Source organism: Heteronotia binoei, chromosome 21 (genome assembly GCF_032191835.1).
Source record: "Heteronotia binoei isolate CCM8104 ecotype False Entrance Well chromosome 21, APGP_CSIRO_Hbin_v1, whole genome shotgun sequence".
Classification (NCBI taxonomy): Eukaryota; Metazoa; Chordata; class Lepidosauria; order Squamata; family Gekkonidae; genus Heteronotia; species Heteronotia binoei.
This window is the reverse complement of record NC_083243.1, coordinates 23,105,236-23,681,951: the sequence shown is the minus strand read 5'-3', so window position 1 is coordinate 23,681,951 and position 576,716 is coordinate 23,105,236. Positions and strand designations below refer to the sequence as shown.

General features: G+C 47.1%; 4 protein-coding genes and 1 pseudogene across 5 annotated transcripts; 4 read left to right on the top strand and 1 right to left on the bottom strand.

Moving 5' to 3' along the window:
* The first annotated feature begins 132,736 nt into the window (after window positions 1-132,736).
* Window positions 132,737-162,064, top strand: C21H14orf180 (chromosome 21 C14orf180 homolog). The gene is made up of 4 exons (XM_060262635.1): window positions 132,737-132,894; window positions 139,842-139,968; window positions 149,562-149,588; window positions 161,536-162,064. The coding sequence occupies exons 1-4, from the start codon at window positions 132,877-132,879 to the stop codon at window positions 161,736-161,738; spliced, it is 375 nt and encodes a 124-aa protein (XP_060118618.1). The 5' UTR covers window positions 132,737-132,876; the 3' UTR covers window positions 161,739-162,064.
* A 17,474-nt stretch (window positions 162,065-179,538) lies between these two features.
* On the bottom strand, window positions 179,539-191,842 carry TMEM179 (transmembrane protein 179). The gene is made up of 4 exons (XM_060261948.1): window positions 191,502-191,842; window positions 188,472-188,609; window positions 182,441-182,519; window positions 179,539-180,183 (listed from the first exon to the last, which is right to left on the bottom strand). Exons 1-4 carry the CDS (start codon window positions 191,801-191,803, stop codon window positions 180,004-180,006), a joined length of 699 nt encoding a protein of 232 aa, XP_060117931.1. The 5' UTR covers window positions 191,804-191,842; the 3' UTR covers window positions 179,539-180,003.
* A 70,008-nt stretch (window positions 191,843-261,850) lies between these two features.
* LOC132590082 (heat shock 70 kDa protein-like) lies at window positions 261,851-545,290 on the top strand. 2 transcript variants are annotated; one of them, XR_009556641.1, is made up of 2 exons: window positions 261,893-263,999; window positions 545,281-545,290. XR_009556641.1 is itself a non-coding variant. In XM_060262927.1 (1 exon), exon 1 carries the CDS (start codon window positions 261,938-261,940, stop codon window positions 263,837-263,839), a length of 1,902 nt encoding a protein of 633 aa, XP_060118910.1. In that variant the 5' UTR covers window positions 261,851-261,937; the 3' UTR covers window positions 263,840-264,243. The 2 variants fall into 2 exon arrangements, 1 of the variants encoding a protein (XP_060118910.1); XM_060262927.1 differs by lacking the exon at window positions 545,281-545,290 and having other exon boundaries at window positions 261,851-264,243.
* On the top strand, window positions 369,297-397,957 carry LOC132590081 (oocyte zinc finger protein XlCOF6-like; annotated as a pseudogene).
* INF2 (inverted formin 2) lies at window positions 472,314-525,389 on the top strand. Its single transcript, XM_060262215.1, has 22 exons — window positions 472,314-472,728; window positions 476,058-476,173; window positions 477,448-477,607; window positions 478,416-478,449; window positions 485,045-485,186; window positions 486,758-486,899; window positions 492,792-493,649; window positions 496,784-496,929; window positions 499,616-499,677; window positions 500,743-500,845; window positions 500,950-501,035; window positions 503,189-503,289; window positions 505,321-505,391; window positions 505,530-505,637; window positions 506,960-507,030; window positions 508,783-508,903; window positions 509,012-509,176; window positions 511,065-511,167; window positions 514,494-514,655; window positions 515,986-516,786; window positions 518,714-518,791; window positions 525,274-525,389. Exons 1-21 carry the CDS (start codon window positions 472,335-472,337, stop codon window positions 518,788-518,790), a joined length of 4,023 nt encoding a protein of 1,340 aa, XP_060118198.1. The 5' UTR covers window positions 472,314-472,334; the 3' UTR covers window position 518,791; window positions 525,274-525,389.
* Window positions 545,291-576,716: the final 31,426 nt, after the last annotated feature.

Below are 576,716 nucleotides of genomic sequence, written 5' to 3'. Positions count from 1 at the left end.
TGTAGGCTAAGGGAAGCCAAATGTATCTCAAACAGTTTTCAACTCTCTTAGAAAATGAATGCATCTCTTTCCAGGTTTTGTTTCTATAGGAACAGGGAGTATTTGTCACTGGAATGTTGAAGATTGGTTTATAAATGTATGCTCTGGACTTGGAGCAGTACATAAGGCAGCATTACAGAATTGGATGGATTTCCATTAAGAGTGGTGGACTCTAATCCGGAGAATCCATTTATCTATCACATTTCTGTTGTTCTTCCAGGACCAGCATATATGATTTCCCCCTCTTAGCCCAGGGGTGGAATTCTAGCAGGAGCTGCTTTGCATATTAGGCCACACACCCCTGATGTAGCCAATCCTCCAAGAACTTACAAAAGAGAGTCTTGTAAGCTCTTGGAGGATTGGCTATATCAGGAGTGTGTGGCCTAATATGCAAAGCAGTTCCTGCTAGAATTCCACCCCTGTCTTAGCCAATCGCTATTTAAGGCAGCTGACCCAAGCCTTCCGATGAAAAGGGGCTGTTGGAAGGAATGGGCTATGCAGAGTCATTTAACACTAGTACTGATTTTGGTGTCTAGAGGGAGGGAACCAGCGAGTGGTAGATAGTGTGCCCTCTGACTTTCTCCTTTGCCCACTCCTTCTGCTCTCCTTTTGTTGCCCAGAATGCTACTCTCAGGGGTTCCTTCCTTCCAGCTTGGTATAGTGGTTAAGTGCAACGGACTCTAATCTGGAAAACCGGGTTTGATTCCTCACTCCTCTACACACAGCCAGCTAGGGGATCTTGAGTCAGTCACAAGTTCTCTCAGAACTGTTCTCTCATGAGCAATTCTCAAAAGAGCTCTCCCAGCCCCATCTACCTCACAGGGGGTGCGGCCAGACCTACCACTTAAAGCAAGATGGAAGAGCCTTTTTCTGGACCGGGGCAGAAAAATCCGACGTGGCGGCGTTCACGTGAATGGTGGTATAAAGGGTTGGTCCCGTTAGTGAAAAGCAGTTGATCGATCACAAGGTGATGGTGATTTCTGGGAGGGGGGGGGGGGTCCATTGAACATGCGCCCAACTGTTTGGAGCTGGGAAATCAAGCCTTGCTTCAGCGGCAGGGGGGAAGGGGGAAAGTTTCCGGAATTAACGTTGCCGATCCAAACCACAGAACTGCTAGGAATTATCTTCCTAGAAATTGGCAGTGACAATGATATCTTGAAATCCTCCACATTGAAAAAAAAGATTTTTTTTCCTGTTCTGAATAGTGGGATAACGATTCCCCCCGCCCTCTGATCCTGTGTTGATTGGAGAAGCAGAAGCGTCACCTCAGATTCCTGGATGTTCTGGCAATGCGCATGTCTGTGAGGTGAGAGGCAGTATCGCGCGTGAGCTATCCAAACAACAAAAAGCCGATCCTGTGCCGCTGTTTTGAAAAAGGACCGGACTTTTTCTACAGTCAAATTAACCTGATATACATGCGGAGCGAGTTGGGATGATAACGACTCCACATCGTTTGACAGATGTGAATGTCTGAACGTCCGCTTTAACTCCGCATTGGGGGCGTGGGTGAGTCGCGGTTAATGTTCCGTCTGACCGCACCCAGGGTATCTGTTGTGGGGAAGGGAAGGGAATGGAAGGATATTGTAAGCCACCAGGGGCTCTTTTTTGTAAGCTCTTGGAGAATTGGCTACATCAGGGGTGTTTGGCCTAATATGCAATGGAGCACCTGCTAGAATTCCACCCCTTTGAGCCACTCTGAGATGCTAAGTGAACGGCAGGGTATAAATCCAATCTCCTGCTTCTCCTTCTCTTCTTCCTTCTGCTCCTGCTGCTCCTCGTCTTCTTCTTGTTACTTCCCTTCTCTCTTTCTCTCTTCCTTTACCCACCACCATGAGGACTGGACATGCTTTCTACGGCCTCTCTCCATCCTCATTTTGATAGCTAGTTAGAAGCTTTTACTCTGCCTATCCTATCTAGTGTGGAGTTCTCTTGCAATAAGGAACTTCTGTTTCTTTTCGCAGTAACCCAAGCCTAAAGAGGAATTTATTCCTCAAGCAGCCTGACTACAGAATTCCATTGTGCAGAGACTCAGCTCTGCTTTCAGGGAGTCTCAACCACCCTTGGCCCTGCCATCTCAACAAAGGTGTGAATGGGAGAAGCAGGTTCCTGTTGCTGCCACCACATGTGGCCACCCCAACGGAGGCTTGGGCTGCTCACTCATGACCATGATGCATTTTGATGTGTAGCTCCCTCTAGTACCCCTCACAGTTTCTTCATCCTTAAAAGACAGCATCACAAAGCTGCGAGGGGAACTGGAGAGAGCCGCACATCAAAATGTGCCCAGGGAGCAACTGGTGGGAAATCGATTGCTTGCGCCGGGGAAAACAGAAGCTTGGGGGTGGAGCAACACTAGTGAGAAATCACTCAAAGACTGCCCCTGCCTACAACTATACCTTCACAAAAGCCCTGCAAGATAGGTTAGGTTGAGAGTGCAAGTCACACAAGAGTACTTGGTTAACTTGCTGATTTGAGCTTCAGTCACCCAAGTACTCGCTCAACATAAGTCCAACAGGAGGGCATTTTTAGAAAGGGAACAATCAATCAATCAATATATTTATTACGATCACAGAATAAAACAAAGAGGTATCAATCAAGAGGGATAACATAAACCTAGATAAAAAATTCTATTTTGCCCTAAAATAAAACAAAACTACTTGTTGCTGTAGATCTCCGGCGTATTCTATAAGCAGCTGCAAAGAATTTTGCACGGTTAATAGTTGTTTGAGAGTTAGTCCCTCCCAGAAGCCTTTCTGTGATTTCTTTATCTGAATAATAATAATAATAATAATAATAATAATAATAATAATAATAATAATAATAATAATAATAATAATAATAATAATAATAATTTATATCCTGCCCTCCCCGCCGAAGCAGGCTCAGGGCGCCTCACATAGCACAAAATACCACATTTCAACAGTATACAATACAATACAATACAATACAACATTACAGTGCAAGAAATGCATAAAATACAACATTATAATACAATAATCCTCAATTTAAATATATTAAACATAAATTAAATATTACATTAAAATCAACAATTAAACTAACAATTTAAAACCACAGTTTAAAACCACAATTTAGTTTGGTGCTACGACCTTAGCATGACCCACTTGCTTCAGTTTTCCAGGAGCTCTAGCCCCCGGGCTCCTGCCTCATCGCCAGGGCATTTCCAGGGTAGGATTGAAGCAAAGAGTTCTCGGCCTTTGGGCTAAGATGAAGTGTAGTATAAAGGGAACATAACATAAGAATATTAGAAGAGCCCTGCTGGATCAGACCAATGATCCATCTAGCCAGCATCCTGTCTCACACAGTGGCCAACTAGTTCCTTCAGACAGCCAACAACACGGCATTGAGGCCGAGGCCCTTCCCTGATGTTGCCTTCTGGCTCTGGGATTCTGAAGATTAGTGCCTCAGAATGTGGAGGTTCCCCTCAGTCACCTTGCCTAGTAGCCATCGATAGACTTGTCCGCCATGAATCTAATTCCTTTTGAAAGCTGTTTATTCCTGTGGCTGTCACTACATCCTCTGGCAGCAAAGTCCACATTTCAATTACTCTCTGCGTAAAGTAGTATTTCCTCTTGTCCATCCTGAGCCCACTGCCCGTTGGCTTCATTGGATGTCCTCAGACCTGCACTATAATGGAATAGCTCAGGTGGAGGTTTTTATAAGGCAATAGGACCATAAAGGAAAGGAAAGGTCCCTGTGCAAGCACCAGTCTTTTCCGACTCTGGGGTGACGTTGCTTTCACAACGTTTTCACGGCAGACCTTTTTACAGGGTGGTTTGCCATTGCCTTTCCCAGTCATCTACGCTTTCCCCCCCAGTAGGGTTGTCAAGTCCAATTCAAGAAATATCTGGGGATTTGGGGGGTGGAGCCAGGAGACTTTGGGGGTGGAGCCAGGAGACATTGGGGGGCGGAGCCAGGAACAAGGGTGTGACAAGCATCATTGAACTCCAAAGGGGGTTCTGGCCATCACATTTAAAGGGATGCCACACCTTTTTAAATGTCTTCCTTCCGTAGGAAATAATGAAGGATAGGGGCACCTTCTTTTGGGGCTCATAGAATTGAACCCCCTGGTCCAATCGTTTGAAACTTGGGGGGTACTTTGGGGAGAGACATTAGATACTATACAGAAAATTTGGTGCCTCTACCTAAAAAAAACAGCTCCCCCAGAGCCCCCAAATCAATTCCCCATTATACCCTATAAGAATCGATTCCTCATTATACCCTATAAAAATTGATCTCCACATAGGGAATAATGAAGTGCTCAGCTCCCCCCCCCCCTTTCTAGACTCTGAAGCAAGGGATTGGCCTCTCTACTCACGAGTTGCTGCCAACTTCTTCAAAGTAACACAGACACACCATCCCAAGAGGAAGCCTTTCCAAGAGGAGTCTGAAGCCTTCGGAGGTGGAAAGGCACATGGTCCTCTGCGGGTGGGGCTTCCCCCCGCCAGCCAGCTGACTGGGGGTGGGAAGGAGCCTGGGAAAGCAGAAGAACCCCTGCTGGGACCTGGGGATTGGCAAGCCTACCCCCCCCCCATCAAGTTGGGTCCTCATTTTACCGACCTCGAAAGGATGGAAGGCTGAGTCAACCTCAAGCCAGCTACCTGAAAATCCAGCTGGGATCAAACTCAGGTCGAGACTCGAGAGCAGAGCTTAGGACTGCAGTACTGCAGCTTCAGCACTCTGCGCCACGAGGCTCTTAGGACTATAAAGCATAGGCGGAATTACCTTAATCTTCTGAAGAAGGCTTTAGGCAAATGAAAAGAGTTGGAAACACATCAGAAAGGCAAACTAACTGAAGACTTTCCATTAGAAACACTGCTTTGCAATAAACCTCACTTAAACTGCTGTGCGGGAATCAGCTCGCTAAGCCAACAAATTTACTATGCAATTCCTCCGACTGTAGGCTTTCACAGTACATTTTCCTATTGCCATCCATTAGCTCTAAACAAGCCCATCACTCGTTTATGCTCTCCATAAAGTTATTTACAGTTCCTACCACTTCCTTCTGCGGAGACCTGAGCTCTCTCCCCCTCCTGTTTCCTGCTGCAGCGGAATCTTCGGGCGGAAAGGATGTTTTCCTTTTCTCTCTCTTCTTAATGGGGATGCTGCACATCTTGTGACCTTGTAAATGACACTGCTGATTCCCTGTTAAAAGCTTCTGCTATTGCCAGCTTCGTTTTATTCTCGTGGATGTGAAGTTTCATCCCTGCGATGCGGTTGTAAAGGAAAGGAGTTCTGGGCTTATGAAGTCTGGGTATGATTTGCTGGGATGTTCCCTGGGTTTTGCCATGGGGCAGGCCTGTAGCCACAAGGGGGCCTGTGAGGGCACTGCCCCCAAGACTTCTGGGCAGGGCTCCCTGACTTCCAGGGGGCCCTCTGGGGCAACATTCCCTCCGGGGGGGGGGGGTTGCAGAAAAACCCCAGCAGTAACTCATTTGCATATTAGGCCACGCCCTTACGCCAAGTCAGCCAGAACTGCATTCCTGTGCGTTCCTGCTCAAAAAGAGCCCTCGTTTCCTCTAAGCTGCAGAGCAAAAATTCTACTTTGTGAGCTGCTGGTATTAGAGTTGTGAACTACTGGCATTAAAGCTCTGGGCTGCTGCATAAATTATTATGCTCTGGGGTTATTTTTCCTGAGCTAAGACAAAAATGTGTGAGCTGGAGGCTAAAAATCCGTGCGCTAGCTCACGCTAACTCAGCTTAGATGAAAACTTATGCTAAGCAGCAAGCCCCATAGTCAGGGCTGGTTTTTTTTGTAGCAGGAACTTCTTTGCATCTTAGGCCACACACTCCTAATGTAGCCAGTCCTCCAAGAGCTTACAGGGCTCTTAGTACAGGGCCTACTGGAAGCTCCAGGAGGATTGGCTACATCAGGGGTGTGTGGGCTAAGATGCAAAGGAGTTCCTGCTACAAAAAAAGCCCTGCCCACGGGCTTTTTAAAAAGCCCCCTGACTTCTAAAATCCTGGCTACACTCCTGCCATGGAAAAACAAGGATCTTCCTAGGAGGACTTGCCCCCATGCTTTGCCATGCCCCACTTTGTGTGTGCGTAAAGTGCCCTCAAGTCACTGTGACCCGATATGGTTTTCAAAGCAATAGATGTTCAGAGGTGGATGGCCATTGCCTGCCACTGTTTAGAGACCCTGGACTTCCTTGGCTGTCTCCGATCCAAGTACTGACCAAGGCCGGCCATGCTTAGCTTCCATGATCTGACAAGACTGGGCTAGCCTGGGCCATTCAGGTCAGAGCCACTGGCCCACTATTGGTGAGCAAACACCTGCCAGTACTTCCTTGTCCCCATTGTGCTTAACTGAGTGGCATGGGAGAGGATCATAGAGTTGGAAGGGGCCTCTAGGGTCATCTAGTCCAACCCCCTGCACAATGCAGGAAACTCACAAATATTAGGGTTTGTAGAATCTTTCGGGCTCAAGTGCCGTGTTCTACTGGAGAAAGTTTTCCTTCCAGTAGAACACGGCACTTCAGCCCGAAAGATTTTACAAACCCTAATGATGTTACCAGCCGTGAAAACCTGAAATCTTTGATAACTCACAAATACCTCCCCCTAAATTCGCGGGATCCTCATCACTGTCAGATGGCCATCTAGCCTCTGTTTAAAAACCTCCAAGGAAGGAGTCCCCACCACCTCCCGAGGTAGCCTGTTCCACTGAGGAAGGACGTTGGTGATATGTTGGCATCCCTTCTGACTGGAACCCAGAATGAATTTGGCATTGGTGTATTTGTTGACTGGCAATCTGTACATTATATATCTTTTAAAATGCAGAATTACAGAGAATCCCATCTTGAAGTTGTCCTTCAACCACTCTTTGCTTTCCCTGGTCTGCATATCCCATGTTATGACAATACAAACTGTTCCACCCCCATCCTCTTCCCCTACCACCTAGGTCTGCCAGCTCTGGGTTAGGAAATATCTGGAGATTTGGGGGGGGGGGGGGGCGGGGTGGAGCCTGGGGAAGGAAGGGTTTGGGGACAGGAAGGACCTCAGAGGTGTATAATGTCATAAAGCCCAACTTCCAAACCTACTATTTTCTCTAGAGCAGGTGTGGCCAAACTGTGGCTCGGGAGCCACAAGTGGCTCTTTCACACATATTGTGTGGCTCTCGAAACCCCCACTGCCCTGTCAGCCAGGTTAGAGAAAGCATTTTTCTCTTCAAATCACTCCTTGAAGTCAAGCCTCTTTTCTATAGGCAACTGTTTTTTGTATAATGTGACTTGGAGTATGCATTTAAAGTTAAAGTTCCTTCCTTTCCACCTCTCCCTCCCCTCCCCCCAATCTATTTGCCTTCCTGCCGGCTCTCAGACATCTGATGTTCATGTCTTGTGGCTCTCAAACATTGGACGTTTATGCTATGTGGCTCTTATGTTAAGCAAGTTTGGCCACTCCTGCTCTAGATCTCTGTAACTTGAAAACCAGGACCTTTTCAGCAGGAGCAGTCACACTGGCTTCAGGCTTCTGCTTTCCCTGGCTCAAACAACTGATTCTCCCCCAATAGCTGCACGAGCACATTTTGACTCATGTCTCCCTCCTATTGCCCCTGTGTCTTCCTGATCTTTAAAAAACAAGACCAGGAAGACACAGGGGGAATTGGAGGGAGACAAGTCAAAAAGCGCCCATGCAGCTACTGGTGGGGAATTGATTGTTTGAGCTGAGAAAAGCAGAAACCCAAGGACAGAGCAACTGCTACTGCTGAGGAAAGTCCTGTTGTAATTCCGGGAGATCTCTTGCCACCACCTGGAGGTTGGCAACCCTACCACCAGCTGGCAAATCCAGGCTTCCATATGGCGAAAGATGGAGGCAGAAATGTATACTCTCCACAGAAAACTGTGGCTTGAGAGGCTGGGCACCAGCCTTGCAAGCAAATCATTCAATAGTTTGGTCCTCAGGCCCGGTTTCCACTGAGGTGGTAGAACCTACTTCAGACTGTAGGTTCAAGGTTACATGACGGAACCTTGCTTCCTGAGATCTCGTTTCCTATTTAGAAGGGGAGGGAATCATATGAAAAAGCATCCAGCCATGAGGCATATATACCCCCATGATGAAGAAGAACAGCTGTGGCCCAGTTTTGCCACTTCACTGGGAATTCAGTTAGGCTAACCACACCATATTTACCTCACAAGACTGTTGTCTAAATAAAACTGGATGACTCCCTGTCTGTTCTCTTGTGTTCTTGAATACCACAACAAAATATGGGATAGATAAAAAAAAATGTGGTATATCAAATAAATGAACAACCGGTTCTTGGGCTTAAATCCAAATGATAACATTATTGCCTGTTTAAAACCCTGTCTCCCTTTCACAGAGCCCCAAATGAGTCTTTGATTAGAGCGTGATTTTAATTTAATTCTCATTCATCATCACGGAAGAGCTGAATGACTAACTCTGCTTTCTCTGCCAATGCCGTGCCATGCTGCATTTCTTATCTGATTTTCCTGAGAGATCCGCCCGTCCCTGACCCACATCATTATAATCTATTCCATCACCCCAAACTTCAGAGAGAACCAGGCCTTTTGAAACAGACAGCCCACCGGGGAGCAGACAAACGAAATTCTGTGGAACTCCACGCCCCATTTCAATGTTAACAACTCTAGAAACCATCTGTGGTTTTCTTCCTTTTATTATTGTTAAAAAGTCTCATCAAGAAATACTTCAGCAGCTATTCAAAAATGTGTGCGCTTTCAAAAGGATCCAGAGAAGAAATAGATTTCTTGAATGCGCGCTACTGACCAGGTTACAAAGTTAAGAAAAATTAGTCCCAGTGGGCAACAATCTCCATTGGTTCCTCCTCACAGTCTGCTGAGCACCCCAAATTTTGCTCCTGAAGGGTAGCAGACCCTCGAAAAGAACACTGTGGATATCTAGCAAAGGGAAGGGCAATTAGTAAAAACCAGTTGTTTTGTAGAAAATAGGTGACTGAGCTCATTAGCATAACATTAGCATATGCCCCCCAGCCAAAAGTGATGTTAATAAAAGGTAGAAAAAGCCCAGCAGGAACTCATTTGCATATTAGGCCGCACACCAAGCAGCATCATTGTTTCACACTGGGCTTTTTTGTAGAAAAAGCCCAGCAGGAACTTATTTGCATATTAGGCCACACCCCAGCAGCGGCATTGTTTCACACAAGGATTTTTTTAAAAAAAAAAAGCCTAGCAGGGACTCATTTGCCTATTAGGCCACACCTCCAGCAGCATCGCTGTTTCGTGCGGGGCTTTTTTTGCAGAAAAAGCCCAGCAGGAACTCATTTGCCTATTAGGCCACACCTCCAGCAGCATCGCTGTTTCGTGCGGGGCTTTTTTTGCAGAAAAAGCCCAGCAGGAATCATTTGCATATTAGGCCACACCTCCAGCAGCATCACTGTTTTGCGTGGGGCTTTTTTGTAGAAAACGCCCAGCAGGAACTCATTTACATATTATTTATTTTATTTATTTATTCCGTAACTTATATCCCGCCCTTCCCACAAGTGGCTCAGGGCGGCTTACAACAAACAATAAAACAATAAAATCGGAACAAATTAATACATTTAATAAAACCTAAAAACCTTAAAATTTTACATTTTACATTAAAACTGTACAGTGGATATTAGACCACACACCCCTGATGCCAAGCCTGCTGGAGCTGCGTTCCTGTGAGTTCCTGCTCAAAAAAAAAACCCACCCCCCCCCCCTTGCTTTTGGCTAATTTCTCTGTCCCCTAGCAGCCCTATATGTAGGGAGGGAGCTGTGCTACGTGTTTGTACCAAACCCCAAGAAATTATGTTTTGCTAGGGACTGCCAGCCTCCAGGTGGAACCTGGGGATCCCCCAGAATTACAGCTCATCTCTACAGACTACAGAGTTCGTTCCCTTGGAGAAAATGGCTGCTTTGGAGGGTGGGCGCCATGGGATTGTACCCTCCTGGGGCCCCTGTCCTCCCCAGACTCCATATCCAAACCTCCAGTACTTTCTCGGTGACTATTTTTAAAATTAATTTCAAACATTTATATCTCATTCTTTCTACCAAAGGCAGCTGCAGGTGCCTTGCAGGTGTCTTTAATTACAGATAATTAAAATTTATATATATATATATATATATATATATATATATATATATATATATATATATATATATATATATATATATATATATATATATATATATATATATTAAAAAAAACCCATGTTCCTCCAGGTTCCAGAAGATGCTGTAATATTTACAGTGGAATCCTAAGAATATTTTCTTGGGAGTAAACCCAGGGGTGGAATTCTAGCAGCAGCTCCTCTGCATATTAGGCCTGATGTAGCCAATCCTCCAAGAGCTTACAAGGCTCTTTTTTGTAAGCTCTTAGAGGATTGGCTACATCAGGCCTAATATGCAAAGGCACTCCTGCTAGAATCCCACCCCTGAGTAAACCCCACTGAAGGGACCTGAGTAGACATGCATATAGGGTTGCCAACTGTGAGTGAGGAAATACCTGGAAATTGAGGGGAGCCGGTGGAACAAACAGTGGAGGGTGGGGGGGATTTACTCGGAGTGGGAGAAAAGCCCAGCCAATGTCCTGCAATGTGTCTATGTTACTTCCAATTTGAGCTGGAAGTGATCTTATCATGCAGCAGCCTTCGGATGACACTCTTGTATTTGGGCAAAAACTCTATGGTAAATTTGACTCCTACCATAGAGATTTTTCCTAAATTCCAGAGCATGGCCCTGACGTTGCTGACTTGATGACATCACTTCTGGGTCATGGAAGTGATGTAGACACGTCGCTGCAACATCAACTCTACCCTGCTCTTTTGCCGCACACGCACACACAGGCCACCACCGAAGCTCTAGCCTGGTGGTGGAGAGGATCAAATCATAGAGGGCAGCCCCAGAAAGAGCTATGCCCTGGGCAAGGCAGAGTGTGGGAAAATAAGGAAAGCAAATGGAACCTGGCCTCAGAATATAGTGCTCTGGTCATGTATGCTCTGTACTAGACTGAAATTTGGGTTGCCACGTCCTTATCTCTTGCCGGTGGACGGAAGGAGGGAGCCAAACAGTGACGTTGTCTATGCAATGCCATCACATGGAACTGGCATCACCACAGCACAGGCGCATTGTGCAGGGATAACTCACTGAAAATGTCAAGACAGTGTGCATTTGCAATAAAAAAGGCCAACGCCATGCTGGGAATTATTAGGAAGGGAATTGAAAACAAATCAGCCAGTATCATAATGCCCCTGTATAAATCGATGGTGCGGTCTCATTTGGAGTACTGTGTGCAGTTCTGGTCGCCGCACCTCAAAAAGGATATTATAGCATTGGAGAAAGTCCAGAAAAGGGCAACTAGAATGATTAAAGGGCTGGAGCACTTTCCCTATGAAGAAAGGTTGAAACGCTTGGGACTCTTTAGCTTGGAGAAACATCGACTGCGGGGTGACATGATAGAAGTTTACAAGATAATGCATGGGATGGAGAAAGTAGAGAAAGAAGTACTTTTCTCCCTTTCTCACAATACAAGAACTCGTGGGCATTCGATGAAATTGCTGAGCAGACAGGTTAAAACGGATAAAAGGAAGTACTTCTTCACCCAAAGGGTGATTAACATGTGGAATTCACTGCCACAGGAGGTGGTGGCGGCCACAAGTATAGCCACCTTCAAGAGGGGGTTAGATAAAAATATGGAGCACAGGTCCATCAGTGGCTATTAGCCACAGTGTGTGTGTATATATAAATTTTTTTGCCACTGTGTGACACAGAGTGTTGGACTGGATGGGCCGTTGGCCTGATCCAACATGGCTTCTCTTATGTTCTTATGGATGCTCTGGTTTCAGGGCAAAACTATGGTAAAGTTGTCTTCATAAGAACATAAGAGAAGCCATGTTGGATCAGTCCAACACTCTGTGTCACACAGTGGCCAAAAAAACCAGGTGCCATCAGGAGGTCCATCAGTGGGGCCAGGACACTGGAAGCCCTCCCACTGTTGCCCCTCCCAAGCATCAAGCATACAGAGCAACATTGCCCCAGACACAGAGTTCCAACAATACGCTGTAGCTAATAGTGATGATATTACTTCCACGTGATGTCATCATGCCAGGAATGTGGATGTTGTGTGGGGAAGTCACTGTTTGGGGGCGGGGTTTCCCCTGCTGGCCAGCTGGCCAGTGAAGGGGAGAAGCCTCCAAAAGCAGGGGATCCTCTGCTTAGATCTGGGAGCGGGCAACCCTCGCTGAAACCCCATGGCCAGAATTTTTCTGACTGCTGGACTCAGCAAAGGCTTATCAGGAAAGGGACAGATGTTTCCTTCTTTAGGAGTCAAGGTTGCCAACTCCAATTCAAGAAATATCTGGGGACTTTGGGAGTGGATTCAGAAGACATTGGGGATGGAGCCAGGAGCGAACCAGAACGCCAAAGGGACTTCTGGCCATCACATTTAAAGGGACCGCACACCTTTTAAATGCCTTCCCTTCTTTTGAAATAATGAAGGATAGGGGCACCTTTTGGGGGGCTCACAGAATTGGACCCCCTGGTCCAAACCTTTTGAAACATGGAGGGTGTTTTGGGGAGAGGCACTGGATGCTATGCTGAAAATTTGGTGGCTCTATCACAAAAAGCATTCCCCCCAAAGCCCCAGATACCCCCTGATCAATTCTCCATTATACCCTATGGGAATCAGTCTCCATAGGGAATAATAGAGTGCCCAGCAGACATTTTCCTCCCCCCTCCCCCTCCCCCCTTTCTGATGACCCTGAAGCGGGGGGAGGGCCTCCAAACCAGGGGATCCCCTGCCCCCCCCCCGGGGATTCACTACCCTGTAAGGAATTGTTGTTCTCCATGTCAGTTCCGCCGATGGAAGTGCCCTCCACTGGTGGAAAATTTAGTTTGGATCCAACCCTACATCTTGCCAGTGGAATAACGAACAGATCTAGGGTTGGCTTTGTTCCTTGATCTCTTGGCTGATAGTGGGGGAAGAGAGGATGGGAGGAAATCACATTTGATGGCAGCCGTCGACAACCTTTTTTGTTTCTCTGAGTCTCCCATAAAAAGGGAATTACGCAGCCTTTCTTAAGATGTCAGTTTTAGAATAAGCTCATTACCATTGATGTTCCTTAATGCTGGCTGACAAGATATCCGCATGACAAGGTTGCTTTGGCCGGGATGATCGTATTCTTTTTGATCACTGGGTATTTACAGTAGTATATAAGCCTCCATTCATTTTCTACTTTGTTTGATTGAAAGGAAAGAGACAGGAACGTAGTACTTAATACAGAGTGATTGCCTAGGAGCGATATACGTAAATGTTACTAGACATTTGTGCCCGGCATGTAATCTTTCAGATATGAGAAATTTAAAGTATGGGCAATAGAAATCCAAAACCTAAAATGGTTGTAACAAACATCAAGGCATCTTGACATAAATCTGAGGCCACGTTCTTCCATTAAATAATAAGAAGATTCTAGTGGCTAGAGTTGCTACTCTCATAACTCTTGTTTCACCTCTTAACCTGGAGTCAGAGAGAAAGAAGCCTCTAAGTGCCTGTAGCGAATGCTGGGTCCAGTACCTACAGAAAGCCATATCTTAAGACCTTCATTCTAGTGTTTCTCCTTGCAGTGTGTTTTGGTCAGGGAAGGAAGGAAGGAAGGAAGGAAGGAAGGAAGGAAGGAAGGAAGGAAGGAAGGAAGGAAGGAAGGAAGGAAGGAAGGAAGGAAGGAAGGAAGGAAGGAAGGAAGGAGGTAGGGAGGGAGGAAGGAGGGAGGGAGGGAGGGAGGGAGGAAGGAAGGAAGGAAGGAAGGAAGGAAGGAAGGAAGGAAGGAAGGAAGGAAGGAAGGAAGGAAGGAAGGAAGGAAGGAAGGAAGGAAGGAAGGAAGGAAGGAAGGAAGGAAGGAAGGAAGGAAGGAAGGAAGGAAGGAAGGAAGGAGGCATTGCAGTAGAAGTAAGTGGCTGTGTTGACTTTCTATTTCCTTGAAGCACAGAGTAATGATAAGATTGGAAGTAAGTCTGCCAGCTCTGGATTGGAATATTTCTTGAGATTTTGGGGATGGGACCTGGGGAGGGCGAAGTTTGCAGAGAGGAGAGACTTCTGTGGGCCATAAGACCATAGTGTACACTTTCCAAAGCAGCCATTTTCTTAGTGCTGTCGGGTCCCCTCACCCATCTGGTGGAGGATTTGGGGGATGTTCCAGAGGTAGGCAGGACTGTTGTGCAACATCCCTGATATGATGACATCATCCGGAAGTGACATCATCATGTTGAGGATGTTGCACGAGGGATACTCTGGTTTTTGGGCAAACTCTATGGTTAAATTGGGCTTAAATCATAGAGTTTGACTCCAAACAGAACTTCCTCCATGTGATGTCCCCAACATGATTACATCACTGCTGGGTGATGTCATCACAGTGGGGACATTGTATAGCAACATTCCTGTTTAAGGAAGAGGTTTCCTCCAGTCATCTGGTAAGTGGTAGAGAGGAGCCCTCCAAAGCGGGGAATCCCCTGCTGGGACGGGGGGGGGGGGGGGATGGCAACCCTACATTTTCTCCATGGGAATTGATTTCTGTAACCTGGAAGCCAATTATAATTCCAGGTGATCTCCAGTCACCACCTGAAGACTGTTAACCCTGTTTGTAAGGCTGTAGAACAGCTAAAAGAGATCCCCATGATGCAGAGTGGTAAGCTGCAGTACTGCAGTCCAAGCTCTGCTCACAACCTAAGTTCAATCCCAGCAGAAGCTGGGTTCAGGTAGCCAGCTCAAGGTTGACTCAGCCTTCCATCCTTCTGAGGTCAGTAAAATGAGTACCCAGCTTGCTGGGGGTGAAAGGTAGATGACTGGGGAAGACAATGGCAAACCACCCCATAAAAAGTCTGCCAAGAAAACGTAATGATGTGATGTCACCCCATGGGTAACGATAATGGTAATGCTAAAGGTAAAGGAGACTACCTTAACTTTTACCTTTAGAACAGCGAAGAGTGGGCCATTCTTATGTGATGTCTTGCTGAAAGTTATGTTTGTTATGCCTGTGCAAAATATCAAATCTATCAAAGCTATGCTGACATATCACTATATGGCAGATCAAAGACGCCACACCTCAGTTTGATGGAGATCACGTGAACCTTCCAGTCCTGTTCTGGGATAGCCGTAAATGGCAGGCACCTTTTAATGGTGTGAGTGTGAGAGAGAGATATATTTATATCTGGGGTTTGTTTTAACTGAAAAAAATTTGTTTTAACCGAAAATGTTTTTAACTATTACTGTAAGCCGCCTGGAGCCGGGAGAAAAGGTGAGATGTAAATTGTTTTCTTAAATACAAATCATTCAACCAAAGCAAGTTTCACGTTCATACAGCCATAACATCTCACACTTGTTCTGCTTTTTCACAACAAGTGTTCCCCTTATCCTAATTTCCTTACTGACTTTTCTAAATAAAAAACAAGAAAAGGTCTCAGTGTAGAACAATGCTTCCAGAAACTGCACACAAGATCCTGTGGATGGAAAGATGTTTTGCTCTATGCAGATGGTACAGAAGCTCGATGATCTATTGTTTTTAGAAAACTCACTAAATGCATATTGACATGACGGACAGTCCTGGCGCCAAAGAAGTCCGTTGTGGATACAATCTGCAGATAATGGGTCTCGGGGAGATTTTTTTTTTCCCAAAGTGTGCCTTTTTAAATTCATGCTCTTGCTCTTCCAAGATGCACATAGGCTCAGCATGCTTTAGATGCGCTGCTCAGACTTCTCCAAACACCTTGGGCGCTGTCTTATCCCCATCGATTGATGGAGCCATTTACGTTCTCAATGGATAGGCCATAATGATTCCATTTGGACCGATCCAATTTCAATGCCATTGCCTCATGCACTTCCATTATAAAGACGGGGCCGTTACAACCCGGGTGACGGATTATTTCTTTAAAAAAGAAGAGAAAGGAAATTAACACAATATATTGAATTGCGCTGAATGGACACAATAAATAATGAAACGGACCGGGCTCTAACCTCTCTGCGCTGTAATTCTGCGAGGAAAAATAGACATATTTACCACATAGTTGATGTCGCACGTAGCGTAGTGCTAAGGTTAAAATAGATGGCAAAACCTTTATAAGATAGTGATAGTACTACAAAACTGGCTGGATTTTTATATTGCTAACAATACAATTCCAATTTTGCAATTGAATAAATGCCCTCTATCATGCTCCCTCCTACCCTACTTTCTTCTCCTTCACATTCTTCCATTTTTGGAACCTGTAAACCTCTGGGTCTTGATTATCTCTCTTCTAGATTACATTGACCTCTTCTACCAGTTGTCTTCTCTATTACCGGCAAATCTGATTCCTCTGCTAATCATGTTTCCAGTTTGGTGTAGTGGTTAAGAGTAGGGGACTCTAATCTGGAAGAGCAGGGTTTGATTCCCCACATCTCCTCATGCAGTTGCTGAACCTTGGCTCTGTCCCAGTTCTCTCAGAGCTGTTTTCTCAAGAGCAGTTTCTGTCAGAGCTATCCCAGCCCCACCTCCCTGACAGGTTGTCTGTTGTGGGGAGAAGAAAGGAAGGAAACTCTAAGGTGCTCTGAGACTCTGAGTGGAGGTTAGGGTTAGGATTTAAACAAGTATTCACTTCTGAAGGTAAAATGGGTAAACTACCACTTCTGCAATTTACTTTAAAGATGGACCAGGCTAGCCTGATCTCATTCAATCTTGGTTATTCCTTGGATGGCAGACCACCAATGGCAGTCTAGGGTTGCTACACAGAGGCAGGGAATGGCAAAACACCTCTGTTTACCTCATGCCTTGAAAACCCAGTGGGCTCAAAGTAAGCTGCAAGCTGATGGTACTTTCCACCCCCACGAAGACTGTCACGATCCTGGGGCTAGCGAGGCCTGCAGGCCCCAGGGAAGCCTGCTTAGGAGTACTGGGAAGAGCCTACATTTCCCAGGATCCCCTCTATCCCTCTAATTGGCTAGCAGGGGTTTTGGAGGGAAACAGGCCCAGAGAGGGGTGGGGCCTGGGAAGAGAATATATAAGGGCCAAGCCCAGGAAGTGGGTGTTCTTTCTCTGGAAGGCTGAGCTAGAGGCGGGCTGTTGCCTGGAGAGCTGGAAGCAAGGGAAAGGCCCTTACCTAAGGGGGTAAGTGTTGGTATTAGTTAGGGACTGTATAGATAGACGCATTAGGGCATTTGTTTATTTCCCCTTCACCCTTTTACGGTTTTATGCCCCTTGTTTTGTTATCTTGCACTGACCTTTTAAATAAACCTTTTTGCTGTTGTTAACTCTGCCTGGTTCTCACGCTCATTATTTGGCCTAAGGTACAGGAGGCCTGAAGGGCTTGGGAGGGAATTCTGGGCCTTTTCAAGGGAAACCCTTAACCCAGAGTGGTGGCAGCAATTGGTAATACCCCCCTGAGTCGTGACAAGGATGCTGTCAAAGTTCATAGGAGCAGCATTTTCACTAGAAAATTACACATTTTGATTTTTCTTCTTCCTTGTACTCAAATCTTTAATTTGGGATCATTTTCTGTTTGCCTGCGATGAATATTTCTGATTAGAATAAGAAGTGTTGATTTTTATGCCCTATTTTTCAGTACCTTAAGGAGTGTCAAAGAAGCTTATGAGATGCAGGTTCAAATCCTCATAATGTTGCCTATTATATAGTAGGTTTGACGCATAGAAGAGAGAAGGTTGCAGTGATCATGGCTCTCTTTTTTAGTTACAGCATGGTAACGGCTGAACTAGAAGACTGCTGAACTGGGCCAACGGGGCCAATTATATACACTTCAAGATTCCTGCGCTAAGATGCCCTTGGATCATTCAAACCAGCAGGGGGGCCGTGATTGGAGCAGGGCAGCAGGGATTTGGATCCTACTGCCCATTGTTCCTGAGTCCCCAAGCTCAATCCTAAAGGCTCCAATGAGCCAGGCAGGAGCGCTAGTAATAATATCCAACAATAGTCCACATTCACAACATTGCCCAAGTGGGATATGACTGTAGGGCCCTCAATGTTTGGAGTGTCCTTGCATATGAAGTACAACACATACCTTTATATCAAGATGGATAGCCGTGTTACTATCTCTCTGCATATCACACCTGATCCAGTCACACGCACTTATTGTCATTTGCCTGCTAATGTCGTTTGGCATCTGAAATCACTCCACTTTCCAGTATATAGGACAGGTGGACTCACATTCTAGCTCAGGAGTGTCGAACTCATTTGTTATGAGGGACAGATCGGACATAAATGAGATCTTGTTGGGCCAGGACATGTCATAAAATTTAATCCCAGGTAGCAGAGATAGATACTTTATAAAGGACACAGACAAACACAATTAAATAATTTTAAAAACCCTTAAAATAAAGCATGTTAAAAACATTAGCACTTGGTGGTCTTAAAGGTGCTTTCTTTGTATCGCTCCCATGGGATCCAGGGAACTGGCCAAGGAAGCTCTGGCTCTTTCCTTCCTCCCCCAGAAGGGGGAGAAGCCTGAGCCAATAGAAGGAAGAGAGGTTTGGCTCAGTAACTCTGCTGTGCGACTGAGAGAATCTGGCAAAGCAAGCTGTTCCTCCCCCCTTCCTTCTCAAGGGAGGAGCCTCAGCCAATGAATAAAATAGAGACTTTGTTCTGTAGCTCCTGGGCGATTGATCCCAGTCAGAGCTTGGGGTCTAGAGGCTGAAGAACGAAAAGTGATGCAGAGACTAAGGCCTGCTCAAAATCACCATGAAGGATCCTGTGTGCTGTTACGGGGGCATTAAATAGGTTAATCCTGTTACAAAATTACCAGGGCAATAAGAACTATTTTTTATGTGCTGCTAATCCCAAGTAAATTCAAATCCAAATACCTTTATTGGCATAGAAATAAAAAGTACAGCATAGCAAATTTACATGGAGTTTCAGTTATAAAAACCAGTCAAACATCAAGAAGGGGAGCTAGTCTTTTGCTCCCTGATTGTTATGGCAGCCAAAAGGTACTTTGCAACCAGGCTTGTGATATGGGAACTTTGCTTCAGGTAATCCATAAAAATTAGACAGAATAGGTTTGATTATGCAGTCCCGCACTTCCCCATAAAAATCACAATAAAGTAAGACATGGGTGACCGTTTCAAGGTGCTTTCCATTACATGGGCAGACTTTATCCTGATAAGGGATGTTTGCAAACCTCCCAGACAATACCGCTGAGGGTTAAATGGGTTAATCCTGTTACAAAATTACCAGGGCAATAAGGACTATTTTTTATGTGCTGCTATTCCCACCTATCTGGGGAGTTGCTGTCCTTTAGGATCAGGATTGAACATTGAAATAAAGTTAGGATTTTATTGGGCAATTTGGATTAAACGTGGTCACACACTCTCAGGCTAACCTACCGCACAGGGTTGAGGTGCGGATAAGATGGAGAAGGGAAGACAGTTGTCAGACACTTTGGGTCCCTGTTCTGGAGAAAAGTGGGCCATAAAAGAAAACAAATGAAGAAAAAGAAGAAGACGATGATGATATTGGATTTATATCCCTCCCTATACTCTGAATCTCAGAGTCTCATAGCAGTCACAATCTCCATTACCTTCCCCCCTCCCACACAACAGACACCCTGTGAGGTAGTTGGGGCTGAGAGGGCTCTCACAGAAGCTGCCCTTTCAAGAACAACTATGAAAGCTATGGCTGGCCCAAGGCCATTTCAGCAGGTGCAAGTGGAGGAATGGGGGAATCAAACCCGGTTCTCCCAGATAAGAGTCTGTGTACTTAACCACTACACCAAACTGGCTCTCTCTAATGTGGAAATCAGCAGATGAGACTCTTCACATCACATTCCCTGCTGTAGTCTACAGATGAAGGCTGATTAATGGCAAAGCTGCAGAACTGGTTTTAAAAGGCAGGCAACCCTACATATTCCTAGGGCTTTTTTTTGTAGCTGGAACTCCTTTGCTATTAGGTCACACACCCCTGATGTAGCCAATCCTCCTGGAGCTTACAGTAGGCCCTGTGCTAAGAGCCCTGTAAACTCTTGGAGGATTGGCTACATGAGGGGGGGGGCTAATATGCAAAGGAGTTCCTGCTACAAAAAAAGCCCTATGAATTCCCATTCTGAGACTTTCCCCTTTATATTTAGGAAGTCCTAACACTACTTCCTCAGCCTTAGTTTTTTAGAAAAGATAAAACAAATTGATTCCTTGCCACCCGTTAAACATAAGTGTTGATCTGACACCATTTTATTTTATTTTTTTGCAAAAGAAATAACTTCACCGTTCTTGTGCAGAACTGTGTGTCTGGAGGGGAGCGTGGGGAGAACTGCACATACAACGTGACAAGCTTCCCTAGGGTGTTTGGCAATTCCAGGCTTCGGTAAACCTCTTTAAAAATAAAAAGAAGGCGTATTAAAAGCAAAACTCTTTCGCCTTAAAGATGCACGCCGACATAAAAAGTTATTCTCCATGGAAATGGTCCCTCCAAATGACATTTCCTTTTTATGAACAGTTTTATTACAAAATAGATTTCCTGGAGCTAATTTCATCAGTTTGCCTCTGCTCGGTGGATACTCGCTGCCTCCCCTAACTTCTTGTTATCCGAGTGTTGGGTACATTAATTGCAAGATGATGTAAGGGACTTGGCTCCTCTCCAAAGCCCATCAGCTCAGAGAGGTAGCGGGTGGCTAGGGGGAAACGGGGGAAGAAGATGCCTGAACTCTGCCGACTGCGCAAGCAGTATTTAAAGCAATATTTCCATTTGATAGATTAAGTGTCTCTGATGGATGTGAGGGATGGTATCTCCTAAGTGTCATTTTAACAAGATGTATATGTTGTTCAACGTATTTCACCCGTTGGTCTGATAATGCATCGCTCTCCCCGAGAAGGAATAAGTGATTAGTAGCACTAATTAGAAAGTTCCCAGAGACAGACTTTGGTTGATATAGTGCGGCGGGAGCTTTCTGTCATTAGCAATAACACAATGAGTTCAAGGTAGAATCAATCTTGAGGGTGGTTGCAGAGATGACGTTAAAAAATTATAGGTCTCTCTCTTTCACATATTGATTTGCATCCTAAATTAAATGGCGGTGTTTAGTACGGCAAGGGAGAAGGAAGGGGGTTGAAGGGGGTACTCCTGTTGTGGAGGAGGCAGAATTGATCAAAGGCTGTCTGTTTTGGGCTGGGAATTGAATACATGGGAGTTCGAGCGAGGGTCAGTGAACTGGGATGGGGATGGTCTTGGAAAGACATGGCTTTGAGCCAAACACAGAAGACATGTGGAGGTCCATCGCTGGATGATTGAAACCTCAATGTGACGGCTCTCATAGAAGTGTTCGAGTGAGCAACTCAGCATACCTGGAAATGGGAGTGGGGGTGCTACATCACTCTAAATTAACACTCTAAGGCAAGGGGGGGGGCCAAACTTGCTTAATGTAAGAGCCACATAGAATAAATGTCAGATGTTTGAGAGCCGCAAGACACAAATGTCAGATGTTTGAGAGCAGGAAGGAAGGAAGGAAGGAAGGAAATAGATGGGAGAGGTGGAATGAAAGCAACTTTTAACTTTGCAAGCATTTTCCAAGCTACCAGCTGACTTGACTTGCAGAAGTAATTTAAAGAGAGAAATGCCTTCTCCAAGCTGGCCAACAGGGTGGTGGGAGAACCACCCAATATGTGTGAAAGAGCCACAGTTTGGCCACTCCTGCTCTAAGTGTTATCTCCTTGAATGTGATGCCTCCCTCTCTTTGTCTTATCCTGGGAGCTGCCCTTGTCAAGTGTCCTTGCCACTCCTTGTTATTCTGTACTGTGTTGTTACTCTGTACTGTGTTGCACATGCTTTGGTACTATTTCACTATTGCTCTAGGAACTCTGGGAGAGTGCAGCCAAGCCTCCTTCACTATCCTTTTGTAACGTAAGTAACCGCTATGCCCTGTTGAGAGAACCAGTGCCTACATCTCAAGGCCACATTATCTTCTTACAGAGACTCCTTGCATTACTCATCGTCCGGTATAGGGGGCTGGGTGAGAAATATTTTGTATTGCTTTGCATGCGCTTTAAGCTTACTATTTTGGGGGGGGGGGGCATTGGAATGGCCTGTATGGGAATACAGATCTGGCCAGCCCCAGGTGAGCCAGATCTGACACGATTCCTCATGCTACTGTTACCTATCTGTCGGTAAAGTTCACCCTTTTCTGAAACAGAGAGAGGTCTGCTTATGTCGAAGACAGGCCCAGAGCTGACAGCCCTCTGATCTCTCTTCTTTCTATGTGCACTTTGTTCTTCTCCATTCTTCACATGGCTTTTCCTGGAGTCGCACAAATCTTCACATATCTCCTGTAGGCAGGGCTTTTTTGTAGCAGGAACTCTTTTGCATATTGGACCACACCCCTCTTATGTAGCCAATCCTCCAAGAGCTTGCAGGACTCTTATTATAGGGCCTACTGTAAGCTTCGGGAGGATTGGCTACATCAGGGGTTTGTGGCTTAATATGCAAAGGATTTCCTCCTACAAAAAAAGCCCTGCCTGTAGGAACATGATGTCAGATTAGCTGGCCACTTGTGGCAGGTGAACTACTGTCTAGATCAGGCTCCTTTCTCTCCTTTCAGCTACAGCCTGAATATGAACTGAGTCTACTTGAATAAATGTAGGTTTACCTTTTTTTGCCATATACTTCTTGGGAGATTTATTTACTACATTCAATACCACACTTCTATGACTGGGCAAAACTGCTATATTACTCAAATATCCCTATAATCTATATCCCTATCAAATAGCCCTATAATCCACCAAACTCTGCTGTATTACTCAAATATCCCTATACTATCCCTATAATGAGAGCATAAGAAGATACAAAACCTGGCATCAAGGTCACGTTTCGATCCATCTTGATCCAAGCATCTGATTCAAGATGAACAGGAGCATGGCCGGCCCTTCCACTAGGCAAACTAGATAGTTGCCTAAGGTGCCGGCAGGGAGGGGGCGCCGAATTTGGCCCTCCCCTACTCCCCATGCCATACACAAAATATTAGTTTGCCTCTTCCTCTGCCCATCTGTCCATTCCCCTTCTCCTTACTTGCCTCTTCTCATCCTCCGCTCGCCCGCCCTGCCTGCTCCCCGCCAATTCCCTTCATCCTCCCACCCACTCTGCCTCCTCCTCGTCCCTTCTCTGCTTGCCTGCTCTGCCTCCTCCCCACCGGTTCCCTTTGTCCTCCTGCCCATCCCACCTCCTCCCTGTCCTCTACTTGCCTCTTCCTCACTGATTTGTGGGTCTACTCATGAGTAGGCAGCTGCCACATGTCTACTCACAAGTGTGGCAGGCCTGGGGACTCAGGGGCAGGGGTGGAGCTGTGCTGCCTTGGGTGCCAGAAGGGCTCGGGCTGGCCCTGAACATGAGTCAAACTCAGTGGAAACCCAGGTGGAGGTCCAAGTGCGGAAAGCTTCATAGTATGTCACATGAAATAGCTAGTGGATAGCAAAATCTACACAATGGCCCTTGCCACACTTGGACCTCCACCAGGTTTTTCTCTGCATTTGACTCACGGTCATTTACCTTGCAAGAAAACCCTGGACAAAACAACATCCATGTATATTGGGACAATTGTGGGACAAAACTGGGATAAACTCGAGTGTAGTGTAGAATGTGTTAGTTTCTGTGCAACTCTCATCAACTCAATCAAATAAAATGAGAACTTTATTGAAAAGATACATGTCCACAGCAAGACATTTCTTGTTAGAATTGACCTCGTAGGATAAGGCCAGACACTTATACTCTAGGTATGGCAGTTAACGACATCAGCAACCCGGGCATGCAAAAGTGGTGGGCAAAGTGTTTAAATTATTATGTACTCAGTTCCCCACCCCCCATAGTCACGCAATGTCTTCCTTTGAAAATAAACCTCTAAGCCAGCAGTTTAGATAGCCACCTCTGTTTCAAGGCTGAGAGGAAAGGGCTCGCCTGTGAGTCTATTGAACATTCCAGTCCACAAATGCAGATCTCACAATCACAGTATTAGTAATCAACATTGGCAACTGGCTGACATAAAACCAATGGCAAGAAGCCTCTTCTTGAGAGAATGTCTGTTCAGAGACAGGGTCGAACCAGGATGAAAGTCTAGTGTAGAAAGGACCAATGAAACCAGCCAACATGCCATGTAGTGTTCTGCAGTCCTGGTTTTATCCTCAGGCCTGTGGGGAAATTTATAACGATAAACATGGGGGTAACCTCACCCCCCAAATTTAATTGTGTCCTCTATGGGGATAATCATACATCAGTTGTGACTTGCTGGGACTCTCCACCACCACCTGTGGATGTTGCAATGCTTTCTATAAGCCATGGATTGAGTACCACTGCCCTAACAAGTACCAACGGTTAATTTTGAGGACCCAAGGTGATTTCCAATCCCACCCCATGACCCCTGAGATCGCATCTGTATGTCCAGGCACCCTCCTCAGCTGGACCTTGAACCATGGTACATCACTCTGTGGTAGAGGGGCCGTGACTCTGTGGTAGAGCCTCTGCTTGGCATATAGAAGGTCCCAGGTTCAATCCTCAACGTGTCCAGTTAAAAGGACCAGGCAATGGGTGATGTGAAAAACCTCAGCCTAAGATCCTGGAGAGAACTGCTGCCAGTCTGAGCAGGCAATACCGACCTTGATAGGCTGACGGTCTGATTCAGTAGAAGCAGGGGTCATTTTGTAGAAAGATAGGTGGTGGAACTCATATTATTTTATTATATTTATATCCCGCCTTCCCCTATCGGGTTCAACAACAGTCAACAATTTAATAACAGATTTAAACTATTAAAATAGAACATTATTAAAATATTAAAACAATTTTAAATACGATTTCAGATGGCATTCTGTCTTGTTCAGAATCATTTATGTTAATACTGTGGGACGGCGGATACTAAGCACCCCCATAGATGTTAAGAGCACCTCTAGTTAGTTGTTAAAAGCCTGCCTGAACAGGTATATCTTGCAGGCCCTGTGGAATTGTGGCAAATCCCACAGGGCCCTAGTCTCTTCAGGGAGAGCATTCCAGAGGGCTGGCGCAGCCACAGAAAAGGCTTTTGTCCTCGTGGCATAACTCATTAGCATATGCCCTCCCCCCCCCCCCCCCCGCGGCCAAAAACAACCTAATGCAAGAAAGAAGAGCCCCAGGCCCCAGCCCAAGCAGCCCTCGCTCACCTGGGGCTCTCCCCACAATCAAAAGACCAGCAAGCCACCCGCCACCCAAAATCACATATAGGATTGCCAAGTCCAGTTCAAGAAATATCTGGGGACTTTGGGGGTGGAGCCAGGAGACTTTGGGGGTGGAGCCAGGAGACATTGGGGTGGAGCCAAGATCAAGGCTGTGACAAGCATAACTGAACTCCAAAGGGAGTTGTGGCCATCACATTTAAAGGGACGGCACACCTTTTAAATTCCTTCCTTCCATAGGAAATAATGAAGGATAGGGGCACCTTCTTTGGGGGTTCATAGAATTGGACCCCCCTGGTCCGATCTTTTTGAAACTTGGGGGGGATTTTGGGGAGAGGCACTAGATGCTATACTGAAAATCCGGTGCCTCTACCCTGTAATGTACTGAGTGACGAGACGTGTTGAAGGCAACATACTTTATTAGCAAGTACATCACAAGAGAGAGAATGGCGGGCCGGGTCCCGATTATATACAGCTTCTGGGAGAGCTCTCTCAGCCCCACCCACCTCACAGGGTGTCTGTTGTGAGGGGAGAAGATATAGGAGATTGTAAGCTGCTCTGAGTCTCTTGATTCAGAGAGAAAGGCGGGGTATAAATTTGCAGTCTTCTCCGTCTCTCCTCAGTACTTTTGACAAGACCCACCATGTCTCTACAGGTTCCCTCTATCACAAACAATGTGCTCCCCTAGCCACGAAGTCCATAACAAAAAAATCAAAATATTAATCACTAAAGCCATTCGCCTTACTTCAATATGTTCTGCTTCACGAGTAATCCAGCAAGAGACTTTTCAACCACGCCGTAATTTACGAGCCAGCTGGAGCACGATACATTTTTTAATAAAAAAATTAGGTACAAGCAGATACAGGGGATTAATAGTTGTATTATAATTTTATCGTTTCCCATATATGCCACCATAGAAAAGACAATCAAATATGGGTAACCATCTCAAGGACATAAAACGGGGTATTTATTTTTAATGGAAAGAGAATTTCAGGAATTATTGAGGCATGACAAGTTGATGAATCCAATCACAGAGCAAAACAAAGCCCAACCTGAAAACCCATGAGAGGCAAACAAAAGGACACTGACTTCGGGACTGAGGCACCCAAAGGATAACTATTTATCATTTTTATCAAGGCTCTACAATTCCAAGATCAACATGTTTGTCATCATGACAGAGTGTGTGTATGTTTAGACATCTGTTTGGAGGAAAGGTTTGGAGGGAAGAACCAGTTTGGTGTAGTGGTTAAGTGTGCAGACCTATCTGGGAGAACTAGGTTTGATTCCCCACTCCTCCACTTGCACCTGCTGGAATGACCTCAGGTCAGCCATAGCTCTGGCAGAGTTGTCCTTGAAAGGGCAGCTTCTATGAGAGCTCTCTCAGCCCCACCTACCTCACAGGGTGTCTGTTGTCGGAGAAGAAGATAAAGGCAATTGTAAACTGCTCAGAGATTCTGATTCAGAGAGAAGGGTGGGGTATAAATCTGCGGTCTTCTTTATATACATTGCTATATCGTGCTTTTCTCTACCTTACAGAGTCTAAAAGCGACTTGCAATCACCTCCTCTTCTTCTCCTCACAACAGGCACCGGGTGAGGTAGGTGGAGCTGAGAGAGTTCTGAAAGAACCAAGATTGAATCAAGGTCAGTCAGCAGGCTTCATGTGGAGGCAGGCCGGACTAAACCCTGTGGAGGCCCCTATGCAGTCAAAATCTTGGGGGCCCTGCTGCCTGCAGCCCCTGCTGCAGCCTGTAGGCACCTTCTCTAAAGCCCCTTCTCTAAAGCTGCGGGGGAGAGGCAGAAAGAGGCAAACTTGGCGACAGCACCAGCTGCCCCAGACAAGTCGGGCAAAGAGCGGCTCAGTTGCTGGCTGCACATGCAAGCTGGGAGGGCTGCAAGCAGGGGGGAAGCTGGGGAGAGAAGCTGACCTGGGGCCCCTAAAGGCATGGGGGCCCATAGGCCAGTGCTTACTTGGCCTAATTGTTAATCCAGCCCTGTGTGGAGGAGGAGTGGGGAACAAACCCCGGTATTATTAGATTAGATTAGATTAGATTAGATTAGATTAGATTAGATTAGATTAGATTAGATTAGATTAGATTAGATTAGATTAGATTAGATTAGATTAGAATCCACCGCTCTTAACCACTATACCATGTTGGCTCTCAGGGGGTTTTTTGTAGCAGGAACTCCTTTGTATATCAGGCCACACACCCCTGATGTAGCCAATCCTCTTGGAGCTTATAGGAGGGCCTGTACAAAGAGCCCTGTAAACTCCAGGAGGAATGGCTACATTGGGGCACGGGGAGGGTGGGGGGTAGGTGGCCTAATATGCAAGTGTTCCTGCTACAAAAAAAAGCCCTGTTAGCTCTCATATGAACATATGAAGCTGCCTTCTACTGAATCAGACCCTCAGTCCATCAAAGTCAGTATCGTTTACTCAGAAAGGCAGCGGCTCTCCAGGGTTTCAAGCTGAGGTTTTTCACACCTACTTGCCTGGACCCTTTTTAGTTGGAGATGCCGGGGATTGAACTTGGGACCTTCTGCTTACCAAGTAGATGCTCTATCACTGAGCCACCCTCCCTCCCCTGTATAGTCCATCCCACAGAGGGAAGCATATTTCACACCCCTAATCACAACTATTGAACACTGACCATGCAGTGACAAGAGTGTAGGAAGACCTCATTTATTGCCATGAAGTTCTTTACTTTTTCCCATTGAAAGTTATGGCTGAACTATATCAAAAGTTGGTTCATTTGGTAGAGTTGCCATTCTCTAGGTGGTTCCTGTAGATGTCCTGGAATTAGAACTTATTTCCAGATTGCAGAGCTCAGTTCCCTTGGAGAAAATAGCTGCTTTGGAGAGTGGATGGTATGGGCATTTGAGAATCTATCAGGAGGGATGAGGAGGAGGAGGAGAATAAGAAGATATTGGATTTATATCCCACCCTATACTCTGAATCTCAGCGTGGTCACAATCTCCTTTATCTCCCCTTCCCCACAACAGACACCCTGTGAGGTAGATGGGGCTGAGAGAGCTCTTACAGCAGCTTCCCTTTCAAGGACAACTCCTACAAGAGCTATGGCTAGCCCAAGGCCATTCCAGCTGGTGCAAGTGGAGGAGTGGGGAATCAAACCCAGTTCTCCCAGATAAGAGTCCGCGCACTTAACCACTACACCAAACTGGAGGACGAAGATTTATAAATTTGTAAGCCCTGCAGACACCTTTTTTAAAACAAATAAAATGGGAAAGCAAGTGGAGAAAACCACTTCTTTCAGTGTTCCAGTTCCCTGGTGAACTCAATTACAGAAGAATCAACTCTTAACATAGCATTAAATCTGTAAAGCAACCCCATTCACGCAGCAAAGCCAGAGCCGATCACGACAGCTGATGGTAATACCAAGAGCTCCGCTTCCAAGAAAAATTAGCAGGATTTGAGCCGGGGCCGCTAATGACATTGGAGAGAATCATCCCACGAATCCCTTTTTAATGAGCCGTTTCACGGAAGAGGGGGGCAAGTCCTCATGCCCCCCCCATACCAAACCTTATGGAGATTTCCTTCCAAAGAGACCACTTTGAAGGTGGACGTACCCCCATAGTTTCCCTTCTGTATTCCCCCCCCCCTAAAAGCAAATCTGTCATTGATTCGGAAAGCAGCAAAGGAGAAGCTGCAACAATTAAAATCTTGGAAGGGGAAGTGTGCCAGCGGTGTGTCAAAAGCTTCCGCTGGGACCTTGGCTTCCTCTGGCTGAAGGGTAGAGGGAAGGTTCTCCATCTTCAGGAATTAGCATAAGCAACGAAAGGCTTTGAAGCCACCCTCCTCCCTTCCTCGGAGAGGGGAAGCCTTTGAAGTTATTAGGCATAACATCGTCCTTTTGCATAGGTAGAGTCCAGGCGAGAAGTGGAATCAGATAGGTTCAGGCCTCTGGTGGGCTCCGTCAATATTTTGTCAACAAACGATAACTGAAAAACAGTGTGTGTTGGGAGGAGGGGGAGAAATCAAAAAGAGGGCCGTTTGGATATCATCAGAACGTTCCTTTGATATGTACGCTTCTTTCACGCTCAGGGAGCAGGGCAGGAAAAGGGGAGTGGGGGAAGGACTAATCTGTGAAGCGATACGGAACAAATATTTGTGCGGCTCTGATGTCCGCAGGGCTGTTCATACACCCATCGGATTAAAACATAAAGACACAAGAGAAGCCATGTTGGATCAGGCCAGTGGCCCATCCAGTCCAACACTCTGTGTCACACAGTGGCCAAAACCCCCCACAGAAAAAAACAGGTGCCCTCAGAAGGTCCATCAGTGGGGCCAGGACACTAAAAGCTCACCCACTGTTGCCCCCCTCGAAGCACCAAGAATATGGAGCATCACAGCCCCAGACAGAGAGTTCCAACAATATGCTGTGGCTAATAGCCACTGATGGACCTCTGCTCCATATGTTGATCCAATCCCCTCTTGAAGCTTTCTATGCTTGTAGCTGCCACCACCTTCTGTGGCAGTGAATCCCATGTGTTAATCACCCTTTGGGTGAAGACGTACTTCAATTTATCCATTCTAACCCCACAGCTCAGCAATTTCATTGATTGGCTCCCTCTACAGGGCTGCCAAGAGTCACTTTGACTCCAGACAAATTGAGCCAGTTTGGTGTCGTGGTTAAGTTGTCTGGGAGAACCGGGTTTGATTCCCCACTCCTCCACTGCACCTGCTAGCATGGCCTTGGGTCAGCCATAGCTCTGGCAGAGGTTGTCCTTGAAAGGGCAGCTGCTGTGAGAGCCCTCTCAGCCCCACCCACCTCACAGGGTGTCTGTTGTGGGGGAGTAAGGTAAAGAAGATTGTGAGCTGCTCTGAGACTCTTCGGAATGGAGGGAGGGATATAAATCCAATATCTTCTTCTTCTTCAAACTGGGTATCCCTAATGTGACCCTGATCCAAACCAAATATCACAACAAAATGAACAAATCCCTTGGCTAGCTGTTACTATTAATCTACGGTCATAAACGAATTGGCCTGTCTGTCCATGTTTGTTTATTTGCTTGCTATATTTATATCCCACTTTTCTCTCCAAAGGGGACCTAGAGTGGCTTATGTCATTCTCGCCTCCTCCTTTTTATCCCCTCGACAACCCTGTGAGGTAAGTTGGGGTGAGAGTGTGTGACTGGCCCAAGGTAACCCAGTAGGGTTGCCAAGTCCCCTGCGTCCTCTGGCAATTTGGGAGGGAAAACTCTATGGTAGACTAGGTACCATAGAGTTCTTCCCTCCCAAATTGCTACAGCAGCTGGGAAAACCATAGAGTTTTCCTGGAAATGCCTAGAGCGGCCGCATGCAACATTGCCGCCACGATGACATCACCCACAAGTGATGCCATCATGCCAGCTACGGCGGGTGGACTGGTGGGCTGGGAACCTCCAGGGTGGGAGAACCCTCATCCAGCCTGGGGCTTGGCAGCCCTATCACCCAGCAAGCTTCCATGGCCCATGCGGAGATTCGAACCTGGGTTTCCCAGATCCTTATCTGACGGTTTAACCACTAGACCACACTGGCAGGCATAACTGATCACAGAATAAAGCTAGGAGATGCAAAACTGGCCATCAGCTTCAGGAGGATTGTGGGAATTCCAGGGCCAAAACTGAAAGTCCTAGCCCAGGATGAGACAAACCAAGTGAGGCACTGTGCCATTTGCAGCTGAAGATAAGGGTCTCTCAGGCAAGCTTAACTAAAAAAAAATAATAAAGCTACAACTGGACATGAACCCCAGAATGAGTCTGGACGTTACAGAGTCAAAAAGGAAGGGAACAGGAACACCCTGAACCAGGTTATCTTCGTGACAGTCAACATGGAATAATAGAGCTTTTAAGCAACCTGGCATGAGTCTGTCATACTTCAAATCCCATGAGAGGTCTCAGCCAACCTTACTCACCAGGCTGTTGTGAGGATAAAATGGAGGACAGGGACTTTGAGCCCTCTCTGGAGAGAAAGACTGGATGTGACATTTGTTATTTCATTTTATTCGGTTTATATAAATCTAATTGCAATGCCGTTATGAAGGGCTATTAAGTCTTTCAACAAGACAATAATAATGATAACAATCCAGTGCTTGAACGAAGAGTTGTCGTTACTGTTCCACCTGTATAAAACAGATTCATGTTCTATTATCCCGCATGTAAAGGGGGGGAGGGGGGAGAGAAGCATCCTTTTACTAATTTGTTAGATCATAGGGAACTATTAACTCTTCCCTCTCCTTTCTGTTCATAATATTAACAAAGGTTTGCTACTATACTACTCTTAAGTACATTGGGTTGCCAATTCCCTCTGCCACTACGGCAAGGGACTTCTCTCTCACAAGCATTGTGCATGCAGTGCAATAACATCTCCTGGAAGTGACAACATCACTCAGGGCACGTCATGCTGGGGTCGCTCTAGAATTTGCAGTAAAACTCTATGGTACCATAGAGTTTTTACCACAAATCCTAGAGTGTCCCCAGCATGATGTGCCCTGCACGATGACGTCACTTCCAGGAGATGGCATAATGCAGGGCATGTTGCACAACGACTGGGATTTTGGGGCATGGGGATCCTCCCAGCAGCCTGCTCCATGCGTGTAGACTGGGGTCCCCCAAACCAGGGGATCCTTCACCCCCGGTGGGAGCTTGTAAGCCCTAAAAGTACATTTGGTTGCCAAGCAGGATGAGAAGGTTTTGAGGCCAAAAGGGGTGGGAACTCGGAGAAATCAGGTGGAGGGAGAAAGAACTGACTGAGAAAAGTGTGGGAAAGAGGGAGAGAAATTAAAGGAAAGAGAGGGAAAGGTTGTTTTACAACAGATCAACTACAGGAAAGGAAGAGAGAAAGGCTAGGCCCACAGTTAGTGTAGCAGCCATCGGTCAGGGCTGTGGCTTGTTTTGCTCCATCGCTGGGTTAGTTGATGGGTTTGCTTCACTCCTGGAGAAAGGGAAGTCTAGCTGATATTAGAGTGCCTTTTACTGTGCTCAGACTTCTCTGTGCCCCTCGTGGCTGCAGCCAGAACTGCATTAAAATAAATGGAAAGACATTTGACTGAATGCAGCATGATGGCCGTCCAGCTGACTTGGACCCCATTCCCCTGAATTTTGTCCCGCCCCCAGCCCCACGCCCGTTATCCATTTGCCAGTCAAGTTCTAGCTGAGCTGGGTGTAAGGAAAGAAAGAGAGAAAGGCACGCAATCAGGGCCGGCGCGTGGGAGTCGGCGAGGTAGGTGGCCACCTGGGGCGCCACCTTGCCAAGGGGCAGGTGCCCCTTCCCTGTCCCCGCTTGAGCTGACCTTTCCCCGTCCCTGCTGGCGCTGCTTCCCTCTCCATCCCTGCTTGAGCTGCTTCAGATACTCCCTCTGAATAGGGAGAGGGCTGGCAAGGGGTGGGGAGGGAAGCATGCACTTGTAATCTGATCTTTGCTTAGACTTCCCAGTCCTCCCTCAGCAAAGCCACTTAATCCTCATCCCTTCTTGACACAACTGGAACGAACAGATTGCCTTTACCAGTTTATCTCAAACTCCCCTCCATTTTTCTCGTCTCATATTTTTGATTGTAACTTGTTTGGGACAGAACTGTGCATTCTCGTATACTTTCAAGCAGCAGTCCCTAACCTTTTTGGCACCAGGGACTGGTTTTGTGGAAGATAATTTTTCCATGGACCGGGGGGGCTGGGGGGAGGCAATAGTTTTGGGATGATACAACCGTGCACTTTATTTCCATTAGTTTGGTGTGGCGGTTAGGTGTGCAGACTCTTATCTGGGAGAACCCGGTTTGATTTACACTCCTCCACTTGCATCTGCTGGAATGGTTTTGGGTCAGCCATAGCTCTCGCAGTCCTTGCAGAAGGGCAGCTTCTGCAAGAGCTCTCTCAGCCCCACTCACCTCACAGGGTGTCTGTTGTGGGGGAGGAAGATAAAGGAGATTGTGAGCCACTCTGAGACTCTTCTGAGTGGAGGGCGGGATATAAATCCAATGTCATTGTTCTTCTTATTACTGCTACTTGTTCTTCTTATTACTGCTACTACAATGTAGTAGTATAATGAAATAATTATAGAACTCATGGCCCGGTTGCTAACAGGCCATGGTACTGGGCCATGGCCCGGAGGTTGGGGACCCCTACTTTAAAGTGTCACCCACACGGATGCTGCTATAACTGTGGTCCCCAACCTTTTGAGCCTGCACACACATTTGGAATTCTGACATGACATGGTAGGTGCAGCAACAAAATGGCTGACACAAAATGGCTGCCGTGGGAGGGTGAGGCCAGCCACAAAATGGTTGCCATAGCTTCACTTCAGTCACACAGTGCAGATCCATATGCAGTGGTGGCAGTTGCTGCCAGAGCAACATTTAAAAAAAAAAACCCACAGCCAATCAAATCTGCAGTAGCCAATCAGAAACCTTGCTGGGCAAATGCCAACCTGGCCCCACTCACTTTCTAAACCACATGTTGGGAACCAGAAAAGATATCAACATGCACCATGGTGCCCAGAGGCAGGATTCTGAGGATCCCATGCTATGAGAATATTTTTAGAAACCTGAATTGGCTTTAGGATTGTCAGGTCTAACTCAGAAAATACTTGGGGCTGGAGCCAGGAGACTTTCCCATCCCCACTCCAAAAACTAAATAAAAATACAGCAGTGCAGTTCCCTTGAATACAGTCTTCGTTTCCTTGTTCCCCAGCAGCTGGCTGCACTTCCACTAAATGAAAGTGAACATGCACACACTCTTACAAAGCAGCCAAAATAACATACAGTTAGCACGCACACACTTTTGTGATCTCACTGCGGCAATTTACTCACAGGAGCTGCTGAATGTAATCATCTGCCGTATTTCAACCAACTTTTTCAGACTAACAGGAAAACAAAAGCAGAGCAGCCTAGGGGGTGAAGTTTTCCTCCAAAGAAACAGATGGCCTCTGCTTGCTTCTCCTCCTTTTACGTACTCACTAGGAAGACCCACATGGCTCTGCCCACTCACCCTGCCCATTCAGTTATTCTCTTGGTCTCTAATTCAAGTACTACCAACGGGATTTAAAGCAGGGGTTGGGAGCCTTTTTTCTGCCAAGGACCATTTGGATATTTATAACATCATCCACGGGCCATACAAAATTATCAACTTAGAAAACAGTGCTCCACCAAGGGAGAATGATTCAGGCTGACAAAATTAATGCAAATAATTTTTTTTTAAATTTTAAGTCACATGGGGAGAGCCTAATTCAGCGCACACACGCACACACACCAACCCGCTGCCCTAGGCAAATGCCTAGGTCTAGGCATATTAGACCACATCCCCTAATATTAGCATATTAGGTCACACACTCATTAGCACATGAGGCCACACCATCTGGGATAATCATGTGCAAATTGAACTGGTGGTAGCTGGTTCCTACCCCTGCCAGCCCTCCTTCCCTCCCTTCAGCTGCCTCCATCAGAACTGTAAAGGGGCCCACATACCCCAGCAGTAGTCCTTCACAATGCCTGAGAGGGAGGGAGGGGCTCAGCCAGCAATCCCCAAGGGTCAGACCAACTGTCTGACATTCCTCACCCCTGATTTAAAGGCACACACACAGTCCAAAACACAGGCAGTTTGCAGGCTTCTTCTAAGCTTGTCGAGATAAAAAGGCACATGGTGGCTGTTGGGGCGGGGCTTCTCCCTGCTGGTCAGCTGGCTAACTGTGGGGAGGAGCCTGCAAATCATGTCCCCCCCCCTCCCTGGACCTGGGGACTGGGAAGTCTACTTAGCCTCCTTTCTTACATCTAGACCTGTTCCCAGAATAGCAAGACCACTTTAAATGACTATTATTTAAGCATATGTTAGAGATGCCTCAAAAATGACTGTTTTGCAAATGGATGGCGGGAGTAATTTTTCTTTGTTATAGATTTTTGGGAAGCAGCAACTGATGCTCCACCGGTGGTGGAATGAAAAGCTTGCGTTGTGCTATAATGTGTCATGATGTAGCCCTTCGTTCACATACTTCGGGGCTGCCTGTCATTTGTTTCACTCGCAACGAGATAACTTTCATTACAAGGATCCTATTCCCATGGAGTGATGTAATGAAAGGCACGGTTATTAATGATTTCCCTCAGTGAATGAGAGAAACATCCAAGAGAGGAGGGAAATACACAGCGCTTTTCTTGTAGCAGGAACTCCTTTGCATATTAGGCTACACACACACTCCCGATGTAACCAGTCCTCCAAGAGCTTACAATAAGCCCTGGAAGAAGAGCCCTGTAAGCTCTTGCAGGATTGGCTCCATGGGGGTGGGGTGTAGCCTAATATGCAAAGAAGAAGAAGAAGAGGCTGATGATATTGGATTTATATCCCGCCCTCCACTCCGAATCTCAGAGTCTCAGAGCGGCTCACAATCTCCTTTATCTTCCTTCCCCACAACAGACACCCTGTGAGGTGGGTGGGGCTGAGGGGGCTCTCTTTCAAGGACAACCTATTCCAGAGCTATGGCTGACCCGAGGCCATTCCAGCAGCTGCAAGTGGAGGAGCGGGGAAACAAACCTGGTTCTCCCAGATAAGAGTCTGCGCACTTAACCACTGCACCAAACTGGCTCTCAAATTCCTGCCACAAACGCCACCCCCCCCCCCCCCGAAAGTACATATCAACACTTGGGGCACAACACAGCCATACAGCTGGGCTGGTTTAGCTGCCATGCCTTCTTTTGGGGAAAACTTGAGAACAATTGATTTTAGCAGCAGACTTAGGCAGTGGTTTTGAATCAGGACCTGCAAAATGATCCCCATGGGTTCCATGGAGACCACTGATGTGCTTCCCAGGGCTCACTGTCCTTAAAACGCCTCTTTCCCAGCCCAAAGACCCAGTCTTGGCTTTCCTCCATCTCCCCAGAGCAAGAGAGTGATTAAAATGTGGAGTTTGCCACCAGAGGATGTGATGATGGCCACAGGGGTAAACAGCTTTAAAAGAAGGTTAGATAGATTCATGGAGGATAAGTCTGTCAGTGTCTACTAGCCATGGTGGTTGAGGGGAACCTCCACATTCAGAGGCACTAAACCTTTGGATCCCAGGAGGAACATCAGAGGAAGGTCTTGACCTCCATGCTCTGTTGCTGGCCCTCTGGGGGAACTGGTTGGCCACTGTGTGAAACAGGATGCTGGACTAGATGGATTACTGGTCTGATCCAGCTGATCTCTTGTTATGTTCATATGAAGGCCTCAGTCTCTATTCCCTGTTGTTGGTCCTCCAGATGAACAGGTTGACCACTGTACGAGACAGGATGTTGGATGAGATGGTCTACTGGTCTGATCCAGCAGGGCTGTTTTTAAGTTCATATGAAGGCCTCGGCCTCTATGCCTTGTCGTTGGCCCTCCGGAGGAACTGGTTGGACACTGTGTGAGACAGGATGCTGGACCAAATGGACCACTGGTCTGATCCAGCAGGACTCTTCTGATGTTCTATGTGTTTCAGAAGACTCCAAGAGACATCACTTTTGGGTCCGCGGGGAGTGCCCATTCAGACACAGCATCTGCCTTCTTAGGAAGAAATCTGGCTTGGAAGTTCCCAGTGTCTTGTGATTTCTCACAGCCACTGTGGGACCAGCCCCCTATCTCCCACAACAGCCATTTTGCGGTGGTGCCCGCTACCATTTCTCAAACTCCAAAAGTGCCCCCAGCCTCAACAGTTTTGGGGACCCCTTCTTTAAACCACGGTGCTGAAATGGTCATCCCCCTTCAACATCATAAGTACAGCCCTTCTGGATCAGACCAATGACCTTTCTTCCGTCCTGGCCTCCTGCTTTCTATCTCTTCAGATGACCTCCGTTTCCATACGTAGCACAGACTGTGGAACACAGGACTCTGGCAACTGCTAATCACTCCCATGGTTTGCTTGCTGATTTCGAAACAATTTAACAAATTGCAAAAATCCCTATTAAGGAGACAAATTATTCTGAGTGATCAGTGCTGATGCGCTGTTTAATTATGCAAACTTCTTTGCTAAACATCTTTAAATATTAACCAGATATGTTTTCTTTTTACACTCATGACCCAAAACGACTTGCATATTTACTAATTAGCTTGGCAGTGGCAATACTATCCTGTGAAGGATGGATCTTGCTCTTTGGACTAAATCTGTGTCTCTCTTTGGACTAGTTGCTGTTCTCTCTCTCTCTCCCTCTCTCCCTGTCATTATTAAGAACATCAGAAAAGCCCTGCTAGCTCAATTCAATGGTCCATTTAGTCCAGCATCCCATTTCACACAGTGGCCAGCCGATTCCTCTGGAGGGCCAACATCAGGGCATGGAGGCCGAGACCTTCATAAGAACATCAGGAGAGCCCTGCTGGATCAGAACAGTGAAGGTCCATCTAGTCCAGCATCCTGTCTCACACAGTGGCCTCAACCAGTTCCACTGGAGTGCCAACAACAGGGCAGAGAGGCTGAGGCCTTCCCCTCATAAGAACATCAGAAGAGCCCTGCTGGATCAGACCAGTGAAGGTCCATCTAGTCCAGCATCCTGTCTCACACAGTGGCCAAACAGTTCCTCTGGAGGGCCGACAACAGGGCATAGAGGCCGAGGCCATCCCCTGATGTTGTCTCCTAGCTCTGGGAGTCAGAAGTTTAGTGCCTCTGAACATGGAGGTTCCCCTCAGATATCTGGGTTGGGAGTCATTTATGACATCCTCCATGAATCTCTCTAATCCCCTTTTAGAGCTGTTTATTCCTGCGACCATCACGACATCCACTGGCAGCGAATTCCACATTTTAATCACTCTCTGTATAAAGTAGTATTTCCTTTGGTCCATCCTGGGCCTACGGCCCATCAGCTTCGTTAGATGCCCTCAAGTTCTAGTACTTTTGTGGGAGAGAGAAAAATGTATCTTTAACTCTTTCCACCCATTCCTATTAAGCATCTTCTCTGGAAATGCAAAAACTTGCTCTCAAGACTTCTATCACATTGACTAGATACAGTGGTCATTTAATATTTTAGTTCATTCTACAGTACATCTGGGAGTTTTCATTGCCATCCCACTTCTAATGCTTTGTCATTGCTTTCATCCTCTTTTGACTGAAGATAACCAGGGTGATGTAGTATGAAGAGGGTAGAACTAAAACCTAGAAGACTCAGGTTCGGATTCCCTCTTTTGCTATGGAAGTTCCCTGGATGATCTTAGGCCATCCACTCTCTCTCAGCCTAACCTACTTCATCAGGTTGGCAGGGCTTTTTTTGAGCAGGAACACACAGGAACGCAGTTCCAGCTGGCTTGGTATCAGGGGGTGTGGCCTAATATGCAAGTGAGTCCATGTTGGGCTTTTTCTACAAAAAAAGCCCTGTGTGAAACAATGGTGACATCAGAGGTGTGGCCTAATATGCAAATGAATTCCTGCTGGGCTTTTTCTACCAAGAAAGCCCTGTTGTTTTGAGGATAAGATGGAAGAGAGGAGAGTGATGTCACCCAGGGCTTTTTTCTTGTAGCAGGCACTCGCAGGAGAGCCAGTTTGGTGTAGTGGTTAAGTGTGCGGACTCTTATCTGGGAGAACCAGGTTTGATTCCCCACTCCTCCACTTGCACCTGCTGGATTGGCCTTGGGTCAGCCATAGCTCTGGCAGAGGTTGTCCTTGAAAGGGCAGCTGCTGTGAGAGCCCTCTCCAGCCCCACCCACCTCACAGGGTGTCTGTTGTGGGGGAGGAAGGTAAAGGAGATTGTGAGCCACTCTGAGACTCTTCGGAGTGGAGGGCGGGATATAAATCCAATATCTTCTTCTTCTTCTTCTTTGCATATTAGGCCATACACCCCTGATGTAGCCAATCTTCCTGGAGCTTAGAGTAGGCCCTGTACGAAGAGCCCTGTAAGGAATTCTAGCAGAACCTCCTTTGCATATTAGGCCACACACCCCTGATGTAGCCAATCCTCCTGGAGCTTCCAGTAGGCCCTGTACGAAGAGCCCTGTAAGGAATTCTAGCAGGAGCTCCTTTGCATATTAGGCCACACACCCCTGATGTAGCCAATCCTCCTGGAGCTTACAGTAGGCCTTGTAGTAAGAGCCCTGCAAACTCTTGGAGGATTGGCTGCATCAGGGGTGTGTGGCCTAATATGCAAAGGAGTTCCTGCTAAAGAAAAAAAGAGCTGGATGATTTAAGCTGTTGGCGGCCTTTTCTGGAACGTGCAGTCTGAACATTTTTGTCTCTGGCGGCTTCCCAGAACGGCAGCGGAAGACCCTCTCCGGAAAACAACAAATATTATTTATGTAATTCCTTTGGAGTTTGATTGCCCATCACATATTAGTCTGACATCTTGCATTCGGGCATAAAATCCCTAAATTACAGGGCAATCTGGGCTCTTCAAGTGATCCATAAAAGCAGGCACTTAGCGAAGTCGGAAGACAGGTAGAGGGAGCCCGGAGCGCATGATGGGTCGCCCGTTCAGGAGAACTCCACCGAGGCATGCAAATAAACGCATGCCGGGCCGGTGACGCCGGGTGCTATTTGTACAAAGTAACACGCGGCAATGACCTGAAGCCATAAAAAATATCTGCGGCTTGAAACCCAGGGGGGCTCTCGGCTGCATATCAATAGCAATAAGAGCTGCAAAAATAGAAATGCATTATTTATAGGCCTGTTTGTTAAATTAAAAAAGAAACCTAAAATACCTCGTTGGTGGACCCACTTCTCTGAATTGAATTGCTTTTCATTCCGGCGCATTGTGCAGTTTTATGTGGCATGAGAATATCCCATTACAGAAAGGATCTGCATTCGCACACAGGCTGCCCCCAGGCAAGATATTTTTAACCCTACTCGCTCTGTTTTGTACCTGCCGGATTTGACTAATTTCAGCAGAGTCACCCATGTCAAGAATACAAGCATAAGACCTGGCTGGCAGGAGAGGTCCATCAACACCCAAGGCCGGCCCTAGACTGCCTGGTACTATGGTTGCCAAGTCCCCTGCGGGAGTTTTCCCTCCCAAATTGCTAGAGCGGCCGGGGAAACCATAGAGTTTCCCCGGAAATGCCTAGAGCGGCCAGCACGCAGCATCGGCAACATGACGATGTCACTTCCGGATGACGTCATCTCGCCTGCGTCATCGGGGGAGGTTCCCCCCACCGGCGCAATGTGAACCAGTGGGTTGGGAACCTCCAGGGCGGGAGTATCCCCGCCCAGCCTGGGGGTTTGGCAGCCCTACCTGGTAGCCTAGACTAAGGTAACTTCTGGTGCCCCCTCCCTGCACTGAAAACATCACCAAGTCACATGGGGGTTGCCCAGGGCTCTTTTTGTAGCAGGAACTCCTTTGCATATTAGGCCACACGCCCCCTGATGTAGTCAATCCTCCAAGAGCTTACAAAAAAGAACCTTGTAAGCTCTGGAGGACTGGCTACACCATGGGGTGTGTGGTCTGATATGCAAAAAAGAGCCCTGGGGGTGCCCAATTTGGTGCCCCCAGAAGGCCAGCATCCTAAGTAATCACCTAGGCTGTTTTCCCACTGAGCTTACCTCGGAGCGACGTCCCTCTTCACCGAGCAGCGTCTGCGCGGATTTCCCACCAACTGCTCCGAGTAACCAAGTAGAGTCGCGGCTTTTGCGTCGCTAACGTAAACTGGTTTTTAGCGGTTTCCATTTGCGACACAAAAGGTCGGGAACTTCCTGGTTCCTCGGAGCAGCCTTGGAGCAGTTGGTGGGAAATCCGCGCAGACGCTGCGCGGTGAAGAGGGACATCGCTCCGAGGTAAGCTCAGTGGGAAAACGGCCCTAGTTTGCCTCGTGGCAGCGCCAGCCCTGATTCCACCTTCTGCTTTCAGCAGCACTTGCCATTGTGAAGCTCCCAACCAAGAACATAGGTTTGCCAGCTGTGGTTTGGGAAATACCTAGAGCAGGGGTGTCAGACTCAATTGTTATGAAGGCTAGATCTGACATGAATGAGATCTTGTCAGGCCAGGCCACATATGTCATAAAACGTAATGCCAGGTAGCAGAGATATAAATTTTGTAAAGGACGCAGAGCACCACAATTAAAGGGTTTTTAAAAAAATAAAAAATAAAACATGCTTAAAAGATTAGCCCTCTTGCTATATTTTGTTTATTTAACCATCTGGTAACTGGCACCTCTTGCTCTGAATTACTGCACCAAAATCTGAAGACAAGGTCTGTGCTGTAGCAATTTTGAGTATGCTGTTCACACTGGTTACAGAAATCTCATGGTTAATGCTTCAAGTCTAAGTCCCAGGAGGAAATACGAAATGGCTGGACCTTGTGAGCTTTTGTACAGAAGTTGCTTCATGCGCTGGTCAGCCAATGGAGAAAATAGAGGCTTTGCTCTTTAGCTCCTGTGAAGAAGACGACACTGGATTTATATTCTGCCCTCCACTCAGAGTCTCAGTGCTGCTCACAATCTCCTTTATCTTCCTCCCCCACAACAAACACCCTGTGAGGTGGGTGGGGCTGAGAGGGCTCTCACAGCAGCTGCCCTTTTAAGGACAACTCCTGCGAGACCTATGGCTGACCCAAGGCCATTCCGGCAGGTGCAAGTGGAGGAGTGGGAAATCAAATCCAGTTTGATTCCCCTCCTGCCCAAGAGAGGAGCCTCAGCCAATGGGGGAAATAGAGGCTTTGCTCTGTAACTTTTATGCAGTTGAGACATCCTGGCAAAGCTAGCTGTGACACAGAAAGAAGCAAGAGAGAGGAAGAAGGAAGTAGACTTGCTTGTGGGCCTGATAGGAGGCCTCCGGGGGCCTGATCCAACCCACGAGCCGCATGTTTGACACCCCTGCTGTACACCCTTGTGAACAGCCATTCTCCCTTATTGTGCTATCCCAAAGTCTCCTGCTGTTGTCTAGGGGGGGTGGGGGGAAAGTATCAACCAAGGACTTGTCACAGAATACACCGCTAGACAAGATGACTCTGACCAGCAGGGTCTTTTTTGTAGAAAAAGTCCAGCAGGAACTCCTTTGCATATTAGGCCACACCTCTGACAGCACTGTTGTTTCACACAGGACCTTTTTGTAGAAAAAAAATCAGCCGGAACTCATTTGCATATCAGACCACACCCCCTGATATCAAGCCAGCCGGAACTGTGTTCCTGTGCGTTTCTGCTAAAAAAAAAAAGCCCTGCTGACCAGCATCAAAGAGAGAGCCACCTTGCAGCACCCCAGCTCCTTCTGATTCCCAGACACCTCTAGGAGGCAGATGGCTCTCCAGTATTAACCCTCACCATCCCTGGGAAAGGTGTGCATTCACTTCCTTGCACTTTCCAAAAGGCTGGTTTTTTGAGCTGCGCAGAGGGAAGGCTTCAGAGCAATTCAACTAGTTGACAACAGCGCCCTCTTGTGTTGGAAGGTCTCTTGCTAAACATGAAAATGCACTTAAAATGCACACGAGGCCACAATGCGATTAATTCTAGACAGAAAGGAATCCATTACGTGCCAAAGATGCAGAATATCTTATGCCTCCACGGTCTGCAAATTGCTTTCCTGCTTGTGACAATAGATTTCATTTTTAGATTCTGCCTTGCATTGAATTTTAGTGTCATTAGGCCCCTCTGGCCATCGATGGGGGCGGGGATAGAGCGGAGCCCAATTGCCAGATCCAGGCTGGGAAACTCCTGGAAATTATGGGATGAAGTCTGGGGAGCACAGGGACCTAGTGCGAGGGGGGGGGGGCGGTTTACAATGCCATGAAGTCCAACCCTCCAAAGCATCCATTTTCTCCAGGGGAACTGGTCTCTAGTCTGGAGATGAGCTGTAATTCCTGGGGATCTCCAGGTGCCATCTGGAGGCTGGCATCCCCAGGGCTTTTCTGTAGCAGGAACTCCTTTGCATATTAGGCCACACCCTTCTTAGGTAGCTAATTCTCCAAGAGCTTACAGGATCTTAGTACAGGATCCTACTGTAAGCTCCTGAAGGATTGGCTACATCAGGGGGGTACAGCCTGATATGCAAAGGAGTTCCTGCTACAGAAAAAGCCCTGGGCATCCCTATTTACAGATGCTCTCCAGACTGTTTGAATCCTGCACCGCCTCCAGGTAAAAACTCCGACACGAAGTTCCTCAGAAGGCTTTGTTTAGGCAGCGATGCTTTGATGGAACGGCAAATCAATATGACTTTGTAAATTTTTAATGTTTGTTCAGCATGAAAATGCTGCAAATAAAATACACTCAACCACGAGAAGGGCTATTCTTTGTAGTTCATTTGGCAAAAAAAAAAAAAAAATGTCAGATCAGCACTCTCCCTAACTACCAGCTATGGATATGGCCTTAAAAACGTCGGGGCTCATAAATCAAGAGCAAAATTTGAATAACCTCTTGTGGCAGGTAATTTTTCAGAACTCCTAAACTCTGACTCTACCTCGAGCCAGGATTATAAAAGCATGGGCCGTGGAGGGTTGGGGTGGGTAGCAAACTGTGAATACCAAATCCAGAATTAAAAACAAGAGAGGGATCATTTTGCGATGTTTAGTGAGGGGAAATGTGGAACACTTGCACCCTTGAGAATGTAGAAAACAACAAGAGTTCAGGAACACCTTAAAAGCTGGGAGGAGGAGGAGAAGAACGTAGATTTATGCCCCACCTTTCTGAATCAGAGACTCAGAGCGGCTTACAATCTCCTTTATCTTCTTCCCCCACAACAGACACCCTGTGGGGTGGGTGGGACTGAGAGAGCTCTCACAGAAGCTGCCCTTTCAAGGACAACTCTTGCGAGAGCTATGGCTCACCCAAGGCCATTCCAGCAACTGCAAGTGGAAGAGTGGGGAATCAGACCCGGTTCTCCCAGATAAGAGTCCATCCACTTAATCACTGCATCAGACTGGCTCTCCACATGGTACAGATGGGCACCTTGGGTCTGCAGCATCCCAGCTCAGGAGAAAAGCCGGCACGGTCTACGGTGCCCTGGGGCAGCCGGACCATGTGTGCCCTGCTGCCGGGATGGGCTGCGTGTGCTCCGGAGGAGAGGTTAGACCACTCAAGAGCATGGGAGGCGCTTCCCTGGCACTCTCCAGCCGCTCAGATGGCCAGAAAAGGCAACAGGGAAGCACTTTGGAGATTTGCTGTCGCTTAGTAAGTGGTAGCCTTTTTAAGGCAGCAGAGAGGTGCTAAAGGACGACAAGGGCGGGAGCGAGATGGGACCCAGATGTGCGTGTTTGAATGCACATCTGGTTGGGGATTTCCTGTTTTGGCCCAAATAGGCCGCCTGCATTCAGTCAAAAACTAACAAAAGTTTGTGGCAGGCTAGGAGCTTTCGTGAGCCAAACTCCTACCTTGCCAGAAATTTTGTTAGTCTTTTAAGTCTTTTGTTAGTCTTTTAAGGTGCTACTCAGGGGTCGCTTTGCAGAAAAACAGGTGGTGGAGCTCATCCAGGGATTGTTATGCAGCTGCACCTACTATTCATTGGGTGAGGTAGGTGGGGAGAAGGAGGGGGAACCCTCAGAAAGGTTCAGGAGCTGTGCTCCTGTGAGCTCCTGCTGAATCCAAGGCCTGGTGCTACCGAAAACTTGCTCTTTTCTACTGCTGCAGACAGACTAACACAGCTACCCATCTCCAACTATTTCCTGAGGATGGTCACTTCGGGAAACTGAGAGCCAAGTCCTTAATTTGAAACGACTTCTATCATCAGCCCCTTAGGATGAAACATTAGCCAACCTAACACACCAAGCTATGGTGCTGTCCTTCAGTGGTAGAAGCACCCACTTTGCATACAGAAGGTCTGGCATAATCGCCATCAGAGCTTTTTTTGCAGACAAAGTCCAGCAGGAACTACTTTGCATATTAGGTCACACCCCCTGACGTCACCATTGTTTCACACAGGGCTTTTGCACAGATAAAGCCCAGCAGGAACTCATTTCCTATTAGACCACACCCCTTGTTGCCAAGCCAGCCAAAAGCCGTGATCTCCATCATCTCCAGTTGAATATGGGAGGCGGCCATGGCTTTGTGCCAGAGTATCTGCTTGGTATGCAGAAGGTCCTAGGTTCAATCCCCAGCATCTCCACTTAAAGAACAGGAAAAAGAAATGTTCAAGATCTCTGCCTGAGACCCTGGAGGGCCACTGCCAATCTGAGCAGACAATACTGGCAGGGATGGACCAATGGTCTGCTTCAGTATAAGACAGAAAGCCCCAGGTTCGATAGCAGATCCTTCCAGTTGAAAGGACTGATAAGAAACTGATGTAGAAGATCTCCACTTGAGTTGATGTGGAGCCACTGCCAATTAGAAGATAGTTTATTATTTTACTTCGTTTATCCCCTGCCTTTGTCTCCAATGGGGACTCAGAGCAGCTTGTGGTGTTCTCATCTCCTCTGTTTTACCCCCACAACTACGAACTTGTGAGCAATACTCCCTCTAAGCTGTGGAGCCCTGTGAGGAAAAATTCCACTTCGTGAGCTACTGGCATTAAAGTTACTGGCATAAATCAGTTTGTTCTGGGGCCATTTTTCCGGGGCTAAGACAAAAATGTGTGAGATGGAGGCTAAAAAACTGTGAGCTAGCCCACACTAACTCAGCTTAGAGGGAACACTGCTTGTGAGGAACATTAAGCTGGCTGTATAGTCACCGATGGTCCATTCCTATGGTGACCCAGCAAGCTTCCACAATGGATTAAAACCTGGGTCTCCTGGATCCTAGTCCAAGACTCTTGACTGCACCACACTGGCTTTCTGATTCTGATAGACCCAGGGCTTTTTTTTTTGTAGCAGGACCTCCTTTGCATATTAGGCCACACCCCTCCAATGTAGCCAATCCTCCTGGAGCTTACAGTAGGCCCTTGTGCTAAGAGCCTTGTAAACTCTTGGAGGATTGGCTACATAAGCGGGGTATGGCCTAATATGCAAAGGAGTTCCTGCTACAAAAAAAAACCCCTGATTCATGGCTACAAAGCAGCTTCATATGTCTGTGATTATTGGCTTAGTTTATTCATAGCCCGGCTTTCATGCAGAGACTCAGAGACAGAGCATCTGCTTGGCAAGCGGAAGGTCCCTGGTTCAATCCCCAGCAATGCCAATTAAAAGGATGATGTGAAAGACCTCTGCCTAGGGTTGTCAATCCCGTTAGGGTTAGGGGATCCCCTGGTTTGGAGGCCCTCCCCCCCCCCAATTCAGGATTATCAGAAAGTGAAGGGAGGGGAGGGAAATGTCTGCAGGCCACTCCATTATACCCAGTGGAGACTGGGTATTATTACCTTATTACCAGGGGTGGAATTCTAGCAGGATCTCCTTTGCATATTAGACCACACACCCCTTGATGTAGCCAATCCTCCTGGAGCTTACCAAAACGTGTCTTGTAAGCCCTTGGAGGATTGGCTACATCAGGGGATGTGACCTAATATGCAAAGGAGCTCCTGCTAGAATTCCACCCCTGCCAATTACCAAAGGGTATAATGGAGAATCGATCTGTGGGGCTCTAGGAGCGCTGTGTTTTTGAGGAAGAGGCACCAGATTTTCGGCATAGCCTCCGATGTCTCTCCTCACCCCCAAAGTTTCAAAAGGATTGGGCCACGGGGTCCAATTCTATGAGCCTCCGAAGAAGCTGCCCCTATCCTTCATTATTTCCAAATGGAGGGAAGGCATTTAAAAGGCATGCCATCCTTTTAAATGTGATGGCCAAAACTCCGTTTGGAGTTCAGTTGTGCTTGTCACACCCTTGCTCCTGACCTGGCAACCCGACCTCTGCCTGAAACCCCGGAGAGCCACTGCCATTCTGATAGGGTTGCCAATCCCCAGGTGGGGGCAGGGGATCCCCCGGTTTGGAGGCCCTCCCTCGCTTCAGGGTCATCAGAAAGCGGGGGGGAAGGGAGGGAAATGTCTGCTGGGAACTCTTTTATTCCCTAGGGAGATTTATTCCCATAGAAAATAATGGAGAATTGATCCGTGGGTATCTGGGGCTTTGGGGGGGGCTGTTTTTTGAGGTAGAAACAACAAATTTTCCGTATAGCATCTAGTGCCTCTCCCCAAAATACCCCCCAAGTTTCAAAAAGATTGGACAAGGGGGTCCACTTCTATGAGCCCCAAAAGATGGTGCCTGTATCCTTCATTATTTCCTATGGAAGGAAGGCATTGAAAAGGTGTGCCATCCCTTTAAATGTGATGGCCAGAACACCCTTTGGAGTTCAGTTATGCTTGTCACAGCCTTGATCTTGGCTCCACCCCAATGTCTCCTGGCTCCACCCCCCAAAGTCCCCAGATATTTCTTGAATTGGACTTGGCAACCCTACATTCTGAGCAGACTACTTTGATGGACCCAAGAGTCTGATTCAGTATAAGGCAGATTCATGTATTTATGTAACATAACCAGAGAGTATAAGACATCCTATAAATAGTGCTCTAGGACTAGAGCAGAAGTCCCAAAAGTGGTGCTTGGGAGCGCCAAGGCACCCAGCAACAGCTTTTCAAGTGCCTGCCAAGTGTTTTGTAGAAGAAGAAGAAATTAGATTTATGCCCTGCCCTGCAATCTGAATCTCAGTATCTCAGAATGGCTTACAATCTCCTTTACCTTCCCCCCCCCCCACCACCACAACAGACATGCTATGAGGTAAGTGGGACTGAGAGAGCTCTCACAGGAGCTGCCCTTTCAAGGACAGCTCTGCGATAGCTATGGCTGACTCAAGGCCATTCCAGCAGCTGAAAGTGGAGGAGTGGGGAATCAAACCCAGTTCTCTCAGATAAGAGTCCACGCACTTAGCCGCTATACCAAACTGGAATCGGGCAGGATCGCGTATGGCCTTTGCAGATTTTTTTTTGTTAAAGTTGATTTGACAGTAGCTGCCACCGCAGCACAAGGATCTGTGCTGTGTTACCGAAGTTTATCTCTGACAGCCATTTTGTAGCTGGCTCCACCTCCTGAGGGAGCTATATCGTGTCAGCCATTTTGCTGCTGTGCCCACCATGCTAGGTCAGAATTCCAAATGTGCCTACAGGACCAAAAGGGTTGGGGACCCCTGGGCTAGAGATACAAAACATTAAATGCAAAAAGAAAAAGATTTCAGACATAGTATGTCATAATGCAGCAAACGGGATTAGAGAAGTAAAGAGCAATGCAACCAGTGCAGGATAATACATACAAAAAACACTGGAACATTGGGTGATACCAGACGGCCAGTTTTGGGGCAGCTTGAAGCAGCCCCAAATAAAGCAGGTCAGAAATAGAGCACCCCAGAGCTTCCAGATAGCGCTCGGGGAAAGGGTTGGGCTGTGGGCGCCCAGGGAGTGTCAGGAAAGCTCACGCGTCCCGTCAGCGGCACCCTGGGCACTCTCCAGGTGCTTCCTGGCCTTCCAGACAACCAGGAGGCACCTCAGAGGCGCCCCAGCAAAAAGGCACCACTTTTTGAGCCAGGTGGATCGGCCTCAAGGATGGGGTGAGTATGGTACAGGGGCAGGCGGCAGATGTTGCCATCTGGAGAGGTTTTTTTGGATCGATCTCAGAGGCGTCTCTGAGTCGACCCAAAGTGCTGATCTGTTAGCAGCCCGCATGTTCCTTTTATAAAAAGCAGTTGCTTGAACTGTTCCATCGCATGGCAGCCCTAGGGATCCTGGAGGGCTTTTTGCCATCTTCAGGGCATCTCTGGTGTAGTGGTTAAGTGTGCAAACTGTTATGTGGGAGAACCGGGTTTGATTCTCCACTCCTCCACTTGCATGTGCTGATGTGCCTTGGGTCAATTATAACTCTATCAGAGCTGTTCTGTCAAGAGCAGTGCTTGGAGAGCTCTCTTGGCTCCACCTACTTCACAGGGTATCTGTTGTGGGGGAGGAAGGTAAAGGAGATTGTAAGCCTCTTTGAGACTCAAAGTGAAAGGCGTGGTATGAATCCAAGCTCCATCTTCTCCTCCTCCTTTCCTCCTTCTTCTCTTCCACATTCTGAGGCCTTCCTCTGTGTCTCTCACTATCTAGCACCTGGTAACCAGGGGTGGAATTCTAGCAGCTGCTCCTTTGCATATTAGACCACACACCCCTGATGTAGCCAATCCTCAAAGAGCTTACAAGGCTCTTTTTTTGTAAGCTCTTGTAGGATTGGCTACATCAGGGGGTGTGGCCTAATATGCAAAGGAGCTCCTGCTAGAATTCCACTCCTGCTGGTCACTATCCAGTGCCTTGTACGCCCCTGGAGGAATAGCCACTTGCCAACTGCCAGCCTTCCTCCGGTACTCCTTTTAAAATACCATGCCCAAGGCAGTAGAGGTCTATGTGATACAAAGAACCACTACCAGCATCAAAAATTCTTAAGCATGTATTTAAAAGAAAATGTTCACAGGCATACTTTTAGCACAGCACCAGATTAAGCCAGGAATTCAAATGAAATGGGTCCCTCTCTCTACGCATGCCCTATCAAATGTTAAAATAAGACAGGTTCCATAGCTGTGAAAGTTACAGATCTCTACAGAGGGCCATCACCTTGAAGCTTTATTCCTCTTGAGCAGGGTATCACATGGCTAATGGCTACCTGCCCCAGACCTCAGTTCTGTCTCCTTTTTGGGACTCAACATGAAAGAGTCCTTCCACGTTGCTCCCCTGAATTTTATCTTCTCCCTTTCCCCTCCCACTCACCTGGTTAGGCAAGGTCAAGGAGGCTTTTCCTTATGTCTCCAGAAATTTCCCTCCTGGAGATTATTCCTGGAGCCTTTCTAATCTGAAGTCCTCCAAACCTCTGTTCCCTGCTTGGAGAAGACGGAGAGTGTGACCCAACCATTATCTCTCCTGCTGAATCTACTAGCATTTGTATGAATGTGGGTTGAGGTATACCTAGAGGGACGGTGGCTCAGCGGTAGAGCATCTGCTTGGGAAGCAGAAGGTCCCAGGTTCAATCCCTGGCATCTCCAAAAAAGGGTCCAGGCAAATAGGCATGAAAAACCTCAGCTTGAGACCCTGGAGAGCCACTGCCAGTCTGAGAAGGTCTGATTCAGTAGAAGGCAGCTTCATAGAGAGCAATTGAAATGACTTTTCCTTTCTTGCCTGTTCTCTGGGGGGGGGGGGGGGGGGCTTCTAAAAGGTTTTGCTCTTTTCAAAACTCCAAAGGAAAAAAAATGCAATTCTTCACAAAGAACATAAAACGAGTCCTGTGGGATCAGACCAGTAGTCTATCTAGTCCAGCATCTTGTCTCACACAGGAGCCAACCATTTTCTCTGGAGGGCTAACAACAGGCCAAGGCTTATCCTGATGTTGCTTCCCAGCTCAGATTCAGAGGATTAGTGCCTTATGGAGGTTCCTTTCAGTAACTCTAGCTAGTAGCCACTGATAGACTTATCCTCCATGAATCTATCTAATCCCCTTTTAAAACTGTTTGTTCCTCTGGTCTTGGTGCTTGGGGGGGCGGCAGTGGGAGGGCTTCTAGTGTCCTGCCCCCATTGATGGACCTCCTGATGACACCTTTGTTTTTTTGGCCACTGTGTGACACAGAGTGTTGAACTGGATGGACCATTGGCCTGATCCAACATGGCCTCTTATGTTCTTATGGCCATCATGACATCCTCTGGCAGTGAATTCCGCATTTTAATCACTCTCTGTGTAAAGTAGTATTTCCTTTTGTCCATCCTGAACCTACTGCCCATCACTGGGAAGAAAGGTGGGGTATAAGTGAATAGTTTTTTAAAAGCCTAGCATATCAGGCATCACGCTCAGCTAGAATCCATTTCCTTGACGTGCTCATTTGTGCAATGTTTTTTGTTGTTGTTGTTTAATGCAGAGGCATTTGAACATTAAATCCTCACCTGCATTTTGAAGTCACTCGATGGAGAAAGACCTTCACAGCCGAATGTGTGAGAAAGAGGCCTCATCAAAAATAATGGGAGCGCTAGGCAAGCACACTCTGAGTCACAAGACGTTATGTTAACACCACCTATATTGCACACTAAAGATGTTTTTGTTTTTGCAGTTCATTGACTGTGATTTTCCCAATGGAGTCTTCAAACATGATGCATCCAGCCAGAGAGATCTATTGATGACCTCTCAACCTATAATGTGTCACTGGGTGATTTAGTTAATGACGCTGTCACCCCAAGGGAAGAAGAGTGAAGAGCCGTCCTGGGCTGGTTCCTCATGGCCAGCAGAAGTTCTGCAAGAAGTAGACGCCTCTTGTCATAAGGCATTTCCTTTCCAAAAGGGCATGCTGCTATAGGAGGGAAGGTGATATGACACAGGCCAATCTTGTCAGATCTTGGAAGGTAAGCACTGTCAACCCTGGTTAGTGCTTCGATGGGACGCCACCAAGGAAGACCCTGCAGAGGAAGGCAATGGTAAATCATCTCTGCTTCTCATTTGCCTTGAAAGCCCTTTGCTGGGATCACCAGAAGTCAGCTGTGACCTAAAAACAAATTGGGAGCGGAATGCCTGGGAGGCTTTTCTGGGGTTGCCAGTCCCCAGGTGGGGGCAGAGAATCCCCCAGTTCGGAGGCCCTCCCCTGCTTCAGGGTCATCAGAAAGGGGGGGGGGGGGAATATCTGCTGGGCATTATTCCCTATAATAATAGGGAATAATAGAGATTTGATCTGTGGGTATCTGGGGCTCTGCAGGGGCTGTTTTTTGAGGTAGAGGTACCACATTTTTAGCATAGCATCCAGTGCCTCTTCTCAAAAGACTCTCCAAGTTTCGAAAGGATTGGACCAGAGAGTCCAATTCTATGAGCCTCAAAAGAAGGTGCCCCTATACTTAGTTATTTCAAATGGAAGGAAGGCATTTAAATGGTGTGCGGTCCTTTTAAATGTGATGGCCAGAACTCTCTTTGAAGTTCAATTGTGCCTGTCACAACCTTGCTCCTGGCTCCACCCCCAACGTCTCCTGGATCCACCCCCAAAGCCCCCAGATATTTCGTGAATTAGACTTGGCAACCCTAGGCTTTTCACCCCCTACTTTCTGCTGGTCATGGCCAGCAGTAAGTTGGGAGTGAAATGCCTCCTTCCTCTGCTGACCACGGCTTTACTCAACCACCAGGAAGCAGACTCCTCAGATTTCTGCTGGTTGCAAAAAGCCCTGGTCAGCAGAAATCTGGGGGTGGAATGCCTGGGAGACATATCGCCCTCTACTTTCAGCTGATTGTGTCTTTTCCTGGCCAGCAGAAAGCTGGGGGTGAAATAGCTTGGAGCCAGTGTTCCCTCTAAGCTGAGTTAGCCTGAGCTAGCTCACAGATTTTTAGCCTCTAGCTCACACATTTTTGTCTTAGCTCAGAAAAAATGGCCCCAGAGCACACTAATTTATGCAGTAGCTCACAACTTTAAAAGCAGTAGAATGTTTGCTCACAAGACTCTGCAGCTTAGAGGTAACAGTTGGAGCCATTTAAACCCTTACTTTCTGCTCCCCTTGTCTTTTCACAGGGAGCAAAAAGCAGAGGTTTAAATGCCTTGGAGCCATTTAAACACCTGCTTTCTGCTCTTCACAAACTGCACCAAAATTCCTGAAGTTCATGGCAGCTCTTCAGTTCATGAACATGGCTTCATGAATCATGAACCGGCCAAAATTTGTGACAAACTGAACCAGTTAGTGCCCATACCTAGCCTTGTGCCTCCTTCATACTAGAAAGTTAGTCACAGTGGCCAAGGGTGGAATTTTACCAGGAGCTCCTTTGCATATTAGCAAATCCTCCAAGAGCTTACAAAAAAGAGCCTTGTAAGCTTTTAGAAGATTGGCTGCACCAGGGGTGTGTGGCCTAATATGCAAAGGAGCTCCTGCTAGAATTCCACCCCTGACTGTAGCATCCATTGATTTCTCAAGGAAATGATCAGGGCTTTTTTGGAGCAAGAATGCAGAGGAATGCAGTTTCAGCTGACTTGGTGTCAGGGGGAGTGGCCAAATATGCAAATGAGTTCCTGCTGAGCCTTTTCTATTTTTTAAAAAAGGCCTGAAAAGGGTTCACTTCCAACAATCACGCATCTGTTATCAAGGCCTGTCTGTGCCGTTGCAAGCTGTTGCTGCCACCTGTGGTTCCAGGGCACATGAGCTCCCCCCAATAGGACACACTGTTTTTAAAGCAGGACCCATTAAATCATAGAGGGCAGCAGAGGTGAGCAATACAGAGGTGATTAGCGCACACATCATTCCACGGAGAAAGCACTGAGAAGGATCCTTTAATACGAATCTTGCTAAATTAAATTCTGTAGCTTCTCTGTTATGAAAGACACACAGAATCCAAAGTAGTCTAGTGTCTGATCTTCTACAGAGATTCCAGGTAAACTTGATTACCTGCTTCCTGCAAGGGGTGGGGTGGGGCTGTACAAGCGCTGACCTCTGAAGTCGTCTCTCAGGTGTTGTGGGGGGGAGGACTGCAAACCATTTGAGGGCGATGCTAAGAAATTTGACATGCTGGCAAGGAAGCATGCAAATGAAGGCCAAGCAAATGACTGCGAGAGAGCCAGCAGTCCCTAAAACATTAGGGACTAATTTCTAACAAACCATTAGCTGCGTGGGGAATTGTCAAACATTATTAAATGTAATTTGCCACATCTGTTTTATTAGGGGAGTCATTTGGCACATATGTTCTTGATGTTGCGCAGTATCGGGGCCTTTCGCCCGCATTGTTGTTATTATGGGGCTTTTTTTTTAAAAGACAAAAGTCACATGAGATGGGTATGCGAGACCTCACCCCCTAATTTCTGTAGCCATAGATCCAGTTTACACATGCTCACGGAAGCATGACTGCAAGATTCGGCATAATGAATCTTAACCACAAACTGCAGTTTGATGTAATCTTAGGCTGATTCTGCACTCACCTTGGTCCAGGCTTCCATTTCCATGTGGAGCAAGCTGGCAATTTTACATCAGTTGCTCCGCACCGCCATTTTGCACGGGGCAAAACACAGGTTTACAATGCGGCGGGGCAAATCACGGGTTTGCCCCGCACAAAATGGCAGCACGGAGCAACTGGTGCGAAATTGCCAGCTTGTTCCGCATGGAAACAGAAGCCTGCCCAGGACCAAAGTGAGTGCGGAATCGGCCCATATCTTAACCGTGAGGGCTTATTTTGAGCAGGAACGCACAGGAACGCAGTTCCGAGTAGCTTGGTGTCAGGGGGTGTGGCTTAATATGCAAATTAGTTGTTGCTGGGCTTTTTCTGCAAAAAAGTCCTAGGTGAAACAATGGTGCCATCAGGGGGCGTGACCTAATATGCAAATTAGTTGCTACTGGGCCTTTTCCACAAAAAAGCCCTGTGTGGAACAATGGTGGCATCAGGGGTGTGGCCTAATATGCAAATGAGTTCCTGCTGGGCTTTCCCCACAAAAACAGCCCTGATTGTGATGACTTGAGTGGCTCAAGCTAGCCCGATCTCTTCAATCTCAGATGCTAAGCCGAGATGGCCCTAGTTAGTATTTGGATAGGGTTAGAGCCGGAGGCAGATGAAAATAGCCAGGGCACCTTCACAAGGGAAGTCTTCGTGCTCAGAGAAGTGATCACACAGCAGCAGCTGAACACTGGGAAATAATATGGAGAACAACAAAACCATTACAACAAACTTTGATTTATTGCACTTCACACCCGGGTAACTAATGAGTTTAGTACATGGACATCAATCTGCTTTATATCACCTTTTGTTGTTGTTTCAGCCCAGTTCACACCAGTTAACAAACACCAGACCCCAACTTGTGATTCTTTTAATCTGCTAAGAAACATTTCCACGACTCTGCATACTGACTCACTGCCCACTTTCTCTATATTTAGGACTGCTTGCCATCCCATACTTTTGTCTGATGAAGCGTGCTTAGAGCACACGAAAGCTTGCATTCTGCATAAAATTTTGTCGGCCTTAAAGGTGCCACTTGTCTCTTGCTTTGTTCTGTAGGGAAATAACATTCTTCAGCCTCCAGAAGCAAAACTGCCCACTCCCTTTCGCGGCAAACTTCCGCTTCTTTTTCTTCTCTTTAATCAGAACCGTATACAGCCGAATGGAGACTTTCCCTTCAGATTACGTTAACTCTGACTCCTCTGCAAACCGAAAAAACAAAAGACTTCACTACCATTTTCAAATGTCAAGCAATCATCTTTTCAATTTATATATTGTATTTCTTAATATTATGACCAAGAATTTTACCGGCATTAATTTTTCAGTGCCGTTTAGTTAGAATAATCATTTAGATGACACATATTGTTACACTACTATTTCCTAAGCTTGAATATCAGTGTTCCTTTGTGAAACGCAGGGCTTTTTTTGTAGCACGAACTTCTTCGCGTATTAGGCCACGCACCCCTCATGCAGTCAATCCTCCAAGAGATTACAGGGCTCTTCAGCCTACTGTAAGCACCAGGAGGATTGGCTACATCAGGGGCAATACTCCCTCTAAGCTGTGGAGACTTGTGAGCAAAATCTGTGCTTTGTGAGCTCCTGGCATTAAAGTTGTGAGCTATTGCATAAATTAGTTTGCTCTGGGGCTATTCTTCCTGAGCTGAGACAAAAATGTGTGAGCCGGAGGCTAAAAACCTATGAGCTAGCTCACAATATCTCAGTTTAGAGGGAACACTGATCAGGGGGTGTGGCCTAATATGCAAAGGAGTTCCTGCTACAACAAAAAGCCCTGGTTAAATGTATAAAAAGATAAATGTAGTCCCCTGTGCAAGCACCAGTCGTTTCCAACTCTGGGGTGATGTCTAATCACGATGTTTTCGTGGCAGACTTCTTTACGGGGTGGTTTGCCATTGCCTTCCCCAGTCATCTACACGTTCATTTAATTTGCGATTTATACTCCACCCTGTCCCGCAAGGCGGGCTCAGGGTGGCTTACAACATTAAAGCATTGCAGTAACAATAAATAAACATATCCGATTAAACACAACAATACGTAAAATAGAGGATCATAACACCAACAATAATACAGCTAGAAGCCACAGTTCAGCAGTTGATACGACTTCAGCTGGTTAACGCCACTTAGCACAGCTTCAGGTCATCGACACCACTCAGACCCTTGACAAACTCAAGAGATAGCAAAGTGCAAAGACAGTAAAGTGCACTTCCCCCCCCAGCAAGCTGGGTACTCATTTTGCCAACCTTGGAAGGATGGAAGGCTGAGTCAACCTCGAGTCGGCTACCTGAACCCAGCTTCTGCCGCGATCGAACCCAGGTTGTGAGCAGAGAGCTCCGACTGCACTACTGCAGCTTCACCACTCTGCGCCACGGGGCTCCCTGGTTAAATGTCTACTTGTAAATAATTGGATAGGAGCCCCCCAAAGAAGGCCAGGGTTGCTGTGCAGAGGCAGGCAATGGCAAGCCACCTCTGAACATCTCTTGCCTTGAAAACCCAATGGGGTAGCCATAAGTTGGCCGTAGCTTGAAGGCGCTTTACATACACACATGGATATCAAACAGCTACGCACCGAAATCAGCAGCAATTCTCTATTCCGGTGCCTGGTCTCTATCTAGTGGCACGAATCCACGCAGCGAAAGCCCAGAGCCCAGCCCACATCGAGACGGCTTCCCCCACCAATATCATCCAGCCATTAATATTTAAATGGAAGCATGCTCTGAATCGCATTGGGGGGGTTTAAGTCTAATATTGGAGCCGTGCCTGATAGCCCATAAGCGTCGGCATCAACCATATCATCGCGCTTCGGCTCTAATCTTGATCAAAACTAATAACGCCATCCATAACACTGTAAAGATTTATTCGTTCTGACAGATCTATACATTAAACAAATCGCGAGGCCGCCCTGAATGCTAAGTCGACGGGGCTGCTTGCTGAAAAGGGAGGGAGAATACATATCTGTGTCTCTGCTCGAGACTCGGCTCTGAAGGATAAGAGAGAAAGCGGTTCGGTGCCTTGTGAAAACAGCTTTCAAGAAGGCCGCTACTATTTGTCCTATTGTTTAATTATTTAGTGCGGGGCAGGCATTCCTCAGCTGAACTTCAAATCGGGTTTCCAGCTTCTAGGGGGTAGGTGGAAGTCTCTTGGGATTACAACTAATCTCCAGGTGACAGAGATCAGTTCACCTGGAGAAAATGGATGCTTTGGAAAGTGGACTGTATGACATTTTTTTTAAAGGTAGTCCCCTCTGCAAGCACCAGTTGTCTCCGACTCTGGGGTGACATCACATCATGATGTTTTCACAGCAGACGTTTTACGGGGTGGTTTGCCATTGCCTTCCCCAGTCATTTACACTTTCCCCCCAGCAAACTAGGGACTCATTTTTCCAACCGTGGAAGAACGGAAGGCTGAGTCAACCTTGAGCCAGCTACCTGAACCCAGCTTCCGCCAGGATCAAACTCAGGTTGTAAGCAGAGAGTTTGATGGCAGTATTAGGCGCCATCAAAATCCCTCCCAGTTCCAGCTGGCTTGGTGTCAGGAGGTGTGGCCTAATATATAAATGAGTCCCTGCTGGGCCGTTTCTACCAAAAAAAAGCCCTGTGTGAAACAATGGCAACATCAGGGGGTGTCGCCTAATATGCAAATGAGTTCCTGCTGGGCTTCTCCTACAAAAATAGCCCTGAGCTGACCCAGTTTTCATTTGCGATACTGACCCATTAATTCTGGCCAATGGCTCCATGAAAAAGGGGGGGGAGGGTTTGAATCCCTTCCAAAGTCTACAGGCCACCCTAGTTATGAAACCCTGCCATTTTGACTTCTAGCAGGCAAAGCAGAGCTGCTCCCAGAAGGATCTCGTTGGTGTTTGTTATTCCATTCTCAAGGTCTATCCTAACCATCTAGATGCTGGAGGACCTTAATTAATCTTGCTGTCATTTCCAGTCGTTGCCAATCGAGGCACTTTGCAAATGAGCTTTATCCCTCCTGTTACCGTAACACAGTCATCACTGGCTGTATCATTGGGGGGGGGGGGGGCGGGGTATATATATATATGCTCTGCTAATAAATCCTCAGCAAATCTTCGGAAATATTTGTTGTTGCTTTTCACACTCTGGAGTCTCCGGTTCATGGAATATTTATGACGGGTTGCCCGGATGCTCATGATAGTTGCTAATTGGGTAGCATCCAAATCCCCACAGCAGGTAGAACTGACTCTCTGCCTTTCAGTGAGTTGTTATTCTCCTCCTGTTGCACCTCCCCCCTTTTAAAAAAAAGAGGAGACAGATAAGAAAATTGTGTGTGAGAGAAGTGCCACCAAGTTGCAGCCGACTTATGGCTACCCCAGCAAGATCACTCTAGCAGGGGCAAGTGGAGGAGCGGGGAATCAAACCCAGTTCCCCCAGATTAGAGTCCACGCACTGAACCACTACACCAAACTGGCTCTCTGGATCTGAACGGCAGTAGGGTAACCACATACAACATAGCCAAGAAACGAGAGAATTGTTTCCTATTTCCAGCTCATGCATCCAACAAATGTTACCGAGTTGGATGTTCTAACCCCAAGTTTCACACCAATCAATAAAAAATTTCATTGGGAGAAAACTACTTATGGAAAAAACAGAACTGGACAAATCCAATAGGGCAGTACAGAGAGAAGAAGAAGAAGACTGCAGATTTATACCCTGCCCTTCTCTCTGAATCAGAGACTCAGAGCGGCTCAAAATCTCCTATATCTTCCTCCCCGACAACAGACACCCTGTGAGGTGGGTGGGGCTGAGAGGGCTCTCACAGCAATTGCCCTTTCAAGGATAACCTCAGCCAGAGCAATGGCTGACCCAAGGCCATGCTAGCAGGTGCAAGTGGAGGAGTGGGGAATCAAACCCAGTTCTCCCAGATAACAGTCGGCACACTTAACCACTACACCAAGCTGCCCTTTCAAGGACAACCTCAGCCAGAGCAATGGCTAACCCATGGCCATTCCATCATCTGCAAGTGGATGAGTGGGGAATCAAACCCGGTTCTCCCAGATAAGAGTCGGCACACTTAACCACTACACCAAACTGGTATGCCTGAATTAATTAACATATGCAAAGGATGGGTTATGCTGACACACGATCAGATATATTCATGGGGGATTAGACATATTCATGGAGGACAGGTTTATCAGTGGCAACTAGCCATGACAGCTAAAGAGAACCTCCACTTTCAGAAGTCATAAAACTCTGCATAGCAGAGAGAAGCGCCAGTTTGAAATTATTTTGGAGACTTTTTCCCCCATTTATCCATTGGAAATTCTGAAGGAAAATAGAAACATTGTTGCAGAACCATTTAGAGCAGGGGTGTCAAACATGTGGCCCAGAGGCTGAATCAGGCCCCCAGAAGGCTCCTATCCGGCCCCCAAGCAACTGGCTCTTGTCTGCTTCCTTCTCCCTCTCTCTTGCTTCCTTCTGCATCTCATCTTGCTTTGCAAGGCTTGCTCAATCGCACAGGAGCTACAGAGCAAAACCTTGATTTTCTCTGTTGTTTGAGGCTCCTCCCCCTCCTGGTCCCCTGGGGAAGGAAGGAAAGAGCCAGAGCTTCCTTTGCCCAGTTCTCTGGATCCCATGGGAGAAATACAAAGAAAGCACCTTCAAGACCAACAAGTGCTAAGGTTTTAAGCATGTTTTATTTCAAGGGATTTTTTTTAAAAAAAATCTTTAGTCATGTTTGTCTGTGTCCTTTAAAAAGTTTCTATCTCTGCTACCTTATCTTAAATAGGTACACACATGGCCCAGCCTGACACAGCCCGACCCGACAAGGTCTCATTTATGTCAGATCCGGCCCTCATAGCAATTGAGTTTGACACCCCTGATTTAGAGCATTGTACCTTGTGAGGTGTTGCAGAATTATTCAAAGCATTGTACCTTTTGTAAGAATGTGATTTATGGAGCACCCGATGCTAGAAGAGAAATCAAAGCAGGAATAACCAAGTCGACTCCCTGCACGTTGGGACTCCTTTGTTGGAATTGTATTGTTTGGGAATGGTATATTTAAGTTTCCTAGACTTAAATATGAATATACATAGTTATTTGGTCACAACCCCCAGGTGGGGACAGGGAATCCCCCGGTTTGGAGGCCCTCCCCCTACTTCAGGATCATCAGAGTGGGGGGAGGGAAATGTCTTTTAGGCACTCCATTATTCCCTGTAGAGACTGATTCCCATACGGTATAATGGAGAATTGATCTGCAGGTGTCTGGGGCTCTGGGGGGTTGTTTTTTGAGATAGAGGCACCAGATTTGCACCATAGAATCTGATACCTCTCCTCAAAATACCCTCGAAGTTTCAAAAACATTGGACCAGGGGGTCACAGAGAGCCCCAAAAGAAGGTGCCCCTATCCTTCATTATTTCCAATGGCGGGAAGGCATTTAAAAGATGTACAGTCCCTTTAAATGTGATGGCCAGAATTCCCTATGGAGTTCACTTACGCTTGTCACAACCTTGCCCCTGGCTCCACTCCAATGTCTCCTGGCTCCCAAACCTTGACCTCCTCCACCCCCAAAATCTCCAGGTATTTCCCAACCTGTAGTTGACAGACCTATCCAATGTGGAGCCAAACCTCTGGATATGGATACACTTGCAAGGCTCCCCTTTTGGATCCAAAGCAAACTTCTTAAGCGAAGACTTGCTATAAACTCGGAAAGACCATTTTAACAGCCTCTTGTTTGCCATCAGCTTATAGCCTCTCTAATGGCGAATCCCATTCACATCCTTAAATAAAGAGTTTTAAAGGAGTAACGGAGCCTTATTATCCTCTCTCTCCAAAGGGCTTTTATTGGCCTTTAATGGCATATTGAGATTGGGGAGGGGGGGCAGATTCTCATCAACATGGGTTTTAAACCCAGGCTTTGCATTAGGAGTTGCCTCCCTCCTCCATGATTCATGGTCTCAGATGAAAAGCGTTTATGAGACATTCAACATTTAATTGGCTTCCCTTTTGTTTTAATTCCCTCTGCCTTGCTTTGGAGTGATAAAATTTCAGGCAAAAAGCTTTCCAACAGAGAGTTTGTAAGTCATAGTGAGTTAGTAAGGGGCCATGGCTCAGCGGAAGAACCTCTGCTTTGCATGCAGAAGGTCCCAGTTTCGATCAAAAGAATGTAAGAAGAGCCCTGAAGGATCAGACCAGTGGTCCATCTAGTCCAGCATCCTGTCTCACACAGTGGGCAACCAGTTCCTCTGGAGGGCCAACAACAGGGCACAGAGGCCGAGGCCTTCCTCGGATAAGAACATAAGAAGAGCCCTGAAAGATCAGACCAGTGGTCCATCTAGTCTAGCATCCTGTCTCATACAGTGGCCAACCAGTTCCTCTGGAGGGCCAACAACAGGGCACAGAGGCCGAGGCCTTCATATGAACATAAAAAGAGCCCTGAAGGATCAGACCAGTGGTCCATCTAGTCCAGCATCATGTCTCATACAGTGGCCAACCAGTTCCTCTGGAGGGCCAACAACAGGGCACAGAGGCGGAGGCCTTCCTTGGATAAGAACATAAAAAGAGCCCTGAAGGATCAGACTAGTGGTCCATCTAGTCCAGCATCCTGTCTCATACAGTGGCCAACCAGTTCCTCTGGAGGGCCAACAACAAGGCACAGAGGCCGAGGCCTTCCTCGGATAAGAACATAAGAAGAGCCCTGAAGGATCAGACCAGTGGTCCATCTAGTCCAGCATCCTGTCTCATACAGTGGCCAACCAGTTCCTCTGGAGGGCCAACAACAAGGCACAGAGGCCGAGGCCTTCCTCGGATAAGAACATAAGAAGAGCCCTGAAGGATCAGACCAGTGGTCCATCTAGTCCAGCATCCTGTCTCACAGAGAGGCCAACCAGTTCCTCTGGACAGCCAACAATGCAGCATAGAAGCCAAGGTCCTACCCTGATGTGACCTCCTGCCTCTGGGATTCAGAGGCTTAGTGCCTCTGAATGTGGAAGTTCCCTTTAGTCACTGTAGCTAGTAGCATTAATGTACTTATCCTCCATGAATCTATCTAACCACCTTTTTAAAGCTGTTTATTCCTACAGCCATCACTACATCCTCTGGCAGCAAATTCCACATTTTAATCACTCTCCGTGTACAGCAGTATTTCCTTTTATCTGTCCTGAACCTACTGCCCATCGGCTTCATTGGATGCCCTCGAGTTCCAGTATTTTGAGAGAGGGAGAAACATTTTCTTCGTCAACTGTCTCCACCCTATGGATCATTTTATAAACCTCTATCATGTTCCCCTTTAGTTATCTCTTTTCTAAACTGAAAAGTTCCAGACTCTTCAGCCTTTCCTCATAAGGGAGGTGCTCCAATCCCCTAATCAGGGCCTTTTTTTGTAGTAGGAGCTCCTTTGCATATTAGGCCACACACTCCTAATGTAGCCAATCCTTCAAGAGTTTATAGTAGGCCCTGTAATAAGAGCCCTATAAGCTGTTGGAGGATTGGCTACATCAGGGGTGTGTGGCCTAATATGCAAAAGAGCTCCTGCTATAAAAATAGCCTGCCCTTAATCATCTGGGTTGCCCTCCTCTGTACCTCTTCCAGCTCCACAATGTCCTTTTGGAGATCATAGAATCATAGAGTTGGAAGGGACCTCTATGTCATCTTGTCCAACCCCCTGCACAATGCAGGAAACTCACAAACACCTCCCCCTAAATTCACAGGATCTTCATTGCTGTCAGATGGTCGTCTAGCCTCTGCTTAAAAACCTCCAAGGAAGGAGAGCCCAGCACCTCTCGAGGAAGCCTGCCCCACTGATGAACCACTCTAACGGTCAAGAGGTTCTTCCTAATGTTGAGTCAGAAACTCTTTTGATTTAATTTCAACCCATTGGTTCTGGTCCTAACCTTCCGGGGCCACAGAAAACAATTCCACACCATCTTCTATAGGACAGCCCTTCAAGTACTTGAAGATGGTGATCATATCACCTCTCAGCCGCTTCCTCTGCAGGCTAAACATCCCCAGCTCCTTCAACCTTTCCTCATAGGACTTGGTCTCCAGACCCCTCACCATCTTTGTCGCCCTCCTCTGGGTATGTTGATCAGAACTGTACATAGTATTCCAAATGAGACCGCACCATAGATCAATACAGGGGCATTACAACATTGGCCATTTTATTCTCAGTCCCTTTCCCAGTAATCCCTAATATGGAGTTTGCCTTTTTTTTCATTGCTGCAGCATACTCGGTTGACACTTTCATTGATTTATCCAGTACAACCCCAGCATATCCAGTTAAAAGGACCAGGAAGTAGGTGATGTGAAAGACCTTTGCCTGAGACCCGGGAGAGCTGCTGCCGCTCTAAGTAGACAATATCGCTGCGGATGGACCAAGGGCACAGCAGCTTCCAGTGTTCATGTGTTCGGATTCATTTCTCATTTATAAAAATAATACATATGATGCACAAAAGCGGATCCTCTTTTCTGGAAACCTCAACTGTGAAAGGAAATCTGTTTCCATCAGCAGGGCGCAGAAATGCTTTACCGCCCCGGAAAAGAATTCTGACTGGAAGTGACAAAGGGGGTACCTGGTATCCATCATTATTTTTCCACCTCACCTGACTAACTCGAAAATCACAGGCCACACAGTGGAGACGGAAGACAGCTGCAAACTGCCGTTGGCAGTCCAATGTTGTCTCCCCCTCCCCACACGCACAGACATTCTACCAAAGACAAAAAGAATCATCCATCTGCAAAACTCAGGCGGAGGAAATGTTAGTTTTGCCGCTCAGAAATCTGAGCTTCAAAGGCTAGAACGTCCTTCCTTGAAACCCTAAAGAGAGATCCTGCCAACTTACTGCTGCACAAATGTTGGCCTCTCTGAAAAGCAATTCTTACATTTAATTGATTTTTAATATAAATATTTTCTGTTCTATACACAAAGCAATTTTCAGATGTACAGGTGATAGCATAAACGTGAAAACGAATGGCGGTGGATTCAAGCAATCAAACAGTGGTTCAGTTTCCCAAAGCTCTTTTAGCCTTCAGGGAGCCTTATATTTCCCCCCCAGAAAATCCAGAGGTAACACTTTCCTTTTTGACGTCAAAATCCAACATTTCAATTTTTATCATTTTTTTAAATTGAACTTTTAAAAACTGAAATTTGTCAAAATTCATGACTAGTGTATCAGTCTAGGTGGTGGCTAGAGATCTTGAGGTATTACAGCTGGCCTTCAGGTTACAAAAATCAGTTTCCCGGGAGAAAATGGCTGCTGAAACTTTGAGTACTTTTGGGATTTTGAGACCAGATAGCAGAGCTCCACAGCAAAATGTGGATGATTGGGAATCTAGGAAGAGTCACAAAATGGTGGCTCTTTGGGCTGGATCTGATCACAAACCATTGGGAAGTTCTCAAAATGTTAGAAGGTTCTCAACCAAGAATCCTCTTATGAAGAAGGCAGCTGTTTCCAAATGGGTACTCCCTCTTTGCAGACATACATGCAGGGGTTATTTTGTAGAAAAATAGGTGATGGAGCTCATTAGCATAACTCATTAGCGTATGCCACCACCAGCAGCAGCCAAAAGCAACCTGACGCAAGACAGGAGAGCCTTGGGCGAGCGAGACCTGCTTGGGTTGGCTAGAGATCCAGTCAGCTCAAGCAGGCCTCGCTCACCTGGGGCTCTCCTTGGCCACCCCACCCCCCCCACCCCCATCAAAAGGCCAGCAAGCCACCTGCCAGCCCAAATTACATAAAAAGTGGAGAAAGGGTGGTATGGGCTTCTCCAAAGGTTAATGGGGGCTGCTGGGGGCATGGCAAAGCCCCTGGTGGCTGGCTGCCCATTTTCCTAATCCAGGGATTGTTATGCAGCTGTTCCTACTATTCAATGGAGGAGGGGGAACCTTCAGAATGGTTGGGCAGCTGCGCTCCTGTGAGTTTCTGCTGAATTCAAGGCCTGCATACATGTGATGTCTCCTGAGCTCTTTGGAAACTTTGCCTGATCCAATGAAGTGAAGGAAAGCCAGAACTGGCTGTTTGCTTTGTGGAAGAAGTGAGTGAGTGCCAGTAAATGCATTGGTATTTTCACAGACACCTGGGGCTTTTTTTTTCTTTTCTTTTTTGTAGCAGAAACTCCTTTGCCTATTAGGCCACACACCCCTGATGTAGCCAAATCTCCAGGAATTTCCCAACCCGGAGTTCCACCCCGCCCCCTCCCAGCCTGATCACATTTCTGCAATTGTTTGAAGGCCCATAAAAATCTATCTGCTTCCCTCTCAGGCTGAAGTCACCAGATGAACCAAGAAAAATCCAAGGTAAAAGCAATTGTCAAATTTATTACCGCTCGCATCTCAACTCCTTCAAGGTAGCTTTCACAAAAGAGCGCCACGCAATTATGCCTTTTAACAAGTCTACATGCGATGCATCATTACCATGAATTTGTGCATGGAGGGTGGAGGAAAAGAAAGGGATGGGAGCCCCGCCCTCGTTGCTCTTTCATTTCTTCGCTCCCTTCCAGACAGAGCTTTTCTGCTCTGTTACTTCCCGTAATTCAGTGTAAGTCTGACTGCTGAGCAGACCGAATAATACAGAAGCACCATGCTAAGCGCCGAGCAAATTACAAAGCCACGACACTCTTCAATGGGTTCCTTTTAAAAAGAAATCAAATTGCACCGAATTTCAGCAAGAGACCCAGAAGGCACCATAAATGCCCCGGAATGCTATCGACGGGGATTATTTAATGCCTGGCGAAATTCCATGAACTTGCTGGAGTTTTTCAAAATATCAGATCCCTTCAGACCCAGAAAATCTCCCTTAAGATAATTCATACAGTCTACGATGTACAGCGCCGCATGACCAAGAGAGGCATTCTGGATTTCTCTCAATACCCACTTCCAGCTATCTTCAGCTTAGGCACCACAAATTCCCTTGACTCTGAGATGAGACCTGACATCTCCTCTCTGTCCAAAAGAAATCACTGTTTCATGAAAAAAGAACAAGTTAGCAATGCTTTTTTAAAGGCAGAAAATAGGAGGACATCAAAATTCCATACTGCATTAGCAGAGACAGCAGCTGGTCGTCAAGGGTGTTACATAGATGAAGTCAGCGACTGCAGTCTGATAAAGACTGGGGTCAATTCTAGGCCATTGGGAAATCCTCAAGGAATGTAGAACTCAAGAGGGGCCCTGCTGGATCAGACCAGTGGTCCATCTAAGCCAGCATCCTGTCACACACAGTGGCCAACCAGTTCCTCTGGAGGGCCAACAACAGGACGTAGAAGCCAAGACCTTCATAAGAACATAAGACTATAAGAAAGACCCTGCTGGATCAGACCAATAGTCCAGGATCCCATCTCAGAAAGTGCCAACCAGTTCTTCTGGATGGCCAATAACAGGCCATAGAGGCTGAGGCCTTCCCCTGATAAAAATAAAAGATGAGCCCTGCTGGATCAGACCAATAGCCCATCCAGTCCAACTTCCTGTCTCACACAGTGGTCAACCAGTTCCTTTGGATGGCCCACAACAAGGCATGGAGGCTGAGGCCTTTCCCCGATGTTGCCTCCTGGGTCTGGAATTCAGAGGCTTAGTGCCGCTGAATGTGGAGGTTCTCCTCACTCCCCATGGCTAGTAGCCACCGATAGACATATCCTCCATGAATCTATCCAATCCCTTTTTAAAGATTTTAAAGGCTCAATATATGCCCAGCGCAGCTGCGTCTTCAACAGCAGTGCCTCGATGCTGGTAACCTCTGCCCGCTTGCCTTCCCAAGATTGCCCTGTATGGCGAACTCTCCACCGGCCATCAAAATAGAGGGGCACCAAAGAAGAGGTACAAGGACTCCTTGAAGAAATCCCTTAGCACCTGTCACATCAACCATCACCAGTGGTCTGACCTAGCCTCAGATCGCAAAGCATGGAGGCACACCATCCACCAGGCTGTCTCTTCCTTTGAGAACACACGCATAGCTGGTCTTGAGGACAAAAGAAGATTGAGGAAGAATCGCACTGCTACAGGACCAACCCTAAATCAGACTTTTCCCTGCAGCCGCTGTGGCCGGACCTGCCTGTCCCACATTGGTCTTGTCAGCCACCAGCGAGCCTGCAGCAAACGTGGACTATTGCACCCTTCTTAAATCTTCGTTCGCGAAGCCAAGCCGAGAGAGAGAGAGAGAGAGAGAAAGGCTCAATAATAAAGCACATGATTTGCATACAGAAACCCCCAGTCTGAGTCCCTAGCATTTCCACTTAAAGGATCTTCAGCAACAGGTTGGGTTGTCAACGTCCAAACGGTAGCTGGAAATCTCCTGGAATTGCAACTGATCTGCAGGTGACAGAGATCAGTTCCCTGAAAGAAAATGGCTGCTTTGCAGAGTAGACTCTATAGCATTACATCTCTGCTAAGCTTAGGGTTGGAATAACACAATAGAGTAGGGACTTGAACCAGGGAGGGAGGGAGGGAGGGAGGGAGGGAGGAAGGAAGGAAGGAAGGAAGGAAGGAAGGAAGGAAGGAAGGAAGGAAGGAAGGAAGGAAGGAAGGAAGGAAGGAAGGAAGGAAGGAAGGAAGGAAGGAAGGAAGGAAGGAAGATAGATGGGGGAGGGAGGAGGTGGGAAGAAAACAACTTTAACTTTCAATGCCTTCTCCAAGCTGCCAGCTAGCATGGCTCGGAGAAGTGATTTAAAGAGAGAAATGCCTTCTCAAAGCTGATCAATGGGGCATTGGGAGCTTCGAGAACAACACAATAAGTGTGAAAGAGCCACATGTGGCTTTTGAGCCACAGTTTGGCCAGCCCTGCCCTACAGTCACCATAACCTGACTGCGATTTGATGTCACTTTCCATCAAAGCAGAGAACGCCATCTTCCCACAAAAGAAACCCTAGGTCAGAGCAGGCTGCTTCCGCTCAGCTGAAGTTTCAGATCAATGCGTTTCAGATCTATGGTTAGCTGAAGCCCAAAAGACCCGAGTAAGCAGTGTTTGTTTCAGCAGGGCCTCTTGGAGTATGGTGCGAGCCACTTCAAGGATGACGAGTTGCCCCATAAGTCTACTGAATGTGCTACCTGACCTTTTCTGGGCTGGCAATGGCACCATCCATACAGTAGTATATCATCATCATCTTCCTCACTCACATGACGCATTCGACTAATAGATCATTAGGCAAGAAGCTTCCTCAGAAGATATATTAGCCCAATACATCATTGCAGGGATGGGGGGTGCTGCCAACAGGAGAAGAAGGCGGCGTCCCAAGAAGAGGCGAAAGCCAAGAGCAAATCAGTTCCATTACGGAATGATTAATTGTCCCCAGTTACTGCTCATTATTACTAACAACATCTTAGATTATTAAAAATCGGCCCTCCTCGCCAGTTCATATTACCTTCCGCTATATCGCGCAAAAGCCTAGTCAATTTCGCCCTCCTTTCTAGTTAGTTTCACTTTCCAGGGCACTGGGAAATTAGCACAATGCTTACTGTTCAGGTTTCCAATTATCCAGGGTAATGTTTCCCTATTTCAAACGGAACAAAAACCGTTCCTGCAATTGGGAGAGCGGCTAAGAGCCTCTATTAAGCTCACCTGATGTTAGCTATTATAATAATAACCGTTTCAGTTTTGCAAAAAAAGAAGGACATTCTTATGGCATTGCCGTCTTGCGCTCTTACCTTTCCAGCAGAGAACTGCCATATGATCAGCGTTATTAGGTGAAGCAAAAGGAAAATAAGGCATTAAAGAAAGGGATGAGACAATAAAAGGGCATTTTACTTAGGGGAACCCTGTTGTTTTTCTTAACATACCAATACTCTTGTCTTCCAAGAATACCACAGCATGGGGGTCCCCAACATGGCTACATTCTGACACATCCTCAGGTGTTGTAGGAAAGAAAGAAAATATTTTATTTAAGGAAGAGTCCCGTGGCACAGAGTGGTAAAGCTGCAGTACTGCAGTTGGAGCCCTTTGCTCACGACCTGAGTTCGATCCCAGTGGAAACTGGGTTCAGGTAGCCGGCTCCAGGTTGACTCAGCCTTCCATCCTTCCGAGGCTGGTAAAATGAGCACTCAGCATGCTGGGGGGAAAGTGTAGATGACTGGGAAAGGCAATGGCAAACCACCCTGTAAAAAGTCTGCCAAGAAAACGTCATGATGTGATGTCACCCCTTGAGTCGATGACAACTCGAGTCTTGCACAGGAGTCTTTACCTTTTTAAATCCCCTTTAATGCTCCTATATATTTCTCGTTTGCATGGTAAAACTGCAGATGGAATATGTAAAATATATCTTCCCTTCAGTTCTGACAGCTTCCAGAATTGAGAGACGGGCGAAATACAAGTGGGCTCAAAGACTAGGAGTGAGAGAATTTGTCTTTCTCCCCTGCCCCACTACCGCCCCACGGTCACACACAAAACCAGTTTGGATATGTGTACTCCGAGGACTACAGCAGAAGAAAAGAAACTTTGATACAATTGCCTCTGTGATTGCATTGGAATTATTTTTTGCACAGTGTTCTCCAAATGCATATACGCATTTCAAGATAGGCACAAGAAGAATATTGATGTGACAATGCACCCGGTTAAATCCCAAACAGCTTCTTTCTGCAGTCTTTTATCAATGCACACTCAGTAGTTGGAATGGAGACCTCCAATAATTGAGGGGTTGGAAGGAAGACCTAGAAGAAGAAGAAGAAGAAGAAGAAGAAGAAGAAGAAGAAGAAGAAGAAGAAGAAGAAGAAGAAGAAGAAGAAGAAGAAGAAGAAGGGAGGGAGGGGAGGAGGGAGGGAGAGAGAGAAAGAAAGAAAGAAAGAAAGAAAGAAAGAAAGAAAGAAAGAAAGAAAGAAAGAAAGAAAGAAAGAAAGAAAGAAAGAAAGAAAGAAAGAAAGAAAGAAAGAAAGTTTCTACACACCTCTTTTCTTAAAGCAGCTTACAGTCTCCTTCCCTTCCTTTCCTCATGATAAGGTTGCCTTTCCCTAAGTGAAGGCAGGAGATCCCCCAGTTTGGATGCCTTCCCCCTGCTTCACGATCATCAGAAAGCAGGGGGGTATGTCTGCTGGGCACTCCATTATTCCCTATGGAGACCAAATCGCATTCGGTATAATGGATAATTGATCTGCGGGTATCTGGGGCTCCGGGGGGGGGGGCTGTTTTTTAACTAGAGGCACCAAATTTGCAGCATAGTATCTGATGTCTCTCCTCAAAATACCCTCCAAGTTTCAAAAAAGATTGGACCAAGGGATCCAATTCTATGAGCCCCACAAGAATGTTCCTCTATCCTTCATTATTTCCAAATGGAGGGAAGGCAGTTAAAAGGTGTGCAGTCCCTTTAAATGTGATGGCCAGAACTCCCTTTGGAGTTCAATCGTGCTTGTTACACTCTTGCTCCTAGCTCCACCCCCAAAGTTCCCAGATATTTCTTGAACCAGTCCTGGAAACCCTACCCCAGGCAGGTAGAACTCATGCTGCTTTTGAATGCATTTAACATCGCCATCCCTGGGTTCCAAATGCTGGACTCATCTAGCTGGTGTTTCTCCACATGTCGTTTCATAGGCAAAAGAGCCTGACCTAAAAGCCTCTGCATTCTGCCACTCTCCATCAGCTGGCTCTCTCTGTGGGTAATTACGTAGTCCATGCTAAAGAAAGACACCTGCAGGGCTGTTCCATAGCGGTGCTTGTGAAAAGATTCTCTTCTCTCTCTGGACCTTTCTCTGCAATTTGGGGCTTTCGGGGCTGTCAAACAAACAGCCAGTTGGGAAAGTAAAACACAATTAACCACTCGGCCGAATGGAAGCTTAATTGGAAAACCCTTCTGATGAGGTCACAAATTACTGGGCAATCAGATGGGCTTGCACAGATGCATCCGATAATTGACAAGATTAATACCTTCGCCTACCGCTGACGGGTTGCTGTTTATGAAAAGAAGGAAAGCAGATCCGGGAGCAGAAAGCAAACTAAGGGGGGGGGGGGAGTTTAAAAATATAAACCCCTATTTTGCCGTTATTCACGCGCGTATCACACACAACGTGGTATTCGCACAAAAAAGGAATCTATTTATTTAAGTTTGTTGGGAATGTTTCTGTAATCCATTGATATGGCCAGTTCCAAAAAAAAGGGAAATGTTGAAAACGGCAACTATGTCTGACTCTAAATTCAACTTGGAATGATTTGGTGGAGTTTGCTTTTTTCTCATATTTGATTCAGTCCTAGAGACATTTGTATTAATGCTCCTCCAAGTAAACCCAGTTGACATCGGCTTGTATTTGGATGGAGACCTCCAAGGAATACCCGGGTCATGACGTAGGGCAGGCAATGGCCAGCCACCTATGAACACCTCTTGCTTTGAAAACCCTACAGCGGCGGTGTCGAACCTATGGCCCGTGTGCCAGAGGGGGCACTCAGATACCAAGTGAAAACATTCCACATATTCTGGGCTTTTCATTGATTTGTGTTGGGGAGGGAATGTCGTTTTGTTTTCTTTTGGCCCACAGTGTTCTTGGTGGTGTCTAGTATATATCTTTTTAGTTGATTTTACAATATTAAATTTGATTGTTTATGTTTTTAAGTATTGTCTGGAAACTGCCTTGGGTATTACACTGGTTAGCACTGATCAGTATTCAGATTAAATTGCTGTGTTGACACTTTGAGATAAATAAGTGGGTTTTGGGTTGCAGTTTGGGCACTCGGTCTCTAAAAGGTTCGCCATTACTACCCTACGGGCTTTCCATATGTCAGCTGTGACTTGACAGCACTTTCCAACACTTCCGGGTAAACCTCACCTGAGTTCCAATCAAGTATGGCATGATTTGAACTCGGTTCTCATGTATTGATCGCTCTTTCCACATGAAGAAAACGCTGCAGGATCCGTGTCAAAGTATGGAGGAAACCAAAGATGCTTCCCCCAAATGTGGCATCAGGAAGGCTGACACAGGGATGGGATGCAAGCGGATCAAAAAAGTGTGTAGGGAGGGACGGTGGCTCAGTGGTAGAGCATCTGCTTGGGAAGCAGAAGGTCCCAGGTTCAATCCCCGGCATCTCCAAAAACAGGTCCAGGCAAATAGGTGTGAAAAACCTCAGCTTGAGACCCTGGAGAGCCGCTGCCGGTCTGAGAAGACAATACTGACTTTGATGGACCAAGGGTCTGATTCAGTATAAGGCAGCTTCATATATATGTACTTCAGAAGTGGTAGCAATTTTTTGCACCTCACAGCATCCACCTCAGCAGGTGTCTGAACTTCGGAATGCGCATGCAGGGTGTATTGGTGGTGTGAACCAGCCAGAATGCCCTGAGCCACTTCCAGCTTTTTAAAAAAAATATATATTGATTCAAAGCATAAAGGCTCATGGGTGCTCATGCACATGACCAATAAATGAATGGGGGAGGGGAGAAACCCAAACCAAGCCACGTGGATGGTGCAGGACAGCTGTCTGACTGCACCGAAGCACATCCTGGGCAGGATACAGGCGCTTTGTAGGCAAGCTTGTGGGTGGGCTTCGCCATTGCACTTTGAGCTGGCCCAATTTGGGATGCCTCCCGTGTGCCCCAAGCTGCCTGTCTGGACCCAGCCCATGAGGCTGCTTTGATGAGTTTCCCCAATGCATGTTGGGATAGATAAATATGTCCCCTTTATTTCTTTTTTCTATTCATATCTTGTTCTACTCTTTTTTATGGCTAGTATTTCTGATTTGTTTGTTTAATAGATTTGTACAATCCAAGCCATTTTATCATAGGTACCCGTGTATTTATAGCCTGGCCCCTTGCCTTGAGATCCACCAGCAAGGCTAGAACTCCAGAAGCCATTCTACTTTTGCACCAAGAATACAGAGCATCACTGCCCCAGACGTAGTTTGGTGTAGTGGCTAAGTGCGTGGTGTAGAGCCAGTTTGGTGTAGTGGTTAAGTGCGCGGTGTAGAGCCAGTTTGGTGTAGTGGTTAAGTGCGTGGTGTAGAGCCAGTTTGGTGTAGTGGTTAAGCGCGTGATGTAGAGCCAGTTTGGTGTAGTGGTTAAGCGCGTGATGTAGAGCCAGTTTGGTGTAGTGGTTAAGTGTGTGGCGTAGAGCCAGTTTGGTGTAGTGGTTAAGCGTGTGGTGTAGAGCCAGTTTGGTGTAGTGGTTAAGTGCGTGATGTAGAGCCAGTTTGGTGTAGTGGTTAAGCGTGTGGTGTAGAGCCAGTTTGGTGTAGTGGTTAAGCGCGTGATGTAGAGCCAGTTTGGTGTAGTGGTTAAGCGCGTGATGTAGAGCCAGTTTGGTGTAGTGGTTAAGCGTGTGGTGTAGAGCCAGTTTGGTGTAGTGGTTAAGCGTGTGGTGTAGAGCCAGTTTGGTGTAGTGGTTAAGTGCGTGATGTAGAGCCAGTTTGGTGTAGTGGTTAAGCGTGTGGTGTAGAGCCAGTTTGGTGTAGTGGTTAAGCGTGTGGTGTAGAGCCAGTTTGGTGTAGTGGTTAAGCGCGTGATGTAGAGCCAGTTTGGTGTAGTGGTTAAGCGTGTGGTGTAGAGCCAGTTTGGTGTAGTGGTTAAGCGTGTGGTGTAGAGCCAGTTTGGTGTAGTGGTTAAGTGCGTGATGTAGAGCCAGTTTGGTGTAGTGGTTAAGCGTGTGGTGTAGAGCCAGTTTGGTGTAGTGGTTAAGTGCGTGATGTAGAGCCAGTTTGGTGTAGTGGTTAAGCGCGTGATGTAGAGCCAGTTTGGTGTAGTGGTTAAGCGCGTGATGTAGAGCCAGTTTGGTGTAGTGGTTAAGCGTGTGGTGTAGAGCCAGTTTGGTGTAGTGGTTAAGCGTGTGGTGTAGAGCCAGTTTGGTGTAGTGGTTAAGTGCGTGATGTAGAGCCAGTTTGGTGTAGTGGTTAAGCGTGTGGTGTAGAGCCAGTTTGGTGTAGTGGTTAAGCGTGTGGTGTAGAGCCAGTTTGGTGTAGTGGTTAAGCGCGTGATGTAGAGCCAGTTTGGTGTAGTGGTTAAGCGTGTGGTGTAGAGCCAGTTTGGTGTAGTGGTTAAGCGTGTGGTGTAGAGCCAGTTTGGTGTAGTGGTTAAGTGCGTGATGTAGAGCCAGTTTGGTGTAGTGGTTAAGTGCGTGACGTAGAGCCAGTTTGGTGTAGTGGTTAAGTGTGTGGCGTAGAGCCAGTTTGGTGTAGTGGTTAAGCGTGTGGTGTAGAGCCAGTTTGGTGTAGTGGTTAAGTGTGTGATGTAGAGCCAGTTTGGTGTAGTGGTTAAGTGTGTGATGTAGAGCCAGTTTGGTGTAGTGGTTAAGTGCGTGGTGTAGAGCCAGTTTTGTGTAGTGGTTAAGTGCGTGATGTAGAGACAGTTTGGTGTAGTGGTTAAGTGTGTGGCGTAGAGCCAGTTTGGTGTAGTGGTTAAGCGTGTGGTGTAGAGCCAGTTTGGTGTAGTGGTTAAGTGCGTGATGTAGAGCCAGTTTGGTGTAGTGGTTAAGTGCGTGACGTAGAGCCAGTTTGGTGTAGTGGTTAAGTGTGTGGCGTAGAGCCAGTTTGGTGTAGTGGTTAAGCGTGTGGTGTAGAGCCAGTTTGGTGTAGTGGTTAAGTGTGTGATGTAGAGCCAGTTTGGTGTAGTGGTTAAGTGCGTGGTGTAGAGCCTGTCTGGTGTAGTGGTTAAGTGTGCAGACTCTTATCTGGGAGAACGGGTTTGATTCCCCACTCCTCCACTTGCACCTGCTGGAATGGCCTTGGGTCAGCCATAGCTCGGGCAGAGGTTGTCCTTGAAAGGGCAGCTGCTGTGAGAGCCCTCTCAGCCCCACCCACCTCACAGGGTGTCTGTTGTGTGGAGGGGGGAAGGTAGAGGAGATTGTGACCGCTCTGAAACTCTGAGATTCAGAGCGTAGGGCGGTATATAAATCCAATATCTTCTTCTTCTTTTTCTGTCTATACTTTGTGACTAACAGCCACTGATGGACCTCTGCTCCATATGTTTATCCAGTCCCCTCTTGAAGCTCTCTACTCTTGCAGCCACCACCAGTTGCTGCAGCAGTAGGAGTCCATTTGATCCATCCATTCACTGTGTGCAAACATTTGACGCCTGCTCAATGGGTGTTTTTCGAGTATTCAAACAGTACAGACCCGAGCAGTGTTCTTCATGCATTTTCATGCTTACAAACCCAAGCAGCTCTCCTGCTTTCCTCTATCCTCCCCCCACCCCAACCTGTTGTCATTGCACACCACTAAGCAATCAATGGTATTAACAGGGAGCAAATCAATCAGTAGTCTAGACATCGCCATATTTAAAAAGTCTCACCATTTGATGTTCATTTAAGGGTGCTACTGATGTTATTTCGTAGATGTGCCTTTTAGCAAAACCTGATGGGAGAGGCTGTTTCTCCCTCCTGTTATTGATGACCATAACCCCAGGTAGGATTATTTATTTATTCATTTATTTATTTGGGGGGGGGGGTTTAGTAGCCACTCACCGAGAGGGTCTTGTTGGTGACTTACAACACCCAAAAAAACATTGTAATAAATCAGTTAAAAGCCAACAAAGTCAGATAATACATAGAAAATATCACAATAAGAACATAAGAGAAGCCATGTTGTATCAGGCCAATGGCCCATCCTGTCCAACACTTTGTGTCACACAGTAGCCAAAGAAACCAGGTGCCATCATAGGTTTGCCAAGTCACCAGCTTCCCAGAGCAGAGGGCTTTCGCGGTGCAATGACATCACCCGGAAGTGATGTCATCAAAATGGTGATGCCCTTGCATAAGAATATAAGAACATAAGAGAAGCCATGTTAAATCAAGCCAATGGCCCATCCAGTCCAACACTCTGTGTCACACAGTGGCCAAAAAATTTTATATATACACACACACTGTGGCTAATAGCCACTGATGGGCCTCTGCTCCATATTTTTATCTAACCCCCTCTTGAAGCTGGCTATGCTTGTAGCCGCCACCACCTCCTGTGGCAGTGAATTCCACATGTTAATCACCCTTTAGGTGAAGAAGTACTTCCTTTTATCCGTTTTAACCTGTCTGCTCGGCAATTTCATCGAATGCCCACAAGTTCTTGTATTGTGAGAAAGGGAAAAAAGTACTTCTTTCTCTACTTTCTCCATCCCATGCATTATCTTGTAAACCTCTATCATGTCACCCCGCAGTCGACATTTCTCCAAGCTAAAGAGTCCCAAGCGTTTCAACCTTTCTTCATAGGGAAAGTGTTCCAGCCCTTTAATCATTCTAGTTGCCCTTTTCTGGACTTTCTCCAATGCTATAATATCTTTTTTGAGGTGCGGCAACCAGAACTGCACACAGTACTCCAAATGAGACCGCACCATTGATTTATACAGGGGCATTATGATACTGGCTGATTTGTTTTCAATTCCCTTCCTAATAATTCCCAGCATGGTATTGCAGGGCCACTCTAGGTGTTTCTGGGAAAACTATTGTACTATAAAGTTTTCCCTCGCAAATGCTAGAGTGTCCCGGAAAAACCATAGAGTTTTCCTGGAAATGCTTAGAGCAGCCCCACATGGGCACTGCCATTTTGATGACATCACTTCCAGGTGACATCATCGCACCAGCAATGTAGGGGGAGGTCCCCCCTGTCAACTCAATGTGGGCTGGCGAGTTGGAAACCTCCCAGGTGGGAGATTCTCGACCCGGACCAGGAGTTTGGCAGCTCTATGCCATCAGGAGGTCCATCAGTGGGGCCAGGACACTAGAAGCCCTCCCACTGTGCCCTTCCAAGCACCAAGAATACAGAGCATCCCTGCCCCAGACAGAAAGTTGTATCTGTAATCTGTGGCTAATAGCCACTGATGAACCTCTGCTTCATATGTATAATTCCACAGAATCCATTTATGACTGAATAGTTACTGGGTTAGGCTGAAGTGGCCAATCCACAGGTGAGCCAGTCAGATATATGGCTTACAGAGTTTTCAGGCAGTGTCTGGAAACCAGTAGGAGGGGTTTTTTTTTTTTGAGGGGGGGGGTAGCATACTAGAAGAAAAATTAAAAGGAAAAATAAACCTCATCAACTTTCAGGAAGGTCTTATCATAGACTTACCGCCAGTTCCTAGAGCTACACTTTGTCAATTTCAGGTGGCTCTTGGAATTTTCAGAAACTCTATGGTTAGAACTTCCTGTAAGTAGATGAGGCTCCAGGGTGACATGACCAGGGGACAAACAATTCCTCACAACCACTGAGGGCTTGGTAGCCTTACTCACAGACGATTGTGGTATGATCTTGAATCAAAAGATGTTCAATTATCTGCTGTGTTCACCATAAAAATGGAATCTCTGGAAGAAGACGATCGTAGATTTATACCCCGTCCATCTCTCTGAATCAGAGTGTCAGAGCGGCTTACAATCTCCTTTATCATCTTCCCCCACAACAGACACTCTGTGAGGTAGGTGGGGCAGAGAGAGCTCTCACAGAAGCTGCGCTTTCAAAGACAACTCTGCAAGAGCTATGGCTGATACAAGGCCATTCTAGCAGCTGCAAATGAAGGTGTGGGGAATCAAACCCGGTTCTCCCAAATAAGAGTCCACATACCTAACCACTATACCAAACTACATGAAGATTTGAGTCTGATAACACCTTAAAGACCAACAAGATTTTCAGGGTGTGAGTTTTTGAGAGTCAAAAGTCCATTGAATACCGTTCAGAACTTTGTTTCTCAAAAGCAAATACACTGGAAATCTTGTTAGACCTTAGGGTCCTGTTGGACTCGAATTGTGCCTCTCTACTACAGAACAGCACAGCTGCCCACCTGAAATTGTGGCGTCTCTAGTTATGGCTATTTTGATTAAATCAGTGTGAACGAGGAGTCCAAAGTGTGGGGCCCATGTGAACCAGGAGTCCCCAAAGTGGTGTCCATGCTGTGGTACCCACCATCACCTTTACTGCTGTCCGCCAAGTGTTTTTAGAAAGTGGATGTGGCCAGATAGGGCCTTTGCCCAGCAAGGCTTCCAATTGGTTGCACATATTTTTTTTTAATGTTGTTTCAGCAGCAGCTCCCACAACATCAAAAGAATCTTCACTGTGTGACTGAAGATAAACTGCGGGAACCATTTTGTGGCTGCCTCCATTTCCTGTGGGGGACATTTTGCGGCAGCCTTTTGTGGCTTTGCCCAACATTCCGAGGGTGCCCGCTAGCTCAATAAGGTTATTTTATTTATATTAGGGACCCCTGATATAAACAAATTGTGTACACCACAAGGGCTGTAACTGAGAGCCAGTTTAGTGTAGTGGTTAAGTGTGCGGACTCTTATCTGGGAGAACCGGATTCGATTCCCCGCTCCTCCACTTGCACCTTTTGGAATGGTCTTGGGTGAGCCATAGCTGTTACAGAGGTTGTCCTTGAAAGGGCAGCTGCTATGAGAGCCCTCTCAGCCCCACTCACCTCACAGGATGTCTGTTGTGGGGGAGGAATGTAAAGGAGATTGTAAGCTGCTCTGAGTTTCGGAGTGGAGGGTGGGATATAAATTGAATATACAACTATGATTCCCTGTACCTCCCATTGAAAAGGTCATCCAAGAATCTCCAGTATATTTTTTCACCTGTGCAGTCCTGTATTAGGAAAGGGGAAACCTAATTCAGAAGCCTTCCTTGGATCATCTCTTGGATGAGGACAGGAGAGCGGGGGGGGGGGGGGGGGGGGGATTGACCACAGACAATGCTCCCTCTAAGCTGTGGAGTCTTATGAGCAAAAATTCTACTTTGTGAGCTACTGGCATTAAAGTTGTGAGCTACTGCTTAAATTAGCCAGCTCTGGGGCCATTTTTCCTGCACTGAGACAAATATGAGGGAGCCGGAGGCTAAACAACTTAAGCTAACTCACACTAACTCAGCTTAGAGAGAACACTAATCACAGGCACTTTTTTGTATTTTGGGGTGCGTGTGTGTGTGAGAGAGAGAGCAGTGCCGGATTAAACCCTGTGGAGGCTCCTAGCAGTCAAAATTTTGGGGGCCCCCTTGCAAATTATCTCTGAGTTGGAGTGCCCACCCCACCTCCTGCAGCCTTCAGGCACCTTCTCAAAAGCCCCTTTGACAAAGCTGCAGGGGAGAGGCAGAGAGAGGCAAACTTGGCAACAACGCCAGCAGCAGCCACACCAGGCAAGTCGGTAAAAGAGCAGCTCAGTTGCCAGCTGTGCATGCAGGCTGGGAGGGCTGCAAGCAGGGAGGAAACTGGGGGGGGAAAGCCAGCCTGGGGCTTCAAAAGGTGTGAGGGCCCATAGTCCAGTGCCTAGTTGACCTAATTGTTCATCCAGCCCTGTGTGTGTGCACCTGGAAGTCATGGCAATCTCTGGTGACTGACCCCTACTGGTGTCCTGGAGGATATTCAGAGAGGTGGCTGAATAAAGCCTGCCCTTGTCCAATTTGGTGTAGTGGTTAAGTGTGCGGACTCTTATCTGGGTGCACCGGTTTTGATTCCCCACTCCTCCACTTGCACCTGACAGAATGGCCTTGGGTCAGCCATAGCTCTCACAGGAGTTGTCCTTAAAAGGGCAGCTTCTGTGATAGCTCTCTCAGCCCCACCCACCTCACAGGGGTGAGGTGCAAAATATAGGAGACTGTATGCCGCTCTGAGTCTCTGCTTCAGAGAGAAGAGCCGGGTATAAATCTGCAGTCTTCTTCTTTTTCTTCCTTCTTACTGTTGGTATTTCAAAGAGGTCTCCCATCTAAATACTTGGCAGTCAACCCTGCTTAGCTTCCAAGGCCTGATGAGATCAGGCTTGCCTGGACTACCCAGATTAGGGGGACCACAAGCACTTTCTTGATGTATGGACTGGAGCACTCAAAACCTTTTTCCTTACAATTATTTCCTTCAATTCTGCAAAGGAGTTGAGGCTCCTTTGCCTATTGCAGAAACCACACTTCTTGTAAGTCAGTGGAGGGGGGGGGGAACAAATCGATGGAATTCTTAGAGAGAGCAAACACAGTGCTATTTAGCATGAAGAAAATGGATGGATCAGGCCCAGTGGGTCAAAGGCATTTGTCTTGAACGTCCAACCTGTTGTTGAATGATTTACTGCCTCGTTCCGGGGCGATATGAAACAATAATTTGGCTTTCGGTGAATAGACAAATGGCACGGTGGAATGGGCCACATTCTTCCACAGACATTTATAAAGCAGAAGTTGGAGCCATTTGGCCTGATCCAGCCCTCTGTGGAAGTACATAGTCTCTGTTTGTGTATCCAGGGCCATTACACCTATAAAGGTAACCTAGTTTATTTTGAAAACTGGGCAATAAATGAAGTGAATAAATGAATAAGGCGCAGATCCACATGTACAAAGGAGGGCATTTGATTACATATAAATAGAACAGGGTTGTAGTCATTATCTCTGAAATTCTAGGCAGTCTTCATTGCAGGGTTCATCGTATGTATTCTATCTATGTATTATATTTAATTGTATCTATTTTATTTCATTGTTCTGCAATTTTGAAATTTTGCTTACTGTATGAATTATAGTTTCGTAGTATATCCTTCCATTTGGTGATCCAGGTTATTTTTATTGCACTGCTTTTGTATGTTTTATAATGTGTCTACTGCATTGTTTTCAATTGCATAATCTGCCTTTAAGGCTACCGTGAACCGCCAAAAAAGACAAATTGGGGGATTTTAGATAAAATCGAACTTAAACTCGTCCCTAGAACTATAATGGCTAAAATGAGGCTGGTGTAATTTTGTTCACATTAAAAAAAAAAAAGACCAGAGTTTTTTGCTGGGAAAGGAAGTAGAAAAAGAGAAGTATAGAAGTATAGGCCGTTTTCCCACTGAGCTTACCTCAGAGCGACGTCCCTCTTCACTGCGCAGCGTCTGCGCGGATTTTCCACCAACTGCTCCGAGTAACCAAGTAGAGTCACGGCTTTTTGCGTCGCTAACGTAAACTGGTTTTTAGCAGTTTCCATTTGCGACGCAAAAGGTCGGGAACTTCCTGGTTCCTCGGAGCAGCCTCGGAGCAGTTGGTGGGAAATCCGCGCAGACGCTGCGCGCTGAAGAGGGACGTCGCTCCGAGGTAAGCTCAGTGGGAAAACGGCCATAGTGTCCACTCCAGACCTGTAGTGTCAATAGAAGTATGGTGTCCACATCACGTGAAGTGATGTTATCACTTTACTCTGCTCTGGTTAGACCTTACCTAGAGTACTGTGTTCAGTTCTGAGCACCACAATTTAAGAAGCATATAGACAAGCTGGAACAGGTCCAGAGTAAGGCAAACAAAGATGGTTAGGCATCTGGAAACCAAGTCCTATGAGGAAAGGTTGAAGGAGGTGGGTATGTTTAGCCTGGAGAGGAGACAACTGAGAGGTGATGTGATCACCATCTTCAAGTACTTGAAGGGCTGTCATATAAAGGATAGTGGAGAATAGTTTTCTGTTATCCCAGAAGGTCGGACCAGACCCAAGAGGTTAAAATTAAATCAAAAGAGTTTTCATCTAAACATTAGGAAGAACTTTCTGACAGCGGTTCCTTAGTGGAACAGGCTTCCTTGGGAGGTGGTAGGCTCTCCTTCCTTGGAGGTCTAGATGGCCATCTGACAGCAATGGTGATTTTGTGAATTAGGCAGATCATGAGAAGGAGGGCAGGAAGGGTGTGTGGAGGGGGAGGTATTTGTGAATTTCCTGCACTGTGCAGGGGGTTGGGCTAGATGACCCTAGAGGTCCCTTCCAAATCTATGATTCTAAGTCCTAACTAGAACTAAATTGACTAAACTGAGGGTAATGTACTTTTGATCACATTGAAACATGGGTTGACTCAATCTCAATTTGCAAGACCTGAGTATGGCTGTTAATGATAGGATGTTTTGGAGGACACTGATTCATAGGGTCACCCTAAGTCAGAAACAACATGGTGGTACCTAACGCACACAGGCACACACAAAATCTGCTTTGAGTCTCAGCAAGACAAGCAGACTGTCAATGATGTAAGTTAACCTAAAATATATATTTTTTAAAAAAAAAGTTTTTGCAAGCTGGGAAGTTCAGGGAGGTGAGCTGCTGCACATCAAAGCAGATGGAGCAGGGTTAGCCAGACCAGTGTTCTGGCTCAGGATATTAATTACTTATTGAGATTTAGTGTTGACAACCTCCAGGTGGGTCCTGGAGGTCTCCTGGAATCACAACACATCTCCAGACTGCAGAGATCAGCTCTCCTGGAGAAAAACAAGCTGTGTTGGAGAGTTAGGGTTGCCAGGTCCAATTGAAGAAATATCTGGGGACTTTGGGGGTGGAGCCATGAGCAAGGCTCATATAATATAGTTGATTCGATGCAATGAAGAGCCGAGGTGGTAGTGATCATAGCTCTTTATTAGATACAGCATAGTATAGGGCTGCACTTAGAACTCCAGACTGGGCAAACAGGGCCAAATATATATATATATATATATATATATATATATATATATATATATATATATATATATATATATATATATATATATATATATATATATATATAATATATATATATATATATATATATATATATTCAAGTTCCTGCACAAGCACGCCATTGGATCATTCAAACCAGCAGGGGGGCCGTGATTGGAGCAGGGCAGTGAGAACTTGGATCTTACTGCCCATCGTTCCTGAGTCCTCAAGCTCCAGCCTAAGAACTCCAATGAGCCAGGCAAAAACCACATTCCAAAGTCACAACATTAATTTGTATGCACAGCAGCTCATGACAAGTGTAACTGAACTCCAAAGGGAGTTCTAGCCATTACATTTAAAGGGACCGCACACCTTTGAAATGCCTTCCTTCCACTGGAAATAATTAAGGATAGGGGCACCTTCTTTGGGGCTCATAGAATTCGACCCCCTGGTCCAATCTTTTGAAACTTGGGGGGGGGGGTGTCTTTTGAGGAGAGGTACTGGATGCCATGCTGCAAATTTGGTGCCTCTTCCACAAAAAACAGCACCCCCCAGAGCCCCAGATACCACAGATCAATTTACCATTATACCCTGTGGGAATCAGTCTCCATAGTGAATAAAGGAGTGCCCAGCAAACATTTCCCTCTCCCCCCAGCCTGCTTTCTGATGACCCTAGAGCAGGGAGAGGGCCTCCAAACGGGGGGATCCCCTGCCCCCTCCTGGGGATTGGCAACCCCAGGGGTGGAATTCTAGCAGGAGTTCCTTTGCATACCCCTGATGTAGCCAATCCTCCAAGAGTTTACAAGACTCTGACCATTTTCACACACAGTTTACCACGGGGTCATGTTCCTGTTCTCTCTGCAGCGTCCGTCGGATTTCCCATTATCTGCCCTGAAGTTACAGGAAGTGCCGCGGCGTTTGCATAGCAAACGTAAACCGCTAAAACGCAGTTTACGTTTGCTACTAAAAAGCCATGGCGCTTCCTATAACTCCGGCGCAGATAATGGGAAATCCGACAGACGCTGCGGAGGGAACAGGAACATGACCGTGTTGGAAGCTGTGTGCGAAAACGGTCTCTTTTTTGTAATCTCTTGGAGGATTGGCTACATCAGGGGGTGTGGCCTAATATACAAAGGTGCTCCTGCTAGAATTCCGCCCCTGGGCAACCCTATGGAGAGTGGAATCTGTAGCATTATACCCTACTGAGGTCCCTCCCCTCTTCAAACCCTGTCTTCCTCAGGCTCCACCCCCCAAATCTCCAGAAATTTCCCAGCCCAGAATAGGAAACCCTATATGTCCCATTTTTCTATCCCTGAACACCTAGGGCGATGCTTACACAACAATTGAAAATAAAACGCACACGTCTCCCATCTAGAGGAATCCAGTACAAATATATAATAAACTAGCAAAGATATAAAAAGCAATTCAGTAAGCACATCGCATTGTAAAATGGAAATCAACCCCCTGCAATAACCATAACATCCAAAAGACACCAGCAATAAGAACTTATAGCAGCAATGAAATGAATGCAAACCATAAAAACAGAACGATAATGGCACAGATATAATAGAGTCAATAGAATTACTGCAGCCAATACCGTCCATAAAACCTCCTGGGCGATAAAGGAAGTTTTTCTATTTCAGGCCAAGAACCAAAGAGCCAGGTGAGCTTTTGGTGACAATGAGTTCCATAGTGTGGGAGCCATGGCCAACAAGGCACTGTCCAGAGCCAAGTCGTGTTGGTTCAAAAGTAGAATCCAAAGAGCCCAAAGCACCATCCACATAATGTCTTTTGTGGGAGCCAACCCAGTGACCCCTGATGGTGTGCAAGATTTCATGCTCCCCAGAACCAGGGGTAGAATTCTAGCAGGAGCTCCTTTGCATATTAGGCCACACATCCCTGATGTAGCCAATTCTCCAAGAGCTCACAAAAAAAGAACCATGTAAGCTCTTAGAGGATTGGCTACATCAGGGATGTGTGGCCTAATATGCAAAGGAGCTCCTGCTAGAATTCCACCCCTGCCCAGAACATTCCATTAGGCCAGATGTTGGTGGTAGCAAGTGCTGTCAGGTCATGGCTGACTTATGGCAAACCCATAAGGCAAGAGACAAACAGAGGTGGCTTGCTGTTACCTGCCTCTTCATAGCAACCCTGGACTTTCTTGGTGATCTCCCATCCAAGGACTCAACACGGCTAACCATGCTTAGCTTCTGAGATCTGACAAGATGGAGCTAGGCTGGACTAGGGGTGGGGGTTTTTTGTAGCTGGAACTCCTTTGCATACTAGGCCACTCCCCCCTGATGTAGCCAATAGCTTACAGTAGGTCCTGTAGTAAGAGCCCTGTAAGCTCTTGGAGGATTGGCTACATCAGGGGTGTGTGGCCTAATATGCAAAGGAGTTCCTGCTACAAAAAATGCTCTTGCCTGGACTATCCAGGTCAGGGCCGATCAAACATTACAAAAATTTAAGGGGGTGGATTCAAAGTATGATCAGATTTTTCAGGTTACAGTCCTAAGACCTTCTGATGTCAGCCCATGGTGGATTTTCTGCCATGCTATTTCTTTTTCCAGCTCATCGAAAGACATCTGACCTTGCATGAGAGGAATTGCCTAGTGTCAGAGGGATGTGCAAGGGAGGGGCTGTGGCTGAGTGAAAAAAAAACTCTGACCGATTTCCCACTCCCCTTGTTTCGGTCTGCTGGATTTTGCACCAGCTGCCCTGAGCCGGTGAGTTGCCCCGCCCCTTTTCAAGTTCCCTCCGTGGCAGACAGAAACCGGTTTTCAGAGGATCTTGCCTGCTGCGGAGAGAACTTGAAGAGAGGCGGAGCAACTCGGTGGTCCGAGGCAGCTTGTGCAAAATCCGGCACCAGCCCCTCGGAGAAGAGAAGAGTGAGAGCTGCAGAAGTTGAGTGGGAAATCGGCCTCTGCCTTGAATGTAGAATCTTTCCCCCCTCCCTACAGTTTGGTGTAGTGGCTTAATGGTGCAGACTCTGATCTGGGAGAGCAGGGTTCGATTCTCTCCGTTCCTCCACATCCACCTGCTGAGTGACCTTGGGTCTGTCACAGTTCTCTGAGAACTGTTCTCTCAAGAGCAGTTCTCAGAAGAGCCCCACCTACTGTACTTCACAGGGAGAGGAGGGGAAGGGAATTGTAAGCCACTCTGAGACTCCGAGTGAAGGCTAGGTATAAATACAATCTCTTCTTCTTCTTCTTCTTCTTCTTCTTCTTCTTCTTCTTCTTCTTCTTCTTCTTCTTCTTCTTCTTCTTCTTCTTCTTCTTCTTCTTCTTCCTCCTCCTCCTCCTCCTCCTCCATGGACCTGCAAACATCTACAGGTTTCTCCTATAGGAGTATATATTGAAAGCTGTGTTATATTTGGAACCATGAGATTAGGGAAGGCATTTTAGACTCTTTATCTTCTGCCTTATTCTCAGCGCTTGTTCATATTTCTCTCTGATGGAAATAATATAAAAATCCGTAACAGAACAATCATTGTCATCTTCAATGGATTTTTTTTATTAACACTTCCATAAAAATTCAATTAAAAAGCAATGGGCTACAAGAGTCTTCTTTTAAATATGCAGCAAGCCTGATTATACTATTTATTTTTTTACAAAGAATATTACAGCATGAAAACACTGTTGCAAGTCTCAGAGGTGTCACATGCAATGTCTCATCTTTTCTGATGCGCTTTTGTAAAAATCCACACTTCTTTTGATTGCCAGAGACCCTTGGACAAGTTCCTATCTCTTGGCCCCAATTTAAAAATGTAAATTTGAAGATAAGTCCCCTGAGGAACTCTGCAACAACTAGATGCCTAAGTAAGCTCGCACCTCTACTTAGAAATATTTCCTTATATTACACAAAGTTGAGTTACAGTTTTCCAATAAGGGAGAGAGATGCTTTTACAGTCTGGCTGTTATATACAATGTATACAGACCTGAAGATTGCAGTCTGCTAGCTGGCAAGCCCTGGGATCATTAATGGTGGTGGAAACTTCTAGGATGTGATGTTTCATAGGAAGGTACGGGGCCACATTAACAATTAGGCCAAGTAGTCACTGGCCTATGGGCCCCCACACCTTCTAGAGGCCAGCTTTTCCCCATGATTTTCCCCTTGCTTGCAGTCCTCAGAGCCTGCACACACAGCCAGCAACTGAGCCGCTCTCTGCCCAACTTGCTTGGTGTGGCCAATGCTGGTGGTGTTGCCAAATTTGCCTCTCTCTGCCTCTCACCTGCAGTTTTGTCAAATGGGCTTTTGAGAAGGTGCCTGCAGGTTGCAGCGGTGGCCATGGGTAGTGGGGTGGGAGCTCCGACTCTGAGATAATTTGCAAGCCCCCCCCCCCCCCCAATTTTGACTGCCTAGGGGCCTCTATGGGTTTTAATCTGGCACTGGGAAGGTAGCCTCCAAGCAGTGCAGAGGACCCAGAAGGGGCTGGGTGGGGGCATGTTTTCTCAAATGCTCAGGCATTTAAGAACATAAGAGAAGCCATGTTGGATCAGGCCAATGGCCCATCCAGTCCAACACTCTGTGTCTCATAAGAACATAAGAGAAGCTATGTTGGATCAGGTCAATGACCCATCCAGTCCAACACTCTGTGTCACACAGTGGCCAAAAAAATTATACACACACACACACATATATATATATATACACTGTGGCTAACAGCCACTGATGGACCTCTACTCCATATTTTTATCTAACCCCCTCTTGAAGCTGGCTATGCTTGTAGCCGCTACCACCTCCTGTGGCAGTGAATTCCACATGTTAATCACCCTTTGGGTGAAGAAGTACTTCCTTTGATCCGTTCTAACCCAACTGCTCAGCAATTTCATCGAATGCCCATGAGTTCTTGTATTGTGAGAAAGGGAGAAGAGTACTTCTTTGGAGCATCTCTGAATGCCTTGGAGCTGAGCAGGGCTGAAATTCTAGCAGGAGTTCCTTTGCACATTAGGCCACACACCACTGATGTAGCCCATTCTCCAAGAGCTTACAAAAAAAGAGCCTTGTAAGCTCTTGGAGGACTGGCTACATGAGGGGTGGGTGGCTTAATATGTAAAGGAGCTCCTGCTAGAATTCCACTCCTGGAGCTGAGAAAGCAGGCTGGGCTGCGAGCCCCACTCAGTCCTCTCCAGATCTGGAAGGGGCTGGGAGGGGCATAGGATTCCAGGGGACCCCTGGATTAGCAGCCTCCTCCCCCCCTCTCCAAAAATTTGGAAGCGGGGGGTGGGTGGGAAACGGCACCGTGTCTCTTTCCCTGCCTCCCTTGCAGGCTTCAGGCTTCTCCCTTCCTCCGGGTCACAAAGACCCGCCCACCACCGGTCTGCTATTCGCTCCAGTTCGGCCTCCCTTCGTGAGGTGCATGCTGGGACCCGTAGTCCTTGCATCCTCTCCGGCTGCTGGTGGTGTCTCCTCGAGGAGTCTGGCCGGCAGAGGGGGGGGAGCTCTTCCCCCAGAGGACCATGTGCGTTTCTACCTCCGGAGGCTTCAGTCGCTGATTGAAAGACTTCCTCTTGGGATGGTATGTCTGTGTTACTTTGAAGATGTTGGCAGCAACTCGTGAGTAGAGATGCCAATCCCCCTTCAGTGTTGCCAGAATGGGGGGGGGGGGGGAGTCTGCTGAGCACTTCATTATTCTCTATGTGGAGATCGATTCTCATAGGGTATAATGGGGAATTGATCTGGAGGTTTCGGGGGCTCTGGGGGCACTGTCTTTTGAGGTAGGGGCACCGAATTTTCAGTATAGTATCTAGTGACTCTCCCCAAAGTATCTCCCAGGTTTCAAAACGATTGGACCAGGGGGTCCAATTCTATGAGCCCCAAAAGAAAGTGCCCCTATCCTTCATTATTTCCTATGGAAGGAAGACATTTAAAAAGGTGTGCGGTCCCTTTAAATGTGATGGCCAGAACTCCCTTTGAAGTTCAATTATGCTTGTCACACCCTTGTTCCTGGCTCCGCCCTGATGTCTCCTGGCTCCATCCCCAAAGTCTCCTGGCTCCACCCCCAAAGTCCCCAGATATTTCTTGAATTGGACTTGGCAACCCTAGAGGGGCACGTGGCACGTTTGCTCACTCCGAGGTGTTCAGAGCTGCTCTGAACACCTCAGAACCAAGCCAGCCAGAGTGAGCAGGGATGGGGAGCGGGATCACATCCCTGTGCCCAGGTGGCAACCTAGGCAGCCACCTACCTGGCCTACTCCTACATGCTTTCCATGACTGGGCTGTAAGAGGTGAGGGATGGTTTTGTGGAATCAATCAATAATGGAAATGTGGGTGTGGATCCTCCCACTTGGTATGCTTTACACGCCACTGAGAGCACGGGGAAGAGATCTACAGGAGGAGGCAAAACTCTGCAAAGCCGCTTCTCTCGTCTTGCAATTCCTATCAGCTTCTAATGAACCCGCGTGTAACTATCGAGTGATTACAATGCTATTTGTTCACCCCAGGATATGCAATTAGCTTTGCATGCCTAATGAAAAAGAATTTAGTTCAACATGTTTTTATCTGGAATGGTTTTAATTTTAATTACCAATTCCCACTCTATCAACTTAGATATCAGTCAGCAAGTTCCAGCAGTGGGAGCTGGGGGGGGGGGGGGGAAGCCTTTTGTGTGGAGTATCTGTCAGTGGAAGAATCAAAGTTAAATTCCCAGGCTTGCGTAAAGATCCGATTGGATGCTTTGATAGTTATTGCAGTGGGAGCCTGGGATATTTCGGAGGCCCCCTCCTGCTTTAGGTTCCATGATAATATCTCAGCATTGCTTAGAGTGTATTTATTTATTTATTTTGGACATTTGTTTATCCTGCTGTTCCTCCAAGAAGTTGAGGGAGTTGGACGTGGTTCCTCGCTTTCCCCCCCTCACAACAGCCCTGTGAGATACGTTAGCCTGAGGTAGAGCGATTGACCCCAGTTCTCTCAGTGAGCTTTCATGGCACGAGTGGGTGTTTTAATCCTGGATCTTCCAGATCCTAGTCAAAAGAGTTGACCACTGAACCTGTTCAGATCAGTTGACCACTCATCTAGTCAGACGAGTTGACCACTGAACCTGTTCAGTTGACCACTGAACCAGAGAGCCAGTTTGGTGAAGTGGTTAAGTGTGCAGACTCTTATCTGGGAGAACCGGGTTTGATTCCCCACTCCTCCACTTGCAGCTGCTAGAATGGTCTTGGGTTAGCCATAGCTATCATAGGAAATGTCCTTGAAAGGGCAGCTGCTGTGAGAGCCCTCTCAGCCCCATCCACCTCACAGGGTGTCTGTTGTGGGGGGGAGAAGCTATAGGAGATTGTAAGCCGCTCTGAGTCTCTGATTCAGGGAGGGCGAGGTATAAATCTACGGTCTTCTTCTGTTTGAGAGGGTGTGCTGATTTCCAAGCATTCCCACAACCAGCTAACCTTTGTAAGAAGTCCATTGTGATACTATTGGCAAAGCACCATTCCAGAACCATGATAGTGGAATGGTTAGGTGGACCTCCAAAATGAGTTTAAATGCTCTAGATCGGGGATTTCCAACGATAGCGCTCCAGATGTTTTTTGCCTACAACTCCCATCAGCCCCAGCCAGGCAAAAAACATCTGGAGAGCTACCGTTGGCCACCCCTGCTCTAGATAGCCCAGGCTAGCCTGATCTCATCAGATCTCAGAAGCTAAGCAGGGTCAACTGTGGCAAGTATTTGGATGGGAGACCTCCTTGGAAAGCCAGCAGTCAGGAGGACAGGGGCAGGCTCTATTCAGTCACCTCTGTGAATATTCTCCAGGTCCCTAGTAGGGGTCAGTCACAATAGGTCACCATGACCTCCATGTGCAGACATACACGCAAATACAAAAATACAAAAGAAAAAAGAAAAAGGGGAGGGGGTTAGTAAATAGCAGAACCCACAACATTCCACAGATGAAAACAGGGATACAGTTGTGTAGGGATAAAGTGCTTATTTTCTAACCAAATTTGAGCCCTACAATATTCCCCTTTGCGAAGAAGAAGAAGAAGAAGAAGAAGAAGAAGAAGAAGAAGAAGAAGAAGAAGAAGAAGAAGAAGAAGAAGAAGAAGAAGAAGAAGAAGAAGAAGAAGAAGAAGAAGAAGAAGAAGAAGAAGATGATGATGATGATGATGATGATGATGATGATGATGATGGTGGTGGTGGATTTATATCCATCCCTTCACTCTGAATCTCAGAGTCACAGAGTGGTCACAATCTCCTTTACCTTCCTCCCCCACAACAAAACCCTGTGAGGTGGGTGGGGCTGAGAGAGGTCTCCCAGAAGCTGCCCTCCTACAAGAGCTATGGCTGACCCAAGGCCATTCCAGCAGGTACAAGTGGAGAAGTGGGGAATCAAACCCGGTTCTCCCAGATAAGAGTCCCTGCACTTAACCATTACGCCAAACTGGCTCGCTATTATGATTTTTCTTCCTTTTCTGGCTCTGCCTCAGAAAACTGCTATCCTTCTCGTATCCCGTGTTTCTTAAGGCTCCCACAGCTGCAGAGCATTACAGCTTTATTAATACGAATGGAAAGCTAGCTGGCAGCGTTATACCTGTATTTAACGACTAGGCACCCAACATCCATATGTATTCCCTTTTATGTGACCTTGATGAATGCGACTGGCTTAATAAGGCTAAGATGAATGAACCAATAATTTGAGACAAGACGGCAGACGGGCAGGCCCCCATTTGATTTACAGGGCTATGTTAATAAATACCAGCGGCGTCTTTTTGTTCTCTGAGAGTCGACAGGTGTTCCCGGAGAATGACACTCTCAGGTGTCTGGTCTGTAGTCTTACAATCACGGGTTTTGCTTGGGAAGAGTAGCAATGACATTTGTAAACCTATAGATATCATACAGGCTCTTGGGGCACAGGTAGGCAGATGCCAACGCTCGTATATCGACGATGTTTATTAGTGTTGCCAGGGGTCGTTTTGTAGAAAGATAGGTGGTGGAGCTCATCAGCATAACTCATTAGCATGTGCCCCACCACCAGCCAAAAGCAACCCGATGTAAGTTAGGAGAGCCCTGGGTAAGCAAGGCCTGCTTAGGCTGGCTAGAGATCCAGCCAGCCCAAGCAGGCCTCGCTCACCTGGGGCTCTCCTTGGCCACCCCCTCCCACAGTCAAAAGGCCAGCAAACCACCTGCTGCCCAGAATCACATAAGAAGTGGAGAAAGGGTGGTGCTGGCTTCTCCAGGGGTTAATGAGGACCACTGGGGATGTGGCAAAGCCCCTGGCGGCTGGCTGGCTGCTGGCTCTCCTAATCTAGGGATTGTTATGCAGCTGAATCTACTCAATGGACAAGGTAGGTGGGGAGAAGGAGGGGGAACCCTCAAAAAGGTTCAGGAGCTGCGCTGAATTCAAGGCCTGAGCGTACCATTAAATTAAAAGAATGCTGGGTAAGGTTGCCAGTTCTGGGGTGGGAAATATGTGGAGATTTGGGGGGGGGGGGGTTGTGGAGGGTGGGGCTTAGGGAGGCGAGGGTCATCATCAGGGTATAATGTCATAGAGACCACTTTCTGAAGCAGCTGTTTTGTCCAGGGGACCTGATCTTGATCATATGGCAGTCAATTGTAACAGCGAGAGGTCTTCAGGTGGCACCAATACTGGAGCAGATCCAGGTGGGCAGCATTGTTCCCTCTAAGCTGTAGAGACTTGTGAGTAGAAATTCTACTTTGTGAGCTACTGGAATTAAAGTTGTGAGCGACTGGAATTAAAGCTGTGAGCTACTGCATGATTTAGTTTCCTCGGGGGCCATTTTTCCTGAGCTGAGACAAAAATGTGTGAGCTGGAGGCTAAAAAATTGTGAGTTAGCTCAGCCGCCCTAAGCCTGCCTCGGTGGGGAGGGCGGGATATGAATACAATTAAATAAATAATAAATGAATAACTCGGCTCAGAGGGAACATTGGTGGGCAGCCATGTTGGTCTGAAGCAACAGAACAAAGTAGGAGTCCAGTAGCACCTTTAAGACCAACAAAGTTTTATTCAGAATGTAAGCTTTCCTGTGCATGCACACTTCTTCAGACGAGGAATGAGGTACAGTATACCTCACTCATGCGCACGAAAGCTTACATTCTGAATAAAACTTTATTGGTCTTAAAGGTGCTACTGGGCTCCTGCTTTGTTCCGATACTGAGGTGGACCTTTTTTTTTTTTTTTTAACTTCTGGGACAGTTAAGAGCACAAAAACATCTCTGCTGGATCAGGCCAGAGGTCCATCTAGGCCAACACCCTGTCTCTCACAGTGGCAAACCAGTTTCTCTGGAGGGTCAACAACAGACCACAGAATCTGAGGCCTTCCTCTAACGTGGCCTCCTGGCTCTGGGATTCAGATAGGGTTGCCAAGTCCAATTAAAGAAAAATCTGGGGACTTTGGGGGTGGAGCCAGGAGACTTTGGGGGTGAAGCCAGGAGACATTGGGGGTGGAGCCAAGAACAAGGATGTGACAAGCATAATTGAACTCCAAGGGAGTTCTTGCCATCACATTTAAAGAGACAGCACACCTTTTAAAATGCCTTTCTTCCATAGGAAATAATTAAGGATAGGGGCACCATATTTTGGGGCTCATAGAATTGGACCCTCTGGTCCAATCGTTTTGAAACTTGGGGGGTATTTTGGGGAGAGGCACTAGATGCTATACTAAAAATTTGGTGCCTCTACCTCAAAAAATAGCCCCCCCAGAGCCCCCAATACCCACGGATCAATTTCCTATTATTCCCTATGGGAATCGTTCTCCATAGGGAATAATAGAGTGCCTAGTAGACATTTCCCTCCCCCCCACCACGCTTTCTAAAGGGGGGGAGGGCCTCCAAACTAGGGAATCCCCTGCCCCCTCCCTCTCACACACACACACTTACCAGATCTTCCTCCGGACAACTCTACTTCCTGTGAAAACGAAAGCAAAAGAAAGGGAGGGGTCGTTCTCAGAAGCCCTTTCTGCTTCCTGCTTCCTGCCCAGCCTTAAAGGGGCAGACATTTTGCAAACGGCTCAGGAGCTCTACAACATGAAGCCTAAAGGTATGTTCTCCCCCCCCCTCCACCCCCCACCCCCGCTTCCAGAGTTTTGAAGAGCGGGAGATGAGGCTGTGAACCCAGAAGTCTCCCGCCAGAGCGGGAGGTTTGGGAAGCCTAGATTCAGAGGATGAGTGAATGTGGAGTTTCCTCTCAATCACCATGGCAGAGGTTACCAGCATCGAGGCACTGCTGTTGAAGACGCAGCTGCGCTGGGCAGGGCATATTTCTAGGATGGAAAACCACCGCCTTCCCAAGATTGCCCTGTATGGCGAACTCTCCACCGGCCATCGAAATAGAGGGGCACCAAAGAAGAGGTACAAGGACTCCTTGAAGAAATCCCTTAGCACCTGTCACATCAACCATCACCAGTGGTCTGACCTAGCCTCAGATCGCAAAGCATGGAGGCACACCATCCACCAGGCTGTCTCTTCCTTTGAGAACGCACGCATAGCTGGTCTTGAGGACAAAAGGAGATTGAGGAAGAATCGCACTGCTACAGCACCAACCCCAAATCAGACTTTTCCCTGCAGCTACTGTGGCCGGACCTGCCTGTCCCGCATTGGTCTTGTCAGCCACCAGCGAGCCTGCAGCAAACGTGGACTATTGCACCCTTCTTAAATCTTCGTTCGCGAAGCCAAGCCGAGAGAGAGAGAGAGACCATGGCTAGTAGCCGCGGATAGACCTATCTTCCATTAAGCTATCTAAGCACCTTTAAAAACTCTCTATGCCTGTGGCCATCGCTACAGAGGTTTTATTATTTTTAAGCAAAAAATCAGCACAATTGTTTTCACTCCTTTAGCTTATTCAAAACTCCCCTGAGTGTTCCAGGCTGCTTAAAGACAAACCGTGAAATAACAGCTGAAATCAATCAGATAAGATCAACAAGCCAGCAGTACAGGGGAAGTGGGGAATAAGTAGGGATTAGACCACATGTGTAATGCATGGGGTAGTAGTCAGAGCATTGGCCTAGGAACTGGGAGACTGAGGTTCAAATCTCCACTCTGTTATGGAAGCTCATTGGGTGACGTTGGCCCATTTCCACCCTCTCTGTCTATCTTACCTCACAGGATGAAATAATGTAAGCTGATTTGGATAAAAATGAAGTAAAATAAAGGAAAAAAACCCTTAATATTTTATTGTCCCATATGTTCTGTCCAGTGTTTTGTTCTGCTGCAATTCCCTTTTAACTAGGAAAAATGTTTAAAACAAATTCCAGGTAGTGACTGGTGAGTACTGTTTAGTAAGAATGGGCACAAACCGAATTATGAACCAAAGTTTACATAAGAGAAGCCATGTTGGATCAGGCCAGTGGCCCATCCAGTCCAACACTCTGTGTCACACAGTGGCCAATATATGTGTGTGTATATATATACATATATATGTGTGTGTATATATGTCATGGCGTTATATCCTGTATGTGTGTGTGTGTGTGTATATATATATATACACACACACACACATATATATATATATACACACACACATACATATATATATATACTGTGGCTAATAGCCACTGATGGACCTCTGCTCCATATTTTTATCCAATCCCCTCTTAAGTTTGTGACAAAGTTGGCCAGTTCTTTGGTTCACTAATCACTATTTGGGAACAACTGCATTGTTTGCAAACTGCCCATGAACTGCCATTTTTTTTTTGTGGCAGTTCATTTGGTTCTTTATATGATGGATCCCCACAGTAGTCCACCCCCGCTACTGAGTACCCAGAGTAATTGAGTACCCAGAGCCAGTTTGATGTAGTGGTTAAGTGTGTGGACTCTTATCTGGGAGAACCGGGTTTGATTCCCCACTCCTCCACTTGCACCTGCTGGAATGGCCTGGGGTCAGCCATAGCTCTCACAGGAGTTGTCCTTGAAAGGGCAGCTTCTGGGAGAGCTCTCTCAGCCCCACCCACCTCACAGGGTATCTGTTGTGGGGGAGGAAAATAAAGGAGATTGTGAGCCACTCTGAGATTCAGAGTGGGGGGTGGGATATAAATCCAATATCATCATCATCATTCACAAACCAATGAACTACGAACCAGTTCAAGAAACTGAAAAGTTCATGGGTGTTCAAGACCACAAACCACCACAAACTTTCATTTTCCTGATTCATGCCCTAATCCTCAGCTCAGTGCAACAGACCTTGAGTGGTGGTTGATGGAGCACACACCACAGCCAATGGGAGAGCTCAATTTGGCCAATGCCACTACGTTTTTATTATTATCTGTGATGCTTTTTTAAGAACAACAACACGGTTTTATTCTTATTTTCTCCTTCTGACCACTGAGTTCCACCCTTACTGCTGAAATCAATGGTCTCAGATGGCTTTAGCTCTGTTTAGGATTTTGCAATTAGATTTTGCTGTGGCTTATGTGGTAGGGTTGCCAAATCTAGGTTGAAAAAAGCCTGGAGATTTTAGGGATGGAGTCTGGGGAGGGTGGGGCTTGGGGAGGGGAGGGATCTCAGCAGGATATAACGCCATGGAATTAATCCTCCAAAACAACCACCGTGTCCAAGAGATCAACTGTAGAGATCATCTAGAGATCAACTGTAATAGTGGGAGATCTCCAGGCAACACCTGGAGGCTGGCAACCCTACTTATGGGGAAGATGGATTTTCAGTGTGTGTTGCTCTGTAGACATGATTTCTATCCTGAAGTATTCCACAGAAGAGATGAGTGTTGTGCCTCATTCCCCAGATGGCACAGTTCTGGTTTATGATGTTGACGTGTTAAATGGGGCTTTTCCGGAGGGAAACGGGCCATAGCGACTCCCCCACCCCGTCACCCCCTCCTATGAGTGAACAGCGAGTTTTTATTGCTGCACCCATGCATCATTGTCACATCAACATATTTTCCTTGGGGTGGCTTCACTGAGCTCCTGAGATCATTGCACAAAGAGGTCAGTCACCTTTGAACGTCTCAAAGGTGTGGAGACATAAATTGCTGGAGCTGCATATGCAAGACTGATGAAGCACCTGTTTCCCCGCTCCAGCATGTCAGATGATTAATTTGATGGCTACTCCTTTGGAGGGATACTTTTCCCTGGGATTCCCATGCAGACCAGACCCTGTTGTGAACTCCATGTCTGTCCATGCATCTGCAAAGGCACAGACCTCAGAGTGGCAGCTGAAGCATTGAGTCCTTTTCAGGGCAATAAAAGGACAATAAAAACTGACCAAATGGTTTCCCCCAGACCACCTCCCAAATATATGGATGAGCCTATTAGGGCTCTCCTTCAGTGGTCACTATGCATATTGACACCTAGCCTTGGCGAGAAGTACGTGAAAACATTCTCATTGGCTCTACCTACTCACTGGCTAAACATCAGCATGCATATACAAACATTTAATTAACTCATGACAACAGGAAGTGAAGTTGCAATAGAAACCCAACAGTTACAGCTCTGACCTAGGATCTGGGAGACGCAGGTTCAAACTCCCACTCAGCCCCCCCTCCCCATAATATTGACCATGATGGACTGATTCAGCAACATTATTAATGCACAATTTTTAATTGGCCTTAGGATAGAATCTGGTAATCATGACTTCTTTTTTTGTAGCAGGAACTCCTTTGCATATTAGGGCACACGCCCTTGATATAGCCAATCCTCCTGGAGCTTACAGGCCTCTTAGTACGGGTATCTGGGGCTCTGGGGAGGCTGTTTTTTTAGGTAGAAGCACCACATTTTCAGTATAGCATCTGGTGCCTCTTCCAAAAATACACCCTAAGTTTCAAAAAGATTGGATTTGGGGATCCAATTCTATGAGCCCCAAAAGAAGGTGCCCCTATCCTTCATTATTTCCAATGGAGGGAAGACATTTTAAAGGTGTGCGGTCCCTTTAAATGTGATAACCAGAACTCCCTTGGAGTTCAATTATGTTTGTCACACCCTTGCTTCTGGCTCCACCCCCAAAGTCTCATGGCTCCACCCCCAAAGTCTCATGGCTCCACCCCCAAAGTCTCCAGATATTTCTTGAATTGGACTTGGCAACTCTACATATGAACATATGAAGTTGCCTTATACTGAATCAGACCCTTGGTCCATCAAAGTCAGTATTGTCTACTCAGACTGGCAGCAGCTCTCCAGGGTCTCAAGCTGAGATTTTTCACACCAGTTTGCCTGGACCCTTTTTGGAGATGCCGGGGATTGAACCTGGGACCTTCTGCTTACCAAGCAGATGCTCTACCACTGAGCTACCGTCCCTCAACCTAATATGCGAAGGAGTTCCTGCTACAAAAAAAAATCCTGCTGGTAATTAAATACATCCCCCTCCTCCCTGTACTGCTGGCTTGTTGAGCCGATCTGGCTGAATATGAAGGGTTTTTTTAAAAAAAAATTGTTGTCTTTTCAGTGTTGTCTGTCTCTGCATACCACCTGTCAGCTCCTTTCATAGTCTCACTGCATGTTCAACTGTCAAGGACTGTCTGCTACAACATGTCATATTTGCCGGTGATTACAGATCCCATTGCCCATCAGAACCTGATGGCACCATGGCTGTTCTATCAAATATCACGTTGTGTGGCATCTCTCACCTGTCAAATGTTGTCAAGGGCTGAATGGGGTGTATTGGGAATAAGGAAGAGGGTGCTGGAGACAATCTGACCCCGGACACTTTGAAACCTGGAGACAGCTGCATTCAAACATCACTGAAATTCCAGTTTCTAGCCAGCGGGCTAAACTATCCTTTCCTCCAAGAAAATAGCCTAGCTGATCATGTCAGTAAAATTTAGGGTTGCCAAGTCCAGCTCAGGAAATATCTGGGGGCTTTGGGGATGGAGCCAGGAGCAAGGGTGTGACAAGCATAACTGAACCCCAAAGGGAGTACTGGCCATCACATTTCAAGGGAAATGCCTTTTAAATGCCTTCCTTCCACAGGGAATAATGGAGGATAGGTCAGTAAAATAAGGGGCTCATAGAATTGGACCCCCTAGTCCAATCTTTTTGAAACTTGGTGGGTGGTTTGCGGAGAGTTGCTTTGAGGAGTGGGTGCTTTGAGGAGGGGCTCTGGATGCTATGCTACAAATTTGGTGCCTCTATCTCAAAAAACAGCCCCCCAAGCTCCAGATACTTATGGATCAATTCTCCATTATAGCCAGGGATGAAATTCTAGCAGGAGCTCCCTTGCATATTAGACCACACCCCTATGATGTAGCCAATCCTCCAGGAGCTTACAAGACTCTTTTTTGTAAGCTCTTGGTGGATTGGCTACATCAGGGGTGTGTGACCTAATATGCAAAGGAGCTCCTGCTAGAATTCCACTCCTGATTATACCCTATGGGAATTGGTTTCCATAGGGTATAACGGAGTGCCCAGCAAACATTTCCCTCCCCTCCCCCTCACTTTCTGATAACCCTGAAGCAGGGGGAGGGCCTCCAAACTGGGGATTGGTAACCCTTGGAAAATTATTCACACCATGAATCGCTACTCCCTATAATTTAGGTAGATCGTGACTCACTATAAATTTAGGAATAATAATTATCGTATAGCATTGTGTGTAATATAGCCAGGAGATCCAAAGATTGTTTGGCAGCCTGATGTTCTAAGGAGTGGCCAAACTGTGGCTCAGGAGCCACCTGTGGCTCTTTCACACATACTGTGTGGCTTTTGAAGCCCCCAATACCCTGTCAGCCAGGCTGGAGAAAGTATTTGTCTCTTTAATTCATTTCTCCAAGCCAAGCCAGCCAGCAGCTTGAGGAATGCAATTAAAGTTGTTTTCTTTTCACCTCTCTCTCCCTCCCCATCTATTTTCCTCCCTCCCTTCCTTCCCTCTCTTCCTTCCTACCTTCCTTCCCTCTCTTCCTTCCCTCCCTCCCTCCCTCCCTCCCTCCCTCCCTCCCTTCCTTCCTTCCTTCCTTCCTTCCTTCCTTCCTTCCTTCCTTCCTTCCTTCCTTCCTTCCTTCCTTCCTTCCTCCCCCCTCCCTTCCTCCCCCCTCCCTTCCTCCCTTCCTTCCTTCCTTCCTTCCTTCCTTGCTTTTACATTAAGCAAGTTTAGTCGCCCCTGATCTAATCAATCCACCATTGAATCAGAGCAGAGCAACAGGATGAAAGCTCTACCCAGTGAGTCATAACTGGTTCCTCACACCCCATCAGATAAATAATAGCCACTTTACCCTCCATCATCGGCAGCAACCAGGGTATTATAGCTCATCACGAGTGTTGCCTGGATGTGTCATTTCTGTCCTTTTCCATAATAATAATAATAATCATGAAAGAGCAACATCCCCAAGAAATCCTTGCAAGCATATTAGGCTTATTATAATAGCAATACTATTTTAGTAGCAATTAACTTGTAATGGGAAGGGATATTAAATTTGAAGCAGCGTGGCTATAAACCCCAAGGCATAATAGAAACCACATCGTTTTTTAAGGGCCGTTTTCATAAGCCATGCTGAAATCCTTTTTTTTTTTTAATTTCCCACATTTGAAATCAAAATGAAAATATATCCGTTGGCCAGATTGACAGTTCCATTGTAAATGTGTTGGGTCTGTTTTCTGTGCCCCATTCATAATTCTTTAGATTTGTATTGCACCTGGAGTTATCCACATTGAGCTCCAATGTGTGCTCTGAATAATCCCAAGCGCTATATAAATCCAAAGAATACCAGGACCGGGAGGCAGAAGCAGGCTGTATCAAGCCACTTCTCTGAATGTCTTCCATGCCTCAGCAGGGATTGCCAGAAGTCACCATGACTTCCAGACAGGGGCACACACACATACACAATGCAAAAAAAAATACCCAAAGAAAAAAAATAGTTAAATGCATGAAAAGTCCTCAGGCTCAAAGCAGACCATAAAATGGGGGTGGGGGAGAATAAAAGTCTTCATTAAAAGTCTGTAAAAAGCATTGTTCTTGCTTGGTGTCTACAAGACAGTAAAGCAGTTTCAGGCAAGCCTAGGGCTGCCAAGTGGAGCCTGGTAGACAGCAGGCAGGCTGGGGACAGGGAAATGGGGGGCATGTGATGTCAGCAACAACCAGAGAGTTTCCATTGATTCCTAGAGCTACCCATTGTCACTTCCGGGTACAACCCGCACAGAGGACAATGGCGGCTTCATCTACATTTTCTCCCACCACTGTGAGCAGCGGCAGGCAACGGCAGCAATCCGGGACCCTAGTGAGGTGCCACCACTGAGCAAGCCCTGTCTCTGGTTGCCACCCTCCTCACCTCTGCATGCAAGCAGGTCTTGGGGAGCAGATCTTATCAGGCAGGCTGGGAGAAGGCGCTCCCTTGTACCCCAGCCCCGAGCCACTTAGCTAAGATCCAACGCTTTGAATTGTGCCTGGAAACAGGCAGGCATCCGATCCGATGCACCTCGCCAGAAGAAAAGCTTGCAGGAAAAAAAGTAAATATTTATTGCTAAACTGATTTTTGCCTTTTTTTTTACACATCGAAGGGATATTTCATTTTAAGAGCCCAATAATTTTATCATAAGCACAAGCTGTAAAATGGCCACTGTTAGTGAGTTTTGCAGTTCATTTGAGCTCCTTTATGGCTTAGCAAAGGATGGATCGATACAAACTTACAAGGCGCAGGGAGATGTAAGAACTTAGCCCAGGGGTTTTTTTAAAAAATAATGGGCTCTAATGATGCCTTAATAAGAGCCCCGTGGTGCAGAGTGGTAAAGCTGCAGTACTGCAGTCCTAAGCTCTGCTCACGACCTGAGTTCAATCCCAGAGGAAGCTGGGTTCAGGTAGCCGACTCCAGGTCGACTCAGCCTTCCATCCTTCCGAGGTCAGTAAAATGAGTACCCAGCTTGCTGGGGGGAAAGCATAAAAGACTGGGGAAGGCAATGGCAAACCACCCTGTCAAAAGTCTGCCGTGAAAACATTGCGAAAGCAACGTCACCCCAGAGACTGGTGCTTGCACAGGGGACTACCTTTATCTTTAATGATGCCTTCCTTAAAAACCACCATAACAGGTACCCCTAGCGGCCTGTACAGATGTTCCGTTTGGGAGTGATGGTGATGGCCCATCTGTAACTCTTTAATGCATGGTGGAGGGATTGAGATGTCTTTTCTCTAGATGTGGGGGCCATTATGTGTGTATTGAGATGTGTGTATTATTTTGTTTTTATAATAAAACAGAAATTTTGTAAATGTCAGTGTAAGCATACAAAACATATTGGCAAAGATGTGTACATTTTACACGAAAATTTGGCTTTTTATCAGTTTTACTGGAAGGACTTTTATCTGCCTTGGCAGGGCTTTTTTTTTTTTTTTGTAGCAGGAACTCCTTTCCATATTAGGCCACACACCCCTCATGTAGCCAATCCTCCAAGAGTTTACAGGGCTCTTAGTCCAGGGCCTACTGTAAACTCTTGGAGGATTGGCTACATCAAAGGTGTGTGGCCTAATATGCAAAGGAGGTCCTGCTAGAATTCCTTACAGGGCTCTTAGTCCAGGGCCTACTGTAAGCTCCAGGAGGATTGGCTACATCAGGGGTGTGTGGCCTAATAGGCAAAGGAGGTCCTGCTAGAATTCCTTACAGGGCTCTTAGTATAGGGCCTACTGGAAGCTCCAGGAGGATTGGCTACATCAGGGGTGTGTGGCCTAATAGGCAAAGGAGGTCCTGCTAGAATTCCTTACAGGGCTCTTAGTACAGGACCTACTGTAAGCTCTTGGAGGATTGGCTACATCAAAGGTGTGTGGCCTATAGGCTTCCCAACCCTCCTGCTCTGGCGGGAGTCCTCTGAGTTTGCAGCCTCATCTCCCGGTCTTCAAGAAGTGGGAAGCGGGGGGGGGGGGGGGGTGGACAGGGGGGAGAACATACCTGTAGGCTTCATGTTATTATAGAGCTCCTGAGCCGTTTGTAAAATGTATGCCCCTTTAAGGCTGGGCAGGGAGCAGGAAGGGCTTGGGAGAACAGCCCCGCCCTTTCTTTTGCTTTCACTTTCACAGCAAGAGTTCTCCGGAAGAAGATCTGGTAAGTGTGTGTGTGTGTGTGTGTGTGTGTGTGTGTGTGTGAGGGAGGGGGCAGGGGATTCCCTGATTTGGAGGCCCTCCCCCCTTTTAGAAAGCGTGGGGGGGGGGAAATGTCTACTGGGCATTCTATTATTCCCTATGGAGAACGATTCCCATAGGGAATAATAGGGAATTCATCCGTTGGTATTGGGGGCTCTGGGGGGGCTATTTTTTGACGTAGAGGCACCAAATTTTTAGTATAACATCTAGTGCCTCTCCCCAAAATACCCCCCAAGTTTCAAAACGATTGGACCAGAGGGTCCAATTCTATGAGCCCCAAAAGATGGTGCCCCTATACTTCATTATTTCCTATGGAAGAAAGGAATTTTAAAAGGTGTGCTGTCCCTTTAAATGTGATGGCCAGAACTCCCTTGGAGTTCAATTATGCTTGTCACATCCTTGTTCTTGGCTCCACCCCCAATGTATCCTGGCTCCACCCCCAAAGTCTCCTGGCTCCACCCCCAAAGTCCCCAGATTTTTCTTTAATTGGACTTGGCAACCCTAGTGGCCTAATATGCAAAGGAGTTCCTGCTGAAAAAAAAAAAAAAAAGCCCTGTGCCTTGGTGTGAAGAAAAAGGAATAGTGCAAGAATAAGGAATCACAGGGAGTTGTGGGGGTTGATTTAGCACGAGAGCTTCTGCTCATTTGCATATTGGCCTACGCTCCCAGATATCACCATTGTTTTGTGTAGAAAAAGCCCTGTCTAGAAGGAAAACACAGGCACAGGGATGGATTGACCATTGTAGCCACTGGTCCAGTAAGCTGATGACCTCTCCCTTTGTCAGCCCAAGTTAGCCAAGGGGCAGCTGCCAATGTGAGGTGGCTCCCGCCATACGCAGCCTGTTAGGGTATCGTTAGTAGAGTAAAGCAGAGTAGACTGCAAAAAATAGCCAGGGGCACACATTTAGCTTTAACAAAGTAATCTTTGCTTGTCTAGTGAAGAAAGGGCAACTTGGAGTTCTACAAAACAAGAAAAGATTTAACATCGTATCTGACTCCTCCAACTTACGTGTTGACTCTCTAAGATCTAAACAGCAACTGCCTGGAGATCTGGGGACTTAAACAAAGGGTCATAAACTGTAACCTAATGCTTTCCTCCAGACCATCCCAAATCTATTGATTACCCAATCAGGGCTTCCCCTTACAGGTTAATATGCATATTGACCCCTACATATGTATATGTGTGTATATATATAATTTTTGTTTGGCCACTGTGTGACACAGTGTTGGACTAGATGGGCCATTGGCCTGATCCAACATGGCTTCTCTTATGTTCTTATAAAATGTAATGCCAGGTAGCAGATATAAACTTTACAAAGGGCACAGACAAACACAATTAAAGATTTTTAATAACTTAAAAGATGCTTAAAAGAGTACCATCTTGCAATATTTAACAGTGTCTGATAACTGAAACCTCTTGCTCTGAATTACTGCATCAAAATCTGGGGGAAAATGTCTACACTGTAGCAATCTTGAGTATGCTGTTCAGGTGCTATTCAGGTGTGTGTCTGTAAGCTGTAAAATTTATTGACATTCATTACAGAAATCTCATGGTCAATGCTTTGAGCCTAAGACCCAGGGGAAAACATGAAATGGTTGGGCATTGTGAACTTTTGTACATGTTGTTTCATGTGCTGGTCAACCAATGGAGAGAGTAGAGGCTTTGCTCTGTAGCTCCTGTGTGATTGAGCAAGCCTGGCAAAGCAAGCTGTGATATAGAAGGAAGCAAGAGAGAGAGAAGGAAGCAGATGACAATGAGTTGCTCATGGGCCTGATAAGAGCCCTCTGGGGACCTGACCCGAGCCTTGGGCCACATGTTTGACTCCTCTAGTTTAAAGTGTTCCTTGGCATTCAATCCAGGCTCTTTGGCTGAATAAGTCCTTATTTAAACTTACTGACATGTTTTTCTTCCCTTCACTTGCTTTTCATGGCTGCAGTGATTGAACTGGGGACTTGAAAACTGTTTCCTATATTTCTTGTCTCATTACACCATCAGACATTGATGATTCTTCAGTGCCTTCAAAGCACCCATCATACGCTCTGCAGGACCTGACATTGCAATTATAGGGCTATGTAAGAGAATTTGGATACTTGTTCAGAAGGTAGGACAGATGGTCAAAGAAATATCCCTGTTCAGCTCATGGGATTATTTAGCTGTCAAAATCCATCTGAGCTCAGTATCTCATTGAGAGCAAAGCACCGCTGGGTATCCTCCAGTTCCAATTTTAGGGTCAAAAATTAATTCTAGCCAGTCAAAGAACATGGATTGAGCAGAATGCCATCTTGAAGCTATGTAGCCCCAGGACTTCTTTTGTAGAAAAAGCTAGGCAGGAACTCATTTGCATAATAGGCAGGGCTTTTTAAAGCAGTATGAGGGTGTTGCCTAATATAGAAATGGAGTGTGGCCTAATATGCAAATGAGTTCCTGCTGGGCCCTTTCTGCAATAATGCCCTGCTTGAAACAATTGTGACATCAGGGAGGTGTGGCCTAATATGCAAATGAGTTCCTGCTGGGCCCTTTCTACAATACTGCCCTGCTTGAGACAATTGTGACATCAGGGAGGTGTGGCCTAATATGCAAATGAGTTCCTGCTGGGCTTTTTCTACACAAAGCTCTGCTGTTAGGTCACACCCCTTGATGCCAAGCCAGCTGGAACTGTGTTCCCAGGCAATAAAAAAAAAGCCCCGTGTAACCCATCAGATTTGGCTATGTAATGTTATTGCTGGGAGACAGGAGGACAAACTGAGTGAGACTGAGGTTTATGTTTATGTTTAATTCGATTTATACCCCGCCCTCCCCGCCGAGGCGGGTTTCCTGGTTAAGGGAATCAGAGATATTGTCGTTAGTGAAATGAAGTCAAGACTCTATATAGTCAATCGTATGGGAATCAGGGATACTGTCATTAGTGGAATAAAGTCAAGACTTTGTATAGTCATATTCAGACTTTGTATTTCATATTCAGGGGTTGTATTGTAGAAAAATAGGTGATGGAGCTTATCCAGTGATTGTTATGCAGCTGCACCTACTATTCAATGAACAAGGTGGAGAGGAGGAGGGGGAACCCTCAGAAAGGTTCAGGAGCTGCACTCCTGTAAGCTCCTGCTGAATACAAGGTAGGGTTGCCAAGTCCAACCCCAGAAATATCTGGGGACTTTGGGGGTGGAGCCAGGAGACACTGGGGTGGAGCTAGGGGGGAGACGGCGCTGGGGAGCGTGGCGAGCCGCCCCGCAGCTGCCGCCTCTTCTCCGCTCACCGTGGCTGCTCCTCCGAGATGGGCTCAGCCTTTCTTCCATAGGAAATAATGAAGGATAGGGGCACCATCTTTTGGGGCTCATAGAATTGGACCCTCTGGTCCAATCATTTTGAAACTTGGGGGGTATTTTGGGGAGAGGCACTAGATGCTATACTAAAAATTTGGTGCCTCTACCTCAAAAAATAGCCCCCCCAGAGCCCCCAATACCCACGGATGAATTCCGTATTATTCCCTATGGGAATCGTTCTCCATAGGAAATAATAGAGTGCCCAGTAGACATTTCCCTCCCCCCACACGCTTTCTAAAGGGGGGAGAGCCTCCAAACCTGCCCCCTCCCTCTCTCTCACACACAAATACTTACCAGATCTTCTTCCGGAGAACTCTTGCTGTGAAAACGAAAGCAAAAGAAAGGGAGGGGCCATTCTCCCAAGCTCTTCCTGCTTCCTGCCCAGCCTTAAAGGGGCATACATTTTACAAACGGCTCAGGAGCTCTATAATAACATGAAGCCTACAGGTATGTTCTCCCCCCCTCCACCCCCCACCTCCCGCTTCCCAATTTTTGAAGAGCGGGAGATGAGGCTGCGAACCCAGGGGTCTCCCGCCAGAGCGGGAGGTTTGGGAAGGCTAGTGTTGGACTGGATGAGCCATTGGCCTGATCCACCATGGCTTCTCTTATGCTTTTATGCTTACCTCACAAGGTTGCAGCAAGGAAACAATGGAGGATGAGAGGCCCATTCAGAGCCAAGAACGGCCGATGAACCTTCCCCCATCCTTAAAACCAAAAGGTGGAAACAAAGGTACAAACAAAGGGGACAAAGTGGCAATGAGAGAGGCTGATTGCCTGCTACAACGAACAGGGCAATGGATGCAATTACAGATTGCTTTTTAAAATCCAATATTTTAGGATAGTCAAATTGCTCTGGATATTGACAAAAGATAGCTGTGACCTCTCCTCTGCCTGAATCAAGATAATGGAGATGAGATAGAGAGCCAATGGAAATTGGCCTCACCCTGCCCTATTCCACTGGGGAGACCCATTTACAATCCTGAGGACTCTGTCAAATTTTATTTACTAAGCATGCCCCCTCCCCCCATGCTACAGTTATTTCCCAGTGGTCTTAAAAGTGTAATGGATTGTAATGCTTCCAATTGATGCAATTTCCCTCTATGAGACCCATTGCAATGAATAATGGTTCAAGGCTTCCATCTGAGGGGTCCTTGAACGTCTCTCATTGCGGGCAACAGGATTTGCACTGGAATTTCTCTCAGGCATTGTGCCCTTTGATTCTCAACCAGGTTTCAAGGGGAGGAGGAAAGACTGGCAGGTTTTGGCAAATATTTTCCGCAGCATGTGGGAAAAGATGTCTTTGGAATTGCTTGTGCTGCCTTGCCGGAGAATTTACTTGATGTGGCATACACAGCAAACCATGGCAATTTAAAAAGCAGAAAGCAGTTCAGTTTGTGGCTCAGCTGCAAACCACAAACCAAACGGCAAAAAATGCGGTTCATGACAGGTTCTAGCCTGTCAGGGGAACTCAGACCACTCAAAGGTGGAAGGAAAGTTAGGCCGCATAGCAATGATGTTCCTCCTTCATCTAATGGCAACCATTCACTTCAATGGGAGACAATATTGCACTTCTGTGGGAGAAAAATGGCATTGTAAAAGTCTGGGGTGGCACTTCATTTGTTCCCTGGCCATGGGAATGACAAAAGTGAAGCCTTTGCCCCACCCACCCCCCAAGTGCCAGACAGATTTCTCCCAGTTTTCTTTGCCCCACAGAGCTCAATAGCAGCTACTGAAGACAAATTTGGTTCCCCTAAAAAGTTAAAGGTAGTCCTCTGTTCAAGCATAAGAACATAAGAGAAGCCATGTTGGATCAGGCCAATGGCCCATCCAGTCCAACACTCTGTGTCACACAGTGGCCAAAAAAGAAAGGAGGTTCACAAGTGGGGCTAGAAGCCCTTCCACTTTGCCCCCCCCCCCCCCAAGCACCAAGAATACAGACCATCACTGCCCCAGACAGTTCCAATAATACGCTGTGGCTAATAGCCACTGTTGGACCTCTGCTCCATATTTTTATTCAAACCCCTCTTGAAGCTGGCTATGCTTGTAGCCACCACCACCTCCTGTGGCAGTGAATTCCACATGTTAATCACCCTTTGGGTGAAGAAGTACTTCCTTTTATCCATTCTAACCCTACTGCTCAGCAATTTCATTGAATGCCCATGAGTTCTTGTATTGTGAGAAAGGGAGTAAAGTACTTCTTTTTCTACTTTCTCCATCCCATGAATAATCTTATAAACCTCTATCATGTCACCCCGCAGCCGACATTTCTCCAAGCTAAAGAGCCCCAAGCGTTTTAACCTTTCTTCATAGGGAAAGTGTTCCAAACCTTTAATCATTCAAGTTGCCCTTTTTGGACTTTTTCCAATGCTATAATATCCTTTTTGAGGTGCGGTGACCAGAACTGTACACGGTATTCCAAATGAGACCGCACCATCGATTTATACAGGGGCATTATGATACCGGCTGATCTGTTTTCAATTCCCTTCCTAATAATTCCCAGCATGGCGTTGGCCTTTTTTTATTGCAATCTCACACTGTCTTGACATTTTCAGTGAGTTATCTACTATGACCCCAAGACCTCTTGGTCAGTCTCTGCCAGTTCACACCCTATCAACTTGTATTTGCAGCTGGGATTCTTGGCCCCAATGTGCATTACTTTGCACTTGGCCACACTGAACCTCATCTGCCACGTTGATGCCCACCGGATGACGTCACATCATGACATTTTCATTACAGACTTTTTATGAGGTGGTTAGCCATTGCCTTCCCCAGTCATCTACACTTTACCCCCAGCAAGCTGGGTACTCATTTTAGCAACCTAGGAAGGCTGGAAGGCCGAGTCAACCTTGAGCTGGCTACTTGAACCCAGTTTCCACCAGGATCGAACTCAGGTCATGAGCAGAGAGCTTGGACTGCAGTACTGCAGCTCACCACTCTGCCTCATGGGGCTCTTCTTGGTTCCCCTACATGATTTCAAAATTACATCTACATCAAAGAGATCAGGAAAAGGGCTGCAGTTGCCAGCTCTGGGTTGGGAAATACCTGGAGATTTTGGGGGTGGAGCCAGAGGAAGGTGCGATTTGGGGGGGAGGGGAGGGACCTCAGCAGGTTGTCATGTCATACAGTCCACCTTCCGAAGCAGGCTTTTTTTCTCCTCTGGAACTGATCTCTGTTATCTGGAGACCAGTAGTAATTCTGAGAGATCTCCAGCCACCGCCTGGAGGTTGGCAAGCCCAGATTAAGGGGCATGGAGGCCGCCATCTGACAGTTTCCTTACCCTCCCTTGTCAAACAGTTTTTGACAAGGTCGCATCCTGGGGGCCACCCCTTCGCCAACAGAAGACAGGAATTAAGCACTGTTGGGTACACAAAGGCGTTTTTCTCCTCACGGTCAATCAAGCCTCATTTCTCAGCCCTAGAGATGAGGCGGAGCGTGAGGGAATTTCTGCCCCTGTGGTCCTTGGGTCCCACATCTCTGTTTTGAAGCAGAACAAATGAGGCGTGTCTCAAAGTCAGCAGGCCTCCTGCCCTTTCCACCTGACTGACACTTCTTAACAGAAAAGTTGTCTCTAATGGACAGCTAGACCTCCTTTCACAGTCACACGTCTCCTCCCCACCCATTAGTACTGGGTGGCAGGTGAAGAAATTGCTTCGATGGAAAGAACGATAAAGAGAAGGGGGGAGAAGGACTCTTTAACTCATTGAAATGCACTCTGGGCACTGCTGGCGAGATGCGGTGACCCAGGGGGCCTCTAGTGGCTCCAAAAAGCCCAGCTCAGATTTTCATTAACTCCCAAACTCTGACAGAAATATATACAGCTGAGGGATTCAAGGCCCGAGCCATAGCTATAAAAAAATTAACAATCTTTCTCGTGGTTTTTATTTTCCAGTAAACGCCATACATCTCCACAGGTTCAAAAATTCAGCAGCGGAGATGGCGGAACCCGATAACGAAACAAACTAGCAATTTTTCCTCCCTCTCATTTTCTCACCCACAGGCAGCCAACACAAACCGACACACAATACTCTGTTTAAAATATCACCCATTTATACAAAACAGCTAGGTACTAGTAGGCAAAGTTCCCCTCTAACTTGATTTGTTATCGTTTTGTTCTTCTGAGATCACTCTAAAAGTACTCCAGTAAACCTCAGGGGTTTTATTCCCACAACTTCTTTCCTGTGTTGTAAAACTTACAGACATACGCATATTTGTTCACACAAATATGCCCCTAGTGTGTGGGGAGGGGTTGCTTGAATAAGTCACAGAGGAGAGCTTTTTCGTTCCACTCATTTTGGTTCCTGATTTGTGTTTTTCTTTTACACCATTTCCTGCCATTTACTACCATTTTGACACCATTTGCTGCCTTTCATACACCATTTATCTGCCACGAACACAAAAAATAGCGTGAAAAATATGTTAAGCAGGGAAAGGAAATTCTACAAGGAAACAGAAAAATAAGACAAAAACAGATTCAAAGATTCAGTCTGCCTAAGGAGGTCAGGGCAGCTTACTCCCATTTTATCCTCACAACAACTCTGTGGGGTAGGCTAGGCTGATAGAAACAGCATGACTGTACCACACACCTGAAAAAGTGAGCTCACAAAAGTTCATGCTGGAATAAAAGATGTTTCTTTAAGATGCTGTTCGACTTCTGCCTCATTTTTGTGTCAAGGTGTTGGATATTCTTCGAGAAAAATATTATTTAGCAGAGTTAGAAATCAGCAGCACAGCAAAAGAATATGCAGAGATCATGTGTGCGTTTAAAAGAATATGATTGCTTTACCCAAAACTACAAGGGAAGGGGAAACTGGGAAGAAAAATAACAGACACTAACTTCTGCATCTTTACAGAACAAAACTAGGAATGGCTTCTCTTCTCCAAACTTAGACAAAGGGAGGAAGAGAAACCATAAAATGCAGAATAGCCAATGCATTGATTTCCAATCACGACAGTCAATTCCAGTTGATTTAACTAAGACCTCCTACAGACATTCACTGGCTTTCTCTTTAGCTAACAGGTTACAGTAAACACATGTGACTTCCTGTTAACTAACAAAACCAAAGTTAACTCTATAATTACTGAAGTGTTGCAAACTTGCTAATTCCAACACAAGACCATCGAGGAAGCTTTATAGCTGAGTCAAGATTTGAACCTGGCTCCCACTCCTAGCCCATCACAACTGTAGCCCCAAAAGAGAAGAGACATATTGATGAATCCCATATGCGCTGCTGAAGTCATGTGCACATACATCTTTGCATTCCCTCTTGGGAAATATAGTTTCTACTTTAAGAACATCAGAAGAGCCCTGCTGGATCAGACCAGTGGTCCTTCTAGTCCAGTATCCTGTCTCACACACTGGCTAGCCAGTTTCTCTAGAAGGCCAGACAAACGGCATAGAGGCCAAGGCCTTCCCCTGATGTTGCCGCCTGGATCTGGGATTCAGAGAATTAGTGCCTCTGGATGTGGAGGCTCTCCTCAGCTACCATGACTAGTAGCCATTCATAGACTTATCTTCCATGAATCTATCTAATCCCCCTTTAAAGCTGTTTATTCCTGTCGCCATCACCACATCCTCTGGCAGCGAATTCCACATTTTAATGACTCTTTAATCCTTTTGTCCATCCTGAACCTACCACCCAGGGCTTTTTTTTGTAGACAAAGCCCAGCAGGAACATATTTGCATATTAAGTCACACCCCCTGTCACCAAGCCAGCCAGAACTGCGTTCCTGCTCAAAAAAAAAAGCCTAGCTACCACCCATCGGCTTGATTGGATGCCCTCAAGTTCTAGTATTTTGGAAGAGAGAGAAAAATTCTCTTTGCTAACTCTCTCCACTCCGTGCAAAATTTTATAAACCTCTATTATGCCCCCCTTAGTCATATCTTTTTGAATCTGAAAAGTCCCAGACTCTTCAGCCATTCAGCCTATGTAGGGAAGAGGCTGTAGTTCAGTGGTAATGCATCTTCTTGGCATGCAGAAGGTCCTAGGTTCCGTCCTTAACCTCTCCAGTTAAAATGGACCAGGTGATGTGAAAGACCTCCCTGCCTGAGACCTTGGAGAGCCCCTGCCAATCTGAGTGGACAATACTGACCTTGATGGACCAACAGTCTGAAGAAGGAGGTGTATGATGTTTTATTTCGTCTGCCATCGCAGACAGGTTTCTTGGAGAGGTGGCTTGAAATGCACTAAATAAACAAAGAAAGAAAGGTACAAGGCAGCTTCACATGTGCTGACAGCAGGGGTGGAATTCTAGCAGGAGCTCCTTTGCATAATAGGCCGCACACCCCTGATGTAGCCAATCCTCCAAGAGCTTACAAGGCTCTTTTTTGTAAGCTCTTGGAGGATTGGCTACATCAGGGGTGTGCGGCCTAATATGCAAAGGAGCTCCTGCTAGAATTCCACCCCTGCTGTCAGCACACGTGAAGCTGCCTTGTACTTTTATTTTGTTTTGTTTATTTAGTGCATTCCACCCCTGGCTGACAGGCACTTGGGAATCAACAGAGATTGTCTCTGCATGCGGCTAGGGGAAAGAGAGAAGGAGGCAGAGAAGCCAAATGGTTCCATTGGTTGAGTGCAACTTTGCAGATTAAAATACATTCATTTGTAATTTCTGGGGGGGAGGGTGGTGTGATATAGCCCGATCTCATCAGATCTTGGAAGCTAAGCAGGGTCAACACTTGGATGGGAGACCACCAAGGAAGACTGCAGAGGAAGGGAATGGCCAACCAACCACTACTTAATCATTTGCCTTGAAAACCCCTTGCCGGGGTTGTCACAAGTCAGTTGCAACTGGACAGCACTTTACACACAATTTGGGAGGGGCAGGGCTTTTTTTGTAGCAGAAACTCATTTGCAGATTAGGTAGGGTTGCCAAGTCCAATTCAAGAAATATCTGGGGACTTTGGGGGTGGAGCCAGGAGACTTTGGGGATGGAGCCAGGAGACATTAGGGTGGAGCCAAGATCAAGGCTGTGACAAGCATAATTGAACTCCAAAGGGAGTTGTGGCCATCACATTTAAAGCGACGGCACACCTTTTCAATGCCTTCCTTCCATAGGAAATAATGAAGGTTAGGGGCACCTTCTTTTGGGGCTCATAGAATTAGACCCTGTGGTTCAATCTTTTTAAAACTTGGGGGGTATCTTGGGAAGAGGCACTAGATGCTATACTGAAAATTTGGTGCCTCTACCCCAAAAACCAGCCCCCCCCAGAGCCCCAGATACCCGCAGATCAATTCTCCATGATTTTCTATGGGAATAAATCTCCATAGGGAATAATAGAGTTCCCAGCAGACATTTCCCTCCCCTTCCCCCCGCTTTCTGACGACCCTGAAGTGGGGGGAGGGCCTCCAAACCGGGGGATCCCCTGCCGTCCCCTGGGGATTGGCAACCCTAAGATTAGGCCACACACTCCTGATGTAGCCAATCCTCCTGGAGCTTACAGTAGGCCCTGCACTAAGAGCCCTGTAAATTCTTGGAGGATTGGCTACATCAGGGGGTGTGTGGCCTAATATAGTACAGTAAAAATTTATTGTGTAAAACCATTGGCCATTGCAATTACAGCAATTTACAAGTTAAAAGCAGTCAAGGACTATAAGATTAATATGCAAAGGAGTTCCTGCTACAAGAAAAGCCCTGGAGGGTATAGTCTTCTACCACACACCCACCCACCCACACACACCATGCTGTCTGCATCTGCTCCTTGACTGTTTGGGTTCCATATCTCTCACCAAGCACTCCATATCACCAAACTTCAATATGGGACACTTTACACTACACAGAGGAAACCCGTGTGGAATTTCCCAGCGCTTGTCACGTGGCCGCTTCTGCTTGAGCCTGATAGAATTTGATCTCCCCAAATCTACCAGCCTCGCCAGGGCTGCACATCATGCGCGTGGTATCACCACTCGCAGCGCACTGGCTGCCTGCTGTTTCATGTTTATTAATTGGGACAAAGACGGGGAAATTGCCGACTGGAGCTGCCGTGCTTCTGACAAAAACCAGCAGGTGCTGCCGTCCCAGGAACACACAAAGGAAGCGCCGCTTGTGATTCATCGAGGTTTGCCGTTAACTTTCAACAGATGACGGAGAGTTTGTTTTCTAATTAAACATCTAAACGTTAATTTAGCGAGTGTCCCTCAATTGGGGACTTTCAGATGCCTGACAGGCAATTAAGGAAGGCACCCGAGGAATCCTAAAATCTAGCAATGCCGGGTAGTGTTGCCGCTTCCTTTCTCTGCCAATCAAATCTCAAATGTGTGTTGAGACACGCGTCCTGCAGAGAGTAGCCCTGGAAACTGCCAAGAGCCAAAACCCAGCCGAAGTGAAGTTCGTTTCGATCTGGGTAGGCTCATGGCTCAGGATCAGAGTACTGACTTTGCATTCAGGTAGTCCCAAGTTCCATCCTGAGTCTCTCCCATAAAGAGGCTCAGGTAGCACATGATTAAAAGACTTGACTACTTGGAGAGGCTCAGGTAACACATGATAGAAAGACTTGAGACCCAGAACAGCTGCAGAGCATCCACTGGGCGTGCAGAAGATTCCAGGTTCAATCCCTGCTTACCCCATTAAAAGGCGAGGTAACACGTGATGTGAAATGGCAAAAAAAAAAAAAATTAGTGACGATATAAAATAGTGGGTTCAACGCAAGGAAGAGGTGGTAGTGATCATAGATCTTTTATTCTGCACAGCATGGTATAGGGCTGCGCTCTGAGTAACTCAGCCAACGGGGCCAACTATATACAGTTCAAGGTTCCTGCACTAGCACGCCATTGGATCATCCAAACTAGCAAGGGGTCTGTGATTGGAGCTCCTATGTCCCCAAGCTCAGTTCTTATAGCTCCAATGAGCCAGGCAGGAACACCCATAATAGTCTTCACTTTGGTCCGCGTACACAAGAAATGACTTGAAATAAAAAGTTATTGGATTTATATCCCATCCTTCACTCTGAATCTCAGAGTCTCAGAGCGATCACAATCTCCTTTACCTTCCCCCCACAATAGACACCCTGTGAGGTAGATGAAGATATTGGATTTATATCCCGCCCTCCACTCCGAAGAGTCTCAGAGCGGCTCACAGTCTCCTTTACCTTCTTCCCCCACAACAGACACCCTGTGAGGTGGGTGGGGCTGAGAGAGCTCTTGCAGCAGCTGCCCTTTCAAGGACAACTCTGCGAGAGCTATGGCTGACCCAAGGCCATTCCAGCAGCTGCAAGTGGAGGAGTGGGGCATCAAACCTGGCTCTCCCAGACAAGAATCTGCACACTTAACCACTACACTACAACTGGATCTCCTAATGAAATTCCTGATGAAGCAGCAGAAAGTCCCAAAGCAAGATTTCAGCAGAATGCCAATATAATAAGCGGGTTCTATGCAATGAGCCAGGTGGAAACATCCAAAGTCTTCCCTTGAGTCCACATACATAATAGCCAAGAAGACAAAAGTAATGACAGCCAGTTTGAGCCGATATAGGGATGGCCATCAGGTGGATTAAAAAAGCAAAGTCAGGCAGGCACAGCTGCTGCCTCTCTCGCTCTCACACTCACCCCAACTTTGTAAGCTCTTGGAGGATTGGCTACATCGAGGGTGTGGCCTAATATGCCAAGGAGCTCCTGCTAGAATTCAACCCCTGGCTGGGTCCAGACCAGCAGCTTTGGGTGCATGGGAGGCATCTCAAATCAAGTCAGATCAAAATGGAGCAGCCAAATCCCGATCAGATACTCCCACATGAGTAGCCCATTTGCCATGCAGGAGCCGCTTTGGCACAGTCAGACGACTGTGTCGCACCATCTCCTTGGTGTGGTCTGGCTTTCTTTTTTTTCCGTACATGTTTTCATGCACTCTGGGCAGTTTTTTTTTTTTTTTAAAGAAAGAATACCAGTGAGCTCCTAGAGTGAATTGGCGGTTCACACCACCAATTTGCCTTGCTTGCACGCTCCCACGTTCAGACGCCTGGAAAGACAGATGGCGTGTGGCAGAAGGATTTGCTACCACTTCGTAACATAAGCGGTAGCTTTTTGAGCCGCCTCAGAGATGCTGGAGGAAAGGGGCCAAATGGGAGGTGGATGTGCATTGTTTGGACTTGATTTTTTTAATACATCTGCAAGCCATCCCTGTGTTAGCTTAAAATGCCGGTCTGGACCCAGCTGATGGCACCTTCTTTTTCTTCTACCCCTTTTAAAGGGACAGGACATTTTTCTCTAGGCCAGCTGGCAACCCTAGACAGCTCACTACTCACCAACAGCCCATCACACCAAATGCACCTCATCTTCATCTTTTTTGGGAGGGGGGAGGGGATCCAAGAGCCCAGTGGCGCAGAGTGGTAAAGCTGCAGTACTGCAGAAAGTTCTGCTCACGACCTGAGTTCGATCCTGGCAGAAGCCAGGTTCAGATAGCCAGCTCATGATTGACTCAACCTTCTATCCTTCTGAGGTTGGTAAAATGAGTACCCAGCTTCCTGGGGGTAGAGTGTAGATGACTGGGGAAGGCAGTGGCAAACCACCTCCTTAAAAAGTCTGCCACGAAAATGTCATGAAAGTAATGCCAACCCAGAGTTGGAAATGACTGGTGTTTGCACAGAGGATTACCTTTACCTTTAAATTCTCCCTGTTCTCATTTAAGGCCTAGACAGATTTGCTCTGTATAACTTCTGCACTTCTCTATAAACATGTGTGACGAGCAGCCTGAAAGATGCACCCAAAGCTGTCTTTTCAAGAGAAACACAGATAAACTTTTTGAGACCTGAGAGTCCGCAAGCAAAGATAATTTGTCAGTTCTTAAGAAAAGGAAAAATAATCTGCCTTGATGTGGTGGAGCTGTTTTAGCCACATATAAATGAAGATGTCTCTAGGCCAGGGGTGGCCAACGGTAGCTCTCCAGATGTTTTTGCCTACAACTCCCATCAGCCCCAACCAGCATCGCCAATGGCTGGGGCTGATGGGAGTTGTAGGCAAAAAACATCTGGCGAGCTACTGTTGGCCACCCCTGATCTAGGCCAAGAGAAGACAATGTTTATTGTACCGGCTGTTGCTTTTCAGTTCTTGGCACGAGCATTTCCTTCACTCCATCTTCAGACAAACGACAGGACTGTTATACACCAGTATAAACACATGGGAAGACTCTGTGTGGAACTCATTTGCGGATGGGGGCCTGAGGCGGGTGGCTGCTTTCACCAGAGCTCAGGCAAGTACACGATTTTATAGCCCTGCTGCTGAATTCTTCTTTGCTCTTCTTTGCTCCTTCTTTGCCCCTTCTAGTGTACCAGTTAAAGTGTCAGGCTAGGATCCGGGAGACCAAAGTTCAAATCCTCCCACCATTATTGTTGTTGTTGTCAGGAGTGGAATTCTAGCAGGAGCTCCTTTGCATATTAGGCCACACCTCCCTGATGTAGCCAATCCTCCAAGAGCTCTTTTTTGTAAGCTCTTGGAGGATTGGCTACATCAGGGGTGTGTGGCCTAATATGCAAAGGAGCTCCTGCTAGAATTCCACCCCTGGTTGTTGTTGTTGTTAATTGGTCTTGTTAATCGCCCCATCCCAGCTCACCCCGGGGCTCTGGGTGATGTACAACATATATCATAAAACAATATAAGAGTTAAAGCCGACACAACAAATTCAATTTAAAAATTTCAAGTGTGCTTGGTGACTTTGGGCTAGGGTTGCCAGATCCAGATGGGGAAACTCCTGGAGATTTGGGGATGGAGCCTGGGGAGGACAGGATCCTCAGTTGGGTTCAATGCCATAAAGTCCACCCTCCAAAGCTTTCTGTTTTCTCCAGAGGAACGAATCTCTGGAGTCTGGAGCAATGTTCCCTCTAAGCTGCAGAGTCTTGTGAGCAGAAATTCTACTTTGTAAGCTACCAGCATGAAAGTTGTGAGCTACTGCTTAAATTAGTGTGCTCTGGGGTCATCCTTCCTGAAGAAACGTGTTCCCTACCCACCTTTCCTCCTTTAAGCGAGATGATCTGGTTGCTTCAGGTTCACACAGGAAGGGGGATAATTGGTCATGAGAGAATCTGGTTTTTGCCTCCTTTGTACTGTAAGGGGAAGGATTGGTTTTGAATGGGCCTCAGCATAGACTACTGAAGCCCTAATTATGATAGGATATTAATTAACTAGGTGTTAATTAGATTGGGGAGGATTCTAGGGTATCTAAGGCTGAGGAGAGAAAACCAAACTACTTTGACCTGACTGATAGGGTTGACATCTCTGGGTTGGGAAAGACCTGGAGATTTTAGGGGTGGAGCCCGAGAAGGGCTGGGTTTAGAGACTGGAGGGACTTCAGTGCAGTTGCAATGCCATAAAATCCATCCACCTTGCAAAGTGACCATTTTTCTCCAGGTGAACTGATCTCTATTGGAGATCAGTAATCCCAAGAGGTCTCCAGTCACCACCTGGAGGTTGACAACCCTATATGATCAACGTGCCAGGGTCGGGGACTGTCTCCATTCTGGTTGTCAGCACTTGACCTCTCCTGAAGATGGACCTTGGGGAATGGCCTTCATGGGAACCATCTTTCCACAAGTCTTTGGCTATTTCTAGACAGGATTGATATCACTTCCAGGGAACGTTTCTCCATCAACTCTATTGTAATATCTCCCCACTCTGGCTGGCTGATGGTTGTAGGGCTCAGGGATCAGATGAAGTCAGGTTTGAGCCTTGGAAGTTGATGCTGGAATAAGTTTTCTTGAACGAAATTATGTATGATTTGTTATTGATGTTGGTATAGTTTGATTTGTTGTGTAGAGCTGTGTTCTTGATAGTGTTGCATTCTCCTGCGCAACTCTCTCTCCTGGTTTTTGTATTTCACTCTTCTCTAGCGTCAAAGCTGGAAGTTGCCAAAACATCATCCGCCCCTACAAAACAACAGCTGCATCTTGTTGTCCAGCTGTTATCCAGCTGTGAAAACCAAAACTTTGGCCATGCTGCCTTGTACTGCAGGGAGGGCCTTGGCTCAGGGGTAGAGATCTGCTTTGCATAGGGTTGCCAAGTCCAATTCAAGAACATAAGAACATAAGAGAAGCCATGTTGGATCAGGCCAACGGCCCATCAAGTCCAACACTCTGTGTCACACAGTGGCAAAAAAATTTTTATATACACACATACACTGTGGCTAATAGCCACTGATGGACCTGTGCTCCATATTTTTATCTAAACCCCTCTTGAAGGTGGCTATACTTGTGGCCACCACCACCTCCTGTGGCAGTGAATTCCACATGTTAATCACCCTTTGGGTGAAGAAGTACTTCCTTTTATCCATTTTAACCTTTCTACTCAGCAATTTCATCGAATGCCCACGAGTTCTTGTATTGTGAGAAAGGGAGAAAAGTACTTCTTTCTCTACTTTCTCCATCCCATGCATTATCTTGTAAACCTCTATCATGTCACCCCGCAGTCGACGTTTCTCCAAGCTAAAGAGTCCCAAGTGTTTCAACCTTTCTTCATAGGGAAAGTGCTCCAGCCCTTTAATCATTCTAGTTGCCCTTCTCTGGACTTTCTCCAATGCTATAATATCCTTTTTGAGGTGCGGCGACCAGAACTGCACACAGTACTCCAAATGAGACCGCACCATCGATTTATACAGGGGCATTATGATACTGGCTGATTTGTTTTCAGTTCCCTTCCTAATAATTCCCAGCATGGCGTTGGCCTTTTTTTTTGCAGACGCACACTGTCTTGACATTTTCAGTGAGTTATCTACCACAACCCCAAGATCTCTCTCTTGGTCAGTCTCTGCCAGTTCACACCCCATCAACTTGTATTTGTAGCTGGGATTCTTGGCCCCAATGTGCATTACTTTGCACTTGGCCACATTGAACCGCATCTGCCATGTTGACGCCCACTCACCCAGCCTCAACAGATCCCTTTGGAGTTCCTCACAATCCTCTCTGGTTCTCACCACCCTGAACAATTTAGTGTCATACGCAAACTTGGCCACTTCACTGCTCACTCCCAACTCTAAATCATTTATGAACAAGTTAAAGAGCATGGGACCCAGTACCGAGCCCTGCGGCACCCCACTGCTTACCGTCCTCCACTGCGAAGACTGCCCATTTATACTGACTCTCTGCTTCCTATTACTAAGCCAGTTTTTGATCCACAAGAGGACCTGTCCTTTTACTCCATGACTCTCAAGTTTTCTAAGGAGCCTTTGATGAGGAACTTTATCAAAAGCTTTCTGGAAGTCAAGGTAAACAACATCTATCGGGTCGCCTTTATCTGGGGACTTTGGGGGTGGAGCCAGGAGACTTTGTGGGGTGGAGCCAGGAGACATTAGGGGTGGAGCCAAGATCAAGGCTGTGACAAGCATAACTGAACTCCAAAGGGAGTTCTGGCCATCACATTTAAAGGGATGGCACACCTTTTCAATGCCTTCCTTCCATAGGAAATAATGAAGGATAGGGGCACCTTCTTTTGGGGCTCATAGAATTGGACCCCCTGGTCCAATCTTTTTGAAACTTGGGGGGGATTTTGTGGAGAGGCACTAGATGCTATACTGGAAATTTGGTGCCTCTACCCCAAAAAACAGCCCCCCCAGAGCCCCAGATACCCATGGATCAATTCTCCATGATTTTCTATGGGAATAAATCTCCATAGGGAATAACAGAGTTCCCAGCAGACATTTCCCTTCCCTCTCCCCACTTTCTGACGACCCTGAAGTGGGGGGAGGGTCTCCAAAGCGGGGGATCCCCTGCCCCCACCTGGAGATTGGCAACCCTAGCTTTGCATGCAGAAGGTCACAGGTTTAATTCCCAGCACCTACCGCTAAAAGGATCCGCCTAATAAGGAAAGTGAAAGACCTCTACATTAACCCCAGAGCACCACCGCCAGAGTGGACAATACTGACCTTGAAGGACCAAGGGTCTGATTCACTATAAGGCACCTTCAGGGCTTTTTTTTTGTAGCAGGAACTCCTTTGCAAATCAGGCCACACACCCCTAGGGTTGCCAAGTCCAATTCAAGAAATATCTGTGGACTTTGGGGGTGGAGCCAGGATACATCAGGGATGGAGCCAAGATCAAGGCTGTGACAAGCATAATTGAACTCCAAAGGGAGTTCTGGTCACCCTTTCAATTCCTTCCTTCCATAGGAAATAATGAAGGATAAGGGCACCTTCTTTTGGGGCTCATAGAATTGGACCCCCTGGTCCAATCTTTTTGAAACTTGGGGGGGTATTTTGGGGAGAGGCACTAGATGCTATACTGAAAATTTGGTGCCTCTACCCCAAGAAACAGCCTTCCCAGAGCCCCAGACACCCGCGTATCAATTCTCCATGATTTTCTATGGGAATAAATCTCCATAGGGAATAACAGAGTTCCCAGCAGACATTTCCCTCCCCTCCCCCCCCCCACTTTCTGATGACCCTGAAGCGGGGGGAGGGCCTCCAAACCGGGGGATCCCCTGCCCCCACCTAGGGATTGGCAACCCTACACACCCCTGATGTAGCCAATCCTCCAAGAGCTTACAGGGCTCTTAGTACAGGGCCTACTGTAAGCTCCAGGAAGATTGGTTACATCAGGGAGGTGTGGCCTACCAAAAAAGCCCTGGGCACCTTCATGTGTCCATTTGTGTTCAAGTGTATTCAGAATACACAACACTCCCTTTGACCAAGTCAGACAGAGGTCCATCTTGTTCAGGCCTCATTTGGGGCAGGAGCTAGGGCTGCCAATCCCCAGGTGGGGGCAGTCCCTGGTTCAGAGGCCCTCCCCCCACTTCAGGGTCATCAGAAAGCGGGTGGGGGGACATGTCTGCTGGGCATGATTCCCTATGGAGAATGATTCCCATAGGGTATAATGGAGATTTGATCCGTGGGTATCTGGGGCTCTAGGGGAGTTGGGGTTTTTTTGAGTTAGAGGCACCAAATTTTCAGCATAGCATTTGATGACTCTCCTCAAAATAATCACCAAGTTTCAAAAAGATTGGACCAGGGGGTCCAATTCTATGAGCCTCCAAAGAAGGTGCCCCTATCCTTCATTATTCCAAATGGAGGGAAGGAATTAACAAGGTGTGTGGTCCCTTGAAATGTGATGGCCAGAACTCCCTTTGGAGTTCAATTGTGCTTGCCACACCCTTGCTCCTGGCTCCACCCCCAAAGTCCCCAGATATTTTTTGAGTCAGACTTGGCAACCCTAGCAGTAGCTCACAGGAGCTACTAGTTTTTTATTGTGCTCTTTCTTTCTTAACCCCTCTCCCCCAAATCCTTGCTTCTGGGCTCCATTGCTCAAACCCCCTGTGAGAATTTAACTGAACTCTTAAGATCTGACAAACTTTCTAATATTTTCCCCCACAAAAAATCGGGAAATAACCAAAACATATAAAGCAGACAGATGGAGATCTTCATTATGCCACTATGGCCACATAGGAGAAAGGAATTTAAGAAGTATGATGGGAGTAAGGTTTAATGATGACAATGATCATTCAAGAAGCATTTTAAGGTAGAAGCTGAGCTGATATAATTTAGTCCACCTTCCGGTGCTGTCAGGGGTGTGTGGCATATGCAAATGAGTTGTGCTAATGAGCTCTGGCACCTCTTTCTATGCAATGTTCCCCTGATCTTGTTTAATAGTGTCTATTCTGAGTCTCAGGGGTTCAGGTAGAGAGGACTCTGTCCCAGAAGCTGCCACGCGAGATATTTTATTTTAACCAAGGATGCTCAGGAATAATCAGGGACTTCTTGCATGCACCACTGATGCTCTATCAATGACCTATGGCTGTCTCCCTTTTGCCAAGCTTTTGCCATTTCTCTAGGCAAAAATCTTATCCTATCAGGCAGGTATTTGAGCATCCCAAGTACAAAATAAATATATATTGGATAAACATATGGAACAGAGGTCCATGAGTGGCTATTAGCTCCCAGGTATAGCTGGAACACTGTGTCTGGGGGAATGATGCTCTGTAGTCTTGGTTCTTGAGGGCAACAGTGGGAGGGCTTCTGGAGTTCTGACCCCTCTGGTGGACCTCCTTTTTAAAATTTAATTTATGTATTTGACCAATGACCAGTACAAGTCAGAAGCGAAAGCTATACAGTAAAGACCTTTTGAAATAAAATTGGTCAGAGCGATTACCAATAGTTAAAAAGGGTAAAGGTAGTCCCTTGTGTAAGCACCAGTCGTTTTCAACTCTGGGGTGACATTTGCCATTGCCTTCCCTAGTCATCTACACTTTCCCCCTCAGCAAGCTGGGTACTCATTTTACCGACCTCGGAAGGATGGAAGGCTGAGTCGACCTGGAGCCGGCTACCTGAACCAACTTTCGCTGGGATTGAACTCAGGTCGTGAGCAGAGGGCTCCGACTGCAGTACTGAAGCTTTACCACTCTGCGCCACGGGGCTACTACCAATAGTTAGGAATCCCTAAAATTTGAAATCAGTTCATAAAATTTAATAAAGTCTGCAAAAAAATTAGCACAGCTAATAGTGACCTGTTGGTTAGCACTCATTAAAAAAAAATTTAAATCAACATCAAAACAACCTGGATAATTATTAAACAGAGGGAAAATTATATCTGACTGAACTTCCTGATAAAACTGACAATAAAACAGCACATGTTCAACTGATTCCACCTCTTTGGTGCCACATGGACAGGTTCTGTCCTTCCTAGGAGTCTTTTTATATCTCCCCTCTAAAACTGCAGGGGAACCTCCTGATGACACCTGGGTTTTGGCCACTGTGTGACACAGAGTGTCAGACTACATGGGCCATTGGCCTGATCCAAACATGGCTTCTCTCATGTTCTTATATCTTTCATGTTCTTATATCTGGGGCAGTGCCTCTTGGTGCTTGGGGGCAACAGTGGGAGGGTTTCTGGAGTTCTGGCCCCGTGGTAAACCTGCTGATGACACCTGGGTTTTGGCCACTGTGTGACACAGAGTGTTGGACTGGATGGGCCATTGGCCTGATCCAAACATGGCTTCTCTCATGTTCTTATATCTGGGACAGTGATGCTCTGTATTAAGAACATAAGAGAAGCCATATTGGAACAGGCCAATGGCCCATCCAGTCCAACACTCTTGTGTCATACAGTGGCCAAAAAAAAAATTATATATATATATATATATATATATATATATATATATACACACACACACACACACACACGCACTTAAGGTCCTCCATAAGGGTTGCTAATAGCCACTGATGGACCTCTGCTCCATTTTTTTATCTAACCCCTTCTTGAAGCTGGCTATGCTTGTAGCCGCCACCACCTCCTGTGGCAGTGAATTCCACATGTTAATCACCCTTTGGGTGAAGAAGTACTTCCTTTTATCCATTTTAACCTGACTGCTCAGCAATTTCATTGAATGCCCACGAGTTCTTGTATTGTGAGAAAGGGAGAAAAGTACTTCTTTCTCTACTTTCTCCATCCCATGCATTATCTTGTAAACCTCTATCACGTCACCCCGCAGGCGACGTTTCTCCAAGCTAAAGAGCCCCAAGCGTTTCAACCTCTTTTGGTGCTTGGGGGCAACAGTGGGAAGGCTTCTGGAGTTCTGGCACTGCTGGTGGCACCTGGGTTTGAGCCAATGTATGACACAAAGTGTTGGATTGGATGGGCCATTGGCCTGATCCAACATGGCTTCTCTTGTGTTCTTAAAATCTCAGCTCTCCTTTGAAGCCACATTCTCTGGAGAACCTGAACACGCGGCAGTGTTTTGCAAAATGAAGCCTACTGATTTTGTCTTTCACGTTTTTAGGCTTGACAAGACACAATCCCCTCCCACAACTCTTACTCTATTTTATTACCTTCCCCCCATGCTTAATTTGGTTCGGTAATAAAACTAGTCAACTGTATGAGGAAAATCTAGATTTGCCAGGAAAATCACATGGCTAAATGCTCCAGCAGTTTGTAAAGCCGGCTTCCCAGTAAGTGTTTTGTTCTGCTATCGGATTCCATTATGAGCCACATAGATCCTTGGCTCTCATCGATTGGAAGCTTTTGGGCCGCTGGTCTTATTGAAGCTTTGCTTCTCTTTCGCCAGGCAATTCAAGCCCCTTCATTTAATTTCAATGGAAACTTTAGTGTTTCGGCCTCAGCTCCACCGCAGCTGAATGCTCATCTCTGGATCTTATTTCCAGGTCTCAGGAGGCCTGAGTTTGATAGCCTAGTCTGATTACAATTTCTTCGACAGCTTTAAAGGAATTTACGCTGCAGGAAGGAGACAGCCGCTGCTCCTGGGAAGACTCAATGAATCATACCTCCCCACATGTATGCACCTGCACGAGACTTCAGAGCATCTGTTTTGACAGGAAGATCAGGTATGTCTCTCAGATGATTTGGGGGTTCTTGTCAGGCACAAGTTTCTGAATCTGTCCCCTCCATCTACAGAACTATTTCTCCTTGTTGTGAGAAACTTTTTACTGGGGAGAAGCAGAGGTTTTGATGACCTTTGCCCCAGGACTCTGGAACTGTTTATACTGTCCATTTGATCTTTGCCTGATTATTGAATTTTTACCTCAGCTTTCCTCCATGTCAGCATTCATGGCCCTCCATAAGGGTTGCCAAGCAGTGCCAGACAACAGACAGGAGGGTTGAAGGGTGGATATAGGGGAGGAGGGATCAGCTGTGGCATTACATCACTTCCAGTTAAAACCAAGATGTGACTTGGGTAACTCTAGGAAATGTTGGGAATTCTATGGTAAAACCATAGAGTTTCTGGCAATTCCTAGAGCTACCCTATGTCACGTTTGCTTGTTTACCAGAAGTGATGTGACTGCAGTCATGTCACAATGGCAAAAAAATGTTTCAAACCTGCATTATTCTATGTAGCCCCACATTATTTCCACTAAAATACTAGCTACAGATAGCTCTAGGAATGACCATGGAGTTTTACCATAGAGTTTCTGGCAATTCCTAGAACTACACTGTATCATTTCTGGTATTTGAATTTTGAATAGTTTCCTTCCATTTCATTGTATCTGAAGAAGCGTGTGTGTAGGAGAGACAAAAGCTTATACCTTGAATAAAACTTTGTTGATATTAAAGCTGCTACCGGACCTTTAGCTTCAGACCAACACAGCTACCCACCTGGATCTATCTAATTTCTGGGTTTGTTTTGGTTTGTTGGTTTGTTTACCAGAAGTGATGTGGCACTGTCTGCAATGTTATGGGTTTTTTAAAAAAATTGTGCCAGTGCCACTTGGAGTGGCAGTAGGCAGTGGAAGTGGGGGGGGGGGGATGGAGGATCTCCTCCCCACATTTTAACCACCCAACAACCCCTGTGAGGTAGAATAGACTTGCACTGGCCTAAAGTTCAGGGCCGGCTCTTCCACTAGGCAAACTAGGAGATTGCCTAGGGTGCTGGCCTTCTGGGGGCACCAAATTGGGTGCCCCCATGTGACTCGGTGACATTATCAGTGAAAGGGAGGGGGGACCAAAAATTAACCTAGCCTAAAGTGCCAGACGGTCTAGGGCCAGCCCTGCTAAGATTACTCAGAAAGCTTCACCCATAGCTAACCTGCCACTAACCACTACACGCCTTCGTTTTCCAAACATTCAGAAAGAAACACAAAGTGTATGCTTTTGGTCAGTCTTTAGCAATTAGTCATCCCACTGATGCTAAATTTTGATTTTGCTTCCTTTGTCCGAATGGTTAAATACACAACGCCGCCAGGGACTGCATGAAAACCGGCTGCTGAGTTTAGGTCACTGCATCTCTCCCCATCAATAAAACAGAGACGGCTACACATAGATGTGGAGATGTGAATGGCAAACTCCCCCTGCCCCCGAGGAATTTTGCTATAGACATTTAAAAACTTTTCTGGCTTTGTTCGAAATTCTTCGCAACTTCCTTGTGAACGAATTTCAAGCAGTTCAAGCAACTTTAAGAACCCCAAATTTGCTTCCATTTCCACTCCAGGGACAATGCTGGGGCAACGCTTCTCAAAAATAAAATTAAAAAAGCAAATGTTTTCCATTGAGAAGCCAAGACTCACTAGAAAGGGCAATAGTGCTAGGAAAAGTAGAAGGCAGCAGGAAAAGAGGAAGACCCAACATGAGATGGGTTGGCTCAATAAAGGAAGCCATGACTTTCTGTTTGCAAGACCTGAGGAAGGTAGCCAGTATGTTTTGGAGGTCATTAATTCATAGAGTTGCCATAATACATAACACCCACAATGTTTTCCAATACACTGAGTTTAAACACATGTGAGGCTGTCCTTTACTGAGTCAGACCATTATCAGGGTACTCTGATTGAGAGTGGTTCTCCAGAGTCTCAGATGGGGGAAGGAGTTTAAGATCCCATGTGACTTGGTCCTTTTGTTAACTGGAGATGCCAGGGACTGAACCTGCGACTTTCTTATAGAATACAGATGGTCTACCACTGAGCCAAGGTCTCATCCCTATATTTTGAACCTTTCATATATTCATTGCCTTGTATCTGTCATTGCTAAAGAAATGTGAAATGGAAGGGCTCATTCATAAACTCCATTCAAAGCTCCTTGGAGGATGAATAGAGAATGAACGAACCAACGAATGAATGAACCAACAAATGGAAGGGCTCATTCATAAACTCCATTCAAAGCTCCTTGGAGGTTGAATAAAGAATGAACGAACCAACGAATGAATGAATGAATGAACCAACAAATGGAAGGGCTCATTCATAAGCTCCTTGGAAGTTGAATAGAGAATGAACGAACCAACGAATGAATGAACCCACAAATGGAAGGGCTCATTCATAAACTCCATTCAAAGCTCCTTGGAGGTTGAATAGAGAATGAACGAACCAACAAATGAATGAACCAACAAATGGAAGGGCTCATTCATAAACTCCATTCAAAGCTCCTTGGAAGTTGAATAGAGAATGAACGAACGACAAATGAATGAACCAACAAATGGAAGGGCTCATTCATAAACTCCATTCAAAGCTCCTTGGAAGTTGAATAGAGAATGAATGAATGAACAAATGAATGAACCAACAAATGAACAATTGCAAATGGCTTTGAAAAGATGGCCATGAGAAAGACAGCAAGCAGCAAGAACAGAAGAACAAGGTCCTTCCTTCTTGCCTCTAGAGAAGCATCAGTATATGTTGTCTCTATAAGCAATAGAGTTGCCAGCATCCAGGTGGGGCCTGGAGTTCTTACAGAATTACAAGAGCTCTCCAGGCTACAATGATCAGTTCCCTTGGAGAAAACAGAGTAGGTTCAGAGGGCAGACATTATGATATGCCATAGATACTCTGTGAAATTCCTCCCCACCGCTCCTTCTGTAGGCACTGGCCCAAATCTCCAGGAATTTCCCAGGTTCAGTGGCAGAATGAATTCTTTGCCATTCATATGGCAGATCCCTAGTTTAACCTCATGGCCCTGTCTTGAGACCTTGGAGCCCTAACTGGGTGGCAACTGGAATCTCTCAATGAGAGGCCACATCTCATATATTGAACTTTCATACATTTCATCAGGGCTTTTTTTGTAGCAGGAACTCCTTTGCATATTAGGCCACACACCCCTGATGTAGCCAATCCTCCAAGAGCTTCCAGGGCTCTTAGTCCAGGGCCTACTGTAGGCTCTTGGGAGATTGGTTACATCAGGGGTGTATGGCCTAATATGCAAATGAGTTCCTGCTGCAAAAAAAAGCCCTATATTTCCCTAGCAACACAAGGCTCTGTGTAGGAAGTACCAAAGAAACGTTGTGCTGTATCATGTTCAACGTATCTTTACCTGATTTGTGAATCTATCTGTGGAGGACGATTTGCCAAAACTGGATATTGTGCGCCATGCTGCTAATCAGGTTGCTACGGAAAATGGTGTTGGTGACTGTTTTACACAGCTGTGGATAATTACACCCGACAAAAGGGAAACCCATCTTGCCTTCTCTCGACAAACAGGCTATACCCTATTATTTACCAAATACATCCGGAACATTAGAATCAGAATGTTAAACAGGAGGATTGGTTAACTCAGAGGAAGCTGAAGGAGCCGCGGAAGGGTTCTTCCTGATTTATTCATTATCTCTCTGTTTGCAAAGCCCGATACGTCTGCCTCCAGTTACACAGGCACACTTTGCCACCTGCTATTACACGATTTTTGTTTTCAGATGGCACGAGATAAGGTTACCCCATTATTAATATATGCGCGGCCACGCGCCTATGCATAAAATGTTGTGTCGGCGCAGGACGCGCCCAAGCCTTTGGAAGTGTTAATAGTTAAGATAAACTAAGTCCATTATCATTGGGAACGACTATTTCTATGACCCTATTTGCAATAAAACCAGATTCAATGATATGAGAAAATTGCTAGGTTTTGGAATAATTGAACTCGGCTGCCTGAACCCGTACAAAAGCATCATTTACAAAGTAGTTTTCTTGTCTCAAGTATTTATTCCCGCGGAATGAAATGAGGGGGAAGAAGAGTTCAGAGTGTTTATGCTGCTTTTTTCCATATGCATAAAAAATTTTTATCGGGAGATGTTTCTTTGCTATGCATCCTCCAGTGAGGAAGTGCACCAGGAAAGGGGGGCAGCCTAGATGTATTCTGTTTCCTTTGCATAAGAACAGAAGACCCATTGAGGATCAAGAAGGCTCTTCCTCCACTGCAGTACTGAGCCACATGTTAGGAAGATCCCTTTGTGGAAAGTTTTCAGCAGCAGAAAAAGAATCGGTCTCCCCCAGGGCTGTTTTTGTAGCAGGAACTGCTTTGTATATTAGGCCACCCACCCCTGATGTAGCCAGTCCTCCAAAAGTTTATAGTAGGCCCTGTAAAAAGAGCCCTGTAATCTCTTAGAGCAGGGGCGGCCAACAGTAGCTCTCCAGATGTTTTTTGCCTACAACTCCCATCAGCCCCAGCCATTGGCCATGCTGGCTGGTGCTGATGGGTGTTGTAGGCAAAAAACATCTGGAGAGCTACTGTTGGCCACCCCTGCTCATCATGACCACCTTGACTTTAGCCCTCAATTTCCCATTCAGAGATAGTCAGCCTCTGAATCCCAGAGCCAGGAGGCAACATCAAGGGAAAGCTTCAGCCTCTGTACCCTGTTGCTGGGTCTCCAGAAGAACTGATTGCCCAGTCTGTGAGGCGGGATGCTGGACTAGATGGACCACTGGTCTGATCCAGCAGGGCTCTTCTGTTCCTATTCCCAGTTCACTGGGGCTGGCCATGTGATACCTCCCAGGGAGACGTCCTCCTTCAAAGTGCTACCCAAACATCATGCAGACAAAGAAGCACACGACAAGTGAGGTCAAGAAACAACTTTCACACCCTCCCAAAACAAACTGGGTGATCATTACACAAAGTTCTGCATTTCACTGCTGGCATGACGTAGACTGCCTGCATAAGCAAATAGATGCTCACGTCAGGACAATATATCAACCAGTTCTGTCCATGTACATTCCCTGAGCTTCCCCTAGTGTTCAGGGAAGATGCACGTTTAAGGGGGGGGCGGGGGGAGGAACTGTCAAAGAAGATCTGACTGTGTGACTTTGCTCCACTTTCAGGTTTGCTTGAGAACACTGACCTGCAATGGAGCGGTAGATTTGATGAAGCTCCACCTTTTTCTGTAGGAAAAGAATAACTCCTGTTTCTCAGGTAAGTGCAAGGCCCTTGCTCTTTCTGTTCCCGGATGTTATTAAAGCTGGTAGTGCAAAGTGCCATCAATTCACAGCTGACTTAACAGGGACCCCCAAGGCAAGAGATGACCAGGGGTGGTTTCCCATTGCCATTCTGGCCTTGGAAAAGTTGATTCTCAGGCTTGTGGGAACATTATTAGGGGAGGGACGGTGGCTCAGTGGTAGAGCATCTGCTTGGGAAGCAGAAGGTCCCAGGTTCAATCCCTGGCATCTCCAAAAAAGGGTCTAGGCAAATAGGTGTGAAAAACCTCAGCTTGAGACCCTGGAGAGCCGCTGCCAGTCTGAGAAGACAATACTGACTTTGATAGACCAAGGGTCTGATTCAGTATAAGGCAGCTTCGTATGTTCGTATGTTCATTATGGATGGAACACCATACCATTTAGGAGGAGGGTTAGACTGAGAAGACAGGAGAGAAATTGCTCTCTCTTCCCTCTTCCATTACAAGAGCTCTTCAGAAATAGGAAAGACCAGGGCTTTTTTGTAGCAGGAACTCCTTTGCATATTAGGCCACACACCCCTGATGTAGCCAATCCTCCTGGAGCTTACAGGAGACCCTGTACTAAGAGCCCTGTAAGCTCTTGAAGGACTGGCTACATCAGGGGTGTGTGGCCTAATATGCAAAGGAGTTCCTGCTACAAAAAAAGCCCTGGGAGAGGCAATTTGGAAGTTCTGAGCAGGGGAGGAGAAGGAAGGGGCCAAACTGCCCTTCTTCCCACTTCTATCACTTGCGCTGTGCTGACTGAAAGAAGACGGGGTCTCGTCACCCTTCACAAGAACATTAGAAGGGCCCTGTTGGATCAGACCAGTGGTTTATCTAGTCCAGCATCCTGTCTCACACAGTGGTCAACCACTTCCTTTGGAGGGCCAAGTAAAGGGCATAGAGGCTGAGAGCTGTTAGAAGAATAGACTGGCAATGTCTCTTGCTCAGTCTTCCAAGACTACAAACACCATAGAGCAAGCTAGATAGCTAGGACAAATCAGTCACCTTCCTGTCTACTCTATTATCACTTACCCTCTCTAATTGGTAGAATATAATCTCAGGGGACTTCCTTCTTTGTTCTCCTCCCTTTCCTTCTTCTTCCCTGCATGCATCAGGAGGAGCTGCGTGGTATTTCTCCTCCTGATCTGAACTAAGCAGATGGCCTACTGTCAATCCAAAGCCATCCATCGTTAGCTAGAATAGACAGTCACTCTTTCTCTCCACTACACTTGTATTTTATGTTTCTTTAAATAAATAAATTGGTTTCTTAACTTAAGCAAAGGCTCTCTGTGCAAAGATTTCAGGTTTTCACGGCTGGTAACATCATTAGGGTTTGTAGAATCTTTCGGGCTCAAGTGCCGTGTTCTACTGGAGAAAGTTTTTCTTCCAGACGTTTCGTTCTCGGCTGTGGAGAACATCCTCAGTGGCGTTGCAGCCGGAGCAGGCGCTCTGACCTTCTTGGCTGCTGTGCATTCCCTTCCACCCCTTCCAACCCTCCCAGCAATTAACACAGAACAATGGTCACATTCAACAGCCAGTTTCCTTATCACTACCCTTCCAGGAAGCCCCACCAAACAATGGGCACATCCACAAACCTATTGCCCTTTCACCACACTCCCTCCAGCCTAGAAATAGCAGCTCTCCAGCAGCCCTGGCCTCACTCAATGCACAGCAGCCAAGAAGGTCAGAGCGCCTGCTCCGGCGCAACGCCACTGAGGATGTTCTCCGCACCCGAGAACGAAACGTCTGGAAGAAAAACTTTCTCCAGTAGAACACGGCACTTGAGCCCGAAAGATTCTACAAACCCTAATGCTCTCTGTGCAGCTTGTGAGAGAGTGTGGTAACCATTTGACTAGACCACACTGCTGCTCTGAAGCTCAGAAAGAGCACTCTGCTAAGTGAAGTTAAGGACAACTGCCTGACCAGTCCAGTCATCCTAAACCAGACCCCACAAAAGCTTCCCCTGATGTTGCCTCCCAGCTCTGGGATTCAGAGGTTTAGTGCCTCTTCCTCGGTGCAACCCCTGACCTTCATGGCTTATTTGTCCATACAGGTTCCATGACCTCAGGAACTCTTGTTACTAGTGTCTGAAAGGACTGCTGTGGAGAGGGGGACAAGAAGAAGATCCACATTGATTAGCATGGGCAATTCTGCCCAATCCTCAGTGCCCTACACTCAGTAATTTAAAGAGCAGGGGGAAAACGGTGGGAGGAATGGCATTATTAGTGGGTTCAATGCACGGAAGAAACAAGGCTGCAGTGATCATAGCCCTTTAATAGAGTTACAGCATGGTAACGGCTGAACTAGAAGACTGCTCAACAAGGCCAACTCTATACAATCCTGGGTTCCTGTGCTAGAACGCCATTGGATCATTTGAACCAGCAGGGGGCTCCTGATTGGACTAGAGTAGCAGGGATTTGGATCCTACTGCCCATTGTCCTAGAGTCCCCAAGCTCAGTCCTCAAGGCTCCAGCGAACCAGGCAAGAAGGAATGAAAGCATGAGTCCACATACACGACAGATATTGATGGTGACTAACACTCCAGGAATTTCCCCTGTTCTCTGTGGCCTTTACCATAGCAATTACAAGACATCCCTAGAGTCACCCAGAAGTGATGTCACTTCCTCTTGAAACTCCTTACTCCCCCATCCTACTCCCAAAATCTCCCAGCATTTGCCAGGGCAAGGCTGGGAACTCTAATGAACAGCTTCTCCAGATGGATTTCTGGAACCCATCCAGGATGTCTTGGGTGAAACGGGTGCAGGGTATAGCAACGTACCCTAACTACTGAAAGCGTCTTCTGTTGGAGATGGTCCATGTGTCCTCGCACAGCTCCCCGTTGTTACGCAGAAAGGCTAGTGTTCCTGAATTTCGACTCATCGATTGGTTTGCGTTGCAGGGATTCCTCCTCTCCGACATTCTGTTGCCTGTCCCATGCGACGCTTCCGGGAGCCATGAGAGATAAAAACACCCAAGTCTTTCAGAAGCGCTGCAGATGTCAATTTCTTGCAGCATGAAGGCATCTTTTTGGATTGTCCAATGTACAGGAAAGAAAAGGTAAGGCTGGGTCTCGGCATGCTGCAGACAGCTGTTATTAGCACTGACTAGCATGTTTGCAGCCCACGGGGGATCCGCATGTTACCTTTTGTTCGGCAGCAAGTGACAGAGATCCGCTGTGATATCACAGCAAGCCTGAGCAGGTGCAGGCTGGAACTGGCATAGCGACAGACGCTGCTACCCTAGCAAATCACATGCTTGAAAATCAAGTTTACCTTTCTTTCAATTGTGATTTTTTTTTTTTTTTACTCAAGGCGAGCACTCTCAGGGATAGAATTCTAGCAGGAGCTCCTTTGCATATTAGGCCACACACCCCTGAGGCAGCCAGTCCTCCAAGAGCTTACAAAAAAGAGCCTTGTAAGCTCTTGAAGGATTGGCTACATCAAGGGGTGTGGCCTAATATGCAAAGGCGCTCCTGCTAGAATTCCACCCCTGGTGCTCTGACCCATGAAGAATTCATTTGCTTGCAATTTAAAGCAAGCAGAATTTCAAGAACGTTTGCATCTGTGAAGTCGGTAGAGTTTGTTGTCTCCTGGACTGCTGGCCAGTAACTGCTCTTGGTCCGTGCTTACCTGCGTTGCTGGGAGTTTAATAGGAAGTGTCATTTTCTCAGGCTTCAGTTCAGGCAAAAATGAAAAATGACAAGCTTTATTCGCTGGACAATAAGTCATGTTGTGAGCAGTGCCGGATTAAACCCTGTGGAGGCCCCTAGGCAGTCAAAATCTTGGGAGGCCCCTTGCAAATTATCTCAGTCGGAGTGCCTGCTCCACCACCCACAGCCACTGCTGCAGCTTGCAGGCGCCTTCTTAAAAGTTCTTTTTACTAAGTTGAGGGGGAAAGGCAGAGAGAGGCAAACTTGGCGAAGACGCTAGAAGCAGCCACACCAGGCAAGTCAGGCAAAGAGCAGCTCAGTTGCTGGCTGCACGCGCAGGCTGGGAGGGCTGCAAGCAGGGGGGAAACTGCGGGGCAGGGGGGAGCCAGCCCGGAGCCCCTAAAGGCATGAATTTCCATAGTCCAGTGCCTACTTGGCCTAATTGTTAATCCAACCCTGGTTAGGAGAACGAAATGCCAGTCAAGACCAATGTTCCCTCTAAGCTGTGGAGTTTTGTGAGCAAAAATTCTACTTTGTGAGCTACTGGCATTAAAATTGTGAGCTACTGCATAAATTAGTTTGGTCTAGGGCCATTTTTCCTGAGCTGAGACAAAAATGCATGAACTACAGGCTAAAAAATTGTGAGCTAGCTCACTAACTCAGCTTAGAGGGGACACTGGTCAAGACCCATTCTGTGTTGAAAAAATTGTCCTCCGCACAGAAGTTTTGATGGGCCGCGGTCAGAGAGTGATCAGGGTCAAAATTATCCTCCTATCTCCACCACCAAGAACGTAAGAACATAAGGGAAGCCATGTTGGAGCAGGCCAACACTCTGCCACACTGTGGCCAAATTGAGATGCCATCAGGAGGTCCACCAGTGGTGCCAGAAAGGAGGTCCACCAAGGGGGCAACCTACCTAAGCAACCTTCCCCTGCCTTCTCATTACTCTCCCACAGCCACTGGGTCCCCTTCCTCAATAGCACTGGAAGGTTTGTTCAGCTGAGGGTTCTGCTGCTGTGACCAACACTATCTGTACACTCTGGAAATGCAGGGCGGCCCATGTAGTAATAGCACAGAAAGAAGAAGATATTGGATTTATACCCCACCCTTCACTATGAGTCTCAGTGTGGCTCACAATCTCCTTTATCTTCCTCCCCCACAACAGACACCCTGTGAGATAGATGGGACTGAGAGAGCTCTCCCAGAAGCTGCCCTTTCAAGGACAACTCTTGCAAGAGCTATGGCTGACCCAAGGCCATTGCAGCAGCTGCAAGCGGAGGAGCGGGGAAGCAAACCTGGTTCTTCCAAATAAGTCGCACACCAAACTGGCTCTTATAAGACTGCCAATACAGTGGTCAACTATGGATAGGGAAATTCCTGGAAAATATGGGAAGAAGGGTGGGGTTTGGGGGAGAGAAGGATCTCAGTGGGGTATGATACCATACAGTGCCCCTTCCAAAGCAGTCATTTTCTCCGGGAGAACTAATCTCTGTCATTTGGAGATCAATTGTAATTCCAGGAGATCTCCAGATCCTACCTAGAGATTGGCAACCCTAGCTGCTAAGCTCTTAGTGGTGGCATGGATCCCTTCTAAGAACTTCAAGTTTTACAGTAATTCCTAGACCTACCCATTGTCACTTCCCGGTAGCTCTAGGAATTGTCAAGAACTCTATGGTAAGAAATTTCTGTAGATAGATCAGGCCTTATTTTTCTCCTCTGTTGATGCCCTCCCATAATCCTCTCATTGTCTGGCAACCCTAACAGGAAGTGGAGAGCTTGTAAGGAAGTGGATGAGGGAAGAGCGTGTACATATGTGGCAGAGGTGAGGGGTAGTGGCGGTGGGGATCCAGGCAGAGCGTAGGGGGCAGTGACGGCAGTGTGGCAGTAGGCCCAGAAGCCCCAGACCCTGGCAGTAGCATCTGGGTGACACCCTGGTATTTGGGTAAAAACTCTGATAGAAGTCACAGAGTTTTTGCCCAAATACCAGAGCATTGCCGTGATATTACAGTGTGATGATGTCACTTCCTGTGTAATGCTGGCAAGATGGCCTGTGTCTTCCTCTTTCTCCTGGTAAGTCCTCCCCCCTATCCCTGCCTTCCCCTGCCAATTGCCAAGAATCAGCTGACAACCCTAAGTCTAAATCAGAATACAGAATTTTCAGGGGTCTAAAGAATCTCTGAACTGACATCTCGGGATATGTAGTCAGAAAAAAGAGACCCAGTTTGATGTAGTGGTTACATGTGCGGGCTCTTATCTGGGAAACCTGGGTTTGATTCCCCAATCCTCCACTTACAGCTACTGGAATGGCCTTGGGTCAGCCATAGCTCTCGCAGAGCTGTCCTTGAAAGGGCAGCATCTGGGAGAGCTCTCTCAGCCCCACCTACTTCACAGGGTGTTTGTCGTGGGAGAAGAAGATAAAGGAGATTGTGAGCCACTCTGAGACTCTAAGATTCAGAGAGAAGGGTGAGATATAAATCCAATATGTTCTTCTTCTACACTCAAATGACTGTGTCCATATCACTATCCCTGGGGCATTTATAAATCTGAGGTTTAATGATAATCAAGAACCACATGAAGTCTTCTCCATCTCACGCTTGACACCGAAAAGGATTTCCGTCTGACAGACATTCGCAGGGCCTAGAGTTTTGGAAGAGCACAAAAGCAACTGGGTTTCCAATTAGCCTCAGGAAAACAAAAGTTGAAGCTCTTCCTTGTGCAGATTGAGGCTGCCGGGACCACAATAAAAAAGCATATTTCTGCAATCAATGCTAAGCCATCTTGAGTGAAAAATGTTTTTTTAATGATGCCGGGGCCCCAGAGTTTTACCAGGGTCTTTACAGTCCCCTAGAACAGTAAATCATGTCTCTTCCCAACTAAAATTCTATCAATAATTTTATTGTAATCTCTGTAGGAAATTCTAATGTTCCAATCTCACTTTATTACAATAATAATGGATCTAATTTGTAAAGCATATAAAATGTGCCAGTGGCATGAGACAGATATATGGTCACTCCACAGTGATGTTATTTTCTGGTAGTTTTGAACACCATTGATAAGAATGCACTCTCTTTTCACATTTTATTTACAATTTCGTTCATGTGTGTGTCTTCACCTAGAAATCATGGTAACCTCTGTTGACTGACCTCTACTGGGGGTAGGGTTGCCAAGTCCAATTCAATAAATATCTGGGGACTTTGGGGGTGGAGCCAGGAGATTTTGGGGGTGGGGCCAGGAGACATGGGGGCGGAGCCAGGAGCAAGGGTGTAACAAGCATAATTGAACTCCAAGGGAGTTCTGGCCATCATATTTAAAGAGACAGCACACCTTTTAAAATGCCTTCTTTCCATAGAAAATAATGAAGGATAGGAGCACCTTCTTTTGGGGCTCATAGAATTGGATTCCCTGGTCCAATCCTTTTGAAATTTGGGAGGTATTTTGGGGAGAGGTACTAGATGCTATACTGAAAATTTGGCACCTCTACCTCAAAAAACAGCCCCCCCAGAGCCCCCAATACCCGCAGATCAATTCCCCATCATTCCCTATGGGAATTGTTCATGGAGGTGCATGATGGCTGTGGGGGTGGGGCTTCCCCCGCCGGCCAGCTGGCTGGGGGAGGGGGGAAGCCTGTAAAACCAGGGGATCCCCCGCTGGGACCTGAGCGTTGGGAAGCCTAACTGGGGGCCTGGAGGTTATTTAGAGAGGTGGCCGAATAAAGCCTGCCCCTGTCCTCCTGACTTGGAAGTTTCCCTGGTGCAGTGGTTAAGTTCTCTGACTCTAATCTGGGACAACCAGGTTTGATTCCCCACTCCTCCACATGCACCTGCTGAGTGACCCTCAGCCAATGTTCTCTCAAAGTTGCTCTCGAAAGAGCGGTTCTCAATGGAACTCTCTCAGCCCCACCTGCCTCACAAGGTGTCTGTTGTGGGGAGAGGAAGGGAAAGGAGACTGTAAACTGCTCTGAGACTCCAAGTGAAGGGCAAAATATACATGTAATCTCCTCCTCCTCTTCTTCTGCTTCTCCTACTACTACTACTAACCAGAATTGACCCTGCATAGCTTCAGATACAATATTGGGCTGTCTGGGCTATTCAGGTCAGGGAAATAAGGATGCACTCTTAAAGGGGGGGCTTGTCTTTAAGATGCCACTGGACTTTTGTTTTATTTTGAAGAACACAAGTCACTGATGTCATATATTGAAGGGCGAACAACATACTGCATTTGGACTGCGGACTCAGGTTTTACTCTCTTCTCAACTAAGACCAGGGCTTTTTTTGTAGCAGGAGCTCCTTTACGTATTAGGCCACACACCCCTGATGTAGCCAGTCCTCCTGGAGCTTACAGTAGGCCCTGTACTGAGAGCTCTGTAAGCTCTTGGAGGATTGGCTACATCAGGGGTGTGTGGCCTAATATGCAAAGGAGTTCCTGCTACAAAAAAAGCCCTGACTAAGACATGTATTACGGTAGGTAGCCTCACTTAGGACATCAGGATAGATTTTACCAGCTTTCCTGCTTAGTCTTGCCTCTTCCCATATGAAGATGCCTTCTACTGAGTCAGATGGTTGATCTATCAAGGTCAGTATTATCTACTCATACTGGCAGCAGCAGCTCTTCAGCATCTCAGGCCAAGGTCTTTCCCATCACCTACTACCTGATCCTTTCATCTGGAGATGCCAGAGGTTGAACCTGGGACCTTCTACATCAGGGGTGGCCAACGGTAGCTCTCCAGATGTTTTTTGCCTACAACTCCCATCAGCCCCAGTCAGCATGGCCAATGGCTGGGGCTGATGGGAGTTGTAGGCAAAAAGCATCTGGAGAGCTACCGTTGGCCACCGCTGTTCTACATATAAAGCAGATGGACTATTACTGATCAACGGTGCCTCTGCTCCTCATTGTAGCCTTTGTCCTGCATGGTTTTTGCCCATGTGGGTTCCTTGATTCTCAGTGCAGCTTTTTTGGCGTGTTCTAAAAGGGCCCAGCCTTTCTATTTCACCAATGGAAAAGCTAGTAGGATCCACCCCATTGTCTTCTCTACATAGGACTCTTTTTTTGTATCAGGAACTCCTTTGCATATTAGGCCACACACCCCTAACGCAGCCAATCCTCCAAGAGCTTACAGTAGGCCCTGTACTAAAAGCCCTGTTAGCTCTTGAAGGATTGGCTACACCAGCGGTGTGTGGCCTAATATGCAAAGGAATTCCTGCTCCTAAAAAAAGCCCAGTTCTTAATTATACATACCTGTGTGTGAAAATAGAGCCTAGGGTTATATTTAGAGTGAAGATCATTGAAAGGTGTTTCTTTCGTTCAGGGAGGGGCTCAAAGCTGCACAAAAAGGGTTTGTGGTGGTAAGGGAAACTACAACTCCTTCCTGAGTCAGTGGGGATTGGGCCTACTGCCACACTGTCATCTTGTCTGCCAATCTATTCAATGCGAATTTAGACAATGCAAAGTTAACATTATCCTCACTCTGAATGGGTGAGCAAAGAGGGTATGCTATGGCAATGGGGCTGAACTCCCTGTTTTGTACAAGTGTTAGTTTTATTATCCACCAGCAGAACTTAACAAAACAAGAAGCACTGAGGAAGGAAGGAAGGAAGGAAGGAAGGAAGGAAGGAAGGAAGGAAGGAAGGAAGGAAGGAAGGAAGGAAGGAAGGAAGGAAGGAAGGAAGGAAGGAAGGAAGGAAGGAAGGAAGGAAGGAAGGAAGGAAGGAAGGAAGGAAGGAAGGAAGGAAGGAAGGAAGGAAGGAAGGAAGGAACTTCCTGTCTGGGGCAGTGATGCTCTGTATTCTGGGTGCTTTGGTGGGGCACAGTGGGAGGGCTTCTAGTGTCCTGACCGCACTTGTGAACCTCCTGATGGCACCTGGGTTTTTTTGTCACTTTGTGACACAGAGTGTTGGACTGGATGGGCCATTGACCTGATCCAACATGGCTTCTCTTATGTTAGGAAGGAAGGGTCAGTCAGTCTGTCTGCATGTTAGCCTAAGCAGCATACCCATTTCTTCTGTCTTTTCCCATCACTAAGAAATGAGGTCAGTGCCCTCAAGGGTATGGCCATATAGTGAAAGCTGTTTGGCTATGTGCCTTGTGATGCTATTACATTCACCTTGTGGTCCCTGATTAGCTGGGATCATATGGTGAAGGAGGAAGACCATGTAGCAATAGGTGTTTGTGTATGTGTGTTTTGAGGGAAATGGTAAGGCTGCAGCAAAATCCCAGAAAGGGAAGCAAGGCTGAGGAGGATATATTTTGGCCCGCCTTGGAAACATAGAATTTGCCCCCAGGTGTCTGGAGCCATTCTCATTCTACTCTGTGTACCCAAAAGTGATCTGCTATTTTGTATGATGATCATCTCTTTCAGACGCTCTACACCAAATGTCCTCCTTCCATCTTGAGAAAAAGGTCACCCATGAACCAAGCTCTGAGTGAGAAGCGAAGAGCAGAGAGAAGAGTTCGATTCCAGGAACAAGATGAGATCATCAGACATGGTATGTTCAGTGTACACCATCATGGCCATCCCAAAGTGCCTCTCCTTCACTTTCTGATTCCCCCCCCGCCACTTCTCCCTGGGGTGTGGCTTATATTGTAACCTGGGCCTTGTTTTGTGATGAATGGCTCTAGGCAGCAAATCAAATTTATATTGAGAGGCACGGGTGGCTGAAGTAATGGCAGGGTTATTGTAACCAACAAGATACAGATGGGAGTTCAGAAGAAGAGCAAATAAACCAGGTTATGTGGATCCAATTTTGGTAATGCTATAAAGCAGGTGTGTCAAACATGCAGCCCAGGGGCCAAATCAGGCTTCCGGAGGGCTCCTATCAGGCCCGGAGCAACTCACTGTTGTCTGCTTCCTTCTGCATCACTTCTTGCTTTGCCAGGCTTGCTCAATCACACAGAGCAATGCTCCTCCCTTGGGGAGGAAGTGGAGGAAGGAGATCTAGGTTTGCCAGGCTCTCTCAATTGCACGGCAGAGCTACTGAGCCAAGCCTCCCTTCCTTCTGTTGATTGAGCCTCAGCAAGGCATTGAGGTGAATTAGGCTGAGTGTGACTGAGAACAGATGGGCATTCTTTCGGCTGGGAGGCAGCCGAAAGCAGGTCGGCTCGAAAAGAGCCGTCCCGGAGCCTCCAGATGGTGCCCAGCGAAGCGGCCTCATCCCATCTGTGAGGCGACTGGGCGCCTTCCCATGTGGGAAGCTGGATTCCCTTTTTTTTCCCTTGGGAGGCCAGCACTGGTGCGCATCAGTGCACCAGCGCTCTGATCGGTTTCATGAAAAAAAAACAATGGAATAGCTTGGGACGGCTTAGCAGCTGCAGACCGCCAAGTCGCCTCATGTGCTCCCTTCCCCGTCCAGCTGGTCGATTGGAACAAGTGTCTGCAGCCAGAATCCCCTTAGCGGCAGCACAAGAAGGGGGAGGAGTCAACGGTCTACGGGCTGAGCATTTTGTTCTGCGCGGTGGTTGTTGGTGTGGAACTGCGCAGAGAACTGGAGGAAGCAGCCGGTTAGTTGCAATAGTTTTGCTAGTGGTGCAGGGAAGTGGCTGCCTGGTGTTAACAATACAGGTGAGAGCAGGAAAGAAGCAACACTAAAGGGGCAACTGATTGTGAAAAAGCAAGGGCAAATACCCTTCTGGTGGAAGCGGGGCCTTGTTTTAAGGGGAATCTTCTGGGTTTGGGAAGGGGTTAGCAGCTAAGAATCTTTGCTTCCCCACCACCACACACTTCTTAGCCGCCACGGCTGGTCCTTACCAGCTTTAATGTGGCTGTGCGCGGCTTCTGAGCCTTTGAAGGGCTTGTGGGAGGAGAGTTCGCTCCCCCTCCTTCCTGGAACCGGACGGGAGGGGGAGTGAACTCTCCTCTCACAGGCCCTTCAAAGGCTTAGAAGCCGCACACAGCCATTGAAGCTGGTAAGGACCAGCCTAGGCTCGAGGAGGGGGGGGGGGTGAGGCGAGCGGGGCGGGGCACAGGGCTGGAAGCCAGCACCGCGAAGAGAGGGAGGGAGGAGGGCGGCGGGGCGGGCCAAGTGGAGCGCTGGCTTCCAGTGCCACCAAGGGAGGGAGGAGGGCGGAGACACCCCATGGGAGCCGGTGCCCTAGGCCATTGCCTAGTTGGCCAACTCCCACGCGCCGGCCCTGGGAAGAATCCGAAGAAGAAAGGCTGAGGGCCTTGGGAATGTTCAGTCTGGAGAAGAGGAGACTGAGGGGGGACAGGATTGCTCTCTTTAAATATTTGAAAGGCTGCCATTAAGAGGAGGACAAGGAGCTGTTCCACTTGGCAGCCAAGGATAGGACCCGAAGCAGTGGGCTCAAATTACAAACAGAAAAGTACCGGCGGGATATTAGGGGAGAAAATTATAGTCAGAGTAGTTCAGAGGTGGAATCAGCTGCCTAGGAAGGTGGTGAGCTCTCCTTCATTGGCAGTATTCAGAACACGGCTAGATGATTATTTGTCAGAGATGCTTTAGGCTGATCCTGCATGGAGCAGGGAGTTGGACTAGATCAGGGGTGTCAAACATGCAGCCCGGGAGCCAAATCAGGCCCTCGGAGGGCTGCTATCAGGCCCCCAAGCAACTGACTGCCATCTGCTTCCTTCTCCCTCTCTCTTGATTCCTTCTGCATAAGAGCTTGATTTGCCAGGCTCTCTCAATTGTACAGCAGAGTTACTGAGCCAAGCCTCTCTTTCTTCTATTGGCTGAGGCTCCTCCCCCTCCTTGTCCCCTAGGGAAGCAGGGAAAGAGCCAGAGCTTCCTTTGTCCAGCTCTCTTGGATCCCATGGGAGAGATACAAAGAAAGTACCTTTAAGACCAACAAGTGCTAATGTTTCAAGCACGTTTTATTTTAAGGATTTTTTTAAAAAAAATCTTTCATTGTGTTTGTGTCCTTTATAAAGTTTATATCTCTGCTACCTAATCTTAAATAGGTACACACATGGCCTGGCCCAACGTGGCTCCACCCAACAAGGTCTCATTTATGTCAGATCCGGCCCTCATAGCAAATTAGTTTGACACCCCTGCGCTAGATGGTTTGTGTGGCCCCTTCCAACTCTATGACTTTATGGAGTCCGGAGATGAGCTGTAATTCCAGGGGATCCCCAGGAGGTTGGCATCCCTACTCAGTACGTCTTAATCCAGCTGTGGTAAAAATATCCTCAGGCGCAGCCCCTTAAACTTACATTTAAAATTGTCTATCGCTGGAGATTTCTTTTGTTTACTCTGGGAGTTGAGAGTAATCCTCGGGGTCCAAAATGAAAAACAACACCTGGAGTATTTTAGGAAGAGATGGGAGAGGCAAATATTCTCATCTTCATCTGCCAAGTTTCTGTCGTTTGTATCTTTTAGCGCAAATGGCCACTGACACCTTTTTATTCTGCTGTGTCAACCCACAAACCGCCAGTCTGGCTTAGCTACAGGCGGGAGAAGGAAAGCTTTCTGGCACCATCAGGGTTTTTCCATTTCTCTTTATATTGGAGTTTGCATGGTTCTTGTCAACGAACCCAAGGCATTTATAGAGTGATATATTCCCCTTTATAATAACAGTTGTTGTGTGTTTTTTTTCCTTCTTCTTTTTTTTTTTAAAAAAAAAAGCTTAATTTTTTCTCCTCAGCATTTTGTAGTGGTCATTTGTGAAATAATACAAGGGCATGGTAATGAAGCCTTCATCCTTGCAATGAGCTATATTTCTGTAACAAGCACAACTGAATACACATCACCATTCATCTTAAGAGTGGAAAAATACATCTGCAAAAAAAAAAAAAAAAAGCATTTTATTTAACCGATTCTGTAAGCTGCTGTCTTTCCAGTGCCTGGGAACCATTCGATATTTTTTTTTTAAGTGCAAACAAAGCTCAAGCTAACTACGGCAAACATACACATTCTGAAATCCAAAAAAGTAAACAATGTCATTTGCTGGGGGTTCTTTTTTTCTTTTTTGGATTTGAGGCGGGATTTACTTATGCACACCTTGGTTATTCAGTAACCCAAACAACCCATAGTTATCAGAAGGAGAGCCAGTTTGGTGTAGTGGTTAAGTGTGCGGACTCTTGTCTGGGAGAACCGGGTTTGATTCCCCACTCCTCCACTTGCACCTGCTGGCATGGCCTTGGGTCAGCCATAGCTCTGGCAGAGGTTGTCCTTGAAAGGGCAGCTGCTGTGAGAGCCCTCTCCAGCCCCACCCACCTCGCAGGGTGTCTGTTGTGGTGGGGGAGGAAGGTAAAGGAGATTGTGAGCCGCTCTGAGACTCTTCGGAGTGGAGGGCGGGATATAAATCCAATATCTTCTTCTTCTTCTTCTACATATGAATGAATAAGTTTTTATAACACTTGAGCTACACTCCGTTCAGAAGACTCAATATATATGGCTAGAAAAGCAAAACAGTTTTGATAACATTAGTCTCTCGGCTTGGCTTCACGAACGAAGATTTAAGAAGGGTGCAATAGTCCACGTTTGCTGCAGGCTCGCTGGTGGCTGACAAGACCAATGTGGGACAGGCAGGTCCGGCCACAGCAGCTGCAGGGAAAAGTCTGATTTAGGGTTGGTCCTGTAGCAGTGCGATTCTTATTTTTCGACCGCAAGTAAGGATGCCCGTTGACCGCGGCTAGCCAACTGGGGTGGAGGAGACGAGCTTTGTTTAGGCCACCTTTTCTAGGCCCCTCTCCATGTGGAGCAAGCAGTGCTGTCCCTAGATAAGGCTGCTTGGTCGTTCAGGGTGCTGCCGAAAAATGCTTTCGTCTCCGGGTTAGCATCAGGCGACCAATACCCTGAACCGCCTACATGCAGGATCGGGACTGCGGCTTCCAGTGGCACCTTCCACCTGCCGTTTCGCCCCTTGCCCATCGCTGCAGGACTTGATGCATTGTGTGGATATGCCCTTCAGGTCTGCGCAGAGGAATTTTTTAGGTGAAGCGCAGTGTGCGCGGTACTGGCTCCACCCTTTCACCTGGGGGTCATCTGCCATGGCCCAGTAAGCCGGGACGCTGGCAGCGAGTCCTCCAGGTGGTAGGTGTTACATTAACGAGCTCTATCTGCCCGGGTTTGATGTTAGAGTTTTCCTTCTCTTAGGCTGGCGAGGTTGGTGGGCCCAGCCTGCCCATCCGGTTATACCGCCGGACATTCGGTCGCACCATGACGTAGCAAACTCTGTGAAAACGGGGGGGACCAGCGAGAAGGTGTTGCTACGGATGCAGTAATGCAGGAGAGGCCATTGCAGTGACCATCTGCCAGGCATAGCCAGACAGTGACCACGCGGCGTTCACTACACCGGGAGAGGAGAGGCTATGTATTGCGCATGCACTTTCCCTGGGGGGGTAGGATTCCCAGAGGGAGCCCACCCCCCACCCCCCATAACATTAGTACATTTCAGAATACAGCTACACAGTTAGAATTTAGTCAAGCGTAAAGCATAGTTTCTACAGTAATGTAGAGAGCATAATGAAAAAACTAAGTCCCAACAGTGACTTTACCCTGTTAGTCTACATTTTCCCAGTTAGAATCTAAGTCCCAAGTCCCATTTAGAAAGGCATGACCAGCATAGAGACAGTCTCCTGTCTCTAGTGCAGTTCACCCCCCTTCCATGGTTTGACTGGCATAGAGATCCCCCTGTCTCTATCCAAGTCAGCAACTTTTCTCTAAATCCCAGGGTTTTTAAACAGGTTTTCCCCAGAAACTCCATCACTTATCTCTATTTCATCATCAACTTATCATATATCAAGAGAGCCAGTTTGGTGTAGTGGTTAAGTGTGCGGATTCTTATCTGGGAGAACCGGGTTTGATTCCCCACTCCTCCACTTGCAGCTGCTGGAATGGCCTTGGGTCAGCCATAGCTCTCATAGAAGTTGTCCTTGAAAGGGCAGCTGCTGTGAGAGCCCTCTCAGCCTGACCCACCTCACAGGGTGTCTGTTGTGGGGGGGAGAAGATATAGGTGATTGTAAGCCGCTCTGAGTCTCTGATTCAGAGAGAAGGGCGGGGTATAAATCTGCAATTCTTCTTCTTCTACATTCCAGAATCTGCAGATGGATCTACAGATGGCTATTATCTTGCTTCCTGCTCATACCATATAAGGCTATTCCTGTTCTGAGATAGCTCTTTACCTTTCACCCACTTTCTCTACTGACCTAGATTCTCAGCCGAAGTTGTTAGCTGTTAGTAATATGAATGCTTAATAGTGCTGAATAACTTGGCGCTGGAGAGCTTGTGGCCAACTTCATAAAGAGACCCAACCCCCAAAAAAATTCTGCCACGGTGTTGTGTGTGTGCATGCGCATGCATGTCTGGAAGTCATGGCAACTTCTGGCAACCCCTACTTGTCAGGTCTGGGGTTATCTTCAATAATGACTCTCCATGGTTTCAGGATTAGTGTTTATTGTAAGATAGATGATGGACGCTGGTACTCCATTGTTGACACTGAAAAGCACTCACAGGGAGGTTAGTTGTATACTTTCCATATAGCCGTTACATGCGCGCCTTTTGGATTAGGCGCGAGATTAGTTCAAACATAAATTGTTACAAAGCAAAGCATTCTCATACTATAAGCCGTTTCGAAAACACACCATGAGATATCAGCGACCTTGAAGACCAAGCTCTCTCTCAAGGGGTACAAAGCTTTCGGTTTCTCAGTAGACAAAGCAAGACATTTATGCCATGTACAGAAAGGATAAGAAACATGGCAAGGGATCTTGACACTACTGGGGCATGGAGGACATTCAGAGAAGTGCCTTGATACAGCCTGCCTCTGCCTCCCAAATGCTAGTATTCCAAGGAGGTCTCCCACCCAAGTACTCGCCAGAGTTGGCTCTGCTTAGCTTCTGAGATCTGACAAGATCTAGCTTGCCAGGACTATCCATGGTCAGGAATGTTCTTGAATTATATCTCAAATCCTTAGTCTGCAGCAGAAGAGCTAGATTCGAGTGCAGTGGCCCCTTAGAGACCAGGAAGATTTTGGGGGGGGGGGGCGTATAAGCTTTCGAGAGTCCCAGTTGTATCTGGTGAAGGGGGCTTTGGTTCTCAAAAGCTTATCTCCTCAAAATCTTGTTGGTCTCTAAGGTACTACCAGACTTGTATCTATGTATTCCCAATAGCATTTTTTAAAAAATGGTGTGTGAAGTTATCAGTTAGCCAAGAAAATCCTGAGTATTACTGCTGTAAAATTTAGCCATTGTTTTTAGTGTCCATTACAATCACGTTTTAACATTTCAGAACTGGATTCAGACTTTGAAAATGCAACTGCTTTTTCTATCAGTGGCTACAAGCCATGGCAACTGAGGGGAACCTCCGCATCTAGAAGCACTAAGCCTCAGAACCCCAGAGACAAGAGGCAACTTCAGGTGAAGGCCTCAGCCCTTCTGCCCTGTTGTTGGCCCTCCAGAGGAACTAGTTGGCCACTGTGTGAGACAGGATGCTGGACTAGATGGATCACTGGCCTGATCCAGCAGGGCTCTTCTGATGTTCTAATGAAGGCCTCATCCTCTATGCCCTGTTAATAGCCCTCCAGAGGAACTGGTTGTCCACTGTGTGAGATGGGATGCTGGACTGGATGGACCACTGGTCTTATCCAGGAGGGTTCTTCTGACGTTCTTCTGAATGCATCGGCATCTATGCCCTGTTGTTAGCCCTCTCACTGGGTGCAGGGGTTCCTCCACTTTTAGGCCACCCAACCCACCAGCATGGAGCCAGCCGCTGGGGGGTATCCCCACCCCCAAAGAGCTCTGTCATACATGATGTGCCTGGCTCGATGAAGTCACCCAGAAGTGACATCATGCCAGGCATGTTGCATGGGAGTTGCTCTAGCACAGGGGTGGCCAAGGGTAGCTCTCCAGATGTTTTTTTTTGCCTACAACTCCCATCAGCCCCAGCCATTGGCCATGCTGGCTGGGGCTGATGGGAGTTGTAGGCAAAAAACATCTGGAGAGCTACCCTTGGCCACCCCTGCCTAACAATTTGAGTAAAAACTCAACCCTAATAACTTTTTGTATGGTAGCCTTCCCTTGAAACTGACCTGGAAATTCCAACTGATCCAGAATATGGTCATGCAAGCCCTGACAAGAATGTCACAAACAGCACATATACAAGCTGTGCTGTGCCAGCTACACTGGCCCCCAGTGGAGAAGCAAATCAGGCTCAAGCTTTTGGTGTTAACCTATAATGCCTTGAGCAGTCTGGGACCTGCATACCTTAGGGACTGCTTGCTCTGGTCTGTCTCCAGGAGAGCGTTACACTCCATTGAGAATAACCTACTGGTGATCCCTGGCCTCAAAGATATCCAGCTGTTTTTAACCAGAGCTGGGGCTTTTTCGGCCCTGGCTATGACCTGGTGGAACTCTCTGCCTAGCTCCAACCTGGTGCAACTCTGTAAGCAGTTGATGCAATTCCACAGGGGCTGTAAGGCAGAGATGTTCCACCAGGCTTTTCGTTGAGGGCAGCAATGGTTTCCAGCATGTCTGGCACCCTTCCCTTCCGCCCCCCCCCCACCCCTCTTTTTCACTTCAGCCTCCTCCTCGCCCTGCTTAGGAGACTATGGTTGCCAAGTCCCTCTGCTGCTACAGCGGGGGACTTCTAGCACGCACAGCATGATGACATTACCCGGAAATGACATCATCATGCCAGGCACATTGCACGGGGAACACTCTAGGAATTGCGATAAAATGTTTTACCTCCATTCCTAGAGCGTCCTCGTGTGACATGCCTGGCACAATGACGTCACTTCCGGGTGACGTCATCCCATTGTGTTTGTCATACAGCAAGAAGGCTCTTGGGGGGCAGGGATCCCTCCAGTGGCCTCCTCCTTGCCAGCGGGTTGGCGACAACCAAATCAGGGGATCCCTTACCCCCGGCGGGAGCTTGGCAGCCCTAGGTGTGACAGTGACACAGTCTGGAGGGGGTTCACGACTGAATTAGAGATGTATCTTGGGGCTACTTAATAATATGGGAAATATTGTTTTGTTTATTGTTATACTGATGTTTGATTGTTGATTGTTATACTGATGTTTCTAGCTTCTGTAGTACATTGCCTAGAGCCCTGTGCACTTGAGGATAGGGAGATTCATAGATTTAAGCCCCATAAGAGCCCCGGCGATTGCTACGATCAGCAAATCAACATCTTTTGATCATCCCTGGCCCAAAGGACGTCCGGCTTGCCTCGACCAGATTGTGACTGCTCTGAGATTGAGTACAGGGCGGGATATAAATCCAATAGCATCATCGTCATCCAACCTTTGCTGGATCAGGCCAAAGATCCATCCAGTTCCATCTCCAGAGCAGCCAGCCAGTTACCCCAAGAAGGTTTTCAAGTCAACATTAACCCCACAGTTCCCCTGCAACTGATGATTAAAGGTACATGGTAGAATCAGCTCCCTATGGAAATTTGGGCCCTACCAGACTTACTACCTTTCCGTGGGGCCTGCATCTGGGAAACCATATTCCAACAGGTTTTTGGTTGAGGCAAGCGGGCCTCCTCATCTTATTGCTCATATCATCTAACATCTCCCTGTACGGACCAACTATTCGGACGGCTAGATATCAGGCTTACAGCTATGACGTCTATGACACCTACGATATCTATATCTTAATCTATAAAATGTGCTGTACCATCCACGCCGCATATTTTGATTGTTTGTTGATTGTTTTATGGTTTTATTGTTGGAGTTCTACTGTTTTATCGTGCTTGTGATCTGCCCTGAGCCCATTATGGGGAAGGGCAGACTATGAATCTATTAAAATAAATAAATAAATAAATCCTCAGTACTAGTCTCCGTCATGTGAAGATCAGTTATAATCCCAGGAGATCCACGGGGGGCTGCCAGTCGCCAACATGTCTTGGTTAAACTGAGGCTTTTATAACAGAGTGACGCTACAATCCACTAAGAGATGGAACGATTTCTTTCAGCCCAGATCTGGTTTACGGTATTTGTAGGGCCAAGCTGTGTAGATTCGCCTTTGCCTGCTAACTGCATAAACGGACAATCCGCAGCCTGCTGCTAGATCTCCTACCCAATGTGCTGCTGTTTCTTTTTTTTTTAACACACGAAATTAGCGACGAGAGATCTTTCTTTACAAGGTTAAGAGTGATGTATCCTTTTCATTCTGTTTCCTAGATGTTTCCTGCTGTGACTACATCGTCGGTAAGTCAAAAATCTTTAACTGGGGGCCATTAGTGGAACCGATTGATGTCTGCTCGCGCTACGATGATGAATCTCATTGTGTCGCTGTGAAGAATAAAAATTAGCACAAACTGCAGCATTTGCATGGTGGGGGGAGAGAGAACCCCGCTCGACACGGCGCCCTTGAGAGCTGTGCTTGACATAAACATAAACTATATAGTCTTCCAAACTAAATATTAATTTAGCGGTGATAAAATTATATCATAGTATGATTTTCCAGCGCAGTATAATCTATAATTGGGGGGAGGAGGGTCATAGGGTTAAATGTACCCACATATGAGAGATGCCCTGTAGATTGATAACTAACACAGAGAAAGAAGTAGAACAAAGTAGGAGTCAAGTTTCACCTGTACAACCAACAAAGTTTTATTCAGAATGTAAGCTTTTGTATGCATACATATTTCTTCAGACAAGGGGATAGGGCGCAGTGGGCTGAAATACATATAGTTGGTGGGTGAAGAGTGCAAACTGATACAAAGGATCAAATGGCAAAATAGTGTAATAAATTGGAAGACCATTAGCCTGGATAGCAATAAAAGGTAATAAAAGTTGCCTGTTAATTGCTGTTGCTGAAAGTCTAGGTAAAGCAAAAGGACATGTATTTCCTAGTTCTTGTCCACCTAATTTACTTTTTAACATCATTCTATACATTATAAACATCATTCAACTAAAATAGATCCACGTGGGCAGCCATGCTGGTCTGAAAGCAGTAGAACAAAGCAGGAGTCAAGTGGCACCCTTAAGACCAACAAAGTTTTATTCAGAACCAAATAGGCAGTCGTGTTGGTCTGAAGTAGTAGAACAAAATAGGAGACAATTGCACCTTTAAGACCAACAAAGTTTTATTCAGAACCAAATAGGCAGCCGTGTTGGTCTGTAGTAGAACAAAATAGGAGTCAATTGCGCCTTTAAGACCAACTTAGTTTTATTCAGAACGTAAGCTTTTGTGTGGATGCACACCTCTTCAAACTAGGAATGAGGTACAGTAAGCAGAGTCGCATATAGCTGGTGGGGTTTGGAATGCCAAGTGGTACAAAGTTAAAAACCAAGAGCAGAATAGTAACATTAACAAATTCAGAAAACCTTTGATCTGGATTGTATTAGCATGGGAAACCATAAAACAATAACATGTCAGAATGTGAGAATGCCTATTAATTATTCTATTGCTAATAAACCTGGGTCAAAAAGAAGGCATTTCTTTCCCAGGTTTTTCCTGTCCAACTAATTTACCTTTTAACATGTAACATAAATATATACATCACTCTAGTTTGCCATTAGGAAAAAATACATTAAAATATAGTGGAAGATGGGTTTACTATATGTAATGAGATAAACAGCCAATATCCCTTGTTTGAGTATGTCAATAGAAAAGCATTATTCTGATACACTCTCCTAAAAGAGAAATACATTGGAATACAGTGGATATATTGCCATACTTGGTGAAAGTGGGTTTAGCATATGTAATGAGATTAAAAAAAACAACAACAACATCTCTGTTCAGTCCTGGGGAGGTGTTTGTTCCAAGTTTCATAATAGTTTGTAATTCAGCAATTCCCCTCTCCCTTTTGTTCTTGAAGTTCTGAGACTGGGTTTAGCATCTGTAATGAGATAAAAAACCAATATCCCTGTTCAGTCCTGGGGAGGTGTTTGTCCCAAGTTTCATAATAATTTGTAATTCAGCAGTTTCTCTCTCCATTCTGTTCTTGAAGTTCCTTTGCAGTAAAACAGCTACTTTGAGGTCGCCCATTAAATGCTTTGGAAGGTTAAAGTGTTCCCCCACAGGTTCCTCCGTTCCGTAATTCCTGATGTCAGATTTGTGTCCATTTCTCCTTTGGCAGAGGCTTTGTCCTGTTTGCCCTATGTAGAGAACCGAAGGGCATTGTTGGCATTTAATGGCATATATAATGTTGGAAGACGAGCAAGTGAATGAGCCTGAGACGGTGTAGTTAATGCTGTTAGGTCCAGTGATTGTGTTGTCTGGGTGTCTGTGGCAGCAAAGTTGGCACTTGGGTTTATTGCAAGCTCTGGCACCAGTGTCCATGCTCAGATGAGATGCTGTATTGTTGTGGGTGAGGAGTTGTTTGAGATTAGGGGGCTGTGTGCAAGAAAAGGTTTACCCCCCAGTACTTTTGAAAGAGAGCTGCCACTACTCAATAGAGGTTGTAAGTTGTTGATGATACGTTGAACGGTCTTCTTCTTCATCATCTGTGTCATAATCAAATGCAAGTTCCCATGAAACCCTGGGCAGCCTCTGTAATTAATAAAGTGCCACCAAGTCACAACTGACTTATGGTGGCCTTATGAAGTCCCACCTCATGGGGTTTTCAAGGCATGAGATGAGCAGAGGCGCCTTGCCATTGCCTTCCTCTGCATAGCAGTCCCTGTTAGGAGGTCTCTCACTTTCAGAGTTGATCTTCAAATGATCAAGATCAGTTCCTCTGGAGAAAATGTCTGCTTTGCAGGGTGGACTCTATAGTTTTATACAGGGGTGGAATTCTAGCAGGAGCTCCTTGGCAGATTAGGCCACATCCCCTGATGTAGCCAATCCTCCAGTGGCTTACAAGGCTCTTTTTTGTAAGCTCTTGGAGGATTGTCTACATCAAGGGGTGTGGCCTAATATGCAAAGGAGCTCCTGCTAGAATTCCACCCCTGGCTTTATATCTGGCTGAGGACCCTCCCCTCTTCAAACCCTGCCCTCCCTGGGCTTCACCCCTCAAATCTCCAGGTATTTCCCACCCCAGAGCTTAGGGTTCCCAACCTCCCTCTGGGGGTGGGTTTTCCCCCGCTCTTGGAGCCTCCAGCCCACTGGCATAGGATTGGCTAGTGGGGGAGCCCCACCCCCAAGGAGCTCCAACAGCGCCCATCATGCCTGGCACAATGATGTCACCTGGAAGTTACATAATTGTCCTGGGCAAGTTGTGCAAGACACTCTAGCATTTTGGTATAAAACTCTATGGAAAGCCCCCCCTGTCGATAGCCAGGTAGGACCTGGCAATCCTACAGAGCTGGTAACCCTAGTCCCTGTCTTCCTTGGTGCTTGCCCATTTAAGTATTGACCATGGCTGCTCTACTTCCGATGAGCTAGTCTAGGCCATCTAGGCTGCTACGAGTTCCCCTCTATGCCACTGGGAAACTGATGCTCTGGAGTCTCAAGCAGAATAGTCTTTTCTTGCTCCATTCAGAGACCAAAGCAATTTCACAGGGCTCATTTCAGACACAGGTTCCCTTGGACCAAAAATATCGGCCCACAAGTTGAATAACAATTCGAATCCGCGCTCGCAGGAAGGAGTTAGCCGGCAAACCACTGGCTGACATTTATTCACCGAAGGCACGGCGAGAGTCATTTTAAATAGCAATTGATTTAACAAAGAAAATGGAAGCCTGTTCAGAGATAATTTGCAAGCGGAAAGAAGGGCTCCGTTCAAAATGAATAAATCATTCGCGGCAAATAGTTCCCCCCGACTCTATTAGAGAACATTGATTCGGTTTCTCGGGTGCTTTAAAATGATTTGCTCTTAGCATGCTGCCTTCCCCCTGTGCACTTTTTGATACATTATTATGGGTTGGTTGCCTGCTTTTATGACTTCTACTTTCCTCCATGTGCCTCCACATGACAGCTTAATTGTTTACTATGAATTCTGGGACCCGTAATAGCAGCTAATTTAAATAGGCCAGGGTGAACAGCAGACCTTTAGTCATAATGATACAGGCCCTGTTTTCTTTTTTATCTTCCCCTTATTGGTTGTGTGTGCATATTCCAAACAAATGATTATCTCCTGCACAATATTTTTCAAAAATGATTATTATCCAAGGCGCGAATCGGGCATTCGCTAGCGCCAGCCATTCCGAAATAGCTTTATAAAAGAATCCAGTGATTGCCAAATAATAACAAAACATATAAAAATGGGCATAGGATGTCAGACCAGTGTTTTGTCTAGCTCAGCAACCTGTCAGCGGAGGCTAGCCGGGCAAAGCTTCACATAAATTCACAAGCAGAGCCGTTATCTTGCCGTACGGATGAAACCTGCACTTCAAGATTGGTCCAATCGAAGTAGAATAATTCAGTAATTTAGTTTCTGCCTTGTGAGGCGCTAGCATGACTGTTTTAAAAAAACTGCCCCCATTTCTCTTTTTTTTTATGCTGAATTCATCCTGTTAAAATCGGTTTGGACAGCCACAGGGTCAGCCCTGCCACTAGGCAAACTAGGTGATTGCCTAGGGTGCTGACCTTCAGGGACACTGAAGTGGGTGCCCCCCCCCATGTGATTCAGCAACGTTATCAGCACAGGGGGAGCACGAGAAGTTAGCCTTACCTAGGGTGCCAGACAATCTAGGCTGGCCCTGGATAGCCATTTTAGTTCTTGCTTTTTGGTCATTGGTTTAGTTTGATAGATTTGTTTCTGATGCCAAGCCAGCTGGAACTGCATTCTTGTGCATTCCCGCTCAAAAAAAAAAAAAGCCCTGGTGTAAAGTATTGTGCTGATTTGCCAATGCAAAAAGACTGTTGAATTCCAACTCCCTGATTTTACCTTGGACACTTCTAGCATCTCCTATTTTTGAAAGTAAAATTTCTTTCTCTTGTTACCATTGGAGTCAGATCATAATTGTAAATGGTTTGAACAGCATTTCCCCCTTAACCAGGAATGGGGGAGGATCGGGGATACTGCGTAAAGCTCCTTTCCATCCAAGGCAAATGGATTTTTTAAACATTTAACCCAATAGAAGAAGAAGAAGACTGCAGATTTATATCTCGCCCTCCTCTCTGAATCAGAGACTCAGAGTGGCTTACAATCTCCTATATCTTCTCCTCCCACAACAGACACCCTGTGAGGTGGGTGGGGCTGAGGGGGCTCTCACAGCAGCCGCCCTTTCAGGGACAACTCCTGTGATAGCTATGGTTAACCCAAGGCCATTCCAGCAGCTGTAAGTGGAGGAAAGGGGAATCAAACCCAGATCTCCCAGATAAGAGTCCGCACACTTAACAATTACACCAAACTGGCTCTCCACAATGGCCACAACAAAGAAGGCTCGTCTGTGTGTAGTTGCTGATTTTGATCATTTGCAGACTGGCACCTGCAGAAGGCACTAATCACTAATGGTGGGGTAATAAGAGGAGAGCTGTACATGCACAGAATAGGAGGAGAGCTATTCATCCATAGAATAGTGACGATTATTCTATGTACATATTAAGTTGACAAGAAATGGTGGATGGAGAGGAGAGTTGGTTTTATACCCCACCCTTTACTTCCTTACAATCACTTTCCCTTCCTCTCCCCTCAACAGGCACCTTTTGAGGTTGGTGAGGAGAGAAAGTCCTGAGAGAAGTGGGTCTGGGCAAATGTCACCTAGCAGGCTGCATTTGGAGGAAAAGGGAATTAAACCCGGTTCTCCAGGTTAGAGTCCACCACTGTTAACCACCAGGGGTGGAATTCTAGCAGGAGCTCCTTTGCGTATCAGGCCACACACCCCTGATGTAGCCAATCCTCCGAGAGCTTACAAGGCTCTTCTTTGTAAGCTCTTGGAGGATTGCCTACATCAGGGGGTGTGACCTAATATGCAAATGAGTTCCTGCTAGAATTCCACCCCTGTTAACCACTACACCAAACTGGCTCCACACCACTAGAAGTAGGATTATTGTAAATCCTCAGAGAGCCAGTTTGATGTAGTGGTTAAGTGTGCAGACTCTTATCTGGGAGAACCGGGTTTGATTCGTCAGTCCTCCACTTGCAGCTGCTGGAATGGCCTTGGGTCAGCCATAGCTCTCATAGGAGTTGTCCTTGAAAGGGTAGCTTTCTGTGAGAGAGCTCTCTCAGCCCCACTTACCTCACAGGGTGTCTGTTTTGGGAGGAAAGGTAAAGGAGATTGCAAGCCGCTCTGAGATTCAGAGTGTAGGGCAGGGTATGAATCCAATATCTTCTTCTTCTCACTTCTTCCGTGGAAGCTTGTTGGGTGATCTTGAGCCAATCACGTTCGTTCCGCCTCGGCTGTTGTGAGACAACAGAGGAACAGAGAATGCTGTTCTGAGCCACTCTGAGTAACAGTGACATCTGAATAGGCAAATGCAGAAAGAAAAGACTTGTGTGTCCCCTGTACATGGATGTTCCCTGTAGCCGCTACAACTTGTAAACAGGCTGTGTAAAAGGGAAGGAAAAACTTGGCCATGTTTTTAGATTTTAATTCATACCATGTTGAATTAACCCTGAAGACGGAACCTCTCAATATTAAAAGCAGTCCATTGAGACCAACAAGTAGAAACCTTTCTCCAAGCAGCCTACTAAAACGGAAATGCAATTTTTTTCCCATTTTTTCCCATTTGATGCTCACCTTGAAGTCAGCTTGTAAATATGTTTCTCTTACTGAGCTCTTAGTATGTTTTTCCCTCCTAGTTTCCATAAGGCCCAGTTCGTATTGCAGGAAGAAGGCAAAGGAATCGAGTTTCTTTATAAACTTCCAATGACCGTTAAATAAATTTGCCAGCACTGTCTAGCATTCCAAAGTATCAACGCTTTCACATTTTGATGGAATGCATTTAAAAAAATGGAAGAAGGATAGCAGCAACGCTATCCGAGCACCATGCATTAATCACGGCAATCCTGTTCTCGTCGTATATAATCAGACCCTTTCAATGCTCCATTAGATTTCATCACGGTTATTCAGCCGCCTTTGTAGGGAGGTTTTTGTTGCTGCTATTTAGCCAGCGTGTGCCAAAGAGCGGCATTCAAGGGCAAAAGGCTGGAAGGATGCCTCCGGTGGCAGACCAATCAGAGCAGGTCTCTTTTGAACAGCTGCAAAGCAAAACCAGAAGGGGACAATTTGCGGTGGAGTGACGGACAGCAGAGCGTAACCCCTCCCTTATGTGCTTTTTCCACGCCATCACCTCTTTCCCCCACCAAGTTGCTACCACCAGCTACAATTCTGGATGTGTTTGGTGCTTCATGAGGAAAAACAACTGAAGGGGGGGTAGACGCTGTGGTTCAGCGGTAGAACATCAGCTTTGTATGCAAAAGGCATCAAACTGGAGAACCAGTTTGGTGTAGTGGTTAAGAGCAGCTGGGTTTGATTCCCTACTTCTCCACATGCAGCCCACTGGGTGATCTTGGGGCAGTCACCGTTCTCTCAGAGCTGTTCTCTCAAGAACAGTTGGCTAAGAGCTTTCTCAGCCCCATCTACCTCACAGAGTGTCTGTTGCGGGGAGAAAAAGGAAAGGAGATTGTCACTCTGAAACTCTGAGTGAAGGGCAGGGTATAAATCTAACTCTTCTTCTTTCCCCATAGTAAAAGGGATCAGGTAATAGGTGATGTGGGGCCGGAAGGCAAGGTAGCATAGTATAGTCCAGGGGTGGCCAAATTTGCTTGATATAAGAGCCATGCAGAATAAATGTCAGATGTTTGAGAGCTGCGAGACATGAGCATCAGATGTTTGAGAGCCACAAAGAAGGAAGGAACAAAGGCAGAGAGGCAGGCAAATAGATGGGAGGAAAGAGGGAGAGATGGAAAGGAAGCAACTTTTAACTTTAAATGCATTCTCCAAGTTGCTAGCTGGCTTGGCTTGGAGAAATGATTTAAAGAGACAAATGCCTTCTCCAAGCTGGTTGATGTGGTCGGGGCCCTGAGAGCCACACAATATGTGTGAAAGAACCACATGGGGCTCCCAAGCCGCAGTTTAGCCACCCGGCTATAGCCCATTCTTGTTGTATCTCGGAAACTAAGCAGAGTCAGTACTTGGAAGGGAGACCCCCAAGGAAGACTCTGCAGAGGAAGGCCATGGCCAACCACCTCTGCTTCTCACTTGCCTTGAAAGCCCCTTGCTGGGGTCACCATAAGCCTTGAATGGAAGACCGCCAAGGAAGACCATGGCCAACCACCTCTGCTTCTCACTTGCCTTGAAAGCCCCTTGCTGGGGTCACCATAAGCCTTGAATGGAAGACCGCCAAGGAAGACCATGGCCAACCACCTCTGCTTCTCACTTGCCTTGAAAGCCCCTTGCTGGGGTCACCATAAGCCTTGAATGGAAGACCGCCAAGGAAGACCATGGCCAACCACCTCTGCTTCTCACTTGCCTTGAAAGCCCCTTGCTGGGGTCACCATAAGCCTTGAATGGAAGACCGCCAAGGAAGGCCATGGCCAACCACCTCTGCTTCTCACTTGCCTTGAAAGCCCCTTGCTGGGGTCACCATAAGCCTTGAATGGAAGACCGCCAAGGAAGACCATGGCCAACCACCTCTGCTTCTCACTTGCCTTGAAAGCCCCTTGCTGGGGTCACCATAAGCCTTGAATGGAAGACCGCCAAGGAAGGCCATGGCCAACCACCTCTGCTTCTCACTTGCCTTGAAAGCCCCTTGCTGGGGTCATTATTGGCTGTGACTTAACATCACCTGACACGCAGGATGGGTGATGTGAAAGAGCTCAGGCTGATCCTCTGGAGAACCACTGCCAGTCAGAGTGGACAACAGTGATCTTGGTTTGACTCAGTGTTCAGCAGCTTGATGTGAAAGTGCCTTCTGGATATGCAATAACCCAGCTACTTATTGATCTGTTTCCAACCCTAAGGAAGCTGTCAGGGGATAATTTCCCAACATTTAGATTGGGACAATCATGGCTTTCTCTCTTTTAAGATATGATGTGTGACCAGGCTTCTTCACACAGTATGTTTTTTAAAATGGCTACTTAAAATGGAATGCGTAAATATTAAAAACCTAGGTTTGCAAATAAGAGTGTTACAATTGTGGTTGTTTGTGCATACAGAAAATTTGGCTTGGATTCCCTGTCAAGTGCGTACTTTAATTTTTTATTTAAAAAAGGGCTTTTTTGCATATTAGGCCGCATACCCCTGATGTAGCCAATCCTCCTAGAGCTTACAGTAAGCCCTGTATGATGAAGAAGAAGAAGAAGAAGAAGAAGAAGAAGAATTACAGATTTATACCCCGCCCCTCTCTCTGAATCAGAGACTCAGAGCAGCTCACAATCTCCTATATCTTCTTCCCCCACAACAGACACCCTGGGAGGTGGGTGGGGCTGAGAGGGCTCTCCCAGCAGCTGCCCTTTCAAGGACAACCTCTGCCAGAGCTATGGCTGACCCAAGGCCATTCCAGCAGGTGCAAATGGAGGAGTGGGGAATCAAACCCAGTTCTCCCAGATAAAAGTCCTCACACTTAACCACTACACCAAACTGGCTGAAGAGTGGCTACATCAGGGGGAAGTGGCCTAATATGCAAAGGAGTTCCTGCTACAAAAAAGTCAATTAAAAATATATTTATTTATAGAGAACCAGTTTGGTGTAGTGGTTAAGTGTGCGGACTCTTATCTGGAAGAACCGGGTTTGATTCCCCACTCCTCCACTTGCACCTGCTGGAATGACCTTGGGTTAGCCATAGCTCTGGCAGAGGTTGTCCTTGAAAAGACAGCTGCTGTGAGAGCCCTCTCAGCCCCACCCATCTCACAGGGTGTCTGTTGTGGGGGGAGAAGATATAGGAGATTGTAAGCTGCTCCGAGTCTCTGATTCAGAGAGAAGGGCAGGGTATAAATCTGCAGTCTTCTTCTGCTTCTTCTTCTATAATTGATGACCTGCAATACTCATAGTGGGAATTCCCCTTATGGCTCAGTGATGGGAGAGACTAGCAGCGAGGGAATAAGCCAGACAAACTCTTTGCCACTGTTCGTCCCGCCACAGATACAGGCAGCCTCCTCCATTGCAGCCAGTGACCTGAAGCTGTACTAAGATGTACCAACTGCTGAATTATGGTCTCAGGCTGTACCTTGGATTTATGGCCTTCTTATTTTAATCTGTATGTATTTATGAGATTTTAAATTTGTTGTGTTTAATTTGATATGTTTTACTTTTTGTTAGTGTAATGTTTTAAATGTTGTAAGCCGCCCTGAGCCCACTTTGCGGGATAGAGCTGGGTATAGATTGCAAATTACATTCAAGTAAATTAAGCTGAGTCCAGCATGGCTGCCAGGCACCCTCTGCCACCGTGGCTGGACTGCAGTGGCTTCTTGGAGTCTTCTTCCACCACAGCTGGCTGGGCCACAGCGACTCCCAGGCATCCTTCAGCACTGTGGCCTGGCTGGATGGCACAGCTGCTGGTGTCCTTTGACACTGAGGCTGTGCCCTCTGTGGATATGAGCATCCAACGCCAGGCTGAGCTGTAGTCGCTCTGTTCTGAACAGGTAAGAGCATTGTCTACGGTTGCCAGGTCCTACCTTCCCAGCAGGGGGATCTTCAGGTCTTCCTGGGAGCTTCATGCGGAAGTGACGTCATCACATCACCAATGTCACATTCTAGGTTTTGGGCAAAATTGTATGGTTTGAATCCAAATTTACCATAGAGTTTGGACCAGAAACTAGAGCATTACTGTGCAACATTGATGGTGTGATGATGTCACTTCCGGGGGATGTCATCATGCTGCGTTTTGGGCATTTACAAGTGGAGTTTCCCCCTGCTGGCCAGCAGTGAGGAGGAACCTACAAAAGCCGGGGAAACCATACCCAGACCAGGGGGCGGGCAACCCTAGCATTATCTGTGCATGTACAAGCAATGTAAGTGTATCTGGGGAGATTTAATATACTTAAATCTCATATACTTTAACGTTGATTTCAGATTTTTCTGTGAACTTGAGAAGTGCACCATAAGAACATAAGAGAAGCCATGTTAGATCAGGCCAATGGCCCATCCAGTCCAACCCTCTGTGTCACACAGTGGCAAATTTTATATACACACACACACACACACTGTGGCTAATAGCCACTGATGGACCTCTGCTCCATATTTTTATCTAAACCCCTCTTGAAGGTGGCTATGCTTGTGGCTGCCACCACCTCCTGTGGCAGTGAATTCCGCATGTTAATCACCCTTTGGGTGAAGAAGTACTTCCTTTTATCTGTTTTAACCTGTCTGCTCAGCAATATTTGCAGGGGAGAAATCTGCTTAGCTTCCACATGCCACAGGATCTGCAAATTTAGCTATCCAAAGATGGGGGCCACAGGTGGCTATTTGCATATAAGATTTATCCCTTATTTCTCACCTCACAATGGCCCTGTGAGGCAAGGTAGGCCAACAGCAAATGGCTGGCCCTCTTTCTGCTTTGCATAATGTATGGAACATAGAGGCAAGAAGCACATCCTCTGTACATGCTCAGAGGCACTCTCCTTCCTTTGACTATGAGTTCACAGATCCAAAGACTGTAGCTTAGCACTGACCATGAGAACATCTGGGAAGGGGAAGGGGTAGGAGAGTGTATTTGTTCCACATCATTCTACCTGCACTCATGTGGCTCCCAAAATAACTTCCAACACAATTAAGAAATGCAAAGCAACTACAACAATAATAGAGTATCCCTGACATAAAAGCACTTTTTTTAAAAAAGGCAATAATAGGAAGGCCATAGAAGCATAAAGAATACTAGCGATGCATTAAGAGGACGTGTTAAAAGACTGTATAATTACGAGTGTTATAGCAGAAAGTGAACACAACTCACAAAAGAAAAAGGTCAGCAGGAAATCAATCAATCAATCAGGGCCTCCTCTGTGCCACAACAGAGGAGGCCCTGCATGTCAATGAGGTTTTTTAGATTTCTTTTCTTACACCCCACTTTGTTCTCCAATGGGACCCAAACTATCTTGCAGCGTTGTTCTCTTCTCCTCCATTTTGTCTTCACAAGACCAACCTGGTAAAGTAGATGAGAGAGAGGTCACCCAGTGAGCTTCCATAGCAGAACAGGGATTTGAACCTATGTTTCCCTGACACTTCAAGCACACTGGCTCTCTTTCAGAAAGTAACTTTTATTGATGTGCAGGGAAACAGGCAGTCACGTCACGTATAAATACCTCTGTTTTCAAACGTCTGTTTGGACAAGCTAATATGATCTCATTTCTTTCCACTCTCCTCTCTCTCCTTCGCTACCTCCCAGCTCACAAGAGGCCAGGGAGCGTCCTGCCTTTGTTCCTCGGGATTTTGCTTTGTCTGGGACTGCTTTTGACACTCAGCCTCTACTGCAGCAGCACAAGGCAAGATTTCAAAGTCCTGGAAGACGTTCAGTCCCGGCTCGTTATCGTCTCCGTTCAGATCAGGCATGTCGCTTTGAAATGGTGGACTTGGTTTATGAGGCAGTAGGCCACCATAGGTGCGGAACTGGGATCGTGCTGGGCCTGAGACAACGGCTGGCGTTCCAAAGAGAACATCTGAATGAGCTTCAAAAAAGCCTTTGAAACCAAACTGAAGGCAACCGGTTGTCTTCTGGTGGAATAATGGAACCGCTCATGGTCTGTGCTTTCCTTTTCCTGTCTTGGTTGGATGATTGCTCGGTTGCCGTAATACAATTACACCCTGCTGGTAATCTTCATTACAATTAGGTCCCCATTGTGTCAGAAGCTTGAATTATTGATAATATTATTCTGATTTCAACCTTGGAACTGAGGGGAAGAAAGCCACGAAGAATATTAAAGGATTGCCCGTCTGGTTTTTAGAGGAAATCATTACAGCACACACGAGACATTATTTTCAGCTTCCACATCTGTAACAATAACTGTTGGATCTTCCTTATGTGTGGAACACAGCTCAACCACCAAGAAATCTTAGCTTCTGCCCAAATCTCATCTGGTTCCCCCCGCCCCTGTGACAAGTAGCTTCCAAATTTCCCTCAGATTTGCCATTTGACCAAACCTAGATATTTGTCACACCTTGATCCTTTCTTTTCCCTGAGGAACTAGGGATAGTTTGGTTCTCCACCTTCTAATGTACCTTTGCAATAAGCCTATAAGGTAGATTAGGATGAGCAGGGCTTTTTTTCATAGCAGGAACTAATTTGCATATTAGGCCACACCCCTCTTAGGTACCCAATTCTCCAAGAGCTTACAGGGTTCTTAGTACAGGGCCTACTGTTAGCTCTTGGAGGACTGGCAACATCAGGGGTGTGTGGCCTAATACGCAAAGGAGTTCCTGCTACAAAAAAAAGTTCTGAGGATGAGAAAGTGTGTGAAAGACAGGCCCAAGTCCCATGGCCACATGAGGGATTTTAACTCATGGCTTCCCCATCCTAAAATGAACATTAAGAGGTGCCCTGCTGGATTAGACCAGCAATCTGACCCACATAGTGGCCAAACAGTTCCTCTGGAGGACTAACAACAGGACATAGAGGCCAAGACCTTTCCCTCATGTTGCCTCATGGCACTGGGATTCAGAACTTTACTGTCTCTAAATGTGCAGGTTCCCCTCACTCCCTTTGGCTAGTAGCCTAGCCAGCCACTGATAGATAAATCCTCCATGAATCTATCTAATCCCGTTAGAACTGTCTAACGCCTGTGGTAATCACTACATCCTCTTTCAGCTAATTCCACATTTTAATCGTTTTTCCCCTCCTGAATCTATTGCCCATCAGTTTCATTGGATGCCCTCGAGTGCTAGTATGTTGAGAGATTATTTTCTTTGTCAAATCTCTCCACCCTATGCATAGTTTCATAAACCTCTTTCATGTCCCCCCTTAAGTTGCATGTTAGCTGCTACACCACGCTGGCTCTCGCTGTAATATCTGCTCGCTCACTGAAATTAGTTGCACCGTGAATTAGATCATTCCCATTTTCATTTTTGGCTTGTATTTTGTGGCCAGGGTTAAAAAAGCTGGGTTGCATGTCATTTGATACCTCTGTTCTACCTGTATTGTCACTCACTGTTGATTTTTTAAAATATGACCGATTTCCCACTACCTTACGCTGCTCTCACGTTCCTCTTCTCAGTGGGGCTTCCTTCCGATTTCACACTATCTGCCCCAGGGCTGCAACTAGCGTTGGCTTTTTCGCACAGCAAACAGAAACCTCTAAAAACCAGTTTCTGTTCGCGGTGCAAAAAGGCCGCTAGCTGCAGCCCCAGGGCAGATAGTGTGAAATCGGAAGGAAGCCCCGCTGAGAAGAGAATGTGAGAGCCGCGTAAGGCGAGTGGGAAATCAGTCTGTGTGTTTTAAGTCATGAATAGCAGTCCCAGGCTTTATGGAAAGGAGCTGCCAAAGCATATTACCACACAACTAACGGCCAAGCTACATGATACACCAGACGCATGTCGGGTCACTGGTGTGTGACCGGACTCACAGTCAGATAAACATCCAAGGAACTCACCTTTAAAAGTGCTTGTTCCTTTGATGCTGTCAGGGAGCAGGGGAGGGGGAGCTTTCAATTTTCCACCCTTCCATGGGGAGCCAGAGAAATAGGGCAAAAACTCTTCTCACATCCCTTTCAGCTGGCAAAAGCCAGGTGGGAGGGAAAGCAGAAGCCCCTCTCCCTCAGAGTTTTCCCTCAAAGTGACAAGTGAACGCTTTTTAAGGTGAATTCTCCTGATATATGTCTCACCGGGAATCTGGTCACACAGCCATGACCCAACACAGAGCAGAGGCTATGGCTCAGTGGAAGAACCTCTCCTTGTCATGCAGAAGGTCCCATCTTCAATTTTTGGCATTTTCAGTTAAAAGAAACAGGTAGGAGGTGATGTGAAAAACCTCTGCCAGAGACTCTGGGAAGCCACTACCAATCTGAGTAGACAATATTGACCTCATAGAATCATAGTTGGAAAGGACCCCTCCCAGGGTCATCTAGTGACTAGTCCAACCCCCTGCACAATGCAGGAAACTCACAAATACCTCCCCCTAAATTCACAGGATCTTCATTGCTGTCAGATGGCCATCTAGCCTCTGTTTAAAAACCTCCAAGAAGAGCCCACCACCTCCCGAGGAAGCCTGTTCCACTAAGGAACCACTCTAACTGTCAGGAAGTTCTTCCTAATGTTGAGCCGGAAACTCTTTTGATTCAATTTCAACCCATTGGTTCTGGTCTGACCTTCTGGGGCCACAGAAAACAATTCCACACCATCCTCTATATGACAGCCTTTCAAATATCACCTCTCAGCTGCCTCCTCTCCAGGATAAACATGCCCAGCTCCTTCAGCCTTTCTTCTGTGGTCTAGTAGTGGTCTGATTCAGTATAATTCATAGGTTCCTGTGTTTACATGTGAGGCATTATCGTGCAGTCATGCCCTTAATTACAGAAAAGCCAGTGACATTTCTATAGTCAGTTCTTGGTTTAATAAAACACAGTATGTTATGGACAAACTGACTTCTTATAAACAGTGTCAAACTCCTCTGTGACGCTTTTGCTAAGATTTTAATGCCATTTATCGTTTACCAGAATTGCTCTGAGAGTCTGTAAAACTTAACAAGGTGTAAAAATGCCTCGTGTTTTTAAAATTGTGATAAAAATAGTATTTTAACAGAAGGCTCCTGTCGGTGTCTAGGTTTCGAGTCACATGGGACGCTTGGGATCCAGAGGTGCAGTTAGCAGATGCCTCCACCCAGGGTTTTTTTGTAGCAGGAACTCCTTTGACTATTAGGCCACACCCCCTGATGTAGCCAATCCTCCAAGAGCTTACAGGGCTCTTAGTTCAGGGCCTACTGTAAGCTCCAGGACTGGCTGCATCAGGGATGTGTGGCCTAATAGGCAAAGGAGTTCCTGCTACAAAAAGAAAAGGCCCTGCCTCCAGGGTGGAATTCTAGCAGGAGCTCCTTTGCCTATTAGACCACACACCCCTGATGTAGCCAATCCTCAAATTGCTTACAAAAAAGAGCCTTGTAAGCTCTTGGAGGATTGGCTACATTATGGGGGCATGGCCTAATAGGCAAAGGAGCTCCTGCTAGAATTCCACCCCTGCCTGCCTCCATCCCAGTTGGGCTATCATTGCCCAGCTGTGTGGTCAAGTCATGCCCACATGAGTTACAGGAGACAGGAGGGGCTGAGACCCCATTACATAATGTTGGCAGGGCTTCAAGCCCAGCAGAGAGCAGAGAAGCCTCTCTTTCGCAGACTGATGCTGAGGAACTGAGCTGTAGGTTCTCATGAGACTGGCCAGGCTCATGGCTCCAAGAGATGCTCTACCACTGATCTATGGTCCTCCATGGCCAGTTTGGTGTAATGGTTAAGTGTGTGGACTCTAATCTGGGAGAACCAGGTTTGATTCCCCACTCCTCCACCTGCACCTGCTGGAGAGACCTTGGGTCAGTCATAACTCTCTCAGAGCTATTCCTCTCAAGAGCAGTTTCTGTCAGGGCTCTCTCAGCCACACCCAGCTCACAAGGTGTTTGTTGTGGGGAGAGGAAGGGAAGGTGATTGTAAGCTGCTCTGAGACTCGGAGTGAAGGGCGGGGTATAAATCCAATTTCTTCTTCTTTGTGATGGAAAGGATTTCAATCCAAAGGGCACAACTTCTCCACCTCCCACTACTGCCCACCTATCTCTCCAAATGCTGCTCTTGGGAGAAAGGGAACCCTGTAGGAACAGTGTGAGGACCTGCCAGGAGGAGGACCTGCTGGAAGGAGAACTGGCAAAAATCACTTCCCTCCCATCTACCCAAATCTTTCAAGGATCTCATTATAATCTGTACAACAGCCTGTAAAGGAGGCAGGAGTTCTATCCCTATATTGCAGTTGGAAGGCTGACAGAAAAGGGCTTGGTGAGAAGTGAAGTGGGAAACCTCCCAGATTGCAGCTCATTCTCTGAACTGCTATGCTACTTTATCATCTAAGGCCCGCCTTCCTGCTCACCACCATTGGAGACTAGGTGAGTCATTACCAGAAACAGTTCCATTTCATTGGTCACTCGCAGGGCTTTTTTTTAAAAAAGCAGGAATCCACAGGAACACAGTTCTGGCTGGCTTGGTGTCAGGGGGTGTGGCCTAATAAGCAAATAAGTTCCCGCTGAGCTTTTTCTACAAAAAACTCCTGTATTTAACAATGGCGATGTCAAGGAATGTGGCCTAATATGCAAATGAGTTCCTGCTGTGCTTTTTCCTACAGAAAAGCCCTGTGTGAAATGATGGTGATGTCAGGGGGTGTGGCCTAATATACAAATGAGTTCCTGCTAGGCTTATTTTTTACAAAAAAAAAAAAAGCTCTGATCACCCCCAACTTCTTTCATCTCCTTTCAGAACCAGACAATAATGACTCTTTTCCAGCAAACCTTGAGAAAGAAATGGGAGAAATAAAGACCAAGCTTGTACCTCTTTTTATTGCATTCTTATTTACTCTGTTGTTTTTTCATGTCTTGTTTTGACTTGGTGGGTTTTTTTTCCTCAAATTCTTTTTTATACTGAGCCAAGTTGGGTATCAGTCTGACAGCAGAAAATCTGGGATGCGATTTATTTTAAAATAAAATCTGCAAGCCTTCCATTTTGTTTAAAAGGAAACACCAACTTCCCAACAAAAGGTTCAGAACATTTATTTAATATATATGGCACTGGATCAGAAGCCTAATATACTCTCCAGAAGAAGAAAAAGAGCATTAGATATAAAACACATTCATGAAATATCAACATTAATCCGCTCTTTTCAGCAGGGACTAGACCCAATCCTGCACCCCTGCTAAAGTCCATGAAAACCTGCCCATCCGTTCGAACAAGAAGAACTGGCCTTCCCATTTCTGTTTTCCTCAATCCATGCAAAGTGCCACAGTAAAGGCAATGGTAACTATGAGATTCTGCACAAAAGGAAATCGATCCTTGGGAACAGAGGAATATTATACATATTTAAAGTTAGTGGGCTGGATCCAAGCCCCAGCAAGTTAGCAGCAACTCCTTTGCATATTAGGCCACACCCACTGATGTAGCCAATCCTCCTGCAGCTTACCGTAGGCCCTGTACTAAGAGCCCTGTAAGCTCTTGGAGGATTGGCTACATCAGGGGTGTGTGGGGCCTAATATGCAAAGGAGTTCCTGCTACAAAAAAAATGCCTCTGAATTTAGGATAGTGGAGTTTCCCACCTTCTTCTGGAAGACCTCCCTGTCCCCCTTCCAAGAAAGCAACTCCTAAGGGTTAGGGCTCTCTGAAGAAGAATAGGTCATGGGACAGAAGGAGCCACACCTAAAATGGGGGATGGGACAAAATTGACCCCAAGGGTGGGGGGATCTGCCCAACTGTTTCTTCTTGCTGCCATCCCCTAAGTCACTGTTTCCGAGCCTGTGGGTTGGGACCCAAAAGTGGGTCATGAAGTCTCCACTAGTTGTTCATGGTCCAGTCCTTCCTAATGGCCAACCCTGCTCTTTTGTATTTTGGGAAACAAGATGTGGCCCTGGAAACAGTATCATCTTGCCATACATTTGTGGGTTCTTCTTCATTACATATACATGTTGATCGAGTAAAACGTGTCCCAATGGTTACTAGAGTGAATTTCTTACAATCTTGCAGGGGGGCTGGGGTTAGAGATGAAGAAGAGAGTGGTCAAAAAGCTGGAAAGTAAGTTACCTCCAGTGTTCCCTCTAAGCCAAGTTAGCGTGAGCTCGCTCACAGTTTTTTTAATCTCCAGCTCACACATTTTTGTCTTCGCTCAGGAAAAAATGGCCCAGAGCAAATTAATTTATGCAATAGCTCACAACTTTAATGCCAGTAGCTCACAGAGTAGAATTTTTGTTCACAGAACTCCACAGCTTAGAGGGATTATTGGTTTACCTCCATATGCAAAGGCTGTGTGTGTCGAATCGCCACTTGCTTAGGATTCATGGTGCAGACAGCTGTACCCTTAGCGGGATGTTTGTTGGTTTCTCAAAAACATTTGGTTAGCCACTGCACAAAATGGAATGCTGAACTAGATGGGTCCCAAAGTCATAATTTGCCCGTGGCAAATTCCAGCCTCGGAAGGGTCACTATTCCAAGTATATTTGGATTTGTGGGTCAGCATACCAAAAGGGTTGGGAACCACTGCCCTAGGTCACACAGTATATCGTCATGGTATATTAAAGGTGATGGGCAGTAGGTTCAGGATGGACAAAAGGAAATACTGCTTTACACTGAGATTAAAATGTGGAATTCACTGCCAGGGGGATGTCAGGATGGCCACAGGAGTGAACAGTTTTAAAGGGAGATTAGACAGGTTCATGGATGATAAATCTAACAGCGGCTAGACATGGCGACGAGCGTCCCCTCTGGGTTGAGTTAGTGCGAGCCAGCTCACAGATTTTTAGCCTCTAGCTCACACATTTTAGTCTCAGCTCAGGAAAAATAGCCCCAGAGCAAGCTAATTTATGCAGGAGCTCATGAAGCAGAATTTCTGCTCACAAGACTCCGCAGCTTAGAGGGAGCGTTGATGGCGACTCAGGGGAGCCAGGAGCCAACATTAGGGGAAGGCCTCAGCCCGTCCTGTTGTTGGCCTTCTGGAGGAACTGGTTGGCCACTCAGCAAGGCAGGATACTGGCCTCGATGGCCCGATCCAGCAGGGCTCTTCTCATGTTCTTATGCCGTTGAGCGTCCCTTGGCCCTCAGCAATAGTTTTACAGAGGGCTCAAGGCATTCCTAGGGGAAGAAGGTGGGAAAGATCCCCTTCCATGAATTCCCTCCATTCATGGGCACGCAGATCCAACTCAGTGGTTTTTTTCCAATAGACAGCATACAGTTCGCACCCAACCAGGCAATGAATAAAAACATTCCAAAAGACAGGGAAAGCATGAGTGCAACTACTCAAAGAACCCTTTTAGAAGTAATGGAAACAAATGCAAATTTTCAATCCAAAAACTTTGAATTTGCAGATTTAAAAAAAAAAAAAAATTAAAGTCGGGTATGAAATTCAGATCTAAAATCTAATGAGTTGGATCTAACCTACTTTTTCACTCAATATCACCTGATCGTCCTCCTGACTATTTATTTCATCCGATTTATTCGATTTATATGCTCAACATGGCTTTGTCTACGAAAGTCCCATGATCCTCAGCATAGCCTCTTCAGATGGTCAAAAGCGAAACCTCTACTGTTTCTTCACCAGTGGAGAAGCTGGCTGGATCTTATCCAAGATCTAGAACCTGAAAGAATTCTAAATTTGGGCAAGGGAATCCATCCTCAGGTCTGTGGGTCTCAATGGTAGGCACCCAAATCTTTTGAAATTTTCAACAGAGCTATAACATGTCAAAACTGCATTCTACTTTTAACCAAAGCCACACTTCCCTGGTTACCCCTTTCAGGAGTTACTTCATTTCTCCATTACAGTCTACTGCAGGGGTCCCTAACACGTTTGAGCCTGTGGATACCTCTGAAATTCTAACATGGTGTTGTGGGCGTGGCCACAAAACTGCCACAGGAGGCAGAGCCAGGCACAAAATGGCTGCCATGGCTTACCTTCAGTCACACACTGAAGATCCTTGTGCTATAGTGGCAGCTGCTGCCAAAGCAACACTTCTCAAAACTTGCACAGCCTATCAGAAGCCTTGCTGGAGAAATGTGCTAACAGGCCCAGCCCACTTTCTAAAAGCTTTTGGTGAGCACCAGGAATGGTGTTGGCAGATGCCATGGCACCTTCAGGCATTACACTGGGCACCTATGGTCTACTGCATCCATTTCACAAAGGAATCTTTTACTTTTGTTGTCATATACCTTTTCCCATATTAAGAACAAAAGAAAGCTCACAGACAAGCACAGCACAGTACACATATTTAGAAGCTAAAACATTCATCCTTTTCATGATGAACACAAATGCACAGTAAAGGTAAGAGTTCAGACCTGTACAGGTAGATGTGGCGTAGCCAGGGGTGGAATTCTAGCAGGAGCTCCTTTGCATATTAGGCCACACACCCCTGATGTAGCCTATCCTCCAAGAGCTTACAAGGCTTTTTTTTGTAAACTCTTAGAGGATTGGCTACATCAGAGGGGAGTGGCCTAATATGCAAATGAGCTCCCGCTAGAATTCCACCCCTGGGCAAAGCACAAATCACCCCTTCTCTTTTTTGTTCAAGGCCCTCAAAAAGCACTCATGCATGAGGTGGGGAAGTCCACCTTACTGCAGTACCCTGTACCCACATCTTGACTGAGGGTCCTCTGAACTTCTGGAGAAATGCAAGAGGAAAGGGTAACTGCTAACTACTGTTCCCAGTTCATAGGATCCCACCCTCTATTCACTCTGCTCTAAATGGCCTAGGCTAGGCAAGTCTTATCAGATCTTAGAAACTAAGCAGGAATAGCTATGGTCAGTACTTAGATGAGAGATACCACTAAGAAAGTCCAGGACTCCTAGGAAGAAGCATGCCAAGGCAAACCACCTCTGGTCATCTCTTGCCTTGAAAACCTTACAGAGTTTCCTTAAGTCAGCTGCAACTTGAAGGCACTTTCAACTACCATCCCCTATTCCCATTATCATCCACCCAGCAGAAGTCTTCCAGAAAACAGTCTACTATTACGACCTTGGCTACAGCCACTGGCAAAGACTCAGGACACAAAATGATGCAGATCCAAAGAGAAGCTTTTGGAAATTCAGAAACATGCACGACAGAACCTTTGGTTTGGAGGCAGTGGCCGGCACTGAATACTGCTTTGAATATTACGTTGAATACTACTACCGAGCATTTCAATCTTGGATCTGTCATTTTTCTCAAACTGAAACGAAAATCTAGACTAAAAGTGCAATCAAGCGCTTTGGATGCTTAAAAAAAAAAGCAGTAGAAATCGCAAACGGATATCAGCCTCGTATTTATAGGCATGGGAGTGCTTAGAAATGGTAATACTGGGAGACAGCTGTTAGGTCTTGGAACTCCCCAACAAAATGCAGACATTTTTCCCCCCAGCACACAAAATTAAAAACCTGATCTCTTCGGACTTTACAACCTAGTTAAACAGTCAGCCTTGCAGGCATATTTATGCGGAAGGCAAATTAAGGAAAGCACTTGGCGAGATCAAAGTCTTACAGTGCATAAATCATGTGACATGACTGTCAATGGCTGCCTTGGCAACTGAGATACTCCTTGACAAGAGAGTCCCACTCTAAAGTACTGCAGTACAGTCTACTGGTGCGCTTACCACAGCAACTGTAAGGCAATGCATGTCAGAACAAAAAATCCGAACTTTAAATACATGCAAATGGGGTCTGAACTTGCTGAGACTGAGGGAAAGACTTTGGGGTTACGGTGGACACTTTAAGAACATAAGAGAAGCCATGTTGGATCAGGTCAATGGCCCATCCAGTCCAACACTCTGTGTCACACATAAGAACATAAGAGAAGCCGTGTTAAATCAGGCCAATGGCCCATCCAGTCCAACACTCTGTGTCACACATAAGAACATAAGAGAAGCCATGTTGGGTCAGGCCAGTGGCCCATCCAGTCCAACACTCTGTGTCACACAGTGGCCAAAAAGAAAACCCAGGTGCCATCAGGAGGTCCATCAGTGGGGTCAGGACACTAGAAGCCCTCCCACTTTTGCCCCTCCCAAGCACCAAGAATACAGAGCATCACTTGTCTCAGACATTGTTCCAACAATACGCTGTGGCTAATAGCTACTGATTGAGCTCTGCTCCATATGTTTATCCAGTCCCCTCTTGAAGCTAGCTATGATTGAAGCCGCCACCTCCTGTGGCAGTGAATTCCATGTGTTAATCACTCTTTGGGTGAAGAAGTATTTCCTTTTATCCATTCTAACCTGACTGCTCAGCAATTTCATCGAGTGCCCACGAGTTCTCATATTGTGAGAAAGGGAGAAAAGTACTTGTTTCTCTACCTTTTCTATCCCATGCATAATCTTGTAAACCTCTATCATGTCACCCCTCAGTGGACGTTTCTCCAAGCTAAAGAGCCCCAAATGTTTTAACCTTTCTTCCTAGGGAAAGGGTTCCAACCCTTTAATCATTCTAGTTGCCCTTTTCTGGACTTTTTCCAATGCTATAATATCTTTTTTGAGGTGCAGTGACCAGAATTGTACACAGTACTCCAAATGAGGCCACACCATCGGCTTTAATGAACATTTCAACTCACTGAGCCATGGCAGTGAAATAGGCAGACTCTGTGCTGCGTATTATTAAGGCTGGGTATTATTAAGAAGGATCAGCCATAGCTCTCACAGGAATTGTAGAAAGGTTAAAACGCTTGGGGCTCTTTAGCTTGAAGAAACGTCAACTGCGGGGTGACATGATAGAGGTTTACAAGATTATGCACGGGATGGAGAAAGTAGAGAAAGAAGTACTTTTCTCCCTTTCTCACAATACAAGAACTCATGGGCATTCAATGAAATTGCTGAGCAGTCAGGTTAAAACGGATAAAAGGAAGTCCTTCTTCACCCAAAGGGCGATTAACACGTGGAATTCACTGCCATAGGAGGTGGCGGCGGCTACAAGCATAGCCAGCTTCAAGAGGGGTTAGATAAAAATATGGAGCAGAGGTCCATCAGTGGCTATTAGCCATAGTGTGTATATATGTGTGTGTGTGTGTTTGTGTGTGTGTATATATATAATTTTTTTTTGTGGCCACTGTGTGACACAGAGTGTTGGACTGGATGGGCCATTGGCCTGATCCAACATGGCTTCTCTTATGTTCTTATGTTCAGGGACTGAAAATAAAAACAGCCAATATTATAATGCTCCTGTATAGACCTACGGTACAGCCTACCGTGCACAGTTCTAGTTGCCCTATCTCAAAAAGGGATATTTCAGGAGATAATTAAGGACCTTCCTATAAGGAAAAGTCAAAGAGCCTGGGACTTTCAGTTTAGAAAAGATATGACTAAGGGGGGACATTATGCATGAGAACCTCTCCCAAAATACTAGAACTCAGGGGCACACTGATGGGCAATAGATTCAAGATGAACAAAAGGAAATGCTTCTTTACTGAACAAGAGATTGAAGTGGGGAAGTTGCCACCAGAGGATGTAGGGATGGCTACAGAAATACAGTAGATGGCTTTAAAAGAGGTTCTGAAAGGTTCATGGAGGACAGGTCCAACAAGGGCTACCAGCTATGGTGACCAGGGCTTTTTTTTTGTAGCAGAACTGTTTTGCATATTAGGCCACACACTCCTGATGTAGCCAGTCCTCCAAGAGCTTACAGGGCTCTTATTACAGAGCCTACTGTAAGCTCTTGGAGGATTGGCTGCAGCAGGGGGTGTGGCCTAATATGCAAAGCAGTTCTTGCTACAAAAAAGCCCTGATGGTGACTAAAGGGAACCTCCAAATTCAGAGGCAGGAGACACAATCTCAGCCTCTTTGTCCTGTTTTTTGGCCCCCTAGAGTATCTGGTTGGCTGCTGTGTGAGACAGGATGCTGGACTAGATGGATCAGTGGGTCTCATTCATGGGCTTTTACTTTCTTAATGTAGAAAGCTTCTGGCCCTTATCCAGTTGAAGTCACAACTAGTCATAAGTAACAGCTATGGAAGGGAAAGGGCTATGACTCAACAACAGAGCACCTACTTTTCAGGTTCAGTGTCCCCAATTTAGTCCCTAACATTTCCAGTGAAAAGGAGATCAGATGACAGGAGAGAGATAACACCTTTCTTGGCCTGAAATCCTAGACAGCTGCTGCCAATCAGAACAGCCAATGCTAAAGACAGTGGACCAATGATCTGACTTGGCTGGGGTGGGATTGCAGACGGACGGACAGACGGGCGGGCAGGCAGGCAGAATGATGGTGATGATGATGATGAAGAAGAAGAGACAGACATAGATGGAAGATAGATAGACAGACAGACAATCTTAAGAGACCAACAAGATTCAAGAGAGTTATAGTTCGGGGTATCTGAGGGGTATCCAGCTTTGACTCTCAAAAGTATTTATGCCAAAAATCTTGTTAAGAGTCTCTGAGGCGCTACTGAACTCAAATCTAGTGGATCTACTGCAGACCAACATGGTTACTTCCTGAGACTATCTTCTTTCAAGCTGACATCTTTTCTATATCGGCAGTGATCATGCCAGATACTCTCATACATGAACAACTGAATCCCAGTCATGCGGTAGTATCATTTTTGTGGTCTAGGATGGGCCTCAGAATCCATGATACACTATACTGGAAGTCAAAAATTCAAAAATAAAATCTGACCAACATAGCTACCCTCTGAAACTACACACACAGGAAGAATGCATCTTACTTGAGGACTGTAATTATATATATGTCATGGTACAGTTATTCTCCAAAAATGTTCAGAATTGGGTGCCTAGAAATCTAAGGCTGCTGTCCTGAAGAGCTACTCAGAAGGAGGCCCCCATGAAATCACTAGACCTTCCAATTAAACATCTCTATGAGTGGGGGTTAAGAAAGACTGCACAGCAAAATGGTTAGCACATCCGAACAATACCAGGCTAAAATCCCTACTCAGTCGCAAAGCCTGCAGGGTCCCCCTTGGCCCCGTCACTCTCTTTCAGACCAATAAGCCACTTGAAGGGTGAGACAAAAAGAAGATGAAGATGATATTGGATTTATATCCCGCCCTCCACTCCGAAGAGTCTCAGAGCGGCTCACAATCTCCTTTCCCTTCCTCCCCACAACAGACACCCTGTGAGGTGGGTGGGGCTGAAGAGGGCTCTCACAGCAGCTGCCCTTTCAAGGACAACTTCTGCCAGAGCTATGGCTGACCCAAGGCCATGCCAGCAGGTGCAAGTGGAGGAGTGGGGAATCAAACCCGGTTCTCCCAGATAAGAGTCCGCACACTTAACCACTACACCAAACTGGCTCTCCAGAAATGAATAAGTACACACACTGACCCCAAAATGACCTGAGACAAAGTATTAATTATTCCAGGAAGTTCCTCCCTTTGTAAACCATGACTGATGTCTCAGGTTAAATGCCCCGAGTCAGCAGCCTCTCATAAACCTGATGAAGAAATACCATTTAAACATGGTCAGGTTTCCTTAAACCTTGGTCAAGCGTTGGCCGAGGAATCCCAAAACACAGTTTAGGATTAGATAAAAATCATGGTTTAAAGTTGATTTAACTAAACCACATTAATGCATTTATTCCCTTCTCGGACACCTTCTCTGCTTGGACAGTGACAAGCCCCCTCTAGAGGCAGGGTTAAGCACTGCAAGCTAAACCATAGTTGTACACCATGCGTTGAATCTCAACCAAGGTTAAAGCAGCGTACCATGGTTAGGTGTTAACCACAATGAAGCCATACTAGCCTCGTTTGGTATCCTCGATCTTAAATAAATAAATCCAAGCTTTCTCAGTCATTCCAGTTCCTTGGACAGACACTTTTATCTGGACTTGTTTGGCAAAAATGCAAAAAAAGCACCCCGGTTCAAAGACGAACCGTATTCCTGACCATACAGCTGTTGAATGTATACATAAGCAGCTGATAATAATCTCAACATCACAATAGCAACATTAGAACTTCTACGTTCCACAGTAGAGTATATCATTAAGATTCTAGCTGCGTATATGAAGAAGCAAGCATTATATATTAATTGCTTACAAGGCAGCTGTTTCTAGTGCCTGCATCACTATGTTTTACTAAGCAATAATAATATATTTAACATGCCAACCTCAAAGATGAAAATAAACACAAGCCAGCTCTGCAATCCCTCCAGGAGACTGACAGAGTTCATCTAATATAATGCAATGGTTTACCTGATTTTTTTTTTTTACTCTACACGATGATAAGCCAACACTGAACTGCCTAGTCAGCTATAATGCTCCATGTCTGAACTCAATTTCCTAGGAGCAGAATTGTTTCAAAAAAAAAACACCCCAAAATCAGACTGAAATAAACTTAAAATGCATCATTCAAATCTGCAATATATTCAAATTCCAATCCCGGCAAAAAAAAAAAAATCTCTCTTAAACAGTATCAGGGGTGGTCTGTGGGACTGGGTGGGGGGGGGGTCCTAATGTACCTCCATGTCAACATGCCCATTTAGGTTAGAGAACTTGCCCTTTTGATCCTTTTGTTTTCATTGTACGGAAATCCGGAATCCAGTTTTGGCAATCTGCTGGTCATGAACGACCATGACAATGAGCCCAGCAGCACCTTTAAGACCAACAAAGTTTTACTTAGAAGAAGATTATAGATTTATACCCCACCCTTCTCTCTGAATCAGAGTCTCAGAGCAAGTTTACAATCTCCTTTACCTTCCTCCCCCACAACAGACACCCTATGAGGTGGGGGAGGCTGACAGAGCTCTTCCAGAAGCTGCCCTTTCAATGACAGCTCTGCAAGAGCTATGGCTGACCCAAGGCCATTCCAGCAGCTGCAAGTGGAGGAGTGGGGAATCAAACCCGGTTCTCCCAGATGAGAGTCCGCACACTTAACCACTACACCAACTGGAAAGCTTACATTCTAAATAAAACTTTGTTGGTCTTAATGGTGCTACTGGACTCTAACTTTGTTCTACTGCTTCAGACCAACACGGCTGCTCAACTGAATCTATCTACATGACAATGAGTATAACATCTGGATTCAGGCCTTTTAACAGTGTCGCAGTGGGGAGGCTCAATTGAACTCCTGGGCCCCAAGGTATGGTTGAAAGACACAGGACCCCATAACTTTGCTGATTCTAAATGGGTCTGGGCAAAGCTCTTTTTGTAGCAGGAACTCTTTTGCATATTAGGCCACACTCCTCTGATGTAGCCAATCCTCCGAGAGCTTCAGGGCTCTTCTTACAGGGCCTACTGTAAGCTCTTGGAGGATTGGCTACATCAAAGGGGTGTGGTCTAATATGCAAAGGAGTTCCTGCTACAAAAAAAGCCTTGGGTCTGCGTCTGATCAGTGCCTGACTGAAACACCTTCTGGGAACCCAAGATAAGCTGCCTTGAGTTCCCTGTTGGAAGAAAGGCAGGATATAAAGTAATAAATAATAATAATGTACAAACTTAATAAACATTAAATATGTTTATAATAAATAATTATATACAAACTTAATAAACACTAAAATCCTTAGGGGGAGAGAGGGAACAGATGACGTTGACACCTGGACAGGATCGTATCTTATACACATGAACATTAGGCAACGGGTGGTCCACTGGCAAATGTGCAAGACGACGGGTTGGATACAGCCTGTATTTTCCAATAGGAAAGAGGAAGAGTCCAGTAGCACCTCACAGACTGACACAATTTGTGGCAGGGGATGAGTTTTTGGGAGTCACTCCTCACTTATCTGAAGAAGTGAGCAGTGACTCACAAAAACTCACACCCTGCCGCAAATCTTGTCAGTCTTTAAGGTGCTACTGGACTCTTGGCTCTGTTCAACGGCCACAGACAGACTAACATGGCTACCCCACTTGATCTACATTTTCCAGTGGCAGAATGGAACTTTCCCTGCCTCCCCGCTACAAATGCAACCAGGGTTGGGGGGGGGGGGTTGTAGCAGGGACTCCTTTGCATATTAGGCCACACCCCCACGATGTAGCCCTGTAAGCTCTTGGAGGATTGGCTACAGAAAAGGGGCGTGGCCTAATACGCAAAGGTGTTCCTGCTACAAAAAAAGCCCTGACTGCAACTCACTGATCTCCCTGAAATTCTTCTCTGGGAGAATGGAGAACACTGAGGAATGATATGAGGAGGATCTGCAGCAGGAAGTGGGCGGGGGGATGTCAGTGAAAATTCCCAGTTTAGATCCATCCCAATGGCTACAATCCACAGAGCACTTGCCTGGAAGAAAGCCGCATTGAATAATATGGCTCACTTTCAGGTAAACCTGCTTAGGATGGCATTCCAGTCAAGTGTAAAAACACTATGCGCCAGGTGCTTGGCACACAATCCCAAACATCACTCTTTAGGAGTTTGTGATGACCCTTGCTGAAACCAGAACCCGATGTATGCTAGCCAATGTACACAACCAGCTAGCTAGGAAATAAAACGAGCAAGATTGTCCCACGGCTACTAACGAATGACGGTTGCATGTACAGGGCTCTGGATATCACTGTTTTATAACGTTCAGTTCATTATGCAAGTGTGGCACTCTATGCTCCCGCACAATCATGGCTTAGCAGAGGCATGTGCCCTCGAAGACTGCTAGTTCTTAATGAATTTTTCATAGGGGCTTCCCCCACAGCTACAAAAATGTTTCCGAAATCCTATAGCAAACTCCTGTGGCAGGTTCTCCAAGTGCTCGTTCCTTATCCTAGTCTGCAACCGCACAAACTGAATACTGCACTTTCAATCCACATTCAATGCACTTTCCAACTGGATTTTGCCAGTTCACATAGTAAAATCCAGTTCAAAAGTGGTTTGAAAGTGGACTGAAAGTGCATTATATAGTGTGTGTGATCACAGCCTTAATAAAGAGTTTTCATGTTGTAGGAGAGCAGCTCCCTCTTCCCTCTGCTACCCAGAGACCCTTAGACATGACACCCAATCACAAGGCTACTCAAGACCATGAATGGAAAGAGTGAGAATTCATAAGATAGGTGGTCACCAGGGCAGAATTCTAGCAGGAGTTCCTTTGCATATTAGGCCACACCCCCTGATGTAGCCAATCCTCCAAGAGCTTACAAAGAAGAGCCTTGTAAGCTCTTGGAGGATTGGCTACATCAGGGAGTGTGGCCTAATATGCAAAGGAGCTCCTGCTAGAATTCCACCCCTGCTGGTCACCATGGCTGGATTCAGATGGGCAGCTCGCAGCGGAGGCCTCTCAGCTGTAAGAAAAGCCAGTGCGATTTGGGATGTCCCGTCACAAGCAGACAGCGCACACCCAGCTGCTGAGAGAGGCACGGGCTGCACGTGCCCCGGAGGAACGGTCGCATTGCTCATGCGCTTGGAAGGCGTTTGCATGGTGTGCCCCAGCCTTTCAGATGGCCTGGAAATGGGCCCTGCAAGTGCTCTGCTTTTTGAGGCGGAGTAGAGCCGGGGGAAGACAAAGGTGAGCGCACTTGCAGCTCAGGACCCCGATGTGCGTAAATGTACCTTTTAAATCCAGGGGTAGGGGGTGGCTGTGTCAGGCCAAATTGCCCATCTGAATTCAGCCCATGACAGTGCCCACATCACACAAGGTACAGTCTTTGTAGCGGAGAGGAGCCTGTGAGCTGTCTGAGTGAACTAGGGGTATGTCTTCAAATATCTTGACAAGAAACATAAATGCTCAAGGCTAAGTGCAACGGGATATTTAAAAATGAGTTGGTTGTTGATGGTAGTTGTAATCCAACCTGAGCCCACTCACGGGATAGAGCAGACTAGAAATTAACACAAATGAATGAATGAATAAATAAATAAATAAATAAATAAATGGTTGTAATCCACACAGAACATCTCTATCAAAATCATAGCACCCCGTTCACAAATGGATACTCCATCACTCATCCACTGCCACATCCAGAGATACAGACACATTCGTACGTGCAAGTTATGAATTAATTCCCCCAAATAGAATTTTCATAGCTCCTGACATCAACTCAAATATAATACGTAATACTTTTCAGTGGAGAGTTTGTACATTTGGCCAACAGCACATCTGTCAAGTGCTGAATACACAAAAGAGGAGAGGTCATGAAAGTTGTACATGCATGTGTGAACGAGTCATATTAATGGTGTTGTGTCTACTGACAATAACTATCTCCTAAATAGGATGCCCAGTGGCGCATTCCTAAAGCCCACTTTGCAGACGTTCCAAGACAACTTCCATACTAGAACTTCAACTAGAGCTACCGAATTAGAAAACCTAGACTGGCTCGTCCACCTGTTAGATCATGCCACTTTTTTCATCCTGAAAAGAAGTTCGTGATGAGGACCGTCCTAGCAAAAACTCCTTCTCGTGAATCAGGCTGTCCAGGAGATCTTCCTGTCGGTAATTGTGATAAACCTTCATGAAGGCCAAAATGGTAATTCCTAGCCAACTCAGCCAGGCCGCCCAGAGGCCGAACTAGAGAGAAAGAGACACAGAAGAGGAGATGAAACCATTACTAGCCCTTCTTTGCAAAATAAGCTGACGAACCATAAGTACAATTTGCAATTCCATTAATATGGCAAACTTTTGACTTGATAACTATCCCTACCAAGATGGCCCCGAAACAGCCAAGACAGCCCCGAAACTTTGCTGGCAAAATTTGCTGATGCTGTGTTGTACTGTGTTCCTGCTGTTGTTTTTTGCATTTTGGACTGAAAAAGAAGATATTAGATTTATATCCCGCTCTCCATTCCAAATCTCAGAGTGGCTCACAATCTCCTTTATCTTCCTCCCCCACAACAGACACCCTGTGAGATGGGTGGGGCTGAGAGGACTCTCACAGCAGCTGCCCTTTCAAGGACAACCTCTGCCAGAGCTATGGCTGACCCAAGGCCATTCCAGTAAGTGCAAGTGGAGGAGTGGAGAATCAAACCCAGTTCTCTCAGATAAGAGTCCGCACACTTAACCACTACACCAAACTGGTCTGATCCAGCAGAGTCCTTCTTATGTTCTTTGCCCATGCTATTTTCTCTTGCTAACTTCAAAGCTACTTTTCATTAACAAAACCAGCTTTGGGGAGAAAAAGACACCAAACTCTACACATATTGGGCTGGCTCCACACATCATTTGGATAAGACTCTATTCTTGCACTTTTTAAATTACTCAACTCCTGGACTGTTTTATCCATGATGGAAAAATCCAGAGATGAATTAGTGCTGTAGCACAAAGACAGTGTAACATCCATCCAACAGGTTGGATGCAGACTAGATGTTTCCACAAGCAGAAGGGTTTCCATTCCTAGAGCACAATTTTTCCCCTTCCCCGAAAGCCTCTCAAGGAACAAGATTTTGGGAGGCATTTTGGGCTGGCATGAGACAGAAGGAGGCAAGAAAATCCCACCCCGTGAGTTGAAATCCTTCTGGAAATGTTAAGTTTGGATCCAACCCAATTTATGGATCCACCTGTCACCACCATTTTGGATCCAAAAAGTAATGCTGTTTCTGAGTCAACGCACGCATGCAGTTCTGAATCATCAGATGCTGAACAAGCGAATGAAGATTAATGATGGACTCATGCATATGCAAACAGATCTTAAGTGACAGTGGGAGTAGAGGATGCCACTTTGTGCAGAGAGAAACACAGCACTGGAAGGGATCTCAAAGCTCATCTAGTCTGACCCCCTGCACAACGCAGGAAAATCAGAACTACCCCCCAGTTTGGTGTAGTGGTTAAGTGCGTGGACTCTTATCTGGGAGAACCAGGTTTGATTTCCCACTCCTCCACTTGCAGCTGCTGGAATGGCCTTGGGTCAGCCATAGTTCTCACAGAGCTGTCCTTGAAAGGGCAGCTGCTGTAAGAGCTCTCAGCCCCACCTACCTCACAAGGTGTTTGTTGTGGGGGGGAGAAGATAAAGGAGATTGTGAGCCACCCTGAGACTCTGATTCAGAATGAAGGGCAGAATATAAATCCAATGTCATCGTCATCAGTGTCGTCTTTGCTCTCCCAGTGACCTCTGCTGTTTGCCCAGAGGGAGGCAAAAGAACCTCCAGGATCCCTGGGCCATTCTGGCCTGGAAGAAAATTTTTTCCTGACCTCAAAGTGGTGATCAACATTACCTGGGAGGGCCATGGGAGTCCAGCACTGGCTCATCCCTTCTTGCCTTCCCTCTCACAGTCTGCCTAAATTCATAGTGAGTCAGGGAATCAGCATTCCTGTCAGGGCCGGCCCATCCATTAGGCAGTCCTAGGTGGCTGCCTACGGCGCGGCCTCGAGGGTGCTGGATTTGGCCTGCCCACCCACCCACCTTCACCTTCTCAGTGAGTGAAATAGGTGGGCACAGCAGCACAGTGCCTGTGCCTCAGAGCGCTTGTGCTGTCCCAACATTCTGAAGCTTCTGGAAGCGATGGTGGCCAGGCTAAGCGAGGGTGGCCGGGCAGCGTGCTGCACTGCATCTGTGGCGCTTGCCCTCACCGGGGCGAGGGAGGGAGAGTGTGGGTGGGAGGGCAGGGGATGAAGAGTATTGGGGCAGGGCCTCACCTTGGGTGCCAGACACCCCGAAGCTGGCCCTGATTGCTGTCAGAGGGCCATTTAGCTTTTGCTTACAAAATCTCCGGAGATGAGCCCCCCACTTCCTGAGGAAGCCCGCTGCACTGAGGAATTGCTGTAATGCTAAAAAAGAATCTAGATCCCTTCCTAGGAACAGTGATATTGTGTGGGATACCATTCAACGTACCTGTGTGATGGCAAACTGGTCGTAGAACGAGGAGTTTTCCAAATTCAGCTCAAGATCTATATCCTGTAACTCTTCACAGCTTGGAGGAAAAGACATGTCGGGTGAAAGGAGGAAGAAAAGAAAATCATTTCAGCCATTCCAAGTGACCTTTCCAAGCTTCACCTGAAGCAAACCTCTATCAAGCTTCATTTTCCAGCATCAAAAGCCCAGCGCTGCATGTAACAGCTGGGTGATAATGTCTTCATTATAACACAATCATCCCACACCTACTGAAACACAGACAGACTTCCACATAACAGCCACTCTTGCAGAATGGCAGCAAACCAATCAAAGCTTGCTTCGGTGTTATCTCACACAGAAATAACGGCGCTCGGGCCAAAATGTTAATGTGCTTTTGTGTATTTTTGCTAACTGTTGCAGTTCCAGTCAATTTCCTTCAGATCGAGAACAGAAGCGATGCTGCATGAATTTTTCAGGCATAGCCGTGCTCTGCAAGCAAACTGTGTTCTTCGGGTCGGATCGTGGGTGGATTTGTTCCACTAATGGTCGAATGGTGCCTGCCCCTGATGTGAGAGTCTCTTCCAAGTGTGCCAAAGGAAGGTGCAACCGTTGGTGGAATAAATCCATAAGCTCCAACCACTTGGAAGAGCCTTTTACACCAGGGGAAGGAAAGCTGTGTCACAGGAAGGTTAGCAGAATAAAACTAGAGGATTCAAAACCCTAAGTTTGTTGGGGCCTTTCCATGCTATCGCTAGAATTCTGATGCATGTTTATAAGTCATCGCACAATACTTGTGAAACACCTGAAAAAATTTTCAGCAAATGTCATGTCAGTGCATACTAAACTACTGAACCTCAATATAGGTAGCCATGTTAGTCCGTCTGTAACAGTCGAAAAGAGCAAGAGCCCAATAGTATCTTAAAGAATACCAAAATTTGAGGCAGGATATAAGGTTTCTTGGGTCACTGTTCAAATACCTCCGGGAATCCAGCAGCACCTTAAAGACTAACAAAATTTGTGGCAGGGTAGGCACTGTTGTGAGAAAGCTGATAGCCTGCCACAAATTTTGTTAGTCTTTAAGGTGCTGCTGGATTCCCGGAGGTATTTGAACAGTGACCCAAGAAACCTTATATCCTGCCTCAAATTTTTGGTATTCTTTAAGATACTATTGGGCTCTCGCTCTTTTCGACTGTTACAGACAGACTAACATGGCTACCTATCTTGAGGTTCCTTTAACAGATACAGCATGAAGACATCTTGGAATTCCCTGGACAGGTCATCGACTTCTGCCCCCCCCCCCCCCCGTTTCCAATTCTTTATCAACAGGGGATATTCAGGTAGCCAGCCCAAGGTTGACTCAGCCTTCCAACCTTCCGAGGTCAGTAAAATGAGTCCCCAGCTTGCTGGGGGTGGGGGGGAGAGTAGATGACTGGGGAAGGCAATGGCAAACCACCCCGTAAAAAGTCTGTTGTGAAAACGTTGTGAAAGCAACGTCACCCCAGAGTCGGAAACGACTGGTGCTTGCACAGGGGACCTTTCCTTTTCAGTCCATAAATGTTGAAAATAATCAATGAAACTTTTAAACAACATTCATAGGGACCAACAGAATCCTTCACTTGCAGCTACTGCTCAAAGACGTCCTCAGCTTGGATCTTTTGAGCATGTGAACCATTTTGGTTGGGACTGTGTTAGGGCCCTATGTCTCTTTATTGTCTTATTATTTATATAAATCATTATTTATTTGTCACTATAGCCTTTGGGTTGTGTTATTGCTTACTCTTACAGTGACTTCTCTCGTTTACAGCTTGTAATATATGCAAGCATTATGGCTGGGAAGCGCCGTAGCTCAGTGGCAGGGCATCGGTTTGGCATGCAAAAGGTCCCAGGTTCAATCCATGGCATCTCCAATTAAAAGACCTGGCAGTAGGTGACGTGAAAGACCCCTGCCTGAGACCCTTGAAAGCTGCTACCAGTCTGAGAAGGCAATACTGACCTTGATGGACCAATAATTTGATTCAATGTAAGACAGCCTCATGTGTTCACGTGAGCTAGGTCTAAGTCTCTGACCTTTTCTGTGCAGATTCATTTAATCAACATGCGTGGATTGTCATAGTCCCAGTGTTTGACTAGGCCTGGAGGAGATCCAGGTTCAAATCCCCACTCAGCCCTGAAGCTCATTGGGTGACCTTGGGGCAGTCTGTCTTTCTAACTTTCCTCAGAGGGTTCCAGTGAGAATTAACAGGGAGGCCTTCTTGAGCTGCTTGGAGAGGCGGCAATAATAAAATAAATAATAGTACAGAAATGCAGCAAAAGGCTCACCTTAAGACTTGAAAAGCAGGCTGCATTGTGAGTAGGCAATATAAGAACATAAGAGAAGCCATGTTGGATCAGGCCAATGGCCCATCCAGTCCAACACTCTGTATCATACAGTGGCCAAAAAACCCAGGTGCCATCAGGAGGTCCATCAGTAAGGCTAGAAGCCCTCCCACTGTGCCCCCCCCCCGCAAGCACCCAGAATACAGAGCATCACTGCCCCAGACAGAGAGTTCCAACAATACACTATGGCTAATAGCCACTGATAGACCTCTGCTCCATATCCAATCCCCTCTTGAAGCTGTCTATGCTTGTAGCCACCACCACCTCCTGTGGCAGTGAATTCCATGTGTTAATCACCCTTTGGGTGAAGAAGTACTTCCTTTTATCAGTTCTAACTCAACTGCTCAGCAATTTCATTGAATGTCCACAATTTCTCATATTGTGAGAAAGAGAGACTTCAATAGGCCAGATATGGACTTCAGTAGACCAAAGATCTGATTTAAGACAAAGCAGCTTCACGTGCAACTAAATGGGAGACAAATCCATGGGTATTGTGCAAAACAGAAAAGGACCAAAAGATATAGTATGCATTACTTAAGCACATGCTTCTGCATTATACCCCCATCCACTAGAATACCCCCACAGATATATTGACTTGGGAACTGTTCCAACAGTGTGTTTCACCCCAGCATGAAATGAAACCAAGAAGTCTCCATTTACCTTTTTGGCATCATCAGAGTAGACTTCAGAAGAGAATATTTGGGTGTTTTTGTTTCAGACGCTCCAGAGCAAAGGGTCGGTAAGACAGATTCTGCCTACTGTTTTTTTTTTCTTTTTTTGTTTACAAACAACTTGGATTTTTACTTGGTGCTGTGAAAAAATTCCAGGGGTTCTGAGGTTTCAGAATGCCTCTTCTCTCTCTGTCTCTGTCTGTCTGTCTCTCTTTCTGTCCCTCTTTTTCTTGCCTTTCCAGTGCTGTCAGCCATCTTGGATGCTTATCCGAATATTCGATTCATCAGAGGTTTTTTTCGGGAAAAAAACCTGAGAGATTTTATAACCGAATATTCGAATAATCGTTGCAGCCCTAAACAGAACATTCACTATGGTATTTTACAACATATGACAATGTGAAACATAGAAATCGATGCTTTAGCAGTGCAGTTAACTTCCATCACGTGACATAACATGTTCTACTATGCATTTTATTATATTTCTGATTCAGGGTACTGCATAATACTAGCAAGTTTGGTATGCATTCTGGAACTGCAGGTTCACGTTGTTATGAAGAATTCCACCCCACCCCACCCCCCTTAAGATCTATATTAATAGCACTGCCTTTTCTTGCAACTGATGGAAATGCTGCAAACCAAACGGTGGTACTGGATTAAAGGCTAAAAACCACTGCCTAAATATTATAGAACAGAGGTCCCCAACCCCCGGGCTATGGGCACGTACCAGGCCATGGCCTGTTAGCAACCGGGCTGTGAGTGGTATAATTATTTGATTATATATTGTAATGTAATACTAGAAATTGTGCACAATTGTATTATCCTGAAACCACTTCCTTCCCCCCAATCCATGGAAAAATTGTCTTCCATGAAACCGGTCCCTGGTGCCAAAAAGGTTGGGGACCAATGTTATAGAAGTAACACTTCATTTTCTGCTCATCCATGGACACATGTACAAGGATGCAGTGATCGGGGTGAGTACCTCTTCTACAGTCCCTGACTCAGAAAGCTCAGGCTAGTCCAATCACATCATCTCTTGGAAGCTAAGCAGGATCAGCCCTAGCTAGCGTTGGGAGGGGAGACTGCAAGAAATACCAGGGTCATGATAAGGAAAACCACCTCTGAATGCCTCTTGCCTTGAAAGCCCCATTGGATCCCCATAAGCAGATGTGACTTGCACTATCTCTTCTGTATCATGTACCTGTCTTCCTGTGTAGTACACAAGTACCTTAATGTTTTGAGGTACATACTACCTCTCGTGTTTTGTGGGAGATTTGTACAAAGGTCTGGCTTCCAGATTTCTGAAGTATTCATGCTGTCTCGGAACTAGGTATGCAATATATTCTAAGATGCAAATACTCTATTTTGCTACAAGCGCAAGTTTGAGCCAGAGGCCCAAATGCCTTGAATATATTTCTTTGCAGACATTTCAATAATGCATACTGGGAGCCCATCAACAATGCATCATGGGAACCAATGCTTCCTCTCAGCTGTGGAATCTTGTGAGCAAAAATTCTACTTCGTGAGCTAAAGGCATTAAAATTGTGAGCTCCTGCATAAATTAGTTTGCTCTGGGGTCATTTTTCCTCAGCTATGACAAAAATGTGTGAGCAGGAGGCTAAAAAACTATGAGCTAGCTCACACTAACTCAGAGGGAACATGGATGGGAACATGTGCAACTTGTGATTCTCTCAATACATAAGGTGTCCATGTGCATATGGGGACCATGTGCATATTTACCATGCATGCATAGCCACAATATATGGAAATGTCAACGGGATTTCTCAGGGTTCTCATTCGTGTTTACTGAGGCTGTACATGCATAGTCAATACATTTGTTGCCCCTGTTTACACAACACAGAGACTGTGCATACCAAGAACACTCTGGGCAAAGTGTGTATCTGTTACCCATATCTAGTGGCCCCTGGTACGCATAGGGTGGCCAAGTCCCCAGCTTCCCATAGTGGGGGACTTTCGTGCGTGCAAAGTACAATAGATACCATAGAGTTTTAGCCTCCCAAATGGCTAGAGCACCCAGGAAAACCATAGAGTTTTCTCAGAAATGCCCTGCACGGGCACTGCCATGTTGATGTCACTTCCAGGTGACATCATCATGCCAGCAATGTAGGGGGAGGTTCCCCCCACCAGCCCAATGTGAGCCAGCGGGTTGGGAACCTCCCGGGCGGGGGATTCCCTGCCTGGACCGGGGTCTTGGGAGCCCTAGGTATGTCAGAAAATGTCTATAATGATTTTACTACTGTGAAACAGTCTACAGCTTTATTGTAGACTGACAAAGCAAGGCCATATAAGGGAGAAATGTTGTCTAAGTCAGTCAGCAACAAAGCCAAAACTCTTCCTCGAACCTGAACTATCAACGGCTAATTTTGACCCTAATTACACAGTTCCTAATCACCAAAGCTCAACTTTCTGGTATGACTACAAATTAACCTATGTGTCTCAAGGTCTATGTTGCCAGATTCAGATATGGGGCAAGCCTAGGGTGGCCAACCTCCAGGTGAGGCCCAGAGGTCTTCTGGTATTACAGTTGATCTCCGGATGGCCAAGATTAGTTGCCCTGGAGAAAATGGCTGCTTAAGAGGGTGGGCTGCCATGGAATTATAGCCCGTTGAAGTCCCTCCCCTCTCCAAACCCCACCCTCTTCAGGCTCCACCCCATAAATCTCCAGGTATTTCCCCACCCGAAGCTGGCAACCCCAGGCAGGCCTGTTGCATTTTTGGCAACTTCCACTCCTCCCACTCCTATCAGTTCTTCCCTACAGTTATTTCAACTGGGCACATTCAGAGGATTTGGGCCAAAGGCAGGGAAATCTGTTCTTGACCTTGCTTAACCAGTCGTAACTTTCCAGGTGATTCCCAAACGGTCCCTCTTCTTGCTTGCTTCCCTTGCGTTGAATTACTACGTTTAGCCCCCTCCCACTTATCTGCCTCCACATGTCAATAGAGACCGTCACCAGCTTCAGTACCCACCTGTAGGGCATGCTGCCTTTGTCGGTAATAGCGTCACACCACATTTTAAAGCCCACGCTCACAATTGTGCTGGCAATAAAGACGATGAACATCACAAAGGCGCTGATCAGCAGATTCAGGAAGGCATAAAAGAAAGAGCTGTATCCAAAAAAAAAAGAAAGAGGAGGAGGGAAGAGAGAAGAAAAGAAAAAGAAAACTCATGAGCAACACAGGAAATCTCTGTGAACCACACAACATGCATGAAGGTGCCTCATACTGGGTCAGCTCTTCAGAGTCCCAGGCTAAGGTTATTTTACAATACCCAGGGATTTTTTTTGTAGCAGGAACTCCTTTGCATATTAGGCCACACACCCCTGATGTAGCCAATCCTCCAAGAGCTTACAGGGCTCTTAGTACAGGGCCAACTGTAAGCTCCAGGAGGACTGGCTGCATCAGGGGGTGTAGCCTAATATGCAAAGGAGTTCCTGCTACAAAGAAAGCCCTGCCAATATCTATTTGCTGATCCTTCTAACTGGAGATGCTGGAGATTGAGCCTGGGACATTCTGCTTGCAAAGTAAATGTTCTACCACCAAACTACAGACCCTCCTTAATCATATTTAGAAGTTGCCTTATCCTGGGCCAGAACCTTGGTCTACCAAGGTAAGTGTTGTCCACTCTGACCGACAGTAGCTCTCCAGGTTAAGAACATAAGAGAAGCCATGTTGGATCAGGCCAATGGCCCATCCAGTCCAACACTCTGTGTCACACAGTGGCCAAAAAAGCCACAGGTGCCATCAGAAGGTCCACCAGCAGGGCCAGAACTCCAGAAGTCCTCCCACTCTTGCCCCCCAGGCACCAGGAATACAGAGCATCACAGCCCCAGTTCTCAGGATGAGATGTTTCATATTGCCTGCTGTTATTTTTAATTGGGATTGCTGGGGATTGAACTTGAGACCTTCTGCATGCTGAGCAGATGACCTACCACTGAGCTACACACCCTGCCTAATAAACATGAACACAGGAAGCTGTCTTATCCTGGGTCAGACTCTTGGTCTTTCAAGGTCAGCCTTGTCTACTCTGACTGGCAGCCACTCTCTAGGATCTCAGTTCACACTCTATAACTTTATCTACTACTGACTCCTTCTAAGTGGAGATGGCGAGATTTGAACCTGGAACATTCTGAATGTAAAAGTCTTAATGAATGCAAAAGACTTAATCTCTAGTCCCACCACATGCTGGCAAAACTTCAGGACTGCCCATCTTGTACCTCACCAATCATGCACAGCAAGTCATCGTGGCCCTGAAAATCCCCATGCGTTTTTGATTGTCAGGAATAGGTCCTGAGATGGCAGGAATAGGTCTTGCAAAAGCACCAGGGAAACCGTCATATAAAGCTTTTCCTGTAGAAAGAGCCCAGGAGGAACTCATTTGCATATTAGACCACAGCCCTGGGGCTGCCAGCTTCAGATGGGGAAATACCTGGAGACCACTCTCTCAATCACACAGCAGAGTTACTGAGCCAAGCCTCTCTTCCTTCTATTGGCTGAGGCTCCTCCCCCTCCTTGTCCTCTAGGGAGGGAGGGAAAGAGCCAGAGTTTCCTTTGTCCATTTCCCTCAATCCCAAGAGAATTTAAGACCATAGCATCAAAATGTCATTTTTCTATGTTTTTAAACTGTTTTATGGTTTTTATGTCTTTTATATGTTTTATGCATATGAATGAGCATGTAAGCCGCTCTGAGCTCGCTTCGGCGGGGAGGGCAGGATAGAAATGGAATTAAATAAATAAATAACAAATGAGTTCAACACCTATGGTAGTACATCTTGATCTATCACAGGGGTGACCAAACTGTGGCACATGCTCTTTCACATATACTATGTGGCTCTAAAAGCCCCCCCCCCCCCCCCAATCAACTGAGAGAAGACATTTGTCTCTTTACACCACTTCTCCAAGCCAAGCCTTGGAGAATGCATTTAAAGTTAAAGTTGCTTTCTTTTTACCTCTCCCTCCCCCATCACCTTGCCTGCCTACCTTCCTTTCTTCCTTGCGGCTCTCAAACATCTGATGTTTATTCTATTACATTAAGCAAGTTTGGCCGGCCCTGAGCTATCGCCTTGGAGAAAATGGCTGCTTTGGAGGGCAGAAGTCTATGGCACCCCACCCTTCCCAGGCCCCACCCCCCAAATCTCTAGGTATTTCTCAACCCAGAGCAGGAAAGCCTACAGAGAGGAGACTACCACACAAACACATACAAACTCTCATCTAGTATATTCCAATGAAGCCTATAAATGGAATAGCCAAGTGTATAACAAAACCCTTTTTCATTGAAAAATAGGCCCGGGATACCTGGTAGGGGAACCTGCTTTGGTGGGATAGAGTTTATTCAATGCCATGGGAAGTTTCGGTGAAGCGTCACCGTTTCGGCCACTCTGAGCTCTGTTTTTGAAAAGGAAAAGAGCAGGATAATCACATTGTATTTACTTATTAGATCCCTGTCTATGGAGGGCAGGCTTTCCTCGGCCAGCACAGCTTTGTCCATGCTCCCATTCAAACAGTGCATTGTTCCAGACACTGGAAAATGTATCCTCGCTCCCCACCCTTATCCTTGAGTCATGCGCACTGCAGCTAAAGGGAAGAGGTGGTTCCTAGGGGACCCCCCCCCAGGGAAAAAGGTGGTTTCTAGGGCATTCCCCCCCCCAGGGAAGAAAAGTGGTTTCTAGGGCATTCCCCCCTCCCCAGGGAAGAAAGGTGGTTTCTAGGGGACCCCCTAGGGAAGAAAGGTGGTTTCTAGGGGACTCCCCAAGGGAAGAAAGGTGGTTTCTAGGGGACCCCCCAGGGAAGAAAGGTGGTTTCTAGGGGATCTCCCCCAGAGAAGAAAGGTGGTTGCTAGGGGATCCCTCCCCAGGGAAGAAAGATGGTTTCTAGGGGACCCCCGCCCCGGGAAGAAAGGCGGTTTCTAGGGGATCCCCCCCACACACACACACGCACACGGTTGCTGATCCAGATCTCCTCTCTCCCGCATCCACCCCCTTGCCGGCGGCGCGCACTTACTCCTCGTGGCCTTTGCAGAGGAGGAAGAGGGTCCGCCAGGCCTGGACGGCGGCGAGCAGGAGGGAGAGGAGGCCGGCGAAGAGGCTGAAGCGGCAGGCGGCCGGGGGCCCCCACTCCTGCACGGTGAAGCGCTGCCGCTCGGCCGTCAGGTTGGCGTTGAGCCACAGGCCCTCGGTGAAGAGCAGGCAGCGGCCGTGGAAGTCGTTGCTGTTCTCCGATAGCGGCACGGCCACGATGAAGCTGAAGAGGAAGGCCAGGAAGTAGCCCAGGCACTGGCCGAAGAGCGAGTTGCTCAGCGCCATGATCGCGCCGCCCGCTGCTGCGCCCGAGCCGGGGAGGGAGGGAGGAGGGAGCGCGCACGGGGGCGCGCGGGTCTCCGCCTCCTCCCCGCGGCGCGCCTGCCTGCCTCCGCCCTCGCCACCGCCCAGAGGCGTTGGATAGCTACCGTGGCGCTGCTTGTCTTCGGCCCCAAGGGGCGTTAGCGGGGCCGGCGGTGGAGGATCGTTCTGCTCCTCTAGAACCCCTGAGAGAGACAGTGTGATCTAGTGGTTAGAGAAGGGGTGTCACACATGTGGCCCCAGGGGCTAGATCAGGCCCCCGGAGGGCTCCTAGCAGGCCCACGAGCAAGCCTGCCAGTTTAGTGTCGTGGTTAAGTGCGCCGACTCTTATCTGCGAGAACCCCACTCTTCCACTTGCACCTGCTGGAATGGCCTTGGGTCAGCCAAAGCTCTGGCAGAGGTTGTCCTTGAAAGGGCAGCTGCTGTGAGAGCCCTCTCAGCGCCACCCACCTCACAGGGTGTCTGTTGTGGGGGGGAGAAGATATAGGAGATAGTAAACCTCTCTGATTCAGGGAGAAGGGTGGGATAGAAATCTGCAGTCTTCTGCTTTTTCTTCTTCTCCCTCTCTCTTGTTTCCTTCTGTATCGCAGCTTGATTTGCCAGGATTTCTCAATGGCACAGGAGCTACAGAGCAAAGCCTCTATTTTCCCCATTGGCTGAGGCTCCTCTCTTGGGGAGGAAGTGGGGGGGGGGAGGAGAGCTAGCTGTGATACTGACCACAATATTTCAGGAGTCCTAATCCTTTAATCATGTTTTAATTTTTTTAAAAAAAAATCTTTAATTGAGTTGATCTATGTCCTTTATAAAGTTTATCTCTCTGCTACCTGGCATTACATTTTATGAGGCACGTGGTCCGGCCCTACAAGGTCTCATTTATGTCACATCTGGCCCTCATAACGAGCGAGTTCGACGCTCCTGGGTTAGAGCGTGTGGAAGCCCTCCGTTGAGCTCCCCATTCTGCCCAGGGCCAGCCCTAGACTGTCTGGCACCTCAGGCAAGGCTAACTTCTGCCCCCCGCTTGCGTGGATAACATCACCGAGTCAGTTGGGGGTTCCCAATTTGTCACCCCCAGAAGACTGGCGCCCTAGGCAATCACCTAGTTTGCATAGTGGCAGGGCCGGCCCTGATTCTGCCATGTAACTCGCTAACCGGTCACATTCTTTCAGCCTTGCCTACCTCATAGGGTACTTGTGATAAAACAGGGGAGGGAGAAACAGTGGATGGTGCTTTGAGTGCCTTGGAAGATAGGTGGGGGTGAAGTCATCCTGGGTAGTTTCATGCTGGTAGCTGTGTTGGTCTGAAGCCACAGAACAAAGTTTGGATCCAGTGGCACTTTGAAGACCGACCAAGTTTGATTCTGGGTATATATAGGCTTGCGTGTGCATGCACACTTCTTCAGATATCATACCAGTATCTGAAGACATGTGCATGCACACGCAAGCTTAAACTCAGAATTAAAAGTGCCATTGGACCCAGGCTCGCTTCTAGACAGGTAGCATTCAACATGCACCTTGTATATTGCAGTCCTTAAAAGAACCCTGGAAGGTTGGCCAGTATGATTCCTCTGGCCCTGGGGGGGGGGGGGTGGGGAGGCAGGTAAGAGTGGCTTGCCTAAAGCTCCACTGGGGCAGAAGCAAAACCAAGAATTTCCAGATATATTGCCCCAGAGAAGTAGCTGTGCTAGTCGGGAATCGCATGGCACCTACAATTTTTTTTTTAAATTCCAGAATGAGTATTAGTGGTCTAGAGTTGCCTTATTCACATACATGACCCTGCATAGCTCAAGAACCTGAGGATTCTCATTCAGTATCTTGAATATGAAAAAGTGGTCTCTAGTCCACCAAAGCTTATGCTGGGTTTTTTTAAAAAAAAAATTGTTTTAAGAACATAAGAAAATCCTTGCTTGATCAGTTCATCTAGTCCAACTTCCTGTCTCACACAATAGCCAACTAGGTGGGCAGCCGTGTTGGTCTGAAGCGGTAGAACAAAGCAGGAGTCGAGTTTGCACCTTTAAGACCAACAAAGTTTTATTCAGCTTACATTCTGAATAAAACTTCGTTGGTCTTAAAGGTGCAAACTTGACTCCTGCTTTGTTCAATAGCCAGCCCGTTACCCTGGAGGTGCAACAGCAGGGCACAAAGGGCAAGGCCTTCCCCTGATGTTGCCCCCTTACCCACAATACAAGAACTCGTGGGCATTCAATGAAATTGCTGAGCAGTCGGGTTAGAACGGATAAAAGGAAGTACTTCTTCACCCAAAGGGTGATTAATATATGGAATTCACTGCTACAGGAGGTGGTGGCGGCCACAAGCATAGCCAGCTTCAAGAGGGGGATTGGATAAGCATATAGAGCAGAGGTCCATCAATGGCTATTAGCCACAGCGTATTGTTGGAACTGTCTGGGGCAGTGATGCTCTGTATTCTTGGTGCTTGGGGGAGGGCAAAGTGGAAGGGCTTCTAGTCCCACTTGTGAACCTCCTGATGGTACTTGGAGGGGGGGGGGGGGGTTTGGCCACTGTGTGACACAGAGTGTTGGACTGGATGGGCCATTGGCCTGCTCCAGCATGGCTTCTCTTATGTTCTTATGTTCTGCACTTGGAGGTTCCCTTCAGTCACCATGGCTGGTAGCCCTTGACTGATCTCTCCTCCGTGAATCTGTTTAATGCCCTTTTAAAGCTGTCTGTGCCTGAGCCATCCCTACATCCTCTGGCACTGGATTCCACATTTAAATCACTTGAATCGTGTAAAGACTTTTTAAAGCCTCTCTAAATATTTTTAAAGTCTTTTTAAAAAGTACTCCACTTTTTTTTTTTTTTAATTCATGGTTCATCCCTTAAGGAGTGACAAAACACAAGCAGCTAAGAGATCCTCAGTTCAAATCTTGCATCTGTCGAAAGAAGAAGAGCTGGTTTTTATACCTTTCTTTTCTCTGTCTTAAGGAGTCTCAAAGCAGCTTACAATCCCCTTCCCTTTCTCCCTTGTGGGGCTGAGAGAGTTCAGAGAGAACTGTGACTGGCCCAAGGTCACCCAGCAGGCTTCATGGGGAGGAGGAGTGGAGAATCAAACCTGGTTCTCCAGATTAGAGTCTGCCGCTCTTAACCACTATACCATTCTGGCACTACAGAACAAGGTAACTAGTTTGCCTAAGGAAAGGAAAGGTCCCCTGTGCAAGCACCAGTCATTTCCGACTCTCGGGTGATGTTGCTTTCACAGCGTTTTCACAGCAGACTTTTTATGGGGTGGTTTGCCATTGCCTTCCCCAGACATCTACACTTGCCCCCCAGCAAGTTGAGTACTCATTTTACCAACTTCAGAAGGATGGAAGGCTGAGTCAACCTCGAGCTGGCTACCTGAAAACCCAGCTTCCACCGGGGATTGAACTCAGGTCATGAGCAGAACTTAGGACTGCAGCTTTAACACTCTGCACCACAGGGCTCTTAGCAAACATTCAATCATGCCTCCCCCACAGCTATGTGGGGATAATAACAGTGGCCTACCTTACAAGACTTATATGGATTTCAGAAATATAAGCCCTCTTCATCTGTTCATTCACAGAACAGGCAGAGAAGGTGTGAAATCACACTCAATAGTCCTGTCCCCCAAGCCCGTGCAGGTAGTGCCCTCCACACCACTGGTTATTACTGCAAAGAAAACCGTTCAAGCAGAAAGTCTGTGTGTGCTCCCAGGGAGAAATGTGTGTGCATACTGGATAGATGAATACACACATCTGTTTATTTTGCACAAAGTAGTTTGTGAGATTTATGGCATCCTGGATCCAGAATTTTGTACTGTGTGTGTGTGTTTAAGGTAACTTGGTTATTTTTGGCGAACGTTAGCATCGTGAGTGCAGCCAACTTCTCTATTTTAAACTTAGTCAAAAATGGAAGAGGAGAGGAGTGTGACTCAGTACCAAGGACAGCTCAAACATCCTTTTATTTCAAATAGCAGTAATTGCTCTGCAGACTGCTGTCCATGGTTCTGAACTCCATTCGGGAACTGCTAGTACCAATGTTGAACGTATATGAACATATGAAGCTGCCTTATACTGAATCAGCCCCTCGGTCCATCAAAGTCAGTATTGTCTACTCAGACTGGCAGCGACTCTCCAGGGTCTCAAGCTGAGGTTTTTCACACCTACTTGCCTGGACCCTTTTTAGTTGGAGATGCCAGGGATTGAACCTGGGACCTTCTGCTTACCAAGCAGATCCTCTACCACTGAGCCACCAATGTTACATGTATTCCATGGGGAAGAGCTTAACCATTGGCAACTTTTGCATTTTTGTATCCATCTGACCATCCATCTTGACCTGGATAACCCAGGATAACCCAATCTCATCAGATCATAGGAGCTAAGCAGGGTTGGCCCTAGTTAGTATTTAGATAGGAGACCATTGAGGAAGTCCGGGGGCACTACACAGAGGCTGGCAATGGCAAACCACCTCTGAACGTCTCTTGCCTTGAAAACCCTGCAGGGTCCTCATAATTCAGCAGCAAGTCCTCATAAATCTGACGGCAAGTCAATCCTGTCATTCAATTGCAATTCACAAAGCGCTCAAAGACAGAAAAAGAGCATGTTAGTGGGAAGTATGCACAAAAGGGTAACCAAAAATAATCAAGGGATTGGAGCTTTCTCCCTATGCAGAAAAGCTGTTCAGGGCTTTGCAATTTAGAGAGGGACATACTAGAAATTTACGAAATTATTCAAGAGATGGAGAAAGTGGACACTAAGTGTGCATGCACACAAAAGCTTAAAGGTGCCACTGGACACACAATTTGTTCTATTGCTATATTTAAACTAAACAGGGCTCTTTTTTTTTGAGCAGGAACTCCTTCCCATATTAGACCACACATACCCAATGTAGCCAATCCACCAAGAACTTACAGGATCTACTGTAAGCTCCTGGAAGACTAGCTACATCAGGGGGTGAGTGGCATAATATGCAAAGGAGCTCTTGCTACAAAAGAACCCTGAAACTAAGCATAGCCCTGTATCCCACCACCAGTATATTCAGCAATGTGTGAAGCCTTCATTCATCTTTCCTTTGAGTGACAGAACTATTTGAGTCAGAAGACGGGTACTAAGGCTAGAGGAAGGCTTCTGACTTTGCTGAGCAGATTGGTAGGATACAGGTCAGTATTATTTACTGGCCACTGACTTTTGGTCAAAGACAGCTAAGAACATAACATAAGGAGAGCCCTGCTGGATCAGACCAGTGGTCCATTTAGTCCAGCATCCTGCCTCACACAGGGGGCAGCTAGTTTCTCTGGAGGGCCAACAACAGGGCAGAGAGGCCAAGGCCTTTCCCTGGTGTTGCCTCCTGGCTCTGGGATTCAGAGGCTTAGTGCCTGTGAATATGGAGGTTGCCCACAGTCACCATGGCAAGTAGCCACTGATATGCCTACTCTCCATGAATCTGTCTAATCCCCTTTTCAAGTTGTTTATTCCTGTAGTCATTACAGCATCCTCTGGCAGTGAATTCCCCATCTTAATCACTCCCTTAGTAAAGAAGAAGAAGAAGATGGTGGTGGTGATGATGATGATGATGATATTGGGTTTATATCCTGTCCTATACTCTGAATCTCAAAGTCTCAGAGCAGTCACAATCTCCTTTACCTCCCCCCTCCCCCACAGCAGACACCCTGTGAGGTAGGTGGGGCTGAGAGAGCTCTCCCAGAAGCTGCCCTTTCAAGGACAGCTCTGCCAGAGCTATGGCTGACCCAAGGCCATTCCAGCAGGTGCAAGTGGAGGAGTGGGGGATCAAACCCGGTTCTCCCAAATAAGAGCCTGCGCACTTAACCACTACACCACACTAGCTCTTGTAATTGATGTCCAATACTAATGTAGTTGATGTTCAATACTAATTGCCTTGTAGAGGGTAACTACAGACTACTGTACTACTCAGCCTGGACTGCACATTCTACTTTTTCTTAATTACTTTTCTTAATGACTTTTTCATAAATGACTTTTGCAGCTCCACTCACTTCCTGCATCCACCCCCACTCCCCCCTCCCCTTACCACCTATATATCTCTAACCAGTTTCTACATACCCTCCATGCATCTGATGAAGAGAGCTGTGTTTCTTGAAAGCTTAGACTATGATAAAAATTTGTTAGTCTTAACAATGCTACTGGACTCTTTACTATTTCACATGAAGCTGCCTTCTACTGAATCAGACCCTTGGTCCATCAGAGTCACTAATGTCTTCTCAGACTGTCTACTCAGCAGCTCTCAAGGGTCTTATGCAGAGGTCTTTCACAGCACCAAAGGCCTGGTCCTTTTTAGCTGGAGATGCTGGGGACTGAACCTGGGACTTTCTGCGCACCAAGCATATTCTCTGTGACTTGAGCCATGGCCCCTCTGGCATTCTCTATACATAACAAGAACATAGATAACTTTCTTATTATGTATGAAGCTGCTTAATTGTCAAGTCCAACCATTTGTCGGTTTAGTTCGCTGACTGGTGGTGTGTCTCCAGGGTCACAGGTTGAGGGGGTGGGAACATTGCTGCCCCCTGAGAATCGTAAATGAGAAAGTCGGTCTGCCATAGTAGTTAAAGAGTGAGGTGGGGGGTCCAGATTCAGATCCCTACTGGCTATATAATGCACTGGATGCAGGGGGTGCGGTTCTGAGCAGGAATGCACAGGAACACAGTTCTGGCTGGCTTGGTGTCAGTTCTGGCTGGCTTGGTGTTGGGGGTGTGTGGCCTAAAATATATGCTCTTGCTTTCAACAGCTGGGCGTGCTCCAAAATTTCATTCCCAGCTGAGGACTTGATTAAACACTGGTAGAAAGCTGAGTCTCTTCTCCTACGAATGAAAGGTGCGAAAGTTAAGCCCTGAGCAGAGCAGTTTTGCTAATAATTTAGTTTCTGAAAGGTGAGCCACTGATAGCCACACTGATAGCAGCTGGCTTTTCATTAGATTCCCAGAGGTTTTATATCCCTTCATGTCTGGAAGGTTGGCGGGGGAGGGGGGCCCAAACCGACAGAATGGTGGCTTTCCTCCCCCCCCCCCCTTTGAAAGTTAATGCTTCATGTCTCCTAAGCGTTTTCTCAAAGCGAGATGGGGATCGATACAGACACGAAGTTCAATTTGTGACTTACTCCAAGGATGCAGGAGATGCAGAATGAACACCTGGCTCTTTTGATATTTGGGGGACTTTGTTTTCCCTGCCATTGCCTGGCCTGCTTTTTCTCATCTCCATAGTTTTTTTAAGAACTAGGCATGGCATAAACTTTTAATTGCATCAACAATCGATATAGGATTCCCTGATCTGGATAGGCCAGGCAAGCCTAATCTCATCAGATCTCGGAAGCTAATAAGGATCGACTCTGGCCAGTACTTGGATGGGAGACCTCCAAAGGAATACCAGCAGTCAGGAGGCAGGGGCAGGCTTTATTCAGCCATCTCTCTGAATATCCTCCTGGCCTCCAGTAGGGGTCAGTCACCAGAGGGTTTCCATGACTTCCATAACAGTGGAACATGCACACACACACAAATTAAAAAAACAAAAAATCAACATAGGATTAAAACAGGGGTGACCAAACTGTGGCTCTTTCACACATATTGTGTGGCTTTCAAAGCCCCCAACGCCCCACTGGCCAGCTTGGAGAAGGCATTTGTCTCTTTAAATTACCGCTCCAAGCCAAGCCAGAGGATGGCTTGGGGAATGCATTTAAAGTAAAAGTAGCTTTCTTTTCACCTCTCCCTCCCTTCCTTCTTGTCTGGCGGCTCTCAGACATCTGACATTTATTCTGACGTTTATAATTACATTAAGCAAGTTTGGCCACCCCTGGATTAAAAGATAGGCAGACTGCCTGAAGGTTGGGGAAAAGGAAACCTGACCACTAAGTATTCAGGGTTAAAACAAAGATATTGGTCAGTTGTAAGGCAAAGAGGGTGGGAATATCTGCTCAGCCAGATGGAGGGAAAACTCCACCCCTTTCTGATGATTTCACCCACCCATTTTTTTGCCATCAAGTCACAGCTGACTTCTGGCAGCCCCACAAGGTTTTTGGAGCAAGAAACGAACAGAGCTGATTTGCCCTTTCCCGCCTCTATATAACAACCCCACCCTTCCTTGGAGGTCTCCATGGCTTTTTTTTTTTGTAGCCATGATGTAGCCAATCCTCCAAGAGCTTACAGGGCTCTTAGTCCAGGGCCTACTGTAAGTTCCAGGAGGATTGGCTACATCAGGGGGGTGTGGCCTAATATGCAAAGGAGGTCCTGCTAGAATTCCTTACAGGGCTCTTAGTCCAGGGCCTACTGTAAGCTCCTGGAGGATTGGCTACATCAGGGGGGTGTGGCCTAATATGCAAAGGAGGTCCTGCTAGAATTCCTTACAGGGCTCTTAGTCCAGGGCCTACTGTAAGCTCCTGGAGGATTGGCTACATCAGGGAGGGCGTGGCCTAATATGCAAAGGAGTTCCTGCTACAAAAAAAGCCCTGGTTGTCCTCCATTCAAATCCTAACCATGGTCGACCTTGCTTGACTTCTGAGATCTGATGAGATCAGCTATCCTGGGCTTTCCCAGTCAGGGTGTTGATATGTCTGCCTGTACTCAAAGTGTGCACTTTATCCTTGGAAGTGTAGCTTATTTTTTATAGTGGTTCCTTTTTTTAATTCTGGGAGGGCTCCTGTGCCTTTAACTGCTTGAAATACCAGCAGACATCCAACAGGTATAACCCTCTCCTTGCTGTGGATTTCCATCATGGGTGAAATCCAGGTGGGCAGCTGTGTTGGTCTGAAGCAAGACTGAATTTGGTGGAACCTTAAAGACCAATCAAGTTTTATTTAAGATACAAGCTTTTGTGTGCAAGCTCTCTTCTTCAGATACAGTTAAGCAGAATTTCCTCAGCCATTATATGTAGAAAGAGAGAGGGTGGGAGGTATGTAATGACTGGGGGAATTCTGTTTCATCGTATCTGAAGAAGTGTGCTTGCACACAAAAGCTTGTGAAGATCCTCATGCTGTGGTGGCAGCTGCTGCTGAAGCAATTTTTTTTAAAAAAAAAAAAATCTGCACGACCAGTCGAATCTCCAGTGGCCAATCAGAATCCTTACTGTGCAAAAGCCCTACCCAGCCCACTTTCTAAAAACACTTGGGCACCAAGAAAGGTGCAGTGGGAGCAATGCCCCCCGCCCCAGGCACCACAGTGGAGACCTTTGTCCAAGCCAGTAGTTTTAGGAATGACATATTCCGTTGGAATTTATTTATTATATTTATATCCCACTCTCCCCTATTGGGCTCAGGGAAGCTAACAACAGTTAAAATACACAAAAGTAAGTATACAATAAAATCATAAAAAGTCATTAAAACATCTTAACATATGCATGTACACTTTTTGTCACTTGATGGCGTTGTTATTGATTCTTGATTAGCGCCGTTTGCTGTAATATCTTTGGATGTTATTAAGCTCCTTATGTTTCTGTCTAAGGTCGGAATAAATATTGATGCTGTGAGTTGGTGGAGTGCTGGACGCCTCCATTAGATGCTAAAGGCCTGTTTGAACAGAACTGTCTTATAGGCCCTGCGGAATTGTGGCAAGTCCCACAGGGCCCTGGTGTTTTCAGGGAGAGCATTCCAGAGGGTAGGGGCCACCACCAAAAAGGCTCTTGCCCTAGTGTTGGACACCTGAACATCCTTTGGCCTGGGGATCATTAAAAGGTTTTGTGAGGTTGATCTGGCTCCTTTTCTGTCTCATACATGGAAAACAAACTAGCCCTTGCACAGCCAATGTAAGACCAAAGAGAGGATTTCAAGGCGTGGCTTTGGGGCTATGGTTGCCAGATCTGGATGGGAAAATACCTGGAGACTTTGGGAGTCAATTCAGGACAGGATGCAGTTTGGGGAGGGAAGGGATCTCAGCATGGCACAGTGCCCTAGAGTCCACCCTTTTGAGTAGCCATATTCTCCAGGGGAGGTGATCTCTCTCAGCAGGAGACCAGTTGTAAAAGCAGGAGATCTCCAGGCCCCACCTGGAGGCTGGCAACCCTATTGGGGCCCAGGCCCAGCAAATTAGCCCAAATCCTGTGTTTCCCCTTGCATCACGCACACACTACAGCTGCAATGCTGTTTTGAAGCACTTAAGAGATTTCCCCCTTTCTTTATAAAGACTGAGGTCAAGAGAGATCAGGGAAGAAAATATTCCTTTCCCTCCCATGTGGCTTTTTGTTCTAGATGGGCTGACCTTGCCCACCTGGCTGTGGAGTGAAATGAGTTTTCCCACACTCTGGCCCATCGTAACTAAGAGGATTTCTCTCATATCACTGCTGCTTCCTGAGATGTTATTGTGTATTCCACAGCCTTGCTGGCCCGAGCTTCTCTTTCAGAGGCTGCGCAGTGCCCAGAGTTCATCCTCTCCCATAACCTTTTCAAAGTTAATAAAAATGAAGCCTGTGTCAAGACAACGGGGGAGAACAATGCAAAAGAGTGTAATTCGTGAAGCTCACTTAAATCCTTAGCAAGGTTTCGTCCTGGGGAAATAAGGGGAAGGATGGTAGCTCAGTGGTGGAGCATCTGCTTGGCATGCAGAAGGTCCCAGTTTCACTCCCCTGCATCCCCAGTTAAAAGGACGAGGTAGTAGGTGATGGGGGAAACCTCTGCTATCGGGATTGCCAGCAACAGGTTGGGAAATACCTGGTGATTTTAGGGAATGGAGCTTGAGGAGGGGGGAGAGGAGGGACCACAGTGGGGTACAAGGCCATAGAGTCTGCCTTCCAAAGCACCTATTTTCTCCAGGGGAACTGATAAGAACATAAGAGAAGCCATGCTGGATCAGGCCAGTGTTCCATCCAGTCCAAAACTCTGCCACACAGTGGCCAAAAAAACCAGGTGCCATCAGGAGGCCCACTAGTGGGCCCAGGACACTAGTTCTCTCAGAGCTGTTTTCAAGAGCAGTTCTCAAAAGAGCACTCTCATCACAACCTACCTCACATGGTGTCTGTTGTGGGGAGAGGAATGGAAAGGAGATTGAAATTTGTTCTGAGACTCCGAGTAGGGTTGCCAAGTCCAATTACAGAAATATCTGGGGACTTTGGGGGTGGAGCCAGGAGACACTGGGGTGGAGCTAGGAGCAAGGGTGAAGCGGAGAAAAGGCGGCAGCGCAGTGGCGTCGCCCGCTCCGCTCCGCCTCTGAGGTGAAATCAGAGAAGGGGAGGGTGGAGGCAGGCCAAGAGCGTGGCGAGCCGCGAGTCCGGGTCCTAGAAGGACCCAGATTCGCGGCTCGCCGTGCTCCTGGCCTGCCTCCACCCTCCTCTTCTCTGATTTTACCTCAGAGGCGGAGCGAAGCGGGCGATGCCGCTGCGCTGCTGCCACCTCTTCTCCGCTTCATCTTAGCTGCTCCTCCGAGATGGGCTCAGCCCATCTCGGAGGAGCAGCTACGATGAAGCGGAGAAGAGGCAGCAGCTGCGTAGCGGCGTCGCCCGCTCCGAGATGGGGCGCCTCGCCAAGCTTCTTGGCGCCGTTTCCCCCCCTCTCCCCGCTTCCATTTTTTTGGGGAGCGGGGGAAGAGGCTGGAAATCCTGGGGTCCCCCGCCAGGGCGGGAGGATTGGGAAGCCTAACTCCGAGTGAAGTGCAGGGCATAAATCTAATTTCCTCCTTCTTCTCCTCCTCCACCTCCAGCTCCTCCTCCTCCTCTTCTTCTTCCTCCTACCTTCCCTACCATGTCATGTTCCCAAGTCACAATGTCTCAGGTGTACATGCAATTGTGTTGCATGTGTAGCCCCAAAATGGGGCAAAGGAGAGCCAGTTTGGTGTAGTGGTTAAGTGTGTGGACTCTTATCTGAAAAAACCGGGTTTGATTCCCCACTCCTCCACTTGCAGCTGCTGGAATGGCCTTGGGTCAGCCAGAGCTCTCACAGACTTGTTCCTGAAAGGACAGCTGCTGTGAGAGCCCTCTCAGCCCCACTCACCTCACAGGGTGTCTGTTGTGGGGGGAGAAGATATAGGAGATTGTAAGCCGCTCTGATTCAGAGAGAAGGGTGGGGTATAAATCTGCAGTCTTCTTCTTCTTCAAATAACTCCACCCCAAGATGGGGGAATATGTTAAGAGGGGGAAGGCCGGAGCCCCTCCTGCCCCCATGCTACAGTCCTTATCCTTGGGCACCACACTTTTTAAACCCACTCACACAGCTGCTTTGTGGTGGTAGCTGCCGAGAGAACACATCAGCACTAGGGAACCTTGGTCCGGCTAATTACCAATTGAGTCCTGAAGTTTGACCCTACATGACTTTTCTTGCATGGTTTAACCACCTATGAAGGGGGGAATCAGTGCGTACAGTAATCAACACCTCTATCCCCTGGGCCATCGTCAGGAAAGAGAAGGGACACTGATGATGCATAAGCTGGGGATCACTCGCTTATACGATAACCAATAACCGTTATGGATAAACCAGCATGGGCCTGATCTGTAAGGTTCGATGCTATTCCCAGTTCCCGGCTCGCTCTGTCTAGCCGTCTATCCCAAATTCCCCCACAGGGCAAGCAAAACCGAATCCTCCGGTTTTCGCACAGGATGACTGATGGATCAGTACGTTTTTAGCTGTGGCTTCACGATCCCTCTCAGGCCGTTAATTATCCTGTCTGACGTTAGCGAGGCTCTTGAGTTGATTGCTCCACAATAAATGATAGATCTCTGCTCCTCCAAAGAGCTCATTAAGACATGTTTTATTACAAGGAAATCTGCTGATTAATCAACCGTTCCTTTCCTTTCAAGAGCATTGTTTCCCCAGGATATGTTGCTGCCCCCCCCACTTTGAAAATATTACCGTTTCCCTCCAAAACAAAAGAACGCCTGGATGTCAAAGATGGGTTCTCTGATTTATTCAGCCCGATATAGAGATGTCTGCAGAAACATGAAGTCCCAGGGTTCTAAATAAAAAGAGACAAAAGAACTCTTCTGATGTATCACTGTCACAGTTGGAAGGCGCACCATCGGAAGATAAAAACAAACACCGGCTTGGCAGTTTGGAAAACAAAATATTTGTACTGAAATCCCCTATTCTTCCCTAGGAGATAAATTCTAGCCACTCCCCTATCTCTTGTATACCAGGGCTCAAATAGAAGCAGGCAGGGCTTTTTTATATATAGCAGGAACTCCTTTGCATATTAGACCACACACCCCTGATTTAGCCAACCCTCCATGATCTTACAGGGCTCTTAGTACAGGGCCTACTGTAAGCTCAAGGAGGATTGGCTACATCATAAGAACATAAGAGAAGCCATGCTGGATCAGGCCAATGGCACATCCATTCCAACACTCTGTATCACAAAGTGGCCAAAAATTTATATATACACACACACACACACACTGTGGCTAATAGCCACTGATGGGCCTCTGCTCCATATTTTTATCTAACTCCCTCTTGAAGCTGGCTATGCTTGTAGCCGCCGCCACCTCCTATGGCAGTGAATTCCACATGTTAATCACCCTTTGGGTGAAGAAGTACCTCCTTTTATCCGTTCTAACCCGACTGCTCAGCAATTTCATTGAATGCCCACGAGTTCTTGTATTGTGAGAAAGGGAGAAAAGTACTTCTTTCTCTACCTTCTCCACCCCATGCATAATCTTGTAAACCTCTATCATGTCACCCCGCAGTCGACGTTCTCTAAGCTAAAGAGCCCCAAGAGTTTTTACCTTTCTTCATAGGGAAAGTGTTCCAAACCTGTACATTCTAGTTGCCCTTTTCTGCACTTTTTCCAATGCTATAATATCCTTTTTGAGGTGTGGTGACATCAGGGGTGTGTGGCCTAATATGCAAAAAAAAAAGCCCTGGTAGTGGAGGCGGTGGAAAGGGCAGTCTACTCACAGCTGACTTACGGTGACCCCACAGGGTTTTCAAGGCAACAGATGTTCAGAGGTGGCTTGCCATTGCCTGGCTCTCCACCACGATGACCCCTGGTTTTCATTGGAGGGCTCCCATACAAATACTAACCAGGGCCGACCTTGCTAAGCTTACGTGATCTGACAAGATCAGGCAAGTCTGGGCCACCCAGGTCAGGGCTCAGATAGAGGAGAAATATCAAGGTCTCTCATTTTGTAACCAGATGCCAACTGTTGATTTTGCAACTTAATTATTTTCTTAATTACTCAAATTTATATTCCACCCTCCCCACAAGCAGGCTCAGGGCAGATCACAGCATAAAATAAACCTATAAAAGCAATTAATATAAATGATCATTCAATTCAGTAAAACAATAATCATTAAAACACAGGGTTTTAGCTGGACTCAAGTCGTCTTCGACTTTGTGAACTGGGCTACATACGGTATCAGAAACTTCTTATGAGAAGAAGTTCATGGCACTTCTTATGGTTCGTGTTACCTTGTTCTTACGGCATTTCTTTTTTTTGTTTTGGTTGCCTAATTTCTGTAATCCAGTTTTGTATTGCTTATACATTACATGAAGCCGCCTTATACTGAATCAGACAGGATGCTGGATTCAGTATAAGGCGGATGGATTTATTTATTTATTTTACCTTCGATTTCTATCCCGCCCATTCCAAACGGACTCAGGGCGGCGAACAGTCATAATAAAACCAATAATCTCATTTTGAGATATAAAACGAGGGAATATAAACAATTTACAATGTAAAACAAAATATTGGTGCTATACAGCAGGGGTGGCCAACGGTAGCTCTCCAGATGTTTTTTTGCCTACAACTCTCATCAGCCCCAGCCAGCATGGCCAATGGCTGGGGTTGATGAGAGTTGTAGGCAAAAAACATCTGGAGAGCTACCGTTGGCCCTGCTATACAGAATCTTAAAACATAGGCGGATCAGGTTATATTAGATCTTCTATTTATCTGTTGGTGGTCCTTCTGGAATTGCTCAACAGCATAAGAGCGGCAGCCTTCTCCCACTAGTTACTATAGGCCTGTTTTAAAAGTTCGATTTTACAAGCCCTGTGGAATTCGGAGAGATCCTGCAGGGCTCTTATGGACTCAGGGAGAGCATTCCACGTCACTGGTGCTGCCACTGAGAAGGCCCTGGCCCGTGTAGAGCCTAGTCTGGCCTCCCTTGGTCCAGGTATGGACAACAGATTTTGAGTTCCTGAACGCAGTGTTCTCTGGAGAACATATGGTCCAATCCTGCAGGGATCACTGGTCCAGTCCTGCAGGGCTTGTCTGATGTTCTTCTGAAGGCCTCAACCTCACTTCCCTGTGGTTGGCCATCTAGAGGAACTGGCTGGCCACTGTGTGAGGCAGGATGCTGGACTAGATGGACCACTGGCCTGATCCAGAAGGGCTCTTCTAATGTTCTAATGAAAGCCTCGGCCTCACTGTCCTGTGGTTGGCTCTCCAGAGGAACTGGTTGGCCACTGTGTAAGGCAGGATGCTGGACTAGATGGACCACTGGTCTGATCCTGTAGCACTCATCTGATGTTCTCATGTTTCAGTGTGCCTCCGGACTGCCTGCTCAAACACAAAACTGCACAGTGTGGAAACCTAATATATTGGAATATGTGCATTTTGTTGCTCCTCTTAATACCCCCAAACTGCTCATGAAAGCAGGGTCAGCCCTGCCGCTAGGCAAACTAGGCAATTGCCTAGGGCGCCAGCCTTATGGGGGCACCAAATTGGGTGCCCCCCACATGACTTAGTGACGTTATCCGTGTAGGGGAGGGTGCTAGAAGTTAGCCTTGCCTAGGGTGCCGGATGGTCTAGAACCGGTCCTGCATGGAAGACCGGCCCAGCTCCCCTTCCATCTGCTCGGAAAGGCACATTTTCCAAACCTATTGAGACATCACCGATCTCTCCCCCTGCCCCACCCCCTACCCTGCACACTATCAACCTCCGGTGCTGTTTACTAGCTTGTGAAATCTAATGAAATGTCACTGAGTTCATGAATCTTTCTGTCCCGAGCTTGTAAGTTACGACCTGAATTATGGGTCACTTTCAATCATCTCCGAAAGCTGATCCGGCTGGCCTCCCGCGTGGCCCTGCTTTGTGTTGCTCAAATAACTGGAAAGCTGCCCTAAACAGACACCTGGGAATTTCCTCTCATTCACATGAATCCCCAAGTGGAGAGAAGCTGGCAGAGTTACTGCTGATGATAATAATTCACAGTTTTATAGAGCCAACAATGCAAGAGAGGGAGAGAGAGAGAGATCTATAAAACATAGAAAGGCCGCAGCCTTTGTCAAAAGTCTGTACTACTAGCAATGCAACTTTGGTCTTCAACTTGTGGCTCAGGATAGGGTTGCCAACCTCTGGGGAGAACGATACAAGCACAAGGGAGAGGGTTATGCAAGAGAGCCCAAGAGCAATATAACCGGTACCCTAACCCCAAATAACAAAATACAAACTGCAAAAGTTAATATTAATCTCAATGTACTGTTGATCCAAACTTTCTATATATGTGAATGTCTTGCAACATGACACCCAAAAGGCAGTATGTGAAGAAGGAGATGATGATGAAGATGATGATGAAGATGATGATGATGATGAAGATGATGATGATGATGATGATGATGATGATGATGATGATGATGATGATGATGATGATGATGATTACAGATTTATACCCTGCCCTTCTCTCTGAAAGACTCAGAGAGGCTTACAATCTCCTATATCTTCTTCCCCCACAACAGATACCCTGTGAGATGGATGGGGCTGAGAGGGCTCTCACAGCAGCTGCCCTTTCAAGGACAACCTCTGCCAGAGCTATGGCTGACCCAAGGCCATCTCAGCAGGTGCAAGTGGAGGAGTGGGGGATCAAACCTAGTTCTCCCAGATAAGAGTCCGCACACTTAACCACTACACCAAACTGGCTCAAAAGTCTTTATAGCAGAACAGGGCATGGAGGGCAGGCCCTTCCCCTGATGTTGCCTCCTGGCTCTGGGATTCAGAGGCTGACTGCCTCTGAATGTGGAGGTTCCCCTCAGTCAGCATGGCCAGTAGCCACTAGAGTTGTGAAGCTCCAGCGGGGTATGGCTGCCAAGCCCCCAGGCCGGGTGGGGATTCTCACAACTCAGGTTCCCAACCCACCAGCCGACATTGAGCCAGCAGGGGGAACCTCCCCCGATGTCGCCGGCACGATGACATCACTTGTGATGACGTCATTGTGCCAGCGACTTTGTGGACCAGTCGCTCTAGGTGTTTCCGGGGAAACTCTATGGTTTTCCCGGATGCTGTAGCATTTTGGGAGGGAAAACTCTATGGTACAATAGGTACTATAGAGTTTTTACCTCCCAAAATGCTAGCGCATGCAGGAAAACCATAGAGTTTTTCCGAAAATGCCTAGAACGGCTGGCAAACAATGTCGCTGGTGAAATGACATCATCACAGGTGCTGTCATCATGCCACATGAGCAAACAGCTCATGAAAACAGTCCCCCGCCAGAGGCCGCAGGGGACATGGCAACCCTAAGATGGGGTCTGAAGATCTCCTGCTTTTACAACAGTCCTGAACTCTTGGTGTGTCTAAAACTAATTTAAGGCTCAGAGCGATCAAGCCAAATAAATCCATTTGGGGGGGGGGGGGCGGGGAGAGAAATAAATGAGCTAGCCAGGCTTTCAAAAAGAGAGAAAATATAGGATTTTTTTAATGGCTGTTTGGGGACAAACCAGGGCAGGCAAACCTTAATTCCTACAATTACAGTTGGGAGGACTTCTGCATAGAGAAAACATGGCCGTCACCTGACTGCTACAGTATCGTTATAAAGAAGCAGAACAAAGTTTGAGTCCAGTGGTGTCTTTAAGAAGAGCAAAGGTATGAACCCTGTTCTCAGGGAAGGGTGGGATAAAAATCCAGCTAATAAATAAATTAAGCTTTCCAACTAATAAATAAAGTTTTAATGTGCATTCACACTTCCTCAGATACACTGGAATGGAGGCTCGCCAAGTCCCCTGCACCCTCCGGCGGGGGACTGTTTTCGCGCGCCCTATTGTACCATATGGTACAATCTATTGTACCATAGAGTTTTCCCTCCCAAAATGCTATAGCATCCTGGAAAACCATAGAGTTTTCCCAGAAACACCTAGAACGGCCAACGGGTGACATCATCGCTCTGGCGACGTCAGGGGAGGTTCCCCCCACAGGCCCAATGTGGGCCGGAGTATTGGGAATCTCCCGGGTGGGAGAAATCCTGCCTGGCCAGGGGGCTTCGCAGCCCTACTAAAATGGGAGCTAACCAGGCATGCACAGGAATGCAGTTCCGGCTGGCATGGCATCAGGGGGTGTGGCCTAATATGCAAATGAGTTCCTGCTGAGATTTTTCTTTTTTAACAAAAATGTGCTGAAGCTAACGGTCCATACATACAGGTAGAGGTTGATTAGCAATTTAGCACGCAACATAATGAAGATGTTTTAACAGATTCAAAGACCAAACAGGAATCACAGGCTAAGTTTATATGGTCACCATTGGTATGGATTTAATTACGGAGGTAGGGGGGGAGATATAATGAAGCAAATATGTCAAAATAAGAGACTAATGTATGAATGCATCCTTCTTAATTGTGGAGTGCTAAGAGTAATTAACTAAGAGGACTCGCAGGGCTTTTCTTTGTAGCGGGAACTCCTTTGCATATTAAGCTACTCCCCCCTGATGTAGCCAATCCTCCAAGAGCTTACAGGGCCTACTGTAAGCTCTTGGAGGATTGGCTACATCAGGGGGGAGTGGCCTAATATGCAAAGGAGTCCCTGCTACAAAGAAAGCCCTGGAGAGGAGACAAACGGAGCATAGCAGCAGGCAATGGCCAACCACCTCCACATCTCACTTACCTTGAAACCCCCTTACTTAGGTCACCACAAGTCAGCTTCAAATTCACAGCACTGCACACAAAGATGTGCCAATGTGGAAGGAAAGACTGCATGGTACAGCCCAGTTTTGTCAAATCTCAAAAACTAAGAAGGGCTAGTACCTGGATTTGGACCGCCAAGGTATATAATAGAATCATAGAGTTGGAAGGGACCTCCAGGGTCATCTAGTCCAACTCCCAGCACAATGCAGAAAATTCACAGATACCTCCCCACACGCACACTACACACACACTCAGTGACACCTGCTCCATGCCCAGAAGATGGCCAAAAAAAAAACCCTTTCCAGGATCCCTGGCCTGGAGAAAAATTGCTGCCTGACCCTAAGAAAGGGCCACGACAACTAAACACTGATGCCACACTTCCTGCCCTCCTTCTCATGATCTGCCTAATTCACAGAATCAGCCTTGCTGTCAGGTGGCCACCTAGCCTCTGTTGAAAAACCTCTAAAGGAGAGCCCACCACCTCCCGAGGAAGCCTGTTCCACTGACGAACTGTTCTAACTGTCATGTGTAAATATGTGTATCTCAGCCAACAGACTGAGTTCTGTTTGGTGCTGGGTGGGGGGGGGGGGTGGAGGAGGGGAACAGTGGGAGGGCTTCTAATGAGAGCAGTTTGGTGTAGTGGTTTAGTGTGCAGACTCTTATCTGGGAGAACGGGTTTGATTCCCCACTCCTCCACTTGCACCTGCTAGCATGGCCTTGGGTCAGCCATAGCTCTGGCAGAGGTTGTCCTTGAAAGGGCAGCTGCTGTGAGAGCCCTCTCAGCCCCACCCACCTCACAGGGTGTCTGTTGTGTGGGAGGAAGGTAAAGGAGATTGTGAGCCACTCTGAGATTCAGAGTGGAGGGCAGGATATAAATCCAGTATCTTAGTGTCCTGGCCCCACTGATGGGCCTCCTTATGGCACTTGGTTTTCATGGCCTGTTTCTTCATTGTACTCGTGAGGACATCTTGGAGTGTTGGATTCCCCAGAAGAACCTACCTTTGCCATGACCTGAACTGCTTCTATGACTTTTACAACGTTGATTCGTCCATTAAGAGACCTTGAGTGTGGGTGTGGCCTTGTGTACTCTTTGATTAATTTCACTTTATATTATTCATACTTGTTTATTTATAAAGCACTTATAGTATTTGTTAAATATTTTTGAGGCTGGTTTCTCACGGGGGGAGTGGAACTGCCCATTCCAGCAGTTTAAAAAAAAAAAACCCGATGCAGAGCGCCGATCAAAGAAGGCACAGTATGAGAGGTGAGCAGTGCAAGCCGCTAACAGCACAGAACAGAACAATTCATGCAAACAACAGCCAGGGCAGCAGTACCCTAAATCCTGCGGACTCTTATTGGACTCCATAGATCTCTGTTGATTTACACCAGCCAATAATCTATCTCCTTCCCTGTCTCAATAGTTTCTGCACAACAGCCATAGACTTGTACCCCTAATGGCGACTAATGGATGACTTGCCAATTAACGGCATGTCCTCGCTTTTATGTATGACATATTGTGGCACGCATTGATTTTTAATCTGCCCGGGCTTGCATTTGTCATGCAGGGCCAGAAGTCTGATGTGAGAAACGGCCTCTTCATTTTCCCTGGCTATTATTAACACGGAGTCGGCCTTCGCGGCTTTCTGCTGGAGGCAGCAGCTCTTGCCAAAAATAAATGTAAAGGGCGGGGGGGGGGGGGATTTGATAGGAAGGAGAAGAAAGAAGGGAGCCAGCTTGCAAATTCAACAGGGCCCACAAATCAGCAAGACTGCAGCATCCTCATCACTTGCAACCACAGGTATAATCCTGGCTCAGGGCTTTTTTGGTATCAGGAACTCCTTTGCATATTAGGCCACACACCCCTGATGTAGCCAATCCTCCAAAAGCTTACAGAGCTCTTAGTATAGAGCCAACTGTAAGCTCCAGGAGGATTGGCTACATCAGGGGTGTGTGGGCTAAGATGCAAAGGAGGTCGTGCTAGAATTCCTTACAGGGCTCTCAGTACAGGGCCTACTGGAAGCTCCAGGAGGATTGGCTACATCAGGGGGTGTGGCCTAATATGCAAAGGAGGTCCTGCTAGAATTCCTTACAGGGCTCTCAGTACAGGGCCTACTGGAAGCTCCAGGAGGATTGGCTACATCAGGGGGTGTGGCCTAATATGCAAAGGAGGTCCTGCTAGAATTCCTTACAGGGCTCTCAGTACAGGGCCTACTGGAAGCTCCAGGAGGATTGGCTACATCAGGGGGTGCGTGGCCTAATATGCAAAAAAGTTCCTGCTACAAAAAAAAAAGCTCTGATCCTGGCTATATATATCTGCACTGCACTGGGGTTGCCAAGTCCAATTCAAGAAATATCCGGGGACTTTGGGGGTGGAGCCAGGAGACATTGGGGGTGAGGCCAGGAGATATTGGGGGTGGAGCCAGGAGCAAAAGTGTGACAAGCACAATTGAACTCCAAAGGGAGTTCTGGCCATCACATTTAAAGGGACCACATACCTTTTAAAATGCCTTTCTTCCATTGGAAATAATGAAAGATAAGGGCACCTTTGTTTGGGGCTCATAGAATTGGACCCCCCGGTCCAATATTTTTGAAACTTTGGGGGTGTTTTGGGGAGTGACACTGGATGCTATACTGAAAATTCAGTGCCTCTACCTCAAAACACAGCTCCCCCAGAGCTCCAGATACCCGCGGATCAATTCTCCATTATTTTCTATGGGAATAAGTCTCCATAGGGAATAATAGAGTTCCCAGCAGACATTTCCCTCCCCTCCCCCCGTTTTCGGATGACCCTGAAGCAGGGGGAGGGCCTCCAAACCAGGAGGTCCCCTGCCTCCACCTGGGGATTAGGTAACCAACAAAGAATCGTGTAAAAATAGAGCAAGAAATAGGTAGAAACCTCCACGAGAAACCAGCCTCAAAAATATTTAACAAATAGTATAAGTGCTTAAACAAGTATGAACAATATAAAGTGAAATTAATCAAAGAGTACACAAGGCCACACCCACACTCAGGTCTTTTAATGGACGAATCAACGTTGTAAAAGTCATAGAAGCAGTTCAGGTCGTGGCAAAGGTAGATTCTTCTGGGGAATCCAACGCTCTAAGATGTCCTCACGAGTACAATGAAGAAATAATCCAGTGCAGCAAGGCATGTAAAGCGCGACAGGGTCGTACTTGATCCCCTGTTTCACAGTAAAGCTTCTACTACCTTCTAAACACCATCATACATCTTACAAAAGAGCAGAGCTTCAAAATTCTCATCAACAGTGACACTGTTGATGAGAATTTTGAAGCTCTGCTCTTTTGTAAGATGTATGATGGTGTTTAGAAGGTAGTAGAAGCTTTACTGTGAAATTTTGAAGCTCTGCTCTTTTGTAAGATGTATGATGGTCTGTGCAGTGCAGATGCTCTGTACGAGCAGAGCTTCAAAATTCTCATCAACAGTATCACTGTTGATGAGAATTTTGAAGCTCTGCTCTTTTGTAAGATGTATGATGGTGTTTAGAAGCTGGTAGAAGCTTTACTGTGAAACAGGGAATCAAATACGACCCTGTAGCGCTTTATATGCCTTGCTGCGCTGGATTATTCCTTCATTGTACTCGTGAGGACATCTTGGAGCACTGGAATCCCCAGAAGAACCTGCCTTTGCCACGACCTGAACTGCTTCTATGACTTTTGCAACATTGATTCGTCCATTAAGAGACTTGAGTGGGTGTGGTCTTTATGTACTCTTCGATTAATTTCACTTTATATTACTCATACTTGTTTATTTATAAAGCATTTATACTACTTGTTAAATATTTTTGAGGCTGGTTTCTCACGGAGGTTTCTACCTATTTCCTGCTCCACCTGGGGATTGGCAACCCTACACTGCACTGATATTTGATACTGTGCCACACGGTTGACTTCTCGCATGTATTGTCTAAAAGAAGGGTTTGTGTAGTTGAAGGCCACAGCTCAGGGGTAAAGCATCTGCTTGGCATGCCCAGGTCCAATCTCTTTAGGGCTGCCAAATCCCCCATGGCCTCCAGCATACTACCATGGTACCATAGAGTTTTCCCTCCCAAATTGCTAGAGTGTCTGGGGAAAACCATAGAATTTTCCCAAAAGCTCCTAGAGCAGCCGGCGTGATGACATCACTTGCAACTGACGTCATCACTCCGGTGATGTCGGGAGAGGATCCCCCTGCTGGCCCAATGCTGGTCATCGGGTTGGGGACCTCCCGAGCAGCCCTACATCTCTTGCATTTCTGATTAAAAGTGTTATTCAGCATGTACAATGAGCAGTGCCACATAGAGCTGGTGGGCAGCGGTTAAGCATGCAAAGTAGCACAAAGTTAGGATCCAGTACGAAAAATCATAGAATTGGAAGGGACCTCCAGGGTCATCTAGTCCAACCCCTGCACAATGCAAGAAACTCACAAATACCTCCCCCCTAAATTCACAGGATCTTCATGGCTGTCAGATAGCCCTCTAACCTCTGTTTAAAAACCTCCAAGGAAGGAAAGCCCACCCCCTCTCGAGGAAGCCTGTTCCACTCAGGAACCGCTCTAATGGTCTGGAAGTTCTTCCTAATGTTGAGCTGGAAACTCTTTTGATTTAGTTTCAGTCCACTGGTTCTGGTCCTACAAAATGCTGAAATTCACAAATTGAAAGAGCACCATTTGCGTGGGACAACTAAGGCAAAGGAAATACATGTGTTTCATGAAAGACATGCAAACTTGGCTCTGTGGATATGAAATGCTAATTGCTCTTCCCGAACAAATATTCTGCAAATATCCACTTCCGCCAGGTTGAGGGGGAAACTGAGGCACTGAGATCTGCACTTCTGAAATAGTCCGCTATCAGAATGCACAAAGGCAGACAACTAATTGATGCCTTGTCCGGCCGATAACATGTTATTTGTTTTCCTGCTCTGCTTTCCAAAGTGGGTCGTGCGACAAGCAGAAAGCCACGACAGTCACAGGGCAATTAAAAACAAGACGCGTCGGAATGACAGCTCATTTCAAACAGCAGTCTGCAATTCTTTATTGGAAAGATTTCTCCCCTGCCTCTCCTCATAAGTATCTACATGGCTATTCGACGTGAGAAATAATTAAACATCAGTCAAACAATAAATTATACTCAGGGATCAAAGCAGCAGCCACCACTGGTTAAAAGAAGCAGGAATTCAACATGACATTGGGTTATATTTTCAATGTTTCAAATAGCAGGGACAGCAGAAAACCCAGTACAAACTCCAGACTAGGTCTCGGGGACCTGGTCAGATTCTTTCAATGGAAGATAGCATCCCTGACTGAAAGAGGCACTTCTGTCATCAGAAGTGCCTCAAACATCATGAGACGATTTCTTCCTTTGCAGGAAGGAGCTCCATGAGTAGAATCAGGGCTTTTTTTGTAGAAGGAACTCCTTTGCATATTGGGCCACACACCCCTGACGTAGCCAGTGTTGAATGGATCTGTATAATATGGGATGTAAAAGGAAGATACAAATGATCCTAAGGGACCCTTCACATCTGGGCCATTTGCTATTTGAGATCTTACCGTCAGGTAGACGATATAGAGTGTTGAAGGCTAGGACAAACAGATTTAAAGACAGTTTCTATCCAAGTGCTGTGGTTAGGTTAAATGCAGGGTTATGAAGGATTATCTGTTTTAGATGTATTTAAATGGTTTAAATGGTTTTAATGGTTTTATGAATGTTTATCTGTTTTAGATGTATTTAAATGGTTTAAATGGTTTTAATGGTTTAAATGGTTTTAGATGTATTTAAATGGTATGAATATGAATATGTGTGTGTTTGATGTGTTGGTATGTTTGTGGAAGAGCACCTCATTTCGTTGCTCTCTTTTTGTTGAGAACAATGACAATAAATTTATCTATCTATCTATCTATCTATCTATCTATCTATCTATCTATCTATCTATCTATCTATCTATCTATCTATCTATCTATCTATCTATCTATCTATCTTAAACCCTGTGGAGGCCCCAAAGCAGTTGAAATCTTGGGGGCCCCTCAAAAATGATCTCAGAGTCAGAGTGCCCCACCCCCACCTACAGCCCCCACTGCACCTGCAGGCACCTTCTTAAAGCCCCTTTGACAAAGCTGTGGGGGAGAGGCAGAGAGAGGCAAACTTGGCCATGACACCAGCAGCAGCCGCACCAGGCAAGTCAGGCAAAGAGCAGCTCAGTTGCTGGCTGCACGTGCAGGCTGGGAGGGCTGCAAGCAGGAGGGAAAGCCAGCCTGGGGCCCCTAAAGGTGTGGGGGCCTATAAGCCAGTGCCTACTTGGCCTAATTGTTAATCCAGCCCTGGATGTAACCAATCCTCCATGAGCTTACAGGGCTCTTCTTACAGGGCCTACTGTAAGCTCTTGGAGGATTGGCTACATCTGGGGGGGGGGGGGGTCCACACACACACAAAAAGCCCTGAGTAGAATGGATCTTCAGTTTACCCCAGGGGCAGGGCAGCTAAAGCCCTTACCAGCAGAAGAAAAAAGGAGAGGCCATGGATCAGTGGTAGAGCATCTGCTTGGCATGCAGAAGTCAGATAAGCCTGGGGGGGGGGGGCTGCTTGTTTTGGGTGTGAATAAAAACGGTCTGAATGAAAATAACTTTAACTTAGTCATTTTAGAGGCTTATGGCTGGCTAAGTTCTGCTTAAGGTGCCAGAAGTAAAATTCGTTTCATACCAGCAATGAGTGCGGATCTCGTTATTTCTCTGCTTCAATGCAAAGCTTTCTACGTTCGTATGGAAGCTAATTAACAACAGCGTCTTGTAGATTGTATGCAGTTTGGAGGAAGCCCAGAGCAATGGAAAAGGATCGTTATAATGAATTTTGGCACTACTGGGCCATCTGAAATTCAGTGAATGATTTAAATGGTCCCGAGAAGAAGGATTTCCCATTCAAAACAATTTTCATAATTGGACTGGCCTGTCGTTGGACTACCTACAAGGACACTAACATGACTTTGGGCATTCTTGCTTTATATGGACAGTAGCTGCGATGTTTTATTGACATGGCTTTTCCTTTTGAATTTTTTTCCTATTATTGTTATATGGTGATAGATGGTGATTTTGTGTGTGTGATTGGATTATTAGAGCAATTCAGATACATTTTCATTGAGTTTTGTTACACTGAGAGTTGGTTGTGTAATTCCGTGGCGTGCAGAGGGCGCCAGGTTCAACCCCGGACATGCCCAGTTAAAAGGATCAGGCAGTAGTGGTGTGAAAGACCTCTGCCTGAGAACCTGGAGAGCCACTGCCAGTCTGAGTAGACAATACTGTAGCCATTGACGGACCAAAAGGTCCGATTCAGTAGCCACAACAGCTCAAAAGGTCTGAAACTGGGTTAATTTTCTCAATCCAAAGACACTCAGCATCTCCTGAAGTTGCATTACAGAAAGCCGGTGTGGTGTGGCGGTTAAGAGTGGTGGACTCTGATCTGGAACACTGGGTTTGATTCCTGATCTTCCTCCCCACGAAGCCTGCTGGTTGACCTTGGGCCAGTCCCAGTTCTCTCAGGACTCTCTCAGCCTCACTTGCCTCACAAGGTGCCCGCGTAGGGAGAGGAAGGGAAGCTGATTAGAAGCAGCTTTGCGACTCCTTAAGGTAGAGGATAGCAGGGTATTAAAAAAACCCAACTCTTCTTCTTCCACCTAAAGCCTGCTGGGTGACTTGGGTCAGTCACAGTTTTTCTCAGCACTCTCTCAGCCCCCACCTGCCTCACAGGGTGTCTGTTGTGGGGAGAGCCAGCACAGTGTAGTGGTTAAGTGCATGGACTCTTATCTGGGAGAACTGGGTTTGATTCCCCTCTCCTCCTCCACATGCAGCAAGTTGATTGACCTTGGACCAGTCACAGTTCTCTCAGAGCTCTCTCAGACATACCTGCCTCACAGGGTATCTGTTGTGGGGAGAGGAAGGGAAGGCGATTGCAAGCTGCTCTGAGACTCCTTTGGATAGAGAACAGGGGGGTGGTATAAACACCTCCTCTTCCTCTTACCTTCTTCACAATATCCAGGGCTTTTCTTTTTTTTAGCAAGAACTCCTTTGCATATGAAAAAGTCTGCCGTGAAAACATTCTGAAAGCAACGTCACCCCAGAGTCGGAAATGACTGGTGCTTGCACAGGGGACTACCTTTACCGTTTACCTTTGCATATTAGGCCACACACCCCTGAGGTAGCCAATCTTCTTGGAGCTTACAGTAAGCCCTGGACTAAGAGCCTTGTAAGCTCATGGAGGATTGGCTAAATCAGGGAGGTGTGGCCTAATATGCAAAGGAGTTCTTGCCACAAAAAAAAGCCCTGTCGATATCATTCAGCTGGTCTTTTCCAATGCTTTTCCAGTGCTATTTGAGTGTTCTCCCAAGTGGGGCAGTGCCTCCTCCCCCACACTTGGCCCATAATTCAGACTCATTTCCATTGCTGGCTGGAGGCAGACAAAAGCTGAGCTCTCCTGACATCCCCATATGTCCTGCATTATCCTCTCGAGTGTCATCTCTGTCATTGACATCCCTTGGATGCGCTTGTTCGTGCCCAGGGGATGCGGTGTCAAATCCTCCCGCTCTGAGTGACACTGATATCCCAAGCTGTTTCCCGTAGCTGTATGATTTCCTCTGTGACCCAAGAGCCAGGAGGTCATGTTCTACTCGCAGGGCAAGAAATCTGTCTTGAGCGTATCAAAAGTTGCATCGTTCTCTTTCCTCCTTGCGGTCAGGAGACGCACCACTGTGTCAGCCTGTCCACTTCGCCTCTACAGATGGTACGAGGCCAAGGAACTGCTCAAATTGGAGAGGAATCCGTGAGTTTGAGGGAGATCCATCCAATCTGAATCATAGGCTGGGTCCAAACCGGCAGCTTGGGGTGACAGTAGGGTTGCCAATCCCCAGGTGGGGGCAGGGGATCCCCCAGTTTGGAGGCCCTCCCCCCACTTCAGGGTCATCAGAAAGCGAGGGGGGGGGGAGAAAATGTCTGCTGGTCACTTCCTTATGGAGAATGATTCCCATTGAGAATAATGGAGAATTGATCTGTGGGTATCTGGGGCTCGGGGGTGGGGCTTTTTTTTGAGGTAGAGGCTCCAAGTTCTCAGCTTAGCATCCAATGCCTCTCCCCAAAGTACCCTCCAAGTTTCAAAATGATTGGGGCAGGGGGTCCAGGTCTATGAGCCCCAAAAGAAGGTGCCCCCATCCTTCATTATTTCAAATGAAAGGATTTAAATGGTGTGGTCCCTTGAAATGTGATGGTCAGAACTTCCTTTGGAGTTCAATTATGCTTCTCATAAGCTTGCTCTTGGCTCCACCCCCAAAGTCTCCTGGCTCCACCCCCAAAATCCCCAGATATTTCTTGCATTGGACTTGGCAATCTTAGGCGACAGCCCCCCGACCCGAAGTAATCTGGCAGAAAGGAAAGCGCCTGGGGGCAGTCAAACTGGGTGCGACCTTCTGCCGAGACTGGGATGGGCCCCTTGCGCTCTGGAGGAGCGGTCAGACCACTCAAGCACTTGGGCAGCTCCAGGGCTTTTTTTGTAGTAGGAACTCCTTTGCATATTAGGCCACACCCCTCTTTGGTAGCCAATCCTCCTGGAGCTTACAGGGCTCTTAGTGCAGGGCCTACTGTCAGCTCTTGGAGGATTGGCAACCTAAGAGGGGTGTGACCTAATATGCAAAGGAGTTCCTGCTACAAAAAAAGCCCTGCTCCTTTGCATATTAGGCCTCTTACGTAGCCAGTCCTCTTACACCCCTCTTACGTAGCCAATCCTCCAGGACCTTACAGAGGTTCCCCAGTCATTCAGATGGCTGGAAAAGGCAGCAGGGAAGCTCCCTGGCGATTTGCTACCATGAATTGAATGAACCTGGGACCTTCTGCACAGCAAGCAGAGGTTCTATCACTGAGACATAGCCCCTCCCTGCTAACAAAGAATACAGCAACCCAAATCCAGTGGTTGGCCACTGTGTGAGGCAGGATGTTGGACTAGATGGACCACTGGTCTGATCCAATAGGGCTCTTCTGATGTTCTAATGAAGGCCTCAGCCTCTCTGCCCTGTTGTTGGCCCTCCAGAGGAACTGGCTGGCCACTGTGTGAGACAGGATGCTGGACTAGATGGACCACTGGTCTGATCCAATAGGGCTCTTCTGATGTTCTAATGAAGGCCTCAGCCTCTCTGCCCTGTTGTTGGCCTTCCAGAGGAACTGGTTGGCCACTGTGTGAGACAGGATGCTGGACTAGATGGACTACTGGTCTGATCCAATAGGGCTCTTCTGATGTTCTAATGAAGGCCTCAGCCTCTCTGCCCTGTTGTTGGTCTTCCAGAGGAACTGGTTGGCCACTGTGTGAGACAGGATGCTGGACTAGATGGACCACTGGTCTGATCCAATAGGGCTCTACTTATGGTCTTATTTTCTCTCCCTGGAAAAATCTGCAGGGTAGTGGAAAAGGAGGAGTGTAGTCTTCTCTGTGTCTGGTCTACCTCATAGGGTTGTTGTGACTCTGAGCTGAGCTACAGAAGATATACCCATGTTCAAAAATAAAACTACATTTTCTGGAGTGATCAATTTTTTGAAGAAGAAAAAAAAAAAAAGCAAAATGCTCTCTTTAATTGCTTTCATGTCCCGGCGCGCCACACTCTCCTCTGAACCCTTTAATTTCTCATTTCCAGACCATCAAACACAGGTTAAGTGAATTCTGTAGGTTCGTTACCTCCAGTTTTTATCTAATTTATTCTTCCAAAGCTTGAGTAATTTGCAACACGCAGCTCCTTTAAAGGACCATTTGTTTAGGCTCCCCTCTCCCCCCCCCCCCACCATTTCCCCCCTAAGTTTCTTCTCTGAAATCAGCCACAGAAAGAGCAAGAAGGGTTCGCTCTGGATGTATTGATTGGCCTTCAAATTGACTGTCTCAGAAAGAGATTGCTTTCCGAGGTTCTCCGTGCTGTCTCCAGCAATGCTTTCTCCAAGGCCTTTGAAAAACCTATTGTTTTCACCGTCGTCACTGTGTTTGTTAGTCAAAGAGATGCTTCTCTGTTTAAGTGTGCTATGGATTGTCATTGAGGCAACTCTTCTCTCGGTCTAGGCCAAGGGTTGTCAAGTCCAATTCAAGAAATATCTGGGCACTCGGGGGGGTGGAGCCAGGAGACATTGTGAGTGGAGCCAGGAGCAGGGTTGTATCAAGCATGATTGAACTCCGAAGGGAGTTCCGGCCATCACAGTTAAAGGGACCACACGCCTTTTAAATGCCTTCCCTCCATTTGGAAATAACGAAGGATAGGGGCACCTTCTTCTGGGGCTCATAGAATGGGACCCCCTGGTCCAATCTTTTTGAAACTTGGAGGGTGTTTTGAGGAGAGGCACCCGATGTTATGCTGGAAATGTGTTGCCTCTACCTCAAAAAATAGCCACCTTAGAGCCCCAGATACTCACAGATCAATTCTCCATTATACTTTATGGGAATTGATCTCCATAGGGTATAATGAAGTGCCCAACAGACGTTTCCTTCCCTACCCCCCTGCTTTCTGATAACCCTCCAAACCAGGAATCCTCTGCCCCCACCTGGGGATTGGCAACCCTAACACCCACCCACATTTTTCCTGGCACCTGCCAAGGAAAGAACGAGGGCTGCCAAGCCCCTGGGTGGGGCAGGGGTTCTCCCACTTTGGCGCTCCCCAATCTGCCAGCCTGCAGTGGCCCACTCATAAGTGATGTCATTGTGCCGGCGACACTACACGCCAGCCGCTCTAGGAGCTTCCGGGAAAACTCTATGGTTTTCTCAGATGCTCTAGCAATTTGGGAGGAAAACTCTATGGTACCATAGTGTCTCCCACTGGAGGCACAGGGAACTTGGCAACCCTAGCAAAGAGCAGGGTTTGTGCCCAGCAGGGCTTAGAAGTGACCACTGGAAATCTGACCAGGACAGGGAGGAGCCTCAGCCAACAGAAGGAAGAGAGGCTTGGCTCAGTAGCTCTGCTGTGTGATTGAGAGAGCCTGGCAAAGCAAGCTTTCCCTCCCCCCCTCCTCTTGAAGGGAGGAGCCTCCAACAATGGAGAAAATAGAGGCTTAGCTCTGTAGCTCCTGTGCGATTGAGCAAGCCTGGCAAAGCAAGCTGTGATGCAGAAGATGCAAGAGAGAGAGAGAAGGAAGCAGATGACAGCCAGTTGTTCAGGGGTCTGATAGGACCCCTCCAGGGGCCTGATTCAGCCCCTGGGGCCACATGTTTGACACCCCTGCTCTAACCCATGTTAGGGCGGTCGCAGTACAAATTTTTCCACTTGTCAGAATTAATAATAATAATAATAATAATAATAATAACAACAACAACTTTTTATTTGTATCCCGCCCTCACCGCACAAGCAGGCTCAGGGCGGCTCACAACACATAAATGCAATACAGTATAATAAAATCATATAAAACAGTAAAATTATCTTAAATCAGTGTACAGTTACAATTAAAATTAACATTAAGGTGCTAAATAGATCTTAAATTCAGTAGAAGAGAAGAAACATACACAGCGACGTTATCTTAGCTCGGCATGGGCGAAGGCTATTCTGAAGAGGTATGTCTTACAGGCCCTGCGAAATTGATTTACACATCGCAGGGCCTGTACCTCCTCCGGGAGTTGGTTCCAGAGTAGTGGGGCCACAAAGGAGAAGGCCCGAGATAGGGAGAAGGAAGCAGATGACAGCCAGTTGTTCAGGGGTCTGATAGGACCCCTCCAGGGGCCTGATTCAGCCCCTGGGGCCACATGTTTGACACCCATGTTAGATAATTCTAGAGATAGTGGGAGCTTCTGACCACCCAGCCCAGAAGCTTTAGAGGCAGTGAAAAGGGCTGTCTTAGTGAATTTTCCATGACAACGGAGCTGCACCTGCTAGCGGAAAAAAAAATTAAAAATAATCTTGTTTACTTAATCTCCATAGAGCCCACACTTAACGAACAGCATCCAGGCACTTAACGAGGTGTCCTTGTCCTTGATCATAGCTACGACAGCAAACAACCAATCCTGCCATTCTTCTAGATTGAACCTCACTAAGCAGCTGAACCCAAAGTGGAAACAAAGACTTCATGTCATTGCAGCCAACAATTCAGGTTATATTCCAGGTACACAAAGAGCAGGTTGCTAAGCAGAGCCCAGAAGTAATAGTCACAAGCTGCTAGCTTTTTGAATTATTATTATTCTCTAAAATAAGCAGCTTGAGCCTTTTGGCGTTTCGTGCCATTTTGACATCGTTCTGGAGGCTTTCTGTCCCATTTGTGCATTGGGAATTCTAGGTGCAGTCTTTGGACACCCTGAAAAAGAATCTTGTGGGTTTTGCAGCTTTGTGCAACTTATTGATGCATCGGAAACACTTTGATATTTTTTCTGAGCTTTTGCCTTTGGTTGGGAGATGCGGTTGGAGCCCCCTATGCTAGAAGAGGATTCGAAGCAGGAATAATCAAGTCGACCTCCTGTTCATCGGGACTCCTTTGATGGAACTGTGAAACTTTTGGGGAATTGTTACTGCTATTTAGTCTTCTATTCAACATAAGAACATAAGAGAAGCCATGTTAGTTTTTAATTCGTCCATCAGTTGTAGGACCTCCTCTCTTGTCACCTCAATCTGACTCAGGTCTTTCAACACCCCTTCCAAAATTAGTGGTTCTGGAGCAGGCAAACACTTCTCATCTTCCACAGTGAAGACGGAAGCAAAAAATGCATTCAGCTTCTCAGCCATTTCCCTATCCTCCTTCAGTAATCCTTTTACCCCATGGTCCCCCCTGCCTCCCTGGCTGGTTTCCTGCTTCTAATATATTTAAAGAAATTTTTATTGTTGGTCTTTATGTTTTTTGCAATATGCTCCTCATAGTCCCTTTTTGCCTGCCTGATCACAGTCTTGCATTTGATTTGCCACAGCCTGTGTTCCCTTTTATTAATCTCACTTGGACTGGTTTTCCACCGCCTAAAGGAGTCCTTCTTACCTTTTACAGCTTCCATTACTTTGTTTGTTAACCATGCAGGCCTTTTCTTATGCAGGCCTTCTTTGTGCCTTTCCTAACTTGTGGTATATATTTTATCTGAGTTTCTAGGATTGTAGTTTTAAATAGCATCCAAGCTTCCCCAAGGGTTTTGACCGTATTTACCTTTCCTTTCAGTTTCCTCAACATAGTTGAATAGTTTTGCTGTCTTTATCCTACAAGTGACCTCTCTCCCTTTACCAACCTCCAAGAAGTGGCTGGAGACCTTCTGGGATTTTATCTGAGCTCCAGGTAACAGAGATCAGTTCAGCTGGAGAAAACGGCCACTTTGAAGGCTGAACTTAAAACCAAGAATCCCGTGGATCAGCTCTGGTGCTGCTGATTACCATGGTATCATTCCCCCCCCTTTCTTCTATTGTATCACATTTTCCTCACCACCACATTTTCCATACATTGAGGGGGGGGTGGACCACTATGATGTTGAAGAAGAAGATATTGGATTTATATCCCGCCCTCCACTCCGAAGAGTCTCAGAGTGGCTCACAATCTCCTTTACCTTCCCCTCCCCCACAACAGACACCCTGTGAGGTAGATGAAGATATTGGATTTATATCCCGCCCTCCACTCCGAAGAGTCTCAGAGTGGCTCACAATCTCCTTTACCTTCCCCTCCCCCACAACAGACACCCTGTGAGGTAGATGAAGATATTGGATTTATATCCCGCCCTCCACTCCGAAGAGTCTCAGAGCGACTCACAATCTCCTTTACCTTCCTCCCCCACGACAGACATCCTGTGAGGTGCGTGGGGCTGGAGAGGGCTCTTACAAGCAGCTGCCCTTTCAAGGACAACCTCTGCCAGAGCTATGACTGACCCAAAGCCATGCCAGCAGGTGCAAGTGGAGGAGTGGGGAATCAAACCCGGTTCTCCCAGATAAGAGTCCTCACACTTAACCACTACACCAAACTGGCTCTCCAGAATGTTGATTCTTTCCTAGCTGTACTGAATACTCCATTGGAGCTTTGAGCACTTCAGATTGCCAGTTTGGAGTAGTGGTGAAGTGCGTGGACTCTTATCTGGGAGAATGGGGTTTGATTCCCCACTCCTCCACTTGTACCTGCTGGAATGGCTTTGAGTCAGCCATAGCTCTCACAGGAGTTGTCCTTGAAAGGGCAGCTGTTGTGAGAGCCCTCTCAGCCTTACCTACCTCACAGGGGGTCTGTTTTGGGGGAAGAAGATACAGGAGATTGTAAGCCGCTCTGAGACTCTGATTCAGAGAGAAGGGTGGAGTGTAAATCTACAGTCTTCTTCAGATTGGATCTAAGAATGTAAATGTTGTACTATGTAGGGTTTTTCCTCCAGTTGTTTTATGTGTATTTTAGATCCATGGGTAAAGGAAATAGTTGACATCATGATGATTTGCCCATGTTGTATCACAACAAAATCAGACACCGCTTATTGCACAGGTGAACAACTTAGACTGATTTAGTACGAGGCTTGTTCTGGGTGGAGAGCCCTTTTGCTCCTGGGGCTTCTCTCTGTTTTCGCACAAGTTGCCCCGGAGCTGCAAGCTGGCGCAGCACTCTTCCACAGCAAGCAAGATCCTCTTCCAAGCAGTTTCTGCTTGCTGCGGAAAAGTGGCACACCAACTCACAGCTCCGGGGCAACTTGTGCAAAAACAGAGAGAAGCCCCAGGAGCAAAAGGGCTCTCCACCTGGAACTAGCCCTAGTGCGAAATCGGTCCCAGTGTGAGTAAAGTCCATTCCATGCATGATCAGTTTTACATATGTTTTTTGTTAAATTAATGGATTGTTAAATTTGCTAAATTAATGGATTTGTTAAATTAATGGACTGCTAAATTTGAATTATACCGCTGAAGAAGGCCAGGTGCTGAAACGTGGTATCGCTTTTTGCATATGGAGACAATTGTTGTTGTTAACCATTCAGTTGTGTCCAACTCTTGGAATCTATGGATCCATGTCACTTAAGGCTACCAAGTGGAGGAAAACAGGCATCTGTTGAATTACTCATTCAGGGCCAGCCCTGCCATTAGGCCAACTAGATGATTGCCTAGCGCGCTGGCCTTCTGAGGGTATTGAATTGGGCACCGCTCATGTGAATGGTGATGTAATCTCTTCGTGTGGAGTGGGGGGGGGCTTGCCTAGGGTGCCAGACAGTCCAGGGCAGGGGTGGCCAAACTTGCTTAACGTAAGAGGCACAAAGAAAAAAAGTCAACTGTTTGAGAGCTGCAAGACATGAACATCAGAAGTTTGAGGGAAGGAAGGAAGGGGGAGTGAGGAGGGAGAGAGAGGTGGAAAGAAAGCAACTTTAACTTTAAATGCATTCTCCAAGCTGCCAACTGGCTTGATTTGGGGAAGTGATTTAAAGAGACCAATGCCTTCTTCAAGCCAGCTGACTGGGTGGTAGGGGCTTGGAGAGCCGCATGTGGCTCCCAAGCCACAGTTTGGCCCCCCCTGATCTAGGGCCAGACTTGTACTTATTGAATATAGAATGCTTCCTTTCATCCAACCGGAATTTTGTCCCATCAGATTGCAGAATTTGTACAACTCAGGCACAGAATGGGAAGAAATGTGATATGTTCTGCGAGCAGAAATTAACTGTAGCTAGGATTGCCAGCTCCAAGTTTGGGAATACCTGGACATTTGGAGGTGGAGTCTGAGAAGGGCAGGGTTTGGGGAGGGGAAGGACTTCAATGGGGTAGAATGCCACAGAGTCCATCTTCCAAAGCAGCCATTTTCTCTAGGTGCACTGATTTCTGTCACCTGGAGATCTTGTAATCCCGAATCTCCAGCTACCCACTGGAGATTGGCAACCCTAACTGTAACCAGCCAACCCAAACAAACAACATTCTGATTTTGAAATACTGGCTGCGCTATTCATTACAATGCAATCCCAAACAGTTACAGATTTCTGTAATTCTGGCCATCGCCCACCAGTGCTCAGCTGGTGGAAAGACAGAAACGGGCTTCTCAAAATGGGTATGTGTGATTGTCCCTTCCATGTGACGACACAACTTCTGGTGCTCAGGGGAATGCCTTAGCAATCAGCCACTGTGGAAACCATTCCTTCAGTTTGGTGTAGTGGTTAAGTGTGTGGTCTCTTATCTCGGAAAACTGGGTTTGATTCCCCACTCCCCACTCCTCTACATGAACTGCTGGAGTGATCTTGGGTCCGTCACAGTTCTCTCAGAACTGTTTTCTCAAGAGCAGTTCTTTCAGAGCTCTCTCAGCCCCAGCTACCTCACAGGGGGTTTGTTATGGGGAGGGGAAAGGAAAGGAGACTGTAAACTGGTGGGATATAAATCCAGTCTCCTCCTCCTCCATGCCAGAAGTTGTATCATCACATGGGAGCACTGGTCACACTCTGGTCACACTCACACCCCATTAAGTTTCTATGTCCCACCAGTTGCTCCCAGCAGACAGAAGGTTTGATTCTCAGCAAACTGGGTTTGATTCCCCGGTCCTCCTCTCCATGAAACCTGCTGGGTGACCTTGAACTAGTCGCGGTTCTCTCAGAGCTCTCTCAGCCCCACAAGGTGTCTGTTGTGTGAAGTGGAAGGGAAGGCGATTGTAAGCCGCCTTGAGACTCTTCAAGGTAGAGGAAAGTGGGGTACAAAAACCTCCTCTTGTACTTCTTCCCAGGTCCGCTGAAGTCCATGGGGTTAGAAGGGTGTAATGGTGTTTAGGATTTGCCCTGTAAGCAACGTTCTTTATGGGTTCATAAAGGAATTTACCGTTAATGGCTTGAGGAAAGGTCAGCTCAGCTCAATGACTGTTAACATTATGGAGAACAATAAAAACAAGGAAAGGAGAGTTCACTCGAAGGCATGGATGTGGAAAAGGTTGTAATGAGTTTTTGGTGTACGTGGGTGTTTTTTTTTTTTTTTTAAGAATTTTCAGGTTGCCAGGGAAAAGGGGGGGCAATTATGAGCAGCTTTTGCAGCTTTTCATATTTTCAATTGCCTTTAATAGCCCTTTACATCACAAAAGGCCAGTCCTTGGAGTCTATAAATATCTCCATCGCCTTTGCGGTTTCATTTTGGCAGGCTGCTTTTCTAGCCACATGGATATTGATGAGATACTTGGGGCACTCCCCGATCTCCGCATTTTTCTGCATTTTCAAACATGGCTCCCCATTATCCTCTTTTCACGAGCTGAATATATTTTTCTTCCACATCATTTATTAGCGACTAATGGGCAGCTCCATCCACAGGCAACAAGAGACCGCCATTTGTCTTCCGTAAGGGCTGCATCTCCTCAAATAAGCAGAGGCCGCCATGGAAATCCTTCAGAGGAGAGTTAGGCACGCTCCGCAAAACCTTGCTTGGTTACAATGCAGAAGAGGGAAGAAGAAGAAGATGATGATGATGATGGTGATGATATTGGATATATACCCAGCCCTTCACATAAGAACATAAGAGAAGCCATGTAGGATGAGGCCAATGGCCCATCCAGTCCAACACTCTGTGTTACACAGTGGCCAAAAAAACCAAGTGCCATCAGGAGGTCCACCAGTGGGGCCAGGACACCAAAGTCTCAGAGCAGCATACAATCTCTTTTACCTTCCTCCCCCACAACAGACACTCTGCGAGGTAGGTAGGGTTAGAGCTGAGAGCTCTCACAGAAGCTGCCCTTTCAAGGACAGCTCTGCAAGCGCTATGGCTGACCCAAGGCCATTCCAGCAGCTGCAAGTGGAGGAGTGGGAAATCAAACCTGGTTCTCCCGGATGAGAGTTTGTGCACTTAACCACTACACCAAACTGGCAGGTAATGTATATTTTCCCTATTTATTTAGGGATCTGGCCATTTTTATTTTAGTCATTTATTTCATACCAAAGGAACTCTATATGCCTACCTTAACCTGGATGGCCCAGGCTAGCCTGTTCTCATCAGATCTGAGAAGCTAAGCAGGGTCAGCCCTGGACAGTATTTGGATGGGAGACCTCCAAGGAAGTGCAGGGTTACAATGCAGAGGTTGGCAATGGCAAACCACTTCTGTGTATCTTTTGTCTTGAAAACCCCAGGGGTGTCAAACTCATTTGTTACGAGGGCCGGAGCTGACATTTGGGGAGGGACGGTGGCTCAGTGGCAGAGCATCTGCTTGGGAAGCAGAAGGTCCCAGGTTCAATCCCTGGCATCTCCAAAAATGGTCTAGGTAAATAGGTGTGAAAAACCTCAGCTTGAGACCCTGGAGAGCCGCTGCCAGTCTGAGAAGACAATACTGACTTTGATGGACCAAGGGTCTGATTCAGTATAAGGCAGCTTCATATGTTCATAAATGAGACCTTGTCAGGCCGGGCCATGTGTGTCACAAATGTCATGTAGCAGAAATATAAACTTTATAAACTTTATACAGACAAATACAATTAAAGTTTTTTTTTTACAAAAACCTAAAATAAAACATGCTTAAGGTATAAGCACTTTTGAAATATTGTGCCCCGTATCAAAGCAAGCTCTCCCTCCCCCCCCCCTTTTTCCTCCCTGAGAGGAGCTTCAGCCAATGGAGAAAATAGAGGCTTTGCTCTGTGGCTCCTGTGCAATTGAGAAATCCTGGCAAAGCAAGCTGTGATGGAGAAGGAAGCAAGAGAGTGGAAGAAGGAAGCCTGATAGGAGCCCTCCAGGGGCCTGATGTGGCTCACAAGTCACACATTTGACGCCCCTATGAAGAAAGGTTAAAACACTTGGGGCTCTTTAGCTTGGAGAAACGTCGCCTGCGGGGTGACAGGATAGAGGCTTACAAGATTATGCATGGGATGGAGAAAGTAGAGAAAGAAGTCCTTTTCTCCCTTTCTCACAATACAAGAACTTGTGGGCATTCAATGAAATTGCTGAACAGTCAGGTTAAAACGGATAAAAGGAAGTACTTCTTCACCCAAAGTTGATTAACATGTGGAATTCACTGCCACAGGAGGTGGTGGCAGCTACAAGCATAGCCAGCTTTAAGAGGGGATTGGATAAAAATATGGAGCAGAGGTCCATCAGTGGCTATTAGCCACGGTTTGGTGTAGTGGTTAAGTGCGCGGACTCTTATCTGGGAGAACCGGCTTTGATTCCCCACTCCTCCACTTGCACCTGCTAGCATGGCCTTGGGTCAGCCATAGCTCTGGCAGAGGTTGTCCTTGAAAGGGCAGCTGCTGTGAGAGCCCTCTCCAGCCCCACCCACCTCACAGGGTGCCTGTTGTGGGGGAGGAAGGTAAAGGAGATTGTGAGCTGCTCTGAGACTCTTCGGAGTGGAGGACGGGATATAAATCCAATATCTTCTTCTTCTTCTTCTTCTTCTTCTTCTTCTTCTTCTTCTTCTATGTGTGTGTGTGTGTGTGTGTATGTATGTATGTGTGTGTGTGTGTATACACACAAACATATATTGGCCACTTTGTGACACAGAGTGTTGGACGGGATGGCCATTGGCCTGATCCAACATGGCTTCTCTTATGTTCTTACCCCTGCCCTAGAGGTTCACCAATCTCACCATAAGTTGGCTGCAATAGCCTTTTCTGCCCCACATACATGAACACATGAAGCTGACATACTGAATCAGACCATCGGTCCATCAAGATCACTATTGTCTCAGACTGGCAACGGCTCTCCAGGATCTCAGGCAGAGGTCTTTCACATCACCTACTTCCTAGCCCTTTCAGTTGGAGATGCCAGGGATTGAACCTGGGACCTTCTGCATGCCAAACAGATGCTCTACCACTTAGCTGCAACCCTTCCCTTAGCCTCTCTAGGTCAGTATCATCTACTTAGACAGGCAGCAACTTTCCAGAGTCCTTGGCAGAGGTCTTTCACATCACCTACTACCTAATCCTTACAGTTGGAGATACTGGGGATTGAACCTGGGACCTTCTGCATGCCAAGCAGATCCTCTACCACTTGGCCACAATCCTTCCCTTAGTCCCTCTAGATCAGTATTGTTGTACCTGGCAGAGTTCCCTTTTCTTCCAGTCAAGAGACTCTGCAACAGAGGTGTAAAGAGATAAATCTGCAGGTCTTTTATTATTTTCACATTAATGTGGGAAGGAAAACAATCTTTCACCCTTCCTTCGTTTTCCTTCAGCCATCTTCTCCATAATCATAGATATTTATATCTTTCTGTAAACAAGGGCCAACTTACCAATTGGCTACATCGTTCTTCGCTTCTGACACTCTGATTCATTGGCCAAATAAATCACATTTCCAGGTTTAGAAGCGAGAGATGAATTGATACTACTCGGGATTTTGTAATCAGGACCTCCAAGTCTCACTTGTTTGTATCCTCACATCTGCGTTTTTACCCCTTTCCTGTTGGTCTCCAGTGTGGACCCCTGGCTCAACTCCAAAATGTGCAAAGAGCAGAACTTCTGCTCTAGCAGGGGGATTTGAGCTTCTCCAAGATATAGGCCCCGGGAGGTGGGAAAGATAGCTTACTCATCACCGAAAGATGTTTACAGAACAAATGATGATAAGAAAGTTTTGCTAAACAAGAGGTTTCCTCTCTAAGCTAATATACTTAGCAAAGATTCTAATAGAGCGTTTTCGTACTTACCTTAAGCCGGAGCGACATCCCTCTTCACCGCGCAGCGTCTGCACGGTTTTTGCACTAATTGCAACGCAGCACCTGGAAGAGCCGCAAAGTCCCGCGGCTTTTGCGTCGCAAATGTAAACTGGTTTTTGGCGGTTTACATTTGCGACGCAAAAGCCGCGGGACTTTGCGGCTCTTCCAGGTGCTGCGGAGCAATTAGTGCGAAAACCGTGCAGACGCTGCGCGGTGAAGAGGGACGTCGCTCCAGCTTAAGGTAAGTGCGAAAACGCTCATAGAGACCTATTGTTCTTTGTTCCCCAGACTTTGGGCCTAGAATCCATAGACAAAGGCACTATAAGGCAAGTTATGCAAATATAACACTTTGAGTGTAATGGTAGTGATAATACTGTGAATATAATGTTAAGGCAAGTTAGTGCAAATGAGTCCTATGATCAGGATTGGTGCAATTCTATTTGGCACTCTGTCCATGTTCTAGAGCAATTCTGAATCTGCGTCCTACTTAGACTGGCAATAACTTTCCAGGGTCCCTGGCATAGGTCTTTCACATCACCTACTACCTAATCCTTCCAGTTGGGGATTGAACCTGGGACCTTCTGCATGCCAAGCAGATGCTCTTCCACTGAGCCACAGCTCCAGCACACATTGAAGTCGCTGGGCCTAGAAGTACTGAGATGGAAGACAACCATGAAAGTCCAGGCAATGGCACACCACCTCTGGCCTGGAAACCCCAACTGGACTGCCGTTAAGTTGACTGTGATTGAACGACACTTTCCACCCGCAAAGCTGTGCCTCCTCACTCCACTCTCCAACCCAATAGCTCAATGCACTCCTGATATTTAAGGGTAGTTCAAATACATAAACAAATGCAAAGGCGTTAGGGCTGCCAATCCCCAGGTGGCAGCTGGGGAATCCCCCAGTTTGGCCCTCCCCTTACTTCAGGGTAATCAGAAAGTGGGGCGAAGGGTATGGGGCTCACGCGCTTGAGCCCCCAGGCCCCACAAAGCCTGAAGACAGAAATGTGGGTGGATCACGCATTTGGCATATCAGCCTGAGCCGCCCACATTGTGTCTGAAAGGCTAAAAGGGCACAGACATCTTACACTCATATTCTCGCTTCCTTTTGCTGACACGTGTATTCTTGATAAATTGCTGGCTGTATCGAATCTTGGAGGCTATGAAGACATAACCTCATGCTTTTGAACAAAAGCTTCCTGTTTCATTAACGGCCTGATTAGCATCAGCTAGAGATGTATAAATAAAACGAGGACTTGCAGAGAGCAAGCAAGCTTTCCTCACTTCCTCAATACACGTGTCGAGAGTCTTCATCCCTACAGGAGGGAAATGTCTGCTGGGCACTCCACTATTCCCTATGGAGACCGATTCCCATAGGGTATAATGGAAAATTGATCCACGGGTATCTGGGGTTCTGGTGGGGCTGTTTTTTGAGATAGAGACACCAAATGTTCAGCATAGCATCCAGTGCCTCTCCTCAAAACACGCTCCAAGTTTCAAAAAGATTGGGCCAGGGGGTCCGATTCTATGAGCCCCCAAAAAAGGTGCCCCTATCCTTCATTGTTTCCAACAGAGGGAAGACATTTAAAAGGTGTGCAGTCCCTTTAAATGTGATGGCCAGAACTCTCTTTGGAGTTCAATTCTGCTTGTCACAACCTTGCTCCTGGCCCCACCCCCAAAGTCCCCAGATATTTCTTGAATTGGACGGCAACCCTAAAAGGCATGCGTGCATTTCATTTTATTCTTTACTTGCTTATTCCCCCTTTATTTTCCCCGTGGCACGCTGCAGATTCCAGACTCCCTTGATTCTGACAGAAAACATGTTTCCAATGAGAACTCCCCATTGCCATCATAAAATTGGCATGACCTTCGAAGAGGCTGTGCCATCCCCTTGGGGGGGGGAGCCTCTCTGACAACTGCAGGCGGGTAAGCAAAAGCGTCCTTTGCTTCCAAGCGATCAACATTCCCTTTTGCTGAGCAAGCAGTCACACTCCGCCGTTCTCGCGAAGGGCAACTCCACAGTGATTGATCTGCTTGAGGCTTCAAGCCAAGAGAAGAAGCTGAAATGCGGAATAGGTATCCTTCGAACCCACCCAGTTACTAGGAGATGGGATATCCTGCTTCTAATACAGGACACCCAACAGCTTCATCAAATGGAGCAATCAGGCCTGTGATGGATAGGGGGGGAGGAGGAGGAAGAGATTGGATTTATAAAGGTAGTCTCCCTGTGCAAGCACCAGTTGTATCTGACTCTGGGGTGACATTGCATCATTATGTTTTCATGGCAGACTTTTTACAGGGTGGTTTTGCCATTGCCTTCCCCAGTCATCTACACTTTCCCCCCAGCAAGCTGGGTACTCATTTTACCGACCTCGGAAGGATGGAAGGCTGAGCCAACCTTGAGCCAGCTACCTGAACCCAGCTTCTGCCGGGATCGAACTCAGGTCATGAGCAGAGAACTCGGACTGCAGTACTGCAGCTTTATCACACTCGAAGGAGTCTCAGAGTGGCTTACATTCTCCTTTCCTTCCCTTCCCCACAACAGACAACTTGTGTGGTAGGTGGGGCTGAGAGAGCTCTCCCAGAACGGCTCTTGAGCGGAACTGCTCTGTGAGAACTTGTGACTGACTCAAGGTCACATCAGCAGGTGCATGTGAAGGAGTCAAGAATCAAACCTGGTTCTTCCAGATAAGAGGCCGCACACTTAACCGCTACACCAAACTGACTCTCAGAAGAAGACGAGTTGGTTTTATACATCTTCCCTTCTTTTCTCTGCAACAGACATCTTGTGAGGCAGGTGGGGCTGAGAGAACAATGAGGCCTTCCCCTGTTTTTATCTCCCAGCACTGCTATTCGGAGGTTTGCTGCTTTTGAATGTGGAAGTTCCATTCTTATATCTGCCTAGCCCCCCCCCCCCCCGTTTTTTAAAAGCCATATTTGCTTGTGGTCATCAATACACCCTCTAGGTTTGCCATTCCCAGGTTTGGAAAGTCCTAAGATTTGAGAGTGGAGCCTGGGGAAGGGTTTAGAGAGGGGAGGAGCCCTGGTAGTATATAATGCCAGGTAGTCCACCTCCTCAATCAGCTGTTTTCTCTAGGAGAAGGGATAAATGCTTTAAAGATATAGATTGATGAAGAAAGAAAGAAAGAAAGAAAGAAAGAAAGAAAGAAAGAAAGAAAGAAAGAAAGAAAGAAAGAAAGAAAGAAAGAAAGAAAGAAAGAAAGAAAGAAAGAAAGAAAGAAAGAAAGAAAGAAAGAAAGAAAGATCAAATGTTTGGGAGCCACAAGAAAGGTACATCAGATGTAGGTAGGGAAGGAAGGAAGGAAGGAAGGAAGGAAGGAAGGAAGGAAGGAAGGAAGGAAGGAAGGAAGGAAGGAAGGAAGGAAGGAAGGAAGGAAGGAAGGAAGGAAGGAAGGAGAGAGAGAGATGATAAAGTGATTTATGTAGTCTGGTGGTCAGCTGAAATTCCAGGAAATCTCCATCCCCCATCTGGAGGCTGGCAACTAATTATTCACCCTCTGGCAGTGAATGCCACAGTTCAAATATTCATTAGGTAATGAGAAGCATTTCCTTTTGTCTGTCCTGGATTTATTGCCCATCAACTTCATTGGGTGCCCCTGAATTCTAGAGGTAGGAAAAGTTTTCTTGAATGTATAAAGCCACTTTATACTGAATCAGACTATTGGTCCCTCAAGATCAGTATTGTCTACTCAGGCTGGCAGCTAGGGCTCTCAGGTCCCCCCAGGCCAGTGGTGAGGGAAGAGAGGTGGTGTTGACAGATCCGAGTTAGGAAACTCCTGGAGATTTGGGTATGGATCCTGGGGAGAACAGAGTCCTCAATGGGGCACACTGCCACAGAATCTACCCTGCAAAGCTTCCATTTTCTCCAGGGCAACTGATCTCTGTAGCCTGGAGATGAGCTGTAATTCCAAGGGATTTCCATGTGAGGTCTTCTCCATCAACTACTGCCTGGTCTTTTTTAAGAGGAGATGCCGGGGATTGAACCTGGGACTTTCTGCATGCCAACAGAGGCTCTACCACCCAGCCACAACACCTTCATCCGCTTTCTCTCTCCCATGCACAATTTTATAAACTTCTGTCATGTTCCCCCTTTACTTCTCTTTTTTTTCTAAACTGAAACACCCTAGACTCTACAGCGTTCCTCGAGGGAATGATGCTTAAACCCTTTTGAAGAACTCACGGATGCTTTCCAGGATATTATGGAGTTAGGTTTGCCAGTCCCCAGGTCCCAGCAGGGGTTCTTCCGCTTTCCCAGGCTCCTTCCCGCTCCCTTTCAGCTGGCTGGCAGGGGGAAGACCCACCCCCAGAGGACCATGTGCCTTTCCACCTCCGGAGGTTTCAGTCTCCAATTGAAAGGCTTCCTCTTGGGATGGTGTGTCTGTGTTACTTTGGAGAAGTTGACAGCAACTTGTGAGTAGAGAGGCCAATCCCTCACTTCAGAGTCTCCAGAAACCGGGGTGGGGGGGGAAGGTCTGCTGAGCACTTCGTTATTCCCTATGTGGAGATCGATTCTCATAAGATATAATGGGAAATTGATCTGGAGGTTTCAGAGGCTCTGGGGGAGCTGTTTTTTTAGGTAGAGGCACCAAATTTTCAGTATAGTATCTAGTGCCTCTCCCCAAAGTACCCCCCAAGTTTTAAAACGATTGGACCAGGGGGTCCAATTCTATGAGCCCCAAAAGAAGGTGCCCCTATCCTTCATTATTTTCTATAGAAGGAAGACATTTAAAAGGTGTGCTGTCCCTTTAAATGTGATGGCCAGAACTCCCTTGGAGTTCAATTACCCTTGTTCCTGGCTCCACCCCAATGTCTCCTGGCTCACCCCCAAAGTCTCCTGGCTCCACCCCCAAAGTCCCCAGATATTTCTTGAATTGGACTTGGCAACCCTATATGGAGTGGAAACCAAGGTATAACATGTTTCCCATATGGGAAGAATTGGAGTGTGGCAGCAGGGTGCCTTGTTTAGTATGTCCAGCAATGGTTGAACAGCTGTTAAGCCTGCTCCAGAATCTCTTTGCAGTGACTAAATATATCCCCTTGAGACAGCACCAGAAGGTTATTTGTTTTATGCACTCACGAGGAAATGGGGCAGGAGGGGGGGGGTGGCAGAAGTCATCCCTCCCGCCCGTAACTTCGCATTTAGCCGAAAAAATGGAGCTCCCGTCTTTATGATGACAGTCTGATGAGAGGAAATGGTTATAGCCCACTGTTATTCTCTTGAAGATCATGATAAAGAGAGGGCTGTAAAAAAATGGGGCCGGGGAGAGAAGTTATGTGTGCACTTGACGCAGCGGCAGAATTTATGGCTTCTACAGGGTGCGACAACAACGTTGCTGTCTCTTGAAGGGCTTGTGATCCGTGCCCCGGCCTAGCAGGCAATAGCTTGAGGAGTCCGCAGGATCTCCCCCACTTATAAGAGCTTCCTTGTTTTCTAAAAGCATTGCATGCAGTAGGCCACACGCACTGGAGCTCCATATATGCATGTGTGACTATGTGGAGCTCCAGACAATTTGGGAGATTCAGGGGGTTGAACAGGCAGCAGGGTTTAAGAGGTCTGGAAGTTGGACATGTCTTGGACATCGCTTTCCTGGGGCAAAGTAGTAATGTATGTATGGGGGTGGGGTGTATGTCGGGGATTTTCTAGGGATAGAAGTAGGGTTGCCAACCTCCAGGTGGATTCTCCTCACCTGAGCCAGTTTGGTGTAGTGGTTAAGTGTGTGGACTCTTATTTGGGAGAACTGGGTTTGATTCCCCACTCTTCCACATGTACCTACTGATGTGACCTTGAGTCGGTCACAAGTTCACTCAGAGCTGTTCCACTCAAGAGCAGTTCTGGGAGAGCTCTCTCAGCTCCACCCACTTCACAAGTCATCTGTTGTGGGGAGGGGAAAGGTAGATCGTATGTTGCTCTGAGACTCCTTTGGGTAGTGAAAGGCAGGGTGTAAATCCAATCTCCTCCTTCTCTGTTTCTTCTTGCATAGAGCATTTGTTAGTAGATTCTAAGAGGTTTTTGCACAGAGGCACAGAACTGGCCTGCTTAAAATCATACATTTTAGTGGCTTTGAGCTAATTTGCTGTCAAAAGAATGGCTTGCTTGAAATGACAGACAGACGATAGATAGATAGATAGATAGATAGATAGATAGATAGATAGATAGATAGATAGATAGATAGATAGATAGATAGATAGATAGATAGATAGATAGATAGATAGATAGATAGATAGATAGATAGATAGATTTTAGTAGTTTTGAGCTAATTTGCTGTCAAAAGAATGGCTTGCTTGAAATGACAGACGATAGATGATAGATAGATAGATAGATAGATAGATAGATAGATAGATAGATAGATAGATAGATAGATAGATAGATAGATAGATAGATAGATAGATAGATAGATAGATAGATAGATAGATAGATAGATAGATAGATATGAGAGCATTTGGCCATCTAAAAGAACAGCTTGCTGCTAATAAAAATTGTAGAGCGCTATTGGCCAGCAAACTCCAGAAGGCTTGTGCATCTGGTTAAAAGAAGAAGTTTGGACTGGCTTAAGCTCCTAATATAAATATATGCATTTAAGTGTCATTGAGTGGATGTGAGAACTTGAGACAGAAGATGTTGCAGAAGAGCATTAACACTGAGTTGTTACAAGAGGCTGGTAACCCTGGGAGAAATATAGGAAGGATTACTCCTGAGGAAGTCCATTGACAAAATGAGCCTATATCCGGGTGCTCATAGGACCTTTCTTGTATATTGGAATGTGAGACTGGACCTCTGTGATAAAATTGTTGTGTGAATGGATATTTCTAGTGAAGTATAAAAAGATACTTATAAAGGTTTAAAATGGTTTTATTAAACATCGTTAGCCACTACATCACAGTATTTGTTTCTATCATTGCCTGTCTTATTAACTGTGATCCCTTTCTGTTGATTATAATCCCCAGGTGGAGGCAGGGAATCCCCCGGTTTGGAGGCCCTCCCCCTGCTTCAGGGTCATCAGAAAGTAGGGGGGAGGGAAATGTCTGCTGGGCACTCCATTATTCCCTATGGAGATTGATTCCCATAGGGTATAATGAAGAATTGATCCACAGGTATCTGGGGCTTGGGGGGCTGTTTTTTGAGGTAGTGGCACCAAATTTTCAGCGTAGCATCCAGTGCCTCTCCTTAAAACACCCTCCAAGTTTCAAAAAGATTGGACTAGGGGGTCCAATTCTATGAGCCCCAAAAGAAGGTGCCCCTATCCTTCATTATTTCCAATGGAGAAAAGGTGTGTGGTCCCTTTAAATGTGATGGCCAGAACTCCCTTTGGAGTTCAATTATGTTTGTCACACCCTTGCTTCTGGCTCTACCTCCAATGTCTCCTGACTCCACCCCCAAAGTCCCCAGATATTTTGTGAATTGGACTTGGCAGCCCTAGTTGAGTGTGCAGCATTCAACAACTCCCATGGTTAGAAAAGTGTGTTTTCAAACTGTGTTTATTTTGGCTGGGGGTGTGGGTGGTGTGTGTGTGAGAGAGAGAGGGAGAGAGAGAGAGAGAGAGAGAGCCTGCTGCTGTGAATGAGGGAATGAAGACTATATTCAGGGAAGCTGCACTGCTGTATTTTTATTTATTTATTTTAGGGAAAGTCTCCTGGCTCCACCCGCAAAGTCTCCTGGCCCCAACCCCCAAGTTCCCAGGTATTTACTGAATTAGACTTGGCAACCCTAGCGTGTGTGGCCTAATAAGCAAAGGAGTTCCTGCTACAAAAAAAGCCCTGCAGTGATCTATTCATGGCTGCTCCTGATCAACCAATTTAATTCAGTTCAGTTCAATTTTATTACAGTTCATGACCAGATCCAACTGACAACCAGTTGAATTCACTGCATTTAAATACACACACTCAGCTTCAGCTACAGTGTTCTAACCAGGGCTTTTTTGCACCAGGAACTCCTTTGCATATTAGGCCACACCCTCTTGATGTAGCCAATCTTCCTGGATCTTACAGTAGGCCCTGTAAGAAGTGCCCTGTAAGCTCTTGGATGATTGGCTACATCAGGGGTATGTGGCCTAATATGCAAAGAAGTTCCTGCCAGAAAAAAAGCCCTGGTTCTAACTGGAAGACTTTAAACTTGATTTTATCTAAAACCCACTTATTTGTCCTTTTGGTGGTCCACAGTGTCCATAAAATTCCCCTCCGACACCACATTTCAAAGACTGATGTTTTTCAATAAAGATAGACTACTGTGATAAGTAATCAGATTTCTCCAAATGGAAGTCTCAGAAGATCAGGTGAAATTCCCGGGTGTCTGTGACTTATAATAATCCCTAAAAGCAGTGAGACAAAAACTTGAAACCTAGTTCGCTTTTAAAGTATTACTCCCTATAATATGATGAAGCAATTTAGCCCATTTTTACTGTAATTGCAGGGTTACTTTTCGCATGCCTGTATTTCTTAATGTCTTGCATAATAAAGAAAATGATTTCTTTTAAAAATAAAAGATAAAATCTTTTGAGGGTTTTCAGTCTCATTTGCGAGTTATAGTTCAAAGAGGAGAACTCACACCTAATTTGTTTGTATTCTCAGATTCAAAGGCTGATCAAGCCTTTAATAGATAAATAGTGGAGAACTCTGCTGCTAAACTGTTTGAACAGGCAAAGCCCTTTTGTAAAAGGTTCAGTCCAGATTCTCTAATTGGATGTGGGAGTGACACTATCCTATTTGTTGTTGGGGGGGGTTTGCTGTCAAGTCACTGCTGATTTATGGTGACCCTCAAGGGTGGAATTCTAGCAGGAGCTCGTTTGCATATTAGGCCACACACCCCTGATGTAGCCAATCCTCCAAGAGCTTACAAGGCTCTTTTTTGTAAGCTCTTGGAGGATTGGCTACATTAGGGGTGTGTGGCCTAATATTCAAAGGAGCTCCTGCTAGAATTCCAGCCCTGGTGACCCTGTAGGGTTTTCATGGCAAGAGACATTTGAAGGTGGTTTGCCATTGCCTGCCTCTGTGTAGCAACGCAGGACTTCCTTGGTGGTCTCCCACCCAAATACTAACCAGCGACAATGCTGCTTAGCTTCCAAGGTCTGATGAGATCAGGCTAGCCTGGGCTATCTAGGCACTTGTAAGGTCAAATGTGGAAGGGGGAACTCTCAAGAGCCAGCTTGGTGTGGTTTAGAGCAGTGGTCTCTGATCCGGAGAACTGGGTTGGATTCCCCAGTCCTCCACATGAAACCAGCTGGGTGATCTTGGGTCAGTCACAAGTTCTCTCAGAGCTGTTTGTTCAAGAGCAGGTCTCTCAGAACTCTCTCAGCTCCACCTGTCTCACAGGGTGTCTGTTGTATGGAGAGGAAGGGAAGTTGATTGCAAGCTACTCTGAGACTCCTTTAGATAGTGAAGGGTGAGGTATAAAACCAGCCATCTTCTCTGTGGCTTGTTTGTTGGCCCTCATACGCAACTTTTAGGTTGTCATAGGAAACAGGATGCTGGACTAGATGGACCACTTGTCCAATCCAGCAAGGCTCTTCAGCGCCTTCACTTCCAATAACCTATATTAGGGGTGGCTGAACTTGCTTAACATAAGCAAGACAGGAACATCAGATGTTGGAAGGGAGGGATGGAGGGAGAGAGAGAGGGAGGAAGAGAGAGAGAGAGGGAGAGGGAGAGGAAGGGAGGGAGGGAGGGAAAGGGAGGGAGAGAGGAAGGAAGGGCGGGAGGGAGAGAGAAAGGAAGGGAGGGAGAGAGAGAGAGGGAGGGAGAGAGAGAGGGAGGGGGAAAGAGAGAGAGAGAGGGAGGGAGAGGAGGTAGAAAGAAAGCAACTTTAAATGCATTCTCCAAGCTGCTGCCCCTGAGTGTTATGTACACATAGATAAAGGACCCTGGAGGTCTCTTCCAACTCTACAATTCTATGATTCTAAGAATTCTTTTTTTTTTCAATTTGAGAATCATAATTCAGTTCTACCAGGTTTAGATAATCTAGATTTTTTTTACACTGGAAGTTTACTAGAACAGGTGTTGTAAGTAAGTAAAATTTTATTTGTATCCCGCCCTCCCCGCCTAGGCAGGCTCAGGGTGGCTAACAACATTTCATACATATACAATAACAATAGAAAAACTTTAAATTTAACGATAAAACTTTAAATTTAACATCAATTAAAAACCAGTTAATGTATTTAAAAATTCATATAATTTAAATTAATCTGGCAGCAGTGATGGCGTTCTGATGCTAGTTTCTGCCAATTTGATTAGTTCCATGATGACATAGGTCCTTGGACAGGACGGTATTGGCGGATCCTTAACTAACAACAATTCAGCAGTCGATATATGCTCGTTTAACGAGGGTCGTCTTGCAGGCCCTGCGGAACTGATCAAGGTTCCGCAGGGCCCGCACCTCCTCAAGGAGCTGATTCCATAGGGCAGGGGCCGCGATTGAAAAGGCCCGTGCTCGGGTATTCTGAAGCTTGATCTCTTTCGGCCCAGGGATAGTCTTCATATGAGCCAATCTCTTTCTGGTTCCCAGTGACTAACAAGAAATAACCACGTGCACAATTTCTGCACTCAGCAGAGACTGCCTCCTGTAAGCTCTTGGAGGACTGGCTACATCAGGGGTGCGTGGCTTAATATGCAAAGGAGTTCCTGCCACCAAAAAAGCCGTTTCACAGCCCTGAGATCATCAATGATTTCCCACACCCTCCTGGAGAAAGATCCTTATTTAGCATTCTGGAATCCAGTTTCTGTTTTGCCCTTGCCTGTGTTAATTCCAAGCTGAAAGTAATTAAGAGGTCAATTAATTCCTCTGTGTTAATCTACAGGGTAATCAGGAATTCCCAGCCAGCAGGGGCAGTCCACAATCTAACCTGTGTGAAATAAAACATTTCCCAACTGTCTTAACGACCAGTTACAAATGTAAATCTAAAATTTAAGGCCAGTTACCGAGAAAAGAGAACGGCTTTCCATGAATGAACAACAAGCCTAGCGTGTCTGTTCTTCTGATTGACAGAAAACTCTGTTCCGGGACACCTGCCAATGCTTCTCGGACTCTTCTTTTCGAACGACAGATCCAACCGTGGGAAAGGCACGCAAATGAAAGCAGCCAATGTGTAAGTATGTGTTAAGTGATGTCACTAGGGTTGCCAGCCTCCAGGTGGGGCCTGGAGATCTCCCACTTTTTCAACTCATCTCCAGCTGAAGAAGAATTGCAAATTTATACCCCACCCTTCTCTCTGAATCAGAGACACAGAGCGGCTTACAATCTCCTATATCTTCTCCCCCCACAACAGACACCCCGTGAGGTGGGTAAGGCTGAGAGGACTCTCACAGCAGCTGCCCTTTCATGGACAACCTCTGCCAGAGCTATGGCTGACCCAAGGCCATTCCAGCAGGTGCAAGCGGAGGAGTGGGGAATCAAACCCGGTTCTCCCAGATAAGAGTCCACATACTTAACCCCTACACTAAACTGGCAGAGATCAGCTTTCCTGGGAGAAAACGGCTGCTTGGAAGGATGGACTCTATGGCATTGGACCTTGCTGAGGCCCCTCCCATTTCCCCTCCAATTTTCTCCAGGCCAGTTGGGATCCTGGAGGGGGGTCTGCCATCTTCTGGTCATAGAGCAGGGATCACTGGTGATGTGCGGGGGAGGTATTTGTGGATTTCCTGCATTGTGCAACGGGTTGAGCTAGATGACCCTGGAGGTCCCTTCCAACTTTATGATTCTATGACTCCATCTATGCCTTGTGGCTAATAGCCACTGATGGACCTCTGCTTCATATGCTTATCCAGTCCCCTCTTGAAGGTGTCTATGCTTGTAGTTACCATCACTTCCTGCAGCAGTTGACACCTTTAACTGCAGCTTGACATCCAGAAATAGGACATCATAATATTGCTTAGGGTCAGACAAGGCTTTTTCTTTTTTTAGCAGGAACGCAGTTCTGGCTGGCTTGACCAGAGCTCCAGCTCCAAAAAAGGTCTCTGACAGAGGGAAGGAACTAGGCAGCCATGTGCTCCCAGACAGCGCGCTCCATCCTCTCTGCTGCCACCAGTCTCCAGTAGGCTTGTGAAGAGAGTGAGAGATGTGGAGCTGCTCACAAGCACCCCCTCCCAGGGGAAGATGGGCCTGCCACTGCCTGTTCTGCCACAGGTGGCTCTCTTCGGCCATGTCTGGGAGAGGGTGAAACAAGGTCTCTCCTTGGGATGTGAGGCTGTAGAGTCCACTCTCCGAAGCTGACCTCTGTGGTCAATTGTAATTTCTGGGAAATCTCCAGACTCCTCTTGGTAACTCTCAGGCCACGAGACTGTGCGAGGTGGAATTAACCCTTCCCTGTGCCCGTGTCCTAATCCACACTAAGCGGCTATTTTACCCATGGAGACACAAATTAAAGCATCATGCAGATGCATGCATGTTTTCTAACACAGGGCTGCCAACCTTAGGGGTCCCAACCCTCCCGCTCTAGTGGGGGACCCCAGGTTTCCGAGCCTCTTCCCCCGCTCCCCCAAAAAACGGAAGCGGGGGGAGAAGCGGCGTCCTCCTGCTGCTGGCGGCGTCGGGGGCTGCCGGGGAGGATGCTGGGGATGAACAGCATCACCAGCGGGGGTTGGGGGGGCCACCTGCGCTCGCGCTCCATGTGCTCCTCATCGGCTGCTGTGCTGCTGGAGGCGGCTGACCACGCGGTCGGTGTAAAGGACGGGCTTGAGGGTGCGCGAGCACTGCGGCCAGCCGTAGCAGAAGGTCTCCACGCCCCGCCCGTTGCGCCCGTAGCGCTCGCGCACCCTCAAGCCCGTCCTTTACACCGACCGCGTGGTCAGCCGCCTCCAGCAGCACAGCCGCTGCCGCCCCCGCCGCGGCGCATGGTTTGGGGGGCAGGATCGTGGGCCCTCCGGAAGTGCAGGGCTGGGCCGGTGAGGGAAGCCAGCATCAGACCCTTCGAGGGGGCAGACCCTCTCCACCCAGCCCCGACCAAGGAAGGGCAAGCGGAGGAGGTCTCCCCAGGAGTCAGGGGTGCAAAACATGCGCCTCCTGCCCCCGAGCACCACTTACCGACGGGGGCTGCCCGAGCAGGCAGACGGCGGGGCGCAGGTTCCGGCCCGAAGGGGCGCCCAACTCGGAGCAAACTTTCCCCGGCGCCGCGCGTCTCCTTCTCCACCAGGTGAGCGCACGCGCTGCAGGTGAGCCCTTTGGCCCAGGTGAGCCCTTCCTCTCCCGCGCGGCTGCCTCCTGGTTAACCCCTTCGCCTCTGGGCCCTCCCTGGAGAGCCTGGGAAACTCCCCGAGACCGGGCAGGCCAGCTGGAGCCGAGCCGCTCCCCTGCCTGCCCCCCCCCCCCGCCTGAGTTAAGGCTTTGGCCCAGGGCTGGCCCAATTGTGGCTCTTTCGCACATAGCGTGTGGCTCTCAAAGCCCCCCGCCCCATCAGCCGGCTTGGAGAAGGCATTTGTCTCCAGAGGCTCGGAGAATGCATTTAAAGTTAAAGCTGCTTTCTTTCTGCCTGTCTCCCCCATAGGGTTGCCAATCCCCAGGTGGGGGCAGGGGATCCCCCGGTTTGGAGGCCCTCCCCGCGCTTCAGGGTCATCAGAAAGCGGGGGGAGGGGAGGGAAATGTCTGCTGGGAACTCTGCTATTGCATAGGGAGATTTATTCCTATAGAAAATAATGGGGAATTGACTTGGGGGTATCTGGGGCTCTGGGGGGGGGCTGTTTTTTGAGGTAGAGGCACCAAATTTTCAGTATAGCATCTAGTGCCTCTCCCCAAAGTACCCCCCAAGTTTCAAAAAGATTGGACCAGGGGGTCCAATTCTATGAGCCCGCAAAAAGATGCCCCTATGCATCATTATTTCCTATGGAAGGAAGGCATTGAAAAGGTGCTGTCCCTTTAAATGTGATGGCCAGAACTCCCTTTGGAGTTCAATGATGCTTGTCACAGCCTTGATCTTGGCTCCACCCCTAATGTCTCCTGGCTCCACCCCCAAAGTCTCCTGGCTCCACCCCCAAAGTCCCCAGATATTTCTTGAATTGGACTTGGCAACCCTAGTGTGAGCCTAGCTCACAGCTCTTTAGCTGCCAGCTCACACATTTTTTCTCTTCGCTCAGGAGAAATAGTCCCAGAGCAAACTCATGGATGCAGCAGCTTACAACTTTAATGCCAACAGCTCACCAAGCAGAATTGCTGCTCACAAGACTCCACAGCTCAGAGGGAGTCCTGGCCCCTGCCCCTAAACCTGCGCCCCCATCCGAAATCCGGGGATTCAAACAAACAAGGCTCCTGGATTCCAGGAGCTGAGAAGGAGGCTGGCTTGGAAGGCCTTCTAGTTCCCTTGAAATCCACAGGGAACTTCCGCTCTCCTCCCCCCCTCCCGTGGTGAGGCCTTTAGGAGCCGGGTGGATCAACAAAGTGCTAAAGACCAAGAGCCGCGGCCCAACTGCTTTGGGGATCAGTGGCTGGGCCCCTCTCTCCTTATTTCCAAGGAAGGGACCCGCAAGGGCCTTCTTGCCCCCATTGTCCCGCTCCCAGCCCCTAAAAAACAAGTCTAGCTCACCACTAGCATAAGTTAGGGGCTAGAACTTGCGGCTGCCAAACCATCTTCAGATCTCCAGGCTATTCTACCCACAATGCCATGCCATAATTTATCCCCACCCCCTACGCTCAATACAGTGCAAGAAGCTGCAGCGAAAATAAAGCGCCCAATGCTGTGCGGGGAGGCTTGAAACAGGAGACGCGGGGAACTTTTGGGAAGCCGCTTAACGAAGAGGCAGGCCCAGCTCTCCCTCCTCCCCCCCCCCCCCGCGCTCGCGGCTCCTGCGCTCCCCGGCTAGGCTGAGCCTCAGCTGAAGGGCGGGGCAATATTGGGCAGGAGCGAACCCCACTGCTTGAGAGATCCGTGTGCCAAAGCAGCAGCAAGGCCGAAGCGCAAGCCCGGCTTCGGTGCAAACTAAGCACAGGCCTGTGTCGATTTTGCGGGAGTTTCGCTTCCAGCCAGGGAGCCGGCGGGGCCTTTCCATAAGTCACAGGCAACCGCTTGCAGAATGGGGCCCTGGAGGGCTGCTAATCGCATGGACGGCAAGCTGGAGGCCCACCGGCTGGCTGGCAGAGGCCTTAAAAAGAAAAGAAAAGCTCGGGATTTTGCGGGACATTCTGAGCCTACAGACTTTTTTCCCCCGGATGAGAATCGTGCATAGAATTCCTCCACTCCAGCAAGCTTGTTGGGACTGCGCTGGGAAAGGCCGGCTGTGCCGCCCCCGCGGAAAGGAGCCACTTTTGTCCTGGAGTCCAGCAGAGCACGCATCGCTCGTGCCCCAGGGCTTCCGGATGCAGCACTCCTCGCAACAGCGGCGCAAAGGCTCGCCCTTTCCCTCCCTCTTCCCCCCCCCCCTCGCTTTCTTCATCTTCTCCTGGGCTTTTCGAGGGAGACGCTGCTGCTGGTGTCAAGAAACGGACCTGGTCTGGCAGTCGTCTGTGTTTCCGTGGTTTGGTCTTCTTCCAAACGCGGGTGGGTCGCCCCAGCGGCGGTGCGGAGGGGGTGACGCAGCCCTCCAAAAGGGGTGATGCCCAATGGGGGGGGGGGGGGTGACTTGAATCAGTTACACCCCAGGGTGCAACCCACCCTAGTGACGCCTCTGTGCACAAATATTAAATGAAAACTCTTTTTAAATGTGCAGCAGGGACTCCGATCTATCCAGTCGCTGCTTCTTTTCTCCTTCAGCGGGTAAACATCGGTTGTGTTAATAGGAGGGACCGTGGTTCAGTGGTAGAGCATCTGCTTGGGAAGCAGAAGGTCCCAGGTTCAATCCCTGGCATCTCCAACTAAAAGGGTCCAGGCAAAATAGGTGTGAAAAACCTCAGCTTGAGACCCTGGAGAGCCGCTGCCAGTCTGAGAAGACAATACTGACTTTGATGGACCAAGGGTCTGATTCAGTATAAAGGCAGCTTCATCTATTCATATGTTGAAAAAAGCAAAAGCTTCCTGTACAAAATGCATCTTATGTACTGTTGAATACTTCCAAACTTCCAATAAAGATACTAACTTCCAAAAACAGAAACATTAATTTCTTTTACTGTTATCACAAAGTTCATACAACATTCATAGTCATTCCAGATTAGCTCACTGTATGCTCAGGGTAATTCACGTATATTCATATATATCAATAATATACCTTATGCTATACATAATAATATACTAGGCATTAGTAAGTGATGGTGAAGTGAAATAAGGTATATTATTGATTGTGAAGAGTGAAGCAATATAGTTGTATGAAATTCCAGCTTGGATAAAGCAACAGTGCGAAACAGGAAGTTCAGACCAGTTATGCCTGTAAGCTGATGGTATTTGGAAAAAAATATATGAATTACCTAAACATACAGAGAGCTAATCTGGAATGACTATGAATGTTGTAGAAACTTTGTGATAACAATAAAAGAAATTAATTTTTTTTATTTTTGGAAGCTAGTATCTTTATTGGAAGTTAAAAAAAAAAAGGTAAAGGTAGTCCCCTGTGCAAGCACCAGTCGTTTCCGACTCTGGGGTGACGTTGCTTTCACAACATTTTCATGGCAGACGTTTTATGGGGTGGTTTGCCATTGTCTTCCCCAGTCATCTACACTTCCCCCCCCCCCCAGCAAGCTGGGTACTCATTTTACCAGCCTAGGAAGGATGGAAGGCTGAGTCAACCTGGAGCCGGCTACCTGAACCAGCTTTCGCTGGGATCAAACTCAAGTCGTGAGCAGAGGGCTCCCACTGCAGTACTGCAGCTTTACCACTCTACACCATGGGGCAGTAAATGAGGCATCTGTACAAGGAGCTTTTGCTTTTTTCAAACCTGTCCATGTGACTTTTCTTGTGGTTACAAATCCCCAGGTGGGGGCAGGGGATCCCCCGGTTTGGAGGCCTTTCCCCCGCTTCAGGATCATCAGAAAGCACGGAGGGGGGGGGGGGGAGGGAGGGAAATGTCTGCTGGGCACTCCATGTCCTATGGAGACCGATTCCCATAGGGTATAACGGAAATTGATCCGCTGGTATCTGGGGCTCTGGGGAGGCTGTTTTTGAGGCAGAGGTACCAAATGTCCAGCATAGCATCCGATGCCTTTCTTCAAAAGACCCTCCAAGTTTCAAAAAGATACGACCAGGGGATCCAATTCTATGAGCCCCCAAAGAAGGTGCCCCTATCCTTCATTATTTCCAAATGGAGGGAAAGCACTTAAAAGGTGTGCGGTCCCTTTAAATGTGATGGCCGGAATTCTCTTTGGAGTTCAATTGTGCTTGTTACATCTTTGCTCCCAGCTCCACCCCCAAAGTCTCCTGGCTCCATCCTCAAAGTCCCTAGATATTTCTTGAATTGGACCTGGCAACCCTGCAAGCACTCCCCCCCCCCTTCACATACCCCCAGTGACCCCTTCTCCATGCCCAGAAGATGGCAAAAAAACCTCCAGGATCTGTAGCCAAACAAGCCTGGAGAAAAACTGCTGACTGTCCGCAAGCCTGCCTTTGGTGTAAGGAGACTTCCTCCAACAAAGCCCGCCTCTTCCATGGGAAAAGGACTTCCTGCCATGCGAGAAGATTTTGCAGCTATTTATTTGTTTCCTTCATTTGTACCCCACTTTTCTCCCCAAGGGGGACCCCAAAGCAGCCAACAACATCCTCGCCCTTTCCATTTCATTCTCACAACGACCCTGTTAGGATGAGAGAGCTTGTGACTGGCCCAAGGTGACCCAGCAAGCTTCTATGGCCAAGAGAGGATTTGAAACCTGAAAGGTTAATATGCAATTAAAGGGCCAAACATTAAAAACAAAGTGTAAAATAAATCATAAACCATGTATTTATTGCAGAAAGCTAGAACCATTTAAGGGCCCATCATAAGCCTCGTGCAGAGCCCCGTGGCGCAGAGTGTTAAAGCTGCAGTACTGCAGTCCTAAGCTCTGCTCACGACCTGAGTTCGATCCTTGGCAGAAGTGAATATACAATATACCAGGGATAGCCAACGGTAGCTCTCCAGATGCTTTTTTGCCTACAACTCCCATCAGCCCCAGCCAGCATGGCCAATGGCTGGGGCTCATGGGAGTTGTAGGCAAAAAACATCTGGAGAGCTACCGTTGGCCTCCCCTGCAATATACAATCATAACACTGATTGCTAAGTAACGACGCAGAGAGTCCACAATTAAAGAGACAAGCTCTGTATTCGTAAAGGAAGTCCCCTGTGCAATCACCAGTCGTTTTCAACTCTGGGGTGACGTTGCTTTCACAGGGTTTTCGCAGCAGACTTTTTACGGGGTGGTTTGCCATTGCCTTCCCCAGTCATCTACCCTTTCCCCCCCAGCAAGCTGGGTACTCATTTTACCGACCTCAGAAGGATGGAAGGCTGAGTCACCCTCAAGCCGGCTACCTGAACCAGCTTTCCCTGGGATCGAACTCAGGTCGTGAGCAGAGGGCTCCCGCTGTAGTACTGCATCTTTACCACTCTGCACCACGGGGCTCTTTTCTATATTCCTACTGTGTCGAAAAAGGTGCTGCGTGAACTCATACACACCAATTTAACTGAAACTGTTATGCTGTTGATTTTTCTTCAGTAATAATGCCAATGTTTCAGCAAGGGTACCGTATTGCTGGTAATTTTATCTTCAGCAAAAATGCCGCATTTCAGCAAAGATACAGTGTGACATGCTTCCAGTTTTAAGATGTATTTCGACAGCCTTCGTCTGACACACATTTCCAATATCTGGAACTGAAATATACAATACAACACCTAACATTCAAGCATAACATCATATTGTATAAAAATATTACAGCCACTGGAGATCAGTTGTAAAAGTGGGAGATCTCCAGGTCCTGCCTGGAAGCTGGCAACCTTAGGTAGGTTTGCCAAACTCCAGGTGGGTTATACAATAACACACAAAAAAACTGTGGAAAATAACGAATAAATCATGAAAATTACTTCAAAAATATAATTAATTTTTGAACACTACAACATCACATCTTATTATATATTATCAAAAGTTCATGAATATAAGGTATAAAGTGCACAGAATAAATTTTCAAAAGTGTTTGCAGTTAATCATGTCAACTCCAGGTGGAGGCTGGAGATCTCCCACTATTACAATTGATCTCCAGGCAACAGAGATCAGTTCACCTAGAGAAAATGGCAGCTTCGGAAGGTGGACTCAGTGGCGTTATACTGAACTCAAAGCTCCTCCTCCCTGAAACCAACCTCCAGGTTGCCAACCTGGAGCTAGAAACCCTACTAATGGTTAGAGCAGGGATGTTGAACATGCAGTTCGGGGGCTGAATCAGGCCCCCGGAGGGTTCCTATCAGGCCCCCGAGCAACTGGCTGTCATCTGCTTCCTTCTCCCTCTCTCTTGCTTTCTTCTGCATCACAGCTTGCTTTGCAAGGCTTGCTGAATTGCACAGGAGCTTCGGAGCAAAACCTCTATTTTCTCCACTACCTAAGGCTCCTCGCTTGGGGAGGAAGGGGAGAGGAATAGCTTGCTTTGCCAGGCTCTCTCAATTGCACAGCACAGCTACTGAGCCAAGCCTCTCTTCCTTCTATTGGCTGAGGCTGCTCCCCCCAGTCCCCTGGGGAAGGAAGGAAAGAGCCAGAGCTTCCTTTGCCCAGTTCGCTGGGTCCCATGGGAGAAATACAAAGAAAGCATCTTTAAAACCAATGAGTGTTAACGTTTTAAGCATGTTTTAATTTAAAAACCCCCAAACATTTGGGTTTGTCTGTGTTCTTTATAAAATTTATATCTTTGCTACCTAATCTTAAATAGGTACACACATGGGCCAGCCCAACAAGGTCTCATATCAGATCTGGCCCTCATAACAAATGATTTCGACACCCATGGGTTAGAGTGTCAGATATCTGGGAGATGCAGGTTCAAATTCCCACCCTGCCAAGGAAGTTTGCTGAGTAACCTTGAGCCAGTCACATGTTCTCGTCCCAGCCTACCTCACAGGGTGGCTGTGAAGATTAAACAGAAGAGAGGAGATCAGTATAAGCTGCCGGGTCACTGAGGAGAAAGGCAGGGTATAAATGAAGTGAATAAATGAAGAGAGAGCGTGTTCTTCAGAGCTATGTCACTGCCAGGTCGACTCTGAGGCCTGCCTGTTTCTTGGCTTGTGCTCTGTGACCTTTTTTGACAATAGCGCTGCGTATGTTGTGTCTGCCGTTGCTATTACACAAGCTGTCGAGGATATTCGGGTGGTTTGGCAAGGAAGCTGCATATTTATCAAGAACAAGAACTGATTTGGAAGTCAGATTGGCATTGCGGAGTCAGAGATTCGAAAAAGAGATCCTAAACTAGATTTTTTTTAAAAAAAGAGAGAGAGAGAGAGGGAGAGAGATGACAGAGCAAAGATAGATGTTTATGCTTCTTGGAGGTTGCATTCTAGATATCTTGCACGCATGCAGGACTCTGGGGACGTTGGGGCTGGAGCCAGGAGCAAGGTTGTGACAAGCAGGACTGAACTCCGGAGGGAGCTCTGGCCGTTACATTTTAAAGGGACCGCACACCTTTAAAATGCCTTCCCTTCATGGGAAATAATGGACGAAGGGGGCACCTTCTTTTGGGGCTCAGGGAATTGGACCCCTGGTAGGGCTGTCAATCACCATGTGGAGGCAGGGGATCCCCCAGTTTGGAGGCCCTCCCCCACTTCAGGGTCATAAAAAAGCAGGGGGGGATGTCTGCTGGGTACTCCATTATTCCCTACGGAGACCAATTCCAATAGAGTATAATGGAGACTTGATCTGTGGGAATCTGGGGCTTTTGGGGGGGGGGCTGTTTTTTGAGGCAGAGGCACCAAATTTGCAGCATACCATCCAGTGCCTCTCCTTCAAACGCCCTTCGAATTTCAAAAAGATTGAACCAGGGGGTCCAATTCTGTGGGCCCCCAAAGAAGGTGCCCCTATCCTTCACTATTTCCAATGGAGGGAAGGCATTTAAAAGATGATCGCCAGAACTCCTTTTGGAGTTCAATTATGCTTGTCACAACCTTGCTCCTGGCTCCATCCCTAAAGTCTCCTGGCTCCCCCCCCCAAAAAAAAAGTCCACATATATTTCTTGAATTGGACCTGGCAACCCTAGCCCCCAGTCCAATATTTTTTAAACTTGAGGAGCGGGTTGGAGAAGCACCAAATGCTATGCTGAAAAATTGGTGCCTCTTCCTCCAAAAACAGATACCCATGCATTGATTCTCCATTATACTCCATTAATGGAGTGCTCAGCAGACATTTCCCTCCCCTCCCCCACTTTCTGATAGCCCTGAAGTTGGGGGAGGGCCTCCAACCAGGGGATCCCCTGCCCATAGCTGGGAAATGGCAATCCAATGAGCTTCAGAAACAGGTAACAATGTTCCCTTCTCACATTCCTCCTCAGAACAGGCCAGGCTCCATTTTGGAAAATGAGAGAGAAGAGGGCTAGGCCAGTTTGCAAGTCCTGGTTTCTTAGGAAACCTTCTCCTCTAAAGCCTAGCTTACACATTAAAAAAATAAGAGAAGCCATGCTGGATCAGGCCATTGGTCCATCCAGTCCAGCATGCTGCGTCACACAGTAGCCAAAACCCAGGTGCCATCAGGAGGTCCACCAGCAGGGCCAGAACTTCAGAAGGCCTCCCACTGTTGCCTCCCAAGCCACAAGAAGACAGAGCATCACTGCTCCAGACATCAAAGAAGCCATGTTGGATCAGGCCATTGGTCCATCCAGTCCCACACTCTGTCACATAGTGGCCAAACCCAGGTGCCATCAAGAGGTCCGCCAGCGGGGCCAGAATTCCAGAAGCTCTCCCACTGTTGCCCCCCAAGCACCAAGAATACAGAGCATCACTGCCCAACATATACCTTCTCATGATTACTTTACACATGATAGACTGGGCACCACATACATGGGAACTGAGGAGAAACCACAAATCACTTTGTTACACGGAGTGGGAACCCTAAACGCTATTCCATAATGAGTGAATCCAGTGGCGAGCCCATAAACTTTCTCAACTAAAGAGCATTGCAGTAAGGATAAGACAAGGCGAAACCAAAGTTCTGTCTGTGGCGGTGACTCACAAGGGCAATATTAATATAGATGCTAATTAATGTTTATGAATATTATTCATGACATTTGCATCTCAGCCTCGCTCCTAGGAGTTCACTGCAAGGAGTTTCCTCCTGTTGCTTTCAACCGGGATCAAACCTGGGACCTTCTGCATGCCAAGCAGACGCTCCGTCACTGAGTCACACAACCCTGCTCTGTGGGGCTTGGGTTACGGGGTGGTCTCTTGGGGGTGGTGAGGCTGAGGGAGACAGTGAGGTGAGCTTCACAGCTAAATGGCGATTTGAACCCAGGTCTCCCTATTATAGTAACATTATGAGAAGATTCCCTGGAAGAAACAGCTGAAAGCAGTAGAAAAACAGGAAGACCCAACATGGGAGGGACTGACTCAAATCATGGAAGCCATTGCCCTCAGTTTGCCGGACCTGTGCAAGACTGTTCACAGTAGGACGTTTTGGAAGTCAATAATTCATGGACATCACTTAACACACATAAGTGATTTCTGTAAGAAAAAAAAATCAAATTCTAAAAAATGCATATTAGATAGAAATGGGAGGGTTAATCAGGATCACTTATTAGGGACAGAGGGACAAAATCCTCACCAGGGGACATCATGCGCTCTCTCCTGTCTCCAGGTATTGCCTTCCTTTGATTCCATTTCCTCCCACTTTGTCTCGTTTTCTTCCGTAAGAGGGTCAAATCTACCTCTAGACAAATGCTGGGCCATCTGGAGGCCTCTGGGGGAAAAGGGGGGAAGGAAAAGAAGGAGAAGACGAAGAAAAAGATCTTATCTTCCTCCCCCATAAAAGACACCCTGTGAGATAGGTGGGGCTGAGAGAGCTCTCCCAGAAGCTGCCCTTTCAAGGACAACTCTGCGAGAGCTATGGCTGGCCCAAGGCCATTCCAGCAGCTGCAAGTGGAGGAGTGGGGAATCAAACCTGGTTTTCCCAGATAAGAGTCTGCATACTTAACCACTACACCAAACCAGCGGAGCATGAAGGCAATGTTTGTCTCCTGCTGTTCACTCCCAACACCTGTTGTTCAGAGGGGTACTGTGACTGAACAGGGAGGTTCTATGCACCTATCCTCAGTAGTAAGCCATAGTGCCAAAATGTACACTTCTTTCTCCATTACTCCATTTTCCTTCATCCCCTTTACCCCCACATCTGCAGAATCTACAGTCCTCAAAGGATTGCCAACTCTGGGTAGGGAAATTCTTGAAGATTTGAGGGAGATGCATGGATAGGGTAGTGTTTACAGTGAGTTATAATTCCATAGAGTGCGCCCTCCAGAGTGGCCCTTTTCTCTAGGGGAACTAATCTCTGTAGCCCGGAGATCAGTTGTAATTTGGTGAGATCTCCGTCTCCACCTCCCCCCAGAGACTGGTAATTCTAACTTCTCATCCTGTATTGCCGTAACTTTGCTCAAACACACCTGCTACCTATTCCAGCAATGGCCTCTTCTACAGTGCTTCTTTCTCATGCCCTGGATTGTTCTCTCATTGCCTGTGAGTGGTTTAGGCTTGCCAATCCCCAGGTCCCAGCAGGGGTTCTTCCGCTTTCCCAGGCTCCTTCCCGCCCTCAGTCAGCTGGCCGGCAGGGGGAAGCCCCGCCCCCCGAGGACCATGTGCCTTTCCACCTCTGGAGGCTTCAGTCTCCGATTGAAAGGCTTCCTCTTGGGATGGTGTGTCTGTGTTACTTGGAAGAAGTTGGCAGCAACTCGTGAGTAGAGAGGCCAATCCCTCGCTTCAGGGTCGCCAGAAACGAGGTGGGGGGGGGGAGGGAAACATCTGCTGAGCACTTCATTATTCCCTATGTGGAGATCGATTCTCATAGGGTATAATGGGGAATTGATCTAGAGGTTTCGAGGGCTCTGGGGGAGCTGTTTTTTGAGGTAGAGGCACCAAATTTTCAGTATAGTATCTAGTGCCTCTCCCCAAAGTACCCCCAAGTTTCAAAATGATTGGACCAGGGAGCCCAATTCTATGAGCCCCAACCCCAAAAGAAGGTGCCCCTAGCCTTCATTATTTCCTATGAAAGGAAGACATTTAAAAAGTTGTGCGGTCCCTTTAAATGTGATGGCCAGAACTCCCTTGGAGTTCAGTTCCGCTTGTCACACCCTTGTTCCTGGCTCCGCCCCCAATGTCTCCTGGCTCCACCCCCAAAGCCCCCAGATATTTCTTGAATTGGACTTGGCAACCCTAGAGTGGTTCCTTTTTAACGCAAGGTTTGTGCGGCTGCTCCTGACATTCATCTGTATTACTTCCCCCACCCCATGGCTTAGAAATGTAAGCCCTTTTTGTGTTTGCAGAGTTATCAATTTAGCTAATGACAGGGCTTTAGCTAATGACAGTGGTGGTCAACCATCACCAGTGGTCTTCAACCATCACCAGTGGTCTGACCTAGCCTCAGATCGCAAAGCATGAAGGCACACCATCCAACAGGCTGTCTCTTCCTTTGAGAACGCACGCATAGCTGGTCTTGAGGACAAAAGGAGATTGAGGAAGAATCGCACTGCTACAGCACCAACCCCAAATCAGACTTTTCCCTGCAGCCACTGTGGCCGGACCTGCCTGTCCCGCATTGGTCTTGTCAGTCACCAGCGAGCTTGCAGCAGATGTGGACTACTGCACCCTTCTTAAATCTTCGTTCGCGAAGTCAAGCCGAGAGGGGGGGGGGCTTTTTCGGAGCAGGAACGCACAGGAACGCAGTTCCGGATGGCTGGGTGTCATGGGCAATGTTCCCTCTAAGCTGTGTGTCATGGGCAATGTTCCCTCTAAGCTGTGGAGTCTTGTGAGCAAAAATTCTACTTTGTGAGCTACTGGCATTAATGTTGTGAGCTACTGGCATTAAAGTTGTAAGCTACTGCATAAATTAGTTTGCTCTAGGGTCATTTTTCCTGAGCTGAGACAAAAATATGTGAGCTGGAGGCTAAAAAATTGTGAGCTAGCTCACACTAACTCAGCTTAGAGGGAACACTGGTCAGGGGTGTGCGGCCTAATATGCAAATGAGTTCCTGCTGAGCTTTTTCTACAAAAAGCCCTGGGTAATGATGACACCAATGCATTTGGGGATCTGTTCAAATTTGGGTTGCCAGGTCTGGGTTGGAAAATATCTGACGACTTTGGGGATGGATTTGGGAGAGGGTGGGATTTGGGGAGGGGAGGGGCCTCAGCATGGGACATTGCCACAGATCCCACCCTTCCAAGCAGCCATTTTCTCCAGGGGAACTGATGTCTGCCAGCTGGAGAACAGTTGTAAAAGCGGGAGATCTCCAGGCCCCACCTGGAGGCTGGCAACCCTAGTTCAAATAAATATTTCTACTCCATGCAGTTTCCAGGGTTGCTCTATGACACTGAAAACAGATGAGATCTAGGTTTTCGCTTGCTTACTTGAAGCAATGAGGGCACAACCGGTTCTCTAATTGCATGGGGCAGCAGCTATGTGTTTGTGTGTTTTAATGAATGATTATGTTTTACGATTGGTGTGAGCTATCAAGAGAGCGAGAGCCTTGTAGTCAGAAAGCAAGATTCCAATCTAAACATAAATCACAGCATGGTAGTGGTTAAAGTGTCACCAGATCTGGGAAATCCAGGTTCAAATCCCCATTTGTGCTGTGGAAGCTTGCAGGGTGACCTGGGCCAGTCACACTCTCTCAGCCTAACCTACCTCACAGGGCTGTTGTGAAGAGGAAATGGAAGAGAATGGTATTGCTTTACTCTGCTCTGGTAAGACCTCACCAGGTTGGGTTTGTCACTACCTCAGAGCCCACCTTATAGGGTCGTTCAGTTTGTGGCATCACATTTTAAGAAGGATATAGACAAGCTGGAGCAGGTCCAGAGGAGGGCGACGAAGATGGTGAAGGGTCTGGAGACCAAGTCCTATGAAGAAAAGTTGAAGGAGTTGGGCATGTTTAGCCTGGAGAGGAGGCAGCTGAGAGGTGATATGATAGCCATCTTCAATACTTGAAGGGCTTCATATAGAGAATAATGTGGAACTGTTTTCTGAGGCCCCAGAAGGTAGGACCAGAACCAGTGGGTTGAAATTAAATCAAAAGAGTTTCTGGCTCAGCATTAGAAAGAACTTCCTGACTGTTAGAGCGGTTCCTCGGGAGGTGGTGGGCTCTCTTTCCTTGGAGGTTTTCGAACAGAGGCTAGATGGCCATATGACAGCAATGAGAATCTTGTGAATTTAGGGGGAGGTATTTGTGAGTTTCCTGCATTGTGCAGGCGGTTGGACTAGATGATCCTGGAGGTCCCTTCCAATTCTATGATTCTAATGATGTAAGCAATGTTGGGTCCCCATTGGAGTGAAAGATGGGAGATAAAACATTCATAGGTTGCAATCCTAAGTCTACTTAACCAGAGTCAGCTTTATTAAGCTCAGTGGGACGGAACATTAGTGAAGTGAGAAATGCATTCTGCACGTCTTCAGAGGCAATCTTCATTACTACTTTTATGCATGCTGGAGGGTTGTGGCACTGGCAGTAGATTTAAATTGTATTTTATTATTTTTTGGGACTTACCTCCGGGATTTCTCTGTATTGAAACACACGGCTGAAATCCATTCTGTCAGTTAATGAGCAGTTGTTGAAGACTTGGTTTGTTTGTCCTAAGCACTGTGTTCCAGTCCCTGCTCATCCATGAAGCTCACAGGTTGGGTTTGCACTACCTCAGAGCCCACCTTATAGGGTCGTTGTGAAAATGAAAGTGAGGCAGGGAACTTTATTAAGGCTGCCCTGAGCTGCTTCACAAGAAGAGGCAAAAACAGGACAGTAAGTTTTGAGAAATCCTTGTTCCTAATTGCATGTCTGCAGGGAGCAGCTATAATTGTTGCATTTGTTTGTAATGAATGTCACAGATAGAAGCCATGACATGATAGAGGTTTACAAGATTATGCATGGGATGGAGAAAGTAGAGAAAGAAGTACTTTTCTCCCTTTCGCACAATACAAGAACTCATGGGCATTCAATGAAATTGCTGAGCAGTCAGGTTGAAACGGATAAAAGAAAGTACTTCTTCACCCAAAGGGTGATTAACATGTGGAATTCACTGCCACAGAAGATGGTGGCAGCTACAAGCATAGCCAGCTTTAAGAGGGGATTGGATAAAAATATGGAACAGAGGTCCATCGGTGGCTTTTAGCCACAGTATATATATGTATATATGTGTGTATGTGTGTATGTATGTATATGCGCATGTGTGTGTGTGTGTGTGTGTATATATATATATATATATATATATATATATATATATATATATATATATATATATATATATATATATATATATATATATATATATATACGTATGCATGTACACACACACATATATTGGCCACTGTGTGACACAGAGTGTTGGACTGGATGGGCCATTGTCCTGATCCAACATGGCTTCTCTTATGTTCTTAAGCCAATCAATGTATTTCATAGGAAAGCATCCGGAGCCCCAGACAGTGTCAGAAATCATTGTCAGGGAAATTTGTTCAGGTTAGACACCTGAAATATGACCATGAGGTGAAGATTTTGAAACACAAGAACTTTTTGTTCAAATTCCCTGCTACCAACTGTCACCAGAAAAGAGGCTCCATTTCCTCCTGTCTGGACCAAGACTTCACTGAAATCATATTTAATTTGATATTTGTATTACTATCACAATTTTATGCTGTTCTTTTTTCACAGAGTATGCAGCAACCCCACGAGGTAGCTTATACTGAGAGCAATTGACTCCACAGCACCCAGTCAGCAGCATGCCCGAGTGGAGATTCAAACTCAGATCTCTCTATTCTGGCATTCTAACCACTAAAGTGCTTGCTTTTGTTGGGGGTGAAGAGTTATTTGTCTCCATTGCTGCCCAGTTACAAAAGTTTCATCAAGATTGATTTGTTCAACAGAGACTTTCTGACAAACATATACGTGGAGGACAATTTTGTGTTGCCAACATCCAGGTGAGGCCTGGAGACCTTCCGGAATTACAATTGATCTCCAGACTACAGAGGTCAGTTCTCCTGGAGAAAATGGCTGCGTTGGAGGGTGGATTCTATGGCGCGTTAGAACCTTCTGAGGTATCTTGCCTCCCCAAATCCTGCCTTCCCCAGGCTTCATCCCTCAAAATCTCCATGCATTTCCCCACTCAGAGCTGGCAGAAAATAATTCCAGAGGGGAATTATCTGATGCAGTACCTGCACAAGTGGTCTCTAGTTTATACAAGAACTTTTGTTTAAAGTAGATTCAGGTGGGTACGTGTGTTGGTCTGAAGCAATGCAACAAAGTTGGAGTCCTGTGGCACCTTTAAGACCAATAAAGTTTAATTCTGGGTACAAGCTTTCATATGCAAGCTTATATCAAGAATAAAACTTTGCTGGTCTTAAAGGTACCACCAGACGCAAACTTTTGTTATTTTTTTTTAAAATGTTCATCTAGCCAGAGGACTTCTGTTTATTGTTAAATTCCAGAGGGGGTAGAGCCATATACATCTTCAGCAGTTAAAAAGAGTCTTCGTTATATTATATGACCCCTTAGTGACACATTTATTATGACTTTTTTGAGTCACAGCCCACTTCAGCAGATGCATGAAGCGTTAGCTCCTCTCTCTTTAGAAATCTCTGGATGTCCTGCGCCCAAGTCCCTCTGTGTAATTTCTTGAAACAATTTGTTCAGTAAACTGCCTTTTTAAAGTCCTGTTCCTGCTTACTACTGCCTGTCTCTCCCTCTCCTCTTATCAAGTTGGGTTTATAAATACGGCACACGGAACCAAAGCCTACTAGTTAAAGTGCCAGACTTGGCTACGGCAGACCCTGTTTTGAATTCCTGTTCTACCATGGAAAGTGGATGGGTGGCCTCATGGGCCACATACTCTGCCCACCTCACAGGGTGGTTGTGAAGATAAAACTGTGGCAGAATATAAGCTGCTTCAGGGAGAAATGCGCGGGAGGAGGGGAGGATGCAGATTATTTAGTTTAGTTTAGTTTAGTTTCGATTTATATCCCGCCCTTCCCACCGAAGTGGCTCATTTATTATTTATTTAATAAATAAATAATATTTATTTATTAACATAGATTCAGGTTGATAGCAATGTCATTAGTCTGAAGAAGGGGTGACCAAACTGTGGCTCAGGAGCCACATGTGGCTCTTTCACACGTATTGTGTGGCTCTTGAAAGCCACACTGTCCCATTGGCCAGCTTGGAGAAGACATTTGTCTCTTCAAGTAAGTTCTTCAAGCCAAGTCAATTGGCAGCTTGGAGAATGCATTTAAAGTTGCTTTGTTTCCACCTCTCCTCCTCCTATTTGCTTTTCTCCCTCCCTGTCTTGCGGCTCTGAAACATTTAACATTCATGCCCTGTGGCTCTCAGACATCTGACATTTATTCTATGTGGTTCTTACATTAAGCAAGTTTGGCCACCCCTGGTCTGAAGCAATAGAACAAAGTTTGAGTCCAGTGGCATCTTTAACACTAACCACCTTTAATTCTCAGTATAAACGTCTTCTGAAGTGTATAAAAAAGGGTCTTAAAGGTGCCCCACTGCACTCAAATTTTGTTTTCGGTGTTGTGATTTTGTGGTGAGGCACTCTGCATGCGCTCAAGCGTCGTCAGCTGACGTAACAAGGAATCGTTCCCCTCCACTCAGCCAACATTTTCTCCGCTCCACCGCGCCCCCCCCCCCCCGTGGAATCTTCCAACTGCCGTTGGAAGCAAGTGTCAGGCGCTCGAGCTTCAAAGTAAAACCTAACCCTGAGGCACAACTGCGCTGTTTTGCATAACGGCCGCCCAGCTGAGGAGACGGTAGCGGAGAAGCCCGAGAGAGGCCGTTTGACAAGCGCGGTTTTCCCTCCGATCGCGTAGCAGTAGCCAGCAACCATGTCGGGCAAACCGCCTGCCATCGGCATCGACCTGGGCACCACGTACTCCTGCGTGGCGGTCTTCCAGCACGGCAAAGTGGAGATCATCGCCAACGACCAAGGCAATCGCACCACCCCCAGCTACGTGGCTTTCACCGACACGGAGCGCCTCATCGGCGACGCGGCCAAGAGCCAGGTGGCCATGAACCCCAACAACACCATCTTCGACGCCAAGCGCCTCATCGGCCGCAAATTCGACGACCCCACCGTCCAGTCTGACATGAAGCATTGGCCTTTCCGTGTGATCAGTGAGGGGGGCAAGCCCAAGGTCCAGGTGGAGTACAAGGCCGAGACCAAGAGCTTCTTCCCCGAGGAGATCTCCTCCATGGTCCTGACCAAGATGAAGGAGATCGCCGAGGCCTACCTGGGCCGCAAGGTGCAGAGCGCCGTCATCACCGTCCCGGCCTACTTCAACGACTCCCAGCGCCAGGCCACCAAGGACGCAGGCACCATCACCGGCCTCAACGTCCTGCGCATCCTCAACGAGCCCACGGCGGCTGCCATCGCCTACGGCTTGGATAAGAAGGGCAGCGGGGCCGGGGAGAAGAACGTCCTCATCTTCGACCTGGGCGGCGGCACCTTTGACATCTCCATCCTGACCGTCGATGACGGTATCTTCGAGGTGAAGTCCACGGCCGGGGACACCCACCTGGGTGGCGAGGACTTCGACAACCAGATGGTGAGCCACTTTGCGGAGCAGTTCAAGCGCAAGCACGAGAGGGACATTGCCGGCAACAAGCGGGCCGTCCAGCGGCTCCGCACGGCCTGCGAGAGGGCCAAGCGCACCCTCAGCTCCTCCACCCAGGCCTCCATCGAGATCGATTCGTTGTTTGATGGCATCGACTTCTACACTTCCATCACCCGGGCCCGCTTTGAGGAGCTCAACGTTGACCTCTTCCGGGGCACCCTCGAGCCCGTGGAGAAGGCCTTGCAGGATGCCAAGCTGGACAAAGGGCAGATCAACGAGATTGTGTTGGTGGGAGGTTCCACTCGGATCCCCAAGATCCAGAAGCTGCTGCAGGACTTTTTTAACGGCAAAGAGCTCAACAAGAGCATCAATCCTGATGAAGCCGTGGCCTATGGTGCCGCTGTGCAGGCCGCTATCCTGATAGGCGACAAGTCTGAGAACGTGCAAGACCTCCTGCTGCTGGATGTGGCGCCCCTCTCTCTGGGCATCGAGACGGTTGGAGGGGTGATGGCGGCTTTGATCAAGCGCAACACCACCATGCCCACCAAACAGACGCAGACCTTCACCACCATTTCAGACAACCAGAGCACCCTGCTGGTGCAGGTGTATGAGGGCGAGCGGGCCATGACCAAAGACAACAACCTGCTGGGCCAGTTTGACCTGACAGGGATCCCACCGGCTCCCCGTGGCGTGCCCCAAATCGAGGTCACGTTTGACATCAACGCCAATGGCATCCTCAACGTCATGGCCGTGGACAAGAGTACCGGCAAAGAGAACAAGATTACCATCACCAACGACAAGGGCCGCCTCAGCAAAGATGACATCGACCGCATGGTGCAGGAAGCGGAGCAGTACAAGGCCGAAGATGAGGCCAACCGGGAACGGGTGGTGTCCAAGAATGCCCTCGAGTCCTACGCATACAACGTCAAGCATACGATGGAAGACGAGAAACTGAAAGGCAAGATCGGCGACCAGGACAAGCAGAGGGTCCTGGAGAAGTGCCAAGAGGTGATCAGCTGGCTGGATCGTAACCAGATGGCCGAAAAGGAGGAGTTTGAGTACAAGCAAAAAGAACTGGAGAAGCTCTGCAACCCCATCATGACCAAATTGTACCAGGGAGCCGGAGCAGCTGGGGCCCCGGGAGGTGGGCCCACCATTGAAGAAGTGGACTAGATGCCTTTGGACTGGACTATGGGAGCAATTTCAACCTGTTCCTCTGCTGCCTCTATTCATTCAGTGCCATTACTGGAGGGGTTTTCCTGTGGGAGGGTGTGGGAGCAGGTCCTAATTTGCTCTCTGCTGTACCTGGGAATGCACAGTGAGCTTTAAGTTTGTTGCCGGCGAGCGTTTGTTTGAGGTACCTGTGCTTTTCAGTGGATTTCTGTTTCTTCTGTTCACTGTTTCAGATGTGCACGTGAGCATTTTTGATTGAAAGAAAAAAAAAAAGAGAAACATTTCAAGAGAGCGCATGGAAAAATGTTATATGCATACCAAAAAAAATCTTTTAAAAATGTTGGAAACTCTTAGTCTGGTTATTTTAAATTTTTGGTAATAAAAGTTACTTGAAACTAAAAAAAGCTCTTTTATTTTTAGAAATATATGGTTAATGGGGGTGGTTGAGTAGAGATTATGGGTTTAGTGATGTTAAAAGATGGGAAAATTGGGGTCAAGTGTTTGAACTTCGGCTGTAGAATAATTGCCAGCGTCTATTAAAACTCATGACATGTTGGCCTTTTCATAGGCAAAGCACACCTGTGTTTATAATCCAGTTTAATAAGGTGTACCTATTACCAATGGGAGGCTTCCTGAACAGGGAAAGTCGGGTTGTGGGATTGAAATGTTGAGATTTTCATAGGCAAAGCACCTATGTTTATAAATCTAGTTGAATAAGGCGTACCTATTACCAACAGGAAACCTCCTGAAAAGGGAAAGTGGGGTTGTGGGATTGAATTTTTCCTCTGAAGTTCTTTTTTTCCTGAGCCACTGTGTAACAGGTGTTAAATCAATAGGTAAAGTTGGTATTCTGTGGGGAAGTTTGCTTGAAAATGGCCTGTTTTGCAAATTGAATAAAGGTGGCGGAACTGTCTTCCCCAGCAGCATTCAACCAGGATTGGACACTTTCCCCACAAGGTTTTTTTTAAAAAGCAAATTACTAGTCTTGAAAGCAATTAGGACTAGGAGAGGTTTTTTCCAATTTTAAAATGGTCATCGCCCTCCTGAGCTGCAATTAGCTTGGCTGTGGGTGGGGCGGAGACAGACAGATACAGCATTGAGGAAAGGAGGGCAGAGAGAAGCAGACTTGCCAACTGGCCTGGAGAAAAATGTCCTGTCTCTTTAATAAAGGCTTAATGGTATGGTTACCTGTGTGCAATGAACAGCTTCAACTGCCCATTTTCCCTCATGAAGCCTATATTAAAGGGGTGGGATGCTAGACTCTAGGTCTGGTGGCAACTCTGAAAGCTGTAGAAGTAGATCACAAAAGATCTGGTTCTCCCTCTGGGCCAGCATGGGTTTTTAAAGGGTTACCTACAAAAAAAAAAAGACTGGGGATAGAATCATAGAGTTGGAAGGAGACCTACGGGGTCATCTAGTCCAACCCCCTGCACGATGCAGGAAATTCACAGATCCCTCCCACTAAATTCACAGGATCTGCATTACTGTCAGATGGCCATCTAGCCTCTGTTTTAAAACCTCCAAAGGAGAGCCCACCACCTCCTGAGGAAGCCTGTTCCACTCAGGAACCGCTCTGTCAGGAAGTTCTTCCTAATGTCGAGCTGGAAACTCTTCCGATTACAATTTATTTTGATTTTCCTTTTAGTTTTATCAGAGTCCTGCTTGAAGCCGCTAGTTTTGCCAGTTGCATCCAGCGGACCTGGACAAAAAATACCCTGTCCGACAGAGGCTTCATGTGTGGAAATGGGTAACTTGAGTCTTTTCATGGCATGGCGGTAAAGAAGCACCCTGTTGAGTATAAGAGAAACATCCTGCTAAAAAGAATAGACTATTTGTTCCCCCAAGTCTGTTGACAACCTTAGGGGGAAAGGAGGTGCTAGTAAACAGCTGATTTGAAGCATGAGGCTGGCCCTAAATGGTAGCTGTCTCTCATTGTGTCTTGTTTGGCCCCTTACTGTGAATCTCCTCAGTCAACTGGCTTTAAAATCAGGCACTGTGGATAGAATGTTGTAACTGCAATAAATCACAAAAGGTCCCAATAACGGCCTGAATTTTGCTTTCGTTGCAGAGCCTGCAACTGGATTCAAAAAGGCAAGGTAGCCCAACAATGGCAAACAGGATTTCAGCCAGTGGCCTCCCTTTGTAATTAGATCGGCTGTGTAATTAAACCAGTTCTATACGCTGACGCCGGCATAAAAGCACTTTGGGAGGGCCAGGTGAATGTCAGCATACCTGTTTTTGATATCTTCATCTGGCCATGCAAATAGAGTCTGATCAGCATAAGCAAACCCTGACATTATCAGGCAAGAAAAATGCCTTTTAGAGTGATTTTAATTACGAGGGAGATAACTTCAGGGCAATGCTCACATATGCACACGCAGAATTCTTGCAAAATAATAAGTTTCTGAAAATGAAGTGCTGTGTGCATCAAGGCGTTCCAGTTCTTGCCTACGTTTATGGCTGAAGCCCTTTGGCATGTTTGGAGGCAAACAGTCCCACTGAATTCCAGTGGGTACATTCTGGTAAAAGTGAAAAAGGAAGCAGCTATGATGTGTCACCTTAAACTTGGGAGTGTAATCGCTGTTCATATCTTAACATATTGGGGGGGGGGGGGGAATAACAGGTATCTGAAATTGTCACGAGGTTCTAGTGCAGGGGTGGCTAAACTGTGGCTTTTTTGCACATACTGTATGGCTCTCGAAGTCCCCACCTCATCAGCTGCCTTGGAGAAGGCATTTAAAGTTGCTTTCTTTCGACCTCTCCCACCCATCCATTTGCCTGCTTGCCTGTCTTCTTTCTGCTCTCAGACATGTTCATGTCTTGTGGCTCTCAAACATCTGACGTCTATTCTTTGTGGCTCTTGAATTAAGCAAGTTTGGCCGCTCCTGTGGGATGCTCCAATTGTAGACAGCCCTTTAGAAAACAAAAAACTGAAACTCTGGATTTTATAAGCAAGGTATGGGAAGCCAACTTGCTTTCTTCAGTGGCGACGGTGCCAAGAAGGGGTCTTAGTCAAACATGCTTTTGAAACTAGGAGAGCGATTGTGCTGCTATAGTGAGGGGGATGGGGGTTAATGTCTAAAACGAAAGGGCAAAACAACATTGAAAGTGTGCCATCAGGTCTAACCTGTGGCAGCCACACTTTGGGGCTGTCGAGACGAGAGTGCTTTTGTGTAGCAACCCTGGATTTCCTTGGTGGGTCTCCCATCCAAGTACTAACCAGGGCTGACCCTGCGTTGCTTTTAAGCTCTGACGAGATCAGGCTATCCTGGGTGATTTAGCCTGCTGACGCAGAATTGGCCACTGTCTAAAGTAGTCACAGTGCTGCCACTTTAAGAGATTGTCATTAAAAAGAGTCCCAGAAGCCTAGGTTAAGAATAATGTGATAATGTACACTGAACTGTTGAGAAAAAGCCTAGATGCAGACTTGGGGTGTGTGTGTGTGGAGAATGCTAGGAGTGTTGTCTCTTTAATGTCTAACTTGATCAGTGATTCTCCCCCCCACCCCATAGCACATATATCAACTAAGATGCACCCTGCAAAGATTTTCCGTTGCGCTTCTATGTTTTGATTAAAAGAGGCTGTAGTCTGGTTCATAATTGCTAGCTAAGCGCCTCTGACAGAACGGAGAGCAAGCTCCAAAGCACGTGTGCAAAAGTTTCCAATTCCTTTCATCTTGTAGGGCTATTGGATAGAACAAGTTTCCTGTATCCTTGGATGTGCAGGAATGTGTGCGTGTGCACAGAGCTGGAGGAAGCTGCACTTGTCAAAATTCCCTCCTACAAATTCTGCTATGCCAGAATTCTGTCTCTCCCCCCTTTTAGAAGAAGACAACGACTGCAGATTTATACCCTGCCCTTCTCTCTGAATCAAAGACTCAGAGCGGCTTACAATCTCCTATACCTTCTGCCCCCACAATAGACACCCTGTGAGGTGGGTGAGGCTGAGAGAGCTCTCACAGCAACTGCCCTTTCAAGGAAAACTGCAAGAGCTATGGCTGACCCAAAGCCATTCCAGCAGCTGTAAGTGGAGGAGTGGAAAATCAAACCCGGTTCTCCCAGATAAGAGTCCACGCACTTAACCACTACACCAAACTGGCTCTCATTATTTCAGGGTTGTCACTAAAATTGTAATATGGTGACATTCAGAAGGATGGTGGAAACAAAGCAGGGCATGAAAGATTACTCCCCACTTCCCCTAGGATTACCTGGAGAGATACCTGGAGATTTTGGGGGCGGAGCTCAGGGAGGGTGGAGTTTGGGGAAAGGAAGAATCTCAGATGGGCAAAATGCCACAGAGTCCACCCTCTAACACACCCATTTTCTCCAGGGGAGCTGATCTCTCTGTTGACCTCTGTCTGGAGATCAGTTGTAAGTGGGAGATCTCCAGGCGCCACCTGGAGGTTGACAACCTTAATTTCTACCACATGATTCTCCGTAATCCCCTTTTTGTTGAATCTTTGTGGACTACAGAAGAGATTCAGGAGGATCCATTTTAAGCCCAGCAGGATGTATGGAGGACATTGTGGAGCTTTCGCCTGAGTCTCTCACTACACATCTTCAGGTGGCGTCACTCATCAAAAGATACTGGCTTTGCGCTAGTTGGTTGTGGTGGCAGCGTTTCCTGCATTCTTTTCCAGTCTGGACTGAGATTGGTATGCAGTTGGAAAAAGGAGAAAAGTGTGTGGGGTTTCAGGCTACAAATGCCCCAAAAGTCCCTTATTGAAAGCAAAGCACCTGCTCTTCTCCTTGGGAAAGGGGGTGGAGTGCAGGTCTACATAACTGAGGGCCCCGATTCCACCAGCAACATGGATCCGTCTCGCTTGTTACGCAGGGCCAGCCTCGGCTTTGCCAAAGAGTTGTGTTAATAAACCGTGCTTTCAGGTGCATATTTAAAAGAATGGACGGGCCATTGGCCTGATCCAACATGGCTTCTTTTACATTCTTAAGAAAATCTGTACTGTTTGAAGTGGTCCATAGAGTGGGTGTAATTGCATCAAACAGCCTGTTTTTTACTATCCTCTTGCCAGTTTATCAATCTGGAATACTCTTACAAAAACTTTAAAATGCCTGGGTTTGGGGACAGAATAGTCATAGGAGTGGGGGCAGGGAGGGGAGAGAGAGAGGCAGGACAAATTCCAGTCTTCCTCTGTCAGTAGCCCCTTAAAAATAATTCTGAGGAAGACACATTTATTTATTTATTTACATTTCTATCCCGTCCTCCCGTCGGGCTCAGGACACCTCATATCTGCCTTTCCTCAGAGGACACTTCTATCTGCCTCTTTTCTCAACACACACACACATCTATTTATTTATTTAATTTTTATTTGTTGACATTTGGGATGCACTTCCAGGAACCTGCCCAGAAATGCTGCCAACCAGCTGTAGTGGGCAATGGCTCTTTGGTGTAGTGCTTAAGTGTGTGGACTCTTATCTGGGAGAACTGGGTTTGATTCTCCACTCCCCCATTTGCACCTGCTGGAATGGCCTTGGGTCAGCAATAGCTCTCACAGAGGTTGTCCTTGAAAGGGCAGCTGCTGTGTGAGCCCTCTCAGCCCCACCACCTCACAGGGTGTCTGTTGCAGGGGAGGAAGATAAAGGAGATTGTGAGCTACTCTGAGTGGAGGGCGGAATACAGATCCAATGTTGTCGTCTTTAAATACATTCCTTTACCTGTTTATACCTGGCTTTCTCCCCAATGGGAACTTAGCGTGGCTTCAATGTTCCCCTGTCCTCCATTTTATCCTTACAACAGCCCTGTGAAGTAGGTTAGGCTGAGAGTGTGTGATTAGCCTAAAGTCACCCAGCAAGCTTCTATGGCAGAATGGGATTTGAACCTTGTTCTCCCAGGTCCCCAGTTTTACATTCTAACTACTATACCAGGAGTGGCCAAACTTTCTTAACACAAGAGCTACATGCTAGAATAAGTATCAGATGTTTGAGAGCCACAAGACACGAACATCAGATATCTGAGCACCGCAAGACATGAATGTCAGATGTCTGAGAGCTGAAAGGAAGGAGGGAGGGAGGGGAGAAGGAAGGTAGGTGGATTGGGGGAGAGAGAGGGGGAAAGAAAGCAACTTTAACTTGAAAATGTGTTCTCCTTGCTGCTGGCAGGCTTGGAGAAGTGATTTAAAGAGACAAATGCTTTCTCCAAGCCAGCCAATGGGGCGGTGGGGGTTTCAAGAGCCACACTAGATGTGTGAAAGAGCCACATGTGGCTCCCGAGCCGCAGTTTGGCCAGCCCTGCCACTATGCCATACCAGTCAATCTAGCCTTGTGCGAAGAACATGCCAATAACAAACCCCCCTCCCCACCCTCCAATCTCTCCTGGATGGAGCTATGGTGCTTTATAGAATCGACTCCCTCCCCTTCACAAATTACCCAGCACATTTTCCCACTCTACTTCAGCATGATAACAGAACATCTGTGTGAAAAGACTGTATGTCTGCCAGTTGCTCATCTGGGCTGGGCCGCAAAAATACATTATCATTTCTGTGCCCTTTCTTGGGGAGCCTGGATGGCCGTTGCAGGAGATGGGGTGGTGTCTTTGATCAGGGGTCCCCAAACCTTTTGAGCTTGCAGGGGCCTTGGGAATTTTGACACAGTGTAATAGGTGCAGCCACAAAATGGCTGCCACAAAACAGCTGCCACATGAGGCGGAACCAGTGATAAAATGGCTGCTGAAGCTTGCCTTCAGTCACTCAGCAAAGATCTTTGCGCTTCAAAGCAACATTTAAAAAAACCTGCATAGCCAATCAAATCTCCAGTGGCCCCAGCCCTGTCCCCTGGGAAAGCCAGTTTGGTGTAGTGGTTAAGTGAGTGGACTTTTATCTGGGAGAACCGGGTTGATTCCCCACTCCTCCACTTGCACCTGCTAGCATGGCCTTGGGTCAGCCATAGCTCTGGCAGAGGTTGTCCTTGAAAGGGCAGCTGCTGTGAGAGCCCTCTCCAGCCCCACCCACCTCACAGGGTGTCTGTTGTGGGGGAGGAAGGTAAAGGAGATCGTGAGCCGCTCTGAGACTCTTCGGAGTGGAGGGTGGGTAGGGGTCCCAACCCTCCCGCTCTAGCAGGGGACCCCAGGTTTCCGAGCCTCTTCCCCCGCTCCCCCAAAAAACGGAAGCGGGGGGAGAAGCGGCGTCCTCCTGCTGCTGGCGGAGTCGGGGGCTGCCGGGGAGGATGCTGGGGATGAACAGCATCACCAGCGGGGGTTGAGGGGGCCGCCTGCGCTTGCACTCCATGTGCTCCTCATCGGCTGCTGTGCTGCTGGAGGCGGCTGACCACGCGGTCGGTGTAAAGGACGGGCTTGAGGGTGCGCGAGCGCTGCGGCCAGCCGTAGCAGAAGGTCTCCACGCCCCGCCCGTTGCGCCCGTAGCGCTCACGCACCCTCAAGCCCGTCCTTTACACCGACTGCGTGGTCAGCCGCCTCCAGCAGCACAGCCGCCCCCGCCGCGGCGCGTGGTTTGGGGGGCAGGATCGTGGGCCCTCCGGAAGTGCAGGGCTGGGCCGGGGAGGGAAGCCAGCATCAGACCCTTCGAGGGGGCAGACCCTCCCCACCCAGCCCCGACCAAGGAAGGGCAAGCGGAGGAGGTCTCCCCGGGAGTCAGGGGTGCAAAACATGCGCCTCTTGCCCCCGAGCACCACTTACCGACGGGGGCTGCCCGAGCAGGCAGACAGCGGGGCGCAGGTTCCGGCCCGAAGGGGCGCCCAACTCGGAGCAAACTTTCCCCGGCGCCGCGCGTCTCCTTCTCCGCCAGGTGAGCGCGCGCGCGGCAGGTGAGCCCTTTGGCCCAGGTGAGCCCTTCCTCTCCCGCGCGGCCGCCTCCTGGTTAACCCCTTCGCCTCTGGGCCCTCCCTGGAGAGCCTGGGAAACTCCCCGAGACCGGGCAGGCCAGCTGGAGCCGAGCCGCTCCCCTGCCTGCCCCCCCCCCCGCCTGAGTTAAGGCTTTGGCCCAGGGCTGGCCAAATTGTGGCCACGCATGGCTCTTTCGCACATAGCGTGTGGCTCTCAAAGCCCCCCGCCCCATCAGCCGGCTTGGAGAAGGCATTTGTCTCCAGAGGCTCGGAGAATGCATTTAAAGTTAAAGCTGCTTTCTTTCTGCCTGTCTCCCCCATAGGGTTGCCAATCCCCAGGTGGGGGCAGGGGATCCTCCGGTTTGGAGGCCCTCCCCGCACTTCAGGGTCATCAGAAAGCGGGGGGAGGGGAGGGAAATGTCTGCTGGGAACTCTGCTATTCCATAGGGAGATTTATTCCTATAGAAAATAATGGGGAATTGACTTGGGGGTATCTGGGGCTCTGGGGGGGCTGTTTTTTGAGGTAGAGGCACCAAATTTTCAGTATAGCATCTAGTGCCTCTCCCCAAAGTACCCCCCAAGTTTCAAAAAGATTGGACCAGGGGGTCCAATTCTATGAGCCCCCAAAGAAGATGCCCCTATCTATTATTTCCTATGGAAGGAAGGCATTGAAAAGGTGCTGTCCCTTTAAATGTGATGGCCAGAACTCCCTTTGGAGTTCAATGATGCTTGTCACAGCCTTGATATTGGCTCCACCCCTAATGTCTCCTGGCTCCACCCCCAAAGTCTCCTGGCTCCACCCCCAAAGTCCCCAGATATTTCTTGAATTGGACTTGGCAACCCTAGCCAACCTCCATGTGAGGCCTGGAGACCTCCCAAAATTACAACTGATTTCCAGACTACATAGATCATTTCCTCTGGAGATAATGGTTGCATTGGAGCAGAGGGGTCCCCAGCATGATGCCATAGGTGCCATGGTGCTCACCACCTTTCTTGGGACCTGCCTAGTGTTTTTAGAAAGTGGGCAGGAACCAGTCACCACAATGAGGCAATTCACCATCAGAGATTTGATTGGCCGTGCAGGTTTTTCAAAGCACTGCTTTGGCAGCAGCTACCACCATGACACAAGGGCCTTCAGGATATGACTGTGGCAGCCATTTTGTGGCTGGCTCCTCCTCCTCCAGCAGCCATTTTGTGGCTGCACCCACCATGCTGCATCAGAAATCCAAAAGTGCCCACAGGCTCAAAAAGGTAGGTGTAATATAGGCTTGCCAATCCCGAGGTCCCAGCGGGGTTTCTTCCGCTTTCCCAGACTGCTTCCCACCCCCAGTCAGCTGGCCGGCGGGGGGGAAGCCCTGCCCCCAAAGCCACCATGTGACTATCTCCCTCAGAGGCTCCAGTCTCCGATTGGAAAGGCTTCCTCTTGGGATGGGCTGTCTGTGTTACTTGGAAAAAGTTGGCTGCAACTCGTGAGTAGAGAGGCCAATCCCTCGTTTCAGAGTCGCCAGAAACGAGGGGGGGAGGAGAGGAACGTGTGCTGAGCACTTCATTATTCCCTATGTGGAGATCGATTCTCATACGGTATAATGGGGAATTAATCTGGAGGTTTCGGGGGCGCTGGAGGAGCTGTTTTTTGAGGTAGAGGCACCAGATTTTCAGGATAGTATCTAGTGCCTCTCCCTAAAGTACCCCCCCAAGTTTCAAAACGATTGGACCAGGGGGTCCAATTCTATGAGCCCCAAAAGAAGGTGCCCCTATCCTTCATTATTTCCTATGGAAGGAAGACATTTAAAAAGGTGTGCTGTCCCTTTAAATGTGATGGCCAGAACTCCCTTGGAGTTCAATTATGCTTGTCACACCCTTGTTCCTGGCTCTGCCCCCAATGTCTCCTGGCTCCACCCCCAAAGACCCCAGATATTTCTTGAATTGGACTTGGCAACCCTAGTGTAATATTCCCCTTTGGCTGTGGGTTTCCCAGGTTAGAGTACTCACTCAGGCACCCATTCGCAGGACCATTCAGCAGAGACAAGCAGGGTCAAAACATCAGCCATTTATTTGCAAGGACTCAACTCCAACAACCAACAACTTCATCTCACAGATAAAACTGGAAACCGAAACAGGAGGTCCCTTCAATAGAACCAAACTAAATCACACCGACCGATTTCACACTAGCGTTACCTCGCTCTCCCTCTCCTCTTCTCAGCGGGGCTTCAATCCGATTTCACACAAGCTGCCCTGAGGCTGCAACTTGCGCAGCAAACAAGATCCTCTAAAAACCAGTTTCTGTTTGCCGCACGAAAAAGGCGAAGCTAGTTGCAGCCCTGGGGCACATACTGTGAAATCTAATGGAAGTCCTGCAGAGAAGAGGAGCGTGAGACTGGTATAAGGATAGTGGGAAATTGGTCACAGTTATTAGGAGAGGAGCAGACTGTTCCATTTCATGCATAAATATATATGATAAACAGGACTTATTTATAGGGGGGGAAGCAGGAACTCATTTGCATATTAGGCCACACCCCTGATGCCAAGCCAGGTGGAACTGTGTTCCTGTGCCTTCCTGCTCAAAAATAAAGCCATGATGATAAATATATCACATTAGGGAGGCCCTGCTTTGAATGATGGATCGCTGGCATTCTACCCTGCAAAATTCCTTCCCCTCCCCAAGCTCCACCCTCTCAGACTCCATCTCAAATCTCCAGGAATTTCCCAACCCAGAGTTGGCCAGCCTACTCCCAAATAGTTGCTTGGAAGAAAGTGCTGCCTCTTCCCTAGCGGAGCAAGCACCATCCCCATTGAAACTGATGCTGTTTAGCTTTGCAAAGAGATGATCCAAATCTCACATGAATCACTCAATCACAACCCACAGAAGAAGAAGATGATGATGATATTGGATTGATACCCCACCCTCCAATCTGAATCTCAGAGTCTCAGAACAGCTTACAATCTCCTTTACCTTCTTCCCCCACGACAGACACCCTGTGAGGTAGGTGGGCATGGCCGGCGTGTGGGAGTCAGCAAACTAGGTGATTGTCTAGGGCACCAGCTCCCAGCAGGGGTGCGAGGTGGGTGCCCCCTCCCTGCTCGCACCGTCCCTGAGCCTCTGACTTGGCTCTGAGGGGTCGAAAGCCCCTCAGCACCCAGAAAGAACTGCACTTCCCATCCTCGGCACCCTCCAAATTCTGAGAGTGCTGGGGAGGGGAAGCGCCGTGTGTTCTTTCTGGATGCTGAGAGGTCAGAGGAGCTCCCCTGGCCCCTCAGTGTCCAGAAAGAATGGCGCTTTCCATCCTCAGTGCCCTCCGAACTTAGGTGGCAGAACCCTACATGCTAGGCCTGTAGGTGGGGCTGAGAGAACTCTAACAAGCAGCTGCCCTTTCAAGGACAGCTCTGGGAGAGCTATGGCTGACCCAAGGCCATTCCAGCAGCTGCAAGTGGAGGAGTGGGGAATCAAACCTGGTTCTCCCAGATAAAAGTCCTCACACAGAGTCACACTTAACCACTACACCAGAATGACTCTTTAGCAGAACTCACCCCCTTGCCTTTCCAAATCCAGAATTCAATTTGCTACATGGTGTTTCCTGTTCTCCCTATTCTCACCCTCGATGGAGCACATCGTGCCAAAAAGAAAGAAAAACCACTGTAGGTCTCGAGGACGGTAAAGAAAGAAATAAAAATTGGGAGAGCCAGAAAGGATGTGCCTTTTTCTCTCTGGAGGACTGACTTTCATAGAAAGGAGCCAATTTTTACAGAAACAAAAAAGGCTGAATCAACAGGCTTCACTTCCAGGGATACTGCAGGCATCCCTCTGGGGGTTCCTTCGGAGAACAGGACATGTTGAATTGCACAGTTAAAGGTACCTTTAAGTAGCATTTCAAACAATGCATGAAACAAATTCCCACCAGCCCAAAATTAGCTTTTCAATGTGCACTTTACCTGTGAATTGTTGGCTTCTGGCACTGCGATTGTTTCGTTTCCTTTCAGCTCTGGCTCACAAATTTGGCAGACATTGTTCCAGGTTTCCACCTCTTCCTCCCCAGAGGAGCCCCAGCCCAGCCTCGTGATACAATTGAGGCCTTTGGCATCCCTAGCCAGACATTCTTAAGCCATGACAAGATCTTTCTTCGGTCATGCAGGAGAGAGTTTACTCTTATGTTAACTGGAATCTTAGGAGTTAGATCTCCCTTCTTGGAGCATCTAACCTGACAGGTGGTTTCAGAGTGTGTATTTTGTTTTTAATGTTTATGTGGTTTCATTTGTTGTTGTTAGCCACCCTGAGCCCATCAGGGGAGGGCAGGATAGAAATTTGATAAAATAAAATAAAAGTAAAAAAGAGTGAAGCTTTTTGATTATTTTTTTTAAAAAAGCAATCTTGCATCAATCCTTAGGTCTCTTAATGTTTTCCACAAAAGATCTCTAGGGACAGAGTCAAGAAGGGTAGGAGACTAATAAGTCTGTAACTGCCAGGACGCTGACAATGTCCTTTTTAAAATATAGGGACCACTATTGCATTTGTCCAAGTTTGAGTATCAATCCCGTCCAATCAATTACAGTGAATAGGGCAGCTAAAAAGAGGGACCACCACTTAGGAATAGGGTTGCCAAGTCCAATTCAAGAAATATCTGGGGACTTTGGGGGTGGAGCCAGGAGACTTCGGGGGTGGAGCCAGGAGATATTAGGGGTGTGTCAGAACTTGTATCTTTACTGCTGATTCCTTGTAATGCAACCAATGCTGTATTGTGCTCTTACTGTGACTCAGAGCGGGTTTGTTACTGAACCAAACCGACTCCATGTTGTAACCCTTGTTTAACCCAAAGTGCTTGAATAGTAATTAACCTTGCCCCACTGGTATCCAAAATATTTGGGGCTGTAGAATGAGTTATGTTGTGTCTCTGCACATTCTCACACTAGGACCCTTTGAAGCCGAACAGCATGGCCTTCGGAGTAGGGAGGCATCCTCTCTACTGATAGTGATGGTGAGAAGACAGATGTGCCTGTAACGGTGTGAATTGTGGCTTTGTGAGATGTTTGCTTTACGTGTATAAAATTGAGTTGGTGCTGGCCCTCGCCATCACTGTTATCTTGCCTCATCCAGTGCTTAGTTCTTTCTAATAAAATCCTAGCTTTGTAACCAAGTATGGGATCCGTTTGAAGTTCTTAAGTTCTGACATTATAACAGTGATCGGTCCAGATTTCGAAGGGGACTCTCGCTCCCTCTAGCCAGGAGCGCCAGGTTTTGAGGGCAAACATGACTGCAAACGCCTCCTTGTCCCAGACTGACCAATTTCTTTGTTCATTGGAAAATTTCCTTGAGATATAGGCACACGGCCGGAGCACCCCATTCTCCCCTCTTTGCATTAATATGGCTCCTACTGCGGCGTCGGAGGCGTCGCATTGGACCACGAAGGGTTTTAGTTCGTCGGGATGAGCCAACACGGGTTCAGAGGTGAAGAGGCGTTTCAGTTCAGTGAAAGCCTTTTGGCAGTCAGGCGTCCACGTTAGGCGCGCGCCTGGCTTTTTCGCCTCGTCACCCTTCCCTTTGGTTTTGAGGAGTTCCGTGAGGGGGAGCATGACTGTAGCGAACCCCTTAATAAAGTCGTGGTAAAAGTTGGCGAACCCGATAAAACTTTGTAATTGTTTGCGGGTTCGAGGGGGTTCCCAGTCCAGCACCGCTTGGACCTTTGCGGGGTCCATTGACAATCCCTCCCCCGACACTCGGAAACCCAGGTAGTCCAGTTCTGTTTTATGCATGAACTTTATCAATGAAGTGCTACGGGACTTCCTCTTTAAGGGGGTGGTGGTGTACCTTGATGACATCATTATCTATTCACAAGATCTAAAATCTCATGTGCCACTGGTTAGAAAAGTGTTAAGCACCCTTTGTAAACACAAACTGTATGCCAAATTGTCGAAATGCGAGTTTCATAAAACAGAACTGGACTACCTGGGTTTCCGAGTGTCGGGGGAGGGATTGTCAATGGACCCCGCAAAGGTCCAAGCGGTGCTGGACTGGGAACAATGTCAGAACTTAAGAACTTCAAACGGATCCCATACTTGGTTACAAAGCTAGGATTTTATTAGAAAGAACTAAGCACTGGAAGAGGCAAGATCAAGGCTGTGACTAGCATCATTGAACTCCAAAGGGAGTTCTGGCCATCACATTTAAATTCCTTCCTTCCATAGGAAATAATGAAGAATAGGGGCACCTTCTTTTGAGGCTCATAGAATTGGACCCCCTGGTCCAATCTTTTTGAAACTTGGGGGGTATTTTGGGGAGAGGCACTAGATGCTATACTGAAAATTTGGTGCCTCTACCCCAAAAAACAGCCCCCCCCCCCAGAGTCCCAGATACCCGCAGATCAATTCTCCATTATTTTCTATGGGAATAAATCTCCATAGGGAATAATAGAGTTCCCAGCACACATTTGCCTCCCCTCCCCCCGCTTTCTGGTGACCCTGAAACTGGGGGAGGGCCTCCAAACCTGGGAATCCCCTGCCCCCACCTGGGGATTGGCAACCCTACTTAGAAAATGCCTTATTAGCTTCAGGAAGGATGGCATCAGGCCTGGGGCCTTTCCCCAGTTTGTTTAGCACTATCAGGGATTCAGCTTCTGCTGCTTGTACCGGAGGCCACCCTAAACAATCATCCAAGCTAAGCTCAGAGTGGCAGAAGAGAGTTTAAAAGCAGACAAGCACCCATTTCACACTCACCCTACGCCGCTCTGACATTCCTCTTTTCAGCACGGCATCCTTTCAATTTCTCACTATCTGCCCCAGGGGCTTCAGCTTGCATCGCCGTTTTTGTGCGGCAAAGAGAAACTGGTTTTTAGTGGTTTCTCTTTGACTCGCAAAAACGGCGACGAAAGCTGAAGTCCCAGGGAAGATAGTGGGAAATCGGAAGGACACCGCACTGAAAAGAGGAACGTCAGAGCGGTGTAGGGTGAGTGCAAAATCAGTCAAGAAGTGCACTGCCATGTCCCAAGGACAAGAAGACAAGACTGGGAATGCATGGAGGTACCTGTGAAAAACCTCATCCATAAAGGTAGGAGAGCAATATTCTTTCCTGCTTGTATCTAATGAAGAGGTGGGTTCTCCTTCTCTGGAGGTTTTTAAACAGAGGCTAGATGGCCATCTGACAGCAACACTGATTCTGTGAATTTAGGGGGAGGTATTGGTGAATTTCTTGCATTGTGCAGGGGGTTGGGCTAGATAATCCTGGAGGTCCCTTCCAACTCTATGCTAAGGGAGAGGCAGTTTGGTGTAGTGGTTAAGTGCAAGGACTCTTATCTGGGAGAACCAGGTTTGATTCCCCACTCCTCCACCTGCACCTGCTGGAATGGCCTTAGGTCAGCCACAGGCCTAGCAGAGCTGTCCATGAAAGGGCAGGTGCAGGTGGAGGTGGACCTCACAGGGTGTCTGTAGTGGGGGAGGAAGGTAAAGAAGATTGTAAGCTGCTCTGAGACTGAGATTCAGAGTGAAGGTGTTGGGAAATTTGTTTTAAAATTCAGAGGTGGGGAGGTTGCAATAAATGGAGACAAGACTTAAGCTTATCAAAACAAATAAAGTTTACTATGAAACATCAGTAAAAGGTACTTGGGATAAAAGAAATAAAACTTAGCGTTCTAGCATGGCTATCTATGTCTTATCTGTTACATGGCTACTTTACAACCCTTCGTTAAGTTGTTTCTTCTTCACAGAGAACACTGGGACAGGAAAACAGGCAATTCAAATTGCATATAACATCAAAGCTTTTCACACACAAGATGCCAACTGACTAATACAGTTTTTACATTTTTCTCAGGGCTTAGAAGAGACAGAACCTAATTGAACAAAGCAGAAGTCAAATTGAACCTTTAAGACCAACCAGTTTTTATTTAGAACGTAAGCTTTCGTGTGCTCTTAAGCACATTTCATCGGACGAGGAATCCAGTGCTGGATTCCTCATCTGATGAAGTATGCTTAAGAGCACACGAAAGCTTACGTTCTAAATAAAAATTGGTTGGTCTTAAAGGTGAAACTTGACTCCTGCTTTGTTCAACTGCTTCAGACCAATACAGCTGCCCTCTAGAACCTGATTGAGTTTAAGCTACAATACATCACTTCCTCTTTTAGATAAATAACAACAGTTAACTCTATAATTTCTGAAATGTAATGAACATGAATTCCAACAGAAGGGTGGGATAAATCCAATACCACTTTCTTCTTCTTTTTCATACTTTATACTTTATTTTATTTATATCCCACCCTCCCCACCAAGGCAGGCTCAGGGCGGTTCACAGCATAAAACCACAATTAAAATCCACCCAGTATTATAAAATTTCACATTCAATAATTAAAACAGTCAAAAATGATTTGGTGCTAGCCTCTTTGATGTTGTATAATTTCAACGGCGACAGCATTTCTTCTATTTCTGTACAGTACAGGCTCAGCGTCAGGTAAAAGCCAACCGGAATAGTGTGGGCTTGCAGGCCCTGCAGAACTGGGCAAGGTCCCGCAAGGCCCTCACTTCCTCTGGCAGTTGGTTTCACCAGTAGGGGGCTGCTACAGAGAAGGCTCTCTCTCTAGTGGTCTTTAGTTTGGCCTCCCTCGGCCCAGGGATTGCTAATAGATTTTGAAATCGAGATCGAAGTACCCCCTGGGGAGCTTGTGGGGAGAGATGGTCCCTAAGGTAAGCAGGTCCTAGGCCATATAGGGCTTTAAAGGTGATAACCAGCACCTTGTAGCGAATCTGGTATATTATTGGCAGCCAGAGCAGTTCCTGAAGTCCCGGCTGTATGTGCTCCCACCTGAGAAGCCCCAATAGCAGCCTGGCCGCCGCGTTCTGCACTTGCTGTAGTTTCCGGATTCAAGACAGGGGCAGCCCCAAGCAGAGGGCATTACAGTAGTCCAATCTCGAGGTGACCGTTGCATGGATCACCATTGCCAGGTCACCGCACTCAAGGAAGGGGACCAGCTGCCTCACCCGCCTAAGATGGAAACATGTGGATTTAGCAGTGGCTGCTATCTGTCATCTGTCAAGGAAGGCTCCAGCAGCACCCCCAAGCTTCTGACCCTGTGTGCCATTGTCAGTGGGGCACCATCAAATGCTGGTAAGGAGATATCCCTGCCCAGACCACTGCAACTCAGGCAAAGGACCTCTGTCTTCATTGGATTCAGCTTCAATTGACTCAGCCTAAGCCATCCTGCCACGACTTGCAACGCCCGATCCATATTTTCTGGGACAGAGCCAGGCCGTCCGTCCATCAGTAGATAGAGCTGGGTGTCATCAGCGTACTGATGGCAGCCCAACCCGTACCTCCGGGCAATCTGAGCAAGGGGGCACATGTAGATGTTGAACAACATCAGGGAGAGCACCGCCCCCTGAGGCACCCCACAATCAAGCGCATGCCTCCGGGACGACTCTCCTCCAATCGCCACCCTTTATCCCCGACCATCTAGGAAAGAGGAAAGCCATGGCAAGGCCAACCCCTGAATCCCTGCGTCGGCGAGGTGGCGGGTCAGCAAGCGATGGTCGACCGTATAGAACGCAGCTGATAGGTCTAACAGCATCGGTACCACTGAGCCACCTCCTCCTCCTTCTTCAATCCCTTGCCTGACGAAAAATATTGAAACAAGATGCCAAGCCAGTCAGAACTGCATTCCTGTGCATTCCTGCTCCAAAGAAGCCCTACTCCCGTCCCCCAGAAGCAGAATCTCAGAGATATTTGTGGGGCTCTGCAGGAAGAAGAGACGCACCAAAGTTCTCTTCCACCAATAGAAGTGGCTTCTTTTAGTGGAAAACTCAGTCTGGGTCCAGCCCAAGGTTAAAAACAGATGCTGATCAATGGTGCTCTATGTCCTTCCCTCCTTTCACAGGCACAGGTGGAGGAGTGGGGAATCAAACCTGGCTCTCCCAGATTAGAGTCTGTGCACTTAACCACTCCTAACAGAACAACCCACTTCTTTTTAAAGAAACCAACCTAGATACCATTTGGAGAGCCAGTTTGGTGTAGTGGTTACGTGTGCGAACTCTTATCTAGGAGAACCAGGTTTGATTCCCCATTCCTCCACTTGCACCTGCTGGAATGGCCTTGGGTTAGCCATAGCTATCACAGGAGTTATCCTTGAAAGGGCAGCTGCTGTGAGAGCCCTCTCAGCCCCACCTACCTCACAAGGTGTCTGTTGTGGGGGGAGAAGATATAGGAGATTGTAAGTCGCTCTGAGACTCTGATTCAGAGAGAAGAGCGGGGTATAAATCTGCAGTCTTCTTCTGCTTCTTGTTACTATTAGGTACCTTCTTACTGCAGACATCTTCAGTGACCATTATTTATCAGGCAGTCGCCAAAGTTGAAAGCCCAACAAATTCACTGGAAGAAGAAGAAGAAGAAGAAGAAGAAGAAGAAGAAGAAGAAGAAGAAGAAGAAGAAGAAGAAGAAGAAGAAGAAGAAGAAGAAGAAGAAGAAGAAGAAGAAGAAGAAGAAGAAGAAGAAGAAGAAGAAGAAGAAGAAGAAGAAGAAGAAGACGACGACGACGACGATGATTAACCTTGGTGTTATGATATCTTTGTGCTGCCAGAAGACCATTACTGGACTGAAACAAGAAGAAGGAGAAGGACGGGGAGGAGGAAGAGGAGTTGGTTTTATCATTTGTTCAACACCAAACATAAAACAGGTATTAAACAAGAGGGTGTTTTAAAAAAAATAAGTCACAGGTGCGCAAATGAGGGTTGCTCTTTTCTCTCAACCTCAATCAAGCGTAGTGGATGAACACTTCTTCATTACTCACCCTGAAATTACCCCTTTGAACCAAGGCAGTTCAATCAAACCAAAGAATCAGTGACTTTCTTTCCCGTTTCTAGTTACAGTCCAGGAATGGCCTTCTAGCAGCACAGAGACATCGTAACACCAAGACGAATTTTTTTTTTTTTTTGTCAGCATTCTTTTCTGCTGGCATCTGAGAATTTATTAGCAATCCTGTCCTCTTTGGCAGGAGGGACTTGCGGACAGTCTGCTCTGGAGGGGACCCTCCCTCCCCACACCCAAAATCAAAAGAAGCCGTGTTTAATTTTTTTGCCCGCATGCGAGTTCGTTGCACTGCAAATTGTGAGTTCATATCGGAGACCTTTGGCTGCTGTGGAGGGATTTCTTTTTTTCACCCCTCCCCGCTCCCACAATACATATTTTATTTCACCTGTTTTTATTTCCTGTCATTATTTTTTTGTTATTTCAAGTTTTAGGGCTTTGTAATTAAGCCAGAAGCTGCGACGGGGCATGAGTTATTGCTGCGGGGAGTCATGCCTAGTGTGCTGTTAAGCGCCAAACTGAAGGCCAAGCGCACCAGTCCTGGATTTACTGTGCCATAAACAATACCCTTGTGAGCCTTTGTAGGGAAGTAAGCCCTTACACAGAAAGCAAAGGATTTCTGCACAAAGGCGACCTTTCTGTACAGATTTTCCTACTCACGTTAATAGAGCGACAGTAGAAGGATCTGCCTCACACCAAGTCACGCCATCGGTCCATCTTGACCAACACTGTCTACTCTGAGGACATCCATAAGTCCTGCAGGCTTAAATTGGTTTTTATGATATTCTTTACCACTTCTTTATGAGTTTGGGAGGCCACTGAAACTTCCTTAAGAACATAAGAGAAGCCATGTTGGATCAGGCCAATGGCCCATCCAGTCCAACACTCTGTGTCACACATAAGAACATAAGAGAAGCCATGTTGGATCAGGCCAATGGCCCATCCAGTCCAACACTCTGTGTCACACAGTGGCCAAAAAAAACAGGTTCCATCAGGAGGTCCATCAGTGGGGCCAGGACACGAGAAGCCCTCCCACTCTTGCCCCACAAGAACCAAGAATCCAGAGCATCACTGCCCCAGACAGAGAGTTCCATCAATACCCTGTGGCTAATAGCCACTGATGGGCCTCTGCTCTATATGTTGATCTGCCCTCTTGAAGCTGTCCTTGCATGCTGCTCTCCCACACAGGGCTAGCCCTAGGCTGTCTGGCACCCTAGGCAAGGCTAACTTCTGGCATCCCCCCCACACACACACTAACATCACCGAGTCACATGGGAGGGCACCCAATTCGGTGCCCCCAGAAGACCAGCACCCTAGGCAATTGCCTAGTTTGCCTAGTGGCAGGGCCGGCCCTACTCCCACACATCAGACAGGCATCATAGAATCATAGGGTTGGAAGGGACCTCTAGGGTCATCTAGTCCAACTCCCTGCACAATGCAGGAAACTCACAAACACCTCCCCACTAAATTCACAGGATCTTCATTGCTGTCAGATGGCCATCCAGCCTCTGTTTAAAAACCTCCAAGGAAGGAGAGCCCACCACCTCCTGAGGAAGCCTGTTCCACTGAGGAATCGCTCTAACGGTCAGGAAGTTCTTCCTAATGTTGAGCCGGAAACTCTTTTGATTTCATTTCAACCCATTGGTTCTGGTTCTACCTTCTGGGGCCACAGAAAACAACTCCACGCCGTCCTCTATATGACAGCCCTTCAAGTACTTGAAGATGGTGATCATATCACCTCTCAGCCGCCTCCTCTCCAGGCTAAAATCCCCAGCTCCTTCAACCTTTCTTCATAGGACTTGGTCTCCAGATCCCTCACCATCTTTGTCGCCCTCCTCTGGACCCATTCCAGATTGTCTATATCCTTCTTAAAATGTGGTGCCCAAATGTGGTGCCATCAAAGTATGCCAAATAGCCACCTCAATAGAATGGATCCAAACCACATTTTACCGACTTGTCAACAAGGATAGCATGTGGAACCTTATCAAAAGCCTTACTGAAATCAAGATAAACGACGTCTACAGCATTCCTCTGATCCAGCAAGGTAGTCACTTTCTCAAAAAAAGAGATCAGGTTAGTCTGACATGGCTTGTTCTTGAGAAACCCATGCTGGCTCTTAGTAATCACATCCATTTTTTCTAAATGTTTCAGGAAGAACTGTTTGATGATTTGTTCTAAAACTTTTCCAGGTATGGACGTCAAGTTGATGGGTCGGTGGTTACCCGGATTGTCTTTTTTCCCCTTCTTGAAGATGGGGACAACATTCGCCTGCCTCCAATCTTAACCAATAGATGATATGAAAGATGTCTTCCTGAGACCCTGAAAAGCCACTGCTAGTCTTGTGAATTCATGTGTGCCCTCCCACCATCACCAGCTCTTTCTCTCTCACCATCCTCTGCTTCCTTCTTCTCCCCTCTCCCCATTCCTGGCTGCCTTTGTCTCCCATCCCGGGTCCAGCAAGAGGGCTGTGGGAGGGGATATGGGAAGTGCTGCAATGCCAGCTGCAGTGTTGTGTCACTTCCAGTAAAGAAGCAAAAGTGAAATCAGTAGCTCTAGGAATCACCAGAAACTCTATGGTGAAACCATAGCATTTCCAGCAATCCCCAGAGCCGTCCTATGTCACTTCTGTTTTTTTACAGGAAGTGACATGATGCCACACACATGACATGATGCCACACATGATGCTGCCCCCTTTGGGGGAATGGAACCCTTACTCCTATCCCTACTGGCGAGCGTCCTTTCATCCACAGCAGAGCAACAGTGTGTATAAAATTGCCCTTAGCTAAATGGAACCTAACTGTACATTGTTAAGAACATAAGGAAAGCCCTGCTGGATCAGACCAGTGAAGGTCCATCTCGCCCAGCATCCTGTCTCACACAGAGTCCCACCAGTTCCTCTGGAAGGCCAAACAAACAGGGCATAGAGGCCAAGGCCTTCCCCTGACGTTGCCTCCTGGCTCTGAGATTCAGAGGTTTAGTGCCTCTGAACACGGAGGTTCGCCTCAGTCACTATGGCTAGTAGTCACTGACAGATCTATCCTCCATGAATCCGTCTAATCCCCTTTTAAAGCCATCTATCCCTGTGGCCATCACTATGGCAGCAAATTCCACATTTTTAATCATTCACTGCATAAAGAAGTATTCCGGCCTGGTATTTTTAGGAAATAAGGCACCGAGTAATTCCCCCTCCCTCCCCCCCCCCTTCTATATAATGCTACATTGATCACATTGCCTCAAAACAAAGAGAAAGGGATTAAACACCTACCTGGGCTTTCACTGCTCTGCGAGAGTTCTAAACACCTGTGCAGACGTTAAAAAGCTAATTTCATAACTTTATAACTGCCTGTCAGATCGACTGCACACAGAGCACAGCAGGAGCGCCGGCATTTCAATGGGATCTCGGCATCTCATTCCAATGAATTACCCCACACTTCTTTATTAAAGAGGTAATGGGATTTCGGTACATTCTGACTCACTTGCTCCCCAACGCACCCCCCGCAAACATACTTTTCTTTGCCTTGCTGATTGCAATATTTCCAAACCTCTCCCCCAGCCTCCCTGCCCCCCCCCCCCAACTTAGCCACGGAGCCTTTTTGGAGTAGGAAACCGACACGTCATTCCTGTTGTTATGAAGTTAGCATTCCTGTTTTATAGGCATGATGTATTTGAGCCAATCCATCTTCTTGTCTCCGTGGTGTGTTTAGAAGCTGGCACTGATTAAATGCCCATAATCGAGAACATTAATTTCCCCGTCAGTTGAAAAATCACCATTGTAAATTTCTCCTAGTCACTTTGTATACACCGCTGAATGATGTTCTACACAAAACTCTGTGTGTGTGTGCACACGAGCATGTTATTCATGCAGTGGTGGCTTGCAGATTCGTGTGGTCTCGCGCAAGAAGGAAGGAGACTGCCAAGAAGGCAATCTGAACTGCGGGAGGCCTACATTAGCACGGCAGTCGAGCTCTGGGTGGGAGTTGGCGACTGCGACTGATCGGCAGGCTACAGAGAGCAGATCACCTAGAGAAAATGTCTGCTTTGGAAGGCGGATGCTGTGACATTATACCCCACTGCAATTCTTCGCCTCTCCAAACCCCACCCTCCTAAGGCTGTCAAGTTCCTGGGCTGGGCAGGCGTTCTCCCACCCTGGAGTTTCCCAACCCGCCAGCCGACATTTGGCCAGTGGGGGATCCTCCACTGACATTGCCCGCACAATGACGTCACTCAGAAGTGATGTCATTGCACTGAAAACATCACGTGCCAGTCGCCCTAGGAGCGTCCAGGAAAACTCTATGGTTTTCCCGGATGCTCTAGCAATTTGGGAGGAAAACTATAGAGTTTACCATGGGGGGAAACTACAGAGTTTGCCGCAGGGGACTTAGTAACCCTACACCCTCCTCAGGTTTGGGATTACAACCGATCTGCAAACCAGTGTTCCCTTGACTTCAGTGAAAATCAGAAGTAAGCTGTGTATGCAGAATGGACCTTAACGTGAGTTAGCTTCCAGGTTTTTCGCTTCCAGCTCACACATTTTAGTTTAGTAATAATGGCCCCAGAGCAAGCAAATTTATACAATAGCTCACAAGTTGCATGCCAGTAGCTCACAAAATAGAATTTTTCCTCACAAGACTCCACAGCTTAGAGGGAGGATTGCTCCAGACTACAGCTAGGGGTGTCAAACATGTGGCCCAGGGCCTGAATCAGGCCCCCAGAGAGCTCCTATCAAGCTCCCAAGCAACTGGCTGCCATCTACTTCCTTCTCCCTCTCTCTTGCTTCCTTCTGCATCTCAGCTTGCTTTATAAGGCTTGCTTAATCGCACAGGAGCTACAGAGCAAAGCCTCTATCTTCTCCATTGGTTGAGGCTCCTCCCCCTCCTGGTCCCCTGGGGAGGGAGGGAAAGAGCCAGAGCTTCCTTTTCCCAGTTCCCTGGATCCCATGGGAGAAATACAAAGAAAGCATCTTTAAGACCAACGAGTGCTAATGTTTTGAGCATGATTTATTTAAACTTAAAAAAAAAAATCTGTAGTCATGTTTGTCTGTGTCCCTTAAAAAGTTTATATCTCTGCTACCTAATCTTCAATAGGTGCACACATGGCCTGGCCTGACATGACCCGGCCTGGCCCAACAAGGTCTCATTTATGTCAGATCTGTCCCTCATAACAAATGAGTTCGACACCCCTGGACTACAACCCTGATGTGGCCAATCCTCCAAGAGCTTACAGTAGGCCCTGTACTAGGAGCCCTGTAAGCTCTTGGAGGATTGGCTGCATCAGGGAGGTGTGGCCTAATATGCAAAAGAGTTTCTGCTACAAAAAAAACCCCTGGTGGTAAATCTGAGCCAAGTGGCTCTTCCTCATCAAGGGAAGCTTTGTTTGCTCTGGCGTGTCTGTTGATGATGTCACTTCTGGTGGCACCCACTCTGCTTTCTGTTGCTGTGGGAGCAGCTCTGGCATCTTCAGCAGGCTCCCATCAGCCCCCAAGTGGGATGGGGCCTGGTGATCTCTGATAGGGTTGCCAGCATCCAGGTGATGGCTGGAGATTTCCAGGCACTACAACAGATCTCCGTGTGACAGAGATCAGTTCCCCTGGAGAAAATGGTCACTTTGGAAGGTGGCCTCCCTGGCATTATACCCCATTGAAGTCCCTCCCCTCTTCAAACCCCACCCTCCTCAGGCTCCACCCCTCAAAATCTCCAGGTATTTCATAGAATCATAGAGCTGGAAGGGACCTCCAGGGTCATCTAGTCCAACCCCCTGCACAATGAAGGAAATTCACAAACACCTCCCCCTAAATTCACATGATCCTCATTGCTGTCAGATGGCCATCTAGCCTCTGTTTAAAAACCTCCAAAAACCCACCACCTCTCGAGGAAGCCTGTTCCACTGAGGAACTGCTCTAACGGTCAGGAAGTTCTTTCTAATGCTGAGCCAGAAACTCTTTGGATTTAATTTCAACCCATTGGTTCTGGTCCTACCTTCTGGGGAAACAATGGTGTGGAAAACAATTCCACACCATCCTCTAGATCAGGGGTGGCCAATGGTAGCTCTCCAGATGTTTTTTGCCTACAACTCCCATCAGCCCCAGCCAGCATGGCCAATGGCTGGGGCTGATGGGAATTGTAGGCAAAAAACATCTGGAGAGCTACCATTGGCCATTCCTGCTCTAGATGACAGCCCTTCAAGTACTTGAAGGTGGTGATTTCTCAACCAGGAGCTGACAATCCTACCTTAAAAGATTATTGGCGTTGGCCAGATGATTTGGGTGGAAGTCTTGTTTGTCAGGCCTTTGGAGGGGATGTGGTTGGCAGGCAACTTGGGGGAGAGGAGGACTTGGGGTTTGCTATTTTATTTTTAATTTATTGAAAGTGTTTTTGACTGTGATTGTAAGTCACCTTGTCCTGCAAGGAAAGGTGGGATAGAAATGTTTTAGTAATATGTAAATAATTATAAACTATAACCCTGATTCAATTTGTGTGCCTACCAGGGGTGGAATTCTAGCAGGAGCTCCTTTGCATATTAGGCCACACACCCCTGATATAGCCAATCATGCAAGAGCTTACAAAAAAGAGCCTTCTAAGCTCTTGGAGGATTGGCTACATCAGGAGTGTGTGGCCAAATATGCAAAGGAGCTCCTGCTAGAATTCCATCCCTGGTGTCTACTATGATTCCTATTCATAGAAGTTGTAAGAGATGGGTGGTCCATTCATGGACGATCAGCCCCACGTCTAGCTATTTCCTGAGCTATTTGAATAGCAAAGTGTGAAAGTGACCACTAAACAACAAAAAAAATTGTATTCCCAAGTCTGAAAACGAGCAGGCTTTGAATTTGAATATTTGAAGGCACCGAACCGTGACTCTGCAAACCGTTCATTTCGCATCTCACACTTCATTTTCCGTACTGTCAGATTTGCTAGAGATGTGAATTGCTTCCCGCCGCCCCTTCTCGCTACAGTTCTTTCAGAATTTTTCAAAGGCTCAAAAGCTTTCAACATTAAAGCACCAGTGCCCGCCGTCGTGGTGACCTTCAAAGATTTGTATACCTGCTTTCCGAGTCAAGATATGCAGGGGGTGTTTTTTTTTTATTTTTCCTCGATTGTCAGAGCTCCAAACGTAACCTGAAGTATGAAAGAAGAAATCAATCTGCCACTTATTGCTGGCAACAAAGGTCCTACTGTCAGAACCTCGCTGACACCCGAATCTCGGGGCAAGATGAAAGCTGGCTGGTTCGCCCATCTCATAGCGAGGCTAACACCGCAGAGCCACGCGAGCGAGAACAGGTTTCTTCAGAGAATGAAGCGGAACTGACCTGATGTCACTTGCCAAGCTAAGAATTAACTGCGAAAAATGAACCGCAGTGTAGTAGATGGCAGCGAGTGCCCGTCCGTCCTTTGAACGAGGATCCTAATTATCTGAAGAAGTGATAGGTTTGCTAAGTCCAATTCAAGAAATATCTGGGGACTCTGGGGGTGGAGTCAGGAGACTTTGGGGGTGGAGCCAGGAGCAAGGGTGTGACAAGCATAACTGAACGTCAAAGGGAGTTCTGGCCATCACATTTAAAGGGACCACATGCCTTTTAAATGCCTTCCTCCCATAGGAAATAATGAAGGATAGGGGCAACTTCTTTGGGGGCTCATAGAATTGGATCCCCTGGTCCAATATTTTTGAAACTTGGGAGGTATTTTGGGGAGAAACACTGAATGCTGTACAGAAAATATGGTACCTCTACCTCAAAAAACAGCCCCCCCCCAGAACCCCAGATACCTGCAAATCAATTATCCATTATTTCCAATGGGAATAAGTCTCCATAGAAAATAACAGAGTTCCCAGCAGACATTTCCCTCCCCCCTCCCCTGCTTTCTGATGACCCTGAAGTGGGGGGAGGGCCTCAAAACCAGGGGATCCCCTGCCCCCACCTGGGGATTGGCAACTCTAAGAAGTGAGCAGTGGCTCATGAAAGTTCATCCCCTGCAGGGTTTTTTTGTAGCAGGAACTCCTTTGCATATTAGACCACGCCCCCTGATGTAGCCAGTCCTCGAAGCACAGACGGGGGCTCTTAGTACAGGGCCTACTGTAAGCTCCAGGAGGATTGGATACATCAGTGGGGTGTAGCCCAATATGCAAAGGAGTTCCTGCTACAAAAAAAGCCCTGATCCCCTGCCACAAATTGTGTTAGCCTTTAAGGCGCTACTGGACTCTTAATATAATAATAATAATAATAATAATAATAATAATAATAATAATAATAATAATAATAATAATAATAATAATAATAATAATAATAATAATAATAATAATAACAACAACAACAACAACAACAACAACTTTATTTTTATATCCCGCCCTCCCCCGCCGAAGCGGGCTCAGGGCGGCTAACAGACATGGAAATCCCATGATTCATATAAAACAATGTAAACAATTTTAATATATCAGTTATATAATAAATTAATTTAAAATAGATAAAATATATAAAATGGGTGCTAAAATACTGTGATCATAATATCCATAAGATGGCTAGATGTGCATACGTCAGATTTGCTCTTTTCTACTGCTACAGACAGACTAACATGGCTACTCATCTTGATCTGATCCTGATTAAGGACTGCTGGTACTTAGAATCATAGAATCGTAAAGTTGGAAGGAAGCTCCAGGGTCATCTAGTCCAACCCCTTGCACAATGCAGGAAATTCACAAATACTGCCACCGCCACCACACCCAAATTCACAGGATCCACATTGCTGTCAGATGGCCATCCAGCCTCTGTTTAAAAACCTCCAAGAAAGGAGAGCCCACCACTTTCTGAGGAAACCTGTTCCACTGAGGAACTGCTCTAACGGTCAGGAAGTCCTTCCTAATGTTGAGCTGGAAAATCTTTTGATTTAATTTCAACCCATTGGTTCTGGTCCTACCTTCTGATGCCCAGAAAACAATTCTGCACCATCCTCTATAGGACAGCCCTGTACTTGAAGATGGTGCTCATATCACCTCTCAGCCGCCTCCTCTCCAGGCTAAACATGCCCAGCTCCTTCAACCTTTCCTCATAGGACTTGGTTTCCAGACCCCTCACCATCTTCGTCGCCCTCCTCTGTACCCATTCCAGCTTGTCTATATCCTTCTTAAAATGTGGTGCCCTAAACTGAACACAATACTCCAGGTGAGGTCTTACCAGAGCAGAGCAAAGCGATACCATCACTTCATGTCTGGACACTATACTTCTGTTAATACAGCCCAAGATTGCATTTGACTTTTGAAAGTTCATCCCTGCCACAAATTATGTTAGAGCGTTTTCCCACACAGCTTACCTCGGAGCAACGTCCCTCTTCACCGCGCAGCGTCTGCGCGGATTTCGCACCAACTGCTCCGCAGAACCAGGAAGAGCCACGGCTTTTGCGTCGCAGATGTAAACTGGTTTTTAGCGGTTTACATCTGCGACGCAAAAGCCGTGGCTCTTCCTGGTTCTGCAGAGCAGTTGGTGTGAAATCTGTGCAGATGCTGCGCGGTGAAGAGGGACGTCGTTCTGAGGTAAGCTATGTGGGAAAACGCCCTTAGTCTTTAAGGAGCTTCTGGACTCTTGCTCTTTTCTACTGCTACAGACAGACTAACATGGCTACTCATCTTGATCTGATCGTAATTAAGAACTGATCGTGCTTAGGGTTGCCAACCTCCAGGTAGTGGCTGGAGATCTCTCACTATTACAACTGATCTCCAGGCAATTGAGATATGTTCACCTGGAGAAAATGGTCACTTTGGAAGTTGGACTGTATGGCATTATGCCCCAAACCCCACAGATCTGAGGCTCTATATCCAAAATCTCCAGCTATTCCCCAACAAGGAACTGGCAACCCTAATCATGCTCCACAGACCAGGTGTTTTGGAATCGCTGTTTAGTGACTCATCTCTACAACTTTAGAAACTGCCAACCCTCGAAGTCTTGTCGTTCTTGAATTTATGGAAACTGGGATCTGAAGTGAATGGCTTTGAAGAAAGGAGGAGGCAGGGACCCAATGTCATTTTTCTGGGCGCTGCACAAACCAGTAACAGGAGACTTATAGTGGGCCGTTCCCTGACTCCTGCTGCAACTTGGTAAGTCGGAAGGGGGGAATAAGGGGGGGAAACCGCCACTGTATCAATGGTGTTGCATCATTTCCAGGTTGAACCCAGAAGTAGCATCACACCACTCTAGGATTCAGCAGAAGCTCTGTGATAAACCGTAGTTTCTGCTGATTCCTAGACCGGTGTGACACTGCTTCTGGGTTTGACTTGGAAATGATGCCACGCCATTGACAAGATGGTGCCCCCATGCCTCCCTCCCCTCAGCTTCCTTCCATATGCCAGCCCTAGTCCCAACCCATCCCATCCATACCATTTCACAAGTCATGACATCTGTTTTATTTTGGAAATGGCAGAGGTCCGAAAACGATTAATATTGATTCTGATTTCTATCTCCATCAGGTTCTTAGTATCCGCTTCTTGTTTCTGGTATCCCTTCACCATCAGTACAATCAGGGCTTAGTATTTATTGAGAACACACGCATAGCTGGTCTTGAGGACAAAAGGAGATTGAGGAAGAATCGCACTGCTACAGCACCAACCCTAAATCAGACTTTTCCCTGCAGCCACTGTGGCCGGACCTGCCTGTCCCGCATTGGTCTTGTCAGCCACCAGCGAGCCTGCAGCAGATGTGGACTATTGCACCCTTCTTAAATCTTCATTCGCGAAGCCAAGCCGAGAGAGAGATTTATATGCGCATGTGTGAGCGCATCTGTATGTGTACCTGGAAGCCATGGCGACCTCTGGTGACTGACCCCTACTGGGGGCCTGGAGAATATCCAGGGAGGTGGCTAAATAAAGCCCGCCCCTGCCCTCTTGACTGCTGGCATTCCAAGGAGGTCTCCCTTCCAAGCACTTGCCAGAGTCAACTCTGCTTAGCCTCTGAAATCTGACAAGGTTGGGCCTGCTTACACTATCTTAAGGACTGTGATTTATTGTTTTGTATTGTACTGAAGAGTTTTTAGGCACCGTGTGTCTTGTGCAAAAGACATCCTTCGTACGTACGCTAAATGCATAGTATAAAATGCTGATCTATTGGTGGGAAAATGCAGTTGAGAAACGCCTACTTTTCTCTCGGGCTGGGAGGCACAGAATGGTGCTAAAATGCAGAGCAATTGGCTCAGTTTGCACAAAGGAGTAGGCTTCCCAATCCCCAGGTCCCAGAGGGGGATCCCCCGGTTTTACAGGCTTCCCCCCTCCCCCAGCCAGCTGGCCGGCGGGGGAAGCCCCGCCCCCACAGCTATCATGCACCTCCATGAACGATTCCCATAGGGAATGATGGGGAATTGATCCGCGGGTATCGGGGGCTCTGGGGGGGCTGTTTTTTGAGATAGAGGCACCAAATTTTCAGTATAGCATCTAGTGCCTCTCCGCAAAATACCCCCCAAGTTTCAAAAAGATTGGACCAAGGGGTCCAATTCTATGAACCCCAAAAGAAGGTGCCCCTAGCCTTTATAATTTCCTATGGAAGGAAGGCATTTAAAAAGGTGTGCAGTCCCTTTAAATATGATGGCCAGAACTCCCTTTGGAGTTCAATGATGCTTGTCACACCCTTGTTCCTGGCTCCACACCCAAAGTCCCCAGATATTTCTTGAATTGGACTTGGCAACCCTACAAAGGAGATCAAAACAGGCAGGGCTTTTTTTGTAGCAGAAGCTCCTTTGCGTATTAGGCCACACACATTAGGTGACAAAAGAGGAGGTCCTACAACTGATAGACAAATTAAAAACTAATAAGTCACCGGGTCCGGATGGCATACATCCGAGAGTTCTGAAAGAACTCAAAATTGAACTTGTGGATCTTTTAACAAAAATCTGTAATCTTTCATTGAAATCTGCCTCCGTTCCTGAGGACTGGAAGGTAGCAAATGTCACCCCCATCTTTAAAAAAGGTTCCAGAGGAGATCCGGGACATTACAGGCCAGTCAGTCTGACTTCAATACCGGGAAAGTTGCTAGAAACCATTATCAAGGACAGAATGAGTAGGCACATTGGTGAACACGGGTTATTGAGGAAGACTCAGCATGGGTTCTGCAAGGGAAGATCTTGCCTCACTAACCTGTTACATTTCTTTGAGGGGGTGAACAAACATGTGGACAAAGGAGACCCGATAGATGTTGTTTACCTTGACTTCCAGAAAGCTTTTGATAAAGTTCCTCATCAAAGGCTCCTTAGAAAGCTTGAGAGTCATGGAGTAAAAGGACAGGTCCTCTTGTGGATCAAAAACTGGCTGAGTAATAGGAAGCAGAGAGTGAGTATAAAGGGGCAGTCTTCGCAGTGGAGGACGGTAAGCAGTGGGGTGCCACAGGGCTCGGTACTGGGTCCCATGCTCTTTAACTTGTTCAAAAATGATTTAGAGTTGGGAGTGAGCAGTGAAGTGGCCAAGTTTGCGGATGACACTAAATTGTTCAGGGTGGTGAGAACCAGAGAGGATTGTGAGGAACTCCAAAGGGATCTGTTGAGGCTGGGTGAGTGGGCGTCAACGTGGCAGATGCGGTTCAATGTGGCCAAGTGCAAAGTAATGCACATTGGGGCCAAGAATCCCAGCTACAAATACAAGTTGATGCGGTGTGAACTGGCAGAGACTGACCAAGAGAGAGATCTTGGGGTCGTGGTAGATCACTGAAAATGTCAAGACAGTGTGCGTTTGCAATAAAAAAGGCCAACGCCATGCTGGGAATTATTAGGAAGGGAATTGAAAACAAATCAGCCAGTATCATAATGCCCCTGTATAAATCGATGGTGCGGTCTTATTTGGAGTACTGTGTGCAGTTCTGGTCGCCGCACCTCAAAAAGGATATTATAGCATTGGAGAAAGTCCAGAGAAGGGCAACTAGAATGATTAAAGGGCTGGAGCACTTTCCCTATGAAGAAAGGTTGAAACGCTTGGGACTCTTTATCTTGGAGAAACGTCGACTGCGGGGTGACATGATAGAGGTTTACAAGATAATGCATGGGATGGAGAAAGTAGAGAAAGAAGTACTTTTCTCCCTTTCTCACAATACAAGAACTCGGGGGCATTCGATGAAATTGCTGAGCAGACAGGTTAAAACGGATAAAAGGAAGTACTTCTTCACCCAAAGGGTGATTAACATGTGGAATTCACTGCCACAGGAGGTGGTGGCGGCCACAAGTATAGCCAACTTCAAGAGGGGTTTAGATAAAAATATGGAGCACAGGTCCATCAGTGGCTATTAGCCACAGTGTATGTGTGTATATAAAATTTTTTGCCACTGTGTGACACAGAGTGTTGGACTTGATGGGCCGTTGGCCTGATCCAACATGGCTTCTCTTATGTTCTTATGTACACCCTGATGTAGCCAGTCCTCCTGGAGTTCACAATAGGCCCTGTACTAAGAGCCCTGTAAACTCCTGGTGGATTGGCCACATCAGGGGTGTGTGGCCCAGGCCTCGAATTCAGCAGAAGCTAACAGGAGCACAGTTCCTGAACCTTTCTGAGGGTTCCACCTTTTCCTCCCCACCTACCTTGTCCATTGAATAGTAGGTGCAGCTCCTGGATTAGGAGAGCGGGCCGCCAGCCCTGGATTAGGAGAGCGGACAACCACCAGGAGCCTTGCCACACACCCAGCAGCCCTCATTAACCCCTGGAGAAGCCTGAGCCGCCCTTTCTCCACTTCTTATGTGGTTTTCGGAGGCTTGCTGGCCTTTTGACTGTGGAGGGGGGTAGCCAAGGAGAGCCCCAGGTGAGCGAGGCCTGCTTGGACTGGCTGGATCTCTAGCCAGCCCAAGCAGGCCTCGCTCACCTTGGGCTCTCCTTTCTTGTGTCGGGTTGCTTTTGGCTGGTGGAGGGCCGCATATGCTAATGAGTTATGCTAATGACCTCTGCCACCTATTTTCCTCCAAAACGACCCTGGAGTGGCTTAATATGCAAAGGAGTTCCAGCTACTAAAAAAAAGCCCTGAATACGGATTTGGAAATCAAAACCTGAGAAGCTCAAAATCTTCCTGACTGTAGTCTGGGGCCTCGGTGCAGATTAAGTGACCTTTCATTTCTCCAGGCTTTGCAATTCTCTGAGGGTTTTGCCAGCGGGAGCGTTTCGACAGTGCACAAAACAGCAGCGCAACAGGCAGCATCTGAGCATCACAACATTCTCCGGCCTCTTTTTCCGAATTAAAACCAAAAGGCCCTTTCCACTGCCCTTGCCTTGGAGCAGAAATAAACGTTCTCCAAATATTAAGCTATTTGTTTTCTATGTCAGAGCCAGGAAGGCGGCAACATCCTGGTATCAACGCTCAGCCGAAAAGTCCAAACCAGCAAAGTGTCACACGCAAGTACATAATGCCACCTTCTGGCTGTATTTGAAGATACCACGATAATGGAGAGTGCTGTTCCCCTAGAGCTGTGGGGGGTGAGAGCAAAGGGATATATATCACCGGCTCGTGGAAGTCAAATTTCGTTTGCTGACTTAATCCCAGAGCCAAAATTAATCAGACATCTGAGCTAACTGGATCAGGGGAAGCGATAAATTACATCGCCTCTGTCCTAACAGCAGCATTAGCAGCGCAAAAGGAGGCGGGGCCTTGTGGGATGATTAATCACAGTTTAACTCGCCTAGAGGACCGATGAAGCTTCCCGCTGACTGGCAGTGGGAGCACCATTTTGCATTAAGCGGTAGGAAAACTTGCCTTCAGACGTGATGGATGGGCCACGAACGGAGGAGACGGATGTGATGATGAAGAAGAAGAAGAAGACTGCAGATTTATACCCCGCCCTTCTCTCCGAATCAGAGTCTCAGAGTGGCTTACAAACTCCTTTATCTCCTTCCCCCGCAACAGATACCCTGTGAGGTGAGTGGGGCTGAGATAGTTCTCCCATAAGCTGCCCTTTCAAGGATAACTCCTAGGAGAGCTATGGCTGACCCAAGGTCATTCCAGCAGCTGCATGTGGAGGAGTGGGGAATCAAACTCGGTTCTCCCAGATAACAGTCTGCGCGCTTAACCACTGCACCAAACTGACTATGCTGGCCTAGCACTTTCTGGCTGCCACTTAGGGGACCCTTACCTTGTGCCACAACATCACCAACTCCTAGGGATGCCAGCCTCCAGGAGGGACCTGGGGGTTTCATAGAATTACAGGTTGTCTCCTTACTGCAGAGACCAATTCTCCTGGAGGAAATGGATGCTTTGGAGGGGGGGCTGTATGGTGTTGCACCCCACTGAGGTCTTTGTCCTCCCCAGGCTCCACCTCCATATCTCCGGGAGTTTCCCAACCTGGAGCCTGCAACCCAACCCCCACTGACCTGATTTTGCTTCGCCCCTTCCCCACCATTTCTATGCACAGTAATGGAATGCTAAATCTTTTTTTGGTGGCTATACACAGGGCCTTTTGGGTAGAAAAAGCCCACCATGATTCATTTATATATTAGGCCACACCCCCTGACACCAAGCCAGCCAGAACTGCGTTCCTGTGCGTTTCTGCTCAAAAAAAGCCCTGGCTAGAAGAATCTTGAGAGTCCCTTGGACTGCAAGAAGATCCAATCAGTCAGTTCTAAGGGAAATCAACCCAGACTGTTCCCTGGAAAGTCAGATGCTGAAGCTGAAGCTCAAATACTTTGGCCACCAAATGAGAAGGGAGCACTCCCTGGAGAAGACTCTTGAGAGTCCCTTGGACTGCAAGAAGATCAAGTCAGTCAGTCCTAAGGGAAATCAACCCAGACTGTTCCCTGGAAGGTCAGATGCTGAAGCTGAAGCGCAAATACTTTGGCCACCAAATGAGAAGGGAGCACTCACTGGAGAAGACCCTGATGCTGGGAAAGACAGAAGGCAAAAGAAGAAGGGGATAGCAAAAGATGAGATGGCTGGACAGCATTACTGATGTAGAAAAATGAATTTGAGCAGACTTCGGAGGATAGTAGAAGACAGGAGGGCCTGGCGTGACTTTCTCCATGGGGTCGCAAAGAGTCGGACTTGACTGTGCAACTGAACAACAACAAAATACAGAAGTTAGAACTCCTCATTCAAGCACTGGATTATTCCCTTTTCTGTTGTATTGTGTATCGCCACAAATAACATCAGAATGTTATTAGCACCTACTGTTTTAAATTGTCTTAAATTTAATTGATATTATTATTATTATTATTGATTATTATTATTAATTGTTATGCACTAACGTGTTAGTTCTTATTGTTTTATGATTGTTGTTGTAAATCGCCCTGAGCCTGTCTTGGCGGGGAGTGCGGGGTATAAATTTAATAAAACCTATACCTAAAACCTAAATGGATTGACAGATGGACAGGTTGATTCCTTATTACTATAGATGCATGGTAACTAGGGTTGCTAGGTCCAATTCAAGAATATTTGGGACTTTGGGGGTGGAGCCAGGGGGCATTGGGGGTGGAGCCAGGAGCAAGGCTGTGACAAGCACACTTGAACTCCAAAGGGAATTCTGGCCATCACATTTAAAGGGACTGCACACCTTTTAAATGCCTTCCCTCCATTGGAAATAATGAAGGATAGACACCTTTTGGGGGGGCTCATAGAATTGGACCCCCCGGTTCAATCTTTTTGAAACTTGGAGGGTCTTTTGAGGAGAGGCAATGGATCCTATGCTGCAAATCTGGTGCTTCTAACTCAAAAAACAGCCCCCCCCCAGCCCTAGATATGGAGCCCCAGAATCGGTCTCCATAGGGAATAATGGAGTGCCCAGCAGACATTCCCCACACACACTTTCTGATGACCCTGAAGCAAGGACCTCCAAAACCGGGGGATCCCAGCCCCCACCTAGGAATTGGCAGCCCTGAGGGTAACAGCAAGACAAGTGATGTGTTTTGTTATTATATTTTGTTTGGAACAGGGGAATCGGGGGGGGGGGAGACACATGGACTCTTTGACTGGGGGCCCATGGTGGCTCTCAAGAGCCTGGTCAACTCTCCCTACTCCATATATAATTTTATAAACCTCTAGCATCCTTCCTTTTAGTCATATTGGAGATGGTTGCACTCCTGCTGTTTTGCTCACGAACTCTGATTCGATTTTGCTTCACCCTTAAGAGACTCAATCTGGCGATTCTTTCTTTTCACACTTTCCCCCCTTGTTTCCTCGCCCCGGCTTCATCCCATAAAACGTCTGCAGTTTTCAACATTATTGCAGCATCAATAAATCATTAGACATGGATTCCATTACCAATGAGCTATGCAGGATGTATAAATTGCATATAAAAACTGTCCATCACGCATACACAATAGGAATGAAGCACAAAAAATTGACCGTGGGGCAGGGAAGAGAGAACCAGAAAACAGAAATCATGGACCAAAGGATATAATCTGATATTTGAAAAGAAATGAAATTGGGAACATTTGTTCGTCTCTGATGTGAAGAGCTAGCTTATACTGAATCAAACTTCTTCAGCGCCATCTATTTTGAATGACAGACCCTTCCCCCAAAAGAGCAATCTTTCCTAATTCTATTACCCAAGACCCTTTCAAAGAAAATGCCAAGATTTTTGGAGAGCAGCCCTAGATCAGTGATAGATTAGAATCATAGAATTGGAAGGGACCTCCAGGGTCATCTAGTCCAACACCCTGAACAATGCAGGGAATTCACAAACACCTCTCCCACACACACGCGCGCATGAGTGACCTTCTCCAAGATAGCAAAAAAAACCCTTCCAGGATCTCTGGCCAAACTGGCCTGGAGAAAAATTGTTTCCTGACCCCAAAGCAATGATCTGCATTTCCTTGGGTGTGTAAGAAAGGGCCACAAGAACTAAGCACTGATGCAACCCTTCCTGCCCTCCTTCTCATGATCTGCCGAAATTCACAGAATCAGCATTGCTGTCGGATGGCCATCTAGTATTTCCTTTGCATGAAGAAAGTCCCAGGTTCAAACAAACTGTGGCATCTCCAGTTAGAAAGACCAGGTGCTGTGAAAGGTTTTCTGAGACCCTGAAGAGCAGCTGCCAGTCTGAGTAGACAGTGCTGACTTTGGTAGACCAATGATCTGACTCAGTATATGGCAGCTTCATGTGTATTTAGCTGGGAATTTGTGTATTAATCCCCTGAGGCCTGGACTATAGCACTCCTCCAGCAGTCACATGTTAGGCTCAGGGCTCGCTTTGTAGTAGGAACTCCTTTGCATATTAGGCCACACCCCCTGATGTCACCAATCCTCCAAGAGTTTACAGGGCTCTTAGTACAGGGTCTACTGTAAGCTCCAAGAGGATTGGCTACATTAGGGGGTGTAGCCTAATACGCAAAGGAGCTCCTGCTACAAAATGAGGCCTTGGTTAGGCTGAAGGCAAATTCTATGGCTTGGATCCTATTACCTAGTTACACATGTTCTGGACAGTTTCTGCTTCACGGTGGGCACCTCCTTGCACCAAAACTCCCATTTTCACAAGACCAATGGCTTTCAATGGGCCATTCCTCAAACGCACATTGTAGTAGAAGACAAAGCTTGCTCCACAGCAGAGACTATCTAGAGGGCATGGGATTCAGTTTTCAAAGATTCACCTTTCGTCGTGTACATTTCAGAACAGGCATCTTCCTTTCCTCCCTCCCTCTAATCCCAGTGTTTTCGGCAAACCTCTAATTGCCTCAGCGTTCCTGGAACACAGCCAAGAAGCCATTTGGTGGTAATCTTCTTGGCAGTTTCCTGTCTCCCTCGTGCTTCTCTTAGGACCACGGGGTGGATGTTCTGGAGCCCCACCTGACTCTCCCCAGGCAATTATTCCAGGCTGCCCTACTGGGTTTGCTTAGCTAATTGAGGCAGCAAGGGTATAATTAAACCAGGTTCCCTGTAGCTCGACAGCCTTTCAGAGCTCTCAGGCCAGGTGGGGCCTTTCCCACATATCCTGCTCTCCTCCTGTGGCCTTGATTCGATACCCGTAATACATCACCTGCCCCCATTACCTCCAGGGTTCAGGTTGCTGCTCTCGCTGTTCACTTAGACCTAATTAGGAGGTCAGGTTCATTTTTTCTGCTCCACTTTGGCTGCCCCGTGTGGTCCAACTTCAGTTCGCAGCAGTCTCTTCAGGTCTGCTTCCTCACCACATTTATATGAATAATCCCAGAATGAGAGATGTTTTGGCAGGTTCAGCTCTGTTCGAGCATGGGGAGGTATCTTATTTTCAGCGTCAGGTTTCATCCCCAGTCCTTAATCAGATAGTTTCGGGTGCGTAGCTGTGTTACTCTGCAGTAGTGGCAGAACAAAATTCAAGTCCAAGAGCACCTTAAAGAAGAGCCTCGTGGCACAGAGTGGTAAAGCTGCAGTATCGCAGTCTGAGCTCTGCTCACAACCTGAGTTTGATCCTGATGGAAGCTGGGTTCAGGTAGCCGTCTCAAAGTTGACTCAGCCTTCCATCCTTCCGAGGTTGGTAAAATGAGTACCCAGCTTGCTAGGGGGAAAGTGTAGATGACTGGGGAAGGCAATGGCAAACCACTGTTTGTTTGGAGGAAAACTCCACCCTGCTGCTTAACACCCTCCACTGTGAACACTGACCATTTATATTCGTTCTCTGTTTCAATTAACCAATTTTTAATCCGCAAGAGGACTTACCCTCTTATCCCATGACTGCTGAATTCACTTAAGAACCTTTGATAAGGAACTTTATGAAAAGCTTCTGGAAGTCTAGGTAAACAGCATCTCTTGGGTCACCCTTGTCCACATGCTTGTTCCCCCTCTCAAAGAACTGTAAAAGGTTAGTGAGACAAGATCTTCCCTTACGGAATCCATACTGATTCTCCCTCAATTGCTTTTGTTCATCCATGTGCCTACTAATTATCTTCAATAATGGATTCCACCAACTTACCTTGTATCGATGTTAAATTGACCACCCTGTAATTTCCCAGATCTCCTCTGGAACCTTTTTTAAAAGATGGGAGTTACATTAGCCACCTTCCACTCCTCAGATTTTAATGAAAGACTGCATATTTTTATCAGGAGATCCACAGGTTCACATTTAAGTTCTTTCAGAACTCCTGGGTGTCTTTGATAGAAAAAAGAAAGAAAGAAAAGAAAAGAAAGAAAGAAAGAAAGAAAGAAAGAAAGAAAGAAAGAAAGAAAGAAAGAAAGAAAGAAAGAAAGAAAGAAAGAAAGAAAGAAAGAAAGAAAGAAAGAAAGAAAGAAAGAAAGAAAGAAAGAAAGAAAGAACTCTTGGATGTATGCCATCTGAGCCTGGTGGTTTCTCAGTTTCTAATTTGTCCATCAGTCATAAGACCTCCTCTCTCACCACCTCAGTCCAACTTAGGGTGGCCATAATGTCTGAAGGCCAGCCAGGGACACCTTGGGGGGGGGGAAGGTAGGGGTGCCAGAAACAGGAAGTGATGTCACTTCCGGTGATGTCATGCCACCGCCGGAAACAGGAAGTGACATCACTTCCTGTGACATCATTTCCCCCGCGTCACCTGCCGGAAACAGGAAGTGACGTCACTTCCGGCGATGTCATGCCACCGCCAGAAACAGGAAGTGACATCACTTCCTGTGACATCATTTCCCCCAAATGCCACTGCCGGAAACAGGAAGTGACTTCACAGCACTTCCTGTGACGTCCCCAAAAATCCCCCAAATATCACCGCCGGAAACACCAAGATTATTTATAGAGAGGGAAAGGGGGAAATAAAGTTAAATAAAACTCTTTTTTTACTTTTTTCAACGTGAGAAGACTAGAGAGAACGGGTTCCACGCTGAGAAGCCAGACAGATTCCAGTGAGATTCCAGGGGAAGTTCTCCAAGAGAGTTATGCCTACACTATTAGTACAGTGTAGTGAAGCAGAATTACAGAAATCCTGACTGTCATTTGGAATAAAAAGAGAGCCATCTCTTAGAACGGGATGGTGGTGCAAATGTAAAAAGGAGCTCCTTTGATGTATCACTACTGCATTTTTACATGCAAAACTGGTATGAACCTCTCTCTGGGTGCACACTACTTACATACAACTCTCTATCACAGATCTGTAGGAAAAACAGTATGCTAAGACACTAGGGTCAGGTTCCCTGCATAAGAACATAAGAGAAGCCACGTTGGATCAGGCCAGTGGCCCCTCCAGTCCAACACTCTGTGTCACATAAGAACATAAGAGAAGCCATGTTGGATCAGGCCAGTGGAGGGAGGGAGCTCCCTCCAAGTGGGAGAAAAAATCAAGAAGGTAGGCTGGAAATGGGGCCTGCAAACCAGAGCAGGCACGTTCTACCACACTCTCCATTCTCTGCATGGTTCTGCCTAGAGTCACATGTCTTTACAGGTCTCTCATGTAAAAATAATTCCGTCATGCTTCCAAGCACATAGTGCCAGATTTAGCTTGTGATAGGTGCTCTTGAGATTAGTGCCCTTTAGATTGTTTTAGAAATGCTCTTTAGTTTAGGCTTCTTTCTTTCCTTTCAACTGCAACCTGAATGTGAACTGAATCTACTTTAATAAATGTAATCTTTATTTTGTAATATTCTTCTTGGGAGATTTATTTTCTTCACTCAATATCACACTTCTGTGACTGGACGAACTCTGCTGTATTAACCAAATATCACAATAATAACACCCAATGAGGCTGATGGGCAGTAGATTCAAGACAGACAAAGGAAGCAGTTTTTTTTAACTCAACAGGTGATTTAAATGTAGAATTCATGACCCTGCATCCCAGAGCCAGGAGGCAACTATCAGGGGAAGGCCTCAGCCTCTGTGCTCTGTCATTGGACCTCCAGAGGAACTGGTGGGCCACTGTGTGAGGCAGGATGCTGGACTAGATGGACCACTGAGCTATGGCCTCTTTCCAAATTCAATTAATTTGAGTATATTAAAAATTGTACTTGTACAAAAAAACCTGTACAAATTGTAAGAATATCAGAACTGATGACAGTAAATAAAAGAAGCCACTTCAGTCGACCATCATCCCCTCCAGCCATTAAAGAATTATGGAAATTTTAATTTCAAAACACAAACACCATTGCTTGCCTCTGCATAGCAACCCTTTCTAAATAGTCTCCTGATCCCCATCCAAGTAAAAACTGGGATAACCCTGCTTAGCTTCATGAAATCTAATAAGACCAGGCTAGCCTATCTACACAGGTCAGAAATATGAGGACTTTAAGAAACTGGTCAACATCAGCCCAAAAGCTGTTAAGACTGGTACTGCACAAATGACAACATTCTAACAGTCACATTCACTCAAAACCACTGCTTATAAATGAAATCTCAACCCTAGCAGAACTCAAAACAGACAAGCTGCATGCTGTCTGTTCTGCTTAAAATACCACAATGCATTTGATAAGCAGCATTTATTTCAATTCCAGGAGATGCATGATCAAAATGCAAGCTTCAAGCCCCCACAGTGCATGCACATTGAGAATTACCAGTCCCAACACACTATTTATTTGCTGTTTTCAGCCTACTATCACATCTGAGCCTGGCTTAATGGAAATAACTTGTTTCATCTACATCCAAGCTCATGAGGAGACAACTAATGGGACAAATGAAGTCTATTTGCACTCAGTTCAGAACAGATAAATGAAAGCAGATACAGTGGAGGAAAGCTGTTGCCTTCAACAGGGCTTTTTTGTAGGGGGGGAAGCAGGAACTCATTTGCATATTATGCCACACATTCTGACAACACCATTGTTTCGTTCAGGGCTTTTTTTTTTTTTTTTTAGAGAAAGCCCAGCAGGAACTCATTTGCACATTAGGCCACACTAGGGTTGCCAAGTCCAATTAAAGAAAAATCTGGGTACTTTGGGGGCGGAGCCAGGAGACTTTGGGGGTGGAGCCAGGAGACATTGGGGGTGGAGCCAGGAACAAGGATGTGACAAGCATAATTGAACTCCAAAGGAGTTCTGGCCATCACATTTAAAGGGACGGCACACCTTTTCAATGCTTTCCTTCCATAGGAAATAATGAAGGATAGGGGCACCATCTTTTGGGGCTCATAGAATTGGACCCCCTGGTCCAATCTTCTTGAAACTTGGGGGGTATTTTGGGGAGAGGCACTAGATATTATACTAAAAATTTGGTGCCTCTACCTCAAAAAATAGCCCCCCCAGAGCCCCCAAAACCCACGGATCAATTCCCTATTATTCCCTATGGGAATCGTTCTCCATAGGGAATAATAGAGTGCCCAGTAGACATTTCCCTCCCCCCCCCCACGCTTTCTAAACCAGGGAATCCCCTCCCCCCTCCCTCTCACACACACAAATACTTACCAGATTGGGGAACTCTACTTGCTGTGAAAACGAAAGGGAAAAAAAAGGGAGGGGCTGTTCTCCGAAGCTCTTCCTGCCCAGCCTTAAAGGAGCCACACATTTTACAAACGGCTCAGGATCTCAACAATATGAAGCCTGCAGGTATGTTCTCCCCACCCCCACCCCCCTTCCCGATTTCTGGGGGGCGGGAGATTAGGCTGCGAACCCAGAAGTCCCCCTCCAGAGCAGAGGGGGTTGGGAAGCCTAGGCCACACCGCTTTCAGCCCCCTCCCTGCCTGCCGGGGGGGGGGGGGGGGAAGAAAACAAAAACAAACAGAACTCCCCAGAAAACAAAAAGCTTACCTTCTTGCAGGCAGGGATATAGATATAGCCAGCAGGCGGGCGAAGCGGGAAGGGAAGGGAAGGGAAAGGCAGGCCCGAGACCACTGGGCCGCCGCGCGGCCCAGGCAGCCATCCAGCAGGCGGGCCGGGGTCTCCTTCCCCGTGGAGAGACCCCCTGCCCGCCCGGAAGCCCCAACAGGAAGCCACGGCTCAGCGCCGCCGCCTCCTTCTCCTCCGAGGCCGCCCCAGCATGCCCCTTGCCGCCCACGCAGCAGAGGGGCCGGGCGCCGGGCGGAGAAGCGAAGCAGGCCCACGCATGCCGCCTTTGCCCCTGCAGAGAGTGGAGGGGCGGGGCGCAAGTCCGGCCTGCTCCTGCTCCTCCAGCGTTGCTGCTCAGGGTCCTAGAAGGACCCAGATTCGGGACTTTCCACGCTTCTCCGCAGCTGCTCCTCCGAGATGGGCTCAGGAGGAGCAGCTACGGAGAAGAGGCAGCAGCAGCAGCAGCGCAGCCTCCGCCCGCTTCCGCCAGCTCCTCTCGCTGGCTGGCTAAACCGGAACTTATAATGGTCCCGGTATAGCAAGCCCGGGAGGCGGGAATTGGGGCCCAAAAGAGGGACATTCCCGGCTGACCGGGACGATCTGGCCACCCTAGTCCAACTCAGGTCCTTCAATATCCCTCCCAAAATTGGCAGTTATCGTAGGCAAGCACCTCCCACATTCAAGAGTGAAGATGCAAAAAAAGCATTCAATTTCTCTGCTATTTCTCCTATCATCCTTTCATAATCCTTTTACTCCTTGGTCATCCAGTGAGCCCACTGCCTCTCTGACTGGTTTTCTGCTACTAATGTATCTGAATAAATTTTTATTGTTGCTCTTTATTTTTATTTTTTTTGCAATATGTTCCTTATAGTCCCTTTTTGCCTGTCTGATCACGAACTTGCATTTTATTTGCCACAGCCTGTGCTCCCTTTTATTTACCTCACTCGGACTAGCCTTTCACAGTTTAAAGAAATCCTTCTTACCTTTTACTGCTTTCATTGCTTTGTTTGTTAACCATGCAGGTCTTTGTGAATACCTATTTGTGCCTTCCCTAACCTGTGGCATACATCATATCTGACCTTTCAGTATTGTAAATCGTCTCCAAGCTTCCTGAAGGGATTTGACAAGGGATGGGCACGAACTGGGGAAACGGAAATTCCTCCCTGCAAATTCATGGTTGTGAGGCTAAATGAACCACAAATCTCCTCGAACTTCCCCATTTACTGACCTGCTTCAGTTTTGTGAGGTTTGTGGATCTTCCCTCCACTCTTTCTGCTGGCAGCAGCTCCTGAGGCCAGCAGAATGGAAGGAGAGGAAAATCTTGCAAAAGATATTTAAAGAGAACATTCAAAACCTTCAGCTGCCCAGTTCTATACCTCAAGTAGCCTCTATTAAAAAGTTCTATACCTCAAGTAGCCTCTATTAAAAAGATACCACATTTTTCTCCAGGCCTGTTGGCAACCCTATATCCTGTTGGCATAAATTGGGGAGAGAAAGCCAATTGCAAACTATCCATTTCTGGTTTGCGAGGACCGGGCAGTAAAATGCTGCTCCACGATCCAATGAGTCATGCTCAGCAGAGATTTTTTTAATAGCAGGAACTCCTTTACATATGAGGCCACACACCCCTGATGCAGCCAGTCCTCCAAGAGCTTACAAGGCTCTTCTTACAGGGCCTACTGTAAGCTCCAGGAGGATTGGCTACTTCAGGGGATGTGGCCTAATATGCAAAGGAGTTCCTGCTACAAAAAAAGCCCTGTATCCAAGTGTGTTGGTTTTAAGTATGCAGGTGGTCAGGAAAATGGGATTTGGTGGAACAAGAGATCCGGAAACAATCTCCAAGGGAACACACAGAATCAACTGCTCCATATCCAGACTTTTGCACCCTTCAAACTCAAATTGCAATTCTTGCAGGGGGAGGGGGTAATAAGCAAACGTTCACTTTGACCATAACGGGGTTTTGGAATTAAGTCCGATTTACTCATGCCTGTTTGTTTGAGTGCCCGCAATCTCCTCTCAGCAAAGGCTCATGTGAATATTTCACGCCGTCGATAAGCTTGAGCACGAAAACAGGTTTGCCTCCCAGCCCTCCAGCTTGCGATAGCCAGGAATACATTTCGACTGGTGGAAGTGAGGAAGCTGCTGCGGATGCCTTCATCGATCTGGGAAAGATGTTAAGGATAAAAATTATTCACCTGCTGCAGCTTCCCATTTGTGAGAGTGGCTAACCAGATGCAAAAAGCAATGCATGAGAGGCAGTGGGCCACAGGGGTTTCAGCATCCCAACTGGATCTAGGTTTAAAGCCCCACTACATTTCAATGAAATTCCCTACATGACCTCCAGCCAGGACTTTTTTAGAGCAGAAACACACTGGAACACAGTTCTGGCTGGCTTGGCATCAGGGGGTGTGGCCTAGTATGCAAATGAGTTCCTGCTGGTCTTTGTCTACAAAAAGTCCTGAGTGGGACAATGGTGGCATCAGGCGTGTGGCCTAATGTGCAAATAATTCCTGCCGAGCTTTTTCAACAAAAAAAGTCTGGTGTGAAGCAATGGTGACCTCAGGGTGTGGCCTAATATGCAAATGAGTTCCTGCTGGTGCTTTTTCTACCAAAAAAAAGCCCTGCTTCCAGCCAATCGCTCAGGTCAGCTCTAGGTCTGACACAAGGGCTTTCGTCTGATCTGGAGAACTAAGTCTTAGAGATGGGCATGAGCAGAGAAAATAGTGGTTTGTGTTGATTTGTGATTCATTTGATTGCCCAAACTGGTTCATGGTTCATTTGGTTCAGGAGGTATAGAACAGCCCCCTCACAAGTTAGAGATGCCAAAGTCACCAGGAGTCTTCAGCAGGTTCTTCTCCACCTGCCCTCCAAGTTTGGTGAAGATTGGATATGGAATGTCCAAGTTATAATCCCCCCAAAGCAGGTGCCCCTAGGAAATTGTAGCCTCAGCTCTCACGACAGCTAATTCTTCTCTCTTCAGGCTGCAAAGTGTAAGCAGCTGAGGCAGGGTGTCTGTTCCCATAGAGCAGAATGGGAGCTCCACAGTTGGTTCCCAGAGCTGCCAATCCAGCTATAGATAACTGCTATGGGTGTTTCAAGGGCTCTCCGTCCACCCTCAGAGTTGCCTAGGAATTGATTGAATCAGCACCAGGCTGTCTGGGAAAACAAACAGTAAAAATGAACCAAATGAAGCACCAAAGATCAAACCACAGAGCAACCCAGTCTGTGTTCGAACCGCAGTTCATTTTCCAGTTTGCACCCATCCCTGCTGAGGTTGATTCCCTGCTCCTAGGGATGCCAGCCTCCAGGTGGGGCTGGGGATCCCCCAGAATTGCAGTTCATCTCTCGATTATAGAGACCGATTCCCCTGGAGAAAATGGCTTCTTTGGAGGGTGGACTCTGTAGTGTCGTACTTCACTGAGGTCTTTGTCCTCCCCAGATTCCATCCACAAATCTCCAGGAGTATCCCAACCTGGAACTGGCAACGCTAGCCCCCATCTGCTCAAATGAAAAGAAGTACTGAAAAGCCTGAACAATAACTACAAAGAAACTGTGTTCAATATTGCTACAAAATCATGCAAATAATATTTATACAACATCAACGACACAAGAAGAAGATATTGGATTTATATCCCGCCCTCCACTCTGAAGAGTCTCCGAGCGGCTCACAATCTCCTTTCCCTTCCTCCCCCACAACAGACACCCTGTGAGGTGGGTGGGGCTGGAGAGGGCTCTCACGGCAGCTGCCCTTTCAAGGACAACCTCTGCCAGAGCTATGGTTGACCCAAGGCCATTCCAGCAGGTGCAAGTGGAAGAGTGGGGAATCAAACCCGGTTCTCCCAGATAAGAGTCTTCACACTTAACCACTACACCAAACTGGCTTCACACCAATAACAAGTATCAAAAGTCTAAAAGGCTCAGTTATAAACAATGTCCTTGAAATGGGGCAGAAAATCCTCCTCCAGATATTTTCCTGGTAATATTCTATAGAATTATCCTTGTGGAATAAGACTGCCTGACGAAGGGCTACGCTCCAAAACGTGCCAAGACATCCGGAAATTGTGTTGTCTATCTCAGGAGGCTTCTATACATCAGATTATACCTATTTGAGAATATTACAGTTTCTTTGTAGTTATTTTTCAGCCCCCATCTCTTGCCAGTGATTTGGGGGGAGGGACCTGACAACGCTACCTGTTCCTCCATGTGAAGCCCGCTGGGTGACTCAGGCTGGTCATAATTTCTCTTCAAGTTCTCTCGGAGAGCCAGTTTGGTGTAGTGGTTAAGTGTGCGGATTCTTAGCTGGGAGGACCAGGTTTGATTCCCCACTCCTCCACTTGCAACTGCTGAAATGGCCTTGGGTCAGCCATAGCTTTCTCAGAGCTGTCCTTGAAAGGGCAGCTGCTATAAAAGCTCTCTCAGTCCCACCTACCTCACAGGGTGTCTGTTGTGGGCAGGGGGAGATAGAGGAGATTGTGACTGCTCTGGGACTCTGAGATCTAAAGTGTAGAGCGGGATATAACGTAAGAACATAAGAGAAGCCATGTTAGATCAGGCCAATGGCCCATCCAGTCCAACACTCTGTGTCACACAGTGGTAGGGTGACCATAATGTCTGAAGGCCAGCCAGGGACACCTTGGGGGGGGGGGGTGGAAGGTAGGTGGAAGCAGCCTGTCACAAGTCGAGATGCAGGACAGGAACCCGGAAGTGACCGACAGGCTGCTTCAGCGTGCCGCTGCGCCGGCCCCCTGGGCCCCACAACGATGGGACCGATGCCACAGGGACGGGCTCGAAACACTCTATGACCCCTCAAAAGAACAGCAGTCTAGCTCGCTTCCCCCGAGCCCTGCCACCATAAGCCTCAAGGGGGCTCATTTTGCGGCATCTCCCGGCAGGAGGGTGGCATCCGCACGGGACACATATCAAATGAAAGAGGGGGCGCAGGGCTATCAGAAACAGCCGGCGGAGGGAGTCGCGAGACCACCCCACTGGGGGATCCACACCCCGAAAGTGATGAAGGTGGCGCAGATAGAGCCAACAGAGCCAACAGGACAAAATAAATAGGCTGCATTATGCAGCACAGTTGAGAAAGTGCCTTATCCCATATACTGATGAAGTAAACACAGGATCTGAGAACAAAATTGCACCAGAAGACACAAACACAAAGCTCCCTTACACTGAATCAGTGCTTGGGTCCACCAAAGTCAGTATTGTCCACTCCAGTCACAAACACAAAGCTCCCTTACACTGAATCAGTGCTTGGGTCCACCAAAGTCAGTATTGCCTACTCCAGTTACAAACACAAAGCTCCCTTACACTGAATCAGTGCTTGGGTCCACCAAAGTCAGTATTGTCACATAAGAACATAAGAGAAGCCCTGTTGGATCAGGCCAGTGGCCCATCCAGTCCAACACTCTGCGTCACATAAGAACATAAGAGAAGCCCTGTTGGATCAGGCCAGTGGCCCATCCAGTCAACACACTGTGTCACATAAGAACATAAGAGAAGCCCTGTTGGATCAGGCCAGTGGCCCATCCAGTCCAACACACTGTGTCACATAAGAACATAAGAGAAGCCCTGTTGGATCAGGCCAGTGGCCCATCCAGTCCAACACACTGTGTCACATAAGAACATAAGAGAAGCCCTGTTGGATCAGGCCTGTGGCCCATTCAGTCAGGAAGGGAGGAGGGAGGGAGGGAAGGAAGGGAGGGAAGGAAGAAAGGAAGGAAGAAAGGAGGGAAGGGAGGGAGGGAAGGAAGGAAGAGAGGGAGTGAAGGAAGGAAGGAAGGAAGGAAGGAAGGGAGGGAGGAAGGGAGGAGGGAGGGAGGGAAGGAAGGAAGGGAGGAGGGAAGGAGGGAAGGAAGAAAGGAAGGAAGGAAGGGAGGAGGGAGGGAGGGAAGGAAGAAAGGAAGGAGGGAGGGAGGAAGGAGGGAGGGAGGGAAGGAAAGAAGGCCAGCCTCCCCCCCCGCGCCAGCCGCCCCCCCCGCCAGCCGCCCCCCCCCCTTTTGACTTACCTGGATCCAGGGCGGTGGCGGCCTCTCCTCCGGGCTGCTGGCGGGGCTGGCGGCGGCTGCGGAGGCCGGCGCTGGTCTCTGGAGGCCTCCAGGGACCAGCGCTGGCCTCTCCACGCTGCCTCCGCTGGTCTCTGGAGGCCTCCAGGGACCAGCGCAGGCCTCCCCACGAAGCCTCCGCTGGCCTCTGGAGGCCTCCAGGGACCAGCGGAGGCCTCTCCACGAAGCCTCTGCTGGCCTCTGGAGGCCTCCAGGGACCAGCGCTGGCCTCTCCACGCTCACTCCGCTGGCCTCTGGAGGCCTCCAGGGACCAGCGCAGGCCTCTCCACGAAGCCTCCGCTGGCCTCTGGAGGCCTCCAGGGACCAGCGGAGGCCTCTCCACGAAGCCTCTGCTGGCCTCTGGAGGCCTCCAGGGACCAGCGCTGGCCTCTCCACGCTGCCTCCGCTGGCCTCTGGAGGCCTCCAGGGACCAGCGGAGGCCTCTCCACGCTGCCTCCGCTGGCCTCTGGAGGCCTCCAGGGACCAGCGGAGGCCTCTCCACGCTGCCTCCGCTGGCCTCTGGAGGCCTCCAGGGACCAGCGGAGGCCTCTCCACGCTGCCTCCGCTGGCCTCTGGAGGCCTCCAGGGACCAGCGCCAGCCTCTCCGCTTCCGGCGCTGGCCTCTGGAGGCCTCCAGGGACCAGCGCCGGCCTCTCCGCTGCCGGCGCTGGCCTCTGGAGGCCTCCAGGGACCAGCGCTGGCCTCTCCACGCTGCTGGCGCTGGGCTCTGGAGGCCTCCAGGGACCAGCACCGGCCTCTCCGCTTCCGGCGCTGGCCTCTGGAGGCCTCCAGGGACCAGCGCCAGCCCCTCCACGCTGCCGGCGCTGGCCTCTGGAGGCCTCCAGGGACCAGCGCCGGCCTCTCCGCTTCCGGCGCTGGCCTCTGGAGGCCTCCAGGGACCAGCGCCGGCCTCTCCGGACCCCGCGCGCGGGCGGGGAAGGTGGGGAATGAGGCAGCCAGCGTCCCTGATTTATAATCACTCCCAACTCTAAATCATTTATGAACAAGTTAAAGAGCATGGGACCCAGCAACTTCTCCAGCTGTCTCAGCTATCAGAGCTGCTCTGCTCTGTTCTGCTCTCTCTCAGACCTCTATAGGACCCAAATTATATATATATAATTATATTATATATATATATATATATATATATATATATATATATATATATATATATATATATATATATATATATATATATATATAATTTGGGTCCTATAGAGGTCTGAGAGAGAGCAGAACAGAGCTCATATATATTGTACACACACATATACACACTGTGGCTAATAGCCACTGATGGACCTCTGCTCCATATTTTTATCTAACCCCCTCTTGAAGCTGGCTATGCTTGTGGCTGCCACCACCTCCTGTGGCAGTGAATTCCACATGTTAATCAACCTTTGAGTGAAGACGTGAAGAAGGAGAGCCAGTTTGGTGTATTGGTTAAGTGTGCGGACTCTTATCTGGGAGAACCGGATTTGATTCCCCACTCGTCCACTTGCACCTGCTGAGATGGCCTTGGGTCAGCCATAGCTCTGGCAGAGGTTATCCTTGCAAGGGCAGCTGCTGTGGGAGCCCTCTCCAGCCCCACCCACCTCACAGGGTGTCTGTTGTGGGGGAGGAAGGTAAAGGAGATTGTGAGCCGCTCTGAGACTCTTCGGAGTGGAGGGCGGGATATAAATCCAATATCTTCTTCTTCTTTTTCTACTTCCTTTTATCCGTTTTAACCTGTCTGCTCAGCAATTTCATCGAATGCCCATGAGTTCTTGTATTGTGAGAAAGGGAAAAAAGTACTTCTTTCTCTACTTTCTACATCCCATGCATTATCTTGTAAACCTCTATCATGTCACCCCGCAATCGACGTTTCTCTAAGCTAAAGAGCCCCAAGCGTTTCAACCTTTCTTCATAGGGAAAGTGTTCCAGCCCTTTAATCATTCTAGTTGCCCTTTTCTGGACTTTCTCCAATGCTATAATATCCTTTTTGAGGTGCGGCGACCAGAATTGCACACAGTATTCCAAATGTGACCGCACCATCGATTTATACCGGGGCATTATGATACTGGCTGATTTGTTTTCAGTTCCCTTCCTAATAATTCCCAGCATGGCGTTGGCCTTTTTTATTGCAATTGCACACTGTCTTGACATTTTCAGTGAGTTATCTACCATGACACCCAGATCTCTCTCTTGGTCAGTCTCTGCCAGTTCACACCCCATCAACTTGTATTTGTAGCTGGGATTCTTGGCCCCAATGTGCATTACTTTGCACTTGGCCACATTGAACCGCATCTGCCACGTTGACGCCCACTCACCCAGCCACAACAGATCCCTTTGGAGTTCCTTACAATCCTCTCTGGTTCTCACCACCCTGAACAATTTAGTGTCATCCGCAAACTTGGCCACTTCACTGCTCACTCCCAACTCTAAATCATTTATGAACAAGTTAAAGAGCATGGGACCCAGCAACTTCTCCAGCTGTCTCAGCTATCAGAGCTGCTCTGCTCTGTTCTGCTCTCTCTCAGACCTCTATAGGACCCAAATGCACTATATACATCTATCTGCTCTATGAACCCGGCCACACAAAACACAATCTGCTCAAGGTCTGCTCTGCAGACCTGGCTGCAGCAAACCCAGATGCCAGCTCTCCAGCCCTGCCCCAAAGAACGCGGGTAGAGCTGGCCAAGCCCAACAAGCATGTTGGCTCAGGGTCTCTCACCCAGGTGCCAGCTTCCCAGCCACAGAACACACAATCTACAGATGCCAGCTCTCCAGCCCTGCCCCAAAGAACGCGGGTAGAGCTGACCAAGCACAACAAACATGCTGGCTCTGGGTCTCTCACCCAGGTGCCAGCTTCCCTGCCACAGAACACACAATCTACAGATGCCAGCTCTCCAGCCCTGCCCCAAACAACACAACTCTCAAACAAGAGTAGCGGTGGACAGATCCAAAAAACAACAACAGATCCAAACAGACCACTAAGAAACAACTGTTAAAAAAGTGACCCTTTTTAACAATGAAAATTAGGCCAAACAGCCCCCCCTCAACAAGAACCAGAACCAGAAGAGAAAAGGAACAACAGCAGCACAACACAGCAGCAACAAATCAAACACAGAATCCTTTTAAAACAGTAAAAAAACCTTAACTTTTAACAATACAGGAACTTTACCAACCCCTCCCCCCCAAAAAAAACCCCCTTCACCCTAAGCCCAAGAAATCCAAGCCACCCAAATCAGGAAAAGTAAAAGGACACTGCACTTTTAAAAGTCCTCTCACTAAAGTAAGATATGGGCAAATTGGCAAAAGAAACCCCAACCCAGGCCCCCTCCCCCAGCAGAACCCCCTAACCCTAACCCCAAATAAGCTACCCACCACCCAAATCTGGATAAGTAAAGGGACTCTGAGTCTTAAAAAGTCCTTTTACCAACTAAAATAAAAACAAGAACCCCAAGACTGTCTTACCTTAGACGTCTTCTCTACTCCAGGCAAGTCTGGTAAGGCTGAGAGAGAGCAGCAGCAGCTGAGGCCACGGGCCAGCACAGCACAATCTCTCTCACACACCAACACAGCAGCAATGGAGGAGTCCAGCCAGGCAGACTCCTTAAAAAGGTTATCTGGCCCTGCAGAGAGCAGTTTCAAAAGATAGCACTGCTCTGCGATTGGCCAGACAACAGTGCTTAATTGGATAGCCAAGTAAGCAAAAGATCAAAAGAACAACAATGTTGCTGATGGCTGGGGAATCAGCTACACAACAGCCCTGCAAAGCATGCATTTGCAATGCATTTTACAAATGCATGCTTTGGATTGGCTGCTGGGGCTCCTCTTCCCCCTCCCCCCCTCCCTGATCCCAGGGAGGCTATGGGAGAGGCGGGAAAAGGCTACCAAAGGCGGGAAAGGAGGCAAGCAGCTCCCCTGAGGCTGCAGAAGCATCTTTCCCGCCTTTTCCATGGATTTCCGTATACTTCCGAATATCTATATGGAAGTATACGGGGAGCCATACTCGGCTCCCGCATAATGGGCCCCAATTGGATTTGGCTGTATGCGATTCCAAATACAGCCGAATTAGAGGTGATTTGGTGGTTGATTCGGTTCGGCCAAACCGAATGCACACCCCTAACTTACAATCACCTTCCCTTGCGTGGTACCTTCTGAGGTAGGTGGGGGCTGAGAGAGTTCTGAGAGAAGTATGACTGCCCCAAGATATGAGCTAATGACTGCTGTTTTGTCCAATGTAGTGAAAGGTCTTGAACTTTTGAATGGAACCAGAGTAGTTGTGAAATTGGGTTGCGTCATAGATTTGTTCTGCCCATCAAAAGGCACGGGGACAGTGGCTTGAGTGACAGATCCAAGAGCGCATGAAAATCTCTGGCTTGGGAGGGAAGTTGCCTATTTTAAAAGACCAACCTTTTTATTTCATCCTCAGTGACTTGGGGGAGGTTTTTTCCGCTCGCCACCATTCCCAGTTCTGCCGAAAAGACCCTAACCGCAAATAGTTCACCCAGCACTTTTAAACTTAATAGCTCACATGGGTTACCGCGTGAATAACTGCCTTTTATTTTACGGCGAAATTAATATTATATACACAAGAGCGTTTTTAAAACACCCAATAGGATAAAAGAAATGATTGCCGTGTTGAAAAATATAAATTTTTATGCACAGGAGTTATTAGCGCAGCCCTGTTCCCTAGTCCATTAACGCACAGCGCACTTAAATTCTTTCCTTTGACCTTTCTTTCTTTTTTTCCCTTAGATGTGTTCTAGCTTGTTATCTTGTAGCTTTAATAAAACCATCATTCACTCATGCCTTTTTATGGCCCACTAATTTGTCTGTGTTCCTATATTATATTGGGTTTCATCACTTTTATATGGAAATCGATAAAAAAAAAAAATCCCCCTTCTCTATCTCATTTAAATCACTGAATAATTAACAAGGCTTCTCAAACCCACCCCCCACCTCCGATGGTATAAAGAGGAGCTGCTTATTTCCACAATTAAAAAGCCTAACGGGATTCGAATACGCTCCCACTGTCCCTATTTGTTCCTGCGTTTGGGTTCTTGCCTCTAGTAAATTGCTCTCCTTATTTTCCTTTTGGGAACATTGGGGGGGGTGGCATTTCTACTTTTTCATGTGCACCCTGGCGCTTCTAAGTGGCATCGGGAGAAATCCTACGCAGGGCTGATGTAAGGTTGCCAACCTCCAGGCGGGGCCTGGAGATCTACTTTTACAAGTGATCTCCAGCTGGCAAAGATCGGCTCCCCAGGCTGGGTCGAAGCCAAGGGCTTTGTGACATATGAACTGGCATACAGGTCCTTGTGCAAGGTTCTTTTCAATTGCATGTAAAGTTCGCAACGATATATTATGTTCTGAAGCCAAATTTTAATTGCTATTTTATATACCTTACTTCCTTCTGTTATCGTATGTGATGTTTGAATATTTTGTAAGCATTTTAGCTTTGTTTTTTAGCTTTTGTAATTTTTTTTCTCATTTGTGCTGGTCGTTGACCATATTAAAATCGAACAAACGAACAAACAAACATATGAACTGGCATTTGGGTGGTTTGGAGAAAGCGGGCTTTGTTTCCCATCAGGTTTATTTTGCCAACAAGGATCAACAACCGCTAGATCAGAGATGTCAAACTCGTTTGTTATGAGGGCTGAATTTGACATAAATGAGACCTTGTCAGGCCAGGCCATGTGTGTCATAAAATGTAATGCCGGGTACCAGAGATATAAACTTTATAAAGGACACAAACACAATTAAAGATTTTTTTAAAAAAAACTTAAAATAAAATATGATTAAAATATTACCACTCAGTCTTAAAGGTGCTTTCTTTGTATCTCTCCTGTGTGATCCAGGGAACTGGGCAAAGGAAGCTCTGGCTCTTTCCTTCCCCAGGGGACCAGGAGGGGAAGGAGCCTCAGCCAATAGAAGGAAGAGAGGCTTGGCTCAGTAGCTCTGCTGTGCAATTGAAAGAGCCTGGCAAAGCAAGCTGTGATGCAGAAGGAAGCAAGAGAGAGGGAGAAGGAAGCAGATGAGAGCCAGTTGCTCCGGGGCCTGATAGGAGCCCTCTGGGGGGCTGACTCAGCCCCCAGGCCGCATGTTTGAAACCCCTGCACTAGATAGTGCATAGGATTCTGCACAAGTGGGATTGTTCATTTATGCTGCAATGCTGGCTCCAAGTGAAGGTCTTTCAAAAATATAAACTGGCACTTGGATTGTTTCGAGAATCTGGACTTGATTCACCATCAAGGTTTTGGCAATCATGAACTGGTTCACCATGTTATGGGGCTCTCTGTTTGCTGTTACACCAAGACCAAGAGCCCAGGAGCACCTTAAATACTAACAAAATTTGTGGCAGGGTAGGAGCTGTCGTGAGTCACTGTTCTCTTCTTCAGATACAGCTAGAATGGGACCGATTTCGCATTAGGCTTGTTCTAAATGGAGAGCCCTTTTGCTCCTGGTGCTTCTCTCAGTTTCACACAAGCTGCCCCTGAGCTGCAAGTTGGCGCGCCGTTCTTCCACAGTAAACGAGATCCTCTTACAAGCGGTTTCTGCTTCCTGCAAAAAAGTGGTGGGTCAGCTCACAGCTCTGGGGCAGCTTGTGTGAAAACTGAGAGAAGCGCCGGAGGAACAAGCCATAGTGCGAAATCGATCTGTGAGTCAATCCAAAGAAGTGAGCAGTGATTCACAAAAGTGAATACCCTGCCACGAATTTTGTTAAGTCTTTAAAGTGCTACTGGGCTCTTGCTCTTTTCTACTGCTTGTTGCTGTTCAGTCGCACAGTCGAGTCCGACTCTTTGCGACCCCAAGGACCAAGTCACGCCAGGCCCTCCTGTCTTCGACCATCCTCTGAAGTCTGCTCAAATTCGTATTTGTTACTTCAGTAACACTGTCCAGCCATCTCATCTTTTGCCGTCCCCTTCTTCTTTTGCCTTCTGTCTTTCCCAGCATCAGGATCTTCTCCAGTGAGTGCTCCCTTCTCGTTTGGTGGCCAAAGTATTTGCGCTTCAGCTTCAGCATCTGACCTTTCAGGGAACAGTCAGGGTTGATTTCCCTTAGGACTGACTGATTTGATCTTCTTGCAGTCCAAGGGACTCTCAAGAGTTTTCTCCAGTGAGTGCTCCCTTCTCATTTGATGGCCAAAGTATTTGAGCTTCAGCTTCAGCATCTGACCTTCCAGGGAACAGTCTGGGTTGATTTCTATTGCTACAGACTGACTAACATGGCTACCCATCTTGTTAAACAAAGGTATTCTTTGTTGCGTCATTCTCTTTGGAGAAGGGTTTCAAGTTTTCAACGAATTTGTCTTATCACTTTTGTTCTCGTTTAGCCCCGTAGAACCCACCTAGGCAGAGGTTACATATTATTCTCCTGAAGCAAATAAAACCAAGCTTTGAGTGTGCATTAAACTTTAATTAGTCATTAATATTGACGAAGCAATCAGATGAGTTTGCCGAATATTTAATAAATAACCGCTTCTTTTTTTTCACACAAAGCAAAAATAAAATACATTTTAATTCCATTTGAACGATCTATTATTTATTTGTTTCTGATTCAGCTTCCTCCCAGATAGAGGAGAAATGTTAGGGCAGAGGAAACGTCTTGGAGCCGATATCAGTTATCACCTCCAGTTATTTTATTGTGTTTCTCTGTTGCTACAGTTGAAGACGGTTTCAGCCAGGCTTGAACTCCTGAACCTCCAGTCAGGAGCTGCATGCAGTGGGGAATTCTCACCCCGCTGCACACAGATCCTGGGGCACATGCAAATGAGATATGGTACTGAGCTCCTGCACCTTTTTTTCTACAAAATGGCCCCTGGTTTCAGCATTGTCAATGGGACATTTCATGACTCCTCTGTACAAGTTACCTCCTTCAGCACTCTGAAATTAGAATTTCTATGGAATGTAAGAACATAAGAGAAGTCATGTGGGATCAGGTGCCACCAGGAAGTCTACTAGTGGGGCCAGGACACTAGAAGCCCTCCCACTGTTGCCCCCCCAAGCACCAAGAATACAGAGCATCACTGCTCCAACAATACGCTGTGGCTAATAGCCACTGATGGACCTCTGCTCCATATGTTTATCCAAGCCCCTCTTGACATACTGCCAGAAGGAATGCTGGAGGCAATACAGACATCTTTTGATAACTAGGGTTGTCCATCTCCAGGTGGCTAGTGCCAAAAAAGATAAATACCGTGAATAAATAACTGAAGATATATTCAAATTTCAAATTCATACAATTCCAAATCAATACATACCACGAATCTTATTAGTCCATTCAGTATGTATACGAAGTACAAAGCTCAGCTCATGGTTCAAATTGCATCCAGATTTCTCAGTACATTAAAGTGGTTGTGCTATAGAAATCAATTCCAGTTAGGGTTGCCAGGTCCAACTCAGGAAATATCTGGGGACTTTGGGGGTTGAGCCAGGAGATTTTGGGGGTGGAGCCAGGAGCAAGATTCTGACAAGCACTACTGAACCCTGAAAGGAGTTCTGGCCATCGCATTTAAAGGGACTGCACTCCCTTTAAATGCCTTCCCTCCATTGGAAATAATGAAGGATAGGGGCACTTGCTTTGGGGGCTCATAGAATTAGACCCCCTGGTCCAATCTTTTTGAAACTTGGGGCAGTTTAAGGAGAGAGCCCCAGATACCCATGGATTGATTCTCCATTATACTGGTCTCCATAGGGAATAATGGAGTGCGCGGCAGACATTTCCCTCGCCCTTCCCTTTCTGATAACCCTGAATGGGGGGAGGACCTCCAAGCCAGGGGATTCCCTGCCCCCACTTGAGAATTGGCAACCCTCTTATTCATACAATCTTGTTGGCTGTGCCTGAGTTGGAATTACGAAAAATAAATCTCAAAAAAAGGAGGGGGGGAGTCCAATTTTTTACTTCCTTCAGAAATAAGGCCAAGCCTGGAATCGCTGCAACATTTATAGAAATCAACGTACTTTGAAGAACAGCTGAAATGCTCAAAGGTTTTATAACAGTCCTATCCTAAGCAAAAGTACATTCTTCTAAGACCATTGACTTCAATATACTTAGAAGGGTTTAACTCTGCTTAGAAATTGTATTGTATTGTATTGTAAATCTTGAAGTAGCTTTCCAGATAAGATCAATGAATCTTCCATTACCACTGGATGCCAATGAAAATATAAAAGGATTTGAAGACAACACAGTTGGAGAAGAGTGTCTATGAAAGGGTAAGGTCTTCTGACAAGGGATTTGAAGGAGAAGAGAGACAGAGACAGAGGTAGGGAACGCAGCAACTGGATCAAGTTCATCACAAATTTTGGGCAGTCCATGGGTCGTGAAGCGTTGTGCACAAACTGAAGAACTTTCACAAATTTTGATGGTGGTTCGTGGTGGTTCATAAAGGGCAGAAAGGAGGAGTTTAATAGCTCCAAGGTGTTTGTTTGAAATGGCTCAGAGCCGTTTCCAGAAATATCTGCAGATATATCACCAAAACGTCTCTATTTGCAAGAAGGAAAAATTCTAGGGAGGGAAAAAAACAGTTTGGGGGTAATAGTGACCACCCAAGTAAACCACCAAGGTTCAGAAGCCATTTTAAGCTTCCCATTTTAACAGTCCCATATGCCACAGCCATGCCAAAGAGGCATAAGAACACAAGAGAAGCCATGTTGGATCGGGCCAATGGCCCATCCAGTCCAACACTCTGTGTCACACAGTGGTCAATATACACACACACACACACACACACACACACACATATATATATATATATATATATATATATATATATATATATATATATATATATATACACACACACACACACACACTATGGCTAATAGCCACTGATGGACCTCTGCTCCATATTTTTATCCAATCCCCTCTTAAAGCTGGCTATGCTTGTAGCCGCCACCACCTCCTGTGGCAGTGAATTCCACATGTTAATCACCCTTTGGGTGAACAAGTACTTCCTTTTATCCATTCTAACCCAACAGTTCAGCAATTTCATTGAATGCCCACGAGTTCTTGTATTGTGAGAAAGGGAGAAAAGTACTTCTTTCTCTGCCTTCTCTATCCCATGCATAATCTTGTAAACCTCTATCATGTCACCCCGCAGTCAACGTTTCTCCAAGCTAAAGAGCCCCAAGCGTTTTAACCTTTTTCATAGGGAAAGTGTTCCAACCCTTTAATCATTCTAGTTGCCCTTTTCTGCACTTTTTCCAATGCTATAATATCCTTTTTGAGGTGCGGTGACCAGAATTGTACACAGTATTCCAAATGAGACCGCACCACCGATTTATACAGGGGCATTATGATACTGGCTGATTTGTTTCGCAATGCCAAAGAGGTAGTGTACATGACAAGGAGGAAAAGGAAAGAGGAGAAGAGGAAACCTGGATGCTGGAGCAAGTGACTCATCGTGCCTGGACCTTGGAGGGCTGAGTATAGGTGTTAGCTCCTTGAATGGGACGCCTCTCTTTGCCTTCACCTGGGAGCTGCGTTCTCAGTGTGTTGTGTATGTGGACTAAGATTATGTTTTACTGGGGTTCCTGCCTGGCTCACTGGAGCCTGTAGGACTGAGCTTGGGGTCTAAGGAACAATGGGTAGTAAGTTCCAAATCTCTGCTGCCCTGCTCCAATCACAGGCCCCCTGCTGGTTTGAATGATCCAATGGCATCCTTGCGCGGGAACCTTGAAGTGTATACAGTTGGCCCAGTTGACCAGCCTCAGAGTTCAGCCGTGACTATGCTGTACTGAATAAAGGAGCTATGATCACTGCAACCTCGTCTCCTCCTTGCATTGAACCCACTATATTATACAGTGTCTCCCTTTGTCCTCTCACTCTCCCATCACATGACCTTCCATGGAGATACATCTTTCTACAGGTCTCTCCTGCAGATTCAGTACCCTCTTACTCCCACACACATGATGCCAGACAAGCTGGCCATTTGTGATAGGGAAAGTACTCTCTAGATTAGGCATCTCTCTTTCCTCTCAACTACAACCTGAATGTGAATTGGATCTACTTGAATAAATGTCCGCTTACCTTTCTTGCAATATACTTCTTAGCAGGGCTTTTTTTTTTTTGTAGAAAAAGCCCAGCAGGAACTCATTTGCACATTAGGCCACACCCCTGACATCACCATTGTTTCAACCCGGGCTTTTTTGTAGAAAAAAGCCCAGCAGGATCTCATTTGCATATTAGACCATACCCGCTGATGCCAAGCCAGCCAGAACTGCGTTCCTGTGCATTCTTGCTCCAAAAAAGCCCTGTTTCTTGGACAGTTTATTCACTGCACTCAGTATCACAATTCTATGACTGGGCAGAACTTTCCTATATTAACCAAAAATCTCAATCCCAGAACCTGCTGGATCTTCCCTCCCCCATGATCTCTCAGGGGTCTCCCACCAATATTTATTAATTCAAGATTTTGCACTCCTTAGAGGGTTGTGTGGGACTTTGTTGTTGTTCCGTCGCACAGTCAAGTCCGACTCTTTGCGACCCCATGGACAAAGTCATGCCAGGCCCTCCTGTCTTCCACCATCCTCCGAAATTGCTCAAATTCGCGTTTGTTACATCAGTAATGCTGTCCAGCTAGCTCATCTTTTGCCATCCCCTTCTTCTTTTGCCTTCTGTCTTTCCCAGCATCAGGATCTTCTCCAGTGAGTGCTCCCGTCTCATTCGGTGGCCAAAGAATTTGAGCTTCGGCTTCAGGATCTGACCTTTCAGGGAACAGTCTGGGTTGATTTCCCTTAGGACTAACTGATTTGATCTTCTTGCAGTCCAAGGGACTCTCAAGAGTCTTCTCCAGTGAGTGCTCCGTTCTCATTTGGTGGCCAAAGTATCTGAGCTTCAACTTCAGCATCTGACCTTCCAGGGAGCAGTCTGGGTTGATTTCCCTTAGGACTGACAGATTTGATCTTCTTGCAGTCCAAGGGACTCTCAAGATTTTTCTCCAGCACTACATCTCAAAAGCAGCTATTCTGCGTTCGGCCTTCCTTATGGTCTAGCTCTCACAGCCATACGTTACTACTTTACACTACTGCATTTTTAAAGCTGCGAATGCATCAGGCACGATCCAGCCCAAACGAATAATTCCGAAGTCTGATTCATTGCAACCAAAGAATTAAGTATGTGCTTCCGTGTCTTACTGTTGTTCTTTAAGGGGGCGGGCAGCGTTCAGCCTTGACCGATCATCATTTATCCCCAACGAACAGAACCCAACACAGACCAAAACCAGAGAATAGAAAGGTTTTGTTTAGAGTCAACACCGGTCAGGGAAGCAACAATAAGAAAGGTCTTTTAATTAGTTTGCAGCCTATAGAATACCAATAACCGTACAGACTTCGGTTGGGAAGACTAGCGACAAAAGAAAACACCTTGACAGCATAAATAATGTTTTCTCTTTTTTTTTTTATGCTGCTGGAGTGGGGGGAAATTGAGGCATTCAGGGGAAGGAAAAGTGAACCTATTGTTTGTTTGCGCACAAAGGCGGAATCCATTTAGTTCCTATCTCCTGTAAATGGAGACATTCCAGAAGATAATGCACAATATTCTTCACAGAGCCTTATTTACAGGAACGTGAACGGTAGTCACCGAGTCTCGAACTTGCCGGAATTAGGTGTTATAAGAAATGGAATTTATCGAGAAATATGTCACATCAAATACAAAAAACTCCATGCTCCCAATTCAGCAACGGCGTACAGAAACTAGCTTTTGCCTGCCCCACCCCCCAGCAATCAGCATGCAAAAGGGTGCAGAGAAAAATACGTATGTAAACAGCTAATGCTGCCTGATACAGAGTCGTGTTATCAGCATGTTCAGCTTACTATTATTGATTCTGATAGTCTGTGACTCTCTGCTTCTGCAGGGCAATGGTTTCCCACTGTATGCTCAAGGATGATTCGCTGAAGTAGTGGGGAATGGCCATAGCTCAGTGGGGGAGTATCTGCTCAGAAACACGGAAGGTCCCAGGATCAATCCCCAGCATATCCAGCTATAAGCTCCAGGGGTTCTTGGAAGAGACTGGCTTACTGGGCCCATTTCAACCTGGCTTCAGGTCAGGGTTTGGAATAGACAGGGCTTTTTTTGTAGCAGGAACTCCTTTACCTATTAGGTCACACACAAGAGCTTACACGGCTCTTTGTACAGGGCCTACTCTAAGCTCTAGGGGGATTGTCTACATCAGGGGGTGTGGCCTAATAGGCAAAGGAGTTCCTGCTACAAAAACAAGCCCTGAGAACAGAGACTGCTTGGGTCACCTTGGCTGATGACCTCTATGGAGAACTAGACAGTGGGAGATGACCCTGCTAATTCTGCTGGATCTCTCAGCAGCCTTTGATACTATCAGCCAACCATAAGGCCTTATCTATCTATCTATCTATCTATCTATCTATCTATCTATCTATCTATCTATCTATCTATCTATCTATCATCTCCATCTATCCATCTATCCATCTATCAGATTTATATCCCGCCTGCCCCTAACAGGCTTCTTGTAGAAAAAGCCCAGCAGGGACTCATTTGCATATTAGGCCACACACCCCTAACATCACCATTGTTTCACACAGGGCTTTTTTTGTAAAGGGGGGGACAGCAGGAACTCATTTGCATATTAAGCCACACCCCCAACACCAAGGCAGCTGGAACTGTGTTCCTGTGCATTCCTGCTTTTTTTTTTTTAAGAGAGAGAGAGAGATTAGCCAACTGTATTATGGCGCTTCAAGTCCTATGAGGGATGGGGAGTCAGTCTCAGAAGGCAGTGTTTGGGGACTCCTGCTTTGCCTCTTGGTCATTGACCCAGGATCCATCTTTGCAGGATCCATCTTCTCCCCCAGGCTATTTAATATCTATAGAGAGCTAGTTTGGTGTAGTGGTTAAGTGCTCAGACTCTTATCTGGGAGAACCGGGTTTGATTCCCCACTCCTCCTCTACTTGCAGCTGCTGGAATAGCCTTGGGTCAGCCATAGCTCTCACAGAGCTGTTTTTGAATGGGCAGCTTCTGGGAGAGCTCTCTCAGCCCCACCCACCTCACAGGGTGTCTCTTGTGAGGGAGGAAGATAAAGGCTATAGTGAGCCACTCTGAGATTTGGAGTGGAGGGCGGGATATAAATCCATTATTTTCTTCAATATGAAGCCTCTGGGAGAGGACATCAGAAGGTTTGGGCTGTGGTGCCACTACTATGGCCCTTTCTACACCAGACTTTAGTCCTGGTTCAACCCTGTCCCCAAGCTGACATTCTACACTACACTCGAGTGCTACACTACACTTCAGAGCCAGTTTGGTGTGGTGGTTAAGTGTGTGGACTCTTATCTGGGAGAACCGGGTTTGATTCCCCACTCCTCCACTTGCAGCTGCTGGACTGGCCTTGGGTTAGCCATAGCTCTCGCAGAGCTGTCCTTGAAAGAGCAGTTTCTGTGAGAGCTCTCTCAGCCCCACTCATCTCACAGGGCGGGGTTGTTTGTTCCCACACTACACTTGAGTTCACCCCTGTTTTTATTTCAGGTTTTTTTAAAAATTCTACGCTGCACTGAGTTCACCCCAGTTTTGCCCCACAATTGTCCTGGGATGTATGGATGTTGCTTCGCCCAGGGTTTTCCTGCAAAGTAAAGGAACGTGTGTCGAACTCACAGAAAACCCTGATGGACGTCCAAGTGTAGAAAGGGCTTGTGAATGACACCCAGCTCTACTTTTCCACCTAATTTCTGTTGATGTTCTGAGTCAATGTTTGGAGCCAGTAATGGGCTGAATGAGGGTGAAGAAACTGAAACCTTAACCTTGACAAGACAAGAGGTTCTCTGGGTTAGCAGAAAGGTAGTTTGGGGACTTCAGATCTGAGATAGAAATGCCCTCAATATGGCCCTGTGGCGCAAAGTGGTAAAGCTGCAGTACTGCAGTTGGAGCCCTCTGCTCACGACCTGAGTTCGATCCCAGCGCAAGCTGGTTCAGGTAGCCGGCTCCAAGTTGACTCAGCCTTCCATCTTTCCAAGGTCGATAAAATGAGTACCCAGCTTGCTGGGGAGAAAGTGTAGATGACTGGGGAAGGCAATGGCAAACTACCCCATAAAGAGTCTGCCGTGAAAACGTTGAGAAAGCAACGTCATCCCAGAGTCAAAAACTACTGATGCTTGCACAGGGGACTACCTTTACCTTTTTACAATATAATGATTAACAGACATTCTCACATTTTGACATGTTACTGTTTTATTGCTTTCTCATGCTCACGTTAACAGATCATGTTACCACTTCGGTGGGGTAGGGCGGGATATAAATCAAATCAAATCAATAAAAAGATCAAAGGTTTGCTCAGTTTGTTAATTTTACTATTCTGTCATTGGATCTTAAATTTGTACCATTTTACATTCTAAACCACTGCCTACCTGCTATATGAAGCTCTGCTCACTGTGCCTGATTCCTCGTCTGAGGAAGTGTGCTTAGAACACACGAAAGCTGACGTTCTGAATAAAACTCTGTTGGTCTTAAAGGTGCCACTTGACTCCTGCTTTGTTCTACTACCTCAGACCAACCCGGCGGCCCGCTTAGGTTTTATAATCGTTGTTTTCATTGTGTTTTTAAAAATGTTTTATTTAAAGTGTAAGCCTCTTTGAGATCTGCAAGCAGGGAAATAGCTAATAAATGTAGGAAGGAATATCTCCCTGCTCAGAGGCTGGTGACCCTAAGGTGTGCTATTTTTGTAAAGAAACGTTCTTTCTTTTGTTATCATTGCAGTCAGAGCATCTTTGTGATTTGTTTGAACAGCGTTTTCCCTTAAACCGGGAATCAGGGATAATGCAGGAAACAAGGAGAATCCAGGGACATGAATTGCAGTTAAGGTAGATGTTTGATTCACAAAGCCTCTGAACCAAATGCTAAGCTGCCCCTAACCAATGAACTCTCCCCTCGATGCATCCACATGCGTATGTGCGATGATGATGCAAACAGGCAAGCACTGAAGCACAGGGTAAACTTGGATCATCCAGACAAGCTGATATCAGGACCTTATAGTATCCATAGGAGATCCATTTGAGAGTCAGGGCTTTCCTGCAATGGTCTGTTCCCTGATCCAGCACACAGGATGATGTGGGCTCCCGCATCACTTCATAAGGGAACATCGCCCGCAACGCCTGGCAAATCAGGAAAGGATTTCAGACATTTTCATTTGAATGAAAGCATGCACCCTTCACTAGCAACGGAGAAAGGCATTTTGGCTTCAGGGAAAGCTCAGCTAATGACATAAAAAGCCAAGTTTTCTAGCCCTCTAAAGCCTCCGCTCCACATCATCAATCATTTCTTTGGGACCTAGACAGTATTTAATGTTTCCTTTCCCTGGAACTTTGGCCGGTTTCTGACGGCTTGAGCCAGCGGCCCTGTCGGTGGATCTATGTCTCCCCCTAGTGCCAAAGAGCAGCCACTGCAATATATTTCCGGGTAATTATTTTCTAGGCTAGAAGCGGTGCCAAAACCCCTGCAAAATCTAAAGTGCATCTCTGAGTCCTACACTTAGGGTTGAGATGAGATGGGAAAGAGGTGAGCAGATATGCGGGAGAGTGAGATCTGAATGAGTATGGAGAGGAGTTATGGCTCAGTGGTACAGTATCTGCTCTGCATGCAGAAGGTCCCAGGTTCAATCCCCAGCATCTCCACTTAAAAGGATCAGGTCATAATGAATGTGAAAGAGCTTGTCCTGTGACCCTGGAAAGCCGCTGCCAGCCAGGTATATTGATGGACAGTGGTCTGATTCAATATAAGACAGCTTCAAGTGTGTTCAAGTGGCTTTATACTGACTCAGGCCATCTAGCCAAGTAGAGAGAATAAGAGAATGGATTTACACCCCACCCTTCACTCAGAGTCTCAGAGCGGCTTATAAACTCCTTCCCTTCCTCTCCCCACAACTAGTAGGGTTGCCAGTTAGGAAAAAGAAAGCACAATGCTTCCATGATTACCAGCCTCACAAAAATGAGCAAAGGCAAAATTATCTAAAGAGTGATTATTAACAATAAAGATTTAAAGCTATAAATATTGAACCTACTCAGTCTCTCATGCAAAACAAAAAGAACATCTCGAAAACCACCAGAAAACCAGTCTAAATGCAATTCAATGCCAACTCGGGCCAGGAAGTCTGGTGGTGAAGCAGAAGAGGAAAGGTGAGTAGACGGTGTCAGTCCAATCCAAATTTCTCCAATGGGATGCAACCAGCAGTCCATTAAATGCAACAAGGTTGTACTTATTTTGTTTCACATTTGCTTCATCGAGCTTCACATAGTCATTTTCAGGGCTGGTTCACCCATTAGGCAAACTAGGTAGTTGCCTAGGGCACCGGGAGCCAGGAGGCATCGAATTGGGCTTCCCTCCCACCCAAGACAACTGCCTAATTTGCCTCCCTCCCCCCACTGCTGCCAGCTCCCTCCCACCTGTCGTGCTCCCGCCCCCCAAAAAACTCGCCCTGCCGCTGCCTGCCCACCCCCAAAGCCTGCCCTGCTCTACCACTGCCAGCTCCCTCCCTCCCTCCCCCCAGAAGCTTGCCCTGCCGCAGCCTGCCTTACCCCAAGGCTTGCCCAGCCCTGCCCTACCACTGCCAGCTCCCTCTCTCCCCCCTTCCCTCCCTCCTTTCTTCCTCACCCTGTCGCTGCCAGCTCTCACCCCCCAGAGAAGCTTACTGCGAGGACGCCGGGCCATACCGGCTTCGAGGTCTGTGCTTGTTTTGAACAGACCTCTGGAGGAAGTTTCTTCCCCCTCCTTTCCGGAAACTTCCTCCAGAGGTCTGTTCAAAACAAACACAGACGGCGTCCTCGCAGCAAGGAGCGGGGGTGGCCAGCAGAGCACGTGGAGCACCTGCCTCAGTGCCAGCAGGCACAGGGCTACTCGTGAGTGGCATCTGTCGGCTACTCAGTAGCACCTGCCACCTACTCGTGAGCAGGCGGCAGGCGCGGGGACTCAGGGACAGGCGGAGCTGTCCTGCCTGCCTAGGGCACCGTAAGGGCTCGGGCCAGGCCTGTTTCACATACAGGGTAAAAACTAGGCTTTCCAATCCCCAGGTCCCAGAGGGGGATCCCCCGGTTTTACAGGCTTCCCCCCTCCCCCAGCCAGCTGGCCCCACCCCCACAGCCATGCACCTCCATGAACGATTCCCATAGGGAATGATGGGGAATTGATCGGCAGGTATCAGGGGCTCTGGGGGGGGCTGTTTTTTGAGATAGAGGCACCAAATTTTCAGTATAGCATCTAGTGCCTCTCTCCAAAATACCTCCCAAGTTTCAAAAAGATTGGACCAGGAGGTCCAATTCTATGAGCCCCAAAAGAAGGTGCCCCTATCCTTCATTATTTCCTATGGAAGGAAGTCATTTAAAAAGATGTGCCGTCCCTTTAAATGTGATGGCTTGAACTCCCTTTGGAGTTCAATTATGCTTGTCACACCCTTGCTCTTGGCTCCGCCCCGATGTCTCCTGGCTCCACCCCCAAAGTCTCCTGGCTCCACCCCCGAAGTCCCCAGATATTTCTTGAATTGGACTTGGCAACCCTAGTAAGAACGCCAAACACTTTGAAATTACTTGCAAAATGCCAAGGTTGAAATGTGAGGCTGGTAATCACAGAAGCGTTGTGCTTTCTTTTCCCTGCTACTTACTACCATGATTCTCTGTTGTGTTACTCAATCTCTAGTTAGGGACGGGGGATCCCCCAGTTCGGAGACCCTCTCCCCGCTTCAGGGTCATCAGAAAGCGGGGGAGGGAAATTACTGCTGGGCACTCCATTATTCCCTATGGAGATTGATTCCCACAGGGTATAATGGAGAATTGGGTATCTGGGGCTCCAGAGGGGCTGTTTTTTGAAGCAGAGGCACAAAAATTTCAGCATAGCATCTGGTGCCTCTCCTCAAAATACCCGCCACGTTTCAAAAAGATCAGACCAGGGGGTGCAATTCTATGAGCCCCAGAAGAAGGTGCTCCTACCTCCATTATTTCCTATGGACATAAGACATTTAATTTAATAATTTGATTTAATTTAATTTTTAGATTTATATCCCGCCCTATCCCACAAGCGGGCTCAGGGCGGCTTACAACAATAAAAAAGGATAATGGTCCCTTTAAATGTGATTGCCAGATCGGGGAGGGACGGTGGCTCAGTGGTAGAGCATCTGCTTGGTAAGCAGAAGGTCCCAGGTTCAATCCCCGGCATCTCCAAAAAAGGGTCCAGGCAAATAGGTGTGAAAAACCTCAGCTTGAGACCCTGGAGAGCCGCTGCCAGTCTCTCCAGGGTCTCAAGCTGAGGTTTTTCACACCTATTTGTGTGAAAAAGTCAGTAGACAATACTGACTTTGATGGACCAAGGGTCTGATTCAGTATAAGGCAGCTTCATATATCCATATGTCCAACTCCTTTTGGAATTTATTCATGCTTGTCACACCCTTGTTCCTGGCTCCATCCCCAGAGTCCCCAGATATTTCTTGAGTCAGACTTGGTCTAATCCAGCAGGATTCTTCATATGCTTTTATGTAGGGCTTTTTTTGTAGCAGAAACTCCTTTGCATATTACATCACACACCCCTGATGTAGCCAATCCTCCAAGAGCTTACGCGGCTCTTAGTACAGGGCTTACTGTAAGCTCCAAGAGGATTGGCTACATCAGAGGCGTGTGGCTTAATATGCAAAGGAATTCCTGCTACAAAAAAAGTCCTGCTTTTATGGATGGGATGAACCACACAATACTTGCGTTGCTTCTACAGATTGAACCCATCCGAATCCTGGGCAAAACGGACCAATCACTGGTCTTCCCTGCTGTCATATGTTCAGTGATCGTTTGAGGCCTGGTCACTTTTCAGTTCTCTCAACTTCTTCCCTGAATTACGCCGCAATGTCATTTCCACAACCCTGGCTGTCAGCTGAGCCCTGAATGCCAATGAGTGGCAGCTCTCTTGTCTTAAAACGTATCTCTGACCTTGGGAAAGATGCCTAATCCATATTCATCACGCCATTTAATTCTGTCATTAACGGCTCTGTATACCTAATTTATCACCGTAATCACATCAGCCGGAACCACATCCAGGTAGGAAACCTTCCGTTCCTCCTCCCACATATTCTAGCCGTACGTTGTAATAACTTAAAAGACATCATTTGGTGGTTACTTAAAATGGGCTACAAAAATGAGGTTGGTTTTTTTAAGGATTCAGATGGGCCCATTAAGAAGGACCATTCCAGATGGTTAGCCATGTTAATTGATGGCAGCGAAACTCAGCAGGAGTCCGGAGGTACCTTAGAGACTAAGAAAAAAAATTGTTAGGTGAACTCCTGTTTTATGTAAGGACAAGCTTTCTTTCTCTCTTCCATAACATTGTTGTGGGCCTTGCCTCATATTAAGGGTTGACAGGGCTTTTTTTTTTGTAGCAGGAACTCCTTTGCATATTAGGCCGCACACCCCTGGTGTAGCCGATCCTCCAAGAGCTTACAGGGCTCTTAGTACAGGGCCTACAGGAAAAGTTCCAGGAGGATGGGCTATATCAGGGGGTGTGACCTAATATGCAAAGGAGTTTCTGCTCCAAAAAAAGCCCTGAGGGTTGGTTTACATGCTCCACCTGGGGTTCTGAAATCATGGCATGGAAACCCCTCTCGGGGGGAGGGCAGACCATTTTGAAGGCAGGCATCAAGCTCCAAGGGGGGGAGGGAGGGCTGCCAAGTTCCCGGGCCGGGTGGGAGTTCTCCCACCCAGGAGGTTTCCAACCTGCAGGCCCACATTGGGCCGGTGGGAGGGATTCTCCTCCGATGTTGCCTGCATGATGATGTCACTCACAGTGATGTCATCATGCCAGCAATGTTCCACACCGGCTGCTGTAGGAGCTTCTGGGAAAACTTTACGGTTTTCCCCGATGCTCTAGCAATTTGGGAGAGAAAACTTTATGGTGTCTATTCTACCATAGAATTTTTCCCTCCCAAATTGCCAAAGCATCTGGGAAAACCATAGTGTTTTCCCGGAAGCTCATAGAACAGCTGGCCCACGACGTCGCCGGCGCGATGATGTCACTGCGAGTGATGTCATCACGCCGCGTGTGCTTTGCATGCCAGAGGCTGCCGGGGACTTGGCAACCCTAGGGGCAGAAAATAAGGGGCGCCAACTAAGGGCTGAGACAGGGTGGCCAAACTGTGGCTCAGAAGCCATGTGTGGGTCTTTCACACATATTGTGTTGCTCTGGAAACCCCCACTACTCCATTGGCCAACCTGAAGAAGGCATTTGTCTCTTTAAATCACTCCTCCAAGCCAAGCCGGTCAACAGCTTGACAAATGCATTTAAAGTTCAAGTTGCTTTCTTTCTGCCTCTCCCTCCCTCCCCATCTATTTTCCTTTCCTTCCTTCCTTCCTCCCTCCCAGCTCTCAAACATCTGATGCTTATTGTATGTGGCTCTTAGGTTAAGCAAGTTTGGCCACCCCTGAGCTGAGTAGATTGTCTCCTAGTGGTGACTCTTAGTAACTCTGGATATCTGGGGATGATGGCATTCGTACTGCCTCCAACATGGACTCATGGGCCCAGCTCAGGTCTTCCGTTGTCGAAATAAATATTGTGCTGCAAAAGGTGCAGAAAAAACCAAAATGATTGAGGGGCTGGAGAATCTTCCATATAAGGTAAGGCTAATGAGTTTGGAGGGGAAATGACTCAATGTGGGGGACATAATATAGAAACTGACCCACTCCAAGGCAGGCTCTTCCTTTCCTGTCGATGGCCCTCTACCTTTCTCTCCTCTCTTCCTTCTAAACCGCTATGTTTCTGCGTCTCCTCCACTCGTCACCACAGCCTTCTTTTTCCCTTCTGCAACTTTTCTGCCTGGACCCGAATGGCCCAGGCTAGTCCAATCTCATCAGATCTCATCAGGGTCAACCCTGGTTAGTATTTGGATGGGAGCAGGGATGGAATTTCCTCCTCAGGCTCCGCTCCTAAAGTTCCAGGCATTCCCTACCCCCAGGGGTGGAATTCTAGTAGGAGCTCCTTTGCATATTAGGCCACACACTCCTGATGTAGCCAATCCTCCAGGAGCTTACAAGGCTCTTTTTTGTAACCTCTTGGAGGATTGGCTACATCAGGGGTGTGTGGCCTAATTAGCAAAGGAGCTCCTGCTAGAATTCCACCCCTGGGGGTAGGGTTAAGGCCATTTCTTCCCTTCCAAGTCTGCCCCTGAGGAACTCTTCACCCCTTTCAATAATTGGGTTGCCAGGTCTGTTTGGAAATGCCTGGAGACTTTGGGGATGGATGCAGGAGAGGGCGCGGTTTGCCTATTAAGCCACACCCCGGGATGTCACCATTGTTTCACACAGGGCTTTTTTGTAGGAAAAGCCTAGCAGGAACTCATTTGCATGTTAGGCCACCCCTTCCCCCGATGCCAAACCAGCCAAAACTGCATTCCTGCTCAAAAAATAGCCCTGATTCTAATAATTGCTCTTAAAATAGAATTTTAGCGTGTCATCCAAGCTTCAGGAAGTCCAACAGCAGCTTGCAAAGTTTACCGAGATCCTGCTGGATCCTGAAATCCCGTTCCAGATTGGAAAAGCAGATATGGGATTACATTAAGAGGAAAGTTTGGAAAATAAAGTGTTAACAAGGTAAAGGACTGCAAGCACCAGTCATTTCCGACTCTGGGGTGACGTCGCTTTCACAGTGTTTTCATGACAGACTTTTTACGTGGTTTGCCATCACCTTCCCCAGTCATCTACACTTTCTCCCCAGCAAGCTAGGTACTCATTTTAACAACCTCGGAAGAATGGAAGGCTGAGTCAACCTGGAGCCGGCTACCTGAACCAACTTTCGCTGGGATTGAACTCAGGTCGTGAGCAGAGGGCTCCGACTGCAGTATTGTAGCTTTACCACTCTGTGCTACGGGCCTCTTAAATAAAGTGTTAGTTAAGCACATAAGCCTCTAGATGGAGCCAGAAGGAAAGGAAATAAAACCTTTGGCCTGTAGCCCTTGGCCAGTTGGCTCCAAACCGGTGAAATTCATCCCTGCCTCAGTAGCACTTGATGGTCCGAAATTCACATGATGTGGTTTCCAGGATTATCTCAGGTCCTGTCCAGCAGTCATGTTGTGGGAGTCCCACCCACCCCCCAATAAAATTTAATCCTCAGACCTGTGGGGGACCAATTTGGATCAGGATTGCCTCCCCCAGGGAGAGTAGCTCACACACGGACAGTACGGGTAGGCAGGGGTAGAATTCTAGCAGGAGCTCCTTTGCATGTTAGGCCGCACACCCCTGATGTAGCCAGTCCTCCAAGAGCTTACAAAAACGAGCCTTGTAAGCTCTTGGAGGATTGGCTACATCAGGAGTGTGTGGCCTAATATGCAAAGGAGCTCCGGCTAGAATTCCACCCCTGGGGGTAGGGAATGCCTGGAACTTTAGGAGCGGATCCTGAGGAGGGAAGGGTGTGGGAGGCCTCAGTAGGGTATAATGTCATAGAGTCCACCCTCCAAAGCAGCCATTTTCTCCAGGGGAATTTACGGTATATCTGTCGTCTGCAGATCAGTTGTAATTCTGGGAGATTGCCAGCTCCTCCTCTTCTTCTTCTTCTTCTCCTCCTTTTCTCCTCCTCCTCCTCCTGCTTCCAGTTTGAGAACCAGTTTGGTGTAGTGGTTAAGTGCACAGACTCTTATCTGAGAAAACCGGGTTTGATTCCCCAGTCCTCCACTTGCAGCTGCTGGAATGGCCTTGGGTCAGCCATAGCTCTCACAGAGTTGTCCTTGAAAGGGCAGCTGCTGTGAGAGCCCTCTCAGCCCCACCCACCTCACAGGGTATCTATTGTGGGGGAAGAAGATAAAGGAGATTGTGAGCTGCTCTGAGACCCTGATTCAGAGTATAGGGTGGGATATAAATCCAATTTCTTCTTCTTTTCCTCCTCCTCCTCCTCCTCTTCCTCCTCCTCCTCCTTCTGCTCCCCACCTAGAAGCAGCAATATGATAAGCAAAGAAAAGGCTCTGAGGCAACCCAGCAGCAGTGGCAGTTCTAAGCTGTGAGAAGAGCTAAGCAGCCCAATCAAGAGATGGGGTATCTCCAGGAGGTTGGCAACCCCTAACCAGGGGTGGAATTCTAGCAGGAGCTCCTTTGCATATTAGGCCACACACCCCTGATGTAGCCAATCCTTCAAGAGCTTACAAAAAAGAGCCTTGTAAGCTCTTGGAGGATTGGCTACATCAGGGGGTGTGGCCTAATATGCAAAAGACCTCCTGCTGGAATTCCATCCCTGACCCTAACTGACAGCTTTCAGTTCCAGGAGGAGAATAGGACTGCTGCTTAACCCTTGCCAACTCTTCTAAAGCATGCCTTTGACGTGAGAGGTGGGGAAATGTTGAGCAAAGGGACAGCGAGGAAAGGGTTTTCCCGGCTGCCTGCTCTGAGGCCGTCCACAGCTGTGTTACCTGATGAAAGAGCCCCGGGAAACGGAACTCAGTTCCTTCATTCCTGAATTCGATTCCAAGTTTAAATTGCGGAACCTCTTCCGGAGAGAAAAATATATGGATAGTTTTATGGGGATGCGAACAGGTTGTGTCTGGAACACTAGGATTTGTGTGTCGTGTCCTTGGGGATCTGCCAGCCGGGAGGGAAAAAAAGATACAGTTCCCTATCAACATTTCAATTTTGAGAGCAGATGCCATTATGCTCATATCTGGTTGGAGGGTGGGGAGAATAGCTATCAACAGCTGTTTAATGCCTAGGGGCCAGATTCTGAACTTGGTGAGGAGACCACTGGCTACAATTATACAAAAAAACCCTCCACTTTGTCTTCTGCTTGGCAAATTGGCTCTCGATGTTCATAGTTGCAATCAGGGCTTTTTTTATAGCGGGAATAGGGTTGCCAATTCCCAGGTTGGGGCAGGGGATCCCCTGGTTTGGAGGACCTCCCCCTGCTTCAAGGTCATCAGAAAGCAGAGGGGGAGGGCACCCAAAGAGGGCGCCCCTATCCCACCATTATACCCTATGGGCCATTGAAATCAATGGCAAAATAGGGCATAATTAGAGTCTACTGGGGGGCAGGGGGTTTGAGGGAGAGCCCCCAAAACTGCAGGGAACTCGCAGGGGACTCTCCCCTACAAAACCACCAAGTCCCAAAAATATTGGGCCAGGGGGTCCAATTCCGGGGGCACCCAAAGCCAAACCTAACTTCACACCAGAGAATCTCTATAGGACCCAAATGCACTACATCCATCTATCTACTCCATGAACCCTGCTGGCCTGGAACCAATATAAACCCAGTTGCCAACATCACTGCCACACAAAACACAAAACCCAGATGCCAGCTCTCCAGCCCTGCCCCAAACAACACAGGGAGAGCTGGCCAAGCACAACAAGCATGCTAGTTCTGGGTCTCTCACCCAGATGCCAGCTTCCCTGCCACAGAACACACAATCTACAAATGCCAGCTCTCCAGCCCTGCCCCAAACAACATGGGGAGAGCTGGCCAAGCACAACAAGCATTCTGGTTCTGGGTCTCTCATTCAGATGCCAGCTTCCCTGCCACAGAACACGCAAGCTACAGATGCCAGCTCTCCAGCCCTGCCCCAAACAACACAGCTCTCAAACAAGAGAAGCGGTGAACAGATCCAAACCACCACAACAACAGATCCAAACAGATTACTGAGAAAAGGCCAAGAAACTCAACTGTTAAAAAGTGACCTTTTCAACAATAAAAAACCTCAGGCCAAATCAGTCAACAACACCCCCCAAAAAAAAACAGAACCAGGAAAAGGGACAACAGGACACAATGCAAAACCAATAGCAACAGATCACTGAGAAAAGGCCAACAAACTCAACTGTTTAAAAAGTGACCTTTTTAACAATGAAAATTAGGCCAAACAGCCCCCCCACCCAAGAACCAGAACCAGAAGAGAAAAGGAACAACAGCAGCACAACACAGCAGCAACAAATCAAACACAGAATCCTTTTAAAACAGTATAAAAACTTGATTTTTAACAATACAGGAACTTTACCAACCCCACCCCCCAAAAAAAACCTTCACCCTAACACCAAGAAATCCAAGCCACCCAAATCAGGAAAAGCACTTTTAAAAGTCCTCTCACTAAAGTAAGATATGGGCAAATTGGCAACCCCCCCCACCCCAGGCCCCCACCCCCAGCAGAACCCCCTAACCCCAAATAAGTTACCCAGTACCCACCCACCCAAATCTGGATAATTAAAGGGACTCTGAGTCTTAAAAATTCCTTTCGCTAACTAAAATAAAAACAAGAACCCCAAGACTGTCTTACCTTAGAGATCTTCTCTTCTCCAGGCGGATCAGGCAAGGCTGAGAGAGAGCAGCAGCAGCTGAGGCCAAGGGCCAGCACAGCACAATCTCTCTCACACACAACACAGCAGCAATGGAATGGAGTCCAGCCAGGCAGACTCCTTAAAAGGTTCTCTGGCTCTACACAGAGCAGTTTCAAAAAATACCACTGCTCTGTGATTGGCCAGAGAACAGTGTTTACTTGGATACCCAAGTAAACAAAAGAACAACAATGTTGCTGATGGCTGGGGGATTAGCCCAGCCATCAGCTACACAACAGCCCTGCAAAGCATGCATTTGCAATGCATTTTGCAAATGTATGCTTTGGATTGGCTGCTGGGGCTCCTCTCCCCCTCCCCCTCCATCTCTGATCCCAGGGAGGCTATGGGAGAGGCGGGAAAAGGCTTCCAAAGGTGGGAAAGGAGGCAAGCAGCTCTCCTGAGGCTGCAGAAGCTCCTTTCCCACCTTTTCCATGGACTTTCGTATACTTCGGAAGTATACAGGGAGCCGTACCGTATAATGGGTTCCAATTGGATTCGGAAGTATACGGCGTTGAATTCTGAATCAGGGGTGATTTGGAGGTTTCTTCGATTTGGCCGAACCGAATGCCCACCCCTAATCTCCAGGTCCTTCATCAGTAGGAGGCAATCATTGTAACGATGTCAAAGGCTGATTCCAAAATGCATCTAAGCCAAAAATTCCACATACAATATGAGAATCTCTTGAAAATCTCTATGGTTCGATAACCACCATTTTGGATCTATTCCTTTGTCAAGAGATAAGAATAACATCCAGTTATGGAATCAGGCAAGTGGTTATAGTATAGTGGGTTCAACGCATGGAAGAGTCCAGGTGGGAGTGATTGTAGCTTTTTATTTCAGTACAGCATAGTATAGGGCTGAACTCCGAGACTGGAGAACTGGGCCCATGAGGCCAACTCCAGGTTCCCATGCAACACATCCAGGTTCCCATGCAAGCATGCCATTGGATCATTCAAACCAGCAGGGGGCCCCTAATTGGAGCAGGGCAGCAGAGATTTGGATCCTACTGTCCATTGTTCCCAAGACTCCAAGCTCAGCTCTTACAGGCTCCAATGAACACCATTACAATTACACATAGCAGTCTACATACATAACGGTGGTCAATAAAGTTACAAATGGAGCACAATCGCCTTCTCAATGTATCACAATCCAATGGCAAATTCAGATGAAGACTCGCTATATGACTACAAGTTTGGGGAATTCATTGTACATTGTTTGAAGTCATCTTTATGTGGGTTCTATTCCCAGAAGATTTGTTTTTAACCTTGTTTGAGGTAGACTGTATTAGGATTTATCGACTTCCTTTTGGACTGAGTTTCTATTGGATTGTTGTGTGACCTCTTATACCAGGGGTGGCCAACAGTAGCTCTCCAGGTGTTTTTTGCCTACATCTCCCATCAGCCCCAGCCATTGGCCATGCTGACTGGGGCTGATAGGAGTTGTAGGCAAAAAACATCTGGAGAGCTACCCTTGGCCACTCCTGTCTTATACGATTCTTGAATTTTGTGATTCATTGGCTGAGAACAGACGGGCATTTAAAGCTGCCTGGGGGGTGGGAGGCAGGCGGACCGAAAAAGCACGTCCACACGCACACATCTGCATCCTGTCTCCATCCCACCCCTGGCTTGCCAGGAGCCAGTTTGAAAAGGCACCACTTTGAAAGCAGTGCCTTTTCGCTGGGGTGCCTCCGAGGCACCTCCCCTGCCGTCTGGAAGGGGAGACAGGACGCATGAGCATTCCAGATGCTCCCTGGGCACCCATGGTCCACCCCTTTTCCGAGTGCCCTCTGGAAGCTCCAGGGCACTCTATTTCCAGCCGGTTCTCTTTGAGGCAGCTTCCAGCCGCTTTGAACCGGCTGTCTGCTATCAGCCATTATGTTCTTTTCCTTTATTATTACAATGGTATTTGTTTACTAATTGTTGGGGAGCTATTTGGTTTTTTCATTGATTCTCTATGTTTCCTCCTCCGCTGATTTTTTTAAAAAAAAACTGGGGGAAGTGGGGGGGGGGGCTGGAGATCTCACAGAATTACCAACTCTACTCTGCAAAGATCCATTCCCCCAGAGGAAAGGGCATCTGAACATCTGAAGTTGCCTTATACTGAATCAGATTCTCGGTCCATCAAAGTCAGTATTGTCTACTCAGAATGGCAGTGGCTCTCCAGGGTCTCAAGCTGAGGTTTTTCACACCTACTTGCCTGGACCCTTTTTAGTTGGAGATGCCGGGGATTGAACCTGGGACCTTCTGCTTACCAAGCAGATGCTCTACCACTGAGCCACTGTCCCTCCCCCCAGCTTGGGAGGGCAGCTTGGGAGGGAGGGCTATATGGCATCATATCCCTCAGAATTTATTCCTTTCCTGAAACCCTGCCCTTTTCAGGTTTCACCTCCAAATCTCTCAGCCCTGCCTACCTCACAGGATGTTTGTTGTGGGGGAAGAAGATAGAAGAGATTGTGAGCCACTCTGAAATTTGTGAAATTTAATTTCTTCTTCTTCTTCTTCTTCGGAAGCGACTTGGCAGAACCAGTGTTTGGGTTGCAGAAACTTTATCTACTTTAAATCAAAATATCCATGATCAGTCAAGTTAAGTAGTGTTCTTTCAGTTGAATAAATGGGCTTTCTCATAGTGGCTTTCTGCTGATCTCTTGCTCTGATTTTTAACTTAGTGGTCTTTTAAATTATAAATGGTTGCTTGCTGATCCCTGTTACACAATAACAGATTCAATGCAAAACGATTCATGTGTAGAGAGTATTGGGACATCTGGCCAGCTGAATCCGGCATCGTGTGAATAGAAGAAGAAGAGCATTGTTTCTACAGGAGGGACCATACATGTGACTGCATGAAGAGCCATGTGAGTAATGGGGAAGAACAAAGAATACAGAGAGAGAGAGGAGGAATCAGAGGGTATCTCCCAGGTTAAGACAAGGAGAGACATCCCATTTAGGGTTGCCAGGTCGATTCAAGAAATATCTGAGAACTTTGAGGTTGGAGTCAGGAGCATGGGTGTGACAAGCATGATTGAACTCGGGAGTTCTGGCCATCACATTCAAAGGGACCACATTTCTTTTAAATACCTTCCCTCCATTGGAAATAATGAAGGATGGGGCACCTTCTTTTGGGGCTCATAGAACCTTTTTGAAACTTGGAGGGTCTTTTGAGGAAAGGCACTGGATGCTATGCTGCAAATTTGGTGCCCCTACCTAAAAACAGCCCTCTGAGTCCCAGATACCCATGGATCAATGTTTCCATTATACCCTCTGGGAATCAGTCTCCATAGGGAATAATGGAGTGCCCAGCAGACATTTCCTCCCCCCCCCTCGCCTTCTGATGACTCTGAAGCAGGGGAAGGGGCTCCAAACCAGGGAATCCCCTGTCCCCACCTGAGGATTGGCAACCTTAATTGGGGAGAAAGGCAGACTATACACGAAGTAAATAAATATATAAACCTTCTCACACATTTATTTATTTATTTAGAATTTATATCCCGCCCTTCCCACGGGTGGCTCAGGGCGGCTTCCAACAATAGATCCAGCATAAAATTAAGTAATATTTAAACATATAAGGGAATAAACATTTAAAACAGATAAAACAGATAAAACCATAAATATTAATAAATATTCGAAATATATATAAAAGAAATCTGGCAAGTTGCATTAAGTTCTCAAGCTAGGTATAGGCTAGCTGGAAGAGGGTCGTCTTACAGGCCCTGCGGAACTGAACAAGGTCCCGCAGGGCCCTCACCTCTTCCGGCAACTGATTCCACCATGTAGGGGCCATAACAGAGAAAGCCCTTTCTCTGGTGGATTTCAAGCGGGCTTCTTTCGGCCCAGGGACAGTAAGGAGATTTTGTGTTCCCGACATGAAATAGCAGTGCCCCCATTTACTAGTGATGCTGTCGCCAGTCACATCTCAAGTGGTGTAACTCTTCTCTGTTTCAGACTGTTTCTCTGAATGATAAATGCTATTTTGGGTCCTCATTGAGGAGAAAGGTAGAGTATACACAGGGCTTTTTTTGAGACGGAACGCACCGGAATGCAGTTCTGGCTGGCTTGATGTCAGGGGGTGTGGCCTAATATGCAAATGAGTTCCTGCTGGTCTTTTTCTACAAAAAAAAGCCCTGAGTATATATGAAAAACAGTCAAGCACAAGCTTAAAGACAAACAACGAATTACTAAAGGTGTGTATAGATAAACAGTCAGGTAGGTAACCAAATAAAAGTCCAAAATAATCAGTTCTAGAGTCTTTAGCTCATATTCATTTAAAGTTCCAAGTAGGTAAGTATCATATTCCACTGAGATCAATCCATAAGGATACAATACCCTGCTGACAGTGAAAGAAGAAGTGTCTCCATGTTCTGTGGACATCTCAGTCCGTTCGTTAAGATTGAGACTAGAGAAACACTCCTCTCTCCTCTTCTCAATGCGTTAGTTGACTATACTCCTATGTGCATTTCGGGGTTGCCCACAGCAACCCAAGCTTATCAAGAGCATACAAAGATATTCATAAGCAATCTTAAGGAACAGACTGAGATGTCCACAGAACACAGAGACACTCAGCAGGGTATTGTATCCTTATAGATACACACCTTTAGTAATTTGTTGTTTGCCTTTAAGCTTGTACTTGACTGTTTGTAATTATCCTTAAAGTTATAAATATTGTTGTATTATTTGATCTTTGAAAGTTTTTTGCCACACAGTTTCCTTTAGGCACTGATTCTACTGTGTTCTGCTGTTGTATGATATTTCTGAGTATACATGAAGCATATGTCTGGGGGTATGAATTTCCTGCATTGTGCAGGGGGTTGGACATAGAGGTCCCTTCCCACTCTATGATTCTATGATTGCTGATATCTCCCATCTCTTTCCATTATCTTAATAGGCCAGCCATACCTCTAAAATAAATAGGTCTCTCCACATCCAAACACGTTCCGAAGTTCGTGTTTCCACTTTATTTGGGTAGATGTCAAATCCAAGCCCTTCCACGACAGAAGGCTTGCTTTTATGAGAGGTGCACGTGGGTCACAGACCTTGTGTCCAGATGTTTGCACTGCCCACATAATAAACACACCACTGACAAGAGTATTTGAATACCAGCATGTCGTATTTGCCAAAGAGTATTTACTGGAGTGGACTGGAAGAAGTTCAAGGTCAGAGGAAGCACACTGTATATTTAAATAGAAAAATAAAATAGATTTGGGGAAACTGAAGCCTTTTTGTAGCTGTCCAAATTCTATTTACAGGAATAGGTTTGGTTTTTTTCAACTGTGAGAAGCTTTCTCTGGTTTTATTTGTTTTAGGTTTTTCTCCAAAAGCAACATGTCCTAACATTTGTAGTTTCCAAAAAGCTAGATGAATTTGTAGCATAAAATACTGAGATTAGTAGATTAACAAGTGGTGTCCTTAAATTGGAATGCAACCTTGGAGAAAGCAACACTGCAGCTTGAGAAATAATTCAATGACGTTTGAGTGGAAGAATTAGGTGGGAGGTGCGATGGGCCATTAACCTATAACCTATATATGGATTGTAAGTTTTGTTTTATATCAGTAGCCTTGAGTATATATGCTACAAGCAGTGTTCCCTATAAGCTGAGTTAGCGTGAGCTAGCTCACAACTTTTTAGTCTCCAGCTCACACATTTTTGTCATAGCTCAGGAAGGATGACCCCAGAGCACAGTCGTTTATGCAGTAGCTCACAACTTTAATGTCAGTAGCTCACAACTTTAATGCCAGTAGCTCACAAAGTAGAATTTTTGCTCACAAGACTCTGCAGCTTAGAGGGAACTTTGGCTACAAGTGTTTGCTATATGTTTCTTCATTAAAGCTTCTTCTGTATGTACTCAAGAAGTCTTGTGACAAATTCACAGGCAACCCTATTTTGGTGACGGTGATCCTGATCCTTCTTTAGTTAACAGATTGCACAGACTGACTAAACCATGTGCTTCCAATAGGGTTGCCAAGTCCAATTCAAGAAATATCTGGGGACCTTGGGGGCGGAGCCAGGAGACCTTGGGGGTGGAGCCAGGAGACATTGGGGGTGGGGCCAGGAACAGAGGTGTGACAAGCATAATTGAACTCCAAGGGAGTTCTGGCCATCACATTTAAAGGGACAGCACACCTTTTTAAATGCCTTCCTTCCATAGGAAATAATTAAGGATAGGGGCACAATCTTTTGGGGCTCATAGAAGTGGACCCCCTGGTCCAATCATTTTGAAACTTGGGGGAGATTTTGGGGAGAGGCACTAGATGCTATACTAAAACTTTGGTGCCTCCACCTCAAAAAATATCCCCCCAGAGTCCCCAATACCCACAGATCAATTCCCCATTATGCCCTATGGGAATCGTTCTCCATAGGGAATAATAGAGTGCCCAGGAGACATTTCCCTCCCCCCCACACACTTTCCCTCTCTTACACACACAAATACTTACTAGGTCTTGTTCCTGCAGAACTTTGCTTGCTCTGAAAACGAAAGCAAAACATAGGGAGGGGCCGTTCTCCGAGGAAACTGTTACTGACCCTTTCCCATGAAGCCCTTCCTGTTTCCTGCTTCCTACTCAGCCTTAAAGGCACACATTTTAAAAATGGACCTGTTTGCAGGTTTCTAAACCTGCAGGAGCTCTAAAACCACATGGTGACTGTGAGGGCGGGGCTTCCCCCACCAGCCAGCTGGCTGGGGGCGGGGGGGGGAGCCTGTAAAAACAGAGGATCCCCCGCTGGGACCTGGGGATTGGGAAGCCTAGCTTCCAAGACTACGAAGTTACACGGTGCCGCGTTTCGGGTTGAAACAAAATAAGAACTACTTGATTCTAGAAATGCATGCTTGATGGTGCAGGGTAGAGAGACAGAGACAGCTCCTATGGGGTGGCCAAACTGTGGCTTGGGAACCACTTGTGGCTCTTTCACACATATTGTGTGGCTCTCAAGGCCCCCACCGCCCCGTCAACAGGCTTCGAGAAGATATTTCTCTCTTTATATCACTTCTCCAAGCCTGTGACCAAATGTCTATTGAAGACCTACCTCATGTCATGTTTTATTGTGTAAAACATGAGGCAGAATGAAATAGGTTTTTGTGTACCATTTTATCTCACCTTCTTGGAAGGTCGGTCCAGGAAAAATTAGTATTCCTATTGTCATATAGAAAGAAATATATTAGTTTCCAAGTGGCAAAGTTTTTGGCTGCCATTATAGATAACAAAATGAGTAAAGAGATATATTTACTCTCCTTTTTACTGCTGTGAATTGTTTTCTTAGGATGTCATTGGATAAATTTTATTGATAATTCAGCCTAAATTTTATCATGATTTATATAATTCTATTGTTGTATTGAATGTTTTATTTTATTTTTGTGTCTGATTGTTGGTTGCGATGGCATTTTGTTGCTAATGCAATAAGGATTGACTTGACTTCTCCAAGCCAAGTCAGCTGGGGCTTGGAGAATGCATTTAAAGTTGCTTTCTTTCCACCTCTCCTTCTTTCCCCCCATCTATTTGCCTGCTTGCCTGCCCTCCCTCTGTCACAGCTCTCAAGCATCTGATGCTTATTATATGTGACTCTTACATGAAACAACTTTGGCCACTCCTGATTTACAGTTTGCTTTCAACCCAGCTTTCCCACCAAGTTGTGTAGGTCCCACTAAAAGCCACTCTAACATCCTGTGCAAGGTGGAATTCTATCAGGAGCTCCTTTGCATATTAGGCCACACACCCCTGATGTAGCCAATCCTCCAAGAGTTTACAAGGCTCTTTTTTGTAAGCTCTTGAAGGGTTGGCTACATCATGGGGTGTGGCCTAATATGCAAAGGAGCTCCTGCTAGAATTCCATCCCTGATCCTGTGACTTCCACAAAGAAGCTGAGCAGTTCTCTTAGGGCACTCCTATTTACGAAATGTGACATTGGAGTCCACACAGACAGTGAGGGAGAGAGGGGGGAAAACCCAAAGCAAGAGGTCCAAATGGCTTCCTCTTCTTTTATCATGCCCAGAAGCTGGAGCCGCTCTATCGTTTCCTCAAGCAAGATGAGGAATGCCACCATCTTGGCCTGGCTTCCCATAGGAAATGATCATGTCATTTTTACTCGACTCTAGCTTCAAGCGGCCTCATAAGCTAAGAATAACTGGAGTCAAGGGACTTAATCATTTCTGCATTGTTTATTGCTTTTTTGGATCTCAGCTCGGTGGATCTTTTCCAGGCCGGTTTTTCCGTTCTTTTTTTAACAGCTCTAGCCTGACTTCTTCAGGGCAAATATGGAATCCTCCTTCTTTAGGATTATTCTGAGGGGAAAGAAATCTTAGTGTAAACACCTTTTTTCACTTTCTCAATTAATCTTTAACCTAGGCAAGGCAAATACCACCCACTCTGTGGGTGAAAACATATCGTTACTTAAATATTTCACTGCACGGTGCAACGATATCTTAAAGGCACAGCCTGTTGCTACCACCAAGCTGAATGAAGCCTGCAAGTCATTTAGTATGAAGCCTTGCCAAGTTAGATAGGACAGGGGTGGCCAAACTTGCTTAACGTAAGAAGAAGATATTGGATTTATATCCTGCCTTATACTCTGACTCTCAGAGCGGTCACAATCTCCTTTTACCTCCTCCTCTCCCCACAACAGACACCCTGTGAGGTAGGTGGGGCTGATAGAGCTCTTACAGCAACTGCCCTTTCAAGGACAACTCCTACGAGACCTATGGCTGACCCATTCCAGCAGGTGCAAGCGGAGGAGTGGGGAATCAAACCCAGTTCTCCCAGATAAGTGTTTGCACGCTTAACCACTACACCAAACTGGCCACATAAAATAAATGTCAGATGTTTCAGAGCCACAAGACATGAACATCATATGATTGAGAGTCAGATGTTTGAAAGCAGGAAGGGAGGGAGGGAGGGAGGGAGGAAGGAAGGAAGGAAGGAAGGAAGGAAGGAAGGAAGGAAGGAAGGAAGGAAGGAAGGAAGGAAGGAAGGAAGGAGGGAGGGAGGGAGGGAGGGAGGGAGGGAGGGAGGGAGGGAAGGAAGGAAGGAAGGAAGGAAGGAAGGAAGGAAGGAAGGAAGGAAGGAAGGAAGGAAGGAAGGAAGGAAGGAAGGAAGGAAGGAAGGAAGGAAGGAAGGAAGGAAGGAAAACAGATGAGGAAAGGGAGGAGAAAGAGAAAGGTGGAAAGAAAACAACTTTAACTTTAAATGCATTCTCCAAGATGGCTGACAAGGCAGTGGGGGCTTTGAGAACCACAAAATATGTGTGAAAGAGCCACATGTGGCTCCCAAGCTGCAGTTTGGCCAGCCTGACTTAGAACATTTATTCCACTTCTCTTTGGGAATGTGGCTGCATTGGAAGGTGGGCCACATGGCATTCCACCCTACCAAGGTTCCTTCCCTTCCTGGCCCCCACCGTCCCAGGCTCCACCCTGAAATCTGCAGGAATTTCGGAGCCCAGAGCTGGCACCCCACCATTAGCCCCGGCGCTCCATAAATTGGGCTCCCTGAGGCAGCTGCCGAGCCTGCCCGCATGGCATGGCAATCGCTGATACAAGCTCCGATTGCACGGCAGATGGAGAAAGCATTTCAGCTACACGTTCCAAGACGGAGCTGATAGCCAAAGACAAGAGACCGGATTGTCCGTTCAGGTGGAAATCAGAACATAGACGTCCATGTCTCAGTGGCACCACCCCAGCGTCTGGCCGCCGAGGATGGTGACTCACGGGATCTCTGACTCACAGTTCCTCTTTGCTTTGGGGGAAGAGAGGAGACATTATTCATTCATTGAAAGCAAAGGTTTCTTTTGCTTACAGCACGAATTGTGCAAAAAGCCACTGATCGCTCTGGCAGCTGTGACAGATGTTTCACTGCTTGATCTTTGGCAAAGGACAGCTCTGCACAGAGATCTGTATGCTAGTATCTGAAGGCCAGTGTGGTGTATGAGAGCCAGCGTGCATGGTTAAAAACTGCCTTGTACTGAGTACAACAGCGATATCCAGGGGTTTGTTTTGGAGAAAAATAGATGGCAGAGCTCATTAGCATAACTCATTAGCATATGCTGCCCCCCCCCCACCCTCACCAAAAGCAACCAATGCAAGAAAGGAGAACCCTGGGCAAGCGAGGTCTGCTTGGGCAGGCTAGAGATCCAGCCACCCCAAGCAGGCCTTGCTCATCTGGGGCTCTCCTGGGCTGCCCCACCCAGTCAAAAGGGCACTAAGCCCACCTGCTGCCCAAAATCACATAAGAAATGGAGAAAGGGTCGGCGCGGGCTTCTCCAGGGGTAAATGAGGGTTGCTGTGGGGTGTGGCAAAGCCACTGGTGGCTGGCTGGCTGCCTGCTCTCCTAATCTGGGGATTGTTTATGCAGCTTGCACCTACTATTCAATTAGGCTTGCCAATCCCCAGGTCCCAGCGGTCACTTTCCCAGGCTCCTTCGTGCCCCCAGTCAGCTGGCCAGTGGGGGGAAAGCCCCTCCCCCAGAGGACATGTGCCTTTCCACCTCCAGAGGCTTCAGACTCCCCTTGGAAAGGCTTCCTCTTGAGGATGGTGTGTCTGTGTTACTTGGAAGAAGTTGCAGCAACTCATGAGTAGAGAGGCCAATCCCTCGCTTCAGAGTCGCCAGAAATGGGGGGGGGGAGGGCGGGGAGGGAAATGTCTGCTGAGCACTTCATTTATTCCCTGTGTGGAGATTGATTCTCATAGGGTATAATAGGGAATTGATATGGAGGTTCCGGGGCCTCTGGGGGAGCTGTTTTTTGAGATAGAGTCACCAAATTTTCAGTATAGTATTTAGTGCCTTTCTCCAAAGTACCCCCCCCCCCCATTTTCAAAACGATTGGACCAGGGAGTCCAATTCTATGAGCCCCAAAAGAAGGTGCCCCTATCCTTCATTATTTCCTATTGAAGGAAGACATTTAAAAAGGTGTGCTGTCCCTTTAAATGTGATGGCCAGAACTCCCTTTGGAGTTCAATTCTGCTTGTCACACCCTTGTTCCTGGCTCCGCCCCAATGTCTCCTGGCTCCACCCCCAAAGTCCCCAGATATTTCTTGAATTGGACTTGGCAACCCTATATTCAATGGACAAGGTAGGTGGGGAGGAGGAGGGGAACCCTCAGAAAGGTTCAGGAGCTGTGCTCCTGTGAGCTCCTGCTGAATCTGAGGCCTGGCAATATCACTTTCAATTTTTTCCCTTCCCAGAACCGCCCCCAACAGCTCCCAGGGAATGCAGGTCTTTCAATTATATCTTTGCTAGTGTTTAGTGTTAAGGATGTGCTTCTAAGCAACTAGTGCTTCAGTTCCCGTCTTTGGTGTAGCGTAGAGTCAGTTAGGTGTAGTGGTTAAGTGTGCGGACTCTTATCTGGGAGAGGCAGGTTTGATTCCCCACTCCTCCACTTGCAGCTGCTGATGTGACCTTGAGTCAGTCACAAGTTCTCTCAGAGCTGTTTTTCTCGAGAGCAGTTTCTGTTAGAGCTCTCTCCACCCCACCTACCTCACAGGGTGTCTTTTGTGGGGAGGGGAAGGGAAAGGAGATTGTAAGCAACTCTGGCACTCCGGGTAGTGAAGGGTGGGGTATAAATCCAATCTCTTCTTCTATTTGAGATATTTCTGTTTTCTAGCATAAAATTTTTATATTTGACTTATTCGGTTGAAGTTTTTTGGAGGTGGCAGACCTGGCTTATTTTTCATTTCTGCATTACTAGTGGTAGAATTCTTTGTAGACAGTTCAACATAAGTTTTCACAGGGGTGGAATTCTAGCAAGAGCTCCTTTGCATATTAGGCCACACCCCCTAATGTAGCCAATCCTCCAAGAGCTTACAAGGCTGTTCTTTGTAAGCTCTTGGAGGATTGGCTACAACAGGGGGTGTGGCCTAATATGCAAATGAGCTCCTGCTAGAAATTCACCCCTGAGTATTCACATGGGTCATGTGGAAGGTAATGCATTTTTCCTTGTGGTGTTTTCGGTCCTCCCCAGTGCCATCTATTGCATTTTTCTAGAACTATTATTTTCCTTCTACATTTTCTCAATTCAATATTTACTTTGCAGAATCTGATTGGTGTGGGGCATTTTGGGGGGAACTGTTCAATTCTAAACACATATTGTCTGTAGAAAGCAGCACTGCCATGAAGCTCTCCTGTGACAAAACTGCATGCGAATATGTTACTAGAAAAAGGGGAGAAAGAGTATTTTGTAAAATGGGCTTCATGTAGTATACATCCTCTTAACTCTCTAAAATGAAAGATTATATTAACTGTGGCCTTTGCTGTGTTTTATTCCGTCATTCTACAATGCATCATGCATGTACATAACATTTCCCTCATTTTCATCCCCCATAACTCGGAAATGATAAGGCATAGCCTAGGAAATTTTTATTCTGGCAAGTGATTTTGACCTGTGAGATAACCCAGTACAGCAATCAGGGCCAGCTCTGCCACTAAGCAAACTAGAGGACTGCCAGTTTGGTGCAGTGATTAAGTGCACAGACTCTAATCTAGGAGAACTGGGTTTGATTCCCCACTCCTCCACTCGCAGCTGCTGAGAATGGCCTTGGATCAGCCATAACTGTGGCAGAGCTGTCCTTGAAAGGGCAGCTTCTGGGAGAGCTCTACTTCACAGGGTGTCTGTTGTGGGGAAGGAAGATAAAAGAGATTGTGAGCCGCTCTGAGACTTTGAGATTCAGAGTAGAAGGCCTGATATAAATACAATACCTTCTTCTTCTTCTTCTTCTTCTTCTTTGGGACTGGTCTTCTGGGTAGGGTTGCCAAGTCCAATTTAAGAAATATCTGGGGACTTTGGGGGTGGAGCCAGGAGACTTTGGGGGTGGAGCCAGGAGACATTAGGGGTGAAGCCAAGATCAAGGCTGTGACAAGCATCATTGAACTCCAAAGAGAGTTCTGGCCATCACATTTAAAGGGACGGAACACCTTTTCAATGCCTTCCTTTCATAGGAAATAATGAAGGATAGGGGCGCCTTCTTTTGGGGCTCATAGAATTGGACCCCCTGGTCCAATCTTTTTGAAACTTGGGGGGGGGGGTATTTTGTGGAGAGGCACTAGATGCTATACTGAAAATTTGGTGCCTCTACCTCAAAGAACACCCCCCCAGAGCCCCAGATACCCACAGATCAATTCTCCATTATTGTCTATGGAAATAATTCTCCCTAGGGAATAAAAGAGTTCTCAGCAGACATTTCCCTCCCCTCCCCCCGCTTTCTGACAACCCTCAAGCGGGGAGAGGGCCTCCAAACCGGGGGATCCCCTGCCTGCACCTGGGAATTGGCAACCCTACTTCTGGGGGCTCTGAACTGGGCATCCTCCATGTGACTCAGTGACGATATTAGTGCGGGGGGGGGGCACCAAAAGTTAGCTTTTGCTGAGGGTGCCAGACCGTCTAGGGCCAGCCCTGCTGAACCCAATTTGCATTTCTTTTTGTAGGTTTCCTTGAAGAATCCAGCTAAACTAGAAGAAGCTTGGCAAACTTTTCCTCCAACAGTGATTGTCTTGTGCCTCCAGTCTCTAATATGCTTATTGAATGATCTTGCTGCTCATGCTAGATTGGGGCTAGGAATAAGAAGGAACCTGTTCCCCATGAAAAACGGTCCGTATGCACCCTTATGTTAAAATCCTGGTAATCTAAAGAAAGGAAGAAAGAGAGGAAAACTAAAAAGTATATGGTAGACCCACATAATGCTAGTAAAATGTTCTCTAAATGGTAACCAAGGTCTCTGTCCTTTAGAGAAATGTCAAGTGGAAATCGCCTTGGAAACAACCCATACATCAAGTATGAAGACTGGGATAAATTGCCTTATTGGGGACTTTGGGGGTGTAGCCAGAAGACTTTGGGGGTGGAGCTAGGAGCAAGGGTGTGACAAGCTTAATTGAACTCCAAAGGGAGTTCTGGCAGCCGCATTTAAAGGAACAGCACATCTTTTAAATGGCTTCCCTCCATTGGAAATAATGAAGGATAGGGGCATCTTCTTTGGGGGCTCATAAAATTGGACCCCCTGATCCAACCTTTTTGAAACATGGAGGGTATTTTAGGGAGAGGCACTGGATGCTGTGCTGCACATTTGGTGCCTCTACCTCAAAAAACAGCTTCCCCAGATACCCATGGATCAATTCTCCATTATACTCTATGGGAATCGATCTCCATAGGGAATGATAGAGTGCGCAGCAGACATTTCTGTCCCCACCCTCCACTTTTTGATGACCCTAAAGCAAGGAAGAGCCTCCAAACCGGGGGATCGCCTTGCCCCACCTGGGGATTTGGCAACCCTTTTACAAATGCAGTCATTATTCAGGGATTTGCAATTGGGATACCCCTGTCTAAGGCATACAGCATACAATCCCCAGTGGAAAAAGCTAAAGGAACTGGGCATGAACCGTGATGTGTTACTTTGTCTGTATATGCGAATCAACGGTCTATGGCAGCGGTGTCAAACACATTTGTTACAAGAAGAAGACTGCAGATTTATACCCCGCCCTTCTCTCTGAATCAGAAACTCAGAGCAGCTTACAATTTCCTATATCTTCTCCCCCCCCCCCCACAACAGACACCCTGTGAGGTGGGTGAGGCTGAGAAAGCTCTCCCAGAAGCTGCTCTTTCAAGGACAACCTCTGCCAGAGCTATGGCTGACCCAAGGCCATTCCAGCAGCTGCAAGTGGAAGAGTGGGGAATCAAACCTGGTTCTCCCAGATAAGAGTCCGTGCACTTAACCACTACACCAAACTGGCTCTCATTTATGTCAGAGAACCGGATCTGACATAAATGAGACCTCGTCAGGCCAAGTCATATGTGTCATAAAATGTAATAGCAGGTAGCAAAGATAAAAACTTTATAAAGGACACAAAGATTTTTTAAAAAAAGCTTCAGATAAAACATGCCTAAAAGATTAGCACTCTTGTAATATTTTATTTAACTGTCTCTGATAACTGAAGGAAGCGAGAGAGAGGCAGAAGGAAGCAGACTTGCTTGTGGGCCTGATAGGAGCCCTCCAGGGGCCTGATCCGTCCCCCCGGGCCGCATATTTGACACTCCTGGTCTAAGGGACGCTTAACGGGGAAATGCAGTTCTCCGTCATCAAAGGAGTTTACACTGTAATGAAATAACTGCAGCCAGGCTTTGAATGCAAGCTTGTTGAATGCAGGATCGGTGTGCTTATAAATGAGGGCCGCGCTAGAAGTTCCAAAGTCCTCATATTGGTTGATGGCCAACAGGAGAACTTTCCACCAGCAGACACGTCTCCCAAACGCACGATGACTCTTTGAACCTTGATTCGAGTCCTGTAGCATCTTGGAGACTGACAAGTTTTTTGGGCTTATGATAGTCAAAGCTCCTTTCCTTTTTAAGCGTGCAGCACATGAAAACAGCACCCCAACGGCGTTAAGGATCAAGCAATCTACGAAAGAGGTGTCCCTGCTGAGCACAGTGTCATGATGACTCCCATTTTTTTTACAGGCATTGGGCAGTACTCCATTCTCACCATCGCTTGATCCAAGAGCCTCAGACCGATTCCCCCACTAGCCTTATGCCGCTCTCCCTCTCCTCTTCTCCACGGGGCTTCTGTCAGATTTCACACCATCTGCCCCCAGGGCTGCAACTTGCTCCGCCTCTTTTGCACAGCCAACAAGATCCTCTAAAAAACAGTTTCTGTTTGCCATGCAAAAAAGGCGACAACCCTGGGGCAGCTAGTGTGAAATCCGATGGAAGCCCCGCGGAGAAGAGGAGCACGAGAGCAGCATAAGGCAAGTGGGAAATCGGTCTCCGTCTTCAGCAGTGCGCTCTGAGATTCCTTCTATCTTTTGAGATGCTGGAGTAGCAGAATCCTCGTGAGTATGTGTGAGTATGTGTGTGTGTGTGTGTGTGTGTGTGTGTGATTTTTTTTTTACCCATTAAAGGATGTTTCCTAGTAACACCTTGCCAAATTACACAAAGCACAGCGATCTTCTTCTCCTTCGAGGCAATTACTGATCTAATTGCTCTGATTTTTAGCATGCCGTTGCGCGATTCAAAGGCGGGCTGTCCTCAGGCTGCCAGGTTGTTTGCGACTCCTTCTGTCTCTGCACTCAAGGATCCTACTGCTGCTGCTGCTTGATCAAGTTTGCCAGGCCGAGACTGGCAAGCGGTGAGAGAAGATCTGGTACCAGCATACCCTCAAGTGGGGCACCTGCCAGGGCCCAAAGCTCCTGGCGAGGTCTATTGCTGATTACCCCCCATGCTAGGGTTGCCAGCCTCCAGGTGAGGCCCGGAGATCTCCTGCTTTGACAACTGATCTCCAGCTGGCAGAGATCGGCTCTCCCGGAGAAAATAATAAAGTCAAAAAACACCAGAATAACGATAACACTTTTACACAATACAGTGTATATGCAACCTACGTTTATCAAAATACATGCATGGCGATAGTCATCATTAGTAGCTTATAAACCACTCCTGCTACTAAATTCACAAACGTTCATAATACGAATGCTCATGATACAAACGCAGCTGGAAAGAGTTCTTTTCACTCCCCCACACTGTCTGCGGTATGAAGATAACAAGGTACAGTTCCTCAGAGGCAATTTGCCTTCCTGCTGTTCTCCCTTATGTTCAGCAACTTGGGTGGATTCCTCAAATCTCCAGCACAACTCGTCTCTGAGAGAGTAAGGGACCGCAGCCCGGGATTCCTCACGGTTTCAGACCTTCCTTGGTTTTTTTTCTCTCAGTGTTTTATCCTGGAGCCTCAGTACAACATTTAACAACTTGCATCAATGCATGTTAATTGCTCTTTCTGTTTCCGGCTCTCTGCTATGGGGCGTTTTCGCACTGACCTTAATCGGCAGCGACGTCCCTCTTCACTGCGCAGGATCTGCGCGGATTTCGCACCATTTGCTGCGGAGCACCCGGAAGAGCCACAAAGTCCCGCAGCTTTTGCGGCGCAAATGCAAACCACCAAAAACCAGTTTCCATTTGCGATGCAAAAGCCGCGGGACTTTGCGGCTCTTCCAGGTGCTCCGCAGCAATTGGTGCGAAATCCGCACAGATCCTGCGCGGTGAAGAGGGACGTCGCTGCCGATTAAGGTCAGTGCGAAAACGCCCAATGTTATTCCAGTGGTTTTTTACTTTATTATCCACTCACATCAGAACCTGTTGATATTTACCCCTGGAGAAAATGGCTGCTTGGAAGGGTGGACTCTATAGCATTGTCTCATGCTATGGCCCCTACCCTCCCCAAACCCTGCTCTCTCCCAGCTCCACCCCTGAAGACTCCAGTAGAGTTACCAATCCCCAAGTGGGGGCAGGGGATTCCCCGGTTTGGAGGCCCTCCCCCTGCTTCAGGTCATCAGAATGCAAGGGGAGGGGAGGGAAATGTCTGCTAGGCACTCCATTATTATCTATGGAGACAGATTCCCATGGGAAAGAATGGAGAATTGATCCTTAGATATCTGGGGCTCTGAGGGGGCTGTTTTTTTAGAGGCACCAAATGTGCAGCATAGCATCCAATACCTCTCCTCAAAACACCCTCCAAGTTTCAAAAGGATTGGACCAGGGGGGTCCAACTCTGTGAGCCCCCAAAGAAGGTGCCCCTATCCTTCATTTTTTCCATTGAAGGGAAGGCATTTAAAAGGTGTACAGTCGCTTTAAATGTGGCTGCCAGAACTCCCTTTGGAGTTCAATTCAGCTTGTCACACCCTTGGTCCTGGCTCCACTCCCAAAGTCCCCAGATATTTCTTGAATTGGACTTGGCAGCCCCAAGACTCGGCAACCCTACCAAATGCCCTTTAGCTGCCTGCTTTCTTCTAAGTGCTCTATCACCCATGCTCACAGCTTAAGGTTGCCAGCAGGGGATAGACAGTGAACTTACCAGGAGCTGAGAAGAAAACTGAAAATAAACATCACATGTCTATGTGACCCGGAAGTGAGTGTATATATATATATATATATGAATATACACACACACAAAAATTGGCCACTGTGTGACACAGAATGTTGGACTGGATGGGCCATTGGCTTGATCCAACATGGCTTCTCTTATGTTCTTGTGATATAGGCGCACTGGGGACATCAGAAAGTGATGTTCTGGTTTCTGGGCAAAACTAGAGTTGCCACAGGTCTGTGTTGGAAAAATATCTGCTTGGATCTTTGAAGTGTGAAGGCGTAGGATCTATGAGAAATCACTTTGTGAGGAATATAGCTTTTCTCCTAGGTTGGTGGCCAGAAAGGCCGCAAAATACAATCTCCGTTGAAAGGTTTGCACTGTTCTTAAAAGTGGCAAGGTTGGCCCTAGCAACACATTGGAAGAACCACACACAGTGCCCTCTGTCAGTGATTGGAGAATCTGGCTCTGGGACTATTTTATACTTGGGGAAATATCCTCTTACAAATCACCAGCACAATTACCCATATCCCAGGAAGCCTATGCGAAGCTGTGGTTTCCTATTGTTACATACCTCTCTGACCTTGACATTCTGCCAAAAAACAAATTTTATCATCATCTGATATTTTTCTAAAAGCAGTGACACTCCTTTACTATTGCATTTTGGCTTCATTGCACATACTAGTAATAAGGCCCGTTGTGAAGAAAAATACAACAGGCTCTAGAAAGAGGCTCTGGGTGAGTGCCCTTCCCTTGCTGTCTTCAACCCACCTAAGTGAAGGCATGCCCTTCCTCCCCCCACCCTAGGCTGGGAGCATGAAGTGAAGGGCAAAAGTTTATCCACAGGAAATAATAGTTATCTCCCTGCAGTGAAAAACTTCCCCAAATGCACAGGAGCACTCCAGGCTACCGTTTCCTGGTCAGTTGGCAGCTCTCAGCCTTTGAAGGACTGTATTTAAAAGCATAGCTACCAAACTCTGGGATAATTTCAGGTAAATGGATGGCAACGTCTGACCCTGTATAGCTACAAGCTTTCTTTCAGTCTGATCCTGGAGCCGGCGGAGATTAAAATATTTGGATTTGCTCCGATTCGTCGTGTTGATTTCAGAGAGAATAAATCGCTCGCAATCTAAATACATTAGCTTAATTGGATTGCGGGCCGGGCCAAGCTGTTTCTCTTTGCTTTCACCAAATTGTAATCTCCCCCCACCCACAAGCAGAATCTCTCAATAATTATGTGTTTTTAAAGTACTTGACGCTGCTTGTCTCTTGCTTTTAAGGAGAGCTGCTGAGAGTCAAGAGGAAAACAAAATCAGTGTACTAATGATGATGACAGATGGAAAAACATCCCAATTACCCAGTTCCTTCTCACTATTCAAGCAAAAAAGCCTACAGACTAAAGGCACTAAGGTGTGTATCTAGACACTTCACACATTTCCAGAGCTTTTTGTGTGCAGGAACACTCAGGAACACAGTTCCGGCTGGCTTGACATTGTCAAGCATGCTATTTCTAATTGTTGTTACATCCATACTTTTCCCTTCGCCCTTCCCCCCTCTTCCTCTTTTCTCTCTTTCAGTAGCTACATAATAAATCTACATGCCTCAGTAGATGTAAATAACCTTGTATTAGCAATGTAAAATGCCTCTCCCACAGATTCTCACCAACATGTCTTATCAGCCAGGAGAGAATGTGTGAGAAACGGTGATGTCCACATTCCTTAGTAACCAAAGAGATAGTTGTTAGTAGCCTTTGAACCTTCAATGCAATTTGCATCGTTATGTTATTCTTTTGAAGTTATCTGTAATCCTGCCTCTGAAGTAACCTTTAAGATACTATGCCCTGTGACGATCTGTATTACTTCCAAGGTTTCAGTCCTTGGAACAACTCATTGAGTTTCAGTAAAACAAGACTTTGATTTAAAACAAAAGCTTGATTATTTTCAATTATGGATGCTTGACAGACATCAGGGGTGTGTGAGCTAATATGCAAATAAGTTCCAGAGAGAAAGCCAGTTTGGTGTAGTGGTTAAGTGCGCGGACTCTTCTCTGGGAGAACCGGGTTTGATTCCCACTCCTCCACTTGCTGCTGCCGGAATGGCTTTGGGTCAGCCATAGCTCTGGTAGGAGTTGTCCTTGAAAAGGCAGCTGCTGTAAGAGCTCTGTCAGCCCCACCTACCTCACAGGGTGTCTGTTGGGAGAGGGAAGGTAAAGGAGATTGCTCTGAAACTCTGAGATTCAGAGTATAGAGCGGGATATAAATCCAATTTCTTCTACTGCTTCTTCTTCGGATTGACTCACATTCTAGCTGTACCTGAAGAAGTGGCCAGTGACTCACGAAAGCTCCTGCCCTACCATAAATTTTGTTAGTCTTTCAGGTGCTCCTGGACTTTTGCTCTTTTCTACTGCTGCAGACAAACACGCCTACACATCTTGCAGTACCAAATCTGTATGTTGTTAAAAACCTGCATAGCCTGGCAGCATCTAACCCTAACCCTGGCTCTATAATACTCGTGCCATAATAAACGTATACTTGAAATAACCACTAGACTTGCTTGTCGACTTGAACACAGAGCAATAAGAGACAGGGAAAGAGGCTGAACCTTGGCTTGCTCAGTGCAAAGACCATGCTTAACCGGGGTTAACACAAACCAGGATATAAATCCAATTTCTTCTTCTTCTTCTTTTTCTTCTTCCAGCTGGGCCTTTTCTACAATAAAAGCCCTGCTCTCATCCTCATATCATTGTGCATCCCTCACCCCCAATTCTTTTAAAGAGTAGATAAAGTTGTGGATCTTTATCTGAACTGTACCACAAGAGACTGAGATGGAAGGTCACACGACTCAGGCAAAAAATCCATTCCACGGAAAAGTGCCATGTCAGGAAAGGGGGAAACGTCTCGTGTTGCTGCTGATGGTTTTAAAGATGAACGCAGCATCTTTTTGCACAACCCAGTCCACGTATGCCTGTTATGTTCAGTAGGGCCAACTGCAAAATAAAGAGTACATCTTGGCAATGAAGTCGGAGCTGTGCCTTTCTGGTAGAGCATCTGCTTTGCATGCAAAAGTTCTAGGGTTGCCAGGTCCTCCAGGTTGGGAAACCTCTGGAGATTTGGGGATGAAGCCTGGGGAGGACAGAGACCTCAGTGGGGTACAATGCCTCAAAGGCCACCCTCCAAAGCAGCCATTTTCTCCAAGGGAGCTGATCTCTGTAGTCTGGAGATGAGCTGTCATTTCAGGGCATCCCCAGGTCCCACTTGGAGGCTGGCATCCCTAATAGATAGTTCAAACTCTCCTGCATAGAAGAAGACTGCAGCTTTATACCCTGCCCTTCTCTCTGAATCAGAGACTCAGTGGCTTACAATCTCCTATATCTTCTCCCCCCTGTGAGGTGGATGGGGCTGAATGCCTAATCAATCCACTGAAACATGCATGCCAAGAAAGCTGTAGATTTCTGTCTGTCATGCAACTGTTGAAGACTGACAGGGTCAACAGAGAGCCAGTTTGGTATAACAGTCAAGTGCATGCACTCTAATCTGGGAGAACTGGGTTTTGAGTACCCAGTCCTACACATGCAGCTACTGGTGTGACCTTGGATCAGTCACAGTTCTCTCAGAGCTGTTATTTGAAGAGCCGTTTCTGTCAGAGCTCTCTCAGTCCCACCCACCTCATAGGGTGTCTGTTGTGGTGAAAGGAAGGGAAAGGAGATTGTAAGCCATCTGAGACTCCTTCAAGTAGTCAAGGGAGAGGTATAAATCCAATCTCCTCTTCTTCAATCCATAGAAAAGAGGGAACTGTGATTCCAGCATATTAACTATTTATTTAGAAAATGTCTGTGCTGCCTCTCCAGAGACCTGACTGAGAGGGTTCACAAAGTAAAAAAACAAAACAAAAGCTCATCAGAATAAAATCATGAAGAACCCACAACTATGACATTGTCAGTATGAAAACAAGTCATGAAAACAGCTCTAAGCAGAATAAATTGTAATTTAGAAAACTGCAACTTTAGTTAAAAGCGCAAGTAAACGTTTTGGCCTGCAACTCTACAGACAGTAGGAGGTTTCCCACATTCTCAGGTTTCCCACATTCTCATTTCCCTTGCTTGTGTGTTCCTGTTGCTTGCGGGGGGGGGGGGGGGGGACTGCGCACATGTTTTGCTTCCCCTAGTGCAGGGGTATCAAACATGTGGCTCAGGGGCCAAACCAGGCCCCTGGAGGGCTCCTATTAGGCCCCCAAAGCACCTGCTGTCATCTGCTTCCTCCTCCTGCTCTTCCTTCTATTGGCTGAGGCTCCTCCCCCTCCTGGTCCCCTGGGGAAGGAAGGAAAGAGCCAGAGCTTCCTTTGACCACTGCCCTGGATCCCATGGGAGAAATACAATTCTTTAAAACCACCGAATGGTAACGTTTTAAGATTTGGGAATGAAGCCTAGGGAAGGTGGGTGACCTCAGCAGGGTCATAAATTCCAGTCATAGAGTTCCGTCATCAAAGTGGCCATTTTTTCCAGGGGAACCGATCTCTGCAGTCTGGCAATCAATTTTTAATTCCAGGTGTCCTCAGGTCTCACTTGGAGATTGACAGTCTCGGAGTTTTAGATGACACAAAGGCTCCGTTTCACTGAATTGTGCTTCTCTTGCCTCATCTTTTCTATGGAGCAGTCCATGACTCAGCAGGTCCTCATACCCGTCAACTAACGGTAGATATAAAATTACCACACCGGTATTGCCTAATCCAAGCCCATATGTAAGATCGTTGATTTCATCTAAAATAAAGTTTCATTCTGCAATACTTCTAGGCTCTTTCTGGGTTCTCAAACTATAGCACAGACCTCTGACTCATATTTATTTATGAAGGGCTTTTTTCGTAGCGGGAGCTCCTTTGCCTATTAGGCCACATGCCCCTGATGTAGTCAATCCTCCTGGACTTTACAGTAGGCCCTGTATGAAGAGCCCTGTAAGCTCTTGAAGGATTGGCTACATCAGGGTGTGTGGCCTAATATGCAAAGGACCTAAACTCCTACTACGGAAAAAGCCCTGTACTTATGTTGTGTATGAGGATTCAAGTGAAGACTTATATGGGTGTTCCTGTCTGGCTCATTGGAGCCATTCGAACGGAGCTTGGGGACTTGAGAACAATGGGCAGCAGAATCCAAATCCCTGCTGCCCTGCTCCAATCACAGGGCCCCTGCTGGTTTGAATGACCCAATAACGTGCTAGCACGGAAACCCTGAGTTGTATATAGTCGGCCTCTTTGGCCCAGTTCTCCAGTCTTTGAGTGCAGCCCTGTGTTATGCTGTACCTAATAAAGAGCTGATGATCACTGTCACCTCGACTCTTCATTGCAAGAAACCCACTATATTATAATTTATGTATCATTTCATGATAACCTACTTTTCTCCTCAGAGGCCTCCAAAAGCAGCTTATTATTCTCTTCTCCATTCTATCCTCACAGCCAATGTTCCCTCTAAGCTGAGTTCCCTCTAAACCAGGCCCGTAGCTACGGTGGAGCCCGGGCGAGGGGCCAGGTCTCTCCATTCAACCGCCCCCCCTCCCATATGTATGGCCCCTCCAGTGGAGAAGAAGAAGACGACGATGACAATGACGACTGCAGATTTATACCCCGCCCTTCTCTCTAAATCAGAGACTCAGAGCAGCTTACAATCTCCTTTATCTTCTTCTCCCACAACAGACACCCTGTGAAGTGGGTGGGGCTGAGAGGGTTCCCACAGCAGCTGCCCTTTCAACGACAGCTCTGTGAGAGCTATGGCTGACCCAAGGCCATTCCAGCAGCTGCAAGTGGAGGAGTGGGGAATCAAGCCCGGTTCTCTCAGATAAGAGTCCGCACACTTAACCACTACACCAAACTGGCTCTCCTGCCTGCCTGCCTGCCTTCCCAGGCTGTGGAGCCTCCTGCTTCTTTCACAAATACCTGGCAGACAGGGGCAGCCCGACACCCTATGGCGCCCTAGGCAGACTCGCTACCTGGTGCCCTCCAAGCGCCCCCACGCCTTCCCCAAGGCTCCATGGCTCCCCCCTCCCCGCCATGCCTCCTCCTCCTCCCTCCCTTCAGACCCTTCCCCACCCCATGTCAATTTCAATGCCGGAACCGGCTCTAGCACTGTGTTGCGGCTATCTAAAGCCCCCCCCTCCCCGTCCGATCACTCAATCGCGGGTAAGACCATGCCACGGGGCCAGGAGGCGCTCACAGTCTGTCAGGATCAGCGTTCTGAAAGCGCAACCCCGCTGCCGCTGACTCCTCCCCTCCCCACTTCCTGCGGTGGTAGCAGGCAGCGGTAGCAGCTGGAGGGCAGGGGAGGCAGGCAAACAAGGTGCTTGCCTGGGGCACCAGGAGGGAGGTGGGGAGGCCAATTTGGCGCCCCCACCCTCCCAGTGCCCTAGGCAACTGCCTAGTTTACCTAGTGGGCGAACCGGCCCTGCTGGCAGAGCATGCTCAGGAGCAGAGGGAGAAGAGGGCCTGGGGAGAAGCGTCTTTGCAAAAGCGCTCTTCCATGCTCCAGTGTGGCTCCATGTCTTGGGATGGCTCCCACTGCCTGGAGGAAGCAAACCGGCTCTGCACAGCTGTTTCGGAAGTGGCCAGGCTTCCCTAGTGGGCCAGCGGGGCTCCCCAAGCAGCGTCTCTGGGACGCTGGTGCAGTGAGTGTTGCTGCTGAGTCCACAAGCTGAGAAGGTCCTTCAGCAAACAGCTTCAGGACTTCAGAGCTTCGACCTGCTCCTCCCTCGCCCAGGGAAGCCTGGAGCTTGGCCAACTGGCAATCAGTGGGGGATTTCCCTGCAGTACCTAAAATATTATCCCAGCCAGGCTCTTTTTCTTGCAAGAGCTCCTTTGCATATTAGGCCATGCCCCCTTGATGTAGCCAATCCTCCAGGAGCTTACCGTAGGCCCTGTACTAAGAGCCCTCTAAGCTCTTGGAGGATTGGCTACATCAGGGGGCGTGGCCTAATATGCAGAGGAGCTCCTGCTAGAAAAAGAGCCCTCCACATCTACATTTTTTTTTACTACGGGCCTGCTCTGAGTTCACAATTTTTTAGCCTCTGGCTCACAATTTTTTGTCTCTGCTCAGGAAAAAATGGCCCCAGAGCAAACTAATTTATGTAGTAAAAAGGTAAAGGTAGTCCCCAGTTGTTTCCGACTCTGGGGTGACGTCGAATCACGACGTTTTCACGGCAGACTTTTTACGGGGTGGTTTGTCACTGCCTTCCCCAGTCATCGACACTTACCCCCCCAGCATTAGCTCACAACTTTAACATCAGTAGCTCATAAAGTAGAATTTCGTTCACAGGACTCCACATCTTAAAGGGAGTGTTGCTCACATCAACTCTGTGAGGTAGACAGCATGTGACTGCTCCAAAGTCACCCAGCAAGCTTCTATGGCAGAGCAGGGATTCGAACCTGGTTCAACTAGATCCTAGCCCAGCATTCTAACCACTACATCGCACTGCCTCTTAGAAATCTGTTTGGTTTCTGTAACGTACTCGAGGCGGAGACGAGAGTAGGGCAACATGGTTTATTAGGAGCACGTTGCAAGAGGGCGAACACGCGGGCCGGGTCCCGCTTATGTACAATCCCGGGTACAGCCTACTGGGTTGGTCGGGCCAATCCAGCCCCGTTGAACTTCCCGCCACAGCTGGAGATAGGCGGGGACTGGCTCCCGGCGCTGGGGCTCCTGGGACTGCCCAGTTGCCCCCCCCGTCGGTTCGCATGACATTTCTTGATACACTACACCCCTCCCCCCCTGGTTAATGTACAAAGTCCTGTAAGTATGCGGGGGGCCGGCGCTCCCGAGTGGACCGTCTGGGGGGTCCCGGTGGCGGCGGCGCGGCCGCCGAGGATGGTGCCTCGGTAGGTCCTGGAGTGGACGGGGGCGGCCCGTCCGGTTCAGCGGATCCCTCGGGCTCGGTCGGTTCCGGTACCTCCGGCGCCCGCATCACGGATGTTGGGATCGCGTCCTCTAGGCGGTCTCCGTTAGGCTCCTCGCTGGATATAGCCTCGTCCGTGTCTGTGGGGGCCTCCGGAAGGGTGCGGCGCCTCAACTGGTCAATGTGCCGCCGTAGTACCTGGCCCCCCTCCGTTGATATGTCGTAGTGGCGGGACCCGGTTACCCTCAGTACCCGCCCCGCCACCCAATCGGGGCCCCTTGCATAGTTTCGGGCGAAAACTGGGTCGCCCGCGAAGAAGCCCCGGGCGGCGTCACGGACTTCGGGGCTCCCGCGGGTGTCTGAAGCTCGGTCGGGATGCAGCCGGTCCAGCCGGGTTATGAGTTTGCGTCCCATGAGGAGCTCAGCCGGGCTGACTCCTGTGACCGGGTTAGGGGTGATCCGATTATCGAAGAGGAACGCGGCCAGCCTGTGGTCCCAGTCCCCCTGTACAATTCGGCCGAGGGCCTCCTTTGTTGTGCGGACCATCCGCTCCGCCTGGCTGTTGGTGGCCGGATGGAAGGGAGCCGACCTTATGTGCCTGATCAGATATCTTTGCAGGAACGCCTGGAAGTCGGCTGAGGTGAAGGCGGCCCCGTTATCAGAGACTATGGTGTCCGGGATGCCATGTGTGCATAGGACCCTGCGCAGAGCTCTGATCGCGGCTGTGGACGAGGTGGACCCTACGGGGATGACCTCCAGCCATTTGGTGTAGGAGTCCACCATTATGATGAAGGTTTGCCCCTGGAATGGGCCCGCAAAGTCGATATGGAGTCTCGACCATGGTTTCCGGGTGGACTCCCACCTAGTGACGGGGGCGCTGGGCGGCTCGGGCCGTGATTCCTGGCAGGTCTGGCACCCGCGGACCCAGCCCTCGATCTCCCCGTCCATTCCCGGCCACCAGACGTAGCTCCTGGCCAGAGCCTTCATTCGCACTATGCCGGGATGAGTCTCGTGTAGGGATTCTAGAACACGCCTTTGGAGCGGGGGTGGAATCACTACCCTACTGCCCCAAAGTATGCAGCCCTTGTGTGCGGCTAATTCCTCCCTCCTCGCCTTGTAAGGCTTGAATTCTTCCCCCATGTTTCCCTCTGGCCACCCCCTCACCACCCAGTCGAGCACCCGTGCCAGTGTCCTGTGTTTCTGGGTGGCCTTGGCCACCTCCGTTGCGTGGAGGGGCGGCTCTGGGAGGCTCTCTATCATCATGACCTGGTGTGCGGGTGCGGGGTCCGGACCCGTCTCCGGAAGCGGCAAACGGCTAAGCGCATCCGCGTGTCCCATAGCCTTGCCGGCCCTATGAACCAGTGTGTACGTGTATGAGTTGAGGAATTGGTTCCACCTCAACACGCGCTGTGAGAGTATTTGGGGGGTTTGTCGGTCTGGGGCCAGTAGACCTAAGAGGGGCTTGTGGTCCGTGGCAATGGTGAACCTTCTCCCATATAGATACTCATGGAACTTTCGGACCCCTGCCACGATTGCCAGGGCCTCTTTATCTATCTGCGCGTAGTTGCGCTCGGCTGAAGTGAGCGTGCGGGAGTAATATGCGACCGGTACCTCCCTCCCGTCCGGAAGCTGGTGCCCCAGGACTGCTCCCACCCCATACGGCGACGCATCGCAGGCCAGGATGACGGGGAGGGCCTCGTCAAAATGGTGGAGCACCGCATTGGACACCAGGACGTCCTTGACCGCCTGAAACGCCGCGGCCTGTCGTTTGCCCCAAACCCAAGGGGCTTTTTTGTCCAGCAGCCGGTGGAGGGGCTCCGCCAGGGCTGCCTTGTGGGGGAGGAAGGAGTGGTAAAAGTTGAGCACCCCCAAGAAGCTTTGGAGCTCCGCTTTACAAGTGGGAGCCGGGGCTTGCACGATGGCTCGGGTCTTTTCTTCCGTGGGGTGGATTCCTGCTGCGTCAACGGCGAACCCCAGAAACTCCACCCGTGGAACCCCCAGCAAGCATTTCTCTCTCTTGACCTTGAGCCCCGCTGCCTGGAACCGGCGGAGCACCTCTCGAAGGCGGTTGCCGAATTCTTCGGGGTCCGGAGCGGCGACTAAAATGTCGTCGAAAAACGGCTGGACTCCTGGGATCCCTTTAAGGAGAGCGTCCATTAGGCTCTGGAAAATCCCCGGAGCGACGCTAACCCCAAACTGAAGCCTCTTTACCTGGAAAGCCCCCCTGTGGGTCACGATCGTTTGGGCCTCCGCCGTCTTATTGTCTACTGGGAGCTGCTGGTAGGCCTGGGCCAGGTCTAGCTTCCCAAATATCCTAGCCCCCGCTAGGGCGGCCAGGACATGGCTCACCACCGGCACTGGATAGGGGTTGTCCTGTAGTGCCTTGTTTATGGTGCATTTATAATCGGCACAGATCCGCACCTCCCCGTTTGGCTTGATGGGGGTAACGATGGGGGTTTCCCAGGTGGCGTAGTCCACCGGCTCGAGGACGCCTTGTGCCGTGAGGCGGTCTAACTCTGCCTCAATCTTAGGTTTCAAGGCGAACGGTACCCTCCTGGCCTTGAGCCGAATCGGTCTGACCGTGGGGTCTAGGGGCAGGGAGATGGGCGGCCCCCGGTAGCTCCCTAGGGACCCATCGAATACCTCGGGGAATTCCTTGCAAATCTCCCCGAACCCCCGGGGCGTTATGGTCTGGCCCACCCCCTCCACGCGGATTCCCAAGGGTTTAAACCAGGCCAGACCTAGCAGGGTGGCCAGCTGGCGCTTAACCACCAGGATGTCCAGCGGGCCGTGGAAGGACCCCCGCTCGACTTGTACCCGCGCCCACCCCGCAATTTGCACCGGGTTCTTCTGGAAGTCCCGGAGTATGAAGTCTGCCGGCCGAAGTTGCAGCCGCTGGCGGGGACACAGTTCTCTTAGGGTTTCTTCCGCAATGAGGGAAATGGAGGACCCTGAGTCCACCTCCATTTGGCAGGGGTTCCCCTCTATAAGGACCGCCACTTTGATTTTATCGGGGGAATCGTGGGGCAAGTTCAGTACCTGTAGGGACGTAGAGTCTACCGCGTGGGACTCCGCGGACTCGTGGTACGTGGTCGGCTTCCTGCGGTTGGGCTTGGCTCGGCAAGCCCTGGCAATGTGGCCGGTCTTTCCGCAGCTCCTGCAGTCCCAGGTCCGGTACTGGCAGTCTCTCCGCTCGTGGGGGCCGCCGCAGCTGGCGCACTTGGTGGCCGGGGCTCTCTCCGACGCTGGTGGTCGGTCGGTCGCTCGGGGGCGTTGGGTCGCTCTGTTGGGTGGCCCGGCTGGGCGGCGTAGCTGATGGGCTTCCTCCTCCTCGGGGCCGTCGTGGTCCAGCTCTCCGTGGTGGGCAGCTTCCATCTTGGCCCGGGGAAACGTTCGTGCGGTTCGTTCCCATGCCACCGCTTTTGTTGGCCCGGAGGTAGAACTCGACCCGCTCCGCGTAGGACTCCCATCCCTCTGGATTGGTTGGGTCGAAGGGCTCGAGGTAGCCGGTGATTCCGCCTTGGTTGGCCATGATGGCGGCGGCAGTCGCTTGTTGCCCAGATCTCCGTCGTAGCCGCTGAGGCTAGGATCCCACCTTCGTCGCCAGTGTAACGTACTCGAGGCGGAGACGAGAGTAGGGCAACATGGTTTATTAGGAGCACGTTGCAAGGGGGCGAACACGCGGGCCGGGTCCCGCTTATGTACAATCCCGGGTACAGCCTACTGGGTTGGTCGGGCCAATCCAGCCCCGTTGAACTTCCCGCCACAGCTGGAGATAGGCGGGGACTGGCTCCCGGCGCTGGGGCTCCTGGGACTGCCCAGTTGCCCCCCCCCCGTCGGTTCGCATGACATTTCTTGATACACTACAGTTTCTCCACACCAACTGCTGTCCCGCTGTTGTACTTCTAAATGCAAGTCGAAGCAGACAGCATGTTCTTGCCAATCCTTCCCCCCCCACCCCACTGGCTTTTTAAAACATTATGAACAAAATGTAACAATAGTTGTCAAGGTGATCAACTCATCAGTACAAAGAACAGCACTGCGGAGAGAGACAAAGATACTTTAACCTAGCCTTACCCATTTAAAAACCAAAGAAAGCATCTTGGAAGCAATTTTTCTCCAATACATTTTTGTCAGGGATGCTGGAGGTTCTGGTCCATCTTCTGGGCATGGAGCAGGGGTCATTGGGGTGTGGGGGAGAAGTAGTCAGGCCTCATTTGGGCAGGAGCTCACAGGAGCGGAACTCCAGAACCTCTAAGTTTTATTGTGCTCTTTCTTTCTTAAAAAAGTAAAGGTAGTCCCCTGTGCAAGCACCAGTCGTTTCAGACTCTGGGGTGACGCTGCATCACAACGTTTTCACGGCAGACTTTTTGCAGGGTGATTTGCTATTGCCTTCCCCAGTCATCTACACTTTCCCCACAGCAAGCTGGGTCCTCATTTTACCGACCTGGGAAGGATGGAAGGCTGAGTCAACCTTGAGCCAGCTACCTGAACCCAGCTTCCGCAGGGATCGAACTCAGGTCATGAGCAGAGAGCAAGGACTGCAGTACTGCAGCTTTGCACCATAGGGCACTCCCCCCCCCCAAAAAAATACTTGCTTCTGGGCTCCATTGTTCAACCACCACCCCTGTGGAAATTTTGCTGAACTCTAGGATTTAACAAACTTTCTAATATTCCCGCCCCCCCCTCCAAAAAAAATGGGAGAATAACCAAAAATATAAAATAGACAGAGGGAAATCTTCATCATGCCAGTGTGGCCACACAGGAGAAAGTAATTTTAAAAGAATAAGGGGAGTAAAATTTTATTGTGACAATTTATTTATTTTTATTGGCTTATATTCTGCCTTTTCCCATGGAAAGGCTCAGGCAGGATAACAACACAGATTAAAACAGTTAAAAACTGAGAAATTAAAACCATGTAACAGTACAATAATAACAGTACAATAAAACAACAACAATGATAATAATCATTCAAGAAGCATTTTAAGGTAGATACTGAGCTGATATAATTTAGTACCCCTTCCGCTGATGTCAGGGGTGTGTGGCATATGCAAATGAGCTGTGCTAATGAGCTCTGGCACCTCTTTTTCTACAGAAATGACCCCTGGAGATAGTTATGCATTTCCTGCTGATTCACTTGTGAGTGCTCTGCCTCCCTCCCCATACTCCCAGCCAGGGGTGGAATTCTAGCAGGAGCTCCTTTGCATATTAGGCCACACACCCCTGATGTAGCCAATCCTCCAAGACCTTAGAAGGCTCTTTTTTGTATGCTCTTGGAGGATTGGCTACATCAGGGGTGTGTGGCCTAATATGCAAAGAAACTCTTGCTAGAATTCCACCTCTGCTCCCAGCTGTACACACTGCCCAGGGGGAGGCCTATGGGCAGAACAGATGGCTGTGAGCACAGGCAGAGGGATGGTAGGAGAAACACATCCAGGCAGGTAGTGAGACGGGTGGGTGAGGGGTAGGAAAGGACACCCCCCCCCCCGGGGTACCCTCTGCCCAGGCCTCTGCAACATTTGTAGCCAGCTCTGCACTTCACTACAGACAGAGGTTTCTATCCAGAAATCAGCAGGTACTTTATATACATATATATGAAAGGGATTTACTGGGATGTGATCATCCTCTAAATCCATGCTTTAAATCCCTGTCCTCTAGTGATTGCAACATCTGCCCCGGCTTATCTCTGCAATTGAGAGGAGGGCCTGGTTTTTCTCAAACAGCAGATGAAAAGGTAGGTGTGTCCCAGGGCTTAAAGGACTGCTGGTCAGGAATTCACACAGAATATTTCTCTGCTCTGCCTTTGCTTTGATCGTTTCTTATTTGCTTGGATATTCGTAGTGGAAAGAGCTCTCAAACTGCGGCTGACTGCTGGCAACCCATAGAGTTTTCAAAGCAAGAGACGACCAAAGGTGGTTTGCCATTGCTTGCCTCTGCGTCACAACCTAGGTGTTCCTTGGTGGTCTCCCATTAGATTTTATTGCCAAGTCCAATTCAAGAAATATCTGGGGACTTTGGGGGTGGAGCCAGGAGACATTAGGGGTGGAGCCAAGATCAAGGCTGTGACAAGCATAACTGAACTCCAAAGTTCTGGCCATCACATTTAAAGGGACGGCACACTTTTTCAATTCCTTCTTTCCATAGGAAATAATGAATGATGGGGCACCTTCTTTTGGGGCTCATAGAATTGGACCCCCTGGTCCAATCTTTTTGAAACTTGGTGGGTATTTGGGGAGAGGTACTAGATGCTATACGGAAAATTTGGTGCCTCTACCCCCAAAAACAGCCTCCCCAGAGCCCCAGATACCCGCGGATCAATTCTCCATGATTTTCTATGGGAATAAATCTCTATAGGAAATAATAGAGTTCCCAGCAGACATTTCCCTCCCCTCCCCCCGCTTTCTGATGACCCTGAAGTGGGGGGAGGGCCTCCAAACCGGAAGGAAAATAGATGGGGGCAGGAGGAGGGAGGGAGAGGTGGAAATAAATCAACTTTAACTTTAAATGCATTCTCCAAGCTACCAGCTGACTTGGTTTAGAGAAGTGATTTAAAGAGAGAAATGCCTTCTCCAAACCAGCCAATGGGACGCTGGGAGCTTTGAGAGCCACGCAGTACATGTGAAAGATCCACATGTGGCTCCCAAGCTGCAGTTTGGCCACCCCTGCTCTGCTCTTTCAAACTACATTGAGTCTCTTTGCCTACGTACTTATTTCTGAGCATGTTATGCATCCGGACAATGAAGGCTTGTCCTTGACATGGGGCAAGAATCTGTTCCTGTCCTCTCCAGGCTGAGCCAGATGCCTGTCAGCTTGGTCATCTCCAGCCGCTCTACCTGCTTCCACTGTCTGTATGCTTCTCCCCGTTCTCACCATCTGCTCAGGGCTGGCCCTGCAACTAGGCAAACTAGGTGATTGCCTAGGGCACTGGAATTCTGGGCTCAAGTGACTCAGTGAAAGAACAGATAGGAAAAATTTCGCACACAGTGCTTAGAAGAAGAACAATTGCAGATTTATACCCCGTCCTTCTCTCTGAATCAGACTCAGAGAGGCTTACAATCTCCTATATCTTCTCCCCCCACAACAGACATCCTGTAAGGTGGGTGGGGCTGAGAGGGCTCCCACAGCAGCTGCCCTTTCAAGGACAACTCCTGCGAGAGCTATGGCTGACCCAAGGCCATTCCAGCAGGTACAAGTGGAGGAGCGGGGAATCAAACCCGGTTCTCCCAGGTAAGAGTCCACGCACTTAACCACTACCCCAAACTGATTCTCTTAAAGGGAACATTGCCCACAACCCCTGCCTGCCTCTGCACAGGCCATCCAGCCTCTGTTTAAAAACCTCCAAGGAAGGAGAGCCCACCACCTCCTGAGGAAGCTTGTTCTACTGAGGAACCGCTCTAACGGTCAGGAAGTTCTTCCTAACGTTGAGTCGGAAATTCTTCTGATTTAATTTCAACCCACTGGTTCTGGTCCTACCTTCTGGGGCCACAGAAAACAATTCCACACCCTCCTCTATATGACAGCCCTTCAAGTACCTGAAGATGGTGATCATATCACCTCTCAGCCACCTCCTCTCCAGGCTTCTCTTCTAGGGTTGCCAAGTCCAAATCAAGAAATATCTGGGGACTTTTGGGATGGAGCCGGGAGACATTGGGGTGGAGCCAGAAGCAAGGTTGTAACAAGCATAACTGAACTCCAAAGGGAGTTCTGGCCATCACATTTAAAGGGACCACACACCTTTTAAATGCCTTCCCTCCATTGGAAATAATGAAGAATAGGGACACCTTCTTTTGAGGCTCATAGAACTGGACTCCCTGGTCCAATCATTTTGAAAATTTGGGGGTGGTTTGGGGAGAGGCCCTGGATGCTATGCTGAAAAGTTCGTGTTTCTACCTCAAACAACAACCACCCCCCCAAAGCCCCAGATACCCACAGATCAATTCTCCATCATTTCCTATGGAAAAGTCTCCATAGGGAATAATAGAGTTCCCAGCAGACATTTCCCTCCCCTCCCCCGGCTTTATAATGACCCTGAAGCAGGGGGAGGGCCTCCAAGCCAGAGGATCCCCTGCCCTCACCTGGGGATTGGCAACCCTACTGTCTTCAGAGAGGTGGCTGAATAGAGCCTGCCCTCCGGACTTTGTTTTTCCAAGGTCTCCCATCCCAATACTTGCCAGAGTTGGCCCTGCTCAGCTTCCGAGATCTGACAAGATCAGACCAGGGAGCAAGTTCAAGTTTTGTGCTTTTCATCCCTCCCCCTCCCCCACCGACCAATTCATCTGTTTCTGAAAATTGGTTCCTGGGGGAGGGTGCCAGAAGTTAAGCTTGCCTAGGTGCCAGAGAGTCTAGAGCAGGGTGGCCAAACTGTGGCTCAGGAGCCACATGTGGTTCTTTCACACATATTGTGTGGCTCTTGAAGCCCCCACCACCCCATCGGCCAGCTTGGAGAAGGCATTTGGTGTAGTGGCTAAGTGCTTGGACTCTTATCTGGGAGAACCAGGTTTAATTCCCCACTCTTCCGCATGCAGCTGCTGGAATGGCCTTGGCTCAGCCGTAGGTCTCCCAGAACTGTCCTTGAAAGTGCAGCTTCTGGGAGAGCTCTCTCAGCCCCACCCACCTCACAGGGTGTCCGTTGTGGGGGTGGGGAGGTAAAGGAGATTGTGACCACTCTGAGATGCGGAGTATAGGGCGGGATATAAATCCGATATTTTCTTCTTCTTCTTTAAATAATTTCTCCAAGTCAAGCCAACTGGCAGCTTGGAGAATGCATTAAACGTTGCTTTTTTCCCACCTCTCCCTCCTCCGTTTTCCTGCCTGCCTCGCGGCTCTCAAATAAATGATGCTCCTGTCTTATGGCTCTCAGACACCTGACGTTTATTCTATGGGGCTCTTGCATTAAGCAAGTTTGGCCACCCCTGGTTTAGGGCTAGCCCTGCATCTTCACAATCTCTCCTCCTCTTGAAGCTGCAGCAACCAGCCTTCCCCTCCTCTCCCCACCCATCCCAGAGTGTCACTTGGGTCTTTGCCAGCGTTTGCAAAATGGAAGCGGTGTTTGGAGTTCACATGCATCAAACAGATCCCCATTGTCCAGTGAACCTTGGCATTTGGGTGTGTGGCTTTCTCGGGGGAGGGGGGGAAAGTTAGCGTAGGCAGAGAAAATGAGGACGATTTGTGGAAAGCTCTCCCATCTAGGCAGGGCCCAGTGCAAACATGTGTTCAACTGCTCTGCTGAGGCGCTGAGCCTTGGGTTTTGACAAAGGGTGGCCTTCTCTTCTCCACCAGAGAGAGAACAAAAGGGCAGGAGGTGGATGAATCTGTCTGTTGTGGAAGAAGAGACGTCATACCGGATTGTCAACAAAGAAAGGGCTACCAGCAGATAATGGAAGGAAGAGATGATCGGCCTCTCTGAAAAGGACAGTTTTCTGGGACTTGGACAGACAAGCCTTAATTTACAACTTCCATCATGCAAGGTGCAAAGCTAGAGGCCTTTAGAAGCCAGAGGCTTTTAGAAAGTAACATGAATATAAGCTAGGGTTGCCAAATCCAATTCAAGAAATATCTGGGGACTTTGGGGGTGGAGCCAGGAGACATTGGGGCGGAGCCAGGAACAAGGGTGTGACAAGCAGAATTGAACTCCAAGGGAGTTCTGGCCATCACATTTAAAGGGACAGCACACCTTTTAAAATGCCTTCCTTCCATAGAAAATAATGAAAGATAGGGGCACCTTCTTTTGGGGCTCGTAGAATTGGACCCCCTGGTCCAATCCTTTTGAAACTTGGGAGGTATTTTGGGGAGAGGTACTACATGCTATACTGAAAATTTGGCACCTCTACCTCAAAAAACAGCCCCCCCAGAGCCCCCGATACCCGCAGATCAATTCCCCATCATTCCCTATGGGAATTGTTCATGGAGGTGGGGCTTCCCCCGCCGTCCAGCTGGCTGGGGGAGGGGGGAAGCCTGTAAAACCGGGGGATCCCCCGCTGGGACCTGGGGATTGGGAAGCCTAATATAAGCCTGGACCCGGGGGGGGAGGGTTTGGGTCCTGGGCCTGATTAGTAGACTGCAGATACTTAGACAGGCCAGATCGGACTAGCAGATAGCTGATGTGTACATAGGCTTGTGTAAATGTGCATGTTTAGCAAAGGCTCATGGGGCATGCTTTTGAAAGAGCCACCATGACAATGAGAGGTGGTATAAAGCAGAACTGGGCTACCTGAAAGAAGAGAAGATCGGTTGGGAAGCGCTGAAGGTAGTGCTCTCTGAAAGGCAAAGCTTGTTTTGCAAGATTTACACCCAAAAAATTGTTTCAAAAACTTTGGAACCTTAAGAACATAAGAAGAACTAGGGTTGCCAGGTCTCCCAGACTACAAGTGGAGAATGGGGGTAGAGTTGCCAGTACGGTTGCCAGGTCTGTGCTGGAAGATGCCTGGAGATTTTGGGGGTGGACCCAGGAGAGGGGGGGGTTGGAGAGGGGAGGGGCCTCAGCATGATCCAATGCCAGAGTCATTCAAAGCAGCCATTTTTTCCAGGGGAGCTGATCTCTGCTAGTTGGAGATCAGTTGTAAAAGGGGGAGATTCCCATGCCTCACCTGGAGGCTGGTATCCCTAGCTGTCAGATCCAGGTTGGGAAACTCCTGGAGATTTGGGAACAGAGCCTGGGAAGGGGAAAGACCTCATTGGTGCACAATGTCATAGAGTCCACCCTCCAAAGCAGCCTTTTCCCCCAGGAGAATTGATCTCTGTAGTCTAGAGAAGAGCTGTAAGTCCTGGAGGCGAAGCCTTGAAAAACCATTGGTTGACTTTGGGCCAATCAGGCTCTCTCTGCCAAGCCTACCTCACTGAGTTCTTATGAAAGGAAAGGAGTACCATACGATCCACCTGGAGTTCCTTGGAGGAAAGGTGAAGTTAAAATAGGTGCTCAATAAACAGGAGTGTAGAACTTACCCAAGCTGAGCTGAGTTCACCACTTATCCATTGAAACCTGACTGTCAGCCAGAACCAGAAATTTATTGAACTCTGCCTGGTGTTCTGCCATATCTGACCAATGGGTGAAATGTATTTGGCTTTGGGTTGCCTGTATTTTCTGGATGGGAAAATACTTGGAGCTTTGGAGGGGACGGTCGGAGCCTGCGGTGGGTTCAACCTCCCAAGCGGCCTTTTTATCCAGGGGAACTGATCTCTGTGGTCTGGAGATCAACTGTAATAGCAGCAGATCCCCAGGCCTCACCTGGAGGCTGGCAATCCTAATTTTGGCTTGATGAGTTCCACCTTCTACTAGCTTTGCCGAACAGTAGTGCCTAAGATCCAAAGTTGAGACACAGTGCAGTATTGGGAGAGAAAATCACACTTCACTCAAATCTTATTGGATGATGATGACGATGACAGCAATGATGATCAAGGATGGAATTCTAGCAGGAACTCCTTTGCATATCAGGCCACACACCCCTGATGTAGCCAATTCTCCAAGAGCTTTTGGAGGATTGGTTACATCAGGGAGTTTGGCCTAATATGCAAAGGAGCTCCTGCTAGAATTCCACCCCTGATTATTATGATGATGGAGGAGGAGGAGGAGGAGAAGCAATGCTGCTTCTTTCAGTGGCAAGAACTATTTGGTACAAACAAACAAAAACCGACAACACGCAGCAAGGAAAGTGCCGATCGATCTCACCCACGTATGCATTTTTCTTTTCCTCCGCTCCTGTCACAATGTTGTCAAGCTCACGGAACAGAACACATGAACCAGCCAACAGTTGTCTTCAGATTGCCTGGTAACTATGGAAGTCCATAGAAAAATGACTACAACGCAGCTTATCACATTTATTTGAAAGGAAGACAACTCTGAATGTAAGACGACCCCTTCATAATGTTATACACACAAGAAAATTACTATGAAACATAATTGTACCTTGTATGCAATGTAAGACAATGTTCTCCTTTGTGGGGAGGGTGGCATACCTGTGTACCCTGCCCTGGATAGCCCAAGCTAGTCAGGTTTTGGAAGCTGAGTGAGGTCAGGCAGAATTTGAATGGGAGATCACTCAGGAAGGCCAGGGTTGCCACGAAGACCCAGTCAACGGCCAATAACCTCTGAATATCTTTTGCCTTGAAAACCCTATGGGGTTGCCATAAATCAGCTGTGACTTGATGCCAACATCCCACCCTGTGAAAACCTAGTCAGGGCTCTTTTTGTAGCAGGAACTCCTTTGCATATTAGGCCACACTCCTATGATGTGGCCAATCCTCCTGGAGCTTACAGTAGGCCCTGGAAGAGCTCTGTAAGCTCTTGGAGGATTGGCTACATCAGGGGTGTGTGGCCTAATATGCAAAGGAGTTCCTGCTATAAAAAAAGCCCTGAACTTAGTCATGCACTTGAGTAAATACTGTATGTACAAAGTACTTTGGAATTCAAATCATTCAGTTTTTCTGCCTATCGGCAGTTTTAAATTGTAATTTCAACTCTTGGCTTTTTGTGTGTTTTATGTATTTTTATGTTCCTGTCATCAGCTGCCTCGAGTTCCTTAAGGTATATGGAAGACTAATAAATGAATTAAATTAAAAAATAAAAATAAATGTACAAAGTAAGTGGGATCTGTAACCCTAAAGACATGTCCCTGGGGGTAAGCCCCACTGAATAATGCGAGACTTACTTCTAAGTAGACCTGTTCATCATTTTTTTGTAGCAGGGACTCCTTTGCATATTAGGCCACACACCCCCTGATGTAGCCAATCCTCCAGGAGCTTACAAGGCTCTTAGTACAGGGCCTACTGTAAACTCTTGGAGGATTGGTTACATCAACTGGGCATGGCCTAACATTCAAAGGAGTTCCTACTACAAAAAAAGCCCTGGACCTGCTTAGAGGAGAGCTGTGGCTCAGTGGTAGGATACCTGCTTGGTATGCAGAAGGTCCCAGGTAGGGTGGCCAGACCGTCCCGGTTGCCCGGGACAGTCCCGATTTCGGCAGCAAATTCCCGCCTCCCGGGCTGGCTATACGGGACCATTAGAGGTCCCAGTTTAGCCAACCAGAGAGCCGGTGGGCCACGCGCGCGGGCGGGGAAGGCGGCGAGTGAGGGAGGGAGCATGCCTGCGCGTGCGCAGGGCCCCTGCGCACACGCAGGGACACTCCCTCCCTCGCCGCCTGCGCGCGGGGCCCGGCGGCGGTGGTGGAGGCTGGGGAGGTGGCGGAGAGGCCGGCGCTGGTCGCTGGAGGGCCTCCAGCGACCAGCGACCAGCGCCGGCCTCTCCGCCGCCTTCCCGGCCTCCGCCACCGCCATCGGGCCCTGCGCGGGGGCCTCCTCTGCAGGCGGAGGCCGGGGAGGCGGCGGAGAGGCCGGCGCTGGTCGCTGGAGGCCCTCCAGCGACCAGCGCCGGCCTCTCCGCCACCTCCCCAGCCTCCACCACCGCCGCCGGGCCCCCGCGCGCAGGCCTCTCCGCCACCTTCCTGGCCTCCGCAACCGCGCCGGGGCCTCCATTGGAGGAAGGAAGGCCGCCAGCCCGCCACCCACCCTGGAAGAAGGTAAGCAGGCAGGCTGGGAGGGAGGGGGCCGAAAGCGGGGGGGGCGGCTGGCGGGAGGGAGCGGCCTTCCTTCCTTCCCTCCCTCCTTTCTTCCTCCCTTCCCTCCTTCCTTCCTTCCTCCCTTCCCTCCCTCCCTCCTTCCTTTCTTCCTCCCTTCCCTCCCTCCTTCCTCCTTTCCCTCCCTCCCTCCCTCCTTCCTTTCTTCCTCCCTTCCCTCCCTCCTTCAAAGAGACTGCTGCAAAAAAAAAAAAACCCTCGCTATTTTTCCAATCTGAAACGGTTCTTTTGTTCTCTTTGGCTGCATGTATACTCCCAATCAGGGCCTTTTTTGTTGTAGAAAAAGCCCAGCAGGAACTCATTTACATATTAGGCCATACACCCCGATACAAAGCTAGCCAGAACTGCATTCCTGCTCAAAAAAACAAAGCCCTACTCCCAATCCAAATCTGGCCCTGCGCTCCACAAAAATGAGCTCCCTTGCAGCTGACATGTGACTGAGTCAAAAGGCCCGTTCGCAAGTTACAGTGGATGTGCGTACAATGTGTTTACAGCACAACCTTGAGTGTGCTGAGCGCTGAGTAACTCTCATGTTCCATTTAATGCATGCACAGTTCAGTGTGTGATTGAAACCCTAAATTTCATTTGTAAAGTGAACATATGTTGGCTCCTTCTTCCAAACAGGTATACATATGTACTGGTAAGATGTACTTGTGTTCACTGTAACATCTGAACAGGACTAAGTCAGGTCAGGGGAACCTAGACACATGTTTATGATTTTTCACATGGCCTGTAGAATGTCCCCAAAGCTGAGCACAACTTTCATGAAGAAGGTCCCATCTTTCTCCTAAGTGGGAGTTAGGGGGGAAGTATTGTTTGTTCCTGCAGTCTCATTGGAAAACTTTGGACTTTTTCCATATGACTTTGGCCCATATTGGAATCCTGTACCCCATCTCTTCCCTGGAGTCAGGAGAAGGGTAGAGTCAGATGTCATGGACATATGAAGCCGCCTTATACTGAATCAGACCCTTGGTCAGTATTGCCTTCTCAGACTGGCAGCGGCTCTCCAGGGTCTCACGCTGAGGATTTTCACATCTATTTGCCTGGACCCTTTTTTGGAGATGCCAGGGATTGAACCTGGGACCTTCTGCTTACCAAGCAGATGCTCTACCACTGAGCCACCGTCCCTCCCCATGTCATGAATTCCAGTTGTCTTCCAAAGCCAGGGAAAATGTGGCGAGCTATTCTAGCTAGCCTGTGACCTGAATGGCCCAGGCTATCCCAGTCCTGTCAGATCTAAGAAGCTAAGCAGGGTCGGCTCTGGTTAGTACTTGGATGGTCACAAAGGAAGTCTTGGGTTGCTGAGAAGCTCTGCTGGATCAAGCCAATGGCCCATCCAGTCCAACCCTCTGTCACAGTGGCCAAAAAAACAGGTGCCATCAGGAGGTCTACCAGTGGGGCCAGGGCACTAGAAGCCCTCCCACTGTTGCCCACCCCCCCAGAGCACCAAGAATACAGAGCATCATTTGCCCCAGACAGAGAGTTCCATTATACCATGTGGCTAATAGCCACTGATGGACCCCTGCCACATGTTTATCCAATCCCCTCTTAAAAGTTGCCTGTGGAGAAATGCCATTTTACTCTATGGTTATCTGGGAGTTGGCAGGAAGAGGCCATCAAACTGGAGTCAGGCTTCGGCCTAGTTTCTTACTCCTCCCCCCCCTTCCCTCCTGTCTGGAAGCAGCAATTCTGAGGAGGCCTCCTAGAGAGGCAGGAAGTCTTTCCGGCTGGTCTCCCAGAAGGCTGCAGGAGGGAAAACCAGTTCCTGGGCGGGAACTGGGTTTGATATTGGAGGTTTTTGGCATGAAGCCAGCAGTTTGAATTGGGCTTTGAGTTCAGTCAGTTGGATTGGTGAGTCAGTCTGTGCTGGATGGTATGGTCAGGGCAGATTATATATTAGGGAAAGAAGGAGCGTTTTTACCTAGTTTGATTTATTTCTTCTGTTCACTATTTTAAAATGCCCGTATATAGTTGTGTTTAATATTTGTCTTTTTAAAAGGTAGTCGCTCTGTACCACATAGTTTCCCCAACCACCTTAGACCACATTACAGCAAGAGGGGAGTCCAGGGAAGGGGGAAGGCATGCAGTTGGCAAGGGTGCCAATCCTCCAGGGGTCTCCCAAAGAAGGACTTTGGTCTGTGTCATAACCAGGTGCTAGGTTTGCAGAGGACCTTGAGGCCACGCCTCAGAACTGGCGAGGGGGATTGGGAGTCCTGTTCCTGTCAGGAACTCCTAAATTGAGCAGGTGGTGGCAGCGTGCCCTAGTGGCGGGAAGAAGATAAGCTCCCTTCAGGAGTTGGCAACTCAAAAGGGAGTTGGTGGGACTGGGTCTGAATGCAGAATTGGGCCAGTTCCGCCACACCGTCTATAAGAACATTAGAGGTTGCCTATGAGGTTGCCATAAATTGGCTGCAACTTAATACTTTCTGTCAGGGCTTTTTTTGTAGCAGGACCTCCTTTGCATATTAGGCTACACACTAGGGTTGCCAAATTCTTGGAGATTTGGGGGCAGTACCTGGGGAAGGCAGGTTTTGGGGAGAGGAGGGGAGGGAGGCAGCAGAGATATGATGCCCTGGAGTCTGCCCTTTGAAATTCCCATTCCCTTCAGGGGAACTGGTCTCTCTAGTTCAGAGACCATTTGTAATTCCAGAACTCCAGGCCCCACCTGGAGGTTGGTAACACTATGTATGAGCTGTATTCTGTCCCCCCCTCCCCCCCATGGCTTGCCTTTGGCTAAACAGGACTCCAAATGACACATATACATTTATTTTAAATGCTGTCAGCTTTTAATTATCTTCAGTATAACAATGTTGAGAGCCAGTTTGGTGTAGTGGTTAAGTGTGTAAACTCTTATCTGGGAGAACGAGTTTTGATTCCCCATTCCTCCATTTGCAGCTGCTGGAATGGCCTTGGGTCAGCCATAGCTCTCGTAGGAGTTGTCCTTGAAAGGGCAGCTTCTGTGAGAGCTCTCTCAGCCCCACCTACCTCACAGGGTGTCTGTTTTTTTTGGGGGGGGGGAATGTAAAGGAGATTGTGACCACTCTGAGACTCCCTCCCACTGCTGTATGCTGCTGTTTCCAAGAGTGGGGGGCAACAGTGGGAGGGCTTCTTGTCCTGGCCCCACTACTGGACCTCCTGATAGCCCCTAGTTTTTGGGCCACTGAGTTTTTGCGCCACCTTCATCACTTTCGGGGTGTGGATCCCCCATTGGGGTGGGCTCCCGACTCCCTCCGCCGGCTGTTTCTGATAGCCCTGCGCCCCCCTCTTTCATTTGATATGTGTCCCGTGCGGGTGCCACCCTCCTGCTGGGAGATGCCGCAAAATGAGCCCTCTTGAGGCTTATGGCGGCAGGGCTCGGGGGAAGCGAGCTAGACTGCTGTTCTTTTGAGGGGTTATAGAGTGTTTCGAGCCCGTCCCTGTGGCATCGGTCCCATCGTTGTGGGACCCAGGGAGCCGGCGTGGCAGCCCACCGAAACAGCCTGTCACTAATAACACAGGTCGAGATGCAGGACAGGAACCCGGAAGTGACCGACAGGCTGCTTCAGCGGGCCACCGCACCGGCCCCCTGGGTCCCACAACAATGGGACCCCCCCCCCCCCCAAGGTGTCCCTGGCTGGCCTTCAGACATTATGGCCACCCTAGCAAAACCCAAAAAAGAGTTATAGTGTTTTAAAGGCAGTCTGTGTGTGTGTGTGTGTGTGTTTGTGTGAAATCCTTTTCTGTTTGCCATTGGAAGTTGTGGAAAGTACTTCTGAGCATCTTTTAATAGAGGCATGTGAGAGTCCTCAGATCTGGGGTGGCAGGGTGGCATCAGGAAATACTTCTTAGTTTTAGGAAAGGAGAATCTAGGTTGTTTTTGCAATAGTTATTCGAGGGTGGAAGATAAAGTGAGTAAAAGTTTTACACTGCCCACAAATAACGTTCCTGAAATTACCAATAATATTAGTACTGCGATCAATGACTAGGAGTTGTTGCATTCATAGGATGTAATAGAATGCAGGCAGAATGAATTACTACAGAAACTCTGAATGTGCCAGTATTCTCTTAAATATTATGATCAAGTTTCACTGTCTTGATTCTGCACTTGCCCCGTGCATGCATAGAGACCATGTGATCACATTTAAAGGATTGTGCATTATTATTATAGTGAATAATAATCCTACAGTGGAAATCTGTTGCTCATTCTAACCAGTGTATGTGCTGCAGTATCTTAATTCTTGCTCCCAGAGTTGTGGTTAACCAAGAGAAGACTATGCAACTGTGGGAAGTTATGTGTAAGGTTTGGCAGTTGGTATAATTGGATACTATGTAACTAGAAGTACAGAATGCATGTGCTCCTTGTTGTTGAGCAGATTGTACTCGACGCCTTATTGGTTAAGGAGTATGACATGTATGAGGAAATAAAAGGAGGTGCTGGAGAGGCTGAGGGATCATTCATTCCCTGTGCAGCTGTACTCGAGCACGCTTTGCAATCTTTAAATCTGTCTCCTGTCTACCTTTCTTTTTCACACCATTATATTGTTGGGGCTGGACTCCGACATGCAACTTTATTCAGTTTTCTTTCTTTTTTGAGAGAGCAAGCAAGGCCCTTCTTTGCATCAGATTGCATGTCAGCAGCATTTTTGAAATTATTAACTTAAAGGGTCTATGGTGTGATTCCAAGAATAGTTAAGCAAGCACGTTGTGAGAAAATACAGTCAGTTTATGGCATAGTTGACAGTGTGTCTATTTTTAAATAGAAGAATAAACTTTTAACTAAATTGAAATGGTCTGAGTATCAAAATCTTCTAAATTTTGTTTCTTAAAATGAGGTTTCAGGTTATGAGCTCTTCTGCCAGTAGGTAGAAATGTCTTTTTAGGTTTTGGCTAAGCAGGATTGGCATTTGGAAGACCACCAAGGACAACTGTGCACATTACACCCAAGAGGCCAGCCTAGAATAGTGTTGGAGAGTGAAATCTATATGATCTGTGGTTTACTTTAAAGTTCTCTGGTGCCTGTATATTGGGAATATCTATCAAAGCTGCTGTGGTCCCCTACCTGTTGGATTCTATAATCATCTGAAAGCAAAGCAAAAACCCCGAAGAGACTAGTGCTGAGAAATCCATATTATACCCACCCCTTGAGTTTAGTAGCCGTGAGGTAAAAATCAAAAGGAAGAACTGAGACTGAAGAGGGGTTGGGGTCACCATAAGCCGCTTATAGAAACGATCCAGTTGGACCGCGAGGCGGGCTGTTATAGCCTCAGATCTTTATCACGTTACCATAGAAATTGAGTAATTCCTAGAGCACCTTGACATCACCTCTCAGTACTCAGCTCATGTGATGTTACTTCCAGAGTCCCTTCAAACCCTCCCCCCCCCAACAAAACAAAACAAAACACGTTTGCTGGTTACCAGCAATTACGCTTCCCAACCCCTCCACCCTGGCGGGGGACCCCCGAATTTGCAGCTTCCTCCCCCGCTCTCCAAAAATCCGGAAGCGAGGGGGGGGGAGAACATGCGTGTAGGCATCATGTAGTTGTAGAGCTCCTGATCCGTTTGTAAAATGTGTGCCTTTAAGGCTGCGCAGTAAACAGGAAGGGCTTCATTGGAAAGGGTCAGTAATAGTTTCCATGGAGAACGGCCCCTCCCTTTCTTTTGCTTTCATTTTCACAGCAAATAGAGTTCTGCAGGGAAAAGATCTAGTAAGTATTTGTGTGTGAGAGAGAGGGAGGGGGCAGGGGATTCACTGGTTTGGAGCCCCCCCCCTTTAGAAAGGTTGGGGGGGAGGAAAATGTCTACTGGGCACTCTGTTATTCCCTATGGAGAACGATTCCCATAGGGAATAATGAGGAATTGATCCACGGGTATTGCGGGCTCTGGAGGGGCTATGTTTTGAGGTAGAGGCACCAAAATTTTAGTATAGCATCTAGTGCCTCTCCCCAAAATACCCCCCAAGTTTCAAAACGATTGGACCAAGGGGTCCAATTCTATGAGCCCCAGAAGATGGTGCCCCTATCCTTAATTATTTCCTATGGAAGAAAGGCATTTAAAAATGAGCACTGAGGTCAGCAGGGAAGAACCTGCTGACCATCCCCGGGCCAAAAGAGGTAAAACTCCAAAGTACCCGCATTCGGGCCTTCTCTGTTATGGCTCCACAATTATGGAATCAACTTCCAGAAGAAATGTGGGCCCTGCGGGACTTTGAACAGTTCCGCAGGGCCTGCAAATAAAAGGTGATTGATTGATTGAAAAGGTGTGCTGTCCCTTTAAATGTGATGGCCAGAACTCCCTTGGAGTTCAATTATGCTTGTCACACCCTTGTTCCTGGCTCCACCCCCAATGTCTCCTGGCTCTGCCCCCAAAGTCCCCAGATTTTTCTTTAATTGGACTTGGCAACCCTACCAGCAATCCTGCCTCTAAGCTTTGAAGCAAAAATTCTACTTCATGAGCTACTGGCATTAAAGCTGAGAGCGAGCCATTTGGCTACTGCATAAATTGGTTTGCTCTACGGCCATCCTTCCTGAGCTAAGGCAAAATGGTGTGAGCCAGAGTCTTAAAAACTGTGAGCTAACTCACACTAACTCAGCTCAGCTGGCAGCCCTATCACCTTGGGCCTGCTAATGAGAGGGCTTCAAGCACAGAGTTCATCCTGAATACTTTAAGCTCATCATCAGCTGGCCAGCAAGGTGTGTGTGTGTGCGCACGTAAGGCTCAGAGCAGAGAACATTTCAGGTGTTGCCTAAGTGCTTACGTAAGTTCTGTTAAATTGCAACCAACTTATGGCAACCCTGGCAAAGGGCTTCCAAGACAAGTGTCGTGATCTTGGGCCTAGCAAGGCCTGCAGGGCCCAGGAAAGCCTGCTTAGGAGTTACTGGGAAAAGCCTACATCTCCCAGGATCTGGCCAAGGGAGGCCAGACTGAAGGCCACCCGGGATCGGGCTTTCTCTATTGCTGCTCCACTGCTGTGGAACCAACTCCCGTAGGAGGTACGGGCCCTACGGTGTTTAGATCAATTTCGTAGGGCCTGTAAGACCCACCTCTTCAAAATAGCCTTCAACTAATGACAATGCCAGGAAGTGCCATTGAAAATGCTTTTAGTTACTGAATTCTATTGAAGATCTAATGTTTATAGCACCATATTGTTAATTGTTAATTTTTAATATAATCTGTAATCTGTTTTTTAATTACGATTTTATAAGTATAATTGATGTATAATGTATTTTATGTTGTAAGCCGCCCTGAGCCTGCCTTGGCGGGGAGGGCGGGATAGAAATAAAAAGTTGTTGTTGTTGTTGTTGTTGTTGTTGTTATTATTATTATTATTATTATTATTATTATTATTATTATTATCCCCTCTGTCCCTCTGATTGGGTAGCGAGGGTTTTGGAGGGAAACAGGCCCAGAGAGGGGTGGGGCCTGGGAAGAGAATATATGAAGGCCAAGCCCAGGAAGTGGGTGTTCTTTTCCTAGGAGGCAGAGCTGAGGAAGAGCTGCTGCCAGGGAGAGACCCTCATCCTGTGAGGGAGGGTGAGTAGGCCCAGGTCTGACTGAGACAGTTAGGGACAGGAAGTTCAGACTAGGGTTGCCAATCCCCAGGTGGGGGCAGGGGATACCCCGGTTTGGAGGCCCTCCCCCGCTTCAGGGTCATCAGAAAGCGGTGGGGGGGGGAGGGAAATGTCAGCTGGAAACTATTATTCCCTATGGAGATTTATTCCCATAGAAAATCATGGAGAATTGATCCACGGGTATCTGGGGCTCAGGGGGGGGGCTGTTTTCTGGGGTAGAGCCACCACATTTTCAGTAAAGCATCTAGTGCCTCTCCCCAAAATACCCCCCAAGTTTCAAAAAGATTGGACCAGGAGGTCCAATTCTATGAGCCCCAAAAGAAGGTGCCTCTAACCTTCATTATTTCCTATGGAAGGAAGGAATTGAAAAGGTGTGCCGTCCCTTTAAATGTGATGGCCAGACAGTTATGCTTGCCACACCCTTGCTCCTGGCTCCACCCCCAAAGTCCCCAGATATTTCTTGAATTGGCAACCCTAGTTCAGACATATTAGGGCATTTGGTTATTTTTCCCTTGACCCTTTAACCATTTTATGCACCTTGTTTGTTTTATTGCACTGACCTTTTAAATAAACCTTCCCCCTCCCCCCCTGTTGTTCACTCTGCCTGGTCCTCAGGCCCATTTGTTGTCCTAAGCTAAAGGAGGCCTGAAGGGCTTGGGAGGGAACTCTGGGCCTTCTCAAGGGGAACCAGAGTGGTGGCAGCAATTGATAAGACCCCCCTGAGTCATGACAGCAAGTGAGAAGTCAAGGTGGTTTGCCATTAGGCTTGCCAGTCCCCAGGTCTGGGTGGGGGACCTTCCAGTTTTGCCGGCTCCTCTCTGCTGCCAGCCAGTTGGCCAGCAGGGGTAAGCCCCACTCCAACAGCCACCATGTGCCTTTAGATCTCAAGCAGAGTAAGAAGTTTGCAAGATGCTTCTGTTTTGAAAGGTGTCTGTGTGTGCCTTTAAATCTCAGCAAGACTGAAGCTGTAGGGGGAGCGGGGCGAGGAGGCAGAACCATGGGTGTGAGAGAAGAAGCAAGAGAGCCCAGTCTCTCTGTTCCTTTTACATTCCTTTCAGAAGCTGTTTGGGATAGTAAAGAGATAATTTGAAAAAAGGATAGTAATGAGTTAACTAAAACCTGATTATGGGATAGATGAAAACTCCACCCCCTAGACCTCTCTCTCCTTAATTTGGTTGAAATACAGCAGATTGTTACATCCAGCAACTCCGGTGAGTAAAATTATCTACACCATTGCCCCAGGGAGATCACAAAAGGATGGACATGCAAACTATTTATTTTTGCTGCTTTGTGTGTGTTTGTTGAGGAACAAAAAAAAGCTAAAAAAGAGGAGGAAGGTATGAAGACTGTATTTAGTGAAATTGCACTGCTGTATTGCTATTTATTTATTTATTTGGAATGAGAAAGTCTCCTGGCTCCATCCCTAAAGTCCCCAGATATTTCCTGAGCTGGATATGGCAGTCCTATTTGCCATTGTTTTCCTCTGCAGAGCCTACATTGGTGGTCTCCAAGAGGAAGGTTTGGCTTCCAAGATCTGATGATATTGGGCTATGCTATATCATGCTTATACCATGTTGCCTTCCGTCCTGGGGATTGCCTAGCAACCCAGAAATGGTTCCTTAGAATTCTAAGGGGGCTTTATTGCATTCCACTGGGTCCCATGCTCTTTAACTTGTTCATAAATTATTTAGAATTAGGAGTGAGCAGTGAAGTGGCCAAGTCTGCGGATGACACTAGATTGTTCAGGGTGGTGAGAACCAGAGAGGATTGTGAGGAACTCCAAAAGGATTTGTTGAGGCTGGGTGAGTGGGCGTCAACGTGGCAGATGAGGTTTTCTGTGGCCTCAGCAGGACCAGAACCAATGGGTTGAAATTAAATCAAAAGAGTTTCCGGCTCAACATTAGGAAGAACTTCCTGACCGTTACAGCAATTCCTCAGTGGAACAGGCTTGATCCTGGGTAGGTGGTGGGCTCTCCTTCCTTGGAGGTTTCTCAACAGAGGCTAAATGGCCATCTGACAGCAATGAAGATCCTGTGAATTTAGGGGGAGGTGTTTGTGAGTTTCCTGCATTGTGCAGGGGGTTGGACTAGATGAACCTGGAGGTCCCTTCCAACTCTATGATTCTAAGGGTCCTTCTGCCACGGTGAGTTGGGTCCCCCCCCCTTCATGGGTGCTGGGACAGTTCTCACCTAACACTTCTGGCCTTTTGAAGAGATGCCTGAGATAGTAAAGGGGTCACCGGTCCCTCTGGTGCTTCTGGTTTCCCACAGGAATTAGGCCCCACGACAGACGGAGCCAAAGGAATGAGAGGCTCAGCTTGTAACATCTCTAAGAAGGCAACAGAGTCTCTTAACTTCCCCCCAAAAACAAGGTGGCACATCTAAAATCCCTTGGCATGTGATACAGCAGAATAATATTACATCCGATCTACAAACCACAAGGAACTCTTTTGTCCTGATCGGCCAGGGCGATTCTCAGGTGTCCCCTGAGCGTATGTAGGTTTGTGATTTCGGGTGGTGTATTTCCAGTCTCCATTTTCCTTGTGACAGTGTCTGTGTCTCTCCTTTTCCCCAGAGAGAAGCCTCTCTTCAGAGTCAAGTGAACGAAGGCATCTTTCCACAGATGGAGGTGACTCCACAGAAGGAGCAGAAGATGGAAGAGCAGGATCCAGAAAGACCTGGGACTGGCAAGAGAGCAAGGAAAAGCCCCTTTCTCCTCCAAGCTGGGAGTGGTGTTGAATTCCGGGAAAGGGCTGGGCCAGAGAGCCTGGCTAAGGACACCGTGACCTCAGATGCGCACAGCCTACGCTTCCGGCAGTTCCGCTACCGTGAGGCCGATGGGCCTCGAGAGGTTTGCAGCCAGCTCCATGGACTTTGCAGCCAATGGCTGGAGCCGGAGAGGCACACCAAGAAGCAGATCGTGGACCTGGTGATCCTGGAGCAGTTCCTGACTCTCCTGCCCCAGGAAATGCAGGACTGGGTCAGAGGATGTGGGCCGGAGACCAGTTCCCAGGCGGTGGCCCTGGCCGAAGGTTTCCTCCTGAGTCAGGCAGAGGAGAAGAGGCAGGCAGGACAGGTGAGGGGGTTGCCTCCAATACGTCCAATTCAAGCAATGATACCTGGCCTTTTTCTAAAGGTTCCCTGCCAGATTTTCTTCTAGAGGATTCCTGATCGCTGCAAGTAACTCTCCAGGTCTCCTGATGGAAGGGTGCAGAGTCGGGGAGTGGGGCAGGATCCATTCCTTGGCCTCTTTTCCATCCAGTCTCTTACCTCCCCCCCTCCCTGGCTGCTTTTTCAGATGTGGGCCTCATCCAGGAAGAAAGAAGCTACGTTCCCTGAGGCGGAAGGAGCTTCCTTGGAGCAAGGGCAGAGGGCGCAGGCTGTGGAGCGTGTCCAAGATGCCCTCCCTTGTGGTAAGGGCCTTTTGTGCCTATATACCAGTGGTGGCCAACGGTAGCTCTCCAGAAGTTTTTTGCCTACAACTCCCATCAGCCCCAGCCATTGGCCATGCTTGCTGGGGCTGATGGGAGTTGTAGGCAAAAAAAACATCTGGAGAGCTACCATTGGCCACCCCTGCTATATACCATTGGGGCACCCCATGAATTTGTTGCCTAGAGAGTTCGGGGGTGGGGTGGGGGTGGGATTTAAATGTTTTCCCACACAGCCCAGAGTTAAAATATGGTCGTTCAGTTGCTAATACTCGTCATTAGGTGATATGGCTTTTATTGATATACTGACATTCACAAGGAAGACGGTTCTTGTGAAAACTAATCACGGTGGAGACTCACCCTGTCTTATACCTTTCTCCCCTCGCCGTTACCCGCTTGAATACGAAGGCGCAAGGAAGCCATCCCTCCCGCCAAAACCCGTTCCCATGCCCCTTTCGCAGGTGCACACATCAGCAGACACGCCTATGGCCTTGACTCTCTCTGAAACCAGGCAGAAGTAGGTTCTAGCGGTGACAAAGAGACAGTTGCTAGGCAAAAACAGAGGTAGAAGAAGAAGAAGAAGATATTGGATTTATATCCTGCCCTCCATTCCGAGGAGTCTCAGAGCGGATCACAATCTCCTTTACCTTCCTCCCCCACAACAGACACCCTGTGAGGTAGAAGAAGATATTGGATTTATATCCTGCCCTCCACGCTGTGGGGTCTCAGAGCGGCTCACAATCTCCTTTCCCTTCCTCCCCCACAACAGACACCCTGTTAGGTAGAAGAAGATACTGGATTTATATTCTGCCCTCCACTCTGAAGAGTCTCAGAGCGGCTCACAATCTCCTTTCCCTTCCTCCTCCACAACAGGCACCCTGTGAGGTGGGTGGGGCTGAGAGGGCTCCCACAGCAGCTGCCCTTTCAAGGACAGAGGCTCAGAGCAGCGTACAATCTCCTTTCCCTTCCTCCCCCACAACAGACACCTTTTGAGGTGGGTGGAGCTCAGAGGGCTCTCCCAGCAGCTGCCCGTTCAAGGCTAGAGTCTCAGAGCAGCCTACAATCTCCTTTCCCTTCCTCCCCCACAACAGACTCCCTGTGAGGTGGGTGGGGCTGACAGGGCTCTCCCAGCAGCTTCCCTTTCAAGGACAAGCTCTGTCAGATAGTTAGGAAGTGGGGCAGAAGAAGAAGAACTGCAGATTTATACCCCACCCTTCTCTCTGAATCAGACTCAGAGCGGCCTACAATCTCCTTTATCTCCTTCCCCTTCCTCCTCCACAACAGGCACCCTGTGAGGTGGGTGGGGCTGAGAGGGCTCTCACGGTAGCTGCCCGTTCAAGGACAGAGTCTCAGAGCAGCCTACAATCTCCTTTCCCTTCCTCCCCCACAACAGACACCCTGTGAGGTGGGTGGTGCTGAGAGGGCTCCCATAGCAGCTGTCCTTTCAGGGACAGAGGCTCAGAGCGGCCTACAATCTCCTTTCCCTTCCTCCCCCACAACAGACACCCTGTGAGGTGGGTGGGGCTGAGACAGCTCTCCCAGAAGCTGCCCTTTCAAGACAGACGCTCAATGTGGCCTATAATCTCCTTTATCTTCCTCTGCCAAAACAGACACCCTGTGAGGTGGGTGGGGCTGAGAGGGCTCTCACAGCAGCTGAGCTTTCAAGGACAACCTCTGCCAGAGCTATAGCTGACTCAAGGCCATTCCAGCAGGTGCAAATGTCCTTGAAATGTTCCAGATGTCGCATCTGGCTGAAAACATGTTTGTGAAGGCACACTCTGAAAACTCATTTGTATTAGCCAGTGTAGTGTATTGGTTAAGAGCGTGGGCTCTAATCTGGGAGACGTAGTCTGATTCCCCACTCCTCCACATGCAGCTGCTGAGTGACTTTGGGTCAGTCGAGTTCTCTCAGAGCTGTTCTCTCAAGACTGGTTTCTGTCAGAGCTCTCTCAGCCCCTCCTACCCCACAGGTGCCTGTTCTGGGGAGTGGAAGGGAATGAGATTGTAAGCCACTCTGAGACCCTGAGTGAAGGGCGGGGTATAAATCCAGTCTCTTCTTCTTCTGCCTTTGAGTCTCTAGATGCGCTCAAGTCACTTGTGGGCCAACGTAACAGTGATGTGTCGCGCAGCGTCATTTCCACCCCCTCCGAAATACATCAGCAGCCTTTGTAATGCTTGAGGCTTTCAGGTCCCAGAATTTAGTATAAAGTATTTTAAAATTTGAAAAGAGGCCAGTAGCACCTTTTAGACTAACAGATTTTATTGTAACGTCAGCTTTTGGGAAACACAGCTCTTTTCTTCATTAAAAACGCGGTGAGTGAACAGAGGGCCAGGTTTCACATCCCTGGGAAGGGGGGGCACGAAGCAAGGTACAAACAAGCCAATGGAATAGCAAGTCTCAGAAAACACTCCTCATTCCTCCTTTGTCTCAGGAACAGGCAGTGGAGAGATGCTGTTGAGCCGTCGTCTTTTCAGAGGGGTGGAAACGGCTGCTGCACCTCCAATCCAGGTAGGAGAGATGAGATGTGCAGAGGACAACCTGGGCCCCTCCTCCTTTCTCAGGGGAACTTTTGCTCCTTCAGTTTCTAGAAGGTTTCTGGGTAAGAGAGGGTCTGCATGCCATTCCCCCAAGCCTTACTTTCCAAACCTTCCCAGATACTCCCTTCCAGTGTGCAGTCTCTGCCTGGCCTGACCTCTGATGAGGAGGGAATCTGCTTTTTCTTCCAGGGTCCCTTTTCCTTTGAGGAGGTGTCCGTCCCTTTCACGGAGGCAGAGTGGGCCCTGCTGGATCCGGACCAAAGAGCTCTGTACAGGGAAGTCATGCTGGAGAACTATGGGAATTTGGCCTCTCTGGGTAAGGACCTTTTATAGGCGCGAAAGGTGTGAATTCCGCCATTGTGATGAGGCATGAATCAAAACACTGAACAGCAATATGCTGTTTTGATTCCCTGTCGCGTTACTTGCCCAGAGGCAACGGTGGCCGGTGGTGTAGTTGACACCCAAGCTAGAGAAGGGGTCCTGGACTGAGGTGAAGGTGGGATGAGAGGCCCTCAGAAAGTCTCCAGAAGGGGCCAGATCCTCATTTCTCTGTTGCCAGCCTTTTTAACATACGTTTTCCCTGGACGGTATTACGAACATTTGCTCTGACTGTGATCTGGAAATGATTATTACTGAATCCCCTTTTACTAGCTGGGATTCAGTAATAAGGCCCATTATGCGGAGAAATACAACGGGTGCTGGTGTCAAGCAGCAATATTTCTCAATAATCAAGCTTTTGTTATTGAATCAAAAGTTGCTTTATTGTATAAAATGGATAAAAGGAAGTCCTTCTTCACCCAAAGGGTGATTAACATGTGGAATTCACTGTCGCAGGAGGTGGTGGCGGCTACAAGCATAACCAGCTTCAGGAGGGGGTTGGATAAAAATATGGAGCAGAGGTCCATCAGCGGCTATTAGCCACAGTGTGTGTATATATATGTGTGTGTGTGTATATATATATATATAAAATTTTTGGCCACTGTGTGACACAGAGTGTTGGACTGGATGGGCCACTGACCTGATCCAACATGGCTTCTCTTATGTTCTTATGTGACACAGAGTGTTGGACTGGATGGACCACTGGCCTGATCCAACATGGCTTCTCTTATGTTCTTATGTGACACAGAGTGTTGGACTGGATGGGCCACTGACGTGATCCAACATGGCTTCTCTTATGTGACACAGAGTGTTGGACTGGATGGGCCATTGGCTGATCCAACATGGCTTCTCTTATGTTCTTATGTAACTCAGAGTGTTGGTCTGGATGGGCCATTGGCCTGATCCAACATGGCTTCTCTTATGTTCTTTTGTGACACAGAGTGTTGGACTGGATGATCTCCAACGGCACCTGGATCGGGGCGGTGTGGCGGTGCTGATGTTGCTGGACCTGTCGCCCGCGTTCGACACGGTCGACCATCGGCTACTGACCCGCCGCCTCGCCGATGTAAGGGTGAGGGGGTCTGCCCTACAATGGCTCTCCTCCTTCCTCGAGGATCGGGGACAAAGGGTGGCAATTGGGGGCGAGCGGTCCCAGAGGCGCACACTGGATTGTGGAGTGCCTCAGGGGGCAGTTCTCTCACCAATGCTATTTAATATCTATATGCGCCCCCTTGCCCAGATTGCCAGGAGACATGGACTTGGGTGCCATCAATATGCAGATGACACCCAACTCTACCTGCTGATGGACGTCCGGCCTGACTGCGTCCCAGAGAATTTAGACCGGGCCATGCAGGATATGGCAACTTGGTTGAGGAGGAGCGGGCTGAAATTGAATCCAGCGAAGACAGAAGTCCTTTGTCTGGGTCGGGGCGCTCGGGAAGGGGAAATACCTCTCCCGGTCTTCGACGGGTTAAGAGCCTGGGAGTTTTACTGGAGCCTTCAGTATCAATGGAGGCCCAGATTGCAGCCACTGCCAAGTCAGCCTTTTTCCATCTAAGGCGGGCAAAGCAGTTGGCTCCCTTCCTAGAGCGCCAAGATCTGGCAACGGTGCTTCATGCAACGGTCACCTCAAGACTGGATTACTGCAATGCCCTCTACATGGGGCTGCCTCTGTACCGAACCCGGAAGCTGCAGCTGGTGCAGAATGCAGCGGCTAGACTGTTGTTGGGGCTTCCTAAATGGGAGCACATACAGCCTGGACTGCGCAAACTGCACTGGCTGCCAGTTATATACCGGGTCCGTTACAAAGTGCTGGTCATTAGCTTTAAAGCCCTATATGGTCGAGGAGCTGCCTACCTTAGGGACCGTCTCTCCCCATATGAACCCCAGAGAGCACTGAGGTCAGCCGGGAAAAACTTGTTGACTTCCCCCGGACCGAGAGAGGTGAAGCTGCAAAGCACCCGTATCTGGGCCTTCTCCTCTATAGCCCCGAGCCTATGGAACCAACTTCCAGAGGAAATGCGGGCCCTGCGGGATCTTGAACAATTCCGCAGGGCCTGCAAGACCTTCCTCTTCCGACTGGCTTTTGCTGATGAAAAAGGAAATTGCTAATGAAAACCGCCATCATAAAAAACAAACATAGTATTAGCACTTTTATCAATTTAATTTAAATTAATTTTTAAAGACTTAACCAGAATTTTAATTGAAATGTTTATAATGTTTGAATGTGATTTTATTCATCTCTGTATAATTGAAACTTGAATGGTGCTGTTAGCCGCCCTGAGCCTGCTCCGGCGGGGAGGGCGGGATACAAATAAAACTTTGTTGTTGTTGTTGGATGGGCCATTGGCCTGATCCAACATGGCTTCTCTTATGTTCTTATGTGACACAGAGCGTTGGACTGGATGGGCCATTGGCCTGATCCAATATGGCTTCTCTTATGTTCTTTTGTGACACAGAGTGTTGGACTGGATGGGCCATTAGCCTGATCCAACATTGCTTCTCTTATGTTCTTATGTGACACAGAGTGTTGGACTGGATGTGCTATTGGCCTCATCCAACATGGCTTCTCTTATGTTCTTATGTAAAAACTCCATAGCTTTGTCAAGGACAAACCCTTGGAAGTAATGACGGATACAGATTCGAATCGTTACTTTATAGGAAAACTTCAAAAGGATAACATACAGGTGCAATTTGAGTCACGGGTTCAAAGGCTAGTATCTCTTTTATGACTAAAGAATGCAAGCTAATACAAACATCTCCCTTTTTCACATTTTCTCTGAGAGCAGATAGATCTGGCTGTGTGAATCTGGGAGAGAGGCACCTTCCACTGTTTCTGCAAGGCTAACCGAAACATTCTTTGGCCAGATGGCTCTATTATGCACCCTTTAGTTGTAAAGGTTGGGGAGGGCAGGCCAGAGTGGTGTTCTGCTCTGTATCTTGTGGACTTTCATGGCACATAAAATATGCATGCTTGACAGCTCGAAATCTGCTGTAAGGCAGTGTTGTGACCCGGGATGGGGGGATGGGGTGGTAAGGGAAAGGGAAAGATAGAGGGCGGCAAGGTATGTCGAGAAAGCAGCTGTTGGGAAGGGAGATGGACAAAGTGAGGAAATGTGGGGTAGATTATTCTTTTATTCTTGCTTGGATTCTGCCCTTCCCCTATTAGAACCGTCATTCTCCCTCTCTAAGAAAGAAACAGGGATGAAAAGAGAGCCTGTTGCGAGGAAAAATGTTATCTGGTGGTTCCCCTTGGAGTACTGCCTCACTTAAGTTCACCGGGCTGGACGGGATCTGGCTAGAGCCAAGTTTTGGTAGGAAGAGAAGGAGACACAAGCATGCTCTAATGTATTTGATTGAACCTTCAGCAAAATAACTGACCAGCTCAGAGCACACAACTTCAACGCAGCGTCCACTGCTTAACCGAAGTCAGAAAAGAGAATTCTCTTGACGGCCACACAACGGAACGTTGACAAAATTTATACCTTTTTTTGCAAAATAAAAACTTCCCTGTGGGAATCTCTTGAGCGCGCCGGTTGTCAGACCCTTCCCGATGATGGCACTATAAAACCTTAAACTTTGCCCATCGACTGGTTGTCAGCCAGACCAGAGCCCCTGGTCGTACAGGAGAGATGTGACACTAATCTCTAGACATTCAACCAGAGACAGAGCATAGAATTTAAGGAATGTAAGCTGGGGGGGGGGGGGGACAGCAGCCAGGCACTGCCTGTGTGGGAAAGACAGGAATAGCCATGTTGCAGTGGTTTCTGGGAAGCAACCTAAGTCTGCTTTTGCTAACGTTTATTCAGGATACCTTATAGATAAATGGCATGGGATGGAGAAAGTAGAGAAGTCCTTTTCTCCCTTTCTCATATTTCAAGAAATCGTGGGCATTCAATGAAATTGCTGAGCAGTCCGGTTAAAACGGATAAAAGGAAGTACTACTTCACCCAAAGGGTGATTAACATGTGGACTTCACTGCCACAGGAAGAGGTGGTGGCTACAAGTATAGCCATCTTCAAGAGGGGATTGCATAAAAATATGGAGCAGAGGTCCATCAGTGGCTACTAGCCACAGTATATGTGTGTGTGTGTGTGTGTGTGTGTGTGTATGTACACACAGACATATATTGGCCACTGTGTGACACAGTGTTGGACTGGATGGGCCATTGGCCTGATCCAAAATGCCTTCTCTTATGTTCTTATGGCCACGGCTTCCTTAGTCCAAAATTTTGCTACAGAGACTATGGTGGAGACAGATAGCTGGCTCATATCCAAGGAAAGGCTGGAGAGTTTCTCAAGAAGATCTCAGGAGAGCTTTTCCTTTCCAAGTGAGCTGGTAGAAACTGGGTTTCTTTCATGGTTATGTCAAGGCAACAAGCAAGGAATGCCCATGGGACGTTTCTGCTTCACTTTTAAGCAGCTCTTAGTTTGGTAGAATAATAAACCCCACTGGACAAGGTGGGAGGGACGCCTTCTGGGGCCTGGAATTTGGAAAGTCAGCAGCTCCTTCTGGGAAAGAGCTCAGCTGTGGCTCTTGAAAGGTATCCTTAAATCCGGAATGTTCTGGGGAAAGGTGGGTTGGTTAAGGTTAGTCAAGTGTGACGAGGCCAAGGGGCCGTCACACAGATGGCCCTTACCTACCCTCCCAGGTACTAATGCTTCTATTTTTTTTCCAGCAAAGGATGATCAGATGAATGAGGAGTGTGAGGAACTACAGCTGCGTTTGCCAGATGAAGTTATTAATAAAGACTCGAAAGGAAATGTAAGGAATCGAGGCAGACCCCAGAGAAAGAAGGACAGCCATTTTGTTGAGAAGAGAAATGGAAGAAGGCGTAATGTACTTTTCCCCAAGCGCAACAGAAAGGAGATGAGTCAGTCCATTAAGTATGGAAAGGACATCAGATATAGATCACAGATTCTAGTGAACCAAAGAATAGAAAAACGAGATAAATCTTTTGAAAGCTCGGAGTGTGGAAAGAAATTCAATCAGAATGGCAAGCTTCAGCAGCGTCAAAGAACTCACAAAGAGGATAAACAGTTTGAAAGCTCAGCAGGTGGAAAGATATTTGGGTTGAATGGCAATCTTCAGCAGCATCAAAAAACCCACACAGGAGAGAAACCTTTTGAATGCACAGAGTGTGAAAAGAGATTCAGTCGCTGTGAACATCTTCAAGAACATCAAAGAACTCATACAGGGGAGAAACCTTTTAAATGCACAGATTGTGGAAAGAGATTCAGTCAGAGTAGCACTCTTCACCAACATCAGAGAACCCACACAGGGGAGAAACGTTTTGTATGCTTAGCGTGTGGAAAGACATTCAGCAACAAGAGCAATCTTAAACAGCATCAGAGAACCCACACAGGAGAGAAACCTTTTGAATGCTCACAGTGTGGAAAGAGATTGAATCACAGTGGCAACCTTCAACTGCATCAGAGGACCCACACAGGGGAGAAACCTTTTGAATGCTCAGAGTGTGGAAAGAGATTCAGTCAGAGTGGCCATCTTCAAAACCACCAAAGAACTCACACAGGGGAGAAACCTTTTGAATGCACAGAGTGTGGAAGGAGATTCACTAACAGTGGCACTCTTCAAAAGCATCAGAGAACTCACACAGGGAAGAAACCTTTTGAATGCACAGTGTGTGGAAAGAGATTCAGTCAGAGTGGCCCTCTTCAAAACCACCAAAGAACTCACACAGGGGAGAAACCTTTTGAATGCACAGAGTGTGGAAAGAGATTCAGTCAGAGTGGCCATCTTCAAAAGCATCAGAGAACTCACACAGGGGAGAAACCTTTTGAATGCACAGAGTGTGGAGAGAGATTCAGTCAGAGTGGCCATCTTCAAAGGCATCAGAGAACTCACACAGGGGAGAAACCTTTTGAATGCACAGAGTGTGGAAAGAGATTCAGTCAGAGTGGCCATCTTCAAAGGCATCAGAGAACTCACACAGAGGAGAAACGTTTTGAATGCACAGAGTGTGGAGAGAGATTCAGTAAGAGTGGCACTCTTCAAAGGCATCAAAGAACCCACACAGGAGAGAAACCTTTTGAATGCTCAGAATGTGGAGAGAGATTCAGTCACAGTGGCACTCTTCAAAGGCATCAGAGAACTCACACAGGGGAGAAACCTTTTGAATGCACGGAGTGTGGAAAGAGATTCAGTCAGAGTGGCCATCTTCAAAGGCATCAGAGAACTCACACAGAGGAGAAACGTTTTGAATGCACAGAGTGTGGAGAGAGATTCAGTAAGAGTGGCACTCTTCAAAGGCATCAAAGAACCCACACAGGAGAGAAACCTTTTGAATGCTCAGAATGTGGAGAGAGATTCAGTCACAGTGGCACTCTTCAAAGGCATCAGAGAACCCACACAGGAGAGAAACCTTTTGAATGCTCAGTGTCGAAAGAGATTCAGTCACAGTTGCACTCTTCAAAGGCATCAGAGAACCCACACAGGGGAGAAACCTTTTGAATACTCAGTATGTGAAAAGAGATTCAGTCAGAGTGGAAACCTTCAGCTGCATCAGAGAACCCACACAGGGGAGAAACCTTTTGAATGCACAGAGTGTGGAAAGAGATTCAGTCACCCAGGTCCAATCCCCAGCATCCCCATTTAACAATGACCAGGCAGGAGATGTGTGAGAGACCTCAGCCTGAGACCCTGCAGTCACTGCCAGTCTGAGTAGACAATACTGACTTTGATGGACCAAGGGTCTGATCAGTAGAAGGCAATTTCGTATGTTAAGGATTGCTTCCAACCTGGTGATTTACCCAGATGTAGCTGAATTTGATCGAAATGATGAGCCTTCAAAATGGTAACTGAATAGCATCATCTTTCTGTGTCATGAATGAATGTCTTGCGTTAATATTTGGACGTTCAGACAGAAAAGGGAGGTTCTCTTGTCACAAATGGAGGCCATCAAAACGCTAAGTTATTTCTTGGCTTTTAACTGACTCCCAGCTTGCAGAAATAGAATGTCTGTTTTGCACAAATGCCAATTGCTACACTGATGCGTCAGAAAAAGCTGGAAGGATGTATAATAAGAGTTTTTAATAAAGCAGGAAAATTTAAAATCCCTAATCATTAGATTGCCAGTGTGATGGAACTGGCCCAATTCTGCCTTCAGACCCGGTCCCATCAACTCCCTTTTGAGTTGCCAACTCCTGAAGGGAACTAATCTTCCCACCACTAGGGCACGCTGCCGCCACCTGCTCAATTTAGGGGTTCCTTACTGAGAGGAACAGGACTCCCAATCCCCCTTGCCAGTTCTGAGGCCTGGCCTCAAGGTCCTCTGCCAACCCAGCACCTGGTTGTGAGAGACCAAAGTCCTTTGGGAGACCCCTGGAGGATTGGCACCCTTGCCAACTGTATGCCTTCCCGCTTCCCTGGACTCCTCTCTTGCAGTAGTGTGGTCTAAGGCGGTTGGGGAAACTATGTGGTACAGAGGGAATACCTGCCTAGAATTTAAGAGACTCCTCCAACCACTCCCAGACAAACATAGGCCCAAAATGGTGTTTATCCACAGCCACATGCAGGAGTTGTTCTTAATGAAAACATGAATCCCAGCTATCTAGCTATATATCAGTAACACAGATTCTGAGAACAAAGCAAGAGTCAAGATGCACCTTTAAGACCAACGAAGTTTTCTTCAGAATGTAAGCTTCCATGTGCTAGAAGCACACTTCATCAGACAATAATATGGAATGAAGCAGTCCTAAATATAGAGAAAGTGGGCAGTGAGTTAGTATACAGAGTCATGGAAATGTTTTTTTAGCAGATTAAGAGTCACAAATTGGGGTATGGTGTTTGTTAGTTTATGTTAACTGGGCTGAAACAACAACAAAGGGTAATTAAGCTGGAATAGCAGATTGATGTCCGTGTACTAAACTCATTAAGTATCCTGGGTGTGAAGTGCAATAAAAGAGAATTTGTTGCAATGTTAGTCCTGGATTAAAATGAGGGCACAGGTATCTCAGAGGTTCAATTTAAACATGTAACACATGTATAAACATAATTCTATACCGTTTTCGCACACAGCTTACCTCACAGTCACAATCCTGTTCCCTGGGTTTTAGTGGTTTACGTTTGCTACGCAAAAGCCGCGGCACTTCCTGTAACTCCAGCGCAGATGGTGCGAAATCCAACCGGATGCTGCGGAGGGAACAGGATTGTGACTGCGAGGTTAGCTGTGTGCAAAAATGGCCCTAGTTTAGCCATTAGAAAAAAGAATACATTAAAATATAATGGAAGATGGGTTAGTATATGTAATGAGATAAACAGCCAGTATCCCTATTTGAGTATGTCAATTAAAAAAAACATTCTGATACACTATTCTAAAACAGAAATCCATTGGAATACTGTGGATATAGAGCTATACTTGGTGAAAGTGGGTTTAGTATATGTAATGAGAATTAAACAACCCAATATCCCTGTTCAGTCCCTGTTCCAAGTTTCATAATAATTTGTAATTCAGCAGTTTGCCTCTCCATTCCGTTCTTGAAGTTCCCTTGCATTCTGAGGGCCTTTGGAGTTTTCTGACCAATCTAAAACCAGTCTTCCTACATGATATGGCGGTGGTATTGTCAAGTGGCAGCCAATGTAAGGTGACCCTAGGGTTGCCAAGTCCAATTTAAGAAATATCTGGGGACTTTGGGGGTGGAGCCAGGAGACTTTGGGGGTGGGGCCAGGAGACATTAGGGGTGGAGACAAAATCAAGACTGTGACAAGCATAATTGAACTCGAAAGGGAGTTCTGGCCATCACATTTAAAGGGACAGCACACCTTTTCAATGCCTTCCTTCCATAGGAAACAATGAAGGATAGGGGCACCTTATTTTGGGGCTCATAGAATTGGACCCCCTGGTCCAATCGTTTTGAAACTTGGTGGATATTTTGCGGAGAGGCACTAGATGCTGTACTGAAAATGTTGTGCCTCTACCGCAAAAAACAGCCCCCCCCCCAGAGCCCCAGATACCCGCGGATCAAATCTCCATTATTTTCTATGGGAATAAATCTTCATAGGGAATAATAGAGTTCCCAGCAGACATTTCCCTCCCCTCCCCCCACTTTCTGGTGACCCTGAAGCGGGGGGAGGGCCTCCAAACCGGGGGATCCCCTGTCCCCACCTGGGGATTGGCAACCCTAGGTGACCCCATAGGGTTTTCAAGGCAAGAGACAAAAAGAAGTGGTTTGCCATTGCCTGCCCTGTATAGAAACCCTGGATTTCTTTGATGGTCTCCCATCCAACTAGTAGCCAAGGCCAACCCTCCTTAGCTTCCCAAAAGTTTGGGTTATCTTGGGCTATCCTGACAAATCCTGTGTATGCTCACTTGGAAACAAACCCCTTTGGAGTGCTACCCCAGGCACGTGTGCTTAGAATTGCAGTCTGAATTGTAATGTATGCTTGCAGTGTTAAATATTCAAAGCTTTTTCTTTGAAACAGGAACTCCTTTGCATATTAGGCCACACACCCCCTGATGTAGCCAATCCTCCAAGAGCTTACAGTAGGCCCTGTACTAAGAGCCCTGTAAACTCCTGGAGAATTGGCTACAGCAGGGTAGGGGGAGTATAGCCTAATATGCAAAGAATTCCTGCTACAAATCTCCCCCTGTAAATACTCCCCCAGTTTGGTGTAGTGGTTAAGTGTGCTGACTCTTATCTGGGAGAACCGGGTTTGATTCCCCACTCCTCCACTTGCACCTGCTAGCATGGCCTTGGGTCAGCCATAGCTCTGGCAGAGGTGGTCCTTGAAAGGGCAGCTGCTCTGAGAGCCCTCTCCAGCCCCACCCACCTCACAGGGTGTCTGTTGTGGGGGAGGAAGGTAAAGGAGATTGTGAGCCGCTCTGAGACTCTTCGAAGTGGAGGGCGGGATATAAATCCAATACCACCACCACCACTTATCTATTTGACATTAACCACCCTCCCCTGGACACAGGGCTTAGAGCAGTGGACAACACTTCTCATAACAATATTCAAAAGACATTTAAAACAATTAAAATACAAAAAAAAAACCCCACATTCCAACAACAATTTAGAGATGACGCTTAAATCCACCAATTGGTGTCATTACCCTGTGCAAAGGGAGGAAGGAGCCAGGCTAGGTTGATGTCATCAACATCTTTCTTATAAGCCCTGCGGAACTGCGTTAGGATATGAGCCACCAATATCAGATTAATATACTCAGGCATGAAATTCTAGCAGGAGCTCCTTTGCATATTAGGCCGCACCCCACTGATGTAGCCAATCCTCCAAGAGCTTGCAAAAAAGAGCCTTGTAAGCTCTTAGAGGATTGGCTACAACAGGGGTGTGTGGCCTAATATGCCAAGGAGCTCCTACTAGAATTCCACCCCTGAATATACTTATTTGCAGGGCATTTGTGGGGGCAGGAACACAGTTTCAGCTGGCTTGACATCAGGGTGTGTGGCCTAATATGCAAATGAGTTCCTGCTGTTTTCTACAAAACAATGGTGGCATCAGGGGGTGTGGCCTGATATGCAAATGTATTCCTGCTAGGCTTTTTCTACGAAAACAGCCCTGCTTATTTGTGGATTGAGCCTAGCAGGTTTTATTTAACCCATGGAGGCTTTGGAGCATTAACTAGGCACAAAGTTCTTATGTAGTCAGATTTCAGCAGATGTTAGCCTGATGTCTAACTGCTTTTCGATTCTTTGTAACAGGAAATGTTTTTGTTTTGTTTTTTGCAAAAGGCACTGCATATCTAAGCTAGGAATGCCTTCTACCCTTTGTGCCAAATAATGCTGACAAGTGGATTACGCCACTCGGTCACGTTTTCAGAAGTGCCTTTGCACAATAGTTCGGATCTTCCCTTCCAAAGCAGGCCCAGGGTTTCAACAAGCACTCCACAGCCCTATAGGAAAAGAACATAGCGCATGAGTCATCTAATGATATCTCAAGAGCGCAATTCAGCCGGAGTGCTGAATCAAGTGACAGATCTTATTCCATACACCGGCTAATTATCAAAGGAGCCGAGTGTTTAAAAGCAAAGCCTCTCCAACTTTCGATTTCGAAAGCCAACTTCAGGCCTAGAGACCAAGTCGCTGAAAATATTATTTGGACAAACCTTGCACACGGAATAGAATTGAGATGAAGTGTAACTAAAGGCCAAGGTATACCTGATTTTATTTATTTACTTACTTTATAATGTAATAAAATGACATTACAGTCAAGGCTTTTTTTGTAGGAGGAACTCCTTTCCATATCAGGCCACACCCCTCTTATGTAGCCAATCCTCCCGGAGCTTACAGAAGGCCCTATACCAGGGTTTCCCAAATTTTCTTTCCCATGGCCCGGTTATTTTTACACTTCTCCTTCATGGCCCGCTAAATTTGGGGGTGGAGACAGGAGACAGGAATTATGTCATTTCCTGTGATGTCAAGGACCAACTGATGTCATTTCCGGGGCACACTGAACCAAAACTCCACCTTTTCCTGGGATGTCACTTCCAGGGCCCTCCCCCAAACCTGCCTCTTCTTCATAAGTAAATTCATTTTCAGAAAAATCTCTCTGAAACGCATGCTGAGCCAAAATGGGGGTGGAAGATGGGCGGTCCTTTTTTTTAACCCCCACACCTGCATGCACCTGTTTGTGTATTCTTCTCCAGCTTGCAAGCACTCCTAATGCCCATGTTCAATTGCCTGCACCACCTATGCATCCCTTCCTCAACAGCACTGGCCAGTGTATGCAATTGGGAGTGCTGTTGCCATTGCTATCAGGAATGCCAGCACTGTGTACCACCCACACTGTGCCCTGGCAGCTGCTCTACCTCAAAATATGCTGACACATTTAGTAGGCCCTTCCTTCAGCTGCTACTACTGGAACCTGCCTCAAGCTACAACCAAGCTTGCTTAGTTTCAAGAAAATCTTTTGACAGCTCTTTTTCATACTTTTCTTTGGTTGAAACACAGGGAAATTGCTGTGAAAGGTAGCAGAGAATTGTATTGCAATTAATGAATTAATTTCAAGTTATATGAAGTTCATACAAGCTTTTCTGCAGTTATCCCAAAAAGGACACTTATGAGGGGCTTGCAGCTTTTTACTGGCTGTGTTTCCCATGCCTTTAAAAGCAACCTGTTGTGCAGGTAATTAGCCAGTGAACGACTTTCATCCTTTTTAATATCTACAGGAGTTTAATTTTGGTGTCAAGACAGCTGTTAAAAGCAGGACCAGTAGAATGATGCCAAGTTCATAGTACCATCTCTTCCAGTGCTGTTGAGATATACCGCAGTAATTTCCAATAATCTCTTTCTGCCCCACATCTCTTACTCTCACTCACACAGAAATCTCATAGAAGGCCACCTGGCTACAACTGGGGGTGCCAGCTTTTCATTGGCAGAGCTCCTATGTCTGCAACAACAGTATGATGAACAGAAAAGTTTCATCCAGCAAAAATGGAAGAAAAGAAAGAGAAAGGGAAAGAATGGAAGGGAAGACATGGAAAGAAAAAACAAACATAAGAGGAGCCATGTTGGATCAGGCCAGTGGACTATCCAGTCCAAAATTCCCTCATACAATGCCCAAAAAGCACCAGAATGTCCACCAGTGGGGCCAGGGCACTAGAAGCCCTCCCACAGTCACTTCCCCCCCTCCCAGCACCAAGAATACAGACAGAGCATCACTTGCAGGGAAAGAAAGAAAGAAAGAAAGAAAGAAAGAAAGAAAGAAAGAAAGAAAGAAAGAAAGAAAGAAAGAAAGAAAGAAAGAAAGAGACAAAGGGGAAAAAAAGCTTTCCTCACAATCAGATGACCCCAGCCAGCAAAAATTCTGCCCAGGGTCATTTGGTAAAAAAAATAGCTACTGGAATGCCCACTCCCCACCCCTCCCGGCTGAAAAACACACACACACCCTTCTTTGCCGCCCAGGCCTCCCACGGAAATCTCCCCAAAAGAACAATACTGCAAGGCACATGAAAGCTCATACCTTGAAGAACACTTCATGGGTCTAAAGTGCCAGTGGATGTCAGCTTTTCTCTCAAACACTGAAAGTGGGGGAGAAAGGACAGGCAGCCCAGCTCCTCTCTGCACAACACAGAGACAGGGCGAGGCTAGCTTTGCTGGGGGCGGGGCTAGTTTTGGCTTTTCTTGTGACCCAGTAGTGAGGCTTCCATGGCCTGGTACCGGGTCACGACCCTGCAAATGGGAAACACTGCCCTATACTAAGAGCGCTGTTAGGTCTTGGAGGATTGGCTACATCAGGGGTGTGTGGCAAAGGAGTTCCTGCAACAAAAAAAAGCCCTGCTTTATTACATTAAAGTATATGCACACATATACTTTATGTAATAATCAGGGCTCACTTTGTAGCAGGAGCTCCTTTGCATATTAGGCTATACACCCTCGATGTAACCAACCCTCTAAGAGCTTACGGTAGGCCTTGTAAGAAGAGCCCTGTAAGCTCTTGGAGGATTGGCTACATCGGGTAGGTGTGGCCTAACATGCAAAGGAGCTCCTACCACAAAGTGAGCCCTGTTAATAATATATAGGAGGAGGAGCAGGAAGGTGTGGTGGCATTGAGCTGGCTTGGCCTTCCCCACCAAGAGAGCAGCCAGGAGGTCTGAGAGAGGACCGAAAGAGGGCACCACTTCAGCTGCTGGTTCATCACATCAGGCTCATGATAGCCACCACTATGCATCAACTGTATCTCCAAGGGGCAGTCCAGAGCTCATGCCCCAGCTGGACTCTGGGCCTCCGCCCACAACAAAGCATTCCTGCATCCCATGGAGACCCAAAGCAGCTGATATCATTCTCATCTCCTCCATTTTATCAGCACAACAACCCTGCGAGGTAGGTCAGGCTGAGAGCGCGTGATTGGCCCAAGGCACCCAGACAGCTTCCATGGCATTTGAACTTGGGTCTTTCAGATACTAGTTTGACACTCTTAACCACCACACCATACTACCTCCTGACCAGGGTTGGGGGGGGGGGTTGTACAAAAAGCCCAGCAGGAGCTTCAAAAAGCCACGCCACAGCCCCCTCAATCCCACAAGACTGGCCAGTAAGCCGGGCCCCAGGAAGACATCACCACAGCACGGCTTGGCCCCATGAGCCCAGACAGAAAGCCAGGTCCCAGGAAGCTGCACCGCAGCGTTGCTGGCCTGGGAGCACGTGGCTGCCCTCTTCTGCCAGAGCTCCAGCTATCCCAGGAACAGCTGTGCTCCGATGGGCTCCGGCACTAGAACATATGAACATATGAAGCTGCCTTCTACTGAATCAGACCTTTGGTCCATCAAAGTCAGTATAGTCTTCTCAGAATGGCAGCGGCTCTCCAGAGTCTCAAGCTGAGGATTTTCACACCTATTTGCCTGGACCCTTTTTTGGAGATGCCAGGGATTGAACCTGAGACCTTCTGCTTCCCAAGCAGATGCTCTACCACTGAGCCACCGTCCCTCCCCAGAAAAGCCCTGCCTCTAACACTCATGTGGGGACTGCATCCAAGATGAATTCCAGAGCTGTGAATTAGGGTTGCCAACAGCCTGAAGGAAAAAGGGTCCTTTCCTTTTAATAGAGGTTTAATGGGATGGCATCTGCGGTGGTCTTGTTTACCCCCAGGCCATGAAAAGTTTCACCTGCCCATTTCCACACATAAAAGCCTCTGTTAAAATGACAGCATTTTTTTTTCCTTCCAGATTGTTGGCAAGGTTGTGTTGTGTACTCCAGGGGAGACAAATATGAGAGTGCTGGGCAGGAAAGAGTTCTATCTCCCTCCTGCATCATTTCCCTGACTGTTTTAAGCACTAATGGGAGACAAGCCGCCAAACATGGATACTTGAGTGCTTTTGTCCTGGTGGTGGAATGTGCCACCAATTTGCAGCCCGACTTATTATGGCCCTGCAGGGCTTTCAAGGCAGGAGCTCCTTTGCATATTAGACTACACACCCTGATGTAGCCAATCCTCCAAGAGCTTACAGTAGGCCCTGTACGAAGAGTCCTGTAAGCTCTTGGAGGATTGGCTACATCAGGGAGGTGTGGCTCAGGGTTGGAATTCTAGCAGAAGCTCCTTTGCATATTAGGCCACACCCCCTGATGTAGCCAATCCTCCAAGAGCTTACAGTAGACCCTGTACGAAGAGTCCTGTAAGCTCTTGGAGGATTGGCTACATCAGGGAGGTGTGGCCCAGGGTTGGAATTCTAGCAGAAGCTCCTATGCATATTAGGCCACACCCCCTGATGTAGCCAATCCTCCTGGAGCTTACAGTAAGCCTTGTACTAAGAGCCCTGTAAGCTCTTGGAGGATTGGCTACCTCAGGGGTGTGTGGTCTAATATGCAAAGGAGCTCCTGCTACAAAAAAAGCCCTGCCTGTCTCTATATTGCAACCCTGGGCTTCTTTGGCAGTCTCCCATCCGAGTGCTAACCAGGGCCTAACCTGCTTCCAATATAGGATAAATTCGGCCTAGCCTGCGCTATCCAAGTCAGGGCTTTTTTTGTTCTACCAAAGCTTAAAAGCAGCAGCAAAGGGAAATCTTGAACCACAGAAATAGCACAGTAAGGAGTAGAAAAGAGAGACATCAATTTCCCACTAGTCTTATGCCATTCTCACACTCCTCTTCTCAACAGGACTTCTGTTAGATTTCACACTTATCTGCCCGGGGCTGCAACTTGGTCCACCTTTTTCGCGCAGCAAACGGGATCCTCTAAAAACCAGTTTCTGTTTGCCGCACGAAAAAGGCGGCGCTAGTTGTAGCCCCGCGGCAGATAGTGAAAAGAGGAGCATGAGAGCGGCATAAGGCTAGTGGGGAATCGGTCCAAGAGTCCAGGAACACCTTAAAAACTAACAAAACTTTTGGTGGGGTCAGAGCTTTCACGAGTCACTGCTCAGTACCGCAAGTGAGCAGTGACTCACAAAGGCACCTACCCTGCCACAATTTTTGTTTAATGTGTCCTTAGCCTCTTGCCCTTTTCTACTGCTACAGACAGACAGACACAGCTGTTGATCTAGCACAGTGAGGAAGAATTAACCCCTTCTTTCCCAGTGCTTCAGGTATGATCCTGATGTGGCCTTGCAGAGACGAGGGTCTCAGGCCATGGGCGTGGTCCCAGGTTCCATTCCAAATAGGCTCAGGTAGCAGGTGATGTGAAAGACCTGAATAGCTGTTTCCAGTCAAAGGAGACAAGAATGACCTTGGGTAAACCAAAAGTCGGACTCAGGATATAATACAGCGGGTTCAACACGAGGATGATTCAAGGTGGTAGTGATCATAGCTCCTTTATTAAGTACAGCATGGCGATGGCTGAACTCAAAGACTGGAGAACTGGGCCGACAGGGCCAACTAGATACATCAGGGTTCCTGCGCAAGCACGCCATTGGATCATTCAAACCAGCAGGAGACCCGTGATTGGAGCAGAGCAGCAGGGATTTGGATCCTACTGTCCGTTGTTCCTAGGTCCTCAAGCTCGTTCCTACAGGCTCCAATGAGACAGGAACACCATTAAATATACTCACTTCAGTTCACATACACAACACAGGATAAGGCAGCTTCCTGTGTTGTTGTAAAGGGGAGGGATGGTGGCTCAATGGTGGAGAATCTGCTTTGCCTGCAGAAGGTCCCAGGTTCAATCCCTCGCATCTCCAGTTTAAAGGACCAGGCAGTAGGCGATGTGAAAGACCCCCATCTAAGACCCTGGAGAGCTGCTGCTGCTGATATTGGATTTATATTCTGCCGTATACTCTGAATCTCAGAGTCTCGGAGCGGTCACAATCTCCTTTACCTCCCCCCCACCCCACAACAGACACCTTGTGAGGTAGGTGGGGCTGAGAGAGCTCTCCCAGAAGCTGCCCCTTCAAGGACAGCTCTGCGAGAGCTGTGGCTGACCCAAGGCCATTCCAGCCGCTGCAAGTGGAGGAGTGGGGAATCAAACCCGGTAAGAGTCCGCACACTTAACCCCTATACCAAACTAACCACTACACCAATCTGCTGCCAGTCAGAGAAGCCAATGCTGACCTCAAGAAATCAACAGTCTGATTCAATATGAGACAGCTTCGAATGTACCAAAAGAATGCAATTAGTCCCCGTGTGGTTTGCTCTCATATTGCATTCTGCAAAAAAGAACAAAGCAGTTATACAACAGCAATCTACGTTTGATCTGGTGGGTGAGAGCAGCAGCGAGATTCAACAGTGAATATCATGGGACACACCTTGAGTTCAAGCGTCCCCACCCAACCAATCTGAGCATTACAATTTGCACAGGGTTTTTTTTTTTTTTTATGTAGGTAAAATATTGCAGAGTCCGCACCCTCACTGATCCGAGGTGTGAAAAGCAATTAAAGAAGAAGGAAACCTGCCCAGCAGACTTTCTGAAATTAAATACAATAGTGAAAGTAGAGGTTTTGGTCTATTGGGCACTGGGGAACTTTCTGGGACCAACCAGAGCTGTGCAAAAACGTTCACTTGGGCGGAAATGGGACCAGACTGCCGGTGCTGTCGAAAGGATGCAGAGCAGTTTTTAATTGCCAGGAGGAAGCTGTCAGCAGTAGCACAGCCTATGGTTAAAGACTCATTCTTAAATGATGATGGGGAAAATGTTCAAGGTAACCTTCATCGGAGGGAGAAGCAGCAGAGTATAGCCCAATCTCATCAGAAGCGAAGGATGGGAGATGGCCAAAGAAGAATCTGCAGAGGCAGGCAATGGCAAGTCACCTCAACTAACTTTCAAGGACAGCTCTGCAAGAACTATGGTTGACCCAAGGGCATTCCAGCAGCTGCAAGTGGAGGAGTGGGGAATCAAATCCAGTTCTCCCAGATAAGAGTCTGCGCACTTAACCACGACACCAAACTGGCTGTTGGGCAGCAGAGGCTTTCTCCTTGCTTTTGCACCCCTGCCCTTCAATCGGAGTCTGAGAGTGGCTCACAATTTCCTTCCCTTCCTCTTCCCATAACAGACACCCTGTGAGGTAGGCAGGGCTTAGAGAGCTCTGACTGAGAAATGCTCTTGAGAGAACAGCTTGGAGAGAGTTATGATTGACACAAGGTCACATCAGCAGCTGCAAGTGGAGGAGTGGGAAATCAAACCCGGTTCTCTCCATGCATTTAACCACTACACCAAACTGACTCTCGGTAGCTTACGCTACAATAAAATGTGTTAGTCTTAAAGGTGCTACTGGACCCTTTTCTATGTTGCAGCAACAGACTAACATGACTAACTCCTCTGAAAGTAGACCTAGAGATCCCTCTGAGTTCTTGTTTCCCTGTCAGTAAACCCAGGGTTATGAAATTCAGCTCCACGTTGCCTCCTGACTCACTGAATGGGGGACTAGCCAGCCAACCGTCACATTTCCTCTACGCATGCAAATCCTCAGCTTATCTCAAACGGGAAGCAGACTTGAGTCATAAAGAGAAAAGATGCAGCTTCAGTGTGGCCTGGCCACGTAATACAGCCCCTCGGCTTAGTCAAACTGTGGACATCACACCCAGGGCTTTTTTTTGTAGCAGGAACTCCTTTGCATATTAGGCCACACACCCCTGATGTAGCCAATCCTCCAAGAGCTTACAGGGCTTAGTACAGGGCCTAGTCTAAGCTCCAGGAAGATTGGCTACATCAGTGGGGTGTGGCCTAATATGCAAAGGAGTTCCAGCTACAAAAGAAGCCCTGGTCATATTGTTAGTGTTACAGGATCCTGAGATGATGTAAATACTGAATTGGTGGGGAAATTAGATCTGATTGACTCAGTGTTTTAAGAGCACAGGTTGTGGGAGCCTGTTCAGGATCTGGAGAGCCCCGTGACACAGAGTGTTAAAGCTGCAGTACTGCAGTCCTAAGCTCTGCTCATGACCTGAATTCAATCCCCAGTGGAAGCTGGGTTTTCAGGTAGCCGGCTCAAGGTTTGCTCAGCCTTCCATCCTTCCAAGGTCGGTCAAATGAGTACCCAGCTTGCTGGGGGGGGGGGGGGAGTGTAGATGACTGGGGAAGGCAATGGCAAACCACCCCGTAAAAAGTCTGCCGTGAAAACACTGTGAAAGCAACGTCACCCCAGAGTCGGAAACAACTGGTGCTTGCACAGGGGACCTTTCCTTTCCCTTAGGATCTGAAGGGGGTAATATTTGGGCTGCTCTCAAAGTCAGGTGTAAAGATTTACTGCTTCAGGCCTTGATCATGTATCTGTGTCCAATTTTCATCTGATTCTCCCTCCAAGGAGTGCAGGACAGCCTGTCTGGTTCTTATTACTCCCCTCAGTGTCCTCACAACAACCCTGTGAGGTAGGCAAGGCAGAGAAATCACGCAAGCTCACCAAGCCAACTTTTATGACAGGGTGTGGTTTTGAATCCAGCGCTAACCGTTAGACAACACTGACTCACACGGCTGGCTTTCTTTCCAATGTTAACTTGTCTCATGTCTTTGCATTAATCACCATTCTTATTTAGTAAGAGAGACAGAGGACCCACACACACAACACACACACCAGGCTGTTTTGATACCCACTCCTAGGGTTGCTAAGCATTAATTTCCAGGAAAGAAGATCTACCAGGATCTGTTCAGTCCCAAAGAGAGAAGCTGCAGCAGAGAACATCTGAGGGATTCGGCTTTATTCCTCACTCATTTACCCTCCTCTCCTGCCACAAAGATGAAACAAAACAGTTTGGGTGCATCAAAGCATTTTAGTTCGACTTCTTTTTTAAAAAAAAAATGCTCCACAGTGATTCTGCATTGGACTGGGGGTGTGGTTCTTTCCTTGAGACTCACAGTGCATCACTGACATACAAACAATATCACTCCAGCTGTCATAAGCTTCCCCTCCATTTCCAGGCAACCAGGACAAAAAAAACCTATCTCTATGTTTCCCCTTATATTTCCACAATGAAAGGGGCTGGAATGCCTTTTCTTAAAATCGAGGCAGTCAAAGGAACTGACGTTTGAAATAGATAGTGATAGGGTATTATAGCACAATAGCAATTTATGTCTTTTTTGTTAAGCCCACCAAAAGCCCCATAGTGGCACAGCGTGGGGAGAGTGTTAGGAAAAAAGCACCCACTATGGGATGAGGGTGGAAAAAGGGCACCAACATGAGCAGGGCCTTAACTGCGCTGCACCATTCCTTCCCCATATGTGCCAGTGCACTTGGACCGCATTCTTTGTTCAAAGAGCAGAGTAAAACAGCTTCAGGAGATAGCATACTAAGGACAGGGGAAATGTGGAAAGAGGACAACTATAGCCCAATGTTGTCTGGATAATTTTTAAAAAGCACTTTAGTTTGGAAGTCAAGATAGAGCTAACCCTCCATGTGGCAGCTGCCCAGGAAAGGAAACTTTGCATGAGCTCAGAAATACCGTCCAAGTGCTGCTCCTTCAAAACATGTGGATTCGGGTGCGCTTTAAAAAAAAAAGTAATCGCGATTGTCTATTTTCATATCAAATGTTAGTTCTTCTGAATTTCCAGTTTTCATTTTTATTTTCATTGCAGAAATATAAGGGGGAATGTGGAGGTAGATTTTTGTCCTGATAGTCTGAAAATGGTGGGGATGCTGTAAGACAGCTGGAGTGACATCCTGCAGGTCAACATTTTGCATGAACTCAGATATCCTCTCTGTGCATTCCTGCTCAATAAAAGCTCTGCCTTGCTGTAAGAAGTCATAAAACCCCAATCTAAAGCTGAAGATTGACCCCTGGCCCAGATTCCATGTACAGGTCATGAAGTTGAACCTGAGATGGCTGAGCAAAGAGACAGACAGGTATAGCTTTCTGGGGGATATGCCCCGGATGCATCAGAGCCTGTGTAACTCAAGGCAAGGCCTAGTCCGAGTGGATAATTTAGGGGAAAGGTTAGAACAGAGTGGCAGAGCGTATGCAGAAGGCGTCAAGTTCAATTGACTTGTTTACTTCATTTATACCCTGCCTTTCTCCTGAGCGAAGACACAAAATGGTTTACACAGTTTGCCTCACATCCATCTTACCCTGATATCAACCGTGTGAGGTAGGCGACGCTGAGAGTGTGAGGCTGGCCCAAAGTCACCCAGCAGGTTTCCGTGGGGATTTGAACCTGGGTCTCCCAGATCTTAGTCTGACACTCTAACCACTACGCCATCCCTGTTTTAGCCCTCTTCCCCCCAGGGGCTCAGACATGAGTCTCCACTCTTCCATTTTATGGTCAAAACCCTGTGATGTTGGTCAGAGAGAGAGAAAGAGAGCACGACTGACCTGACATCACACAGCAAGCTTCATGGATGGGTGGGGATTTGAACCCGAGTCTTCTAGACCTTAAGAGAGCCCTGTGGCGCAGAGTGTTAAAGCTGCAATCCTAAGCTCTGCTCACAACCTGAGTTCGATCCCCGGTGGAAGCTGGGTTTTTCAGGTAGCCAGCTCGAGGTTGACTCAGTCTTCCATACTTCCGAGGTCAGTAAAATAAGTACCCAGCTTGCTGGGGGGGGGGGAAGTGTAGATGACTGGGGAAGGCAATGGCAAACCACCCCGTAAAAAGTCTGCCGTGAAAACATTGTGAAAGCAACGTCACCCCAGAGTCGGAAACGACTGGTGCTTGCACAGGGGACCTTTCCTTTCCTTTCCTTCTAGACCTTAGTCAAACATCCTTATCAATACACCATACGGGTTCTCCACTTAAGATATCAGTAATTTTGGCCCTGACCTGGGTAGCCCAGGCAAGCCCAATCTCATCAGATCTTGAAAGCTAAGCAGGGCCAAGTACTTGGAAGGGAGACCTCCAAAAGAATACCAGGGGTGTGATGCAGAGTACCCAATGTCCAAGCCCAGCAGGGGTTGCCTTTGCCATCTTCTGGGCATGGAGCAGGGGTTACAGAGGTGGGGCAGGGGAGGTATTTGTGAATTTCCTGCATCGGACAGTGGGTTAGACTAGATGACACTGGAGGTCCCTTCCATCTCTGTGATTCTATGACTTCCAGGCAGGGCTTTTTTTGAGCAGGGACGCACAGGAATACAGTTCCGGCTGGCTTGGTGTTAGGGGGCGTGGCCTATTGTGCAAATAAGTTCCTGCTGAGCTTTCTCTACAAAAAAAGCCCTGTGTGAAACAATGGTGACATCGGGGGTATGGCCTAATATGCAAATAAGTTCCTGCTGGGCTTTTCCTGCTAAAAAAGCCCTGCTTCCAGGTATGCATGCAGGCACACATATGTGCACACACGCACACAAATACAGGAAGGAAAGAAGGAGGGAGGGAGGAAGGAGAAGAAGAACTGAAGATTTATACCCCACCCTTCTCCCTGAATCAGAGACTCAGAGCGGCTTACAATCTCCTTTATCTTCTTCCCCCACAACAGACACCCTGTGAGGTGGGTGGGGCTGAGAGGGCTCTCCCAGAAGCTACTCTTTCAAGGTCAGCTCTGAGATAGCTATGGCTGACCCAAGGCCATTCCAGCAGGTGCAAGTGGAGGAGTGGGGAATCAAACCCGGTTCTCCCAGATAAGAGTTCACACACTTAACCACTACACCAAACTGTAGAGGAAGGAAGGAAGGAAGGAAGGAAGGAAGGAAGGAAGGAAGGAAGGAAGGAAGGAAGGAAGGAAGGAAGGAAGGAAGGAAGGAAGGAAGGAAGGAAGGAAGGAAGGAAGGAAGGAAGGAAGGAAGGAAGCTCCCAGTAAGTTTGATATGGGTGATTCTAAAAAAATAGCTTGGGGGAGTGAGGATATGGAGAAGACTGTTGTTATGGGAGCACAGGGTTTTGCTATATGCAGTAAATGTGTATTTTATAGAATGGAGCTCAATGACGTTAATCATTCCTTTTAATCAAGCTGTTCTTGGACTGATTCCCAACCTTCTCGTTTGGGCTTCCCACACTAGTTTCCTCTCTCCTTCTTTGTATGTGGCAGATCGAAGCAAGCTCAAGTCCACCAGTGGGGGAGATCAATACTAGTTTAGTTTATTCGATTTGTATCCCGCCCTCCCCGCCGAAGCAGGCTCAGGGCAGGATACAAATAATAACAACAATAAACTTCCACCCCGTTTCCTGTCTCCCAACAGCTTTTAAATGACTGACGGGAATTGTAGCCCATCCCATTCAAGAATATCTACAGCTCAATTCAGTTTTACTCCATGAAAAGGAATTTTCCAAAAATCCTGAGGCACTAAAGATCAGTTACCGATTGACAAAAAGGTCTTACCAAATCGTAAAAGGCGGGAAACCAACCTGAATGTTGCTCGGATTGATTACGAGAAGGCATTTGGCTCATTTCCTCATACATGGATCCTGAAAACAGCAGGAATGGTAGACATCAGTAAAACTGCAAGAACATTTCTCAAAACAGCTATGAGTAAATGCAACACCAGGTTGATAGTGAATGGAAAAGAAACTGGTACAGTTAGTTTCAAATGAGGAATTTTCCAAGGAGACTCACTATCAATGCTTCTCTTTGTCATTGGTCTACTGCCGCGCACAATCACTCTCAACAGCACAAGCCTAGGATACCAGCCGTCAAAAACAAGCCCAAAGATTTCACACTTATTGTTTATGACTGACTTGAAAATGTATGGGAAGTTATCAGCAGAGACTGATCCTTTACTGAATACGATTTGAATATTCAGCAAAGATATAGCAATGGAATTTGGCCTTGACAAGTGTGTAGGATCAGTAGGGAATGGAGGAAAGACCACTGAACATGAAATCAAGGAGCCAAACTAGGGTTGCCAATCCCCAGGTGGGGGCAGGGGATCCCCCGGTTTGGAGGCCTTCCCCCCACTTCAGGGTCGTCAGAAAGCGGGGGGAGGGGAGAGAAATGTCTGCTGGGAACTCTGTTATTCCCTATGGAGATTTATTCCCATAGAAAATCATGGAGAATTGATCCGCGGGTATCTGGGGCTCTGGGGGGGCTGTTTTTTGGGGTAGAGGCACCAAATTTTCCATATAGCATCTAGTGCCTCTCCCCAAAATACCCACCAAGTTTCAAAAAGATTGGACCAGGGGGTCCAATTCTATGAGCCCCAAAAGAAGGTGCCCCTATCCTTCATTATTTCCTATGGAAGGAAGGAATTGAAAAGGTGTGCCATCCCTTTAAATGTGATGGCCAGAACTCCCTTGGAGTTCAATTATGCTTATCACAGCCTTGATCTTGGCTCCACCCCTAATGTCTCCTGGCTCCACCCCCAAAGTCCCCAGATATTTATTGAATTGGACTTGGCAACCCTATGCCAAACAATAACATCAAAACACTGAGCTTTGAAGAAAATTACAAATATCTTGGAAATTTGGAAGCTGACAACATCAAGCACGCCTTTATTACAAATAAAACAACCAAGCAGTATTATTGAAGAGTCAAAAAAGATATTGCCACAGAGGTCATTTTGTAGAAAAAGAGGTGCCAGAGCTCATTGGCACAATTCATTTGCATAACTGTTTTGCATATGCCACATACTCCTGACATCACCAGAAAGGGTACTAAATTCTATCAGCTCAGCTTCTACCTTAAAATGCTTCTTGAATTATGATTGTCATAATAAAACCTTACTCCCATCATACTTTTCAAATAACTTTCTCCTATGTAACAGCAGTGGCATGATAAAGATTTCCATCTCTCTGCTTTGTATGTTTTAGTTATTTTCCCTTTTTTTTGTGGGGGAAAATCTTATAAAGCCTGTCAAGTCTTAAAGTTCAGCAAAATTCTCATAGGGGGGTTGAGCCCAGAAGCAATTTTTTTTTGGGGGGGGGGGTAAAAAAGAAAGCAAATTTAGAGGTTCCGGAGCTCCACTCCTGTAAGCTCCCGCCCACAACATCACTGGCATGACATCACTTCCTGTGTGATGCCAGCCACAAAGCCTAGGCCTTCTCCTTTTTCCTGATAAGTTCTCCCTGGCTCCCAGTATTTCTGCTGCTGGAGGTAGGCCTGGGGCAGAGTATGGCAACCCTTAAAAAAATCATAAAATACAAGACCTACAAATAGAATTAGAGCACCTCTGGGAGGAAAAAAGTGACCATTATGCCAGTTGTCATTGGAGCCCTTGGAGCAGTGCCTAGAAGTCTTAAGAAACGCCTGGACAGTCTGGGCATCGAACAAATGACACCAGCTCAGCACCAGACGCCGGCGCTTCTTGGAACAGCAAGAAACCAGCTAAGACACCTCTGCAGTTCCCAAGAACTTGGCTACTTCTCAAACTGCAGGACACCATCTACCTGCCAAATATCTAACTGTGATAATCTGTAATATTTAGAGGTGTAATTCCAGCAGCACGTCCCCATCAATCCCCAGGCAACAATTCCACAGCCACCTAATATAGCCACAAAGGGTTGTGGGTAATGAATGCTCCCTCTCAGCTGCAGAGTCTTGTGAGCAAAAATTCTACTCCATGAGCTTATGGCACTCAAGTTGTGAGCGACCAGCATTCAAGTTGTGGGCTACTGCATTAATTATTGTGCACTGGGGTCATCCTTCCTGAGCTGAGACTAAAACGTGTGAGCTGGAGGCTAAAGATCTGTGAGCCAGCTCACGCTAACTCAGCTTAGAGGAAAGCAGTAGACAAGGGCACCTTTAAGACCAACTAAGTTTTATTCAGAATGTAAGCTTTCGTATCCTCTTCAGCAGACAATCTGATGAAGTCTGCTGAAGAGTATACGAAAGTTGACATTCTGAATAAAACTTAATTGGTCTTAAAGGTGCCACTTGTCCACTGCTTTGTTCTTTTGCTTCAGTCCAACACGGCTGCCTACTGGGATCTATCAGCTTAGAGGAAACACTGCTCTTGGAACCCGCCAGTGCCGCTTCCCTGCCGGGGCAGAGAAGGTTCGGTGCGGGCAGCTTCCTAGGAATTCTTTCTTCTTCCAAGTCGGGCTTGGCCGTGCAGACGCATTTCACGTGCCCCCTGCGGCCTGCGCCTAGATCGATCGGGCCCAGGCTAGGAATCACTTTTCCACCAGCCAGCTCCTGCCCTCTGCCCGGGTGAACCAGACCGACCCCTCGGGCGCTCTGCCAAGCTCCGCCCCGCCCCGCCGCCTGAGATCCAGCCCCGGCGCCCTGCCCTTCCCCTCCCTTCCCCACGCCTTCCACGTGGGACCGTGGGCAGGGCAGGCTCCTTCCTCCGGGCGCGCTCGCTCGCTCTCTCTCCCAACCGCGGGGAGCCAGTTTCTCCCGGGGTGGAGCCGACGAGGATATCTCCTGTTTTTGGCGGGGAGGCTTCGGTTTGGACCTGGCTTGGCTGGTTCTGGGAGGGGGATCGGGTGAATCTGCGCGCACCGGAACCCACTGGATCCGAGGGGGGGGGGGAGTTAAAGAGCCGAAGAAGCCCAGGATGTCGCTGATCTCCTAAATCCGCCGAGGAAGAACGAGCCGCCCAGGAAAGGAAAGGCAAAAGAAGTTCTCCTCTTGGGTAAGGAGATCGCTGTTGTGGGTCACGAGGTTTGGGGATCGTGTCGCTGTCATGCTTTCCCCAAGACGAAGGTTCAAAAAAATCAGTTCAGTTCACTTCTTGCTGGGAGGGGGGATCACAACACGCGGAGCGCCGTTGGGTTGGTCCAGATTTCCCTTTTTCTGTTAAAAAAAATTAATTAATTAATAATAACAATAATAATAATAATTGCTGTGGAGTTGATCCGCTGGCCACAAGGACCGCAGGGATGCTTGAACGAGTGGAAGGAAGGGCGCAAAGGGGTGGGATGGGGGGTGGGGTTTGCATCTGAAGTTAGTTGTTAGGTCGCCCCACTGGGTCCTAACTCGGGAATCGAGGTGGTGTGAATGTGCGGGTTTCATTTTCCCTCTTCCATGGGTGCTTGGCGAATGGAAGGGGGCATTCTGAGCTTGTGAGGATGGATATGGATTAGGAACTAAGCAGGGAGTGATGAGTTGTTTCATATTGTTTAACATCAGCGTCAGGGTTGCGCTCTTGTGTACATGTCACCGCTGTGGGTGGTCGGAGGGATAGAATGCATTTTTACCCTGCCTGTTCTCTGAAGGAGCTGAGGAGCGGCATCCTTTGATTTACTCGTTTCTAAAAGCGTTTCCAGCATACTGAAATTTATTCCATTTATTTCAGTGGCCTTCTCCCACTGGTCTATCACACCGCGGACTCAAGTGTGCCTTGATGCACATTTAAGCAAAGCTGTACAGCCTGGCGGTGATGAAGAGCCACGGCTTCTTCTGCCTCCGTGGTCCACACAGGGCACACACAGGCTCACGCACTATGGGAGACAAGAGCCTTTGGCCACCCCCAAGTTATTGCTTATCCTAGCTTTCCCTTCCCAGGGCTGACTGGTTCAAGGTCATCCAGCAAGTTTCCTGGCAGAGCAAAGATTCAAACCGGGGTCCCCCAGCTCCTAGTCCGGGAGTGGCCAAACTCTCTTAGTTTAAGAGCCACATAGAATAAACATCAAATGTTTGAAAGCCTCAAGATATAAACATCAGAGGGAAGGAAGGAAGGAGCTTTGAGAGCCGCACAATATGTGTGAAAGAACCACAAGTGGCTCCCGAGCCACAGTTTGGCCACCGCTGGCCTAGTAACACTTTGACCTCTCCACTTCACTGACTATAGTGTGGATTTTTCATGTTTTCCACCCACGCAGACAGGATCCTAGGCATTTTGACTTGGGCCTTAAGTTAGTTCCAGGTGGGGTAAATTCAGGCGGGCAGCCGTGTTGCTCGGAAGCAGCGGAACAAAGGTCGAGTCCAGTGACACCTTTAAGACCAACAACATTTTATTCAAGGTATCAGCTTTTGGGTGCAAGCATCAGGGGTATCTGGAGAAGTGTGCTTGCAAAGGAAAGCTCATACCTTGAATAAAATTTTGTTGGTCTTAAAGGTGCCACTGGATTCAAACTTTGTCCTGTATCTGACAGTGTTGACTCATAAAAGCTTGTACATGCTGGGAACCTGTGTCAGACTCAGATTTTGTTTTACTTCAATTTAAATATCACAGTGTTCAATAGGGCTACTCCCAGGACTGTGGCCTGAAAACCCTTTGCCACCCTACCCCGAGGGAAGATTATGACAATAAGTTATTGGGAAATGTCTTCATAACTTCATGAAGAAAGAGACTGGGTTGAGGCATCGTTTGTTAGTTATTTTACTTCATTTAGCATCTATTGGCACACATACGTAGAGCCAGGGCTTTTTTTTGAGCAGGATTGCACAGTAATGCAGTTCCGGCTGACGTGGCATCAGGGGGTGTGGCCTAATATGCAAATGAGCTCCTGCTGGGCTTTTCCTACAAAAAAGCCCTGTGTGAAACAATGATGTCCGGGTGTAGCCTAATATGCAAATAGATTCAAATGAGTTCCTGCTGGGCTTTTTCTACAAAAAAGCCCTATGCAAAACAATGGTGATGTCAGGGGGTGTGGCCTAATATGCAAATGAGTTCCTGCTGGGCTTTTTCCACAAAAAAGGCCTGTGTGAAACAATGGTGATGTCAGGGGGTGTGGCCTAATATGCAAATAGTTTCCTGCTGGGTTTTTTCTACTAAAAAAGCCCTGCATAGAGCCTTCTATTGGCAGCAGACGTATTGATCCTTAACTTGTGTCATTTATTGCCACCTAACTGTTAGCATTGTTAGACGATTGTAGGTTTTAACAATTTCATAGTTATGCTGAATTGTTTTTATTTAGTGTTGTATTATTATGTAAAGTTGTAACTCACCCTGAGCCTTGCTGTGCAAAGGAGGGTGGGCTAGAAATCAAATAGAATGAATGAATGAATGAATGAATGAATGAATGAATGAATGAATGAATACATGTTCTCCCCAGGGGGGACCCAAACAGGCTGACATCATTCCCCACTCCTCCATTTTGTCTCTGAGAGAACTGTGACTGACCCAAGGTCACCCAGCAGGCTGCATGTGGAGGAGGAGCCAGTTCTCCAGACCTCACTCGCATGGTGCACAGCCATGCATTTTGCCCTGATCTGATATACAGCAGACAATACTGGGAGCATTGCAAGTACAAGATGGTGGCCACGAGGCCACTCTCAGGGACATAAACAACGAGAGCTAGTGTGGTGTAGTGGTTAGAGATTCAGTCTCGGATCTGGGAGACCCAGGTTCGAATCCCCACTCTGCCATGGAAGCTTGCTGGGCGACCTTGGACCAATCAGATACCCTTAACCTAACCTACCTCACAGGGTGTCTGTTGTGGGGAGAGGAAGGGAAAGAGATTCCTATGGGTAGTGAAAAGCAGAGTATAAAAAGCAACTTCTTCATTGAAGGAACTGATGCTGGCATGATACACAATCATGGGATCTGCTGTCACTGGGGATGGTTTGGGAACTCGGAACATCTGCCATGTGGTTGCCAGGAACATGTAAACATAGCAGAAGATTTTTAAAAGCTCTGGTAAGGCAAACTATCTAGTTCTGCATGCTGATCCTAGCGATGGGCAGCAAGAAGCTGGGCATGAAAGTGACAGCTCTCTGTTTGCCACCCAGCCACTGGTACACTGCCTGGAAACCTGGAGGCTCCATTGAGTTAACAGTAATTGATGGGCCTTTCTTCCTTTGTGAATATGTCTTGATCCCTTTAGAAAAAGATAAGGAACACTCAGGGCTTTTTTTTTTTTGAGCAGGAACATAGTTCCGGCTGGCTTGGCATCAGGGGGTGTGGCCTAATATGCAAAATAAGTTCCTGCTGGGCTTTTTCTACAAAAAAACCCTCTGGGAACATGCAAAGCTGTTTTATACATGTGCAGCATCCATCTGGCAAAGAATTCCTTGCTCCGACTGACAGTGACTCTTCTATCTTTCCCAGCTTCGTTAAGGTCTTTCTGATTAAAGGCCAGATGCCGGAGGAGATCTTGTGCATGCGCAGTTTGTGCCTTGCCCCTAATTTGAATTAAAGTTGGATTTCCTCCGGCTATCTTCCGAGACGGCAGAAAGACAGTGCAAATATAGCATTCAACCATGGTTAGCAGAAAGACAGTGCAAATATAGCATTCAACCATGGTTAGCTTTCTTTATACAGTGCAAACATAACATTAAACCATGGTTAGCTTTTTTTAATACCAAGTTTAAATATCATGTTTGAATCCTTGGGTGTGTGTGAAGTGTCATCGAGTCACAGCTGACTTGTGGAGACCCCAAAAGGTTTTTGAAGCAAGTGACTAAGCAAAGGTGGTCTGCCATTGCCTTCTACTGCAGCATCTTCCTTGGTGGTCTCCTTTCTAAGTACCAACCCCACTTAGTTTCTGAGATTGGATGAGATTGGGATATATCATGCCACCTTCCCTCCTGTTTGAGTCTCTACATCATGATTAAAGACTGGCCGCGAGTTAGGATGTGAAACCAGGGTTTGAAGTGGGGTTTGCAAACCACGATTTGTGTTAACCCCGGTTAAGCATGGTCTTTGCACTTAGCAAGCCAAGGTTCAGCCTATTTTCCTGTCTCTTATTGCTCTGTGTTCAAGTTGACAAGCAAGTCTAGTGGTTATTTCACTAGACTTGCTTGTTAACCCCGGTTAAGCATGGTCTTTGCACTGAGCAAGCCAAGGTTCAGCCTATTTTCCTGTCTCTTATTGCTCTGTGTTCAAGTTGACAAGCAAGTCTAGCGGTTATTTCAATTATATGTTTATTATAGCACAAGTATTGTAGAGCCAGGGCCCTCTTCATCTCTGTGAGGTGGGTGGGGCTGAGAGGGCTCTCACAGCAGCTGCCCTTTCAAGGACAACTCTTTCGAGAGCTATGGCTGACCCAAGGCCATTCCAGCAGCTGCAAGTGGAGGAGTGGGGAATCAAACCCGCTTCTCCCAGATAAGAGTCCGCCCACTTAACCACTACACCAAACTGGCTCTGTAAGTGATCAGTGATTCACAAAAGCTAATACCCCGCTACAGATTTTGCTAGTCTTTAAGGTGTTACTGGACTCTTAATCTTTTCTATTGGTACCGTAGTCTGCTTACTGAGGACTAGCTGCTTTGAGCTGGGCATGCTGGCAACCATTTTCCTCAGGTTAGTTCTGGTCACCACACCTCAAGCAAGGCATTATAGCATTGGAAAAGGTGCAGAAAAGGACAACTTGAAGCGATAACAGGATGGAACACTTTTCCCATGAAGAAAGGTTAAAGAAGTTAGGGCTCTTAAGCTTGGAGAAACATCGACTGAGGGATGACAATAGAGGTTTACAAGATTATGCATGGGATAGAGAAGGTAGAGAAAGAAGTACTTTTCTCCCTTTCTCACAATACAAGAACTCATGAGCATTTAATGAGCAGTAGGTTTAGAACAGATGAAAGGAAATATTTCGTCACCCGAAGAGTTATTAAGATGTGGGATTCACTGCTGCAGGAAGTGGTGGCAGCCACAAACACAGACAACTTCAAGAAAGGACTGGATCAACATATGGAGCAGAAGTCCATCAGTGGCTATTAGCCACAAGTTATAGATGGAACACTGTGTCTGGGGCAGTGATGCCCTGTCTTCTTGGTGCTTGGGAGGGCTTCTGGAGTTCTGGCTGTGTTGATGGAACTCCTGATAGCACCTGGGTTTTGGCCACTGTGTGACACAGAGTGTTGGACTGGATGGGCCTGATCCAACATGGCTTCTCTTATGTCTGGGGCAGTGATGCTCTGTATTCTTGGTGCTTGGGGGAAAAGAGGGGGAGGGCTTCTGGAGTTCTGGCCCTGCTGGTGGACCTCCTGATGGCACCTGGGTTTTGGCCACTGTGACACAGAGTGTTAGACTGGATGGGCCATTGGCCTGATCCAACATGGCTTCTCTTATGTTCTTATAACTATTGCCACCACAGTCTAAAACATTTGCAGGGCCCTGACTCTGTCTCAGCCCCTTTGCTGCAATATTGACATAGCGCTACGTTTTGCGCATTTACACAGGTGTAACTAATAGCCCACCTTTAATGCTGTGGCTCAGCAAACTGTCACCCACCAGCCGTCTCTTTGTGCCTGATGCAAAGTAACCTAAGGAGAGGGTTCTCTCTTCCTTCCCTTTTTGGATGACACATCTATCTTCATTCACACAGTTGTGCCCTTGATTGAAAAAAAAAAAACCCTCAGATTGCATTTCAGTTTTATTATTCTTTGAACTTGATCTGCCTTATAGACCAAGTTCATTTTTATTTTAGCCAGACATAGGGATATAGTTACACCAAGGTAACACGGGATTTTTATAGGTTATGTTTATTTCTACTGATTTCACTTTTTATTAGTTGCTGCTCCCCACCCCCCAAACTATACAGCCTGTACTGCTGTAATCTACAGCACGAGACAAAAAGAAAACAGGATCAGACACGAGGCCCTGTGATCCATGGCCCTGGTTTTGTGCACTAATGCAGCAAAACATCTGGAATATTGCACTATCCCAGGGGTGGCCAAACTGGGCTCAGGAGCCACTTGTGGCTCTTTCACACATATTGTATGGCTCTAAAAGACCCCATTGCCCCACTGGTTGGCTTGGAGAAGGCATTTGTCTCTTTAAATCAGTTCTCCAAGCCAAGCCAGCTGCCAGCTTGGAGAATGAATGCATTTAAGGTTAAATTGCTTTCTCCCTTCCCCATCTAATTTCCTTCCTTCCTTCCTTCCTTCCTTCCTTCCTTCCTTCCTTCCTTCCTTCCTTCCTTCCTTCCTTCCTTCCTTCCATCCATCCATCTTGTGGCTCTCAAACATCTGATGTTCATGCCTTATGGCTCTCAAACATCTGACATTTATCCTCTGCGTTCTTATGTTAAGCAAGCTTGGCCACCCCTGCACTATCTTGTTTTGCACAAGGATTTGCACAAACTAGCAGTGGGAGTGAGAGATGCAGAAGTGGCAGGACAGGAAATCATTCACGTGTGTATAATTCTCCCTGAAACCTCCAGTGATGGTGTGCGTGTGTGAATGGGCCATCCCAGATCTAATGCTACAGACGGAACATGCATATCAGTGAACAGAATGCTTTACAGGGAGTCAGTTCACATATTCAGCAGCCAGGCTTCAAGTGAGAAATAATCAAGTAACATACCCATGTGTGAACTGGCCCTAAGTAGAATCCTGTTCACTCAAGCGGCAAAAGAATTCCCACTTATACTGGTGTGGCAATATACCTATACAGATAGAATGGTTAACCGTGGTCTCTTTTTCTTCAGTTATGGTTAAGTATCATGTTTAGGTATTTAAATCATGGTTAAAAATTGCCTGCAAAACAAGGGCTTGAAGTGGGTTTCCTAGTCATGGTTTAGTTGGTAGAATCCTATTCGCCCAAGTGGGAAAACAATCTCCCTTCTATGAATAGACCTATGCAGATGTAATGGTTAACCATGGTCTCTTTTCCTTCAGCCATGGTTGAATACAGATACAATGGTTAACCATGATCTTTTTTTTTTTCCTTTGACCATGGTTGACCACCTAAATCATGGTTAAAGGTTGGTTGCAAAACCAGGGCTTGAAGTGGGCTTTCTAAACATGCTTTGTTTCCAGGGCTTTTTTTGTATCAGGGACTCCTTTGCATATTAGGCCACACCCCTTTATGTAGCCAATCCTCCTGGAGCTTACAGGGCTCTTAGCACAGGACCTACTGTAAGTTCCAGGGGGATTTGCTACATCAGGGGTGTGTGCCCTAATATGCAAAGGAATTCCTGCTACAAAAAAGCCCTGGTTTTAGCCATGGTTAAGCACTGTGGATTGGCTCCTGCCAAATTTTTTCACTGGGGAAAAAGGGAGCACCTTTGACCACCTAAAGGTCTGTGCTGGGGATCATGGGACCTACAGGAACAAAAGGTGTTTGGGATAGGAACTGTAGCAGGGAAGGAGACTGATTGAAAAAGCTGGTTGGATCTGATTTTATGTCTGCACTGAGCAAGCCATGGTTCAGTGCACTTCCCTGCCTCTTCGACCTCTCTGCTTGAAGGTGGCAAACAGGTTTTGCGGCAGTCTTATTGTGTATACCTTAGCAGAGCATGGCGTAGGTTGTATAGCTAAACCAGAGTTTCATTGTGCTGTTAGGGTTTAAGCCTGGTTAAGGCAACACACCAGGACTAGCCATGGTTAAAGTTAGCTCTGAAAAGCATTACACTAGCCATGGTTAAAGTTAGCTCTGAAAAGCAATAATGAAATAGAAATCTTAAAGTTCATGCATGCTGACTGTGTTGCATTCGGTTAGACCACAGGATATGGGACTAAGATGTTCTCCCTTCTAGCACCAGTATTCAAAGGAACAGAGACAGCTGGCACGAGGATTACTGTTGGAAAGGACTGTAAATATAGCTGAGGAACAAATGAGCTAAGATATATTTTTGGGCTCTCCTCTGGAAAATAAAAGGAGTTGGGTTCGTTTCCTAAAACTTCTCATTCCCCCTTCCCACTAAAAGTAGCTCTCAAAGTTCACATCTAAACCAGCCGGAGTTACCAACTGTTCCCTATTTCTTGGATATATGTTTCTGCATAGCTGGCCTGGGAAGAGTGAATGCAAGAAAGAGTGTTAGAGAAAATGGACTGTGATCTTCTCAGCTGGTGGAACTCCAGCAATGAGCGTTGTGGCCAGGTGATTAGTAACATCTGCAACGGGCGAATGGCCATTTAATTTACAGGGAAATTTCCCGGTGGGCTGCTGCCCTAAAGAGCAGCTGTTGACTATGAATAAGCAGAACTAAGCCTTAGCAGCTCAGCCTGAACCTCAGGGTTCTCATAGACAGTTTTAAAATGGGATTAGACAGATTAATAGAGAATAGGTCTATCAGTGGCTACTGGCCATGGTGACTGAGGGGAACCTCCACATTCAGAGGCAGTCGACTTCTGAATCCCAGAGCCAGGAGACAACATCAGGGGAAGGCCTCAGCTTCTGTGCCCTGTTGTTGGGCACAGAAGAGGAACTGGTTGGTCACTGTGTGAGACAGGATGCTGGACTAGATGGACTTTCACTGGTCTGATTCAGCAGGGCTCTCCCGATGTTCTAATGAAGGCCTTGGCCTCTATGCCCTGTTGTTGGCCCTCCAGAGGAACTGGTTGGCCACTGTGTGAGTCAGGATGCTGGACTAGATGGACCACTGGTCTTATCCAGCAGGCTCTTCTTATGTTATAACCCCCCTTACCAGCCATGGCTGCTGGTGTCAGTTTATGAATTCTTCTTGCACTGCTTCTGCTTGGAAGGAGGAAGCAGTGGGTGGCAAATGCCTGTTGCCAACCACACAGAACTGAGTGGCCCTGCAGTGCACCTCAGGAGCCACTCCACTTGGTTTGCTCCGGGGCCATGTTCACTTCCCAGTCTGCTCTACAGCATTCCATATGGTTGAGTCATATGACCGTATGAAGCTGCCATATTCTGTGTTAGATCATTGGATCATCACCTACCTGAAGTTGCCTTGGTCTGTTAAGGTCTTATTGTCTTCTCTATCTGTCACCAGCTCTCCAGGGGCTCTGGTAGAGGGTCTTTCATATCGCCTGCTTCTTAAGCCTTCTAACTAGAGAAGCCAGGGATTGAACCTGGGACCTTCTGCATGCCAAGCAGATGCTCCATCACCGAGCCATGGTTGCTGCCCTTAATGAGAACACAGGAGAGGGCTGTGGGGCTCAGTGACAGAGCATCTCCTTGGCATGCAGAAGGTCCCAGGTTCAATCCTTGGCATTTCCAGTTTTTTGTTTTTCTTTAAATCAGGTTTTGAGTGATGCGAAAGACTTAAGGCTTCGAAGAGCCACAGCCAGTCTGTGTAGACAATTCCAACCTTGGTGGACCGATGATTTGATTCAGTATAAGCAGTGGTGGAATTCTAGCAGGAGCTCCTTTGCATATTAGGCCACACACCCTGGTGTAGCCAATCCTCCAAGAGCTTGCGAGGCTCTTTTTGGTAAGCTCTTGGAGGATTGGCTACATCAGGGGTCTGTGGCCTAATATGCAGAGGAGCTCCTGCTAGAATTCCACCCCTGAGTATAAGGCAGGTTCCTGTTTGTGTTCATGTGTCTCTGCCCTATACTGATTGTTTCAGGTGCATAGCTGTGTTGGTCTGAAGCAGCAGAATAAAGTTCGAGTCCAGTGGTACCTTAAAGCCCAACATAGTTTTAGTCAAGATGTGAGCCTTTGTGTTCCCACACGCTTCTTCAGATACTATGAAATGGAAATGACCCATCCATACATATAGTTACAGAGTGAGCAATAAATTAGTGTACAGCATTATGAAGATATTTAACAGATTCACAGATCAAGCCGGAATAACAAGCTTAGTTTATATGTTACCATTTGTTTGAGTTTAATTCTAGGGAAAAACAGAGAGACCTCTCAGTATTCTATCATTATAAGGATACATCTGCCCATCAATCTCCACCTTTGACATATTTATTTCCTTCACTGTGTTTCCCACCCCCACCCCACCCCGAATTAAATCCAAACAGATGGTCCTGGGAATATTGCTCTTTCCGTCTTGAAACCTCCTGAAGAATTTAACCTGCTCTTTTACGCCTGAGTAGCTGAGCTGTCTGTTTTTGTTTGATTAGGAGGTCAGTTCAGGAGATAGTTTTTCAAAATGCTGAAGCCGTGGCCCAGGTTGACTTTTTAGAGGATTTTTGCATTGTTTTGGAATGCTCCAGCACGAACAAAGGTCACAGTCCAGGGTTTTCTGCAGAATTTTCAAATAGTGGGAAGTCGGAACATCAACAAATCAGAGCAGGGGTCTCCAGCCATTTTGAGCCTGTGGAATTCACTATGGAATTTGAGACTGTGGAAATCAGTATGGTGGGCGCAGCCACAAAATGGCTGCCATGGGAGGCAGAGCCAGCCACAATATGTCAGACCCAGAGCCAAGAAAAAGACAAGTAGAGTTCAAGATCTTTATTCCATCTTCATGGGCATACACAAGCGTTGCCGGAACTGACCTTCCCGCCAGTCCCTCCAACTTATAAACCTTTGCCCTGACCATTATAATTCAAGCCAAAGCGCACCAAGCTAAAGCGGGGGTTTTGCGCGGGGTTTCTAATAAACTCTCATCACCACAGGTGTCGTTATCAGTTCCCGGGTCGCATCTCCTCCAGTCCTCAGCCTTGATTACATAGCAGCTAACCAGCTCCCAGAAATACTATCCTCCCTTCAGATAAGCATCAAGCAGCGGGCTACATAAAAAGCAGCATAGCTAGCACAAGCATAGCATTGTTTAATTGAATACATAGAATAGCATCGTATAATTGGATACATATGACAAGAGGAACAAAATGGAGTGACTCTTGACACAATACGGCTCCCATAGCTAGCTTCAGTCACACAGCGAAGATCCTTGTGATGTGATGGCAGCTGCTGCCAAAGCAGCATTTAAAAAAAATCTGCACAGCCAGTCAATTCCTCAGTGTTGGAGAGCCAGTTTGGTGTAGTGGTTAAGTGTGCAGACTCTTACTCTTATCTGGGAGAACCGGGTTTGATTCCCCACTCCTCCACTTGCACCTGCTGGAATGGCCTTGGGTCAGCCATAGCTCTGGCAGAGGTTGTCCTTGAAAGGGCAGCTGCTGTGAGAGCCCTCTCAGCCCCACCCACCTCACAGGGTGTTTGTTGTGGGGGAGGAAGGTAAAGGAGATTGTGAGCCGCTCTGAGACTCTTCGGAGTGGAGGGCGGGATATAAATCCAATATCTTCATCTACCTCACAGGGTGTCTGTTGTGGGGGAGGAAGGTAAAGGAGATTGTGAGCCGCTCTGAGACTCTTTGGAGTGGAGGGCGGGATATAAATCCAATATCTTCTTCTTATCTTCTTCAGTGGCCAATCAGAAGCCTTGCTGGCAGAAAAGCCCCACCTACTTTCTAAAAATATTTGGTGGGAGCCAGAAAAGGTGTTGGCTGGCACCATGGCACTGACGGGCACAGGGCTGGGGAACCCTGCATCCGAGAGTCATTTGTAAGGCTGCATGTCCTCTGAAAAGAAAAGCTGCATCAATATCAGTTTGACAGTAATACCATTAGGGTTTGTAGAATCTTTCGGGCTCAAGTGCCATGTTCTACTGGAGAAAGTTTCTCTTCCAGACTTTCTCTACTTTCTCCAGTAGAACACGGCACCTGAGCCCGAAAGATTCTACAAACCCTAATGATGTTACCAGCCGTGAAAACCTGAAATCTTTAGTAATACTATTATCAAGCATATGGCCCTTCATGTACACAGTCTGAAAAAATGGAGGAGGAGAGTTGGATTTATACCCTGCTCTTCACTTGCAATCTCAAAGCAGTTTACAATCTCCTTCCCTTCCTCTCCCCACAGCAGACACCCTGTGAGGTAGGTGGGGCTGAGAGAGCTCTGAAAGTACTGTTCTTGAGAGAACAGTTCCGAGATAACTGTGACTGACCCAAGGTCACCCAGCTGGCTGCATGTGGAGGAGGAGTGGGGAATCAAACCTGGTTCTTCAGGTTGGAGTCTGACACTCCTAACCGCTACACAAAACTAAGTAAAACATGTCATCAAGTCACCGCTGACTTATGGCAGGAAGAAGAAGAAGAATTGCAGATTTATACCCCACCCTTCTCGCTGAATCAGAGACTCAGAGCTGCTTACAATCTCCTATATCTTCTCCCCCCACAGCAGACACCCTGTGAGGTGGGTGGGGCTGAGAGAGCTTTCACAGAAGCTGCCCTTTCAAGGACAGCTCCTACGAGAGCTATGGCTGACCAAAGGCCATTCCAGCAGCTGCAGGAGGAGTGGGGAATCAAACCCGGTTCTCCCAGATAAGAGTCCGCACACTTAACCACTACACCAAACTGAACTTCTGCCTCATGGGGCTTTTAAGTAAAGAGATGAGCAGAGGAGGTTTGCCGTTGCCTTCCTCCACATAGCAGACCCAAATCTTCCTGGGCAGTCTCTCATCCAAGTACCAACCCTGCATAGCTTCGGAGTTCTTATTGAGATCAAGCTAGTCTGGGCTGTTAGGAAATTGTCTCAGTTTTGATGACTCCCCTGGGAGAAGTGAGCCTGAAGAGTAAAAGGCTGGCTCCAGATCTTGGGGTGATGGCTGATCTGAAATTTGGACTCAGTTCACATGCTTCGCCAGCTCTCAGATAAAACGGGGAACTGCAAAAAGTTCTCAAGACCATTGAAACCAAGTCACAATCTGGCAGTCGAAACCGATTCCAGACAAGTGAAACCAAACTACATTTTTCTTCAGAGATAAGACATAAGAGCTTTTGGAATTACGCAGCAGTTAAAATGACTATTGTTGTTGGATTGCCATTGATATCATACTTCTGCTGTCTGAGTCCAAGGAAAATGTGTTGTAATCCCCATAACTACCTTTAAGGTATTTTGGTATATTGCCCCTGTCTCATCAAAGGATTTTCCCCATTACTGTGTGTGGGTGTGAAAGTTGGACAGCAAAGAAAGCTGACTGGAAGAAAGGATTTATTTGAATGTGGCATTGGAGGAGAGGTCTGTGGATACCATGGACTGCCCAAAAGACAAATAAGTGAGTTTGCAATCAAATCAAACCTGAACTCTCCTTGGAAGTGAAAATGACTAAACTGAGGCTATCATATGTTGGTCACACTATGAGAAGAGAAGAGCCACTGGAAAAGACAATCATGCTAGGAAAAGTGGAAGGCAGCAGGAAAAGAGGACGATCCAAGATGAGATGGATGGACTCAATCAGGGAAGCCGCGGCCCTCAGTTTGCAAGTCCCAAGCAAGATAGGACATTTTGGAGGACATTAATTCGTAAGGTCACCATAAGTTGGAAGCAACTGGACAACAGATCACACACACAATGCACACCTTGCAGCTAAAAGCCTCAGACTGCTCAGCTTGTATAAGGCTACCAATTCCATTGCTGTCTGTCATATTTTTTACCTCAGTTCTCTCTCCAAACAGCTCTGGCTGGCCTAGATGTCTCTCCTTCCCTTCATTTGTCTTTCACACCAGCTCTTGTGAAGCAGGAGAGAGAGAGACAGAGAGATTGTTTGAACCTGGGTCTCTCATGTCTTTGTCCAGCCACTGTACCAAGCTGAGGTTTTTTTACTGAGGAATTTTTGAATTAGGGAGGAATGCAGTAGATCTTAGCTCTGAGTAAACATGCTTAGGATTGAACTGCAAGAAGTCAGTTCAGTAACCTTTGGTAGTTTTGATGTGGAACTACCTCCTAAATATAGAAGCAAATATCAACCCTAGATTAACCTCAGAGGAGATTTCAGCAGTTTTTGGCCATTGGTTTTAATGTCTTGATTTGTGGAGGCTCCGAGTGAGAAGATGTGAGAACCTCACATGAATACACATGAAACTGCCTTCTACTGAATCAGACCCTTGGTCCATCAGGGTCAGTATTGTCACCTCCAGGGGTGGAATTCTAGTCGGAGCTCCTTTACATATTAGGCCACACACTCCTGATGTAGCCAATCCTACAAGAACTTACAAAAAAGAGCCTTGTAAGCTCCAGGAGGATTAGCTACATCAGAGGTGTGTGGCCTAATATGCAAAGGAGCTCCTGCTAGAATTCCACCTCTGATTACCTCAGACTGGCAGCAGCTCTCCAGGCAGAGGTCTTACACATCATCTACAGCCTGGTCCTTTCAACTGAAGATACCAGGGATTGAACCTGAGACCTTCTGCTTGCAAAGCAGAGGCTCTTGCCTTGGGCCCCTCTCTAAACAAAAATTTCCACTGCACCATGCTGGCTTACATTAGCCACCATGGCATCTGTGTTGGTATGAACACATGAATCTGCCTTATACTGAATCAGACCCATGGTTCATCAAGGTTAGTATTGTCACCTCAGACTAGCAGTGGCTCTCCAGGGTCTTGGGCTGAGGTCTTTCACCTCACCTACGGAAGAAGACCGCAGATTTATACCCTGCCCTTCTCTCTGAATCAGAGTCGCAGAGCAGCTTACAATCTCCTTTATCTCCTTCCCCCACAACAGACACCCTGTGATGTTGGTGGGGCTGAGAGAGTTCTCACAGAAGCTGCCCTTTCAAGAACAACTCCTGCAAGAGCTATGGCTGACTCAAGGCCATTCCAGCAGCTGCAAGTGGAGGAGTGGGGAATCAAACCCGGTTCTCCCAGATAAGAGTCCACACACTTAACCACTACACCAAACTGCTCTTGTAGGTGATCCTTTTAACTGGAGATGTCCGGGGTTGAACCTGGGACTTCCTGCATGCAAAGCAGATGCTCTATCACTAAGTCATGGCCCCTTCCTTAAAATATGCCAAGGAATCAGCATTCTGTGTACTTAGTAGACAAGTCAAACATCAGTGGTTGGCGTGGAGTGTCCAGATTTTATCATTTTTAGCAGCCTTGAAAATGACTGGGCAGTAATGGCTGTTGGAGGTCACAGTGGAAACCTTTGAGAAAGCTATGCAGTTGGTCCGGATAGGTGAGGCATTTTAACAGTGTTTTAGCAAATTATATGTCTCCGATTTGCAAACTTGGAGGAGCTGCATTCTGACCCTGCAGGCAAATGGGCTGCCTTCTTTCAGAGGCCATCTCTGGATCCTTGAAAACATGACTTTAGCATTGTGTACTCTCCTACACAGCTCCACTAATTTTGAAAAACCCAGGTCATACAACCACAATGCAACTCCTTCTGTATTAGGGAATGCCAGCCTCCAGAAGGGACCTGGAATTACTACTTATCCCCAGACTACATAGATCAGTTTTCCAGGAGAAAACTTAGACTTTGGAGGATGGACTCTGTGACTCTGACATTGTACCCCACTGAAGTCCCTGTCTTCCCCAGGCTCCACCCCCAAATCTCCTGGTGTTTCCTAACCTGAATCTGGCAACCCTCCCCCTATCCCCTGCTGGTGACCAGGGTGGGACCTGGCAACCCTATTCTGTATGTGTAGCTTTCCTGGAGCTGGGGCAGTGGTGAAGTTGGGAGAAGTTATATAGAGGAAATCAACCCTGACTGTTCCCTGGAAGGTCAGATGCTGAAGCTGAAATACTTTGGCCACCAAATGAGAAGGGAGCACTCCCTGGAGAAGACCTTGACGCTGGGAAAGACAGAAGGCAAAAGAAGAAGGAGGCGGCAAAAGATGAGATTGCTAGACAGCGTTACTGATGTAACTATGAATTTGAGCGGACTTTGGAGGATGGTGGAAGACAGGAGGGCCTGGTGTGACTTGGTCCATGGGGTCGCAAAGAGCCAGACTCGACTGTGCGACTGAACAACAAGAAGAAAAGTTGAAGGCAGCAGCCGAACACCCAACGTGAGAAGACTTGACTCCATACAGCTAGCCACAACCTTCAGCTCGCAAGACCTAAGCAAGGCTGTTAACAGTAGGGCATCCTGAAGGACTTCAATTCATAGGATCGCCATAAGTTGGAAGTGACTTGACGGCACAGAACACGCATGTACAGAGCGGATAAAATCAAATATGATCTCTCCTTAAGCTAAAATGACTTAACTGAGGCTGTATTGGTCACATTGTGAGAAGACAAGTCATAGAATCATACCGTTGGAAGGTATCTCCAGGGACATCTAGTCTGACCTGCTGCACAGTGCAGGAACTCTCCCCCCCCCCCCCAACACACACACATCCCCAGTGACCCCTGCTCCATGCCCAGAAGATGGCAAGAACCTCCAGGATCCCTGGCCAAACTGACCTGGAGAAAAATTGCGTCCTGACCCTAAAGTGGCAATCAGCATTTCCATGGGTGTGTAAGAAAGGGCCAGGAGAACTAAGCGCTGATGCAACCCCTCCCGCCCTCCTTCGCATGATCTGCCTAATTCACAGAATCAGCATCTCACTGGAAAAGAAAATAATACTAAGAAAAGTGGAAGGCGGCAGGAGAAGAGGAAGATCCACCATGAGATGGATTGGCACAATCAGTGGGATTGACACAGGTTGGATTGATGGATGGATGGACACAATCAGTTGGCCAGTCCTGAACAAGGCTGTTAATGACAGGATGTGTTGGAGGTCACGAATTCATAGTGTCACCATTAGCTGAAAGAGACTTGATGACACTAACATCACCGGGGGCACTGAATGTTACCAGAATGACACGGATGGACAGGCTGGGAAAAGTCTTTTAAACTGGAGGCATATTGAGGTTAGGAAAATGCCTCGTTATTCGTAGTTATCACAGCTTAAATAGTAGGTATATTTATAGCAAAGGGATATTTAAAATGAGATCTGTCAGACTGATCACTTGTTTGAAGTTGACAGGAAATATGTCCTCTCTTTTTTGCTTTTCAGAATATAGTCACCCTACCCTCTATGCTAGGAGTGGCCAAACTTGCTTAATGTAAGAGCTGCATAGAATAAACATCTGATGTTTGAGAGCCTCAGGACATGGATGCCAGATGTTTGAAAGCTGCTGCAAGGAAGGAAGGCAAATAGATGAGAGAGGGAGGGGGAATGAAAGCAACTTTAAATGAATTCTTCAAGCAGTCAGCTGACTTGGCTTGGAGAAATGATTTAAAGAGACAAATGCCTTCTCCAAGCCAGCTGACCGGACTGTGAGGACTTTGAGAGCCACACAATATGTGTGAAAGGGCCACATGTGGCTCCTGAGCCACAGTTTGACCACCTCTGCTCTATGCCAAGGCGTGGTTGAGTCTGAGCTGCCGCACTCCCCCCAAAACGTTCTTCCCTTCCTATAAATGTTTTCAAATTTTACATTGATTGGGTGTGGATGTTGTTTTTAAAGGTCATGTTTCCCCTTTCCTATGGACAACACACTCATTTGCACTTCTATATCATTTTCCATTTCATGTTCCCCCCCCTTCCTCCAGATATTTATGCATTTATAAAGCTGCATTCAGCTTTTATTGCAAAGAGAAGTTTGGGTGTTGACTAGACATTTTCCAGGTTGGAATTCTTTTAAGTACAGCCGTGCTAACTTCAGTACATACTGAGTACAATCTTTGCCCTGTTTACCGAAGAGCTAGAAAGCCATTTCCCATCTTCGACAGGGGTGAAACCTGGGTGTGCCGCTGAGCGTACGAAAGAAGCACTGGCCACTCTCAGGTCTTTGATGAACTGACCAGTGTGGGATAGGCTTCTTCCCCATGCACACGTTAATTATTTAAATTATGTTTGCTTAAATAGGAATGTTTATTTTAACACTCTCCATGTAACTATGGAGGTATAGACATGTACATATTTAGCAGTGGATGGAAAACAGGTGGGTGGACCCTTGCTTTCTTCTTTCCTCTGTCTCAGCCTCACAAACATTATGTGAGATTGGTTAGACCAGGGGTGGCCAAACTTGCTTAACATAAGAGCCACATAGAATAAATGTTAGAGGTTTGAGAACCACAAGACATGAACGTCAGAGATTTGAGAGCTGGAAGAGAGGGAGGGAGGGAAGGAAATAGATGGGGGAGGGAGAGGTGGAAAGAAAGCGACATTAACTTTGAATGCATTCTCCAAGCCACCAGATGGCTTGACTTGAAGAGGTGATTTAAATGCCTTCTCCAAGCTGGCCTATGTGGTAGTGGAGGCTTCGAGAGCCACGCAATGTGTGTGAAAAAGCCACATGTGGCCCCCAAGCCACAGTTTGGCCTCCCCTGGGTTAGACTAACAGTTCAAGTTGTTGGGTTAGGAACTAAGGGTGCCAAGCCTCCAGGTGGGACCTGGAGATCCCCCAGAATAATAGCTCATCTCCAGACTACAGAGATCAGTTCCCCTGGATAAAATGTATGCTTTGGAGGGTGGAATCTGCCATGGCACCCCACTGAGGCCTAGGGGTGCCAGCCTCCAGATGGGACTGGGGGTTCCCTGAAATTGAAGCTCATTTCTAGACCACAGTTGTTTGGAAGTTCATTGCTGGGGCTATGAAAGCATCTAAGAGACAGACGATTGGCCTTAGGAAAAGAAGGCCAGGCCAGCGTTCAGTCTTCTCCCAACCTTTACAGAACCCCCTTCCCTTCTAGATCACTAAGCTGGCCAAATGCCTAGCTGTCGAGCCATCAGTTTGGGTGTGGACTTTTCTCTCCCTTTGAGCTGAGGTGTCACGCGGCAGGAATGTTAATAAACGGTGGCAATTAAAGCTGTTTTGCAGGAGAAGTTTGACAGGGAGATGATTTGTCCCGGCTGATGAAGGAGATGAAGCAGGGATGCTTCCCTAGGAAAAGACAAACGACTGCTGGAGAACAGACTTCCTTGGTAATTGCTTCCAGATGCCAACGGCAGTGGATGGGTAGCTGAAGTGATGGTGCCAATGGTAGAAATAGGAATAAAAGCAGGCGTGTGTGTGTGTGATCTGTTCGCCCACAGTTGAGTCATCACAACATACGCAAGGCAAGATTTATGGCTGCTGGAAGGGATTGGAAACATGGCCACCAAGGATACGCCAGCCGGTCTCGTTTTCCTCCATGGGAAGATTAGAGACACAGTTCTCGGTTGGTTAGGAGCGATAGCGGCTCATCTCCGAGATGAGATCAGCTGGGACTGCTGCCCTCGGGGGATCACTTCCGTGACATATTGGTAATGAAGAAGCTTTCTGAAATGCCAAAGAGGCAAATAAACAAAGAGCTAAGCGCCAGAAGCCAGCAGAGCGATGGGCACCCATGCTGCCTCGAGCGCTGATGAAGGAAGTAAACATTCTGCACCAAGGCCAAGCACAGCCAAGTTCGGCAGCTGGCATCGACAGTACCTGGGATGTGCCCAAAAATTCGTTAGGATATGTCACACAGCAGGGGCCTAGCAGGGCCTTCTACTGGCTGCCACCACTCCGGTAAGGGTCTGTAAGGAGGGCCCAGAGCACCCAACCACCTTTGTCTTCCTTATTAAGAAATACCTCCTAATTGTGATCAAGGAGATGTGAGAACCCAAGGAGTATAACAACAGTTTATTTACAGTGCTCAAATAATAAATGGGTAAAAACAGTGAAATACAGTAAAGGTTGGTGCAAACAAAAGCCCTGACGCATTTAGCTATACAGTCCCTACTCTAATACAAACACTTACCCTCTTGGGTAAGGGAATTTTCCCCTTCTACAAGCTCTCTAGGCTACAGCCTGCCTCCAGCTCAGCCTTCCAGGAAAACAACACCCCCTTCCTGGGCTTGGCCCTTTTATGTTCTCCTCCCAGGCCCCACTCCTCTCTGGGCCAGTTTCCCTCCAAAACCTTGCCACCCAATCAGAGGGACAGAAGGGATCCTGGGAAATGTAGGCTCTTTTGTAACTCTTAGGCAGGCTTCTCTGGGCCTGCAGGCCTCGCTAGACCAGGATCATGACAGGATAGATCACTGGCAGTCTTATATTTCTTCCCAGAGATGAGCCTCAAGCATCTTACAACATTGTTCCCGTTTCCTCCATTTAGGGTTGCCAGCTCCAAATTGGAAAATACCTGGAGATTGCGGAGGTGGGTGTTGTCTATTGAGCTATCATTACCCTATAATGATAAATCTCCAATTGAATGATCTAGTCCAGACAGGAAAATCCAGTTGGGAATTAGCTCTCTTGCACACAATGTGCAATAGCCAACAAAGTGTGGATGCTACAGGACAAACGGTTGTGCAATAACCAACGGAGTGTGGATGCAACATGACCAAGGACGGTATTCTTTTGTTTTAACGGATGTTCGTATGTGTGCGGGCTTGTGTGTGTTTTCCCTTGGTACAGATGAGCTTCTAAAGATGTTCTTACTTAGCTCAGCCATGTCTGTTTGTCTCGATAGTCAGAAATAGCTTCTCCACTGTCAATTACAATGAATTATTTTTAACTAGCCAGCCAGCTCACTTTCCTCCTCTATGGCTCTTGCTTTGTGTCCGTTGAAGTCATCTTGTGGGCTTTTGCCTGCTTATCTCCCTGGGACGGAGCTTCTCTTCTGTGACGTCATGGACAACCTGCCCAGGAAGGGATCTGCTCTTTTACTATTGTTATTCTATTGCTGTTTTCTGCCTTTGAATTTTCATCTTTTGTTGCCACATCCAAATGGAAGGTTGCAGGGAACCTTTTGCAGGGAAGGCTTTGCCAGTGATACATCACGTGGTGGGCACAGTTCATAATGGAAATCAAAGAGCCGTGGGCCAAAATCTTAGTTTGACTGCTAGCCTTCCTCCCGAGAATACCCTACTGTACAGGGGTGGAATTCTAGCAGGAGCTCCTTTGCATATTAGGCCACACACCCCTGATGTAGCCAATTCTCTAAGAGCTTACAAGGCTCTTTTTTTGTAAGCTCTTGGAGGACTGGCTACATCAGGGGATGTGGCCTAATATGTAAAGGAGCTCTGCTAGAATTCCACCCCTGTACAGTAGGGTTTTCAGGTCCGTTTGAGACACTGGTAGAAAGGTTAGGGGGACATTCTGGGAGCCATAAGTGTTGCTCTTGATGTGTCAATATCTTCAGAAGTGATGTTGCACACTGTGCCTATGTCACCTGGAAGTGATGTAGATGCATCAGGGGTGACACTCTGGTTTTGGGGCAAAGCTCTATGGTAAAATTACCCTCAAAACCAGGCCTCATTTTGAGCAGAAGCTCACAGGAGCAGAGCTCCGGAACCTCTAAATTTTGTTGTGCTCTTTCTTTCTTAGCCCTCCCCCCACCAAAATACTTGCTTCTGGGCTTCATTGTTCAAACCCCCCTGTGAGAATTTTGCTGAATGCTAAGATTTGACAAACTTTCTAATATTTTCCCCACAAAAAAAATGGGAAAATAAGCAAAACATATAAAGCAAGACGGATGGAAATCTTCATCCTGCCACTGTGGCCACATAGGAGAAAGTAATTTAAAAAGTGTGATGGGAGTAAGGTTTATTATGACAGTTATAACTCAAGAAACATTTTAAGGCAGTTGCTGAGCTGATATAATTTAGTACACTTTCCGGTCATGTCAGGGGTGTGCGGCATATGCAAATGAGTTGTGCTAATGAGCTCTGGCATCTCTTTTTTCTATGAAATGACCCCTGCAAAACCATGTCACTTCTGGGTGATGTAGGCACGTCATGTGACATTGCTGTTGAGGGGGATTTCTTCCCACTGGCTAGTGGCAGGCAGAAACCTGCAAAATCAGGGATACTTGGATGGTGGGCCACCAAGTGAATCCAGGATTGCTATACAGAGACAAGCAACACCAAACCATTCATCCTTGTTTCTTGCCTTGAGTACCACAGGGGACTGCCATATATTGGCTGCAACTCAACAGCACTTTACACAGATACACACACACTCATTCTTGTCCAGTGCTGTGTATGTTGAGAGCCTAATGGGAAGAATAATCCAAAAGCAGAAAAGCAAAACAGAAAACCCTGGCACTGCCTTGCGCACGATTCTCAGGACCCTTTTTGTAGACATCCCCCCCCCCCCCCCCATGTCCTCATGCCAGTGGCATCTTGCCTCTAACAAGGAGATATAGGATTAGAACAGATAAAGGGAGGTACTTCATCCAAAGGGTGATTAACACATGGAATTCACTGCCACAGGAGGTGCTGGCAGCTACAGACATGGACAGCTTCAAGAGGGGGTTGGATAAACATGTGGCGCAGAGGTCCATCAGATAGTCACAGGGTATAGCTGGAGCTCTCTGTCTGGGGCAGTGATGCTCTGTATTCTTGGTGCTTGGAGGGGAGGGGCAACATTGGGAGGGCTTCTAGTGTCCTGGCCCCACTGGTGGACCTCCTGATGGCACCTGGGGTTTTTGGCCACTGTGTGCGACACAGAGTTTTGGACTGAATGGGCCACTGGCCTGATCCAACATGGCTTCTCTTATGTTCTTATTATTTCCTCCTGATATTTACGGGACATAATAATAAATAGATCCCTCTCTGAGGGCCTTTTTCCAACACCTCGGAAAGAGGCAGTGGTCCGCCTCCTCTTGAAAAAGGCTACATCAGATCCGACCAAATTGGCGCATTACCGGCCGGTCTCAAATTTGCCCTTTTGGGGCAGAATTATAGAGAGGGCAGTGGTGTTGCAGTTGCAGAGTTTTCTGGATGATGCTTCCACCTTAGATCCATACCAGTCCGGCTTCCGCCCGGGCCATGGGACGGAGACAGTGCTTGTCGCCCTCCTGGATGATCTCCAGCGGCATCTGGATTCAGGTGGTTCAGCGGTGCTGTTGTTTAGACCTATCAGCTGCATTCGATATGGTCGACCATCAGTTGCTGACCCGCCGCTTCGCCGACGCAGGGATTCAGGGGCTGGCCTTGCAGTGGCTTTCCTCTTTCCTTGAAGGTCGGGGACAAAGGGTGGCAATTGGGGGAGAACTATCCCACAGACACCTACTTAACTGTGGGGCGCCTCAGGGGGCGGTCCTCTCCCTGATGTTATTTAACATCTACATGCGCCCCCTTGCCCAGATTGCCCGGAGATATGGGCTGGGTTGTTACCAGTATGCTAATGACACCCAGCTCTATCTATTGATGGACGGCCGGACTGACGATGTCCCTGAAAATCTGGACCTGGCGTTGCAAGCCGTGGCAGGTTGGCTTAGGTTGAGTGGGTTGAAGTTAAATCCAGCGAAGACAGAGGTCCTTTGCCTGGGCCGCGGCGGTCTGGGAGGGGAAATCTCCCTACCGGCTTTTGATGGTGCACCACTGGAAGCAGTGCGCAGGGTCAAGAGCTTGGGGGTACTACTGGAGTCTGCTCTGACAATGGAAGCCCAGATAGCAGCCACTGCTAAATCCGCCTTTTTCATCTTAGGAGGGCGAGGCAGTTGGCTCCCTTCCTGGAGCGTGGCGACCTGGCAACAGTGATCCATGCAACAGTCACCTCGAGGTTAGACTACTGTAATGCCCTCTACATGGGGCTGCCCCTGTGCCAAACCTGGAAACTGCACCTAGTGCAGAACGCGGCAGCCAGGCTGTTAATGGGACTCCCTGGGTGTGAACATATACAGCCTAGGCTACGGGAACGGCACTGGCTGCCAATTGTATACCGAGTTCATTACAAGGTGTTGGTTATCACCTTTAAAGCCCTATATGGCTGAGGACCTGCCTACCTTAGGGACCGTCTCTCCCCATATGTTCCCCAGAGAGTACTGAGATCTAGCTCACAAAATCTGCTGAAAATCCCTGGGCCAAAGGAGGCCAAACTAAAAGCGACAAGGGAGCGGGCCTTCTCGATAACAGCACCCCAATGGTGGAACCAGCAGCCAGAGGAGGTACGAGCCCTACGAGACCGTAATCAGTTCCGACGGGCTTGCAAAACCGTCCTCTGTCAGCTGGCCTTTTAAGGTGGAGCCATTACATCATCACCATAAAAGCTATGTTTATACGCACATCAAGACTGTAGCGCCATATTATGTTATATTGTGGTTTTATATTATTAACTTAAATGTTGTTTTATATGTAATTGTACTTTAATTGCGAATCGTTTTGAATTTTATTGTTGTATCATTGTACGATGTACTATGTCTTGTAAGCCGCCCTGAGCCTGCTTCGGTGGGGAGGGCGGGATATAGGGTTACCAATCCCCAGGTGGGGGCAGGGGATCCCCCAGTTTGGAGGCCCTCCCCCTGCTTCAGGGTCATCAGGAAGCGGGGGGAGGGAGGGAAATGTCTGCTGGGCACCCCATTATTCCCTAAGGAGATTTATTCCCATAGAAAATAATGGAGAATTGATCTGCGGGTATCTGGGGTTCTGGGGGAGCTGTTTTTTGAGGTAGAGGCACCAGAATTTCAGTATAGCATCTATACCCCCAAAGTACCCTCCAAGTTTCAAAAAGGTTGGACGAGGGGGTCCAGTTCTATGAGCCCCCAAAGAAGGTGCCCCTATCCTTCATGATTTCCTATGGAAGGAAGGCATTTCAAAAGTGCGCGGTCCCTTTCAGTGTGCTGGCCAGAACTCCCTTTGGCGTTCAATTGTGCTTGTCTCAACCTTGCTCCTGGCTCCACCCCCAAAGCCTCCTGGCTCCACCCCCAAAGTCCCCAGATATTTCTTGAATTGGACTTGGCAACCCTAGTGGGATATAAATTAAAATTTATTCTTATTATTTATATTTAGAGGCAAACCTTGCTTGTTTTGCAATGGGAACCAGCTTAGCTGTGGCGGCGCAAGACAAATAACTATAATTAATCATTCTTACCATTAACGATTATTAATACCACTAAGGCAGTCAGCCTGATCCTATTGAACTGGACTGCAATCCGATAATCACTGTAATAATACAGCCTCTGAGCACTTGCCAAGCAAGGAGACCTGCTGGCTTTAAATAACCCGGTCCAGCTCCCTCTTACAATGGAACGGGATAGATTTTACAATGCAAAGGTTTTTTTTTTCCCCCATGCAATTTTTTTTTAAGTTGGCGCATAAACAGTGTGCTGTGAAATGCATAATTCTGCTTTAAAAATGAGCTAACCGGTTATTCAGCGAGGATCTATCGATTACACCTGTGAAATAAAATCCTAACGGTCGCTGATGTGAAATCCATCACAGGTTATCATGTCTTGGGTGTTATAAAAATAGCACTTCAGTCTCCTTCTTCCTTCGCTGGAGGGAAGGGAAGGGGGGATGGTTTTTTGCCAAGTCATTTCCTGGAACAATGAACACAACATCCAGTCAGGAGGAAACTGTCTTTTTGTCCCAAGCGCATAACTGGTATTTTTCACATCCAGGGAGAACAGAATGATTACAAGGAAGTCCTGAGGTTGAGGGAAATCAGGGGATTATTATTAATTTTTTTTAAAGATCTCGCAGTCTGGGAAGGTTTTATGTATCCTTTCTAGGGTTGCCAACCTCTGAGTGGAAGCTGGAGATCAGTGTTCCCTCTAAGGTGAGCTAATGTGAGCGAGCTCACAGTTTTTTAGCCTCCAGCTCGCATGTTTTTGTCTTAGCTCAGGAAAAATGGCCCCGGAGCAAACCAATTTAAGCAGTAGCTCACAACTTTAATGCTTGTAGCTCACAAAGTAGAATTTTTGCTCACAAGACTCCACAGCCTGGAGTATTGCTGGAGATGTCCCAGGATTAGGAATGATCTCTTCAGACAACAGAAATTAGCTCACCTGGAGAAAATGGCTGCTTTGTAGGGTGAACTGTAAGACATTATTCTCTGCTGAGGTCCCTCCCCCCCAAGCTCCGCCCTCCTCTGGGTCCAGCCCCCACCCAATTTCCAGGTGTTTCCCAGGTGGGAGCTGGTAACCCTAAACCCTTTAACGCGCCACATCCAGATCAGTTCTTCTCTTCCTCACAACTTGTGAAAATAAGGTTCAGTTTAAGGCCTAACTGGTAGAGCTGCTTGCCTTCAGGAATCTGATTAGGCTCGCCAATCCAGGGGGAAGCCCCGCCCCCACAGCCATCATGTGACTTTCCACCTCCAGAGGCTTCAGTCTCCGATTGGAAAGGCTTCCTCTTGGGATGGTGTGTCTGTGTTACTTTGAAGAAGTTGGCAGCAACTCATGAGTAGAGACACCAATCCCTCGCCTCAGAGTCACCAGAAACGGGGGGGGGGGAGGAAATGTCTGCTGGGCACTTCATTATTCCCTATGTGGAGATCAATTCTCATAGGGTATAATGGGAAATTGATCTGGAGGTATCGGGGGATCTGGGGGGGCTGTTTTTTGAGATAGAGGCACCAAATTTTCAATATAGCATCTAGCGCCTCTCCCCAAAATACCCCGTAAGTTTCAAAGCGATTGGACCAGGGGGTCCAATTCTATGAGCCCCAAAAGAAGATGCCCCTATCCTTCATTATTTCCTATGGAAGGAAGGCATTTAAAAAGGTGTGCTGTCCCTTTAAATGTGATGGCCAGAACTCCCTTGGAGTTCAATTATGCTTGTCACACCCTTGCTCCTGGCTCCGCCCCCAATGTCTCCTGGCTCCACCCCCAAAGTCCCCAGCTATTTCTTGAATTGGACTTGGCAACCCTAGGAGTCTGGGAGGAGGAGCCTTACCAAATGATGACCCCCAGGAGACTGAGGGGATGGTACTTACCAAATAGCATCCCATGAGGCAGTAGGGATGCCAGCCTATAGGTTGGACTTAGGGATCCCCTGGAATTACAGCTCATCTCCAGACTGCAGAGTTCAGTTCCCCCGAATAAGAGGGATGCTTACAACAGGGGTGTCAAACTCATTTGTTATGAGGGCTGGATCTGACCTAAATGAGACCTTGTCAGCCCGTGCCATGTGTGTACCCATGGCCTTTTTTGTAGCAGGAACTCCTTTGCATATTAGGCCACACACCCCTGATGCAGCTAATCTCTTGGAGCTTACATTAGGCCCTATGAGTTAAAAAAACCCCTTAAAATAAAACGTGCTTAAGATATTAGCACTTGTTGGTTTTAAAGGTGCATTCTTTGTATTTCTCCCGTGGGATCCAGGGAAGTAGGAAGCTCTGGCTCTTTGCCTCTCTCCCCAGGGGACCAGGAGGGGGAAGAGCCTCAGCCAATGGAGAAAATAGAGGTTTTGCTCTGTAGCTCCTGTGCGATTGAGTAAACCTTGCAAAGCAAGCTGTGATGCAGAAGGAAGCAAGAGAGAGGGAGAAGGAAGCAGATGACAGCCAGTTGCTCAGGGGCCTGATAGGAGCCCTCTGGGGCCCTGATTCGCCCCCTGGACCGCATGTTTGACACCCCTGCTTTAGAAGGTAGACTCTCTGGCCTTGCACCCCACTGAGGTCCCTGTCCTCCCCAGGCTCCACCCCCTGAGGTACCTGTCCTCCCCAGGCTCCACCCCCAAATTTCCAGTAGTTTCCAAGTTTGAACCCGGCAACCCTACCCACCCCCCCTGCCAGTGGCCAGGGGACCTAGCAATCCTAAGTTGTCGTGTAACTTCTGGCCACATAACCAGAAGTGATATCACTGTGTCATGGGACACGCTAAGATTCCCCCAGAAATCTATGTGAGATTATCCCACAATCCCAGTTGCCATGAAACCCCCTTGGATTTGGGGCCAGTTATTCTATTCCAACCTAAACCACCTCACAGGGTTGTTGTAGAGGAAAGGGACATGTGGGTGGGTCAACACTTTAATAAGTAGGTGGCTCCTTTTTAATCAGAACTTTGGATTCCTGGGAAACATAGCCATTTACGCTTGAAACATAATCCTGCCTTCCTCCCAGGCAACTGGGACCCATATATAATTATTGAGTAACTCCACAGCGGAAAATAACAAAAGTGCTTGTTCCTGTTGAACTATGATGAGAAAAAGGACAGGAAGTCAAAGGTTGAAGTCTGGTTTATGGCGAAAGGATGTTATTTCTTCCAGCATGGTAGAGTTTAGCTGTGATTTCTTTCGTTCGTTCATTTTTTTCTTTTCTAATTGCAGAAGTGATCTCTACGTCCTTCCTCCAGGCTGCAAGGCCTGGGCTTGTTTTCTCTCACCGGAGACATTATAAGACAGAAGTTTAAATAATGTCAGCAGTGACATCCTGCTCGAGCTCTTGATACAGCAGAAATTGTGGACAGGAATAATGGCCTTAAAAGCTTTCTTTTTTTAGGTTTTTTTTTTTTTTTTGGCAAACAGCCCTCCTGTTGGGGAGCAATAAAAAATGATAGTACTTTGGAAGTGAAAGTTTTGGGTGCTATTTTAAGCACAGGCAATTTCCCTCCATGTTTTTTAAAAAAGAAATTTCTCTTTGCTGCTTTGGATGAATTTGAAAAATTATTATTATTATTGGATTTATATCCCACCCTGCGCTCCAAAGGAGACTCACAGTTTCCTTTATCTTCCTCCCCCACAACAGACACCCTGTGAGGTGGGTGGGGCTGAGAGAGCTCTCCCAGAAGCTGCCCTTTCAAGGACAACTCTTGCGAGAGCTATGGCTGACCCAAGGCCATTCCAGCAGCTGCAAGTGGAGGAGTGGGGAATCAAACCCAGTTCTCTCAGATAAGAGTCTCCATACATTTAACCACTACACCAAACTGAGTTCATTAATCTTGCAAGATGTACGTCTTATTTTATTCATTTTCATTTTTTTATAGCCCATCTTTCTCACTTGGACTCAAGGTGGATTACACAGAGTGAGTTAATACAGGGGTGTCAAACTCATTTGTTATATGAGGGCCGAATCTGACATAAATGAGACCTTGTCGGGCCAGGCCATGCATGTCATAAAATGTAATGCCAGGTACCAGAGATATAAACTTTATAAAGGATACAGACAAACACAATTAAATATTTTTTAAAAACTTAAAACATTAGGACTCATTGATCTTAAAGGTGTTCTTTGTGTCTCTCCTGTGAGATCCAGGGTACTGAGCTAAGGAAGCTCTTTCCTTCCTTCCCCAGGGGACCGGGGGGGGGGAGGAGTCTCAGCCAATAGAAGGAAGAGAGCTTTGGCTCAGTAGCTCTGCTGTGCGATTGAGAGGGCCTGGCAAAGCAAGCTATCCCTTACCCCCTTCCTCCCAAAGAGAGGAGTCTCAGCCAATGGAGAAAATAGAGGCTTTCCTCTGTAGCTCCTGTACGATTTAGCATGCCTGGCAAAGCAAGCTGTGATGAAGAAGGAAGCAAGAGAGAAGGAGAAGGAAGCAGACGACAGCCAGTTGCTCAGGTCCTGATTCTGCCCCCGGCCCGCATGTTTGACACTCCAAGTCAACAGGATGGGACGTGCTGTAATGAACAGTGCAATAAGATTAGGGTTGCAGAACCAACCAGAAGTCTGAAAACAGGACTGAGGCAAAGCATAAGTCTTAACATGACACACAAAATGATACAAAATTCCATAACACGAGCCAGTTTTAGCAAGCTATTCACGGTAGTAGTATAGACCACAGTCCCTTAAAAAGGGTTCCAAATAACTTTATGAATTGTTTAGTTGTCTCTTTAAGGAGTTCAGGGCAGGAAAGTATTTTTTTACCATAATCATAATACGTAATCATTATTGTGTGGGGGTGGAATTCTAGCAGGAGCTCCTTTGCATATTAGGCCACACACCCCTGATGTAGCCAATCCTCCAAGAGCTTACAGGGCTCTTTTTTGCAAGCTCTTGGAGGATTGGCAACCTCATTGGGGTGTGGCCTAATATGCAAAGGAGCTCCAGCTAGAATTCCACCCCTGATTATTATTGTCGCTGTTCTTATCATAGAATCATAGAGTTGGAAGGGTCATCTAGTCGTTGGACAGGGCTCCAACTCTTCACATCTTCAATTTCTAGATATTTTTTTAAATCTGCTTAGAGTAAAGGGCATTCCTTCAAAGGGAAGTTTATTTTGCCTGCTTTCCTCTCAAGAGTGAAGGTAATGTACATTCCTTGCCTGGGCAAGCTGGGGAATCAAATGTCTTCATCCAGAAGCTGGCTTTGATCTCGACATGTTTCAACACCAGCCTGATCTTGATGTTCCTACTTCCAATGTAGCAATAACTTAATCTGCACAGGACTTTTTTTTTGTAGCAGGAGCTTCTTTGCATATTAGGCCACACCCTATTGATGTAGCCAATCCTCCTCGAGCTTACAGGGCTCTTCGTACAGGGCCTACGGTAAGCTCGAGGAGGATCGGCTACATCAAGGGTGTGTGACCTAATATGCAAAGGAGTTCCTGCTACAAAAAAGCCCTGAATCTGCATATAATGCACTAGCAAAAATGAAGGCTGGGATTCGGTTGGCACAAAATGTTTTGGTCTGGCACGAGCACCTGGGATCCTCTCTCACCAATATCGAAAGAACTGTGCCCATAAGTGATTTTGCTTCTGGGCCAGATTTCCCATAAAGTGGGGAAATCCATGTGATGTGATGCTCAACCGTGTAACAGCCACCAAACAGAGATGTTGTCCTTTTGATTTTTTTTTTTTTAACAAATGAGCTCCACATGGCTGATGTTAAGGGCTTTTCCACACTGAATTTTTGCTGCAGCCCAGCTTCTCAACTGTGTTGTTTTCTCCCCCTCCCTACTTTATTCATTTACAAACGCAGAGCAAGAGGGGATCCCAAGGGTCATATAGTCCAACCTCCTGCTCGACACAGGAAATTCCCTACCTTCCCCGCCCCACTCCCCCAGTGACCCCTTCTCTATTTACCTCATTTGTGCCCCAGTGAAGACCTGAGATGGTCTTTCCACTTTGAAAGAAACTATTTATTCACCCCAGGGCTTTTTTGGGGCAGGAACACAGTTCCGGCTAGCTTGGTGTCAGGGGGTGTGGCCTAACAGGCAAATTAGTTCTTACTGGACTTTTTCTACAAAAAAGTCCTGTATGTAACAATGGTGATGTCAGGAGGTGTGGCCTAATATGCAAATGAGTTTCTGCTGGGGTTTTTTATGCAAAAAGCCCTGATTCACCCATTATATTGGTATTCTCTGGGTTTATTTCTGGTTGAAATATTGTCCGTGGTTTTGGATGTTGCATTGCTGAATGTATGAAAACTGAGACTTTGCTGGTTGAAAATCGAGACTTTAATGATCTTATTGTACTTGATAGGCAGCACATGTGTGTTAAGCTTGTGTTGCCATAAATACATTGATTGTAATCTTAAGCATTTACTGCATTGTGATTGAAACGTTGAATAACAGCAGGGCTTTTCTGAGCAGGAACACACAGAAACACGATTCCAGCTGGCTGGGTGTCGGGGGTGTGGCCTAATATGCAAATGAGTTCCTGCTAGGCTTTTCTACAAAAAAAGCCCCGAATAACAGTTTTGATTAGTAATCGCAATTGCAAGAGCCTTTTGCTCTTTGGCATTTACCACCCCAAATCAAGAGAAGAAAATGGCCTCCATGAGAGAGAGCTTGGCAAAGGGTCATAGGTTCAGTGCCTGGCATCTCCTCAGGCCGAAGGTGTTGGGAGAGGCCTTTCTCTGCCAGAGACTCAGGAGGGTTGTTGCCAGTCAGAACAGATAAGGCTGAGGTAAATGAGCTCATGGCCTGACTCATCACAATTGGGTTCAATCTGTCTGATTTGGTAGAGAGCTATTTGAGGAATTCGCTTACTCATGACTGTAACTGACAAATACCTTTTTGATTGGGGCAACCTGATACTTACGGCTGCAGCCTGCAGTACACTTTAGTATTTGATCAGTCTACCTCACCCTTTTTTCTTGAGAAATTCAGGACAGAATGTATGCTTCTTCTTTCCGATTTGACCTTCATACGTAGTTGGGCTGTCTACCAAGTAGCTTCACAGCAGTCAGGATTTGAAACCAGGTCTCCCCGCTTTTAGTCTGACCGCTATGACACAGTTGTTCTCTTATTATTTTATTTTGTTACTCATTTGATAACTGCTAATAGCCTATTGTTAGCACTAATCTTTTAAAGTCACTTCACATTATTGAGAGAGAAAACTACCTAAATAGGTAAAGATAGATAAATAGATCATATCTGTCTGTCCGCTGAGAGAGAGATAACCCCCAAACCTGACTGAATAAGAAAAAAATCAGGCAGAGGAACTTTTATAAATGGAAACAGAGCTGGTTCTTCCCCACCCTACCAACTTTTAGGCTATCAATGTGCCACAAATAAACTTATATTTTAATTTCGGGTTTGTCCCTTTTGTACTTGGTAGCCAGTGTTTGAAGTCTGGTGACTTTGACCTTGCTTGTAAGACTGACACTACATTGAAAAAACTGAAATGTGTTTTTGGAAAGCCTCCAAGAGCAGTTATTGTTCATACTTCACGTTTTGACCAGCCCAAAAGCATTTTTAAACAATGAAAACCAGTGGAACTCTGGGTTTAGTGTGTTGAACCATGACTGGAAAGATGTGTGACTTTGATGCCCAAATTTGCCCTGAGCGTATTGGGTGATTTTTGTAGGTGGTTACAATTTGGTTTGACCTACCTTGAAGGATTGTTATTGGACAACATGAGGCAGAGTTCTATATATGCCACCCTCAACTTTCTGCAGGGCAGGAAGGATAAAAACAGATAGATAGTTTTTTTTTTTTAAAGTATAGGCTTGCCAATCTCCAGGATCTCCCAGCGGGAGTTCTTCCACTTCCCAAGCTCCTTCCCGCCCCCAGTCAGCTGGCCGGTGGGGGGAAGCCCCGCCCCCAGAGGACCATGTGCCTTTGCACCTCCGGAGGCTTCAGTCTCCGATTGAAAGGCTTCCTCTTGGGATGGTGTGTCTGTGTTGCTGTGAAGAAGTTGGCAGCAACTCGTGAGTAGAGAGACCAATCCCCTGCTTCAGACTCGCCAAAAACGGGGGGGGGGGAGGGAAACATCTGCTGAGCACTTAATTATTCCCTATGTGGAGATCGATTCTCATAAGGTATAATGGGGAATTGATCTGGAGGTTTCGGGGGCTCTGGGGGAGCTGTTTTTTGAGGTAGAGGCACCAAATTTTCAGTATAGTATCTAGTGCCTCTCCCCAAAGTACCCCCCAAGTTTCAAAACGATTGGACCAGGGGGTCCAATTCTATGAGCCCTAAGAGAAGGTGCCCCTATCCTTCATTATTTTCTATGGAAGAAAGGCATCTAAAAAGGTGTGCTGTCCCTTTAAATGTGATGGCCAGAACTGTCTCGGAGTTCAATTATGTTTGTCACACCCTTGTTCCTGGCTTTGCCCCCAATGTCTCCTGGCTCCACCCCCAAAGTCCCCAGATATTTCTTGAATTGGAGTTGGCAACCCTACCCAGGTAGGAAGAGAATTGAAAACAAATCAGCCAGTATAATAATGCCCCTGTATAAATCAATGGTGAAGCCTCATCTGGAGTACCGTGTACAATTCTGGTCACTACACCTCAAAAAAGATACTATAGGATTTGAAAAAGTACAGAAAAGGGCGACTAGAATGATTAAAGGAAGGTTAAAACGCTTGGGATTCTTTAGCTCAGGGAAACGTCAACTGAGGGGTGACATGATAGAGGTTTACAAGATTATGCATGGGATAGAGAAGGTAGAGAAAGAAGTACTTTTCTCCCTTTCTCACAATACAACTCATGGGCACTCAATGAAATTGCTGAGCAGTCAGGTTAGAACAGATAAAAGGAAGTACTTCTTCACCCAAAGGGTGATTAACACGTGGAATTCACTGCCACAGGAGGTGGTGATGGCTACAAGCATAGCCAGGTTCAAGAGGGGGTTGGATAAGCATATGGAGCAGAAGTCCAAAAGTGGCTATTAGCCATAGGGTATAGATGGAACTCTCTGTCTGGAGCAGTGATAATCTGTATTCTTGGTGCTTGGGAGGGACAACATTGTGAGGACTTCTCGTGTCCTGACCCCACTGATGGACCTCCTGATGGCTCCTGGGGGTTTTGGCCACAGAGTGTTGGAATGGATGGGCCATTGGCCTGATCCAACATGGCTTTTCTTATGTTCTTGTAATGACTCTTTCCCCTCCATTTTATTTGACAACCCTATGAAGTAGCTGGTTAAGAGAGACTGACTGGCTCCAAGAGTTCTAGCAAGCAGCATAGGAGAGTAGGCATTTGAACCCAGGTCTCCTAGGCCCTCATCCAAAACTCTAACCACTGTGTTACACTGTCTCAGGGATTTCTGCAGCTGCCTGCTGTCTGCCATTAGGAAGTCTGCAAATGGAGTGGAAAGAGAAAAGCCCCACCCCCACTGTTCCATCAACTGTCTGATCGTTGACGCTGGCTTGGAAATACAACAGAGGTTCTCTTTAGTTACGGTCACTAGCAGGGGTGGAATTTTAGCAGGAGCTCCATTGTATATTAGGCCACACACCTCTGATGTAGCCAATCCTCCAAGAGCTTACAAGGCTCTTTTTTGTAAGCTCTTGGAGGATTGGCTACATCAGGGGGTGTGGCCTAATATGCAAAGGAGCTCCTGCCAGAATTCCATGCCTGGTCACTAGTAGCTATAGTTGGGGATTGCCTGAATGTTCTTCTAAAGCCATTCCCACAGGTCTTGTGGCAGGGAGTTTCGCAGATTGATTTATTGCAAGCTGGGTAACCCTGCCTGCAACTGCAGCCCTGGTACAAGCAAACTTCAAAGCTGTCATGCTTGATGCACGATGGTTTGGGAAGATGCCATCTGCAGTTTTGCTGCCATTTGTTATCTTGATAGGTCAGCTTTCTGCAAAGCAGAAGGTCTCGACAAGGTTTCCTGAATCCGGATGAATGCTGACATTAAACAGAACCAAAAAGGAAAAGAAAAAAAAAAAGCTTAATGCTGTGCTTAGGAGATGCTGCGCAAATCCTACTGAAGAAACTAAACAGGGAAGGCGATATCTATAACTGAGCTGGGTTTGGCTGGGAAGGGAATGCAAGTTTCATTTTTCTCAGCTTTGGCACGGCTTCAAGAAGAGCAGAAAATATTTAGAGTGGAACAGCTGCATATTTCTGTGTTGCCTCACCCCGTGAGGAATAGAAAGAGGAGGAAATTATGCATCATGTGGAAAGGCGCCTAATTGAAACAGAGGGGTCCCAGAATCCAATCTGGGGGATTTAGATTTCCTTGCTGTGGAAGTGTATCGAGGGAATGCAGCTGTGATGGGAAGAATCTCAGTGGCCCACTGTCTTCCAGTTGCTGGCCTGCAATTGGGGTTATCAACAGCTGAAGTAAAAGGTGTCCTGTGGCTCATGAAGTTGCCAGTTTGGTGTAGTGGTTTAAGTGCGCGGACTCTTATCTGGGAGAACAAGGGTTTGATTCCCCACTCCTCCACTTGCAGCTGCTGGAATGGCCTTGGGTCAGCCATAGCTCTCATAGGAGTTGTCCTTGAAAAGGCAGCTGCTGTAAGAGCTCTCTCATCCCCACCTACCTCGCAGGGTGTCTGTTGTGTGTGTGGGGAGAAGGTAAAGGAAATTGTGACTGCTCTGAGATTCAGAGTATAGGGCGGAATATAAATCCAATTTCTTCTTCTTCTTCTTCTTCTATGCTGAAGCAAACAGTCTATTTGTTGTCTATTCAGACTGTCTATTGTTGTCAGTGTTGTCTATTCAGTGTCGTCTATTCAGACTGGCAGCAGCTCTCCAGGGTCTCAAGCTGAGCTCTTTCACATCATTTGTTGCTAGTTCCTTTGAGCTGGAGACGCCAGGGACTGAACCTGGGACCTTCTGCGTACCGAGCAGATGTTCTACCACTGAGCCACAGCCCCTCCCCTTAAAAGGAGGCTTCATGGGACATTATGTACTAGCTGATGTTGTTCACCATGCCAAGAAAGCTTCACCTGCCCATTTCCACGTGTCAAATATCTTTTAAAGGGACAGGACATTTTTATCTTCAGGTGATTGGCAACTCTGCCTGTATTCACTATCACTGCTGCTTTTTGATTTGAAGCAAAAGACAATGTCTCTTTGGCTTCTTCTTTTTAAGAAATGATAAGTTCCTGGAGTGCCGATTGTTATCTTTTTGCTGCGGTCATAGGGTAGCCAGGTCCCCCCCTGGGCACTAGGAGGAATGGGGAGTTAGGATTGCCAGATTCGGGCTGGGAAACTACTGGAGATGTGGGGATGGAGCCTGGGGAGGACAGGGACTTCAGTGGGGTACAATGCCATAGAGTCCACCCTCCAAAGCAGCCCTTTTCTCCAGGGGAACTGATCTCCGCAGTCTGGAGATGAGCTGTAATTCCAGGGGATCCCCAGGTCCTACCAGGAGGCTGGCATCCCTCCCATGCAGGCCAAGGCTGTTCTGCAATTAATATGACTTCCCTCTTGCCCTGGGTTGCCTTGTCTTGTGGTCACTCACAGGCAGGGCTTTTTTTTTTTGTATCAGGAACTCCTTTGCCTATTAGGCCACACCGCTCTATGTAGCCAATCCTCCTGGAGCTTACAGTTGGCCCTGTACTAAGAGCCCTGTAAGCTCTTGGAGGATAGGCTACATCAGGGGGTGTGGCCTGATATGCAAAGGAGTTCCTGCTACAAGAAAAGCCCTGTGATGTCAATGGAAGGATTTTTGTTGATTTTTCTCCCCCGTTTGGAGAATGAGCTGTTTCTGGACCCAGCGCCCATCCCTCCTCACACTCCCTCAAAGGAGCAAAGTGAGTCAGAGCTTAGACCTCAAGAGAACCTACCAGACAGTAAACGTCACACGGGAGAGCTCAGGGGGAGGAGACAGAATATGTTCTACTTGGAATTGAAGAGGACATGCAGCAATGCTGGATAAGAGCTTTGCTATATCACATAAGGGCCCTGACCAGAATGGACCAGACTAGCTGGATCTCATCAGATCTTGGAAGTTAAGCGGAATCGCTCCAGGTTAGTATTTAGATGGAAGACCATCACAGAGAGGGTGGCTAGCTCCGGGTTGAGAAACACCTTGAGATTCAGTGGAGCCTGAAGTGGGTGTGGCTTGGGGAGGGGAGGGGAGGGGCTTCAATGGGGTATAATCCCTTCCACCTTCCAAAGCAGGCCACTTTCTGCAGGGGAACTGATCTCTGTCCCCCAGAGGCTAGTTGTGCCCAGTGTTCCCCGCGAGCAGTGTGAGCTAGCTCACAGTTTTTTAGCCTCCAGCTCACACATTTTTGTCTTAGCTCAGGAGAAATGGCTCGAGAACAAACTGATTATTTATGCAGTAGCTCACAACTTCAATGCCAGTAGCTCACAAAGTAGAATTTTTGCTCACAAGACTCCACAGCTTAGAGGGAGCATTGGTTGGAACAGGAGGGGATCTCCAGCTGCCACCTGGAGGTTGGCAGCCATGGCCACAGATGTCCATAGTTGCTATGTAGAGGCAGGCAGTGGCAACCCAAATCTGACCATGACTTGCCTTGAAAACCCCGCATCAGTCAGCTGGGTCTTGGCAGCGCTTTCCACCACCACTGCATCCCATCGATGTTTGTTTTAAAATATTCATCTCCGTGAGTTGCACTAAAAATAGCTCAAAGGCAGTTTACAGCACCCGTTGCAGCAATACGAATAGGGGCATGCATGTGAGATATGCTCCAGACTTAAGCCTGTTTACTCTGAAGAGAGTCCCCTTGTGTTTGACGGCACCAGTTCCCGAGTAAACACCCAGAAGATTGCATCCTCGCCACGTCATCCTAAGCAAAGTTACACCCTCTGAGTCCGTTGACTTGGGTGGGTTTAGAAAGGTACAACTCTGTCTGGGATTGCTCTGACAGTGGCTCAAGTTGTAGAGTCCAGAGGGAGTTTAAATCCCACTGCTAAAACGGGGACCTTGCTGCTACATGGCCTTCAAGCAAAAAACAATGCAAAAACGGTCACAAAAGCTGAAGATTTAAAAAAATCTATTGAATGTGATAAAGAACTGTACATGAAAATATAACACCGTTGGCAGTGGTGTTACAATTTCAATCCCACATACAAATTTCTTGCAGACTCAACAAAGTTCATCAAAAAGAGTGTCCTTATAGCAAATTTTTCCTGTTTTAAGGGAACTCCTATTCCTTTTCAGGGTTGGATTAACAATTAGGCCAAGTAGGCACTTGCCTATGGGCCTCCATGCCTTTAGGGGCCCTGGGCTGGCTCCCCGCCCCCAATTTCCCCCCTGCTTGCAGCCCTCCCATCCTGCACCTGACGCACTCTTTGCCTGACTTTGCTGGTGCAGCTGCTGCTGGCATTGTCACCAAGTTTGCCTCTCTTTCCCTCTCCCCTGCAGCTTTGTCAAAGGGGCTTTTGAGAAGGTGTCTTCTCAAATGAAAATTATTGTCTCATGCGCTCCTTGTTTTAACCTGTGTTAAATAGAATTACACATTTTAATTGTCTTCAATGCGTAAAACCAACAAAAAGTTTAGTTCATAAGTTGGTGGGAAAAGCCACTTTTAATTATGCATTAAAAGCACTTTACATTTGCTCTGTTTCTGTGATGGGAAACGAAAAAGCAAATACTAACTATATCCTTTAATGCAAACAAGTAGACTTTTTGTTATCAAATCGTAAACTATCATAGTTTCAAGGAGTTGCCTTCGCTGAAGTTTTGGTAACATACACATTTGTTTAGATAGAGTTGATTAAATGGCAGGCAGTGAATCAGCTACAGTTCTATAGATCAGTGGTCCCCAACCTTTTTGGCACCAGTTTTGTGGAAAACCATTTTTCCATGGACCGGGGGTGTGGGGTGTGTGTGTGGCTTCAGGATGATACAGTTGTGCACTTTATCTCTATTACTGCATTGTAATATATAATGAAATACGTATACAACTCATGGCGTGGTTGCTAACAGGCAACGGACGGGTCCCAGTCCACAGACAGGGAGTTGGGGACCTCTGCTATAGATGATGAACAGCTTTAAAGTTAGAACAAAGTTTGAGTCCCATAGCGGCTTTAAGACCAACAACGTTTAATTGTGGATATAAGCCTTTGTGTGCATGCACACTTCTTCAGATACTCTGAAGAGTGCATGCACATGAAAGCTTATATCCAGAAAACAAAACTTGGTTGGTCTTAAAGGTGCCCCTGGACTCAGACTTCCTTCTGTTGCTTCAGACCACGTGAATCTAGCTTTAATGTTAAATAGTCTCCGGTTCAGAAAAGAAAGACGTAACAGATTAACGTGTATGGTTTTTTTCCTGAGGTACTAAGGGTTAACCGCCACAAGATTGCATGAAAGCTACTGGCCTAGATGGTTTTAAAGAAGGATTAGACAAATTCCTGGAGGACAGTCCCACTGGCAACTGTTAATCAAGATGGCTTAAATCCCAGACTCCAGCCAGCCATATCTGAAGTTTTGCCTCTCTCAATTTGCTGGTGACAGGCTTTAAAATCCTTCTGATTTGCAAGGCTGATCATGGCAGGTGCAGGAAGACCTGAATATTATTGCCTTCAAAGCATAAATAGCCTGTCTGTCGTGCAGAGGTCCATCAGTGGCTGTTAGCCACAGCATATTTTTGGAACTCTGTTTGGGGCAGTGAAGCTCTGTATTCTTGTTGCTTGGGGCCGGGGGGAGGGCAACAGTGGGAGGACTTCTGGTGTCCTGGCCCCACTGATGGATCTCCTGATTGCACCTGGGTTTTTTTGGGGGGGGGGCACTATGTGACACAATGTTGGACTGGGTGGGCCATTGGTCTGATCCAACATGGTTTCTCTTATGTTCTTATCAGGGTTATGGTCAGTGTGTGGCACAGAGTGTTGGACTGGATGGGTAACTGGATCCAACATGGCTTCTCTTAGGTTCTTATGACTGCTTCTATAGTCTCTAATGTTCCGTAGGCCCCTCTTTTTATTGTTGCAGGTTAATAATGTTCCTCCTAGTGTATGGTCTTGAATATGCAATATAATTAGGGTTGCCAACCAGGCTGGAGAACGAAAAGCCTTCGCCCTTTAATAGAGGCTTTAAGTATGGAAATGGACAACTGAAATTTCCCATGGAATGGAAGTAAATAAAATCACCCAGTAATTAACATCCCATATTAAGCTATTTTTTTCCTCCAGGGACGTTGGCCTCCCTTGCAGCTGGTTCATGTTTTTGCTTGGCAATTAAACGGTTAACCATTTGTTTGACAATGGTGTTCCATTGGAGAAAGAGCCACTTAAGTTGGAAGTCAGAAGGCATAAAATTTTGCTCAGTGGAGTGGTAGTGCAGGGACAGGATCTGCCCCAGTAGTAATTAAGCACTGACACAGTGCTTTAGATTCTTCAAAACCTTTCATGTGGATTCTACCATAATTCCTACCCTGGCACTGAAAGGAAGTTAATGTTATTCTATATATAAAAACCCTATGGGAGTGGCACTTTCCAGCACTGCCATTGGCTGTGGTGTGCACTCTATCAACCATTGGCCCATCAACTGCTGTTCAAGGTCTGTTGCGTTCCATTGGCTGAGGACTGAGGCACTGTTTTGCAGAGGAGAGAAAGAAAGCCTTCTCTTGATTGGCAGACAGGAGGAGGAGGGAAGCTGCCACAGAAAGCCTTCCCTTGATTGGCACTGCTTCTCAGAGGAGTTTAAGAAAGCCATCCCTCCATTGGCTGAGGGCTCTTGGGTCTTTCTGGTGAGTGTGTTAAAGGAAGAGAAGAGAGCAGAGTCCCTCTGTTTGTTTGGAGGAAAATGACATCCCCTAGGTTGTTCTGCTTTCGTTTTCCTGTTAATCTGAATAAGTTGGTTAGAATACAGCAGTTGGTTACATTCAGCAGCTCCAGTGAGTAAATTGCCCCAGTGGGATCACAAAAGTGTGTGCTTGCACACTGTGTTTATTTTGGCAGCTCTGTGAGAGTATGCATGTTCACTTTCATTTAGCAGAAGTGCAGCCAGCTGCTGGGGGACAAAGAAATGAAGACTGTATTCAGGAAAACCGCACTGCTGAATTTTTACTTTTTTTGGGGGGGGGTGATGGGAATGTTTCCTGACTTCACCCCCAGAGTCCCCAAGCTCCACCCCCGAAGTTCCCAGGTGTTTTCTGAGCTGGACCTGGCAACCTTACAACCAAGCTTCGTTCTGTCAGTAAAAGGCTGGGGGAGGAGGCCCTTTCCAGGCCTGTTTTGGCCTTTGAAGGAGAATTCATTGGGGCTCATCCTGACTAGGGTTGCCAGATTCAGGTTGGGAAATTCCTGGAGATTTTGTGATAGAGTCTGTGGAAGCCAGACTTTGGGGAGGGGAAAGGCCCCAGATGAATATAATGCCATAGAGTACACTCTCCAAAGCAGTTATTTTCTCCAGGGGGAAAGAGATCTGTTGTCTAGAGTTCAGTTTTGATACCAAGAGACCTTCAGCCTCCACCTGGAGGTTTCCCATCCTAGGCCTGGCGGCACCCTCTCTATGACTTGATGCCACCTGACTGGCATGACTTAACTAGGCCTGGCTGCTTGCTCTTGTTCAGCAGCAGCCCCCCATGACAGCCACTGTGATGTGGCAGTCAGTATTTCAGAGCAGGGTTTGCCAGACCCAGGTTCCTACTGTGGAAGTTGGTTGGGTGATTTTGGACCACCCATATACTTTCAGCCTAGCCTACCTCACAGGGTTGTGCAGATCAAAGGGTGGAGAACAGAATGATATAAGCTGCTTTGGTCCCCGCTGTGAAGAAAGACTGTCCTTTTCCTAGGTAGAGGCTGCAGTGAGGGGGAGGAGACAGAAAACAATCTACCCTCATCTCTTTTGTCCCATCCTTTTTTTCTCAATCTGCCGTCCTTCTCTGATAACATACCCCACATTCTCCCACTTTCTCCATTTCCCTTTCCAACAGCTGCCTTCTCAACATACCTTCCCTCCCTCTATCTTTCCCTTCCCTCCCCTGCCCCCCCATGCCTTTGACACTCACCCACAGCAAATTTCTAGAACCCATTGTATTTCTCTCCACAACAGGCCTTATTATTAGTTATCCCCATATTTCAAATGGAGGGTTGGGTGGGACTAACAAAAGAGCAAAAGCCCTCTAGCAAAATCTTGTTTGATGTAAGGATTGAACCAGGGACTTCCTGGTTTTAGACTATTACAATAACAGTGCCATGACCTGGATGGGAGACCAACAAGGAAGTCCAGCATTGGTATGCAGAGGCAGGCAATGGCAAACCACTCCTGAGTGTCTCTTGCCTTGAAAACTCCAGAAGGTCACCACAAGTCATCTGCAACTTGATGGCACTTTCTGCCACTGCCCTAACAGCGCCATTATACCCGTCTAAATCCATGAAAGTCAATGAGTTAGAATGGAGTAATTCTGTGTTGGATTGCACTGTTAGATGCAAAGGGTCACCAACCTCCAGGTAGTTCCTGAAGATCTCCTGAGATTACAGATGATCTCCAGACTACAGAGATTAGTTTTCTTGGAGAAAATGGCTGCTTTGAAAGGTGAATATGACATTATAACCTGCTGAAGTCCCTCTCCTTTCCAGGCTCCATCCCCTAAATCTCCAGGAATTTCCTAATCCGGAGCTGGCAACCTTGTGCACCATACATCTTAAGAATTTAAGAGAATCCACATTGGATCAAGCCAATAACCTATCTAGTCCAGCTCTCTATGTCACATAGTAGCCAAAACCCAGGTGCCATCAGGAGGTCCACTAGCAAAGCCAGAACCACAAAAGTCCCCTCACTGTTGCCCCCCAAGCACCAAGAATGCAGAGAATCACTGACCCAGACAGAGTGTTCCACCTATACCTTGTGGCTAATAGCTTCTGATGGACCTCTGCTCCATATAGTTGTCCAATTCCCTCTTGAAGCTGTCTATGCTTGCGGCTGCCGCCACTTCCTGCTGCAGAAAACTCCACATATTAATTACTCTTCTGGAAAGCCTTAACAGTGTGGTTTGAACTGTTTCCATTTTGATTTGGAGCTTTCAGAAGACTACTTACTGCACCAAACAATCCAGCCTATGTTGATTTCACCTGATTTTGTGTGTGTGTGGCAGAAAAGATAGCAGATGAGCTTTTCCTCTTGTTCCAAGTTCTCTTAAGCATTCAATTTACAGATGTCGACAAGGAAAAGAACAGCTAGCCAGGGTTATTTTTTTTCTTATTCTTTCTAATAACATGCCAAGTGCTGAGTATCTGCTAACAGTCCATTATCGACAACCCCTTGACGTAGTCGCGTAGCTGTTAATCTTTGTTTGTGGTCAGCAGCAAAGGAAATTGCTAATCATCCGTGAAACCAAACAGAGGCTAAGTGGATTTGAAAGAGCTGCTAATGCTTGTAATGAAGTTGGGAACGCTCCATTTTTCTGGACAGTCTCAGCCTTCGCCAGCATTTGCAATTAGTGCATTAGTAGCATTTGTTCTCTAGTCTAGTCACCCTTCACTACCCAAAAGAGTCTCAAAGCGGCTTACAATCTCCTTTCCCTTCCTCTCTTCACAACAGACACCCTGTGAGGCAGGTGGGGCTGAGAGAGTGACTGACCCAAGGTCACCCAGTTGGTTTCATGTGGAGGAGGAGTGGGGAATCAAACCGGGACCTTCTTTGTGTTCTTAAATCCCCAACCTGCCATGGAAACTTGCTGGGTGAACATGGGCCGGTTCTCATTCTCAGCCTGACCTACCTCCCAGGGTTGTTGGCAGGGCTTTCTTTGAGCAGGAAGGCAGTTCCAGCTGGCTGGACATCAGGGGGTGTGGCCTAATGTGCAAATGAGTTCCTGCTGGGCTCTTTCTACAAAAAAGCCCTGTGTGACATAATGGTGATGTCACAGCGTGTGGCCTAATATATAAATGAGTTCCTGCTGGGCTTTTTCTACAAAAAAAGCCCTGGTTGTTGGGAGGATATAATGGAGAAGGGGAGAACAATTTAAGTCATCTTGGGTTCCTATTGGACTGAAAGGTGGAGTATATAAATAAAACGACAACATACTTTGTCTTGAACTTGATATTATAAGGGAGCGGAAAAACAGCTGCCTGCCCCTTGCAATTTCTTCATTAGCTCTTGTGCAAACCTCTGACACTTTCCCCCATCTGTGTGCACTGTGTCAATGAGTGATGAATGTCATACCAAAATAAATTTTAGCATGTGCGTCATCTTTCCATCAAATTTGAGCTGGAAGACCCATTGAATAGCTCTAAGGAAAACGCTGGATTCACCAGTAATGCAGTTACTCGATTCTTCACCCAAGGTATCAATTACATGCCAGGTACTATTCAGTTCAAAGATAGCATCCCACTTATTGTATGGAACTGGGGTCTTGATAGAGGCAGTGAATGAATCATTTGATCAACCGTTTTTACAGTATCTGCAAGATTTGCCATGTACCAAGCTGAATTGGCCCCAGAATTCATTGGAAGCTGGCATGTGGAAGTTGGCACTTTAATTAAACCAAAAAATCTCCAATGTGAGGAAAGGGATTTTAAGTCTTAATTGAGAAAGATGCTTACACGTGTTGATCATTCAGAATAGACTCCAATGCTTATGATTCAGTGACAAAGATGCGGAGATTATAAAGCAAATAAAGCCCTCGGTATTGACTTTGGATATGTATGTTCACCAGTGTACTTTGGAGTTCCCTTCTCTTATGCTGTCCCAAGACCTAAGGAAGAGCATTTTATGTTTGCTCGGTTAAACTGTTTTCCTTCAGCCATACTGGAAAGCCAATTTGCAGACATAGCATATTTCAGCCGAGTTTGTAAAAATAGGTCTGGTCTGCTTGAGGGCTTTTTTTGAACAGGAATGCACAGGAACACAGCTGGCTTGGGGCCAGGGGTGTGGCTTGATATGCAAATGAGTTCCTGCTGGGCCTTTCCTACAAAAAAGCCCTGTGTGAAACAATGGTGATGTCAGGGGGTGTGGCCTAATATGCAAGTGAATTTCTGTTGGTTTTTTTCTGCCCAAAAAAGCCCTGTTAGAACATGTTTTATTGGAGGGTGAAATTTGTGTGTGATTTGAGAGAAGGGTATTTGTCCTCACTCTCAATAGGCTATGTGAATTTACATTTCTAAAAATCATCCAGTTTTTCCTTGTAAATGAGGATCAGATGTTTGCAACGGTTCCAAAGGCAATGTACATGAATGCTCTTAAGAATATATCAGTACTAACTGTTATAGTACATAAAGCGTACGATCTACTCCTAGCATTTTTTACTAACACCGTCGTGAATAAAACTGAATCTGGATTTCTCCCCCCACCCCGCCACAGTAGTGTACAAGTCACAGGCCTTCATTGTTGCACATGCATTCATCTTTATTTTTTTGCAAAAACGCTGCCTCTGCTTAGATCTTTTCAGATACAGGTGAAGAGGAAACATTTAACTAAATATTTTTAACTTAAGGAGAACAGGAAATTGAGCACCAGGATTTCCTGCTTAATTCTGCATAGATGTGTTCAAATCAACAAGAAAGAACCTTTTATTATTTTCAGAATTGTATAGTGGTGGGTAAGAGGGAAAGCAGTTATATTCACTGGCGGAGGAGAATATTTATGTATACTCCCATTTTCACCCCCCCAGTGGGAACCCAAAGCAACATGCAATATCACTCTCCTCTCCTCTGTTTAATCCCTACAGCAATCCTGCAAGATAGGAGAGGCTGTGGGGTAGGTGACTGCCCCAAGGTCATCCGGTGAGTTTCCCTGGCAGTGTTTGCTACCGGGAAGTTCCCAGTAGCTATTTAATCCAGTTGCTATTTAATCTGGTCAAATGCAATTTTAAAAAAGCAAATGTAGTTTTGGGCTGTATCAACAGAAGTCTAGTGTCCAGATCACGTGATGTGATGGTATCACTTTACTCTGCTCTGGTAAGACCTCACCTGGAGTATTGTATTCAGTTTTGGGTGACGAAGATGGTGAGGGGTCTGGAGACCAAGTCCTGTAAAGAAAGGCTAAGGGAGCTGGGGATGTTTAGCCTGGAGAGGAGGCAGCTGAGAATTGATATGATCACCATCTTCAATTACTTGAAGGGCTGTCCTATAGAGGATGATGTGGAATTGTTTTCTGTGACCCCAGAAGGTAGGACCAGAACCAGTGGGCTGAAATTAAATCAAAAGAGTTTCCAGCTCAACGTTAGGAAGAATTTCCTGGCTGTTAGAGCGGTTCCTCAGTGGAACAGGCTTTCTCAGGAGGTGGTGGGCTCTCCTTCCTTGGAGGTTTTTAAACAGAGGCTAGATGGCCATCTGACAGCAATGAGGATTCTGTGAATTTAGGGGGTGGTATTTGTGAGTTTCCTGCATTGTGCAGGGGGTTGGACTAGATGACCCTGAACGTCCCTTCTATGGTCCCAGCTTATCCTAAAACAAGGTACATATGGGCAGGACACAGGGTGCTTGTGTGATTTTGTGGCTAGGTCGGGCCAAATCTCTCTTGTGATTGCAACCGTAGTCAAGTATTAAATAGTGAGTAAGTCAGAGAGCAGGCATAGCTGTGTTGCCTTGTTTCAAATTGCCTGGTATGCTTTCAGCTATGCTAGCCTGTCTAGTCAGCCTTCCCCACCCAAAACAGAGAAATTTTTTTTCTGTCCTAAAGAATGTTTTCAAAAACCAGTCTCAACACACCAGGAGTCTTGCCTGTTGAATGGGGCAAGTTTGCAGTTGTTTGTGCTTTTAAAGGAGAAACTGTGAAACATTCTATCTTGGGGGGAAATTTTCCATATGAGTTCTTCTGCCATGAAACTCCTGAGAGTATGCAACGGAAGTGTCAGACGCTGAAGAGGAGTTGGTGAGATGTTTTAACAAGTCCACACTCCATTCATGTTTTAGAGCAGAGATCCCCAAACATTTTGAGCCTGTGGGCGTAGCAATAAAATGGCTGCCAGAACTTAACTTCAGTCACACAGTGAAGATAAAAACGTAAGAGAAGCCATATCGTATCAGGCCAGTGGCCCATCCAGTCCAACACTCTATGTCACAGAGTGGCCAAAACCAAGGTGCCATCAGGAGGTCCACTAGCAGGGCTAGAACTCCAGAAGCCCTCTCAATGTTGCCCCCCCACCCCCAGCACCAAGAATACAGAGCATCACTGGCTTAGACAGAGAGTTCCATCTATGTAACTTGTGGCTAATAGCCGCTGAGGGACCTATGCTCCATACGTTTATCCAATCCCCTCTTGAAGCTGTCTATGCTTGTACCACCTCCTGTGGCAGTGAATTCCATGCGTTAATCACCCTTTGGGTGAAGAAGTGCTTCCTGTTATCCATTCTAACCTGTCTGCTCAGCAATTTCATTGAATGTCCACGTGTTCTGATATTCTGAGAAAGGGAGAAAAGTCCTTCTTTCTCAGCCTTCTCTATCCCATGCATAATCTTGTAAACACAAGATTAGCACAAGATTTTTGTGCTGTGGTGGCAGCTGCTGCTGAAGTGAGATTTTTTAAAAATCTGCATAGCCTATCAAATCTCCAGTAGTCCATCTGAAGCCTTGCTGGCAGAAGCACTACCTGTATCCACCACTTCCTACAAACAGTGGGCATGAGAAAAGGTGTTGGTGGGTATTGTAGTGCCAATGGGCACCATGTTGAAGGCTCCTGTTGTAGAGGACTGCATATTGTGAATTAAACATGCACCCTAGAACTTGCCGCATGCGTCTCTTCAGCTTCAGATGATTCCAGAAATTATTGGCTTGGACCCTTGACTCATCTTCTCATGCAGTATAATTCCTCATCTTATTCTGCTTGCAATAAAAGGAGTCGTACCATGTTTAAAACTTACCATTTTTATACTAACATAAGATTCCATGGGATCTGCCAGATACCTGTAATGAGTTCAGTAGGCAGCGGCCTCTACTCTAGAGTTGCCAAGTCCCCCATGGCTGCTGGTGGGAGACGCTCTAGGAATTTGTGAAAAAATCTATGGTTTTGCACAGGGACACTAGCAATTTTGGGGGAAACTATGATACCATAGAGTTTCTCCCCAAATTGCTAGAGCATCCCCATCTGAAACCATAGAGTTTTCTGCAAATTCCTAGAGCGTCCCTGCACAACATGTCTGCTGCAATACATCACTTCCGGGCACCACACACACCACATGGTGACAGGACTCTTTGGGGGGCAGGGATCCCCCTGCCAGCAGGTTGGGGCACGCCAAAGCAGGGGATCCCCTGCCCTGGTGGGAACTTGGCAACCCTTCTCTTTTCTTTGCTCCTTCTAAGCTGTGGAGTCTTGTGAGCAAAAATTCTACTTCCTGAGCTACAGGCATTAAAGTTGTGGGCTACTGCGTAAATCAGTTTGCTCTTGTGTCATTGTTCCTGAGCTAAGACAAAGATATGTGAGCCAGAGGCTAAAAAACTGTGAGCTAGCTCACACTAACTCAGTTTAGGGGGAACACTGCCTCTAGTCCGTGAAAGCTTATGCAAAAATGTGTGTTACTCTTTAAAGCATTGTAGGAGTTCTGTTTGGCTCACACTGAGGAACCTCTGGTAAACATAGGGTTGCGAAGTCCCTCCGCTGCTGCGGCAGGGGACTTGTTCCTCATGCATGCAATGTGCACGCAGTGCAATGACACCCAGAAGTAACGTCATTGCACCAGGGACGTCTCGCTAGGGACACTCTAGGACTCGTGATAAAACTCTATGGCACCATAGAGTTTTACCACAAGTCTTAGAGCGTCACACCGGAAACGCTCTAGGATTTGCAGTAAAACTCTATGGTCCTAGAGCACCCCCTGTACGACATCCCTGGCACAATGATGTCACTTCTGGCTGGCGGGTTGGGGCCCTCCTGCCCCCAGCAGGAGTTTAAATCAAAACAGGAGTTTGGCAGCCCTAGATAAAGATTCAGGGAACTCCTGGATTACAAGAAACCTGCACCACTGTGTGTAATTCCTGATTCCAGGACGTAGGGAGTCTTGGCTGCAGAACGTCTTGGAAGTTAACTGATCTCTGCAGCTGAGTTCACTGATCTATACAACCAAGTCAGTCGCTTTTCCACCCATATCCTAAGTTCTGATCACAAACATGAAGCCGCCTTATAGTGCATCAGCCCATTAATATCTCAATAGAGTTGTCAACGCCACATTGGCCGAGGACCGTCTTACCTTAGGGACCGCCTCTCTCCATATGTTCCTCAGAGAGCACTGAGATCTAGCTCTCAAAATCTTCTTAAAGTCCCTGGACCAAGGGAGGCTAGATTGAAAACAACGAGGGAGCAAGCCTTCTCAACAATGGCTCCCCAATGGTGGAATCAACTCCCAGAGGAGCTGCGAGCCCTGCGAGACCTAAATCAATTTCGCAGGGCTTGCAAAACTGCCCTCTTTCGGCTCGCTTTAAGATGAAACCCGGGAAATGATATCCAGCCATCCTATATATAGTCTGAGCTGTAGCACCGAAATTTATAATTTATAACGGTTTAACTGTCTATTTAATTTTAACTTAATTTTATGAATGTAATTTAAATATTTAATTGTTTTATGGAAAGATTGTATTTTACTGTAATCATGGTGCATGCCATGTCTTGTTAGCTGCCCTGAGCCTGCCTTTGGCGGGGGAGGGCGGGATACAAAAATAAATTTATTATTATTATTTATTATTATTATTATTATTACATTGGGAAATATCTGGAGGTTTGAGAGGTGAAGCCTCTGGAGGAACCACTGCTAGGGATAATGCCGTGGAGTTCACCCTCCAAAGCAGCCATTTTCTCCAGGAGAACTTTGTAGTGTTAGATGAGTTGTAATTCTGGGGGGTCCCCAGGTCCCATCTGGAGGTTGGCATCCTTCGGTGGTTGTTTGGCAGGAGAGGGTTCAGCCCCGGTTCTCTCCTTGTTCCGAGTCCAGTGTCAAGTGGGTGATCCAAAAGGGGCCCTGGAGGGCCAGGGTCTGGGAAGAAAGCTGCCTTTCTCTCAGTCTCCTGGGAAGGCTGCCCAAGCCCAGACCGTGTGAGGCCTGTGGAGCTCCGCTAGAAATAGCTGCTCATTGCCTGGGTTCCCTGCCTGCCGTTTCTCCTTTGCGGCGGGCCCTCTTTTCTCCTTTTTTATGAAAAGCGGCACAGTGTGTGCACAAAAAACTTATTCACTGTTTTGTTTTCCATCGTCCCTGGCCTTGTTTTCCTTTTGCAGCCAACGGGGAGGTTGGGCAGCTGGGCTGTGGCCCAAACCGTTCAGCATTCAAGAACAGCCAAGTTAGAGAAGAGGGAGAAATTAACCATTTGAGCCTAATTCTGGATACTCGGACTGCAGTACTGCAGCTTTACCACTCTGCGCTACGGGGCTCTTTAGTTAAGCTAGTTGCTGCATAGACATATGCAATTTATCTGGGCTTCAGACTGAACTATTGCTGCTAGACATGTACTCTTCTCTGTATCTGTGCTGGTGGATAATGTACCCCTAACTGTACAGAGAATCCATGTACGAGCAAAAATGGTGTGCATGATTCCCTTCTTAATCCTGGGCCATTTGCGCATTCTGCTAATAAGCCCTACAAGTGAGTAATATCTGCCTCTGATTCTCCCTTGCAAAATGACCCCTGCTGCATGAGAAGAGAGACTTTCTATAGGAACCCAGTGTTTCCCTCATGATACGTATTTGTGTCCTGAATTTGAATATCATCATGGGAATTTCTGACGTCCCCCACCCACCCCCATAACGTTTTGAGTTCCAGTTGCCTGGAGAGTTGTTTGAAAATCGGCTTGCTTGACCAGCACAGTTTGGCTACATAGCAGTAGCGGGGAGAAGGCTCAAGCAGGGAGAAGGCTCGGTGGAGTCGGAATGGAATCGCAGCACATTCCTTTCCAATGACTCCTCTGTGTTGTGAAGACAGGCATTGAAAGCCAGCGCAAAAGGTTTTCCTCGAAAATGCACGTCCAGAGGCCACTGTTAAAGCTGGTGCGATAGCGAGGGTGTGAGGCGTAACCATGATGCAAGACTTATGCCATAAGTTGTTATGTTTTAAAACTTCTTTTTAAAAAAAATGGATTGGGACTTCAGAATGTTTTCATTGAAATGCATGTCGCTCCAAGGGTTTTCAAAATTATTTTTAAAAGAAAAGTTCAGAAGAAGCAGCTCAGGATGAGGCCCGGCTACCAGTATAGTGTAGCAATGTGAGGCAGTGCCCTCCAATAGTAACGTCACTGCCACAGGAGGTGGTGGCAGCTACATGCATAGGCAGCTTCAAGAAGGGACTGGATCAACATATGGAGCAGAGGTCCATCAGTGGCTGTTTGCCACAGGGTATCGATGGAACTCTCTGTCTGGGGCAGTGATGCTCTGGATTCTCGGTATTTGGTGGGGGGCACAGTGGGAGGGCTTCTAATGCCCTGGCCTCACTGAAGGACCTCCTGATGGCGCCTGGGTTTTTTGGCCACTGTGTGACACAGAGTGTTGGACTGGATGGGCCATTGGCCTGATCCAACATGGCTTCTCTTATGTTCTTAAGGGTGATTAATACATGGAATTCACTGCCACAGGATAGCCAGCTTCAAGAGGGGATTGAATAAATATATGGAGCGGAGGTCCATCAGTGACTATTAGCCACAGCATATTGTTGGAACCTTGTGTGCATATTATGCCTGGGACTAGTGATGCTCTGTATTCTTAGTTCTTGGGAGGGGCAACAGTGTGAGGACTTCTAGTGTCCTGGCCCCACTGATGGACCTCCTGATGGCACCTGGGTTTTTTGGCCACTGTGTGACACAAAGTGTTAGACTGGATGGGCCATTGGCCTGATCCAACATGGCTTCTCTTATGTTCTTAAACTGGGGGGCTGGGGAGCAGTCTCTGACCCTCCTTCACTTGCACCCAGGAAGCAGGAGCAGCTATCATTCGTCTTCCCTCCTGGCTTTTTATGATGCTTTCAAGACAGCACAGTCAACCATGCATGACCCACAGGGCTTCTGGAACACAAGTAAAATACAGGAAGTCAGACTGACGTCCTTTTATTTATTTGCATTTATTTCTAAATTAGTAGCCCTGTGGTGCAGAGTGGTAAAGCTGCAGTACTGCAGTCAAACTCTGCTCACGACCTGAGTTTGATCCCGGTGGAAGCTGGGTTCAGGTAACTGGCTCCAGGTTGACTCAGCCTTCCATCCTTCTGAGGTTGGTAAAATGAGTACCCAGCTTGCTGGGGGGAAAGTGCAGATGACTGGGGAAGGCAATGGCAAACCACCCCGTAAAAAGTCGGCCATGAAAACATTGTGATTTGACATCGGAAATGACTGGTGCTTGCACAGGGGACGCCCTTTACCTTTTTATTTCTAAATTAAATGTATAGATCACCCAATTCCTGAGTTCACAGGGCTCTGGGTGATGTATGCAATGAATAAAATACAATATAAACATTATTAGAGTACAGTAAAATAATTCAGTGTAATCTTAAAACAATTCCCAGATGATGTGCATGAGTCAAATTTTTTACATCAGTTCCAGACTGCATTGCCACTTCGCAGGTAAAGGATGGATAAAGATAGATAGATAGATAGATAGATAGATAGATAGATAGATAGATAGATAGATAGATAGATAGATAGATAGATAGATAGATAGATGGATGGATGGATGGATGGATGGATGGATGGATGGATGGATGGATGGATGGATGGATGGATGGATGGATGGATGGATTGGTAGATGGATGGATTGATTGGTGGATGGATAGATGGATGGATGGACGGATAGACAGATAGATAGATAGATACCCTAAACCAGAAGGCCAGATGTTTTCAAGGCTAGTTGTTCATTTTCTGCCCTTTTTTGCTGGTTTGATTAAATGTGTCTCATAATTTTATCTTGACTTTTCAAGTTTTTAGAATGCTGGTCTAGCATCTGAAAGACCCTGGTTTGAATCTCCACTTTGTAGGGTTGCCAACTCCAGGTTGGGCAATTCCTGGATATTTGGGGGTGGAGCCTAGGGAAGGCCAAGGTTTTGGAGGGGAGAGACCTCAGGAGGGAATAGCGCCATACAGCCCACCCTCCAAAGTAGCCATTTTCTGCAGGGGGGACTTAATCTATGTCATCTGGAGACCATTTGTAATTCTGGAAGTTGTCCAGGTCATGTCTGGCAGCTTCCAGTCTGCTGCTGGGCCAATTCTTTTCAGCCTGACTTCCCTCACATCATTGTTATGAGAACCAAATAGTTCAGGGGATAATGACAAAAGGCCACTAGGAGGTCACCGTTGGGGAAGAAAGCTGGGTATAAATATCTAAATAAATGAATGGTGGGATTGGCTAACTGGTAGGGATGCCCTAGAGTGGCCCTAGAGCAGGGGTCCTCAAACTACGGCCCACGGGCCAGATGCGGCCCGCTGAGGACGTTTATGCGGCCCGCCGGGTTACGGCAAAATCAGACCGGAAGTGACGTTCGACCTAAACTCGCGTTAGCAATGCACACTTCCGGCTCTAGGCTGAGGCGGCGGAGACAGAGTGTGAGGTGATACCGAGGTGAGGTGAGTTCCCAGGCCGGGGTGTGTGGTGTGGGGAAGGGAGAGAGATGCAGAAGACGGAGAACTGACGGCCCGCGGCCTTGTACAGTAACGGCAGTCCGGCCCTCCAACAGTCTGAGGGATAGTGAACTGGCCCCCTATTTAAAAAGTGTGAGGACCCCTGCCCTAGAGTGTCTGGCACCCTAGGCAAGGCTAGCTTCTGGCGTCCCCTCCCAGCTTCTGGCGCCCCCAGGAGGCCAGCGCCCTAGGCAATTGCCTAGTTTGCCTAGTGGCAGGGCCAGCCCTGCCTCCAGGCGGGGCCTGGGGATGCCCCAGAATTACAGCTCATGTCCAGACTACAGAGATCAGTTCCCATGGAGAAAATGGCTGCTTTGGAGGGTGGACTCTGGCACTGTACCCCACTGAGGTCCCTGTACTCCCCAGGCTCAATCCCCAAATCTCCAGGAATTTCCCGACCGGAATCCAGCAACCTGACACCCTCCTTTTCCTTGCTGGTTGCCAGGGGGCAGTTGGCCACTGTACTAACTGGTCGACTGAACCCAGCAACATATCCAGATGCATCTTGTTGCTGGCTGTTCGGCCTGCCTCCGAAACTTTCAGCAATCACAGAGGAGCTGCAGCAAGGAAAGATAGCCCAGGTGATAACTCCCCTTGAAGAAAAAACACAGCTTGATAGGATTGAGCTGGTGAGTTTTTACTGCCTGCAGTTAGGCCTATAGAGATAGCGGCCACTAAATGTCTATGTTAAGTGAACGAACATCATGCCTTATCAGAGCTCAGCTTCTGCAACAAAGGAGTCTCCAAGTAGGGTTGCCAATCCCCAGGTGGAGGCAGGGGATTCCCTGAGTTGAAGGCCCTCCCCCTGCTTCAGGATTATCAGAAAGCTGGAGGGGTGGAATGTGTGCTGGGCACTCCATTAGTCCCTATGGAGACCAATTCCCATAGGGTATAATGGAGAATTGATCCATGGGTATCTGGGGCTCAGGGGTGGGGCTGTTTTTTGAGATAGAGGCATCAAATTTCAGCATAGCATCCAGTGCCTCTCCCCAAAATACCCTCCAACTTTCAAAAAGATTGGACTGGGGGTCCAATTCTATGAGTCCCCAAAAGAAGGTCCTTCATTATTTACAAATGGAAGGAAGGCATTTAAAAGATGTGTGGTCCCTTTAAATGTGATGGTCAGAACTCCCTTTGGAGTTCAATGATGCTTGTCACACCCTTGCTCCTGGCTGCACCCTGCATGTCTCCTGGCTCCACCCCCAAAGTCTCCTGACTCCACCCCCAAAGTCCCCAGATTTTTCTTGAATTGGACTTGGCAACCTTATCTCCAAGTCACTTTTTGAATGGAAGGGCTGTTGTTCATTGGTGGGGTGAACCACCTCTACATCAATGCCCAGAGTTCTTCAAACAATGCTCGTCCCCGCTAATAATAATAATAATAATAATAATAAGTTTTTATTTATATCCCGCCCTCCCCGCCAAGGCAGGCTCAGGGCGGCTCACGGTTGACGTTCCAGTTTCCTCACGCAGTGGATGAGGCTGGTTAAGGCAGGAATCTTACGAAATAAACAAGGAATGCTTGCTTAGGTACGCATCTTGGGCAACGTCTGTACACATCTGGGGCAAAACTCATGGAACTGATAGGGCAGGCAGCCCCACGTGGCCATGCCCCCAAACTTATTAGTATTCCTTCCCTGAAATTTAAACACGTTCTCGGGTTGAGCGGAGGTCTTTCTCCGTCTGCTCGGTTGCTGCGATCTCCTTGGAAAGGCTTCCTTCTTTAGAGAGCGGTACAATGTCATATCGCAGAGGTAGCCTTCACATCCCTCTTCTCTCTTCCCTTTTTAGGAGCAGCTGGCCAAGATGTCCGTCAAAAAGGAAGGGGCCCACAAGAAATGGGTCGCTCTGAAGGAGAAGCTGGGGCCCCAGGACTCGGATCAGACAGAGGCCAACCTGGAAAACGCCGAGCCGGAGCTCTGCATCCGCCTCCTGCAGATCCCTTCCGTGGTGAACTATTCCGGTCTCAAGAAGAGGCTGGAGAGCAGCAATGACAACTGGATGGTCCAGTTTCTGGAGCTCTGCGGACTGGACCTTCTGCTGGAAGCCCTGGACAGGCTGTCCGGGAGGGGCGTCTCCAAGATCTCCGACGCTCTGCTGCAGCTGACATGCATTAACTGCGTGCGGGCTGTCATGAACTCTCAGCAAGGCATCGAGTACATTGTGAGCAACGAGGGCTACGTCCGGAAACTCTCCCGAGGTGAGAGCGGGGTGGGGATGAGTCTCATTCTTTTTGTGTGTGTCCAGGAATTGCAACTTTGCTTTGTTTCTGTAATGCTTCCCACGTTGCAGTCCCACTCACGCGTGGGTACGTAAGTGCCTTCAAGCTGCAACAGGCTTATGGCAACCCCAGCAAGTGGCAAGTAAAAAGCAAGGCAAGTAAAAAGCAGGGGAGGTTTGCTCTTACCTTCCTCTACAGCGGGGGTGGCCAAACTGTGACTCAGGAGCCATCTGTGGCTCTTTCGCACATATTGTGTGGCCCTAGAAGCCCCCACTGCCCCATTGGCTGGTTTGGAGAAGACATTTGTCCCTTTAAATCACGTCTCCAAGCCAAGCCAGCTGGCAGCTTGGGAAATGCATTTAAAGTTATTTTCTTTCCACGTTTCCCTCCCTTTTCCCTCTCCCATTTATATTCCTTCCTTCCTGTCTTGCAGCTCTCAAACATCTGATGTTTATTCTTAGTGGCTCTAATGTTAAGCAAGTTTGTTCACCCTTACTCCAGAGTCAGTACTTGGGTGGGTGTGCGGTGGTCCCCCATCCAAGTACTGACCCTTCTTAGCTTCCCAGATCTGACAAAGAGAAGAAGAAGATGATGAAGAAGAAGATATAGGATTTATATCCTGCCCTCCACTCCGAAGAGTCTCAGAGCGGCTCACAATCTCCTTTACCTTCCTCCCCCACAACACACACCCTGTGAGGTGGGTGAAGCTGGAGAGGGCTCTCACAGCAGCTGCCCTTTGAAGGACAACCTCTGCCAGAGCTATGGCTGACCCAAGGCCATTCCAGCAGGTGCAAGTGGAGGAGTGGGGAATCAAACCCGGTTCTCCCAGATAAGAGTCCGCACACTTAACCACTACACCAAACTGGCTCTCCACACCAAACTGGCTCAAAGAGCAGGCTATACCATGCTGCCTTCCCTCCCATTCACATTCACAATGAAGTAATTCCCTGCCCTAGCTAGTGTGATCTCATCAGATCTCAGAAGCTAAGCATTGACAGTCCTGGCTTATTTGTTGTTCTTTTGGGAGAAGGGTGAATATGTGTGTGTGAATGTATGTGTAACCCAGACACTGGAAGCAAGGCCTCCTTTCTTAAATCCCTCCTCCCACTTTCACACCTTGACTTAAGCAAAGTAAGTATTTATTATAAAACAGTAAACGCAGTTTTGTAGACAGGGTCTGGCACAATGTTCCCTCGAAGCTGCAGTCTTGTGAGCAAAAACTCTACTTTGTGAGCTCCTGGCGTGAAAGTTGTGAGCTGCGGCATAAATTATTGTGCTCTAGGGCCATTTTTACTGAGCTAAGACAAAAACGTGTGAGCCGGAGGCTAAAAATCTGTGAGCTAACTCTCGCTAACTCAGCTTGGAGGGAACACTGGTGCTCCCCACCCCCAAACTACCTTCCCTTCCCAAACCAGAGATCCAGCAGTCAGTGTCCCAGAAGTGTTGCCTTCTTGATGAAGCTGGCCAAGCCGCAGTCCCTCAGAAGCAGCAGGCCTCCAGTGAGAAGGAAAGTCCTCAGGGCCTCTGTCCTCACCATCCAACAGAATAAGTTGGCTTTAGTTCATAGGCAGGTGGTCTGGGGGCTAACCTCCTCTAGAAAAACAGTCAGTTCCAAAAACAGAGGGCCCACACCAGACAAAACTTCCTTCAGCTGAGGCCTCAGCACTTCAGTCCTTGGAGAGACCAAACAACTAGGCCTCTCTCCTCCCAATACCCAGTTTTCTTTTCTTCTAGTCCAGGGGTGGCCAACGGTAGCTCTCCAAATGTTTTTTGCCTACAACTCCCATCAGCCCCAGCCAGCATGGCGAATGGCTGGGGCTGATGGGAGTTGTAGGCAAAAAAAACAACTGGAGAGCTACCGTTGGCCACCCCTGTTCTAGTCACTCCTACATACATTCCTCCCGATATGCAAATGAACTACTTTCACTTCTCTCCCCAACAGCATATGTCCCCAAAGCTCTACATACGCGTCTCTGTTCATGCCTAAAAGTCATGGTCAACTTCTGGCATCCCCTAATGGGGCTTGAATGTTTCAGAGAGGAGGCTTGCTTGCTTGCCTCTGTGTCCCAGCCCTGGTATTCCTTGGCAGTCCCCCATCCGAGTACTTGTCAGGGTCGACCATGCTTAGCTTCTGAGATCTGATAAGATCGGCTTGCCAGGGCTATCCAGGTCAGGGCAGCCCTGGCTAGTTTTTGGATGGGAGACCTCCAAGGAACACCAGGGTCGTGATCTGGAGACAAGGCCAAGCCATCTCTGAATGCCTCTTGCCTTGAAAACCCTCCACGGTCAACATAAGTTGGCTGTGATTTGCCAGCGGAAGCTTCAAGCACTCTTTGAGTGGCCAATCCCCTCTTGAAGCCGTCTTTGCTTGTAGCTGCCACCACCTCCTGTGGCAGTGAATTCCATGTGTTAAGAGAGCCAGTTTGGTGTGGTGGTTAAGTGTGCGGACTCTTATCTGGGAGAACCGGGTTTGATTCCCCACTCTTCCACTTGCACCTGCTGGAATGGCCTTGGGTCAGCCATAGCTCTCATAGGAGTTGTCCTTGAAAGGGCAGCTGCTGTGAGAGCCCTCTCAGCCCCACCCACCTCGCAGAGTGTCTGTTGTGGGGGAGGAAGATACAGGAGATTGTAAGCCGCTCTGAGTCTCTGACCTTCTGCTTCTCTTAGCATGATTGTCTTTTCCAGTGAACCTTGTCATCTCATAATGTGACCGCAGTACAGTCCTTTTTCTTTCTTGGGAGAGGTCAGGCTTGATTTGATCTAAAATAAGTACAAAACATTAAAACAACAATTAAAAACATTGGGCAGGGATGAGCAATCACTGAGGGAATGCCAAATGAAGCAAAAAAGAAGAAGAAAACTGCAGATTTATACCCTGCTCTTCTCTCTGAATCAGAGTCTCAGAGTGGTTTACAATCTCCTTTATCTCCTTCTCCCACAGCAGACACCCTGTGAGGTGGGTGGGGCTGAGAACGCCATTGCTCTTGCAGGAGTTGTCCTTGAAAGGGCAGCCTCTGGGAGAGCCCTCTCAGCCCCACCCACCTCACAGCAGGGTGTCTGTTGCGGGGGGAGAAGATACAGGAGATTGTAAGCTGCTCTGAGTCTCTGATTCAGTGAGAAGGGCGGGGTATAAATCTGCCATCTTCTTCTTCTTCTAATCACCCTTTGGGTGAAGCAGCACTTCCTTTTATCCGTTCTAACCCGACTGCTCAGCAATTTCATGGAGTGCCCACAAGTTCTTGTATTGGGCGAAAGGGAGAAAAGGGGGAACGTTTGCATCTGTTCTCACTGGTCTTCTGTCCCTGCAGCACTGGACACCTCCAACGTTATGGTCAAGAAGCAAGTGTTCGAACTCCTGGCTGCCCTCTGCATTTACTCGGTGGATGGCCACGCCCTGGCTTTAGATGCTCTGGATCATTACAAGGCAAGCCAAGCGTCCAATGTCCAGTCTTGAGAATAAGCATGGTATTCGAGCCAGATACAGACATATGGCCTCCCTCCTGTGTATCTTTTTGTGCTTTGCATCTCCCGGGCCTCACCTTTCTCCTGCCGTGTAGACCCAGCTCTGGCTTTTTTAACAATCAGGGGGTGGGAAGGGGCTTCTTGATTGGCTGCCTTCTGTGACACTCAGCTCTCCATGCAGCTGGTGTGACCTGACAAGGCAGATAGAACACCACTGAAAAACAATGAGTATACTTCAGTCCTTACGTCTGATTTATCCTATATACAACTTTAAACCGGTGTATACAAATATTAACATCGATTTCCAATTTCTTCCCTCCAGAAAAATTCACAAATTATTAACAAGCAACAGTTAGTTCCAATACTTTCCAACAGAGAGATTTTCAGAAATCCTTCCTCCAATAAATAAAGTTCATAATGCAGTCCATAACTTCTTGTGAAATTCTTTCGAATGGAGGGGCCAGGAAATCGTTGCAGCCTTCATCAGACGTCTCCTCTAGATTTCAAGACGTTTCAATTCTGGTCTTGTACAGGAAACATCAGGGGAAGGCCTTGGCCTCTGTGCCTTGTTGTGGGCCATCCAGAGGAACTGGTTCTCCAATGTGTGAGACACGATGCTGGACGAGATGGCCCACTGGTCTGATCCAGCAGAGCTCTTCTGATGTTTTTATCAGAGGAAGGCTTCAGCCTCTATGCCCTGTTGTGGGCCATCCAGAGGAACTGGTTAGGCACCGTGTGAGACAGGATGCTGGACGAGATGGCCCACTGGTCTGATCCAGCAGGGCTCTTCTGATGTTTTTATCAGAGGAAGGGCTCAGCCTCTGTGCCCTGTTGTGGGCCATCCAGAAGAACTGGTTGGCCACTGTGTGAGACACGATGCTGGATGAGATGGACCACTGGTCTGATCCAGCACAGCTCTTCTGATGTTTTTATCAGAGGAAGGCCTCAGCCTCTATGCCCTGTTGTGGGCCATCAGAGGAACTGGTTAGGCATCGTGTGAGACAGGATGCTGGACAAGATGGCCCATTGGTCTGATCCAGCAGGGCTCTTCTGATGTTTTTATCAGAGGAAGACCTCAGCCTCTATGCCCTGTTGTTAGGCATTGTGTGAGACAGGATGCTGGATGAGATGGCCCACTGGTCTGATCCGGCAGGGCTCTTCTGATGTTCTTAACCTTGGCTTTATAAAACCGCTTGCGATTGTCTTGCCTATGATCTGCTTTTTTAATCTTGCCAGACGGTGAAAAACCAGCAATACCGATTCAGTGTGATCATGAATGAGCTGTTAGCTACAGACAACGTGCCCTACATGATAACGCTCCTAAGCGCCATCAACGCGATAATACTGGGAACTGAGGAACTAAGAGCCAGGACGCAGCTGCGGAACGAGTTCATAGGTAATGCTTTGCTCGGATCTTTTAAATGCAAAATCCGGTTGCTTTCACATGGTGACGGGACTGTTGTTGCTGGTGCAGATATATCGCCGTTCTCAGCAGTAACAGGTTTCCCACACTTTCCCTGTCCCGGTTCCTGACAGCTGCCATTTCTCTTCCAGCACCGCACCACTGGAAGTCTTTTTTTGTTATCCTATAGCAGTCATTCACAACTAGCTTGGCTTGTGCACACAAAATAAATCCGGTTGCAAGCAATTGCTGCTGCACGTTGATTGTGCAATAGCCAGTTATGTCTGGCTGCACCCGAGGAAATACTGGTGTGAATCTTATGACATCATTCCCCATGTGCTTCTCTCAGGGCCTTTTTTGTAGAAAAAGCCCAGCAGGAACTCATTTGCATATCAGGCCGCATTCCCTGATGGCACCATTGTTTTGCACAGGGCTTTTTGGTAGAAAAAGCCCAGCAGGAACTCATTTGCATATTAGGCCACACCCCTGATGCCAAGCCAGCCGGAACTGCATTCCTGCTAAAAAAAAAAGCTTCTAGCTTCTCTCCAGCCATGTGAAGACTTTCTCTGCTATTGCATTCACTCGCTCTGCCTCAAGCAGTTTCACACGTGTAAGCACTCCTTGAAAAATATTGATCTTGCACACGCAGGTTGGCAGCAGAGCAAGTGCAGCAGCTGGAGAGAAGCGCGAGGTTTCATAGGATCGAAGCCATAAAGTGTGCCATAACACAAACCTTGTCCAGTAAAAGATTCAATAAATAGCTGACAGCATCAATTGATTTTTGTTATTTTGCTCCTTCCAGGTCTCCAGTTGTTGGACATTTTGACCAAACTGCGGTAAGTGATTTTATTACTGTCTGAGATTCCTTGTACGACTTTATAATACAGCAGCGGGCAGAATGTGCAGGGCTTTCCTCTTGCACGGCTTTGAGCCAAACATGACGACTGTGGATTTTTCTTTCTATCGCTACTTCCCCTGTTTGACATCATAACATATCAAGGGGCAGTCATAGCAGGAGACACTGGTTTGGTACTGCAGTAATATTTGCTCGGGAGAGATTCGAATGATGTTTCCTGTTGGAATTCAGGGTCTGACTGATCAACATATTCGGGTTCAAGAATGTTCAGGATGTTGGTTACTTACATGTAAAGCCTTATAAGGCCAGGAACCAGCATACTTAGGGGACCGCCTCTCTGTATGAGCCCCAGAGGTCTTTTTTTTACATTTTAAGTTTTTATTAATTTTAGGTATAAAAAGAGAAAGCATATGCATAGGTACAGAAACAACAATAAGAGGGAGGGGAGGGATACAGAATGGGAAACCAGAAACAAAGCAGCGAATATATCAGTTACATTTCTACCTCAAAAGAAGATGATGAAGAAGATACTGGATTTATATCCCACCCTCCACTCCGAAGAGTCTCAGAGCGGCTCACAGTCTCCTTTATCATCCTCCCCCACAACAGACATCCTGGGAGGTGAGTGGGGCTGAGAGGGCTGTCACAGCAGCTGCCCTTTCAAGGACAACCTCTGCCAGAGCTATGGCTGACCCAAGGCCATTCCAGCAGGTGCAAGTGGAGGAGTGGGGAATCAAACCCGGTTCTCCCAGATAAGAGTCTGCACACTTAACCACTACACCAAACTGGCTCTCAATTCTTTCTACCTGTAAGTGTTGAATTTTCCCCTTAGATAACCATTATATTCTACAGTCTTCATTTTTCATTATACACTTTTTTACTAATCTGTTGTTTAAGATACAAGTCTAAATTATTCTTCTTCAGCACATATAGATGTAAAAAACCAGAGAGGTCGCAACACAGAACTAACTGGCTAAATCTAACCATATTGAAAGTACAAGCTAACTAGTTATTTTAGCGATGTCATCATTTGGATAAGCATAAAAAATAGATATCATTTCTTTATCCTTCTAAATTACTTATTTCAAACGGAGAGGAAGAAGCAAATTTAAAATAACATAAAAAGTAGAGAGATAAAAAAGTGGAGAACAAAAACCATAATCGTTTATCTGTCTCAATATAAACAGTTTCTCCAGTCAAACATATTAAGAGCGGATCTACAAGATTACAAAAGAGTTGTGTTGTCTGCCTTATTAAAAATTACCCAAGTTAATTGTTTATTTTTGTAAAATTCTTTTTAAAGCTTTTGGAGACTATAACTCCTATATCCATATTACTCTGAGAGGCACAAACCTAATATACCATAACAGCCACAACTCCCACACTTTTTTCTTACCTTTAAAAAAAGAACAAAAAAAGCCATCTATTGTCTCTATAGCCTGCTCTTTAATACATAGCTCTTTTTAACGTTTTTTTAAAAAATGTAGAAAATAACAGACAGAAGAGAAGCATCCATGTCCCAAGAGTCTCACTTGTCCTTTTGAAATCACATGCCAGTTCTTGTTGAGAGTTCCATATTAACTAATTACCTACAGAAAAAAAAAAAACAATTTAAAATCCCTTCTTCTTGAAAGTTTTCCGTCTTTTTTTTTACTGAAGTATGCCTCTTCTCTCCTTAGTACGTTCACCCATTTCGGTAAAAATAATAAGGCTCCCACGTCATCGCTTCCTCTCAGAAAAGCTTTAGTCGGTCTTAATTTCCTGTCCTCCTTAATAACTGCACAATCTAACTCCATTTTATTTTCTTCGGCTCCTTCCCCAACGGATCTTTATCCATTTGACTCAGCTCAACAGACTTCACCGGGATGTCTTTGACACTCTGCTCATGTAGATTTAAGGTTTTGCTGCCTTTCAAAATAAGAGCTTCCATTTGTTTTTTTATCAACTCTGTTAATGAACCAAGATGCTGCTTTAAAGAAATTATGGTATCCATTATATCTTTTTTATGAAACATTTTGCTTTGCAGTGCCATTTTTCTCCACAGAATAACACAGTCTAACAATCAAAGTTGAAAAGTAACTCAGAAACCCAGTTAGTCTATCCTTCCAGATCTCCTCCAGCCGTGTGTTCTGATTGTTGTCATTTCAGTCCCGATCAAGCAACAAATACAGATCTCTCTAAAATATATCTCATTTTTGTTCAGACCAAATTATAAATGGGTAATGGTCTCCTTGTTGCTTATTCAGTTGTAAACCGGGTTGATTTAGATATCTATATAGAGTCAAATTCAGATTGTTGCAAATGCTCAAAGTTGTTCTTTGTCTTTTTGAAGCCACACTCGCAGAAAAGTGGGGGGGGAATTCTCTTTCCCTTCCTTTGAACTGTCCCATTTGTTGTTATGTAAAACGATCCATTAGCCGATGGTATTGAAAGGCAAACTTACTTGCAAAGTAGAATTTCAGTGCCTAAGGTAGAAAAGCGATGCATCAGAAGCTTGTTAGAAGAAGAAAGCAAGTGGTTGGGTGTTCACCTCTTCCTGCCATAATGGCGGCCGTGGTGGCAGAGCACTGGAGCAAACAAGAAGAACAGGGAACAGCTGCCGCTATTTCCCTGGCTCCCTGTGGAGCCCCTTGCTGACAGGAGACCCCTCCAGGGTCTCCCTAGAGATGCTGCAACTGTGGCATCTCTCCAACCACCCGGTTCGGGGGGGTTGCTAGAGACTTGTTCCGCGGACCCTCACTGAGCTTGAGGCACCGAAACCTGGATCCCCATAGGTCTTTACAATCAGCAACTTCTGGTGATACCAGCCCCAGAGATGTCCATCTGGCCTTGACGAGAGCCAGGGCTTTTTCAGCCCTGGCCCCTGCTTAGTGGAATGAGCTCTGCCTCGAGATCCGGACCCTGCGGGATCTGCTTCAATTCCACGGGGCCTGTAAAACAGAGCTATTTCACCAGGCTTTTAGTTGAGGAAGTGGAAGTCACTTGTTATCGGCCTCCCCCCTTCATTCCATCCCAGTGCTATAAGACCTGCTGGTGCTGGACAATAGGCCATGCCTGTGAGGCAGAATTTGCCATTTTAGTATCTATTGTTTTCTGCAATTTTAGATTTTATATATTTTAAACTGTTGATTGTTTTTATGATGTAACCTGCCCTGAGCCTGTTCTATGGGAAGGGCGGGCTAAAAATTGAATAAAATAAATAAATACATAATTTTTCCACCAGATCTGACTAGCTAATAACTGTCGGGGCCACAGAGGGATCAGGGCTGGTCCTAGAGTGTCTGGCACCCTAGGCAAGGCTAACTGACACACACATCCCTGCACTGATAACATCACTGAGTCACATGGGGGCACCCAATTTGGTACCCCTAGAAGGCTGGCACCCTAGGCAATCACCTAGTTTGCCTAGTGAGGGATTCTCTGTGCTTTATTTTTATCTTCTGCAGGTTGTAATCCAAATAAGCCAAAATGCTGAGTTCATTTTCTGCCACTGTAAGGCCTTGAACCAGGGCTTTTTTTGAGCAGGAATGCACAGGAATGCAGTTCCAGCTGGCTTGGCATCAGGGGGTATGGCCTAGTATGCAAATGAGTTCCTGCTGGACTTTTTCTACAAAAAAAGCCCTATCTTGAGCCATGCTTAAAAAAAATGAATTCATGAAAGCTGCTTTATACTAAATCACACCATTGGTCCATTAAGTTTAGTATTGTCTACATAGACTGGCACTCCCAAGGTCTCGAGTAGAGAACTTTCCCATCACCTCCTACTTTATCCATTTTAACTAGAGATACCAGGGATTGAACTTGGGACCTTCTGCATGTAAAGCGGATGCTCTACTGCTGAGCCACGGCCCCTGCCCAAACAAATGAAGTCTGACTTTCTCAAAATTATACACTTGCTGACATGTTCTGCGTTGGTGTGATCAGAATGGCAGCCACTTAGTTGGCCATTTCAGACAAATGTTATACAGCCATGCGTGTCTGCAACTGTGCTGAATTATGCTCACCAGCCGGTTGCCCTCTTTGTAATTTAATATTTACTTTACGGATTTGTTACAAGGAAAGAAACCATGCTGCCTTATGCGTTGACCTTTAAGGGGTTTAAAGAATTAAACTGAAAAGGTGATTTAATTAATGGTGTGTTTGGCCAACTCTGCCAGATTAGACTTTGCCATTTTTCTTTTTAAAAAAATGCATCTTCCCAATTTGGAAGCAGCCACTGAGCCAGAGAGACTCCATATTAAGTCTAGAATTCTATTGGAAAGACTGCTGATGAAAACGTGCAATGAATCTCTGTGGAATGTTTCCAAATCACAGGATTTTGCTCCCAAGGCAGAATCAGCTCCCAAGGCAGAACGAAATAGGTTTTTGTGTACCAGTCTATCTCACCTTCTTGGAAGGTCGGACCAAGAAGAAGAAGAAGAAGATGTTGGATTTATATCCTGCCCTCCACTCCGAAGAGTCTCAGAGCAGCTCACAATCTCCTTTACCTTCCTCCCCCACAACAGACACCCTGTGAGGTGGGTGGGGCTGAGAGGACTCTCATAGCAGCTGCCCTTTCAAGGACAACCTCTGCCAGAGCTATGGCTGACCAAAGGCCATTCCAGCAGCTGCAAGTGGAGGAGTGGGGAATCAAACCCGGTTCTCCCAGATAAGAGTCCGCACACTTAACCACCACACCAAACTGGCTCTCCTATTGTCGGATAGAGATAAATATATTAGTTTCCAAGTGGCAAGGTTTGTGGTTGCCATTGTAAATTTAAAGAAAATGCGTAATGAGATATATTAACTACTCTCCTTTTTACCACTGTGGGTTGTTTTCTTAGGATGTCATTGGATAAATTTTATTAATAATTCAGCCTAAATTTTTTAATTGTTGAGTCTGGTTGTCGGTTGCTATGGCATTTTGTTGCGAATGTAATAAAGATTGATTGATTGATTGATTGATTGAGCTCCCCCTCACTGGCAATCGTTAAGCAGCCGCTGGACAAACACTGTTCAGGAATGCTATAGGCCGGGGGTGGCCAACGGTAGCTCTCCAGATGTTTTTTACCTACAACTCCCATCAGCCCCAGCCATTGGGAATGCCTTTGCATATTAGGCCACACCCCTCTGATGTAGCCAATCTTTCAAGAGCTTACAGGGCTCTTAGAACAGAGCCTACTATAAGCTCCAGGAGGATTGGCTACATCAGGGGTATGTGGCCTAATATGCAAATGAATTCCTGCTACAAAAAAACCCTGATGACAATATAACCCTTTAGGTGACAATATAACAAGTTGCATCCAAGTCAATGTTTCTGTGGCTATAACAGCTTCTAGCTCTGACGTAGATAGCCTGACCTCATCTGATTCTAGAAGCTAAGCAAGATCATCCCTGGTTAGTAATTGGATGGTAGACCACCTGGACTTTTTTTGTAGCAGGAACTCCTTTGCATATTAGACCACACCCCCTGATGTAGCCAGTCCTCCAAGAGCTTACAGTAGGCCCTGTACTAAGAGCCCTGTAAGCTCTTGGAGGATTGGCTACATTAGGGGCATGTGACCTAATATGCAAAGGAGTTCCTGCTACAAAATAAGCCCTGGAGACCACCGAAGAAGTCCAGGGTCTTAACACAGAGGCAGGCAATGGTAAACCACTTCTGAACGCCTCTTGCCTTGAAAACCCTACGAGTTTGCCAGAAGTCAGCTGAGACTTAACTGCACTTTCCACCACCACCACCACAGAACATGATGTCTGCAACCCCCTCTCCCATCGCAGCCCCAAATGCCCCCTGAAATCCTTTTCCTAGGGGTCTCCTCACACCAGGAGCAAGATCTTAAAGATCATTCTGAGCTGCTGCAGAAGCTGTTGCAGTCGTCTGCAGGCCAAAGTCCTTACATGTGTCGAAATGCTAAGCTGGCGCCAAGTCTGTTCTTCTGACTAGCTGGAACCAAAGTGTTATGTGAAAATATGCCCCCCTGAATCCCAGGTCTTGCTGCGATCACAACCAGAACCCCGACACACATACAACATTTATTACATAAAGAGCACCTTTTCACCATTCAATACAGGTGGAGAAATGTTTCTTGCAAAAGCCAGTTTGGTGTGGTGGTTAAGTGTGCAGACCCTTATATGGGAGAATCGGGTTTGATTTCCCACTCCTCCACTTGCAGCTGCTGGAATGTCCTTGGGTTAGCCATAGCTCTCATAGGAGTTGTCCTTGAAAGGGCAGCTGCTGTGAGAGCCCTCTCAGCCCCACCTACCTCACAGGGTGTTTGTTGTGGCTGAGGAGGGTAAAGGAGATTCGTAAGCCATTCTAAGACTCTGAGATTCAGAGTGGAGGGTGGGATATAAATTCAATTTCTTCTTCCTCCTCCTCCTCTTCTTCCGCCTCCTCCTCCTCCTCCTCCTCCTCTTCTTCTTCTTCTTCTTCTTCTCCTCTTCCTCCTCTTCCTCCTCCTAAGAAAGCAAAGGATAATGTGAAGTTGTTATGAATGGAGAGGAGCAAATGGACGTATGACTCCATGTAAGCCTAGACACACTGATTTTTTTGTTGGGGCCATTGTTAATATTTCCCTGCCGTGGTCTTCTCGCAGAGACATCGAGGACGAGGACTTGCTGATCCAGTGTGAGACCTTTGAGGAGGCCAAGTCTGAGGATGAAGAGGAATTGCTAAGGATATGCGATGGAATTGACATGAGCGATCACCAAGCGGTTTTCTCCTCTCTGTTCAACAAAGTGAGTACGGCCTGCTTTTTGATATACTCCCAATTCAGTGTTGTTGTTTTTTTAAATAGCAATAGTCATTAACATTGGATTGGATCCCATCAACAAGGTTCATGCATACAAAGGCAGGGGAGATCCTCCTTCCTGCGGCAAACCTCCTGCTCCCATCTCACAGTTCTCCCCTGAAGCAGCATCGAGGGGAGTATTTTGAGCTGCAGCAGGAGGACAGGGAAGGGAGAGACTGTGGCTCTGCGGAAGAGCATCTGCTTGGCATGCAAGAGGTCCCAGGTTCAATCCCCAGCATCTCCACTTAGAAGGACCAGGTAGTGGATGATGAAGGACCTCAGCTTGAGACCCCAGAGAGCCTCTGCCAGTCTGAGTAGACCAGACTGATCTTGATGGACCAAGGATCTGATTCAGTAGAAGGCAGCTTCATGTGTTCATGTGTTGCACTTCATGTGTGAGGAGGGCAGTTGTCATATTTCCATGAACAGAAGTCTTTTTGTGTATGTACATTTTAGACCAGGTTCTACCCATTGTATATGAAGGGTTCTCTTACCCCAGACCATCCTGGCTGTACTGTGCAAATACATACAGCTGCTTCTGCTAACAAGAAAGATCTTACTTAGATGACCGCTGTGTGCCCGTCCAACTTTGGCACAACCACATTTTTTTTTAAGTTTTAATTTTATTTTAGTTTGCTTATAGTCTTTCCTTCTTACTGAGACTTAAGGAAGATTGCACAGTGAAAGTTAATGCATTCAGTAAGATGAGAGGTCTATTAGCAATGTAATAGGACTAAGATTTATGGAAACCTGAAACAAGCATGGAATATTGGACACAATACAGAATGCAGATGGCAGTGGAAAGTGCAATCAAACTGCAAGATGACTTACGGCAACCCCTTAGGATTTTCGAGGCATGGGGCCTTCAGAGGTGGTTTGCCATTGCCTGCCTCTGCATCGCAACCTCTCGACTTCCTTGGTGGTCTCCCGTTCAAGGGCTGACCTGGCTTAGCTCCCACGATCTATGGCAAACTGCCTCTGTGTGTCTCTTGCCACCCAAACCCTATGGGATTGCCATAAATTGGCATGCTTTCCATGACTATAGCTGTCGGGTTTCCTGTATGCATGCTGCCTTTATTTGCCTGGACACAGGTAGACATCTTACTGCCTCCCACCTATTCTGGGATGGTTACAACAGCTGGGAGATTTTGCTTGGCCACACATCCAACATCCGTGGTGTTGAGCCTTGCAGTGACATAAGTTTCTGTGGCAGAAATAGCTTCATTGTAATACAGCAATGACATATTATCTGGGTAGAAGCCTGAATAGCCCAGGCTAGCCTGGCCCTGTTAGAACTCACCAGCTATGCAGAGTTGGCCATGATTATGAACAGGAGACCACCAAGGAATACCAGGGTTGCTATGCAGAGGAAGGCAATAGCAAGCCCCCTCTGCTCATCTCTTGCCTTGAAAACACCATGAAGGGACACCACCCATTGGTTGTGACTTGTCGGAACGTGGCTATTGTTATTATATCTGGGTCATTATTTTAATAGCAGACCACTGCTTTGCATTTCAGGTGAGCAGCTTCCCCGTCTCCGTCCAACTGCTGTCCATCCTCCAGAGTCTCTTGCATTTAGAACCCTCCCATCGCTCCAGCATGTTACTGTGGGAGTCCTTAGAAATCCTCATAAACAGAGCCATCTTGCTGGCCAATGACAGTAAGTTGTGAACACCCTGTAACCCATGATGCAGTGTGTAACTCAACATGGAAAGTGACAAGATCCAGGGTCTTTCTCTTCTCTTTAATTTGTAGTCCCGAACATCTATTCATTTCCCATAACCCAAGGCCTAGATCTGGCCTGGCAGGCTTTTTAAAAAGGTCTTTTTACAACAGAAGAAAATACAGGAAAATGTCACCGCAAAAGGACATTTCCTTATAAGAGATGATTGTATGAATTAATTATTCATCCTCGTCATTTATGATAGGGCAGTATGTTTCCTTCTTCCTCCTTCAGGCCCTGATCAACTGACATGAGAAACTTCTTTTGATAAAAAGAGAACACCCTGGCATTGAAGTTTTGTTCCATCCCTTCTAGCTCCTGTGTATTGTCTCAGCTCCTGTGTATTGTCATTGTGGGTGCTTTAAAAGAAAAGCTGTACTTACTATTCCCTCACGCACATGCCCATTACAAACAAATCCATTGGGTGTGGAAGAGAAAAACTGGCGATGCCCCCAGGCTTCCAAGCAAATGCTTTGTTTCTTCCACAAGGCTTGAGGCAGCTTCCAGTGACCTCAGAGAGCCAGTTTGATGTAGTGGTTAGGAGTGGTAAACTCTCATCTGGAGAATACATCTGCTGATGGTTCTCACTGTTGTATTGAGTTGGACATCAAGTTTGTAGACACTGGGCGTTGTTGAGCCACACTGAAGTGCTATATTTTGCAGCTCTTTACATTAACCCCAAAATTGAGCATCGGAGTTTTGTAGCAGACACACCAAAGCTGTACCACATAATCTTTGGAGAATGTTGTTTCGTGTGTGTATTTTTGTTGCTATATTGGTAAGATCATGGGTGGAACTCTAGCAAGAGCTCCTTTGCATATTAGGCCACACACCCCTGATGTAGCCAATCGAGCTTACAAAAAAGAGCCTTGTAAGCTCTTGGAGGATTGGCTACATCAGGGATGTGTGGCCTAATATGCAAAGGAGCTCCTGCTAGAATTCCACCCCTGGTTAGGATGGTGTTTATATGTTCTGCTATCCAGGGTAATGCCAAGGTACTTAGGAGTATGGTTGTGTGCCATTAAGGTAGACATTCAGTTCATGGTTGGCAAAATTGATATTGAGTTGGAAACTGGAGAAATCTGTTTTGTTTTGTTTTACTTGGGAAAAGCTGCCATTTACAGTAGTAGTCACCCAAAATTTCAAGGTCCCTAGTCAGTATTTCCTCAGTCCTTTCAATTGATCTGTGCCTTGCTTCAATCACCATGTCATCACCATAAGCAAACATCCCAGATATCACCTCGGGACCATCAGAGATGTAGGGGTTGAAAAGAACTGGAGTGAAGACTGAGCCCTGGGATAAACTGTTATCCAGTGTCTTCTGCTTGCTGATTGACTGAGCCATAATTACTTGGAAAGTTCTATCAATCTGCATGTTATTTAGGAGTCGAAATAATGTTCAGCTGGAAGACTTGTAAAAACTTGTACAGGAGACATCACAAGTGGAAGTCAGATAGATGAAAATTGCTGATATTTTAAGACGTTTCTGATACCCAGCCTCAGTGAAAGTTGTCAAGCTGAGAACCGGATCTTCACAACTACGACGGGGTCTAAATCCAGCTTGCTCTACAGGGACATGTTCATTAATTCTGTCGCTGATTCTGTTCAGGATTAGCCTCTTGAGAAGTGTATAACAGGAGCTCAGAAGGGAAATAGGTCTGTAACTTTCCGCCAGATTGTTTTGGTTTTCCGGGTTTCAGAATAGCAACTACCTTTGCTTTCTTGAGTTCCCTTGGGAATCGTCTTGTTCTCATGACGTCAGTGAGAAAGTTTGCCAACCACTTCTTAGTGAACCTGCCGCTTTTGATCACAGAAACTCATTATGGATGACGTCAAAGCCTGGTGCCTTTCCGGTCTTGATGTCTTTCAGTGCCTTTGAAATCTCACCAGCACTGAAATCTCCTGACAGTTCACAGTCTTCAGGACAGGTGCATTTCAAAATCTGGAGTTCGGGTTTTTTTTATTCTTACTGTAAAATCTTGATCCTTCAGAGCTCTGGATAAGGATACTAGTCGGGCAGCTACCTAGTTAGATGTTGCCTCCAGATTTCCTCAGAGCACAGGTGGGCTTGCACCTACTGGAATGCCTGAAATCCAGATGTGCAGTGGCGTTGGTGCATTTTTGTCTGTGTGCAGAATTGATTTCATGGAATAGTTCATCCACTGCTTCTGGGTCTTTGCTGTCAAGGAAATTTTGATAAAGCCTCTCACTCTGATCACTCCAGCGTGGAATATATTATTTCCGATATCCTCGAGGAATGTGCCTTTCGGCCACAGATGCAAGAGCTCCAACGAATCGGCGGAAGTTATTATGTGTTGGAGGGACCCATCCAAGACGCCTGTCCTGATCTTCACTGAAACCTTTCCAATTCTCCATCATGGCGCTGGAAAAGACCTGATAACCGGTATTTGGATTCATAGTTCAAGGATTACAGGTCGATGCTGACTTTATGGGAAAGTCTCAAGAACACATCTGGATATAAGGCAAGGGCTGAGTTCTCCGGTCAGCTGAAACAAATGCTAAATCAGGGTTGGACTCTATTCCGTGCCACTGATCTGAAGGTGCCTCTGTCTTTAGCATCGAAAACAAGATGCAAGCCGTGTTCTCCAGCCCAGTCAACAAGTTCCTCACCATTCTTATCATTAACTGTGTACCTCCAATTTCCATAGTGGCTGTTAAAGAAGGATGAGGGTGGGTTGAGAGGACACGTGCTGGCCCTGAAACTGCAAGAGGTTTGTAAACATTGACAATATGTATTTCCACAGCTTTTACGACAACTTCAGGGATGTCATTGTGGACATTGGTCAATACTAGCTTCACATTTTCAATGTTGCTTTGGGCCTGGGTCGGTATGCCATAGGTACAATGGTAGGTGATGTCAATAACATTATATCCTGCAATTTTTGCTCTGTGGCAGGCTTGATTTTCACAATCAAGATGAGTTTCTTGAACAAGAGCTAAATCTATTTTCTTGGCCACTAAGATTTGCAGCATGGAGAGCCAGTTTGGTGTAGTGGTTAAGTGTGCGGACTCTTATCTGGGAGAACCGGGTTTGATTCCCTACTCCTCCACTTGCACCTGCTGGAATGGCCTTGGGTCAGCCATAGCTCTGGCAGAGGTTGTCCTTGAAAGGGCAGCTGTTGTGAGAGCCCACTCAGCCCCACCCACCTCACAGGGTGTCTGTTGTGGGGGAGGAAGGGAAAGGAGATTGTAGGCCGCTCTGAGCCTCTGTCCTTGAAAGGGCAGCTGCTGTGTGAGCCCTCTCCAGCCCCACCCACCTCACAGGGTGTCTGTTGTGGGGGAGGAAGGTAAAGGAGATTGTGAGCCGCTCTGAGACTCTTTGGAGTGGAGGGCGGGATATAAATCCAATATCTTCTTCATCTTCTTCTTCTTCATAGGAGCCCCGTGGCGCAGAGTGGTAAAGCTGCAGTGCTGCAGCCTTAAGCTCTCTGCTCACGACCTGAGTTCGATCCCGGCAGAAGCTGGGCTCAGGTAGCCGGCTCAAGGTTGACTCAGCCTTCCATCCTTCCGAGATTGGTAAAATGAGTATCCAGCTTGCTGGGGGGGTGGGGGAAGTGTAGACTGGGGAAGGCAATGGCAAACCACCCCGTAAAAAGTCTGCCATGAAAACATCGTGATGTGACGTCACCCCAGAGTCGGAAATGACTGGTGCTTGCACAGGGGACTACCTTTACCTTTAAAAAAAGATTTGCAACAAGTATTGGCATTTAGGCTTGCTTATGCCCTCAATATTCATTTGGCAGATTCAGATGCCCATACCCCTTATCAAGTAGTTGTGAGAAGGACTGTTTGATTGGTTGTTTCCATGTGTGTGGTGTATCCAGGAGATCCTACACTTGTCTGGCAGCCTGAAGTTCTAGCTCTTTAGCATTATCCAGGGTGTACCACAAGGAGGTGAGCTAGAATTACACCCCTCTGAGTAGACAATACTGATAGAATAAGACCGAGATAGTCTGATTCAGTATAAGGCAACTTCCTGGGGGTGTGTTCATGTGCATTCTTACAGTGTTTAAACTCTGTCTTAAAGCTTCACTTGCTTGTTAATGTCAATAGTTGATTTACTGGTTCAGTTTTATGGAGGGGCTGTGGCTCACTGACGGAGCATCTGCTTGGCATGCAGAAGGTTCCAGGTTCAATCTCTGGCATCTCCAATTAAAAGGACCTGCCAGTAGGTGATGTGACAGAACTCTACCTAGACTCTGGAGAGCAGCTGCCTGTCTGAGTAGACAATACTGACCCTGATTCATGTGTTCATGTGACTCGCACCATTTTCCAGGCGTGGCCAAACTGTGGCTCGGGAGCCATATGTGGCTCTTTCACACATATTGTGTGGCTCTTGAAGCCCCCACTGCCCTGTTTTCTGGCAGCTTAGAGAATGTATTTAAACTTAAAGTTGCTTTCTTTTCACCTCTCCCTCCCCCATCTGTTTGCTTTCCTCCCTCCCAGCTCACATCTGACATTCATATTTTGCGGCTCTCAAACATCTGATGTTTATTCTATGTGTTACTTCAGTTAAGCAAGTTTGGCCACATGGGCATTTTCTATGAATGTGGGCTAATGATTAGATTATAACAGCTGTACCAGATGAGACCGGTGGTCCATCTAGTGCAGCATCCGGTTTCCCAGAGTGGCCGATCAGATGCCCCTAGAGGGCCCATAGACAGGGCCTGGAGGCATAAGAACTGGTATTTTTGCATTAGTATTTGAACAGAGCAGACTCTGGCTTCATTCGACAGGAAAACGTTATTTTAACCCAGGCTTTAGAGGAGACCAATGGAACATTACAACAGACTCTAATTTATTACTCTGAACAATTAAGACACCTAATTACATAGATATCAATCTCCAATTCTGATGATTATTGCCTTTGCTGTTCTTTCTGCCCAGTCAACCCAAACCAACAATTACCAGACCCAAACTTGGTATTCTTTTAATCTGATAAAAACATTTTCACTATTTGGCATACTGATTCACTGCCCACTCTCCCTATATGTAGGACTGCTAATTCCATTCCATACTGATTAAATGTGCTTTTAGCACATGAAAGCTTACATCTGGAATAAAACTTTGTTGGTCATAAAGGTTCTACTGGATTCCAACTTTGTGGTATTCAGAGGGTGACTGCCTCTGAACACAGAGTTTCTATTTAGTCATAGTGGCTAATAGCCCTTGATGGACTTGATGGTCCTATTTAGTCATGGTGGCTAATAGCCCTTGATAGACCTTGATGGTTCTATTTAGTCATGGTGGCTAATAGCCCTTGATGGACCTTGATGGTCCTATTTAGTCATGGTAGCTAATTGCCCTTGATGGTCCTATTTAGCCATAGTGGCTAATAGCCCTTGATGAACCTTGATGGTCCTATTTAGTCATGGTAGCTAATGGGCCTTGATGGGAGGTGGTGGGCTCTCCTTCTTTGGAGTTTTTTAAACAGAGGCTAGATGGCCATCTGACAGCAATGAGGATCCTGTGAATTTAGGGGGAGCTGTTTGTGAGTTTCCTGCATTGTGCAGGGGGTTGGACTGGATGACCCTGGAGGTCCCTTCCAACTATATGATTCTGTGACCTCTCTTCCATGAGTCATCTAAACTAGTGGCCATCAATACATCCCGTGGCAGTAAGTGCCACAAATTAATGAGTGAAGATGCCATAAAGACCCTTCTACAACTGTTTCAGGGAAGTTGTCCCTTAATTTCATTATTCTGATGGTTGGGGACCGTGTCCTTCCAGGCATCTAAATTGTCTTGAGTTATATTCTTATTTTTCTGAGCCACCTGTTTGATTTTTCCCCCATTTCTCATCTCTCAGTCCAAGACAACAGCGTAGAAGAAGTGATGGAGAGACTGTTGTCCATAAAGAAGCGCCCGAAGAAGCGTTCGGAGTCTAAAAAACTGGCCAACAAGGTCAACGAGAGCACACAGACCAACGAAGACGTGGGGGCGTTATCAAAAGCCAGCCAGAACTGTCCTCCAGCCACTGGCCTTTCTGGGGTCTCATCTGTTCCAGAGCCACCAAACGTGCCTGAGACCATTACCTCGTTCGAGCTGCCCCTTTGCTCGGCACTGCCGGGGCAAAGCTGCCCTCCATCAACTACCCATCCCCCGCCACCCCCAGCTCCTCCGCTCCCCGGAATGGCGGCCATATCAGTACCTCCACCACCGCCACCACCTCCTCTGCCTGGTGCCCTAGCAGTGCCAGCTCCCGCTCCTCCTCTGCTTGGTACACCGGGTGTCCCTCCACCTCCACCACCTCTCCCTGGTATGGTGGGCATCCCTCCGCCTCCTCCTCTTCCAGGAATGCCACCTCCCCCTCCCCCTCTACCCGGCATGGCAGGGATCCCTCCACCTCCCCCACTGCCCGGGATGCCGCCCCCACCTCCCCCTCTGCCTGGCATGGCAGGGATCCCTCCCCCGCCCCCGCTGCCCGGAATGCCACCCCCACCTCCCCCTCTGCCTGGTATAGGAGGAGTGCCACCTCCTCCCCCGCTGCCTGGCATTGGAGGCATTCCACCTCCCCCACCTCTAGGGGCCGACATGGAGGAAATGGTGGTGGCCCAGGTCAACTATTCAGTCGGCTTTGCCCGGCCCTTCCACAAGAGGGTGAGGACTCCCACGCTTAGGATGAAGAAGCTGAACTGGCAGAAGCTTCCCTCCAACGTGGTAAGAGGTGGGTGTGCCTCAGTTTTTGTTTTCTTAGTGTTCTTCTCGCTAAGATGCAGGGCTCTTTTTCTAGCAGGAGCTCCTCTGTATATTAGGCCACACACTCCTGGTGTAGCCAATCCTCCTGGAGCTTACAGCAGGCCCTTTACTAAGAGCCCTCTAAGCTCTTGGAGGATTGGCTACATCAGGGGGCGTGGCCTAATATGCAGAGGAGCTCCTGCTAGGAAAAGAGCCCTGGGACACACCCTCCTGATGTAGCCAATCCTCCTGGAGCTTACAGTAGGCCCTGTACTAAAAGCCCTGTAAGCTCTTGGAGGATTGGCTACATCAGGGGGGTGTAGTCTAATATATAAAGGAGTTCTTGATACAAAAAAAAAGCCCTGATGAGATGAATGCTGGTGATAATCACCAGTACTATTTAGAATTGTAAACAGAAATGTATTTATTGATTTATATATTCTCATCCCACCTTTCCACCCGATTAGGGCCCTTGGGGTGGCCAACAGTGGGAATAATCATTCAAAAGCTTTAAAGTAATACATATATATCCCATGGTTTTTGGTGCCACAACCAAGAAGGTCCTGTCTCAGGTTGCCACCTCAGATGGCAAGGACATCAAAGCAGGGCCCCTTCCAACTATAGGATTCTATAATTTGAAAAGTACATGGAAGATGAATGAATGAATGTTTTGTGCATGATCTGTGCATGGTCCACATCCATGTCATAATGAACTTTGCCACATGAACATTCGCTTTAAGAGGTACTTCTAATTTTTGTGTTACCTGTAAGCAAAGATTGTGCAATGGCACTGAAGTGTGGTAGAAAAAGACACAACAGGCAGCCAAAGTCATCTGCAGTCTGCGTTTCCACCACACGGAGGCGCATTCATGCATTTTAGCCAAGAAAGCACCACAGGTTTTTTCGGAAGTCAAGTCTGTAAACATCGCATGAATCAATTTGCCTTTAAGGTGAAGCCTCTAGTAGAAACATTCCTTAGGAACCGACGACATCCCCTCTGCTCTTATGAATCCATTTTCTGTTTCCAGTTGACAATTGTGCCTTGGATGTGGACATGCAAGTCCAGGGCTATAAGAGCACGAATGCTGTGGGCGTATGGCAGCCCTATGGCATCATACTTTTAGACTGTTAGCTCCTCGAGGCAGGGAACCATTGCCTGGTACTTTGTAAGCAGGGTTGCTAACCTCCAGGTAGCGTAGGAGAATAAGCAGCGCTCTTAAAGTGGTAACGTCCAATAAAGCGATTTGAATCATCATGCGCCTTAATTTATTTTAATAATAATAATACTTTTTATTTGTATCCCGCCCTCCCCGCAAGCAGGCTCAGGGCGGCTCACAACATGTAAATACAGTGTACAATAAAACCATATACAATAATTACAATTTCAGTTATAAAATCATCCTTAAAATCATTAAAAAATTACATTAAGATTAAGATTATGGTGCTATAGTTAAGATCTTCTATAAAATCCAGTGACTAAAACATAGAACATATCCAGCAGGACTTTCTTGGCTCGGTATTAAGTGAAGGCTATTTTAAAGAGGTGGGTCTTGCAGGCCCTGCAGAATTGGTCTAAACATCGCAGGGCCCGTACCTCCTCCGGGAGTTGGTTCCACAGCAGTGGAGCTGCAATGGAGAAGGCCCAATCCCGGGTGGACTTCAATCTGGCCTCCCTTGGCCCAGGGATATTCAGCTGGTTCTTTCCAGCTGACCTCAACGCTCTCTGGGGTTCATACGGGGAAAGACGGTCCCTCAAGTAGACAGGTCCTCGGCCATTTCTGAGCAATACAGCTTCATACATGTGTGGAAACAGTCTATGTTCAAAATCAGCACAATTTCCAACACCAGTATTCCAAATGAGAACCATCAGTAGCTTCTATTGTGCGACAGGCAATGCCAGTCTTACTTCCTGTTTCACCCGATTGCTTTATCTCGGCTACAGCCTGCTCAATAAATTAATCTTTCAGCAGCTCCACAATGCTTCCCTCTTACATTTTCTTTTTTTAATTAATTTTAAAAAGTTTTATTAGTTTCAGAAAAAGTAAGGGTAGGGGATGGGGGAAAATAGAGAGCGCAGTACATTTTAACCTTATTCTGTATAAAGATACTTTCAAGAAATACAAGCTTACATCTACAATACTTTCTTTACATAAATTGTCCCATATTATTATCTCTATACTAAAGATCATCAACATTTTAAAATTTTATACTATAAATCTTTTGGTTAAGTTATCTATTAGTTTTGGCAATTCCAATAAAGGCAATTTTGTAATATAAAATACAGGGGGGAAAGGGAGAAATAAATCCACACCAGAGAACCTTAAGAGTCTTGAGTGTCTAACCAGGCATAAAATTTCATCCAATATTTTCTTGCTTCTTCCTTAGATCTCCCAGCCACACTCTTTAAATTTTCAAGGTTGAAAATGTAAGAGGGAAGCATTGGGAATTGCTGGTTCTCATTTGGATTATTGGTGTTGAAAACTGCCGCTTTTGAACATAGACGGTTTCCACACTTGTATGAAGCTATATTGCTCAGCAAATAAATAAAGACGCATGATAATTCAGGTTGCTTTATTGGACATTACAACTTGAAGAGTGTGAATTAGAGCCGCTTATACACGGAGCGCTGCTTATTCTCCTACTCTATTTTCCCATGTGACTTTGGTTTGGTTACTCAACCTCCAGGTAGTAGCTGGAGATCTTCTGGGATTACAGCTGAGCTCCCAGCGACAGAGATCAGCTCACCTGGAGAAAATGGCTGCTTTGGAAGTTGGACGCCATGGCATTGTACCCTGCTACGGCCCCTCCCCTCCACAAACCCTGCCTTCCTCAGACTCCCCCCTCCAAAAAAAATCTCCAGGTATTTCCCCACCCTGAGCTGGCAACCTCATTTATTAGGTCTTGGGCACATTGAAATTGCTATATACATAATATAAGTTATTTTTTGTTATGCTCAAAGTCAAAAGAACAAACGGTAGCATGGCATTTGAAGACATTCATCGCTGCATCCGTTTTTAGGAATGATCCTTCTCTTTAGTTACCACAGTATGTTCTCACTTCAGAGGACCACGTGTGATAGGAAAATGGCCACTGCAGCTAGCCGTAGTGTCTTTTGTCTTGCAGAAGGTCATTCCATGTGGGCTTCAGCCACAACTAGCATCGAGGAAGTGATTGAACCGGATTATTCGAGCATCGAACAACTGTTTTGCTTCCCGCAAACAAAGCCCAAGGAAAAAGAAGCAGCCCCGGTGAAGATAGAACCCAAAGAGGTACACTGAGATACGTTTTATATCAACACATCCAGGCTCAGTCTGCCCAACAGTGCCAGTAAAGTAAGGTTGCAAATACCTGGTCACCTGAGGCGATTCAAGGATCTTCTCTAGCTGATCAGGCAGGGACATTTTTTGAGATGGCTGAACATTGCTTCTTTTTGGTTCTTGGCATGCCCCATAAGAACATAAGAGAAGCCATGTTGGATCAGGCCAACGGCCCATCCAGTCCAACACTCTGTGTCACACAGTGGCAAAAAATTTTATATATACTCCTACTCCAAACTGCTAACATGGGTATCAGCTTCAGAGAGGATAGGTGGTTTATTTCTTTCATGCATTTTCTCTAAGAAACTTAAGGCACCATATTATGGTCATCATTGCCGCCATTTTGTCCTTACAAGAACCAGGGCTTTTTTTGTAGCGGGAACTCCTTTGCATATTAGGCCACACACCCCTGATGTAGCCAATCCTCCAAGCTTACAGGGCTCTTCTTCCAGGGCCTACTGTAAGCTCCAGGAGGATTGGCTGCATCAGGGGTGTATGGCCTAATATGCAAAGGAGTTCCCGCTACAAAAAAAGCCCTGACAAGAACCCTGTGAGGAAGTTGAGCTAAAAGAGAGTCAGCGGCCCAAAATCATTCAGTTTGTTTCACAGCAAGCAGGGATTTGAACCTGGATCTCCACGGGTCGAGTCCAGCAGTCTAATCACTCTATTTACTTCATTTATTTGTTTGTCCAATTAATTTGTACTCTGCCTTTCTCCTCCATGGGAACCCAAAACAGTTTACATCATTCTCCTGTCCTCTATCGTATCCTCACATCAGCCCTGTAAAGGGAGGCTAGGCTGAGAGAATGTGACTGGCCCAAAGTCACCTAGCGAACTTTCACGACATGAATGGGGATTCAGACCCAGGCCTCCCAGAGACTAATCCAGCTCACACTGGCTCTCTACCATCCTGCTTCACTGGTTTGTAGTGACTAAACCAACTAAAAGAGTCTTGTGACAACTGATGCATAAAAATGATTTAAAACAACAACAACAAAACCCCTATATATCCCACGATGCCTCAGCCATTAAAAAAGAAAAGCTCCAATATTAAAAAAAAAAATTAAACCATGTAATGAAGTAGCAAAATCAATAAAACAGCATTATTAATAAAATGGAACCAGTGAAAAGAGGGGCCTGAGAGAAAAAAAATCAGATGCAAAACTAAAAAACAAAAGCCAGCAGTAATTATGGGTGAGTAAAAAACATCAGTGCAGTCAGACGCGACTGTCATTAAGAAAAATTAAGTGGTGGCAGCTATAAACATAGACAGCTTCAAGAGAGGATTGGCTAAACAGCTGGAGCAGAGGTCTATCAGTGGCTATCAGTCGCAGGGTACAGATGAAACTCTCTGTCTGGGGCAGTGATGCTTTGTCTTCTTGGTGCTGGTGGGGCCACAGTGGGAAGGCCAGGGCTTTTTTGTAGCAGGAACTCCTTTGCATATTAGGCTACACCCCCCCCCCCAATGTAGCCAATCCTCCAAGAGCTTACAGGGCTCTTCTTACATGGCCTATTGTAAGCTCTTGGAGGACTGGTTACATCAGGGGGATGTAGCCTAATATGCAAAAGAGTTCCTACTACAAAAAAAGCCCTGGGGAAGGCTTCTGGAGTTCTGGCCCTGCTGGTGGACCTCCTAATGGTACCTCAGTTTGGGCCACTGTGTGACACAGAGTGTTGGACTGGATGGGCCAATCCAACATGGCTTCTCAGATGCTCTTATGTTCTCAAACTAAAAAGACACTTTCCCCCCCTTGCAACTGAGTAGATTCATACATGGCAGATCTGGAGAGGGTTCCAGAAGTGAGGTGCCACCAGAGAGAAGTCCCTGGTAGTCAGACACCTCTATAGGCAAGGGCATGGAGAAAAAGTCTTTCTAGATCTTAGCTGCCGGGTTGGTATATATGGGAACAGGTGATCCTGTAAGTGTCTTCCTCACAGACCATTTATAGTGCAATCTTACCCAGAGTTACACCTTCTATGTCCTTTGAAGTTGGTGTGGAGGAGGAGGGGCCATGGCTCAGCAGTAGAGCATCTGCTTGGCATGCAGTAGGTCCCGGGTTCAATCCCTGGAATCTCCAGTTAAAAGATTTGGCAGTTGGTTATGTGAAAGACCTCTGCCTGAGATATTGAAGAACTGCTGTCAGTCTGAGTAGACAAAACTGACCTTGATGAACCAAGGTCTGATTCAGTTTAAGGCAGCCTCATGGGTTCAGTGGAATTTGAAAAATGTGACTTTCCGTAGGTTTGCTTTGTTAGGGCTTTGACTGAAATAGTCAGTGCTTCAGTCCACCATAGCTAAAACTGCCATATATCCAGAGGTGGAATTCTAGCAGGAGCTCCTTTGCATATTAGGCCACACACCCTGATGTAGCTAATCATCCAAGAGCTTACAAAAAAGAGCCTTGTAAGCTCTTGGAGGATTCACTACATCAGGGGTGTGTGGCCTAATATGCAAAGGAGCTCCTGCTAGAATTCCGCCCCTGCATATATCTGTTATTCTCAGGGGTACCACAAGACTCCTCACTGCTTTAACAGGAGATTGTGTGGATAAGATAGGCTGGGAGGGGGGAAATGTATAGCTTAGTAAGCTTTTATTAAGACTAATTATAAACTGTTATTTTTTTTCCCACACACACAGATCACATTTCTGGATTCGAAGAAGAGCCTCAATTTGAACATCTTCTTGAAGCAATTTAAGTGGTGAGACGTCTAACATCAAGCATTCAGAAAAGCTATATTCTGAGCCATCCCAATGTGCACAGTTTGGGCATATAATTCTCAAGGATTTCGGGGAAGAACCTGTCACCAGAAGAGCTCCACATCTACATGGGAGATCTTCAACTTCCAGGGATCACTGAGTCAAAGCTGCACTTGAACTCGGTTCCGTTCTTGATAGGAGCTCTCAATTTTTAGGTTATGTAGGGCATGGGTCGCATATCTTATAACCGTAGATGAGAGAGTGGTGTAGTGGTTAGAGAGTCAGAGCTCAGCTGGAGAGAACCCACTTCAGATTTCCAGCTTGTCATGCAGTGCTGGGCCAGTCATTTTCTTTCAGCCCACTCTACCTCACAGGGTTGTTGTAAGAATAAAAACAAAAGAGGGAAGAAGTGTGTATACCACCCTGCTCTCTCTTGAGGAAAGGCATGATAAAAACATTATAATTTCTTGATCTCCTCAAGCTGTTTACTCTTAGCCAGGCCTTTTTTTTGGTAGCAGGAACTTCTTTGCATATTAGGCCACACACTCCTGATGCAGCCAATCCTCCTGGAGCTTACGGTAGGCCTTGTACTAAGAGCCCTGTAAGCTTTTGGAGGATTGGCTACAACAGGGGTGTGTGGCCTAATATGCAAAGGAGTTCCTGCTACAAAAAAAAAGCCACAGATGGTGACAGATTTGCGGCATGGGCTTTCACGGGAGTTGCTTGCCCCCCCAGGTCTAGTATTCTGAGGTATCCATCCGATACACAGGGAAGTTCTATATAGCTTCAGTGGCTCTTAGTCACTAATGGGCCTGTTCTCCTTAAATTGCTCTATTCCTTTTTCAAAGCCAGCTTGGCTGGTGACCTTTGATTACATCTTGTGGCGGTGAGTTCCATAGGTCAACTGCGCAGTGCTTAAAGGATTGCTTTGTCTGTCCTGCCAGTCGGTACGATCTTGAATTGCAGAATTATGAGAGTCAAACTTATTCCTTCCCACCCTTCTCTCTGCACCTCACAAAAGTGTGCATTTTGATTGCTTCTAATTGACAGTCTTCTCTCGCCCATAGCAAAAACGAAGAGGTGGTTGAGATGATTCAGAAAGGAGACAGGGCGAAGTTTGACGTGGAGGTTCTGAAGCAGCTGCTGAAACTCCTACCGGAAAAGCACGAAGTAAGGCATCCTTGTTTTCGCTTCCCTCTCTGCATTCTGTCCTTCTTTATTGTAAATAGAAATGCAGTCATTAGGCTCTGACGCCGCTCCTGTCTTCTCGTTAGATCGAAAACTTGAAATCCTTCAAAGAAGAAAAGGAGAAGTTAGCAAATGCCGATCAATTCTATCTCCTCCTCCTCGGGGTTCCAAGGTAACGGACTTCTAATGGACTCCAGCTTCATTTCTTCCGTTGGCGTCTTGCGTTCAAACTGCACACTGTCCTGTTTATATAATAAATGCCCAAGCCATGACCACATTGGCATTGCCTACTCTCCCCCAAGTGTTTTACTTTGTATTTTTGAAATGGGGCAATAGAGACCAAACCTGGGACTAACTGCAGTCTGAAGAGAAATTTCACGGGCAAGATTTGGCTCAGGTGCCATACCTGAAAGATTTTGAAAACATATGCGTAACCAACAGGGGTGGAATTCTAGCAGGAGCTACTTTGCATATTAGGCCACACACCCCTGAGGTAGCCAATCCTCCAAGTGCTTACAAGGCTCTTTTTTGTAAGCTCTTGGAGGATTGGCTACATCATGGATGTGTGGCCTAATATGCAAAGGAGCTACTGTTAGAATTCCACCCCTGGTAGCCAATAACGCTGTTTTGCAACGTGTGTTAGTCGAAAGTGCCATTGAGTTTCAACCTACTTATGGTGACCCAGTAACAGTTTCAAGGCAAGCCTGGTCTGCCTTGGTGGTCCCCCATCCAGGGTCAGCTCAGTTTGACCCATGCTTGAGGAGAAATAGAGCAATTAGCAGACTCCACATTTACTGCCATTCTCATCATCTGGGCTTTTTTTTGTAGCAGGAGAGCCAGTTTGGTGTAGTGGTTAAGTGTGCGGACTCTTATCTGGGAGAACCAGGTTTGATTCCCCACTCCTCCGCTTGCACCTGCTGGAATGGCCTTGGGTCAGCCATAGCTCTGGTAGAGGTGGTCCTTGAAAGGGCAGCTGCTGTGAGAGCCCTCTCCAGCCCAACCCACCTCACAGGGTGTCTGTTGTGGGGGAGGGAGATAAAGGCAATTGTGAGCCGCTCTGAGACTCTTGAGTGGAGGGCGGAATATAAATCCAATGTCGTCTTCTTCTTCTTTGCATATTAGGCCACACACCCCTGATGCAGCCAGTCCTCCTGGAGCTTGCAGTAGGCCCTGTACTAAGAGCCCTGTAAGCTCTTGGAAGATTGGCTACATCAGGGGTGTGTGGCCTAATATGCAAAGGAGTTCCTTCTCCAAAGAAAGCCCAGCTCACTATCATTCTCTAGTTCTGACATATTTATTGCCTTTTGCTGTTTTCCCACACGACTGATACTATCCAGGCCAAACTGTTATTCTTGAGATGTGTTAATTTCACTATTTTGCTACTAGACTCTTAACTTTGTACCATTTTGCCTGCTTAACCCTACCCACATACTACATGTAGCACTGCTAGCTGTACCCCGTTTCATTGTTGGACAAAGTGTGCTTTTAGCACATGAAAGCTTACATTCTCAATAAAACTTTGTTGGTTTTAAATTTATTTATTTATTTATTTAGTCTTCTATCCCACCCTCTCCACAAATGGACTCAGGGCGGCTGACAATCAATTCAAAAACATTTACAATTACAATTTAAAACGATAAAATAACAATCAAAATACATTTTAAGGTGCTGTTCAACTTTCTTGGGAAAAAGTTGGAGACCTGTAGCCAACAAAGTTTTATTCAGACCAACAAAGTTTTATTCAGAATGTAAGCTTCCACGTGCATGCACACTTCATCAGACGCTGAAATGGGGTACAGTGAGCAGAGTTACATATAGCTGGTGGGCAGTGGTTAAGCATGCAAAATAAAACCAAGTTAGAATCCAGTGGCAAAATGATACAATTAACAAATTGAAAGAACAACCGGCTTCGTTTAGATACCATTTGCTGTGTTGGAAAACAGCAAAGTCAATGAACGGGTCAGAATCTGTAATGGACATATGAAGCTGCCTTATACTGAATCAGACCCTTGGTCCATTAAAGTCAGTATTGTCTACTCAGACTGGCAGCGGCTCTCCAGGGTCTCAAGCTGAGGTTTTTCACACCTATTTGCCTGGACCCTTTTTAGTTGGAGATGCTGGGGATTGAACCTGGGACCTTCTGCTTACCAAGCAGATGCTCTACCACTGAGTCACCGTCCCTCCCCAGGTTCTTGGTCTAATCTTGGTCTGGCTAGACTCCTCCTACATGCCAGTCAAATTTATATGACCCAGATAGCCTGAAGAGCATTTCCCTACGTTCCCTTGAGTCTGCCTCATGTTATGTGTCCTGATTCTCCATCCTAGCTACCAGCTGCAGATTGAGTGTATGCTGATGTGTGAGGAGACCACTGTCGTGCTGGAGATGCTGCAGCCCAAAGCCGAAACCATCGGGAGGGCGTGTGAAGGTTTTTTGACATCTGGATATGCTTGGATATTGTGTGCATGAAAAGTAGGCCTGGCCTGAGTCGTTAGTGTGGTTGAATCCCCACATTAGGCATACCACAGGGGTGGAATGAAGCCATTTCGTTTTGGTATGCAGTGTACTAATCCCATCTGCATAGCAACGGAATTCAAAACGAAGCCTCAGTTAACCTCGGCTGTCGATGCTGCCTCTCGCTAAAGATCTTCTCTATGACAGCAAAATAACTGTCGATTCTAACCAGCATTCCCTCTAAGCTGCAGAGTCTTGTGAGCAGCAATTGTGAGCCACTGGTATTAAAGTTGTGAGCTGCTAGCTTTAAAGTTGCGAGCCAGTGCATAAATTATTGTGCTCTGGGGTCATCCTTCCTGAGCTAAGACAAAAATGTGTGAGCTGGAGGCTAAAAAACTGTGAGCTAGCTCATGCTAACTCAGCTTAGAGGGAACAGTGATTCTCACGAAACGGTCTGATGAACATGGCAACTCTTCTGTCAATGCAGCATCCTCCATGTTCACAGAATGATGTTAGCAAGATTCATTCTCAAGCCATTTTTTTAAACCAGGGCTATTTTTGTCGCAGGAGCTCTGTTGCATATTAGGCCACACACCCCTGATGTAGCCAATCCTCCAAGAGTTTACAGGGCTCTTCTTACAGGGCTCACTGTAAGCTCTTGGAGGATAGGCTACATCTGGGGAGTGTAGCCTAACATACAAAGGAGCTCCAGCATTCTAGGGGAATATTTTTCCATTTCTAGGGGAATATTTTTCCATTTCTAGGGGAATATTTTTCTTCTGGTCTGACACCACTTTGAAAAGATGCTATTTTCACTGGGGAGAGTCAAGGAAGCCTTTCTCTCCACTTGTGGACTTTGTCACACTGGTGTTATAATCAGAAAGATGCTTTCAGTAGGCCACAGAAAGCATTATGGAGCAAAAGTCTATACTACATGCAGACTATATGCATGACTGCTGCTGAAAAGGGCAGCTTTGGGTCTGCTCTTCCCCTCCATAATGTTTAGGTGGGATTTACCATATCCTGATGTTATGCTATCCTGGGTCTCACTCCTCCTGCTCCAGGCTGGGTAGGTGGAGAAACAGAGAATTACAGATGGAGGATAGGTTGACTTCTACCGGACGCTGTGGGTGGGAGAGAAAGGCCATAGACCAGGGATGTCAAACATGCGGCTCGGGGGCCGAATTAGGCCCCCAGAGGGCTCCTATCAGGCCCCCGAGCAACTGGCTGTCATCTGCTTCCTTCTCCCTCTCTCTTGCTTCCTTCTGCATCACAGCTTGCTTTGCCAGGCTTGCTCAATCGCACAGGAGCTACAGAGCAAAACCTCAATTTTCTCTATTGGCTGAGGCTTCTACCTTGGGGGAAAAGGGTGGGAGGCAGAGCTTGCTTTGCCAGGCTCTCTCAGTTGCAGAGCTACTGAGTCACGCCTCTCTTCCTTCTATTGACTGAGACTTCTCTCCCTCCTGGTCCCCTGGGGAAGGAAGGAAAGAGCCAGAGCTTCTTGCCCAGTTCCCTGAATTCCATGGGAAAAATACAAAGAAAGCACCTTTAAGACCAATAAGTGCTAAAGTTTTAAGCATGTTTTAAGGGGGTTTTTTAAAAGATATTTAATTGTGTTTGTCTGTGTCCTTTATAAAGTTTATATCTCTGCTACCTAATCTTAAATAGGCACACACAAGGCTCGGGCTGACATGGCCCAGCCTGGCCCAACAAGGCCTCATTTATGTCAGATTCTACCCTCATAATGAGTTTGACACCCCTGCCCTAGACACTTGAGTACTATTTTTGGCAGAAGCTTTGTTATTAGTGTAACATGTAGTTCGACCCTTACTTCTACAGAATTCCAAAGTACCCCACTGTTTTCATGGCATTCAGTGTTTTTTTAGCGGTAAATTTGGAAACTGCATAATTTTAACAACCTGGCCAATTGCGACAGGGATACCGTGCTAGCTGTGTTGAAGATGCTCAAGTTGAATCGATTCAAATAAATTTCTGATTTTTCCAGATCTCCTCCGAAGTCACCGGCTGCCAGTTTTCTGCCAGCTGATCCTCAAAGTTGGAAACTTCTTGAACTACGTAAGAATTTCTTTTGCCATCTACCTTTGTGCATGCAATTTGTATCTTCCTCATGCCAAGAGGCAAATATCACAGATTGCCTCAGTGACTGGCGCAACTGTTGTTCGGACCTTTTTCTGGTTTGGTTTTCTTTCTTAGGGAAGTCACACAGGAGATGCCGACGGCTTCAAAATTGGCACCTTGCTCAAGTTAACTGAGACCAAAGCGAACCAAACCCGGATTACTCTACTTCACCACATTTTGGAGGTACTTTCTGTTCTTCCTGAGTGGGAAATTCAGCACGCATCCTGCATCTTAACACATCATTTCAAAATCCAGCATTATAACCCTTATAAACTCTGGAAATTGTAACAGCAGTGCAATTGCAAACTGTAAAGAAGCAATTAGAAGTATATTAGAAATATGTTGTCGAAGACTTTCACGGCCAGAGTCCATTGGTTGTTGTAGATTTTCCGGGCTGCGTGGCCGTGGTCTTGGCATTGTGAGACCTGACATTTCGCCAGCAACTGTGACTGGCATCCTCAGAAAACTGGAGTTCTCTCTACCCAGAGAGAACTCCAGTTTTCTGGATTCAGAGTCATGCCTCCCCCACCCACACATACACACATATTCTGCCTTTTTGCATAGCTGTTTCCAAAGAAAAATAATCTCCCGTTTTGTAGTTTGATAATATGGGTTTTTATCAAGCATGTAACCCCACTAGCTTCCTTTTGCCCCTAAACCAGATTAACGCCACAATCCTAACAAAGATATGCTCTTCTAAGTCAATTGAAGTCGATTCACTTAGCAGGGCGTAACTCCATTTAGGATTTCACTGTAAATTTCCTCGCTGTACTGCTTTTCTTGGACAGTCTTGTCATGTTTTGTGTTTTTCCCCTTGCTTTCTTAGTAGGGCTTCCCTCTCATTGGCTGCTGGCATCTTGGGTACCAGTGGGAGGAAATGGGGGGAGGGAACAAATGTGTTCTGTCATCATATAGGCCAGGGCTTTTTTTGTAGCAGGAACTCCTTTGCATTTTAGGCCACACAGCCTTGATGTAGCCAATCCTCTTGGCACTTACAGTAGGCCCTAAACTAAGAGCCCTGTAAGCTCTTTCAGGATTGGCTACATCAGGATGTGCGCCTAATATGCAAAGGAGTTCCTGCTATATAAAAAAAGCCCTGATACAGGCATGCTTACATCACTTCCACTAAAAAAAAAAAAATAGAAGTGACGCAGGGGCCAATCTAGCATTTTGCAGAGGCTCTATGGTAAAAACATTAGAGTTCTTACAAAATGCTAGAGCGTCCCCTATGTCACTTCTAGTTTTTGCAGGAAGTGACATGAGCACGCTGGCACACCATGCCTTCCCCCTCATTTCCTCCCCAGAGGTTTGACATTGCAGCCTGGCAGCCCTGTTTCCTAGCTGTGCCAGCCAACGTGTCCTCAGATGTCATGAACTACCCACAGAGGGAGCCTAAGGTGAACAGGAGCAGCCGTCCCTTTTCACTGATTTACTATCTAGCGCACAAACCAAAATAATCAGACACTAACCTGCTATCCCCCTCCCATTTTTTTTTTCCCTCCCAGGAAGTGGAAAAATCTCACACAGATTTGCTGCATCTTCCCAAAGATCTTGAATGTGTTTCAAAAGCCGCTGGGTAAGAATGATTGACGTGTGTGTGTTGTCTTCTCTAAAGCAGAGATGTCATCTCTGGGTTAATTTGGCAGGAGCGGGAGAGAGACTGCTAGCATAGGACCTCAGAAGTTCCATGTATTTGTTCAGGTTTTTCTGTAATGGGGGGTGGGGGTGGGGGAGAGAGCATGCAAGCCTGCATCACGCCATGACCCCAGTGTTCCCTCTAAGCTGAGTAAGCGTGAGCTAGCTCATAGGTTTTTAGCCTCCAGCTCACACGTTTTTGTCTTAGCTCAGGAAGGATGACCCCAGAGCACACTAATTGATGCAGGAGCTCACAACTTTAACGCCAGCAGCTCACAACTTTAATACCAGCAGCTCACAAAGTAGAATTTTTGCTCACAAGACTCTGCAGCTTAGAGGGAACATTGTCCATGACTACCTTGTTCTTAATTTCTTATTTGAGAGCCAGTGATTAAGAGCAACAGATTCCAATCCGGAGGACCGGGTTTGATTCCCCACTCCTTCACATGAAGCCAGTTGGGTGTCCTTGGGCCAGTCACGGTTGTCTCAGAGCTGTTCTTTCAAGAGCAGTTCTCTCAGAACTCTCTGAGCCCCACCTACCTCATAGGGTGTCTGTTGTGGGGAGAGGAAGGGAAGGCAGCTGTAAGCTGCTCTGAGACTCCTTCCTATGAAAGCGAACTCTTCTGCTTCTTCCTTGGAGACTAGACTCTGTGTTCCTTTCTTGTTTCTTTGTATTTAAAATTCCTCATATTTGAGCAGACTTTGGAGGATGGTAGAAGACAGGAGGGCCTGTCGCGACTTTGTCCGTGGGGTCGCAAAGAGTCGGAGTCGACTGTGCGACTGAACAACAACAAAATATTCCTCAACAAATCTCTCTATGTAATTCTGAGTCTTAGCCCAACATCTATCTTAGTACATTAATCTCACATTAAAGCCGCCTTCCAAATTCCGTTAAGCCGTACTGAAACTGAAGGGCAAAGAACTTCTTTTTTTATTGAGTCCTGCTTAATTTGGGTGACTTTCCCACTAGCTTTTTAAAAAAGAAACCTAGGATTTAAATCAGATCTTCTCAATAGAAGATTAGCAATGGATCGAGAGTAATCTTTCTCCAAGATTAATTTCCGTTGAACTAGAGAAGGGCACAGCCTTAAGTACCATTGTATCCATACCGCCTTGTTCTTGATGAGTTGTACAGGATATACAAAATGTCTGTGGATGTTTATTGGTAATTGCAAGCCATATGTGCACATTTTCTTTGTCAAATTTGGGTTTTATCTTTGCATGCTGTCTGCCTACTACATTTTTCTGCCTCCCTTCCTACAATGGAAGCATAAATGGTTCGCTTCCCTTTGCCATCACAGCAATCCTTTAAAAGAGATTAGGATGAGAAAGAGGGTGTGACTGGCCTCAAGTTACTTGTGAATTCCATGATAGTGTGGAGATTCGAATCCCAAGTCTCCAGGGCTTTTTTTTGGTAGCAGGAACTCCTTTGCATATTAGGCCACACACCCCTGATGTAGCCAATCCTCCTGGAGCTTTCAGGGCTCTTAGTACAAGGCCTACTGTAAGCTCCAGGAGGATTGGCTACATCAGGGGCGTGCGGCCTGTTTTGATGTGTTAATGATAAAGCTATGTTCTGAAAGCAGATAAAATCCCTTCAATTATCTGTGTGTCCAGTTTGCTGGGCCTTTAGGGAACAAGCTGCTCTTTATCTATATAATTTTATATCTTGTTCCCTTCCCCCCCACCCCAGAATAAATCTTGACGTGATACGGTCTGAATCCAGCTCCAATTTAAAGAAACTGCTGGAACTTGAGAGAAAGTTGTCATCGTCAACAGATGAAGTGAAAGCCCAGTACGAAAAAGCCATTCAGGTTGGTATAAGGCAGACCAAAGTTCCCTCACACTGTACTTAAACAGTCCGCCATTTTGTCAGCATAGCAAGCTGGTGCTTTAAAAAAAAACACCTCTGTTTCTTTCAGGATAGCATAAGCGCTAACCGGAAACTGGAGGAGGAGTTTGAAAATATTGAAAGGAAGAAGTTGGAGCTTGCCACTTACCTCTGTGAGGACCCAAACAAATTGTCTTTGGAAGATATCTTTAGTACTATGAAGACTTTCCGGGACCTCTTCATCAAAGCATTGAAGGTCAGACTTTGAGAATGCTCTGTAGTGGGATCCTAATTATTGGAAGGTCTAGTTCTCTGGGCTGGAATACAGATGTGGCAGAATGAATTGGTAAAATCTTGAAGGGGAAGAAATGGACTGTACTGCTTAAGGTTGTGAAAGACACACAAACATAAGAAGGGCCCTGCTGGATCAAACCAGTGGTCCATCTAGTCCAGCATCCTGTCTCACACAGTGGCCAGCTGGAAGTCCAACAGCAAGACATAGAGGCCGAGACTGTCACTTGTTGTAGCTTCCTGGCACTGGGATTCAGAGGTTGACTGTCTCTGGACATGGAGGTTCCCTTCAGACACCATGACTAGTAACTACTGATAGACCTGTTCTCCATTAATCTGACTGATACCCCTTTAATGCCATCTATGCCTGTGGTCAAATGGCCAACCACCTCTGCTTCTCGCTTGTGTCAGGCTTCCCCCCTGTTCACTCAATAAACAGTCCATTTATTTCAAAAGGTTGCATTTCTTCAAGGCTTCAGGCAGGTAAACCAGCCCGGACTAGGTCCGAGTTAGAACTGACAAGCATATGCATGAACGCGATATTAAATGATTACAGCGAGCAATGCAAGAATGTTAGCAAGCCCCTTCCCCAACTTCCCCACAATAACTTTACTGTGCTTTACTTTGAGAATGATATTGATATTCAACATTCATTCCCAAGGCTGCGAACGAGATACACATTGTTAGAGTTAAGGCAGTTCCATCTATATAAGCAGCAGGTGCAAAGAGTTACTCAAGGCTGGGAAAGCAAGGGATAGATAAGAAGGGAAGAGAAGACATTCCAGAGAAGAAACATTTCTACTAGCATTAAGAGCTCCAGTTTTAACCCTATACTGGCAAGGCACTTGACAACTTGCCTTGAATGCTGGAGTCTATAAGTCAGTCTGTGACCTGATGGCACTTCGTACACACACACGCCTGTGGCCACCACTCCATCCTCCGACAGCGAATTCCACATCGCTCTTTGAGTAAAGAAAAAAGTGTTTCCTTTTGTCTGTCCTGAATCTATTGCCCATCAGCTTTATTGGATGGTGTCAAGTTCTAGTATATTGGGAGAGGAAGAAAAACACCTCTACCTGAGACCTCAGGAGAGCCGCTGCCAATCTGAGCGAACCAGGAGCTCACAGGAGCAGAGCTCTGGAATCTCTTAATTTTATTGCGCTCTTTCTTTCTTACCCCCCCTCGCGCATACACTTGCTTTTGGGCTCCATTGTTCAAACCCCCTGTGAGAATGTTGCTGAACTCTTAAGATCTGACAAACTTTCTAATATTTTTCCCCACAAAAAACAGGAAAATAACCAAAAAATATCAAGCCGACAGATGGAAATCTTCCTCATGCCACTGTGGCCACATAGGAGAAAGTCGTTTAAAAGTTTGAGGGGAGTAAGGATTGATGATGACAATCAGGACTCTTTTTCTAGCAGGAGCTCCTCTGCATATTAGGCCACGCCCCCTGATGTAGCCAATCCTCCTGGAGCTTACAGTAGGCCCTGGAATAACAGCTTTCTAAGCTCTTGGAGGATTGGCTACATCGGGGGGGCGTGGCCTAATATGCCGAGGCTCCTGCTAGAAAAAGATCCCTGATGACAATGATAATTCAAGAGACATTTTAAGGTAGATGCTGAGCTGATATAATTTAGCACACCTTCCGGTGATATCAGGGGTGCGTGGCATATCCAAATGAGTTGCACTAATGAGCTCTGGCATGTCTTTTTCTACAAAATGACACCCTGGAGCAGACAGTACTGATAATAAAAACCTGCAGCATAAAAAATGTGTCCAGCTAAAATGGAACAACTGCTATTAAACCAAGCCAAAAGCATGTGCTGCATCTCCCCCTCTCCTATCTACAGGACAACAAGGATCGAAAAGAGCAAGCCGCGAAGGCCGAGAAAAGGAAGAAGCAACTGGCAGAGGAAGAGGCAAAGAGGCAGAAAGGCGAAAACGGGAAGATCAGTGAGTATCTGAAGGGTATATTTGAGCTGACATGCATGTAACCAGAGTTGCCATTGTTGCCAGTGCAATTTCCTGTTTGCTCTGGTGCCTTGGAACCTTTTAGAAACACCTGGGTCTTATCTTCCGCTCCTGGTTTGTGCAAGCCAGATCCTGCGACCGCAGCGCAACATCTGGATAAACAGAGGCATGCTGCCAGGAGATCTGGCACAAAACCTCCTTGCAAGATCCAGTGATGGCTTGGGAAGGCGAGGCAGCAATCAGCCGAGAAGGAAAACTAGAGAAAAACAGTGGCAGCACAGTACAGAATATTAATCCCAACAACTGTGCCAAAAATACCAAACACTTGATTCAAAGTAGAAAAATATCACAATGTACATAGGTGCATAAGCATCCAAAAATCCATACAACAGTTCCAAAGACAATTAAAAATAGACAGTCCCATAAAGAGTATGTCAATTTCACTGGGTGACTCTGAAGAAATTTCCGATCTTCAAAGGGTTATGATCCCTCCCAAATTATTTGCAGAACGAAGTCCATCCACAGGTGTCAGCTTCAAAGGAAAATCCAGCTTCACGTGATCGCCAGCTTGATGCAACGTTTCACTGATTACAGCTTCTTCATAAGCCGAACAAATGAACTTGTAATGTCATCCTGACTAACTCTTGTTTGTGCCCATTTTCAAATTCTCAAATGACGTCTCAAACGTTCGACTTATGAAGAAGCTGTAATCAGTGAAATGTGGTATCAAGCTGGCAATCACGTGAAGGTGAATTTTCCTTTGAAGCCAATACCTGTGGATGGACTCCGTTCTACAAATAATTTGGGAGTGATTATAACCCTTTGAAGATTGAAAATTTCTTCAGAGTCACACAGTGAAATTGACATACCCTTTATGGGACTGTCCCTTTATGGGAGTTGTAAGCAAAAAACATCTGGACAGCTACCGTTGGCCACCCCTGTTCTAGGGATATCGACTTGAATCAGTTGCCTAGTTTTCCTTCTCATATATATTAATCCCAACAACCGTGCCAAAAATACCAAACACTTGATTCAAAGTAGAAAAATATCACATTGTATATTGGTGCAAAAGCATCCAAAAATTCATACAACAGTTCCAAAGGCAATAAAAATAGACAGTCCCATAAAGGGTATGTCAATTTCACTGTGTGACTCTGAAGAAATTTTCAATCTTCAAAGGGTTATGATCACTCCCAAATTATTTGCAGAACGGAGTCCATCCACAGGTATTTGCTTCAAAGAAAAATTCACCTTCACGTGCTCACCAGCTTGATACCACATTTCACTGATTACAGCTTCTTCATAAGTCAAACGTTTGAGACGTCATTTGAGAATCTGAAAATGGGCACAAACAAGAGTTAGTCAGGATGACATTACAAGTTCATTTGTTCGGCTTATGAAGAAGCTGTAATCAGTGAAACGTGGCATCAAGCTGGCGATCACGTGAAGCTGGATTTTCCTTTGAAGCAAATACCTGTGGATGGACTCCGTTCTGCAAATAATTTGGGAGGGATCATAACCCTTTGAAGATCGGAAATTTCTTCAGAGTCACCCAGTGAAATTGACATACCCTTTATGGGACTGTCTATTTTTATTGCCTTTGGAACTGTTGTATGAATTTTTGGATGCTTTTGCACCTATATACAATGTGATATTTTTCTACTTTGAATCAAGTGTTTGGTATTTTTGGCACGGTTGTTGGGATTAATATATATGAGAAGGAAAACTAGGCAACTGATTCAAGTCGATATCCCTAGAACAGGGGTGGCCAATGGTAGCTCTCCAGATGTTTTTTGCCTACAACTCCCATCAGCCATGCTGGCTGGGGCTGATGGGAGTTGTAGGCAAAAAACATCTGGAGAGCTACCGTTGGCCACCCCTGCCCTAGAAGATTGTGGAATGGTTGCTCCTTTGGGTCTTTTTCTATAAAGAAAACCATCATTTGGTGCCGTAACAAGGCCGAACATGAACAAGATGCTTGCAGCAGCTCAGATCCACTGGAATATTTCTGAATGAAAGGATTTCCATCTATGGAGATCAGCTTGATCACAGTCCAACTCTTAGTGTGCGGGCAGTTTCCTGTCCCGTCAAGAGCAGGGGGACATGATTGCTCTCTTGAAGTATTTTAAAAGCTGTTACTTAGAGGAAAGGGGCTGTTCTTGTTGGCAGCAAAGAAGAGGACTCATAATAATGGCTCTAAATTGCAGGCTGAAAGACACTGGCTGGATATGAAGAGGGAAATTTGCAGTAAGAGTAGTTGAGCAATGGGAAGGGCTGCCTCGGAAGAGGGTGAGCTTCCTTCTATTGGCAGTCTTCAAGCAGCAGTTGGATGCACATTTGTCAGGGATGCTTTAGGCCAGGGATGGCCACATGTGGCTCTTCCACACATAGTGTGTGGCTCTTGAAGCCCCCACTGTCACGTCAGCTAGCTTTAAGAATGTATTTAAAGTTAAAGTTGCTTTCTTTCCACCTCTCTGCCTCCCCATCTATTTTCCTTCCTTCTCTCAAACATCTGATGTTCATCTCTTGTGGCTCTCAGACATCTGGCATTTATTCCATGTGGCTCTTACATTAAGCAAGTTTGGGCCACCCCTGCTTTAGGTTAATCAGGCATTGAGCAAGGAGTTGGACGAGATGGTCTGTACAGTCCATTCCAACTCTAGGATTCTACACAGTGGAAGAAGATGAACATATGAAGCTGCCTTATACTGAATCAGACCCTTGGTCCATCAAAGTCAGTATTGTCTACTCAGACTGGCAGCGGCTCTCCAGGGTCTCAAGCTGAGGTTTTTCACACCTATTTGCCTGCACCCTTTTTTGGAGATGCCGGGGATTGAACCTGGGACCTTCTGCTTACCAAGCAGATGCTCTACCACTGAGCCACAGTCCCCTCCCAATATAGATGTGAAAGTGTCCCTTGATGGGTGGAAATCCTTCTGTCCACAGAAATGCTCCGGTGGATCCAACCCAATGGTTGGGATGGTTCCATAATCCCTGCAGCAACCGGGAATCCAAGTATGGATCAGATAGAAATTGATCCAAGGGCTTTGTGAGTCGGGTCTTACAAGCTGATTTCTCCTGTCAGCGTTTGCCCCATCAAATAGTGATGTACACATGTGGATGGACCATCAGGGGCTGAGCACTGAGCCTGGGCTGTGAATGCAGTGCTTCAGACTGGAATCTGTTTCCATCTTGTCACCATCAAGAATCCAGTCCTCCAGTGTAAATAAATGAAGCTTTGCTCTTGGGGCAATCCCCACTTTCTAACAGACCAATTGGCTAACACTCTCTTCTCTTCCCCGGGACAGTTAAGAAAGGGGTTGTGAAGCAAGAGGAGGTGTGCGTGATCGACGCTTTGCTGGCTGATATCAGGAAGGGCTTCCAGCTGCGGAAAACAGCCCGGAACAAGGCAGAATCAGACACTCCAGCCAAAAGCTCATCTGGACTGACTCAGAAGGGGAAAGAGATCGGTAAGCCACAGAAATCCCATCAACCTCCACCCTCCCTTTCTTGACGTTCAAAAGCTTCCATTTTCTTCACCTCAGTGGCCTGGCTTGCTTTGAAAGAAGCAAAAGCTGTGTGTTTTATAAGTGGTCTTTCTTTGAAAAATGTCTGTCCTCTGAGCAGCTCCACATTCAGAGGCAGTCAATCTCTGAATCCCACTTGCCTGGAGGCAACATCAGGGAAAGGACTTGGCCTCTTTGCCCTCACAACCCATGGACAGTGAGAGCCAGGGTGGAATTCTGGCAGGAGCTCCTTTGCATATTAGGCTACACCCCCTTGATGTAGCCAATCCTCCAAGAGCTTACAAGGCTCTTGGTACAGGGCCTACTGTAAGCTCTTGGAGGATTGGCTACATCAGGGTTGTGGCAAATGAGTTCCTGCTAGAATTCCACCCCGGTTGAGAGCCAATGTGCTATAAGTAGCTGAAGTAGTGAACTAGGAGTGGTCAGGGATAAAAGCTTATTGCATGATTTTTGGTCAGTCTCTCTGTCTCAGCTTATTTATAGGGTTGTTGTGAGGATACAGGGGGGTTTTTTTGGTAGCAGGAATTCCTTTGCATATTAGGCCACACACCCCTGATGTAGCCAATCCTCCAAGAGCTTACAGGGCTCTTAGTACAGGGCCTACTGTAAACTGTTGGAGGATTGGCTACATCAGGGGGGCACGGCCTAATATGCAAAGGAGTTCCTGCTACCAAAAAAGCTCTGAGGGTACAACAGGAGAACAACTGTGTATGCTGTCCTAAGTTTAAGGTTGCCAGTCATGATTGTCGCATTTGCAGAGAGATTTGGTGGTTAGTAGTAGGCGGGGAATGTCCCTGATGTAAGAAGTGAGGTCCTCATGTTGGTGACATCGAGGGCAACGCTCTGCATTTGGAGCAAACTCTTGTTAAAATTGGGCTTAAGCCATAGAGTTTTGCCCGAAAAGCAGAGTGATGTTGCCTGTACGATGATGCCACTTCCATATGATGTCATCTTGTCAGGAACAGCGTGCACTGACATAGTTGTTTGTGGGCAGGGCTTCTCAAAATGGCCAGCGACTGACAGAAGCCCTGAAAATCAGGGGATCCCCCACCCAGACCAGTGGGACTAGAAACCCTCCTCAAGTTTCTTAGAGGAAAGGCAGTATAAAAATTATAGAGATCAGTTTCCCTGGAGGAAATTTTGGCTTTGGAGGGCAGATTCCATAATATGAGGCCCGCTTCTCTCCAAACGCCACCCTCCCCAGGCTTCTCCCCGAATTTCCTGGAGTTGGCAACCCTGATTTGGGTTGATCCTTGTCTATGTTCATTTTCAGGCAAAAGCATTCCACCCACAAAAGACGCCATGAAACCAGAGGCCAGTGCAGCCTCTCAAAATAATGCCCAAGGACATTTAGAGAAAGCCGCTCATCCAGAAGCTACATCTCCTAAGGAGAAGCCAGAGGTCATCTCAGATGCAAGTCTGGTTCCCCACACGTCCTGCACTGCTGTTGGAAATGGAGGGCTTTCTCCAGCCCAGCCCAGCGGTGAGAAGAACATCTTAAATATCCTGGCATCAGAAGCAGGCCCTGAGCCCAGTGGTGGAACAGAGCAAAACCAGAACATTCTATCTAGTTCTCAGGACCATGTGGACTACAGCGAGTTAGCACTTTCTCAGTCAGGCTCTTTCATAAAGTTCACTGGCACCAGTTCCAACAGCTCGGCCTGCTTAAAAAGCGAAGTGGATCCTGTTGGTTCAGGAGATCAGATCAGCAGAACTGAGCCAGCTGGCTCCCAAAACACCTTTGATTCAAAGGACCAACTAAGGAGTCATATTGGGAAAGAAAATGGAATTGAGGAATTGCCAGGAAACACAAAAGGTCTGACAACCCTTGAGGTAACTCCTGAGGTAACAGAGCTTATAACTGTGTCACCAGTCGAGGTGCTGAAAGAGAATGAAGACCCGTCCGTAGACTCCTTGCTGGACACGTCTCAAGAGAGGTCGTTCTCGGAAGAGCCAGTAACAGATTCTTCGTGTTCGGCGACGTTCCCCTCAGAAAACCCCCTTGCAGACAAGGACGGCCAAAGAGGTTCAGCGAAGAGAAGGAAGAAAAAGAGACACAGCAAAAGCCATTCAGGTAAACCATTTTAATTCTGGTTGGGGAAAGTTAAATATTTTAATATAATGACTGAAAGATGAGAAGTAGCTTGGGATACCCTACCCCCATCATGTTCCATAGTGACCAGTAGCCCAATCTGATCTTACATGAAATCCAATGAAATTTGCTTTTTTAGTAAATATGCATGAAAAGTGCAGCCTAAAGCAATAATCGTATGCATACTTAACCTCACCTCTGAGTAAACATGCATAGGATTCAGGCTGTGTGGCTTGTTGGATTTGCAAAAATCTCATTAAACTTGATGAGATTTTTCAAGGCATAATTAAATTGGTCTCCGAATTTAGTACATCTATAAATAATAAATGGTTAAGATATGTTATAAATAAAATTTAATTAAGTATGTTTTATTAGCAAATGCATGAATGCAAAAAAAAAGGGCCCAAACTAGTTAAAAAATTAGTATCCCAAAACTCCCAACATTTTCATTTAACAAAAAAGAGCATTAAATTATATAGATTTTGAGGCTAGATATTAGAAAACTTTTCTTAGTTACATGTATTGTGCCACAAAAAAAAGTAAGTATCTGACTGGAAAATACTGAGGGTAAGATCTGACCAACGTTAAGTGATCCCATTGATTTCAAGAGTGAAACAAGATCCAGACTAGACTGGATTTCCCCACCAAATCCAATAGTAAGAATAGAAAAAGCGCCCTGCTGGATCAAACCAGTGGTCCATCTGGTCCAACATCCTGTCTCACACAGAGGCCAGACAATTCCTCTGGAGGGCCAACAACAGCGGCATAGAGGCTGAGGCCTTCCTAAGAACATCAGAAGAGCCCTGCTGGATCAGACCAGTGGTCCATCTAGTCCAGCATCCTGTCTCACACAGTGGCCAACCAGTTCCTCTGGAGAGCCAACAACAGGGCATAGAGGATGAGGCCTTCCTAAGAACATCAGACGAGCCCTGCTGGATCAGACCAGTGGTCCATCTAGTCCAGCATCCTGTCTCACACAGTGGCCAACCAGTTCCTCTGGAACACCAACAACAGGGCATAGAGGCTGAGGTCTTCCTAAGAACATCAGAAGAACATTCCTAAGAACTGTTGGATCAGACCAGTGGTCCATCTGGTCCAACATCCTGTCTCATACAGTGGCTAACCAGTTCCTCTGAAGGGCCAACAGCAACAACATAGAGGCCCGGAATTCAGAGGCTGACTGCCTTTGAACTTGGAGGTCCCCTGTAGTCTCCATGGCTAGTAACCATTGATAGACGTCTTCTCCATGTATCTATCTAATCTCCTTTTAAAGCTGTCCATGCCTGTGGCATAGAACTAAAGTTCAACTAATATTCCACGTTCCTATGCATAGGTCTTGGCATTTCAAAGAGGAAATGTCCTGGGCCTTGCAGTTTAACAGTTAAATGCCATGTCAATCCCCTAAACATTTATTAACCTTTGGAAATAGTTTATAGATGTACTCTTAATTCATACAGAACCCCCCAAAAATCAAGAGGGTAAAGCTCTCCTCCATGACTGTACCATGCTTCGCATGGGGAAAAGCAATCCTCTGGATATCAGCATCCTCGATTGGTTTTGTACAGGTGTCCCAGTCAGGGGTGGAATTCTAGCAGGAGTTCCTTTGCATATTAGGTCACACCCCCTGATGTAGCCAATCCTCCAAGAGCTTACAGGGCTCTTTTTTGTAAGCTCTTGGAGGATTGGCTACATCAGGGGTGTGTGGCCTAATATGCAAAGGAGCTCCTGCTAGAATTCCACCCCTGGTCCCAATTCATTTGGGGGTTCATTGAATGCTGCAGTTGGGGGCTGCAGGGAACAGTGTTCTTTTTCAAGAGAACTGACGCCAGTTCCCCAGCCGTGTTGATGTGAGAAGCTGATCGTTGCATGTGACTTGCCTACATTTAGCCATCTCTCTTTTGTTTAAAAGCAATGGTTGACACTGATTTAAAAGCTGCGGTTGAGACTGGAGATAATAAATCAAAGAGAGGTTGTGAGTTGCAGTGAGGTATGTAAAAAAACCCCATGGAGGCGCTTTTCTGTGTCAACTAACAGCCGTGGTGGTGGGACTTTACTTGCTCGTACAACGATGTAGATCATGATCCCATAAACCTATGCTTCTGCATTCATGTCTGATTATATGGCTTATCTGCTTACCAAATTGCTTCTTTGTGGCTCGGCTCTTTGGGTTCTGTTTCTGGTGCTGCAAGAATTCTGAATTGCTCTGGACCAGATCCCAGATCTCGGTCTTCTACATGCTCCAGTCACCATTTCTTTGCAGGAAAATGTCTCTCATTCAGTCGTTCAGTGTTAGGGTAACTATTGTCCTACTTTTTGTCTGATTTCTGTTTCCATTCCCTAAATTGTTATAAAAATGCAATTTCAGTATGGTCGTCTTCTCTCTAATGATAAAGCCAGGCTGTCAGTTGGCTCTAGGTCGCCAAGCGAGCATAATTTCTAAGCAGATCTTTGAACTCAGGGTCTCCATCTTCACTTATAATCATGGCCTTTTTTGAGCAGGAATGCGGTTCCAGGCGGCTTGGTGCCGGGGGTGTGGCCTAGTATGCAAATGAGTTCTTGCTGGGCTTTTCCTACAAAAAGCCCTGTGTGAAACCATGGCGATGTCAGGGGGTGTGACCTAATATGCAAATGAGTTCCTGCTGGACTTTTTTTAAAAAAAAAACAAACCCCTGCTTATAATTATTTCATAATCCTTCCAACAACATTGCAATGTTGGTCAGTAATGTTGACTTGGATCCCACTGAAAATCTCCTCCAGCAGAAGGGGGAGATGGAGACCTCCTAGGGCTGCCACCTCTGGGTTGGGAAATATTTTGAGAATTTGGGGGTGGAGCCTGAGGAAGGCAGGGTTTGGGGAAGAGAGGGTCTTCAATGGGGTAGAATGCCATAGAGTCCACTTTTTGAAGCAGCCATTTTTTCCAGGGGAGATGATCTCTGTTACCTGAAGACCAGTTGTAGTCCTAGGAGACCACCAGCCACCGTCTGGAAGTTATACAAGAAACAACTACTGTGTACTCTTAATGGGAGATTTTAATGGAACAGTTGAGAACTCATTGGATAGATCTGGAGGGAAAAAAATAGTGGGAAAGAAGGGAAATTGCCAAAGTCTTTTTTTGAACTAGTCAAACAGGAAAATTTGGAAGACATATGGAGAAAGTTTAATCCTGAAGTGCGGGATTATACTTTTTTTTCTGCAAGACATAAGACCTTTTCTAGAATTGACATGCTGTGGGGAACCAGAAACTTAGGCCTTACAACAAGGAAGATAGATATTTTGCCTAAAATTGGTGCTGACCATAACCCAATAATGTGGATTACAAAATTGTCCAAAAGACTGAGAAGATGGAGACTGAATGAAGATTTGCTACAGAACAAAGAAACAGTGACTTTCCTAGGAAAAGAAACTAAGGAATTTTTCCAAGTGAATGATAAAGAAGATATTGACTTCCAGACGGTCTGGGATACCTATAAAGCAGTAATGAGAGGATTGTTGATTACTTTGAACAATAAAGATAAAAGGGGAAAAGAAAAACAATTATTGGACATTCAAAATGAAATAAAGAAAAAAGAAGAAGAGCTGAGGAAAAGACCAGGGAAAAAGAAGATTCTAAGGGAAATCTCAATATTGCAAACTCAATTAAGACATTTACTAAACAAAGAAGTGGAATGGAATTTGAAAAGGCTTCAGCAGAAATCGTTCGAAGGAGCAAATAAGACGGGGAAATACTTGGCGTGGCAGCTGAAAAAAAAGAGGGAAAACAAAATAATTAGTAGAATTGTGATAGATGGAAGAGATGTAGTTACTCAAGAGGGAATAAAAAGAGAATTTTTTAAGTATTATGCCAAACTGTTTAAAGGTGCTGAAGTAAAGAGAAAAAAGATAGATGAATACTTACAGAAAATAAAAATTGAGCCTTTAACTGAAAATATGAGAAAAATTTTGAATGACCCAATCGAAAAAATAGAAATTGAAGCAGCAATTAATGTGATGAAGAATGATAAAGCTCCCGGGCCAGATGGTTATACAGCTAAATATTTTAAAATTTTTAAAGATGAATTAATACCAAAATTACAGAAGCTGATGAATGTAATAAGAGCTAAAGGGAAGGTACCAAATACATGGAAGGAAGCTGTTATTTCTTTGATACCTAAAGAAGAAAGAGACGTCACAAATGTGAAAAATTATAGACCAATTTCACTTTTGAACAATGATTATAAAATATTTACAAGAATTCTGGCGGAACGACTTAAGCAATATCTGATAAATTTTATAAAGGAGGACCAAGCTGGTTTTCTCCCCAAAAGACAAATAAGAGACAATATTAGAACTGTTGTAAATATTGTAGAATACTATGAAAGACATCCAGAAAAGGAAGTAGCACTATTCTTTGCGGATGCAGAAAAAGCATTTGACAATTTAAATTGGGACTTCATGTTTGCAGTGATGGAAAAGATGGAGCTTGGAGAAAGTTTTATAAGAATGATAAAGGCAATATATTTTGAACAAAGGGCAAGGTTGTGCATCAATGCAGATCTTACAGACGAAATGAAAATTAGTAAAGGTACTAGACAAGGCTGCCCGCTTTCGCCATTGTTGTTCATAATGACTCTTGAAATTTTATTGATGCAGATCCAAGATGAAAAAGATTTAGAAGGACTACAAATAAAAGGGTATACCTATAAATATAGAGCATTTGCGGATGATATAATGTTTATAAATGAAAATCCCTTACAAGCTACACCGTTGTTGTTAACAAGAATACAAGAGTTTGGGGAGTTGGCGGGACTTTACATAAAGAAAAATCAAAAATTTTATGTAAGAATATGCAGAAAAATAGACAACAAGAACTACAAAGACTAACAGGTTGTGAAGTTACCTCTAAGGTAAAATACCTAGGGGTAGAGATAACAATGAAAAATATTGACCTGTTTAGGAACAACTATGAAAAGCTGTGGCGTAAAATAGAAGAAGATATGCTAAAATGGAACAAGCTCAATTTGTCATTGTTGGGCAGAATAGCTGCAGTAAAAATGGATATCTTACCAAGGATTATGTATTTGTTTCAAACCATCCCCATTGTGAAAGATGCGAAGCAATTTGATAAATGGAGAAGAAAAATTTCGGAATTTGTGTGGGCCGGGAGGAAACCTAGAATTAAAAGCAAATATCTTTTTGTACTTCATATTATGACAGAGCTCCATTTTCACATTTCAATATGGCAAGATAAGTCCTATGAGCACCTGGATGTAAGCTCATTTCGTCAATGGACTTCCTCAGGAGTAATCTTTCGTACAATTCTTCCAGGGTTACCAACCTTTTTGTTACAACCCAATGTAAATGCTTTTCTACATCGTCTTCAAGTTCTTTCATCCTGGAATAAATCAAAATACTAACAAGGCATACCACAAAGCTGAATGGAAATCCATAATACTTGAGGTTTTATATTGTTGTAAAAAACTTACCACTCAAGGACACTTAAGTGCATGTACTTCTGTTAGGAGCTAAAGTCAATCTGGAGGTTGGCAGCCCTAACCCCCCCCCCACCCCCATCCCCGAAAAAAATTATCCCTAGAAGGCAAGTATTCCTAAGTACAGTGTGAGAGGAGGGTCTGTTCTGTAGGAGAGGAAGTCGACAAAAATCACACCCCACTCGCAATGTTTGGTGGGATCCAAGCCGCAAGCTTCTAGATTTCCCTCTTTAGGATTCTGTAAGCTCCTAGGAGCTTTGTGGCTTACAGTCAGAGGCTTGCCCAAGGGCCACTTTGTGAACTCCTGGAGGAGGCAAATTTCAGACTGAGAATTCCCAGTCCACAGGGCTGCCTCTGAGGCACTACATTCTGCCTGTTCATACAGGCATTGGACTGTGCAACTGCTTTGCATCAATACCAGGGGTGGAATTCTAGCAGGAGCTCCTTTGCATATTAGGCCACATACCCCTGATGTAGCCAATCCTCCAAGAGCTTACAAGGTTCTTTTTTGCAAGCTCTTAGAAGATGGGCTATATCAGGGAGGTGTGGCCTAATATGCAAAGGAGCACCTGCTAGAATTCCAGCCCTGATCAATACTAACCATTTCAGGAAATGTAGGCTGCTCTGAAGGTCCAAGGGACTTCATCTAGATTTGCTCCTTGATGCTGTAAAGTGCTTTGGAGGGTGGGGGGAAAAGATGGCCATCCTGAAATTGCATCGCTGCCCCTATTTTCTCGTGCGCTCTAATTGCAGACGGCCTTGGCATAACCCAATAAACCAGTGCCTTCGCATTGGTAAATTCCTTGATAATCCACATGTTCTTCTTTTACAGGACCTTCTGTTTTTCTTACTACCTCCAAACACTCCCAGGATATACCATCACACTATTAGCTCTTCTTGAGAAGCAGTTTGGTGTAGTGGTTAAGTGCGTGGACTCTTATCTGGGAGAACCGGGTTTGATTCCCCACTCCTCCACTTGCAGCTGCCGGAATGGCCTTGGGTCAGCCATAGCTCTTGCAGAGCTGTCCTTGAAAGGGCGGCTGCTTGTAAGAGCTCTCTCAGCCCCACCTACCTCACAGAGTGTCTGTTGTAGGGGAGGAAGGTAGAGGAGATTGTGACTGCTCTGAGATTCGGAGTATAAGGCGGGATAAAAATCCAATTTCTTCTTCAGTGGGTGGCTACAGCTAAGACTCCTTGTTTGGAACTACCTGATTTTTTGTTGTTGTTTTTAGGACTTCCCCCACAGTAGAAAATGGAAGAGTCCAGGAACACCTTAAACACTAACAAAATTTGAGGCAAGGTAGGAGCTTTTGTGAGTCGCTGCTCACTTCTTCACAAAAGCTTTTCCCCTGTCATGAATTTTGTTAATCTTTCTGGTGCTACTGGACTCTTAATTCTTTTCTACTGCTACAGACAGACTAACATGGCTACCTTTCTTGATCTCCCCCCCCCCCAAGTGTGTATCTTATAATGCCACTTGTTTGGCCTTGGGGTCCTACTCCATGTTCTGTGAGGAATCTGTGATCAGATCGTCCTACTGTTTCTGCAGTGTTAAAAAAAACAGCAGATAGAGCTGGCTCAACCCGTAGGCAAACCTAGACAGTTGTTGAGGGCATCAGGTTTTGAGAGGTGCCAGAAAGGTGAGGAGAGCCCTCCTCTTCCATCTTGAACAGAAACTTGGCATTGACTCATTTTAGAAACTCCGTATCTGTTGACTACAGGGCAGCCCCGTGGCGTAGAGTGGTAAAGCTGCAGTACTGCAGTCCTAAGCTCTGCTCATGACCTGAGTTCGATCCCGGCAGAAGCTGGATTCAGATAGCCGGCCCAAGGTTGACTCAGCCTTCCATCCTTCCGAGGTTGATAAAATGAGTACCCAGCTTGCTGGGGTGGGGAAAGTGTAGATGACTGGGGAAGGCAATGGCAAACCACCTCGTAAAAAGTCTGCCATGAAAACATCATGATGCAACATTACCCCAGAGTTGGAAACGACTGGTGCTTGCACAGGGGACTACCTTTTCTATCTAAGAGAGCCTGTTTGGTGTAGGGGATAAGAGCGGCAGACTCTAATCCAGAGAATCAGGTTCGATTCTGCACTCCTCTACTTGAAACCAGCTGGGTGACCTTGGGCCAGTCACAGTTCTCTCAGCCCCCAAAATAAAAAACCTAGCTTGCCACACACACAAAAAAAAAAGCTTGAGTTTCAGGCTGCCAGACAATTTTCGGCTCTCTTGGCTATACTACACCCACTGTTATATGATAATTATTGCTTGTTGACTCAGCTTTTCTTCAGCTGCCATGATAACATGGAGGGCTTCTGAAGAGCTTATCTGTTTTTAATTTTACGTTGTTCATTTTGAAGAGCCGGTAAACAAGACATTTATTCGAGATGTCCTTCTTGTCCCTCAGTTGAATGAGGGGGTACCAAAGTCATAAGTTCCCCCAGACAGCACTCCCTCTAAGCTGTGGAGTCTCGTGAGCAAAAATTCCACTTTGAGAGCTACCAGCAGTAAAGCTAAGAGCGAGCAATTTGGCTACTGCAGTTTGGCTATTGCATAACCTTAGTATGCGTTGGGGCCATCCTTCCTGAGCTAAGACAAACATGTGTGAGCCAGAGGCTAAAAATCCGTGAGCTGGCTCATGCTAACTCAGCTTAGAGGGAACCAGGGGTGGAATTCTAGCAGGAGCTCCTTTGCATATTAGGCCACACACCCCTGATGTAGCCAATCCTCCAAGAGCTTACAAAGCTCTTTTTTTGTAAGCTCTTGGAGGATTGGCTACATCAGGGAGGTGTGACCTAATATGCAAAGGAGCTTCTGCTAGAATTCCACCGCTGGAGGGAGCACTGCTCCCAGAGCACCAAAACATTTTGGGCCAGCCCTCCAGAGGGCAGGAAATACTCCTACCCTGTTAATGCCCAGTTGTTTGTCCAAGATCCCCGAGTCCCACAATCTGCTTTCTCTCCCAGAAGCACCAAGAAACTGACTTCTGACTTCTTCCACAGGTGGTGGCTCCCGGCAGAAAAAATGAAATCCAAAGAAGCGTTTTCAGCGGTGTTGCAGTCCCTCTCTCGAAGGTGCGCCCGGAATGAGGGCAGAGCCCAAATTTGATCTGGGGAGAATATTTAGCAGATCAATGTCTAGATGCAAGAAACTGCAGGCCGTGGGAGGGGGAGCATCTTTGATAACGTGCCTTAGTCAAATTCCCTCCTCTAAGCCATGCAGGGTCTGTGCCGCGGAAACCAACCTTTGGCCACTTCCGTATTGAAACAGTCTCTTCCGGCTAGCTGTACACCAGCCTCCTTCTGAAGCCAAGGGTTACAGGCTTGCTATCTCTGGTTTGGGAAATACCTGGAGAATTTGGGAGTGGAACCTGAGGAGAGTGGGGTTCTGGGAGGGGAGAGAACTCAGCAGGGTACAATGCCATAGACTCCACCCTCCAAACCAGCCATTTTCTCCAGGGAAACTGAGCTCTGTAATCTGGAGAACAGTTGTAATACCAGTAGATCTCCAGGCTCCACCTGGAGGTTGGCAGCCCTACAAGGAGAGCAGGGCCCGGAATGGTACCTCCCACACCGAATGGCATAAATTGTGCTATGTTCACTTTACTACCATCAACTTCTGATTGGAAGCGCTTCCATTTCTGGTCTTGCGAATGAGTACTGAAAACCAGAAAAGCTGCATGGGACCACATGAAAAGTGCTTGGTATAGGCCCAACTGTGCTATGCATGAGTACCAGTGCGGTGTAGGGGTTAAGAGCAGTAGACTCTAACCTGGAGAGCCAAGTTTGATTCCCCGCTGCTCCCACATGAAGCCAGCTGGGTGACCTTGGGCCATTCACAGTTCTTTCAGAGCTCTTTCTGCCCCTAGAAACAAGTTGTGCTCCCCGCTAGCACAGTGCTAAGAGCTAGAACTTGCAGCTGCCAGACCATCTTCGGATCTCTTGTCCCTTCTACATACAATGCCGTATGGTATTTTTGCCAAATGCAAATGGTAGGCTATTCGATCAAGATACTCTTGCTCTCGCAGCGATGGAACACTCCAACCCTGAGTGGATCTACTGGCTTGAAAACGGCACAGACGCCACTGCATTTAATAGAGTTACAAGCTGGAATCCCAGGAGATCTCCAGCCATCACTTGAAGGTTATACAACACAGAGAGAGTAACACGGCAAAAGGACAAAAAAATCAAAGGTACATAACCCACCGTGAAAACCAGCTTCTATTTAAATTATACAAAATCAACAAAACTAAACATACTCGTATACAAATTTCACCATCATAATTCCAAAACATCCATAACTTTCAGTCTTTAATGAAAAAGGAAGCATTAGCACCAAGAGTCCTTCATCTTGTGGTAAAGCTTTCCAACTCATTCCGTGAAATCCTGGCGTAGTACTCCAGATGATTCATGTCTGTCAAAAGATGCAGCCAATAATCCCAGTTTCCGAGGACAAGGTCGTACTGAACCCTTGTTTCCCGTGAGCTTCTTCAAGCTGCAATAATCCTAAATGACATAAACAGTATGCAAGAATACAATAAAAGCATATGCACAATAAGCCATAAAAGCATTTTAAACCCTGACTAAAATCAGCAAACCTCTTAGCAATTTTTCTTAAGTATCAGGCCACATAGCCGGCTTGTTTAAATGAACACCTGCAAGGTGCTACAATGAGTCATATTCAATGGCATATATGCAGCAGGTGCAACAATTCAAAATGTTCCTTAAAGCTACAGAGTCTCCAGCTACAGTAATACTAAAAACCTTTTATAACAGATGTCAAAAACACCTGCTTACAGTATCTCTCTCGGCTTGACTTCATGAACGAAGATTTAAGAAAGGTGCAGTAGTCCACGTCTGCTGCAGGCTCGCTGGTGGCTGACAAGACCAATGCGGGACAGGCAGGTCCGGCCACAGTGGCTGCAGGGAAAAGTCTGATTTAGGGTTGGTGCTGTAGCAGTGCGATTCTTCCTCAATCTCCTTTTGTCCTCAAGACCAGCTATGCGTGCGTTCTCAAAGGAAGAGACAGCCTGGTGGATGGTGAGCCTCCATGCTTTGCGATCTGAGGCTAGGTCAGACCACTGGTGATGGTTGATGCGACAGGTGCCAAGGGATTTCTTCAAGGAGTCCTTGTACCTCTTCTTTGGTGCCCCTCTATTTCGATGGCGCTTACAGCATACATTATAAAAAACATGCTAAATCCCAATCGCTATTTAGACCACGAGAAAACATTGTCCCCAATTTAAAGATCATACGCATTTCCTGCTGATGGAACCATCTACTACAATCCATCCTACCTTGCGATTGCATTGGAAACTTAAGAAGTACACAAAAACCTAGAGAGTCTGCATCATGATTAAACTGAATGAAGTGCTCCACCAAAGGAGCATCTACCACTCGATTCTTCAGTCTCGATTTATATCCAACACACGTGTACGAATAGCACGTGTGGTGGGTCCCAAATACAGTTTTTTACATGGGCACAAAATCACATAAATACATCTCTGTGTAGCACAGGTGGTGATATCCTTTAAATATATCTTGTATCCAGTCTCTGGATGCACAAACACAGACATCTGCAACGAAAGACCGTAAGTTCCACAAGCACTGCATTTAAAGTGCACCCCCCTTCCCGTTCTAACCATCTCCCTTTCAGGTTGTACAATGTCGGCTCTAATCAAATAGTCACCTAGATTCTTGGTTCTACTGAAGCCCATTTTTGGTATTTCCTGACATCGTGGTAAATCTCTCACCAAAAACCAATATTTCTTAATATTATAAATGGACTGACTCAAAGGGGAAAACTGCATAGCACAGGTTATATTGTTACTACCCACATTTCTCTCCCGTGTCCTCCGGTAGCTATCTAAAAGCTGGTTTTCACGGTGGGTTATGTACCTTTGATTTTTTTTATCACCTGGAGGTTGGCTACGCTAGCGTTCAGGCAGAAGAATCCTGCTGCTCAATACAATGGAAGGTGGAAAATTCCCCCAGGGTTGCACTTGCACTCCACATATGTAGTTCCTTGTTGCATGGCATCAGTGCTTTTCTTGTAGAAAAAGCCCAGCAGGAACTCATTTGCCTATTAGGCCACACCCCCTGACACCAAGTCAGCCAGAACTGCAATCCTCTGCATTCCTGCTCAAAAAAAGCCCTGTGTGGAATTATTTACAAGGGGGAGCAGGGGTGGAATTCTAGCTGGAGCTCCTTTGCCTATTAGGCCATACACCCCTGTTGCAGCCAATCCTCCAAGAGCTTACAAAAAAAGAGCCTTGTAAGCTCTTGGAGGATTGGCTACATTCAGGGGGTGTGGTCTAATATGCAAAGGAGCTCCTGCTAGAATTCCACCCCGGAGGAGAGCATTACAAAATGACACCCACCAGTCGCTTCTACCACATCGGTTCCCCAGTTATGTAGTCCAGGCTTACATATTGAAGTGAAAATGAGTCAACGGTTCTCTTTTAAAAATTGTTAGACTGACTAGACCAGTTCAGGCTGTGGGTGGGCGGTCACATATTTCAACGTTCCCTTGTGTCAAATAAATTGTGCGAATGAACGTAGGAGGAAATGTACTGGGCTTGAAGCTTTCTCCCAGCTGCACTGGCTCGTGTGCTTTTTAAATTTTCAGTGAGATCATAAAGCATCCAAAAATGTGATCTTGGCCCTGACCCTGACCCCGACCCTGAGCTCATTAGATCTTGGAAGCTAAGCAGAGCCAACCAGGGCGCTTTTTTTGGTAGAAAAAGCCCAGCAGGAACTCATTTGAATATTAGGCCACACCCCTGGTGTCACCATTGTTTTACATAGGGCTTCTTGTGGGGAAAAACCCAGCAGGAATTCATTTACATATTAGGCCACACCCCTTGACACCAAGCCAGCCGGAACTGCGTTCCTGCTCAAAAAAAGCCCTGGAGCCAACCCTGGCAAGTCCTGGGAAGGGAGATCTCCAAGGAATACCAGGGCCGGGACGCAGAGGCAAGCAATAGAGCCACCTCTGTGAAACCTTCAAGCCCCGCTAAGGGTCACCAGAAGTCAGCCATGGCTTCCAGGCACACACACACAAATACTCACCAAATAAAAAAGATGTGATCCCCACCTCTACATTTTGAAGAGGCATCATTCAGCTTACCCTCTCAGTTCCAGTTCAGCTAGCTGCACATCTAAACAGTGGGGTTCTTAAGGCAGCCGCTTCTGGCTTGGGAAATACTTGGAGATTTGGGGTGTATAGCCTGAAAAAGACAGGGTTTGGGGAGGGACTCCAATGGAGTATAATCAGGGCTTCTCTTGTAGCAGGAGCTCCTTTGCATATTAGGCCACAGCCCCTGATGTAGCCAATCCTGGAGCTTACCATAGGCCCTGTAAGAAGAGCCCTGTAAACTCTTGAAGGATGAGCTACATAAGAGGGGGGTGGTCTAATATGGCTTTTTTTGAGCAGGAATGCAGTTCCGGCTGGCTTGGCATCAGGGGGTGTGGCCTAATATGCAAATGAGTTCCTGCTGGAGTTTTCTACAAAAAGAAAGCCCTGCTAATATGCAAAGGAATTCCTGCTACGAAAAAAGCTCCGAGTATAATATTGTACAGTCCACCTTCCGAAGCAGCCATTTTCTCCAGGCAAACTGTTCTCTGTCACCTGGAGATCAGTTCTCATCCCAGGAGATCTCCAGCCACCACCTGAGTGCTCCCCAGTGTGGCAGGTAGTTCTCTCTCTGCTCCTATCAAAGCCATTTTCTCAAGTTAATCTCTGGATATCGATATTTTCTCCTTGGACTCAAGGGATGCTACACAGTGTGACTGGAATTAGACCATTCTGGATCTGATCATGGCAACCCACAGTATTCTATCTTAATACCAGTTCTCTCCATAAATTCTGTTTATAATGACTCTGGGACATTGGGTGGATTTGTACATAGCTGCCATCTTCTGTACATTTTATTTAAGTTGCAAGGAAATGCTGTGTTGAACTTGCAGAAGCAATTTTATAAATATTCAGATGCTGCATTTAGTAACGTTATTAACGGGGCTAAGAAGTCGTTATGGATGACTGAGGGGTGACTATCGAGCCACATTTTGTTCAAAAATTGGTTTTACAGAACAGTGTAACCCTGTCAAAAGAAGGAGTTGATTCTTGGGAATGTTCTTATATTAAGCCCCCCTTATATTAAGCCACCCCTGCCGTAGAAGAACCTGAAAAGTTCCTGAGGTTATGTACCTCTGGAGCTTATTTGGTTTGGGCTGCATTCAGATATGATGATAAACTGTGGTGTGTTCTAATTATCATGCCAGATGTATGTAACAAATTTTGATGTGCATACTGGTCTCCTTTCTGCTTCCCAGCAGAGAGGACATCCTAAAAGAGGTTGGAGCTGCTCGACAAACTGAGGTTTGTTGAGTTCACATATCACAACAAACCACAACTATCGTATTTTCCACAAAGGAAGATGACCGCGTTTGTAAGATGAACACCCTTTTTTGAGCCTGTGAGCACATTTGGAATTCTGACACAGCATGGTGGACACAGTGACAAAATGGCTACCTCAGGAGGCGGAGCCAGCCAGGAAACGATTGCCACAGCTTCACTTTAGTACCACAGTGAGGATCCTTGGGCTGTAGTGGCAGCTGCCGCCAAAGCAACATTTTAAAAAATTAGCACAGCCAATTAAATCTCAGCTAGCCTTGCTAGGCAAAAGCCCTATCTGGCCCCGCCCACTCCCTAAAAAATTTGGCAGCCATCCGGGGTGGAATTCTAGCAGGAGCTCCTTTGCATATTAGGCCACACACCCTTGATGTAGCCAATCCTCCAAGAGCTTACAAAAAAGAGCCTTGTAAGCTCCCGGAGGATTGGCTACATCAGGGGTTTTATGTGAACCCATTAATCCTAATAGCCATTGGGCTACAGGCAGCCAATTGAGGGTTGCTCAAACCCTGGTTTATAAACCACAGTTTCTTCAGATGTCTCAATACAGCCTCAGGAGGCACATACATTTGGAGATAAGGTTACCGTATCTTCAAAAGAGAGCCAGTTTGGTGTAGTGGTTAAGTGTGCAGACTCTTATCTGGGAGAACCGGGTTTGATTCCCCACTCCTCCACTTGCACCTACTGAAATGACCCTGGGTCAGCCATAGCTCTCGCAAGAGTTCCCTTGAAAGGGCAACTTCTGGGAGAGCTCTCTTGGCCCCACCTCCCTCACAGGGTGTCTGTTGTAGGGAAGGAAGGTAAAAGGAGATTGTAAGCCACTCTGAGACTCGGATTCAGAGAGAAGGGTGGGCTATAAATCTGTGGTCTTCTTACCGAGAAAACCTTACCCTCCAATCGTGTCCACCCTTGGTAAGAGAGGTATTGCCTACCTGCTAGAACAGGGGTGTCAAACATGCAACCTGGGGGCCAAATCAGGCCCACGGAGGGCTCCTACCAGGCCCCCAAGCAACTGGCTGTCATCTGCTTCCTTCTCCCTCTCTCTTGCTTCCTTCTGCATCACAGCTTGCTTTGCAAGACTTGCTCAATCACACAGGAGCTGTGACTGGCCCAAGCTACAGAGCTAAACCTCTATTTTCTTCATTGGCTGAGGCTCCATTTTTGAAGGAAGGGGAAGGCAAAGCTTGCTTTACCAGGCTCTTTCAACCTCACAGGAGAGCTAGTAAGCCAAGCCTCTCTTCCTTCTATTGGTTGAGGCCTCTCCCTCTCCTCATCCCCTGGGGGAAGGAAGGAAAGAGCCAGAGCTTCCTTTGTCCAGTTCCCTGGATCCCATGGGAGAGATACAAAGAAAGCATCTTTAAGACCAACGAGTGCTGATGTTTTAAGCATGTTTTAAGTTTTTTTTTAAAAAAACCTTTTATTGTGTTTGTCTGCGTCCTTTATAAACTTCATGTCTCTGCTACCTAATCTTAAATAGGTACACACATGGCCCGGTCTGACATGGCCCAGCCCAGCCCAACAAGGTCTAATTTATGTCAGATTCGGCCCTCATAAATGAGTTTGACACCCCGTGCTAGAGTGTCTAAATGGAACATGGGTAAATGGAACACTAAAAACTGGGGCAAGAGGGGCTGTGGTGGGGGGGAAAGAGCTGCAGCTGATGGGTTAAGCAGAGTAAATGTATAGTAAACACGATGGCGTTGGAGAGGTAAAAGCCATGGAAATTAAGATGAGCCTGCCCAGGTGGCTGAGTTTACGCTAGCGGTGGTTGCCGTCTAGTTCTTCCTCCCCCTTTCTAGTGGCCATATGCAAAAGAATCCTGCACTTCTTCTTGTGTCTGAGAGAGCGCCTCCAGCTGCTCAACCCTCCACGGCAAGCCCTCAAGCATCTGGCTTTTGTACAGCCCGGCGGTTGCTACCATCCCAAGACTGAAGTGGGGACTCCCAAGCTGAGGCTTACTAAACATGTTCTGTGAGTCGCTGGCTTACATGGGTAACTAATGCCATAAACTGGTTCCAAGTGGACTGCTAATAATTTGACAACCAAACTGTCTCTAGCTTTGTACATATCTATGCTACCTGAGTCCAATAAACTTGCTTGTATTTAATACACTTGCGAGTCTGTCTTTGGGAAAGAAAACAATGCAAGAACTTCTTGGCATAAGAATATCAGAAGAGCCCTGCTGAATGAGACCAGTGGTCCATCTGGTCCAGTATCCTGTCTCACAGTGGCCAACCAGTTCCTCTGGAGGCCCAACAACAGGGTATGTAAGTCGGGGCCTTTCCCTGATAAGAACATAAGAGCCCTGCTGGATCAGACCAGTGGTCCATCTGATCCAGCATCCTGTCACACAGTGGCCAATCAGTTCATTTGGAGGTCTAACAACAGAGCATATAGGACAAGGCCTTCATGAGAACATCAGAAGAGCCCTGCTGGATCAGACCAGTGGTCCATCTAGTCCAGCATCCTGTCTCACACAGTGGCCAATCAGTTCCCCTGGAGGTCTAACAACAGGGCATATAGGACAAGGCCTTCATGAGAACATCAGGAGAGCCCTGCTGGATCAGACCAGTGGTCCATCTAGTCCAGCATCCTGTCTCACACAGTGGCCAATCAGTTCCTCTGGAGGTCTAACAACAGGGCATATAGGACAAGGCCTTCATGAGAACATCAGGAGAGCCCTGCTGGATCAGACGAGTGGTCCATCTAGTCCATCATCCTGTCTCACACAGTGGCCAATCAGTTCCTCTGGAGGTCTAACAACAGGGCATATAGGACAAGGCCTTCATGAGAACATCAGAAGAGTCCTGCTGGATCAGACCAGTGGTCCATCTAGTCCAGCATCCTGTCTCACACAGTGGCCAATCTGGAGGTCTAACAACAGGGCATATAGGACAAGGTCTTCATGAGAACATTAGAAGAGCCCTGCTGGATCAGAATAAGTGGTCTACCCAGTCCAGCATCCTGTCTCACACAGCAGATAAGTAGTTCCTCTGAAGGTCTAACAACAGGACACTGCTATAAGAGCAGGAGTGCCCGTATTTATGCCGGGATTCTTACTTTTGGCTTAAATAGTAGCTTTCGGGTTGTGTTCTAGGGGGAACAGAGGTATTTTTTTCCCCGGGGGGCAGGGGATGAAGCTTCTCTGGATTGGTAATGCCAGACAGTGGGTTGTATCCTAACTCTCCATTAGTAGTGGCACTTTCTTCCATCTGAAAGAGCCTTCCTACAGCGCAAGAGGCTCAGGACCTGTTCCTCCAAACAAAGACAGTTGGGTGACAAAGTTAGCATTCAGGTGAGGTCTTACCAGAAGAGTTTCTGAGCTACAGAGCAACGTTAGAGTCCAGTGGCACCTTCAAGACCAACACAATTTAATCCTCTGCATAAGCTTTCGTGTGCACGCACGCTTCTTCTGGTACATTGAAACGGAACAGAACGAAGATTGAGTGCGAGGGCACCTTTAAGACCAACAAAATTTAATTCTGCACATAGGCTTTTGTGTGCCCGTGAAAAACTTTGCCCAGCAGCTTATGCCCAGAAATAAACTACGTTGGTCTTAAAAGGTGCCCCTGGACACAAACTTTGCTCTGTTGTTTCAGACCAGCATGGCTGTCCTCCTGAATCATCCTGCTGAGTTCTTTGACTTTAATGGATATAGAAAGATGCAGGGGTTGTTTTGTAGAAGACTAGGTGGCGGAACTCATTAGCATATGCCCTCCCAGCCAAAAGCAAGCCGATGCAAGAAAGGAGAGCCCCAGGCGAGTGAAGCCTGCTTGGGCTGCCTAGAGATCCAATCAAAAGACCAGCAAGCCACCCACCACCCAAAATCGCATAAGAAGTGGAGAAAGGGTGGCGCGGGCTTCTCCAGGGGTTAACGAGGGCTGCTGGCGGCATAGCAAAGCACCTGGTGGCTGGCTGCCCGCTCTCCTAATCTAGGGATTGTTATGCAGCTGCACCTACTATTCAGTGGACAAGGTAGGTGGAGAGGAAGAGGGGGAACCCTGAGGTTCAGGAGCTGTGCTCCTGTGAGCTCCTGCTGAATCAGAGGTCTGGAAGGATGTGACTCTATTTAGGATTGCACTGTTAAGTACCTAATCCCATTCAGGCGCTTTCTAGCTGCTCTCTTTTCCTTCCTGCCCCCTCTCTCCTGTTTTACAAAGTCTAGTTTCAGTCATGTTGTCACTTCGCTTTACCACTTAGATTGCAGCACAGAAAGAAGAGTCCAAACATAAATAATGTGTTCGTTTCTGAAGGTACATGTCTATTAAGATGACAGTTTAGCTGTCAAGAAGAACCCCAAAAAATCTTCTAATGTGTCATTCCAAGACAAGTTCATACATTTCCTCTTACAGGGGGGAAAAACCTGCAGCAATTACCCTCCTTAGCAGAGGCGGTTTAGCTGAGAAAGATTTGATCTCCAGCGAATGGATCGATGCTTCCTTTTCCCATCTCTCTGGCAGAGAAGACATCGTAATTTCTCTGGCTCGTTGTGATTTTACTTAACGTTCCCAGCTTCTTTTGGGGTCAATACTTGGCAAATTGGCGAACAGCTTTTGACAAGGTCATTTTTCCTTGAAAGGAGAGCTTGTGATCTCTTTTTGTTTGCAAATCTACACTGCGAAAAAGGAGAGGAGCAAACAGCCAGCCAGAGAGGAGGGGTGGGGAGTGGCATTTAAGTCAGAACCAATCTCGGGCAACCACAGATTTTCCAGGCAAGGTTTGCCATTAGCTGCTTCTGCCTACTGACCCTGCGATTCTTTGGTGATCTCCTACCCAAATACTAATCAGGGCCGACCCTGCTTAGCTTCTGAGATCTGAAGAGATCAGGCTAGCCTGGACCAGCCAGATCATGTGTGTGTGTGTGTGTGTGCAAACCACTGTCTACTTACAGTTGACTTATGGCAGGGGTGGCCAAACTTGCTTAATGTAAGAGCCATATAGAATAAACATGAGGTGTTTGAGAGCCACAAGACAGGAAGGGAGGGACGGAAGGAAGGAAGGAAGGAAGGAAGGAAATAGATGAGGGGGAGAGAGGTGGAAAGAAAGCAACTTTAACGTCACATGCATTCTCCAAGTCATTTGCTGGCATGGCTTGGAGAAATGATTTAAAGAGAGAAATGCCTTTTCTAAGCCAGCCAATGGGGGCAGCGGGGGCTTCGAGAGCCACACAATATGTGTGAAAGAGCCACATGTGGCTCCTGAGCGGCAGTTTGGCCACCCCTGAGTTATGGCAACCGTATAGGGTTTTCAAGGCAAGAGATGAACAGCGGCAGTTTGCCACTGCCTTCCTCTGCTTAGCAGTCCTGGGCTCACTTCATGGTCTCTCATCCAAGTACTAACCAGGGCCGACCTTACTTAGCAGGGCTTTTTTGGGTAGCAGGAACTCCTTTGCATATTAGGCCACACACCCATGATGTAGCCAATCCTCCTGGAGCTACACCCCCTGTAAGAAGAGCCCTGTAAACTCTTGGAGGATTGGCTACATCAGGGATGCGTGGCCTAATATGCAAAGGAGTTCCTGCTACAAAAAAAAGCCCTGATACTCACCTTGATAGATTAATAGCCCAGTTCAATATGGTGAAGCGTCATGATGTGAGGTACAGACATGCAGTCATGAGGTTTGCCCACAAGATGGCGCCATTTCCTCTGGAGAGGTTTTCCCACTTGGTCACTTCAATCAAGTCACTATGTCATGATTTTTTTAAAATTAAATTTGTTTTAAGGCATCTGCAAGTTTACCTGCGCTTTTCAAAGTATGAAACTAGTCTGAGGTATGCTTTCACTTATACATCACATAAGCAACAGAGATTTTTTCCCCCTACTTGCTCATTTGTCAAGAAAACATTAAGTGGTTCAAAGCCCTTGAAAGTACTTACACGAATAGGAATGAGATAAGACAGGTGATCTTTGCTTCTTAACAGAAGGGTGAAAGATGTTTCTAGAAAGAGAGCAGAGGTGCTCAGACAAGAGCAGACTGCAGGGCTTTTGTTAAAGCAGGAACACACAGGAACGCAGTTCTGGCTGGCTTGGTGTCAGGGGTGTGTGGCCTAATATGCAAATAAGTTCCTGCTGGTCTTTTTCGACAAAAAAGCCCTGTGAAACAATGATGATGTCAGGGGTGTGGTCTAATATGCAGATGAGTTCCTGCTGGGCTTTTTCTACAGAAAAGCCCTGTGAAACAATGGTGATGTCAGGGGGTGTGGTCTAATATGCAAATGAGTTCATGCTGGAATTCCCCACCACCACCAAAAAAACCCAACAGCTCTGGCAGACGGTGTTTGCCAAAGGGGAAGAAGTGCAGCTTCACTTTATGCAAAGTGAAAAGTGATGTGACTTATTGACACACAGAAATCATGGGCTTGGCCAGATGGTGTCCATCCTGCTGTCATCCTGTCTTTCCTCCATGATACATGAAGTTGACTTTTACTGAATCAGACCATTAGAGTCCGTATGGCCTACTATTAGGGGAGAGACGGTGGCTCAGTGGTAGAGCATCTGCTTGGTAAGCAGAAGGTCCCAGGTTCAATCCCCGGCATCTCCAACTAAAAAGGGTCCAGTCAAATAGGCGTGAAAAAACTCTGCATGAGACCCTGGAGAGCCGCTGCCAGTCTGAGTAGACAATACTGACTTTGATGGACCCAGGATCTGATTCAGTATAAGGCAGCTTCTTATATCATATGTTCATGTTCATATTACTGGCAACTGCTCTCCAGGGTCTCGGTTAGAGGTTCATATCATCTACTATCTGCCCTTTTCAATTGGAAATGCTGGGGATAGAACCTGGGACCTTCTGCATGCCAAGCAGGGGCTCTTTCGCTAAGCCACAGCCCTTCCATGGTCTGTACTAGGAATTACAAACATCTCGATAGTAAAACCATAGAGATGCTTGAAATTCCTGGAGTGTCTTGACGTGATTTCCTGTTTCAAAGCAATAAGTGACTTCCAAGAAGTCTCTGTCCCCTCAGTACTCCAGGGAATTGTCAGTCAAGGGTGGGCCTCCCTAAGATGGTGTCCATATGTTTGAGCAAGAAAGTTTACATAAGGACAGTGTTGCACATCGGGTTGCCAAGTCCAATTCAAGAAATATCTGGGGACTTTGGGGGTGGAGCCAAGAGCAAGGTTGTGACTCCAAAGGTAATTGAACTCCAAAGGGAGTTCTGGCCATCACATTTAAGGGGACAGCACATCTTTTAAATGCCTTCCCTCCTTTGGAAATAATGAAGGATAGGGGCGCCTTCTTTTGGGGCTCATAGAATTGGACCCCCTGGCCCAATCCTTTTGACACATGGAGGATATTTTGGAGAGGGGCCCTGGATGCTATGCTGCAAATTTGGTGCTTCCTCCTCAAATAACAGCTCTCCTAGAGCCCATATACCTGCAGATCAATTCTCCATTATATATTATTCCCTATGGAAACCGATTCCCCTAGGGAATAATAGAGTGTCCTGCAGATAATTCCCTCCCCCCCTTTTCTGATGTCCCTAAAGCAGGGGGAAGGCCTCCAAACCGGGGGACCCCCTGGCCTGCCCCCACCTGGGGATTGGCAACCCTAGTTGCACACGATCAGGCCCCTATCGCTATAAGACGGCTTTGTATGTTTCTAACGAACACGGTCCTTCCTGTTCCTACATAGCTAGGAAGCATCCAAAGGAATTCTCATTTACAAAAGATCTTTGATCAATGTCTAGGGCAGTCCTTCCTCTGTGTCCATTTTCACAGGAGCGTTGGATGGGCTTGTTTGCTTTTCCATCACCTAGGGTTGCCAAGTCCAATTCAAGAAATATCTGGGGACTTTGGGGATGGAGCCAGTAGATGTTAGGGGTGGAGCCAAGATTAAGGCTGTGACAAGCATAACTGAACTCCAAAAGGAGTTCCGGCCATCACATTTAAAGGGACGGCACACCTTTTCAATGCCTTCCTTCTAGGGTTGCCAAGTCCAATTAAAGAAATATCTGGGGACTTTGGGGGCGGAGCCAGGAGACGTTAGGGGTGGAGCCAAGATCAAGGCTGTGACAAGCATAACTGAACTCCAAAGGGAGTTCTGGCCATCACATTTAAAGGGACGGCACACCTTTTCAATTCCTTCCTTCCATAGGAAATAATGAAGGATAGGGGCACCTTCTTTTGGGGCTCATAGAATTGGACCCCCTGGTCCAATCGTTTTGAAACTTGGGGGGTATTTTGGGGAGAGGCACTAGATGCTGTACTGAAAATTTGGTGCCTCTACCCCCAAAAAAACAGCCCCTCCCCCAGAGCCCCAGATACCCGCAGATCAATTTTCCATTATTTTCTATGGGAATAAATCTCCATAGGGAATAAAAGAGTTCCCAGCAGACATTTCCCTCCCCTCCCCCCGCTTTCTGATGACCCTGAAGCGGGGGGAGAGCCTCCAAACCGGGGGATCCCCTGCCCCCACCTGGGGATTGGCAACCCTACCATCACCTGAATGGAATGTTTACTTGGCTTCGAAAGGGCAGTCCCTGTGGAAATGACCCCCTTTCCCTTTCTGTGCTGCCCTGGCAGCATTCATTACCAGCAGGGCTTTTTTTTTTTTACAGCAGGAACAACTTTGCCTATCAGGCCACACACCCCTGATGCAGCCAATCCTCCTGGAGCTCACAATAGGCCCTGTACGAAGAGCCCTGTAAGCTCCAGGAGGATTGGCTACATCAGGGGGTGTGGCCTAATATGCAAAAGAGCTCCTGCTACACACACAAAAAAAGCCCTGATTGACAGGGAAATCACAAGAGACCCTACTGGCCTTGACAATGAAACCTGCCTTTTCTCTTTCTCCTTCCCCTGCAATGCAGAGATGGATAAGGGAAGCTGTGGACACCATATTTGGGCAGAAGCATACACATTCCTTGCAACGTGTCGCCCACTCCAGCCATAGCAAACAACGGAGCTTTCCAGAATAAACGAAGGTTGCTTTGCAGTGGCCGGGAACCCACCTATCTTCTCAATTGTTTCATCTTTCCTTGGGCAGAGAGACATAACAACGGCTCTGATCTCGCCCTGGGGCCTGTTTGCCCAGGTCTTCTTCTCTCCTGTATCTGTTTTTCTCACTGGGGTGGCTCTGGGTATGCATATTTGTTCTGGATACTCGCTGTGCTGAGCTTTTCCTGAGCCTGTTGACTTTCCCTCCGCAGCTTCGCTTCGAGCCTGGCTATAAAACCCTGAGCTATAAATAATAGATTGGAGCCGCTGGCATCTTCCAGTAAACCGTGCGGCCTCTGCCTGGCTCTTCATCCCTGAATGATGCTGAGACTGCTTGTACTGCAGCACTTAATATAGGTGAGGAGGAGGGGGGAAGAAGTTTTACACGCCACCGATTCTTTGCTCAGCTCTGTAGGGATGAATTAGACGCTCCGGGCTCAAAAGCTGGCAACAGGCATAATAGAAGCCCAGCAGGAACTCATTTGCATATTAGACCACACACCCCTGACATCACCATTGTTTCATGCAGGGCTTTTTAGTGGAAGAAGTCCGCAGGAACTCATTGGCATATCAAGCCACACCCCTGACATCGCCATTGTTTCACACAGGGTTCTTTTGTAGAAAAAAAGTCCAGCAGGTGCTTAGTTTGCATATTAGGCCACACCCCCAGATGTCACCATTGTTTCACACAGGGCTTTTGCGTAGAAAAAGCCAGCAGGAATCATTTGCATGTTAAGCCACACCCCCAATGCCACCATTGTTTCACACACGGCTTTTCTGTAGAAAAAGCTCAGCAGTTACTCATTTCCACATTAGGCCACACCCCCCTGACACCAAGCCAACCGGAACTGTGTTCCTGTGCATTCCGTGCTCAAAAAAAAAGCCTTGAATAGAAAACTTTGCCAAAACTGTTTCCCTTGGTCTGTATGCTTCGTTCACAGGGCCAGCCCTAGACTGTCTGGCACCCTAGGCAAGGCTAACCTCTGCCCCCCCTCCCCCCTGTACACTCATGAGTCACATGGAGGGGGATACCCAATATGGTACCCTCAGAAGGCCGATGCCCTAGGCAATCGCCTAGTTTGCCTAGATGGCCCTGGTCATTCACTAGAAAATGCCAGCCTCCAGGAAGGACCTGGGCAGGGCTTTTTTTGTAGCAGGACCTCCTTTTGCGTACTTAGGCCACGCCCCCCCTGAAGTAGCCAATCCTCCTGGAGCTTACAGTAGGCCCTGTAAGAAGAGCCCTGTAAGCTCTTGGAGGATTGGCTACATCAGGGGGGCGTGGCCTAATACGCAAAGGAGCTCCTGCTACAAAAAAAAAAAAGACCTGGGCCTGGGGATCCGCCCCCTGAGCTGCATCTCATCTCCAGAGATCAGTTCCCCTAGGAGAAAATGGAATGTTTTGGGGGGTGGATTCTGCGGCGTCTGCACCCCACCAAGGTCTCTGTCCTCCCCACAACTCCAGGAGTTTCCCCATCTGGAGCTGGCAGCCTTGCCCTCCCCCCCGCCCCATACCCTGTCAATGGCCAGGGGGCCCTGGCAGCCATATGTTCACCAGCTCTGAAAAGTGTTTCTACAGCAAGGTAAGAAAAGCTCCACCGGATCAGTCCAAAGGTCCATGCAGTTTGAGCGTCTTGTTTCCCCAGTGGCCAATGAGATGTCCCCTAAAAGACCCAGAGAAGCAGCACAGAAGACAAAGACTGCCAATGACATCGCCACAACCAGGGGTGGAATTCTAGCAGGAGCTCCTTTGCATATTAGGCCACACCCCACCTGTTGTAGCCAATCCTCCAAGCGCTTACAAGGCTCCTTTTTGTAAGCTCTTGGAGGATTGGCTACATCAGGAGGTGTGGCCTAATATGCAAAGGAGCTCCTGCTAACATTTCACCCTTGGCCACAACCAACACTCACCTGACTCAAAGGGTTGTTGTTTTAAGGATAAAGTGAAGGAAAGGGAAACAGTGTAAACCAGAGCTTTTTTTTGTAGCAGGAACTACAAAATGATTTGCATATTAGGCCATACCCTTCTAATGTAGCCAGTCCTCCAAGAGCTTACAGTAGGCCCTGGAGGCACAAAAGGATACAAGAGCATGGAAATAATATGGACTATCTGGCAAAAGCAAACTTTTTTTTCAGTGCTTTGTTCCAGGGTTGCCAACTCTGGGTTGGGAAATACCTGGAGATTTGGGGGTGGATCCTGGAGAGGGTTGGGGAAGGGAGGGGCCTCAGCAGGGTACAATGCCATAAAGTCCACCCCTCCAAAGCAGCCATTTTTTCCTTCAGGGGGAACTGATAAGAACATAAGAGAAGCCATGTTGGATCAGGCCAGTGGCCCATCCAGTCCAACACTCTGTCACACAGTGGCCAAAAAAACCCCAGGTGCAATCAGGAAGTCCATCAGTGGGGTCAGGACACTGGAAGCCCTCCCACTGTTGCCCCTCCCAAGCCACCAAGAATACAGAGCATCGCTTGCCCCAGTCAGAAACCTTTTTCGCACACAGCTTACCTTGCAGTCACAATCCTGTTCCCTCCTGTTTGTCAGATTTCCCACCATCTGCGCCAGAGTTACAGGAAGTGCCGTGGCTTTTGCATAGCAAACGTAAACTGGGTTTTAGCGGTTTACGTTTGCTACACAAAAGCTGCGGCACTTCCTGTAACTTCGGTGCAGATGGTGGGAAATCCAACCAGACGCTGCGGAGGGGAACAGGATTGTGACTGCGAGGTGAGCTGTGTGCGAAAACTGTCAGAGAGTTCCAACAATACACTGTGGCTAATAGCCACTGATGGACCTCTGCTCCATATGTTTATCCAGTCCCCTCTTGAAGCTGGCTATGCCTGTAGCCGCCACCACCTCCTGTGGCAGTGAATTCCACGAGTTAATCACCCTTTGGGTGAAGAAGTCCTTCCTTTTATCCGTTCTAACCCGACTGCTCAGCAATTTCATTGAGTGCCCACGAGTTCTCCTATTGTGAGAAAGGGAGAAAAGGACTTCTTTCTCTACCTTCTCTATCCCGTGCAAAATCTTGTAAACCTCTATCACAGAGGTCCTCAAACTTTTTAAATAGGGGGGCCAGTTCACTGTCCCTCAGACTGTTGGAGGGCCGGACTGTTGTGGTGGCTGCTGTTACTGTACAAGGCCGCGGGCCGTCAGTTCTCCGTCTTCTGCATCTCTCTCCCTTCCCCACACCACACACCCCAGCCTGGGAACTCACCTCACCTTGGTATCGCCTCACACTCTGTCTCTGCCGCCTCAGCCAGTGCCGGAAGTGTGCATTGCTAACGTGAGTTTAGGTCAAACATCACTTCTGGTCTGATTTTGCCATAACCCGGCGGGCCGCATAAACGTCCTCAACAGGCCGCATCTGGCCCGCGGGCCGTAGTTTGAGGACCCCTGCTCTATCATGTCATCCATCAGTTGAAGTTTCTCAAAGCTAAAGAGCCCCAAGCATTTAAACCTTTCTTCATAGGGAAAGTGTTCCAACTCTTTAATCATTTCTAGTTGCCATTTTCTGCACTTTTTCCAGTGCTATAATATCTTTTTTGAGGTGTGGTGACCAGAATTGTACACAGTACTCCAAATGAGGCCACACCATCGTTTATACAGGGGCATTATGATACTGGCTGATTTGTTTTCAGTTCCCTTCCTAATAATTCCCAGCATAGCATTGGCCTTTTTTATTGCTGTCACACACTGTCTCGACATTTTCAGTGATCTTGGTTGTCTGGAGATTGGCTGTAATGGCAGGAGAGCTTCAGGAGCCACCTGGAGAGCTGGCAACCCTAACAGTTGCAAAGCGAACAGCAAAGCAAACAGAAGGTGAACAGCAAAACCGGAGAGAGTTCATGGCAGCCTGAGGTAAAAGTGTGAGACCATGAATGGGTTTGTACCACTTGAGTTTAATAAACTGTCGGAACTTGACATTTGAACTTGAAACTGTACAGGCTTAGGAATGCATGCAGAAATCTTCAGCATAAATGAGGGGCGGGTGGGTTCCTGTGTGTATATAAAACAGGGGTGTACAGCCGTTTTCAACTAGAAAGCCAAACCGACCCGAAATTCAGAGCAGGGAGAACAGCAACAAGCTCATATACGAGAATTCATTTGCCTAGCTGGAACGATTAAAACGGGACATTACCAATAAATGACAGGTTGCTTAACAACTCATCAAGTTGTCGCAGGCCAGACCCTGGTAGCTGCACGTCTTTTATTAGGACGAGTTCTACAATAAGTAGTAAATATGCACAGAAACAACTTGTGCTTGGGGGATCAGCCAAAATGCAGGAACAGCATAGAGGAGGGCTGGCCCACTTCTAGGTGGGGCCTGGAGTTCTCCTGGGCTTAAAATTCCAGATTTATACATGTTACGAGTACAGAACTTGCTTAAAAGAGCAAATGTGGGGGGGGGGGGTCCCTTCCAGCTCCATGATTCTATGAACACACCAGTATTAGTGCTTGGTGTTTATAAAGTGTTTTTTTCTGATGTGTTCCACATGTACGATCTCAGCAAGACAAATTGGTATTAAAGGGAAAGGGGTGGGTGGGAGGGCTGAGATTTAGAAACAGGAAGATTATGGGTCCGCTGAGATTTGAATGGAGGACTCGGCATGTGATTTATGCCCACAACTGCTAGGCTGCATTCCAGTTTCCCTGCCTCCTCCATGGATTCTCTCAGCAGGTCAGTAAGTCATCTACGGTTTCTTCTCCTCAAACAACAAACCTCCGAGGCAAAACCGACCACGTCCCAGAATGCAGCGCTCCGATTATTGTCATGGGCGACCTGACAGGAACATCTCACGTCTATGTAGGGCTGCCAGGTTCCCTCCCTCCCCCAGCCATTAGCTGAGGACAGGAGTGGAGCGTGGCCAGATCCAAGCTGGGAAAGAAGAAGAAGATGATGATGATGACTGATATTGGATTTATATCCCACCCTCCACTCCAAATCTCAGAGTCTCAGAGCAGCTCACAATCTCCTTTACCTTCCTCCCCCGCAACAGACACCCTGAGATGTGGGTGGGGCTGAGAGAGCTCTCCCAAGAAGCTGCCCTTTCTAAGGACAACTCCTGCAAGAGCGATGGCTGACCCAAGACCATTCCAGCAGCTTGCAAGTGGAGAGAGTGGAGAATCAAACCCGGTTCTCCCAAATAAGAGCCTGTGCACTTAAGCATTACACCAAACTTCTGGAGATTGGGGGATGGAGCCTGGGGAGGACAGAGACCCTTGGTAGGGTACAATGCTGAACTAGTCCACCTTTCAAAGCATCCATTTTCTCTAGGGGAACCAATCTCTGTAGTCTGGAGAGGAGCTGTAATTCTGGGGGGTTCCCAGGTCCCACCTGAAAGCTGGCATCTCTAAGCCCAGGGCTTTTTCTTTTTTTTTTTGCATATTAGGCCACACCCCCTGACACCAAGCCAGCCGGAACTGCATTCCTGTGTGTTCTTGCTCAAAAAAAAAAAAGCCCTGACTAAGCCCCATCTTCAGAGAGCTACATCTTCTGCCTGTTTGTTTTGAAGTCCAGTTCAAGAGGCTGTTTTTGGCCTTTAAACCACTTCACAATTGTAAAGTTCCCTGCCCTCCACTTCCCGAAGGAAAGCTTACAATTGCCTTCCCTTCATCTCCCACAACAGACACCCTGTGAAGTAGGTGGGGCTGAGAGAGCTCTGAGCTGCCGAGAGAACTGGGAATGACCCAAGGTCACCCAACAGCTGCGTGTGGAGGAGTAGGGAATCAAACTCGCAGCTCTTAACTATCAAACTGGCTCCCTATTGGCTGTTCCCCAGCTTTAGGCAGCCCACCTGACATCAATCAGAGCTCGTTTGGTTTCCCATAGAACAGGCTTAAAGGGGGGGGACCAGTTTTCCCCCTGTAATGGGAGACCTACTATCCTTGGGGGGGGGGGGGGCTCTGTTGCCTCTAAGTTGAGTTAGTGTGAGCCAGCTCACAATTTTTGAGCCTCTGGCTCACACATTTTTGTCTTAGCTCAGGGGAAATGGCTCCAGAGCAAACTAATTTATGCAGCAGCTCACAGCTTTAATGCCAGTAGCTCACAAAGTAGGATTTTTGCTCACAAGACTCCACAGCTTAGAGGGAGCATCGGTTCTCAGTGCTCCTTAACAAGCTGGCGGTGGGGAAACGAAAGGGATTCCTCAACGTCGCACTGATGTTTGACTTGTGATAACACTTCTGGTGAAACACTGAAAGTGATGTCATTGTGTCAAACCTATGCTCTAGATTTCACCAAAAACTCTATGATTTAACCATAGAGGTTTCGGTGGAACCTATAGCACTGCCTGGGTGTAATGATGTCACTTGTTGTTTTTGCTTGAATCGGTGTTGCTCATTGGTCTGATGGCAAGAAGATTGTCCAGGCTCTCCAAATTGTCCCAGCGGATTGCTGGCTTTGGCTGCCAATCCTAAATTGGCTTCCTGCTGAGGTAAAAGGAGATGAGGGAAACGGCATTTTTAATGAAGTATAAACTGCAAATATGGGGCAGGGAGAGGAGTTCCTTGGGGTTTAGTGTACTCTTTTAATTTTTTAAATTGTAAGCCACCTTTAGTCACAAAGGAAGGAGAAATATAAATATTTAAATAAATACACATAACAATTTGGTAAAGGGAGTGGTTGTTATTTGACATGCTGTCTGGCGGGAACTTGATCTGGTGATAGGGTGGCCAATCCCCAGGTGGGGCAAGGAGGGATGCCCCGATTTGGAGGCCCTCCCCCCACTTCAAGGTCATCAATCAAGCAGGGTGGAGAGGGAAAAGTCTGCTGGGCACTCCATTATTCCCTGTGGAGATTGATTCCCATAGGGTATAATGGGGAATTGATCTGTGGTTATCTTGTGCTCTGGAGGGGCTGGGGGCTTTTGATTTAAAGGCACCACATGTGCAGCATAGCATCCAGCACCTCTCCTCAAAACACCTTCCAAGTTTCAAAAAGATTGGACCAGGGGGTTCAGTTCTATGCGCTTCAAAAGAAGGTGCCCCTATCCGTCATTATTTCCAATGGAGGGAAGGCATTTAAAAGGTGTGTGGTCCCTTTAAATGTGATGGCCAGAGCTCCCTTTGGCGTTCACAACCTGGCTCCACCCCCAAAGTCTCCTGGCTCCACCCCCAAAGTCCCCAGATCTTTCTTGAATTGGATCTGATAACCCTATCTGGTGAGCAAGACTGTCAGGAATTTGAATAGTCAGGGCTCTAAGAAAACAAAGAGGGGGTTTTTTTAATCTGATTTTTTTATTAAGGTTTTGAAGTATTTATGACTAGGAAAGTAGAAATAATATGTGGCAGGGAAAGATGCTGAGCTCCAGTTTGCCTGAAGCACGGAGCAAAAAGAGTATTTGTTTATTAATAAATAATATCAACCCGCCTATAGACCTCACCTAGTGATGGGCCCCCGTCAGTTTTCTGCTCCCTTTTCAGCAACGCCATACATATTCCACATGCAGTGCTTAAAATGGATTCTCCGATTTCCTGACTCAATTACCTTGCAGAGTGATATTTTCCTTGGACTGAAGTTTGGAGAACTGATCGTTAACTGTCCAATTATTATGTGGCCGATACATCAAATGCACTTTGCTCTGACTAACTAGAAACATTGCTTTTTGGAAATCTTGTAAAGCTCAGCGGAAAGCAAGTTGCTGCGGCTGATTTTCTTCCGCACCCAGCTGACATGCTGCATTGTATCGCTGGTCCCAAGGGATCTGGTGTTTAAGCTACAACCAACTGATCCTCAATTTAGAGCTGCACTGAAGCGGCCAGACTAGGATCTGGAACCACCACGTTCAAATCTCTTCAGGGCTGCTAAGTCCAATTAAAGAAATATCTGGGGACTTTGGGGGTGGAGCCAGGAGCAAGGTTGTAACAAGCATAATTGAACTCCAAAAAGGAGTTCTGACCATCACATTTAAAGGGACCACACACTTTTTAAATGCCTTCCCTCAACTGGAAAGAATGAAGGATAGGGGCACCTTCTTTGGGGGCTCATAGGATTGGACTGGGGGTCCAATTTTTAAAATTTGGAGGGTGTTTTGAGGAGAAGCACTGGATGCTATGCTGCAAATTCGGCACCTCTACCTCAAAAAACAGCCTCCCCAGGGCCCCAGATACCTGCGGATCTATTCTCCATTATACCTTATGGAAATCAGTCTCCATAGGGAATGACGGAGTGCCAAGCAGACATTTCCCTCCTCCCCCCTCCCCCTCTTACTTTCTGATGACCCTGAAGCAGGGGGAGGACTTCCAAACCGGGGAATCGCCTGTCCCCACCTGGGGATTGGCAACCCTAAATCTTCTCTCTGCCACGAAAGTAGAGTTGCCAACTTCCAGGTGGTTATTGTCGATCTCCTGGGATTGTGACTGATATCCAGCTGACAGAGATCAGTTCCCCTGGAGAAAATGGCTGCTTTGGAAGGTGGACTTCACAGCATTATAACCTGGCTGAAGTCACCTCCCCTCCTCCAACCCCACCCCTCCCTAGACTCCATTCCCAAAATCTCCAGGGATTCCCAGACCTAGAGGTGGCAGCCCTAGGATCTCACTGGGTGACTTTGGCCAGTCACACACTCTCAGACTAATCTACCTCACAGGGTTGTTGTGAGGATCAGGGTCTTTTTTGTAGCAGGAACTCCTTTGCATATTAAACCACACACCCCTAATGTAGCCAATCCTCCAAAAGCTTACAGGCCTCTTAGTACAGGGCCTCCAGGAAGAGGATTGGCTACATCAGGGGTATGTGGCAAAGGAGTTCCTGCTACAAAAAAGGCCCTGGTGGGGTTAAAATGGAGGATGATGTTGTAAGCCACTCTGTATTTTCTCCATCTGGTTCAGGGGGTCGCAATGTGGTGCTTGCTGATACCTTTCCTGGTGCCTGCCAGGAGTTCTTAGAAAGTGAAAAGGGCCAGGGGGAAGCTTCTCTCCAGCAAGACTTCTAATTGGCTATGCAGATTTTTCAACATGTTGCTTTGGCAACAGCTGCCACTTCAACACAAATAGCTGCACTGTGTGACTGAAGGTAAGCTTTGGCAGCCATTTTGGGCTGGCTCCACCTCCTGCACACAGCCATTTTGTGTTAGCCATTTTGGGGTGACACCTATTACCAGAATGTCGAGAGAGGGAGACCTGAAAAACAGCCATTGAAACGGCAGTAAGGAGTTAGTAGCAGATGAGTTGGCAACTTAGGCATTGAGGACAAAAACCGGAGGATGTCTGACAAGAGCAGAACTGTGCAGAAGAGCGCTTACAGCAGGCCGACAATAGTCAATATGTAACCAAAAGATCTCCTTTGCAGGAAGAGGACCTCAGTTCAAAAGTTCAATCGAAGTGAAACACTTATTACTTATACCTTCCTTTCCTCAGTGTTTTGTTCATTTCATAAATAAAAGTTTTCTTGTCTCAGTCAACTTTGTGGACTGCGTGTCTAAGGGAAAGATGCACACCCACAATTTAATATCTCAGCCTATATACTGGGGTGGCCAAACTGTGGCTCTTTCACACAACTGTGGCCCTTTCACACATCTCAAAGCCCTACAGCCCCATCAGCTGGCTTGAAGAAGATATTTATAGTTAAAGTTACTTTCTTTCCACCTCCTCCTCCTCACATCTATTTGCTTTCTTTCCCGTTTTCTTTCCACCTTTCCTTCCTTTCCTGCAGCTCTCAAACATCTGACATTCACGTATTGCGGCTCTCGAACATCTGATGTTTATCCCTAGTGGCTCTCAAACATCTGACATTCATCTCTTGCGGCTCTCAGACATCTGACATTTATTCTATGTGGCTCTTCTGTTAAGCAAGTTTGGCCACCCCTGCTATATAAATACAGGATATCATATGAACAAATGGTGGCAAGGAGTGATTGTGGCAGTGTGCCAGCCCCAGCCCCATAGCTCTGTATGAGTGAGGGCTTATTATCAAAGGGACTACCCTGTTTTTGGATGTCTCTGGAGTGAGAGACAGGACCTGAGGTATGAAATGCTCAAGGCTCTCTGTACATTTTTAAAGAGACAAGGATATGTATAACCTGTGAGAGAGGTTGAAGATGGTGGTAAGCACTCAGTGTGAGGGGGAAAGGGCATCACGCCTGACACAAACCAAACATTGATGATACAAAAAAGTATTGCCTCAAGAAACATACGCAATCCATTTGATTAATATCTCAAACGCCTGGACTCTTGACATCACAGAACATATGTTTCATGTGAGAGAAATATCAAAAGATAATAACAATAACCCATTTTCAGAACAACTTATTCTCTAAGGATGCCGCATATCACTTTCTCGAGCATTTACAGTCTTCCAAATTGAATCTCTGGCCATTTATTTCTCAGTTTCTATTTTCCCCTGCCACCAAGAGCCTGCTTTTAATGAAGATTTGGAACACGTTATTCCTTTTGCTCTGCGTTGTATACTGCTTGGAGGGATGGAAAAGAATTGTCCATCTTCATCTTTCAGGTTATTCATTGGTCTGCTGCACCATTTGATAAAGCTGCCAATTACCTTTGACCCTTTGGTACGCTTAAAGGAGATGTCATTTTCCATCAGGTAATTATTTTATATGGAACAGATTTTAGCTAAAATCAGAGGGGTGGGGAGGAACCGCTGTTTGCATCAGACATTCAAAGTAGATCTTAAGGCATTTAGCCTTTGGCCTTCCCCCCCCCCCCCCCCGCCGTCTTTCTCAGTATTGTTTTCAGAAGGCTTTGATTCTTACGGATAGTTGTTGCAGAGATCTTGAGGAGGCCCTTTCTGGGAAAAAGAGAAAACACAGCAAATGAGCATGACAGCTGAACACAGGATTGCCAACCTCCATGTAGCAGCTGGAGATCTCCTGGGATTACAGCTGATCTCCAGGGAACAGAGTTCAGTTCACCTGGAGCAAATGGCCACTTTGAGGGACCGTCTCTCCCCACATGTTCCCCAGAGAGTACTGAGATCGGGAACCCAAAACCTTCTTGTTATCCCCAGGGCCAAAAGAAGCCCGCCTAAAATCCACCAGGGATAGGGCCTTCTCTGTTATGGCCCCTACATGGTGGAATCAGCTGCCGGAGGAGGTGAGGGCCCTGCGGGACCTTGTTCAGTTCCGCAGGGCCAGTAAGACAACTCTCTTCCGGCTAGCCCACACCTAACTGATGAGAAACTAAACGTAGCTTTACCAGACTCCTGTTATATATTTTGCTGTGATATTTAATGTTTCTAAGGTTTTAAATGTTTTAAATATTTTAAATATTTATATATTTAAATGTTAGTCTAATTTTATGTTTGACTCTTTGTTGTAAGCCGCCCTGAGCCACTTCGTGGGAAGGGCGGGATATAAATCCTAAATAAATAAAATAAAGGTGGACTCTAGGGCATTGAACCCCCTTGAAGTCTCTCACCTCCCCAAACCCTGCCCTCCTCAGGCTCCACCCCCAAATTCTCCAGGAATTTCCCAACCCAGAGCTGGCAACCCCGGACATGATGATATTAATCTAATTCTTTAATAAAATGCATAGGCTGCCCACCGCCTGCATAAGGGCTCTCTGGGCTCAGAGGAGGACTTGATCTGTCCATAGAATGCACATTTCCAATTCATTCAGCCTCATATTGCCTTGGGGCTATGCAGGGAGGGAAGATGGGGTTTAACCCTTCAACCTCCACTGGGTTTCCCTATTTAAACTTGGACTCCTTGCTTCGTGAACAGTATTTTAAAGGTGGTGAATAGGAATTATTTTTTTACACACCTTTTGTCTTTTAAAATGCGGTTCACAAAACAAGGAGCCTGGTTTTTAATCCCCTAAGTGAGTGGAGGTTGATGACTTAACTCCCTTCTTTTCCATCTACAGCCCCAAGGCACAGAACTGGAATTTGCAATGGTAGAGCTGGAATGTCGTTGCGTTACCTTCAATGTTTTAAGAAAGGCTCTTTGTTAGGGTTGCCAATCCCCAAGTGGGAGCAGGGGATCCCCCGGTTTGGAGGCCCTCCCCCCACTTCAGGGTCGTCAGAAAGCGGGGGTAGGGGAGGGAAATGTCTGCTAGGAACTCTGTTATTCCCTATGGAGATTTATTCCCATAGAAAATCATGGAGAATTGATCCGCAGGTATTTGGGGCTCTGGGGGGGCTGTTTTTTGAGGTAGATGCATCAAATTTTCAGTATAGCATCTAGTGCCTCTCCCCAAAATATCCCCCAAGTTTCAAAACGATTGGACCAGGGGGTCCAATTCTATGAGCCCCCAAAGAAAGTGCCCCTATCCTTCATTATTTCCTGTGGAAGGAAGGCGTTGAAAAGGTGTGCGGTCCCTTTAAATGTGATGGCCAGAACTCCCTTTGGAGTTCAATTATGTTTGTCACAGCCTTGTTCTTGGCTCCACCCCTAATGTCTCCTGGCTCCACCCCCAAAGTCCCCAGATATTTATTGAATTGGACTTGGCAACCCTACTCTTTGTCAATTTTTTCTTCTTCTACATCTCTGGCAGTTTTGAGGGCTCTTGGCCAATTGACAGTTTTCACCTCTCCGCTTCAGAGTGTTGTAACATTTAGATATATTATCATTACAGCCATGACACACATTATCTTTGTTTGTTTGAGCCCTGTATTACCTTGCCATGCTTAATTTGTGCCAGGGGTGCTGGAGTGAGCAGCTCGGCATGGCTGGACATCAAGAATTTTTTTGTAGCAGGAACACCAAACTCCAGTTTGGTGTAGTGGTTAAGTGTGCGGACTCTTATCTGGGAGAACCGGGTTTGATTCCCCACTCCTCCACTTGCACCTGCTAGCATGGCCTTGGGTCAGCCATAGCTCTGGCAGAGGTTGTCCTTGAAAGGGCAGCTGCTGTGAGAGCCCTCTCCAGCCCCACCCACCTCACAGGGTGTCTGTTGTGGGGGAGGAAGGTAAAGGAGATTGTGAGCCGCTCTGAGACTCTTCGGAGTGGAGGGCAGGATAGAAATCCAATATCTTCTTCTTCTTCTTCCTTTGCATATTAGGCCACACACCCCTGATGTAGCCAATCCTCCAACACCTTACAGGGCTCTTAGTACACGGCCTACAGGAAGCTCCAGGAGGGTTGGCTACATCAGGGGTGTGTGGCCTAATATGCAAAGGAATTCCTGCTATAAAAAAAAACCCTGATGCTAAGTCATTCTAAGTGTGCATCAGTGTTATCTCCTTAAATGAAAAGTCTCCCTTTGCCTTAACCTGGGAACTGCCCTCTAACTCTTCCTCCTCTCACTGTGCACTTTTTTCTCCCCAGAGCTTTTTTTGCAGGAACTCATTTGCATATTAGGCCACACCCCTGTCATCACCATGGTTTCACGGAGCTTCTTGGCAGAAAAAGCCCAGCAGGAACTTATTTGCATATTAGGCCACACCTTCTGATGCCAAGCCAGCCAGAACTGCGTTACTGGGCATTCCTGCTAAAAAAAAGCAAGGCTCTGGTTCTCCCCCATTCTTGGTGTGGCTCTTTGTGGAGTAACGATCTCTGCAGGTCTCTCCTGTAGAGACAATGGCCTCATACTTCCATACACATGATTGGGGCCGGCGCGCCTGCTAGGCGACCTAGAGCAGTGACCCTGAAGGGTGCCAAATTCGGCACCCTCTGTGTGGGTAGGGGCTGCCCTCTCCCTTCTGGGCAATTTAAATCACGTGGGAGTGCCCAGGAGCAGTCACACCCAGCTGATCAGTGGGGCTTTTATATTGCCTGGGAAGCTGGCGCCAGCACATGGTCTCTCACCCAATAGTGCAGGAGTGCTGACAGAAGCAGCCAGGCTGGCTTCACCCATCATTTAAAGACCCCGCCAACCAGCTGGTATGGATGAATGTATGTAGAGGATACTCCAACACAATTTTAAGTACCACAATCATCTTGCAGGCATAACTGATCTATACTCCTGTTTTGCAATAATGCTTTATCCAAGTTTAGGGTTGCCAAGTCCAATTAAAGGGACAGCACACCTTTTTTAAATGTCTTCCTTCCATAGGAAATAATGAAGGATAGGGACACCTTCTTTTGGGGCTCATAGAATTGGACCCCCTGGTCCAATTGTTTTGAAACTTGGAGGGTACTTTTGGGGAGAGGCACTAGATACTATGAAAATTTGGTGCCTCTAGCTCAAAAGACAGCTCCCCCAGAGCCCCCAAAACCTCCAGATCAATTCCCCATTATACCCTATGAGAATCGATCTCCACATAGGAAATAATGAAGTGCTCAGCAGACTATACACAGAGCTGTTGCTCCTTTCTTGCCTCCTGTCTGTGTGACTTTTTTCTGTTGTCTAATCCCCAGGTGGGGGCAGGAGATCCATGTTCTTCATGGGAAAAGACGGGCTTCTTTAAGAGAGAGATTTTTTAAAAACACCCTGAAGATCCACCATTGCCAAGCAAGCAAGCAGCATTCCAAAGGTTTTCCACTGCGTCTCTTCCATTTGCTTGCATTTATTAAAAGCCGATTGAGCATTATTAGAGGTTGGCATTGTTACACAAAGAGCTGGCGTAACTGGCTTCAGGGGAACATGGCCAAAGAGGCCGGAATTCCCCTGGGAACTGTCGCTTACCTCTCCCCGCATAAACTTGACTCACCTTCAACACCAGCAAGCTTTCCCCTCTCTCTTTTGTTCTCCTCCCCCCCCCCCCCCAATTGTATAAATACTCTTCACACAAAACACTTTACTGCCGCTCCTGTACTTGACTGTACAACTTTGGGCAAAAACGCTAAAACCACAGCAAAGGTGTGACCCGTCCAATTACATGTTTGGCTGTGTCAGAGAAGGAGAAACAACAATATTGCAGCGTGTGTGTGAGAGAGAGAGAGAGAGAGAGATTTTCAGATGCATGAAAATTCAGAATCAAAAGGGTATGACTGAACAATCATTCAGTGGCCTCACCCCTCTCCAGAGGGTCGTAGCCCCTCGAGGTGTATCCTGGATAACGTTGCCAGTCCCCAGGTGGGTAAATATCAAAACAGAAACCGCTGTGCTAAAGCATTGTAAACACTCATGCTATATCAATAAATGCAACTTTATCAGCACACGTTAATTATTTCGATACAATTCAGCTTTTTGATACATTTAAAGTCCAAAGTTCATAGACTTTAAATGTAACAAGATGGACTTTAAATGTAACAAAAGGCTGAATTGTACCAAAATAATTAATGTGTTGATAAAGTTGCTTTTATTGATATAGCGTGGGTGTTTTAGCACAGCGGTTTCTGTTTTGATAATTATCTACACGCTGTGGTTTCCTGTATGTATTGAATCTCCAGGTGGGGGCAGGGGATCCCGCAGTTTGGAGGCCCTCCCCCTGCTTCAGGTCATCAGAAAGTGGGGGTGATGGAAATGTCTGCTGGGCACTCCATTATTCCCTATGGAGACTAATTCTCCAAGGGTATAATGGGGAATTGATCCGTGGGAGCTCTGGGGGGCTGGTTTTTGAGATAAAAGCACCAAATTTGCAGCATAGCATCCAGCACCTCTCCTCAAAATGCCCTCCAAGTTTCAAAAGGATTGGACTGGGGGGTCCAATTCTATGAGTCCCCAAAGGAGGTGCCCCTATCCTTCATTATTTCCAATGGAGGGAATGTATTTAAAAGGTGTGCAGTCCCTTTAAATGTGATGGCCAGAACTCCCTTTGGAATTCAGTTATGCTTGTCACAACCTTGTCCCTGGCTCCACCCCTGAAGTCTCCTGGCTCCATCCCCAAAATCCCCAGATATTTCTTGAATTGGACCTGGAAACCCTAATTCAGGAACAGGTGTCTTTTCTAAAGTTTGCAGGGTGAAATCATTCCTTGGCATTCCTTTTGCATTCAGTCACTCAAGGGATTGCAAGGATATGTCTCACAAAATTCTGCCGGCTGAGCTGTAGCAGCCGCTATCTCATTCTGATGACTCAATTAACACATCTCAAGCACCCCTAATTATAAGATGGGGAGTGGAAGACTAATTATGTGAGGGAAAGCTGTGGGAACAAAGTAAGTTTTGCCTAGAGAAAAGACGTTGGCACAAAATCTCCTATTTGCGATGCACCCAGCGTGGACCACTGAACTAGAGCTGCTGGCTCTGGGTTGAGAAACACTTGCGGATTTGGGAGGTAGAGCCTGGGGAGAGTAAGGTTTGGAGAGGAGAGGAACCTCAGCAGGGTATAATACCATAGAGTCCACCCTCCAAAGCAGCCATTTTTTCCAGGGGGGCTTTCCTTGGTTGTCTGGAGATCAACTATATATGCCCCGTATATGCCCCAGAGATCACTACGATCTGGCACACAACATCTGCTGACCATCCCTGACCTGAAGGGCGTCCGTCTTGCTTCAACGAGGGCCGGGGCCTTTTCGGCCTTGGCCCCAGCCCAGTGGAGCAACTCCCCTTGGAGATCCGGGCCCTCACTGAACTGTTACCTTTTCGTAGGGACTGTAAAATGGAGCTATTCCACCAGGCCTTTAGTTGAGGCAGTGGACGTCCTACTCTATCAGACGTTCCATTCCATCGGCCGGCCCTATGCTGCAGTACCATTTCTGCTGTAATATTAAACTACCTCTTTATTGTGCCAGATCCTTAATCTATATAACATGTGCCCGACTGAGCCACCATCTATAACTGTTCATGATTAAATTGTATTGTTTTGTTGATAGGGTATGTTATAATTGTTATTTATACAGTTTTTATAATGTTATCCGCCCTGAGCTCTTTCTGGGATAGGGCGGAATATAAATAGTTTAAATAAATAAAACTGTAAGAGTGGGAGATCTCCTTGTGCCATCTTGGGGGTGGCAATACCATAGTGAATACTTGTCCTTATAGTGCCCTTCTTTAGGACTGTCAATAATCACCATGTTCTTCTGAACTGTAAATTCTATGACAATCTTCGTGCTGATTTTTTAAAGCCTTTTTTTCAACCTTTGGAGGGTCGATCTGAGGACTGTGGGATCTTTTCACCATTAGCCTCAAACAAGAGTGAAACCATCGAATCTGTAGCAAAATTCCTTTACCCTGCTTCCAGGAGATGTTCTCTTTGCCCACAGACTCTATTGTTATCCATATGGTACTGTCTTGTCTTATGCCAATAAAGGTTATGTGATGTGATGTAACTGTCAATACAGACCTAGGAAACAGTGTGAGGATCAGACTCAGGTCTGGGAGACACAGGTTTTAACCCAGCTGCCTATGTAGGGTTGTCCCCCAGTCGAAAGGCCAGCAAGTCACCTGCTGCCTAAAATTACATAAGAAGTTGAGAAAGGATGGTGCAGGCTTCCCCAGGGCTTAATGAGGGGTGATGAAGTTGTGGCAAAGCCCCTGGTGACTGGCTGGCTGCCTGCTCTCCTAATCCAGGGATTGTTATGCAGCTGCACCTACTATTCAATGGACAAGATAGGTGGGGAGGAAGAGGGGGAACCCTCAGAAAGGTTCAGGAGCTGTGCTCCTGTGAGCTCCTGCTGAATCTGAGGCCTCCTTGTGGGTATCCATAAATTTCTTCCATTGGTTTACATACCCACCCATGGGTATCCATAAATCTCTTCCATTGGTTTACATACCCTCCCCCTTAAAACTGCAGCTCCAGCTTTTTTACAAAAATAAATAAATGATTTAATTGAAGATTCTGAAAATAAACAAAATTAATTGATTATTCATCATAAGAACAAACAAGAACAGCAAATAATAAGAGTAACAAAAAGAGGGACAAACACAATACTTTTGTACATAATTATAACCTAATGATGTATGTCAAATTAGAGGGGGTTTTGAGCTACACTAAATAGTGCGATTTCAATCCACTTTCAGCACACTTTACCACTTGATTTGTGAACTGGCAAAATCTTGTTGGAAAGTGCATTGAAAGTGGATTGGAAGTGCATTCACACTACACTGGATTTTTGCTATTTTTACACAGCAGAAATCCAGTTGCAAAACATATTATTTAGTGTAGTGTGAACACACTCTTAGTGTGTGTGATCACAGCCCAAGAGTTCCAAGTTTAATATTTGTATTGAAATTTTCAAGTATATACATTAAAAAAACAAGAAAATCTGAGGGGAAAAAACAAAAACAGAAATAGAAATAAAAACAAAACAACAGGAGGTATTTGTATTAGGGGGAGGTATTTGTGAGTTTCCTGCTTTGTGCAGGGGTTGGACTAGATGACCCTGGATGTCCCCTCCAACTCTATGATTCTATGAATTATTTATTAAATAATCTTTTCTCAATTTTTCTTGTTTTTTTCTTTTTAGTGTATATACTTGAAAATTTCAATAAAGATATTCCACACAGCCTGGGAATTCCAAACATGGATCTTCGTCATCAAACAGCCCTCTAAGATGCGGCTGACTACCAGTTTTGCACTCCTGCGTAGGCTGGTGCAGGAAGAGTTATGACATCAGTTATGACAAGAAAGAAAGAGATGAGATGAATGATAAAAGCAAACAGGATCGTGCTGGCAGAAACCACAGAAAAGGAGAAGTCTCACTCCACAAGAACTGTTTTACGCAGGGCTTTTTTTGTAGCAGGAACTCCTTTGCATATTAGGCCACACACCACAGATGTAGCCAATCCTCCAAGAGTTTACAGGGCTCCTAGTACAAAGCCTACTGTAAGCTCCAGGAGGATTGGCTACATCATGGGGGTGTGGCCTAATATGCAAAAGAGTTCCAGCTACAAAAAAAGCCCTGAACTTTTACGTGATGAACCTTCTTCCAGAGGAATTTTAATTCACCACCAACTCTCTTCTGTCCACATTTCCTAAAATGTGTGAAGCACTTGTATCAGATGAGGGATTTGTATCACTTTGTTTTTGCTTCTCTGAGCGGGGGTTTTCCACACTACGTTTCCTCCTGTAGATTAAAGATCATAATAATGGGATTATTACTCTGTAGGCTACATCTCAATACAACCTGAATTCTCAAATTATATCACTTCCCCCATTCCCTCCCTCATGGGAAACACGAGATTGCTTTAGGAACGGCAATAACAATAATTTTCTTAGATTTCCTTGGCTTCTTTGATCTTAAAAGTATCTAACAACATGAGAGAAGGTTTCTCTCTCAGAGCTTCTTCATCATGTGAAATCATCATGTGTCAAGGGAATGGGACACAGGCCAATATGGAAGGGAAGCGCCCTCCAGACACAGTGGGTGGAAACTGGGAACAAAGACTTCCACTCTCTCTTATTGGCCCACAGTGAAGGGTGTGAGCGCTTGCTAAGATTGTTTAATAGCTTTGGATTTATGATGTGGAATTTAGGGGAGAGGGGAGGTTACAGAATAGATGGTGTTTAGTACATTGGCCACCAGCTTTCACAAAGAAAGCAAGATTTGACTGCAATTTTCTGGTTCAGACACAGGGGTGGAATTCTTGTAGGAGATCCTTTGCACATGAGGCCACACACCCTGGATGTAGCCAATCCTCCAAGAGCTTACAAAAAAAAGAGCCTTGTAAGCTCTTGGAGGATTGGCTACATCAGGGGTGTGTGGCCTAATATGCAAAGGAGCTCCTGCTAGAATTCGACTCCTGTTCAGACACACACAAAGAGCCCTGTGGCGCAGAGTGGTAAAGCTGCAGTACTGCAATCGGAATCCTCTGCTCACAACCTGAGTTCGATTCCAGTGGAAGCTGGTTCAGGCAGCCAACTCGAGTTTGACTCAGCCTTCCATCCTTCCAAAGTCAGTAAAATGAGTCCCCAGCTTGCTGGGGGGGAAGTGTAATGACCAGGGAAGGCAATGGCAAACCACCCCGTAAAAGGTCTACTGTGAAAACATTGTGAAAGCAGCTTTGGGTTGCTCGTGAATAGAGATCAGTTCTGAGGATGCAGCTTGCTAGTTGTCTTCTGGTTCTCAGAGCAAGATATAAATATTTCACAAATAAATGCATGCTACACAGCCCTCAACCAAGGTCCTCCAGGACTTCCGTTATTATTATATTAAGTACAAGCCAGAAATAGAGATGCATCCTTAAGTCCCATGTGATTCAGCAGGGGTGATCCAGTCAGATCATATGTACCTTTGCTCAGAAGGCAGCCCCACAAAAATTCAATGGGAGTGGAAGAAGAAGAGGAGGAGGAGGAGGAGGAGATTGGATTTATGCCTTGCCCTTTACTTATAGCCTCAGAGCAGTTTACAATCTCCTTTTCCTTCCTCTCCCCACAACAGATGCCCTGTGAGGCAGGTGGGGCTGAGAGAGCTCTGACAGAAAGGCTCTTTCAAGAACTGTAACTGAGGTGGGGGGGTTGCCAATTTGCCTATATCTAACTTTAGTGAGAGGACTTTTAAAAGTGCAGTGTCCTTTCACTTTTCCTGATTTGGGTGGCTTGGATTTCTTGGGGTTAGGGTGAAGGTTTTTTGGGGGGAGGGGTTGGTAAAGTTCCTGTATTGTTAAAAGTCAAGTTTTTTACTGTTTTAAAAGGATTCTGTGTTTGATTTGTTGCTGCTGTGTTGTGCTGCTGTTGTTCCTTTTCTCTTCTGGTTCTGGTTCTTGGGGGGGGGGGGGAGCTATTCGGCCTAATTTTTATTGTTTAAAAGTTCAGTTTTTAACAGTTGAGTTTGTTGGCCTTTTCTCAGTTGGATTTGTTTGGATCTGTGTTGTTGTTGGTCTTGCATCCTGTCCTGTTGTCCCTTTTCCTGGTTCTGGTTTTTGGGGTTTTTTTGGGAGGGGGTGCTGACTGATTTGGCCTGAGGTTTCTTATTGTTAAAAAGTTCAGTTTCTTAACAGTTGAGTTTGTTGGCCTTTTCTCAGATTTGTTTGAATCTGTTGCTGTTGGTTTTGCATCCTGTCCTGTTGTCCCTTTTCCTGGTTCTGGGGGGTTGGGGGGTTGGAGGGGTGTGTTAAAAGTTAAGTTTCTTTCTGTCACGTTTTGGTTTTTTTTAATTACCTCTGGTTGGTGTGAGGGGGTTGGTGTGTGGGCTGTGTGGGGTGAGTCACTTTCATGTTTTTAAAGAGCTATTTTTCGAGTCTGAGGGTTCCATGCAGTTTTGGAGACTCTCCCTCAAACCCTCTGCCTCCCAGTAGCCTCTGATTATGCCCTGTGTTGCCATTGAGTTCAATGGTGGGATAGGGGCACCCTCTTTGGGTTCCGCTGGAATGGGAACCCCTGGCCCAATCTTTTTGGGACTTGGGGGGTTCGTAGGGGAGAGTTCCCTGCAGGTTCCCTGCAAATTTGGGGGTTCTTCCTCAAACCCCTTCCCCTCCAGGCAGCTTTCAATATACCCTATTTTGCCATTGATTTAAATGGCCCATAAGGTATAATTGGGCCATATATTTGGAAATAGCCGTATATCTCCAGTATATACAACTATTCCGAATACTGCTATTCGGAAATATACGGTATTCTGAATATTTTGGCCCCATATATTTCCGAATCCGATTAATTCCGAATTATTATTTTTTTTGCACACCCCTAGCAGCAAACACTTGTCACATGTGCATGCAAGACTGCTTGTCTTGCCACACTGACAAAAAGTGGAAGGTACAGTCCAAATGTAGGTTACAGTTAACAGCTCATCATTTCTCCTGCCTAAACGTCTCCCACCCAAAAGTCTTTAAATTAGCTCCCAGATCCCAGTGTTGCTTTTTTTCAAGGTCACATTCCAGCTGCATAGACATCTTCTGTTGGTACTATCTTCTGTTACCAGAGAGACAAGATTAGGCCTTTGCAGGACTTTTTTTTTATAGCAGGGACTCCTTTGCCTATTAGGCCACACACCCCTGATGTAGCCAGTCCTCCTGGAGCTTACAGTAGGCCCTGTACTAAGAGCCCTGCAAGCTCTTAGAGGATTGGCTACATCAGGGGTGCATGGCCTAATATGCAAAGGAGTTCTTGCTACAAAAAAAAGCCCTGCCCTTGCTTCCCACAATGCTCTACCCTTTACTGTGGCCTCATTTGCTACCAACACTATTCTACATACATCCATAAAAGAATGTAATGGATATATATGAAGCTTAGTAAATATTGATATTATATACATAGATTAATATAGGCATACATACAGGTATATAAATGCATGTATGACTATATAAGACCACATGAATATATAAATATGCTTTGGATAATTGATCACTCATTAGCAATGACAATACTATTAGGGAAATCAATAGACTGTTTCGGGAGCACAAATTTAAAAGAAATCCTTGTCAGGGACTTGGACCTGACATTGTGGAGAAGTGGGGAATCAAACCCAGTTTTCCCAGATTAGAGTCCACACTCTTAACCGCTGCACCAAACTAGCTCTCTAAGCATGTTCAGATTCTCATGCTTACTATTAACTATGTAAGAACCAGGACTTTTTTGTATATTAGGCCGTACACTCCAGATTTAGTCAATCCTCCAAGAACTTACAAGGCTCTTAGTACAGGGCCTACTGTAAACTCCAGGAGGACTGGCTACATCAGGGGTGTGTGGCCTAATAGGCAAAGGAGTTCCTGCTACAAAAAAAGCCCTGGAAAGAATTCATAGTCACATCTCTGGTTGCCTGCTCTGGGCTGGGAAATATCTGGAGATTTAGGGGTGGAGTCTAAAGAGGGCAGGGCTTGGAGAAGGGAAGGACCTTAGCCAGGGTACAATGGCATGAAGTCCCATCTTCTAGAGCAGCCATTTCCTCCAGGAGAACTGATCTTGGTTGTGCAGAAAGAGGTCAATTGCAATGAACATATGAAGCTGCCTTATACTGAATCAGACTCTTGGTCCATCAAAGTCAGTGTTGTCTGCTCAGACTGGCAGCGGCTCTCCAGGGTCTCAAGCTGAGGTTTTTCACACCTATTTGCCTGGACCCTTTTTAGTTGGAGATGCCGGGGATAGAACCTGGGACCTTCTGCTTCCCAAGCAGATGCTCTACCACAGCCACCGTCCCTCCCCAATAATGAGAGATTGGCACCCCCTACTCACGTGAGTCGAATTCTTTGCTTTTCTTCCCAGGTTGTACCCATTGTGAAGAAATTAAAAACAGGATGAGGGCAAGAAGGCTGCCCTTGGTCCCTGGGATGTTTATCCGATCCACTTTGGGCCTGTTTTCATGGAAACTTTTACATCCACTGCTTCACTTCAAGGCAATTTCCTCGCTTCAAGAATTCTGACCATGAAAGTACTGAAGTGTGGGCATAAATACTACAACCGGTTTCCTGAACAGCCTGGCCCAGGGAGGGTGTTGGGTTTTTTTAAAACTGTAACCATAGAAACAAAAAACCCAAAGCTGACCTTTCACTCCGTCAGCTACTTCTTTTGCTGTTTACCTCAGTTTTAAGGGGAGGAATCTTTCCTATCATCGGCCAGCTTTTGGGTGCCTTTTCATTGACTGGCTCGGCAAATTTATTGTTGGCCACTGGCCGAGCTCTTAATAAGAGCGGCTTCTGTAAATCAGATGACTCCCTCAGTCATTTGATGCTGACATCTCTGGTACACTTAGTCACAAGAAGGCAAGTTACACAGACTGAAGCGAACCGGGCAAAATGAATTACAGATAAAGTGTTCTGCTTTCAAGAACAGGTTGGAACCCCCACAGAGGCTCTTTGCCAGATGTGCCAGGCTTGCTGCAAAACACAAGTACCTGTCTTATTCTCAGGGCTTTCCTTGTAGCAGGAACTCCTTTGTATATTAGGCCACACACCCCTGAGGTAGCTACGGTTGCCAAGTCCCCCACGGCTTCCGGCGGGCGACTTTTTTGCATGCGCTTTGTACCACCATAGAGTTTCCCCTCTCAAACTGCTAGAGCGTCTGGGTAAACCATAGAGTTTTTCCAGAAATGCCTAGAACAGTTGGCACACAACGTTGCCGGCGTAGTGACATCACTTGCGGGTGACATCATCACGCTGGCGACATCAGGGGAGGTTCCCCCTGCCGGCCCAATGTGGGCTGGCGGGTTGGGAACCTCCAGGGCAGGAGAACCATCACCACCCCCAGCCCAAGGGCTTGGCAACCCTAGATGTAGCCTATCCTCCTGGAGCTTACAGTAGGCCCTGTACTAAGAGCCCTGTAAGCTCTTGGAGGATTGGCTACATCAGGGGTGTGTGACCTAACATGCAAAGGTGTTCCTGCTACAAAAAAAGCCCTGCTTATTCTGAACCAGACCATTGATCGATCAAGGTCAGCACTGTCTTCCCTGAATTGCAGCTGCTCAAGGAGAGATCTTTCACATCACCTGCTACCTGATGCTTTTATGTGGAATTGCAGGGGATTGAGCCTGGGGCCTGCTGCATGCCAAGCAAACAGCTCTTCCCTGTTACTCCCCCACGTCATGGATGTGCCTCTGCCGGGCTTTTTTTTTGTAGCAAGAATTCCTTTGCCTATTAGGCCATACACCCCTGATGGAGCCAATCCTCCAAGAGCTTACAGTAGGCCCTGTAATAAAAGTTCCGTAAACTCTTGGAAGATTGGCTGCATAAGAGGGGTGTGGCCTAATATGCAAAGAAACCTCCCATTTGGGGGGAGGGTCTGAGGGCATCACACATATCAGTGGAGGGAGGGGACCTGAGTGAACACATCCATTCCCACAAAGAAAAACTGGTGCCCTTGTGACTTTAGCAATGAGTTGTTGGGATTATTCGTGCTATCAGGCCCGTAGCCAGGAGGGGGGCTTTGAACATATGAGCATAAGAAGCTGCCTTCTACTGAATCAGACCCTCGGTCCATCAAAGTCAGTATTGTCTACTCAAGACTGGCAGCGGCTCTCCAGGGTCTCAAGCTGAGGTTTTTCACACCTCTTTGCCTGGACCCTTTTTTGGAGATGCCGGGGATTGAACCTGGGACCTTCAGCTTACCAAGCAGATGCTCTACCACTGAGCCACCGTCCCTCCACTGTCCCACAGCCCCCCGACTTCTGGGTGAGGCCCCCTGACTTGGGGGCCCCAACCAGCCCCCCGGACCTCTGCAGCATCCTGGAGCACAGGGCGGGGGGCAGAAGCAGTCCCCAGCCTCCCCCTCCAGTTAAAAGAGCCCACGGCCAATCAGCTGATCGACGAGCCCTTTAACCCATGCAGGAGGCCGGACTGCTTCTGCTGGGGAGTGGCAGGGAAGGGAGGGCAGTGGCGATGAGAGTGGCAGGGAGGAAGAGAAGCCCCTTCTCTTTCTGTCACTCGCTTCGCCAGCACCCTTCTGCCATGGGGTGAGGGGAGTAGCTGCCTCCACCACTTCTGGGGATCTCCCCCTCGTCCTGTCCTCCACTTCCCCTGCCTGCCACTCACTCCGGCTGCTCTCCTCATTGGCCGCCGCTGCCAGGCAAGCGCCCAGCAACAACTCACTGGGGGGGGGGGGCGTGCGGGCTGCCCTACTTGCTCTGCCACGCGGGGGAGCTGGGAACCGGTGGCAGGAGGGGGGTTGGGCTTGCAAGAGCATGCGTCTGCAGCGGAGCAGTGCAGACTGTGGCACTGCTGGCAGCAGAAGGCAGCCCCATGATATTGGTGATGCAAATGAAGAGCAGTTTTGTGGGGGGGGGGGGGGAGCGCAAAACCACGCTGCAGAGAAAGCGTGGGGAGGAACAGGACGCTCTCAAGTGGATTGCTTGCTGTACAAAAAGGCTGGTGATGAGGAGCGTCACTAGGGAGAGTGGGGGGGGGCACTAGGACCCTATGGAGCCGGCTGTGACTCTCTCTCAAGGCGGCCGGGAGCCTCTATAAATTTTTGCAGCATTTCAATATCTAAAAGCTTCCCCGCCATGCACACACACATCCTGGTAAGTAAAGGTTCCCATCTGACTACAAAACTTTCCCCTTCTGCTGCACATCTGAAGCTCTTCATGTTCTCCTTTGTAATTCACAAGGTAAAACCTGCTTCCCCCCCCCCCCCTCCCACACACACACGGAAAGAGCGTTTCCTCTTTTAAGCCCTTTCCCCCTTCCTTCCTCGGTCTCTCTAGCAAGCCATTTATTCAGCTCCAGCTCTACAATGCTGGTTTCAGGACTTCCTACCAAGAGAATGGCACAATGCATATTTAAATAACAAGACAGTATGTGTGTTCACTGTAACTTGTGAACAGGATTTGTGTGCGTGCATGTGTGTTGAGGGGGAAAGGCTGGCAATATGCTTTCAAAACATCTGTCTTTGTATTTGGGTAGCAGAAATGTGATATATGGGCTTCAATTCATAACAACTCTGGCTGGTAAATTCTTGGGTATTTTGGGTGGATTCTGAGGAGGGCAGGGAGCTCAGTGGCATATGAAGTCCCCCCCCCCCAAAAAAAAAACCATTCCGTACTAGGGTTGCCAAGTTCAATTTAAGAAATATCTGGGGACTTTGGGAGCAGAGCCAGGAGACTTTGGGGGTGGAGCCAGGAGACTTTGGGGCGGAGCAAAGAGCAAGGGTGTGACAAGCATAATTGAACTTCAAGGGAGTTCTGGCCATCACATTTAAAGGGACTGCACATCTTTTTAAATGCCTTCCTTCCATAGGAAATAATGAAAGATAGGGGCACCTTCTGTTGGGGCTCACAGAATTGGACCCCCTGGTCCAATCTTTTTGAAACTTGGGAGGTATTTTGGGGAGAGGCACTAGATGCTATACTGAAAATTTGGTGCCTCTATCTCAAAAAACAGCCCCCCCCCAGAGCCCTCAATACCCGTGGCTCAATTCCCCATCATTCCCTATGGGAATCGTTCATGGAGGTGCATGATGGCTGTGGGGGTGGGGCCAGCTGGCTGGGGGGAGGGGGGAAGCCTGTAAAATCGGGGGATCCCCCTCTGGGGACCTGGGGATTGGTAAACCTATTCCGTACAGAGGAAATTATCTCTGTAGTCCAGAGAACAATTGTAATTCTGGGTGATCTCCGGGCCCCACCAGGAGGTTGGCAGCCCTATATCCTGGGAGTAAATCCACTGAATAAGAGGACTGAAGGTAGTTCTGCTTCCCATTGCTTCAGGTGACCTTCCTGTAGTTTGCTTTAATTTTCACACACACACACCCGCCCTCCCAACTTTGTTATTCCAAGGAGGTCTCCCATCCAAATACTTGCTAGAGCAATTTCAAGTTTTTGAAAATTGGTTATCGGGGGGGCGGGGCAGAAATTAGCTTTGCCTAGGGCACCGGAGAGCCTGCACACACGCATAGTGTAATAACGGTCTGCAGGACTCAAATCAGTGTTCTGAGCCAGGAATGAGGGCCCCCTGAGTGGAATGACAGTCCCAGGAGAAAGTAGTGTGAGCATTCAAGGACTGGAATGACAGCCCCAGATTGGAATTACAGTCTTTGTGAGGAATTTGAGTGTTCTGGGAACAGCAACAGATTTGGGTGGGTTGCAGCGTGAATGCCATAGAACCCACCCTCCGACACATCTATTCCTTCCTGGGGAACTGATCTCTGTAGTCTGGAGGTGAGCAGTAATTCCAGATATCCCCCAGGTCCCACCTGGAGGCTGGCATCCTAGTTTGTAGAAGGGAACTGGTTTCTGTACCATTTTCACTTGTCAGTTTGGGGCTTTCTGCCAAATACCCAGCTCTTTATTTCCCCCTCCAGCCTTCAATCTGTATCCAGTACAACTGGCCCCTTGCCCAGAGTGAGTCGCCTGCAGAACTAGCTGATTAACCAAGAGGAAATCCAGATTGCGTGTTATCTCCGGGTTTCTTTTCCCAGCTGTTGCTCTCTCTCTCTCACCCCCCCCCCCCATCCCTAAGGCAGGCAGTGTTCACAGGCAGCATGTCTCAGCAACAACGAAAACAGCAGCTCCCCTGCAGTGCTGGAATCTCCCTGCAGAGACTGTTGATAGCCGGATGATTAGATGCTCAAGTAGAATGGCAGGAATTGACTTCCAGGGCTGGATTTAGGAAGCGACCCCAGCATTTCCTGGTGCCATACAGACAGGGCTCATTGCGTAGAAAAAATAGGTGGTGGAACTCATTGACATAACTCAGGGCTTGAATTCAGCAGGAGCTCACATTTTTAGAGGCAGTATGCCCCTGAATACAAGTTGCTGAAGGGAATGCCGACTTCCTGGAGAAATCAGATTGGCCGCTGTGGGAAGACTGATGGAAGGATGAGGAGATTGGATTTATACCCCACTCTTTATTCAGAGTTTTAGAGCCGCTTACAGTCTGCTTTCCCTTCCCCTCCCACAACAGACACCCTGTGAGGTAGGTCGGGGTGAGTGAGAGAACTACTCTTGAGAGAACAGCTCTGAGAGAACTTGTGACTGACCCAAGGTCACACCAGCAGCTGCATGTGGAGGTGTGGGGAATCAAACCCATCTCTCCCAGATTAAGAGTCTGCGCTCTTAACCGCTACACCAAACTGGCTGTCATCTTGTTAGTTTTTTAAATCTTATATTCTGACCCCCTAACAAATGCTTAAAGGAACTTAACAACCAGTCCACATGTCTGCATGCACTGGGGAGTTCTCTCCCAGCTGTACTCAGATCCCGGGGCATATGCAAATGAGATATGCTACTAAGCTCCTGCACCTTTTTTTCCTACAAAACAACCCCTGGCATAACTCATTAGCATATGCCGTGCCCCTCCCACCAGCCGAAAGCAACCTGATGCAAGAAAGGAGAGCCCCAGGTGCTCTCCTTGGCTGCTTGGCTCTCTTGGGCTGCCCACCCCCCCAGTCAAAAGGTCAGCAAACCACCCATAGCCCAAAATCACATAAGAAGTGGTGGTGTGGGCTTCTCCAGGGGTTCATGAGGGCTGCTGGGGGCATGGCAAAGCCCCTGGTGGCTGGCTGGCTGCCCGCTCTCCTAATCCAGAGATTGTTATGCAGCTGCACCTCCTATTCAATAGACAAGCTAGGTGGGGAGGAAGAGGGGGAACCATCAGAAAGGTTCAGGAGCTGTGCTCCTGTGAGCTCCTGCTGAATTCAAGGCCTGCATACAGAACAGATATATCACACGCACCCAGCGTTGCCAGGTCTGGGTTGGAAAAGATCTGGAGACTTTTGGGGTGGATCCCGAAGAGTGCAGGGTTTGGGGAGGGGAGGGGCCTCAGCATGGGTGGAATGCCACAGAGTTCACCCTTCCAAGAAGCCATTTTCTCCAGGAGAGCTGCTGTCTGCCCGCTGGAGATGTAAAAGCGGGAGGTCTCCAGGATGGCAACCCTACGGACATACCTGTTGCTGTTAACTGTTGCTGTTAACTGTTTCTTCCACAGCAAGAGGGGGAAACACAGCCTCATCCCCCTCCCCCAATGCTGCCCCAGGATAAGGTTAGGGCTGCCAGCTCTGAGTTGGGAAACAGCTGGAGATTTTGGGGATGGAACCTGAGGACGGTAGGGTTTGGGGAGGGGAGGGACTTTAGCAAGGCATCATGCCATAGAGCCAACCCTTTAGAGCAGCCATTTTCTCCCGAAAAACTGATCTCGCCGTGATCTTGAGATGAGTCGTAAAAGCAGAACATCTCCAGGCCCCGTCTGGAGGCTGGCAACCCCAGGAGAATGCTCCAAAATAGCTTGGAGGTCTAAGAGATTTCCCGTAGGCAGTGGGAATCAACCCAAAAATCAACCCCTGCTTCACGCTTATAGCAATTCTGGGCAGGATGCAAGCTGATAATTTAAAACAAAAAAAATTCCAGCCCTCTGTTTTGAAATTTAGATTTCCAGGTGTAAATGACAAGCTCCCCGTTATAATAACTGCAGACGGATGTCTACCTTAGTCTCTTGCAGCAAGAGAAAACAGGGGTCAGGTGGCACCGCCAAGAATGACAACACTGACCTACATCTGCCCATGCCCTTCCCCCCAATTTGGAACCAGCCGTGTGGGTGGCAAAGCTGGGGAAGGGGGCTGCTATCAAATGGCCCCAAGCTTCAATCGAAGGAAAACTGGGGAAGACCTCTACAAGGCTGCCATCACACCCACTATATAATGCCCTTTCCACCCACTTTCAGTACACTTTCCAAATGGATTTTTAACTGGCATTAATTGTGTGCAGGAATGGAATTCTAGCAGGAGCTCCTTTGCATATTAGGCCACACACCCTTGATGTAGCCAATCCTCCAGGAGCTTGCAAAAAAAGAGCCTTGCAAGCTCTTGGAGGATTGGCTACATCAGAGGGGGTGTGGCCTAATATGCAAAGGAGCTCCTGCTAGAATTCCATCCCTGAGGGTGTGTGATCATAGCCCAGGATGCTTTTCTTCACATGGAGAAGAGGTTTGAAGAACTTGCCCTCTCTGGTAGAGCTGGTTAAAATGCCATCCTCTGGAATGGATCGTCTAGGGACCAGATAGGCAGTACTCGGCCACTTGGGCATATTTCCCCGGGACCGATTTCCTACCCAGATTGAAAGGCTGATCCTGAACCACACAAAGTCAGTGGATGGCTATAAAAACAGAGGCAGTCAGGAGATGACAAGTGACAAACCAAATGGGGCTTTCTGTTTGGGAATCGAGCTGCTACGGAGCAGCAAACCCCAACTGAATGGGTGGTTTGATGGCAGGAAAAATGCAGAACCATGGACAAAGAACAGCTGTGGATATCCAAATGCATAAACGCCACAATGTGGAAACAGAAATGGCATGAGGTCAGAAGAAACCTCATCAATGGCGCCTATGAGAGATGAACGGCTTAAGGGCTAACTACGTGTTACATGCAAACAGGTGCAGGGGTAGCCTGAAGATCCTTCCCAAGATGCCTTGGGGGTAGGGTTGCCAGTCTCCAGGCCTGGAGAGCTCCTGCTTTTACAACTGATCTCCAGCTGGCATAGATCAGCTCCCCTGGAGAAAACGGCTGCTTGAAAGGGTGGTCTGGATGGCATTGGACCATACTGAGGCCCCTCCCCTCCCCAAATCTCGCCGTCTCCCAGATCTACCCCCAAAGTCTCCAGGTATTTTCCAACACAGACCTGGCAACCCTACTTGAGGAAGGGTAAATGAGAGCAGAGGAACTGTTAAATGCCATTAGGGAGAACTAATAACCTAGCTCTTTCTGCATATATAATTTCCATGAAGTTCAATTTCAAATGCATAATTCTGTGATGAAACTACTCAGAATTTTCCACAAATCTTTTCAGCCATTCAAAACAAACAAACAAACTCCTCCCCATTTGAGTGCATCTTCAACACTCCTTGAAAAAACATTCATTGATATCACCTTCATTTGCCCTCATTCCCATTTGCCTTCACTTGCTCACAGTAGAAATATCCTTTCTAGGAATTGCCAGAAACTCAGTGGTAAAACCATAGAGTGCCCAGCAATTCCTAGAGGGGATGGATGTTACTTCCTGGTTTCCCCTGGAAGTGACATCACAGCATCATTCCAACAGCCTTTTTTTGTTTAGTTTTCTCACAGGTTTCCAGCAGGATCCGCCACAAGCAAGAGTCCTGCCAACCCTAAACTAGGAAGTGAATATTTGTGTTTATTGGGGAAGTGAATATTTGTGTTTATTGGGGAAAATATGTACTCCATAGGAACTAGAACATACGTTACTTAGGTGTAACTGGTACAAAATAGCTAGAGATAAGTATATCACACCCCTGGTAGGAGATATTGTAGGTAGGTCAGATTCGGAATGCCGTAATTGATTATTGGCTGATGAAAATCGGTATACTATGGAATCCGTGGCGAAATTTTGGGTAGCTTGTTACAGCATCAGGAATAGTCAGTTAATTCTGTAATAATACAGAATTACGGTTTTATCTTCTCTTTCCTATTCAATTGGATTTTTAACATAGTTATGTAATTGAGATCCTTACAAGAGACCCGTGTGTGTGTGCGTATATATATAATTTTACTTCATATGCTCCCAGTATTTTATATTCCTGTAAACAGCTTGAGGCCGCAATAAATCTAAATAAAATCAATAAATATCTATCCCATAAAAACAGCCTGTTTTCTTTTTCTCTTCATATGGAAACTCAGTAATATCCCATACCCTCTGAAATCACATCTTACTTCTGAACTGAGTGGGTGGGTTTAGACAAGCTCTTATCTTACATTTATTGCCTTGCCTGAAAAAAAAAAATGGAAACGACATAGCTCCAGGTGGGGGGGGGGGGTCGTTGAGAGCAAAAATTAGATGTCATTGCCTTCTACGCCTTCTCAACATAATAAAGCATTCGCAATCCAGAAGATCTGGCAGCCCTCAAGATGCTCACCTGTGCTGATGTTGCATTTAACTGCCTCCCCACCGTATATCTGAGAGGAGAACTATAATTAAAATGCCTCCTAATTGAAAGGGAAGCATGTTTCTCTCATCAGGTTTCCTAATGATCAAAAGGAGAAGAAAAAAAACACCCCTAGAAATCTGGTCTGCACATTTAAACAAGCAAGGCATGGCAAGCTTGAAATGTTCGTTAGGGTTTCCTTGGGAGGTGGGGAATGAAAGGAAACCACTTTTGAGGTTTTGCTCGAAGGAACTTCCTGCAATAATGAACAAAGCAAACAAAGATTCGTTCTGAAGCCAAAATTGCCCCATCACAACTGCTAAAGTAAATAATTATCTTTTACCTCATTCTAATTATTTAACTGAAGCCCTGCTAGAGATGGCCCTGCCCCTTGAGGCTAGATGGGTGGTGGTCCAAGAGAGAGCCTTCTTAGTCATGGCCCCAGAATTATGGAACTGTCTCCCCATGGACATACATCATCTGCCACTGTCTTTCACTGCCTTCCATAAGCTGGTAAATAGATTTTGGTTCAGCATGGCATTCCCTCCACGACCCCTCAGTAGGGTTGTCAGCCTTCAGAAGAAGAAGAAGACTGCAGATTTATACCCCACTCTTCTCTCTGAATCAGAGACTCAGAGTGGCTCACAATCTCCTGTATCTTCTCCCCCCACAACAGACACCCTGTGAGGTAGGTGGGGCTGAGAGAGCTCTCCCAGAAGCTGCCCTTTCAAGGACAACTCTTGCAAGAGCTATGGCTGACCCAAGGCCATTCCAGCAGCTGCAAGTGGAGCAGTAGGGAATCAAACCCGGTTCTCCCAGATTAGAGTCCACACATTTAACCACTACATCAAACTGGCTCTTGGTCAAATCCATCCCATACATCCCTCCTGGGATTACAAGTCATCTCCAGGGAACAGATACCAGTTCACCTGGAGAAAACGGCCACTCTGGGAGGTGGACAATATGGCATTCTACCCCCTTCAAAATTCCTCTCCTCCCCAAACTCCACCCTCCTCATACTCCACCCTCAAAATCTCCAGGAATGTATTTAGAAGAATAGCCCTGTGAAATGGGGAAAGGGTCTCCCTCCATCACCAATGCTTGGGCAGCGAGGTGTAAAGAAGACAGCCCCTGCAGGTGCTTTCACACAGATCTGGCCCTACCTAGCCACACCTTCCATTCAGATTAAATGTGCATGAGCACAGGAGCACATCTGCCCTCCGAGCCACACCCGTTCTCACCCTGTCTCCAGACATAAGAACATAAGAGAAGCCATGTTGGATCAGGCCAATGGCCCATCCAGTCCAATACTCTGTGTCACACAGTGGCCAATATATGTGTGTGTGTGTATACACACACACACACACACACACATACATACATACATACATATATATATATACACACACACACACACACTGTGGCTAATAGCCACTGATGGACCTCTGCTCCATATTTTTATCTAAACCGCTCTTGAAGGTGGCTATGCTTGTGGCCACCACCACCTCCTGTGGCAGTGAATTCCACATGTTAATCACCCTTTGGGTGAAGAAGTACTTCCTTTTATCCGTTTTAACCTGGCTGCTCAGCAATTTCATTGAATGCCCACGAGTTCTTGTATTGTGAGAAAGGGAGAAAAATACTTCTTTCTCTACTTTCTCCATCCCATGCATTATCTTGTAAACCTCTATCATGTCACCCTGCAGTCGATGTTTCTCCAAGCTAAAGAGTCCCAAGACACCTCCTATCCAGATTAAAAAGCCACCCGGATCTTCTTAATATCTTCTCCCTGAATCGCATTTAGGTTGCATATCCGCTGGCCATCTGAATGCCTGAGCACGACTCATAAGTGGAAGAGCAGTGTGATCACACCAAGCTGTTTCTGGTGTATTTGGGGTCCCCCCCCCCCACTCCGCTCTGAGCAGTGCTTGTGTGCTTCTCTGCTTGAGTGCACACATGGGGGACTTTTTTTAAAAAAAAAAAAAAATCCCTTTCTTCAGCAGGTCCGTGGTTGAGGTGCACTAGCAGCAGGGGTGGATTTCTAGCAGGAGCTGCTTTGCATATTAGGCCACACCCCACGGATGTAGCCAATCCTCCAAGAGCTTACAAGGCTCTTTTTTGTAAGCTCCTGGAGAATTGGCTACATCAGGGGTGTGTGGCCTAATACGCAGAGGAGCTCCTGCTAGAATTCCACCCCTGACTAGTAGTGTGAATGGCCAGCCATTGTCTTGATCCTGCCACTTCAACAGAGGCTGTCTGATAACCCGGAAATGGACCAAACTCCAGCAGCTTTTTTGGAGTCGAGATAAAATTGCATCAGTGTCCGAGTGTGATTGCGCCCTGTGTGCGGACAGCCATGTTAGTTTATGCCTGAAGGTATATTGATAGCAGCAGGATCATAGTGCAATCTGTAAATGGCAGGGAATAGCAAGGAGAAACGGCTGCTGGTGGTAAGGGAGGAGCTGTGTCTCACTGGCAGAGCATCTGCTTGGCATGCAGAAGGTCCCAAGTTCAATCCCTGGCATCTCCAGTTTAAAGGATCAGGTAGGAGAAGAGAAGATATTGGATTTATATCATGTTCTTCACTCTGAATCTCAAAGTCTCAGAGTGGTTTACAACTTCCTTTACCTTCCCCCCCCCCCCCGCACAACAGACATCCTGTATAATATAGTGGGTTCTGTGCATGGAGAAGTGGTCAGTTGAGTGATAACAAGCTCTTTAATCGACATGATATAGGATAGGGCTACATTACAAGACTGGGGATAGGGGCCTTCCGGCCCAACTTATATACATCTCTGGATTCCTGCACTAGCACATCATTGGGTCATTCAAACCAGTAGGGGCCTGTAATTGGTCTAGGGCTGCAGAAATTTGGATCCTGCACCCCTTTGTTCCCAAGTCCCCAAGCTCAGACCATACGGCTTCAATGAGCCTGGCAGGCACACCCAAAGTCTTCTCCTGAGTACACATACATAACACCTATGAGCAGCTGCGCTGGGCAGGGCATATTTCTAGGATGGAAAACCACCGCCTTCCCAAGATTGCCCTGTATGGCGAACTCTCCACCGGCCATCGAAATAGAGGGGCACCAAAGAAGAGGTACAAGGACTCCTTGAAGAAATCCCTTAGCACCTGTCACATCAACCATCACCAGTGGTCTGACCTAGCCTCAGATCGCAAAGCATGGAGGCACACCATCCACCAGGCTGTCTCTTCCTTTGAGAACACACGCATAGCTGGTCTTGAGGACAAAAGGAGATTGAGGAAGAATCGCACTGCTACAGGACCAACCCTAAATCAGACTTTTCCCTGCAGCCGCTGTGGCCGGACCTGCCTGTCCCACATTGGTCTTGTCAGCCACCAGCGAGCCTGCAGCAAACGTGGACTATTGCACCCTTCTTAAATCTTCGTTCGCGAAGCCAAGCCGAGAGATGAGGTAGGTGGGGCTGAGAGAGCTCTCCCAGAAGCTTCCTTTTCAAGGACAACTCTTGCAAGAGCTATGGCTGACTCAAGGCCATTCCAGCAGCTGCAAGTGGAGGAGTGGGGAATCAAACCCAGTTCTCCCAAATAAGAGTCCACACACTTAGCCACTACTAGGGTTGCCAAGTTCAATTCAAGAAATATCTGGGAACTTTGGGGGTGGAGCCATTTGGGGGTGGAGCCAGGAGACATTAGGGGTGGAGCCAAGATCAAGGCTGTGACAAGCATCATTGAACTCCAAAGGGAGTTCTGGCCATCACATTTAAAGGGACAGCACACCTTTTCAATGCCTTCCTTCCACAGGAAATAATGAAGGATAGGGGCACCTTCTTTTGGGGCTCATAGAATTGGACCCCCTGGTCCAATCGTTTTGAAACTTGGGGGATATTTTGGGGAGTGGCACTAGATGCTGTACTGAAAATTTGGTGCCTCTACCTCAAAAAGCAGCCCCCCCAGAGTCCCGGATACCCACAGATCAATTCTCCATGATTTTCTATGGGAATAAATCTCCATAGGGAATAACAGAGTTCCCAGCAGACAGTTCCCTCCCTTCCCCCCCCCCCCGCTTTCTGACGACCCTGAAGCGGGGGGAGGGCCTCCAAACCGGAGGATCCCCTGCCCCCACCTAGGGATTGGCAACCCTAACCACTACACCAAACTGGCTCTTGGTCAAGTCTTTCCATCCCACACATAATTTTATAACCTCTATCATATCTCCCCTTTAGTAATCTCTTTTCTAAACCAAAAAGTCCCAAACTCTTCTGTCTTTCCTCATTGCCTACCTCCAAGGCTTTTTTTTAAGCAGGAACGCCGATCCGGCTGGCTTGGCATCACGAGGTGTGGTCTAATATGCAAATGAGTTCCTGTTGGGCTTTTCCTACAAAAAAGTCCTATCTGGAACAATGGTGCCATCAGGGGGTGTGGCCTAATATGCAAAATATGCTGCCCTGAGCCTGTTCAAAGGGAGGGAGGGATACAAATTGAAATAAATAAGATAATTTTTAAAACCCCTGCCTACCTCTGCATAGCAACTCTTGACTTCCTCTGTCGTCTCCCATCCAAGTACTAACCAAGGCCGGCCCTACTTAGCTTCCAAGATATGACACAATCAGCCTAGTATCCAAGATGGCAGCAGCAGACCAACAGTTAGCATGATGTGGTAAAAAAGCATAAAATCAGGAGGGGCTGGGAGAGGCACTGACAATCCACAAGGAAGGAACAGTAGCTCATAGGATAGATGTCCAAGGAGTAGGGTTGCCAATCCCCAGCTGGGGGCAGGGGATCCCTCAGATTGGAGGCCCTCCCCCTGCTTCAGGGTCATCCAAAAGGGGGGGATGTCCGCTGGGTGCTCCATTATTCCCTATGGAGACTGGTTCCCATAGGGTATAATGGAGAATTAATCTGTAGGTGTCTGGGGCTCTGGGGGGAGTTGTTTATTGAGCTAAAGGCACTAAATTTCCAGCACAGCATCTGGTGTCTCTCCTCTATACACCCTCCAAGTTTCAAAAAGGTTGGACCAGGGGGTCCAATTCTATGAACCCCAAAAGAAGATGCCCCCATCCTTCCTTATGATGAGAGCTGGTTTGGTGTAGTGGTTACGTGTGCAAACTCTTATCTGGGAGAACCGGGTTTGATTCCCCACTCCTCCACTTGCACCTGCTAGCAT

Bases quoted from the DNA above. Each gene is read 5' to 3' on its own strand.
- C21H14orf180 (XM_060262635.1), top strand. The intron at 139,969-149,561 runs GTATGTTCAGTG...TCTGTTTCCTAG, and splicing joins AGATGAGATCATCAGACATG to ATGTTTCCTGCTGTGACTAC. The intron at 149,589-161,535 runs GTAAGTCAAAAA...GCTACCTCCCAG, and splicing joins CTGCTGTGACTACATCGTCG to CTCACAAGAGGCCAGGGAGC.
- TMEM179 (XM_060261948.1), bottom strand. From the start codon at position 191,803: ATGGCGCTGAGCAACTCGCTCTTCGGCCAGTGCCTGGGCTACTTCCTG. The intron at 188,610-191,501 runs GTAAGTGCGCGC...TTTTGGATACAG, and splicing joins CTCTGCAAAGGCCACGAGGA to CTCTTTCTTTTATGCCTTCC. The intron at 180,184-182,440 runs GTACGTTGAATG...CTTTCTCTCTAG, and splicing joins ACCAGTTTGCCATCACACAG to TTCGGCCTCTGGGCGGCCTG.
- INF2 (XM_060262215.1), top strand. From the start codon at position 472,335: ATGTCCGTCAAAAAGGAAGGGGCCCACAAGAAATGGGTCGCTCTGAAG. The intron at 507,031-508,782 runs GTAAGAATGATT...CCCCCACCCCAG, and splicing joins TGTGTTTCAAAAGCCGCTGG to AATAAATCTTGACGTGATAC. The intron at 509,177-511,064 runs GTCAGACTTTGA...TCCTATCTACAG, and splicing joins TCTTCATCAAAGCATTGAAG to GACAACAAGGATCGAAAAGA.
- LOC132590082 (XM_060262927.1), top strand. From the start codon at position 261,938: ATGTCGGGCAAACCGCCTGCCATCGGCATCGACCTGGGCACCACGTAC.